Source organism: Lissotriton vulgaris, chromosome 3_1 (assembly GCF_964263255.1).
Source record: "Lissotriton vulgaris chromosome 3_1, aLisVul1.2, whole genome shotgun sequence".
NCBI lineage: Eukaryota > Metazoa > Chordata > Amphibia > Caudata > Salamandridae > Lissotriton > Lissotriton vulgaris.
In genome coordinates, this window is record NC_141689.1 from 1,104,692,738 (window position 1) to 1,105,269,453 (window position 576,716).

General features: G+C 46.4%; 1 protein-coding gene across 1 annotated transcript; it reads right to left on the minus strand.

The window, feature by feature from the left end:
- Positions 1-3,850: 3,850 nt before the first annotated feature.
- LOC147727494 (alcohol dehydrogenase 1-like) lies at positions 3,851-292,299 on the minus strand. Its single transcript, XM_086961571.1, has 9 exons — positions 292,186-292,299; positions 199,727-199,828; positions 151,132-151,273; positions 114,723-114,810; positions 75,633-75,852; positions 74,567-74,827; positions 39,956-40,091; positions 21,876-22,014; positions 3,851-4,040 (listed from the first exon to the last, which is right to left on the minus strand). The coding sequence occupies exons 1-9, from the start codon at positions 292,201-292,203 to the stop codon at positions 4,016-4,018; spliced, it is 1,131 nt and encodes a 376-aa protein (XP_086817697.1). The 5' UTR covers positions 292,204-292,299; the 3' UTR covers positions 3,851-4,015.
- Between the last annotated feature and the right edge of the window lie 284,417 nt (positions 292,300-576,716).

The window sequence follows — 576,716 nt, forward strand, 5'->3', positions numbered from 1 at the left end:
GCCCATCTCTTCCACCCCCCTCTGTGTACTCCCCGAGAAAACCCCGGTATCCGCCCTCCGACCCCCAGAGCTGTCCATCTCCCCATCCCAAACCAAGTTGTAATCACCCAGCATGAATACAAGTCCTTCCGCAAAGTCCCCCACCTTCTCCAGTAGATCCTGCAAGTACTTATTTTGGCCAGAATTAGGCAAGTAGAGCACCACAAACGTACACAACCTGCCCTGAATGTGCCCCTTGACCATCAACCACCGTCCTTCTCTATCAGTGCGGACTCCCACAGGTTGAAAATGCAACGCTGCCTTAAACATTAACGCCACCCCCCGATGCTTCGTGACAGCTGAGGACCTGTACACAATGGGGTACGCCCTGTGTCGGAGCCGCATTTCATCCTTTCGAGCTAAATGGGTTTCCTGAAGCCCCACCACATCGAGGTGATGGTCTACAAGGTATTTCAGGACCTTCTGTCTCTTCTGAGGGGAATTCAAGCCCTTGACATTCCAAGTGCCTATACTAATCGGCATAATAAACACCTCCCAAAGAACTTGCTATCAGAAATACAAAATGGCGCCCAACCCACCTTCCACCCCTCCCCCCCACCACGTGCTCCCAAACGTTCCAAGAGCAGTCGCAGTCTCAGCCCCTCTACAGCCTGGCGCGCATTCCACCACTCATCCTCTACATTCATCCCAAAAGGCCTGCCGTCACGGCCCCCCCTCCCCAACAGTCCCCCAACCTGAGACCCCCCGAACCAACACAGAACATTATACAAAAGTGGAAAAAAAAGTGCATAAACCATACTCAACAGGATCAGTAGGCCGGAGTCCGTAGGAAGCCCCCAATCGAGCGACAGGCCCGGGGAATGCAGCCACTATTCCCCTTGGCCGTAATCAAGGGCGTCTCCACCAGAGTACTTGCACTCCCTTGATCAGAAGGCCCGAGCCTTCCCGGCGCCAATCCGCCGTGTTGGGGCTCACGCCGCCCCAGAGCTGAGCTGTGAAGCAGCCAACGTGGCCGAGGCCACCGAAGCGACCGCTGCTCCTCGTTCCTGCAGGCTGGTAGAGAGATCCGGGCGCTGTCTCGCAGGGGATCCGGCGGGAGAGCGTCCCACCCTGTGCCAAGAGTTCGATCGGCGGCGCCGCCGAGACGGGGAGGCCGCAGCGGCCTGCGATGCTGGAACATCCGCCAGTCCCAGGAGCTCTTTAGCCGCCTGAAGTGTGCGTACTTGGGCCAGGCGGTTCTGCCATCTGAAAATTATTCTGAAAGGGTGCCCCCAAGAGTAGGCAATCCCCCTCTCTTTCAGGAATGCTGTGATAGGACGGAAGTCCCTTCGTTTCTGTAAAGTAGAGGCCGCTAAGTCCTGGAACAGCTGGGGACTATGGCCACGGAATTGCAATGAGTCGATGGTCCTGGCCTTCCGTAGTATTCTCTCCTTGAGTTGGAAATCGTGGACGCACACCAGAATGTCGGGGGGAGGACCCCCCCCTCGCCGCGGCAGGCCCACCCGGTGCACTCTGTCCATCCGTATCTCCGTCGTGTCCTCCTCATCTAGGACCTGGAGGAACAGCTCCTGCACGTAACCCCGGAGGTCTCCCGCCTCACCGTCCCAGGGCACCGCCCGTATACGGATGTTGTTCCTACGGGAGCGGTTTTCAAGGTCTTCCGTATGCAGTTGGAGGTCCAAATTCTGCTCGGTGAGGCGGATAATGTCTTGCTGGAGCATGTGAACATCCGTGGCGACGCTCAAGTCCCTGTCCTCCAGGGTCGCCACCCTCTCGCCTATGCCGTCCACATCCCTCCGCACCTCCCGCAGGTCGGAGGCGAGCTGCGACCTGAGTTCCGATATGTCCTCCTTGATGGAGGCAAACAGCTCCGACATGAAGGCCTTCGTCACCGGAGCGTCTTCATCAGATTGCCTTGATGACCCACTTGCTCCAGGGGAGGCCGGTTGTTGGGAGGCCTTGTCCTTTCCCTGGTTTCGTTTGCGCTGCACTGCGGACATGACGCCCCGCGTCGACTCCACGTGGCCGAGGAGGCAGCGGGGGCTGCAGGCGGGCCAAGCACTAGTCGGTTCCTACCTTCACCAGTCGTTTCCGGGCACCTCGCCCCAGGCACTCGATTGTGAGCGTCTCTTTTATCCCAGGCGGGAGCTCCAGGGGTCCAGCGACCTGGCGCCTCGATCCTCCAATCCTCCGCCACCAATGAGCGGCAGATTCACTCCCGTGCCCCGTTGTCGTCCGGCTCCGTGCGGCAAGCAGGCCCTAGGTTCGGATAGTTCAAGCAGGCCACAGGCGCCACCCACGTGGGGGGCCAGTCGGCGGCGTAAGCAGTGGGCCCCTGGTTGTGCAAGTGGCGCTACTTGGCCAGGGATCCTCTCACAGGTGCGGCGGGGTATGAGCCGGGTCTCGCCGACAGAGCCTCCCTCGACCAACTCCGGTCCGCCCAGCCGTCCGTTTGCTCCAGCGCCTGCAGGCGGATCTAAGGCCCCGCCCCTCGACCACGCCGGGCCGCGATGGTTGGAAAGCCCGGGGACTCACAGGCCGCAGGCTGCGAACGTCCTCGCAGGCGCTCCGGGGGTCACACCGCTCCGGGGACCCCGCCAACGTCCGCCGCTCTGCTAGGCGAACGTCTCCGCCGCTGTAGGGGCTCGTGGGTACCCCCAAAGTCGTGCTATTAGTTGCTATGTTGGATCAGCGCCGGAGCGGCACGAAAAGGCGTCCTACTCCGCCGCCATCTTGGCCACGCCCCCGACCCTAGCTCTCTTAATGTGCTCTTGTCCCATAACTAAGACTGTTAGAGTAAATGGACAGACACACCATGGTCCTGGGATCTCATAGGCCCCATGCTCTTATTGGTGGACTTTCCCAAGGGAGAGCTAGAATTTAGCAGATTGTACTACCAGTTATTATAATCCATGGTGTGTGACCATAAATCTCAGAATAATTTCAGTAATTTCACCTTTTCAATTAAGGATATCCTGTCAAAGCAATTTAATTTCTAACCCATTGTGTAATGTTATCCCATAATTTGATCAGAGGCTTAACAGATTTCGAGGCTTTTCTCTGCCCAGAGCTATTTGATGTACTGGTGATCCACTGGAAAGGTGCACTGTGGTTAGTCCATTTACATTTCTTGTTAATGGATGTGATTCCAGCCTATTTTTACTTAATGGCGTGTTTCATTATATGGCAAATTATCCTATGTCTTCCATAGGCAAGCATGAGTATGTTCGCGATTTTATTTCTGACAAAGAGCAGTATGCCATTTGCATAAGAGGAAAATACCAATTTGTCACTGTATTTTTGAACAACCCTATCTTGGATTGCTTCTTTGGTCAGTCTGGTGTTGGATGATAATGTTTCTATAGTCAATGGGGGTAAGAAAGGAACCAATCCTGTCTGATTGGCGTTCTTTGAATAAGGATTTATAAAGCCAATAGGCGTGTCTATTTTACCCCTGATTGGAGAGTTAGTCAGTGTGTTTGTGTGGATGGGTGAGTGTTAGAATGGGTCAACGATTAGCTGGATCGGTAAGGGCATGGATGAACGAACAAGTGACACACTGTACAGATGATTGATCAATGAGTGAGTGCATGGATGAATGGGTCAGTGCAATGGCAAATGAATGAATAAGTGAGTTCAAGGACGGCTGGATCAATTGGCAAGTCTATGAGTGTGTGAGTAACTACTTGCATGCAAGGATGTAACAAATCTTAAAGGCTGAAGCCTCCCACGGCAAATATCTACCTATAATAAGTCTCAGCAAACAGTACACCCGAGCCAGACACCATTTTACCAAGAACGCTACAACATATTAGAATTGCGCAAATTCATTGGATTCTACTTTACAAAGTTGATAGATAACAAGTCTTTATTTCAATGCAACCACTGATGATACTTTTATTTGCATGAGGCATATTTAAAAGGAAATATACATTGGAAGCAATCTCAATTTTTCGTGGAAATATCACAGTCTTCACTTTTTTCGCGGCACCAGAAGGCTTCCAGAGTTCATTCCTCAAAACAGCAAGATAGTTCGAATACTGGAATAGATAAAAATGCACGTCAGTTCTATGGGTCAATGATCAAAAGCTGCTAGTATTACTTCTACACAGTTATCTTTTGCAGGTTTAATGTATATATTTTCAGTGTGCCTCAATACGTTAGTGATATAATGCAGTTTTCTCTTCCATTGATCACAAAGTGCAATCATCCATATTAACAAGGATTGGTGGGTGGGTGCCACCCCAACCAAATTCGGGGTTAGCCTGGTGAGATATCTCAAGTGCTCAGAAACATCACATTGGGACCTGGAAAAACCAGACACTGGGCGCTCATTAAAATATGATTTGTCTTCCATTGCCTAGGAGACTAGAGCCTTTGTTGAACACACACGATCTCTGCTTATGCAACCGGAAATTCCATTGTAAATGCCAACTCCTCCTCTCATATAACATCATGCACCTGTGAAGTCGAGATAGCTAGACTTTTCTTGGGGGTTCAGCATTTGCCAAAATGGTATATACTTGTTAATCCAGTTCTTGTGTGACAATTCCTCCGCGACATCGGTGTAAATCAATTTGATTTGAAACTTTCATCACTCTGTTTATTTTTTTTTTCACATGGGCACCTTTTATTTCTTTTTGCTTTTTGACAAAGTGATACCTGTAGTGTAGTGTGATTATATGCAGTGGGACCCTTTTGGTCCTAGGTAGACTCCTTACAAAGTTACTGAATCAGTTGGGAGGGATTTGGGTGAGTCTGGGTGCGGTTAATAAAGTCTATGACGCCTTGTGTTCAGTTAACTGTTGCATGCCAGAGAATTAAGACGTGTATTACGGAGCTTCATGTGTGATATAGACATTTACGTGGTCCAGATCTGGGGTGAATGCTACAATACCCACTTTCAGCTCTTTAATTTCCCCTGGAGCTCTTCCGTTTCCTAAGCTGAGCGTTGAGTCTACTTATAGGATGGTGGGTCTTGAAAGATACCAAGGCCATGAAGCTGGTGTGTTGCTTTCTGTTGGGCAACGTGGGGAAGTATCAAAGCAATGGATCTGTCATAGTCTCTGTTGAGTTCCCATACTTGCCAACGTATATGGGGGTGTTTTTTTTCATGCTTGAAAACCAAATATTTGCAAAATTATGACTCGAAATGGCATCACATGGCCTGCGGCAGAGTGATGAAATCACAGAGCATGGCAAGGTGGTTAAATCAGAGGAAAAGACTTAAGCTTCTGACCATATGACATCATGAGACCGAGCAGATAACTGGCTGACTTTTGTTGGCGTGTCAGTTGCTAGTAGTATTTTTGACTTATTTTTTTTAAATTAGATTTTTATTTGATTTTTACAAAGAGTCAGAATAATCAATGCAATCACTTACATAAACAAAATATCTCCAGACAATGAAAAAATGAAATAAAATGATATAGAGGAAAGTTAAGGTTAGATTTATAAGTTGATCTAAAGTGACCAGAAAAGAGATGAATAGAACAATCGGCTAGGACCAAAGCCAATGTAACCACATTTTCCCCACTTTTTTAGTTGATCGGGGACCCCGAGCTTTGGCAATTGAAGTTTCACGTTCGTTGATTTGGCGAAGCATAGTCCAAAATTCAGACACCTTGGGAGGTATAGGATCAATCCATGCCCTAGGAACACATAGATGGGGGCTAACTATTATAATCATAATTAATGCCCTCAGGCTGGGAGCCAATCCAAATGTATAACCCAGCATGATTTTCTTATAACTCAAGTTCATTTTAATCCCAAGATGCACTGAGATCAATTCGAATAAACTGTCCCAGCATACTATCAGATTAGGGCACTTGATGAACATGTGTACTATATCTGCTGCGTAATGCTTACACTTGAGGCAGTATGAGCGCTCTGAAGTCCCATCGCACCCCATTCGACATGCTAGCTGGTGTATATTATAACATTAACATTGTCTTAAATTGCTGTAGTTTAAGACTGGTCGAGCTGATTGACATCTAAAATAACTAATGCATCCTTTAACTCAGCAGTCGTAAGCGAAGTCATCTGGTGCTGGCTCCATTTTAATGCAAGTTGAGTACTATCATCAAGAGCACAGGCCATGTACTTCTGATAGATTATACTTGTACTGACCATCTTTGCTCCTTGCCCAGATTGATACTAACAAGACTGAAGGTCAGTTGTTACTATATCATTGCTATACTTAGGTGCATTAACAATATGGTCCCCGGAAGCTTGTCTCCTTTCAAGTGAAGAATTGGCTTGGTAGTTTGGTCTGCCCTGTTCCCATGAGGCCCGGGGTCAGACTAATTTGCATATAGCCAGGTTCTGAACTGGGGTGATGCAGTGAGCTAAATAACGGTGATGGATTAAGGCCCACATGCATCATTGTGACATTTTGCACTTCCTAATTTGCGAAAAATAAGGAATCGCAAATTAAGAAGTGCAAAATGCTATGCATCATTATTTTCGGTATTCATTTGTGATTCGGTAAAAATCGCAATTTTTACCGAATCCCAAATGAATACCGAATTCTTAAGTTAATTTTCGCAATTCCCATTGATTCCTATGGGCCAAAAGGCCCATAGGAGTCAATGAAAATTGCGAGTGGCACTTTGAAAATTTCATGGGTGCAGGGGGGGGTCCAAAGGACCCCCCCATGCACCCCTGAAATGTATTTTTCGCATCATATTTCACACACACATGTCCTAAGGACATGTGTGTGTGAAACATGAATGTAGAAAAAAAAACATTTGCAGCATTTTAAACACTTTTTCCAAATTTACCGAGTGGTTTAACCACTCGGTAAATTTGGCACCCTAATTGCGACTTTGCACTTGTGAAAGTAATGATGCATTGCTTTTAAGAAATCGCACATCTGCGACTTCTTAAAAGCACCCGCAATTTTAGAACTCGCAACAATGTTACGAATTCTAAAATTGCTTCATGCATCCCAAAAAGCACTTTTGCATTCGCAAACGGCCGATTTTAAGTAATCGCACCGTTTGCAACTACAAAAATGCTTGATGCATGTGGGCCGAAGCCCTGATCTCTTGACTGGGTAAGAGTGGTCTGCTTAATTCAGACACTCTGTTCATCACCACCCCCTTTTCTGAATCGTTTTTGGCCACTACAGGTGTGGCAGGGTATACTCAGACATGAGTCCCTTGCTCACTGCACCACCAGGATTCAAGCAAGCCGGGCCGACGACGGCTGAAATGCCAGAAACCGGTCCCCGGAAGCTTGTCTCCTTTCCAGTGAAGAATTGGCTTGGTAGTTTGGTCTACCCTGTTCCCATGAGGCACGGGGTCAGACTAATTTGCATATAGCCAGGTTCTGAACTGGGGTGATGCAGTGAGCTAAATAACGGTGATGGATTAAGGCCCACATGCATCATTGTGACATTTTGCACTTCCTAATTTGCGAAAAATAAGGAATCGCAAATTAAGAAGTGCAAAATGCTATGCATCATTATTTTCGGTATTCATTTGTGATTCGGTAAAAATCGCAATTTTTACCGAATCCCAAATGAATACCGAATTCTTAAGTTAATTTTCGCAATTCCCATTGATTCCTATGGGCCAAAAGGCCCATAGGAGTCAATGAAAATTGCGAGTGGCACTTTGAAAATTTCATGGGTGCAGGGGGGGTCCAAAGGAACCCCCCCATGCACCCCTGAAATGTATTTTTCGCATCATATTTCACACACACATGTCCTAAGGACATGTGTGTGTGAAACATGAATGTAGAAAAAAAAACATTTGCAGCATTTTAAACACTTTTTCCAAATTTACTGAGTGGTTCAACCACTCGGTAAATTTGGCACCCTAATTGCGACTTTGCACTTGTGAAAGTAATGATGCATTGCTTTTAAGAAATCGCACATCTGCGACTTCTTAAAAGCACCCGCAATTTTAGAACTCGCAACAATGTTACGAATTCTAAAATTGCTTCATGCATCCCAAAAAGCACTTTTGCATTCGCAAACGGCTGATTTTAAGTAATCGCACCGTTTGCGACTACAAAAATGCTTGATGCATGTGGGCCGAAGCCCTGATCTCTTGACTGGGTAAGAGTGGTCTGCTTAATTCAGACACTCTGTTCATCACCACCCCCTTTTCTGAATCGTTTTTGGCCACTACAGGTGTGGCAGGGTATACTCAGACATGAGTCCCTTGCTCACTGCACCACCAGGATTCAAGCAAGCCAGGCCGACGACGGCTGAAATGCCAGAAACCGGTCCCCGGAAGCTTGTCTCCTTTCCAGTGAAGAATTGGCTTGGTAGTTTGGTCTACCCTGTTCCCATGAGGCACGGGGTCAGACTAATTTGCATATAGCCAGGTTCTGAACTGGGGTGATGCAGTGAGCTAAATAACGGTGATGGATTAAGGCCCACATGCATCATTGTGACATTTTGCACTTCCTAATTTGCGAAAAATAAGGAATCGCAAATTAAGAAGTGCAAAATGCTATGCATCATTATTTTCGGTATTCATTTGTGATTCGGTAAAAATCGCAATTTTTACCGAATCCCAAATGAATACCGAATTCTTAAGTTAATTTTCGCAATTCCCATTGATTCCTATGGGCCAAAAGGCCCATAGGAGTCAATGAAAATTGCGAGTGGCACTTTGAAAATTTCATGGGTGCAGGGGGGGGTCCAAAGGACCCCCCCATGCACCCCTGAAATGTATTTTTCGCATCATATTTCACACACACATGTCCTAAGGACATGTGTGTGTGAAACATGAATGTAGAAAAAAAAACATTTGCAGCATTTTAAACACTTTTTCCAAATTTACCGAGTGGTTCAACCACTCGGTAAATTTGGCACCCTAATTGCGACTTTGCACTTGTGAAAGTAATGATGCATTGCTTTTAAGAAATCGCACATCTGCGACTTCTTAAAAGCACCCGCAATTTTAGAACTCGCAACAATGTTACGAATTCTAAAATTGCTTCATGCATCCCAAAAAGCACTTTTGCATTCGCAAACGGCCGATTTTAAGTAATCGCACAGTTTGCGACTACAAAAATGCTTGATGCATGTTGGCCCGAAGCCCTGATCTCTTGACTGGGTAAGAGTGGTCTGCTTAATTCAGACACTCTGTTCATCACCACCCCCTTTTCTGAATCGTTTTTGGCCACTACAGGTGTGGCAGGGTATACTCAGACATGAGTCCCTTGCTCACTGCACCACCAGGATTCAAGCAAGCCGGGCCGACGACGGCTGAAATGCCAGAAACCGGTCCCCGGAAGCTTGTCTCCTTTCCAGTGAAGAATTGGCTTGGTAGTTTGGTCTACCCTGTTCCCATGAGGCACGGGGTCAGACTAATTTGCATATAGCCAGGTTCTGAACTGGGGTGATGCAGTGAGCTAAATACCGGTGATGGATTAAGCCCTGATCTCTTGACTGGGTAAGAGTGGTCTGCTTAATTCAGACACTCTGTTCATCACCACCCCCTTTTCTGAATCGTTAACAATATAGTGCATCACCTGCGGATATTTTATTTAAATGGTGCTGCGAGTGCCCAAATGCAGCCTGTAGGGAAGTAAATGCCCAGAAACCATGCCTATCATACAGCTGTCCCAAGTTAACTATGCCCGCCTGACCCCAAAGTTGCCCTACGTTGTCAAGAAACATGTCAAGGAATAGAGTATTGCTCCAAAGCAGAATCGACAAATGAACAGTTGGTAAAGAAAATGTTGTACAGATTTCTCATCAGATTCACACTATATCCCTAACTACTTTAAACCTCACATGCCTAAAGTAGTCAGGATCCATCAATTCATGCAAGGAGAGATGGAAATACATACCTAGTGCTAATTGGTACCCATTAGATAGGTGGTGGCCCAGCGGCTAGGGCGGTCAAATCAAATCTGATTTGTGTCTCTGAAAGGACGAACAACATCCTCTGATTCTGGGCAAATCACTTAATTTCCCTGTGCCTAACAAAAATTAATGTGTCCTCAAGTAATACATCTGGTGCTTGTGTTAAGTGCTCTGATACCCGATAACTTCGGGTCAGGTTCGCACTATATAAAACTCTGTAAAATAAAAATTAAATTAAAAAAATATGCAGTCTGGCCACCCTTGTTTCCAAGCAATAAACTTCAAATGTGGCCAGTAAATGATGCCAAAAAAATAGCTTCAAGTCTGGTAGTTTAAATCCACCCTGTTATAGGGTAGCTTCAGGAAGCGGATGGCACGCCTAGGTCTCCTATAACCACATGTAAAACTACTAATTGCCCCGTCTAATCGTTTGAAGAAAGAATCTGGAACTCAAAGGGGTATTGAACAAAACAGATATAGAAACTTTGGCAGTATATTCATTTTAACAATATTACATCTACCTAAGATGCTCAAAGGGAGTTTGTGCCATTGTCGCAGTTTCACTATAACTCTTTTCAAAAGAGATTCATAATTAAGTGGGATGATATTCTTCAAGCAACTACACAAGCGTATGCTGAGATACGTAGCAGTGTGTGCCTCACCTATCACAGGGGTTTGTGATTTGAAATTTAGAATCACCTGTGTCTTTGCGAGGTCCACATTTTATCCGGAGAAGGAACCGGATTGTTCAGCCTCCTTGGATATTATATTGACAGCATTATACGGGTTACTTGAAAAGACTGCGGACATCATCAGCGTAAGGCATTATTTTGAGATCATTACCATTCAGCCGGACAGGTTGTATACCCTTGTTCCGATTCAAGTGTCTTAAATAAGGTTCGATGTAAAGGACAAACAGCAAAGGAAAGAGTGGGCAACCCGCCTGTGTGCCCAGTCCTATTGGAAAAGAAGAAGATGAATGTCCGCAGATCAAGACATTGGCAACCGGGTTCTTATAGAGCATCTGTACAAGTGTAATGAACAGGTTGCTTAACCCACATATAGCCATGATCAGCCAAAGTGCTCCCAAATAACTCAATCAAAAGCCTTCTCTGCATCCAGCATAATCATACCTATGTTATCCATAGTTTTACCAGCTACATCTAACGCCGCAATCGCAGTATTGATATGTACCATGGTGTCTCTACCAGAGATAAACCCATGTTGTTGTTCTGAGACCACATTATGCATAACTGGAGCGAGACGCAGAGCTAGAATTTTAGAGAAGACCTTGCATTCGCATTTATCAGGGAGATAGGTCAATAAGAATTCCGTTCCTCGGGGTTTGTCTTTTTAGACACAAACCACAATGTTAGTCTGTCCCCATGATAGCAGAACTCCATTGCTAATAGCAGTTACCAAATCAAAGAGCTTTGGTGCTAAAATATCTATAAAGACTTTATAGAATTCCAACAGTATTGAATCTTCCCCAGCTCCTTTCCCTGAAGGTAAAGTATTTATAGCTATCTCAACCTCCCTGAGGCTGATTTCCCTCTCCAGGACCTGTTGCTGTTGGAGATCGAGTCATGACATACCACACTCCTGTAGGTCATTGCCTGCAGCCTGATAATTGTTGCTGTCAGACCTATGGTGCAGTTTTTGATAGAATATAGCAAATTGTCCTATGAGTGATTGAGGGTTTATGTATACTAGACCGCTTTCCCCTATAATCTAGCAGATAATAGTATTTGTTTTTTTATCAGAAATCTGGTAAGCCAGCAGACGCCCCACCTTTGCCCCATATTCATATTGGGAAGACATATTTTTCTGCTAAATAGCAGCCACCTTCTCCTTTAACCCCCTATTGAGTATTTGTCGTCTCTAAATTACCTTTCGATGTAGTGACTGCTCATGGGGGTCTTTAAAGAGAATTGCCTGTGAATGATCTTTTTCCAGATCCAAACACTCCTGCCGAATTTGGGCCTCCTCTAGCTGTTTGCCCCTATTTTGAGCCAAAATAAACCAAAGCATTATCCGCTGTATATATGGTTTCATGCAGTCCCAGACAGTTGCAATCGAAGCAGTACCTTTATTATTTAATATATACTCTAAAAGTAGGCGCTTCATATTAACCTGATATTTCATAATGGCAAGCAATTTTCAAGGAAATGTATATGGTCATCGACCGTCCAATCCTTCTACTGACCTAGACTGCATATAAAATATAATGGGGTTGTGGTCTGAGGTAAAATTATGACAGATCTCAATAGATGCCCCTTCCATCAGCTGTCCTTGTACCAAAATCAGATTGATACGAGAATATTGTCTAAGAGGTGCTGGATAGTAAGTGTAACCTGGTATCAAGGGGAGCAAAGCTCTCTGTGAATCAACAAGGCAATGCAGATCAATTATTTCCATGAAAGATGCCCATGTTTTAACCATCCTAACACTAGCTTGCCCATTAGTAGTATCTATATGATAGCTGACCACACAGTTAAAGTCCCCCATTAAGATCAGGTTTCTACCCCAATCCAACAATTTCAAATTTAAATAATAAAAAACTGCTGGATTGTCTGAGTTAAGGCCATACACTACACAGATAGTTCATGTCAGCCCATTGATGGCGAGCTGTGCTGTAGCCTATCTGCCCCTACTATCAGAAGCAATTCTCAAAATCCTAGCAGCTAGTTTCCTAGTTTTCATGAATGCAGCCCCCGTATAGACACTGTTTGAGAAGTGCATATAAGCAGTTCATACCCCAGCTGCTTCAATACTTGTTGATCTTTGAATGCTTAGTGAGTTTCACTTACCCAAACAATTTGTGGCTTGTATGATGCTAATTCTCACAAATTTGTTGCCGCTTCCTCATCTGATTTAAGCCTGCCACATTCCAACACATTCATTTTAAACTAGTCGTTAACTAGACCGACTATATGACCTTACGACCTAGTCACCATCTCTAACTGCCAACCACCCTCCTCTCTATGTTACATGCTGAATACAGTTTCGAATTATTCTCACTCCTAAGACTGCCCCCACCACCCCTTTTTGTGAAGTGCACAAACTGTTTAACACTAACACCCACCAATGCTCCCCTGAGCTCCCCTAACCAAAACCATCCCTCCCTGTTACTGTGAAAAGGATCATTCACCCCCTTATGCTGTCAGTTGCATTGACAGCCCTCAAGAAGTGATGTGCGGGCCGCCCCCATGCCCCCCACCTACATCGCATCCCTACCACTCACTGTATAATAATTCCTCCATCCCTTTTGTATATATATATATAACCTACCCACATTAGTAGAGCTATTCAAGCCCATAATCCCTTTGGCTCACCCGCTCTGGTTAGACATTAAGATTAGGGCTAAGGAGAAGACTGTGAAGTCCCTAGCTGCCCTTGGCCGAGGGCTTGTGAAGCTTCAAATTCCGTAAGAAAATATTGTGACCGTCCATTCTTTTTTTATAAACAGATTTTATTGCGTCGATGAGCACATACAATGCAAAGCCCCTCCGACCAGAGGTCTTCTGCTACATTTTAAGCACAACACATTGGCAATTACATTTTATGTGCGTGCTTTCTCCTGTTATAACATGGATAAGAAAAACAATTAAGCGTACCCTAGTTAACTCCCCCCCCATTGCACAATTCTGCGTCTCCAGCACGACTTAAGGTCTAATTCACGGTAAAGCAGTTCCTTTCGAGCCACTTGTCTGATGTATCTAAGGGCCAGATGTAGGTGGCCGTTTGAGGCCATTTACCGAGCGGTAACGGCCGATTTGGCCGTTACCGATCGGTAAATGGGTGACAGGTATGTAGGGGGCATTATTTTACCGAATCGGTAAAATTACTGATTCGGTAATTTTACCGATTCGGTAAAATAAAAAATCGGTAATTTTACCGATTCGGTAAAATAAAAAATCGGTAATTTTACTGATTCTGAGGCACCCAGATGTAGGTGGGACTCTTCAGAGTCCCAGAGGCCTTACCGAATCGGTATTTTACCATCAAATCCAATTTGATGGTAAAATACCGATTCCGGTGTGCATGCACATGTGTGCATGCACACCTATGCCATGTGACAGGCAGACCTGCCCTTAGGGCATGTATGCCTGCCACATGGCACCTGAGCCTGTTTTGGGGGTGCCAGAGGGTGTCAAAGTTACACCCCCTGCACCCTTGTGAAAATCGGTATTTACCGATTCGGTAAATACCGAATCGGTAATGCCCAATAATTCCTATGGGCTTCAAAGCCCATAGGAATGAATGGGCATTACCGATTCGGTATTTACCGAATCGGTAAATACCGAATTCTTCCGAATCGGTATTTCAGCACATCTGGAATACCTACATATCCACCCCTTAGATTTACCGATTTTTAATTACCGAATCGGTAAAATTCGGTAATTAAAAATCGGTAAATCTATTTTACCTACATCTGGCCCTTAGTCCCATGCTATCGTCCCTGGATGGAATGGGCTCTAAATAGATGCCTCTATACTCCGACCACCGGCTCCAGATTTTGGGTGTTTTTGTGGCAGCCCTTGCTTTAAAGATGGGTATCTCCAACCCCATGTTAAATTCAAAGCCATTTTTCCATGCCAATAAGGAAGGCAGGGCTTCAGCTTTCCAGTTTCGTGCAATATCTTTTTTTGGTAGCACTCGGCCCATTAACGATTGATGACATTTTTATATGTTCCCACCATTCCCTTCCATGATATGTAGAAGCACTAACCTAGGTGAGGAAAGGAGCTCCCACCCCAACATCTCCGTCAAACAGGCCAATACCCCGCCAAACCTAGCAAGCGCCCTACACTGCCACACTGTATGGAGTAGGGTGCCATCCTCCCGACCACATCGCAAACACGTTGGGGATGCCACTAGGCCCATCCTCCACAACCGGACTTGGGTAAAGTACACCCTATGTAAATAGTTACATTGAAATAGTCAGAGCTGCATTGCAATCGCTGCCCCCCGGGGGTATGCTAATGCATCATTCCAGTCATCTCCGTCTAATGGGCCATGGTCTCCCTCCCACACCAACCTGAGTTTTTTGAGAGTGGTGGGGCTATTTGTTACTAATTATTGATACATTTTGGAAATGTTATTGTCTTTTCAGTTCCCCATGAACAGTTTTGCTTCAATGGGACTGAATTTGGGGAGGGATTCCAGTTCTGTAACACTAGGAAGTAGGGCATGCCAAAATTGAAGGTATCAAAAGAACTGGGTCTTTGGCATCCGGTATTCTTGATGAAGATCTTGAAAATACTTCCAGCCTGTACCCTACATCACATCTCCCAAGGTGGAAATCCCTATGTTGTCCCATCCTCAGAATCCAGTCAAGGCCTCCAACCGAGGCAGTCCCCCATTCGACCATAGTGGTATTTCCTTCATCAATCGCCCCCACCAACCCAACTTTCCCAGAGCCTGTCTCCACACCTGAAAGACTACCCTCGGAGCCACGGTAAAGCTTTACGATGGGAGGCAGAATACATAATAGTGTGAAGTGTGGCCTCTCCCATGTATTGTCTTTCCGCCGCATATGCGGGTTCCCTTCTGTCCCCATACCACCAGTTGTTCAAGATCAAGAGATGTGAGGCCATGTAATATGATTGTACATCTGAGGTGGCTAACCCCCGCAGTATGTTGACTGGAAAAATGTCTTCAACGCCACTCTGGATGCCTTACCTGTCCATAAAAACTGCCTTAGGACCGAGGCGACCTGACGAAACCTTGTCGAAGAGACCGGGTATTGGTGGTTTTGTAGTTGATATAGCAATTGTGGTAACAATACCATTTTGAAGATTGTCGATCAACCCGGAATGGAGAACGGCATATGGGGCCAAGTCTTCAGTTCATCACAGACCCTTGTCCACACCAGCACAATATTTCTGTCCCAGGAACCCCCTGCCGAATCGGACAAGAAGATTCCCAGGTATTTTACCCCACCTCCACTACGGCAACATCTTGCTCTTAGGTCTAAGTAAAAAAGGCCTGCACCGACTACAGTGCGTACAAAACGCTTTTGCCCACCTGATACTTAACCTGCCTCGTAGAACATCTGGGAAGAATGCTCTAACGAAGCTTCACTGGCTACTGGTCAAGGAACGCATCAAATTCAAAGCCCTATGCTTCACGCATCGCATCGCCCAGGGCAAAGACCCAAGCTACTTGCAAAAGCTCCTCACTATTCACCGCCCCACCCGGAATTTGAGGTCGTCCGGAGTGATGCTGTTTAAACTCCCCCGCACTCGCAGAGCCAGAATGGGAGGATGTTCTTTCAGGAACCTGGCTCCTAGGCACTGGAATGAACTACCGCTCGACCTCCGTATGGAACCTTCAGAAACCAGATTTTGTGCTAAACTTAAAACTCACCTGTTCCCACCCAACTAATCTCCTCTTTTCTCCCTGACCTCTACTTCGTTCTTTCTACTCGCTGCCTCTTGTGATATAGCAACAATCCAGCGCGGGGGCACACTATTTTTAGTGCAGCCAGGCGCTTTAGAAATGGCTTTATTATTATTATTATTAGTAGTAACCTGCACTGAAGAGGCCCAGGCGCCCAACTCCTTATGTTTCCCCAACACCCATAGGGTAGATTTACGGGGATTCATAAACAGACCGGAAGAGTCCCCAAATATCTGCATAATACGTAAAATACTTGGTCCAGTTTTATTGATATCTGTCAAGAAGAACAGGATGTCGTCCGCATACAATGCAATGCTGTCCGACAGTCACTGGGTCCACTCAAACCCTGCCACTTGTGCATCCATCTGCACCCAAGTGGCCAAGGGTTCCATTGCCAAAGCAAATAAATATGGCGACAGTGGACAGTCCTGGCAAGTGCCCCGGCTGATAGGAAAAGTAAAGGAGACAGATCCCGCAACACAAACTGATGCTGTCAAGTCTGTGAATAATAGTTTAAGGTAGGATAAGAATCGGGGTCCAGTATTCAAATGATCCAACAGGGCAAACAAATACGTTCAGCTGAGAGAGTCAAATGCTCTATCTATGTCTGCTAGGAGAAGTGCGGCCGGTTGATCTAAGTCCCGAATTGCGGCCAAGGCTACGTGTGCCCGACGTATATTGTGACGTGTTGCCCTATAAGGCATGAAGCCCGCCTGGTCCAGATGAACCAAGGAAGTAATATGGGACAGAAGACCATTGGCCAAGGCCTTAGCGAGGATCTTGGCCTCAATATTTAATAACGATTTAGGGCGATATGAGGCGTGTTGGTCCGGAGGCCAACCCGGTTTGTGAAACACGACTATCTCGGCCTGATGCCAATCCCGCGGGAGGCCACCGTGTGTTCGTACCTCCTCCACCACTCTAATCAAATGAGGTCCCAATTTCGTGGAATACCTCTTAAAAAATTCACAAGGTTATCCATTAGGGCCCGGGTCCTTCCCAGAATTTAGGTCTCTGATCGCTTTAGACAATTCCTCCACAATGAGTTTAAGGTCTAGATCTGCCCGGGCTACATCAGAGAGCGTCTGGGGTGGTAGATCCCTTATAAAGCGGTGCACCACATCTGCTGATAGGGATTCCTTTGCCGAATAAAGTACCGCAAAGTAATTCGCAAAACTCTCCGCAATCAAAGAAGGATCTCCGAGCACCCTACCATCTGGTCCTGCCACTCCAGGGAGAACCAGGGAGCACAAGGCTCCCTGGCACAGACAATGTACAAGCTTGCTAGATTTATCTCCCCACTGGTATATCCGGCTACGGGATGCCTGCCATGTCAATCAGGCCTCGTCCATTAATAGGGCCGCATTTGCCTGTCCACCCCCTTCCTCTCTACTATCTGTCAGAACCCCACAAGTCTTACCATAGTCTTGCGAGGCGATCTCGCAGAGGTGACATCAACATCCACCACTGTCTCCACCTTAACCTAGTAGAGGCTGAAAACTAACAGGGATGAAGATGGGATCGGGGGAAGATGCCAGGAAGAAAAAAGGATGGTCTGTAGAAAACCGGGATGCTGACCTCTGTGTTCCTACTGAACCCTGAGAAACGCCACCTGGAATAGGAGAGCAGGGTAGGGATATTACTATTGAGCCATGCAAACCCCCACTCTCTTCATAAACATGTCAATACAGGTAAATCAGCATAATCACCTAAGTAAGGCAGCAGGGGAAACCATAAGCAAAGTCAGGAGGTCATCAAATGGAGACACGCGCTCCTCCTCGTGGAAACCCGAAAGTATACTTGCACTCCTGTGCATAGACACCCAGAAAGCAATCACGCGCTCCTGCACGTGGAAACCCTGAAGGCAAGCAAGCGCTCCTGCGCGTAGACAACCAGAAAGCAAACAAACGCTCCTGCACGTGGAAACCCTGAAGACAAGCAAGCGCTCCTGCGCGTAGACAACCAAAAAGCAAACAAGCACTCCTGAGCGGGTTACTCAAATGTCAATAGTCCCAACTACGCACCCGCATGTTGGAAACCATACAATAACAAAGCAGGCACCCCGTAGTTTATGGCAAACACGGAAAGTCCTCCATGGCGTGTGGAGAGATTCAGCAAGCATCAGAAGTGTACCTTAGTCCAGAGAGAAGTGCCAAGCGCGATTCTCTCCATCTGTGAAGGATTCACAGAAGCAGAGTTTCACGGAACGTCTGTTGGGGCGAAGGCGTAAATCCAAAGCATGGATGCGGCGGGAGCCACAATGGTTATGCGGATTCCCCCGGATGCGCCAGTACTGGAGTGACGCCAGCTTCCGGTCTCTGGAAGCTAGACCACTGACTCGACTTCGTGTACCAAGGCAGGTTCATACTTCCGCATTCATTCGGAGATCAGAATCGTGAGACTATCCTACTCGAGATTTACAAGACTGGCCTCTGATTTCAATAATGCTTCCCTCTGCATCCGACGCACCGTGGCGCAATACAATATACCCACCCCTCTTATAGTTGTTTTAAGGCATCCCATAAGGGTTCATCTGTTGCCACCGAACATGCATTATGCTCCAGATTATGGGCAATAGCCTGGACTATACAATCCCTTTATTTCTCGTCTTGCAGATTCCAGTGGGAAAGCCGCCAACGAAAAGGCGGTTTGGCAGGGCCTAGATGTATTGTAAGTGCTACCGGGGAATGATGGGACATTCCCCTCTGGAGAATCTCTGCCTCCTTCACCCTACCAGCTGCACTCAACGGTACAAATATGTAGTCCAGTCTGAAGAATGATTCATGCACTGATGCGAAATATGTGAATCCCTGTCCTTCCCTTTGTACCCTCCGCCAGGGGTCCGTCCAGTCCAGACACCAGGGAGCATAATTTTGTGGTCTGTCTCCCTCTAGCGTGACCCCCATGTTTCCACCTATCCCTCGATAGGTCTAGTACATCATTCCAGTCTCTCCCTATAATGGCTAGCCTGTCTGGTATATCCATCCATATAGTCATGAGGGTCCACCATTGCCCAGGTCAGGGGCGGGAGGGAATATATGCTGCCCAGTACTACCTGTTTCTCATAAATTGTACCCATAATGAGCACATATCGTTCCTGTGTATCCACCTACGTCGAAGTGTTTATACGGATCATGCGGTGAATAAGTATAGCTACCCTCTGAGAGACCCTCATGAACCCAGAGTGAAACACTTGCAGGTACCCAAATCTATGGAAGCACAGGGCCTTCGTTCCCAGCATGTGAGTCTCTTGCAGAGCAGGATATCAGCCCTATAGCGTTTGGTCTGTTGGAGTATGACCCCCATCTTTACCTTATCAAGTGCACCCCTAACATTCCAACTCACAATGTGGAGATCTCCCTTGGGGGCCTGCAACCTAGCTGTGAACGTTGTCATTAATAAGGTCAGTGATTTTAACACACAAGACAATACTCAACCAACCTATACAGAGTGGGTTAGGAATCCTAGGACGCAGTGTAGTGAGACAATGGATTCTTCTCCCTGCAGGAGACATGGTGTGAAGTACCTTTCAAGCACAAGTGTGACTGTCCATTCTTGATAACCTTCAATTGTGCTGGCTCCTGTAAAAACACCTGTGCCCTAACAGCTTTTAATGGGTCTATAAGCTGACGTAGCTTCCAACACTTATCCATTGTTGTCTTACAGAGATCCAAATGGACATAGATAGACAAGGAGTCAACTGACAGTGGGGCTGTTGGACGGGCTTTAAAATAAATCGCCTGTCGTAGGAGGAAATTCCCAACATAGATTAGAATAGGGCGAGGGTTAGGGCGCTTCAAATTCAGTACTTGCTAGGGTACAGAGGTAACCTATGAGCTCGTTAAATTTGAAAGTCCATATCACAGTCTGCCAGATCCTGAAGAGCTTTCTGCAATGGGCTGATGACAAAGGCCTGGGTATCATTGCCTTCTTTTCCTTATGGTATTCCGAATAGCGTGAGGTTTTTCAGACGTCACCTGTTCTCCAGATCCTCAATTTTACTTTGACATATGCTAGTTGGTGCTCATGCTCTGTGATTGCTTTAATTGTTACTGGAACAACTTACTCTGCTCCTGCTTCTCTTTCCTGGAGCTCAGCCATATCCAAAGTTAGACTAGACATTTTACTGGTGACTTCTGTTAAAGCTTGCTGCACAGCTTTATTATCCTCTTTGACTTGAGCGTAGTGTTCCAAAGCCTCAGCTCTTTGAGTCAGTAAGAGGTGGAGGATAGTTGATAATGGGGGCTCCTTTGAATCCATTAAAAATTGTTACCTTGCTGGAGATCGGCTTCAGCCAATTCTGACTGCTCCCTTGCCCACTGACACAACACTCAGCAGTACATCCACCATCGAGGACTCAGTGGCTCCCGAATTACCGGCCTGTAGGAGATCACTCACGTCACTTGATTAAAGCACTTTGAGTATGGGGTGGTCGACCCTTGTGCAAGTGGCTTACTGCTTCGGGCAAATCCTCGTTTCTTCTTCCTCTGTACTTTTGACTGTTGGTTGAGACTCAGCAGTCGTAGAATTTCCAATCCTACGGCCCCCTCGTCCGCCATGCTCCACATTCACCCATGGGGGAGCCATAACTGGTTTCAGCTTTCCCAATCTAACGAGGTGCAGGTGCTAAACAGAAGCGCCGGAGAGAGAAGCAGTTCAACCAGTTAGGCTGGGCCCGCAAAAATTAGCTCAGCTCCGACCAAACAACAGCCACTGCATGCAAAGTTGTGACCCCCTCCTGCCCTGCACTAGAATCATCTTTAAGTGCAGGTACTGTTGTGAGGGTAGCACAATCAGTCCAGAGATGCTGGGTGGTGGTTGCGGGAGGTAGTGGGGAGTGTCACAGGAGCGGTCTCAGCATGTGCTCCTCAACACGGGATCAGCACGCCATCTTCCCCGCAAGTAGTATTTTTCAGTATGTTAGTTTATTGGGCCAAAATGCAGGAAAATTAGGGATTAACTGAGAATAGGTGTAGAGGCAGAGAGGTTGAGGCAGGACGGCAGAAAGGTCAAAGAGGTAAAGAGGTAGAGGTCATGGAAGTTAACTAGCTAAACGTACCTGCAAAGGATGGTGGAAATGAAACACTGTTGACCTGTTTTATGCTTTCCTATTCACTTCCCCACATTATTTCTTTGCTTTTTATTGTTTCTGGGTGCCAATAGTCACACATTTGGAAATGAGGGAAGACACCCGAAGTCAGAGGCAAAGTTAATATGGATATGAAGACATTAGTGTGTGTGTAGGGGGGTGCTGTATGCGTGTGTGATGAGGCATATAACACAGAATCCATCACGGTAGCTCACAGTTTTCATCCCTATGCCTGTTGCCCAGGAATTCATGTTGGTGGGCAATTACAATACGTATAGAACCCTAAATTAGGAAGAGATTACCTTCACTGATGTGGTCCCCAAATGCAAGTGATCTCTGGGCAATATTAAAAAAAACAGTATTAAAGGGGTTAAAGAGTGTAAGATGACTGAGCGAGCCAGAGGAGTTTCGCAGGCCTGATCAATGCATACATGCTTACCTTCATTCACATTATTGCATCAATGCTTTGAAAGGCTGCAACATGTTACGACACCATAAACATCATTTAAATATTTGAATAAACCCCATGGATCCCACAAATACAAATCTCACCTCTTGCCTGAGCGTAGCAGTTCAAATCCTTCATTGATTTTCTCAAAAGGCAACGTGTGGGTAATCAGTCCATCCAGATCAAATTTCTTGGCCAGGTAATCCGATACTATTTGTGGAACACAATCTTTGCTTTTGAAACCTTTGGTACAACAAAAAGCACATATTGGTTAAGTGGCCAAGAACACAGTGCCCCACTGTGCCTGTCGTCACACCTTCATGCAGAGGTAGAGGGATGGGGCCGAAAATATAAAGCATAACTGATTTAGACAGGATTTAAACTCCTGTGACTGTTTTACATAAATTAAAGTAGTAAAGCCACAAGTCAGCCCCCTTCCTATACAACACACAATCACAGTGCTGAGCAATAGTGCAAATAACTGGAATTAAATGAAAACATAAAAAAAATTGTGGAATTAACTGGATTTTTTTTTAAAGTGATGCTTATCATGTACACGATTTTCCTGAAACTACTTGTTTGTGCCTATTTTCATTTGGTCACAGTATTCGATGCAAAGCAAGGTCTAACTACATCGTGTGACTGTAGTTGGACTGCCTTTGCTTGAATCTTAGAGGGATTATTTACAAGGCTCTTGCGCCACTTGTGCGTCACTTTTCCCATGTTAAAAATGACACAAAAGTGGCGCAAGGGCCTTGTAAATCTGCCCCTAGGTATTTTCCGCCTGTTCCCTCCTCCATTATGCTCACTTTGAATACATTATCTGGCATTTGGCGCTAAGTGATGCAAGACTATTTAGTTCTGTGATTGTGTCAACTTTCAGCTAAAAAATCCTTGTACATGCAAAAGTTGGTTTATACTGCCATTTGGGCCACTTTGCATTCCATAGTTCACATGACCGCCCGATTACTATATCTGGTGCTTTGTGTCAATGCAGAGAAGAAACCCCCTCCCCCGGACACCCTTTACTTTAGTTTAGTCTGAAACCTTTTAGCCTGCCCGCAGATGTGTGTCTAAAGCCGGAAATTTTAACTGGAAAACCAGACCATGACAGAGTGAGCGCTTGGCACGATAGAGGCAGAGACATCTCCAGCAGGCTATAAGATCCTTCAGAATGACTAAAACTTGGTGTTCAGTCAACATTGTGGGAGTAGGACCAGATGTAAGTATAAACTGGAGGACATTTAACCAAATATATATACATATATCCTGAAGCCAATGACTTAGGAGACCAAGCACAGCTGTCTCACTATAAGGCAGAGGCCCCACTACTAGACTGGAAGCATAGAGATTGACACATTGCTGCCGCCATTTATGGTAATAATTTTGGAAGGACTAGGCCAAATTAAGAATCGGTGCAATCAGCTAATTGACGTGGTAGTAATTGTTAACAGCCCAGGGGCATGGGAGCACAGCTTTGAATCATGGCAGCAGCACTGTTGCACCATGAGAGCACCAAGAAGAAACTAGGGTGACCAACTGGCATAGGTGCAAATTCAGGACGGTGAGTGTAAAAATTCAGAACAAAGTGACAAAATTCTGGACAAAAATTCAGGACAAAAGGTCAAAATTCAGGACAAAACTTCGGGACAAAAGGTACGTTTTACAGTCACGTCAGAGGTGGTAGCGCAATAGCATGTAAGAAGGTATATAGACAACCATCTAAGTACAAGTCAAAATAAGTTTATATTAGGTTGAGAAAATAGTGCACTTCACGTTTTTTTAGTATGGCCGCAGCTTGCTACCTTAGACGATTTAAAACTTGCATCTTGCTCCAGCAGGTACATTAGTCACCAGACAATGGTGAAGCACACCAGAATATAAGTGAGCCCACTTTTATTGTTGATTGAAAACTACTGGATATACAAGGAACTTTGCAGTGCCAGCCCCCAGTAACAAAGCTGCCCCCCCCCCTTTCCAGCCTCCCAGGAAAACACCTGATGCCCGGTCAGGCCAGTCCTGCCTTGCTACCACCATTCAATGGTGCCCCTCAATTTTCACTTAGACCTTCTCTCATGTGTATTTAATTTCTCTTATAGTGTTACTCATCCCAATTATGTAGGGCAGGGTGTCGGAGTGCGTTAGATCACACATCATTATATATAGACAATGACTCATATTAATGTGAAAGTCAATGCATAGGAAATGTTACTTAAGATAATGGGTGCCACAAGGTGTAATCATTCTTTTATCTATCATTCAGTCTTTCACCATTAATTCTGTCCTTCCATTTATGTGCCCATTTATATCCAAACATATTCAACCATTTGCAAACCTATCCACCATATATCCTTCCATCCATCATTTCACTCATCCATCCCTCATCCACCCTTTCACTCATCCATCCATTATTCATCTACCCACCCTTTCCCCGATCCATCTGTAGTCATCCATCCACTCTTTCACCCATCCATCTATTCACTCATCCATCCAGCCATTTACCCTTTCACCCATCCAGCCATCTATTCACTTACTCATCCATCCACCCAGTCACGTATCCGTCCGTCCATCAATCCATCCATCCATCCATCCATCCATCCATCCATCCATCCATCCATCCATCCATCCATCCACCCATCCATCCACCCATCCACCTGCTCATCCCTTCATTAATTCCATCCATTGATCCTATTACTCATCCATCCTTTCACTCATCCATCCATCCGTTCTGTCATCCATCCACCCTTTCACTTCTTCACTCATCCATCCATTCTTTTGTCCATCTACCCCCTTTCACTCATCCATCCATCCATTCACCCTTTCACTTATCAATTCAATCCATCCATCCTTTCACTCATTTATCCACCCATTCACTCGCCTATCATCTAAGCTTTCACTCATCCATCCATCCTTTCACACACCCATCCACCCTTTTACCCATCCGTCAACCCTTCCCCCATACATCCATCTATTTACCTTTTCTCTCATCCATACTTCCACTCATTCACTCATCCATCCATCCTTTCATTTATTATCTATCCATTCACCCTCTCATTCATCCATTCATCCTTTCAGTAATCCATCCAGTCATTCATACATTCCATCACTTATTTACTCACCCACCTTTTCACATTATGAGCTGACCCTTTGTCTGCAGAGTTGCAGACAGAAGAGGCCCATCAAGAACTTCACCTCGCTGTAGTTCTTAAAGTAGAAGGCATGTGTCATGCATGATGAACAGTGCCAGGATGTGAGGTGACTGTGACATGGTGTTTCCAGGGCTTTAAGTGGTGTAAGAAAACCTAGAGGGGGGTGTTCGATGTAATTAAGGACGTGGTTTAAAACACCTAGTCTAAAAATCAGCGCTTAGCATAGTGTTCCGCCCGACTGGTATTATGTTGTTTATTTCATTGTATCCAGATATATAATACAGCAAGTATCATTACACCAACAACAAGCCAGGACTATTGGCTTTGTCAATTGTTGTTAGTTGTTTAAAATAAAAAAGCAGCAACCATGGCTTTGTTGATTATAATATTGAAAATACTTCAGTTCAAAAATGATGAGGCAGTGCAAGAACGATAACCCGTTCTTTTTAACTTATTTTACAGTCTTCTTTATATGAAATGTTTTCCAACGTTGCTAAAGTTGCAGCATTAGCGTTTTACATTTTATCTATCAGATTGCCCTGTTGTACACTGAGGTAGGAGGAGGCTGCCACATGCTTTAGCACCCCCAGACTGCCCCATTGACTTTCTTTATGTGGCAATTAGCCGGCATACTGAATGACAATGGGCGGGTGGGGCTGCGCTTGTGCTCCAGGAGGAGCGTGAGGCGCCAGCATCAAGGGTCTGAGGCCTCTCACAGGGGAGCAGTGCTGCTCCCTGTGATGGCCAAAATTACGGACAAAAGGCCTCCGTAAAAGGGATCCTCACGGACAACGGACGTGAGGTCCAAATTACGGACTGTCCGTGAAATTTACGGATGGTTGGCCACCCTAGAAGAAACTCCGGCTACTTTGACACATCCACCGGCGCACAGCAAAGTAAAATGGTTAATTCAGCAGAATGGAGCACCTGCCCATGCTAGGCTGCCACATTGCGAAAGCCGGAGTTTCCAGGGTGTTTTTGGGGGAAGGGGGAGGTTTGGGGGTTCCAGGAGGTGGGAATAGTAATGGAAGCAGTGCACCACTGAGCATTTCACCCCTTCAGATGTGCTACCGCAAAAGTAGTAATGTGCATAATGCTTATAAAAAAAATTATGCGCAGAACTTAAGTTTAAAAATGAAATGTGTTAAATGTAAAATTTGTAGAAGGCAACCGCACTTAAAAACAATAGGCTTGTAACTTTGAAATGAAGCATGAGTTCTTAACTTGACATAACCGAAGTTGCCATGAATAAATAAGAGAATATATTAATATTAAAAGGCCTGTTTTCTATATTGAATAGCTGTTTGTGCAAGATGGTTTTTTTTCTTTGCTTCAGATCTTGACATTTCAGAAGCTACTGTTTATTAGTTAATGAATAGACATTTGTTGTATTAGAGGACTGCTAGTAAAGTTTGGAGCAGTGTAACTTCAGCTCCATTTTAAAATGTCATAAATATGCAACTTGACACAGTTTGTCTGAAGTGCCAGTACCACACACTATGCAAGAAGATGCTGTAGTGACAATGATGAGGAAGGGCCAGCAGTGAGGAGATCAACAAGAAGAAGAGTACCTTGTTGAAGGTACTCCGCCCCTGAATGGGCATATTTGCCTGCTAATGACTGGGAGAGATCATTTTGAACATTTTGCTATAACAATCTTCATTCAATTTAGCCTCCTTGAACTGAACTTTGTAGCTGAACTGAACTTTGAAATTGCACTGCCACTAAACAGACTGACTCAATTTATCCTGGACGTGATCATTGTGTATATGAACTGCGCATTTATCAGAAAGTACTTAATAGATTTTGCCCAAACTACTAAGAAGAGTTCCGAGACCCGAGTCTGCTGAAGGAGCGTAAGTTTGTCATTTAGAAGAACACAGAGTAAAGTTAAGGAAGTCTCACAAAAAATCCTTTGAGCATATTTTGTTGAATAGATACTTGAACTTTGTTTTGCTGTCTGCATAGGTAGAAACCGACAGAGAAGACTATATTGCTATCTTCCACCTAAATGATCTTACCTCATAGAAATCATGGAACCTAGTACTAATACTGGTAGACGTAGATGCTTGTGTGCAGGGGTATTTGTTGTTGTGACATTAGTATTAAGTGCTTTGCTTGTAATGTTGAGTTTACCCACACCTTTCATGTAAAAGAGTTTAGGTCTACATTGAATGTTTATTCCAAATTGCTTTATGAATACGTTGACACTATGGATGCTAGGGACTGTTATGTGTGTATGCAATTGCCTGCCTCCACAGCAGAGGATTTTACATATCATCATATTCCTCTGACGTATGTTGTGTCTTGTAGTTTGTGGATGAGTCTTTTCTATGGGAAAGGACATCTCCAATATTATTATACAAATTATGATTTTTTTTTCCGAAATTCCCCTGCTGAAATATTTGAATCGTCAACCTGATGCTAGGACACTGGATATAGTTGGACATATCTTCAAACCCACCCCATAGACCATAGACACAATTTGACTATTATATTGACAGATGTTGAGAAGAAATATATAGCTTCATCAGAAGATAAGAGAATAATTGTTATGATTAGAGCAGCAAATCACACAAATGCATCAATATGGGCTAAAGAATGGTTTGAACATAAGGTAGCTGAAAAGGAAGCAACATTAGCATTATATTGGCAACATTATGGGAAACGGGGTATTTATACTAGAACATTAATTTAGATACAGATATTGTAGGTTGGAGTGAATGTGATTACACTTTTGAAATTTTTAGGAATTGGGGACTATATTTAAATGGAGCAGATCCTGTTATTATATGAGTCTACTATATTTGTGAGAAGAATACTCATTGTAGGTTACACAGGAGATGGTATGGAACATGTTACATGGGGATACTTTTTCCAAAAATCTATCATGTGGGACATCTTGATGACCCAACATGGGAAGAACATGTGAGAACTAAGAGAGGTGCCAGTGCTAGTGAAATTGTGGAAAACATCTTTGGTGCCATAATACCATCCGTAGGGATGATATTGAATTAACATCAGATTAGAAAGCTTTCCACTGTAGTTGATAACTTGTCTACAAGTCCGGCTGGAGGATTTTTAGTTATAGTTACTGAGATGGTTGCTATCAGATGCATGGTTTTGCAGAATAGACTTGTGTTAGACATTATCCTAGTAAAGGATAGCGGGTCTGTCTGATATTAAAAGTTCAGCAATGCTGTACTTACATTACTGATAACAATAGGGATATGTAGAGATATATTAAGAACATTACTGATTTTAAGATAGATTTGACTGGGTTGGAAGCAAGAGGTGCTTGGGAAGCAATAGGGAATAGATTTACTGCTTTAGGCAGATGGATTGGGTACTCAGGGAGTGAAATTCTTGGAAGCATTTGGGTCCCTTAGTGATAATTGCTCTTTGTGGATTGACTCTGTTTGTGGTTTATAAAATGTACAAATGTGCACAAATGAAAAGGGGATTGAAGAGAAAGAGAGCAGACATAGAACTAGAATATAGACAGGGTAAATACTATGATGGCATGAAATGTCTTGAGGAATTTGGATGAAAGATGATGAAAACAACAATACTGTGATGTGTCCATCTTATAAGAGATGCTTATCTTGATGTGATGGCTTGATTCACCATCAGAGGGGGGATTGGAGTAGCGCAACTTTGCCTCCATTCGTATATGTCATAAATACACAATGTAAATGTTCAATTAGCACTACATACTTGTGTGTCCTAATGGTATTAATCTAAAGTGTTGCACTAGACATCACTGTAGTGTATTTTGTAAAGCGCACAGCTGCCCCAGCGGGGCGTCCCGGCGCTGTATATCGCTGTGGAACCCTTCCTGGTTCTCCCTGTGATATGCCCGTCCTGGGCACCCCCAAGGTGAAGCCAAGCATCCCAGTGTTGAATGGGCCATTGTGGAGATTAGGCAAGCTACTGCCCAGAGTTGCAGCGTGGGACCCATGATTAGAGTAGGCACCGAGGCGAGAATTATAGAGTCCACGGACATTGAGCCCAAGACCCTGCCACATCGGGACTTGAACCCTGGTCCCGGGCCTGATCTCTGCTTCAGAGTCTGCCACTCTAACCAGTGAGCCACACTTCTCCTCACACTATTGAAGTGCATTCAGTGGAGGATTACAGACTCAAACATACATTGTGTGCGTTAACCATATTAAATTATATACTTCTTTGAAACACTATTAAAATGTATTTATTTGATGTGTGCACTAACATTTAATATTTGCATTTATAATGTTGTTCCTAGTCACATCTATATACGTGTACTCAAAGTTATTTCATCTGTATGTAACATGTAATATGAATCTAATGTACTGACAGCTTTTATTCACTTGTGGTTGGATGTGCACATGTATTTTAATGTGCACCACTGATTTAGTAAGCAAACTTGTCCTAACTAGGCCATATTTCTTTCTGCATGAAATGGTGTTTTCCATTTTCTGCTTGCATGTTTTTGCCTTACAGGTACCTTTACATGGTTTGTTATTTTGAAAATAGATGTAACACTGTACTAGCGATAGAGAGAGCCTGAGACAAAGACCTTGACAATGAACATGGAGATTAGGAGCGTTAATTGAAAGTTTTCATTCAGCACTATTGCAAAGATTTATAGGTGACCAATGACAATACCGTTTCTGTGTCTGGCCTGGGAGAAATTGTTGATGTTGCAGCTCATAATGTGAGAATGAGAAGGACAATGGAGCCACTGATGATGTGAACAGAGGGGTATTACTTAGGAGATTCTGATGGAAATAGCTGGAGTTTGATAGGGTCTCCTGGAAGTTTTTATGGGCAGCTATGTCAAACCGTGGAGTAACTAGTGGATTTATTAAGGCCATTCAAGGACTCTATGTCAACCCGAGCGCTAGAGTTTCGATAAATGGGACTATGTCCGAGAATTTTATGATTACGAGGGGAACCAGACAAGGGTGCCCCTGCTCGCCTCTCCTATTTGCAGTGTACATCGATCCCTTTATCCGCAAACTTGAAAGCCATCCTCTTGTGCCACCTATTCTGATCAATAATCATGAAACGAAAATCCTAGCTTACGCAGATGATATAGCTTTAGTCACCACCGATCCTAACGAGGCTATTAAGATTGTCGAGAAAGAGGCACTGCGGTTCGGAAACACGCTTCCGGATATAAATTGAATACAGGGAAAACCCAGATTGTTACCAATGATAAAATAGAGATGACGGATAATAGGGCAGTTGAGCATGCTGTTTATCTTGGCGTCAGTATAAGCTCCAAGGTAGATAATATTGTGCAGATAAATCTTGACCCATTAATTGGCTAAAAAGAACTGATTAGACTGGATAATTTACATCTGACCATTGGCGTCAGGTGCAATATGACTAAAATGCTGTTCTTATCTAGATTTTTATATTTTTTTAGAACAGTTTGTCTTGAGTTCTCTCTGCAATACTTTGAAATATTGAAACTCTGTTTTCTAGATTTATATGGGAGTTTAAGAGACCTCGGACGGCTCTAAAATGGATTATTCTACCGAAAGAAAGAGAGGGGCTAGCTATGCCAAACTTTAGGATCTATTACTGGGCAACGGTGGCCAACTATTGTGTGAATCTGATAGCTAATGAACCTACTAACCACCCAATCCCAACACCACAGGAAATTATACTGGGAGATAGAAGCAATGGGTGCTTATGGCGCCATGTCAATGACAATTATTTTAAGAAAACAAAACTTAAGACTATAGATCTGCTGAGAGGGTTTAAGGTATTCCAGATTAAAGAGGCGCACTGCCGAGTAACCGTAGGGTATTGTGTTGTAGTAGGGTATGAGTTTCCAGGCAATGGGGCGGGCGGTAATCCCTCGTAACCGCTCAAGGGTGGATCAGAAATCCACACACAATGCACAAAAACAACAGAAGCCCCTGCTCTAGGATAAAAGTAATTAGAACTCAATGGTTTCTGTTTGGTGTGTCAGTATTGACTAAATCACATTAACCATGTTACAGAGTCAGTACAATGTGCCCAGAAAGAAAGTTCGTAATGGAGTAGAATTCTTCTTAATGAAAACACTTTATTGTTCCTCTTGTTGTGGCCAACACGTGTTTCATCGCAGGGAAACAGACTGCGAATCTTCAGGGCCTTTCTTGCGAGAAAAGACGGGATTTAAGTGTTGAGGCCAAACGCCCAGGAGGGCGAGAGTGTGTTGTTCTCCCTCTTGTGGTTCCCGGCGCCGTTTGTCGTAGACCGTCTACGACAAACGGCGCCGGGAACCACAAGAGGGAGAACAAGCTTAACCAGGTGCACCCGCCTATATTCCGTTACTGAGCGTAACAGCTGTAATTCAACTCTCCTCCCGGTTATGGCCCCCTTATGAACATAATAAGGTATGAAATAAACCACGCGCCTATAGCGCTTTCCCCACACTCTCGCCCTCCTGGGCGTTTGGCCTCAACACTTAAATCCCGTCTTTTCTTTCTGGGCACATTGTACTGACTCTGTAACATGGTTAATGTGCTTTAGTCAATACTGACACACCAAACAGAAACCATTGAGTTCTAATTACTTTTATCCTAAAACTTAAGACTATCTCCAGCATATGTAAAGTATGGATTAATATCCGCAAACTGCTAGGGCTGGGGCGTTACTCTTGTATACCCCCGTTAGTGGTAATACCGATCTCCCAGAGATATTCCAGGATGGATGCATGTCTAGGTGGATCGGGACAGGGATTAGTCAGATGGGTTGTTTTTTACCTCAAATCGGTTGAAAAGCTTCTCAGAGCTTCGTACCGACTATAACAACAGCCATAGGGATTTCTTTAAATACTTACAGATTAGGGATTTTTTATCAAGGAAAATGGGGGAGCAAGTAACATTTCAAACTGATGCAGCAATAGATAATTTGTGTATGGAAACAACTCCTAGAATTGGGGAAATTTACAAGAATTTTAATAGCGCTGTACCGGACGATTTAGATACGCATTATGTTAGGTGGCAGACTAATCTGTCGGTGCAGCAAGTAACCCCCGTACGTGCGCTGGAGCTTTCACAAACATGTCTTATGTCAATTAATCTGCAAGCGCAATTTTATAAAACATTCTTCGCCCTATATTACACCCCCTATAAAATTGCTAAATGGGCCACAGGACAGGGAACTACTTGCCCGCGCTGCACTCTGGTTGAAGCTGATATCATTCATATGTTTGCCACTTGCTCGTCATTATCTAATCTGAGGATAGATATGTCCAACTTTCTATCTGAGATATTCCATTTAAGAATTACTATTTCATCTGAAGAAATATTGCTAGGAGTGGCGAAATCGAGCGGCCAATACACCAGCAGGGGTTGTTCTTTGTAGCTATGGCGGCTCTCAGACTTTGTATAGCCTCCTCATGGCTGGACCCACAACCACCGGCCTTCACGCAATGGAGGGCTAGATTACTTGCAGTCTGTAGTGTGGAGGTGGCCATATACAAAAATAAAGGGCTAAAAACAAGAAAACGAGGCATGCAGATATGGGGATCACTGCTACAGTGGATACAAGATCACGCCTAGGGGCTGAATGTATGCTGCAGGGGGTATCTCGAAGGAATTAGAGGGTCCTTAAGTTAAAGCCTAGCTATCAATATATTCAAATGTGTTTATGACCCTGCCTGTTCCTTATATGCTCTTCTGGCTTCACACTTTGCAAAATATGTAAGTATTAATTTTTCTCTGATTTTTTTGTATTTTTTTTGGTTTAACCTGGATCTGTATCATGAACTTGGTCTTCGGGGGGGGGGGGGGGGAGTGTATTAAATGTCATAAATGTGAATAAAAACTTTTCAACAAAAAAAAAGGAAATAGCTGGAGTTCACACTGTCTGAGGTTACCGCCACTTTCCTTTGGACTTTGAGAGGTTTAGACTCTAAGCTTTCCCTTTGACTCTTGCAGAAGTGTGACTTAGGATAACACTCATTTCCCTGCCCTTAGAAGACTTTTGACTGAGCTTCTGAAATGCTGACACATTTCTGCACTTTCCCACATTTTCTTCTTTTTATGAATTTCCCTTATTTCTAAGATCCTTTTAACGTTTTAAACCATCATCTTAGTTGTATTTAACATAGATGATTTTAGACTTTACCCATAGTTATTGATCTTTTGTATTGCTGTGACTGAACTTCTTGTCTGCTTTATTCTGGTGCGCCAAAACTTCTGTAGAAGGTTGGGTGACCCAGTTTTTATTCTGTATCTTTACATCATGGTTTTAAGATTTGTGTACCTTAACCTGACTACTATTTTGTAATAAACCTTCTTAAGTATAGTCACTGATTCCTTGTCCTTATTGTGTGGCCAAATGGGTTGCACTGTTAACAAGATTGTTTGATTAAATGCTAACTCCATTTACTTCTCAGTCAGCACAAATGGTCCATTAGATAATAATGAGAAGATGGTTAGTCCAGCGCTGCAACAGTTCGCACTGCAAATGATCCTGATGACAGGGAGGATGATTCACGGGAAAGAGTTTTTGGAAAACAAAAAAAGGATGTGCCGCAATATTCAAGAAGACATAGATAAAAGACCATTGTATTCTGGTGAAAAGATGGGGAGTAAATCTGTTACCAGGAGCGCGCTGAAATCTTATTGGTAAATGTGGAAAAGAAAGAATATTAATGTTACAACACAGAATATGTGTATTTATACTATTGCTTGTAATTATATTGCTTTCAGAGTGAGCAGAGATTGATTGAGACTTTCATTCATTCCTTTCCTTAGACTATGAGCAGTAAGTGGGCACCCATTATTCTAGGCTCTCTTAGAGGAGTCTCTTTGCTGAGCTTTCCTAAACTTCTCCTCTTGAGAAGCTAATTTCATGATCTGCTCTTACTACAGCTGACAATCTTTACCAGGTTATTATGCTAGAGCTTCATGCTTATGCTTGATTCTCTCATCAAGAACCTTCATAGGTACCTGAACTGACACCTTTATTTCTTCTCGCATTCAAGTTTGATTTATATAAAATAGGAGAGATTCTTTATGGAACATGCTTGTTGCATTAATATTGTATCGATTGCACTATTGATTAATATATTGATTTACTTCATTATTAAATATCGATTGATTGATTATATTAACTTTCAATAGTGAGACTTGGAAAATAACACCTTAATAAAGGATAACAAACTAAAAGTTTGAAAATAAAACCCTATACCTAACACTGACTCTCTTTATTGGCTGAATAAAACCAAAAATCATAGTTGATGATGCTTTATATTGACTTCAGCTCCTTACATCTCTGTCGACATCAATGATCCGTCCACCTGTCCATGGGGTTTATGATTGATGAGTAAGTGAAGAGAAACTGTTATAAATTGTTTAGTCTTAAACTTCATTGGCTCAGTGGGGTTCCATTAGGTGTCATGTACCAAGCAAATCTACCATGACAACAGTGGAACTCTTCATAAGTGGAAAAGACTGTTGGCTGTTTAAGGTGTGAGAGCTGCGCTAAGCTGTGCTGTTATGTTATGTTGGTGGAAATAAATAAGACTGGATGAAGTTCCTGCTTTCTGATGTTGTTCTCAGTAGAAACCCTGGGGCATATTACCAACAACTAGCGATAATTTTTGTCTCTAACTTGTTTAGAGACAAAAATTATCGCCGCACATCGGCGATTTTTATCGCAGATAAACCTTGCTATTAGCAAGGTTTATCGCAAATGCGATAAAAAACGGCCGCAATACATGAATATCGCTGAAAAGTCAGCGATATTCATGCATTATCGAGCAAATGCTCTTAGCCATGTTATCCACCTCCCATTGGATAACATGGCTAAGAACTGCTCAGGGCAGGTGTTAGCTTTTGGAGATATTCGTGCTTAGCGCGAATATCTCCAAAAGTTGGTAATAGGAGATAGCGATGTTAGGGACTGTTTCCAGTCGTTAACATCTTGGCACGCCCACTTTGCATGTCATTAGTGATAAATATCACTGACATGCAAAGTGGGGCCCAAGATGGTCGCTATCTCCTATTAGCTGTCACTAACTGGTGTTAGTGACAGCTTGGTAATAGGGAGATAATTTTATCTCCGCTTTCTTGGCTTTTAAAGCCAAAAAAGCGGAGATAAACCCCCTTGATAATATACCCCCCTGTGCTCTTACAGATGTATAGCAGTATGAAACAGCAGAGGTATTTCTTAAGTGTGGTATGTCCTCCCACACGCCAGGAGGCATTATGGCGCAGATGTCTTAACAGGGGAGATGCAATGTGTTTCTGTTTGCTGCAGTTAGGGTTCAGATAACATGAGCAGTGTATCCCTCCTTCAAAAAATGGTGTGGCTGTACATCGAAAAAATATGGTACATGAGAACTTCAAGTAATGTATTTTAAGGGTTATTGTGACCCTCCTGGTAATTGGTTTCTGTTGTGTTATACTGTATGAAGTATGTCATTGGAATGGAATGTTTTTGTATGATTTAACACTGTTCCTTCAAAATGAGAGTTCCCAAAAAGTCGGTTGGAGCAATTCTGGAGAGGTCTGACATCAGTGGCTTTTGTACAGACTAAGCATATGAAATAAACTGAAGATAATCACTTAAATATCGGTGAGCGTAATAATTACAGTTGCCCTCAACACGCTTCATCAGCCTCCTCTCACCACAAACGTTATATTATGAGGACAGTGGTATAGTCTAATATAGGGAACAGGCACTACTGAATATGATTATCTCCATCCCTGAGCTGGGCAGCTAAAGGGCCTCGGGTAGTTCTGAGGCAAGACTTAGGTGGAATTTCATGGCAATGGAGGGAATGGATATTTAGCAGGCTAAGGGTTATAGGGTACATACCCTGTTCAGTGCTTTGGGGATCCCAGCTGTGAACATTGGGATATGCCTGGTAGTTACCAGGTACTTGTGTAGTGGTTGGGCCTGTGTCAGCCATGTTATGTTATTGTGTGAATCAGAGCTCTTGTTTTGTATGTGGCAGAGTCAGTGATATTATAGTGCCTGGAGTGGAGGTCAGCTTGCCTTGTTTGTGGGCTGAAGGACACAGGTGGTGAATAGAGTACTCCTATGTATAAATCTCAGGATTTTTGGGTCCAAACTGGAATGGCGAGCAAAAAAACTATGGATTCAGACCCATATCTCTGTACTGTGGTGAATGAATGACATTGTTCTGCATTCTGTCCATCAATTGTTCTTTTTGCATTTGTCACCCTGAGTGGGACGGGTATTCCCAGAAGTGGGTCGCGTGCTCTCCATGCCACTGGAGTCAAGCTATCCTGGCTGATGAGGGCTGAAAGCCCGAAACTGGTCCTAAGATGCTTGTTTCCAGTCCAGGGAGGACCTGGCCTGGCAGTTCGGGCTGGACTGTTCCCATTGGGTACAGGGACAAGCCTGATTTGCATATGTCTGGGTCCAAACTGGAATGGCATGGTAAGCAAAAAAACAATGGATTTACGCCCAGATCTCTGCACTGGTGTGAATGTATGACATTGTTCTGCATTCTGTCCATCAATTGTTCTTTTTGCATATGTAGCCAAGGCAGCACAGGCACATGTGGCTGGAGTTGAAGGAAATTAGGCAAAAGTGAATGGGTCTGGGGGTTTGGAGGTTCCATGGGAGTCTGAGATGTTGGTCATTTTTAACAGACCTAAAAGTTGGCAGTAATTTTTAAAGACTACTGGTAAGTTAGCTGAAATAGTGTATTAGGGTGAGGAGTTCTGAGGTTCTGATCTTTTTGCAGGAGGAGCAAAGGCAATAGTGTGAGTAGGAAACCATTTATATGTGTAGCAGCGTTTTTTACATGATTCTCCCACAACAGGAGGGAAGGAACCTTATTTAAAGTTTAAGGGCGAATTGTTTGAAGATATCAAAGGGCTAGGGTTGTGGGAAACATAACTTTAGATGTTTTGGAAGGAGGTCAAAAACAAATGTGGTGAACATATAATGGGTAAGTAGCACTTAATTTGAGACAGTGGATGCCAGGAGGAGCCACCTCCACTCATTTTTGGGGACCGCCACTTATTATTTCCTTATTGGTTATTTCCCGAAACAAGAGAGGGAAAACGCACAAAGGGGAAAGAAGGAGGAAGAGGACAGAAAAACCCTCTCAAATTCGGGTTGAATGAGTTAAAGGGGCAAGGAGTGTCTGGTAGCCAATTAAAAAGGCACAAGTTTGATTCCAGACTACTAGCCTTGGTTTTTGGTGGCCAGTGCCTGCTGCGGGCTACTGAGCAGAACTTTGGCCAATAGCACATATTCTTTTACAAATTAAGCACTGGTAAGTGGTGGTAGGGGGAACAGGAAGAGTATTAAGTCTTTTTAGCACATGAAGAGAAGGGTTCTAGGTGACACATAAGTTTCAAGCACTGCAGAAAAAATGTTTGGTTTGCTATGATGGGTGTTTATCCATATTATCAGATTGCCCTGCAAATTGGAATCAGAGGGTACAGGGAAGCTGATGGAACTGATGGATCCAGGGAAAGGGATGCTAAGGAGGAGTCAAAGCTACCTGCTTAATTGGAAAATTTCCGAGATCAGTTATTAATTTGCTTTTCCATTGATACCTCCACAAGGCGTTTTCTTTCCATCATCAACTGGTGAATGATATTTGTGGATGGAGAAACAGGGTAAGTAAAAATTTGAAAAACAGAATTGGAGGGCAGAAACTTGAAGGGGGAGGAAATTGAGTATGGAGTAGAAATTGCTATTGAGATGAAAATAGTGATAGCAAAATGAGAGATAGTGAAGTAGGCAAGTGAGAATGATTGTGGTTGAGTTGGCAATGGAGAGAGAACTTTGGGAAAGACAGAGAATTTGGTAGATAATTAATATAATCTGACATGAGGCTTTAAAAATGACTTGAAGAGGAATTGGAAACATGATGAACAGAGGTGTGTAAAGAGGTTTGCATGGTGTATGGGAAGTGGAAAACGAGGAATAGTAAACAGAACTAGAAAGAGAAAGGAACAAAATGAGAAAAGCAAACACAAAGGAAAGAATTTGGAAGGGAATTAAAGTGGATTCTAGATTAGAAAGTGAATAAAGTTAGAACAGAATAGCAATATAATTTTAAAAATAATAGGAGAAACAACTGGAGAAAAACTGGAAAAAGGAACAGAGCTTGTGGAGGATGGGATTTGGTATACGTGTATGGCTGGAAGGTCAAAAGATATTGATAGGGCACCAGAATTTCACAAAAGAGGGTTTTCAGCGTTACTTTGGATAGGAGATTTAACCCCTTCCGTGCTTCGAACGTCCAACGGTCGTCGCGCGCGCTACCTCGCTGGTGCTGCTCACGACCGTTGGACGTCCGAATCCCGTTAGCGCGATCGAACGTCCGCACTGGGGCGGAATGTTCGACGCGCTAAAGGGGTTAATGTTATTTGGCGTTGTTTAGGTTAAAATATCCCTTAAAATCCACCTGTATGTGCATGCGTAACCGCATGCACGTAGACTGCTACTGTATGTGTGACTGCGTATATGCTGTCTCTCATTGTATTTGTTGTTCTGCATATGCTGCTTAAATACAATTGATGTGTGAATGTTGCAATTATATTTGCTTGCCAAAATAGTTGTGTTTATGTATTCCTATAACACACGTATGCCGTGCACTGTTGTTGTCTTAAGCCCACATTGTTTTATACTATGTGCTCTGCTCTATTATGAGAGAAGATATGAGGATTCTAAAATGCTGAGTTCTGCTTGCCCTACCTTGCTTCTCCCCCATAGAATATCAATAGGCCTTCCGTGACATTATCCTGACATGCATGCGACACGGCACAGTGGTGGGGTAAGTAAGCTATTGTCAAAACCAAGATACACCTTGAAGTACCACAACAGTACAGTGTAGAAACACCCGCTCACACATGCCCGACTGTGATTGGACACTCACCAGCACTTTCTACCCAAGAGTACCCACTACACAACACTTTCCCAGTAACACCTGTAATTTCCTTTCCCGTAAAAAAAACTCGCTAGGCAGAAATAACTCCTATCTGGTTCACAACTAGGCACCAAAGCCATATATTTGTCAAAGTGTTGAGAAGTAAACAGCACTTTTCCTCACTGCACCAACATACATTTTATAATAATTTAGCTAAAATTAGCTTTAAGCATACTACCTCTCATATGCACATTACATCATAAATATACTCCAGCCTTGAAACAGTCTATTCAGACTGTTGCTCCAAAACCAAACGCCCAGCCCAGGGCAAACCCGCCAAGGGCTTTGGTAGAGACAAACTCCCTTCTGGATCAAGCTGGATTTACCTCATCTTACTTTGACTAACACAGCCATTAGCTAAATAGGCTTTAACAAAGAAATGTCTACTACTGATTTACAACCAGCCACATGCAACTGATAGATTGACATGCTGGAACTATACAATAAGGTTGCCTAATTCAAGAAAGTGCAGCAATGTCATACTAATGGCAGAAGGTGCTATAAAAAACGTTCATAACAGAACAGACTCCACTTAAATAGGTGGTGTGCCAGAGCATTTTACCATATGCTAGTCAACAGCTTGGGGTGCCCTAAGGATCCACCAACCAGCCAGTCAATTACATGATTGTCCCCATGAGGCCCTCAATCTATCCTTTCAAATGCCATGATTTGTCGCAAGTGTCTCACGTGTAAGTCAGTCAATGTCATAATGTGCCACAGACATCTCTCTTATAGGCAACTTAATATTACCATGCATCAAGAAGCCTTGGATCCTCCCGCACAAACAAATGTACAGAAACTCTGAAACACACTGACATACACCCATGCACAGGCCCCATTTTGATTGTGACATTGCTCTTCCTCCCTCCACTACCTGATTCTATGAGAAAACCCACTTCATAGATACTGTTTTCACATGATTTGTGTTAGTGCACTTGGTTTCATAGAACAGGCCCCCGGCCCCTTCTGTATTACCAAATTAATTGCAACTGTGGGAAAAACATAGTAGGTTCTCCCTAACCTGCCAATTTTGCCACGAGCACAATTTATGTAAAAAGAAAAGGGCACAATGTTTGCAGTCTAGATTTCGCCCAATAGGATATTTTATTTCATCAGATTGTACCTCCGAAGCAGGCTCCTTTCAGAGTGCGTCCGCAAAGCATCAGCATAGGGTCGAAAGAGATCTGCGATGATTTTGGAGACACGCCAACAATGATGCAGGTTCCAAGTGCATAGTGAGTAGAAAGTAGGGCAGAAGTCTGAGAAAGACAAAAAACAGAAAGCTGACTAAATATTTCAAATTGTCTCTCTAAAAATCCCCAAGAACATCAGGTTCTTCTACAATAGTCTGTTTCAGGAACAGTGCAAGGATTTTCAGAGCTGCAGAAAAACGAGAATTTGCAGTTTGGGTACTCCTCAGCCTAACAACGAGGAGGCCCTTTTTAGGCCTGTTACAATCTGGCACCCTCTTGTTACCTCTTGTGCCACCAGAGGGCATTTTTGTCTATAGTTGTCTTAATGAGGAACTGTTTTGTTGAAAAAGGTCAAACTTTGAAAGAAGAAGCAACTTATTCCTCGTATATCATCTGTAGAAAGGAATTTAAGATCATCTGTAGGAAGGAATTTAAGATCAGTAATGGCCGGAGGAACTGAGGGAATATAGGAAGAAGCCTTTCACAGCCTAAATTCCGATTTATTTCATTTTGATTATTTGTATTTGTTGCACTCTTGCAGCCCTCCGACTGCTCCAGAGGTGTAGAGAAATCTTTTGTGGGGGTTATATCGTCCCTCATTTCACCTTATACTGCTAGCAATCAATTCAACACTGCACTTATCACTCTACTGGGCCATATACTGATCACCTAAGAAGTTAGTCAAATTAGAACGCCTCTAGGACAACTTGTCAAGGTCAAATGATCTTCTTTGCCCTTCAGCCTTACCCGGGACCCATTCCAGATGAAAGGGATCTCTAATGGATACTTTAAACTTAATCCTAGCGTTTGGACCATAGAGCCCTGCCTAACAAAGCATGAAAGCTCTGTAGGCAATCATTAAGGGCCACATGCATCAAGAAAAAAACGGTCACAAAATTCTTTGCGACCAGTATTTTTGCACTTGGGATGCATCATCCCAAGTGCAAAAATCGCAAATTGCGATTGCATTTAAGGAATCGCAAATTGCAATGCTTTGCATGCAATGCAAGTTGCCATTTAAAATAGCGATTTCGCTATTAGGGTCCGCTAATTACCGGAAATTTATACCTGTTGATAATTAGCGAAAACTTTGAAAAATGCACTAAACTGCTTTTATCAAAGTTCCAGGTTACACACACACACATGCCCTATCATGTGTGTGTTTTAGAGGTCAATTTTAGAGGTGCAACAGGGTGTCCTTTTGGCAACCTTGAAATTGCATGCGCAATTTGGGAGTACCTATTGGGTACTCGCACATTAGGAATGAATGGGTAGCAAGTCCTTAATTGCGACTCGCAATTTACGACTCGCAATTAAGGAATGTTTAGGATCGCAGTTTTTTAAGGATTCCTACATGCACAGGCTTTTGCGATTCCTTATTAGCGAATCCTTATTTTCCGCTAAGTAATCGCAAAGGACATTTTTGATACATGTGCCAGTTAAGTGCCTTACTAGGTCGAGCATGAGTTTAGCACGCATGTGCTGCTCTGTGAGACATGCAGTATCTTATCTATCGGCATTGAGCACACCTCCAGCTTTCCATTGGTTCCTTTCTATGCTTTTAAAAATTCCCTTCCTTTCAGTGGCTAATTGTTTTGTTTCTCCTGTCTTTCGGTGGTTAGATGCCGTCCCTGGCGACTGGCCCTGTTATTGCCTTTTAGTTTAATTTAATTATGTTGTTGGACTTCTTTTTTCTGTTTCCTTGAGCACTTTCAAAGCACAGTTTGAACACTACCAGGCCAACACTGCCTTTTTTTTATTAGGTCTCAGCTAGCAGCACGCAAGCGATGCCTAGGAAAAAGACCTTTAGCCGTCGAGTTAGTTTTAAGGCCAAAAACGTGCACGCGTTCCATTGCCTTCACTGGCAACGCGTGCACGTTTGGTGATTCCTTTGCGGGAGCAAGCAGCAGCGCCATATGTTATCGCGCCTTGCTGCTCCCTCCCTCAAGGGAATCCGGCGCAGGCCCCCTCCTTTCTCCACTCCCCTCCCCTCCCCGTGCTGCCACGCGCGTGCTTGTTTAATGTGTTTTTTTGCAGGAACACTAGCGCTCATGTTTTCAGTCACTATGCACGTTTGCTTTGTTTAAAAAAAAAATTGGGCTGGAACGTTAGTGCTCGTAATTACCTTCCCCTCCCTGTAATCCTATATGTGCCCTCCCCGGTCTATCTGCGCGCTTGAAAAGACTAATGCATGTGGGTTATAGTGGCCCTAGACCTAAGCAGCTTCCTGAGGATATTATGGACACGATCTTTCCATAGACCACTTCGGAATGGATTTAAACGGATGTTCAAAACTTCATATTATATTTGTCACTTTGACAAACAAATTCCTAAATATAATTTTGGAGGAGACCAAAAAGGTAAAACTAATACATTTTTATGTATAATGTATTTTATTTAGGTCCGTTGTGAAGCACAAGTTGGACTTAGAGCAGAGGGTACTGCCCCTTTAAAGGTGGTACGGCAGCTGCTGCTAAGCAGAGAGGATGGAAAAGGAACTGTCCACCATGAAGACTGCCGGGTTGAATGAATCGGTTGTTTATTATCGAGCGGTTTGCTGGGGTAGGACCCTGCCCTTCAATGCCTTGTCCCAGGCAGAGATGCACAGGGCCCCCGCTGGCAGTGCTGTTGCCCCGCACACCTCCCTGTTCTACGCTTCAAATGTTTACCTTTGCCTTTCCACACAACTCTCCGTCCACTGCTAGGGGATGAGGGTGGCTGTGATCCAGGCTGCTGTGTTAGAAGGCACGTCACTCTTGCCATTAGTCTTGGAGGAAAATACTGAATTATTTTCTGTATCAGTGGTGGTGAAAAAAGGTGTATGAATTGGTATCTAAACGAGGTGGCAACTCCATTTTTTTCAGGCCACTGTGAATGGATCTGTTTCTGCAATCGCCTGCTCTGGATTAGAAAAGAAGAAAGAAAATGGATGAAATGCCTTGCAAAGAAAGAATTAATTGTTCCCTGCATTGGGAATGCACAGAATGAGAAATAGTTGTACTGCCCAGCACGGCCAGGGCGTGGTTGTTGTGATCAACTTGTAATTATGGTAAGTTAATTACAATGGCCGGCCCTGATTGTGCTCTTCAAAGAAACTTTCTCAGCTGGGGAGCTTGTACATGATTTCCGCCTGTTGCGGGGAAACTGCAGGCAGGCGAGACACCTTATACTTCCCTGCAAGGGAAAGTTGCTTTGAAGGAACTGTGAAGGTCTCAGCAATATGTTTACTTTAAAGCAGTTTGCATTAAACTAAACACATAGGGGCAGATGTATCATCCGTTTTTTTTGTCGCAAACGCTGCGATTCGCAAACAAGCAGTGTTTGTGACAAAAAAATTGGCAAATGCGATGAATGAAAAAATCGCATCCCAAAATTAAGGAATCGATAAATTTGCAATTCCTTAATTTTGCGCAAGCATTTAAGGAATCGCAAAAAGCGATTCCTTAAATGCTATGTAAAAAACAATAATGTTTTGCGAATTTACACTAAGAAATCGCAAATTACCACCAACTTGTAGTTGGTGTTAATTTGCGAATTCTTTTACAAATGCACTTTTTGGCATTTGTAAAGGTGCCATGTGGCGCTCATACATGCCCTTAGGGCATGTATGTGCACCATATGCGCACACATATAAATGTCAGGGGTGCAGCAGGGTGTCCTTAAGACACCATTACACCCTTGAAATTATTCTCAATTTGCGATTAGCAAATTGCGAATTGCAAACTGAGAATAACTTCCCTTTCCTTCCTATGGGCCTCCTGACCCATAGAAATGAATGGTGAATTGGGGAGGGATCTGCTCAACTGCAGATCCCTCCCCAAGCACACCACGGAAATTTCTCTACTGATAGAGGTAGCAAACCCAGATATCCTCTTTATCACAGAGATGTGGCTGCAGGAACACTCGGAACCCGATTTGGTACAAACTCTCCCACCCGGATACCAAATACTCCGCCTCGACCGCAAAACGGGAATCGGTGGTGGGCTAGAAGTGATCTATAAAACAGGATACGAAGTCACTAGCACCCCCATCCATCTCCCAGATAGTGAATGCCTTCCCTTCACTATAAAACTCAGCCCCACACATACCTTCTCTGGTATGCTCATATACCGCCCTCCCGGGACGCAAGGACAGTTTCTTTCTAACCTTGCCCCAACAAGTGCAATCCTTGCACTCAACTCCATTAACTTCACAATCCTGGGTGACCTCAACATCCACCTTGAAGATCCTAATGACCCAAACGCTAGAGAACTATCCTCCAGCCTAGGAGCCCTCGAACTACAGCAACTTGTCCTCGGGTCCACTCACCAGAAGGGTCATCTTCTGGACCCCATATTCAGCAACTGCCCTAACCTTCACGTTGGAAACCCTTCCCCCCTCCCCTGGACCGATCACTTCCTCATCCCTTTCACTTGGACCCTCCCCAACCACCCCCCACCTAAACCCCCGACTGTTCAACAGTAACGCAACTGGTCCAAAATCCCCCTGCCGGAATGGGGGGACAACCTAGAGCTTACCACACCCGCCACAACTCCCAATCCCATCCAGGGCAACGACAATTACAATAGATGGATCACCAGCTCCTTAGATCTGGTACTTACACTAAAACGTACCCACCCTAAGCGGGGAAACCCGACAGCCCCATGGTACACTACTGATCTCCGGGAGGCCAAACGCGCCTGCAAACAAATCGAGAGGAAATGGCATCTCAATTACCTACCAGCGCACAAAACAGCCTACAAAGCAGCTATCAAAAGCTATAAATCTAGCATCAAACTAGCTCAGGCCAAATACTTCGAAGAAAAGATTGACAATGCAGCTTCTAAACCCAAGGAGATCTACCGGATAGCTAAATCCCTCCTGCAACTACCCGAGGCTCCAAAGGAGCACAGCAACACCCAGGTCCACTGCGAGGAGCTAGCGGACTTCTTTTACCGCAAAATAGAAGTCATCAACTCCTCTTTTTCTCAGACCATCACTTCGCACAGCGGCATCGCTGACACAGGCTCTGCGACAACACCACCAAACGCTCTCAAAAGTATCCCGCCCCTAGATCTCACCAATCTAGAAAGTATCATGCGACAGGTCAAATCTGGATCACCTACTGATCCGGCTCCCCCGCGGGTTCTCACCCCGATCACCAGTCAGATCTCACCCACTATTCAGGACCTGCTCAATTCCTCTCTCCATACCGGCATCGTCCCGCCTCTATGGAAGAGAGCAATGGTCAAGGCATTACTAAAGAAACCCAGCCTCGATCAAAACAACCCCTCCAACTACCGACCTTTCTCCCTTCTACCCTGGCTCAGTAAACTTCTTGAGAAATATGTCAACTCTGTCCTGACACACTTCTTGGAATCAAACAACATACTTGATTCCACTCAGACAGGTTTTAGGCCCCTTCATGGAACCGAAACTGCCTTGATTGCAGTGACGGAGGAAGCAAGAAGGATCCTAGACAGCGGCGGGTCAGCAGCCATCGTCCTACTCGACCTTAGTGCCGCTTTCAACACTGTAAATCACAATACTCTACTCCACCGCCTCGGCAGGATAGGAATCTCAGGAACGGCACTCACCTGGATGAGATCCTTTCTCACAGATAGATCTTTTCAGGTTTTTGAGAAAGACTTCACCTCCTCCAGCAAACCTCTTAACTGCGGAGTGCCTCAGGGCTCCTCCCTGAGCCACACTCTTTTTAATGTTTACCTCAGCCCTCTGGCTGATGTCCCCCGCTCCTTTGTAGTGAAAATTGTCACCTATGCGGACGACACACAGCTGGTGGTAGCGTTAGATCCACCTCTCAGTTCCCACCACAGCTTATATAAATGTTTGGAAGCAGTCGCCGCTTGGATGTCGGGCTCCTGCTTAAAACTAAACGGGGATAAAACAGAGGTCATGCTCCTGGGAAACAACATCACCAAATCCATCGATACCATCTGGCCCCTCTGCCTATGCAGTCCCGCGCAACCCAAAGAACAAATTAAGAGTCTCTGCATCTGGCTTGACCGAACTCTCACTTTTAACTACCAAGCAACCAAGCTTGCTGCCACCTGCTTTGGGCTTCTAAGGCTACTTCGTAAAATCCTCCCTCTTCTCCCGTTTCACTCAAGACGGATCATGGTCCAAGGACTGATTCTATCCCGCCTCGACTGCGGAAACGCCCTACACCTTGGGGCCCCACAGTCCACGCTCAACAGACTCCAAATCATCCAAAACTGCGCCGCCAGGACCCTCCTCGACATCCCACGTCGAGTCTCAGTCAAAGCCCGACTGAAGGATCTCCACTGGCTCCCTGTGAAATCGAGGATCGAATTCAAGAGCATGTGTATTGCTCACCGCTCTTACTGGGGAACAGGTCCTGCTATCAACCGCCCCCTGGTAAATGCATATCATCCCAATCGCCTCCTCAGATCTGGGACCTCCTATCTAAATACAGTGCCACGAATCCGAAGAGCCAGATGTGGAGGCCGGTCGCTCTCCTACAACCTAGCCAAAATCTGGAACTCTCTCCCCCTCTCAATCAGATTAGAGCCCAAACTACTTACCTTCCGAAAGCTCCTTAAAACTTGGCTTTTTAATAAAACATCTGTTTAAAAATTCTTATAGAAACCTTCTATGTCTAGCGTCCCCCACTTAGCCTAAAACCACTGCAGCGCTGGGACGCCTCTGGGTAGCCATCGCGCAATATACATTTTCTTTTCATTTCATTTCATAGCATTTTGCAATTCTCAAATAACGATTCTCAAAAAATCGCTATTTGAGAATCGCAAATGGGTATCTTGATACATCTGCCCCTAAGTCCTTTCCTCCACTATGCTTAAAATTGCAACTGTGCTTTTTCGACGTTTTTTTCCACCCACGGATCAGTGGATCAGCCTAATTTCCACTGTGCGGGCAACATTACAATGTTTCACTTAACACACAGGAATTTCTGTTGTCTCTATTGGTAACTCTGCCATGCACCAGCCTCTTTGTCACTTACCATGAAAAACTGTGGGCCCTTTGCACTTATTTATTATTTTTTCTATAAATTACTTCTTACTGGTCATTGGGCTATATGTACTTCATCTCTGCTGTGGCTTACTCATTCTTAGTGGAGAAGTGTGGCTCAGTGGTTAGAGGCGGCAGACCCGGATGCTGGGATCGACTGTGGACCAGGGTTCGATTCCCTGCCTGAGCGGGTCTCGGGCTCAAAATTCCACGGCCTTGACAATTCTCGCTCCGGTGCCTACTCGACTCACGGGGTCTCACTCTGCAACTCTGGGCAATAGCTTGCTTAATCTCCACAGCGGCCCCTTGCGGCGGGATGCCTGGCTTTCACCTTGTGGACACCCTGCCGGGGCCTCTCACAGGGGAATACCAGGATGGGTTCCCTAAGCAAGCGCCAGGATGCCCTTTGGGTGACAGGTTGCGCTATATAAGTACACCTACATTTACTTTGGAAATAAATCTACCTAATGAGTTGAAATCAGACAGCACACGTTTGGTGTGCTAGAAACAGACATATATTATAAATTAATGGAATAGGTAATGCTTTCTATTGTGAGGCTGATACAGCCCGATGGCCCGGAGTGGACATGTTTGTAATTTGTAGCAGATAATTATCAAAGGCTTTTACAATCAGCAAATTACATGGCAAACAAATAGGCACTTTTGTTAGGTGCTTGTTAGCACAATTATGCTGGCACCTGCTTGTATTAATCTATTACTGTAAATATTAATGAGCAGGTGCTCTGGGTTTGACATGTGCCCATGATGTTTGAGTGTGTAGTAACTGTATAGCTCTTCAATCCCTGGTGGCACAGCACCCAGGTCAATGTGCTGCACAGCTAAATGCTTAAAAGGCCCCAAAGGCGAGACCTATTGGTTATGTCAATGCTTGTTACCTCTGCCAGCGACTCGGCCCTCTGTAATTGCCGTGCCACTGCTCCCCACTGTGTAGCCTGTCACGCCACCAAGCTGCCCTCCTAAGTGGATCGCAAATCGGAAGAGTCCGAAGGCAGACGGGCTGGGGCTGATAGCGCAAACACTTACTGCATGAGCAGCAACGCAACACTCTGTGGTATCCTCGTGTGGGCTCGAGACCGCTGCTTGCTCACGGAACTTGACTGATGGTAACGTTTGGAGTCTTTCCAAGATTGTTAAAGTTCCTAGGTTGGGAGATGGATCACCACATGGTAGTGGTGTTTTTCACAAGGGGGTTGGTGGCGTACACGTTCCCCTGGGTGGGCGTATCTCCACTTCTGTACCTGTGCGCATCGCTGCTCCTACTCCTTCCCCTGTTACTCCTGTCAACAGATCAAACCCCCGGCTCAGGAAGCCTCCCTCATGGCTCAAGGACTACAAAATGGGAAGGTAATTTGTGTTGCCATTGTGTTAAATTGCTGCATTCTTTTTAATGTTTCAGTCTTATTTATGTATTGATTGTAGTGGTTCATATGTTGTATCTTATTATGTTTTTTTGTTTTTTTTATTTTTTTATCTTTCCTCATTCCCCTTTTATCTTTCTTGTTTGTTCATTTCAAGGAAGGAGGATGTGTGGTATCCTCGTGTGGGCTCGAGACCGCTGCTTGCTCACGGAACTGGGAACGCTCTGCGTGTAGAGTATTCCGAGTACTCCAGTGCGGCGGTTGGCGTGGGCTCTCATAGATGTGACCTGTACCTATCGAATAAATAAGTTATATTTAAACTTATTAGTGCTTACCTCATTTTCTTCAATCTGGATTCTTCACACTCCCTCACACCCCACAGGCATTCTTCCCTGGGATTCTGGGCCGCGCACTAACCTGAATTATCATTACTGAAGAGGACGATGACGTTGGCAACCTTCCTGTCTTGTGCGCTGAGAAATGCACATCTGTGAATGTATTCAATGATACAAAACATAGTTTCTGGTCTGGAGACTACCCTGGAAAGTAGATTTTCGAAGGCATTAATGAAACAATGCTCCCTGCCCCTTTACCCTAAACCCTTTTTCATAGGGTAGGACAGAAACTAGATGCAAAGGTCTCATGTGTATTAGGAACAGATCAATACATGTGGGCATATTTTAGGAGCCCCTGATGAGCTACTCAAGAAGGTGTGAAGACAAGCGCTTCAGCGCCTCGGTACTCGGTAGTAAGCGCTATATAAATGCAATTACAATACAATACAATTTAAAGAACTCTAAAGCTGCTAGATTCATTACCGCTGTCAACAATCGCTTGGTTCACTGAGTCGTCAACTGTTGCAGACAAGCAAATCTTTGCTGCCCTCTTGCAGGAGTCCAAGGGGGAGGAGCTCTGCACCTTCGAACACTGCATGACACCTGACTAGGTTGGGGGACCAACTGGAGGCAACTGGAGATCCAGCATATTGGTTTTTTTCCATAGAGGTCAGTGTTAGATAAAAACACAAAAACTGACCACGCTTATTTTTTAGCTTCAAGGACTATCCAAATGCCTAAAGCAAAGAGGGACACGAGCGACAGGGCACAAAGAAGCAGAATCCTAGGAATGTTTTTTTTACAGAATTCCCACCAGCCATCGGGTCAAAGAGTTCCCGCAAATGCACCGTATGTCGACACTGAGCAACAAGATGTTGACATGCAGACCTCGATTCTCAGTCAGAGGTTCACACTGGCAGACAACGACTAGGCACAGTTGCTATTTGCGAGAAAGGCCTTTGTTTTAGAAGGAAGTTGAGTGCACAAATACAACATCCTTCGGTTTAGACACACCTTCTAAACTGACGTAAATACATCCTAACAGAGTCAAATTAAATTAACCCATCTCTTCTCCCGATACACCACTCGCCCCCATAAGGTTCTAAATTCGGACTTTTAATGTCAACTTCGAAAATATGTCTACCTTTTAGCCTGCTGTTCATTTTCTCAATCTTGAATTCCTGTCCAACCACGCTGGGACCACACTCCATCCTCTTGCTTTTTGTTAAGGTTTGTCCTCCACTTCTCTGTTTCTAACCTGCTCCCCCTTCACTCAGTCTGGGCTCTCTCTTCCCATTTGCGACAAAAGTTAATATGCCAATAATCCCGTTGCCCAACCAATCGGTAACAGAACCTGGTCCTCTGTGCCAGAGGGGGAGTTTGCCTTTGCTCCTATGAGCAATTCTGAACACCCCTGTGTAGGAAAGAGGGCTTTGCTCTGCTGTGGGATCGTTATAATCCCTCTGGAGCATGCGTGGCCTTCAACGATGACGCAGCTGCCTTTCAGCCAACTGTGTCATTTACACCTGTGTCGTTGAGCCCTTTACCCACATTTCGCTGCTGAGACAGCCATTCCTTCCCCCTCCAAAAGCGACCTGTCTTTAGTGAGAACAACTACAGACACGTTTGCTGTTCCTAAAACCAGCATTGGCAAAGCCAATAGGTCCCAGCAGTCTGAGAGCTATAGGCAATGGCAGCATTGATAAACTTGTGTATATCAACAAAATCAGCCCGAGCCATACACAAATGCACTCGCCATTGCCATCACCTATGGCTGTCAGATTGCTGAGATCTATTGGCTTTGCCAATGCTTGTTTTTAAGGTAGTGTGCGAGTTAAGCCCAGTGGACTTGATTCACAAGTAATTCTTGCACCTCACTGGAATTCTGAGCAAGAATGAGGTAGTGAGAGGAAGAGTTTAGGGAGACAGGATGGGAGGAGAAAATGAAGACACAGGAAATACAAAGGTAGAAAGAAGGAATACATGCATATATTGTCTTAGCAAACTTTGCCCAAGCATCCAGTGTGTTGCGGACAGGAATCATGTGAACCACTTAGAAGCCAGAACGCAACCCACTGATTGAAAACACCCTGTGGCATAGTGACTTATACACTCCTATTGTACTGCCAAGCAAAGTATAGGCAGGTATGATGGGCACTACTATGTGGCACAGTAGCTGAAAGGCAGGAAATCCATGGCCTAGTAACTGATACCTAGAGATTATGTGGGTAGTAACTGATAGCAGGCATGATCTGACTTAGTAGGTGATAGAAGGTTTCATGTGGCCTACTACCTCATTTTCGGACATTATAGAGTCCAGTAACTGGCAGGCCTTTCATGGCACACATTATTTTGTCTAGTAACACAAGAGCAGCATGGTCTGTTCAGAGTGATCAGAGGTTCTATGGTGCTTGTGTTCTGTGTAAAGTGAAAGCACCCAAGTAGATATTCTCATATAAGTATTTAATACTTTGCCACAATTCTATCGCCAGTGAATAGTATGATTGGACTTCTCTTTCATAGACTTCTTCTGATTTGCACACAGGAAAAGTGCCTTATTCTGTGTCACATTAAATTTAGGTACACATTTTGATTATTAAGCATAGGTCCTGTTACCATAAGCAAGATGCCTATGTTTTCACCTGGTACATACCTTTTGGTTGTTGATTTATTTGCTGTGACATTTTTTCAGATTGGTTTGGTTTCTATTGTTGCACAAAAACATTTTCTGCCTAGAAGTGATGTGTTGTTTTTTACAGATGAAAAACGAAGAATGCTTAAGACTGTTATATTAAACTTATTTTTGTTCCAGAAGACAATGTTTTTCAGTGGTTATTGAGTGGTTGTTCAGTGGTTAATATTGAAGTACTGGACAAATTTGTGAGCTATCCATCCTAACAGTATCTAAACCTAGGGCATCATTGGGAAAATGTGTTTTAAAGTGAGTTTTAAGAAGTAGCAGGTTTACCTGCACAGTTGCATATCACATTACTCAGTTGTGCTCACATATGCATAAAGTGAAATCACAAACATTTCCCTGCCACACATGGAGAAGGCAATTATTGGGAACATTAACAGTAATATAGTTTACCCCAACCCTTTCTTCTACTTGTGTAGCCATTAAACCCTTCTTTCAATGTATTTTCTAATCAGATCTCAAAAGTCTTTAAATGCTGTGTTAACTTTCATCTAATCTTTTACTTTTCCCGTATATTTTATTCTACTCATCATTTTTCTATACTGTTTCCGATATTCCTTTATTAATATATTTCTGGTACTTTCACTTAATTTGAGAGGCTCTATTTTGTTTATTTAAATCTTTTCTGGCCTCATTTTAGGGAATGTCCTCTTATCTTAAAAAGTCTTTTTCAATAAATAAATTCTTTTTAGGAGGCAATTTCCCAAGTCTTTTATAGAGATAATATAGTAAATAAAGATCTGTCTCAACGTCACTTTTATGATAAATATTCTATTAATAATTCTGATCTCCAGTTTGATTCTTGATTTCCATACAGCTCTCCCTTTTCTTTCCAAACCCGTAGATATTAATAGTGGTCTAAAATCCTCTGCTACCTATAAAACAACTATCAAACTGTAGAATTGGGCGAGAACTATTGCTTAATTAATCATGAAGTTATTTTTTTCCATTATTAAATGTTGATTGTACAAGTATAACTATTTGACTCCTTCAATGTGTTAGACTGAGGCCTCTAATTACTTGCCTCTCTTATTACACATTGCCTTCTTCAGGACCTCTGCTAGTATTCGATTGATTCTTCATACATTTTAAAATACAAATCATCATAAGATGTTTGTGGTATCTTAGTGTTAAAATTACCCAAAAATACTTTTGGAAAGTTGAAGTATTTTTCCTCATTCTCCTCAATTATTAATAGTAAAAATGTTATTAGATCATCTTTTTGCATCGTGGAATATATAGAATAATAATGATGAACCATTTGAATATGTTGTTGAAACCACTATGCACCACCTATAAGGCCAAAAAGTGTTGCAGGTAAAAAAAATCCTAAGATTATAAGTAATTCTTTCTGTCTTCAGTTTAAAAGAACTGGTATTAAAGTCAGTAGTTCACCTGAAGGACAGATATAGGACACTTTTTCTACTTTGACATAACAAGAGATGTAATTATTACACTCCATTTCCTTCAGCTCCTAGGTTTCTTGTAACATTATAACCATCATTTGAGTTTCCTTCTGAACCCTGCAATAGTCCAAGGAGTCAAATTCCATTCGACATTGTTATGGCCCGTACAACATCAATGCTGGCTCTTCCAGATTATTTGGAACTGCCACCACCCAATTCCAATTATAACCATTCATACTTTCAATTATTTCCAATTGGATACACCTCTCATATCTTGTTTTTGTAACAATGATTGTTTGGTCCAGCATTACTTTTAGTAAAATCTGATTCATTTCCACCCTCAACACTAATTTATTCTCTGGAACTATTATGTGATACTCCTTCAATCTGAATTTTCTTTTCACATGAAAAAACATGAATGCCCAATCTTCTTATATATCCACAACTGTTACAATATCACCAACTTTGTTACATGAGTTAAAGAGAACTCTCAATTTCTATAAGATTTCCTGGCCATGGTCTTTGAGAAATTAATATAATTCAATACTCCTAAATCTTTTGTAACTTAAACATCACACAGATTAGATAAAATATAAAACATTTCAATGGTTCATGTAATCCCTTTCATTCAGAAAATCATCGACTAACTGCAGGCCTTTTGTCTTAGAAGAAGTTCACATGTTAGATACCCCGCTATAATCATTCCATTTGTGCTTTTGAAATTCCTTAATATTAGTTTCCATATTAGGAATACATTATCTTCTTTTCTTTAGCACTCACACAAGTTCTCCAATTCAGATCCATAGTTTGAGTATTTTACCCTTTGTTTCTTCTCCTTTAAATGGTCGCCTTTCCTTACTATACCACTTTGAAACATCTTGGCCCTCCCATTTAATTCTTTTTGGGGAAAAGCTCTTCACTGCTGGATGTAAACAATTCTTTTGTGATTATTTTGTTGTTAGCAACTTTTCCTGCTTCTCTTCGGTTATATCCTTAATGAACCTGATCAACTGTGGCCATTTTTAAATGATTTTCCTCATTCATATATTACACACCATTATTCTTCTTCTTTATTTTTCCAAGACTTTTTGGATATGCAAATATTGGAAACAATTTTCTTTCTTTCTTCCCTTCTTTCTTTCTTTATTTTATTAGGAGTTGATTACGTACTTTATATATTTTTATATTCTGTGTTGTTTCTATGTTGCTGCACATCTTTTCTTTTGGTCATTTTTTGTATTTAGAATTTCTTCATTTTCTCCAATCTGCTTAATCTTATTAAAATGTTCTGCTATTTTGCCTTCTTCATTTGAGCTTATTACTTCCGTTTGTATGCATATGCTATTTATAATCAGCACTTTGTGTTGAGACTCTAATGTTCAGCATTGATGAACACAGAATAGGGTTTACAAGAAGTGGTAAGGACCCCTTTTTGCTATATTTTATCAGAGGAAATGATCCTCCAAATGTAATAATTAGGTCTCAAATCTTGCTGAATGCAAAAAAAGAAGGGCATGGTATCTATGGCCTTTCTTTTTTCAATGCATCACTTTGAGATTAATTTTGTCTACTGGGCTACTCCTTAACTTTTGTCAGACATACTGATAATATTTTGAAACATATCCAACTTCTTTAATAACAATGAACATATTGGAATCCTACTGAAGTGCTCATTCATAATAGTTTCACCTAACATTGTTTTCTTACTTATTGACTTGAAATCTGAAGGGTTCTCTTCTTCATGTGTCCCACTAATTATTTGCAACTTTTCATCTCTTTGAGTGGGCATAAAGCAACTTTTTTCAAGATGTTCCAATTTACTACTTGCAATGATGAATTAATAAGAAAATCGTGAATTATCTCAGATATTGTAATTATATTTTCCCATATCAGTTTCTTTTATTGACAAACTTCTGAAGTTCTATTTTATTTTACATTTTCTTTGCTCCTTTTGAACTGATCTAGTCCTGATAACAGTGTTCATGTATTTTATGATTTTGTAAAATATGCAGTTGCACACCCATTCTGTCTATGTTTGAATTTGTTTTATTAATAACTTCAGATGGAATGATGTTTCCTAAATTAGGAGGATTAGCAATGTCCACTCAAAGCTCTTAATTTGTGAATCTGTCATTGTTCAGATATTTTCCAAAGGTACAAAGGCTTGTCCCTTTTGTGGTTTTATTATCCCAAACCCTTTTTAACTCATTGTCTCTTCAATCTCAATCAGACCACTATCAAGTATTTTTGAAAGTTGAGCCATTACTTTATTATTATTGATTTTGCTGATATAATGTACATTCTTTTTGAAAACTCTATTTTGTAATATTTTCACATCACAATCTCTAACATCTTCATGATCACAATTGCTCATCTCTTATTTTCTTTCTTTTTGATAACTTTCAATCATTCTTCTTTACTTCTGAATCATTGACTCCTTGGGGTTTTCCCCATCTTTAAAACTTTTAAAATTATCAAATATCTGGGGCTCCAGAGGACAGACGCCTCACTTACCGTTCACTGGAAAGCCTTTTTTTAAGGTTTAATATTTAAGAGTAGACTTACTACCGAGGGGTATTTTACCATAGAGACAAATACAAAAAAGAAGAGAAAATCTGGAACTTCACTCTGTAAATCTAAGGTCATAAGCCAAAACCACAAGTCAGAAGTGTGGTCCCACTCAAACTCTTAACGCGGTAAGATAATTCTTCAAGAAAGTACTTTAGATGAAAATACAGCTGGAGCAGCACAATTTAGCACAATTTAGACTGCACCGTTACATGTCACAGAAATGGCAATTATATACATGCATTGACATTCGATTCACGGTTTCCTTAATTTTATTAACGTGTGTGAAGCACTTAAACACATTACTGCAATGTATGCACTGTAGAGACTAAAGATGTATATATGTGTGCACTGATGTTTAGTTCCTTGTTCACGTTTTACACTTCAAGTTATATTTGCATATGTATACATGTACTGTTTTACCCACGTTTTACATTTATTCCTAAAGTTACGAGTGCATGTATAACCATGTATTTAAAATGCACATTAAATGCCTAATTAAAGTTAGCCTGACTACTGGCCTTAGTTGAAGTGCGTTTTGATATGTCGGCATGTTCTCCTTTCCTTGCAGGTTTATTATCATGATTTTCGTTAGCTAGAGAAAGTCTTATTGTCTGTATTAGCCTGCTGATAGAGGACTGCAGGGATACTTGGCAGTTAACATGGAGAAACAATGGTACAAAGAAGCCTGCTGTTAATCATATACCAAGATGGCAAGATATTTAAGGTTGAGAACAGAAATTTCAATTCAATGCGATGTGAACCTGGAGTGATTTTCAGATGTACTTAAGTAGTGAATTAATTAGTCCCTGGTGGAGATAAGAACATTTATGAATCTCCAGTTACTTTTCAATTGGTGTTCTTAAGTTAGAGTTAGGAGAGATTGCCTTTAGACTTCGAGAAGTATAGACCTCTCTGTTTGCCCTATGCAAGTGTGAAGCTTTATGCTAAACACTAATTTCTTTTTCTTTACACTTTTACTGAAGTCTGAGCATGCTGACACCTTCTTCTTTTATGCTCCTGATTTAACAACCCTTGATAGACAGCCTTATATCGGAAGTATGTTTAAGAGGGAGCAAGGAAGTTTCCTTATGGAACACCTGTCTGCTTTGATTTATGTCTATGCAATTGTGGTTATTGCAATTCAATATGTCACTCGATCGAGCCCTAACCTACTGGGATACTTCAGCCTATCTATTGTATTACTGCATTTACTGAGCTTATTTTTGGTTTGCGTATATCCTGGCTCGATTGGTAATCCAAAATAAACTCTTTAACTATATTTAGCGATTTCTGGTCCTTATTGTGGGGGCATATTGGCTTCACAGGTTAGAAATGTATTTTCAATGTTTTTCTTCCTTTCAATGCTTCACATCAGATAACAAAGGTCTTTTATGACCATTTTTGTTCATTTTAGTATTTTCCATTATTGTATATGTTCCATAACAGTCCTGTGTGTTTCCTGTGTCGTGCCATTACTTTTTGCATCACTTCACGATATATATGATTGATAATATACCATGTTTACAAAGTCTCTCTTTGGTGCCTTATAGTATTGTTTTGTTCCCATTGGGTCGCAATTGATTTGCTACATCACAGAGAATGTTTGATATTAATTAATGTTTTGTAGAAGAAATACATCTTCTCTCACAGAACTCTATCATGTTTGGTATTAAACTTGTTGCAATCATACCCCCTTACCATAAACGGTGTGGGAGGTATGATTCCAAGCACTCTAAACGCCCTCCGTTAGGCCCTCAATGCTCCCAGTACAGGTCTTCTACACCTGGGTAGCAAAGCATGGATGCTGCTGACCAGAGACACGATTCCGCCATATTGCTGCTGAGCCAAGCTCGAGCAGGGGAAGGCAGAACTATGGGTATCTTGTCTCATGGAGGTGTGAACACCTCCAAGGCAGGGTTTAATGTATTGGGGGCAGGTGGGAGCGCTTGCCAACACCACTCAGTCTGCTTCAAGGGCACATTTGGTGCCGTCCTTGCATAGTCCAGTTCAAACCATCTCAGGGAGCTATTGGCTCCCGCTCTGGCAAGAAACTGGACAAAGGTCATGGGAGTATCCTCCCCACTGTCCAACAGCTCCCCTGGGAGGGAACCCTGAATCGTCCCAACCCTTTCCTTAGGGTACTTAAGGGCTTACCTGAAGGTGGGTCCTTAGATTCGCATTGGGACACGATTCAATTAAACACCACTTCAACTTCGACCATCTGCGCATTCTGAACTTCTCTCTGGGCATCAAGGCTGCAATCGGGAAGACTTCTGCTGCTCCTGATCTATTCGCCCTGCTCGTCTGCTGCAAGGTCTGTGCATGTGCTCCATACAGGAAACCTTCCAAGGCCTGTGGGCATCCAAGACACCTGAAGGAATCTCCCTGAAAGTGAAAGAGTCACTTCCCTGCATCTGCAGGCAGCGCAACTAAGCTGACCAGTCTGCTGATCCTGGGCTCCCAAGGACTCTGAAAAGCTCAGCAACACAGGTGGTGGTTTTCCACGCCGCTTGAGGTCTTCCCCGTCCTCCCATCAAGTTTGAGGCCAGTATCCCTCGTCGGGCTGCAGTAACCGAACCCCTGTGCACGATGTCGACTTGGCGTTGCAAAGGCGTGTTGGCTTCCTTCCATCAAGATCTTCGGGCTCCAAGTAGCCCCAACCTCAAGCATCTCCAGTGACCAGAATATTCGACCACACCACATTGCTTGTACTGTGGTCCTGCTTCTTTGGTGAGCTGCTCGAGGTCCTCTTGCAACTCCAGTGCCTCCAGCCTGTGGGTCCTGTCAAGGGTCACCTTTGAATTCTTCTGACTCCCCTGATTGCTCAGGACCTACCCTGACTTCCCTGATTGTGGGGAGTCTGCTGTACCTTGCTGGTCCCGATATTGCACCTTTTTCAACTTCCATGTTGATCGACCTCTCATGTTTCGACATCTGACATGGGACAGCTCGTGTATAGCTCCTGGTCTTCCACAGTGTCATCTGGTCCACAGAGCTGCAGTTAGAATGTCACTGTCAGCTCTCATGCAACACCAGACATGGATGGGCATTCGTCTTCCGTGCCTCCTGGTCACTCCTGCATGGCACAGACTCTGTCCCCTTTGCTTGCAGGTTCTTCCCATCTTGAATCCACCTTTGGTTTCCACCTGAGAGTTTTACCTTCTCCAGCAGTGGCATCTCCCTGAAGTCTCCCATTGAGTTCGACAATCGTTTCTGACGCCAATTCACACCTATGCACCTGGCTTCCCTGATGCAGGTAACCTGGTTCCAAGTGTGTCCACTGGTGAGGACTCTCCAACCTCTTGTCCTCAATGAGGTTTCTTCAGGGTCCACTGGGAAGGGTCCTCTTTCTTTTAAATTGCAGCAGCGACTTACACGTTGATTTGTATGGAGAACGTGGCTGTGTTCCTACACTGCACACAACCTCCTTGGGGCTCATGGATACTTACCTTGGGTGGTTCCTTGGGTCACTGGCACTTCTACATCCTCTAACTATTGTCTTCACTCAAGTCATGGTTCGCATACCACTATTTTAGTATATGGTTTGGTCTCCCCCTGGGGACCATGTGTATTCTGTACTACTTACCTGTTTCTATTGCAAAGTATTGTGTGTATTGTGTATATTTTTGGCTAGGAGATATCTGTGTTACTGAGCGTCTTATAATAAATACATATTTTTCTAAACACACTGTGTGGTTCTTTTTCACTTAATCTATACCTATAAGATTATGCTCTGGAGAGAGGCGGGGCTTGCAGCCGGCAAAGATGGTCGCAGCCTAACGAGGCTCCCGACCCCCTGCCCGCTAATCCGTCCTATAATCCTGCTGTGGCGCTGGGTTCCCCGCCGAACTTCGGGGGGACTCCAGAGGAAGCTCCTGTGCCTGCTCCGGTCGAGGCAGAATACCCCTACAGCCACTGGAGAGGGGAAGCGCTGGCGGCGGAGCTCCGGCCGGCTGACTCGCAAACTGGCGGCGGCCCGAGACCTGGGACGCAACCATAGGGATCCTGCCGGCCCACTCGTTCCTGTGGCCCACCTACGAGGACTCCTCTGACCCCTAAGGCCGACCGGGAGGGCGGGCGGCTGCTGCTTGGATCCTTGGCCGGGAGCAGTGCTTGCCGCCACTCTGCGACACCAACGAGACCCCTCCCCTGCACGATAAAGGCCGACTCGGCATCCCGGCTCCGGAGGCCGCTGCGTCCGAGGGCACACAGAGCGGAGCTGCGCTGCTCTCCCCGCCTCCCCCCGTTCGCCTGAACTCACTGAGCTGCGGGGTGCGCTGGCTGGTTGTGGCGGCTCCGCTTGCGGCGTCACTGGGCGGCCTGCGCTCCCGGCTGCTAGGACTGCGGACACTGCTGCTCCTCCCCGCTCAACTGCCTGCAGCACTGAGGCCCAGATCTTCGGCGGCCCGAGGCGGCCGGGAGAGGCGGGGGCCGCGAGTGCATCTTGGATCGGTCTGAGGGGGAAGCCCACCGGCGCTGCAATCTGGGGCCAAAAATTGCGGGGGTGAATGATCAAGGGACCGCTGGCACTCTGCTGATACCTGGCGGGCTGGAGACGCCAGAACCCCCGGCGCATCAACTACGCCTGGCGACTGCGAGCTCTCCCGCAGAGTCCGGACACGGAAAGGCGGAATCCTGCTGAGCGGAGAGGGGGCATCCAGTTGCTGTCCTTGGGTCGGCCCTGCCGGGAGTACCACGATTGCGAGGCGCCGAGGGCCCTGCGGCACGTAACTGTTCCTTGGCTGCCGCTGGAAGAGACCCGGCACTGATGAGTGCGGCGCTGGGGGACTCCTCCTGGACTGGCCCCCTGGTCTAATCTGCAGAGACTGTTGGGCAGTGGTTATAGGCGCACACGCCTTGGATGATGCGCTGACTTTTACTCCGCGGACACTGGCTTGGGTGCTTGCCACCAGGGGGGGTAGCGGCGGGGTTATCGTTCCTGCGCGGCCCTTCAGATTACGTCGGAGTAGGGCGCTGAGCCCTGCCTGGTGGTGCGCGGCAGGAAGAAGGGGGCTGGACAACTGGGAGCTGTGGTGGATCTGCGGTTCTGACCGAGTACTGACCGTTCATCCTGCGTCCGCCGGCCTACCGACCCCTGCTGACTGTGAGTTGTTTTCCTCACTGGGGCGAACCTCAACTGTCACCACCGGCACTGGGTTGCCCTGGCCCGGGAGCTCCAAGACAAAATGGGAAAGCCCAAAGGCCCGAAAGGAGAGGGAGGCGCTGGCTCGGAAGCTACCGACGACACATTACCGACCCCACCGGACCTCCAGCAGATGCAGGACCGGATACTAGAAGCCATCAACGCCACGAAAGACGCCCTGCACCAGGACATAGCGCAGGTGGCCTCGAGCCTTGGACTACTGCGCGCGGATCATGGGAAGCTGTCGGACAGGGTCAAGACTGCAGAAATAACCCTGAAAGAATTAGTACCGGCACAAAAATCTGTGGAAGGTCAACTAACAGAGGCTTTAGACCGGATACAGGCCCTTGAGCTGCGGGCGGAGGACGCCTTGTGGGCCTTCCGGAAAAAAAAGAGGGGCCCGACATTGTGGACTATCTGACCACCTGGTTACAGACAGAGGTGGCGCCTGAGGGCCTCTCTCCTTTCTTCACCATTGAAAGAGCGCACCGAGTACCACCTACGCCGCCCAATCCAGGACAATCACCCCGGCCAATAGTAATCAAACTACTGCATTACAAGGACAGAGACTGGCTGCTGCAGAGAGCGAGAACAGCGGGCCCCTTCCAGGTAGACAATTGCAGAGTGACGCTGTTCCTGGATTACACCTTCGAGACCCAGAAGCTACGGGCCTCCTTCTTATCCATTAAAAAAGAACTGAGAACGGAGGGCCTGCAATACTCGTTGCTCTTTCCGGCCAGGCTGAGAGTGGTAGTGGACGAGAAATCCCTGTTTTTTCCCACCTCAGCGGATGCATGGGCCTGGTGGGACACGTACAAAGCTGGAACGGACGGAGCACGCATGGGAGAAGAGGAGGAATGGCTTCGGCAACCGCTGCGAAGATCTCGAAGGGTGCGAGGTCGCAAACGTAAGACTGGAAGACCGACGGTCTCGCAGACTGAGAGTGAACATAAGGCCGCACTGCAGGTGGCAATTGAGGTGTCAGGTGCTGTACTGACTCAATCGGAGCGGGCCTCGGGCTCAGAGGCTCGGGCAACGGACTCCGAAACAGAACTGTCGGAATTTGGTGGCGTGAAAGGCCCGGAGGTCACGCCGCAGACTTCGGGGGAGATTGTCGAAGGCTAGGGGCGCGCTGTCCGCCCGGGGCTTCCCTTACTTGCTGGAACTTGGCTGTCCTAATGGCTGGAGTGGGCAGAACTTGGACGATAATGTTGTGAGTAATATGCTTTTGGAGGGCGGGGGGGGGACCAGGAGTCAGACACCCGTAGCCAACCCGCGCCTCTTAGGGCCCATAAGGCCTCCGTAGTGCAGACTGCGGATTAGATGGGAAGGGGGGCACATTTGCCCACATAAGGTTTGGATGGGAGCGACTATAGTACGGTTAGGTCCTGTTCTGGGGGAGGGAGGGGAGCCTGTGGCAGTTGGGGTAGCCAGGAGAACTGTTGTGGGAGGGAGGGGGAGAGTTATTGTTGTTGCGGGGGGGAGGGTCGGTGTCATCATGAGTAATCGGGAACATGGATGTAAAACACTACACCATACTACACGGGATAATGGCTAATGCGGGAGTGATAAAATATGACCTGGAATGTGAGGGGACTGCACACCATGACCAGACGCCACAAGGTTTATGCCTATCTAGTTCGTAGGGGAGTTCACATTGCGCTACTGCAGGAGACACACTTGACGAAACAGGAGGGGGTAGCACTGCAGCGTAGATGGAGGGGACACTTATTTAACACCACATATTCGGCCTTCGCTAGGGGGGCTTTGATCTGGATAAGGGCGGGCACACCGTTCCAAGTCACTCGGCATTTGGTGGACCCGGAAGGGAGGTTCGTAGCGGTGGAAGGCACCCTTAGAGGGCGACATATAGTACTTTGCAGCGCTTATGCACCCAATGTAGACCAGGCTGCATATTATGCGCGGCTCTCTGGGGAATTAGCTAGTTACCTTGCAGGCCCTGTTCTGTTGGGGGGAGACCTTAACTCAGTAGTAAATGTTGACCTAGATAGATCGCACCCTCCTTTACACTCTTCACCCGTACGCAGGCTAGCGAAATGTAGGGCTGACTGACAGGAGCAGTGGGGATTACTTGACGCTTGGCGCATGCAGCACCCGCTCGAGCGAGACTACTCGTTCCACTCTGGCCTCCATGACCTCCACGTACGTATAGACGCCTTCTTGTGCTCGCCGCTTGTGCTCCCCGCAGTGACCCACACTGAATATCTGGCGCACACGGTTTCGGACCACAACCCATTACTGTTGTCGCTTGCCTGGATGACTGAAATCTCTAAGGTCCCGACCTGGCAGCTTCGACCGGATACATTAGAAGACCCTCCGTTCCGAGAGGCGCTGAGGGACAGAATTGAGCAATATTTTGTGGAGAATGAAGGATCTACCAACTCCAGGGCCATGGAATGGGATGCCCTTAAGGTGGTAATCCGCAGGCATTGTATCAGAAAGTTCTAGATGATTTGGACAGGGCGGAACGTAACCTGCTCGAGGTTGAGCGGGCACGCCCGGACCGACCTGACCTGCAGGGAGCTCTCTGTGCGGCACGGGAAGCGATGGCAGTAGAACTAGAACGCCTCCGCAGCTATGACTATAAGACGTATTTGGTGAAATCGCATGCCGAGGGGGACAGAGCGGGGACCCTGCTGGCCTGGCATGCCAACCCCACCAGGCGTAGCCACCCGATCCTGGCAGTCTCAGGGGGGGAAGGCAACATGTGTACTACGCAATCGGCGATCCTGAATAGTTTCAGGGCCTACTACAAACAGCTGTACACGAGTGACCTCGGGGACAAGGGGGAGAGATACCGCTGCTTTCCTCAAAGACCTGCGGCTGCTGCAATTAGACCGGGATCAGGCGAAGGCCTTGGGAGGCCCGATAGACTTAACCAAAATCAGAGGAGCGGTAAAGCGAATGGCCCGGAATAAGACCCCGGGCCTGGATGGCTTACCGATTGAGTTCTATGGGCGATACATTGATCAGCTAGGCGCGCGGCTCCAGATTATTTATGCTGAGGCTAAGATTCGGGGACGACTGCCAGCCTCAATGCGTGAAGCTCTAATGATCCCACTATTAAAACCGCGGAGGGAGAGCACTGATACTGCGTCCTACCGTCCCCTATCAATGCTGACCACTGACTATAAGATCCTGAGCACGGTGCTAGCGACCAGGCTACTGCAACACATGCAAACACTGGTCCATGATGACCAATCTGGGTTCGTTCCCAAGCGGAATACCAGCCACAATATTAGACGATTGACCCGCCTATTGAGCAGCCCACCACCAGAGGCAAGAGCTCCCTTGGTACTGGCAGTGCTTCGTGGCACCAGGCAGGGCTGCGCGCTGTCCCCGCTGCTGTGCGCCCTGGCGGTGGAACCTTTGGCGGAGATGGCTAGGAGGGGCACCTATTATGAGGGCCTGGCCCTCAACGGAGCCCGCCATTTTATCTCGCTATACGCGGACGACCTCCTCCTCTTCTTGGAAGACGCTGATGAGGCGCTATCGGGGGCGGAAAGACTCCTCGCGCGCTTTGGTGAAATCTCTGGCCTGAGGGTTAACTGGACCAAGACCTGCCTGTTTCCCCTACGTAAACATGAGATCCAACCCTCCCTCCGGCCTTCACTTCGATGGGAGCCCAGTTGCCTGGAATACCTGGGAGTACACATCTACCACGAAGAGGCGGACCTGTTAGGAGGGAACATTGGACGCTGTGTCCGGGCCCTAAAGGGCAATATGACTTTCTGGGCCACTCTCCCGCTGTCACTGATGGGCCGCATATCGCTGCTTAAGATGATAGCGTTGCCCCGATTGCTGTATTATTTCCGGACCTTGCCTGTCTGGGTCCCGGCCGCGTTGTTTCGGCAGCTGCGCTCAATGATTATCTCCTTTTTGTGGCGCACGGACAGGCGAAGAGTGGCACTGACCACGCTGATCCGCCCGAAAGACGAGGGAGGCCTGGCCTTCCCGGATTTTGAACTTTATTACTTAGCTGCTCAACTTCAAACTCTAACGCAAGAAATTGCGAGAGCTTACCGCGGCCCAGAACAGGACCGGGATAGCGGCATCCCCCGACATGTGCTTGCCTTCATTTCCCTGCGGCAGAGATTGCCACTGAGAGACTTAACCATATGCGCCCGAGATCCCTCTCGGTATGGTGACGGCACTCCCACATGGGGGAGACTGGTCACGTCTGCAGGGCTGGGAAGAGGCGGGACTGCAGGTGGTGGGGGATTTGTACGAGGATGGAGCATTGGTCCCATACCAGACGCTGCAGGAACGCTTCGACCTCCCACGAGGTGACTACTTATTGTATGCAGCAGTGGTGCGAGCCATACAGGGTCACTGGGGTATGGGGCTCGCAGAGCCACCGACAGCCCAGGCCTGCCAGTACACTATGATGTCGGCAGGCAATTATAAGGCGGTTACGTGCTTATACTCGAGAATGCTGAGGGAAACACTGCAACCACTGACCTCTCTGAAGGTCAAGTGGGAATCGGACTTCCAGGTGGAGATCCCGGACACCACGTGGTGGCAACTAGGAGGTCTGGCCAGGAAGAGCACGAGGAACGCACGATTCCAGCTCATCCATTTTTATATTCTCCACAGAGCCTATCTTACCCCGGGCAACATTCGGAAATATTTTGGGGCGGAGGACGCCGCTTGCCCACGCTGCAACGCACTAGGGGCGGATCTGACTCACATGCTCAGAGAATGCCCCCACCTGCAAGACTACTGGAGGGACATCGGCGACACCTTGAATGATGTCGCAGACAGGGACCTTCAGTACACCTCAGCTGTCAGCATCCTCCATTAGTTCCCGCACACACCCAAAAACAAAATGTCGAGCAGGTTCATTGATATGGGCCTCTTATTGGCCAAACGCGAATTGACAAGGGGGTGGAAATCGAGGACGTGCCCGACACATCGAAGGTGGCTTGCTGAATTTCTGAAATGGGCGTCGAGCGAGAGCACACTTAGGTATCAGTTGGCGCGTAGAGGAGATGACGAGCGGGCCCTGGAAGCGGCCATGGAATGGGAACTCTTGGTGCAGGCGCTGCGGGATAGTACACTGGATGAAGAGGAGGATGAGCGGGAGGCGACGCTTGAGGCCACTAATGACCCGGAGATACTAGTCCCTTCTCCAGGCACACACATACAGTAGATAACTAGAACCCTCTGATCGCAGTCACACTGACCCACTTCCTGACCCGGAACGATTGATGACACTTGGGGGGAGGGCGAAACACGGGGGAGGGGGGTGGTTTTTCCCTTGCCAGTAGTGGAGTTGGGAAGTTTCAGTTATAGGCACTACAGGGAGGGAGGGGATTAGGCCAAAAAAACTGCAAAGCAGACAGTGGAACCCCCCGCATGCGATGTACAGAACCGGCCGTTTGGGAGGATTGCAATGCTCTGTGACTACGCCGCCCGACCTCCGGGGTGTGGGCTAAACGGCTGTGTATACCGGTTGGAGAACTTGCACCGAGAGGGGGGGATTTCACACTGATGATGTCTATGTGATTGACGTATCATATGCTTCGATCTGCAATAAAAATTATTTACAAAAAAATAAAAAATAAGATTATGCTCTGGTAAAACAAGCAGCTTTACACCCCTTCTGGACTAAGCCTAAAGGCTGCTCTCCACAGCTACCACTTGGAGAGCTTTCTAAGGTTGTCTAAGACCACTAAAATCACCATAAGGGTTGTCTGGATTGGTGCAGGGTGCCCACTTACATAAGTGTACATCATATACTGAGCCAACCTCTCACAGATATGTAGGTTTAGAAAGGACAGAAGAACAAAGAGAAAGTGAAAGAGTGAAAGAGTGACACGAGGCGTAAGAAAATGAAAAAGACCCAACAGATTGGAATGTATAAAAGCAAGGAAAGCTCATGATGGAGACCATCACTTTGAAAGAATGCGCACTACCCCCAGTTTCAGAGAAATGGTGGCTTGTTAATATTTTCTACTTTTCCACTAGTTTTGTGAGGGAGTCATGAACCTCCCACTTCAGCAGCCTGAATGGGTGGTTGGTAACAGTGGGGAGGTCTATGGAACATAAAACGTTCGATTATTGTTTATGGTTCCTTTCACTGTTGCTCTCCGAAGTTAAACTTTTAACTGAATATCACTATACTTGGATAAAATGTTTGAGCTTTTAGGTGGGAAAACAAATGAAATGAGAGCACAAAACGAACAGAGTGGTAGAGAGAAAGATGGATAATGAGAAGGGGTGGATGGATAGAAGGATCAAAGTAATGAGAAAAAGATAGTTGGAGAGTATTGATGGATGATTGGAAAGATGATGAATGGATACATGCATGGTTTGAGGGAAGCACCTCTAGACAGACGAAGAGATGGATGGACGAGAAGAAGGGAGGGTGAGAAGTAAGATGGATTGAGAGATGGATGGAAGAAATGACTGAGACATGGACAAATGGCAGGAAGAATTAAGTGGATGGAAGGTAGGATGAATGATAAAGAGATATATGGAGGGAAAAAGGGATGGATGAGGGAAGGAACGATTGGATAGAAGAAAAGGAGGAGGGACAGAAGGATGTATGGATGAATGGTTCGGTTGAAAGGGGTGAAGAGAAAAAAAATGAAATATGCAAGAATGGAATGAAGGATGGAGGGGTGAATGAATAAAATAAAGCGCAATGGAGAAAACTATGGATGGATAATTAAGACAGAAGGATGTACAGAAGTATAGATGGATTCATTGAAAAAAAGACCAAGAACAATGGATAGAAGAAAGATAGGAGGAAAAGACATACATTAAAGTCAAAAATAAGGAAGGAAAGAAAGAAAAAAAAGAATGATAGACTGATGTAGGGAAGGAAGAAAAGAAAGATGGCAAAATCCTTAAATAAGGATGACAGAAGAAAAAAATAGAACAAAGAAAAGGACATAAAGATAAAAAGAAGAATATGGGGTGTTACAACCCCCCACTGAAGCAGCTTGAGCAGGGTGGGATACAATTGGGAGTTCAACAACATAAACATTAATGTTGCTGTTTATGGCTCCTTTGACTTTTGATCGTTGAATTTGGCCTCAAAAGAGAAGCTTATAAATACCACTGCAAGAGAATAGCATGAAGAATCTTCGATGGGCACGAAAGGAAGAGATGGTGCGATAGAGAGAAGAATAGACGGGGAGGAGGATGGTTGGGAAGAATAATTGTTGAATGTCTGGAAAGGCAATAGGTGGCTCGATGAATGGATGTATAGAAAAAGAGTCAATGGATGGAAAGAGAGAAGGAAGAATGGTAGAGAGAATAATGGATGGATAGAAAGCTAGATTAATAAATGAATGAACAGACAGGAAGAATGAACAGACAGAAGAGTTGATACATGTATGGAGGCAGCAAAGAGTAGATGAACAGGATGAGAGAAGGAGGGGTGAATGAAAAGAATTGTGGCTGGAAAAAAGGTGGGTGTATGGAAAGAAGGCTGGATAAGAAGAAGCCTGAAACGAAGGAATGATGAATAGGAACAGGGCGGCTAGATTGAGAGGTAGGAGGGTGGATGGACTGGTGAGATGGAAGGATGGAGTGAAAATATAAATTAGCAGACGGATTACAGCTAATAAATGGATAGAGAGAATAATGTGAGAAAGACAGAAAAGGAGATAGATGGCTTGATGGATTTAAAAATATAGAAAAAGTTGCAGAGGAGGGAAGAAAATATATCAAAGTCAACAAGAAAACTAGAAAGAAAAACTGAAGAAAAAACTGAAACAAGGATGGAGAGAAGGAGAAGGAAGGGACAGAAATTAGGGTGGATAAATTAAAGTGAAGAAAAGATGGAAAGAAGGAAATAAAGGAGGAGAAAAAGATGGAAATAAAGGAGGAGAAAAAGATATAAAAACCAATGGTAACTATGAAGCAAAGGAAGGAAGCAAACAAACAAGGAAGTAACGCAGGAATGAAGTAAGTAATGAAAATAAGGTGGAAACAGAAATGTAATGCAAAAGATGGAAAGATGGAAAAGGTGGAAAGAAAAGAGAACACAAATATGGAAAAAATGTAGGCATATAAACAAAATAGATGGACAGAAGTTAAGATGGAAAGAAAGATTAAACAATGGAAATAAGGTGTCAGAACACCGTTCAGAGGGCCACAGGGTAAGCAGGTGTTACTGGGCCAACCAAGATGGTTGAGGCTGTTTACTCCTGATGTCCGGGAGTCGATCCTACTATGGATCCTGCTCAATTGGGTCAAGCACCTCCTTCTTCACCTGACTCTCAATTGGATTGGTAATGTAGCGCAAGCAGCCAAGGCTCCCTCGGAGGTAAGTGTAGATACAGATCAGTGAACATGACTCATAACTCAAGGTGCACACATCGCACACATTAAATCAAACTCCAGTCAAATACTTATTTTGTATAAGCAAACTTAGATTTTATTAGAAAAAAAACATAAATATTGTTTGCTATGAAAAAAAGCATTAAAATGTATTTAACAACCTTGAGTTGAAAACATTTATGGTTACAATGCAAAACATGAAACACACATGGATGCATGGCTCTGTGAGTAGAATAGTACACAGAGCAAAAAGCTGCACTTTGAGCACCCCACAAATGCTCAAAGCATGGAGTGCATATGGAGGTTACTGACTGTGTTTGAAGTATCAGCGTGACACAGTTAACAGTGGCACACCACACACATGCATTAAACAGGGCTTGTAACAGAATGCTCTGTACTGTGTTTTGTGTATGTCAGAGCTACACACACAGCACATCCCTAAAGGAATGCACTGTGTGAACCCCACTCCACCACGAAATTGGGACTGAAGCTGAAAGTTATGGTATTGAAGCAGGCGCTTGCAGGCAGAGTATGGTATAACTTAGTAATGCACACACTGACCGTGTGTTCAACACAAAAACGGTAAATATGGTCTTCATTAACCGAGACTGCTGTCCTTATTAAAAGGATGAAGGGTACACCAGAAACATTTTGTGTTCAGCATCACTGTAAATTGAAACAAAATTGGATGCTGACATTTGCATTCAAAACAAGTCTTTAGTGTGAGAACCTCAGTGGTATAGCTTTCAAACTCCTCTTAGGAAAAAAAAGGTAACATATTCCTGAGCAAGGAATTAGTCCTGCAAATGAATGCACTGCATTGATGGGTATACACAGTAGCATGTTTTACAGATGTTGTCTAACTTCTGTCTCACTGTAGATTTTGCCCGTGTATACAACATGTAAACATGAAATGTTAACCTTAGAGATATGAGGATGCAGTTTGTCTTTACGAGTAGGGTGTTTAGAATATGGAACGCACCTGCTTGAGCCAAGAGTCTCAGTTTGGTTGTTTGATGTGTGTGACTTGTAGTTGTAGAGGGAATTTTTGTGTCTTTTACGTAGACTACTCCCGGGCCAATAACAGTCTAAACTTGGTAGCTGGATCCTGCAAGTCTAGCTGGAAACTCGCTTTCCTTGAAGATATTAAAACATTACCAAAATGTCCCAATTGATTTCAAATGCGCTGCCAGACTCACCTTAAACTCTTCTTAATTCTGTCATGCTCCCCTCTTTATAGCAAAAGTAAAGAAATATGTTTTTTTCTATTTCTTTACTTTTGCTATAATCACAGCACCTGCGCTTTATTTTTAACATTAAAAGTGAATCGTGGGTGCCGCGATTATAGCAAAAGTAAAGAAATATATGATTTTTCTATTTCTTTTCTTTTGCTATAATTGCGGCACTGGCGCTTTACTTTTAATGTTAAAAGTAAAGTGTCGGAGCCGCGATTATAGCAAAAGTAAAGACATGGACACCGACAGGGTGGAGCGAGTGGGCGCGCGGCTGCAAAAGTGAAAGCAGCTGCAGCGTCCACACGCTTAAAGACCTGTGAAAGACAGATGGCGGCTGCGCGGGTGCACGCTCGCATGAACGCAAGCGCTAGGCCAGCCACGGCAGTATTTATTGAAGCCCTTACTAAAAGTCTCACCCGTGCAGCGAATGCCCTCGGTCAGGCGAGATCTAAAAATTAATCGCATCACCTTCAAAAGATATTTCTAAGACTTTATTAATATCCACTAGATGGCAGTAGAGTTCTAAACTAATTTGGGCCTGATTATGAGTTCAGCAGCCAATTGGACCGTCAAACCCATAGTAGCCGTACCTGGATCGCCAAAGTGGCAGTCACCTACCATATGACACCAGTGAGAGGCCCTAATATTCTGGCTGTGCCATTGCAGCACTGCAGAGCATATTAGGAGTTTTCTCACGCTACAGTTTTCATTTCAAAATTCTGTGTTTGACCTATAGAGCACTCGAGGATGGGTCTAAAGGCGCTATCAGCTCCCTGCTTACCCGCTACCACCCCCCAAGGTGTTTGCGCTCTTCGGGACTACTCCAACTTGTTGTCCCTCGTTTTAAGCTCACCAGATGGGGAGCCAGGGCTTTTTCAGTCGTTGCTCCACAACTCTGGAACACCCTGCCGATGGAGATGAAGACCTTACCCTCTCTAGCGCTGTTTAAAAAGGCCCTAAAAACGTGGTGCTTTTCTAGAGCCTACACAGATTGAGCTGCAGGGGCTTTGCTATGAGCTGGATTTGAATTAGGCGCCTTGACGCCCATTGGGCTATGTTTGCGCATGATAAGACCCCTTTTATTATTATTATTATTATGGCGGTCAGGCGCCATGACAACTGTGGCAGAGAGGAAACGAAGGGCGCGCTACTGGGACCCCTGTTGCATTAGGGCCATAGGGTGCCTGCAAGGGGGCATATGCCGTGCTCTCCTGTGTGCATTCACCCCCTTTCCTGCATGGCATGAACTTTACAGTCCATGCTGTGCAGGAGCAGACTGTGGTACTCCCACTGCGATGCCTTTTTAATGGGCACTGCCTTGGGAACGCTAAAGGTCCGCCCGCCAGGCCACGAGGTAACTCATAATCTGGCAGTCACCCAGCATTGAGGTTTGGCGGTGTGAGAGCGGGCGGTGGCATAGCAACCTGCTCCCACAACACCAAACTCATACTCAGGCCCTTAGTACAATCACTCTTTCCACTCTTAGCTCAAGAAGTGCAGTGCAGAATGTTCTGCTTGGTATTGTCTAATGGATGAGTGTGTCTTTTGTGTTGATCAGTATTGTGAAGGTAAGCTGAGGCATGAAACAGTTGATTGAACGTTGGCTTGTTAGGTCTTCACGCTTATCCTCCCCTCGCCGGGGCAGGAGTGAGTAGTAGGAGTTCGAGAGGACAGAGATGGCTGGTGGGTTGGGGCACCACTCACAGTGAGTGGTGGTGGTAGAGAGCAGATTTATCTCATCCCGCTATAAAACACGAGTCTGGTTTTGTGACTGGGGGGGAGGGTGATCAAATAAAGGGGGACATATTCTCTGCTACAAACAGACCACTGTAAACAGAAACACCTGTGTTACGTTTCCATTTTAATCTTTGGGAAACACTGAAAGACTGGTATGAAGCGCTACAAGGTACTGTAAGCACCAAGACCCACCCACGAAAACAGAAAGGCTCTCAGCACACGCTGCCTGTCAAGATGGTGTTGGGTTGGAAATGCTGTCTGATGGTCTTGGTGTGGGGGTGAGGGGGGGTTCCGAGCTCGGTGTCGGTTGTAACTAATGGAACATGTCACCTGACGGCCTGTGCTTTCTAGCGCTTGCAGTGATTTATTCAGTCTTGTTTTCAGCGATCTCTTACCGATGTCCTTTTTGGTTACTCTCCCTGAAATCTAAAGCAGATGAATATACATATGTCGAACAGGAGAATATTTTAGCAATTAAGAAGATTATATAGAGGCATGCGGAGTTAGCTTCAAGCTCTCAGAGTGTGCACTTTTCTGGTGCTTCATCCCAAGAGTCTTCCATGTACATATACTGTACATGTTCAGCCTCTTTTGATAGCTTCCTGTTTTTTCTACGTTATGCTCTGTCTTTTATCACTTCAGGTGGTGCACAGGCAAACTTGCGTTTCAGGTCAATGCTGGCTGGCGCTGAAAGCAGCTGTGAGGCTCTTGCCAGAGCTGACAGTGTGCATGCATGATAAAACCAGAGGACTGTCGGAGCTCACAGTAGCAGGAAGACACCTGCAGTGAATTGTCAGTGTGTTAGCAAAATGGTAGGGTACACTTTTCTTTAGAGTCAGATTGAAGAAAGATGGCTGCTCTCGCACCCATTTTAAGGTCAGCGTGTCGAGCGTGGGTCTAGCTCACCCAAGCTAATGGCTGGTTTTGTGCGCATGATGCAGCAACAAGGGCATGTATGCTTGAGCTTACTCATGCTCTGTGTCAAGCTGAGAGCAGGTTTTAAATTGCACCACGCCAGCTTCCGAAATTCGCCTCTAGGACAATGCGAAACATTAACTCATAAATTAAAAATAAGCAAAATACTAGAGGTGGGCGCTGCTGCATCGGTAAACTCCGCTATGCGGTGGTAAATGAGTTTTTGCAGAACTCCACGCTCCTGTATTAAACAGTGTGCGTAGATTGAGTCTGCACTACAGTCGCTCTGTACTGCATCAGAGTATATTACTTTAAATACCCATTGCCAATGCACATACATTTATCAAGAGAACACTGTTCCACACAGCACCCTCTGTGTAGTGTATGTCTTTCACGCTCACGTGCACTCAGCACGTTTTCACTACGCATGCACCTCTACTTCAACCTACTAATCATCATACGGTATGCCACCACCACCTTGCTACTGCTATTTAACTCCTGGTGAAGGGAGTAGCCTTCCAGCACTGTGAGGGTAGCACTTTGGGCACCCATCTCAGATTGAACAAGATCACAATCCATGAGACAGGCCTATGCCATGGTGCAGATGCATGATTCGTGCTCAGCTATTACAGAAAAAAATCATCATTAGAGACCCAAACAACGATACAGTTGGGCACTCACGGCAGGGGTGCATGTCTTTACCATGCAGAGGACTTTTCCATTCCTACAGGTGCCCCCCAGATCAGAACACTTGAACCAACTCCAAACCTGGAGAGGGTGGGTGGTCAGATCAGTAAAACCAGCAGGAAAGTCCATCAGCCTTCCCATGACTCCATCCGGCTTTGTGCTCCACAACAAAGTCTAACCCTTGCAATGACATAGACCATCTCTACAACTTCGGATTCTCTCCCTTCATAGCCATCAACCATTTGAGTGCCTTATGATCTGTCTGCACCAAAACTTAATACCAAACAGATATGGGCGGAATGTATGCAAGGCCCACACTATCGGAGAGGACCTTTCAGTCCGAACACAAGAACAGAAATATGGCAAGGAATAAAGAAAGGGGATACATATGAAAGAAAAATTTTGGAAACCGATATTAATGATAAAAGGAAAGAAGGAATGAAAGAAGAAAAGACATCTATAAAGAAATTAATATAAATACAAAAATATGAAAGACTGGGGTCCCCTGCAAATGTTGATGGGGTTGATAGGCCTTGACTGTGTGATTTCACTACACAATTTCTGTTTTTTCACCCCTGGTTTCTTAACACAATGTATTTCAATATGTCTATAAAATGCGGCGTGGCCCCATGTTTTCAAGATTTGTTTTTGCAGAAGTGACCCCTTCAACATCTCTATTGTGTGGCAGCCACAGTAGACAACTCTTGGTGAATTTGGTTCTTTCACGAAAGCCCATGCAGAACTTTCTGGACAGTCTCTACCTTTTTAACCCAATTCTTTGAGAACTGAGGTGCAGAATATCCTTTTGGGAAATGTTAATATGAGAAACCTCTTGGTAGAGTAACCTTCCAGTGCCAGGCTCACTCACCTCAATTCTCTAATAGCTTAGTGCCATTTGGGATATGGTTCCAAAAGGGACATATTGAATTTTTCAGGATACCTCCTTACTGGTATGTAAAAAGATTCAAACAGATTACAAAAGACAATTATTTTTAAGTCCTGTCACAGCAACACAGATGGCCAGGAGAGCCAATTGGTGCGTAAACATACCCACACTCCTACAAATAACTGTATGTATTCTACCACTTGCATGATTAACTGTATCCTGTTATGTTTTCTATTTACCTACCATTGAATCAACACGTCCGATGCACTCAAAGGCATAGTCCACCCCACCACTGGTCAACTCAACCAGCACCTCATGGATGGGCTTGGTATTGTCCTGTGGGTTGATGCACTCAGTGGCTCCTAATTCTTTGGCTTTGGCAAACTTTTCTGGATTGATGTCCACACCAATGATACGGGTAGCTCCAGCAACTTTACAGCCAATCACAACCGATAGCCCAATTCCACCCAAGCCAAAAATAACACACGTAGAACCTGGTTCAATCTGCAGAAAGAAAAAGCACATACAAGCCAAAGTCATAATCAGGCTGGTGTCTATAGTTGAGTGTCACATCATGGTCTGTAAAACCAAGGCACAATCTAATTATGCATTTCATTTGCATCCTAATTGTTGTAGCTTTTCTGAATAAACACAGGGCCAGATGTTCTAATCCATTTTGTGACAGCAAACCCAGCAATGTGCAAAATCTCAGGGTTTGCGATTGGAAAATAACTTTTTTAAAGTTTCTAAACCTATTTTGCAAGGTGGGAAAAATCTTTCCAACTAACAAAGTGGGTTTTGCAACCCCTTCCAAACCGAAATTCGAAGAGGGCTATCCTTGCAACACATTCACGTTTGCGACTGGTGTTGACCGTTTCAGGGAGAGCAAGCATTGCCTGCTTCCGCCGATGTTTTCACAAAGCTGTTTTTTTTAAAGCACCACCAGTTCCTTTCAGGAACACGAGTTGTTTTTCTTTAAAATATATTTTCTGTTTTGTAAAGCAAATGCATGTGCGGAGCTCTGCTGTTTTTCTTCCAGGCCTCCATCCATGCATTTATTGGCAGCCAATCATAGGGGGTTGCAAATGCACCCTGCCTATATAACATTTATTAGGCAGGTCATTTTGTAGCATTCTGTGATTGGACTATTCACGATGCTGCATAGGTCGCCTTGCAATTTGCAGTCTCAATCCCAAACCAGTCAGTGTACAAATTGCACACCCCTGGTTTGCGAATGCTGCATCTGACCTAAGGTTTTTGGTAAGGGCAGCTTTTAGCGGGGATACGATATTATTATTACCATATTTACCTTCGCAGCTTTCACCGCAGATCCGTATCCAGTGGAAAAGCCACATCCAATCAGACAGACTTTTTCAGGGGGAGCAGAGGCATCTATTTTAACCACACTGTCGTCGCTCACAACCGTGTACTCGGAGAAGGTGCTGGTGCCAATGAAGTTGTAAATATCCTTGCCTTTACAGCGGAACCTGCTGGTGTTGTCATCCATCAGTCCGGTACCGTTTCCTACTCTGTTCAATAAACAAGGACGACTTATTTCCGGAATGTATATCACGTTACATTTCTGGGCATCTAAAAGGTGCAGCAGTAAATTTAAAATACTTTAAGCAGATGACACGCCCCTCTCAGGTGGATAAATAAAGAGGCGGTGTACCACCCGTATATCACGTTTTTTGCTATGATCTACAAATATAGCAGTTCCAGACTATCGACAACCACTAAATTAGCAAGGGTAAGAATATATAGGTAAGTATAGATTTACTAATCTTAACTTCACAGCTACGTACAGTTTGGCGTGTGTTAGAAAGTCTGCCGATGAGTTTAATTCCGCAGTTAATAGGTCTTCTGTCTGTCTTTCATAGCACTTCTCACTATTAGGACGTTCTATTTACTCTGTAGGAGCGGGTCTTCATTGAGGGTTCCTGCGTGTAGCTGAGGGTTTTGGTGGAAGTTTCTGTAATGACACTAGAACGTGTCCACACCAAGACACTACAGTTTCCGATGTCTTCCAGCCGGCTTCTGTGTAGAACGGTTAGTTACCCTACACAGAAGCCGGCTGGAAGACATCGGAAACTTTCACCAAAACCCTCAGCTACACGCAGGAAATCTGAAAATGATATAACCAGGACGCCTCCAGTGTGCGAGCAGCTGTCAGCCTGTGAGCTGAAATATAAAATCAGACCCAGCCGCCTTTGTGTGTTTTTAGAAGCGTGGTTAAAGCAATCCGAAAATAGAAATACAGAACCCTCAATGAAGACCCGCTCCTACAGAGTAAATAGAACGTCCTAATAGTGAGAAGTGCTATGAAAGACAGACAGAAGACCTATTAACTGCGGAAAGGTACCCACCTAACCTACGCCCTGAAGAAAAGCCTGACGAATTAACACACAGGCATGGAAACGCGTCGGCGTTTTTTTGGTTCATCTGAATAATTGAACTTTGATTAGCGCAAAGCTGACCTGAATAATCTATAAATTATGACAAATATTTAATAGTCATAAAATTTCACTTTTGCGCTACTAGACCTAAAATACACAAACAACAGTTAAAAAATGGTCTAGTGTTAAAATCAGTTAGTAGAGTACAGTTCATTCTTTCCTCATGGAAATGTATATTGTGTAAAAATTGTTTTTTTGAAATGTTGTTTGTATATTTGTAACATAAATGTTTGTCTATATTGTTGAATGTAAGCACTGTACATAGGATATACCCACTTGTGTATGACACAGCAAACTCCCAGACAAATAGAACAATCCCCACAAGTTACAAAACTTGTAACCTTTGAAAAAAACAAACCAAAACACCTACTGATTAAATATAGTGGTGTATAACAAAAAACTGCTCAAAATAAAAAAGTGACAGAAACAAAAAGCAACTGGGTCTCCAATTTCTATTTCACAATTGTATGGTGTCCTACCCAGCGCTCAACAGGGCACAACCCCCCCTTATTGTTCCCATTGGTTTAAATATGGCATTGCTCTTTTTAACTCGGTCATTATTGGCTGGTGGGCTGATGCGTCACTTCCGTTTTCGGAGGAAGCAGCTTCGACCAACTACAGTTCCCTGACACTGCAGGGCAGTATCTTTCAATTGTAGGGACTACTTTGTTGTTGCCTGGTGCCTCCTCTCATGCCCGGACAGGACCAGGACGCACTTGGGCCCGCAGTAAGTCTTTTTTCAGCTTTATTGCTCCCTCCACGGACCATCAGAGCAGCCGGTGTAATAGTGACTGTGAGACAACTTTTGCCGCTCGTGCATCACTCGGTGCTCCGGACAACTCATGCCCTCTGTGCCGGACAGCATCTTGAGGAGCCAACCTGCACCCAACATGTTGCTGAGAAACATCATAGAAAGGTTTGGGTTGGTCGCAGAGCAGGATCTGTGCCCCAAACACCAGGAGAAGCTGAAGCTGGTCTGCCAACAGGACCACGCACTCCTATGCTTGATTGGCTGAGAGTCGACGGATCACAAGGCACTTACAGTGTGTCCCATGGAGGATGCTGCCCGGGAGCATAAGGTGAGCACATGGTAGATCTACGACAACAGATACGATCAGTTTAGAACCAAAATCAGTCACAGGACTAAAAAGAAAAGAAAAGGAAGGCACGTTCGGAGTTCCCAAACCTTTGCAACCAATTGCTTGGCAAATTTGTGCGAAAAAAGTGATACACCAAGATTTCTCTCAGCCATCCTTGCACTCTTTCCTCTCAGCTCTTCTTATTCTTTACCTCCCCGTCACCGCCTCTCACCCTCTTTTCTTCGGCTTCTGTCATCCTCCTCCGCTTGCCTGGTCTCCTTTCCGTGACGTCTGTGAACTCACACGGACCTCCGCGAGTCCGCGGGCCGGGGCTGTCCACTCCCAGCGTAAATAAAGAGAGCCACTGCTCATTCACTCGTCTGGGAGCTAGGATGAATTATGGCTGTGTGTTGACGCCGTCCTCCCGCACAGGTTGATGGCAGTTGCGCGGTGTGGACGCAGCACCAATGGTCTGGCGTTCCCCTACTTTACAACTTTTCAGCGAACACCCCAGTTCGCTAGTGGCTTCTGGGGATCTTTGAAACGCGTGTGGGTCACATGTATCCAGAGCAAGCTTGACTTATGTAAGGAGGGATCCGACTTTCTTCCTCCCTCAAAACATATTTGAAACAAGCATCTGTAATGCATAGGTCTCACATTTGCGAGAGTTTGAGCTATTGGCATTGTAAATGACAATGCCTTTTTTGTTTTGATAACCTGCAGCGGTGCGTAAACACGCACTTTGTACTTATAGTCGTTGCTTACGAGAAGGACTATAAAATAAATAGATACATATGTTAGTGCTGTAAGAACAAAGTGAATGTTTACGCACGGCTTGCAGGTTTTCATAACACATAAATAAAAGGCATTGTTGTTTAAAATGATAATAGCTTAAACTCTGGCAAATACGAGACCTATTGCATTGCAAATGCTTGTTTTGGTTGGCCTCTCACATTGTTTGAATCCTGTTCAATTGGGCAGTGCTGTTCAGGCTCCAAAATATGCTCAGACCCATAAAACATAACACATTTGTCTAATCCGTAATAAGCTTATTTAACTCACCAGTAAAGCCATAGTATATGGTGTAGGAAAATATATCAGTGGGATGGAAAAGTAAAATTTCACCTGTAGACTGCAGCATATGTTGTGCCATCTAATAGTCTGACAGAGAAAACATGGCTTAAGACTTACCTGTGCAGCCTGACTGCTGCAGATTTTTGAATCTGCAAGCAAACCTGTCAAAATAACTCTTTTTGACAGTAAATGAACTTAACTTTAAATATTAAAGAAATCATCCCAAAGTAGGATTTGTAGCCCACAAGGTAGGAAGCCTAGGGGCCTTATTACGATTTTGGCGGTGCGAGTGCGGGACCGCCCCGCTCCCACACTGCCAAACCCATGTTTGAACCACCCGGCAGATTAGGAGTTTTCTTCTGTCTTGCGGGCCGTTCTCTGGCGTTCCCAGGGTGACGCCGATGATATAGGCATCACAATGGGATTGTCAAAGGCAGTACCTGCACAGTTACTGGTGTGCATACACAGAGGGGGGTACATGTTGTGCCCCCTTGTGTGCATCCACATGGCGTGAGGCACCAGGGGGCTCTGCAGGGCCCCCTGTGTTTCCTCACTGCCACACTTTTCATGAGACTTTTAAAATGCTTGGCGGGCTGTTGCGGCCCCTTCAAGCATAATGCTGCCTCAAGAATGCCATATCCCCACTCCCTGGCAGTTGCAGTGGTCTCAGGGTGGTCAGAAGACCGCCACTACCGCGCCCCGTGAATCTGGACATATGTGGCCCGCCAGACTCGTAATAAGGTCCTAGGTTTTAAAAGGGGTACATGCAAAAATGTAGTGCTGGCATGTCCCTAGAGTGAGAAGCCCTCAAAAGCTGTTTTTACTGTAAATGGACCCAAAAACAGTCTAATGGGAAAAACAAAAGACAGAATTAAATTATAACTCTGCTATATTTCATTTGGGACACGGTATGGAAATACTTCAGCTACTTTTTTGAATGTTAATTAAAATGTACAATTTTCTGGTGAAGCTTGATTTTTACTAACTATTTAGGAAACATGACTTTAAAAATGTTAGTCACCTTACCTTGGTTGGTAAAACCTACAAAAGTAGCACCTGACCCACAGTTATTCAGAACGCATCTAGACCTGAGTAAGAACAGAAAAGGAATCGAACCAGAACTGAAAAGTAGACTTCATAGTTCAGTTGTTGTTCCAGTCTATTTCACTCGGCGTTTAGCTTTTACTTGACTTCGCCTTACCTTGACATTCGGCTTTAATAACCTACGTTTCTCTACCCTAGGACTCTTCCGTATTACCAGCGCTACGTTGGTTCCAGTTTATTGTATTGGACCGAGAATTCGAGATTGAGCGTATATTCTCTATTTCAGGCCGTTTACAATTACAGGTGCTGAGACTAAAGAGACTTCGTCCATCTAATTGTTACTTGGATCACCTACATCGTGTACCTTGCTGAACCTACAGTGGGGCCGGTTGGAGACTTCCATGCTCCTTGTTACTTGTTTGAAGCCCTGATGCAGTTCCCCCGAGAGGGAATGAAACGCGCTGGCTGAGCCTTCACAATCTTGATGCAATATGTAAACTTTGAAAATAAAGAAATTTTCTGATATTATTTGAGGACTTTTGGACTTCATTTCCCTGGTGCACCCCCAACACATTGAAAACAAGTTTGCATCTGAAAACAGGGGCCCCACGCAACGGCTGGCACAGGGGAGTCTTGCACAGGAATATAACGTATTGGAACTGGTGTGAGGTGCAAAATCTGGGGTCTGCCATTGTGAACTTCGTACCTAGCATGTGAGTAGGTGCGAAAGAGCTAATAAGTCTAGGAGCCAAGAATCCCACCAGGATTTAGTCGAACCCCATTACCTGAATAATGAGAGTGTGAGACCTCATCCTGGTCTCGAGTAGGACACCCTGCAAGGGATGTTTAGATCACTGTCAGCTGGAGCGACTGCATGCAGGAGCCTCAGCATCTCTGGCCAGTGTGTCAGCCTTAAAGTCTTGGTTCCCTTCAACTGCTGATAGCAAGAGGTGCTTTATTTATACAGAGTCCCCTTTCTCCTTGTGTGTGTGTTAGCCATTGTTTAGTATGAGGATGACGTATGGGATTAAACCTTGTGCGTAGATAGGAGAGGTGAAGTATCCCCCCTGGGTAGTGTCCTCATAAATTATTCATATGTGCTAAGGATGGCGTCTTAGCATTATTGATTGGGAAAAACCCTCCCTCTGGATGGAACTAGGTGAAAGGTTTAGTCCATAAAAGGCGTCAATCCTTATAAGGCGTTCTGTCCCTATAAGGCGTCTGTACTTATTAGGAGTTATGTCCTTATAAGGCTTGTTCATGTGAAATGTAGGGGAGATGATGTAGGGAAAGGGTATGGTGTTCTCTGGACCTATATTAGAGTGCCTATATGAAACATAACACTGTCAGAAGGTAAAGGGACAATCGCATGAGTTATACAGCCTCTGCTCCATCACAGTTGGCCTGAAATCACGCCTCAACTCCGGTTTCACCATGAATAGTCACTTCTGATTAATGTTTTACTTTTTCTTGGTGCTTTTTGCCCTAACATTTAAAAAAAATCATATCTCTGGTTCCCATTATTGGATGTTATTTATTTAGGTCTCCTTTTATTTATTAAAATGTTGTGTTTTTAGAAATTGGGTGATAAATTGTCAATGTATGGTGTTTTGACCATTTATTTATTTTGGTACCGCTACATATTTTACACACTTTTCCTCAAGTTAAACCTGTTTGCTCTGTGCCATAACTAACAGGCGTACAGCTCAGGTTTTATTTAATTGAAGTTATGTGTTGGACCTAACAGTATTTTGAATGTATTACTTGGCTAGGACCCACATCCTCCTCAACTAATAACCCATTTGGTATTTTTAGGGGTATTTTTAGGGTTCAGGGGTAGGTTTGTGTTTTGGGGTACAGGGGTATTTTAAGGGTTCAGGGCTAGGTTTGGATTTTGGGGTACAGGGGTATTTTTAGGGTTCAGGGCTAGGTTTGGGTTTTTGAGTACAGGGGTCTTTAAAGGGTTCAGGGGTAGGTTTGGGTTTTGGGGTACATGGTTATTTTTAGGGTTCAGGGCTAGGTTTGGTTTTTGGGGTACAGGGGTATTTTTAGGGTTCAGGTGTAGGTTTGGGTTTTGGGGTACAGGGATCTAATAAGGGTTCAGGGCTAGGTTTGGGTTTTGGGGTACAGGGGTATTTTAGGGTTCAGGGGTAGGTTTGGGTTTTGGGGTACAGTGGTATTTTTAGGGTTCAGGGCTAGGTTTGGGTTTTGGGGTACAGGGGTATTTTTAGGGTTCAGGGGTAGGTTTGGGTTTTGAGGTACATGGGTATTTATAGGGTTCAGGGCTAGGTTTGGGTTTTGGGGTACAGGGGTATTTTTAGGGTTTAGGGATAGGTTTGGGTTTTGGGGTACAGGGTATATTTATAGGGTTAAGATGGGTTAGTGTTTAAGGGTGTTGGGGTATTTTAAGGAGTAAGGGAGGGTTATGATTATGGGGTGCAGGGGTATTTAAAGGGAGCAGGGTGGGATTAGCACACGATATGAGACATGGCATGAAGGGCGGAACGTACCACACGCCCCCAGCGTTTGTCACGCCCCCAGCACACGCCCACAGCACAACGCAGACACGCCCACAAGGGACTACTTTGCTGGCACGGTTCTTTTACCTTTTAAATGTATATGGTGGGCGTCTGCATAGCCTATGTCCTTCTGCTGCAACTGCCCTTTCCAACGCTTTATTGGGTGTTGTGATTGGTGCTGTGGTTCCTAAGATTACCCGCCTCAAACATTTGGGCTCTCTCTTTATTATATTAGTATAGAAGATTGCCATTAAGCCTTTTCCGTTCACCCATTAGTAAGCTGTTATGGTAAACTATCTTGTAGATTGCTTGTAGGTGTCCTTTGTGGAAGATTTGCCGACTTTGAGACTGCTACTGAACGCTGCAGCTGGGGTAATTTCAACAGCGCTTTTGCCCGCCCGCTCGCCTCCCGCTCCCGGTCAAGATTTCTGAAGCCTCAATCACCGAGCGGAGCGCGGAGCAGGGACAAAAAAAAACTACAAATCCCAGCAGCGCTAGCGGCATCAGCCGCGTCAGTTTCGCGCCAGGAGGCGCAGAAATACGGCGACTCCCCGGTCGAGGGGGTGTCCTTTGTGGAAGATTTGCCGACTTTGAGACTGCTACTGAACGCTGCAGCTGGGGTAATTTCAACAGCGCTTTTGCCCGCCCGCTCGCCTCCCGCTCCCGGTCAAGATTTCTGAAGCCTCAATCACCGAGCGGAGCGCGGAGCAGGGACAAAAAAAAACTACAAATCCCAGCAGCGCTAGCGGCATCAGCCGCGTCAGTTTCGCGCCAGGAGGCGCAGAAATACGGCGACTCCCCGGTCGAGGGGGTGTCCTTTGTGGAAGATTTGCCGACTTTGAGACTGCTACTGAACGCTGCAGCTGGGGTAATTTCAACAGCGCTTTTGCCCGCCCGCTCGCCTCCCGCTCCCGGTCAAGATTTCTGAAGCCTCAATCACCGAGCGGAGCGCGGAGCAGGGACAACAAAAAACTACAAATCCCAGCAGCGCTAGCGGCATCAGCCGCGTCAGTTTCGCGCCAGGAGGCGCAGAAATACGGCGACTCCCCCGTCTCGCGGGACGCGAGCGGGACGCCCGGAGCGAAGCCCGGGCAAAGGGCGGGCCCTCTGAGGTCCTCAGAGGCCGAGGTAGGCTGGGCTGGGCCCAATCTCTTTCATTCAGTTATTAATCCAAATACACCTTCAATCTATATAGTTGACGGATTCTTGGCATTGTGAACATTCACTCATTGGACCTGGCACATTCAGCCCAAACACGTGCACAGATTTTAATCCAGTTTAAGTCAATCCATCTCTAATTTCTAAGTTTAATTCTATTTTAATCATAAATCTGAGTTTAACCTGAAAGCGATTAACTGGTAGCTGCAGAGACCACTATGTCAGTTAGGAAATTACGTTCTGGAAGAACACTCGAAGGACGGCCAAATACATCAATAAGGTCGAACCCTTTGCAAAATAAATACGCCAATAGCTTGCTGCTAAAGGGCCAAAGGCAACTAATGGAAATCTGGGAAAATTCGGCTAAAAAGGAAATGGAAACTCCCCCAAAGGATGAGGGGCTGCTTCCACAAATAGACATTCCTTTAGACTCTGACCTGTCTCAAGACTCAATTGCAAGGTTTCCTCCAATCTCTAAGGAGACAAATATCATCCCACCCTCTACCGATAGTGAGCTCTCTAAGTTGAAATCACCAAAACTAGAAGTAATTCAACTAAATAAGAAGGTGGGACAGATGGAACAGGATGCAGTGGAATTATCTATGTTGTCCAGTATTGATTTAGAACTTTGTGGTCGATATATGGATGAGAGCCAGGGGAATCAATCTGAACTGAATAAAACTCCCAATAAAATCCATCCACCTGGACTAACATTATTTAGTAGTACTCCATCCATTGCACAAAACGATACTCCTTCTCTACAAAGCGAGATGAAATCTCCAAACCTCAATTTATCAGGGATTCGTGCTTATGTAGAGACCGAATTCCCAAGAAATGAAAAACCCATCTCAGACTCCTTAATAGCGCTTGAGGACCTTCTATCCTCCATATTACTGTTACTAGGAAGATTCGCTGTGAGTACGGACTGTATTATGGACTCAGTAACTGAGATTTTGAAGGTTCTAGTGACAAAGTATACGGAGAATGGAAAAGCTAGGTCTACTACTCCAGTAAAGCCTAATTTTGTGGAAGACGATAACATGTTAATAACAACCCCTGCGAACCAAATTTTTGCGGTAGGCGATAACCTGTTAAGCGCAAACACTGCGGTTGGACCAAAGCTCCAGGTAGAAGTGCATGAGCAGATCGAAACTTTATTACCATCCCCTATAATAAAGTTGAATGAGAAACAAAGAGACTCTATAGTGATGGATGAAAGCTCACGCCTCACATCTGATAAAACATCAAAGAGTCAAATAAAGGAGGAAAATGGTTCTCTAGTGAACAACCAAACCACAGGAAATGCGTTATTCCCTATCTTTAATCATGACACTAAGGGAATTAAAAAGGGTAAATGCAAAAAATATAAAGGAAAGAACAGGAAGCCAGTACGCAAGTACACAAGAAGACGCCAAAGGCAAGTTATATTTCAACAACATGTAAATGAAGCTTTGGAGGACCCAGAAATCTCAGAACACTCCATAGTAAACACTAATATGATAGTGGCAGAGGTAAGTGCCTCCACCTTGCCTGTGAAAGACACTCCAGCTGCCAAAAACACTGAAGGAAGAAGACCAAGTTCAGAGATTAATGAGACAGAACCACGTGTCCCATTAGAAGAAAACTTAAGTAAGGAAACCACGGTAATAAGGTCACTTAATCCATCTGCGCCTATTTTTCAATTGCCCTTAGAAGCACCACCAGAACCAATTAATATGCAACAAAAAGCTGTTCCAGTATGGATGGATACTCTGACATTGGACTTTTTGCCATTGTTTGACTTTGACCTAATTCCAAACAGGTCATGGTTGCTCAACTGTCTTAAAGATATTGAAAGCTTAAAACTAATTCAGTCAAGTGACATTGATTTGGTTTCAATTATAAATTGTGATAATGGTCAACGAGCAAGGGTTAGATTCTGCTCAAAAATAATTTCCAATATCGTTATACAACAAGCAGAAGCTTTTCAATGTCGAGGTATAGATGTATTACCATTTACTGGTTTTTGTAATAGAGAAGGACCAACTACCTCGGGTATTAATCAACATGTCTTGAGTGCTAATAATAATGATTTAAAAATTTATGTATCAAGGGGAAAGCGTATGGTGTCTAAGATTCAAACACGTAATGAGAATGTGAACTCATCCCAATGTCATGACCCCCAGAAATGGAATTGGCTACCTGGAGCATTATCGAGTAATACATCGACGAGTAAATGCTTATTTCAGCATCTTTAACAGACAACTTAATATCATCTCCTGGAATGCTGCAGGTCTATACAATTCCCCTGAGAAATTGAACTATCTCCTTTCTCTAAATGCTGACATATTGTGTATCCAAGAAACATGGTGTAAAGATATACAATATGGGGGGAAAGACTATTTTGTTTTTGAGGCCCCAGCTACGCCATCCCATAGAGGTCATGCAAAAGGGGGAATTGTCTGTTTTTTATCTAATGCTTTCCAATGGCAATTCTCTCACCATGTTGACACTAGTAAACTTTTTCAAGCAATATCCATTAACAATCTAGCTTTAAAGAGTCCTCGAAATTCTTTGGTGATTATTAATGCATATATACCCCCAGAACATAAATTTAGCACTGTTTTAAAGCGAATGTTCTTATATATAAAACAGCTGATAGAGGGGCCTGTCCCTCCATATATTCTCCTTATGGGTGATCTGAATTGTAAAGTCTCCAACATAAGTCTGGAGCTATTTAGAAATAAGACAAAGGAAGAAGCGTATAACATTCCTCAATCTCTTTTTCCCAATAAAATAAAAACCAATAAAAGAGGAAAGATGTTATTAGAGGAATTAAGCTTGGTAGAGGGGCTCATAGTTAATGGTAGAATGCCCTCTGATGTCCCAGCTAAGTTCACACATGGGTCTTACAAAGGTGAATCTATCTTAGATTACATCATCACAGACTATGAAACGTACTCATTTATTCAGGATATTGTGATCTCAAACTCTACACTGAGCGATCATAAAATTATTAATATAACAATTTCCCTCCAACCCTTGGCGACTGAATCCTGGACTTTGAGTAATACAGGATTTAATATTAAGTGTAATGGAGGCAGATGCTTTTGGGACTCTAGATCCCTAAAGAATGTCCAAAGTATCTTGGCCCAAACCATATTGGAACTAGAGGACTGGCAAGGTTCAGAACTCCTTCAGTTTGAATTATTATCACAGAAACTAAGAAGGATGGCAAAGACAAACTGTAACCCTAAAAACCCTCCACGCCCTCCGCCTCTACTGCTAATCTTAAATAAAGAAGTAAATAAACTCGTTAGGCAAAATTACCTAAATAGAACTGGAGAAAACGAGCGAAATTTAGCCCTACTCAAAAGAAGGAGGAATAGATTGAAAAATAAATTAAAGAAAGAAAAAGAAGATAAATTATGGATACGTTTAAGAGAGGCATCTGTCCATAATAATTCTAGAGACTTCTGGTCGGTAATAGGAAAAGGATGTGGAACAAGAACTACTCCGACACCAGTTACTATAGCAGAGGAAGTATGGACGACATTTATCTCTAATCTTTACGCTTCTAATAGAGTGGAAGATAATATTTTGGTACCTATCCTGAATAAAGATGATTATATAGATTTTCCCACTGAAGAATCTATAGCAGCTGTGATAAGAAGTATGCGCTGTTCAGGGGCTATGGGCCCGGACGAATTGCCCATGACTATGATTAAGCAGGATGCTATTCTATGGAGCAAGATATTATTCCCATTGTTCCGGAGATGTTTTATTACTAAATCAGTCCCCAATTCTTGGAGGGGTAGTATTCTGATTCCTATATTTAAAAAGGGTGATCGGGATAACCCTAAGAATTATCGCTTAATTGCACTTTTAGATTCAATAGGAAAAATCTTCGCTAAATGTGTGCTATTATTAATTATGAAATGGATAGACGTAAATGATATTTTACCTATGCAGCAAACTGGCTTTCGTAAAGAGCATGGAACCCTGGATAATTTAACAGCTGTACAGGTTCTTGTAGATAAATATGTTCGAGTTAGAAGAGGCGGAATATATGTGGCATTTATTGATTTTTCAACTGCGTTTGACAAGGTAGATCGGTCAACGCTATGGAATAAACTTGCCACAATGGGTATGCCAGCATACTTGTTAGAATTGGTAAAATCCCTTCACACCAACACATGGTGCAAGCTTTTGCTGGGTGGGGAATGGGGGCTATCCCAATTAATCCCTTCCCAGAATGGATTAAAGCAAGGATGTATACTAGCACCTATTCTGTTCTCCCTATATACAGCTGACCTACCGTCCCAAGTAACATCTAGTGGAGGAATAGCCCCAAAAATTGGGGGAGTACCGATATCTGTTTTAATGTATGCAGACGACATACTTGTTCTTGATTTAACTCCGAAAGGCCTGGCAAATCGCCTGCATGCTTTATCACTCTTTGCAGATAAACACTATATGAAGATCAATGCTACTAAAAGCAAGATTATGTGTATTTTCGGTAAGAAAAAATGCAGGTCTGCAAACTACAATTGGATTTTGGGAGGACAGAAATTAGAGGTAGTTAAAACTTACACCTTTTTAGGGAAAATAATTACAGCAAACATAAGTGATACTGCCCATATAGAGCACAACTCTCGTAAAGCGTTGTCACATGGGATGGGATTGTGCTCTATGTATAATGCTACAGGGAAAAGACACTTTAAATTATTCCTTGATGTGTTTAAAGCAAAGATACCTGCCACTCTCCTTTATGGGATTGAATTAGTGGATATCAAACATTGGGGATTTGTGTCGAAAGTAGAAGGAAAGATCTTAAGGAAAATATCATCCCTAAACACAGCCTGCTCCGACAGCTCATGCAGGCTAGAATTCGGTTTGAGAAGTGGTTGGGTGCAGGGGCTGATTGCCCTTGTAAGATGGGTAGCCTTTCTGGTTAGAGGAAAAAAGGGTTCCCTGAGAGAAGTGATTAAAAGAGAATTGCTGGGGGATCTCAATGACTTCTCTCTACTGGTTAAAAACTTTAGAATGGCTGTTGATCTACTAGAGTTGGATGCAAATATCTTGTTCTTATTAGATCCTGTTGAACTCAAGACGAAATTAAAAAACGCATCCTGGGAACTATGTTATAAACTAGATTGGATAGCCCAAACAAAGAAAAAAGATAGACAATCTTTGTTAAAAACATACTTGTTTAAACAGCCCCAACAATATCTCACCTGGAACATCCCTCATAGAATCAGAAGGTTATGGTTCTTATTGAGACAAGATCTGCTTCCGTTAAATTCTCTTTATGCAAAATGGCACGGTGTGTCTCCTGTATGTAACTTATGCCATAAGGATGTACAGAATCGCAATCATGTTTTGTTTGTATGTAAGGTATTGCGCCCTTTTCGCCTCAAATGGCTAAAACCAATTTGTCTACAGCTAGGAATTTTAGATGTATATACTTTCCTCCATGCACTTTATAGCCCACCCAATGAAATATTTTGCTACAGGATTTTTAACTTTTTTAAATGTTTTTTAGATATTTATTAATATTGCACGAGTTTGGCTGAGGACTGCGAGACTAATGATGGTGTGCTCTACATTGCTTTTTTTAGACTGTAAGATGTAACTTTGTTGACTTTTTGTGTGATGTATATTGTATGTTTTATTTTATGTGGCCCTCATCGAGAGCCAATACATAATAAATTTGAATTGAAATTGAAAATTGTAGATTGCTCTTGATATGCAGAGCCTAGAACCAGCCTTAAAGATGATGTGGGTCAAGTAAGTAAGTTTAACTTTATCAAGGTGTGCCAAGAATCCTTCTTGAGATTCCCCCTTTGCTTATACTAAGTGATCCCAAAACATAGTGATATGTGTTTTTCCCTGTGTTAGTTCTTTGACATTTGGGAGTTGTATTTAAGGTTCCATGGGCATGCAGCCAGTTGCATTGGTCACTAAGTAAACCAGAGTAGTGTGATTGGTTTCTCAGTAGTGCAACAACATCCACGAGTTCTGAGATGACAGGCTTCCACATGTGGGTATCTGTTACACTTTTATTCCTCCTCATAGTTTGTGAGGCTCCTCTGTATCCTTTTACCTTTACTTATTTTTCATTTTTGAATGGTTGTGTCCCTTTCTTGACATCTTCTAATATGGATAGTTATAGAAAATGCTATTACCCCACATGTGGTGTTTTTTGGGGGGGTTTATTTCTTTTGATTTAAAGAATGTAAAGAAATGACAAAATGAGCACAACGATGTTGGAAGCAGGAGTACCAGTCCCGGACCTAATGCAAGACCCGGGACTGCTCACTCAATGATCGGCCAAGTAAGGACAACGTTAGGCCAAGTAAGGACACCGTTTGAGATAGCCCTGCTCACCCCCTTCGTAGCTTGGCACGAGCAGCCAGGCCTATCTCCAAGGCACGAGTGTACAGTATGTGCAACTACACTCACAGCAACCCACTGGTGACACCACAAATGGACTCCACAGGAGTTTGATAAAACTAGTATAAACTTTATATATAAAAGATATACGATCAGAACGCACAATACAAAAGCCAACATAAAATTAAGGGTAATATTCATTCCGGCTGGGTGGTAGGTTCAAATCCCAACCACCGCTTTCAAAATGCTATGCTGGTCACAATGCTAGAATCACACACGTTGTAATGGACAAACAATAGTGCGCTCCGTAACAATACAATCCTGTGCTGGGCAAAGGAGAAATAATACAATGCGTAACGATATACCCCGCTACCTTGCAATGAGAGAAATAATGCAATGCATATCGCTACAATCATGTACTGCGCAATGAAGAAACAATGCCATGCGGGTCGCTACAATCCTGAACTTTGCAATAGAGAAATGATGCAAAGTGTAGCGCTACAATCGTGTACTTCGTTATGCAGAAATAATGTCAGGCAACCTAAGACAGTCCGGCAGTTCGTTAACAGCAATATTGGCAATGTGTATTACGACAATCAGCCTCTTCGATAACAGTTGCCCCCCACACGTATCAACGATGACATAAAGTACAGATTCTCACTCTGGCCCTAGAACTGCCTCTCCTTTGGTCAGTACGGGCCCCTATCTGAGCCGAAGCAGAGGCTCACGTCGCCAGAAAGACTGATAGGCCGAGAGAGTGTCCCTCCGAGCCCGCACCCCCCCCCCCCCAGGTAGTGATCCACCTTACCTCGGGGCGCGCCCCACTCTCCTCTCCTCCTACAGCGAACTTGGGCTTCAGTACAGAACTTTCTCAATGGGCCTTAGCAGCTCGGCCTGGTAGCTCAGCTCCTCCGGGGCTGCAAGTCCGGGCCGTGACTGTTAGGAAGGTCGCAGGCAGCCGCAGGGCACACATACTCCACCCTTCGGAGATTACGTTACTCCGGGTGCACGTTCACCACACCACCCTCCGGTCTCCTCTGGCATGAAGTCACGCACATTACGCTGATGGGCCTTCACGTCAACTCCGAGTGCACGTTCACCAGGCACTCCTTCCTGCGGTCGCAGTTGGCACCAAGACACGCACACCACGCTGCAGAGACTCACTTTCGTCCGGTGCACACGATGATCAGCCTATCACCTCCACAGTCCCAGGTTGCACCAAAGCACGCAAACTGCTTCACTGAGACTCACTCCAGCTCCGGTGTCCCGATATCCAGGCGCTCTTCACCAACGCCCTCGGCTGCACCCGGACACGCTCACCGTGTCCGAGCCTCACCTCTCCTCCAGTGCGCTCGATGACCAGACACTGCTCACCAACGCCTCCGGTGCACCATGACACACACCCTGCACATCTGAGATTCCCTTCACCTCCAATTTATACGCTGACCAAGCTCTCTACACCAGCACCTGCAGTGCACAACGACACGCACCCTGCGCATCCGAGTCTCACGTCACCTCCGATGCACACGCTGACCAGGCGCTCTTCACCAACGCCTGCGGTGCACCATGACACACACTCAGAGTGCCCAGAACTCACTTCACCTTCGATGCACGCATTGACCAAGCGCTCTTCACCAATGCCTCCTGTGCACCACGACACGCACAGAGTGCTTCTGAGTCTCACTTCTCCTCCGTGTTTTCAAGATCACAGGGCACACCTTCCGAGAGTCTCAAGCTGCCACAACACACGCCCACCACGTCACTTGAATCTTCTCCAGAAACTTTTATGTTCCTGTGTTTTCAAACAGGTTTAGGTTTGTTTATTGTACAGTTAATAAAAACTCACAATTATAAAACGTTCAAATTTAAAAAAAGTTGGTGTCTTCATTAAAACTAATAAAGTGCAGTAGTTCAAATGTAAAAAAGTCTCAGCTATTGTTGTATATGAGTCTGTGGAGTTTTCGTGTCGAAATGAGTTGTTGGGAAGATGGAGTATTGCCCTGTATGCTCGACTGATGGTATTGTCTAGTGTTGTTGCGTCTTTCCCTCTCATGGTCTCGCTGCCGTAGGTGAGCATGGGCTGTAAGCGAGCTTTTATTACCTGTAGGAGAGGGCCCAGGGTCCGGTCTGGGAGTACTTTCTGCAAGGGTCTTATCGATAGATGGAATGTCGTACCCTTTCGGCGAATGGCATCTAGTTGTTGTTTGAAGGAGCCATTGTCGTCTATTATGACTCCTAGGTATTTGTAGGAGGTTACCTGGTCTAACCTCTGTCCGTTCAGGAACCATGCAGGTTTCCGTTTTTTATGGTAGTTTATTGTCATTACTTTTGTTTTGTTTAAGTTGATAGTTAATGAGTTGGTTTTTGAAAATGCATTGGTTTTATTGAGGAGATGTTGAAGACCGATAGGGGACTGACTGATGAGGACTAGGTCGTCAGCATATAGAAGATTTGAAAGCGTGATGTTGCCTAGTCTTGGGGCGTGGGATTTGACTGTCTCCAGGTCGTCGGGGAGGTCTGCGAGAAAAAGGTTAAACATCGTGGGGGCTAGGACGCAGCCCTGTTTCAGGCCTTTACTGGTCTTGATTTGTCTCGAAAGATGCGTGCCAGAACCTAACTTGATCCTGACCCAGGTGTCGGTATATAGCATTATCAGCTGTTGTAAAAGTGGGCCTGGAATTCCCCATCTGTCCAACTTCCGCCAGAGTTTTTGCCGATCCACATGGTCGAACGCGGCACTGTAGTCTACGAAGCACGTGAAGAGTGCCCCCTTAGAGGTTTTTGCAGCGTCGGACAGAAGGGTTAGCGCCATGATGTTGGTTGAGGTGCCCTGGCCGCTGCGGAATCCAGTTTGGGTTGCTGCGATGATGTTTTTTCCTGTTGCCCAAGATGTTAATTCCTCCAAAATGAGGCCTGCATAGTACTTGGCCTCTGTATCGATGAGGGCAATAAGACGATAACTACTTGGGTCGTTCCTGGCTCCCTTTTTGTAGATTGGGCTAATTATTGAGCCCCTCCAGGATGTTGGTATGCTGGCCGTTCCTCTTATTGCGTGAAATACTGGTGTCAGAGTATTGCACCAGAAGGCTGGGTCTTGCTTGTATAGGATCGGCGGTATCCCATTGGGACCGGGGGCCCCCTCGAGTTTGCCTTTCAGGATTAGTTTCCTTAACCTATCTGGGTTGATCTGGGGTAATATTTCTTCTCGGTGCGCGATTGGGTCCAGTATGGGTGAATGACCTCTAGCCACAACTGGGTTTTGGTCCTCGATTGGTTTAGACCTGCCGGCTTGGTTCTCTTTGTGGGGGAGTGTACCCAGTTTGTCGAGGCTCTGATACCCTGCGTCTGACCTCTCTCCCCCTGTTGGCTTGATCACTGCTGGGTCCGCTGTGTTAAAGTGAGCTGATAGATGAGTAGCCCAGTCAGATTCGGAGATGTTAGAGTCAATGCCTTTGTGGCCTGGTTGTTGGAGGCTGTGGATGGTCTTCCAGAAGCCGGAGCTATTCTTCTGTTTGGAGTTGTGGAGGATTTTTGCCCAAAGGTCCTCATTTAGTTGCCTTTTTCTTTCCCAAGTCTTCTTTTTTAGCAGTGCTTTTAGGTTGCGAAGGTGCTTTTGGGTGCCCTCAAACAGAGTGCCAGCTCACCTCGAGCCCTTGGGGTAACAAGACACAGCACAAAGCACAGTCTTCTTCAAGCAGGGGGACCCAGCGCACGAAGCACAGTCCTAACACCCTCTTCCTTGGTTAAAACTGCAAACTGCAGACCAGCCCCAGATCACGAAGCAAGGGTCAGTCCATCCCAGTAGTCTCTTCAATAGTTCCTTCCTTAGCAGAGGTTCTTCTTGACCACAAAATGGGTCCAAGCCTTTTCAGTCTCAGTCCAGATCTATTCCAATGTTCAGGGGTCTCCGCTCTCATAGTTATACCCCTAAATGTCTTTGAAGTTCATTGTGCTCAGGGGTCCCTGACCCCTGCCTAAATCAGTTCTGGGTGTCTCCTTCCCAGTGTCACCTTTGTCCCTTTGATACTGGGGGTCTGGATCCCTAATCACTCAGCAGGAGATGGGTCAATTGTTTTATAGCAGCAACCAGTCCTCTTCACCTCCCAGGGCTTCTCCTCCACATACTTTCCAGATGCCGGTCAGCCTGGTGCCATCTCAACCCCTCCCTGGTTCAAGACCTCCCCCAACTCCTCTCACCTCTCAGATCTAGACAGTCAATCCACATTCATCAGAGACACACAGAAATGCCTAAAGCACACAACTCAGCTACTTTCTAAAAGAGTGGTTTCTGAACACACAGTGATAAAACCATTTTCATAGAAAGATGTGTTATGACACTGTGATTTCATACATACTAAACGTCACCTCTCCATTTTAAACTTATGGGAAATAGGCTAACAAACACAATACCCAGCCTCCCCCATTCTGTCCTATGGGTAGGAGGGTCTTTCACCAGTAAAAAACGAAATGGAGTGTTTTTCACTGTCAGGACATAGCACACACCTCAGTATATGTCCTGCCTTTTACTTACACTGCACCCTGCCCAGGGGTTACTCGGGACCTACCACAGGGGTGCCCACTGCGTACGCAAAAGGGAAAGTAGGGCCTGACAAGTGGTTGCACTTGTCAGGACAACATGCTAACTTAGCAAACTGCGTGCAGGCCCTCCACTGCAGACCTGAGTTCCCTTCTCCTCGCACCTTTGCATTATTAGCCCTGGCACACACAGTACACATCACTAGGAACTTTACTAGTAAGGCAAACATACCAATCATGGCCAACCAATTACCATTACACTTTACACAGGGAGCACTTGCACTTTGACACTGATCAGCAGTGGCCTAGTACCCAAAGCATCTAAATTGGCAACTGTAAGGAAAATGGTCTGGGGAAAGCAAAAAGTTTAGGGAACTTTAGCCAAAAAGGGCAAGGCCTATAAACAACAATAATTCTTTTCTCAAACAAAATTAAAACTATTACACTTTTCCTTGCCTCCCAACCGCTTTCAGTATTTCAAATGCAAGATTCAATCATTAATAAAATGGGTACATTGGACTGAAAATGAGCCCTGTGTAGCTACAACGCACACCTAACAAGATACCCTCTTTGTTAGAACTTGAACTTCCTCAACACAAACCTAATCCTTCGGTCTATATTAGCACACACAGAAATCTATGAAATGACAGACTAATGCCTCACACAATTTCCCACTAGGGAATGATCCATGTCAGGACGAATACCCTCACCCGTCATAGGTGGCATGCTTCATTATATGGGTAGCTCCTCTTAGTTGGAAAACCTAGTCCAAATAAGGGCTACAACTTCCTCTCTGAGAGGAAGGAGCTCAGGGATGTTTTAAGATGTTGCTATACTACCAAGGATACCAAATCCCACAGATGAGTGATGTTGTGGTGAGGACGCAGCGCAAAACCAAATATAACTATTGAAATAGTGAGGTTAAAACTGCCTAGTAGGGACAAAATGAATTTTTAATAACTTGTACCCACTGACAGGATTAAAAAGACAGTGCAAAAAGCAGTATGATTGATTTCCAAAGCCGGTCTACATGTTTCAGCCAGGTCGATCTACACTAAGTATCTAGGCTTTCATCAGGACCAAGAAATATATTGCTGCTGCCAAAACAAAAAACTAACAAAGAAAGCAGTGTGTATATGAACTCAAACCAGTAATTCGTTCACTTCTTGTTTGCTGGATTTTACTGATTGTACCCAAAAGTCTTGGACAAGTGGCCACACCTCAACCTAGCAACAGCTTAGGGAAGGGGGCCCGACTGAAAGAAAAATTGGATCATATGTCAAGCATATGTTATGTTATGTTATGTTATGTGGTTTTTATTAGGCGCGCAAATGCTCCAGCTAAGGAGCGTCTTGGCCCTAAACCACCCTGAAAATGTTCACAAAACCCCCTCCACCCTTACAAACTACCCCAAACACCCCCACCCCCACCCCCTAGAAACTAGTCCAAACCCCCCACCCCCTAGAAACAACCCCAGATTCCCATCTCCCGTTAAACTACCCCTGAATTACCCTGAACGCCCACCACCCCTGAAAACTACCCTGAACCCGTCATCCCCTGAAAACTACCCCGAACCTCCCTCCACTTCTGAAAACTACCCTGAACCTCCACTTCTAAAAACTACACCAAACCCCCACCTCCCTTAAAAACTACCCCTGAATTACCTTGAAACCCGACCACACCTTACATCTACCCCGAAACCCACCATCCCTTAAAACTAGCCCAAACCCCCGCATACCCATCATTATGCTGACACTCCTTATTTAATTTAAAGTTTGTGGGCACATTTCATAACCCACATATAAAACAAAGCAGACATAGGGAAAAGTAAGTGTGAAATGACCATATTAGGATAAGACTAAGGCCAAAAAACTCCTGCACAGCCCTTTATGTTCCATATGTACCATAGTGATGGAGCAAGGAGAAAAGAGACTTGCTCAGAAGCAATTCTCTCATTTAACTTCCTAACATGGTATTAATTACATATTGTGTAAACTAATCTCCACCACATCAAAATAAGGGACAGAGAAACTTGCCTATGTGTTTACTAACATGAATAATTTGAGTGACTTTCTAAAATGGGGTTGTGCTTTTTGTTACCATAAGGGTGACTGGTGCCAAGAGCGTAAAGGAGGATTGGTGTGTTGTAGGAATGTACGTTATAAATGCAAAAGCCAGTGTCCCGTGGCACACTTAGCTCGGATAGTTCTTCAAAGTTTTTGGTTTTTCTCTGTAATAATTCTTGGCCACTTTAGGGTATTCCGACTCTTAACAGTACAATGTGAAAGTCTGTGTGGAGCATCAGGTAATGATCACTGGCTTTTTTCCACCGCCTAGGTCAAGTAATTCCCTTTTTATCTTTTCTGTTGCCTTTTTGCTTGGCTTCAATCAGCTGAGTTCTTGCCTCCAACATACATTTTCCAAATTTGGTGAACAGTGCTATGGAACAGAACTGATGCTGCCTCTACATATGTCCATGCTCTAAGGCTGAAAAGATAGGTCTTAGCGATTTGAGTCACTGTTGAAGCAGAGTTGGGCAGCAGCATATGAGATGCAACAGCGACTCCTCCATAGTTGCAAAGTTTACATCCAACAATGTGTGATAGTGATTTCCACTCCGGATTTAACTCTTTTTTTGGCAGGGGCACCAACCTGGCGCACTGGATCTCGTTCACACATTTCTTCCCCAGGGCCTGGCTCAGATGGTTGTATGTCGGAACAACGAGTTCCTCTACCTCGCATACCTAAACAACTCTGTCTCTATAATGACCACGTCTTGACCATTTATTGCTTTACCACGCAGGCATGCATGGTAAAGGGGTATGATTGGCTTAAGTAAAAAATACCCTAAACCACCCTGAAAATGTTCACAAAACCCCCTCCACCCTTACAAACTACCCCAAACACCCCCACCCCCACCCCCTAGAAACTAGTCCAAACCCCCCACCCCCTAGAAACAACCCCAGATTCCCATCTCCCGTTAAACTACCCCTGAATTACCCTGAACGCCCACCACCCCTGAAAACTACCCTGAACCCGTCATCCCCTGAAAACTACCCCGAACCTCCCTCCACTTCTGAAAACTACCCTGAACCTCCACTTCTAAAAACTACACCAAACCCCCACCTCCCTTAAAAACTACCCCTGAATTACCTTGAAACCCGACCACACCTTACATCTACCCCGAAACCCACCATCCCTTAAAACTAGCCCAAACCCCCACCACCCCTGAAAACTAACGACCCCAACCCCTAAAAACTAGCCCAATCCCCCCAGCCATGAAAACTACCCCTCCACCCCACCTTCCCTAAAAACTACCCTGAACCTCCTTCAACCCTAAAAACTACCCTGAATCCCCAGCCCTAAAAACGACCACAATCTCCCCACCTCTAAAAACGACCACAATCTCCCCAACCCCTAAAAACGACCCAGAACCTCCCACTTCTGAAAACTACCCCAAAACCCCACCTCCCCTAAAAACAACCCGAATCCCCACCCCTCCAAACTACCTTGAACCCCTACTCCTAAAAATTACCCGAATCCCCACACTCCTGAAAACTACCCCAAACCCCCACCCACCCTGAAAACTACCCTCAAACACAAACTACCTGTCCGTGTCCACTTTCAGACGCAAAGTCATTGCTCGTGCAAGCGTGGTTACGCTTGCGGGCTTCTGGAACTCGTGGCTCTGGCTTCGTTGTTCCGGCTCAGATATGGCTTTATTTTGTTGGCTTCATAGGATGTAATTAGAGCTGACAGTCCTTTTTTCCCTTATATCTGTCTGTGTCCGCTTCCCACGATAGCTCATGGACGTATTTATTTATTACACTCTTTATGGTCATGTAACTTGTTACATCTGTTGACCAATTATCGATTGGCATATTTAGGGATGACATCGCTTTTGGCAGATAGCTGTTCCTAGGGTTATTCTTTGCTACATAGATTGGTTTAAGCACTTCCTTCAGTTATTACGTTATTACTCAAGATGTTGCTAGATGTTCTGCTCAAGTCATATGTTGAAGCTTGAAATCTTTGACAAAGCAGCAATTGATGCAATGTCTTCAAATATTTGTCACAAAGCTACCTGGAAAGTAACCTTGAAAGTACACAAGGTTACTTTCCAGGATGCTGTCATATTTTACAACCATCAGTCTGGCACAGTTAATCTATAAATTATACTCACGTTGATATTGTGGTTACAAGCACAATAGATAGGCAGACCCTTGATTGTTGCAGGATTTCCTTGATGACCCTTTGATGGACCCTCACTGGAGGGTTACATATATTTACGCATGTATTGTTCTGTGAGTATATCCTCGTCTCATGGTGTTTCTGCCATTACGTCTGTGCGACACACAGGTGAGCACAGACACAGCCGATCTGTATGTCAAGAGACTGGGTGCAGGGCAGCCGATTTTATTCATAACAATCTAACTTTATTGACATAGCAGGAACACTGCATGTTCGCCTTGGGTGTTGTTTGTACATAGTTGAGAATATCTCCCACCAGGGGATTCATCCTACAGCAGATACTTCTATCATCTTATTTTGGCACTGGGCACTTATAATTAACAGCTTTGTAACATTGAGATGCATTTACGTAAGCGCATACATCATACAATTCTAACATTGACACTCTGTCATTATATATTTTTCATTGACACAATTTTGCATTCTTTAATAATTAGAGAGATGTATTAACTATCTATATTTAAACAACAATGTATTGGTCAACATATGCATGTAATACATAGTTTTCACCATTCCAATATGTATGCCGCTAACCATATACATGTCCATTTTTGATTTCCATCACCATTGACAATCTGTAACTGTTGCCCTCATTCGTTGCACGGTTCACACGATCAAGCTTTCAGGTAAAACGCGTTGTGAATAAACACAGCAGTGGATATTGACGGTCACAGAGTCTTCCTTTTCTGAGAGCGAGCGTATTAGCAGTATCTTCGAGGATATATATCTGAATAACATTGTCACATATTGCACTTACCCGGTTAACCTAGTATTTTGTTTATGTCCATGCATAGCCCTCTCATGTGACGACAATGAACCTATCACTGACACTTTAAAAGGTCCAATCTACTACGAGAACATTGTCATGTGAACAAGGCTCTTGGAGCCGAAACATCATGAGACTACCTGCACTAGATTAATAAATAAGAAATCATCGAACTGGTCCGTGTCCGTGTACTTTGTATCCTGGCTGGTGAGATTCCAGAGTGTGGTAACAGGTGACGGAGTATTGGATATATATATATATATATTTATATACATTCACTTAAAAAAACATAGGTTCCAGGCAGGTTATACTTAGGAATTATCATTTAAAAAACCTTAGAAATTCATTGAAAAAAACATAGGTTATAGGGGTATTATAGTTAGCTGGACATTTCACTCATACAAAACCATTGAAAATCCTCAGTTATAGTTAGTTGTACTAACTGTAACTCTCGCGCCCGCAATCCACTGGTGATGAAGTCACATATTACATCATTCTTGACATGGTCAGTGACATTACTGATGACATCACTGATGACATCTCAAATGACATCACTGATGACATCATCCAGTGAATGTGGTTTGGTTTGTTATTTGAATATATATTATATATATAGCATTTAAGAATCAGTGAAAATATACCTACCTTGAGTGAGGATTTAGTAGCAGTGTTATTGACTGTTTACTTGACTAATTTAAGGTGTCTCGCTAAATATATTGGATAGTGACTAAACTGTGTGAATATCTGCAATATTGTGTAATTGTTGCACCATTTGGTTACTAGCTACGTGAAAGTCTATATTAGTTATTGAATAATTAACTGATTATTTGTATGGGAGAATGAATGTGCATGTGGTTCGGTGGGGGATCTGTGACTGCCCAAAGATATGTGAATAGTTAATTCAGTACGTATATGAGGTTAAGATTACCTGTTATAATAGTTGTTTGGGTGAGTGAATATCTTTATGCGTGTGGTGATGAGCAAATATATTTCTCAATGGTACATGTCCAACAAAGTAAAAAAAATAAAAGGCAGTGTATGTGACAGTTGTTGTATATAAATAAGTATACATAAGACTCATTGATTGCATGAGTGACTGTATAGATAACTGTATACTTGTAATAGTGATTTGATAACACACTAAGTTCTATATGAATACATCAAGTGCTATTTGTATAAGTGTGTAGCTGAGTAAATGTAAATATGATACATTGTTTGCAAAAGTGAGTAGGATGACTGCATAACTGAATAGGATGTGTGCTGGTGTGTAATGTCAATATAAGTGTATACGTATACTTGATAGTGTTCTAGTGACGATTGACAACATGTATGAGTGAATCTGTAGGTAATTGATTAGATGTGTGTGTAGATCTAGGAATAACTGAGAGGGTTTTTAGATACTTGCATTGCTGTGTCAATGGATTCAAATATGGTACTCTGTATTTTACAGAGAGTGATGAAAGGTTATACTAGTGTATGATGAGGTGTATCTGATTGTCACGTGGATGATGTCATCAGTGATGTCATTTGAGATGTCATCAGTGATGTCACTGACCATGTCATGAATGATGTAATATGTGACATCATCAGCAGTGGATTGTGGGCGCGAGAGTTACAGTTAGTACAACTAACTATAACGGAGGAATTTCAATGGTTTTGTATGAGTGAAATGTCCAGCTAACTATAACACCCCTAAAACCTATGGTTTTTTTACATTAATTTTCAAGGTTATTTAAATGATAATTCCTAACTATAACCTGCCTGAAACCTATGGTTTTTTCAGTGAACTTCAAAGGTTTTTTAAATGATAACTCCTAACTATAACCTGCCTGAAACCTATGTTTTTTCAGTGAATTTCAAAGGTTTTTTAAATGCTAATTTCAAATTATAATGTTCATTAAGCATATCTGTTTTTTCTATCTTTTTTAATTATCATCCTGTTCTCAACGTAGTAAAAACTGCAAATATTACCACTCTTCAACTTATTCCTTCCTCCAAGAAAATCGCCACAAACCAGAACCACAACTGACGTTAATGATATACAAACCAGGCGTTTCCGTAGAAAAAACCCAAAAAACACACCCCTTGCCCATATTTTCAACAACAAGCCAAATCTGCAATGCTACCTAAAAAACAGGCGATAGTTTCACTTACAACTAACAAATTAATATCAAATTAATATCAACATTTAACTAGTGTAAGGAGGTGGACTATGAACTGCGTGATTTACATCCAACTCACACCCATATCTATAGACAAATATGTAAAATAGGTACTAAATATGCACTTCCAACACCCAACAAAAACACAACACCTTTCACCACCACCACTACAACCATCCCTCCTTACCCCTCCCCCCCTACTACCGCAAAACAGGACAACAGACCTTCCCAAAATAATATATCGCCTCAACAGCACACTAGCTCAATGTTCAGAGATGTGGCAATCAACTATGTATAAGGGAAGGAACTCGCACATCAACAATAATGTACACAATGCTAACACTACCGGTGATATGCTATACACAACTCACTATACAAACCAAAAACTTTTCCTTGTGTAGATACACTATTGATACATGTAGTGTACTGCACAGTGGACGCAACCATATTATCTCAGACACTGGGGAATATCTCGGTCATGTAGCTGTGTTGTCTCCCCCCCCTTGAAGCAGAAGCGGAGTGGGCAGGTCCAACGTACTCAAATCCAGCGTAAGAGTATAAATAATTAGCCTACGCCTTGGGCGTGGTTCACTTCTACAAAGACAAAAGACTCTGCCACAGCGAAGGTCCTCACTCTGCCATGTGGCTGCCGCCATGACCACGTGCCTCCTCGATAAAGGCTGATTGCGAACTCAGCGCCACAGCACCGCAGGCTTATGTCTGTATCGACTACTGCCTTCGATCTACACTGCGGACAACAGGATTCACAACTTGAATTCAACTTTGGATCTACACTACGGACAGCATTGAAGTTAGCCTTGATTTATGTAAGGCAGAGACAATTTTGTGGAAGAATGCGACAAAAAAACATTCCTCAATGTCTGTAATGACTACTGCCTTCAAATCTACATTGCGATCAACAGAGCTTACTACTTGATACCAGGTTCGCATCAGCACTACAGACAACATTAAATTCAGTCTCGATTTATTTAAGGCAGAGACAATTGTACTGTGTCCTCAGATTTTGTTAGAGTATGTGACAAAAAAGCATTCTTCGATGTCTGTGTCGACTACTGCCTTCGATCTACACTGCGGACACCGGGGTTCACAACTTGAATACAGGTTTGCATCTACACTATGGACAGTAGGAAACTTAGCCTTGATTTATTTAAGGCAGAGATAATTGTACTGTATGTTTTCAGATTTTGTTAAAATAAGTGACAAAAATAATTTGTTGATATCAGTGCTGACTACTGCTTTCGATCTACAGTGTGAGGGCTCACGATTCAGGTGGAATGGCGATTGCACATGACGTATTCCAGTAGGCAAAAGACATTGTACCGGTGAGACCCGCCTGAACCACGAATCATCGCAGGTTACGCACACGCTCAGTGCCAAAGGTACTACTAACTCAGTGCACCATAATTCATCACCACATGGCCGTATTCAGGCAGAATCAAACAGACAAAAGACATTGGTCCGAATACGGCGCCCTGGACCACGCATTGTCGCAGGGTACGTACAAGCTCAGCACCAAAGATACTTATAACTCAGTGCACCATAAATCATCGCAAAGAAGAGTGAACAGTTTTATGTCAGCAATGAGGCATACTATCACTTTTAAATGGAATTAATGCAGAATTAAATCGACAAAAGACATTACTCCAATTACTGTGCCTCCCCCCTCCCCCGACCACGCATCATCGCAGGGTACGTACACGCTAAGCGCCAAAGGTACTACTAACTCAGTGCACCAAAAATCATCACCACATGGCCTTATTAAGGCAGAATTCACAAGACAAAAAACATTACTATCAGTACGACCACGCATCATCGCAGGCTCCACAGAACCTTGTTGTTTCAGGTGCCACTAACTCAGTGCACCACTTATCATCGCTGGCTGCAGACACACTAAATTACCAATACTGTGCAGCTCTACTCAACCCCACGTGGCCATGGGCTCTTGCTAACCGCTGCCTCCTGCCTACACTGCGGTCATCAGAGCTCACAATTAAATAGACAGTTGATTCATTATTTGCAGAGTACAATACCAAACTAAGTATAACACCTATCAAACCTATACAATATCCCTTTAGTATGCTTCCTTCAAAAACTTCTTTTTTATCAGCTATAGATTTAGTTGAATAATAAAATTCACGCTGCAAGTGCAAACGCACACTTAATAGCAGTCTACACTGCGGACAGCACAGGTCACAATCTGAATTATAATGTCCCTGAAACATGTATATTTTGACAATGTATTCCATACATGTTTAATCTTTTATTTCAATCGTGATTACACACGATGCAGTCCAGCCAAAGATCCACACTGCGGACAGCAGGGTTTACAACTTGAATTCAACTTTGGATCTACACTACAGACAGTAGGGAATTCAGCCTTGATTTATTTAAGGCAGAGACAAAAAGAATACTCCTGTGGCACTGCTAGCATGTGCAAGCAACTTCAATCGCTGCATCCTGTGAACTATGCTGACAAAAAATGTAGAACACTGTGCCAAAATGTACCTCCACCACCAGCAAAACCAAGTACCTCTGGGGCATCACCTTCAACATCGCCACCAGATATACATCTCCATTATGAGAAAGTTAGAATGCACTGCGTGAAGTGCAATTGTTTAATTTGTTATGGGGAGCAATCAGTAGACCTAGTTTGCAGAGCAATTGATAACCATCGATGGTAGTTTTTTTTCTCCACTCAAAGTTAATGCAGTCCAGTATGCAACAGTCAATGCTTTGAGTGCAGCCCATTCAGACCACGCATCATCGCAGGGTGAGCACACGCTAAACACCAGACATACCACTAACTCAGTACACCATAAATAATCGCCACGTGGCTTTATTAAGGCAAAATTCAGTAGTCAAAAAACATTACCCCCAGTCCGGCCTGCCCGGACCATGCATCATCGCAGGTAACGCACACGCTCAGTGCCAAAGGTACTACTTACTCAGTGCACCATAATTCATCGCCACATGGCCGTATTCAGGCAGAATTCAACTGACTCTTCATTCATTATTTGCAGAGTACAGTACCAAACAAAGTATAACGTCCCTCAAACCTACACGCTATCCCTTTAGTAGCCTTCCTTCAAAAACTTCTATTATATCCGTTCTAGGTTTAATTGAATAACAAAATTCAAGCTGCAAGGGCAAACTCACACTCAATGGCAGTCTACACTGCGGACACCACCGGTCACAACTTGAACTATAATGTCCCTGAAACATACATATTTCGACAATCTATTCCATACATGTTTCATCTTTTATTTCAATCGTGATTACAGATGATGCAGTCCAGTAGGCAACACACTGAGCACCAGACGTACCACTAACTCAGTGCACCATAAATAATCGCCACGTGGCCTTATTTAGGCACAATTCAGTAGCCAGAAGGCATTCTTACCACTGTGGTCTGCCTGAACCACGCATCATCGCAGGCACCACACAAAACGACCCTACCTTGCTGCACCACAACTCATGAACCCTTTACGATAGAATCTTCTGTGTATTATTTCACATATAGTGCTCCTACCTTTGTACAGCAGAAGTCATATACCGTTTATGATTGAATATCTGTGTATTATATCATGATTACTATTCCTCTTGTTACCAACAGCAACGTATTAAAATGGAGTCGAGCACACGTGCCCGTACCCACTTCATCTATCTGTGTCTGTGTATTTATTATGTTTGTAAAATACTGCTCCTGAGCCCTAACACATTATATTGTGTTGTAAACAGCGTATGCAACCATCTTACCTCTGCCAGTAATAAAAACTTCAATTATATACTTTTCTCCCGCTCTTTCTACAAATACGAACTTACAAACTGGATCATTACAATACTGCAAAGAAAGTGTATAGTAAATGTATAAGTGTGTGCTATTGCGCAATTGTTTATTTTTAGCATATTTATATAACGCAAAGTTGGCCCAAAACTATATCAGCAATTTACAAGAGCACCGTATTTAGAGTACATTTTTAGGCATGTGTAGATTACGTCATTTCTCCACAATAACACTATGTGGATGCGCCTTGAACACTGATTTCCAGCACCAAGTTCAACAGTATACCCGAATGACCAGATACGTATATATATTAGCTGCCCTTCATGTGCCAAAAACTGCAACCTAAAGCTCTCATAACCCTGTATTACTACAGCTACAACACTCCACTGAATGTACAACAAACATTCATATTCGCAGAAATGCATCATGTCCACCATCGTTTATGTGTGCAACTATGGATAAATATAAGGTCAGTGATACCCGGTACCTTCTATGTTGGCCATGTTGTGGTACTTTACAGACATAATGACACATTTGCGTTGAAGACCCGGGTGATGGCAGCACTACCACACGGACACACAAATCAGTTGATTTTTCATATTTCTCACGACGGAACCACGCCCATAGCTCCCGAGTCATCGTTCACAGCCTCGCGTAGCACTTGCATACGTCAGTCCAGCCCAATCCGCTTACGCTACCAGGAAAACACAACAACGCTACATGACCTAGATTTCCATTGTAGAACCCATCCAGCACATGTGTCACAACACACGTGACCCTACCAATAAAAAAGACAGGGCGCACGTGCTCTGCCGCCATTTTATAGTTGCTTCCATCGCAAGTGCTATGATGGCCCGTCCTGGTGGTTCGGACGGCGCATGTAGGCCCGAACTACCGAACAGGGGCCCACCACCACATGCGTGGCCTCTTTGGTCACTGAGTAAGTGGTACTGCAAGGACTGAGCGGGTGAGGAACCTGCGATGATAAGGGTGCACGAGTATGTCCTTTCCCATTGCGATATTACGATTCAGCACCAAATATGAGACTTCTTAGTGACAGAACGGGACTGCATGATGTAGAACGTAAAAAAGGTGAGCAGTAAGATTTAGGCGTACACAGTCGTATCTTATTTCATTTGTATTTTTTTTTCCTATAGCAGGAAAGTTTTTATAGTCGGTCAAAAGTCAGTCGCTCGTGATGATTACAAACACATGTATCACTGCGCACCACTTGTTTTCACAGCCAGATGGAAAACATTACTACTCTACTAATTCTTCATAAATCGAAGCCCATTAAACAAGTTGGAACTGTACAAATAGTTGTATTTTTAATGCGGGAGGGAAGGTGTGTGAAAGGGCGATGTTATTCTACTCCACATTAAGATAGTGACAATTACCAATCATAACATCTTTCTTTTACTATCTTTTAGATGTAGAGCATCAGGGTGCACTCTGTCCCGGCACGTGGTGGAAGACACACCAGTGACAGAAAGATGAGCTGCGAACATTCTTTTAGTCACTCTCTCACTTCCTCTCTCGTTTGATAAACAAATGGCGCACAATCTTATCTTCCTTTATATCTAACAGGTTGCATTTCACAAATTGGCGTCCCCCTCCCAACAACTCCAAAGCTGAACGTTTGAGGATTCTGCGATGATGCGTGGCCATCGTAACAACGCATACGAAGGCTGCTTTGACACGTGGTATACCCTCTTTGAATCACGCCAATGGCACAAGGTGAGCAAAGAAGCTTGTTTCTGAAGCAACGAGAAGTCACCTGTGGGCAGAGAGAGTGGATAGTGTGCAGCAGCTTGACTTCGTACGAATGTACAATTACCTCCGGGCAGTGGGAGTGGATAGATTGGAACAGCCTGGGTGCGCAAGAAAGGGCACTCACCTCCAGACACTGGGAGTCAATGTGGTGCAACAGCCTGGGTAAGCAGTAACGAGAACTCACCGCTATGCAGTGGGAGTGCATGGGGTATAGTACTGTGGGAGAAAAAGAGCACACAGACACCTCCTTGCAGTGGAAGTTGATGTAATACAGTATCCTGAGTGTCCAAAAGCATAACGCACAAATATACTTGTGCAGTTGTATGTACTCTGTAATTGCTAACTTTATACTATCTTTCAGATCACTAAACTTGAGGGTGCACTATGAACTGGCACGTGCTTGGACACACCTGAGGCAAAAAGGTGAGCTACGAAGATTTTCTCCAGTATCAACACTACCTCTCCTGCTCCATCTATTACTTTTTCGATCTCACACTTTTAATGTAGTTTTTTCTCTCTTTCTCTCTTTCCCTCTCTCTCACATTGTTTCTCTTTCTCTTTTCAAGTTATGGACGCGCTTATCCACTCTGCAGATAAATAAATCAAGGCTGAATTTTATTACAGTCTGCAGTATAGAACCTAAGCGGGACTTAAGTTGTGAGCTCTGTTGAACACAGTGTTTACAAAAGGTAAGCCGAGTGACCTAGATACACAATGCCTTCCATTAACTGCGTTGTAAATAAACAATATTGTCCTGCATAATGACGTGATCTCGCACCTAATTCTGTCTCATCTCTGAATCATTTTAAAGACCTGCTGGACCATACTGTAGATCTGACCCAGCAGGCACTTCCCTACGGACACCTCTTCAACTCGGGCCTATGAGAGGGGTGGGATGTTTCAGGCACACTGCACACGTGCGAATAACCAATTTTGCCAAGTGTTATGTTAATTTATGATCTTTGACCTCATTCAGTCACATCGATCTAATTTTGAAGACTTATTTTCATTTTTGTTTTGCAGGTTACCTACCCTCCTACCATTAGAGTCCATCTCACATTTTGTTTATTATACTGTTATGTTAAAGTTACTATTTATTTATTTTTGTTCAAATAAAAGTTAATAAAAAAAATGAGTGTATACGTCTTCTTTTTCTGACATTTCACTATTATTTAGTGTGATAATCATATGCTTAGAGAAGATTTAACAATGAAAATTAGAAATTATGTTTATAACTAGAAGTATAATACTGAGGCTAACTCTTTACCAGCTCTTTACCAGAGTCTGTAGCTGCGATTAACAGTTCCTATGGAAAATTTTGAAAAGTCCAGCACAGCTACTGTTTGGATTAGCAACATTGTATGGTGAACGTGTGACCTGTGTGCTCAGTTAAGTGTTCCTTGAACTTTTACTATAGTAACAGGCAGTAAGCAGTTTGGGGGTAGGGTAGAAAGCCATGTAACGTCATGGGTAGAAAACCCATGACGTTACAAAACCCCATGTACAATTTACCTACTCTGTACTCAATAATGGGCAATTCTATATCGATCACAATTAGACAGTGTTGCTTCACGATTCACAGTGTGCACTTCACTAAATACTTCGTGCCTATTTAAATGGGAGACGGGATTGTCGATATTACAAAACTTAGGGGCATATTTACAAGGACGGCGTTAAAATTATCGCTGATTTCATTGCAGCAAACTACAGCTAAAACAGTGATAATGGACTTCAAAATCCTTTGTTGTTTTACTGGAAGATTTTTTCAACACTGCTGTTTGCTATGGCAGGGTGAGAGCCGAAGCTCCCGTCTTGCCATAGCAAACTTAGTTTGCATTTTGAAAGAGAGAACACGAAAACCTACTCTCTCTTTTAAAATGCAAAGCAGAATGCTTTTCCCCACGGGAGCTGTATATTACCAGGTCCCCGTGTGGTAAAGTAATGGTGGCTTCCGAAGGACGCAGGGAGCTGACTGGCACCATAGGGACATTGGGCCTCCACCCACAGTCCCCAACGTTGAATATACACCCATGGGATGGGATCCAGAGGAAGAATAAAAATTAGTAGTAGGTGATATTTTTTTGTACTGTAAAATTAGGAGTCTGTAATGGACATATTTACAAGGACAGCGTTAAAATGTTCTGGTGTAAACCTGGGCTTCTATTGGAATTCTCATGAATTCTCAAAAGCCTATTATTAAGCCCATTATGGCTGCTTTAACGGCACTTTCCTAACGCTAAAGCGACAATAATTTAATGCTGTCCTTGTAAATATGCCCACAATATCGCGAGAAATACCGCGATAATTCATGTTCGCAAGTGAAAAGCTTTTTAATATAAGACTGTGGACTTAACATATCAATCCACTTTTCATATTAAACATGCTTAAGTCTACTTCAGAACAGATGTTAGGATCCAACCTAAATCGCAATTACCAAGAGTTTTGCTATTGATCCTCAAATCCAGGGCCGTCTTGTAAATACAACGCTGTTGTCAGACCTTCCTCTTCCATGTTATATTGTCATCGGAACACCTACCTTGCCACTGGGAATGCCTACATTGCAACTCATTGGAGATACGAGGCGAGCGGTTAGCAAACCGGCTGCTAACATGCGTTAATGCATCTTAGCGTCACTGCATTTTTGGCTTTTTTTAAAAAAAATTGCGGCAAAATGGCACTTGTTAATTAATATGCCCTCAAGTTTGCTATGACAGAGCGGGAACCTCGAATCTCACCCTGCCATAACAAACAGCGGTGTCCTGGGAGTAGACACCCCAAAACACAGCAGGAGCCGCTCCTGGGGGGTGGTGTTCCCCAAAGCTTTTGACTGCTCCAGAATGGAGACCACACGCCCCCCCTCCCAAAATATAAAAAGCCCCAGAAGGCGGTAATCCCCGGGGCTTAGAGGGACCTATGAGCTCCCTCACCCATTTATTTTGTAGCACCGAGGAATGGCGGTCCCCGGGCTACAGGGCCCCTCTGAACCCCCATCAAATGTAATATTTTAGACCCCGGGATTTGTCCCTCCAAGGTAGTTAATTTTTTAAGAAGCACAGGAGCCTGCGCTTCGTTTGTATTTTTTTACGGCCGATCTATGCACCCAGCGCACATTTCTCTGTTTTTTCAACAAAAAAAAAAAAAAATTGGGGGGGGCCTTAGGGGTCCTTGTGGGACCCCCTAAGCAGATCTAGAGGGTCAAAATATTTCTTATCTGCCCCCTTTATACGTTTTGAACACTTGTTCTACTAATTTCTAGATCCTCGCTTCTACCGAGGCACAAAATGGCTGCCTGGTTTAGAATGTTGACAACCCCTTGACAGCCAAGTAGCATTCAGCGTGTGATAGGGATGGTGCGCTTAGAGTGTGCGCAAGATGCGCAGATCCATCGAGTCCATAGATATATATGTAATTATATTTGCAATTTTCTCAGGAACTACTGAACAGATTTACACCATTTAAGCAAAAGGCACGAGTCTGAACCAAGGACTGCCTCTTTGCCTAATTTGGTGTAATTCCGTCCAGTGATGGGGATTTCCTATGGAAAATAGGTCACAACTATAACTATATATATATATATATATATATATATATATATATATATATATACTATATACATGTGGGTGTACTTGTAAAGCACACTGTGACTCCATCGGAGTGTCCTGGCGCTGAAGACCGCTGGGGAATCCGTCCTGGTTTTCCCTGTGAGATGGGACCTTTCTGGGTATCTCCAAGGTGAAACCAGGCAGAAACCAGGCATCCCCGGTGTCTGTGGGGAGCCGTTGTAGAGATTAGACAAGCTTAATGCCCAGAGTTGCCGAGTGTGTTCCCTGGTTAGAGTAGGCACCGAGGCAAGAATTATCAAGTCAGGAATTGAACCCTGGTCCCGGGCCGTTCTCTGCTTACGGGTATGCCGCCTCTAACCAGTGAGGCACACCACTCCACCTACATAGGGCCCGATTCACAAAGGTAAACTGAGACAAAAGACAGTGACGTCCATGCCCTGCTGGAACTTTGAGGAATACAGACAGGGGAGCAGATGTTGTGCCCCCCTGGATGCATCCCCATGGCGGGGGGAGCCTAGGGGTCCTGTATGGCCTGCTTTTTTCCTGCACCACCAGCCTTTTTAAGGGGACACTCCTGCCATGAAATGACTGGCAGTGTAGGAACTCGTAATATGCTCAGGGGGACTGCACAAGTCCCGCTAAGCAGATTTCATTGTGGTGCAGCTCTGCCACGGACACAGAACAACTGTTCCCTGGCATAGCTGGTGGTCCTCCAGCAAACATTTTTAAAGTTGTAATGCGGCGGGGGAGCCGTTGTAGAGATTAGACAAGCTTAATGCCCAGAGTTGCCGAGTGAGTTCCCTGGTTAGAGTAGGCACCGAGGCAAGAATTATCAAGTCAGGAATTGAACCCTGGTCCCGGGCCGTTCTCTGCTTACGGGTCTGCCGCCTCTAACCAGTGAGGCACACCACTCCACCTACATAGGGCCCGATTCACAAAGGTAAACTGAGACAAAAGACAGTGATGTCCATGCCCTGCTGGAACTTTGAGGAATACAGACAGGGGAGCAGATGTTGTGCCCCCCTGGATGCATCCCCATGGCGGGGGGAGCCTAGGGGTCCTGTATGGCCTGCTTTTTTCCTGCACCACCAGCCTTTTTAAGGGGACACTCCTGCCATGAAATGACTGGCAGTGTAGGAACTCGTAATATGCTCAGGGGGACTGCACAAGTCCCGCTGAGCAGATTTCATTGTGGTGCAGCTCTGCCACGGACACAGAACAACTGTTCCCTGGCATAGCTGGTGGTCCTCCAGCAAACATTTTTAAAGTTGTAATGCGGCGGACAGACGACTGCCAGTGGGAGTGCGGTAGTCTTACGACCACTTCACTTGTAATCGGGCCCCAAATTCAGTGCCTAGGAAGGGCTTGACTTTGGCGTCAGTTCTGGTAAAGCCCTCAATGTTTGGACTTTGAAATGTTCCTGGGAGTCAGATCTCCTTTCATGGGGCAAACTGGCAAGCTAAGGTCTACCGCCATTCGAAGGCTGTGGCTTTGACGTAGATCCCGGTCTCTATCGGTTCTCCAGGGAGAAAGTTGGTAAAATATTTAAAGTCCCACTGCTTGCAGTTTGGGGACAGGAGGAGTACACTAGCCAAGGGTCTAGAATGTAGAGAGCACCACTTGGGGGTTAGAACTCACTTCATCTGCAAGGTCCAGGGCAGGTCCAGTTGGAACTGGTCACCTGGGCAGTTACAGGCAGAGAGGCCTCTGGAAGCTTGTTGTGTCTCCGAAGATCAGAGTAGGCGGTTCCTTAGAGTCACATCTGGGGTCCTGAGTTCAAGCCAAACATGTCCAGTCCTTCAGGTTCTTCAGGCAGGAGGACAGTCCTTCTTTTGATTCTTCGCAGATACAGAAGTGTTCTGAAGAAAGGCCTGTGGGGTCCACATCTCTTCTCAATGCCAGCCTATGGGTGGAAGGCAATCCTTTGTCCAACCTTTGAACCAGTTCTGGCCAGTTCCTTCCCTCCCACTGGTTAGGGAGGAAGGCCTGGGTGGGAACATAATCTGTCAGTGACCGGGCAGGCATCATTTGAAACTCAGAAAGTGTCTGGGCACAGCCCCCAGGCCATTCTGTCAAGGGAGGAGACCCTCTCCCCACACCCAGATTCCTTTTTCCACTGTTTGGGAACAATACGCATCTCACCAAAGGGAAGCCATCAAGGGTCAGGTGACAGCTGGACATGGGCAGGAAATCATTTCGTTTTTGGGCAGAAAAAGGCAGCTTCCTAAAAGTGTCATTTCCAAAACAGTAAAATAAACTTAACTTAACCGGTAAATATAATTTTAAAATACTATTGAAACTAGTCCTTGAAATATTTTTTTTTAGCAATTTCCAAAAAGAATGTACCATTTATGAAATATAATAGTGTATGTCACTGCTAACCTATGAGAGAGCAATCCTTGCCACAGTGAAAAATGATTTCTGAGGGTTTTCGCTACCAGGACATGTAAACATTAAATATACATGTCCTACTGAGAAAATCCATATACCATGCCCTATGGGCTTTTTTAAAAGCCTATTTTAGGGGTCATTAATAAGTATTAAAAAGGAAAGAATAGGCCTGACAAAAGGTTTAATTACCCAGGTCGAATTGGCAGTTTAAAACTGGATACCCGGTCTGTAGTGGCAGACCTGGAGAAATGCTTTAGAGGGCTACTGCAGTGGGTTGCACAAAGAGTGCTGCCGCCCACTAGTATTTAATTTACTGGCCCATTGTACTAGGGACTCACATGTAAATTAAATGTGACACTGATGGCACGTTAAGATAGTTAGCAGGGGTGCACAGAGTTATACAGCCAAAACAAAATAGGTATCAGACAAAAGGCAATAAATCCGAGGTGACCCTGCAGGAAGGACACATTTCCACCAAATGGCAAAACAGGGTGAACTGAAATTCCTTATACATGATTGTATTTTTGTTATGATTTTTTGGGAAAATATGAGCTGGCAAGACAGCTACAACTTTCTGTAGGCCATGCCTAAAAGGTTGTTGCCGGTGCACAACACTAGCAAAAACAAAAAAACGTAACAAATGGCCAGTCCCTGCATGATCACATATTAATATGGTAGGCATTGCTTTTACAGTATGGCCCGCTCCAGCATGATGATGTACACATCCGCTTGCCTCACCATGCATGCACACGTGGGTAATGACACTGTGGCAGACATTTTTTTAAACTTTTATGGGAGCTTTTAGACAGCATTCTTCATCCATTGGTATGTTATTGTGTCTTTCAGATTTTTTTCTACTGCCTATAACATAAGGCATAGGGCAGTTGATCAGCCCACTGCATCTATTGGCTGACTTCCCTTTCAGTAATGGCATTCTGTCATTTCACAAAGAGCACAAACAAGTAGATTTCCTAAGTATCAGGGACAACCATGGCAACATGTGCTTTTTCGGCCAGTGTTTTTTTAATTGATGGGGGACCAGTATCACCAACAATAAAGTTTTGCAAAAACCATCACGAAATAAAAAAAATCATTGTTAAAGGAAAAGGCCAATGTCAGACCATTTGGCTTTGTCAATGCTTGCTTGTTATGTTTCTTTGACATGGAACACATTTCCCCTTGTAGCTAAACTCCTAAACCTCATCCCTAATTAAGTATGGGTGTAGTCCCCTTCCTATCCACAAATTGCAAACACATTTGCTCCTGCCCTTTACATTTTTAGGGCGGAAATATAGCTGTAAATGTGGGTGGAGTCATTCCTGATAAAGGCTCGCAAGATTTGAAAACAAAATGTGATGCAGTTATGGAAATACATTGATATAAATTACAGTTTAACAAAATTACATCTATACACGCTGTTAAAGTGTTATAATAAAAGGAAACGCACTTTGTCTTCATACACATGTTGGTCTTTGGACTTTTGCAGCATCGGCATTCTCCACACTGAGGAACAAAGAGTGGGATAACTTTGTCGCCTAAAAACAGAAGGATACCATATTTTACCATACAAGGTTTGTTATTAGAACAGAAATTAATAAACACCTTCCAGACTGTCAAATATATCAGTTGAGCTGGAGCGAATAGCAACAATGTGCTGCAATGAGTGCAATATGAGTGTGGTTTTGTGTAATTCTGGCCTCAGTTTAAAATCAGGAGCCAGGTCCGTATTTTCAAATAAAATCGTAAATTTACACTCGCAGGTGTACTTCTAACAAATCTACTTTTTTGAATAATATAAACAAATCTGGTGTACTAAAAGGAATCTTGAGCGTTCACAGCTTTCCGGGAATGAGCAGGGTAGTCAGTATTTACAAGTACAAAAACAGCAAAAAGGAAAACGTTACTTACTTGTAAACATCGATTTGTAGTTTGTAGTGCTGTCAGTCACATGCTGTGCACACTCTTGCCATCCAGTGTTGGGTTCTGAATATATTTAATTTGTTTTTGTCTTTGTTGAAGTGTTTTTGGTTTCGAGGTGATTTATAGCAACTCTGAAATGTACAATGCATCAGGACATAGACTCCACCTCAGATTATGCTTCTGCCATTAATTAGCATAAGATGATGTGATATGAATATGAAGCATTATTGAGTCTACGTACAGTGAAGAATCAAAGTGCAGTGAAATGCAGGTGGTGCAAACTGTTTCCAGAGATTTGCTGACATTTCACCGCAGACATCAATACACTCTCAATGCAAATTTGCGAATCAGAGACCAAGGGCCCGATTCACACAACTAACTTAAGACAAAATCCTAAACTTACTACTTTTGGTATTCGCAGAAGTTAGGATTTTGTCTTAAGTTTGTCTTAAGACTGACTTAAGACAGACTTAAGATAGGATTTTGTCTTAAGTCTGTCTTAAGTCTGTCTTAAAACAAACATAAGACAAAATCCTAACTTCTGTGAATACCAAAAGTAGTAAGTTTAGGATTTTGTCTTAAGTTAGTTCTGTGAATCGGGCCCCAAGTAGCTGCTTTACATATGTCTCTTAATGGGATGCTGTTAGAAGTGGCGTTTTTGGTTGGCTAAGGTATGCACCCAAGCCAGGCAGAACCCACCACTCTAGACAGGGTAAGTCAGATACACACCAAAGATAATCTGCATGCAACCTCTGATTGCTTGGCAAAAAACAGGCAGACTTATCTGCACAGGCAATGTGTAAAGCATTTGTGCAACACACTCACTCAGTAACACAATGATCTCACAAAAAAAAGACACTCCAAACAGGATTATAAAAAACAGATTGCAGTATTATGACCAAAACGACATAAATCAAATAAGTACTTTGCAAATAATGAAGGTTTAGAGAAAATCTCACAATGATTGCATCATGAAAATTTAGGGCACAGAAGCATCTGTGCTCCTTTTAGATACTTTACGGTAACTCTCATGTAAGTACTTTGTCAGTTATCACATACGATGCAAAACAGAAACATCATGATCACCAAAATGAATTTGCTTCTTTTAAATCTTTCCAGTCTCTGATGGCGGTCCCTCCACAGTTTGTTACATCCCAGAATGCGCAAAAAAGAACTTTTCCCCAAGTTCTGGCAAGTTCAGAGCTCTTTGGGGCCACCCAGGTCACCACTTCTTTGACCTCAACACAGACCTGCCCTCAAAGGAACATGGGGTGGTGTCACTGCTCCCCTGGGCCCACTCACCCACAGTACACTTTTTGGGGATGGGCCCATCCTCAAGAGTTTCACTGACCTTGGGGCACGCTCGAACGGTGCTGGGGGGATGACGGCTGCAGGAGTGTTCATGGGCCACAGAAATGGGCCATGCATCGTCATATTTCAGCCTTTCCTGGCTTGTTACACACAGAGCTACTCCAGACAGAGCCGGGCTGATGGACCTCGTGTGCCTGGCTCACCCTGTGGTACTGAAAATTCTGGACCCTGCTATTGTGTGGTACCGAAGCTCTACACTCGTGTCATAAATATCATCGTACCATGACAATTTTGGTACTAGCAGACCGGAAATGGCTTAAATACTATACATAAGCATTTGCGTCATGATCGAGTGATGAAATCACCCTGAAATCGTAGTTTTCGTCTTGAACCCTCGGGTTCCATTTTGTGAGCGGCAGCCATTCTGTGATTGCCCTTACATAGTCAAATGACTAAGGCCGAATTCGATCTGAAAGGACACGTACACCTTTGCTGACTCCTCTGTGACCTGGGCGAGCTGACTCCACTGCCTCAAGCCAAACCTGTTCGGGCAGTTCCTTTCCCAGTGGCCGAACAAGATTAGTATCAAGGCGCAACATGTCGTAAACCGTTCATCGCACACAAGCTATGCCTAATCACACACACACCTGTCCCTGTTTCTTCTTTATGATCTGTTTTACGAGGAGGAGGTGCCCGATTTTATTAGGGGTCCGTCGATATCTGATGAAAGTTCTGGGCCTTGCCGGGTAATCTATCATGAACTGGACAAACTGAAATGTGGGCTTGTCATCATGACTCTGCTTTTTCTTTGTAGTAGAAATATTTGTATGACCAACTGTAAAACGAGGAATTCTTGCCTGAAGCTTAATATTTAGTATAAAAAGAGAAGGCTGGTTCTGTAAAAACGAGCAGTCTCCTGAGAACATACATGCTGTTGTACTTCTAGGATACCTGTTACTGGTTGCAGCCAATAAATACGATCTCTAACTTCACCTAGAAGACTCTGTGTTTCTGTAGTCTGAAACAGGAAGGACTCGAGGTCTTTGGGTGTTCTCCCTGGCACCGCCGGGTCCATAAAAACCCGGTACCTCAGTTGGCGCCCAACGTGGGGCGGTATCAGCGGTACCGGTCCAAGCCAGAGGTTCGTGAGGAGCTTCGTGTGAAAATTCTGGAGGACTGCCAACCACTTCAGCGACCCCTGTATGTCGACGTGGTCCGAAGGTCTTTGCTGTGAGGTTCCCCGCGTCCCGACGGCTACGAAGGACTGCTGCCCTGACTATCGCCCTGTTTTGGACCCTTGATGATTGGTAGAGCGAAACGATAGACGAGTCTTCTGGTGACGTCATCGATCATCGATACCTCAGTTAAGTATAAGTGGAGCGTCTCCCAGTCCTTAGTTTGGTTCTTAGTTTGGTATCCTTTGGGATCGCTCTGATTTGGAACTTGCAAGTTCCAAAGCCGAAGGACTCGTGTATTCACGAGACTATCGTATTCGATAATCCTTTGAAGTTTGAAGCTAGGCTAGAGAGCGAAGATGCCTGGTCTTAGCAGACTTGGGAATTTATTTTGTCTTGGTTGTAGTAGGGATTCCCGGTTGGAGGACTCGTGTCCGGTTTCTCCGATTGAAACTCCAACATATGAGCTCTATGTGAAGCATGGCGTAGGCCCTATCACATATAACGAAATATGGGTCCGATACACCAGAAAGGATGGTGTTTTAAAATGGCCACAATATGGTAGCTTTGACACAGAAATCCTGGATAATCTAGAGGTTAAACTTTTTAAGAAGAAAGCCCGGCCGGCGATGTTTGACTCTTTTCGCCTATGGTGCAAAGAAGCCAAACAAAAAGAAATGAAATTAGCGAAGAAAAACAAACGTGAACGAGGTATGTCAATGGTACAAGCTGCGGTTGCATTTAGGGATAATGAAGAAGAACAAGAAAGTGAACAGATGAAACGAGTAAAGAAGTTAGCTGTAGATAGATGCTACCCAGCTTTGCCAACTAAAGAACAGGAAGCAAGGAACGATCTTGAGAAAGATTCGTTAATGTCACATTTCCTGAGTTCACCACCCCCTTTATGCACAGAATGCTACGGCACCTCCGCCACCAGTTGTGGCTGTACAACCCCCGATTATCGTGCCTCTTGTGATTCCTCTACAACCAGCTCCTCTTCCGTTGGTTGCTGTTCCTTTGGCGCAGCCTCCTCAGGGGCCGCCAACTTTGCCTTTGCCTGCTACTTCTACGTCTGTTCCTAATGCTCCTCTTGCTTTGACTCTGGATTCTTCTCCGTCTTCCCTTATTCTCTCCTCTTCTCCTTCTGCCAGACAGCGAATGACTGCTGCCGTTTCTGGTTTCTTTTCTCCTTGATTGGGACAACTGAGTATGTCCCCTGCTACAGAGCGTAGACAGTCGCGCAGTCAATTGCCTGACTCTAGAGAGAAGGAGATATTGGATCGTTTGGCACATAAATGGGTTACAGACCCGGTGCGATATGATTTAGATTCTATTATGGATGTCTTCCATCAGTGGGAAGCATCGAAGCAGAGATACGTTTTTGAGAAAATGTGTGTTTTTCTTTGTGAGGAATTGGAGGAAGATAATTCGGAACGCAATATGTCTGAGTTGTATCGTGTGCGGTCCGAATTTGCGAAGGGCACAATTGTGTGTTCCGATGTTGAGAAAGCAGTTGCGACATTGCTGTCGTTTAGGAGTGAGGGCGTTTCCCAGTCGTTGTTGGACTCTGAGGTTAAGACAAAGGCAAGACAATATCCCATGAGAGAAGTTCCCCCAGTTTGGAGGGAAGGGAATGCCAATGTTGTTCCAGCCATTCTGCCACATTTTCAACGTGTGTGGGTACATGTCCCATGGAAGCAGGCTGAAGTTTTGTCTCTTAAGCAGACATTGCCTGATCCTCATAAAAATCCCAGTGTGAACAAGGAACATATAATGCAATCCAATGAATTAATCAAAAAACAATTATTTGGATCCGCAAAGTTTTATTCACTGTGGGATCCAGTGTAATGAATACACATAGCAAACAATCAACTGTATTGGAGGTTATACAGTGCCCCAGGGAGGAGAAGGGAAGTGATAGTGGAGAGGTAAGGGAAGTGGTGGGATTATGTGACAGTAAAATCAATCTTTTAATGAACTTTTCATGCTATAATTGGTATAGCAACAGCTGCCATGAGAAATGGCGACAATATTTTTAGAAAGGCATACAACACAAGGTACAATGTATATACAAAATATTGGCGTGAGGTTGCCGCAATTGGAAAAACAGTCGACGTTTCGACCCTCTGATAGTGCAGGAAAAGTTAACCTTGCTGCGGGGTCTTCATCAGGACCAGGGGGAGGGGCAGTGAACCACAGGGTAAGGCTGCCCTCGTACGGAGCTCCCTGATTAAATCTAACCTAACGAACTTTGGATCATTTCCCCACGATGTCTTAATGTACCGAGCACCGACTGAGTGCATGACGCCGCTATCGGTGCAGCTCCACTACCGACGTTGCCCCAATTAACCATAGACCACACGGAGGACTCCTTACCCTGTGGTTCCCACAGTGAATAAAACTTTGCGGATCCAAATTATTGTTTTTTGATTAATTCATTGGATTGCATTATATGTTCCTTGTTCACACTGGGACCCCTTCCTCCTAGTATCTACTGAACCCAGGACCCAGTGACTACAATTGGGTAACCCCCCATTCATAACCTCATAAACATCCTGCAGGATATTACAAAGAATTATCACAGACTGCAGGCTCCTGTATCATGAATTTAGCCGATGTAGATATGTTGTTTGGAAATGTTGTTCCACAGCCTTTATGGCGAAAGATTTGTCATATGGATCATGATCAAGAGTTAGGCGACACATGGGTAAATTTTGCCGCTGCTGATGCTAGACAAGTTGGTGGTGCTAAACCTGAGCCTTTAGTAGCAGAACTTCCCGGTAGGATTATTACATATATGAAGACTTTAAAGCCCGAATTGTGTGTTAATTGGGATAAGTTGTCTGCATGCAAACAGAAGAAAGATGAGACTGTGTCTGACTTCTTCACGAGGTTCGAGGAGACTTTTGTAGATCATAGTGATCAGGACATGACTACGGAGGGTGGCCAAAGATCGTTTGTTGACAAATTTGTACACAATTTGCTTCCCGAATTATGTAATAAGTTGAAGGATTCTGAGAGTGCTTGGGCTGTTTCTACGTCAGCGCAGATTTTAGCTACGGCCCAGTACTATGAGAATAGGCGTAAAGATGAGTTAGAGAAAGCGGACAAAAAGACTAAGGAATTGAAAACTAAAGTCCTTCTACAGCAAGCTTATCCACCTCGTAATAATAGTCAGCGCGACTACCAGCAACCTCAGCAATATTTGAGGAACTTGCAAAGAAATGAGTCTTCTCAGCAACGTTTACCGTATGGTCCTAATCAGTGTGCGTATTGTAGGGAAGAGGGTCATTTCAAGAGTAATTGTCCGGTTTTGTTACAACGTACGAATGGTGCTTCTGGTGCGAGAGGTCGAGACGTTCAACAAGCTCCTAGAGGTAGGGGACGTGGAAATTTCCCCCAGAACGCTCGTTCCTTCCCGCCTCACAATTCTATGAATAGTTTCGACCAGCAGAATAATGCGTTTGCTAGGACGGCTCAGTACTATGCTGATGACTACTATGCAGAAGATGGGTATATGGAAGGTGATGATTGCTAGGACAGCCATAGACAAAGAGAGGGAGTTGTTTCAGTTCCAGTAGATCAGAGTGGACCTTATGTTGGGGTGATTACATCAGGTGTGTCAGAGCCTTTTCTGTTGGATACTGGTGCTACAAAAAGTTCTATTATGCACTCAAAACTCCCTGGCGCACCTTGTGGTTTCTCCAATGTATTTGTCGAAGGATAAACTTCCGACAGAATTGTCTTCTCTTCCGGATATTCTTTGGGCTACTGGCTCCAATGATGTGGGTCTCTTGGAAATAGCGCCATATGTTGTGACACTGAAAGCCAATGTTAGGCTGCCACGCATTCCCCAATACAAGATCTCTAGTGAAGGTGAAAGGGCGTTGTTAGCGATTATTTATGATTTGATTGAGAAAGGTGTAATTGAAGAGACAAGAGGCAACATCTGTAATAGTCCTGTTCTGCCGGTTTTGAAGCGTACTGATCCTTCCCAGCCACCTGTTTACAGATTTGTGATTGATCTTAGGGAAGTCAATAAGATTGTTGTGCCGCAGTTTCCCGTTGTCGCTGATATCACTGCCCTATTGACTATGGTTCCAGCTTCAGCCGCTTGGTTCTCAGTGATTGACTTGAAGAATGCTTTCTTCAGCATCCCGATTGCCGAGGAGAGCAAGGATATTTTTGGCTTCAATTTAGGAGGCCAAAGTTTCCGCTTCAAGCGCGCTCCTCAGGGCTACTGTGAAAGTCCATCAATATTCAGTCAGGCTTTAAAAACACAGCTTGACACGATTGTTCTACCCGACGGCGCTGCCCTCATTCAGTACGTCGATGATTTGCTAATAGCTGCAGATACTGAGGATGCTTGTAAAGAAGCCACATTGTCGTCGTTGCGTCATTTGTGTGATTTGCGCCACAAAGTTTCTCATTCGAAGTTACAATATTGTCGACAAGAAGTAACCTACTTAGGTCACCTCTTATAGAAGGAGGGAAGGAAACTGACCCCAGAAAGAATTCAGGCAATTGCAAAATTGAGTGTCCCAAGAACACAGAGAGAAGTGCGTGCTTTCTTGGGCATTACATCGTATTGCAGACAATGGATACCAAATTTTTCCTTATTGGCCAAACCTTTGGTGGCATTAACTTGTAAAGATACACTGAAACCCATTGCGTGGTCTGAAGAGTGTCAGAAACGTTTTTCCGAATTGCGTGATGCTTTGTGTTCGGCTCCTGTGTTGGGTACCCCCGACTACAGTAAGCCTTTTACAATATATGTCCATGAGAAAGAAGGTTGCGCATTGTCAGTTCTGACACAATCTTTTGGGGACAAACAGCGTCCATGCGCGTATTTTTCGGTGACTCAATATCATCGTACCATGACGATTTTGGTACCAGCAGACCGGAAATGGCTTAAATACTATACATAAGCATTTGCGTCATGATCGAGTGACGAAATCACCCTGAAATCGTAGTTTTTGTCTTGAACCCTCGGGTTCCATTTTGTGAGCGGAAGCCATGTTGTGATTGCCCTTACATAGTCAAATGACTAAGGCCGAATTCGATCTGAAAGGACACGTACACCTTTGCTGACTCCTCTGTGACCTGGGCGAGCTGACTCCACTGCCTCAAGCCAAACCTGTTCGGGCAGTTCCTTTCCCAGTGGCCGAACGAGATTAGTATCAAGGCGCAACATGTTGTAAACCGTTCATCGCACACAAGCTATGCCTAATCACGCACACACCTGTCCCTGTTTCTTCTTTATGATCTGTTTTACGAGGAGGAGGTGCCCGATTTTATTAGGGGTCAGTCGATATCTGATGACAGTTCTGGGCCTTCTATCATGAACTGGACAAACTGAAATGTGGGCTTGTCATCATGACTCTGCTTTTTCTTTGTAGTAGAAATATTTGTATGACCAACTGTAAAACAAGGAATTCTTGCCTGAAGCTTATTATTTAGTATAAAAAGAGAAGGCTGGTTCTGTAAAAACGAGCAGTCTCCTGAGAACATACATGCTGTTGGGATGTACCATGTTACAACGCATACCATTACAACTACCTACTGTTACAACGCGACCATTACAACGCATACCATTACAACGCATAGCGCTTTGAGGTGCTGGATAGTGGTAAGTATAATTTACTATTCTAACTCCAGTCCCCGTGGACCCTAGGGAAGGTGTTGGATAGTAAATTATACTTATTCCCTATCCTAGAGCGCCCCCCAGCGCAATGCGTTGGAATGGTATGCGTTGTAAAAGTTGCGTTGTAACAGTAGGTAGTTGTAAAAGTTGCGTTGTAACAGGTGTATACCATGCTGTTGTAGTTCTAGGATACCTGTTACTGGTTGCAGCCAATAAATACGATCTTTGACTTCACCTAGAAGACTCTGTGTTTCTGTAGCCTGAAACAAGAAGGACTCGAGGTCTTTGGGTGTTCTCCCTGGCACCGCCGGGTCCATAAAAACCCGGTACCTCAACCCTGGTTACTGAGCAATGTGCCATAGAAAAGCTGCAGTGAGAGATGCACTCCCACTGGGGTGATTTCTCACCACACCAGCTGCTGCGCACACTGTCCATGCAGCTTGAGTCAGGGGTGCTGCAAGAGGCGGAAGGGAAGCGCTGTTGGATCGGCACGCACTGCCTGTGCGGCGTGAGTCAGGTGAGGTACACTTCGGTCCCTAGAAAACACCAGTGCTTCAGTGATCCTCCCCAACACTTATGGGATAAGACAGAAAAACACTCTTTGGTGTTGCAGCGTCAATTTTGCAAACCAGCACGCTCGGTCCTGATTAAAACACCAGTGCGGTAGTAATACTCAGGTAACCGATTGATCAGCCACACCCTGATCATGCCACAACCCCACTGCCAGACTCTGCAGCTGTAGAGTCACACTGTAGGGGCAGGCATATGGGATCTTTGATGGCCGGAGATCCCAAAGAACAGGGGGCAAGCCAACAAGCCCTTGGAGAACACTTATGGGTCACAAAAAAGGTAGTAGGCGGCAGGCCAGCACATCAAGGCAAGTTACGGAATAGCAGTCCCTTCTGCAGCCCAGCACTCAGCAGGCAGCACACCAACACAGCAAAGCAGCAAAGCAGCAGTAACTCCTAGCAACCCAGCAGTTCTCCTGGCAATATGCAGATGTAGAGCCGGAAGCGTTTGGTTACAAGTCCCACACATTGTCTGATTAGATGGGGCCCGAGCCCCAGTACTAATACTCAAAAATGCCTTTGATGTAGGGGGTGACTTCAAATGAGCCCTCTGAAGTGCAAAAATATCCCTTTCAGTCCAGCCCTGGCTCCAGACTATCAGTAGGGGGTATATCAACCATTTGTGTGAGGGCAGGACACAACCTATTCCTATAGAAATGTGACCACCTCTTCCTCTTCCTTCCCAGGAAGACTATCAGTATGCAGATGAATGAAGATATTTTCCCCTTGTCACACCCAGCCCTTCCTGTGCTGTAGCTGTCTAGAGGGATTGCACAAAGTGTAGCTGTCACCCAGCTCAGACATGTATTGGAGACAGGCTGTCAGGCACAAAGAGGTATAAGCACAGAGAAATGCCCACTTTCCTAAAGTGGCATTTCTAAATAGTCAGGTGCAATCCAACTTCACCAGTAAGTAGGATTTATATGACTATTTTAACATACCATACATGGCAATGCTACTCCTTTCTGATCAGGAATTATCACTTAAAAGTATATAAGCGAATTCCCAATGCTAGCCTATGAGAGGAGTAGGCCTCCCAGTAGTGGAAAATGAAATAGGCTTTTTGTCACTACCTGGGCATGCAAAACATAAAAGTACATGTCCTAACTGTTACTTATACAGAACCCTGCCCATGGGGGTTCCTAGGGCCTACCTTAAGGGTGGGCTATGTGTAGTAAAAGGGGAGTTTAAATGGCTAACCGAAGTGACAGTAAACTGCACACACATGCCCTGCAGTGGCAGGTATGAGACTGGTTTGAAAGGCTACTTCTGTGCGTGTCACAGTCAGTTGCTACAGGCCCACTAATAGCATTTAATTTACAGGCCCTGGGTATATGGTATACCTCTTTACTAGGGACTTACAAGTGAATAAAATGTGCCAAACAGGAGTAAACCAATCATACGTATTTAGGAGAGAGAATACATGCACTTTAGCACTGGTTAGCAGTGTTAAAGTGCCCAGAGTCCTAAAGCCAACAAAAAGGTCAGGAAAAAAAAGGAGGAGGAGGGCAAAATGTTTGGGGCTAACCTTGCAGAAACGGCCAGGTCAAACAGATGTTTTCTAGGAATGCCACATTGGGTCCTCTTTATGCTTGGAATGTGTGCTGTACAAGTACTGTGCAGTATGCATTTTAATTTGGCATAGTACAGCTGAATGCACCTAGCAATCTGTCTGGCCAGGGTTGCTTTTCAGAAAGGACTGCTGAGATGTGACTTGGCAAATACTAAAAAAAACGGCTTGCTTTTTCCAATAGCTCGAACACAAATTAAATATTACATGATAGCTCTCCTGACATCTAAACTGTGCAAAGCCCTTTCTGTGGGAGATTATGGCTTTAGGAGAAAAAAACATGGTAAATGAATAGACTTGCTGACTTGGAATTAGGATACCACCTTGGGTAAATAACGAGGATGTGTAATTTTTTTATTTATTTATTGAGCTTGTAGAGCGCGACAGCTACCCACAAAGGGTTTCCCGGCGCTGGATGATCAGGGAGCTGGTAACCTCGGTACTATAGAAAGACAAAATTATTGGTTGAATAGCCAGGTCTTTAAGGCTCTGCCGAAACGTATGTAAATGGTTTCTTTACAGATGTCAGGGGGAGAGAATTCCACAGTGTTAGGCCGAGGTAAGAGAAAGAACTGTCACCCATCCTGGCAAGTCTAATTCTGGGTACAGTGAAGTTACCATGAGAGGTTGATCGGAGGAGCCGAGAGGGAGTGTAGGGATGGACAAGGGATTGTAGGTATTGTGGGGCAGTGCCTGTTTTGATTTTAAACATGTAGCTCAGGGTTTTGAATTTGATACGACTCTCTACCCTGAGCCAATGTAGGTCGCAAAGGTGTCCGGAGATGTGGGCTGTTTTGGGAATCTTGCATAATAGTCTTGCGGCAGAGTTTTGAACTAGCTGCAGTCGTCTCGTCACTGCCTTGTTAGCGCCCAAGTAAAGGACATTGCCGTAGTCCAGCCGGGATGTTATAAGTGCATGGACTACAGATTTTTGAGTATCACTAGGCAGCATCCAGGTGATTTTCCCGAGCCACCGCAAGATAGTGAAACAGACTGCAAAGACCTTGACTACCTGTTGGTGCATGGTCAAGGCATCATCAATCGTGATCCCCAAATTCCGGACATGTCTAGAGGGCCGCGGGAGAGGACCCATTTCAGCAGGCCAGTGAGTCGGGGTCCATAGTTCTTTCTTTCTCCCGAGAATCAAGACCTCAGTCTTCCCGCCATTTAGTTTTAGGAGATTGTCACTCATCCAAGTGGCGATTTGCCCTAAACTTGCTTGAAGAAGGGAGGTGGAGCCGGGATCACTGTTAGAAAGGGAGAAGGTGATCTGAGAGTCATCTGCATAAGTGAATAGGGTTAGGCCAGCTTGTTCCGCAATATAAGCTAGAGGCCTGATGTACAAGGTAAAAAGCAAAGGACTGAGCACTGAGCCCTGGGGTACCCCGTATGGTGAGGAGTGAAAGTTAGAATTGGATGTGGTGGAGAAAATTTGAAACGTGCGATTGGCATGGAATGAGGAGATCCAGTTCAGTGCTGTGCCACGAATACCCAAAGAATTTAGTGTATTGATGAGTATGGTGTGAGAGATCGTATTGAACGCTGTGATGAGGTGGAGCAGTATGAGCGCCACCGTGTCTCCTCTATCAAAATGTTGGCGCAGGTTCTCTGTTACTCCCAGTAATGTGGTTTCGGTGGAAAAACCAGTTATAAAGCCAGACTGAGACAGAGAGGGATGAAGAATTTGGTTGGATTCAATATATTGGGAGAGGTGTAAGTGAATGTGTCTCTCAAGAATCTTGGAGAAGGCTGTCAGTAGAGAGATTGGGCGATAGTTGGACGAATCGCTAAGATCAGCTGAAGGCTTTTTCAGGAGGGGTGTCACCATGGCATGTTTCCAGAGCGTTGGGACTGTGGATTCAAGCAAGGAGGTGTTGAGGGAGTTTAATATCAAGGATAAACTGGGATTGTTGAGTTGTTTTAGTATAGGGATGGGGAGAGGGTCCTTGGGCAGGCCTGATTTTAATTTTCCTAGAATGTTTTTCATGGAGTCCAAATTAAGAAGTTGCCAGGAGTCTGTGTGGGGGTAAGTGTGAGGAGAGCCAGTTTTAGATAGGCAGGTAGTGGCGGGGAGTTGTGGGTCTGTGGTTGTGGGTTCTGATCGGAGTGTGACTTGGCAATATCCAGGTAGATAGTCTCAATATTTTTGTGAAGAACTGTGCGAGCTCTTCGCACTGGTTGTTGTTCAGGGGTGGTGGTTTCGCCGTGGTCTCGGAGCCAGCCAGCTCTTCGCCAGACCAAAGAGTGTTTTGGAACAGTTTGTCGCATCCAAAATAGTTTTAGAGACAAAGTTGTCCCGAGCTGTAGCACATAGATTGTGGTAGGATTGTTTTGCCAACTTATAGGCCTCTTTGGAGTCTTTCCTCCATATCCGTTCAAGGCGCTTGCATTTGGATTTCTCGGTTTTTAAGGTATCACTGAACCAGGGAGCCAGATTATGATGGTTCTTGGACTGTTTCTGCGTGAGGGGGAGGCAGGTGTTAATGGCACCAGCCAGCCAGTTGTCAACGTCTTTCGATAGTGTTTCAATACTGGACTGTGTTGAGGGTGGATTAGAGCAAAGGATCTGGTTAAGGGCATTTATATCAAGTTTTTTCCAATCTCTTTTAGGTATTTTTAGGGGCAGATTGGGGAAGGTAGAGGTGGGACGATGATGTATTTTGATAGGAAATGATCCGACCAGTCTAGGGGTACTGCCGGAGTGCAGTGAATGTAAGAAAGATTAGAAAAAATTGGATCGAGCAGATGGCCGGCTCTATGAGTGTGGCCAGAATTGGAGAGAGTAATATTCATGGCAGCTAGATCAGATACGAAGTTGCTGCATGTAGAGTTATGGGGGTCGTTAAGGTGGATATTTAGGCCGCCAATGATTGAGAAGTTTTTGGAGTGTATGAGGAAAGGAGTAATAAGATTGGGAAAGGATAAGGCCCAGGAACTGGGGGGTCCAGGCGGACGATAGACTAAGACGCCTGAGAGAGTGAAATTAGGATTAAGAGAGAGTTTAAAAAGGGCAGCCTCGCAGTTAGGGAAGTTTAGAGGATCAAACTTACATTGTAGGTGGTTTTTAAAGATAATTGCTATACCACCCCCTACTTTGATGTCTCTGTCCATCCTGACAACAGCGTAGTTGGAAGGTAAGGCTGCAGCGACGTCAGGACTCGCACTTTCATGGAGCCAAGTCTCTGTGAGGAATAAGGCTCCAGGTTTTTCATCTGACAAAAGGTCATAATACTGCTTTATTCTTTAAAACCTATGCAAATGATTTCTCTGCTGAGAGAGCTGTGAGTTCACTGTCCCTTCAGGGGGAATTGATCATGAGCAGAAAGCGCAATCTCTAAGAGAGGAACTCGGAAAAACAAGAAAGGAATAGCTTCAAAAGTGCTGCAGACTAGGCTAGTCAAGACTATATTTTGGTCCCAAGAATGAGCTGTGGGCATTGCAAGAAGTATTCCACTTCTAAACACTTTCATAAAAGCTTTTGGCAGGGATTTCAAACACAGAAAGAAAGCGTCTGTTTTAAAGGTTTTTAGCTATTGGTATTAGATATACACACACATAAGTGTAGTCCAAGCCTGTTTCTACAAAATACAAAAGGTAAAAGACAATGGGCCTGATTTACATTTCGACGGCCGGGTTACGCCGTCACAATGGTGATGGATATCCCGTCTGCTGACATATAAATCCCATATTATCCTATGAGATTTATATTTCGGCGGATGGGATATCCGTCACCACTGTGACAGAGTAACCCATCCGCCGAAACCTAAATCAGGCCCAATGTTTTCAACCATTAGTGCCAGAGTGTCTAAATTGTGAATTACATTGAAATTGACATACATTTTCCATTTAACCTCATTACATGTTCTTGGTATTGGAATACATTCACGACACAGCTGTAGATACCCAAATTCCAAGTCCTCAGGTGCCAAATTGACAGATTGAGTGATTTGGTAAAAACATAAGCAAATATCCCAGACCAGTCTATCCATAACGGATTTCCCAGAGACTGTTGGTGTGCATATTTGCATGCAAAGTTTTGGCATCTTACATATATTTGAGCAGAGAACTGACCTACTATCAGAGTCCCCTAACAATGGAAGTACATGTTGAACATTTGCTTTTGGGATTTTGCTGATGACTCCTTCTGATGAGATTAGCTAATTAATTCACCACTATCAGCTATTGCTCTATCAATGCAGTGTTGGAGTCACCAATGCAAGATTGCTTGCACTACACTGCATATCTGTGGTGAATGTGTGAACCTTTGTTATTCTATGTAGTACACAGCGGTCACATTCTCTGTTCACATTCTTACCACCTTGGTGTGAAGTTTTGTTTGAAATGGTCATAACGTTAGCCAAACTGCCATCAGCACCAACAAATTGATGTATATAAACCTTTCCTGTCAGGGCCACTAATCTTGATTGGTGTGGTTAGTCATGCGGATACCCCAGCCTGTAAAGGATGGGTCTGTCTTGATGGACACATGCAACTATGAGTCAAGGAAAACATTTGTTCAGTGTTCTCGTTTCACTACTGTAGATTTTGCTGCACTAACACTAGATCCTCCCAGTCACTTGTGGCAATTGCCTGGCAAGGCATTCCCATACCGGGCGCATAAACAATTGTGCATTTTGAACCAACTCAATGCACAATGCCATAATTCTTTTATTATCAGTCTTACTATTGTGGGACATGATGCCTAGAAAAGGGAAATACCATCACTCGCTGCTGGCTGGATTAGGACTTGCATGTCACTTATTGGGGAGTGGCCACTTGGTCTACATGGACACCAGAGAGATGTTTAAACATGGATGGTGAATCCTAATCAATGCACAAAGACAAATGTCTGCTGTGTGTGAGCAAGACAATAAGTTGAGCCATGCCTAGGTATCGATTCTCATGAATGTGCATGTGAAGCAAGTGTGTTACTACCAAAGTTAGATATTATGTAAATTTGTAAATAATTGTGGCACTTTTGTGACCCCAAAAGGCAAGTCTTTGGATTGGTAATGTTCTCCACTTACAACGGAACATTAGGTTCTGATGATTTATCGAAATGTGAAAGTTAGCATCCTTGATGGCCAGTGTTGGCATGTAATCTCCTATTCATAGCAGTGGAATTATATCCTGCAATTTGTTCATTTTGAAGTTCTTGAAGATAACATACTGGTTGAATGGTCTGGGATTGAGGGCTGTGCCACAAAATGTTATCTCTCTTTGGAATGAGGAACTACATGGATGAACACCCATTGAAGTAGGCACTATATAAATGCTGAAACACACAATTATTTTCGCTGGCATGTAGGGACTGTTTCTGTTACACGTTTGAGGAGTATTGCTTTCACCTCTTCTACCTAGAGTGGAAGACAATCCTTTTCAGCTAGTGAAAGTGCAGTGGTAGAATGGAAGGTTGGTATGGAATTCAGTACAGTACCATGGGCAATGGAGGACAAAACACACTGAGGTTATGCACCACAAGAAATAGATTTCCTTAGCCACTCTTTGGTACGCTCCTGGACCTGTGGGCACCAGAAGAAGGACTGCCTTGTTCCCCAGAAGACTGACCTGCTGCATGAAGCCTGCCTTGTTCAGCTGAGGTATGTTCTGCTGCCTGCTCCCTGTGACGTAGGACAGGACCTGCTACCCTTCATTCCGGCTAATCTGAGTGACTCCAAGGGTCATTTGGCTTACCTTCTGTTCTGAGCTACAGGGAAACATAAAGCTCCAGAGGCTGCAACTGATCAGCTGACCTCCTGTATTGGACCTGCCTCAGCCCTGCTGGCCTCTGCTGCAGTAATTTCCTGATCCCCGTGAGGTGCCTCCTCTGTTCCTACACTCTGTGCTGGCATCAGTTGAGCTCTTTCTGTGAAGTAAGGAGAAATCCTAAAGTTTTGGGTTCTTCTCAACCATGAATGAGCCTGTTAATGCCAATATCCTCAACACAACAGGAGCTACAGGGGGAAGAAAGGGCAGGCCGCCCCCCACTCAATGCACTTAGTAATGCCAAGATCCTGCCACCCATGTTGACGCCAACTCGCAGCTCCAGTGAACATGACTGTTTGCTCTACAGCGACCGCCAGCAACTACCAGCCCCGTGAGATATGCACTACGTGCTACAGTAACAACAGCCTGATGTGGCTGCCAACACGAAACTCCAGCAACGACTGTCCAGGACACTTGACCAAATCTTTGTGCTACAGCAATGACAGCACGCCCTGCGCATCTTCTTTTTGCGCGACAGCGCCTTTCTAGCACAAAAAGAACTCAGGACTTTGAGAAGGCAACTTTTTCAGTGGACTAACCTGGTCTCTGTGTCCGGCCCGTGCTCCATCGCAGCCAGCCTGAACTTGTGACTTCCCCTTGGGCTAGAACGACCATATGACCACGAGGTGCTTTGTGCCTTTATGTGCCTTATGTGCTATCCTTATTTAAAACTTAGAAATACAATATGTCCGATTCTACTGATTGGTTTTGTTGTTTTGGTCTCATTCTATTTAATAAAATGTATCCTATTTTTCTAAATTTGTTTGCGATTTTTCTTGTGTTTTGTTTTCACATTGTGTGCTGCATGAATACTTTACACTTTGCCTCTAAGTTAAGCCTGACTGTTTTTGTGCCAAGCTACCAAAGGTTAATTTTCTGACTTTTGTGGTTCACCCTGACAAGGATTGTGGTTGTTGCCCGAGTGGAGATTCCACTCCCCTCACCAATAGCTCAATTTCTTACTATTGAGTAGTAGGAGTCCAGTAGGATAATTTCATATTTTTTTGAGGACCGGATTCAAGGATTATGCTTTTTCTTTATTTTCTCCAGCAGCCTTCAGAAACAAAACAGTTGATAGCTACATTTCTCATAAAACGTTGGTCAATTGCCCACTGGAGATATTTGTATGCTTCCTGTACCTCCTTCTTTCTTAGGTGCTCAAGCAGCAAATTAATATCTCTCTTGACCCTCTCACGATATTGCCTTAAATTGATCAAATTCCTCACATAGTGTACATTGTTTATATGTGACTTTTAACTCTTTTTTCCTTTCCAGGTTCCGAGCACAGAACCGGGTCTCCCAAATCCCTCAGCGGTTGTTGTGTTCCAAAGGGGGCTGCGCATCCAGGCAGTGGTCCTCCTACTGCTAGAGGGCTCCTTCCCTTCAAAACAAATAATTACCTCACCGCACGTTGCAAGTCTCTATGTTTCAAAATTGGCGACTCTGCGCTCTTTTCACTGAACAGATGGGTGTCTCCCGCTTACAAGGTTATAACCGCTTGAGGTTGTCTTCATGCTGGTGGGAGAACGTCAGTCAGGGGCACATCTCCCATTAAGCCTGGTGCTTGATGCTTCAACCTGGGTCTGTATTTTACACGAAGGTTGCCCATGCTCAGCCCTATTAAATAGTCTATGCGCAATGCAGGGAGGGGGGCGGGGTGTGTGTGTGTGTGTGTGTGTATATGTATATAGAGGCTGAAGCCAGTCTCCATTCATTCACCTACCAGGACCCCCAAAACGTATCTTCAAGAGAAGGAGGTTGCATCTGTTTCATGGGATGTACATTTTGCAGAGGAGTTAGACCCCTCTGTACAAAAAGCTCTGTCCACAGCTTAGCGCCCCTGTGTCACGGTTTAGTTGTACCTGTCTTGTAGGGATGCCACAACCTTCACAATACTTCAATAGGAATTCATTGTTAGTACAGTAAATTCCCGGAAGGGGGGATGGAGGGGATTTGGAAGACTAAATAAAACGCTCTCTTAAGTGAAGATCTAAATGTATAAAAACGGTATTTTACTAAAGTTATCATTGAATTAAAAACATTCTCTCACTTCAAAAATTGCTATATCTGCTGATTTATATCTATTTTCTCAGCTATCTCTTCTCTTTTGTATTATTCAAAAACGGCAATCTGCAAACTAAACACACCCTTCTAATGTCTGAACATAATTGAATACACTCAAATTGTCAAGAAGTGTGTTTACACCCACCTGTGTGCCAAGGACACCAGAGAGAAAATAATAGGTTCAGAACACAAAATCTGTTAAATAAATAATTCTCTCCTCACATTGAAATTGCCAAGAGTCAACAAAGAACATTCCTAAATAAATCTCCAAAGACTTTAGGTTCATTCAGTGTCCTTCCAAATGCCATGGTTTATGACTTGCAATCCTTTCACAAATAAAACAAAGTTCATCTGCAAGTTCAGAAAGTGTTTCTCCAGATGTCAAGGTTTATGGCCTTTGGCACCTCCTAAAACTAAACTCCAAACCAAATAATGTTCACAAAACAAATATGCACTTGCAGTTCCTTATCAAAATTAAATATACATAAAATGAAGTTTTAGACCTTATGTTCAAACACTTTATATTTTAAACAAAGGCTTCATGAAACTAGAAATCTTCAGTTTAAATATGGGGCTCTAATTGTTCAAGGTTAACTCTGTCAAAAACTTTTTCAAAACAAGTTCTTTTTCAGCATAAAGAAGGTGACTTAGAAACAAGATTAACTAGATGTTCAAATGGACTACTACCTCCAACATCTAGTGAGACAAATCTGGCTTTCTGAAGAACTTGTCTCAACACTTTATCAACTTTTGGAAGCCATGCAGGCAGTTTTCTCCTGCCACATGTTATTAAGAAAAATAACGTTCTTTTTGATAAATGTCACAACACCTGATATTTTCACATGGACCGTGTATTAAACATTGGATTTTGGATTTAGATTGGGATTTGTAAAGCGCGTAGCTACCCAAGGGCGTCCCAGCGCTATAGTATCAGCTTAAAGTGCTCCTTTGGTGAAATTTATTGGGGGAAGAGCCAGGTCTTCAGTAGTCTGCGGAATGACAGCAGGTTGGATTCTCTGCGGATGTTAAGGGGCAGGCTATTCCAGAGCTTAGGGGCGTTGTAAGCGAAGCGGCGACCGCCCGTGCGCGCTTTTCTTATTCTGGGGATGCTGGCAAGGAAAAGGGAGTCCGACCTGAGCTGTCTGGAGGATTTATGAGGATTGATGAGTGATTTTAGTATGGGAGGGCCTTTGCCTTGTAAGATTTTATGGGAAATGCACAAGGTCTTAAAAGCAATGCGCTCCTGGATGGGGAGCCAGTGAAGAGCTTTGAACCGGGTCTCCCAAATCCCTCAGCGGTTGTTGTGTTCCAAAGGGGGCTGCGCATCCAGGCAGTGGTCCTCCTACTGCTAGAGGGCTCCTTCCCTTCAAAACAAATAATTACCTCACCGCACGTTGCAAGTCTCTATGTTTCAAAATTGGCGACTCTGCGCTCTTTTCACTGAACAGATGGGTGTCTCCCGCTTACAAGGTTATAACCGCTTGAGGTTGTCTTCATGCTGGTGGGAGAACGTCAGTCAGGGGCACATCTCCCATTAAGCCTGGTGCTTGATGCTTCAACCTGGGTCTGTATTTTACACGAAGGTTGCCCATGCTCAGCCCTATTAAATAGTCTATGCGCAATGCAGGGAGGGGGGCGGGGTGTGTGTGTGTGTGTGTGTGTATATGTATATAGAGGCTGAAGCCAGTCTCCATTCATTCACCTACCAGGACCCCCAAAACGTATCTTCAAGAGAAGGAGGTTGCATCTGTTTCATGGGATGTACATTTTGCAGAGGAGTTAGACCCCTCTGTACAAAAAGCTCTGTCCACAGCTTAGCGCCCCTGTGTCACGGTTTAGTTGTACCTGTCTTGTAGGGATGCCACAACCTTCACAATACTTCAATAGGAATTCATTGTTAGTACAGTAAATTCCCGGAAGGGGGGATGGAGGGGATTTGGAAGACTAAATAAAACGCTCTCTTAAGTGAAGATCTAAATGTATAAAAACGGTATTTTACTAAAGTTATCATTGAATTAAAAACATTCTCTCACTTCAAAAATTGCTATATCTGCTGATTTATATCTATTTTCTCAGCTATCTCTTCTCTTTTGTATTATTCAAAAACGGCAATCTGCAAACTAAACACACCCTTCTAATGTCTGAACATAATTGAATACACTCAAATTGTCAAGAAGTGTGTTTACACCCACCTGTGTGCCAAGGACACCAGAGAGAAAATAATAGGTTCAGAACACAAAATCTGTTAAATAAATAATTCTCTCCTCACATTGAAATTGCCAAGAGTCAACAAAGAACATTCCTAAATAAATCTCCAAAGACTTTAGGTTCATTCAGTGTCCTTCCAAATGCCATGGTTTATGACTTGCAATCCTTTCACAAATAAAACAAAGTTCATCTGCAAGTTCAGAAAGTGTTTCTCCAGATGTCAAGGTTTATGGCCTTTGGCACCTCCTAAAACTAAACTCCAAACCAAATAATGTTCACAAAACAAATATGCACTTGCAGTTCCTTATCAAAATTAAATATACATAAAATGAAGTTTTAGACCTTATGTTCAAACACTTTATATTTTAAACAAAGGCTTCATGAAACTAGAAATCTTCAGTTTAAATATGGGGCTCTAATTGTTCAAGGTTAACTCTGTCAAAAACTTTTTCAAAACAAGTTCTTTTTCAGCATAAAGAAGGTGACTTAGAAACAAGATTAACTAGATGTTCAAATGGACTACTACCTCCAACATCTAGTGAGACAAATCTGGCTTTCTGAAGAACTTGTCTCAACACTTTATCAACTTTTGGAAGCCATGCAGGCAGTTTTCTCCTGCCACATGTTATTAAGAAAAATAACGTTCTTTTTGATAAATGTCACAACACCTGATATTTTCACATGGACCGTGTATTAAACATTGGATTTTGGATTTAGATTGGGATTTGTAAAGCGCGTAGCTACCCAAGGGCGTCCCAGCGCTATAGTATCAGCTTAAAGTGCTCCTTTGGTGAAATTTATTGGGGGAAGAGCCAGGTCTTCAGTAGTCTGCGGAATGACAGCAGGTTGGATTCTCTGCGGATGTTAAGGGGCAGGCTATTCCAGAGCTTAGGGGCGTTGTAAGCGAAGCGGCGACCGCCCGTGCGCGCTTTTCTTATTCTGGGGATGCTGGCAAGGAAAAGGGAGTCCGACCTGAGCTGTCTGGAGGATTTATGAGGATTGATGAGTGATTTTAGTATGGGAGGGCCTTTGCCTTGTAAGATTTTATGGGAAATGCACAAGGTCTTAAAAGCAATGCGCTCCTGGATGGGGAGCCAGTGAAGAGCTTTGAGGGAGTGTTTGGCCGAGCATCTTGATTTCATTCCCGTGAGGAGTCTTGCTGCGGCCTTCTGAGCGTGCTGACGTTTTTTGATGACAGCTACTTGGGGCACCTAGGTATAGGGCATTTCCATAATCCAGTCTAGAGATGATAAGGCCCTGGATGAGAATTTTTCTAGACTGAGGGGGGATAAGGGGGAGGATCTTCTGTGTGGCACGCATGAGGCCAAAGCAGGTGCCGACTGTCTTTCTTGCTTGGGATCTGAAGCTGAGGTCCTGGTCGAGCCAGACTCCCAGGCAATTATTTCTTGTGACAGCCCCAATATGTAAATATGCCTCTTTATTCACAATACTTATACCCTGGAGAAGAGCCTCCTTGAGTTGGTGGCCAGCCATGTAGATCCCCTCCCATGGAGAGACGACCAACCTGGACCTTCTAGGTACTTACAGCCTACAAGGCAGACCACTTATCTGCTCAGAGAGAGGTTGAAATGTCCCAGGGACCAATACCAGGAACTTCCTGACCCTTTTTCTGGAGACACTCCTTTCCCAAGATATGATAAGATTGATTTGCCACCTGTCTCTGATGGTTCCTGCTTATAGGTCACAGCCTATGTCAAGGGCTGCATTCACAAACCTCTGGACAAAGAGGTTGGTAATAGACTCCGAGCAGAATGCTGCCATCCTTCCTTGGGAGGGAAAGTGCCACTCACACCTGAGACCGATGCAAAAATGGCCACCTTCTTATCTAAATATATCAAGGACCACCAAAAAGACATTGACTGCTCCTGGCGCTCCGGCCAAGACAATGTATCAGATATGGCTGGTTCATCAAAAAAGATTTTACGCATGGCTGAAGAAGCCAAACAATCTGGTTCTCTGATCTACCCAGAATCTCCTTCCGAGTGGGTGCAATAGTCGATAATCTTCCTGGGAAATTACAACTATGCCATTGCAATGAAAAGTCGCGTATCACTGCACGATTCCCCCCAAATGGAGACACATAACCTCGGATATATGGGTTATTGAGATGATCATGGGATTCCACATGGATTTATAAGGGTATGCCTTCCAAGCTGTCCTACCCCCTCCACTAGTGTTTTCTGAGGTACATTCACTGTGCATCAACCAAGAAGAGGCAGATATGAAGGCATAACAATGCCATTGCAAGCTCCTTCTTACATCCCAGAGGTTTTGTCAGCAATAGCTACCTCATGGAGAAGAAGGACAAAGGCTTCCAGTGATAAACTTGCAGAACTTCAATGGGTTCCTGGTATACTGCCACTTCACGATGCAGAGCATCCATCTTCAAGATAAGCTTCACCCTGGGGATTGGCTGGTTTGTTTCAATCTACCTTACCTTTTGATCCCTATATAAAAGCCTCACTACACATCCCTCCATTTCATCTACAGACAACAAGTATTTGAGTTCATGACCCTTCCATTTAGCCTTTCACTGGCACCATGGTGATTTACGAATGTTCTCAAACCAGCAATGGAATTCCTCAGAACAAAGAGTATACGACTGACCGGTTACCTGGACAACATCCTTATCATGGACCAATCCCAGGAGTTATTTAAGACCCACCTGGCAACTACGATCTCTTTCCTCGACGGTCTGGGCTTTTTCATCAACAACAAGAAATTCTCAAGGACTCCGACAAACAATCATCTTCTTCGGGTTTGTGATAGATTCTGTATGGGTCCCACTGAGCCTCCTAAATAAAAAAATGGCTAAGATTCACTAAAAACTAAGGAGAACATTTGCCAAGCCAAAATCATTCCTGATGCAGCAGGCCAGGATAGCAGGGTTACTATCTTCTTCAGTCCAAGTGATATTCCCTGACCCACTGCATTACAGTACCCTGCAACATCTCAATGTCTCACACTTAAGGAAGGATCTTAGTTATACAGAATTGCCTCCACTCTCAGAGGACACCAAAGAAAAAATCAGCCACATGGCGGTATGGAACGGGAGAGCCATTTTCGGATGAGACCACAACATCATTATTGAGTTGGGATGCCTTCCGTCTGGATGGGGTGCCATATGTAGACAGCAAGCTACAGAAGGAAGCTGGTTGGACCAGGAGCTACAGACTGTGCATCAACAGTCTGGAGCTCCTGGCCAGATTCTTCATAATCAAGTGCTGGACCAAGGCGAGATCCCAATGTTGTGTCTTTTTCAAGATGGAAAATATCTCAGGAGTGAGCTATATAAATCATCTTATCCGGTGGTTCAGGGACCCTGGAGGACCACAAATCCTTCTCCGGAGTTCAGTGACTATTTAGAAAATTCAATATTATTAACAGATAAATAAAGAGTAAATAAAAAAAGAAACATAATGTAAAAATACATTTTTTACCATGTTCTGTAAATTAGAAAGAATTTGAAATTGGAGGCTAAAAAGTAATTTGTGGGATGAGAGCAGATGCATCAAACACTATATAGTATGGATGATCAGTGGACTCAATTGAATTTAGAAAAGACTCAACCTTGCTACTAAAGTTAACATCTTTATTCTTTTTCTATTCGTTTGTGAATTAAGAAATTATTTCATCATTTGTGTATTTATTTGATGAATGCTTGTTTCTGTAACTTTTGTGTATTGTTTTGCAGTTCAAATCGTGAAAAATGCTTAGCTGGGGTCCCCACCTTCCAATAATGCCTCAGTGGGGTCAGTTGAATTCAGTAATGATTTAATGGGGGGCCCTGGGTTCCAGTGATTATTAAGTGGGGGTCCACAGCAGTAGAAAGGTAAAGAACTGCTGATCTAGGGGCACTTGACCCTCATAGAAGGAGTTTAGACAATTTTGCCTATCCAACCAAGTCTTGGTGACAGCAGAACACCGGCAGAGGACAGCCAAGAAAGTGGTGGATTGGAACTCGAGGTATCTCAAGACCTCAAGCATGTGGAAGCTAGACCCAAGAGTGTTCAACAAACTAAACAAGATCTGGGGTCCATTTGCACCGAATTTCGTTGTATCTTGTCTGGACCATCAAATTCCCAAATACTTCAGCTGGAGACCGGATCAAGACATGGTGGCAACAGATGCCTTTTTACAGGATTGTCATCATGAGAATAGGTACACTTCCCCCCTTGCCATGATTACGAGACCCTCAGCTCAGAGCAGACCCAAAAAGCATATGTGGTGCACGTCGCACTGATATGGAGATCTCTAGTTTGGTTTCCAGTTATTCTGTAACTTTCTTGGGATTCTCATATTTTAAATACCCCACTTTCCCCTAATTCTGAAGAATCTAGAGGGATTGCCATATCACCTGGTAATGGAGGGCAACCTGCAACTGATGGCATGTATTTTTACAGGGGAACACGGAAAATCCTAGTACTTTCGAACAGGCTTAAAAGCTTATCCATAAATCATGGGCAAAAAACACCACCGAAAGTTATAGCTTGGTTTGGAAACGATGGATGTATTGGTGTATGCACAGACACATGTTTCTTGTGGAGTCAAGCATTTTTGCCATACTGAACGTTCTCTCTGAACTGGCCCTCTAACGTATCACAGGTTTACCCTGCCTTTCATGATGGTCCCAAGTTGTGTGTAGAGAAGCGTTTCTCAAACCCTTGGTCGAGATGGTTTTTGGTGAGTGGCGAATGTCCAGTCTATAAGTAAAGATGGCTTTAAAATCTGTTTTTATCTTGTCACATTTGCTGCGCTTCAAAGACATAGGTCAAATATCAGACTATGTCCTCTGACTAATTGCTGCCTATTTTTTAACACTGGGATTGGTGTTTCCAAACTCCTCTCACTTTACAGAGAAAGAAAAGTAAATTGAATTGTGTGAAAATGTTGCTGAGGTACAGAGGGTGTGAAAGGAAAGGCTGTATGATTTATTTTTTTGTAACATACCACAAAATGTAAATACTTGTAAATGATGTGTACACATTCAGAAGTTAGGAATGCAAAATAGAATCACATATTTTTGCATTTCTGAAGTGTGATCTCAACAAATATTTTAACAGGTTTAAAACAAATCAAGACACTTTACTTGGTGATTTACACATGATAAAAATTCACTGAAACCTAATTTCCATTCATTACCACTTGTGCACAATATATAAAATGTTATGTCCGTTTGATTGGGATCATGGGTTGTCGGACTGTATCACGCTTTTTGCCGATGACGTGTTATTTTCTTTAACGAACGCGAATAGAACCACTCCGCGACTGCTTCCCATTCTGCAGATCTTTGGAGAATCGCCTGGTCTCTATATGAATCCGAGCAAATCTACGCTATGGCTTTTCTGGAATTCGTTGGGTGTAGGCGACTGGGCTGAGTCGGTCGGTCGGGTATTTACTAATGGTCTGAAGTATCTTGGGGTATTTCTCTCTGAATCTCCCACGGTGGCCTGGGAGAACAACCTTTCTGGTCTGGGAATGCATCCGTGATGATTTGAAGGTCTGGATGCGCATGCCGCTGTCAATCTATGGCCGATGGGCCATTTTTAAGATGGTCGCGCTCCCTCGCTCATTGTATCAGCTGCAGAACTGTCCCTACCAGATCCCCCCTCGATGGTTCCGACAGGTGAATTCGGCTCTGGGTCAGTTTTTGTGGGCAGGTGGGGTGGTACGTGTCACCTTGCAGACATGTTTCCTATCCATGTATTGCGGAGGCTTGGCGACCTCGGATGTCCTGTCTTATTATATGGCCTCACAGCTACTTATCCTAAATGAGTGGTGGTATGGGAGTCGGGATGACCCAGCTTAAGCTGTGGAGCGGCGCCTCAGGGGGGATCTCTCTCTCCACATGATCTTATACTCTGCACCGGTGCGCAGGTCTCTGCCGTCGGTGACTCAGGTGGTTTTCTGGGCCAGGCGGCAGGCTTTGCGGTGGATAGGATGGTGAAACACGCTGACCCGGCAGACCCCACTGTGGAACAATGGGCGCCTGCCACAATTGGCTGTTTTGCTGGGGTTTCATGGTTGGGATAACATTGGCATCTCTACTTTTGGGGATGTTATGAGGGGGACCACCTTGAAGTCCTTTCAGGGCCTGCAGGTTGACTATCAGATGCCTAAGTCACAATTTTATAAATTCCTGCAATCTTGTCACGCCCTATCTCCGAGTCTAGTGCATCTGAAGACACTCGCCAAATTCAGTCCAGTGGAAGCCAAGATATTTATGGGGGATCTTCATGACCACAAAATGTTCAAGATCTATCAGACATTGGTGACGCACAGCTCCCCCGCTCTGCAGAATCTCAGGGGGACTTGGGAAGAGGACCTGGACTCCATGGATGAGGAGGACTGGGTGGAGGTTCTGGCCTTCCCGCGAGGGGCGGCCATTGTGGGTCGTCTACGTCTTATCCAATTCAAATATCTCCACAGGGTCTACTTCACAAGGGTCGGGTTATGGAGGACAGGCATGGTGGCTTCCCCGATGTGCCTTAGATGTGAACAGGAAGAGGGGACCCTGATACACACGGTCTGGATTTACTCCTCCCTAGCGCGATTCTGGCGAGGGGTGATTTCCTGCTTCTCGGAAGTGTTGGCTGGGACTTGCCCCGGTCACCAAAATAGGTATTACCACATGTCATGGAGGGGATTGGAGGCAACATTTATAAGCGCCATCTTATGATGCTGGGCTTTACATTAGCAAAGAGAGATATCGCAAGGGCTTAAAAGACACCGGAGCCACCTTTGGTGTCGTATGGAAGAGGGGCCTGGACTTTTGTGTGGGTTTGGAACTCCCTATTTTCACAGCTAGAGGTTGCCCGCAGAAACATTATAAAATTTGGAAGTGGTGGACGGACTATCATGGGCTGATGTTGGAGCTCATTGCGGAGGGGGGTCCCCTTTTCCAGTTTGATGCTACCTCATGGGTGCACAGGATGTTTGTATGTGTGAACAAGTTGGGGCGGCAGGTGTGGTGCGAGGCCAGATTCTAATTGTGCTTAAGAGGTTGTTGTGCGACTTTGGGGAGTGGGGGGGTTCCTTTTAAAAAAAATAAGAGGAGAGGAGGGGTATTTTTCATCTGTATTGCACTTCTTCATCCTTTCTACATTTCTTTCCTTTTGTTTAAAAAAAAAAAGTCAAAGCCATGATGTTGATTATTGATTGTGCAGAGGCCTCTGGGGTACAGAAACCTGCGATATATTGTGTCATTTGATGAATAAAATGTGTTTAAAAAAACCTAAAACTTTATGTCCATGCAAATTTAGCATGATGAATATAGGGGGGTAGCTGCACTCTATTGAATGAGTCTTAAAGCGTTTGTTCGATATGTGTGCTGTACCGGTATGTAGCCTGCAAACTATAAAGTATCAAGTGTATATGGCCTGGTAAAAGAACCAGGACACCAGTACGCACTACTCAATTTAGTTGATCATTAGTACATTTCTTTAATTTTTACAAAAAATCAACAGAAAGCATCAGTACATTCTTATTCCAATTTCATTTGTTATAAAGCAAATTTTTTGTCAACATATAAAATGCTGTCTACATGCATTTTTCATACAGCTCAATGTCAATACATTTCATCTACACCCAATGCATTTCAGGGCGCGAGCCCCTTCGTCAGGGGTCTGTGTGCAAAGAAAAGAAAAGAAAGGAGTTTTATTACTATTGATGCAAAAATTTATCGGATAATAGATCTCTGTGCTGTGTGCATTCCTTACCGCTGATGAAATTGAGTATGTAAGTTACAATGATCCAAATGATGTAAACGTATCCTGAGTAAGAGAAAGATTAGAGTCTTATTTTAGATATATATGGTTGTTTTGTGATACATATTATGTGAGGGTTCTCTATGTAAAATGCCATGTTACCTTTTTAGTTGTCTGCATTGAATCTGCAATGAAAAGAAGATACCAGGGGAAGTTTTTGCGTTATTACCCGGGAACTTAAAGTTATTCAACGTTTAATTTAAGTGCAAAATGTCGCTCACCTTATTTATATTGTCATTAGGTCAAGAGCCTATATGGAAGAAGAGGAGACTATAATCAATTACGTGCAATGCGAATTAATGCATTTACTTAGTTGTTCTCTGATGTTTAGAGGAGGCGTTTACCTGTGAGTCTTACGCGATGAAAATTGGACTCATCAAGTGCTCAAGTTATTGGTGAACCTGTCGAAAAAACGACGCACCGTCAAACGCTAGCCAGCGCATAAAAATTATGGTGGAATGGTGGTTACAAGTGGCTAAAAATAGCTTTTAGCTGTCCTTACCGGAGCGGAGTTCTTTAGCGGTCCGTCGCGGCTTGTCTCCCGATTGTTTGAGTGCAAGCGCTAAGTCCTTTGTCTATTATTATTGAAGCTACGCGTGTAGCTGTCAAAGACGGGTTATCGCCGTGTTTGAGTATTGTATATTATTATGTCCTAGGTTGTATCTATCACGAGCGTAGACCTTTAGTATTTATTAACTATATCAAGGAATGATATAGTATTCTGGCATTTAGTGTAGGTCATCAGGGGTCTACTGTTTCCGACTTAGTAATAAATGCCGCCATCTTAGAGTGGTGAAGAGAACGGTTTTACTTGATGTGCAGTCAGTAGATACACAATTGCACTTGTCTATAATTTAATGTTGAAAAATGGGAAATTTCTATAATTGTGACGATATCAAGATAATGAGGAAAATAAAAGAAATTCAGAGAGTTATTGAATATTTTTTATGTGGGTGATTTAGAATACATATTCTGCAGATCGCGGAAATAAATGCTTGCTGTATTTTCATGTGCTTGTGAAACTTGGATTTCACTAGATGCTATTCACATAATTGGGTTCTATTAGCGGTTGTTCCTGCCTATTTCCATTCTATTTTTGACTCATGTTCTGAAAGACCCTGCACTATTACATACATTTGTGAAGACTTGTAGTATATTTCTAGTGTTCGGATTCGTTTGTGTTACATAGTCATATAGATATGTTATTATAGCCTTGATAGTATGGATATGGCAACTCCTATTTTATCCTGTTTATGAATTCATGGTTCTAACTAGTTAGTGTGTGTATGAATTCTAGAGTGATATTTATACTACTGAAACACAGCGGATTTTGGAAGTGTGTGTTTCTACAGAAAACAGATGAGATCCGAATGGGCTAAACAACAAGCTGGATCTCATCTGTTTTCTGTAGAAACACACACTTCCAAAATCCGCTGTGTTTCAGTAGTATAAATATCACTCTAGAATTCATACACACACTAACTAGTTAGAACCATGAATTCATAAACAGGATAAAATAGGAGTTGCCATATCCATACTATCAAGGCTATAATAACATATCTATATGACTATGTGACACAAACGAATCCGAACACTAGAAATATACTACAAGTCTTCACAAATGTATGTAATAGTGCGGGGTCTTTCAGAACATGAGTCAAAAATAGAATGGAAATAGGCAGGAACAACCGCTAATAGAACCCAATTATGTGAATAGCATCTAGTGAAATCCAAGTTTCACAAGCACATGAAAATACAGCAAGCATTTATTTCCGCGATCTGCAGAATATGTATTCTAAATCACCCACATAAAAAATATTCAATAACTCTCTGAATTTCTTTTATTTTCCTCATTATCTTGATATCGTCACAATTATAGAAATTTCCCATTTTTCAACATTAAATTATAGACAAGTGCAATTGTGTATCTACTGACTGCACATCAAGTAAAACCGTTCTCTTCACCACTCTAAGATGGCGGCAGTTATTACTAAGTCGGAAACAGTAGACCCCTGATGACCTACACTAAATGCCAGAATACTATATCATTCCTTGATATAGTTAATAAATACTAAAGGTCTACGCTCGTGATAGATACAACCTAGGACATAATAATATACAATACTCAAACACGGCGATAACCCGTCTTTGACAGCTACACGCGTAGCTTCAATAATAATAGACAAAGGACTTAGCGCTTGCACTCAAACAATCGGGAGACAAGCCGCGACGGACCGCTAAAGAACTCCGCTCCGGTAAGGACAGCTAAAAGCTATTTTTAGCCACTTGTAACCACCATTCCACCATAATTTTTATGCGCTGGCCAGCGTTTGACGGTGTGTCGTTTTTTCGACAGGTTCACCAATAACTTGAGCACTTGATGAGTCCAATTTTCATCGCGTAAGACTCACAGGTAAACGCCTCCTCTAAACATCAGAGAACAACTAAGTAAATGCATTAATTCGCATTGCACATAATTGATTATAGTCTCCTCTTCTTCCATATAGGCTCTTGACCTAATGACAATATAAATAAGGTGAGCGACATTTTGCACTTAAATTAAACGTTGAATAACTTTAAGTTCCCGGGTAATAACGCAAAAACTTCCCCTGGTATCTTCTTTTCATTGCAGATTCAATGCAGACAACTAAAAAGGTAACATGGCATTTTACATAGAGAACCCTCACATAATATGTATCACAAAACAACCATATATATCTAAAATAAGACTCTAATCTTTCTCTTACTCAGGATACGTTTACATCATTTGGATCATTGTAACTTACATACTCAATTTCATCAGCGGTAAGGAATGCACACAGCACAGAGATCTATTATCCGATAAATTTTTGCATCAATAGTAATGAAACTCCTTTCTTTTCTTTTCTTTGTACACAGACCCCTGACGAAGGGGCTCGCGCCCCGAAATGCATTGGGTGTAGATGAAATGTATTGACATTGAGCTGTATGAAAAATGCATGTAGACAGCATTTTATATGTTGACAAAAAATTTGCTTGATAACAAATGAAATTGGAATAAGAATGTACTGATGCTTTTTGTTGATTTTTTGTAAAAATTAAAGAAATGTACTAATGATCAACTAAATTGAGTAGTGCGTACTGGTGTCCTGGTTCTTTTACCAGGCCATATACACTTGATGCAAATTTAGCACCATTTCGAAGGAAAATATGCTGCCTGTAACTGACAGTGTGCTGCCACCCAATGCTTTACCTACATCATAAATTCATGCGCCTCATGTCCATTAAAGCTAGGTGTGTCATCAAAATTGTCATTCTAAAAATTGGGCTGTGGTTCTAAAAAGTTCAGGAAGCACTGATATAGTGGAACACTTGAAGGCATATGAGACTATGACTGATGAGGTTAGGCCGATGGGTGAGCGTCAACTTCTTATTTCAATTCTGAAACCTTTCAAAGTGGTTTCATCATGTACCATTGACAGATGGGTTTGATGGATAATGCCGTAGGCTGGCACAGATACCAATATTTTGAGACCACATTCCACAAGAGGCGCCAAGGAGTCTGAAGTCTGTCAGTGTGAGGCTTGAGGACATAATGAATGCTGTAGAGTGGTCCTCATGACTCCGCATTTAAGGGGTTTTATTGTACACCCATTGTGGACATAGCCTCTTTAGTGGTAAGAAATCTTTGAACATACATAATCCTCACCTCCAGTCCTGATAGAGATTGTGAAATTTCCTTGCAATTGTAAAAGAAAGTTTAAATTGTATTAAGAACACAAATTCAAGTTTTATTCCTAATCATAGAATTAGACATTAAGTCACCCACTCTCTTTCTTACACATGAAATACAAATTATATCATTCAGAAAGTATGTTCGTTGTGATGTAAGTCATTTTTCTACAGTACTTGGATGGGAATGTTGAATATATTGTGTTTCATAATAAAGACATTAGAGGTTTTATATATATAATCTATTGACATAATAATTGTATTTAACATCGAATGAGTAGAAGACAGAATAATTAGAGCACTCTTCAAATCCACAGCTGCAGTCGTGTGAAGAAAGAGGAGGGACAGGAAGCACACATATATCTGCCAGGGATAGTTGACATCTGAATGGATAGGCCGTTTTCTTGATTTATGTGGATTTAAGGAAAATGTAGTTATTAACTGTATTGTTTCTGAAGGCTGAGGGAAAAAATAGAGAAGAAAGTTTATGCATAATCCTCACCTCCTTGTCCTTCGTAGAATTGAAACTTTCCTTTACGATTGCTAGGACATTTTTCATTGTTCCTGATAAGAATGGCCAAAGATGGAGTCTGGGTTACAGCTTCCCAGAGTAGCAAAGTATATTTCTGGCATTCCTGATGCTTTTGAGATGCACTTGACATTTAGGTCTGAGAGGATGGAAACTGGGCTGTATTTAGAAATGGTGCAGTAAACGTTTGTCAGTGGTCTGCATAATTGTTTCTTTCAAAGCACTCCCATTAGATTAGATGGAGGATGTGTGGTTGTGTGGCAGGGGTCTCGTTTGTAGTGCAGAGGGAACAGTTTTGCCACAACCTGTTTTTTGCGTCTTCTAGAGGTGCTACTCCCCAAAGATGGATGACTGTGAGGTGCAAGATCTTCACTTCTTGTTCTGCTCTTATTTTGGGTGCTACACTTGGTGACACCTCTTATCACTCTCCGCTATGAAACCCTCAACTGGTAACATAGTCTGTGTGACCTGTGAGATCAACATTCTTTTTTTGGAAACTGGTTTTAAGAAATAAACTAAAACTTTACAAAGGTTTCCAGAAATATAATTACTGATCAAAGAGATGGCACTGCACACAGTGTCAGGAAATTCTTATGATTCGGGAAGAGGGAACTACCTAGGAATGGGTACTGTTGGGGAAGACATTGCAGAAGTCAATCAGAGAGCAGAAGTGGATCTCTCTGCATCCCTGTAATCGCAATTGTCAGGCGGCTCTAAAGAGAGGCAAGGAAGAGTGACTGTTGTCTGTGGTTTCCCCAACTGGTGATACATTACATAAGCTCTCTTTGGTGCTGAAGTAGGTCTCCCTGCATCCCCACAGACGCATCCTGTGAGTTTTTCTAAAGTGAAGAAAGACAGTGTGACTATTGTCTGTGGTTATCACAACTGGTCAGGTATCACAGGCTCAAGTCCTGACATGGGTCTTCCTTGTGCCCTGCCGGCAGAGGCAAACTAGACTGTAGCCTGTGCTCTCCCTATGGTGTGCCGTTGGGCTGGCACCTGATGATGACTCCGCTGTGACCCCTGACCAACCAAATTCGATGATTTCAACGAGAACCTGGGGTGGGCTTTTCAAAATCAGTGTGTGAGGCTTTGGACCAGGCTTGTTTGCAGCTGCACAAGCAGACCGGACGTGGAATCTGGAGCTTCCTAAGTGCTAGTGGAAGAGAGGCAAGGGCTTTGTGCTTGAAGTAGACCACGATGAGGACTTTATACCGGGTCTCCGCCACCATGAGAGAAGGTAATCTTGAACTAATGTAGACCTAAGCTTTCACAAGAGCCTAGAACTGAGGCACAGGACTAAATAACTGTTAAGTGAACTGATATTTTGTCTTGCTAATTAGCCCCCTTTCCAATCAAACCAAACTAGAAGCAGTGAATAATAAAGTACTTCTCTTTTTCGTAAGGTTAATCACTGGATTAGACAGACAATGTATTGCTCTTTTGGGTAACTATCGAATGCTGAGTCTTTACCCCTCACACCGCCTCCTAGAAGCCCCGGGCTGCTTGCACCATTACTGTGGGAGTGTGCATTTAGTGCTCAGGTTTCAGTGACACAATAGGTCAAGTCATGGGGCAGCATTGGTAACATTCCCCACTCTTCTCTGATGTGATTCAGCAGACCTTGCTTGCCCCAGGAAGCATGGAAGGGTGATGACACCTTGCTTGAAGGCCATGGTAAAGTAGCGCAAAAAGCAGCCCTAGTGGCATAAAAAAGAAACAGTGGTCACTTAGGCAATGAAGTGTAGATTTGTCCCACCAACATGAGTGATTTGAAAAGCATGACTTTATGGTTACCACTGCAGCCTGAGCTGCTGGAGGCTAAAAGCAACAACAAAAACATTAGAATAAACCTTTTTGACATATGTAAAAGCATGCTTCAAATATAAAAGTGGATTTAACATGAATGAGTTAGCAACCCACTAAAAATCCATCTTTACATTATTGCAATACACATTAAAAATCTAGTTAATTTGTGAACATTGACTGGAAGAATCAATGTACGACATATGCTTTCTAGCAGTGTGGGACATATCTGCTATAGCTATATAGACTGTGAATTATCTTGCCTGCTCAAGCAGCCCCAGGATCCTGCTGCAGGATTGGTTTAGGGTTTTCCTGTCCAAGGGCTGTGATCTTAAAGGATTCAATTGTGACTGTAGAAAGTCTCTGTGGGACACGGAAATAACAGAGATCTTCATCTCATAAAGACTGGCACGGTGATATGGTATACCCTATTATATTCCACTGGCCATTCCCAGGAAAGGGTTCGAACCTAGGGTCATTTCATGAACAAAGTGATCCTGTGAAATCATGAGAACAGAAAAATGACAGCGTTTTTTTCTCAATTAGACAGTTTCTTAAAATGAGCACTAAAGAATGAAAATGTAGTAAGCACGTCCATTCTTATCACAACACAAGCATGTGTACAAATGGTTTAGGTGCATAACTCACAGTACTGTAAATACAACTGGGCACGCCAATTACTGCACTCACAGTATGCTCTTGGCATGGACCCTGAGCTTTAATTTGCCAATCAAATGGGTTCTGGGAGTTGTAGTCTTTGTTTGCTTCCAATGAACTTCTTTGACTGACTGACTTAATATAGCATTATACCTACAGTACACGTCCAACCATGTGAAGGTTTGAGTTGTGCTTTATAAAACTCAGGGGCATGGTTTCAAGGGGGGGCTGTTTAGGGTGTGACACCCCCCCCCCCCCAAATAAATGCATTCTTGGCTTGGTAGCTGGGTCTGGGGGCCCGGAGTCGGATCTGCTATGCCTTCACTGGTTTTTCCTATCCTCCTCCGTTCACTTAAAGAGTTTAACTTGTTTATTTTTTGGATTGGGAACTTAAATATTTATATGGATCAGTTTTCTATAACAGTAGTAAACCATTAGAAGTACTCCTTGAATGTGAGCAAATTATTACTTTTTCAAATTCCCTAACATTGTTAGTATTTGGCTTGAAAAGATGTGCTAATCTCAGGTTTCCAGGCATCCTACTGGCAATCCAATACCCAAAAGGTGATAAGACAAATGCTTGCACATAGTCTAACCACTGGCAAGTTCTCGGGGTATCATTCCAACCCATTGTTTTTCAACCACTGTGCCTCTTCAGAAAGAGACCTACATAACGAGTGTAAACGCTGCTTCCTATGAGAACAGTCCATCCCAAACTTGGTCTTCTCACCCCTCCACCCAGCGGCCCACTGCTTTTTTGTTTCGAAAATTTGATATTCACACCCATGAATATCACTAACTAAGCTCCATCCCTGATAAAACTCCATAAATACAATAAATAATTGATTCTCAAGCATAAAAGCATAGGAAGGTCGGCAAGGAGCGAAGTGACAACCAAGAGCAACTCGTGCAGGTAACAACGGTGGGGGGGGGGTGGGGACAGATAGGGGGATTCGACAGATGACGGCAAGAGAAAATTAATTATTTAATTACCTAATTTTCACTAGGGCAGCTCCTGGTGACATCCCTAATAATTAACCGTACGTGAAAAGACGTGGTATTAGCCACAAATGAGTAAAGACTTTCTCTGCTCACCCTGCTCCTCACTGGAAAAAATGTGCCGCAAGGCAACGTCTCACCTGGTTTTACATTGGATACTCCTTCTCCAACACTCTCAACCACCCCTGCTGCCTCATGGCCCAGAATTATTGGGTAGGCAGGATTTGGGATAGTGCCATTGACAGCATGATCATCAGATCGACAGATACCAGAGGCCAGAATCTGTAACAAAAAATTGAATGTAAAGTCTTAATGTCTTGTTCATCAGTAGGCTACTGAAAAACATGCTGGAGCTAGCCTGTGTAAAACATTTGTCACTTATTAAAAAGTTGCATGAAATGGTAATGGCAGAATTTGATACAAAGGATTATGATTATGATAGATTGCTGTATTTTGTTTTAGTCCGATGGAAGTTCAATCAGTACAAAGGCAGATACGCAGAATGTAGGACATCAGCGCAAGAGTGCACGGATCCTCCTATGCATGTACAGCATATGAGCTTGAATCTTATCAATGTCATTGTGACAATTCACTCAAACCTGAAGATTATACATCTAAAGCAGAGGTTGTCCACTGCATGCCAGGAGGAAAGATCCACTGTAGATTTTCTGGATAACCACATTCATGAATTTACATACAATAAACCCGATTCCTAAAGAAAGCATTGGTGCAGATTTTCAACTTTCAGATATTCACAAAAGTTTCCAAAAGCATGCATGGAAACCTGTGACAGTCGCAGATTTCTGACATTTTGAGACAGCCACAGTTTTCCAGACTTACAACTATATATTTGTTTCCTTCTTTTCTTTCCACTGAGAAAATGCTGTTACCTTTGCAGAAACTCCATATCCTATACCGTTACCGATTGTTGTTCTAATCATCTACCTACAATGGAAGGGGATTTATTTTTGCATTTGTCAGGATTACAATTCAAACATTTTCCAGGGTAGGGTAGTAGACAAGATTACGAGCAGCCAAACTGTGTAATTTTGTGGAAGGATACAAATTCACAGGACATTCCAGTTACAGAAAAGCCTTTCCCCAACCAATCCTCCACTCTGTGTGTAAGGGTAAAAACTACTTTTGTGAATTCAAAAAGGGGTTGCGCGTTTAAAGAAAGTTTATTTGTAATTAAGCTAAATGTGCAAATGCACATAGCTGTACAAATCAACCACACTAATTCTAAATTAAATTGATTTACAAAGTCATTGGTTGTCCTATTTAAAATAAGGCATTTAGGAATATGTCCAGTACCCTTAAAATATGTTCATGAATGAAACAGGCACCTTTCCAATAACCAACCTCAAATTGAAGCAGGTTTTCTTATCATAATCTACCATTTCCATCTGAGAAAGTGTTGGCTGATCCTGTGTTCTACCACAACAGTGTCATTGGGAATTAAAACAGTCATCCACAGCCTAAAACTATTTGAGCATGCACAGAAATGTGGTAGGGTTTTAGCGTGGGTTAGTTGCAAAATTTAGGGTCGTCATATTTCAGAAGAAAACACAATGGAAGATCTTTCCTAAAGGAAGTCAAACAAGCCAGAAGCTCCTATTACCCACCAAGTATATTCTTGGCAACGGGCATAATTCTATTAATGCTGTCACTCCACATCGCCTGGCTCGTATTGTATTGTATTGTATTGTATGTGGATTTGTAGAGCGCGATTGCTGCCCGGGGGCGTCCAAGCGCTAAGAACCAACAGACAGAGGGATGGTACCGGGGGCATTTACTGAGGGGAGTTGAAGAGGAATGATTTAAGCTGTTTCCGAAATGAGGAGAGGTTGGCTCTCAGGTGAAGGGGCAATGTGTTCCATGTCTTGGAGGCGTTGTGAGCGAAGGTCCTACCGCCAGTTCTGGACTTCTTTATTCTGGGTGTTGTGGCCCTGAAGGCCTGGTTTGATCGAAGACTCCTGGTAGGTTGGTAGTGAGAGACTAGGTTACGGGTGATGAGGGGGCCCGTTTTCCAGAAGGCCTGGTGCGTGATACTTAGGGCTTTGAATTGGATTCTTTGGCGGACTGGTGTCCAGTGTAATTTGATCAGCCCGGCTTTGGTAGATTGACGACGAGGGAGCTGAAGTAGTATGCGGGCTGCGCAGTTCTGCACAGTTTGAAGTCTCCGCAGTGTATATTTAGGGGCAGCGAGGTAGAGGGCGTTATTGAAGTCCAGGCGGGACTGGATCAGGCCCTGGATGGCTACCTGTTTGGCTTCCATGGGTAGAAGATGGAGGACCTTCCTTAGCATCCTAACGAGGCCAAAACAGGTAGCTGAGAGTTTGGTGGTTTGGGTGCCAAAAGACAGGGATCTGTCCAGCCATACCCCAAGGCTCTTGATGTTGTCCTTGGGGGCCGGGGGGGGGTGCCTAAGCAGGGTGGCCATAGGTCATTGAATGATCTAGGGTCGGCAGGGCCCAGTAGCATTAGCTCTGTTTTATCCCCGTTCATTTTGAGTGATGAGGAGGACATCCAGCTCTTTACCTCCTCTAGACATTTTCTGAGCCCTCCTCTCATTGGCATGTTAGCTTCCTGCGCCAGTGAGACCACCAGCTGAGTGTCGTCAGCGTAGGAGATGATCTTAACTCCAAACTGACAGACAACCTCAGCCAGTGGCCTCATTTAAATGTTGAAGAGCGCCGGGCTTAATGAGGAGCCTTGTGGTACTCCACATCTTAATGGTCTGCTGGTAGATGATGATTCACCGTCGAATACCCGGAAGGATCTGCCCTTCAAGAAGGACTTAAACCAAAACCATGCTTTGTCTTTTATGCCGATGTTAGACATGCGGTCCAGCAGTATGTCATGGCTGACCGTGTCGAAGGCCGCGCTTAGGTCAAGGAGGATCACTGCCACTGATCCTCCTTGGTCCAGGATGGTTCTGGATTCCTCAGTGACCATGAGGAGCGCGGTTTCGGTGCCATGTTTTGGTCTAACGCCTGTTTGAGTGGGGTCCAATAAATGATGGTTTTCTAGGTAGGCAACCAGTTGGCCGTTGATATGTCTCTCTAGGATTTTGCTCAGCCAGGGCAGTAGAGAGATTGGCCGATAATTGCTGAAGTCTGAGGGGTCCAGGCTCGGTTTCTTTAATAGGACTCGAACCATGGCTCGTTTCCATTCTGGCGGGACTATGCCGGTAGTGATAGAAGAGTTTAGGAGGTCCATTATGATGGGCAGAGTGACCTGGGAAGCTGACATTACGATATCTGGCAGGGGTGGGTCGTCAGGGGAACCTGATTTGACTTTCCGAGCCATGGATTCCAGTGTCGATGATTATGGGGGGGGGGGTGATCCAGTGTGGGAAGAGGCTGAGAAAAAGGGGGTGTCAGGGTAGAATTGATCTGAGTTGGGGGGGTGGTGGGCACGGAAGGAAAGGATTCATAGATGTTAGTGATTTTTTGGAGGAAGAAGTCTGCCATCTTGTTGCAGTGTTCTGTGGATTTGGAATCAGGTAGGCTAGGTGGCAGTTTAGTGAGATTTTTCACGACTTGGAAAATTTCTCTAGGTTTTGATTTGGCTGAGATGATTTTTGTAGAAAAGTATGCTGCTTGGCTGGCTATGATTTGTTCTTTGTACTCTTTAAGTAGTTTTCGGTATTGAGTTTTATTTTCTGGTGAGGAATCCAGACGCCATTTCCTTTCAGCTTGCCTACACTGGCGTTTCTTTGCCCTAAGGGAATCTGAATACCAGGGAGCGGATTTTTGGGAGTGTTTAGTTGTGGTTTTTCTTTTGGGTAGGAAGTGGTCAAGTGATTGGGTGATCCATTCTTCGTATGTCTGGTTTGCGAGGCATGGATCCTCGTTATGAGGAGGTAGGTTGCTGGCCAATTTGGTGATCCATTGTTCAGTTGAAAGGCCAGACCAAGGTCTGGCTATTCTTACTGTGGGTCTGACGGCTAAGGGCCTAGGTGTGGACCATGAGAAGGGGACCAATAGATGGTCAGTCCATGGGAGGGGGATGAGATGTCTTGTTCCTGCCAGTAATCGAGCGAATCATTTATTGACTTATTTGAGCAATTTTCAGACGCAAATCTAACAGGTAATATGCTAACGATTATCGTGATGTTGACATTCAGCATTTTATAAGATTTCACTTTGGTTATTAACGTATAATAGTAATAAAATATGGTTGCGATAAGGATTAGTTAACAATGGAAGTTGGCTGATTCGAAACTGTATCCTTTAATATCACTGGCCATTATGTCCAAAAGAAGAAGCATAGAATTGTCAAAGGTTTATCAGTGAATATCACAAAGGTTTACTGTATCAATAACTGTCCATCAAAATTTTGCAGGCTAGCCAAACATTCCCCATTAATGTGCCTATCACATTAATCTACATCAGGCACACCTGAATCCAATTTACCTCCTCCCAATGAGGTCAATCCGATTATAAAATGTCGTATCCACAAACCTGATATTTCTCTGAATTCTCAGTATGTGGGCCTCTACCCAGCGGTGGCTCGCCTGCTAGGACTAAGGAGCAACGCCCCACTACTCAAAAGGAAAAATAAAATGGAAATAACTTATCGTTATTATCATTTTATTTTTCCATTGCAGTCAGCGGCGTGGCCGGGCTGGCCAGGGCAGGAGAAGGAGTGGTTTGCACTCCCTAAGTCGGTATGACTGTTTGGCCTGCCCTCTTATTTGCTATTTATTTCTCCCCTCTCCTCATCCCACCACACCCATCTGGTAGCATCTGCTATTCCCTCCACCTACCGGAAACTGAACATCTACAGAATCAATCTTGCTGATACCCCCCTTTGAAAAAAAGCGAAGAAGCACATAGATAAGAAACTTATAGCCTGGGACCAAAGGTTTTTCTAAAGGATTTTACAATCGAAGATGTGGTGTATTAAGGATGAAACTGATTCTTCTAAAAACTTACAATCAGTGTACAACATTGCTTTTTCTCAACAATTGGGATATATCCAAATAAGGCACCGTTTCTGGTCAATATGGAACAAAAACCTAGATCTGAACTCTTCTCCTTGTAGGTTGAAGCAGCAATATGCACATCATGGCTGTCCCGCCTTCACTAGATAATGGTGAGGGTGATTGGTCCACAAAATTGCTGATGCATAACAAACCAATAGGAAGCCGGGTGGGATATAATCTATTTTAAAATCCTGCTTAACTAGCACTGGACACACTCTCATCTGTAAGCTATGGATACATAAACAGACTCATCCTCTTCGGAGATGCCACAAGCAGAAGCGTGATATAATCCATGTTCTGGGGTCCTGCCCCTGACATATTTGATAATGAAATTCTGAAAAATCTCTATTTTGGTCTTTGGTCTATGGTTTGGTAGTTGTAAAGCACTTGTTCACCAAAGCATCTGAGCGCTAAAGTAACACATTGCAATAGCAGTTTAAAGAAAACCAACAACAGATTGAGAAATAGTTTAAGAAAGAATTAAAAAAAAATCTAAACTGCAATAAGTGAAGATAGAAAGGTAGATTGTTCAATTTCTAGCTGCTGAAATGAAGAAAGCATTGTATCCGAAGATCAAAGTATGGCTTCCTGGCAACCAACAGAAGGTACTGATGGCCAGAGCGGGTAGTCAATAATAATAATATTTCTTTATTGTTTGATTACTTAAAATATTACAATGTGACAATATACATATAATACATACTACAATATAAAACAACTAAAACAAGATAAAAAAAGCATCATCAAATCTGTTCTAAGCCAGTTGGTTGCAATAGATACAATCAATTTCATGGTATATATCGTGATCAAGGGAGCCTGACTCCCGAAACGCGTTGATGGTATTGCTTAAATAAATAAGCTTATAAAACTATGGTCGTGAGTGCCTGGATGTTTTCAGCTGAAGACTAATGGGACTGGATTCTCATTTTTAATATATATATATATATATATAAATATATAAATATATCCAAAGTTATTTTGCGCTCTGAAGGAGCTAAACATTAAAGCTCGTTAAACTGCAAAGCTGGCCTGGACATTCCTTCTTTACCGTGTGGGATTTTCTCTTTGGATATATATATATATATTCCAAACAATGTGCCCTTGAGCATTGGGAGGTCACTCGACAGAGCTTGCCATACGGCTCCCTGATGCAGCCTGCTTCAATGATCCATTTCATAAATATGTTTGCCTAACACATCTGAACTTACTGAAAGTGAACAATGACACTCGCACTAATTAAAGACTCTCTGTTCCAGCATGCACTGATTAAATGAACTGTGCGTCTCCCACTGTGATGGAAATCAATAAAGCTGCAAAAGTCAAATGAATGTGAGGCTCAGATGGGTTTGTGGCAGCCCAGGAAGAAGGGTTTTTTTAACCTTGAAACGCGTTGGCAAAGATATTTATGAAATGGATCATTGAAACAGGCTGCATCAGGGAGCCGTATAGCCGTATGGCAAGCTCTGTCGAGTGACCTCCCAATGCTCAAGGGCACATTGTTTGGAAAAAAAAAAAATATATATATATATATATATATATATATATATATATATATATATATATATATATATATATATATATATATATATATATATATATATATATATATATATATATATATCTTTCACCAAAATAGAAAATAATGTAGGCACTCGTCCATTTGCTTTAGTATGGGTTTTATTCAAGAGACTCTAGGAGCCCCATTCACCTACGCGTTTCGACCGCAGGTCTTGATCACAGTGTTGCCACTTGTCTTTTTTCTATGTTCATTATTTATACATTTACTACCCATCAGCATATAATGAAGCATCCTGGGAGATGTAGTTTAACAAATACATATGGAAATAAGAAACGTTTTGAGCATTACATTTGAACGTATAAGCCACTTATACTTTATATTCATCACATTTGACTTGTTATCAAAAGTATTAAAGGAAAGAGGGCAATCTTATAAGGAGATTGTGAATGTCGGTTTTTGCACGTGGAAAGATTCCATCTAACTAATGTATTAGTTGTACCGACACATCGTTCATCATTTACCAAATCGTTTGGATAAAATGTCTATGTTGTAATAGTTCATTCTTAGGCTTAGTGCCTTTTTACTCCTCATCGAGAGTCCAGTCCTAAAATACATATCTTACAGGGCTCAGTGCCCAAGGTGATTTTCATAATAGTCTACATATCAATGGAAGTCAAGATATCTCATATATGTTGAAGTCCCCAATTGTCATTAAAGATGTACATGCATCTCATCATCCATATTCAATCCTTTCGGCGTCTTAGTTTGAAATCGTATGATTAGACGTGACTCTAATCTCCTCAATTGTAATTTTCGGTTGCCTCCTCTTTCATTAGGAAGTATTGTTGCTATACCACTATAGCGTATGTCCTTCCAAGTTTTACCAGTGTGTAACGACATATGCTTAGCAATGGCGTAGGACATATCCCCATTTTGAATTGCTCGGATGTGCTCCAGAATTCTTTTGTGAAGTGGACAGGTGGTCATTCCAATATAGTTCTTCCCACATGCACATGTTAAGATGTAAACTACATGTGTGATTTTACAAGTTATAGTTTCCTCTATGTTAAAGATCTTTCCTTGTGGATCTTTTAAGGATTTCAGAGATGATCCTACTGTACAAGCTTTACAGTTGAAGCATTTGGTAAAGCCTTTCTGTCTAGAGGTTAACCAGTCCTTTTTCTTGTCCATTTTAAAGCGACTGTTCACAAGTTTGTCTTGCAATGAGGGGGGTTTTCTGAACGTGACAAGAAGATGTTCACTCAATAGGTCACCAATATCTGGATCTTTTTTAATGATGTTCCAATATTTATTAAGGATCCTTCTTACGTTCTGACTCTCTTTGCTATAGGTCATGATCATTCTGATCGGTTCAGGTTTAGATGCTGGTTTTTATCGATCAGAGTTTGTGTTCTAGTAAGTTTTCTGGCCTTCGGTTCTCCTTTTTTGACATCTTTATAGTTATATCCTCGTTTTAGGAATCTCTTAGTTGTCTCCTTGTATTTTAGATTCATTTCCTCTGGATTTGAACAGTTTCTTTTCATACGGATAAATTCACCATAGGGTATACTTTTTTTTTTAGAGTTGTAGGATGGAAGCTATCTCCATGTAGAATACTGTTTGTTGCAGTATTCTTTCTGTGAACAGTGGTCTCCAATTGTCCATTGTCTATGTATACCTTTGTATCCAAAAATACAATCTCCTTTTCACTGATGGCTGATGTGAATCTCAGCCCCAGGTCGTTGTTATTGAGTATGTTCAGATATTCGGAGAGTTCAAGTTCAGTACCGTTCCAAATCAGGAACAAATCGTCGATAAAACGGAGCCAGATTACAACTTTTGATGTGTGATGGTCATTCTCTTCATCCCAGGCTATAGTTCTTTCCCAGAAGCCCATTGCTAAATTGGCGTAGCGCAGTGAAAAAGCCACGCCCATAGCAGTTCCGCATCTTTTGGCATAGTACGTTTTGTTGAAGAGAAAGACATTGCTGTTAAGGCATAGTTCCGTCATTTCTTTAATCATTTGCCAATGCTGGTATTCTTCCAGCGGCTTCTGTTTAAGGAAGAAATCCATGGCAGTGAGACCCATTTCATGAGTAATGGACGTATATAAGGAGACTACGTCAATGGTAGCCAGTTTGTATCCATCTACCAAAGCAATGTTCATCAGGTTACGTAAGAAGTCTCCCGTATCTTTAAGATAAGATGTTAATGTGGGGACGATAGGTGCCAGAAACGAATCCACATAGATGGAAAGATTTTCATATAATGAACCACAGCTTGCTATAATGGGTCTGCCCTGTGGTTTCCTTAGTGTTTTATGCACTAGTGAAGTAGTGTGGCTCACTGGTTAGAGGCGGCAGACCCGAGAGCAGAGGACGGCCCGGGACCAGGGTCAGCGGACTCGATAATTCTCTCGCCTCGGTGCCCACTCTGATCAGCGATCACACTCGGCAACTCTCGGCATTAGCTTGCCTCATCTTCACTAACGGCCCCACCAGACCGCCGGGGATGCCTGGTCTCACCCTGGAGATACCCATTAAGGGACCATCTCTCAGGGAAGCCAGGAAGGGTTTCGCAGCGGTCGAAGCGCCTTGGGACCCTACGGGTAAGTAGTGCGCTATATAAATGCCAATACATTTACATTTACATTTACACTTTCGGCAGAAAGTACATAGTGGGCATGATAGGATCCTCATTCATCAGAAATTGTACTTCTTGATTAGTCAATAATCCTTGATTTTCCCATTTTGTCAGCTTGGTGTTTAATTCACTGATCAAGTCATTGATCGGATTCTTCCTTAGCTTTTCATAATTCTTAGTTTCGTTGAGTTGACGCATAGCTTCTTGTACATAGTCAGATTTATCCATAAGGACTATATTTCCACCCTTATTGGCTGGTTTAATTTCAAGTGATTCATTTTCCATGAAAGAACACAGTGCTTTTCTTTCCAAAATTGACATATTTTCCTTTTTACCTTTATGTGTGATCTTTTGCATTTTTTCTAGTTCAGCGTTCACTAGATCAAAGAAGATATCAATTTTGTTTATCAAGGAACGCAAGTATAGAAGAGATGAACAAGACTACTCATGTGGTAGAATATTAACACACTGTGATCAAGACCTGCGGTCGAAACGCGTAGGTGAATGGGGCTCCTAGAGTCTCTTGAATAAAACCCATACTAAAGCAAATGGACGAGTGCAGACATTATTTTCTATTTTGGTGAAAGATTATTTGTGGGGATACGTTCATCCCTGCTGTCTGGCACCGACCGAATCAAGCGTGCACCTTCTATTGAACGAATTGGTGGATAAAGATATATATATATATATATATATAACCCACGCCGCAGCTCTCAGCCTCTAATCATCGGACGCTGAAAGCAGGCTTGGTCAACTGCCGGTCTCTCCCCCGTCATGCCAATGACATCTGGTTGTTGATTTCCTCCGAGGAGTGGGACATTTTATTCCTTACTGAGTCTTGGATGACTGACTCCTCCTCTCCGGACATCTATTTAGCCATTCCATCAGGCTATGACATAAAATGTGTTAATCGTGCAGGAGGAAAATCGGGAGGCGGACTAGCAATCATCTTTAAATCTTATTTTCAGCTGACCATTACCAAACTTACCAACATTGGTATCATTGAAGCCCTCTATTTCTCAGTATCCGATTCCGCGGCTGTTATTCTGGCTGGCTCTCTAATCTACAACCCCCCCACGGCGGCTTCCCTTTCTCTTACCGCTCTCACTCACCAGTTAGCTGATCTAGCCCTTAAACATCAATACTTTTTAGCTCTAGGTGATTTTAACCTTCACGTTGATAATTCCCTCTGCGCAAAAGCGAATAATTTACTGGAAATCATGGACAGTCTTAATTTCACTCAACTAGTCACCGGTCCTACTCATGTGGCGGGTCACACTTTGGACCTTATTTTCGCTAATTTCCCCACTATCACTGTCTCCCCCTCCCGTCCTCTTACATGGTCCGACCACTACCTTATCCCTTTCTCTTTGGCCTTAGACCGTAAATCTATCCCTCCTGCGCCCAGGAAAGAGCTGGGAAGGAAGTGGCACAAAGTCACTTGCGCTTCCCTGGAACCGATATTCCACTTCCAGACGGACCATCTATCCCCGGATATCGACTCTAATATCGCCAGGCTCAACACCGCCCTCATCAACGCTATTGACCACATTGCCCCCCAGAAACTCATCACCTCCACTAGATCCCGTCCTTCCGCTCCCTGGTTCTCCACCTCCCTCCGCGAGGAAAAAAGTAGCTGTAAAGCACTCGAACGGAAGTGGAGACTAAATTACGATCTTGAAGCTAAGCTTGCCTACAAGGCGGCCTTGAAAAAATTTCTCAAACATAAAAAAACAGCCATGAAGGATCACTTCTCGCTCCAAATTACCAAAGCCAGAAACTCTTCAAAAACCCTCTTTTCCATTGTTAAAGATTTCATTACCCCTCCGGCCAGGACCACTCAGGTCTCAGCTAGCCAGAAATTATGTGAAGGACTCTCGGACTTTTTCCTCGATAAGATCGATAAACTCTGCGTCTCCTTCCCTAAAGGGCCAATGCCTCGGCCTCCGTCCACCGATCCCCCTACCTCTCAGTCCCTTCTTGCCTTCAATAAACTTGCCCAGGAGGATGCTATCAGACTACTCATTCATTGCAAGTCTGGTGCACCCTCTGACCCCGTTCCGGCCAAAATTATGGGTGAACTGGCCCCCTTGCTAGCCGACTCTTTCCTCTCCATCTGGAATGCCTCTCTGCACCATGGCTTTTTCCCTACCACCTGGAAGGAAGCCTTGGTGATCCCTATTCTAAAAAAGGCAGATGCCGATCCCACTGTTTTCTCCAACTACCGCCCTATTTCCCTCCTCCCCAAACCTGCAAAGGTTTTGGATAAAGCCGTGCAGTTGCAACTCACGGAGTATTTGGAGAACAACTTACTACTGCACGACTCGCAATCTGGATTTCGGGCGGGATACAGTACTGAGACGGCTCTGCTGGAGATCTCGGAGACCATCCGGGAGTGCGTGGACAGAGGCGAGGAGGCCATGTTGGTCCTCCTCGACCTGTCCGCGGCATTCGATACGGTATCCCACCCCATCCTCCTTGACCGACTACGGCACATGGGCATTGGCGGCACTGCCATCAGTTGGATCGAGTCCTTCCTCTCTGGAAGAAGTCAAAGGGTGCTGTTGCGGCCTTTCAGATCAGAGGAAAAACCCTTATCTTGCGGTGTGCCACAGGGCTCGGCCCTCAGCCCTCTGTTTTTTAACATATATCTTGCTCCACTGGCCGGCGTGGTGGAGTCCTACGGAGTCAGGGTGGTCTCTTATGCTGATGATACTCAGCTAGTGTTCTCCTTTAGAGGCCACTCTGACTCCGCGTTCTCCAACTTCCGCCGGTGCCTTAACAACATCAGTGATTGGATGTCTGAAAACCATCTAAGACTCAATGCAGACAAAACAGAGGTGCTGTTTTTTAACCAGAAAAATTCCATCCCCTCCTCCTGGTGGTGGCCCACGGCACTCGATCCCGCTCCCTCTCCCGTCCATTCGGCCCGTAACCTGGGCTTCCATTTCAATGACTCCCTATCATGCAAGACTCAGATTCAAAAAGTGACCTCTGCCTGCTTCCTGAAGCTACGCATGATCAGGAAAATCCTCCCCTATCTCCCTCTGGATTCCCGCCGTACAGTTACCCACGCTCTCATCACGTCCCACCTGGACTATGCTAATAGCCTCTATGCCGGAGCTCCCCAATACCTGATTGACCGGCTGCAGATTGTCCAGAATGCGGCGGCGAGGCTGATTGGTAATATTTCTTATCGTCAGTCAGTTGCCGCATATCGTAGGGAACTGCACTGGCTACCTGTGGCCAGCCGTATCCAGTTTAAGATCCTTACTCTGACTCACCGAGCCATTAATGATCGCGGACCAAACTACCTAAAAAAACGAGTTTCAATATCCCGCTCCATCAGATCTCTGAGATCCAATGACCTATGCCTTCTGATCTCTCCCCGCTTCAGACTGTCCAGAATGGGTGGCAGAGGATTCAGTGTCATTGCTGCAAAACTATGGAACTCGCTGCCAGTCGACCTCAGATTCTGCCCTTCCGAATCCATCTTCCGGGCCAGACTCAAAACCTGGCTCTTTTCGAGACTCTGATTTATTACGCCACTTCCCCTCTCTGTTCCTTCTCTCCCCTCTAAGACTCAGGTTCTAGCGCCGGGACACCCCTCCGGGGGTAGCTGTGCGCTTTATAAGCTACATAAAATAAAAAATAAAAAAATAAAATATATATATATATATATATATATATATATATATATATCATTCACAAACGGTCCTGTCGCAGAGGGAACAACTTAGCAAGTCGGTGCTGGATTCGGGGCCAGGACCGGGTCCCGTGTTTTAATCTTGCACGAAAAGGAAAACCAGCACTCCGCTCGTTGGATGCAATGAAGATTTATTCAGACACTGTTACAGCCTACGCGTTTCGAAAAAAGGATTTGTAAAATGCAGTACTTGCAAGGCCTGCAAGATAGGAAAAAATATGAAGACAATAACTGATCCAAAAGGCAAAACGTACATCATAAGAGAGTACATAACATGTGAAACCAGCTTCGTAATCTACAATGTTACTGTGGGAAGAAGTACATTGGTAGCACCACCTGTGCTCTAAAGAAAAGGATCTTGGAGCACATCCGTGCTATACAAAACAAAGACTTCACCTATGCTATGGCCAAACATTTAACAACTCATAACAACAAAACATGGAAGGACATCCAATTTTTTGGTTTGGCCATGATTCAACAGCACGAACGTGGTGGCAACAGGAAATTAAACCTAAGAAGATTAGAATCGAAACTGATCATGCGTTTCAAAACGAGACAACCGATAGGATTGAATGGGGACGAAGAACTTTATTTTCACCTTTAAACACATGTACTCTCCAATCTGCCTTAGAACACTCATCAATTCAATTAACATTGGGAGATAATCCTTGATCAAAAAACTGATCAAAAAACTTTTTGCTGGAGGAGCCAAGATGGCCGACAGGACGGACGTGTAGGCTCCCAGCTCCGTGAGCCCCTTCTTCCCACGCCGGTATCCTGCTACTAATCCTGAACCACTGTTGCGGCGCCACGACCGCATTACCGCGCTGATCGCGGCCACGTTCCTTCGAGGACTCTACTTGCTGTGAGGACGGAGATACGGCGGCGAGAGCCTCCCGCCATTGTATCCCCCTAGACCCTGCTCTGCTGGCCGCTGCGGGACGGCGGTGCACCCGGTGGACGGACGCGGGAGGCACTGGGACTCCCGCTTGAATTGCAGCTGGTGAGGTGAGACGACGAGGACGTCCCCCTTTAATCGGGGATTCGCCGGACTTGGCTGCGGCGGGCGCTGGCGGGATGGGACCCCTACCCCTTTGTCTTCTGGTGTGACCTGGCTGGAGGGCTGGCTCGGCTCCGGCTGGCGGTGCCGCCCGCGCCGGGGGCTGCCCTCGAACTAGCGGCGAGGGGTCGCCTGCGGTCTGCCTCTCTGCTCTGCGGTCTGCTCTCCTGCCGGCCCCCCCGCCTGCAGCATTTTTGGATTTTGATCGTCTCTCTCCCCCCCCCCCTTTGTCTCTGGATAGCGGCAGTCGAGATGGCGGTCCCGAGGGGAGGGGAGACGATCGCTTCTTTGTCCTCTGGCTACACTGCCTTGCCTGCACCACTTAGTACCGGAGAACCGGGGACACCGACCCCAAGGCCATACTGTGTGGCCCCGCAGTGGGCCCCGACTCGTGTGGATGTCATGGCGGCTCTCGAGGCTCTTAGCTCCGCATGTCGGCGGATTACCAGCGAGCTAAGCCTTAAGTTTGATGAGGCGATATCTGCACCGGGACACCAGATGCTTGCTACTGTCCCTGACCCGGATACATTGTTTCCGCTGGAGCCTGCCACGGAGCTGATGGTTTTTTGCGACAGTGTTGCTGACTTGCCTACCAACGCGAAGGGAGATACGTTGTTTCTCTCCCCCCTGCACTTTGATGCTCAACCTTCGCCAGTACTGCTTCCACGTGGACTTCTGGCGTCCCGGCAGCTGGACTTCCTTGCCGCACCTGCAACTGTTACTTCATCCTTTCTTCAGTTGGTGGTACCTTTTCCAGTATGTACTGAGAAGCCCCCCCTTTTCGTCAGTCATCCCCTCGTGGACCAGGACCCTGCATTTCTTTCTCCTGGGGTTTCTCCTCGTTGGGGACGGCCATCTTGTCCCTTTGTTCTGCCTTCGGTATGGTTCCTGCGGTGGCCATTTTCGGACGGGCTGCAACGCTCGGGCCAGGGGTGATATATCTTTGTGCTGACTTTGTTTGCTTGGCTGCCAGATATCGGGACCTCGAGCTAGTTTGGGACTTTTTGAGGGTGCATCGTGTTGACCAATATGGGGATGCTCTGGGTGGGCGCAGCCGCTGATTTTTGCTTGTAATATGGGGGTTCGGCGGGCGGGCGGGCCTGGTGTCTGTGCTGAAAGGGGGGGACCCTGAGGCGGTTTTCTTAATTTGATTGGTCGCACTTTGGATTGTGTCATTCTTTGCTGTACGGGGAGGCCACAGAGTTGCTTGTATTTTACTGCATCTGGTATGGTCGCTGACGGGTCGTGGTTGTCGGGAGGGAGATTAGGTGTGGGCTGGGAGCCTGGGTAATAATGTTTTTGGCCCTCCTCCGGGCTTCTGTAATATGGGAGTGGGACTGGATTTTCCTCTCTTACTCTCATACTTCAGTCACTATTGTGTTTCCTTTTTCTCTTCCTTTTCTTTCTTCCTCTAAATTTCGGGTTTATTGGGCGACAGACACACTGCTGGGGGGGGGGTAGGCCGTAGCCTCTGCATGCGTGTAGGGTGGTGGGTTGGGGGATGGGTTTTCTTATTTTCGGTTTCTATGGTGCCTTGTTTTTTCTTTTTATGTTTTTCTCCCTTTTTTCCTGCCTTGGGCCTGTGTCGGGACTGTGGGCGGGTGGCCGGGGGTGCATACTAGATGGTTTGTTGATCCTGATATCCCTGTTGGCTGTACTTGACCCCTATGCTGCCTGCGGAACCTTGGATTGTATGTCATTATCAGTTGGTGGCTTTGTTGCCACCGTTGCGTTTCCTCCTGCACGGGCCTTGCCTTTTTATTTCTTTACTTTATCTTGTATTTTCTAATGAGACAGAAATGTTGGACGTTAATTGATGCGTGCAAAAAACCTTTTAAAATTAACCTTACAGCTCCTGTGACGCGATAGCACGTTACTTAATGGTGTACCTTTTTGATGTCAGATTGTGCTCGTTATGTGCTACCGTGTCATTGTAACGTTTGCGACAGTGCTGCTACAGTTTCTTTCGTGGCCGGCCCGTGGGTTGTAGGCCCGTATATGTACTTCTGCAAATGCACAATAAAGGTTTTCCAAAAATAAAAAATAAAAATAAAAAAAACTTTTTGCTCTTTTCTTAATCAGTGCATATGTACATTCTTGTGTCTAAACATTGGCAGTGGCAAGGGCACTCAGCCCGAGGAATACAAACTGTCAGCACAGCCAAACTAGTTATTAACCACAGTAGCATAAATGGAGGAAGTAGCTCCACCCTTGTGCACAGTCAAGTACACTGCCAAGACACACAATCTAAGTACTAACTGGACATTAATCTAATGGAGGGCACTCAGCCTGTATTGCTCTAATACATGAGTATGCATATATGTAACAACATGATATAAATGTCATTAATAATTTTGCAAAATAAGCTCTAAACTGCATGTCCCATAATGCACCCTTAGATGCACAAAAATATAAATAATTGAAAGTAAAGTAGGACAACTGTGTAACACTGCCGCTGCCGTGAGAAGGAAACATCTGGTTCGAAACGCGTAGGCTGTAACAGTGTCTGAATAAATCTTCATTGCATCCAACGAGCGGAGTGCTGGTTTTCCTTTTCGTGCAAGATATATATATATAAATATATATATATATATATATATCTCCACAGGCTTGGCTCGATTCTGCGGTCCAATGGCGCTCTTATCACCGGTCTTTTGACTACCAAGCAGAGCCCCGCTTCGATCTATTTCACAACTCCCTTCTTACATGAAGGGAAAAAGTCAGCACTCACAAAAGTTCCTTTCCCAATCCTTTTTATTTCGTTATCATTACTCCAGCAATGCAAAGTAAGAACCAACGCGTTTCGCAACCAACTGTCGCTTGTTCACGGCGACAGTTGGTTGGGAAACGCATTGGTTCTTACTTTGCATTGCTGGAGTAATGATAACGAAATAAAAAGGATTGGGAAAGGAACTTTTGAGATTGCTGACTTTTTCCCTTCATGTAAGAAGGGAGTTGTGAAATATATATATATATATATATATATATATATATATATATATATATATATATATATATATATATATATTCACAGAAAAAACCATAGGTTATAGTGGATATATAGTTAGAAATTTGCATTTAGAAAACCTTGAAAATTCAATGAAAAAACCATTGGTTTTAGGCCATATATAGTTAGGAATTAGCATTTACAAAACCTTATTTTACTCGCATAAAACCATTGAAATTCCATATATAGTTAGAAGCGCTAACTATATATCGCGCACCCGCAATCCACTGCTGATGATGTCACATATTACATCATTCATGACATGGTCAGTGACATCACTGATGACATCACTGATGACATCTCAAATGACATCACTGATGACATCACTGATGACAACACCCAGTGACTGTATGTTTCTGTAAAGTTAAAATATGTTTCACATATTGAAGAATGAGTGGATGTATAAGTGTCTGGATGAAGAATTTAGTAGGTGCATGACTGACTGTATGAGTGAGTGATTAAATGTGTCTCACTGAGTGCATGGGTTAGTGACTAAACTGTCTTAATTTGTGCATCAGTATGTTTGTTGTTGTGTAAGCTGCTGCATGTGTTGATCAGTAGCTATAAGAGTGGCCATATGGGTTATTGATTGGTTGCCCAAGTATTTGAATGGGAGGCTGAGTGTGTGTGTGGGTGGCTGGGAGGTGCGTGACTCTGTGCATAGATGTGTAAGCAGTTGATTCACTAGGAGTATGAGTTCAAGAGTGCATGTGGAAACAGCTATATGGGCGGTTGACTATGCATGGGTGTGTTGGTGAGTGAATGGATTTCTCATTGCTACATGAGCAAGTAAGTACGTATGTAAAACACAATACATGTGAGAGTTGAGATATATAAATAACTGAACATAAGAGCCAGTGAATGTGTGAGTGGCTGTATCGATCACTGTGAGCTTGTATCAGGGATTATATAAGAGAATAAATATGTGTTATTATATGTTTGAATAAGTAAGATGTGTATAACTTTATAGTTGAGGAAATGGAGGTGTGATTGATTCTTTGCATGACTGAGTAGGTGTGTGAGTAACTCCATGGATGAGTGACAGTCTGTGAGTGTCTGTTTATACTGAGTGTATGTAAGGTTATATTAGAGTCTGAAGAGGTTCATTGTATTATCACATAAGTGATGTGATCAGTGATGACAAATGAGATGTCATCAGTGATGTCATTTGAGTTGTCATCAGTGATGTCATCAGTGATGTCATTTGAGATGTCATCAGTGATGTCATTTGAGTTGTCATCAGTGATGTCATTTGAGATGTCATCAGTGATGTCATCAGTGATGTCACTGACCATGTCATGAATGATGTAATATGTGACATCATCAGCAGTGGATTGCGGGTGCGCGATATATAGTTAGCGCTTCTAACTATATATGGAATTTCAATGGTTTTATGCGAGTAAAATAAGGTTTTGTAAATGCTAATTCCTAACTATATATGGCCTAAAACCAATGGTTTTTTCATTGAATTTTCAAGGTTTTCTAAATGCAAATTTCTAACTATATATCCACTATAACCTATGGTTTTTTCTGTGAATTTCATTGGTTTTTTAATAGCAAATATGAAAAGCTTTAAAATGTCAAGTACGTGATAGATAAAAACATTTTCGTATTTATGCACGCTGATGTGCTTTGAACGCTGCACCCCCCCCCTCCCCTCTTTTGTCTTAGTAGTACTCTCTCTTTGCAGATACTGAAGGGTAGTTAACGCAGGCCTTTACCCCCGTTGTAATCCGTCGTGCCTCCTTGTCTCTCCATTTGATTGATTGTTGTCCAAGCATTTACTGTTTTAGAATTGGTTCTCTTTGGATCATTCTCTATTTACAAACAAGCACAAAGTCGCAATACTCTGTTTAGTCTTTGCAGATAGTGAAAAATCGTGTAAAATAATAAAAGTAATCGAGCAAAATCAGTAGGCCACTAATTAGATCTCTTTTTGACCTCGCTAAAATAGAAATATTAGGAACAACCCTTCATGAGAAATACGAAAATAGTGAGATGAACTGAGCTCCACACCATGAGGACTGCAAGACAGCTCGGCTCCATCACCCATACCGCACAAAATAACGACAAACCCTATGCAAATATTAAAAATATTGACAACACACCAGCAAAGAAACAGGGTAAAACATTTTATTAAAAAACTATTTACATAACGTTGTTTTATAAGATGATGTCAGTAGTGGACCGATGTGTGAATAGATCGAAAACAGCACAAGGCTCCAAGATCCAGATGGCAAGCTCCTGGATGTTGGGTGCCATAGTTTAGAGTTCTGAATTTCAGCCTTTTTCAATGCCTGTGCTTTGTTGAATCAAAATGGCGGCTTGACACAAAGCTGACTCAAGCGTTGCTACTGATGCTATGCAGACCAAAACTGGTTTTCAGTTTGTACATTTTTCTAGATTTTTCAATCCAAGTTTGGTTGACTTTGTAGAACGATGGCTTCAGATTTTCAACATACGGTGTGGTGGCGCTGACTGGGAGGGGGCGCTTCGCTCCTGCCCCCTCCCCAAGTAAGATTTTCATACGTGAAAGTACGTTAATGGTTTTGGTCCCTGAGATGCTTCGATGTCACTACCATTCTCAAATAGCATAAGTTCTGGATGTTGGGTGCCATAGTTAAGAGTTCTGAGCACTGCTTGTAACACTGTCTGAAGCTTATTTCCACCTACTGCAGCTTCACTATTCTCAAAGTAAGTGAGTGTCGTTTGTGGACCTGACTGCATTAGAAAACAATGTGATATGTTACCTTCCTAAACAGCTTGACGGAGGCCCCTGAGGGGCGGTGTGATGGCCATGGACTCGGAGAAGACGCTTGGCTCCGACACCCTCCCCAAGTCTTATAGCACTGGTGTAGCCTGAGATCGCCCCCGACATAGGCGGCCGGCTCCCGGGGTCCGGCTGAACTTTTTGCCTTTTGATGACTCTTCAATTCTGGACCTTGTCCCACAATCCGTTTGACCTGAAGACAAGCTGTAGTGGGGCGCCCCTTTATCGTTTTAGTTGCCATTCCGCCCGCTTTTGCTACACTGTGCCTCTTCCGCCATTCAGCTGTTTACCGCCCGCTCTTGCGACTACAGCGTCTCGCTCACCATGTAGTTTAGATGCGCCCGCTCTTGCGGTGCAGCGATAGGCGGCTGCCACAGGACTCTCAAAATGGCGGCCGGCTCTTCGGTTTTGGCCCTGGTCCACTAAAATGGCCCTGGGACACCTTGGAACTCGGACGCTTGTCTGCTAGGGCTTGGGTCCCATTCTCGAAAAGCGTCCCCTCAGCCGTGAAGATTCTACAAAAGTCTTGGGGGCCTCCGACTCCCGCAGGCTTCTGGTGGGGAGTGGCTGCCATGATTGCTCGTGGAATGGCCACGACGGAGCTACGAGATGGTAGTGGTCTCATGCTGACGCCAGCTTTAGTCTGAAACATCCAGAAACACTATAGACTACCAATTCGATCAGTTCCGGTAGCGCCCCAACATGACCCGGAAGAGAAGAACTTGCCCTCCCCTCTTTGACTGATGGTTCTTGTTGCCTGTCCCCTCTGTTGTCATTTAACAGAACTTTTTGGACTGCTGAAAGGGGTTGTGTTGTGAACGCTGGTTGGTGGAGACATTTTGACTATATTCTTGACCTACGTTGTCGCGTAATGCGTTTTATGACACGCCGCGTTAGCGCACCCGGAAGTGATCCGAGGCGCGGCGCGCAGCGCGTAACGTAAGCATAACAGGTCATGTGACTTGTTAATAAAACTTTTCATTGGTTCATTTTACTTTTGTTAATTTAATGATGAAAAGCTTGGTCATATGACCTAAAAATTACGCTTTTTATTATTTTCGAACAATATTTTTTTTTCAAACATATGTTATAATATTCCAGGCTAATGTACTTTCCCGGAAAATTTACAACTGTCTTGCAAGTAAAATATATTCCTTTTTCGAGAAAAAGGGCGTTTCTTCCTTCCATGACGGAGCCGTTGAGTAAAAGAGATTCGGCCTGCTGTCTTAGTCGCCGATACGCCTGATTATCAGATTCTTATCGATCACTTTATGTTGCAGGAGTGGAAAACACAACTGCCCTTGACCATTTATCTTTACTGCGTTCCTACATATTATACCTTTTTTCCGTCATGTAATTGGACTGCTTTATTTCACTTGCCTTTTACTGATTCGAAAACAGTCACTAAAAGTAAAAACTTTACAAATGTAAATACTACTACCGAGTTTTGTTTTAAAAACCTTTATTGTGAAAATGTCAGTATACAAATATGGGCCTATAACCACGTGGGCCGGCCACGGAGCAAACTGAAATCGTATATGATGAGGAGACATTTACACTGTAGAAGAACGTAACGAGCGGGCCATTATTTGACAAGAACAAAGGTGTCTAACAGTTGCGGAATCGGTGGACGTACATTTTGTAATTAAAATACGACAGGGCCACTTACAATAACATTTTCTAGATATACATTTGCGGGCAAGGAGTTACGAGTCCCATTTATACCAGCGCCATTTTGGGCGAGGCCGGGCAGGTCCAAGATATAGTCAAAATGTCTCCACCAACCATCGGCCAGACCAGAACCCCTTTCGGCCCTTTATGCTACAAGATGGTGTCTTCCATTCAGAAAATATTGGTGGCAGCATTTTGAAAGGAAACAGAAACAGCCGTTCTCGAGTTTCACATTGTTACATTTAGGAAGAATGTTGAAGAGTAGTATGTGGTAAATCTGAAGCCATTTTTCTACAAACTCTCAATCAGACTTGAATGGAAAAAAAAAACCTGAAGAATGTACAAACTGAAAACCAATTTTTGTCTGTATAGCACCAACAGTAACGCTTGAGTCAGCTTTGTGTCAAGCCGCCATTTTCATTCAATCAATAGCGTCCCCCTGCACACATTCAGGGACCTGGTCGTGTCTTCAGATGAAACGCATTGTAGGAAAAGAAGCAGAAAAGAAAAGGCAAAAAGTTCCGCCGGACCTAGTGAAGCTGCAGCAGGTGCAAATAAGCTTCAGACAGTCTTACAAGCACTGCTCAGAACTCTCAACTGAGGCACTCAACATCCAGGACTTGCCATTCGGATCTTAGCGCCTTGTATTTTTGTTTTGTTCTTGATGGAGGGGAAACAACAAAAAACAGGCATTGAAAACGGCTCAACTGGAGCAAAAAAAAAATTACTTCTTGGGTGCATTAGGGCATTTATGATTTTCGAATGCCGTATTCATCAGGTTGATGCTCATGTTGCCATAGGACAGCATAGCATTCACCTTCTTTGATCCAGGAGGGATGGAGAAAAACTGCCAGATGAAACTTGAAACTTGGCCATCCAGATCTCGGCGCAGTCGACTCACTGTACCGCAACAGTGACCGCAACTCAGCTGGACACGCCGTCTTTCGGCGCAGCATTGTAGGATGGCCACACCAGTGCGGCAATTTGCTAGACACCACCTCGGTGCCATCCGGATCTCGGCGCGTTCGAGTCACTGTACCGCAACAGTGACCGCAATTCAGCTGGACACGCCGTCTTTCGGCGCAGCATTGTAGGATGGCCACACCAGTGCGGCAATTTGCTGGACACCACCTCGGTGCCATCCGGATCTCGGCGCGTTCGAGTCACTGTACCGCAACAGTGACCGCAACTCAGCTGGACACGCCGTCTTTCTGCGCAGCATTGTAGGATGGCCACACCAGTGCGGCAATTTGCTGGACACCACCTCGGTGCCATCCGGATCTCGGCGCGTTCGAGTCACTGTACCGCAACAGTGACCGCAACTCAGCTGGACACGCCGTCTTTCGGCGCAGCATTGTAGGATGGCCACACCAGTGCGGCAATTTGCTGGACACCACCTCGGTGCCATCCGGATCTCGACGCGTTGTGCTGCCTTCGGCCTATTCGCACATCGGTCCGCTACTGACAGTGACCGCAACTCAGCTGGACACGCCGTCTTTCGGCGCAGCATTGTAGGATGGCCACACCAGTGCGGCAATTTGCTGGACACCACCTCGGTGCCATCCGGATCTCGACGCGTTGTGCTGCCTTCGGCCTATTCGCACATCGGTCCGCTACTGACGCCGCCTCACGTGCCAACGGATTTTCTACGCTTTTTGTAGCCCTATGCCGCAGAACAGGTCATGTGACTTGTTTATAAAACTTTTCATTGGTTCATTTTACTTTTGGTTTCCTAAAGATGGAAGGCTTGGTCATATGACCTAAAAATAACACTTTTCATTGGTTTAGAACATTTTTTTTCCCAAACGATGAAAGCCCCACCTTGTTTCTGGATCATTCAGACTGAAGCTGGCGTCAGCATGAGAGCACCACCATCTCGTGGCTCCGTCGTGGTCATTCCGCGAGCAATCATGGCAGCCGCTCCCCACCGGAAGACTGCGGGAGTCGGGGGCCCCCAAGACTTTTATACAATCTTCACGGCTGAGGGGACGCTTTTCGAGAATGGAGCCCAAGCCCTAGCAGGCAAGCGTCCGAGTTCCAAGGTGTCCCAGGGCCATTTCAGTGGACCAGGCCCAAAACCGAGGAGCCGTCCGCCATTTTGACAGCCATGTGGCAGCCGCCTATCGCTGCACTGCAAGAGTGGGAGCAACTCCACAACATGGTGAGCGAGACGCTGTGGCCGCAAGAGCGAGCGCAACTCAGCTAGATGGCCGCCACCTGGGGAGGCCCGTTCACGCCGCCTCCCCCCCCCCCCCCGGGCCGCCGCACGCCAATTTTAGGAGCAGCATTGTAGGATACCAAAACCAGTGCGGCAGTTTACTGGACATCACCTGGGTGCCTGTCGTACATGTTGTGTCAGCCATGTGACACTGGACACAGACCGCTACTGACGAGGCCTCCCCCCGCACCACCCGGGACGCCCCACGCTGTTTTTCTGTGCTGCATTGTAGGATCCCTAAACCAGTGCGGCACCCAGGCGACATCACCTGGGTGCCGTCCAGAACTCTGCACGTTGTGCTGCCTTGGGACTATTCGCACAACAGACCGCTACTGACGAGGCCTCCCCCCGCCCCACCCGGGACGCCCCACGCCAATTTTCGGAGCAGCATTGTAGGATCCCTAAACCAGTGCGGCACCCAGGCGACATCACCTGGGTGCCGTCCAGAACTCTGCACGTTGTGCTGCCTTGGGACTATTCGCACAAAAGATAGCTTCTAACCATTGTTGCTTTTTGTGTTAAGAAATGTTTAAATGTTTTTAGTTTTTGTTCTGTTCATTATCGTTAAAAGTTAATAAAGTTTTATAACCTTAATTTGTTGGAGTGTTATCTATTTTTTGAAAAACGGGTGAATGGGGCCTTGAATCGGGTTATTGTCATGTGTGGGCTTTGGAAGTGTGCTGCTGCAGGATCGGACATTTCAAACTCAAATGCACGTTCTTTTTCTTACCTTTCCGAAGCATGGAGCGCAATAGCAGGCAGAGAAAGGGTGATGCACGTGTTGAACACTACCTGACCTGGCAAGTTGCTGGCAGTGCCCCCCCGCCCGCTCCTGAAAGAGGGCACACACACACCGCCGCCCCGAGTACTTCACAAATCTTTAAAAGACCATGCGCTTGTTCATGAGGCTTAAATGGTTTATCACCTCTTCTAGAACCCCTGCATCGACCCCCTCTGACGTTTCATGGAAAAATTACCATGTAACACAATAGCAAGCCCTGTCGGCTGAAACCCCCAAGGAATCGTGGGGCATATTATCAAGGGGGTTTATCTCCGCTTTTTTGGCTTTAAAAGCCATGAAAGCGGAGATAAAATTATCTCCCTATTACCAAGCTGTCGCTAACACCAGTTAGTGACAGCTAAAAGGAGATAGCGACCATCTTGGGCCCCGCTTTGCATGTCAGTGATATTTATCACTAATGACATGCAAAGTGGCGTGCCAAGATGTTAGCGACTGGAAACAGTCCCTAACATCGCTACCTTCTATTACCAACTTTTGGAGATATTCGCGCTAAGCGCGAATATCTCCAAAATCTAACACCTGCCCTGAGCAGTTCTTAGCCATGTTATCCAATGGGAGGTGGATAACATGGCTAAGAGCATTAGGTCAATAATACATGAATATCGCTGACTTTTCTGCGATAATAGCAAGGTTTATCTGCGATAAAAATCGCCGATGTGCGGCGATAATTTTTGTCTCTAAACAAGTTAGAGACAAAAATTATCGCTAGTTGTTCGTAATATGCCCCCGGGTTTTTGCTTGCAGAAATCGGGAGGCGGGAGACTAGCACTGAAATCAGTAGTCACACGCCTAAATCAGGAGGATTGGCATGTCTGAATTCTCTACAGCTGGGGCCATAAACTACATCCGCAGGGTTAGGTGATATCCTGGGACCAGCCTGGCATCTAAAATGGCTGCCGTGCACGACAAAATTGTGCCATTCGAAAAAAAGGCAAGATGGCGCAGCCGCTGGAAGAGATGTATCAACATATATCAGCCTCCTCAGCCACCCTCAGGAAACATAGGGGATTAGGATACGTCTCCCGCACCCCCTTATACCTAGTAATTTAATTAACGAAGCACAAAATGGCGAATTCCCGTTTCGCTACCAGTTTGCGGCCCAGTTCGCGGCCCGTGAAGCGCTTCTACCGTGAAAAATCATTTTTTTTTTATTTTCCCCACGGGACCCTTTAATAACCCCAACAACATTCCTAGGGGGTGAAGAGGGGGATACCTTGCCCCCTTTCATTAAATTCCCCCTTAGTTTTTCACCTTTTCTTCTCTCTCGATCCTACCGAGAGACAAGATGGCGGCCGCTCCGGACTGTCACGCAGCAAAAAAAAAAAAAAAGCTCACGCACAGCCGCTGGAAGAGATGTATCAACATATATCAGCCTCCTCAGCCACCCTCAGGAAACATAGGGGATTAGGATACGTCTCCCGCACCCACTTATAACTAGTAAGGGGATTAGGATACGTCTCCCGCACCCCCTTATACCTAGTAATTTAATTAACGAAGCACAAAATGGCGAATTCCCGTTTCGCTACCAGTTTGCGGCCCAGTTCGCGGCCCGTGAAGCGCTTCTACCGTGAAAAATCATTTTTTTTTTTATTTTCCCCACGGGACCCTTTAATAACCCCAACAACATTCCTAGGGGGTGAAGAGGGGGATACCTTGCCCCCTTTCATTAAATTCCCCCTTAGTTTTTCACCTTTTCTTCTCTCTCGATCCTACCGAGAGACAAGATGGCGGCCGCTCCGGACTGTCACGCAGCAAAAAAAAAAAAAAAGCTCACGCACAGCCGCTGGAAGAGATGTATCAACATATATCAGCCTCCTCAGCCACCCTCAGGAAACATAGGGGATTAGGATACGTCTCCCGCACCCACTTATAACTAGTAATTTAATTAACGAAGCTCAAAATGGCGAATTCCCGTTTCGCTACCAGTTCGCGGCCGCGCTTCTACCGTGAAAAATCATTTTTTTTTTATTTTCCCCACGGGACCCTTTAATAACCCCAACAACATTCCTAGGGGGTCAAGAGGGGGATACCTTGCCCCCTTTCATTAAATTCCCCTTTCGTTTTCCACCTCTTCTTCTCTCTCGATCCTACCGAGAGACAAGATGGCGTCCGCTCCGGACTGTTTAGAATGTTGACAGACACCGGAGAGCCAATCAGCTTTCTGCGCGCAAAGTTCCGATAAGCGAAAAGTAAGCGGACCGGATCGCTGCCCAGAGCGCTGTTACAGATATATATCTTGGTTTGAACGTTAATTTCTCAAAAACTACTGGAGCACATATATTGAGACCTAGCAAAGGCACATCGGGCTAACAGTCCCTACAATTTTGCCAAGTTTCGTGCAAATCCATTCAGCCGTTCGAGCTAAAAGTGAGTCCAACCGCCCTATGGAAAACTCAATGCAAAAAACGCGTTTTGGGACCCCCCTTTTTTCTCGGCCCCCCCTTGACGAAACCCCCCCAAATTTTCAGGGGCTGCTCAGAATCAAAATGTGCCATTTTCCTGAAAATTTCAGCCGATTCCGTCCACAAACGCCAAAGTTATTAGACATAGAATTTTCAAAAGTCCCATAGAGAAAAAATTCTAACTATATATACCTACTGGCGATAGCCAGTAGGTAATATATATATATATATATATATATATATATATATATATATATATATATATATATATATATGCTCCACAAACCACCAGCCTGCTGCACACTCGAGCGGGTGCTTCTCCATGCGGGGTTGTACCCGCCGAACAAATGCCTGCTCCCAAACTTCCTCAATGTTCTGTGTGAACAAGGAAACAGCACTCACGGGGGGGTATCTGTGCCAACAAGTTTTTATTAGCAACCCAGCGCAGACAAGACGCGTTTCATGTATATCAATATCTGGATTTAACCAGTGATGTTTTTTCTGTCTTTTGGTAATGTTCCATTGGACACACTGTCACTTTACTGCGGAAGTATGTTGTTTATTTCTATAAAGTCACATGACTCACTATGTCACTGTGAGGGGTTGGTCACTATGTGTAATTAGCATATAAAACAGCATTGAGTTTGATGTACTAGTTGCAGCGTGAACAAGGGCACAACTTGCCAGAAACGCGTAGCTGCTTTCTGTTGTTCAATAAAAACAACTCTGCTGATGTGCTGTGGTCCGTCTCCTTCCTGTTTGCTGGTGTGCTGCGTGATCGCTGAGACACCGAGAGATCAGAGGAGTCACGTGTTGGATATATATATATATATATATATATATATATATATATATATATATATGCTCCACAAACCACCAGCCTGCTGCACACTCGAGCGGGTGCTTCTCCATGCGGGGTTGTACCCGCCGAACAAATGCCTGCTCCCAAACTTCCTCAATGTTCTGTGTGAACAAGGAAACAGCACTCACGGGGGGGTATCTGTGCCAACAAGTTTTTATTAGCAACCCAGCGCAGACAAGACGCGTTTCGGCGCTTAGCCTTTGTCAATTGCAACACAAAACGCGCCGCCATTCTTTTTAAAGAGCATTGATACAATTACGGTGCAATTTACCATCAACATAGAAAGAAGACTGTGCAGTGGCCAGTTTGGTCGCCATCTTTAAAGGTGCAATCATAACGTGAATAAAGAAAGTATATACAATCGAAAATCACAGTTTTCAATATTACAATCATAGAGGTACAATGCCCTACTATTGACGTTTTTAAGTAACCACATTTATTCAGCCCTGGATGGGCATAATTATGAACATAATTCATCTCGCCCACAGATGGGCATGTCTTGGTAAATATACATCTAGTTGTAAACAATGCAGTATCTAATATTTCTATTATATATATATATATATATATATACAAAATATTCGTTTCATAATGTAAACAAAGTTTCATACTGTGCTAATGTTTTCATAATTCTGATCTTCCAATTTGGCACTTACTCTTAGTAAAAACTTTACAAAACAGAATTCATAATTATATCATTAAAATGCAGACACCTTATCAAAGTTTGCCTACATGATCGTATTCCTCGCGTGTTAAAAAGTATCTTAAGTATAGTTTTTCTTTCAGTTTGCAGTTCGGGGCAAATACATAACAAATGGGTAATATTCTCCTCTCTAGTTTTACATAATCTACATATTGTGGTCCCTTCCGACTTTATCCAAGGAGGGAAATGGCATAGTCCAGGTAATACACCAAAACTTGCCTTTATAAATATTTGTTTGTTTTTTAGTGACCATGGTATTTCTAAATAGGATTGAGCCTGCTTTTTTGTAAACCCACTCATTATTGGCCATGCGTGTGTTCTTTTTACACACATATCTTTATCTCGTACAATTGATAGGTGATTTGTTATTTTATTGATTGTCTTTTTGAACGATTCCTTGGTTATTGTGGTATTCCAGATTGACATCACATAACATTTTTCCAGCGCTATATTTAAATATTTCCAGGGTTGTAATTTTCTGTTGTTATTTATTTCTTGCCATAGTAGCTGAGACATTTGATTTTCATGGTAATTTTTTATCCTGTTCCATACTTTGTTAAATTGGCCCTTTCTTGCGTACAACTGAATATTTAGACCAAACTTCAGTCTTATTTGTGCTGGTGATGCATTAGTTGGTAGATGAAAAAGGGATTTAATAGTTTGTGAAACTGCATTGTTTATAAACACAGTATCTTTCCCACTGAATGCCTCACTACCATATGGTAAAGTAGGCAGGAGTTTTGCTGATATAACCTTTAAAAGGGGGCGATAAGTAAGATTTCCTAATGATTTCTGCAGAATCCTTAATGCTGCTGTCAAAGAATTTGCTTTCGTTTGTATATCTAATGATTACAGGCGAAAGTTTCCATTGTCATCGAATAATACTCCCAAGTACCTGTATGTTTCAACTTGTTCTAATATTCACCAGAAACCATTTGGATTTATGTTTTAATCTTACGCTTTTAGTGATAACCATAACTTTAGTGGCCAGAGCGGGTAGTCCAGTTGGGTTAATACCATTGAAACTTTTTTGCACAAAAAACCGGTGACCTCCTGTAAGCAGCTCGATGCATAATTGCCATGTCCTCAAAAATATTTCTGCTTTTGAAAGGTAACCAGAAGAGCTGTTTCATATGCGAGATATGTTGGGAACTATGTGATATGTGGCTGAGGCATTTACGACCACTTGAAGATGGAACAGGTGAGTCATGGGGGCTGTTTTGTAAGTAGAATTACCTTAATCAAGCCTAGATTGAATTAAGGCCTCAATCACTGTCACATAATGCTGTTTATCGATAAACTGTTGAGTAGTCCGCAAGATTTTAAGTCATTAAAACAAGATTTGACTCCTTTAGAGACTGGAGAATTCAAAGATAAATTAGCATTAGTATGAATGTTCACCTTATGAACCAAGTTTGTTGAGCCAGGTTTGGGCCCTTGGTATTCGGCCAAATCAGAGAATCAATGACAGAATTGAGAGGGAAGGTAAATGAAATTCTGTTTTTGAAGGGAGCAGCTTAGAAAAGTTGAAGCTATCCACCACTGAGTGACTGATAACAGTCAGCCCTGGATTAGTGGACCATGCCAGAGGACTCTGATGGATCAATTAGACTAAACAATAGCTGTGTGTCATCCACAGGCATGCAGAAACATGTTCCCTATTTCATGTAACAAAAGTACCAAAGGGAGGATGTATTTGTGAAACAATATCGGCAACAAGATGGAACCTTCAGGGATGCTACAGCTAAGGATTGAGCTCAATGTGGCAGAAAGCCTAACATCTCTTGTCAATCTGCTAGAAATGTCTTAATCCATCTGAAAAAATTTCCAGAAAAGTCTATGTCCACAAATCTGGCTATGAGAATGGAAAGGTAGATTGTGTTAAAAGCAAAGGCAAACAGTCCAAGTAAAATGCCAATTCCAAAACCATCACCATCCACCATTCTACGCTAATCATTGAGAACAGACACAGCCACCAGTTAAGTGCTTATACTAGGGCAAAAGCCTGTTTGATACCTGTCTAGAAAGTTGTATCCTTCAACATGGTTTTACAGTTGATTAAATACCCACCTCTCCAAAATGTTGGCTAGCAACAGGGGCAATATGCTCCAGCATACACATATAAAGGAGTGATTGAAAGCCCTGTCATACAGGGTTTGTTTGAGAATATCATCAGCAGCAATTTATGAATGATTTTTAAACATTTCTTCTTCCAATTGTATTGTTACATACAGTGGCAGAAGGGACTTTATCTCGTTTATGATCTTAAAAAGGTCTCTTTGAGGTGTTGGCAGGCAGGGTCAGACCGGCATATAGGGCAATTTGGCAGTACTTGAAGACCTGGTCTGAAAGGTTACCCATGGGCTGTTTTTTTAGCTGTTTGTGTACCTGTTTTATGGTCTGGTTGGTCGGTTTTTACCATTGATTTCTGTGATATCACCATAAACATTACCTGCAGAAAGCACAAATGCATGCCGTCTCCCATACCTTGCGAAACACCTACAAAGCTTTGTTTCCAAGTTAAAAACACACATGATTTACAAATGTGTGCCACTTTTTTAGCTATCTGATTCGCTAATGAGGGCCTTTTTTAATTTGATGGGCGGGCCTATATTCTGCCCCAGTTCGGCCTGTTAGAAGCTTTCAGAACTGTATGGGAAAAATAGTTCAAGTAACTTTATTCCGGCCACCAGGGTAATAAAAGTACAAATGCAGAAAAAAATATGTAATCAATAGATAAAACAGTACAATTCAACAAAGAAAAGTTCATGATTCATAAAACAGCACACCAGAATCGATTGTTAAAACAGTAAAATGACAGCTGGCAAATACAAAATACAATTGGAATAAAGAGATGGTTTCAAGAGTGCATGGAACTAATAAACAAAACAGAAACGCAAATGTATGACACAGAAATCATCATAGTACTAAGGAAGGGGAAGTAACTTTCTTCTGAGTATTCTCATAGCACCTAGGAACTTAGCAACAGGAATGGCGTTTGTTAAGCGACAATTTGTTCTCAAGATACGAGGAGCAACGGAATGGCTGCACACATCTAGAAGCCTGCAGATAGGTGCTAGTCAAGTTCTACAGGGGCGGGTATTGGCTGGGCAGACAAAGAGGACATGTGAGACACTCTCTACTAAGGGATTACAGGTGGCACAAACATCAACTCCCCCACAGGAGCCATTGGCCATTGTGATTGCCCAGTAGCGCTGCTTCAGTGAGTCCTTGGACGGAAAACAGGTGGCAGCTGTATACTCTCATAATTCAGGCAGCCCAAGGGAGTAAAGCGAATCTGATATTTAAAAGCTAGGGGACCATAGAGAATTGATCAGCTTTCATGACGTCCTGTAGGGCAGTAATGTAGTGGGCAAGTTCCTGTAGAGGTGGGCGTAGTTCGCGAAGTAGCGCTACGCGTAGCTGCGCAAAGTGCACTTCGCACTTCGAGCTATGCGTAGCACTACGCGAACTGCGTAGTAGCATGTTCGGACTGTGCAGGATGTCGTTTTCAATGACTGCACAGTGCGGACAAGCATCCGTCACTGTGCAATCATTGAAAACGGCATCTTGCACAGTGCGAGTTGTACTTTTTTGCAGCTAGAGTAGATTTTTACTCGAGCTGCAGCTTTCTCAACACGGACTAGAAGTTTCTCATTGCGAGCGGTCGCGAGCATGCGCAACCACTCGCAATGAGAAACCTGATCTCCCTGCGTTGAGAATCTCGCCGGGAGGTTTATTTTCCATGCTCGCAATCGGCAACTTGATGTTACTGCTCGCGAACAAGGAAAAAGTCTCGCCAGGATGTAATTTTGCTTGCTCCCGGTCGCCAACTTGACATTGAGGACCGCGAGCAAGCAAAAAGTGACCGCTGCACTACTCTACGCATGTTCGCACTGTGCTACGTGCAGTTCGTGTAGTGCGAAGTTGCGCAAACTTCGCAAACCACGCGAGCGTAGCGTAGTGCTTTACCCAGGGTTATTCTGGAGTGGTTCAGGAATGCCTCCAGTATAGGAGAGGATGTACCCTAACTTCACCTGGTAGCCCCTTACTCCCATTTCCATAAAAAGCAGGTACCAAAGGGTATTAGGTGGGAGGAAGGCAATATTTCACAGGAATTTTTTTTCCGTTCTGGTTAGCGCTTTAATGTTAGAAAATCCCTATTAAGGGCTGAATTCAATACATTGGTCTCATAAATGTTGAGCGCAAAATGGGTCTAGTATAGGAGGCACAATACTCTTAAAGTCTTGCCCCCAAGATTTGTTTAAGCTTTAGGGCCGCTTTGTTGACGTAGGATTTCCAAGACATACAACCACTAAACGTGACACCCAAGTAGGTAAAAGAGTCCACCTTCTCTAAGGGTACCACTCTAAACCTATACTCTTTTTAGTGATATTTGTGAGGGTTGAATGATATTAGTTTAGTTTTAGCCGTGTGGATTTCCAAGCCACGAGCGAGGCAGAACTCATCAAAACGAGTCAGACATTTCTGTAGCCCACTCGGGGTCTTTGAGGTCAGCAAGGTGTCGTCACCAAGTAAAAGGATTGGGCTTTTTACTCTGGCCAATGAGGGAGCATCTGCATCAACGTGGGATGAAAAAGGAACAATTTCATTGATGTAGAACGAAAAGAGTGTAGGCACCAGTATGCAGCCCTGGCGAATGCATCTGAGGACTGGATTCCTATCCATCAACTGACCCTGCTTCCTTAACCTGATGCGTGCAAAATTACCCTCATGAAGGCACAAATGACAAGCTATTCAGCGGCATGTTCATGTCAATAAGAGCCTTATGGGGAGTGGGACAAAATCAAGCGGATTTTAAATCGACAAAGGCAATGTAGAGGTTGCCCTTGACAGTTATAACAGTCCTCCAGTAGATCAATAAAGAACAGAAATCCTTATCAATAGAGGAGACTTTCGTCTGAAAGCCCTCTTGAAAGGTGCTAACAATGACTTTCTCAAGTATCCTGTCCTAAAATTGGACAATACGCAATGACAAAAAAAGTTTTGAAAACAGTCAATTACACTAATAGGTCTATAAATGCTTGGATGAGATCCAAGACCTTTTTTGTGTATAGTCAATATTGTAGCACCGTTCCACGAATCAGCGATGGGAGTCCCCTCAGCAACAGCATTGGCATGAGTTAAAAGGTAGTGGGCTAAACCTCCAGATTGGACAAGAAAACATCAGCCAGGACTCCATCGGTCCTGCAGCCCTTCGCCTAGTGACAACTGATAGAGATTGAACAACGTCTGAGATGTCAAGCAATGGAGTGGAAGGGATAAAGCAAGGTAGAGCCAGAGTGGTATCCATGGTGATACTTAAAGAATTGTGTATGAAAGTAATCAACCCAATCAGACTGAGCAACATTATTGTGGGTTCCATTACAGAAGAATTGCCATCACAGTAAAAGAGTTGCCAAAATCTAATACGGTCTCTATCAGTACAGGCATTCTTAAGAGCACTCCACTGGTGCTTGTCCCAGTTCTTTTTAGCATGAATAGCCAGCTTGTAGGCTTTACTGGCCAATGGAATGCAAGCCATGCCATTAGTTTTGATAGCTCTAGCTAACTAGCGAATAAGCATACAGCATTCTTTATTGAACCAAGTGCAGTTCTTAGAGGTTCCAGCCCTTTTACAGAGTGTCAGGAACAGTAAAATATGCTAAAATAAGGTCAAAAAGGCAGTGTGAGTAGACATCCATTAGTCAGGAGCAATAGGTTGGCCGCCCTCAAATTGTGGCAAAACTTCTTTGAGGTCAGCATTTAAAGTCAGTAAAAAATCCAGACGTTCTACCTCTTGGCTCCACTTTAGATGGCGCATATCAGATATCAATACAATGTCCCTAGTGTGAAAAATCAGGGCAGGGACAGGAAGAATATTCTCACAGAGAGTCTGCATAGACAAGGAAAGAGGATTGTGATCACTTCCTAACCTTTCCAGTACACCCATGCCAATGACAGACAGCCATAACCTTAGATCAATTAAAATGTAATTGATTCTACTCATGTGATGAGGTTTATTGTACGTATGAGCTCCTAATAAATCAGATTTTGTTCGACCATAGGCAGCCCTGAACCCAAGCTCGATAGTTATGGCCTTCAGTTGAAGAACTACTTGTGATTATCTGTAAATTGGTGGAATATCCAGAAGAGGGACATTCCCAAGCCGCATCCTTGTCTTTTGTTAGGTGAACATCATCATTTTTGAGGGGCTTGAATGTTATATTAAAATCACCCGCCAAGATGAGATACGGTTGATCAGAACACTATTCGAAATAAAGTTCTAGGACTTGGGGGGTGTGAGATACCACACCTCCTTTAGCCCCTCTAATATAGGCATTAAAAAGGTTTTCCTGGGCTTGGTCCCACTATTGAGCTCAATGGTCAGAATGTCAGGTGAGTCAATATTAGGTTTACGTCTGTTACAGTAAAGTGAAGCTCTAACCCATGTAACTAGGCCACCAGAGGTTCTACCCCTCTGGCTTGGAATAGCAGGAATGAAAAAGTTAAGACAGCCAGGCATGTGAGTTGAGACCAGAGAACATGTCTCTTGGAGTGCACAAATGTCATGATCTACCATAAAAGCGTTCCAGTCAGGCAGTGCTAACTTTGACCTAAGTACTGCCATTTTCCAAGAGACAAGGGAAAACTTACTGGACTCTGGTCTTACAGATATCTATTTTATAACACTGGTCAGAAATGGCTCCTTTGCAGTATGTCAGTGCTGTTAGAAAAATCAGAATAAAAAAATTCAAGGTAGTAGTGTTGAGCATGTCTGTGGTCAAGGAGTTTGGGTCAGATTTAGGAAGGGCCTCAGAGAAGCAAGGACAGTTTGAAAAAACAAACAACCCACTAGCCTCTGACAGATGGGACTGTCTGGAGTTTGGTGACAAAGGTAACGCCAGATTGGGCATATACCAGTTACCCCATAATTTAGCCATTTTCCTTGAGGAATGAGAAACTGATGACTATCACCGATCTAAATTGCTTATTGGTGTAGTAAGCCGGCTGGGTCTACTTAAATTTTATGTATGAGTGGCTAGGTGGACAAGACCTAGCACCAAGGGCCAGCAGATTGTTAGCCAAGTCCATGTTCCTAAGTGTTGGTTCAACCATATCATAGTTTGCGTTGGAATATATTAACCTTTCATCTCTAGTGATGTTGTCATGAATAACTGAACGACAACCCCTGATGTGCCGGGTCCAGTAAATTGCTTTATTTTCGATGGAATCCTCCCCTTTGTGACTAGCATGAGGGCTCAGCTTAGGGACATCAATCATCATAATGGGATCATCTGTAGTATGTCTGCTCATGCTAGGACACAAAGCAGGTTTTGACATGCGACCATGGACTGCCTTATGAGCTAATCAAAATTTTACAAGTGCTAGAAATTTGAGTGCCAGAAGTGTTGATGGATGAACTTCTCTGCCTGGGATTTTACGGTGCCATAGGCCTAGGAAGGTCATGTTCATGATTTACTAAGGGAAGGGGGCTGGATTGACAGAGGCCATCTGTGAACTAGACTAGGTAGATTAACCTGCTGACCTGCCAATAGGTATGGGTGGAGTTTATGAGCAGTCACTGCATTATTTCTATTGGAGGCTAAAAACGTATTCAGGGTAGTGGTCAGAGAAAATACCATTGACTTTAACATCTCCACCTCAGCCTTCAGATCTTGTATGAGTGAGGTAAAGTAAACATGGTTAGAAATTGGAAAGTCAGACACAGTGGAGGAGTGTGGCTCAATGGTTAGAGCGGCAGACCCTGATGCAGAGTTCTGGCCTGGGACCAGGGTTCAATTCCCGCCTCGGCGGGTCTTGGGCTTAATTTCCTCGGACCTGACAATTCTCGCCTCGGTGCCTATTCTAATCATGGGCCCCATGCTGCAACTCTGGGCAATAGCTTGCTTAACCTCCACACTGGCCCCAACAGCGCTAGGAAGCCTGGCTTCAGCCTGGGGGTTCCCAGTAGTGGACACTTCACAGGGAAAGCCAGGAAGGATTCCTCAGCGGTATGAGTAATAGCGCCAGGAAACCGCTTGGTGGCAGTGCGCTCTACAAATACCTTGACATTTACATTTACATTTACAGCGAATTCTACAGGAATACACACAGGATTGTTACTGTCAAAAGCAGATATAGAAGCCTGCTCGGCTGATGTCTCACACATCAGAGCAAAGCGGTTACTGCAGAGAAAAACCCTATCAGGTGAAACTAAGGTTGGAGAAGCAGAGCCAGGTGGAATAAGTGAACATGTTTGGAGGAGTGTGTTTGGTCAATAGTAGTAAGTTTCTGGCCCTGTTTTCTGGGTCTCAAACATCCCACGGATTCTCCTTTGGCTTCACGGGCATTATTAGTTGAGGGGCCTGGGAATACTTGGATGAGAAGCGGTCAGTGCAGGAACTAAAATCTCCTTGCATTCGATCAGCAGATTATCTACTTTATATAAAACACAGGTATCCCCATCAGTTTTGTGGATTTTATTAGGTTTCTTTGTTTTTGCTAAACCTAACCTTCCCTCTATAGCCTTCTTTTTCCCCATGATCGAACAAGAGTGAGCCAGGAAAAAAGATGCAATGTGGGCTACTAGACACAAAACAACTTGACAAAGCAAGTAGGATATCTTGAGTGCAAAATATCAGTGACATACAACTCCTCCTGAGCGGCTCAAGAAGAAAGATGTGCAATGGATGCAAAAATATAGTTATGCTGGGCAAAAGACAACAGTACCTTTAGGTTAAGAAGACATTAGAGGGATGGCCCAGACTCCTCTGAGTTACGACGGGTGTGGACAGCCCACCCTTTGGCCAGGGCAGAGGGACCACAGTGCTCTTTTATTCCTCAGGCACGAAAAATGTGAGTAGTGCACTTCAACAGCACTCCAAATCGAATGTGGGTGAGGTAAAAACAAGCCCACAAAGCAGCTTGACCACTGCACGCTTTTATAGCATATGCTGGAAGAGAGTGCAGGTACGGGTTGAAGGGACTTGCAGTGCCCAATGACCCAGGTGTTGGCGGCATACCCCTCTGTGGTCGGGTCCCTTGGTGTGAGCAGTGTGCTCCAGCAGCGCTCAAATTCGAATGCTAGCATGGTACAAACAAGCCCCTAAAGCAGCGGGACCACCACAGGCTTTTATAGCGCAGGCAGGAAGAGTTAGTGCAGACAAGGGTTTGGTGGCTGAAGACTATCTGGTCATGTCCCTTGAAGTGACTAGCACATTCTGGCAAGGCTCCACTTCGAATGCTGCTGTGGTAAAAGCAAGCCCTTATAGGTAGAATATTTGTTTTTGCGTTTTATAGAATTTGGCATAAGCAGTTTTTAGACTGGTATTATTGGGATACCCCATTTGCTTTCTACTGCCTCAGTTCAGAAATGAACCACGATTTATGATCCATAAATATATATATACATAAATATATATGTACATATACGCATATATATATATATATATATATATATATATATATATATATATATATATATATATATATATATATATATATATATATATATATATATATATATATATATATATATATATATATATATTCACTGAAAAAACCATAGGTTTCACACCAGTTATAGTTAGGTGGAAATTTTACTCGCATAAAACCATTGAAATTCCCACGTTATAGTTAGTTGGACTCACTATAACTTGCGCGTGCAATGCACTGCTGATGACGTCACATTATTACATCACTCATGACATGGTCAGTGACATCACTCATGCATCACTGATGACATCTCAAATGACATCACTGATGACAACATCCTTGTGACAAAGTGGCAGACCTCCTATCAGCATAAAATAACCTTTGACACACACATTCAAAAATAGAAACTAACATTTTCTTAAAAAAGGAGAAACCAATACCAATTACAACAACTTATTAGGTAATTCCAACATCTACATACACATCCACTCATTCACCAACAGTTCTATATAGTCACTCATTCATGTACTTACTCATCATATGTACTCATACACCTATACATCCTGTTACACACTAATACTCATCCATATAGTTACTCACACACAAATTCACACATGCAAATAAACTATCAAAAAACCATTTACTTGATTATACTGCTATATACACACCACTACACATACTTCTACAGAAACAGAAACATATTTACTCTCTTAAACAATCAATTATAAAAACACATACTCACTAACCCACCCATACACACAATCATCTACCCATACAGTCTTGCACACATGCTGTCTTCAAAATACATACAAATAGTGAGTCACTCATTCATGCATCTGTGCTCTAAGTAATATCCCCCACCGAACCATACAGACACTGATACTGATACTCAAAAAAACAACTAATAACCCATATACACACTCATGTAGCTACTCACCAACCCATGCAGCCACTTATACACAAAGTGAGACACAGATACAGATATTTAAATATTTAAACATTACTCGCTAATATATGTATTCACTAAGATACATTTAATAAGTCAGTTAACCAATCAATTTTACACAAAAAAAACATCCATTAAGACATTTATTTACCCATTTATTCTTCCATCAACCTTTAGATATACAGATATAAAAAATATTTATTTTTCAGAAAGATACAGATTCACTGGATGATGTCATCAGTGATGTCATTTGCTAATTCCTAACTATAACTGGTGTGAAACCTATGGTTTTTTCAGTGAATTTCAAAGGTTTTTTTAATGCTAATTCCTAACTAAAAGTCTCACTTTATAAGTAAGACTGTTACCGCTCTAGTTGTTCTTTAGAACACTCTGGTACATACTATCATTGGGCTATAGTTGCGCTACATCTGGCTGATATTTGGGCTACATTTGTATTTTGTTGTCTCTGGTGGCCATCTTTGGGCTACATTGGGCTACATTGGGCTACATTTGGGCTCTAACATATATAAAGCCCAAAGTAGCCCAATATATATTTTTTTAAAGTAAATTTTCTTAAAAACAACTGGAGCATATATCTTGAGACATAGCAAAGGCACATCGGGGTACCAGTCCCTACAATTTTGCCAAGTTTGGTGGAAATCCATTCAGCTGTTCGGGCTAAAAGTGAGGTCGACCGCCCTATGGAAATTAACATGGGGAAAACACGTTTTGGAACCCCCCTTTTATCTCAGCCCCCGCTTGATAAACCCCCCCAAACTTTAAGGGAAGGACCGGGGCGCCGCGAGGTAAATTTGAGGAAATTTTCAGGCAGATTCCTCAACCGGCGCCAAAGTTATTCACAATAGAATGTTGAGATTTTGCATTGAAATTAATCCTAACTATAACTACCTACTGGCGACTGGTCATATATATATTTTTTTTTTTTTTTTTTTGTTTTGTTTGGAAGGAAGGAAATTATTGCTTGGTGTGTCATTTAATGATTACTGAAACAACTCAGAATGTTATCAGGGACAGAAACAGGGAGCTGACTAACCTGTAGATTCAAAGATTGACCAATCGTAAGGCCAGCTATCTCTGAAGAGGAGTGTTCCATTTTCTTTTACACTGGAAGTTAGTCACTGGATTTATCTTCCAAGGTTTCTGTAGGAAAGTGGGATCTGCTTCTTATGGTTACCCCCACTTTTTTCTTGATGTTAAGCTGTTTTTGACTAGTCTGACTGAGATCCTGCTAATCGGGACCCCAGTCTAGCTGATTTGTCCTAAAACTGTTGTGTATGTACTTAGGTACACCCCAGATTGAATACTGGGGTACCCTTGTACCCAGGGCATAGGGACCCCAGAGGTCTTCCAGAGGTCTCCCATGTACTGGTGCATGTATTATGCCACCCATGAAAGACCACTCAAAATGGAACTACAGGCCTGCCTTTGCAGCCTGTGTAAGTTGGCGCATGCACCACTTACGAGAGATATAGGTTTACTATATCTAAGGGTCACTGCACTTAAAACCTATAAGTAACCCCTGTAGCAGGCCTTTACAATCCTGTGGGCAGGGTGCTTGGGTCTAAGTGAGAAGGTGCCCCTGCATGAGCAGGACCCCACCGCAGCCTACAGAGTCCATTCTCCCGGGTTCTCAGTTGAGCAGCCATATACTAATGTACATAGGCATTACGTGCCACGCGTTGACCATCTCGAAAACGGCTGCAACAAACCTTATTGTGTTTGGTGTCAAACATGTTGGAATCATACCCCCACACTGTTACCATTGTGGGAGGTATGATTCCACCCACTAGGACAGCCCACTGCTAGGCTCTCAGTGTTCCAGGTACCAGCCTGCTAGTCCCGCACAGCACAAAATGGTTGCTGCCGACCAGAGACACATTTCTGCCCTCTTGCTGCTGAGCCAAGCTCGAGCAGGGGAATTTAGGACAATAGTAATTCTGTCACAGGGAGGTGTGATCACCTCTCGGACAGGATTTAGTGTATTAGGGCTGGGAGGGTGCGCTTGCCAGTGCCTGGGTGGGTACGCTTGCCAGTGCCTGAATGTCTGCATGAGGGGCTCATTATGTGTACCTGTGCATAGTCCAGTTCAAGCCAGTTCTGGGAGCCGTTGGCTCCCGCTCTGGCACGAAACTGGACAAAGGACATGGGAGTAATGTCCCTCCTGTCCAGACCCTCCCCTGGGAGGGTCCCCTGAATCTTCTGTACCCTTTCCCTAGGGTACTTAAGGGTTTACCTGAGTGTAGGTCCCTAGATTTCTTGTGGACAAGATTTAGAACTGAAACTACTGAACTTCGACCGTCTGGGCACTCTGGACTTCGCTGGACTTTGTTGGGTCTGCCTTCGTCTCCCTCTCAGTCTGCTGCCTCGTCTGTGCATGTGCACCATACAGGATCCGTGTAGGGCCTGTGGCGCATCCAAGACACCTGAAGATGATCTCCCTTGTAGTGAAGGAGTCACTTCCCTGCATTCACAGGCACCGCACCACTGCTGAATGGTCTGCTGAGCAAAAGCTCCTACGACTCCAAAGGGTTCAACAACACAGGAGGTGGGGTTCTACATCCCTCGAGGCCCGAACTGCCCTCTCACCCAGTTTGAGGTCAGATATCCTCATGGGGGTTGCAATAACTGAACCCCTGTGCACTGCGTACTTTTGCAAGTGTACAAATGCTTGTTGGAAATTCTGCAGCAGGTGCATTGGGCTCCAAGTAGCCCAAACCTCTGGCAACTCCTCCTGCAACTTCTCCTGCAAATATCTTCAAGCACATCACAATGTGTGCTCTGTGGCCTGTTGTTCTGTAGAGCTGCCCGAGGTCCCCCTCAACTCCAGTATCTTCGACTTGTGGGTCCTGTGGAGGGTCAATTACTTCTTCTTTGGGCTCCCTGGTTGATCTGGGCTTGCACTGACTCCCCTGCTTGTGTTGAGTCTCCTGGACATTTGCTGGTCCTCCTCCAGCAACTTATTTACTTCCTGCTTGGGTTGCTTTTGCCAAGGCTTGTTGGTGCTCCCCCCGGACAACGACCCTTCAGGACTCCACATCCTTTATGGGACAGCTTGTATGAGGCTCCTGGTCATCCTCAGCATCACCTGGTCCCCACAGCTGCAGATTAAAGGTCATCAACATTTATCCTGAAGCACCCGGTGGGCATTTGTCTACTGACCCCCTGGTCACGCTCAAGTGACCCAGACTCTATCCCCTATGCTTTCAGGTACTCTTCATCAAGAATCCACATTTGGGTTCCCACAGACACTTTCTCCTCTTCCAGCAGCAGCACTTTCCTGAAGTCCTCCATTGGGTTTGACGCCGGTTTCCTACGCCACTTCACACCTATGCAAATGGATTCCCTGGGATAGGTAACTTGGGTACCACAGTATCCATGGTGGGCTGACTCTCCAACCTTCTGTCTTCCAAGGGGTTCCTTCATGGCTCCACTGGGAAGGTTCCTTAATCTTTAAAAATCCAACCGCGACTTGGACATAGACTTGTACGAAGCATGCAGTCGGGTAATCACACAGCACACTATCTCCGTGGGGTCCCTATCTACTTACCTTGGATAGTTCTGTGGGTCCTCAGGAATTCTACGTCCTCTCAAAATTGTCCTGACTCGAGTCATGGTTCTTATACCACTTTTTTAGTATATGGTTTGGTCCTCCCCGGGGCCTTCTGTGTATTAGTGCTACTTACTGTGATTTCTTTGCTATAGTATTTTGTGCTTTGTGTATATCTCTGTGTGGGAGATACTGGAACGTACTAGAGAGTATTATATATTGAATACACATTTTTATAAATACCTTGTGTAGGTCCCTTTCATTTAATCTATACTATAATATTGCATTCTGGTAAAATAAAAAGCTGCTTTACACTCCTTCAAGACTAAGCCTGAAGGCTGCGCTCCACACCTACCAGATGGATAGCTTTCTAAGGTTGTCTGAGACCTCTTAAAGCACCATAAGGGTTGACTGGACTGGTGCAAGGTGCCCACTTATATTAGTGGCCATCAAATACCAGGCCCACTTCTCACAGTTTCAAAAGAGGGATAGTAAAAGGAATTGCGAGCTGATCACCCCGTAAGAGTGAAATAGAGTTTTCAACTTCAATGGACTCCATTGTGTAGAACTGTGGTTCCCAAACTGTGCGCCATGGCTCCCTGGAGAGCCATCAAACCTAGCCAGGGGAGCCGCGCACCAAGCACTTTAATGTATTTAATGTTGAAGGCTCTGTTGGTTTCAGTTAAACTAATTAGACTTGAATGCATGATGTTGATGATTTGTAAGTGACATGCCAAAAGCTGTAAATGTAGTGCTTAATTGATGGCATGTCGAAGGAGATGACCTCCATATTTCACTGGATCCCCAATTTCCAACACTCCCAAATTAAGTGAACAATGCCTGAAGTATTTTGTTAGACTGGTTAATAGTTTTTTTTTCCAAATTCATTTTACACCAATGTAAGTTATCAGGAAAGTACAATTGACCTGTCTATTAAACACACTAAGTATTATTAAGTATTGACATTTATACTTGAATCATAGGTACTTCCAGTACACATTTCTTTCAGTACACACACATTTCTGGACAGGCCTGCTCTCTCCTTGAGTACAGGGAAGTAACCCACCATATGCGGTATAATGCCAACATTTGGAAGCAAGAAAGAAGGACGTTTAAAAAAAGTAATCAGAGGAATTTATTTTACTTGCATTGATTTGCAGCCAATTTTAGGGAGGAGACAGCAGAAATAAAGCTGTATGTGGTTTAAAAAATCATGAGTCACCCTGCTGAGACAGGTGTGTTGGCACGGATGACATGGGTAAAAATGGAAGTGCATGCAAATATTCTTCAAGCGCAGAAACACTGGCAATGGGGCCTACATGCATAGGGGTGTTATCTAGCATAGTAACTGTGATAAAAAAAGTTTGAGATGTTACTGTAAAAAAGGCATGGGCAAAGAAGTGTAACTAGGAATATTATATTAAATGCACCGCCTTAGTAATACGAAACACCCTGCGTATATGATTGTAATCATTAGCTTCATCCCAATTAGTTTCTGGGAGAAAAATGCAAGTACTACAGAGGCCAGGCTTACGTTTAACCCTACCCTCCAAAAAAAGTAACAGTGGGGAGCCACGGCAATGGCCAATAGGTCAAGGGAGCCACGGGGCAACAACATTTGGGAACCACTGGTGTAGAATATCAAATTCAGCAGTTGATCAGATTTATGAGTTAGATTAAGATAAAAAATGGCCATAATTTGTTCAAATTGTAGGGACGTCCCAGATGGACAGTCAAACTAAAGATACAGACCCTTAAAAATGTACAGGGCATACTGGAACAGAAAATAGGCCCGGGCACCAAAATAAAAGTGGCACCCATTAGCGAATCAGATAACTAAAAAAGGAGACCCATATTTGCAAATCGGGCAGTTTTGAACTTGTAAAGTCATGTTGTATAAGTGTTTCGCAAGGTATTGAAGACTGCATGGATTTGAGCTTGCTGCAGGCAATGCTTGTTTTACTATCGGTGAAATCAACAGTAAATACCGGACCAGCAGACCATAAAAGAGTCCTTCAAACAGCAAAAAAACAACCCACACAGTGGCATATCAGACCAGCCCTTTGGGCACTGTCTGGTTGCCATATCGTGCAGTCCGAGCGTCAAAATGTAACATTACGTTTTCTAAGCGTGATCTGCTCGATTTCTACCACTAATGTGATGATGATGATGAACAGAAATTTATAAAGCGCACAGCTGCTCCAAGGAGTATCCAAGTGCTAGTCCTCACAGGTAAGAACTTAAATCTGATCAAAGAGCCACCTTTTCAGCTTCTTCTTAAAGATTTGTTCAGATCTTGCAGGACAAAGGTCAAGGGGACATTTATTCCAGGCAGAGGGACACAAATAAGAAAAAGAACAACCACCTGTCCTAGAGCGATAGATCCTTGTACAATTGTCAAGGCCATATTAAAGGAACACAGCTTCCTAATGGGAAGGTAGAAATCAATTCTAGTGGCAAGATATTTGGGACCAAACTGATATAAGGCTCTAAAGGTAAGAACTAATGTCTTGAACAAAATATGTTTAGTGACAGGTCAATATAAAGAATGGAGATGAGGGGAAACCTGAGTTCTCAGTGGAAGATTGAGAAGCAGCCGTGCGCTGATTTCTGAGCTTCTTGTCGCCTTTTGATTAAGAAGTCTGGCAGGCCCAGGTACAAAACATTTCTGTAACCCAACCGTGAAGTAATAAGGGCCTGAATTACTGTTTTCCTGGCTTGTACAGAAAGGAAATACAAACATGTTTTCAATATGTGAAGGGGACTGAAACAGATCCCTACCACAGACTTAACTGGAGGCTGGAACGAAAGCTGCTTGTCAAATGTGTCAAGTTTAGAAAAAGGTGTACTGGGATTGGTAGAGAAGGGGGCAACATATTGAAGTCAAATTAAAAGTATCAGTACCGGCATGTGAAAAAAGACAAAGACTAAATCAGTAAGATTCGATGTAAATAATGAGGTGTGGCCATGTAATGATTGCCAGACTTTCTCCCTGTTTATTTCATTAATCACAGTGATAAAAATTGCAATTAACAGGAAATAATTAATCAATATAGGTCCTGTGATGTTCAGACAGCCAACTTACTGTTAAGCTAGATAGATCATCTTTTAGTTGTTGAAATAGGTTTGCTATGGTATTTCGATGAGCAACAGCCGATCTAACAATGCAAATTAATATGTATGTGCATGTACTTTCATTGTAATTAAGATTTGTATTAAATACAAATCAGTCACAGGCATATGGATGGAAATGGCTAAAATTTAGTCTGAAAGGGTAAGTTAACCAAGTTCTAGAAATTGTAATGCAACTGCCAGGGTGGGATTGGGATCACAATTTGGCCTGGGCACTGACGAAAAAAGTGGGCCACATTTGCTGGGCGTGGCCCACATTGGCGGGGCGTGGCCCACATTCGCGGCCGTGCCCTTTCATGAAACTCACAAGGAATGTAAGTGGGAGGATATTATTCTTGGGAAGGACACAGGGCCAAGGTGACAATGTCCTACAAGCTGAGCACCTGAAAATCAGCCAGACCCCTTTCTATTACCAAATTATTCCCAGCCCTCCAGTGCAGGAGCACCTGAAAACAGCGAGGCCCCTTTCTCTTAAAAAATTATTCCCCAGCCCTCCAGAGCAGGAGCACCTGAAAACAGCAAGGCCCTAGCTATTTGTAAATTACTCAATCCTCCCCAGCCCTTCAGTGCTTCAGGGCAATGGTGTGGCAGGAGAGGGGCTAAAGCAAACACACAGCTTCTGGGCCATCCATGGGGGTGAGTGGGAGGCTAAGGTGAAGATGGTGCGAGTTCACCACATCACCTGGCCCCCATAGTGAGACCCATTCTTCCTCGCCCACTATGCCCTGAATGAGAATGGCTGTGGGCGAGGACTGATGCTAGCACTGTTTCTGGGCTGTGTGGGCCCCAGGGGGCCTAGGTGAAAATGGCTCATAGGCCTGACACCTTGCCCCCAGAGAGGCCGATTCTGGCACACAATCACCCCTCCCCAGCCCACCATCAGCATGATTGCTTGGCAGGGCAGGGGGTCAAGGAGAGGCCACAGCAGATCGGCCGGCCGCACAGAGAAGCTGCTTTCCTCTCCCTTTCAGTGCTCTCTTTGGGCTGGTAAAGGTGGAAAAACCAGCCCACAGAGTGCACTAAGACACTGGCCCTTCGGCCCATGCCCGAGTGCCCGTGGTGCCAATCCGCCCCTGGCAACTGCAGGAGTTAAATTGAGCAGCATAACTGGCCTCAGGATGGTCCAGGGCACCGCCGGCCACAAAAACACTTTTACGTTTAGCACATTGGCGTAGCACCACTGTGCATTGTTGGCACTACCACCTTTAAATGGCAGTTGTTAGTACAGCACATCAACGCTAGACTGGCAACACAGAGAAATGGAGAACCACCAGATGGCTGCCGGAAAAATCATAATAAAGATATAACAATGGGTCTCATTAGGATGGCATTCTGACCACCATTGTTTCAGGCACTAAGCCATCCGACAAGGATTTGGCGGTCCTGACATCCCAATTATGACACGACTGCCATGGAGGTGGTTGTAAAATGCTGTTTATCTTTGCAACTTGAGCAGCGGCCCAGGGAAAGTTCTGCTGCACAAGTCGCAATGTAAAGAGAATTTTTCAAACATCCATGCACCATGTGCCAGGCACCATGTGGTGCCTGTCACATAGTGCATGGATGTTTGTGAGGGCACCACATGTGCCCCCAGGGCCACATAGCAGAGGCCCACAGGGGCCCTGGTAAGGGCCTCCAAAGTTCCTTTCCAACAGCTTTTCCATGGTGGTCAGACTGCCCTGGAAAGGCTGTCGGAAAGGGACATGTAATCCCTACGGTGATGCCTGCCCAGGCACTGCCTTCATTGTAGGGATTACGATCTGACCGACGCCCCGACGGGCTCCTTGAGCCCATCAGAAACATCAGTCAGTCCTTCCAACCGCTGTGGTTTGACCAACAGCATCATAATCCGGCGGTCGGACCACTATGCTGGATGTTGGTGGGACCGCCACCAATGGCCTGTTGGTGGTGGTCCCACCAACATAATCAGACCCCAAGATTGGAACTGTGGTAAGTCTAGGGACTTAAAACTAAGAAGTCCTACTCAAAGGTTAAGCTACTTTTGGCCAATCAAACTTTAGGCACCTTTCATGTGACAAAAATATAGCACCCAGTTTAAACTGTGAATGAAGCATTACATCTGCAAATTCAGAAAAAATCAGCATATGTGTAAATTCAGCAAAACTTATTTAAAATAGTCAGACATTCAACTACATAAATATGATAACATAATGTTTGCAAATAAAATTAGCGGTACATGGTGGTGCAATAATAACGTTTCAATAGCACTCTCGGGTTGAAACTGGTGCCTTAGGCCCAACTGCAAGTACAACTAACGAAGGTGATTCCTCACGTTCCATGATGCAAAGGCGACATTGTGCATTCTGATGAGATGAGAAACGGACAGGAAAGAATGATGCGAAATCGGAATGCCAAGCTACGGATTCAATTCTGGAAATGGGTATATATTTACGATAAGAAATCTTGGACCTGACAGCTACTAACACAGCAATACATGACTGACTAGTGCCTTGAGAAAGCTGAAGCTCTTGGGCATATTGTAAGCAAAATAATGTGTTGTCTGACTAACTGTCGTAATATACAAATATTAGAAGCAACCTTCTCTTTTGAAAAAACGTGTCGGTCAATCAACCGACGTCCCCCAGAAGAGGGCTAGGGCTCAAATAGTAATCTGAACTACTGGGTGGGGATGTTCCTACCAGCTGAGACCACAGCATCCCCTGTACTGAGGAGGGTCGATCCTGCTGAGACAAGTTCTGACATTTAAGCAGTTCCAGAGATCTGTCTTTAGACCTTCCTTGTCGCTGAATTTGATGAAGTTTATTTTTACCTCCTCATCGTCAGTGTTTAATTTGATCCGGTGGTTTCCAGTGCTCGGCACGGGCACTTAATTGCCATCACCACACTTATGACACCCTGCCACATGGTGCCGCTGCTCATCTAATTTAGAGATGAACAGAACAATGGTTGTTTATGAATAAACAATATACATTACAAATATTAATGCCTGCCTGCCCAGCCACTCCTTTAGCTTTGGGGACCAGATATAATCTGAAAGGTCGCACATGCAGGTGAGAGAGATGGTTAATAGTTATTTTGGCACCGTCATTTGCAGCGATGAGGGGGCAAAAGGTGGTGCAAGCTACAGTGGCCTCCTCGTTAGGGTCCTGGCACTTATTATTTTACAAATTAAGCTTTGCGGAGTCATCTTAACGCAAGAAGTTTCATATTATGTTTTAGAAACCTATGCTTCAGCAAAGTGTTATCTTTTACTGGACCAGTGCACTGAACACATGGAAATCCAAAAGCAACACATTCCCCATTTGCCACATACCTTGATACGGACTTCATGTGCCTTTGGTGGCGCAACATCAATTTCCTCGATGGAAAATGGTTGGTTAATCCCCCAGATGATGGCTGCCTTGCATTTTATAACCTGTGGAAAAAGATGAGATATTTTTATTAGTTGTGTATTTGTGGTCCAACAGATGATGTAGATGTAACACACACTTACATATCATCTAGACTTGGTACCATAGGCCTCGGTTACGAGAGCCCCAGAGCGTCTTGCAATATTTATTGCTGATAAAATCTGATAATGCAGCATTCTGAATTTACTGTGTTCCAAAAATAGCACCTATTTTGAGTTCTGCCCAAAGAATGGGGCATGAATGCAGACTTTGGTGTCACAGACTGGAATGATCCCAAAAGTATTTGCCAGTATCTGAAACGAACTTCAACATACTTCCCATCACTTTTTTAATATCCTACTTGCCATCTACATGCCACCTTAAGACTACTGAGTAGTGCATTTCGCCCTTGCAGAGATTGATTTAGGTGGCAGTTGAGGATGCCATATTATACGCCATCTGGGGAGAAACAGTCCTTCAACCCTCTTGGTACCTACATCTGGCACATTTAGTTAGGGTAATTCTAGAGTGTCTGATGGGAAAGATTTTGGGGGAGAGGTCGTCCTGTACTGGTTAGAGGCGGCAGACCCGTAAGCAGAGGATGGCCTGAGCCCAGGGTTCGATTCCTGACGCGGCAGGGTCGTGGACCTGGGTCAGCGGGCTCAATAATTCTCGCCTCGGTGCCTACTCCAGTCAGGGACCACACTCGGCAACTCTGGGCATCAGCTTGCCTCATCTTCACAACGGCCCCCCCAGACCGCCGGGGATGCTTGGTCGCACCTTAGGGATACCCATTAGGGACCATCTCTCAGGGTGAGCCAGGACGGGTTCCCCAGCGGTTGAAGCGCGGAGATACTCCTCCGGGAGTCGATTCCTAGCGCTATATAAACCCACAATTACATTAAATTAAATTATTAAATTAAATTAAATTCTTGAAGAACTAAGGGGCCTATTTACGACTTGGTTTGCGTCACTCTTACACCACGTATCGTAGTGCAAGAGTGAAGCAAACCTTAAGTCCAATTTATGAAGACAGGCAAAGCCCCTTTGCGTGGTCCTGAATGTCTCCATAAATCTGGAGTAAGGCAAAGCAGCACAAATCACTGGGTTGCGTTACTCTGCCCTGGAAAGGCGTCCAATGAGTGCTGCATGGGTGTTCCCATGCAACTCCTATGGTTTTTGTTGCATTCCCAGATTTACCAGAAGGGGTAAATCTGGGGACAAGCCAAAAAGATATGCCTTCCCTGGAGAGGCATAACGTGGAGAAATATCTTTATTTCTCCTCGTTACTTCTTCTTTCAATGTCTACTGCATTCTGCAGTACACATAGATAGGGCAATATGCCTCTCAGGATTGTTTTTGTGCAGGAAGGTGTTCCTTCCTGCAAAAAAACAATCCTGCATGCAATACAGGCACGCAAGGGTGCCTGCATTGGTACTAGGTTGCCAAAAGGGGGCCGGCGCAGAGGAAAATGCAGGAATGCGCTGTATTGCCCAAAATATGGCGCATTTCTATCCTTTACCTGTCACGCAGCGCACTGCATAACTTTTAATTAGGCTTCTACATTTTAACTAATTTTCTTAATTCTGGTACTTTGATTGGTCTCCAAGTTGATCAGCGAGGCTGACACATAGCAGCCCGAGTCGAAGGTTCTTAAAGATCTATGTTTCTTAGACCATGCTTTTGGGATTTGCACTGCGCCCTAAGTTTTTGATACCTTAGTACAGTGTTGCCAGGGTCCCAAAATAGATGGTGTCTTACTTTCTTAGGAGACTTTGTGGATGGGACATGGATGTTTAAAATTTATTTTTCCTTTCACCAGCAGACACGAAAGAGACTTCAGAGTGCGATCTCACAGTACTGCTTCTTCAGATGAAAGTAATTTTTGTTAAAAAAGACAAGAATAAACATTTATAATTTTAATATGGGGGAGTCTGGTCTTTTACAATGTCTGCAAGATATTTATAGCTTTAGATATGGGCCCTCATTATATAAGGGATAAAGTACTCTCTACTGTACAATATACGGAGATATCAATTCAAAGAGGAGTTTCCAACTCCAAGGTGACCTTCAGGTTTCCTTGCTAAGCAGCTGCTTCAGTTAAGCTCCTCGGCCTGACCTGACCTGCGTTTCACCTCGGTGGCTGGCTTTGGCAACAGGCATTGTGACATCAGAACTCATCTGTAATAACTTATAATAGTTGAATTCTGATGTATTTTCTTCGCAATCAAAGACTGGGTGTGTCACAAGTCGAAAATCATAAGGAAATTAGAGACTGCCTTTTACACAGGGATTACAGAATTCCATGTATTATAAATGTGTCCAGAATTCATAAGGAGTTAATTTGCATCCGGAATTTCCAATACCATGGGCATCGGCTATTCCAAAATGCAAACTACTTCAGGTTCACGTGTAATTCCCTGCTGAATGGAAAATAGTATTAGAATTGTTGTTTCTCTAAATTTCTGATTGCCATTTTGAATTCTGGGCTATTTTCTGGGGAAAAATGTATCCAGGTTTCACTCGGTCATTTGTCCACAGACTCCCCTGAGGTAATTCCACATATGGTGATACCATATATAGATTTACTGCATCAGTTGTAATTCCCAAAGTGACCACATTACTGGGCACTCAGAACGATAGTTGTGATGCTCAACTTCTACACCTTTTTCTGTAAGGAAAATAACCCATAGCGGCTCAGCCCTTATCTAAAATATTTTTCATCTTTTACTTTTTAGGTCTCGCCTGTCGATGCGCATGCGCATCGAGCAAGCGAGAGTATTGGGACTTATCCACTCTTTCCCCAACTTGCAAGGAATCGTGGCGATTCCTTGCAGTGCCCGTGACTTTTAAGCTCAATGCGCATGCGCATTGAGCTTAAAAGCGCGTGCACATCAGTTCCCTCAGCCGCACTCCAGGCCCCTGCTGCTTTCACACCCCCTCCCCGCTCCGCCCCCTCCCCTGCCCGCCGTCTGTTCCCTCAGCCGTCTGTACCCTGCTGCTTAACACCCTCTCCCCCGCTCCGCCCCCTCCCCGCCATGTCGCATTTCTCCTCCCCCCTCCCCACAGCAATGCCCTCCTAACAACACACACACCCTCTCCCCCGCTCCGCCCCCTCCCCGCCATGTCGCATTTCTCCTCCCCCCTCCCCCCTCCCCCCTCCTGGGTCAGGTTACCCTGCTTTCTCTTTCACTTTTTTTCAACCACATTCCACCATGGACTGGGACTTGTTTACTGTGCTTGTGTTAACATGTCTTTCCTGTGCGTATAGCAAGGCTTGTTATGTTGTGGTTCGCGTTTTTTGCTTTCCCCAGAGTTCTTCGTTTATACATGTCCCTGCATGTTTGCTTTGCCCATGTCCCTCGGTGTTGCTGTGCCGGAACATGTTTTTTGCTGTTCTTCGGGTCTGTGTCTATTTACCGTTCCTATGTGTTTGTATTTTCCATGCCTGGGTTAATTTGTGCCGTTTTCCGTGTTTCTGAGTGAGTGAGTGAGTGTGCGTGTGTGTGGGTGGTGTGTGCGTGTGTTCGTTGGACCCTTCGTCTTTGCTGTGCTTGAGTTTAACTTTGCTTCGTGTGCTCGTTTTTTGCTTTCCCCAGAGTTCTTCATTTATACATGTCCCTGCATGTTTGCTTTGCCCATGTCCCTCGTTGTTGCTGTGCCGGAACATGTTTTTTGCCGTTCTGCGGGTCTGTGTCTATTTACCGTTCCTATGTGTTTGTATTTTCCATGCCTGGGTTAATTTGTGCCGTTTTCCGTGTTTCTGAGTGAGTGAGTGAGTGTGCGTGTGTGTGGGTGGTGTGTGCGTGTGTTCGTTGGACCCTTCGTCTTTGCTGTGCTTGAGTTTAACTTTGCTTCGTGTGCTCGTTTTTTGCTTTCCCCAGAGTTCTTCGTTTATACATGTCCCTGCATGTTTGCTTTGCCCATGTCCCTCGGTGTTGCTGTGCCGGAACATGTTTTTTGCTGTTCTTCGGGTCTGTGTCTATTTACCGTTCCTATGTGTTTTTATTTTCCATGCCTGGGTTAATTTGTGCCGTTTTCCGTGTTTCTGAGTGAGTGAGTGAGTGTGCGTGTGTGTGGGTGGTGTGTGCGTGTGTTCGTTGGACCCTTCGTCTTTGCTGTGCTTGAGTTTAACTTTGCTTTGTGTGCTCGAGTCCATGTGTGTTTGCTTTTTCTGGGTAATGGTGTTTGCTAGCAGACCGGTTTTCTTGTGTGTTTGCAGGCCCTGTCTTCAGAGACCTATTTCTGTTTGTTGTGTCGCGATCATGTGTGTCTTTCCTGTTCCCCACTCCTTATGCGTTTATTGTTTCTGAGTTGTTGGGTCGACCAGTAGACCATACAACTTATATCTGATTAACCAAGCATAGATGTGCCCGTGAACATATGTCGAGAAGGGCGTGCCCAGGCACAAGGTAAACGTCAGTATAGAGAAATGAAGGGGGAAGGCCGGAAAGTGTTTTTTGTAACTTTATTCACTGCCTCTGTAAAGCATTTTTAATTAAAATCAAGGCAAAAAGGACCCGTGAAAGGTAAATAATGAAATGGTTTCAAAAATTCCGACACTATTGGCACCTGTTTTGGCGAGTGTTATAATATATATATATTTTAGTCCAAGTCAGAAAATGTGCTGGCCAACTCGAGCGTGGCTGTGTTTCTGTGTGAATCGCGCTGCCCGCCTCTTGTTTTGTCTGGGAAGGCCTGACTCATTCCTGTCAGGCTGGCGCCGACAGATCCGCGATGAATCCGTCTTTATTCTATTTCCTCGCATGAAGTTTTACCATGAAACATACGGGTGCTCCCAGTGGAATCCTGGGCCTGTTTTCGGATTGACCTCTTTGTTTATTAGTTTGCGTTAATCTGGAAACGAAACAGCACATGCCACAATTAATAACCTCTTCATTCTTCTTATTAAAAGGACATTAACGTTGTGAACTTGGTGTTCGGTGGGCAGATGAAGTTCGGGGGCTAGTTAAAATTTCAGGGCGCATTTACATTTTGCTGCACTGAAAATAACTCACCCACTAAAACACAAAACTGCTATTGAGCAAGGAATTGAACATGTAAACATATGGACTTTGTATACTGATGAAAGAAAATCTCACCAGCATGCAACAGGGTGCAGTTAAGAGTCACAGTATTTTATTTTTATTTTTAGGTTTGGTATTAACCAATATATAAAATGATATACTCAGTGTACTTCCTCAGAGGGTCTTTCAGTCATCCCTCATCATCCACTGATTTGTTGTTGCATCTTTGACGTTTTCTTTTCTCTATTACAGTATCAAGCAATAGGTCAACCTTTGGCTAACTTCACTGTAGGCAGGGGCACTAGAATTATGTGGTTCTGTGGCTGCAGATTTTTCACATAGTTAAGGATTCGCCGCAGTTGCCTCAGTCATAATCTATCATCTGGTGCATTTTCTGCACAGTTTAACAAAAAAAAAAATTGTCTCTAGCTCAAATGGATCAAAAGTTACAAATAAATGTGTTGATAAGTGTTTACCCGCCTTGGAAGATACTTTTCAAAGGTGTACTGGTCATCTTGCAGTTGCTTATTTACCCTCACCCACACTCACCCTCACTCACCCTCAACGCCTCACCCTCACTCACCCTCAACACCTCACACTCACTCACCCTCACCCTCTCTCACCCTCTACCCTCACTCACCCTCAATACCTCACCCTCACTCACCCTCACTCACCCTCACCCTCACTCACCCTCACCCTCACTCACCCTCACTCACCCTCACTCACACTCACCCTCAACCCCTCACCCTCACTCACCCTCAACCCCTCACTCACCCTCACCCACCCTCACCCTCACTCACCCTCACTCACCCTCAACCCCTCACCCTCACACAGTGCAATAGGTCTCGGAGCATTTGAGTTAGAGCTTTTAGAAATGTTTATGGCTTTTTTTTTTTTTTTATTCTTTAGCATTGGCTACAGGAAACAAAAATGCTAAAGATTTACAAAAAAACCCATAAACAATTCTAAAAGCACTAACTCTAATGCTGCGAGACCTATTGCATTTCCAATGCTTGTTTAGTCTGTTGTCTTAGTGAGTTTTATATTAATATAAATGTTTATGTATATGGGAGCAGGTGGGAGACAACATTCTAAATATGGACTAAACATGTTTTTTGGCCTAAATGCATCATCAATAGTTCTGCCACTCTCTGTTTGCCACTTAATTGTTTGTCTTTGCCACTGTTTGTTTTTGCCAGTGTCCATCTACAAATGTCTGTTTTGCCACCTCATTGTGTGTCTGACACTGTTTATTTTGCCACTGTCTGTTTTGCCAATTTCTTGCCATCTACGTTTGTTATTGTGCCCCTCTCCGGGGATGGACTGGCCTATAGGGCAATCAGGCAGTGACAGATGGGCCGGTCTGAAAGGTAAGGCTGTGTGCCATTTTCTTTTCTGAGGGCCTATTTTATGGTCCGCTGGGCAAGTTTTTAGGTTTCGCCTGGCGTCCGCTGCACAGCAAAGTTCGCGCAGGCGAAAACTTTTGAGAATCAGTATGGGGCTTTGTCCCGCCTCTCTGTTCCATTGGCTAGCTCCATAAATAGAGGCTAGCCATTGGAACAGAGATGCGTCACTAATTCCCCGAGCAGATTTGTGGGCGTTCCGGCGATTTTTTCGCTCTCCGCCCCTTTGCGAACGTCATTGCGGCGGTGGGCGGTGTTTTTTTTTTTTTTAAGGTTTGTTTTGGTCATTTGTCTGGTAGTAGCTTACTTGCGAAGCTCCGTCTTGAAACTTTCGAGTTCGTATATGTAATGTACCTTTTGCACCTCGTGTATTTTGTTTGCTCACAATTGTCACTTTTGCCTCATGTAACTTAACGTCTGCTTTTGTAATTTGTTCACTCGGGAATCACAGTGACTCGTGATTTCTGAGGCTCTCGTTCTGTGGGGCTTCCACTCATTGAGGCCCAGATCCCACCTCGGCCATGGGAGCCTCACCTCTCCGGGACGCGGCTCCCGTCTCCCTTGCTGTATCGCTCGGTAATCTTGACTTAGACATTGGCACTATGTTCGTGCGCCTTGCTGCTCTAAGCACAGCACAAGTGCCGTTTGAAGATGAGTTACTGCATCTTGCTGCACCGAGCCCATGACACAAAGAATGATGCATTCAACCAGTCGCCTGTGTTTCTGTCTGCACTATGAGCATGACAAAAAAGCTGCAGTGAAAGGTTAGACCTCTGGACTTTGCCAGTGCTTGTTTTAAAATGCCTTTTATCTCCCGGACACAGCAGCTCCCGGGAGGAGGACGGCCGTTTCTCGAACACTTCCGAAGGCTGCTCTGGAGCCTGCTCATCCCGGGTAGGAGGGCACCCCTGACTCTGGGGGCTCAATCCCGCCCTCCAGCTTAAGTTGTACCCCTCCCCGGCTGAGGGGACTCGCGCCGAGCCTGACTCAGGCACCCGGTGCATTTTTGCAATGCCAGCTTGTCTCATGGCAGTTTGGGAAAGGGGCGCAGGACAGAAAGTCCCGGAGAAGCGGACTTATTCACAGACCGCCCCCTCCCTCTCACGCACAGACACACAGACTCACAGACAAACACCGGCTATATATACACACTGCCACCAGGCAGCGAGGCACAGGCACAGAGCTCCAGTGTTTCACCAGCCCTCCTCGCAGCCCTGCCCCGCCTGCCCTCACTGAGAGGGACCCGTGGGGAAGTGAGCGCCGACCAGGGAAAGAAGGTACTGGCTCCTCCTTTTAACACACGTGCATCTTTCATGCTGCGGTCGTGCGTGTCTGACGGGTGGTCTGGGCTGCTGTCTGCGCCCTCTGAGTCCAGAATAGAGAGTGGCGGCATGGTCTGGAGCGGAGTGGCTGGGGGTGGGGTGGGAGAGAGAGAGATGTGGGTATCATGAATACAGATGCATGTTAGTGTTGCAGTTTAGTGGCTGTGTCTCTGAGATTACGACGGGAACTTCCTCGGTGCTGATCTCCTCAGTTTCTCGCCGACACTCTGTGTGATCCTGTACTCATCTCCACAAAACCCTTGCTTGTTGAATGGACCAGGCGCCGGCAGCTCAGGTAGGCGCAGCACTCTATCCCTTCTCCTGGTTTTTGGGGGAGTGGCCTCACGCTTTTCCATCAGCTCGTGCACAGCGCGAACTCTCTGTCCTTTCGACATTTGATGTATAATGTTGTCTTTGCACATCATTGTATTTTGCTTTGCCTGCATGTTTGAATCCGGCTGTATAGTTACACCCTCGCAGGCCACCGTACACGGTAGCATATGGATGGGTTGATAGATGTCTGAAGATGGCCACACTTCATAGTTACAGCGCCTGAACTCAGAGGCTTCCAGGTGCTTGCTTGTCACAGTCTGGGTCTGTTAAGGGCTCTATGGAAGACCTTTCGGGGATGTGATGGGCTTTTGTTAGGTGTGAGGTTCTGCTTAGCCCGAGGGTCTGCGTACGGTTGTGTAAGAGGGTCTGCTTAGGGTTATGCGAAGGTCTGCTTAGGGTTATGTGAAGGTCTGCTTAGGGTTATGTGAAGGTCTGCTCAGGGTTAAGTGAAGGTCTGCTTAGGGTTCTGTGAGAGTCTATTCAGGTATGGGTGTTAAGCTATGTGGGGGTCTCTCTGGGCTCAGTGAGGGTCTGCTGAGGTATGTGTGAGTTTGATGAGTTATGCGAGGGTCTTTTGGGGGCTATAGAAGAGGGTCTGTTTAAGGCTCCATAAAGGTCTCTGGAGGTATGTGTGAGGGTCTATCGAAGTGTGTGAGGGTGTGTGTGGCTCTGGGTGTGTGTGTGTGTGTGTGTGGCTCTGGGTGTGTGTGTGTGGCTTTGGGTGTGTGTGTGTGTGTGGCTCTGGGTGTGTGTGTGTGTTTGGCTCTGGGTGTGTGTGTCTGTGTGTGGCTCTGGGTGTGTGTGGCTGGCTGTGTGTGTGTGGCTCTGGGTGTCTGTGGCTCTGGGTGTGTGTGTGTGGTAGTAATTGCTGTCTGCTGAGCTCGTCCAGTAGGGTAAAATAGGTCTCACATTTGCGAGAGATTAAGCTATTGGCAATGTAAATGACAATGCCATTTATTTATCTGTTTTCAAAACCAACACATAAATACAAATGTTGTCATTTACAATGCCAATAGCTCTAACTTTTGAAAAGGCGAAACCGTTGCATTGTAAATGCTTGTTACTTTTGAATTCCCTGGCATTGAAATAAATACTGCCTGCAGCAAGCACAAATGCATGCTGCCTTGCATACCTTGCAAAACAGTTGTACAGCGTGTCTTTACAAGCTCAAACCTCTTCCGATTTTCAAATGTGGGCCTCTTTTTCAGTTAATTCACTAATGGGGGCCACTTTTATTTTAGTGCCCAAGCCAATTTTCTGTCCCAGTCTGACCCTGCTCTTCTTTCTGTTTCATTATAATCTCCTTCTTCTTCTGTGCTTTCTCTATGCCTTATTTGTTTCGCCATTACTTTTGACTTTTTTCACTGCTTCTCTGCTACTCTGCTTTCAACGTAAGTGTTGTTTTTGATCTCCCATTCCCCACTGCTCTTAACTCCTACATGCACTTGTCCTCCTTTTTGACGGTTTCCTGCTCTCCCGCTTCCTGCCTCCCACTCCCCTTCCCCTTCCAGGACCTACTTACGGACTGCTGCAGCACAGATGCACAGAGGACACACACAGCAGGTGCACCACTAGAGTGCCAAAGGTGCACCAAAGGCAAGCTCGTTTGCATCTGTCCATGCCTGGACTGCCCCAGCAACTGGACCCCTGGTCCTCCACCTACCCACCGTGCCACTCCATGCTCTCAGCTCTGGCCGACACTTACAGTGCCACACAACACGGAATGAGCCTTCACCTGTGCCTCTTGCAGGTTCTCATGCACACTCGTTCCCCCAACACACAAAACTCCCACACCAACATTGCCCCACCCGCCTAAATGCACACACCACTCCGCGCTTACATGCATGCTCCTCAACAACAGCTCCCTCAACAAACACACCACAGATATATGGGACTTGCTGCACGATCACGGCCAGGATCTACACTTCCTCACAGAAACTGAGCTGAATGCAGTCTCAGCACCGGGCATTGTCACAGCCATTCCCACCGGCTTGTATGTTCTTAATAACTGTCTTTGCAACAAATGTGATACTTTTGAAGGGTGCTGTCCAACTATCATAATTACCATTATATACAAGGACACCTTCAGCTGCACCTACACCATGAACACCAAAACCAGCTACATGAGGCACCTCACCTTCAAGCCACAAATCACTGCCAGCTTTACCTTGTTGTGGAGATTTCGGCCGTCGCTAAATCTCCGCCACCAGCCGGAATCTCCACCTACGGGCCAGAATTCCCACCTCCGGGCCGGAAACTCTACCACCGGGCCAGAATCTCAGGCCCGAGTGCAGACGTAAAGTTAGTAGTCGTAAATCCATTCTGTGAATACCAAAAGTAGTAATTGCATTCTGTGAATACCAAAAGTAGTAAGTACGTTCTGTGAATACCAAAAGTAGTAAGTTTAGGATTTTGTCTTAAGTTAGTTCTGTGAATCAAGCCCAATGTTCGGAGCTGCCTCGAGACACTACCACCAGCAAATCCGGAAGCCCAAGTGCACAAACCTCACAGATCGCATCAACGCAGGCAACAGCAACAGCAAGGAATATTTGCCAACATCAAAGATTTCATTGCAGCTGCAGCCACATCCAACAACATCAACCCTTCTCAAGGCCTCTGCCATGATGTATCAGTTTTCTTCTGTGACAAAATCACTTTGACCCACAACCGGACCCCTTTGAAGTCACTGCAAGTCTCAAATAAAAAATTGACCTGGACTACGTGGCCTGCCACCACAACAGAGACGCAACGAATTATATGAGGTAGCAGAAAAGGTTTTACGAAAATATCACCACACAATAATATAGAAACATACTAAATATTAACATGGAAAATGCATAATAATTTAATCCTTTAGAAAATGTGCTTTCATTTCTGTCATTCTCCACTTATGAGGCCGCCCTACACTTTTATTCTACTCTATCCCTTTAAGAAAATAAATGCTTTTTATAAAATAGTGATTTAAAGTTATATTCAAACTCTAAGGCTTGACTTTTTGTGAAATGTGCTATTTTCTGAATGTGTATTCCATCTTTCCTCACACAATATGATATCACTGTATTGTAGATTGCATTCTTTGCCACATATACATCATGAACAAGGGTATTAATCAAAAGAAAATGCTTGCTGCAGCTTACATTTTGTGATCCAACCAAGACATACCAGAATTTAAATGTTTCATTTCATAGAGTAGCTCGTTGTTGTACAGAGTAGGCTTGCAAAAGATTCTCATGAGAACCTTCATAGATGTAACTTTTTGTAATACGTTTTAGCCATCTCTGACTTCATTTTGACATGAACATTTACTGTGGGAATTGAGGACGAAGACGATGGACCATCAACAGATCTCTCACCATTGGACGCCGATGACACATTCATCTGTTTTTGCAATATGTTTAGCTGCTTTCTATATAGTATGTGCTCCTAGCTAGAGAGACTCAACTCATCTTGAGGCATTCAATGCATGCCTACCCTATCATGCCCTTTAGCACCTTGCTGTGCTAGCCCAAATTGTGTAAGCTACTGCTTATGGTGATTTCTTTGTTTCCTTACCCTGTGTGAGCAGATTTTTCGTTTTTATACTTTTTATAGCTACAGCTGTCATTCTCTCCTTCTCACCCGCATAGAAGGTTGCTACCGCAATTGTTGGGAGAACTCGGCTGAATCTGAAAACTACCCTTTATGGGGAGTGCGATCTTTTCCATAGTTATCTGAATTTGCTCCAAAATCTACTTGCTCTTTTCCAGAAGGAACTCTTTATGGGTTCTTGTTAGGATAGGATAGGTCCTTTAGTTTATAATAGGGACTATACTCTGAATGGAACACACTGTCTTTATTTCTCTATGCTTGCCCTAACCAGTCTTATTTCTTTATATTTCTGTAACCGATATGCCACTAATTTGAATAAAAAGAACAAAAATAGCAACAAATCTACTGAAAAGAGGAAATAATCTTTTGAAACTTCACCAAACCTGGCTTTATTGACTGAAAGTCAAATGTAATTATTAATGCCTTTCTTGTACAAAGCTGTATTCTAAAATGGTGGCAAAAATTCATGGAAGTAGAAAATTGTGGAACTTCTTGGTTCTCTAAGCAAATTTTATAGTGACATCATTTGTGAAAATTTTTATAGGATTTCCATGCTTGCAGCTACAATGACGTCCATCCACTCCAGAGCCCCATTGAACCACTGACCGACGACGCCATCAACTAAGGACTCATCCCCATCAGCGAAGCCCTCACTCCGATCCTCAATGCCTTCATCAAGTCAGACACCTTCCTGGAAGTTTGGAAACAAGTAGCAGTCACCATCCTGCTCAAGAAACCCTCAACCGATCCAACAAAGCTAAAAAAATGACATACTGATCTCCCTCCTATCATACCTGGCCAAGGTTCTAAAGAAACTCATCAACAGACACCTCACTGTCCACCTCATCAGCCACAAGCTACTACATGCCACACATTCTGGTTTTAGACCGAACCACAGCACGGAAACAGCACTCATTGCTGCCACAGATGACATCCGCATGATCCTGGACAGAGGAGAGACAGTAGCCTCTCAGTTGCCTTTCAAAAGGTATCACACCCCACTCTCATCAAATATGCATACAAGATCAGCATTCAAGATACTACTTTCCACTGGATCTGCTCTTTTCTAATAGAAAGAACTAAACCAGTCAGCCTAACACTGTTCACCTCAGAAACCTACAAACTCCTCTGAGGAGGGCCTCAAGGTTCATTCCTTAGCCTCACCCTCTTCAACACATATATGACTCCACTACAGAGCATCATTCATTCCCACAACAACAATCTTTCATACTCTGACAACATGCAACTCACATTGTCCCTCTGGGACAAGACCCCAAACAAAAAGAACAAGTTCACTGCATTCATGACCGAGTTTGCCTCAGATTAAATCAAACTGACTCACACTCAACATTGACAAGACAGAAGTATTGATCTTCTGAAAAAACACCTCATGCTGGGACTCCACTTGGTGGCCGGCTGACCTCAGACCTAGCACCAGTCCCAGCCCCAGCTCCCATGCCAAGAACCTCTGGATCGTCACTGACAACAAGCTCAACATGTCCACACAAATCAATGTCGTCACAGCATCCTGCATCCGCACTATGAGAATGTTGAGGAAGATCTTCAAATGGCTCCCTACCAACACCATAAAAAAAACATCACCCATATCCTTGTCACTAGCAGGCTGGAATATGGGAACACCTCTATGCAGGAATCGGCAAGCAACTCATCAGAAGGCTATAAACCATCCAGAACACCTCAGTACGACTTATCCTCTCCTCAGAGTGCTCGGCTAGTTCCGAATAATTAAATGCGTCCAGTTCAAACTCCTCTCACACACATTCAAAGCACTATGCAACACAGGTAATAACTACCTGAACAATGTATCTCATTCCATCAACCAGCCAGACACTTCTGCTTAGCCAGACTCCTATTTGTGCTCATACACAAAAACAGAAATGGAGGTTGTGCCGTCTCATACATTGCTCCTAAAGTGTGGAACAACCTCCCAATACACATATCAGCCTCCTCTTATCTACTTGAGTTTCACAGAGGTTGAAGGCATGGATCTTCCTGTAACCTCCCCTTGCCCCTCAAGACGAGGCTAACACACCTGCTCAGCGCCTTGATACCCTCACAGGGGATAACACTCTATAAATACACATAACATCAGATAGCCACAGCCTCTGTAATTATTTTGTGACCAATTTTACAATTGAGTTAAGATCCCTTTCTCTAGCTTTATACTTCTAATGCCGCCCACTTTTGTATCACTGACAAAATGCTTCATGTGTCCTTCTCCTCCTAGTAGGCGTCATTGGTTCCTCCCCATGTTGAAGAAAGAGTCCGGGGTTTCACAAGTCTGAATTGGTGAAAGTCTACTTTCCAAATTTGTAGGTTTATTTTTTTTTTCTAAGTGACTTATTTTATAGAAATTCAATTGCTACCCGTGCTGCAAAGCAGACCCTTTATAGACAGCCCCTGGCCACTGGCTCTGGTGTTAGTGGAGTGGTGTGGCTCACTGGTTAGAGGCGGCAGACCCGAGAGCAAAGGACGGGACCAGGGTTAAATTCCCGACGCGGCAGGGCCGTGGACTAGGGTCAGCGGACTCGATAATTCTCACCTCAGTGCCTACTCTAACCAGGGATCACACTCTGCAACTCTGGGCATTAGCTTGCCTCATCTCCACAACGGCCCCCCACATACGCTGGGGATGCCTGGTTTCACCATGGAGATACCCAGTAGGGACCATCTCACAGGGAAAGCCAGGACGGGTTCCCCAGCGGTCTACTGCGCAGAGATACTCCTTCGGGTGTCGATTCTAGCGCGTTAGAAACCCACAATTAATTACTTAATTAGATGCTCCCCAGAAAGAAAGGTGGAGGGCTGTCTTAATGAAAAATGGGTTGTGTGCATACCTACTCTGTGCCCTGACTCAGCCCATGCCACTCCAGCTTTTCAATACCAGGATACACTCGTGGGTGAATCGTACACACTACAAATACACATGGCATTAACATAACATTACATTACATAACATAACAAGGGGTGCAAATGAAGCTTTAAGAATTTGTTTCGGCCACCTCCCCACCCTCACCTTCTTTTCCGTTTCTTAATAGAAATGTTTGTTTATAAAGAACCCTTATAGTTCACACTGGCAACTCTTCCCTTTTCACCAAAGAGGATTTCAGATATTATGAATAAGGGGATTTATCTTGGCAGCAAGAGTGAGAAGACCTCTTCCAGTATGCATCAAACTAGAAAGGGACAGTGGGTGAGGGACAGAGAAACGCGATAGTTGGATTGCCAATGGAATGGAGAGGATCAGCAACAGTGCGTGATTTAAAAACAAAATAAGTGCTGAGGTCTAACGTTTTGCTCAAATTCCTGTGACTGGTGCTATTGAACATCAAGGGTGCCGAATACCAAGACTAAGTACTCTTACTTCCACCTCATCCCTCTTTCATCCACTACCAGACACTCTCTGCCCCTTTATCTCACTCTTCCACGTTCTTTTTCATTCCTGCTTTTTCCCTTGTCACTGTATTTCCATCTTTCTCATCCTCCTTCTTTCCTTCTTTTGTGCTTTTCTCTCTCTTGCTCTGGGTCAAAATCTGATTAGCAAATATAAGTGCTGGTCCCCAGAAATGAGAGCCTTTGGGCCCCACCTGCACCCACTACCTCAAATTAAGCACTGGCCAGAAAAAAAGAGAGAGACATGGGGACATCTGATGGGGGATTTAGGCAGCAGACTGAGAGTGATACCAGTAGGGAAAGGGAACAGAAACGTAGTGAAGAGGGATAAGGGAAAGGGATGGTTTGGAAGAAGAGAGAGGGTGAGACTAGCTACTGAATTGGATATAGGCAGAAAAAGCAAGGCTGCCAAGGGAGAATGAAAAGGGCAAGAAAAAGAGACAGAATGAGATAGTGAAAGAGAAATTGATGGCACTAGCAAGAGGTAAATTAGATAAACAGAGAACTGGGACAAGGGAGAGAGGGAGTGGAGACCGAGAGATGGAGTAAGAGAGATAAGGTGTCGCATAGAGAAGATGGGAATGGATCCCAGGGAAAGGGGGCCGAGGCAGCAAATAGAGAGGATGGGTATAAGGAAAATAGGGAGAAGGAGAGCGGTTGAATCAGGAGAGAGGTGGAGTGGGTGGCCTGTGAGAGAGAAGAAATGATGAGGAGGTGAACGGGTGGGAGGCAAGAGGTTGTAGGAGAGGCAGCAACATGAAGGGAGAGCACGTAAAAGAGAGCATGGTGATGGTACCAATCGCGACTGGGTACTGCATGAATGTGGGTACAACAGGGCTTGGTTGAACGCAGGAAGAGTGTAAGCAGAGGCAGTGAGTAGGACCAGAGGAAAGAGTGACTACTGACATCAAATAAATGTGGCACTTGGGTGGAGCAGTCATAATATTGTCCTCGAAATATCAACCTGCACCAGTATTACATGCACAATATTGACTGCGGTTTCATCAAGCAATATAGACGAGGAGTAAATGATAGTAAATCTAGAATTAAATTTAATGGATCTTCCACTTCCACCGCAGTCTGCAAAACATGTTATTTGAGTTATTTTCTTTCTATGTTTCTTTTAAAAAAAATTTGTTATGAACAAATAAAATAGTAAATCTATACCTCTCTCTATACACTTAGCTTGATTATGTGCTCATAGTTGATACCGTGGATGCAATATATTTGCAATTCGATATTCTGATCATGATATTTTTACATATAACCATATGTCCAGGGATGTTGGAGAATGAAAAGATTTGTATAACAACAATGGTGCTGCGAGTGGAGAAAGGAAGTTTAAGATCAACTCAATACCATTGTAAGAGATATTAGAACATTTGAATATTGCTCCAGTGAAGCCATGGGGAGGCTAGTGGCTAGTAATGGCTGTTATAGACCTTCTGCTCCAACATTCCAATGTTTGCCTTTCTGTTGCTCCTTTTTTAATTTAAAGGATTTTGGGCTCAGTGGGTGGAGTGTTCTAATAGCCTTATAACCCTTCTGCCCTGAGCTATAATAGCTGTAGCTCGAACCTATACTCGGGCTCAGGGCCTTTGACAACCGGAATAACCCTTGAAAGCACGCTATAACTTGTGGCCTCCCTAGAAAAATTGTCTCAAAGACAAATGTGAACATTTACAGAGTGGTCAATCACAGGAAAGTAAAAAGAAGTTAACACAGTCTCTCCAGTTTTGTCAGAAAAATGCATTTTCGAGCTGCGTGTCGTTATGCTGCTAGTTAAAAATAAAAATAAACCAACCCCATGACTCGATAGGAATAGGACTTACTGATTTGCACTGCAAGCATTACAGTATACCTAAAGGCCACTTTTTAGACAATGATTTGCTATTTTACCTGATAGTGAAAGGTTATTGTGAACAACACCAGTAGCTAAGGATAAAGTGCAACCTTTACCAGGAGTCTTTCACCGAGAGTACTATTGATTTATCTTTGACTTATTTTGTTGGGCAAATGTCAGTAACAGATGAAAGTCCAGCAGCTTTTTAAGCAATACTAAACAAAGAATTTGTGCTTATACAGGTGTGTGTTTGTCTTTTAACCCAAAAGGTATTTGAGTGTGTCTTTTACATATAGAATTAAAAGGTTCCCAAATTCCAAATGTGAAAACCTTGCACATTATTCATAGTTACCCATCTAAAATGCTGCCCCCATAACCATGCCCAACTGATCCCAGGGCACCTCTGGTGGAAGATGGGAGTTATGGGAGATCTATACAACATTTGCCCTACCACCTTGCAGCAGGTCAAACCCCCACCACTGTGATATATAACATTCTTGGCATCTTGCTGCACCCCCACCTTCTTTAACAGACCTTCCAGATATCCATATATATTTAGGCGGCAAAAGTCAGCTTTAGCTTTCTGCCAGAGCTAACGTGTTTAATAAAAAAGGTATTTGTTATCATGACAAATTAAAAACAGCAAAGGGCTTCAGGTCCATCTCCTTTTGCTATAGATTGCTTTGTGTTAGCATCTTCAGGTATTGATCCTGGCTCCCTGATATATTTCTGTAAAAAAATTGCTGTCCAGAGATTTTCCTTTTCGATTAATATTTTTGGATCGTTAGAGAAGTCATTTAGCTTGGGTAGACATTGCTGATCCGGGCCGAATGTTTCTGGACGGCATTTTTAAAAATGGGGGATATGTTGCAGTGATGTCATATTTCAGGAACCATGAGACCTATATACTTCATTTTGGTGTCAAACATAGGTTTTGGGGGTCAAGTCGTCTTATAGAGCCAGCAAATAAATCCTCAAAGCAACCCTTCTGCCATTTTCCAAAATGGCGGCTATAATAGAGGAAGAAGAGACATATATAGAAATGAAACAAATAATATTTGTTTTAAATCCTTATATGTATACATCAAACAATGTTTATGATCTGAATATGAAAAAAATAATGTTTATCACTCCTGTTTTAGACACATTTTCATAGTTTACTTTATTTATTTGTTTCGGCAATCGCTCATGATACATTTGCAGAAAGTTGAACATTTGAAAAGAGCATATCAACAGGGGCACCTTTTTGTAGCATAGGTTTTGCAAGTACATGTATGTGTAAGTTCTGTGGGTAACGGCTTTAGAAATTTTGTAGGTTTTAGTACCCCATCAATATATTCCCAACCTCATTCACACAGATGATTCTCTACATATGCATGATCCAAAACATTTACACATCTTCTGATCAAGTAGAACACTGCTTTGATGTGTCCACGCATAGAATATGTCGTCGGTGGAAGGTCCCTTAGCAGGACTGATCTCTTGAACTCACTGTACCGAAGATCGCCAAACGTGTGACAGTCAGACCTCATTTTCCACACAAGCACAAGGTATTTTTCTATGTCTTTAAAGCCACATTCTTGTTCTGTCTTAGCAAATGCTTTTAGAAACTCCACTGGTTCAGCAGTTAAAGATCCAAGCTTTGTTCCAATTTCTCTCATAGTGTCATCATCCATGAGAATATGTGCCTTGATAAGAACACTGCAAAAGAAACAATTGATGGACGGAATGCTGGACAATGCAAACATTTGCCCCCTGTCAGATCGGGTCGAATTGCGCCTACCGAAACACCAAGAAACTTCAATTCCCATGATCCTTGAGCGAAAGGAAGTACTACAGGCACGAACGCGCATCGGCTGATGCGCGTTATTCTTGGTATTGCAGGTAGTGGTGGTAGTTGCGAGGATCTCCGGATGGACGGTTCCTTTTTCGGTACATCGATTTCTTTCTTCCCTCAGGATCTGTGAGAGGGGGAAGGCTACCGGCACCTTCGGGGATTCATTTCCGGTAAGAGGATTATTCAAGGGTGAGCGGAGCGCGGTAGTGAGTTATTTATTATTTTATTATTTATTTATTTGGAAGTCTTATTTGGCGTTAGCCAAACCCGAGGGTATTGGAGCGCTTTACAATATGATGAAGAGGAGACAAAATACAGGGCAAAGGCATTGAGGGAGAAGTACAGAAAAACTTCAAAAGGTAAGCTTTACAGATTCTGCTGAGTGTCAGAGGTAAGTCGCTGAGGGAGAAAATGTTCAAAAAGGAGGTTCTACTGAGTGTTCGCAGTGAGCTGTTGGGGTAGAGAGGTCGAGGGGGTCGAGGCGAGGTATTGAGGAGGAGGAGGGGTCATGAGGTAGTTTCAAAGTCCTAGGGGAGGCACGACTAGTGCTGGAAAAGTTCGCTTTGTGGTGCCAACCCAGGGGTTGAGAGTTCGGAGGTAAGGAAGAGGTAGGAAGTGGTTGTGCAATGACTGCAAGGCTGTCCGCTGGGGTATCGCTGATGGGTGGCTGTCTGGTGGAGGTGAGAGCGTCACAAGATTGCATTCGGGAATGCGCGGTTGAGGTAGAGAGATTTTAGGAGGCTTTTGCATTTTGGAAAGGAGGGGGTGGTTCTGATGTTGACTGGGACGGCATTCCAGATTTTCGGGGCGTTTCCTGCAAAAGAGCGGATAGCAGTCTTTTGTTTATGTGTTTTTAAGGGAATTAGTAGGAGAGAGTTGGAACTCCTGAGGCTTCTCGCTTGTCCGGTTTTCTTGAGCTTGGAGGCTAAGTATTCTGGTTTCCCTGTGTACAGGGCTTTGTGTGTGAGGCAGGCAGTTCTGTAACTGGCCCGCATTTCGACTGGGAGCCACTTTTTCTTGATTCCGGTGACCATTCTGGCTGCAGCATTGAGGGTAATTTTAAGCGGCCTAGATGAGAGTATGCTGTCCCAGTGAGAACTGCGTTCCCATAGTCCAGTCTGGATAACACCAGGGCTTGGGTGGCTTGCTTGAGGTTGGAGGCGGGGATGTGGGGTTTGATTTTGTTAAGGAGATTCAGATTGAGGAAGGCGCTCTTGGCGGAGTTCTTGATGTGATTGGACATGTAGAGTTTGTGGTCAAGGATGATTCCCAGTGATTTGACCGAGGTTGCCATGGAGAGATTTCCATTGAGGGCATCAATAGCTTTCAACCATTCAACGATTTGCGGGTTTTCGTCCTTGTTGGAGATGAGGAGGATCTCGGTTTTGCCCTGGTTGAGGTTGAGTGGTTCATTGATAGCCATTCTTGGACTTCATTGAGGGTATTGTGGAGTCTTTGAATGTCGTTAAAGGAGGAGGTTTCCAAGTAGATCTGTGTATTGTCTGCATAGAGAGGAAAGGGGATATTCGCTTTCTTCAGAATGGAGGTGAGAGGTTCCATATATATGTTGAACAGTTGAGGGGAGAGAATGGAGCCTTGAGGTACGCCTCTGTTAACGGGAACGAGTTCGGAGGCAAAGGATTTGATTTTTACTCTTTGTGAACGGTTTTGAAAGAAGGAGGAGAACCATTGAAGGACCACTTTCTCTGCGCCTGCCCGTTCTTTGAGAGATTTGATGAGAAGACTGTGGTCTACAGTGTGTGTCAAAAGCAGCAGACAAGTCTAGGAGGATGAGGAGACAGCAGTTGCCGGTGTCGAGGGAATTGAAGATGTCGTCCATGATGTTGAGGATTACAGTTTCGGTGCTGTATCCTTTCCTGAAACCAGATTGGTATTGGTCAAGCTGGTTTACCACGCATTACCGATTCATTGGTAATACATGTGGGAGTTTCATGCGGAGCGCAGTAGTAATTGTATACACGTGCTGTTGTTAACTTGGTTTAGATATTCTGAGATTTAACAGCGGAGAGCGGTGGTGGTCTCAACCACGCGCTGCCATTTTTCATTCCAGTGGTATTTCTTTATTTGGGCCAAAGCGGAGCGCGGTGGTGGTGGCAACCACGTGCTGCAGTTTTTTCAGGTACTTGTTTATTTGGTTTTAAAGATTCACGGAGCGCTGTGGTGGTCGCACCTACGCGCTACTGTGTATAGGTTGTGCTCTCATTTGGAAATGCGACCGGGGCACGGTGGTAGGATCTGCCACATTTACCGGTTTGTTAGACATTTATTGTAACTCATGGTTTGTAGTACAATTGGACTTCCTAATGTACCTGCACTCCAGTGTTCAGTCTATCATTTCTGGTATTGTGATTTGGGAACAGAAAGGAACCCTCAACAATACACAGATACTTTTTCATGAATGGTTTTAAGTATGAAAGAATTCATAGTTTTGGTCACATAATCAAGAAACCCACCTTATGGAGAACTCTCTCTTTCACTGTGGTATGTGTTTGGCATAACAATGAACATAAGAATACTTGTCTAGTGTATAGGTGACTATGAATTACTGACCTATCCTCTCATTACAGGTGTGAAAGAAAGAGAGAGACGTTTGACTGCTATTAGAAGTTATGTTATGTTTACTCTCCCGAGCAGGTATATACTGACCTAGTGAGACCTAATGAGAGTAGCCTTGTATGTCAGACTTTGTTTGAATTTTGTTCTATCAGGAGGTGGACCCTTACTTGCGGCAACCGGATCCTGCGGAGCAACCCCTGACACCCCCATTCACAAAGATCTGGGTTTAATCCATCATTCTTTTGCTCGCCACACCACCCCAGCCATATGCAAATCAGTCTTGACCCTGTTCTTTGTGGGAACAGTCCAGCCTGAACTGCCAAGCCAGGTCCTTCCTGGACCGGAAACAATCATCCTGGGATCGGTTTCAGGGCATCACCTTCATCAGCCAGGCTAGCTTGAATCCAGTAGTCTAGTGAGCACGGGACCCACATCTGGGCATACGCTTCCCACTTAGGGTGACATGTGCAAAAGGAACAATTGATGGACGGAATGCTGGACAATGCAAACATTCACCCCCAGTTACAAAGATCCGGGTTTAATCCATCATTCTTGTGCTCACCACAGCACCTCAGTTTGGACCCAGCCATATGTAAATCAGTCTTGACCCTGTTCCTTGTGGGAAATGTCCAGTCCAAACTGCCAAGCCAGGTCCTTCTTGGACCAGAAACAAGCATCATGGGACTGGTTTCAGGACATCACCCTTCATCAGCGAGGCTAGCTTGAATCCAGTGGTGTAGTGGACACGGGACCCATGTCTGGGCATACCCTTCCCACTTAGGGTGACATATGCAAAAGAAACAATCGATGGACGGAATGCTGGACAATGCAAACATTCACCCCCAGTCACAAAGATCTGAGTTAAATCCATTAATATTGTGCTCACCACACCACTCCAGTTTGGACCCAGCCATATGCAAATCAGTCTTGACCCTGTTCCTTGTGGGAACAGTCCAGCCCGAACTGCCACGCCAGGTCCTCCCTGGACCAGAAACAAGCATCCTGGGACCGGTTTCAGGGCATCACCCTTCATCAGCCAGGCTACCTTGAATCCAGTGGTGTAGTGAGCACGGGACCCATATCTGGGCATACTCTTCCCACTTAGGGTGACATATGCAAAAGAAACAATTGGTAGACAGAATGCTGGACAATGCAAACAATCACTGCCAGTCACAAAGATCTGGATTTAATCCATCATTCTTTTGCCCACCACACTACCCCAGTTTGGACCCAGCCTTATGCAAATCATTCTTGACCCTGTTCTTTGTGGGAACTGTCCAGTCCAAACTGCCATGCCAGGTCCTCCCTAGACCGGAAAGAAGCATCCTGGGACCGGTTTCAGGGCATCACCCTTCATCAGCCAGGATAGCTTGAATCCAGTGGTGTAGTGAGCACGGGACCTACGTATGGGCATACCCTCCCCACTTAGGGTGACATATGCAAAAGAAACAATATATGGACGGAATGCAGGACAATGCAAACATTCACCCCCAGTCACAAAGCTCTGGGTTTAATCCATCATTCTTTTGCTCACCACACCACCCCAGTTTAGACTCAGCCATATGCAAATCAGACTTGACCCTGTTCCTTGTGGAAATAGTCCAGCCCGAACTGCCAAGCCAGGTCCTCCCTGGACCGGAATCAGTGCATCACCCTTCATCAGCCATGCTAGCTTGAATCCAGTGTCGTAGTGAGCAGGGGACCCACGTCAGCGCATACCCTTCCCACTTAGGGTGATATATGCTAAAGAAACAAAGTCAAGAAAGGATCTGGTCTGGCAGTTTGGGCTGGACTGTTCCCATAGGGCGCAGGGTCAAGACTGATTTGAATATGGCAGGGTCCTAACTGGAATGGCATGGTGATCAAAAAACGATGGATTTAGGCCCATATCTCTGTACTGGGGTGAATGTATGACATTGTCCTGCATTCAGTCCATCAATTGTTGTTTTTGCATTTGTCACTCCAAGTGGGACGGGTACGCACAGACGTGGGTCCTGTGCTCTCCAGCCACTGGAGTCAAGCTATCCTGGCTGATGAGGGCTGAACGCCCGAAACCGGTCCTAGGATTCTTCTTTCCAGTCCAGGGAGTACCTGGCCTGGCAGTTCGGGCTGGACTGTTCCCATTGGGCACAGGGTCAAGACGGATTCGCATATGGCTGGGTCCAAACTGGAATGGCATGGTGAGCAAAAAATAGATGGATTTAGGCCGGGATCTCTGTACTGGGGTGAATGTATGACATTGTTCTGCATTCTGACCATAAATTGTTTTTGCATTTGTCACCCCGAGTGGGACGGGTATGCCCAGACATGGATCCGGTGCTCTCCATGCCACTGGAGTCAAGCTATCTTGGCTGATGAGGGCTGAAAGCCTGAAACCGGTCCTAGGATGCTTCTTTCCAGTCCAGGGAGGACCTGGCCTGGCAGTTCGGGCAGGACTGTTCCCATTGGGCGCAGTGGGCCAAGACTGATTTGCATATGGCTGGGTCCAAACTGGAATGGCATGGTGAGCAAAAAACGATAGATTTAGGCCCATATCTCTGTACTGGGGTGAATATATGACAGTGTTATGCATTCTGTCCATCAATTGTTGCTTTTGCATTTTTCACCCCGAGTGGGAAGGGTATGCCCAGACGTGGGTCCCGTGCTCTCCATGCCACTGGAGGCAAACTATCCTGGCTGATGAGGGCTGAAAGCCCGAAACCAGTTCTAGGATGATTGTTTCCAGTCCAGGGAGGACCTGGCGTGGCATTTCGGGATGGACTGTTCCCATTGTGTGCAGGGTCAATTCTGATTTGCATATGCTTGGTCCAAACTTGAATTGCATGGTGAGCAAAAAAAGGATGGATTTAAGCCCAGATCTCTGTACTGGGGTGAATGTATGACATTGTTCTGTCCATCAATTGTTGTTTTTGCATTTGATAAGAAAACTGGTCATCTCTGGGGCAAGTTTCTTATAGAGAATATGAAGCAGTATTAAGTGTCTTTTCGTGCCTCTTCCATCACGTATCCATAACTCTGCTAATCCTTGAATTGTGAACATTGCAACAAATCTAAGTAGCACAATAATAACATCTGTGTCATTTGACAGTATCATGGCTCTATTAGAACCATTTCGAAAATCCCACTCAACATGTGGCACAACCCAAAGGTTATCTTCCTCTTATTTGCTGTTAAGTTCTTGAATAATATAACCAGACCTTTTTAATATACCTCTGCAGGCACCAACTCTTCATTGACAATCATTCCACATGCAATAATTGGAAATTCAGTGTTCACTGAAGCATCAGTAATGTTTTGGCGAGTTAACATCTCCAAGTTCATGTTGTTCAATGTTGATGACCAAAATGTATCAAGTTGCATAGCTATAGGTGTTGCATGTTTGATACAGGCAAGGTCAATTATTCAATTTGTAGACATTTGTCTGATTCTCCGACATTCTTTGACAAATAGTTCAAAATAACTGCCAAATACAAGGTGCAGTTCTTGCCAAGTGCAAACTGACTTTGAAATCTGTAGAACAGTCTAAACGACCTCTCTGAAATTTTCTATGGATAAAATCTTGACCATTCGCAAATGTGACATATAGTCCAAAACAACAGCAGTTTTCAATGAGGACACCTTTTCCAATTGAAATTCTTCAGATTAAAGTTTTTTTTCGAGCTCTTATACGAGTTTGTGCTTCACTAGTTTGGTTGCAGCATTTCCATCAAACAATGCGTAGACATGTCTTTATATAGTTATCCACATATTGTTTGGTCACAAAGTTGTGTAGTCTCACAGGCTTATTCATTTGAAAGAGGTTTCCTTGCTCTTGCTGCCTGAAATGAAAAAGGATGTCAACATGTTTATTAATTGATGCATAGTGTATCGTTCCACTATTACCCTTTATTGGGGGCATTAATGCGTGCTTTTTGTTGGGGCCACTCATTTTATTGCTAGATCCATGCATGATATAAGTATATTGATGCCCATTATTAGGCCCATTCATGTACATATTGCATGGTACCAGAGAGATGCTCCTTACCAAGCATGTTAATGCATACTCTGCGTAGGGTCACCGATGCCCTTTACCAGGCCCATTGATGCGTGATCCGGAGCTGGATTGGAGCGCAGTAGTCCCGAAAGGCTATCTTGTAGCACATGTAGGCAGGGCAGAAACATAAGGGAGAGGGATAGCCATAATTTTTCAATCCTACTACACGGTTAGGACCCTGCCTGCACTATGATCACAAGCTGAGGCAATGACATTTAGTGTCAAAATTAACAACTTTGAACTCTTCCAGGGGCGACTTATTGATCGGCCACCAGGGACGAGATCATCCATCACTAGCTCACTCTAGACATTTCTGGAATCTTGTTTAGGTACGCTCACCTTCACGGTATTGGGGGACTTCAGCTTCCATTTGGAAGCAAACAATGACTCTGACACTTGCCGCCTGATAGATAACCGTGCAAGCTTTGGGTTGAGAAAGATCGTATCTGAGCCAACACACTTAGCTGGCCATACATTGTCAGGTATGTAGATGGCCCACTGTTTTGCTTGTGTGCGGCCTCCAACCCCCATATTCATTTACCATTAAGTGGCACAACTCTGTCTTCCTTTTTGCTCATCCGTGCTCCCCCTCCCCCTTCTTAGTTTTAGATCCACTAGGGTCCGACCGCATTGCGACAGCTTTGTTTTTCAATTAAATCTTCCAGAGGAATGTGACTCAGCCCGTCCTCCGTGAGTCTCAACATTTATTTTTTAATTTTCCACTGTGCTTATGTCGTTTATTGCAATTCCCTTCCTGATGCGGGCCCTGTTCTTTAATTATCAACTTTGTATTTTCAGATTTACCCAGTGTGATGATTACTTTTCAATGATGTCGGGTCTGCACTTGTTAGATGCTCCGTGATTTCATTTACAGTTTCATGGTAATTGTCCACCCATCGTCCTCCTGTTTTTGATGCCGATTTAATGATTGGTTAAACCTGATCCTTCGGGACTCATCCTAACTCATATTCCGTTTGAACTTATTTTAGGCACTTTGCCCCACCCCCGTCCTGAAGAAGACCCCTCAGTAAGACACCAGCATTGCCTACATAATCCGTGGTCGAAACGTTAACAGTCTATCCATGTGACTGATGGTCCATGTTTCAGCTTCCATCCTTAATTACCATTGACTGTAACCTCTGGAAGCATGACTTTCTAGATTTGCTTTTGAAATTTATTTTGGTGTTTTTAGGTCTGGCTGTTTTTCACAAGTCAGACCTATTCAATTGTCTAGTAAGGTCTTTTGACCATTGTCATGTCACTACCCTAATACCCTGCACGATTCCCATCATCACCAATCCCCCCCACCCAGTCTCTTTTGGGGCACCAATTGCGCTAATTTTGATCTGATTGTTTTGCACTACAATTCGTGTGTCCACACATTGTGATCAAATAACAATGTATAGTCATAAGATTGAATTTACTTTTATTTGTCTTTAAATTGTATTAATTTTTTTTGTTTGCAAATAATATGTTCTGGGACCCCTCCCTCTTGTACTGTACACTGCACCAGGTTCCAGTGACTTTTTTGGGGTATACCCCCCTTTCTGTAACATACATTGGATGGCATCTTTACCAATAACCAACACATCCAGATAGTAAGCGTGCGACCATAATCATGGTATGATCATTCTGCAGTATATTTTAGTATAGAGACCCCTCTAACTAGTAGGTGCCGTCCAAATAGACCTTGTATGGTCAAATCATGTGCATGGAAATCTATTAAAAAAAATGATCTGATAACAGCTCTGGCGAGGAATCCCCTGATTTGGCATCTGACTCCAACGCCGCAGCCAGGAACTTTGAAGTCTGGCTTAGTTCATCAGTTAATATGATTGCTCCTGAAGTCACTAAGCACTCCCGGAGTAAACAAGCTACCTCACCTTGGTATTCGGCTGAGCTCAGACAAATTAAAGTTAAATGCAGACGTAAGGAGCATATTTGGAGATCGGATTATAGCGTGGATCATAAAAAGGACTATAATACAACCTTGGAAGAATACAAGGCAGCCATAAAACTTGCCAAAACAGTACATTTCACCGCTAAAATGTAGGTGGCCAAGAATTCTCCAAGGAGTTATTCAAAACTGTGACAGCCCTATCAAAGTGTCTGTGAGATAGTTTATTCTCGCCGGATCAAAACTTTGTGGACAAAATGGCCTCCTTTTTTCAAAACAAAGTCCAAACAGTCAATAATGAACTCCTGAACTCAGCTAATTATCCTGTGGGGAACAATGAAGATCTATCGGAAGACCTCTCTTCTCTGTGTAGTCTGTCTCGTTTTTCTGCTCCAGCGGCAGAACAATTTGCAGACTTGCTGCTACAAACAAAGTCAGGTTCTCCCCTGGACCCTTGCCCTCCGCATATATTGCATTTGGTTCCCGAGGAAGTCAGTGCTTCCTTGACTCCTCTATTGAATGGGATCACTAGCTCAGGGGTCTTTCCACACTTCTGGAAAGAGGCCTGTATTAGACCCATCTTGAAAAAAGCCACCTTAGATCCCACAGAGGCGAAAAATTATTGCCCAATATCCTGCCTTCCTTTAACATCAAAAATTCCGGAGAAAGCCATGAATCTGGAATTGACAGACTACCTGGACTGTAATAACATTCTTGACTCCACCCAACATGGCTTTAGATCTTGGCAATCCACCAAATCAGCCTTGATTATGGCCACTGAAGCGATCCGTATAGTGATGGATGGAGGGGGTAGAGCCGTTCTCATCCTGCTTGACCTGACTGCAGCATTCGACACCGTAAACCATGCGTTGTTACTACGGCGGTTGAGAGCAGCAGTATTAGAGATAAGTCGTTTACTCACATCTTTACTGGCATCCCGGGAACAACTGATTCACTGGGACGGCCTTCAATCAGGAAATTTGTACCTCCCGTGTGGAGTTCCACAGGGGTCTGCCTTGTCCCCGACACTGTTTAACCTGTCTGTCACACCATTAGCAAGACTAATTAAAGACCATGGTCTTACACTAGTGTCGTATGGGGACAACACCCTGGTAGCGGTGTCGGTTACGCAAAGTGTGGATCTAACAAGTGTCAGGTTTTGTAACTGCCTCATGGATGTGATGGCATAGATGAACTCAACTTTTTTAAGCTTAATACCAAAAAAACTGAGGTCATTGAGTTTGGCCAGAAAACGTCTATATGGAACCAATTATGGTGGCCTCCTGAGGCTAGGAACGGCCCGGTCCCTGTGTCTAAGGCTAGGAACCTTGGTAAGGATCTGAAGAATGCTCCACAAATAAATCAAGTCTCCTCTGCATGTTTCTTTACGCTAAAAGTTCTGCGTAAAATTCGGCCATTTATCCCTTTACCACTCAGGAAAACAGTCATCGGAGCTCTGGTTCATTCTGGAGTAGACAATTGCAACACTTTATATTTAGGAACTGATAAAGGGTAGATCATAAAACTTCAGTCCCTTCAAAACGCGGCTGCCCGGGTACAGCTTGATTTACCCAAACATCACCCCACATCTGCTAGTATTAAGCAGCTTCACTGGCTTCTAGTTTGGCGGAGAGTGGATTTTAAGGCACTTTGTTTAGTGCATAAGCCTCTGTATGGCGGAGGAGTCAAGAATATTTAAACCTTATTTCCCCGGTATCAGCCGCAACGCTGTCTCAGGTCTGCTTAATTTGGACTGGTTCTGGTCCCTACGATAAAAAGAGCCAGGTGGGGAGGAAAGGGCTTTTCGTATCAAGCACCCAAACTGTGGAACTCCCTCCCCTTGATGACCAGATTACAACCAAATAGGGCTATTTTTAGGAAATTGTTAAAGATGTGGCTCTTCCTTAAGCCCTAAGATCTATCAGTGCTAGCTTAGCTTCCACTCACCTTAGCGCCAAGACGCCACGGCAATGGTGCGCTTTATAAGCTATCAGTCAGTCAGTTGATCTGTGTAGGTCTATTTATGCCTCTTACACGGACCATTCTTGCATGTGTGTGGTGCGGCACCTGATGCCTATTGCTAGGCCCATTGATCCATGTACTGATCTTGGCCATTGCTACTAGAACCACATTTCACATAACCCTCATCCACTCAAAATTTTTAAGACGTTCGAATTGTTTTATGTGTTAATTTTCTATTATATCAATGACTGACTACAGTCAGGTGGCTTCAAGAGAGATCAGTAGTTTTGCATGTATGTAATCGTCTTTGTCATCTAAAGTTAAAAGGATCGTGCAAAGCATTGAGTGATGTTGATTCATGATTAATTTACAATGCACATTCATGAAATGAAATTCATATTTTCATATAACAGAAACAAGAACATAAGTAGTTATTTGCTAACAGCTGTGCTACAAAAGGATATATTTAAATTGTTTAAATTTTACTTATATTGTTAAGCCATTAATCAGTATTCATGCATTCACTGACAAAAAATATGAAATCAAGTATTATCCTGGGTGTGAATCTAAATATGTCATTTAAAGATGCCATTATTGAAGTTATTAATCTACAGGAATAGTAAGAATGCGTTTTAATAAACTTGGTCTGAATATAAGGACGCAATTGCAACTTTACCAGTTTCAAAACATTTTCAAGAGCTCAAACCTATTTGTATATTACTCAGAATTCAGATTATTGGTTAGGTCCCACCACTGTGGTAATGTGGAGACTGGAAAATAATTGCTGGGCCAAAAGGCAACATAGTTGATTAAAGAACTTAAAGTAGTCTGCTCAAAGGAATGAACGAACATACCAACTACTTATGCTGCTTATAATAATAAAGTTATACAATAATGACTATTAGTGACTCCACGAAATGGATCAGTATTGTTTGAGAACTATTTGGAATGTGTATAGAAATTCATATAACTGCAAGGTCTACGCTATTAAGACTCTTATCTAGGAGCATGTTATAATGTGGTTACACTCTAACTCTTCACTTCAGCATTCTAAGAGAGTGGAAGACATGCAAAAGATTAAAGTCATGTATTCAACTGATATGTATATGCTGAATGTAAACCCTAACTATGACCCACATAATACCACATCTCGAGAAACTACACTGGCCCCCGATTTAGAAGAGATGCCAGTTCAAGATGCTGACCCACGCCTACAAGACCCTGCACAACGAAGGACCAGCATACATCAACAACCGTCTGACCTTCCACCAACCGACTAGACACCTTCGATCAGCTTAACTCTCCTTCGCAGACACCACACAGATCTGTCGAGCCAATAGGAGAGGACTCTCCTCGCACCTGGCAGCCAAGGCTTGGAGCAACCTCCCACTGCACCTCAGGACCTTGCAGTCGCTCCAGCAATGCAAAAGAGAACTAAAGACCTGGGTGTTTGAATGCTCAAACCTACACGTAGCAGCAAACAGCTCTAGTCCCTCAAAACTCTCATGGGTGATTAGCAGTGCTCTACAAATGTTTGATTGATTGATTGATTTATTGTGAGATACATCAATGATAAACACAGTGAAATGACTTGATGACTAAAGGCTGAACATAAGTTTCACTGAATGTAGGGGTCCCTTGACTAATAAAGACCATACTTATCTACCTCATGTAACAACATCAGTGTTATGCAACCCCTAATTTCAGTCACTGTTACTAGACCAATTGATGCGTGCTCTGTGCAGGGTGATTGATGCTCATTACCTGGCCCATTGATGCATGCACAAAGTGGCGCTACTACCTATGCTTACACGGCTCTTTGATCAATGCACTGTGGCCACTGATGCCCCTTACCAGGCCTCATAATGCATACGCTGTGGAGGTCAACTGACACATGTTGCTGGTTAATTGCAGTATCAGTGATTGTAGCACATACAACAAACTCACACTTAAAATAACTAAGTCACTCCTATGGGCTTTGTCAGTGCTTATCAAATTTATTTACCTGGGGTGGCTTGGTGGACAAAATAACGATGGATTAAACCCAGATCTGTGACTGGGGGTAAATGTTTTGCCATTGTGCAACATTCCGTCCATCATGTTGTTTGTTTTGCTGTTCACCCTATGTGGGAAGGGTATGCCCAGACGTGGGTCCCTTGCTCACTACGCCACTGGAGTCAACCTATCCTGGCTGAAGACGGCTGATAGCCAGAACCCAGTCCTAGGATGCTTGATTCCGGTCCAGGAAAGACATGGCTTGGCAGTTCTGGCTGGACTGTTCCCATGAGGCACAGGGCCTAGACTGATTTGCATATGGCCATGTCTGAACTGGGGTGGCTTAGTGAGCACAATAACGATGGATTAAACCCAGATCTTTGACTGGGGTGAATGTTTTGCCATTGTGCAACATTTTGTCCATCATCTTGTTTGTTTTGCTGTTTACCCTATGTGGCAAGGGTATGCCCAGACGTGGGTCCCTTGCTCACTACGCCACTGGAGTCAAGGTATCCAGGCTGAAGACGGCTTATAGCCAGAACCCGGTCCTAGGATGCTTGATTCCGGTCAAGGAAAGACATGGCTTCACAGTTGGGGCTAGACTGTTCCCATGAGGCACAGGGCCAATACTGATTTGCATATGGCCATGTCTGAACTGGGGTGGCTTGGTGATCAAAATAACGATGGATTAAACCCAGATCTGTGACTTGGGGGGAATGTTTTCCCATTGTGCAACATTCCGTCCATCATCTTGTTTGTTTTGCTGTTCACCCTATGTGGGAAGGGTATGCCCAGACGTGGGTCCCTTGCTCACTACGCCACTGGAGTCAAGGTATCCTGGCTGAAGACGGCTGATAGCCAGAACCCGGTCCTAGGATGCTTGATTCCGGTCCAGGAAAGACATGGCTTCACAGTTGGGGCTGGACTGTTCCCATGAGGCACAGGGCCAAGACTGATTTGCATATGGCCATGTCTGAACTGGGGTGGCTTGGTGAGCAAAATAACGATGGATTAAACCCAGATCTGTGACTGGGGGTGAATGTTTTGCCCCTGTGCAACATTCCGTCCATCATCTTGTTTTTTTTTTTATACATCAATGATAAACACAATGAAAAGAATTGATGACTAAAGGCTGAACATAAGTTTCACTGAATGCATTTGGAAAACTGAAATGTAGGGATCCCTTGACTAATAAAGACCATACTTATCCACCTCATGTAACAACATCAGTGTTATGCAACCCCTAACTTCAGTCACTGTTACTAGACCAATTGATGCGTGCTCTGTGCAGGGTGATTAATGCTCATTACCTGGCCCATTGATGCATGCACAAAGTGTCGCTACTACCTCTCCTTACACGGCTCTTTGATCAATGCACTGTGGCCACTGATGCCCCTTACCAGGCCTCATAATGCATACGCTGTGGTGGTCAACTGACACATGTTGCTGGTTAATTGCAGTATCAGTGATTGTAGCACAATCAACAAACAGACACTTAAAATAACTAAGTCACTCCTATGGGCTTTGTCAGTGCTTATCATATTTTTTTACCTAGAACCATTTGCCCTCCATTTCTTCCCTCAGCAGTTTCTTTCCCTTCCCAAATAATGTGCATTAGTCACGCCTCAATTTGTACTTCCACCCCTGCTCTCATTAAGCTATTTACTCCCACTTTCCCTCTCTTTTTCTTCCTCTGTGCTTGAGAGAGCAGGAGTAGTGCAGGCACCTTGATCCATAGTGGCTCTATGGCAGGCAGCACAGTAGAGATCTAAGGTATTCAATAGATCTGCAAAACCTCTCTGAAAGCAGGTGACATTGAGGATGGGTGCACCGCAGCGTCACTTGTCATTTCAGTGCTTCTCTTCTGTCTGTGGCCACCAAGGAATACTGGAAAGATTAAAGTTCACTGTCTAAATTCCCCCACCTCCATTGGGGCTCTGTACATAAGAAAGAGGGGGCATCTCAGCAGTAACACTTCCCCTAATTCCCTCAGATCCAGTGCCGGCTGCTTCATAACGGGAATGGTGTGGCGGGGGATAAAAAAAAAACTTACATTCGCCATGTTCGCTGCCGCACGCCTCTGCTCCATCCTCTCTCTGCTGGTAGAGCCAGAAGCACCCAGGCTCCCAGACTCTCCCAAACCAATCAGCATTGTGATTGGTGTGAGGAGCCTGTTTGGCCCCTCAGGGAGTGCCTGGGAGCCTGGGCATGTTCTCCATCCGGCTGTGCAATACAAACAGGTGGAGAACATGCTAAGTGCGCATAAATGTTTGACTGGCCTAAGAGGGCCAGCCAAACATTCATGCGCACTTAGGGAGGGCAAACTACTCCTCACTTTGCTCAGCCCCACCCACCCGACCTCTCTTCAGTCCCACACAGAAAAAAATGATAATAACATCTTTTTATTATCATTTTCTTTTTCTTTTTTGCACTGCTCACATAGCAGCGGTGCGAAGGTCCTCTACCTTAGCGGAGGAGCCACCACTGCTTAGGTCTCTGAGGAGTCCATTGCTTGGGTCCACTGTTATGTCCAGTGACATACGAAAACACTGCAGCCCAGCACATAAGACTTTATCATGGGCGGAGGGGTGCCAAACCGGTTAACACAGGAAGAGGACCAGACAACATCCCACCAGAAGACAGTGAAAACCTCCCTCTCAGTCACTTGAGAAAGGTTGTTGCACATACTTGTGGCCCCTTGTTCATGAGGCTCCCCTGGGGTGTGTTGAATCTAACAATCCCCATGCCAAAGCCAAGATGGAAAAGGGAGACACTAAACTTGAAAGACTCAGGGAGGTCCCACTCCAAAGACCGAGTGACATCTACAAAGGGGACCAATGATTAACCAGAAGATCCTGGCATGAGCATTGTTAGAAATGGGATCTCTGGTTGGCTATGGCTTGCGCCAAAGCCAGGCAGAGACCACTACTCTAGTCAGGGCAAGGGAGTTACACGCCAAAGATAACCACTGCTCACCCCCTTGGTAGCTTGGCACGAGCAGTCAGTCAGGTTTATCCCGGAGGCCATGTGTAAAGCATTTGTGCACGCACACAGCAACAACATCCCAGGCACACAACAAAAGGAACTCCACACAAGGTTATATCAAAAATAGCCTTTGTATTCTCAAAACACATTAGAATAGTAATCACACCATGTACCGGCCGCTTGTAGCAGTAACGTTGGGAGTGAGACTCTGCCCTTTGCCTACCTGCACTTTGGACTTTTGCATTGCCGTCGCCTGGGAGAGCCGCGCTGCAGGACTGCGAGGACCAGAAGCCCGAGCACTAGAACATTGCCGGCAGCTGTGACTCTTCCCGCCCACCCCAGTCATCCCCACTTAACTGCTCGCGGCCCCCGCTTTGCGGGTGCCGGTCATAGCAGTAACGTTGGGAGTGAGACTCTTCCCTTTGCTACCTGCACTTTGGACTTTTGCATTGCCGTCGCATGGGGGAGCCGCACTGCGGGACTGCGAGGACCAGCAGCCCGAGCGCTAGAACATTGCCGGCAGCTTTGACTCTTCCCGCCCACCCCAGCCATCACCAATTAACTGCTCGCGGCCCCCTTCCGCGGGGGTCGCTCGTGGCAGTAACATTGGGAGTGAGACTCTGCCCTTTGCCTACCTGCACTTTGGACTTTTGCATTGCCATCGCCTGGGGGAGCCGCGCTGCGGGACTGTGAGGACCAGCAGCCTGAGCGCTAGAACATTGCAGGCAGCTGTGACTCTTCCCGCCCACCCCTACTAGTATTTAGATACTTTGACTTGCGCGTAACGCAGGACGCGCGCGGGTGAAGCCCGGGCCAAGGGCGGGCCTGTTTTAGCCCGGTATAGTCCGGTCCGGGGTACTCCTCTTATATCTATTCTATCTATTTTTTGATTACTTGGCAATACTCTGAAAATATACTAGCCCCCACCCAGAGGATCCCTACTCCTGGAAAATATGTCTGTACCTGTAAGCAGGAACAATACTACTAGGGCAGGGAAGCTCTTAACTGGTACATTGGATAATTTTATCACTAAAGCTAACTCTGTAACAGATCAAGGAATAATCTTAATGGAACGCCGGGTGTCACAGGATTTGGCCTTGGCTAAAAGATCTTCCATGGGTCATTTTGCGACAGCCCATTTACCTGATCACTCTCTAAGAGATAATTCCATTGAAGTTCAAGCACAGATGCATAGCCCCCCGATTTCTCAAGAACAGTCTTATCCAATACCCACGTTAGACCTACAAGTTGTAGTAGATTCAAACCCTGCCCCTTACCTTGCCATAGTCAGTGAAACGGCAAGTCTGCCAGAAATACAAAATACTAGGCAATTACAGGAGAGACGGGAGGGAGCTATACAAAAGAGAAAGCGGGTTAACACCACTGTAGTGGGAGGTAGAAATCCGAAAGTAGAGAAAGGATTAGGCAAGAGCGATATATCCACCAGACAACAGGGGGAAATGGTCAGGCACCCTCTTACAAGTCACGCTTTACAGACACCAGTGATACCGAGTCACGACTTGCCTTCCGGAGGTGGTGCAAATTCAGATGGCAGTAACGAGGCGCCAGATGACTCCATGATCGATAAAATGGGGGCTTTGTTAAAATACTTTCTCGAACCCTTAGAGTCTAGATTACTAAACATCGAGAAACAGCTTTCCCAGTTGATATCCACTACTAGGGAAGGGTCAGAGTTTAGAAAGGGACTAACAAGTAATAAATTTCCGCCCGTTGCTCGGCAACATAATTTAAACGTTCCCAATGCCCAAAAGATAATGCCAACGGTGGAACCATTTAGACTCACCCAGCCCTTGGGTAAAGGAACATTAGCATCTAAATCACACCCTAAGGAGTCTGGTGGAGTTACGGCTGAGGGAATTAAGCAAGGGGTTTTGAGCATTAATTTACCCCCAGAAACCAGCCCATACTTGGTGGTATTGACTGGAGTCCCAGAATTAAATGCCTCCATACAGGAAACATATGTATCATTGAAGAACAAAGCGATACACTGGCTCAATATCAACCGTCCCTTACCTCATCACCTTACGAGTGAAATTTTAATGGTACGCAGAACTGCGTGGGTGGGAAATAGTCCGAAAACCATCCCAGGGGACTGCGTATTAGTAATCTTTAAGAACCCTCGTACGGTGGATTATATATGTACTTGGAGATACCAAAAAAACAAGTCATCGATAGAACCCCGACTGCTTTCCTTTTCTACCCCAAGACCTCCTTAGTGGAACATGGAGCTGATTGGACACGGGTTATGCAGCGCACTAGGGGGAGGACGGCACATGGAGAGCTTGGCCCTTCTAACGACTGGAGAGATATACCCACTCGAAACAGGTTTAGCGGCCTAGAAAATGTGGATTGACTCCAGTCGTCCGATAGGAATAGATTAAGAATATGGGAGGGACAAAAACAATCTTGTCACCTCAATTCTACTTTAATGAAAACAATTGTTCTGGTGGGCAACAGTGGGCAGGGCAGTCAAAATATACCTACGGACTTTGGAAAAAGGGCCCTGATGTGTAGTCATAAAGATTATGGCTACACCTTAAGCCCTCTCCCAGACCCGATGTCCTGTTGTGTTTCTATCTAGGACCCTAATTCGATATTCCCGATTTATGCCCTTATGAGGTTATAATAAATAGTATCCTTATAAAGTCATAAGAATCATATCCTTATTATATTTAGTAATAGCCCATGCAGTCCAAAGCACGGCAAGGCTACTCCCATAGACTCCTACAAAGTACAACGCGTTCTTTAAACAAACCAAGCCTCCAGCAGCCCGGGAATCCCCCCCTGCTCTTGTTTTGATTTGCACAAGAACTCCTGGAGTCCAGAAAGAACTGTTAGTTCTTAGTGACGTCTTATGCCCAACCTTACGTCAAACCCGGCACCATTCAGGTATAAAAATACCAACGTTGCCTTAAGCAAACACACGGTGGTGTGGAGCAGAGCGGCTATCTACTTATCCGGAGCCCAGCTGATGCGAGAGCCAGAGGAAGCTGCCCCTCCCCTTTGACGCGTTGGAGAAGCTGCTTTTTCTCACGCCGAGGAAATCCAGCTCCGGTGTTCCCGAGTCACCCTCGCGGGTTGCTGGGAGATAGAGTCCTGAGAAGCGAGATACAAGACCTCCTTCATTCTAGAACCAAGGTACGGAGCTGATTAAAACCTTAGAGAGAATTCTTGATTCCGATACTTGGCAAAACTTAACTCAACTTAAAAACTGCAAACTCACTTACTCCTTCCCACGTATTAGGCTTAGGTCAGGTACACTGGGGTAGGCGTATCTAGAAACACCAGTTGAGTTCGTTAGTCAATGTTTTTATGTATGTATATATTTTATCCATTTTAAAGTATCATATGGCTAAGAAACCATATCAATGCTTTTACAGTATCATTTCATAATACTACTTTTACTGTACGCACTTTACTTTATGATAAGTATTACAATTGTGGCAATTCATTTCTCTTGCATGAGAAAGAAGACTGCTCAATAAAATAACACCTTTTATTGAAGACGCCCGTCTCTCTATTTCTCTGCACTCTGGTGAAATTAAGCATGCACGATTGACTGAGTGAAATAGCCGTCTATTGTTTTCACACAACTCTAGAGATACACTGTTTTATCTGAGGGAGCAAAGTTGTCATGTTTATGCGGTTGTCAGAAGCTGAATCCCTTCTTGTCTAAATCAGTGAAGTTAACCCCTCCCTATTCATTCGAGAAAGTTTCTAGTGACCTCTGAGCTAGCTGGCAAACCTAAATTAAGTCTAACATAGTCAGTAGAGACCTAGATGACCTCAGTCCTACGTCTACACTGCTGTTTATGTCATTCCAATGCGCAGAACCTATTGGGAAATTAGGAACTACACTACAGTCCCTAGCTGCAGTTACGGACCAAGAACAAGTGGTAATAAATCAACAACTGGTCCCAAGAGAAACTTCGGTTTCTATAGCAGGTTTGAGTATTCTAATCCCAGTTGTGGACCAAGAACAAGTGATAGTAAACTTACAAGTTGTCCCAGGGGAATCCCCAGTTCCTACAGTGGGCGGGAGAACTATAATTCCCTCTGAAAGACATAAACCAGTAACCAAGAGCATAATTAAAGGCGATACATTAAGCATCTTAATTTGGAATGTAGCGGGGCTTTTGGGTAGAATCAAGGACCCAGTTTTCTTGCCCTTTATAGATAACTTTACTATCATTTGTTTACAGGAGTGTTGGGAGTTGGATCCTACTCACATTAATGGATTTCGAACTTTCACACGCCTGCTAAATTGTCTGTGAGTGGGAGAAACTCAGGGGGTCTCTGCACCTATATATCTAATATGGCAAATATTATAACTAAAAAATATAATCTGGGGTCGACTTATTACCAGTCTTTGGTACTCAAAGTAGGAGGTAGTCAATTTATTAAGTTGATTATTTTTTATAATAATATCCCGAAGGCAGATTTTTTGCTTGTTCTTGAGGGACTTGCACAAAGCTTCCATAATACAGATGAAGATACCGAGGTGGGGATATGTGTTCTATGGCTGGGAGATTTCAATTGTTATCTATGTCCACATAGTCACACTAGCATCTGTGGGTTGGAAAACCTTAAAGGCGACCCATGCACCCATTTTGTTCATACTACTTATGGAAACTTTTTTAATACTCTCCTATTTCAGCAGGACTTGGGGTATGTAAACGAATTATGCAGCCCGCAGGTGGTTTTTAGTCCAACTTTCAATGGTAGGGGGTGTAACTCGGTGTTAGATTTCGCCTTGGTATCCAACTGTTACTCCTGTAATGTTTCTAACTTTAAAACAGGTGACATTGCAATTAGCGACCACTTTCCTATCAGTTTTTCTCTAACCTTTACTTCAAAAAATGATAAGAGGAATAATGATGTAATTAATAATTTATACAGCTATAAGATAGTCTTAGCAAAATTAAATGGTTATTCCATAAATTTAAATAAAATAAAGCCCTTTTCCTTCCTCAAAAGCCTTCTAAAAAATAAGTTCGAGGATTTTATGACCTGCCTCCCAGATAGTAAAGGTAGTGCCTCAGTCATTGTAGCTTTTGGTAGTATCTCGGAAGAAATTTGTAAGGCCCTCACAGGAACTCAGAGAAAAAGTCTAAAAACCAAGGTGGAGGGCTGGTTTAATTTAGAGTGCCGGAAAGCACACGCAATATTAATGCAGACCCTTAAAATTAAACCGAAAAATGTTTCTAAGATAAGAAAGACCAGAGTTAACTATTATTGTACTATTAAAAATCGGAAGAACCAATTAAAACAGGATGCGTGGCGAGCCTTACACCAAGCCTGCATTCTGAAAGACAATATTGGATTTTGGAAGGCGGTGAATGCCCCTTTTTTCCAGGATAGGAAAACTGATACCATAGAGATGGCTATAGAAGAAGACACTTGGGTAAAACATTTTTCAGAGTTATATAAAAAAGATGACTCATGAGGACCTAGCCATGTTGAAGCCTGTGGGATGACAGGGAATAATTCACAGGTACTTTTCCCTCTAAATATTACTTTTTCATTCTCTGAAGTTGAAGTTGCCATTATGGAAAGCATGGCAGGTAAAGCCCCAGGGCCAGATGGAGTACCTGTTGATATTTATAAGACTAATAAAGAATTATGGGCTCCCCTCTTGACAAAAGTTTTAAATAGTAGTAATAATATAGGGTTCATATGCACCTGGCAAGAGGCAATTTTGGTCCCCATCTTTAAAAAGGGGGACCGAAATTACCCGAAATGCTACAGGCCAATTTCGTTATTGGACTCCCTGATGAAAGTGTCAGGAAGAATTATTTTAAACAGGTTGCAAACATGAGCAGAAGATACAGGTGTTCTATCAAAGTTTCAGTATGGGTTCAAAGCGGGGTTAGGTACAGTAGAACAAGGGCTAAACTTGGCAAAAACTATAACTAAACACGTGGTAGCAAAAAAGGGAAATTTATTCCTAATATTTGTCGATTTAAGTTCGGCATTCGATTGCTTGAGCCACGAAATCCTATGGTACACTTTGTTATCATTGGGTATCGAAATTAATATACTGAACTTTATAAAAGAATTATACCGGGGGGCTGGCGCTAAAGTACGTTTCGGGAGTAAGGGCGAATGCACAGCAACTTTCCCTATAAAAAAAGGGGTTCGTCAAGGTTGCATACTTGCGCCTTTTTATTTAATCTCTATATAAATAGCGTGGCAAATAATCTTATTAGTGCTAACCTGGATTTCCCCCAAATCAATGGTTGCCCTGCCCCGAACTTACTTTATGCCGACGATGCAGTAATTATAGCAAGGACCCAAGTAGGCATCCAGAGAGCACTTACTACTTTTGCAGACTACATGGGTGACAGAGGCCTAAAAAAAAATTTTGGTGATACTTTTAGTATGTGCTGTTCACCAAATAGAAATGTTCAGTGCAATATTTTTTTAGAGCAGTCAAAGATAGAATTAACTAATACTTTCTCTTAGGGGTCGGAGCTTGCTGGCAAGGATGGCGGACGCCTGAAGAGCTAGCTCCGCATCGTCACTTAAAACTATCCTGAAATTATCCTGATCCCGCCGAGCCCCGAGGGCAGCGACGCTGTTGGCAGACCCCCGGGAGCCCCTGTCACTGAGTACGGAGCCGCGGAACGAATCTGGACTGCCAGGGGAGAAAGCGACGGTAGGCGGCAGCCGAGGAGCTCTGGGCCGCTAAGCCGGGTCCTTGCCTGATACCACCCCGGTGTACGTCATCCGACGTGCGGCCCGCAGAGCGGCCTGAGCCGCGGAGGACCCGGACCGCGGATCCAGACCGAGGGGGAAAGCAGCGAAAGACAGCGGGTGCTGCTGCCCCTACCTCCCCCCCGCGAGTGTGGTGGGGGCCGCTGGTGCTGCCTGCTACTACTGCGCTGAGCCGGCTCGCAGGGAGAAGCGGCCGCCTGCGGCGCTGTGCCTATCTGCCCCTCTCGCATTGAACATTGTGGAGCGGGGGGGCGCCGCGTGGCGTCAGACTACTGGATGAGGCCCCACGGAGAGGGGTGCGGCGGCATGTACCGTACCCCCGCGGCCCGGACCTGTGTTTTGTTGGAGCTGAGCTGCGGTAGAGGACGGGGGCTGCCCTCACCGACGTAACACTCCTGGAGCGATTGGGCGGATTCGGGGTCCACCGGGCTGCATCATGGTGGGAGAGCACCAGCTACACGGGAGAGAGCCAGAGGGCGTCACAACGCTTAGCTACTCCGAGCGGGAAGGCAGATCAACGGAGCGGGTGACGCGGGGGTGCGGATGTCCCTTCTGCCCCCCCCCCCGAGGCTCGGCTCGAGGACCCACGCGGGAGCTGCACACAACCTGCAGAACAGAGGGTGATCCGGTGAGCGCCCCCCCCCTGCCGGTTGGTCCTGAGACTCGGAGGTGTTGAGTCTGTACCCTGGATTGGGAGCCCTGACTAGCAGAAGACGGCGGGTGTCGGCCATGGCCCTGTGGGACGTGTGAGTGCCTTAGCTGGTGGTGCAGGGAAGAACTCCAGTTGACGACGGAATAGTGCACGGAAGGGAGACCTGCTACGCATAATCTGGGCCACTCAGAGATACTAAAAGGTAGCGGCAGGGACCTGCTCTGTAGACACTGCACAAGACAACATGGGCAAAGGAGATAAAACGCAGTCCAAGCTCGCGTTTGAGCAGCGCAGAGCGAGGCCCCCAGAAACGCAGGAACCCTCGCCAACGCAGCAGGGCAAAGGTCCGGAGAACTCATTTTATGCGGACATCAAAGGGCTCCTGGTCACTATGGAGAAGGGCCTTCAGGACAGCATGGCAGCCATAGGTCCGAAAACTGATGCCCTCACATACCGCATGGACCGGATGTCTGAGTGTAGACAAACATGCTGAGCGGCTGGACATGTCTGAGAGGTGCCTGACCGAAGTGGAAAGGGCCCAAATGGATCTCGACAAAGACCGTAAGCAGATGGGGAAGCTCCTCTAGGTCATACAGGATAAATCGGAGGATTTGGAGGCCTGCTCTTGGCGTTCCAACATACGTATCACGGGCGTAATGGAAACGACGCAGGTTGGAAAGATGGAGCTGTTCGTAGAGAAATTGCTCATCAAGCTATTGGGAGATGATGTCTTCTCGCCCATGTTTATTGTGGAGAGGGCGCATCGCACACTGGGCCCGCGACCGCGCCCGGGTGCCCCCCCCCTCCCCCCCCCAGACCAATTATTGCAAAGCTACTGAATTACAGAGACAGAGACACTGCACTACGACTGGCCAGAGAAAAGGGTAAGCTGCAATTTGAGGGATCACCAATCTCACTATACCCGGACTTCACGGCGAAGGTACAGGAGGAACGACGCCATTTTGCCCCATACAAACAGCAAATCCGTGACCTAGGCCTTGACTATGCTATGCTATACCGGGAAAGCTGCACATCAACCGACAGGGGCATTCTCACTTTTTCACCGATTAAAAGGAACTGCAGAAGGCTCTGAAAACATGGTCTAAGGAACGGAGGAATAGTCCCAGAGCCCAGGATGGAGAACAAGAACCGACCAGCGGCTTGGAAGACCAGGAATGGAGCCTTTGGAACGTGATTTAGTCCAGCCCGACTCTTGAGATCTGATGGGGGCGGACTCCCGAGGGAGAACGAAACTGTGGTGTACAAGGCCCCCGGCGTTCCGGGACCCAGATGGAGCCCGCTTCTGGAGGGACTACGCGGGCTGCGATCCCACTGAGACCTGGTGAGATCTTTCTAAGTTATTGGTCTACTTGAATGTAAATAGACATTGAAAAGTTTCGGTGATGCTGCAGCTTGCGGCCCCTGGTCGTGGGTGGTCAATACCTGTTGAACCTGGGAAGGGGGAAGGGGGGGGGGGTGACTGCATAGATGTTATTGGGGTTTGCCTGGGCGGGGGGTGATTGCTCGCGGTCTGGGGCTCGAGCGCAAGGACACTGAAGGGGTGACTGCGCTGGGAAGCTCCTAATGCTGAGATGTAGTATGCAATTGCTACCTGTACTGATTTTGGCGACCTCCGCCCTCGCACTGATCGCAAAAATGGGTCCCGTCAGGGACTACCTGGTTCATTTGGGAGGGAGGAGGGGGGACTTTTTCCTCATGCTTGGCCGTGATGGGGCAGGTCTGCTGTGGGAGGGGGGAGGGGGATCCATGGGAATTGGGGAATGTTATTGTTTGAAAGTTGTTTCACGATGTGCAACCCCTCAGAGGTCTCAAAGTGCTTGCCATAACCTTCTGCAGGTCCAAGACGCACTCGACTTGTGGGTGCATCACGCAGCCACAGCTACCCTATGTAAGCCTGGCCACACTTCCGCACCACGCGGCTCTCCCCCATGGCTGACGTAACAGGAGAACGGGCCAATGATCAGCCTGCCTCACTCAGCGCACTCACATGGAATGTCAGAGGGTTGAACGACTTTAGGAAGTTAAGGAAGGTGTTAAGCTACCTCAAACGACACAATGTAGATATAGCACTAATACAGGAAACGCACCTACCACTCATGAGTAGAATGTTACACAGTAGGAGCCTAGAAGGACACGTAGCAGTGGCTGGGTTCACCACTCATGCAAGGGGTGTCATTACATGGGTCAACCCGAAAACAAACATACAAATACAGACGATTAGGGCGGACACAGATGGCAGGTATGTGATAGCGTCCTGTAGGGGCCTGGGGATGGACCTGCTAGTGGTTAATACGTACGGCCCCAACTATGACTCCCCTGAGTTCTACGAGACACTGGCTAATGAGATCGGGGGATACAGTAACCCTCACATACTATGGGGAGGGGACTTCAATCTGACGCTTAACCCGGACATAGATAGATCTTTGGGCCCCCCTCGAAGGCCTTCGGCAGCTGCACAGACGCTCACAGCAAAGCTATTAGTGTTAGATATGGATGATGTGTGGAAGAGTAGGAATGTGGGGCGGGATGGCTTTACTCACTACTCTGCTTACCACGAGATACACACTAGAATTGACTACTGGTTCGCCACCGCGGGGATTAACCGGAATATTAAGCAATGCAAAGTGCTTCCACGAACACTGTCGGATCATTGCCCCATACTAATAGTCATAGAGGCCCTGGCGAGAAGGATCCCTCCTTTTACATGGCGCTTCCCACCGTATTCGCTCCTAGACCCAATCTTCCGCGGGGAACTAGCGGAGTCGATTGACGTGTTCTTCGAAAAGAATGTAGGCTCAGTAGATGACTTCCAGACTGTATGGGAGGCATTCAAAGTCTATATACGGGGCATTGCGATGTCTAAACACTCCAGTGTCCAGAAGGCAACGAGGAGTAGGCTGGCTGAGCTGGAGGGCCAGCTACAAGCCCTTGAGGAGAGGAGACGCACCGGACCGGATGGCTCTACTGAGGAGGAGATCAAGCGCCTTCTAGTGGAGTTCCACGAAGTTGCGGACAGGGAGGTTCAGCACTTGTGCAAATATGCCATTGCCATGACATACGGTAAGGGGGAGAGGCCTGGCTCGGTATTGGCCAACATCCTCAAGGGACGAAGGGGGAAGCCGATGATCTCGGAACTGAGAAATGCAGACGGCAACATAGTCACAGACGAGGCAGATATTGCCTCGGTCTTCAGAGATTACTATGCGACGCTGTACTCCTCCAAGGGTGGAGACATGTCGGCTAAAATACTAGATTACCTAGAGCACATTAAGCTCCCGTTCCTTCCGAACTCTCAAAGGGAATTCCTCATGTGCCCTATACAGCTGGACGAAATCAGAGACGCCTTAGCCTCCATGCGATCGGGTAGCGCGCCGGGTATAGACGGGCTAACGGTCGACTTCTACAAAACATTTCTGGAAAAGCTGCTGCCACATATACACACGCTCTTGTAGGACATATGCGTCCAGGGCAGCATGCCTAGCTCGATGAGAGAGGCTATGGTTGTCACCATTCTAAAGCCGGGCAAAACACATGACGACTGTGGATCATACCGACCACTGTCGCTGCTCAATGTTGACACTAAGATATACGCTAAAGTCCTAGCGACTAGGCTGGCCTTGTTGGCCCCCGAACTGGTGGCCCCAGAACAAGCGGGGTTCATACCGACCAGAAACCTGACATACAATATCAGGACTGTGTTAGGAACCATGCAACATGTCAAGCAGGATGTGCCGGCGTAGCGCTCTTTCTGGACATGGAGAAGGCGTTCGACTTGGTTGAATGGCCATTCCTCCGTCAGGTACTGCGACGAATGGGACTTGGTGAGCCCTTTTCTCGAAATGGTGGGCGCCCTCTACGAGGGACCTTCAGCTAGAGTGCGAGTGGGAAACGCGATCTCGACACCATTATACATAGACAGGTGAACTCGTCAGGGATGCCCCTTATCCCCCTTACTATGTGCACTGGCCGCAGAGCCCCTGGCCTGCGCGCTGAGAGAATACCACAGTCACGAGGGTATACGCTTCCCGACATACAAAATAGTGGTGTCTATGTACGCAGATGACACGCTATTGTAAGTGCATGACCCGGCTACTACACTCCCTCCGCTTCTGAGAGAGGTGGTGAGATTTGGCGCACTATCTGGACTCAAAGTCAACTGGGCAAAATCTGTGGTGCTGCCTCTGACGCCGGTGACCAGACAGGTAGAGACAGAGTTCCCTTTACTGTGGACCGAAGACCCAATTAGGTATCTGGGGGTAGAGATTCACGTGAACCCGGACCTGCTCATTAGCCAAAACTACGGCAGGGCGGTCAGCAAATTGGAAGACGACATAGAGCTATGGAGTAAACTGCCTCTTACACTTATGGGCCGCTTTGCCATTATGAAGATGGTGGTGCTGCCGAGATTTTTGTTCCTTTTCAACGCTATCCCAATAGTGCTCTCTAGGGCCTTCTTCCATCGACTGACGAGCCTTATGATAAACCTGGCGTGGGCAGGGAAACAGCCGAGAGTCAAATGAACAATGCTCACCCTGCCTTACAGCATGGAGGGTTTGGCGGCTCCAGACCTTGAACTGTACTACAGGGCAGCCCAGGCTTCGCACCTCCACACCTGGATACATGGGGACAAAATGATCCCTCAGGTCCGCATGGAGCGACTATTTGCACATCCGCTGCCGCTTCCGGCAACAATTTGCAAGCCGCAAGACCGTCGAACAGGAATACTGGACTCTATCACCTCTACCAATCACGCTTGGCATTCGCTCCTGCTACGGCAGGGAGGGGCGTTACTATATTCGCCAAAGATGTCGCTGGAATAGATGCTTTGGCTACCACCCATGGCAGAAAGGGTGGTCACTAATGAACTAGCAAAGCTTGGGATAAGTAAGGCAGGCGATCTCTTTCAGGACGGAGTTGTTAAAATCTGGGAACCGGTGCGGGGGGACAACACCAAACCCACACTTCTGCAACGCTTTCATTTTCATAGGGCCCGGAGTGCGCTCTTGGAGCTACTGAGTCCGGATATGGCGGAGCCCCCAGACGTTCCTGAATTGACTTACGTTATTAAGCATAAGGAACCTCGTAAGCTCCTTACAAACCTTTACAAAGAAGCAAGGTCACTCGGTGAGCACCAGCTCATGAAGGCTAGACTAGCCTGGCAGAGAGACCGAAATATTAGATTGGACGACGCGACATGGCGATACTGCTGCGAAAATACGAAGCGAATCTCCCTCAATGGAAAGCACTGACTTATCCACTTCAAGTTCTTACAAAGGGTGTACTACACCCCGGAGAGGCTTCACAGGTACTGTCTGCGGACAACAGCAAACTGTGAACGCTGCCATGCGGCAGATGCTGACTTCCTGCATTTAGCCTGGAATTGTCCAGGCGTTCAGACATTCTGGTACGAGGTGTTCACGGAAATGAGCAAAATTCTGGAGGTAGATGGAGGTACAGCGAACTGCTACCCCCAAAAAGCCGTCCAAAAAATGTCTGGGCGCTATACCACTCTTACGTACAGGGGCAGCAGCGTGAGGGCATCAGCAACTCTGACAACAAATCCCTGTGATGGGAGGTGCACGGAAAAACTACTCTACATCAGAATGAATGGAAGCCATGATTGCACGAGCGAATGAGTGAGGGTGTCCCTACTGGAGGGTGAGGCAATGTGGCAAGAGAGGAGTGAGGAGCAGAGGTGTGGAATGATACCATTGGGAATGGAACGCATACACAGCTAGGTTAAGGCTCTACTTTGGGTGCGGACACACAGGCAGGCTGTGCCAAGGGGAGACTTGTATGCAAACAAGGGACACACGAGTAGTTGAGGCGGATGCTAGCCAGGTCAGGATAACACAAACTTGGACTAAAAGGCGTGGCACGGAACAACCACCTGGAGGGGAGAGGTAGGGGGGGCGAGGGAGGGTTCCTTTTTTTCTTTTTTGTTTGCACTGAGGGTTGTTGTAAGACCGTTAAAACACGAGCTTTCAGGTCTATCTGCTAGACTGGTACACTATGGCGTAAGGGGATAGCAGGGAAGTGCAGATGGCGAAAAATTGGAAAATGCATATGGGGAATGTATCCTGCACTACTGGGGACAACACCTGGATTTTGATTTCCTGTCTATCAGAAAACGCTGCCGGACCCCCGGGTTGTCGGCTGACAGGCTGTGTAAAACAATGTCTAAGACTTGCCTGGAAGGTATATGTTGCGGCCGACCCGTGAGGTTGTAGGCCTGAAGCTGTGTGATTTGAGTTTATGCAAAAAAAAAAAAAAAACTAATACTTTCTCTTATTTGGGAATACATTTTAATAAAAATGAGTCATGGTCATCTGTTGCCAAGGCGAGGAAATTGCCCTTTTCCCAAGCTATTGAAGCTGTATGTAATTTTGCTATCAAGCTGGGGGGTAGACCAGTCCACATCTTGAGGGATGTTTACAATTCAAAGTGTGTTTCTACTGCAATATATGGAGCTGGTCTATGGGGGATTGCAGATGGTATGCAACCATTACAACGCAACTTTTACAACGCATACTGTTTCAACGCACACCATTACAACGCAGGATCCTTTACAACGAATGCCTTTACAACGCATGACATTAAATATCAGATGCTGTTACAACGCATGCCATTACAACGTAAGTATATCATTTTATTTAACCTTTTTTTTAATTACAAAAATATTAAAAATAAATTTAATTAATTAATTAAAGTAATTTATATATATAGTTTGGGTTATGGGGTATTGGTGTATTTTTAGGGTTCAAGGCTAGGTTTGGGTTTTGGGGTACAGGGGTATTTTTAGGGATCAGGACTGGGTTTGGGTTTTGGGGTACAGGGGTATTTTTAGGGATCAGGGCTGGGTTTGGGTTTTGGGGTACAGGGGTATTTTTAGGGTTCAGGGCTGGGTTTGGGTTTTGGGGTACAGGGGTATTTTTAGGGTTCAGGGCTGGGTTTGGGTTTTGGGGTACAGGGGTATTTTTAGGGTTCAGAGCTGGGTTTGGGTTTTGGAGTACAGGGGTATTTTTAGGGTTCAGGGATGGGTTTGGGTTTTGGGGTACAGGGCTATTTTTAGGGTTCAGGGCTGGGTTTGGGTTTTGGGGTACAGGGGTATTTTTAGGGTTCAGGGCTGGTTTTGGGTTTTGGGGTACAGGGTTTTTTTTAGGGATCAGAGCTGGGTTTGGGTTTTGGGGTACAGGGGTATTTTTAGGGTTCAGGGCTGGGTTTGGGTTTTGGGGTACAGGGGTATTTTTATGGTTCAGGTCTGGGTTTGGGTTTTGGAGTACAGGGGTATTATTAGGGTTCAGGGCTGGGTTTGGGTTTTGGGGTACAGGGGTATTTTTAGGGTTCAGGGCTGGGTTTGGATTTTGGGGTACAGGGGTATTTTTAGGGTTTTGGGGAACTGGGGTATTTTTAGGATTCAGTTTATAAATAAATAATTTAAATAAATAAAAAAATTAATTTTAATAATTGTATTATTTATTAATAATAGTTGTAGGAAGGGGGAGGCTCTAGTTGGCGCAGTGCAACACTAGCGACAAGCAGGGACTCTCTCTTCCTCGTCAGGGCTGAGGGTTACCTTCCAGACAACCTCTGCTTACCCTCTAGGTAGTGTGGCTTAAGCAGTCTCAGGCTAATCTTTGGGGCACATAGGGTTAAACACTTGCAACAGTACACCTTCACAACCAACCCACCACACAACGAGACCAGACTGTATTCTTGTAAAAATATATCTCTTTATATAGATTTTACGCAGGCTTGTGAATACAGTCAATAACTTTATGGATACGGTTGCAGGTTATTAGCTTTAGGTTACCACAGTTCTTATCGTAGTTCTTTTGGGGCCCGTAGGCCGGTGTTAAACAAAGTTCTTTGTGGAGCCAGCGGCTTCCAGGGGATCTGTCCCACGTCGCGTTGCCTTCCCGGTGTCGCTGATCGTTGCGGCTCTTCGGCCGAGCAGGTCACTGGTCGTCCGGGGCAGCGGTGCTCTGTGGCGGCACGGTCCTTTCCTTGTTGCCGGCTCCGACCTTGGAGACGGCGGCTGTGTGGCGGTGACAAGAGGCAGTACGGTCCCCAAGTGCAGGACGTACCCAGCCAAATGTCGGGGCAGCTGTGGGCTCACAGCTGGGCTGTCGGGCAGGCTACCGACCTTGTGGATTCACGTAGGGCAACTGTCTGTCCTTGCAGGTGAGTGACGGCTCGCTATGCAGTCACCTCGATAGCTCGGACCGGACGGGTCCTCCTTTGCTTTGCTCTCGGGCTCCCGGTGCAGTTGTGGTCACGATGTTCGGCCCAGCGGCGGCTGGTCCTCACTGTGCTTCCGCTGTTGCTTTGGGCCTCGGTCACGGTGGTCGGGAGGGTGTGGATGCCTTAGAGGAGATTCCTCTTTGTCGGTGCTGCGGCGATGGTCAGCACCCGCAGTCGCTTTTCTTCCAAGGGGGGTAGCGTCCACTGGTCCTGGGACGCTGGTCAGGGGGCAAGTTCAGTTCCAAGCCCTTGGAGATCTCTTTGCAGAGTTTGGCACAAGTAGCACAAAAGTCTTTTCGTAGTCTTTTTGTCTTCCTCTCCTTCAGCAGCAAGGCACCAGACACAGGCAAGAGTCAGCACCCTTCCTTGTCTTCTCACGGTCCTTCTCGTAGGGCAGAGTCGTTCTGTGGCCCAAACTGGATCTAACTTTCAAGGAGCAGGGCTCCATCTTTTATAGGCCAAATCTTTTGTTCTCGCAGGCCAGGGGGGCCTTTGCATAGCCACTCTCAGTTCTGGAGTACCCCGGCGGGTGTACTCCGGCTTCTGCTTTCAGTGTGAGGGGCAGGCGCATCAGACGCCCCACAGGAGGTGGAGCCAGCATTGTCCGGACAGGGGTGGCCAGAGTACCTTGTTGATGGGGCTTCGCCCTTCCTGGGCCCGGTGCCGGCAGAGTCATCCGCCGCTCCCCAGGAGGGTGGAGCCAACATTGTGGTGGCCGAGCACAGTGACAGTTTGAGTCAAGAGGCACTCCTACCTCCCACTAAGGTGTAATCTGCGCATTCACCACCGGTCATCCCTCCAGCCCTGTCACTCACACATCTCAGACAGTCGGATACACATACTGGCAGAGGCAACTGAAATGGTTAAGCAAGCAAATGCTAACTTTCTAAAAGTAGCATTTGCAAACCCAGGATACTAAAATAAACTTGACTACAAGAAATATCTCATTATCCTGAGTTCAGGCATACTAAACACGACTCACTACCATGCTCCTTGAGCCTGCGGGGGTTATAGGTCGTAATAATCCTCGCAGCTCAGTCTGGCCTAATGGAGCAGGTAGCCTTCAGTAGTGAAATACGGTCTTCGTTGTAAGTCACTACCAGGACATGCCACGCACATCAGGGCTTGTCCTACCTTACATCTACAACGCACCCTGCCCGCAGGCCTACCATAGGGGTGGCTAATATGTAGTCAAGGGAAGGGTCGGTGCTGGCAAGTGGAGACACTTGCCCAGCTAGCGTGACAGTACGAGACCGCACGCGGGTTCTGCGGTCGCAGTTCCCAGACACATCTTTTACGGCTGCTTTGGTGGGTGGCGCAACCAGCGCTGCAGGCCCACCAGCAGTATTGGCATCTACACGCCCCGGCACTCTCTCGTGCGCTTTACTAGGGACTAACAGTAAATCCAATGCACCAATCATGGATACCAATCGTATGTACAGTTTACAGTAGGGAGCACTTGCACTGCGGCACGGATCAGCCGTGGCGCAGTGCCCTGAGTATCGGAAAACCAGCAAAACATCGGAGGCACATCAGCAAAAAGTGGAAGGGAGACTCACGCCAAGGTGCCAGGTCTAACATGTGTCCCCTCCAGCTGAAATGTGGGGGGAACTACCCTTCCCCAGGGAGTTCCACATCACTAAGGCGGAAAAATCTGGACAGACCGTCAGCGTTGGCGTGATCGGTGCCAGGGCGGTGTTCCACCGTAAAGTCCATACTCTGTAGAGAAATGGACCACCTCAACAGTTTCGGGTTCTCACCCCTCATTTGCATCAACCATCTGAGGGGCCTGTGGTCCGTCTGAACTCGGAAGTGAGACCCAAACAAGTAGGGTCTTAGCTTCTTCAGCGCCCAGACCACAGCAAATGCTTCACGCTCTATTGCACTCCACCTACTTTCCCGTGGAAGTAACCTCCGACTTATGAAGGCTACGGGTTGGTCAAAGCCCTCCTCAGTCATCTGTGAAAGAACAGCCCCTACACCATGCTCTGACGCGTCTGTTTGCACAATGAACTCTTTGGAGAAATCAGGGGCCAGGAGCACGGGCGCCGTGCACATGGCAGTCTTCAGGGTGTCGAAAGCTTTCTGACAGGTGTCAGTCCAAATCACATTCCTGGGCTGCTTCTTCGAAGTCAGCTCTGTCAAGGGGGTCACGATCGTGCCATAGCCCTTGACAAACCTCCTGTAATACCCAGTGAGCCCCAGGAAGGCTCTCACTGCAGTCTGGGTCTCGGGGGGTTCCCAAGCCAGGATGGTTTCGATTTTGGGCTGCAAGGGGGCTACCTTGCCACTCCCAACTTGGTGTCCCAAGTACACCACGGAACCCTGCCCAATCTGGCACTTGCTTGCCTTGATTGTGAGGCCTGCTCTGCGCAGGGCCATCAACACTTCCCAGAGGTGTCGCAGGTGTTCGGGCCAGGTGCCGCTGAACACCGCGATGTCATCCAGGTAGGCGGCACTGAACTCGTCCAGTCCAGCCAACACCTGGTTGACCAATCTCTGAAAGGTGGCAGGGGCATTCTTCATTCCAAATGGCATAACCCGGAACTGGAAATGCCCATCTGGGGTAGAGAATGCCGACCTCTCCTTTGCCCCATCGGTCAAGGCGATCTGCCAGTACCCAGACGTTAAATCAAACGTGCTGAGAAACCGGGCAGCCCCTAGCCGATCAATGAGCTCGTCAGCTCTGGGGATGGGGTGCACGTCAGTCTTCGTGACTGAATTGAGTCCTCTGTAGTCCACACAGAACCGGAGTTCGGGTGTGGCTCCCGGCGCAGCAGCCTTCGGAACCAAGACCACGGGGCTGGACCAAGGACTGCTGGAAGACTCAACCACCCCGAGGGCAAGCATCTTGGAGACCTCCTCCTTGATGCAGGCCCGTACCCTGTCAGTCACCCGGTAAGCCTTATGCTTCACCGGCAAGCTGTCTCCAGTGTCCACATCATGGACGCACCAATCTGTGACACTCGGAACCAGGGAAAACAGGTCTGGAAACTGCCCCAGCAACTGGCGGCAATCCTCCTGTTGTTCGGCGGTCAGGGAGGGTGAGAGGTTAACTCCATCCACTGACCCATCCTTCTCACAGGCCACCAAGAGGTCCGGTAGAGGCTCTGACTCCTCCTCCATTCCGTCATCGGTTGCCAACAACATGCCCACTTCGGACCTTCGCAAGTGGGGCTTGAGGCGGTTGACATGTAGGACCCGCAAAGGGTTCCTGGGCGTCTTCATGTCCACCAAGTATGTCACGGGGCTTTTCCGCTCCACAACCTCGAATGGTCCTGTCCACTTATCTTGAAGGGCACAGGGCTCCACCGGGGCCAGGACATACACCTCTTGTCCAGGCTGAAGCTCGACCAGAGTGGCATTCTGATCGTACCACCGCTTCATTTCTTCCTGGCTCGCTTCCAGATTTGCCTCGGCAAGTTGTCTGAAGCGCCTGGTCTGGTTTCTGAAGGCCAGCATGTAGCTATATACATTCTGGGGAGGTTTCCTGGGAGATTGCTCCCAGCCTTCCTTTACCAAACTCAGTGGTCCTCTCACGGGGTGGCCGTACAGCAGTTCAAAGGGGCTGAACCCTAGGGACTTCTGTGGTACCTCGCGATATGCAAACAGCAGGCATGGTAAGAGGACGTCCCACTTACGCCTCATCGGACCTTCCAGGCCCATGATCATGCCTTTGAGGGTTCGGTTGAATCTTTCAACCAACCCGTTACCTTGGGGATGGTAGGGTGTGGTGAACTTGTACGTTACGCCACACTCCTGCCAAAGGGATTTCATATATTTCGATATGAAATTGGTCCCCCTGTCGCTCACTACCTCTAGAGGGAATCCTACTCGTGAGAAAATTCCCATCAGTGCACGCCCCACCACGGGAGCCGTCACTGTCCTCAGAGGTATGGCTTCAGGGTACCGGGTGGCATGGTCCACCAAGACCAGGATGAACCTGTTGCCCATGGCTGTCTTGGGGTCCAGAGGCCCAACGATGTCAATACCCACTCGCTGGAATGGCGTACCGACCACAGGGAAGGGTTGGAGGGGAGCCTTGTTCTTCCCTCCCGTCTTCCCACTTGCCTGGCAAGTCGGACAGGTTCTGCAATGAGCATCTGAACTCTTATGCATTTGGGGCCAGTAAAAGTGGGTGACAAGCCTGTCGTAGGTCTTGTCCATCCCCAAATGTCCTGCTAAAGGCACATCATGAGCCAGACCCAGTAGGAAGGCTCTGAACTTCTGGGGTACCACCAGCACACGGGCTGACCCAGGTTCAGCAGCCTTAGGCTCCGAATACAGGAGGTCGTTCTCCCAGTACACGTAATGTGTTTTGGCCTGAACACCATTGGCCTGGTCTGCAGCCTGCTGCCGCATACCCGCGAGAGAAGGGCATTCTTTCTGCTCCCTGCAGAATTCCTCCCTGGAGGGTCCTCCTTCTTGCTGCCAATGGGTCAGCTCAGGCAGGTCCCCCAGTTCGGCGATCTGTTCCCCTGTAGGCTCCAGGGCATCCCCCTCAAGGTCTGCCTCCTCCTGGACCGTAGGAACTTCAGGGGCCGGTTTCCCGCGCCCCCTGCGCCTTCTCCCTAAGGCCGGTTCCTGGGCCTCTCCATCAGGCCCCAGGACCTCTCGATCACCCTTACTGGCTGCCATCGACCGGGTGGTCACGCACGCCCAGTCAGGCAGACCCACCATCCGCAGATGAGTCGTTTTCTCCACCTTTTCCCAAGGGGAGTGCTCCAAGTCGTTCCCTAGCAAACAGTCAACAGGCATGGTTTTTCTCACACAGACCTGCAGAGTACCAGAGACCCCCCCCCCACTCGAAGGGAACTTGAGCCATCGGACACTGACTCTCAGAATTATCAGCGTTGATAACCCTACAGTAGGCATGGGGTACAACCTGCTCTTGAGACACCAGGTGCTGCCTCACTGCAGTCACACTGGCTCCTGTGTCTCTAAGAGCCTCAGCTTCCTTGCCATTGATGATCACCACCTGCCCATATTTCTTAGTGTTAGAGGGCAGGTAGTTCGTAGGGATCATCTCACTGTCTCCTAACGAGACCAGGGTCATGTGAACGGGATCTCCACCCCCCGGGACCATCATTTCTTCTCCCAGGTGAACGCTAGTCACCTGTCGGGGCGGAGTACCAGTGGGTGCGGGTTTTCCAAATAGGCGACACTTGGGGTCACTGGATATGTGCCCAGGCTCGCCACATTTGAAACAATTGAAGGGCCCCTTTGGAACAGGTTTACCTGTCGGGGCCCCATTCTGCTTCGGGGGTGGGGGAGGCTGAGAACCCTGCTGCGGATTCCCTTGGGAACTACTTTGGGGGCCTTTTTGGAACCCTTTCTGTTTTCCCCCCTTGTCCCCCCCACTCTTCTGCTGGGGACCCTGCCCACTCTTGGCGGAATCTCCCACGGGACCCTTGTGGACCCTGGTGCTGAGCCAGCGGTCCGCCTCCTCAGCAAGCTTCCTCGGGTTGGACAGCTTGCTATCGATCAGATGTTGGCGTAACTCAGGAAAACAGTGATCAGACAAGTGCTCCCATGCAATTAAATCAAAGAGACCTTGAAAATCATTCACTTTGTTACCTTTCACCCAACCATCCAGTGCTCTGCAAAAGTAAGTCACATATTCCACATACGTATTCCCAGGCCGCTTAGTACATCCCCTAAACTTCTGTCTATACATTTCAGGGGTAAGCCCGTACCTGTTCAACAAAGCTTCTTTCATGTGGGTATAGGACCTCTGATTCTCAACAGGCAAATCTAGCAAGGTATCTCTCCCTTCGCTAAGGAACCTTCCCCACAACCCCGCTCCCCAATCCTTTTCAGGGACCCGGTGGGAGGACATGGCTACCTCATATGCCCTAAACCATTGTCCTATGTCATCCCCCTTAAAGAACTCCTTGACTACGTCCTTCGGGATATGCACTCTTGACTCTACCTGCACTGGCGATGTGCTGCCACCAGAGGGAGGCCGATCCAAGTCTCTCTCCTTGAGACTCATCTCCCTCATCTTGATTTCGTAATTCATTTGGTGCTTTCGTTCTTCCAGCGCCATTCTTTTTGTTTCCAGCTCCAGCTGGATTTTCAAATCTGCCAACTTTCTTTCGTGATTCCGGGTTTCCTTCCTGTCCGCCAGCTCCTCTGGCGACAGGCCTTTACCCAAGCTGTGCTCGCTGTCTTGTCGCTCGAGATCGATCAGATCCCCAAGCGCATTCTGCTCCTCCGTTGCATTCTGCTCCTCCGTTGCATTCTGCTCGGCGAGGACGTCTTGCTCTTCCGGGGTCTTTCTGGACTCTATCCAGGCTTTCAGGGCCTTGTAGAGCTCCGGCTTGTTCTTGCAGCCAGCGTGCGGAACCTTTAGTTTCCTACAAAAAAACTTCAGCTCCATCTTTGAGTATTTGTCCAGCTTTGCGGCGTCCCATTCTATCTCCAAGACCTCGGAGGTCGTGGACTCCGCTCCATCCAGGCTCTTTGTGCCCGGCATGGTTTCTGCACTCGGAATCTTCTTTCAAAAAGCAAAGTCTGTGGTTTAGTAACTGTACCGTGATCCTTGTGTAGCGGTCAGAAGCTCAGGTATAACTATCGCAAGTGTAAATTCGAAATCCTCACCGCTGCGTCCAATGTAGGAAGGGGGAGGCTCTAGTTGGCGCAGTGCAACACTAGCGACAAGCAGGGACTCTCTCTTCCTCGTCAGGGCTGAGGGTTACCTTCCAGACAACCTCTGCTTACCCTCTAGGTAGTGTGGCTTAAGCAGTCTCAGGCTAATCTTTGGGGCACATAGGGTTAAACACTTGCAACAGTACACCTTCACAACCAACCCACCACACAACGAGACCAGACTGTATTCTTGTAAAAATATATCTCTTTATATAGATTTTACGCAGGCTTGTGAATACAGTCAATAACTTTATGGATACGGTTGCAGGTTATTAGCTTTAGGTTACCACAGTTCTTATCGTAGTTCTTTTGGGGCCCGTAGGCCGGTGTTAAACAAAGTTCTTTGTGGAGCCAGCGGCTTCCAGGGGATCTGTCCCACGTCGCGTTGCCTTCCCGGTGTCGCTGATCGTTGCGGCTCTTCGGCCGAGCAGGTCACTGGTCGTCCGGGGCAGCGGTGCTCTGTGGCGGCAGGGTCCTTTCCTTGTTGCCGGCTCCGACCTTGGAGACGGCGGCTGTGTGGCGGTGACAAGAGGCAGTACGGTCCCCAAGTGCAGGACGTACCCAGCCAAATGTCGGGGCAGCTGTGGGCTCACAGCTGGGCTGTCGGGCAGGCTACCGACCTTGTGGATTCACGTAGGGCAACTGTCTGTCCTTGCAGGTGAGTGACGGCTCGCTATGCAGTCACCTCGATAGCTCGGACCGGACGGGTCCTCCTTTGCTTTGCTCTCGGGCTCCCGGTGCAGTTGTGGTCACGATGTTCGGCCCAGCGGCGGCTGGTCCTCACTGTGCTTCCGCTGTTGCTTTGGGCCCCGGTCACGGTGGTCGGGAGGGTGTGGATGCCTTAGAGGAGATTCCTCTTTGTCGGTGCTGCGGCGATGGTCAGCACCCGCAGTCGCTTTTCTTCCAAGGGGGGTAGCGTCCACTGGTCCTGGGACGCTGGTCAGGGGGCAAGTTCAGTTCCAAGCCCTTGGAGATCTCTTTGCAGAGTTTGGCACAAGTAGCACAAAAGTCTTTTCGTAGTCTTTTTGTCTTCCTCTCCTTCAGCAGCAAGGCACCAGACACAGGCAAGAGTCAGCACCCTTCCTTGTCTTCTCACGGTCCTTCTCGTAGGGCAGAGTCGTTCTGTGGCCCAAACTGGATCTAACTTTCAAGGAGCAGGGCTCCATCTTTTATAGGCCAAATCTTTTGTTCTCGCAGGCCAGGGGGGCCTTTGCATAGCCACTCTCAGTTCTGGAGTACCCCGGCGGGTGTACTCCGGCTTCTGCTTTCAGTGTGAGGGGCAGGCGCATCAGACGCCCCACAGGAGGTGGAGCCAGCATTGTCCGGACAGGGGTGGCCAGAGTACCTTGTTGATGGGGCTTCGCCCTTCCTGGGCCCGGTGCCGGCAGAGTCATCCGCCGCTCCCCAGGAGGGTGGAGCCAACATTGTGGTGGCCGAGCACAGTGACAGTTTGAGTCAAGAGGCACTCCTACCTCCCACTAAGGTGTAATCTGCGCATTCACCACCGGTCATCCCTCCAGCCCTGTCACTCACACATCTCAGACAGTCGGATACACATACTGGCAGAGGCAACTGAAATGGTTAAGCAAGCAAATGCTAACTTTCTAAAAGTAGCATTTGCAAACCCAGGATACTAAAATAAACTTGACTACAAGAAATATCTCATTATCCTGAGTTCAGGCATACTAAACACGACTCACTACCATGCTCCTTGAGCCTGCGGGGGTTATAGGTCGTAATAATCCTCGCAGCTCAGTCTGGCCTAATGGAGCAGGTAGCCTTCAGTAGTGAAATACGGTCTTCGTTGTAAGTCACTACCAGGACATGCCACGCACATCAGGGCTTGTCCTACCTTACATCTACAACGCACCCTGCCCGCAGGCCTACCATAGGGGTGGCTAATATGTAGTCAAGGGAAGGGTCGGTGCTGGCAAGTGGAGACACTTGCCCAGCTAGCGTGACAGTACGAGACCGCACGCGGGTTCTGCGGTCGCAGTTCCCAGACACATCTTTTACGGCTGCTTTGGTGGGTGGCGCAACCAGCGCTGCAGGCCCACCAGCAGTATTGGCATCTACACGCCCCGGCACTCTCTCGTGCGCTTTACTAGGGACTAACAGTAAATCCAATGCACCAATCATGGATACCAATCGTATGTACAGTTTACAGTAGGGAGCACTTGCACTGCGGCACGGATCAGCCGTGGCGCAGTGCCCTGAGTATCGGAAAACCAGCAAAACATCGGAGGCACATCAGCAAAAAGTGGAAGGGAGACTCACGCCAAGGTGCCAGGTCTAACAATAGTTATTTATTAATAATAGTTCTTTTAAAAATAAACTTAAAGTAATTTTTTTCCCTACACAATCCAGCACTTACCCTACTATTACACTCCCCTGGAGTTAGATTTTTATTTTTAAATACCTAAACTATTTAAAAAAAAAATATATATATATATGTACAAATTAAATATTTAAAAATAATTTAATGTATTAAATTAATTAAATTTTAATTAATATTTTTTTTAAATAAAATTATATACTTACCTATACTTACGTTGTAATGGCATGCGTTGTAATAGCATCTGCTATGTAATGTCATGCGTTGTAAAGGCATTCGTTGTAAATGAATCTGCGTTGTAAAAATTGCGTTGTAACGGTGTGCGTTGTAAAAGTTTGCGATGTCACGTCATACATCCGACATTTGTATGCCACAAGGAGCTAGGCATGGTTTATGTCACAGATCTTATAATGAGAGTCCTGTCTTGCTGTGGCACAAGATTTGGACCTCGGAAGAAACTGGTCTTAACAGGGATGTAGTGATGGACTGTCTAAAGCTTCAGGGGGTAATCAAGATTGACTGGTTTATATACATAAAGGGCTTTTTAAAAGAGATTGGCTATCCCGAATTTTTCGATTCCCCGACAACTTTAGCTACAATCTCAAGGAAAAATTTGAAGGAAAACTGCCTTCTTCTCCTGGAAAATAAACGTTGGCAGGTAGAAGGTAAAAAGGTCTCTGTTCTGGAGAATCATCTTATGCTGCAGGGCCAGGGCATCCAGCAGTATCTGCCCCTTACCCAGAGTAGTGATACGCGGATGCTCCTTACTCGCTTCAGGGTTGGAAGTTTTTTTAGATTAATTACATTCCCTGAAACCAATATATTGTCAAAAGAGCTAATTTTCTGCCCCTGTGATGACACATCCCAGCAGTCTACGATTCATTCTATTTTGTTTTGTAAATTTTATTCGCAGGCCAGGAAAAAATATTTGGGCTTTTTGATGAAGAGGTGGGGCATTAGGCAATGTAGACCTGCTTTTCTGAAACTTCAAATGTTAGAAGACGAGATGTCCATTTAACTAGTGTCTATGTTTTTCAAAAGTGTAATTAGATGCAGACTAACCATGAACTGAGGTGTTTAAATTGATTGATTATTACTAAATTTATTTATTGTGCATCATCTGTGCTTTTATGATTTTTAAATTTGAAATCGAATAAAGCTATCTTTGACTTGACTTGACTTGGCCTACTGGCACTGGGCAATATTTACAAGGGATTATATACACCATAAACATACAACCAGTAAACACTGGTAATCACTGTACTTAGCATAATCCTGTAACATAAACTACATTAAGCACAGTGTCACATCAGGCGTAAATTACATTCTATGCCAACCTCACCAGCATAAATACATTATGCAATTCTCTCATAAGTCTAAAACGCATTACACCCTAACCTCCTAAGCATAACTCACATTAGGAGCGTAAATCACACAGGGAAAAATAATCTCACTAGCATAAACCATGATATGCAGAACAACCTCATAATCATAAACCACTGTTTAGAGGTATCAAACAGGGTGCATACAACATACTACACACATTACATTTCCTAGCACCACGTCACATTAGGGCCTGGTGCCCTACAATTGTAACAGTCCCCCATGCCAACTGGCCATCTCAAACAGGGACTCAAATGCCATATGTCCAAAGAATCAGGGCTGCTGCCTAGGCAGCGAAAGTTAAGGGTGCGCCACTGCGCAAACTTAAACGTGGCCGCTACCCACTACTTGCTGGGCAGCTGGGAAAGTATGGGGCAAAGGAGTGCATCTCACTCCTTACTGAAAACATGCCCGCAAAGAACTGTGCGCCTAAACGTTGCAGCTGGCACTAATTGCTGCACAGCTGTAAATAATGGGGAAGGCCTGGCCCTTTGTGCCACTTCTGTCCCTCTCAGGGACTCTCTCAATAACTACACCACACGTTGCAGCTGCCTGCGCTGGTGCGGCACAGCTGTGGATCACGAAATGGGCCCTGACCCTCAGGGCAAAATGACGCCCATACCACAGCAAGGCCCTGACACCACTGTGCCCTCTGGGCCTTGATCGGGCTCTCAATACTCTGAGCCACACTGGTAGGGGCGCAGGCTCAGGAGCCTTCCTCTGGGCTCTAGGAAAAGGAATTAGGCCCCACATTGGAGCGACCCACTGCCAGGTGAGGCCGCTCATATACTGTGCCTCGAACCGGCACCTTATGAAGGTTGGCACTAGCAGGGCCTTGGGGGATCAACACTGGGGTAGGCACCGATAACGTGCCTCGACACCCCCCCCCCTCAGGCTCCACTCACCGCTCTAGGCGTTGATCTCTCTCTCGCTGGGGAGGCTTTGTCCGGTGTCCTGTGGCAGTCCCCGGGGCCCGCAAGGTTCCGGTCTTCTATTTCATTTGCTACAGGACCGGCTGCACTTCTCTGGCTGCGCGGGGCTTCCTTTAACTCTTGGGAGCCCCGCGCTGCCATCGGCGGCCTCTGTCACCTTCCCTCTTCACCCGGACCCCCTCCTGGGTCCCGGGGCTCAACTCCTCACAACTTGCGGAGGCGGGGTGGTCTCCCGCCCTCTCCGCATGCCGCCATTCTCGTTCCACCACACTGCCACCTGGGGCCCGCCCACTTTCAGGCAGGCGCCGGGCAGCCACATCCGGTGCTCGGGCCGCGGCAGTGAAATGAGGGGTAGGCCCCCTCCAAAATTAAAATATAGAGTGGGGTGGGCACCCGTATACTCACATAACGGCAAAGTCGCCGGGTGGGCACCCACACAATTAAAATAAACTCCGAAGTCCACAATCGCGGGGTGGGCACCCGCTAATCCCAGCAATTTCGGGGGAATCCCTATGCTGGGGATTCCCTCAGGGCAACATGCAGCTCAGCGCTTTCAAGCTTCAGGGCTCCTTTTGAAGCCAAATCTCAGCGCTCCCAGGGTGCAAAAAGGCAGCATCAAGCCTTGGCAAAATAAAAGGAAAATCAAAAAGTCCAAGAAGTCTTGGAGGTCTTGGAGGTATCAGGGGGCAATGTAGGGCCCAGGGGCCAGCACACAGGGCCCTCCAGCAAGGAGGCAGCCCCCATGGTGGTCCCTCCTGGGCCACACCAGCAACAAGCCCCCCTCTGTCAGGATCCAAGAGCAGAACATTTTCAAGGGGGCACAGCCCCTTATTTTATACAGCATTTTCCTTTGCCTCAAAGTGTAGGGCATGGGGGAACCAGATAGAACTGGTTCAGGGGAACAGTTGAGCACTTTGGTTTGCTCAGCTCCTCTCTTCCATTCACAGGGCAGGCCAAGGACATCAGACGCACCACAGGAGGTGGAGCCAGCATTGTGGAGGGAAGGCACAGCCCTATTCAGGTCCCAGGTGCAACTCCTACCTCCCATCTACATACAGATCTCCCTATACACCACCGGGCAGACCCATCCTGGCTCCTGGAGCCACCCACATCATCCAGCACCTGTCAATCACAAGCCATATAGGCAATTCACATCAGGCAGGCAGACACACTGCATACAGAAATGCCAACTTCTAAAAGTGCCACTTCTCCACTAGTCACAATAAATCTGTGCACACCATTGCGCAGCATTTATTCTCACGAGTTCGCCCATTCTAAACTCGCCCCTGCACTCCTCTCATATCAGGAATTAACATGGACACACATATCCCCCATGCATTACTAGGGGAGGGCAGGCCAATCTCACCACACGCACTCAGAGTTGGCACACACTTTACACTGGGCCACAGTGCTAAAGTGCGCAGATGCCAAAAACAACTAATATCAGGTAACATTAAAAGACAAAAAGTTTAGGGGTGAACCTGCCAAAAGGGCCAAGTCCAACTAGCATGCTCCGACCTAAATGCAGAAAAGTATAGACCCTATTGATGCTGTTAGACACGCTCAATTCCAGAGTGAGCAGGAAGACTACTATTCCTAACAAGCACAAAAAGAGACATAACACCATGTAGACCAAAATCACAACTTTTAACAAGATCAAAGTGTTGACTGTCTTAAATGTCAAGAAAAAGGACTGTAAAACTCAATCCAGGTGCAATCATTTATGCACAGTGGGCCTCCCAGAATCATCCAACATGGGAAATTGTGCAGATTTTGTTGAAACACTACGCAAAAACCTCTTTGGATCTGACATTTTCTCCCCACTGTTCGCTTTCAAGACGGTCCACCACTCTCTGGTACCCAGGCAATATCGAGGGGGATACCATGTACAGTCATTGCTATATTGTTCAACTTTAGAGAGATTGGGCACAGTACTGCAAAAGGTGAGGGAAAGGTAGTCATTGACACACTTAGGCACCACCCTCTCCATGGGGCCACATGCATCATTGTAAGGTTTTGCGATTCCTTATTTGCGATTTTTAGGGAATCGCAAATAAGGAATTGCAAAATGGGATGCAGGATTATATTCGCATAATATTTGCGATTCAGTAAAAATCGCAATTTTTACCGTGTCGCAAATATTATGCAAATTCCTAATTGCGATTTCGCAAATCCCATTGATTCCTATGGGCCAAAAGGCCCATAGGAGTCAATGGGAAGGCATTTAAAAATTGCGAATGTGAAAATGCGATTCGCAATTTGTTAATGCATTCCAAGGGTGCAAAGGGGGGTTCAAAGGACCCCCCCCTGCACCCCTGAAATGTATTTTAAAGTGCATGTTTCACACACACATGTCCTAAAGACATGTGTGTCTGTAACATGAAAGTTAAAAAAATGCATTTTTGAGCATTTTCATAACTTTTCGCAAATTACCAAGAGGTTCAACCTTGTGGTAATTTGCACCCCCTAATTGCTAATTCGCAATTTGAAAAACAATCATGCATTGCTTTTAAGGAATCGCAAATTTGCGATTCCTTAAAAGCAATCGCATTTTTGGAAATCGCTAAAAATAGCGAATTTCACAAAAATGTATGATGCATCCCACAAACTTATTTAGGAATCGCAAACGGACGAATTTACCGATTCACACTGTTTGCACTTCCTAAATAGGTTGATGCATGTGGCCCCATATTTTCAGACTTTACATTTAGGGGTATATGTATTAAAGCTTTTCCTTCTCCCTGCACCATGCAAGGTGAAGCAGGTTGGTGCAAAGCCTACAATGAGCTTTATCAAGCCATGCAAGGCCACCCTGCGTGTCTCTTGTTGGCTCGGTAGATCTAGAGTAACACAATGCAGCACAAATCACTGCCTTGCGATACAATGCAAGGTGACGGTGTTACAAGGGTGGAGCTTGGGTGCTCCCACGCATCTATCCATATATTCCGATTAATTCCTTAGATATACCAAGAGTGGCAGATCTGGGAATGTGTTAGAATTGTAGTCCTCCCCATCAGAGGCACAACAAGGTGAAATATCTTTACTTCTCCTCATAGTTTCTTCGTTCTAAGTGAGCTGCATTCTGCAGCACACATAGAAAGAGGAAATGCCTCTGATGATTGTTTTTGTGCAGGAAGGTGCCCCTTCCTGCACAACAACAATCCTGCCTGCAACGCATACACCATTGCACCATCATGCAAGGGTGCTTGCGTTGCTAGGAAGCACAATGTGTGCCTGCATGGGAAATTATAGAAATGCGCAGTACAATGTTAAGTACAGCGCATTCCTGCCCTTCCGCTATCATGCAGCGCAGCAAGACTTGGTATGCTGCTTGATTTGATAAAAAATATGCCCCTAACTGTCCAAAAGGTGTGATAGAAACACCTAGCCATCAGACATAAATTATGCCATGCCAGCATACTTACCCTTTGCTGTATTCGGCTTGCCTCAAAAACACCATTCGCAACAAGCCTCAGGGGTTCCTTACTCAACAGAGTGCCTTGCCGTTTGTAAACAAAAGGCTCGAAGACCACCTCACCGAGAGGATCAGACACACCTGAAGAAGGCCTAAGCAAGGCTGAATAAAACAAACACTGTAGTGTATTATCTACACAACTATAAGCACAAGTACCCTGTGAAGGGCTATGATTCCAAACTGGAGCAATCTACTGAGATAAATCACAGGTCAGTGAACTTAACACATTACTAACTCTAGGTAGAGTACCTAACTCCATTCGCCTGGTTAGTAGACGTGAAGTGTAATCACCTTTAAACAATTGGAAACTTAAGAAAGGGGCAGGTAAAGACTGAAAGTCTCAGCTACAATCATTTCCATCTCTGTGGTACTGATGCCATGAAGAGAGGCACACCACATTAATCGCAGTAGATCATAACACACCACTGCCACATCATTACAGAGACAAGCCCAGCAGGCACAACTACAGTGGTGTCAAAAGGCCGGCACCTTGGACTACGGTAAGTCCTCGGATGAAGAAGATAAATATAGACAGCATTGCTGGTACCAAGATGTTAAATTGGGATCAGGTTGATTTTGGGGTATGAAAACAATCCTCTGACAAGGTGGGGTGTCTAATGTGGGTGACGGAGAGGTGGATGGGTATAGTTAGACTCTTGACATGTGGAGTAGTAGCTCTTTTTGGCAATTTATGTGATTGAGAATCTACAGCGATTGCTTGCTGCAAGTTTTACACAGCAGGTGACACAAACCCCATCTTGTTTATCCAGTTAAGTCCTTCTCACACTCCCTAATGTGAACTAATGGCGCTGCTTCTGTTCACTTCATTTCTTGACATACATTATGGCCGGTCTAAATAATCTGTGCAAAGCAAGAAAAATAAAAGCCTTTCTTGACCGGCACAGGTAGATGTGGCTGTCTATGAGAAAGTGGATTTTAAGTTGGGTTGGACGGTAGTCCACTACAAGTAATAATGGCACTATTCTTGTTAGGTACAGTAAAGGTTTCAGTAATTTAAAGCTGAGCTCAACCCCTGGTAGCTATGGCTCCGAGCAAGAGAATGCGTAAAGATTTTAGAAGTACCAAAACTGTTATAAAGTTGAAAACAGAGTACAATAAAAATCCCAGCCCAATTTAGAAAAACAGAGAATATTTTAATGAACAAAATAACATAAAAATGACAAAAATCCAATAAAGAGAATCAAATATATGAAGTTTAAACATTTGAATTGAATCATAGTGCCAAAGAGCAGAAAGCCCCAATTGCGGGCAACTGGTCACCCTAGACCTGGACAAGGGTAAGATTTAATGTCGACAATGATGGAGCATGAGTCAGATACGAGGCCCAGGTTGGTCCCAGTCAAAGAGATACCTTCTGACTTAGAAATTTCTGATAAGGTAGATCCTCAGAGGGCAATGTGGCAGGCAGGATTTGAAGACGGGGTCATTTATGACAGATTGGTGAAAGACGAGGTCTCAACGAAGCAGCTGATAAAGGAGGCAAAAGCAGGAATAGTCCCCAGGCCGCCCCCAGAAAGACATTAATGTCGATAGGATGCTGCTTTCCGTTAGGTTTGGTGAAGATTTCTACATTCGTACTTAGTCACTTTTCTAGAAGTCAGATTCCTTCAGCGGTCAAGGCTGCCGTTTGTAGCAGGAGAGGGTTTAACATCATCTTATGCCAGTTGGTGTTAGGCTTGCTGAATGGGATTTGCTGCAGTGGATAAAAATGTAGCGGGAGCTGCAAATAAGTCAGGCCACCCAACAATGCAACCTCAGCGTATCTGCTTGGCAGGTTGGTTCCAGTCTTCAAAGTCCCAGTTTTTAGGGTCTTATAGGAGGAGTACACTCCCACACTTACCTAAAGGCCACAGTAACTTAAATACACCACTTAGAAGTCAGGATTCTCTCCAGTGGAAGCCGCCAGCAGGGTCCGGGGCAAGTCCAGTTGGAACCGGTCAATTGGATTGTTCAGAAAAGTATGCTTCTTGTGGCTTTTGTGTCCCTGGAGCTTAACAAGTGTCCACTTCTCAGTCCTAGGTACAAGTGCGAGCAAGTCCAGCCCTCTGGGTTCTCCTCATAGGTTACAATAGCAAATTCAGCCCTTCCTCTATCTTCCACAGATCCAGAAGTGTTCTGAAGAGGACACTGGGGGTGCCACATGTATGTCCAGTGTCAGCATGTGGGTGGAGAAAACTCCTGGTCAATCCCTAACCAATGGGGGTAGATGTGTCCATTGGTGATCCTACCTACTTTTGCAGAATTTCCTGTCTGTTTTATTGGTAACTATTCCACATTGCACCTCTCTACCTAAAACCAACATAGCAGAAACATTCTTCCCTTGTGCTGAGCGTCCCATTCCCACCTTATAGTGTGGCTATGATGATGGGCAAAACCTCCCTTGTGGTCATTTTAAACGAGTTCTGGGGTAGATTCCACTCTCATTGGGTTTGAAGACAAGACAGCTAATAAGACAAAGGGAAGATAAGTCTAGGTGTGAGCTACATCTGCCAGTGACAGTGTAAGCTTCATTTGAAACTCAGAAGGTGGTGGGCACAGCCCTCAGGTCAACCTGCTCAGGGAGAAAAAACATCTTCCTTGCTTACGGATTCCACTTGCTCAGTGGGTTCTGTGCATTTGTTGGACAACATAAATGTTGCGATTGTGCCAGACTGATTCCATGCACGCCCTCCGGATATGTTGGCCTATAGTCCTGCTAACGCATATGCTATCATATGTACCCCTAAACCTGAGAAGGTAACACATTGTTGATTGGGCAACCTCAGAACATGATAAGCCTGACTCGCCAACAAAATGTGGTAACAGATCTAGAACTTTTTTGCTTAGTCACTGTTGCATACCAAAAGAGTATAGTATACAAGAAATACACAACAAGGCGGTTCAATATTTATTGAACCATTGTGATTCTTGTGTAAAATCTATGCGCTGCAATGATTAATAGACAGAAGCAGATGAAAACGATTAGCAATATGAGAACAATGTAAAGGGTAAACAATTCCACCATTGTCCTAAGGCAATGTGTATATATGCTGGCATGTAGATACTGTGTACATTGTAATTCTACTATGTGCTCCCTAACCTAGTTGCCTAAGGAGGGTAGTCTGCCAAAATCCCTACTAAATGATTTAACTCCCCATAACCTTTGGGCAAATGTGTTCAGGTCCTCGCCATGGTCACAAGTTGGACATCCCTCCTCGCAGAGTGAAAAAAGGAATCAGCTGGGCTGAGATTCCATCGTTCAGCAAATTCGCAATAACAGCAGAGTGCCCCTCTTATTGAACAAGGAAATGGGTGTGTATAAATGATAACAGCATCCATGCTTTTGTGCCGATGCCTCAGCCAGGCAGACATTGTTTATCCTCTCATGATAGCTATGTTGCCTCATGAACGATCAACAAACATTTGCACAATGTACGTATAGGCCTTATACTAAATGTTCATGGTGTTGTGATGGTGTGCTTAGAAAGTGGAAATGTGAGCAATGTTTTCAGAGAAACTAATCCTGCACTTTTACACAAGCAAATGTGTATAAAAAAATCATTGTGTAAGAAAGAGGCCAACTTAAGAAACGTGAGAATGTAAAATGGCAGTGTTTCTTCCCGGGCCTGACCAAGCCACGTCACTCCCACTTCTCAGATGTAAGTCGCTAAATCTAAGACTAATAAAAAGCAATCCAGAGCAACGCTATGTGGTATATCTACAAGATGCAAAAAATGATAAAAGGCAGTCTTACCATTTGAAGCCAAAGCATTCAGAAAGCCACAATATAAAATATAAAATGCATATAAAACAAACTTAAAAACAATGCAATTTAATGTATAAAGTTAGAAACAGGCTGAATTAAAAGTTCCCAACAAATGAAAACGCCAAATTGTTTATGTGTTTCGAGAGGTAGACAAAACATTTCTGTTCCCAGCAACCGCAGACAATGATCCCAGAGGCACCTCAAGGCGCAGGTTCATGGAGGAACCATGTTTCCAACTGGCCCCTACAGCAGCCACTGAAAGAGGAAGCATAGCCAGTGCGAAATCCACAGACCTACAGCCAGGATCCAATTCACCAGGAGCAGAAGCATCCCAGGAGGGCTCTTAGAATGCTTTTAGAAGCAGTGGCAAATGCAAGGGGTACTGATACTAATGATCCCTTAAGGGGTGTACCAGTACTTCTATGTCCAGAGGCTGAACTAGTTGTGTTCCTAAGCATAAGTTCACAGCACACTCAAAATGCACAGCAGTCAGCAGCATACAGGCTGCACACAGTGTAGCCACACAGGCAGAAATTACAAAAACCAGTGCTCATTGAGTTCCTGGATCAAGTGTGCATCAAAGCTCTGTACCATGCATTCACGGTAGGGGGGCACATGTGGTAGTGCCAGTTCAATGTGATTTCTAGGTGGGACATCCATTGTGGAGCAGAAAAAGTAAAAGCACAGTTCCAACAATCAGAAGAAGGTCCAGTTGAAGACCTCCAAAAAACTTCCAAGCATGGAGTGTATAAATGCTGAAATGACAACGAAGAGTGTCTGGAAGGTGCTAACCAACCCAGAGCCTATGCTTTTGAAAAAGTGTACTATCCCGGGACTATCAGACATGTTACAAATGTTGTGCACCAGTTCACCAAGAAGTAATGGGATATGTGTGCGGAGTAGCGACTGTATCTCAGAAGAAGTCCTTGCAACTTGAAGATCAAACGCCTCCTTAGCAGATGTTAAGGCCACATCTTTCTGAAACAGTAGGGCTTCCAGTCTGCTCACACAGCATCAAAGAGCACATTCTGAAGCTTTATCAAAGGCCAAAGCATTGCCTCCATTAATGTACGGGCAGGTGTAAACAGTACTTGTGTACAAGTCACAATGGCAGAAACTGTAACAAGATAAGCTATTCCTGGTTTCATGCTACAGCAAACTTAATCATTCAGCATCAAATAACTCCCATTAGAGAGTAATCTGAAATCTGGATTAGCCCTGTCAATCTCGCGTAGTCTTTCAGCAGCTTCCTGCTTAGAAGCTTTCTACACTTCATCATATATTGCGTACAAGATCATTTTTTATGTGGTTTTCGAGGACCCAACAAGAAGTCCTGTATTCCCATGTCATCAGAAAGAAGGGATAAGTGCTGTTTCACCTGAGACAATGTTGAGGCTTTTATCAAGGCCCAACACTGTAAATTGTCACCACCCTGAGTGTTCTGTCTGCACATAACATAGGTTGAAGGCTGATCTTGAAACCCTTGGTGTTATCCATGAACTGTGCTTGATATCCGTTAGTGCCTAACAGCCATACTAACCATCCCTTCCAAATGGTAGCCTGGGCTGAGGCCCTCGGAGTCAGGAAGCAGGAAAGAACTCGAAAAAGGCTCAATGGCATAATCTGGGCCTACTTCGCCAGAGCTGAAAAACGTGCAAAGTGCACCACAAAAAGACGGTGGCACAGCATATATAGGAACTGAATATTCAATCCGTTCATGGCGGATCTGAAAGAGGACATGTTAAAGATGGACGCAAATGTTTTTGCGTCTTCATAGTTGGCACAGGAGGGAAATTACATGCACTGTAAGCTAGTACATGGAGACGGTGGGGTACTCGCTGGGGAACACTACTCGATCAAAAATTATATTTCCTCAATCTGATGAATTGTGCATGTCATTGCATAGCATATGGTCTAAGGTTTCCTCCATGTCTTTTGTAAACTGCTGCCAGTTTGCAAAACATGCAAATGGTGTGTTCAAATCCCTGATTTTAGCCAAACCAAGGCATGATGTTTGTTGCACAGTTCAGGAAATATTTGAGGTTCTTCGCTGCCAGGACATGTGAAGCATAGACTATGCACGTCCTGCTTTTTAAATACCATGCACCCTGCCCTATGGGCATTCAGGGCCTACCTTGGGGGTGACTTATAAGTGTCAGTAAATAAGGTTTAGGTCTGGAAAAAAAGTTTATTTTGCCAGGTCGAATACACAGTTTTCCAAAACTGCACACCCAGCCTGCAGGGGCAGGCTCTGTGACATATGTTGCATTGTCCCCTTAGTGGTGGTACCATATGGGCTGCAGTGCACTAGTGATATTTAACTTGCGGGCCTTAAGGGTCGGATCACATATAGTGAGCACTGGACTGCTGTGTCCTAGTGTGCAAAAACCAGCAGAAAAATCTAGCAGAAAGTGAGCATGACTATGCAAATAGAGATATTTTCTTACACTCTTCAGGGGACTTATATCAGTATATAGGCAACATCCCTCTTTACACTAAAATGGTGCTGCCATAGATCATTATCAAATTACTCCTCATATGTTTGTGGAACGGGTCTCATGTTCACATGGAGACTTTGTAACGGGACGGACTTGCCTGCCCCGTTATATGCTGAGTCAGAGGGAACTGAAGTGAGGGAATGGTGGTCTGCGCCAGCTGAGGACTGTCGATTCCTTTCCTTACAGCCGGAGACCTGGGCAGCTAGAAGAGAGGCAGTCTGGTTTGAGGAATCCCCAGAAACCGGCGCATATACCTTTAAGGAGATCCCCGAGCTGACTGGAAACGCCCCGCATGATGACGTCAGCGGAGATCAACCAATCAGGAGACCCGCTGACAGGAAAAAGACAGAAGCAAGAGGCGTAGAGACGAGCAGGCAGGAAGGAGAGTCGGAGGATCGGAGCTCGAGTGAGGAGGACGTGCGTAGAAAAGGAGGACTACCAGGAGGAAGCGCAGACCGAGAGCAGAAGAAGAAGCTACCAGAGGAGGTGCCAGGAGGCCAACGGTATCGCTACTCGCCCAGCCACCCTCCTAGAGGAGTGTGGCTCCCCCGGGTACGGAGCCGCGTTGCGGGTTGGGTGGGAAGGCGGGACGAGAGGATCCCTGAACACCTTGCGGCCAGTGTCAGCCTCCATCGTTAATCCGAGCCGCTTCCCTTTCCCAACACTACCCCTCTTTCCCTCACGTGCACACCCTGGAGTAAAACAAATCACCGAATTGTGTCGCACCCCCTTTCACTATTCTGGTAAACGACCGTGTCCTAGAAACTGACACGTGTTCCCTTTGCTTTCTTTCTTTTTTTTATATTCTTGAGTCGCGAGTGGAAGAAGAAGCCCGGGTGAGGACCAAGGCGGGAGAACCGAAACCCAGGACTACCCCACCTCAAAGCTTTGAACACTGCATGCAGGAAAAGCATATTTAAGACTTTATCCTAAAGAAGAGACAGAACGTTACTTTATTGTCTTTACTTGTATCGTATTTCCAACCCTGGCGATGGTAAAACGTTGAGTATACCGGAAAATAAAACCCCATCTCCGACATATTGGTGTGAGCCTGTTCACTTCCGACGTCACTGAGACTGACCCATCACAGACCTCCATTCAAACTCCTATGTGAGGTGAACGGTGTGCAAGGCCACTATAATTTAATACAAACACTACTAGGAGGGCAACACTTCACTTGCATAAACACATACAGCCCAAATACTTATGATCCAGACTTCCCCAGACGAATTTGGAGCTAGTGCAAGGCACTTTTTGCCTCAATACTATGGGGAGGAGACTTCACCCTAGTCTTGGATAAGCAACTTGGCTGTTCCAAAGCCATATTGTGTATGCACTACTCAGAAGCCGTAGCCCTAGCTGATATAATGGACAATCTGGCTTAGGGAAAAATGGAGACATAGATTTACTACCCAAAAGAATGGCACACACATTTCCCCAGCATATGGATCCTGAGCAACCCTTGATTACAGGATCAGCTTGTGTGATATTGGTAGTTTGACCAATTGTATAGGACACCTCCCATGTACATTCTCCAACCTCTCAAATTAATAATAGAAATGTTTGCCTCCAAACAACAGGCATTCACTGGGCACCCTTCTCCACAGGCAGTGCTAGATACTGCCTATAGCGAAGAAAATCCTGAACAAACCTCTAGCATCTTTTCGGAAGCCTTTATGGCTTATATATGCAGGGTCTAGATTGCAAAACAGCATGGAACCCAAAATGCTCTGTGCGGTCTACACGCTCGACAAAAATGTTTAAAATGCAAAGTTCAAGCACTTGAGAGCAAAATACACAAAATCACAACACCCACATGTTAGCTGAAATTAGAGCAGAAAATACAGTTTTTACTGCGGATGGAGAGAGTCAAACATTTATACAAAAATGTTAGGGCCAAGAAATAAGGGGAGCTTGAAAGTTTGGTTATACCCTTGCTCTCTTAACATGCCCCCATGAGCAACTTACGCCATAACACAGCTAGAAGGGGACAATGGTGACTTTGCTGTACCTTTCAGATGATATACTAGCACGTCAGCACACACGCCCTTGCTTCCACATACTATATCCTCCTCGGAGACCTGAACTTCCACCTCGAGAACGCCAACAACAGCATCTCCACCACCCTGCTCGACAACCTCGCCAGCAACCACGTCACCGTCAGCCACACCACCGAACTCCACTGGACCAATCTCCACTGCATCCACTTCTCTTTCAAGAAATACACCACGCACAACCACCTGCAACGAATCCCCCATCGCAGCTGGAACAAGGTCACCGAAGACCAGCTAATCACCACCCTCGCCGGAGACCCACCAATCGACTCCAACAACACCGACACAGCCGCCCACAACTTCAGGCAATGGATCGATGACTGCACCAACACTCTCGCCCGATCAGGAAACCTTCAAACAAACACACCAACAGGAGGGCCATCGGGTTCACCACCGACCTCCAGGCATTCAAGCAGACTTGCTGAAGACTTGGGAAGAAGTGGCGCCACGAAAAGACACCGGACAACCAAGCAGCCCTCAAGAACGCCAGCCGCAAGCATGACCAGCTCATTCGAACTGCCAAAAGGACCTCCTTCAAGGAACGCATCAACAACAACACACACAACAGCAAAGAGCTCTTCAAGATTGTGAAGGAACTCGCCAACCCCAGCTCCAGCTCCAACGACATCCCACCGTCGCAAGACCTCTGTGACTCCCTAGCCACCTTCTTCCACCATAAAATCGCCGACATCCACGACAGCTTCAACACCCAGACCCACCCGACAGCCGCCAACACTTCAAACTCACGGCCCACCAACCAAACCGGCCTCCTGCTCACCTGGAACTACATCAATGACGACAACACCATCAAAATCATGAACACCATCCACTCCGGCTCACCATCCGACCCCTGCCCTCACCACATCTTCTACAAAGCGAGCTCCATCATAGCACCCCAACTCGGGAATATCATCAACAGCTCCTTCGAGACCGCCACCTTCCCAGAGAGCTGGAAACACGCTGAGATCAATGCCCTACTCAAGAAACCCAAGGCGGACCCCAAGGACCTAAAGAACTTCGGGCCCATCTCCCTGCTCCCGTTCCCAGCAAAAGTCATCGAAAAGACTTTCAACAGGTCACTGACCCGCTCCCTTGAGGAGAACAACATCCCGGACTTATCCCAATCCTGATTCCTCAGCAACCAGAGCACCGAAACGATCCTCATCGCCACCACAGAAGACATCAAAACTATGCTGGACAACATCGAAACCACGGCCCTCATCCTCCTGGACATCTCAGCCGCCTTCGACACTGTCTGCCACCAGACCCTATGCACATGCCTCCACAACACAGGGATCTGCGACAAACCCTGGACTGGATCACCTCCTTCTTCACCGGCAGAACCCAGAGAGTCCGCCACCCCCCTTCCGAACCGAAGCCACTAAGATCATCTGCAGCGTACCCCAAGGATCATTACTCAGCCAACCCTTTTCAACGTCTACATGGCACCGCTTGCCAACATCGTCTGATCGCTCGACCTCAGCATCATCTCATATGCCGATGACACCTAGCTGATCTTTTCCCTCACCAAGGACCCCGCAACCGCCAAAACCAACCTCCACGAAGGAATGAAGGCCGTCGCAGAGTGGATGAAGAACCGCCTGAAACTGAACTCTGACAAGACAGAGATCCTCATCCTCGCCTCCACCCCCTCTGCCTGGGACGACTCCTGGTGGCCGGCCATGCTGGGAGCTATACCGACACCCACCAACCATGCACGCAACCTGGGGTTCATACTGGACTCAACACTATCAATGACCCAACAAGTCAACGCCGTCTCCTCCTCCTGGTTTAACACCCTCTGCATGCTTCGCAAGATTTACCAATGGATCCCCACCGGAATCAGAAGGACGGTCACCCAAGCCCTCGTCAGCAGTAGGCTGAACTACAGTAACTTCCTCTACGCGGGAACCACGGCCAAGCTCCAGAGAAGACTTTAACGCAAACAGAACGTCTCCACTCGCCTCATCCTTGACATCCCTGCCAAAACCACATCACTGCCCTCCTGAGGGACCTGCACTGGCTCCCCGTCAACAAGAGGATCACCTTCAAACTCCTCACCCACGCTCACAAAGCACTCCACAACACCAAACCAACAAACCTCAACAAACGACTCACCTTCTACACCCTGAACCACCAGCTTCGCCCACTGACCTCACCCTCGCCACCGTTCCACGCATCCACCGAACGACCACTGGTAGCAGATCATTCTCCCACCTCGCTGCCAAGACATGAAACACCCTCCCCATCCACTTCCGGCAGACCCAGGACTAACTGACCTTCAGGAGACTTCTCAAAACCTGGGTGTTCGAGCAGTAGCAGCACCCTCTTCACCCCCACAGAGCCTTGAGACCCTCACGGGTGAGTAGTGCACTCTACAAATTAATGATTGATTGACCAGTGGCAGCTGCCTCGCATGCCTCTTCTGCAGCCGCATGCCTCTCCTCTGTCCTCGGTCTGCTGGAAGGACCAGAAGCACCCAGCCTTCCAGACTATCTCAGTCAATCACAATGCTGGAGAAGCAGCGTCATTATTGGTCTGAGTGTCCTGTTTGGACGATCAGGTGGTGCATGGGAGTCTGGGCCTGTTCTCCAGGGGGCTGTACAACACAGCCCAATGGAGAACATGCCAAAAGCGCATGACAGTTTGGCCGGCCCTAGAGGGCCGGCCAAACCATAATGGGCACTTAGAGGAGTGTAAACCACTTGTCCCCTGCTCTGGCATCACAGAGCCCATCCCCACCCCGACTCCCATAAAGAAAAAGAATATGATAATAAAGTCCTGTTATTATCATTTTATTTTTATATTTTGCACTGCTGAAATAGCAGTGGGGCGACGCTACTCTGCCTTAGCAGAGGAGCCACCACTTCCACATACCACGGGGACCCTGACACTCAAATCACTTATGACTACACTGGCAACCTCAGGTCCAATTGTTAGATGCTGACCTTGCCCTGTGACCAAGGAGGGCTGGCTGAGCCTGATTTTGAACTTCATTGTTATTGTGCCCAGGTGCATTTTGCACATTACTGGCTATGACTGCCACATATATGGCGCTTCTAGCAGTGGAACATGACACAGCGCAACCTAACACACTGATCTGAGATTAACTAGGTAGAGTGCACACACAGTTGGCTCAAAACGGGGCTCCACAAAGCATTGGAATGTCAAATACTCTACTCTATGTTCCAAACCCTCGCTCATTCTCCAATAATGTTGCTCATTAAAGAGAAAACTGCACTTCAGACATAGCACAGATTTTGGCAATGCTATATGCTCCGACAATCAACAACGATGAATATTTGAAGGGTTAAGCATTGTATGAATTTAAAACAGTTATGCCGCTTTATGCCATTTTTTTACTTTTATGTAGAAGATATATAATGTGCTTTCTATGCTAAAATTAATCACGTGACTAAAAGGCAAATAATGTTACATGAACAGAGAAAAGAAATCAATATTTTCATGAATGTGGAGAAAAGAGTCTTTGTGAATTACAAAATTATGTAAAATTGAACTGTTTAAACACAGTTCAAAAGACTGGGATGCCATAGGGATATCCACCCTTGGGGATGTGATGCAGGATATGACCCTTAAGTCAGTTGCGCAGCTCCAACAGGACTTCATGATGTGCAAGACTCAATTCTATAAATATCTTCAGCACCGACATGCCCTTCTCCCCAGTGTCGCCAACCTGGAGTCACTCCCAGACTTCAGCCCCATTGATGCCAAGTTGTTTATGGGGGATCTACAGGATCACAAAATCTCCAAAATCTACCAGTCCCTGGTGACTAATAGTCCCACCACATTGGATCGACTCCGGGAGTCCTGGGAGGGGGATCTGTGCCCATTAGAAAGCGAAGATTGGACAGAGGCTCTTTATTTCCCCAGAGAAGCTGCTATAGCTATGCAGCTTTGCCTAATTCAGTTTAATTATCAGGTGTACTATACCCGTGCTCGCTTATGCAGGGCGGGCTTGATAGCCTCTCCCCTCTGCCTACGTGGTGGGCAAGAGGATGGTACCCTTTTTCATACGATATGACAATGTGAGGTGATTGTGCGATTCTGGCAAAGGGTGTTGGCTTGCCTGTCGGATGTCCGGGGATGGGACCTTCCCTATTCACCCAAGTTGATACTCATGCACATCATGGATGGGATTGGTGGCAATATATACAAGCGCCATCTAATGTTTTTGGGCCTTACGTTAGCCAAATGTGACATTGCACGCCATTGGAAGGCTACTACCTCACCCCCCTTAGCAGCATGGAAGAATGGCTTAGACTTCAATATGGGCCTAGAGCTTCCGATTTTTAAGGCCAGGGGATGTCCGCGTAAGCACACAAAGATATGGAAACGGTGGGCTAAATATAGGGGTCTTCCATTAGAACCCGCCTCACTTGATGTCGACACACACTGAGGATAGTATGTTGAAATGTAGTTCAGGAGTGGATCTTCTTCTTTTCTACTTTTTTGTTCTCTCTCTTTTTCGTTCCATGAGGGATGAGCAGTAACTTGAGGGGGAGGGTTTACTGACAGTGCATCGGGGGTGGGGGTGGTGGGTTGTTACTCTTTCTCTTTTTTGTGTTATCATTTTTTATTAGTATTTCATGTACAAAAACAATGCATATAAAATATATAACAGTATACTAGTCCATATGTGAAATAAATAATAAATTACATGAACTCATTTCAATATACTATGGAAAGGAAAATGTGTAGCATGTTAATTATACTGTCTAATTATATAAACATTGCATCAGACAAAAGACACTATCTGTAGGTCAACACATTAGAAAGTAAAAAGGTAATTAATCATGACAAATTAAATATAGTCAAATCTAAATTATACAAAAGAAAATTTAAATAAGATAAGAGAGCGATATGTATATATTATAAGAGAGGATAATATCATCAATCTAAGCATAAAAAACTAAAACCAGGTAAACAGTCAAAATAACGAGTAACAAATATCGAATGGACATAATATCGAGTTTAAAATATAGAATGGACAAAATATTGAATAGACAGAATATAGACATCAAAAATATCGTTTTTGAGGCTAGTAATGTAATATCGAATGTTAAAAATATAGATAGTTAAAATATCGAAGTATATAATATAGGTTATTAAAATTATCGAATTTTTTATAATATCGAATTTTTTATAGTGTTTTTATGTTATTATATATCTGAAAAGTGTGTATTTATGTTATAATTTATTTTAATTAATGAGTTTTGTTGTTTTAATTTTTGCGTAATTTAATTCTGTAGTGGGTTGTGGGTTTATAGGGGACTAGGGTGGGAAGTAATTTAATTAAAATTAATTAAATATGTAAATTTATTTATTGGTATTCATTTTTAATTATTTGTTAATTAATTTATATTTGGTAATTAATTACATTTTAATTGGCAATTAATTTTAATTAATTGATTACTTGCTAATTATGTTAATTTTACTAATTTATTTTCTGTAGGGGGTTGTGGGTTTATAGGGGAAGTGGGTGGGAAGTAATTTATTTATAATTAATTAAATATGTAAAATGATTTATTGGTATTTATTTAGAATCAATTGTTAATTAATTTATTATGGGTAATTAATTACATTTTAATTGCCAAATAGTTATATTTAATTGATTAATTGCTAATTATGTTATTTTACTAATTTATTTTCTGTAGTGGGTTGTGGGTTTATAGGGGAATAGGGTGGGAAGTAATGTATTTATAATTAATTCAATAATTCAATTTATTTAATTGTATTTAATTTGAATTAATTGTTAATTGATTTTTAATTGTTAATTAATTAATTGTTAATTTGTAATTAAATTCTATTAATAGGTAACTAATTGTAATAATTAAATTAAATTTGTAATTTTAATTGATTAATTATTATATTATATTAAATTGGTAATTACTTTTAGTTAATTTTTTATAGATATTATTTTTTTTTAAATAATATATGAAGTATTTACTTTCCCTACTGTTGCACTCTCTGGAGTGGGAATAGTATTTTTTTACCCTTACGCTATCCAACGCTTTCCCTACTGTTGCACTCTTTCGAGTGGGAATAGTAATTTTAACCCCTACGCTATACAACGCTTTCCCTACTGTTGCACTCTTTGGAGCGGGAATAGTAATTTTAACTCCTTCGCTATCCAACGCTTTCCCTACTGTTGCACTCTTTGGAGTGGGAATAGTAATTTTTACCCCTACGCTATCCAACGCTTTCTCTACTGTTGCACCCACTGGAGTGGGAATAGTAATTTTTACTTCTACGCTATCCAACGTTTTCCCTACTGTTGCACTCACTGGAGTGGGAATAGTAATTTTTACCCCTACGCTATCCAACGCTTTCCCTACTGTTGCACCCACTGGAGTGGGAATAGTAATTTTTCCCCCTACGCTATCCAACACTTTCCCTACTGTTGCACTCTTTGGAGTGGGAATAGTAATTTTTACCCCTACGCTATCCAACGCTCTCCCTACTATTGAACTCTTTGGAGTTGGAATAGTAATTTTTACCCCTATGCTATCCAATGCTTTCCCTACTGTTGCACCCACTGGAGTGGGAATAGTAATTTTTACCCCTACGCTATCCAACGCTTTCCCTACTGTTGCACTCACTGGAGTGGGAATAGTAATGTTGACCCTCCCGCTATCCAACGCTTTCCCTACTGATGCACTATCTGGAGTGGGAATAGTAATTTTTACCCCTACACTATCCAACGCTTTCCCTACGGTTGCACCCACTGGAGTGGGAATAGTAATTTTTACCCCTATGCTATCCAACGCTTTCCCTACTGTTGCACCCACTGGAGTGGGAATAGTAATTTTGACCCTCCCGCTATCCAACGCTTTCCCTACTGATGCACTCACTGGAGTGGGAATAGTAATTTTTACCCCTACGCTATCCAACGCTTTCCCTACTGTTGCACCCACTGGAGTGGGAATAGTAATTTTTACCCCTACGCTATCCAACGCTTTCCCTACTGTTGCACTCTTAGGAGTGGGAATAGTAATTTTAACCCCTACACTATCCAACGGTTTCCCTACTGTTGCACTCTTTGGAGTGGGAATAGTAATTTTTGCCCCTACGCTATCCAACGCTTTCCCTACTGTTGCACTCTTTGGCGTTGGAATAGTAATCTTTACCCCTATGCTATCCAACGCTTTCCCTACTGATGCACTCACTGGAGTGGGAATAGTAATTTTTACCCCTAAGCTATCCAACGCTTTCCCTACTGTTGCACCCACTGGAGTGGGAATAGTCATTTTTACCCCTATGCTATCCAACGCTTTCCCTACTGTTGCACACACTGGAGTGGGAATAGTAATTTTGACCCTCCCGCTATCCAACGCTTTCCCTACTGATGCACTCACTAGAGTGGGAATAGCACTTTTTACCCCTACGCTATCCAACGCTTTCCCTACTGTTGCACTCTTTGGAGTGGGAATAGTAATTTTTACCCCTACGCTATCCAGCGCTTTCCCTACTGTTGCACTCATTGGAGTGGGAATAGTAATTTTAACACTCTTGCTATGCTACGGTAATAATATTGTATATTTTTTAATAATAATATGTTAATATATATATATGTTTTATTTTTTATAACTCAAATTAATTATTTAATAATTTTAAGCTTATTTAAGTATTTTTAAGTATATTTTAGTTATTTATTTTTAATATTTATTTAATTTTACATTAATTTTAATAAATTCAATATTTTTATTAAGAACATATTTTTAAACAATATATTTGATTCGCTATTTTTGTACTTACCTGTTTGTAGATAGGACTTCGATATTTTTGTAGTCGATTTTTGAAATGCCTATATTTTTGTCGTCGATATTATGTCAGTGATCCATATTAACAATGTGATAGAAGAGGAAAACTGTAAACGTATCCAATAAAATAAATTCCTTGCAAGATATAAAAGATAGTATTAAAAATAGGAAAGATCTTTGAAATTGATAATAGATTAAGGTGTATAGGTATGTTGCATAGAAGTACAAGCACTATCTCTCACTGAAGCATCATCTAGTGTGAAGAAGGGGGCCCAAATTTGATAAAACAGATCCAACTGATTATTTACATTATATATAACTCTTTCATGGGAAGCAATTTGTATCACTGTTGTAAGCCAGGATCCTGGAAATGGTGGAGTTGGAGATTTCCATAATCTGAGTATGCAGATTTTGGCAGTTGCTAATGCAGTATGCAGAAGTCTACTCTGAGATTTAGAAAGATTTTGAAATCATGTAATATAATTGTGAAAGGTGAAAGCGGTAGTTGTAATGAAACAGTGCGACTTAATGTCCGGCCTATGTAATGCCAATAGGATGGAATCATGGGACATCCACATATAATATGCATGATAGTGCAACCATAATTATTACATCTCCAGCAATTCGTATGTGGAAGTAATCCTGCCTTGTTCAACTTTACTGGGGACCAGTGCCAGTCATGGAGTAATTTGAATAAAGAAAATTTCAATCTGGATTCCCGGGCACCTTTACCTAAATTGAGTAATACATCTATCCATTCAAGGTCGCTGTAAGTGGTGGATAATCGTGATTGCCATTTGTCCTTAAGATTATTAGTAGTGGATTGAGAGAATAAATGTGATGTGAATATTTTATATAAGCCTGACGTGACTCCTTTACATTTCCCCCAAGTAGATAAATATGATATTAGAGGTGAAATTTGTAAGGCAAAAAGAGGCAATCCAATAAGTTTTTTAAGACAGGTTGTAAGCTGTAGATCATTATGTTTCTGGTGCAATGAAATTCCAAATTCCTCTTCCAATGAATTAAAGGCTTCAAGGTTACCATTGTGTAGAAGCTGTTCTAAAGTAATAATTCCAGCTGTTTTCCATTGAGACCAGAGAATAGGTTTACCCTTAATTCGTATACCTGTATTATTCCAAATTGGGGCTTTTAACATGAATACATGAGTTGGAACCTAAAATTCAATGTGCTTTTTGCCCAACCTTGCGCATTGCAGCCAATAAAGGGTTGCAAGGATCAAACCGTCTGGTACCTGTCCCATACGAGGCTGATAATCCTGGATCAGCAGATATCAGATATCTCTCTATATGCATCCATTGTGGTGTACTAGATTCATCTGCCATTAGGTATGGAATTTGGGACAGTTGTAAAACCATAAAGTAATGCTCTATGGAGGGAACACTCAATTCTCCTTTGGAATGATGTGCCTTAAGTTTATGTATCGCTAAGCGAGGCTTCATGGATCCCCAAATGAAGGATTTTATTTTTGAGTCAATGAGGCGTAGTGTGGACAGAGGTATAGTAAGTGGAAGCATCCCAAGTGTGTAAAGAAAACAAGAAAGCGTGACCATTTTCACAGCTTGGACTCTGCCCCATAATGATAAACCCAAAGATTTCCATTTGTCGAATTCACGTTGCATCTGGGAAATTAAGGGACCTATATTATCTGTGACCATGCCTTCTGTGCCTTTATTCACTAATATCCCTAAATATTTTAGACAAGATTGTTGCCAGTGAAAAAGGAATCCCTGGATTGCTGCCTTTGTAGTACAATTTGAAATTGGAAGGGCGTCGCTCTTGTCCCAGTTTATTTTATATCCAGAGAAGGATGAGAATTCATCTATAATATTAAGCAAGGAGGGAATAGAATGTGACAAATTAGTTATGGTGAGCAGTATATCGTCGGCATAAAAATAGATTTTTGAATGTCCAATAGGTAGAGGTATTCCTTTTATAATTTGAGACTGACGAATAGCAGCAGCAAGGGGTTCTAATGCAAGGAGGAATAACAGAGGAGAGAGGGGACAGCCTGGCGAGTCCCTCTACAAATGGGAAAAGAGTCAGAAAGGAATCCTCCACCATTAACTTGAGCCACAGGATCTTTATATAACAGTTTAACTTTATGTATAAAGTGAGATCCTGATCCAAATTTCTCCAAGATTGTGAAGAGATACTGCCACTCCACCCGGTCAAAGGCTTTTTCTGCATTAAGTGATAATGCTAATGCTTCTTCTTGCAAGAATTTGGTCGAATGGAGTGTATGCAATAATGTACGTAAATGATTCCGTGATGATCTTCCGGGAACAAAACCTAATTGTGTAGAATGAATCAAAGAAGGTAAAACCTTTTGAAGCCGGGAAGCTAGAATGCTGGCCTTAAATTTGATATCACTATTGAGGAGGATATGGGACGATCACTAGAACATAATAGTGGATCTTTTCCTGGCTTAGGAAGAATTGCGATAATTGCTTTATTAGAGATAGGGCCTAAAGAAGCTGTAGCGTCTGCCTCCTGAAAAGCAGTATTTGATATGTCTATAATTTTGTCACCAGACCATTTGTAGAATTCTGCAGGGAAACCGTCGTCACCAGGGGCTTTATTATATGGGAGAGATGCAATAGCTTTTGTAATTTCATCTTTTGTGATTGGACCATCTAGGAGTGCTCTGCCCTCCTCAGATAGGCTAGGCAAATTAACTTTTGAAAGAAAAGAATTCATGTTAGCTAAATCTCAGGAGGGTTCTGGGGTATATAAAGATTTGTAATAAGATGCAAACTCATTAACAATATCTTGGGGACTAGTCAATAAAGTCCCATCTGATGATTTTATAGCTGAGATTGCCACAGCAGCCTCTCGCTGACGGAGCTGAGCTGCTAGGGGCCTCCCTGCCTTCTCTCCCTGCCATAGTGTCTATGTTTCATTTTTTGCAAAGCATACTCAGCTTTAGAAGTGAAAAGGCTATTAAGCTGCATTTTAGACTGTACTAATAGTTTACGAATTTGCAAAGTAGGTGTTTTAGTATATGATTGGGTCAATAATTGAATATCATGTTCTATTTGTTGTTGTCTAACAATATTTTTTCTATTAGCTATTGAAGCATCTCTCATAAGTTGACCACATATTGTGGCCTTGGCAGCAGCCCAAAGGATTCTACTGGATGTTACAGAGTTTTTATTAATTGAGAGATAATATTGAAGATGATTACTTAGTTGTGCTTTACCCTGAGGGGTCTTGTAACGCTGTATGTTTAGGCGCCAGGGTTTACGACCAGGCTTAGCTAGACCCGTCTGTAAAGAAACAAGAACTTGAGAGTGATCCGAATTAGAGGCTTCCAGAATAGTAGATTCACGGACAAGTTGAACAATTCTTTGAGAAAGAAGAAAATAATCAAGTCTAGAAAGAGTGCCATGAGTTGGTGATGTAAATGTGTATTCCAAGTCAGTCGGATGAGAAAGGCGCCATGGATCCACAAGGCCATTGTCTTCCATTATATCAGACATGAGGACTCTATCGGAGGCATTGTTCTTGTCAAGAGGACCAGTCTTATCTAGAACCGGGTCTCTTGTCAAATTTCAGTCCCCTCCCAACAAGTAATGAGAGCAATTGATCTCAGAAAGCAGGTGGTTCAAATGAAGAAAAAAGGATTTCTTAGCACCCACTGGAGCATAAATTGATCCTACGCAAAGATGGGCATCTCCAATACGTAGTTTGACAAAGACATATCTACCGTCAGGATCTTCCCAGGCCTTCAATATAGAGCATGGTAAGGACTTGCGAATTAGGATCACCACTCCATATTTACGGGTGGGGTTAGTATCTGAAGAAGGACATTTAGTAATGCTACTGTGAAAGACCTTTCCCACCCAGTCTCTGCATAACTTGTTGGATTCCAGCTCATCAAGGTGGGTTTCCTGTAACACAGCTATATCTACTTTTTTAGACTGCAAATATGAAAGTACCTTTTTAGGTTTAATGTAATGTGTCAAACCATTAACATTCCATGTTACAATACGTATAGGGCGGGTGTTAGTCATATCTGCGAATACCAATGAATCAATGAGAAAAGTGTTGAGAAGTGCTGAAAGTATTGAAAAGGGCAATTACAGGAGAGTGAGAGACGAAGTATTTAGGATATCAGATGAAGTTTAAAAGGAAGCAAGAAAAATTATAAGAAAAAAGAGAGAGAAGAAAAGAAAAGAAAAAAAAAGATAAATAGAAATAAAAAATAGAATAAGAAATACAAAATATAATCAATACGTTAACTTTTGACCGCGGATCTGGGCTCACCAGAGCACCACCACGGGCAAAACCCCCTCAGGAGGTAATAAGTATTCTGTAGCTAGGACTAGTATAAAAGGTGAAAACAAGCTAGATATAGAATTCAAATAGAAGTAATGCAAGAATAATATCAAGACATCTAATAATACAAATTCATGAAGGATAATACAAAATGCCATATTAAAGTGAAATGTCAACACATTTAATTTTATCTTAAATATATTATTGTATCTGTAGGCGTATCAATACACATACCTATACCTATATACTTTCCTAAAGGCAATGTAATAGAATAAGCATATAGATTAACATTCAATAATAATTGACAGCAATAAAAAGAGTGCATAAGTATACCCTATATATATATATATACAAGATTCAACAATCAGTATTAAAAAAGAATAATATATGAATAATTAGAAGTATGAATAAGGATAATAGCTAATAATTGCTAACTAAAAAGGAATATAAATATATAAACATCTCATGCATGAAAAGAGAGGTATAATTATCAAAATATCTAGAGTTTAAGGAGAAGGGTAAGAGATCTGTTAAAACATTTTATAGTACGTATGCAATCTATAATTGGAGTATGTATATATTATAAATGTCAAATATATATAATAATATTAGCTAAATATAATGACGTATTGCAGAACTATAATGTAAGATAAATGTAAAACTACATAGGTACAGTTTAAGACAGAATCAGGTGATTGCTCTTAAGTTTAATTTCATTCTTCCTCTGAAGCGGATTTTAAAGGAGAGCAAGATTTTTACCTGTGTTTGTCATGAGTGAAAATATTTGCTGTTGCAGGGGCAGATACTTTATCAGCATGAGTGCGAGGAGCGAGTTCAATGTCTCTACCATGTTGGCGGAGTTCTCCAAGTTCTCTGTGTCTTCCTTCAGTAAGGTATAGAGGATATTTAGTAGTTTGAACAGTCTGAACAGAGACTGATTGCTGCATTTCCACATCTTGTATTGACAAATTATCTAAGAAGTGCTCTAAATCATCAGGATTGTAGAAATAATCTTAAGTCTTACCATTGATGGTAATGCGGAAGCGTGCTAGGTCGAAGAGACCAAACTTAATGCCCATTTTCTTTAATGAGGTTCTCATAGAAGGAATGCCTTTCTCCGCTCATTTGTTTCTCTAGAAAAATCAGCTGCCATAAGGATTTCTTGACCATTATAGATGTATTTACCTTGTGAACGTGCCAGCATTAAAATTTGGCGAGCCTGATCATGTCTCAAGAAATGTGCTATTAAAGGTCTTGGTCTGGAGTCGAAGCCCTTATGAGGAGGACCAATCCGGTGAGCACGCTGTATCTCTAGCAATGGATCAAAAGTAACTCCCAGCTATTTAGGAAGAGTGTACACAAAAAAGAGCTAGCATTCTGCCCTTCAATTCCTTCTGAAAAAACAAAAAAACTGATTTTGTCTCGTCTATTGCGGTCTTCCAAATCAATAATTTTACTGTGTAAAAATGACAAATCCTGACCTCTGTTATTGAATGAATCCATTTGTGTTTCTACTGCTTTAAGCCTTTGGTCTAAGATGTCTGTTTTATTATGAAAGTGCGCAATATCCGCTCTTATTGATTTGGTCTCTGCCTTGAGAGAAGAAATGTTAGCATCCATGTCCGCTAGACGACAACTTATTGATGACACTTCCTTTAAAATATGATCCATAGTTGTGTCTGTTAATGAAGATGAAGCGTCTAAGGATGAAGAGGAGGGTGATGAAGGAGAGTTCTTCCCTATTGTAGCACGAGGTTGCTTAATCACTTCTGCAAAAGAAGATGGCTTAGAGCCTTTATTACCATTCTTAGTATGAGACATTTGTGAAAATGTTTCTGGTAATACCAACTGGAAAAGTAACTTGAGAGGAAAAAACACACCAAGAATAATATGAAGACGTAGAGAGAACCACACTTAAGTGGTACCTGTTAAACCAGACAATTAAGACTAGTAGGTCCTAGCGTTTGAGTGTTAGTGGAAGTATCTCAGAGAACAATGCCCCATTAATCACAACAAGCAAGACCCTATACGCACTCAGGAAAGAATAGAAGATCACTTCACAATGCTTGGCCCTTCAAAGCGCAGTGAGAGAAATGCTAAATATATGTGACAGAGAATCACCTTACAAAATGTAGCAATAATGTTGCGAACAGGGAACAATGTCACATTAACCGCAATAAGCAAAGCCCTATGCGCACTCAGGAAAGAATAGAAGCTCGCCTCAAAATGCTTTGCCCTTCTGTGTGCAGTGAGAGAGTTGCCAGATATATGTGACAGGAAATAACCTCACAAAGTGTAGCAACAATGTTGAGGATGGTGAACAATGCCACATTAACCATAACAAGCAAAGCCCTATGCACACTCAGGAAAGAACAGAAGCTCATTTCTTAACACTTGGCCCTTCAATGCGCAGTGGGAGAGTTGCCAAATATAAATGACAGGAAATCACCTCTCAAAAATACAGCAATATTGTTGAAAACAGTAAATGAGAATGAAGTCTAACATATGAAGCGTTACTAATGTGCCACATAATGAAGCATTGCTGAAAAATTGAAGATTATAACATTATGCACTCTGAAGAAATACACCAAATAAGTTGTTCTGAGCAACAAAAACAGAAAAATATACTAATGTGGAAAATATTAAATGTTAGTAATATTCAACATAGTCAAAATAGAGCATTGCTGAAACATTGCGGAAAAAGGCGCAACTGAAAAAAGATGAAATTGCAGTCTTATATACTTTAGAGCAGTACTTCAGGCACATAATAGCTGTAATTGTGAGAAGATGATGCAGCATTCATTACGCGTGAAAGCCAAGGGTTTTTGAAGGCAGAACAATTTAGTTTCCTGTCAATGTGCTGTAAAAGTTCTTTAGAAAAATATATTTGACCGGAAAAATACCTCACAAAACATGCCAATAGTAGTGGAGATTAATATTAAAATGCAGAGGGCAACATGAGAGACGCCATTAATATTCAGCAAAAATACGCCTTTATTTAGTAAATGAAGTCTGCAGCTGCATACAGGAGCAGCTGGGAGGCGAATGGGAGGGGGTACAGAAGAGAAGTGGGCAGGGCCGCAGGGGAGCAGCGGCGGGGAGCGGGGAGCGGGGCAATAAAGAGTGGGAAAAAACGGAGGCAAGGGAGCGAAGAAACCAAGACAATAACGGGCAGCAATACAGGCACAGAGAAAACACACAATACTCAGCTGCAGGGGCAGCGACGAGACACGGGCAGAAAATAGGCACAGGAAGACAACCAGAAGCTTAGCTGCAGGGCAGCGGCGAACTCGTGGCAGCAGCGGTGAAGCCTGGCACACTCACGGGGAGTCGTGCAGTGCGTGGAGCAACCGGCCCTGAAGCAGGGTCCCCCCCACCAACACCACGAACTCCAACGAAGCAGCCCGTAACCTCACACAGTGGCTCACCAACTGCGCCGATACCCTTGCACCGCTGAAGAATCCTCCCAGCAGACCCGGCAGCAAGAAAACCTCGTGGTTCACCAACGACCTCAAAGACTCCAAAAACGTCTGCCGTACCCTCGAGAAAGGCTGGCGCCACGACCAGTCAACAGAAAACATGACAGCCCTCAAGAACGCCATCCGCAAACACCACCAGCTGATCCGCACCACCAAAAGGACTGCATTCAGAGAACGACTGGACAACAACACCCGCAACAGCAAGGAACTCTTTCACATCATTAAAGAGCTCTCCAACCCCAGCGCCAGCAACAACGACATCAAGCCCTCGCAAGACCTCTGCGACGCACTCGCCTCGTTCTTCCACCACAAGATCGCCAACATACACAACAGCTTTAGCGCCCAGTCCTCGCACCCTACCACTGAACCAACGCCCCCCACCTCCATTTTCTACGCCTGGACACCTGTCAGCTCTGAAGACACCACCCTCTTGATGAACACCATTCACTCCGGCTCCCCTGCCGATCCCTGTCCTCACCACATCTTCAACAAAGCCGACACCATCATCGCACCCCAACTCCGGAACATCATTAACAACTCCTTCGCATCTGCCACCTTTCCGGAGAGCTGGAAACATGCGGAGATCAGCGCCCTCCTGAAGAAACCCACTGCAGACCCCACGGACCTCAAGAACTTCTGCCCCATCTCCCTCCTCCCGTTCCCTGCTAAAGTCATCGAGAAGACCATCAACAAACAGCTAACCTCCTTCCTCAAGACTAACGGATCCCTCGACCCTTCGCAGTCCGGATTCCGAGCAAACCACCGCACCAAGACCGCCCTCATCACAGCCACTGACGACATCAGGGCCCTGCTGGACAACGGGGAAACTGCTGCCCTCCTCCTCCTCGACCTATCGGTGGCATTCGACACAGTCTGCCACCGCACCCTAACAAGCCGCCTCCACCATGCCGGAATCCAAGGAATGGCCCTGGAATGGATCATCTCCTTCCTCTCCGACAGAATTCAGCGAGTCCGCCTACCTCCCTTCCGCTCTGCGGCCACCAAGATCATCTGCGGCATACCTCAAGGCTCCTCGCTCAGCCCCACCCTCTTCAACATCTACATAACCCCCCTCGCAGCCATCGCACGCCAACACAACCTAAACATCATCTCCTACGCCGACGACACCCAGCTGATCCTCTTCCTCAGCCGGCTGAAACTGAACTCAAACAAGACGGAAGTCCTCATCCTGGGACCATCCCCCTCTGCCTGGGATGACTCCTGGTGGCCCCCTGCACTGGGCACCGCCCCCAAGCCCTTGGAAAAACGCATGCAACCTAGGCTTCATCCTGGACTCCTCCCTCACGATAACCAAGCAAGTCAACGCCATCTCATCATCATGTTTCAACACCCTCCGCATGCTCCGAAAGATCTTCCGGTGGATCCCCACCAACACAGGAAAGACGGTCACCCAGGCCCTCGTCACCAGCCGACTGGACTACGGTAACGCCCTCTAAGCCGGGGTATACAGCGTTTACAATGCGCGCGGTACAACGAAGTACCATTACCACGCAGTTATAACAACGAAAGTTGTTACAACGAATTGCGCTGGGTGGCGCTTGAGGATAATAAATAATTTAATTTACTATCCCAACACCTTCCCTACTATCCACGGGGACTGGTGTTGGAATAGTAAATTATATTCTTTAAATTTGCGCCCCCCCAACGCAAGTCGTTGTAACGACTTGCGTTGTTACAACCGCGTTGTAATGGTACTTCGTTGTACCGCGCGCGTGGTAGTGACATACATCCCTAAGCCGGAGCCACAGCCAAACTACAGAAAAGACTCCAACGCATACAGAACGCTTCTGCACGACTCATCCTGGACATACCCCGACACAGCCACATCTCTGCCTACCTGAGAGACCTGCACTGGCTCCCTGTCAGCAAAAGGATCACGTTCAGGCTCCTCACCCACGCTCACAAAGCTCTCCACGACACTGGCCCCGAATACCTCAACAACTGCATCCTACACAACAACCTACACACCCACCCGTCAACTCCGCTCCGCCAGCCTCGCCCTCGCCACCATCCCACGGATTCGCAGAACCACCACCGGAGGAAGATCCTTCTCCTACCTGGCTGCCAAGACGTGGAACTCCCTCCCCACCCACCTACAACTGACCCAAGACCATCTCTCCTTCAGGAAGCAACGCAAGACCTGGCTCTTCGAGCAGTAGCAGCAATTTCCCCCCCTGTGCCTTGAGATCCTTGCGGGTGAGAAGCGCGCTCTATAAATGTCCTGATTGATTGATTGATTGATAAAGAAGAATTGGGTTTGGATCTCACCCAGAACAATAAAATCTAAAGGAAATGTGTCTTTAAACATAGCACTGTGATACAAATACATACATGGTTGTTCGAGGTTTGCTATGTTTGGGCCGCGTAACTGTGACGTAATTAGTATAGTTTGGGAATAGGTACCTTGAAGATGAATGTATATTTTCCCATGCACATCGTTGCAGTTGTTTTGGACATTGTTTACTAGACACAAAAATGAAATGAGTCGATCTTTCCTGCCACTTAAAATGTCCTGCCTAAAAGCGATTCACCTCATATGTGGGATACTGACAGGTCGAATTGTGTCTGTGATTGCTGAATATCTTTGAGAGGTTTCTTTTTCACTGACAGAAGAAGAATTAGCTTGACTCTGTCTTTATATAAATTCTTCACATTGAACTTTGGCTTAGTATCACTGAAACTAAAACATGGGTGCTGTGCCTCTGGGTTGAAGCCCCCTAATATTGACAATGTAAACGAAATGTTAAGGAGCAAAACTGTGTCTTGAAATGGGCAGATCACGTTTTCATTGGTTGCTAGAAGAGCTGCAAGTCTAGAAAAGAGACTATGAATCTTTGCCAGGACACCTTACTTAACCTGAACACTTCATTTCCACCCTGGTTTCTTCGTAGTCACTTGACTCCTATGCAGAAATTCACAGATTATATACAAGTGGCTGGTTTGTGGAAGCCAGGGGTATTTTATTTGTCCTAAAGCAATCTAAAAGAACGTTGAAATAACGGTTCAAACATCGGTCTAGTAAAATCTGAAGGAAGAAAAACACTGTGATTACAGGATTTCAATTACACGAATAAACTAGGTGGATTACATACACTTTCCAGGTGGACAACATCATTTCCCTAGATTGACTACTTAAATTCCCTAGGTGGATCACATGCATTTCTCAGGCTCAGGTGGGCTACACACATTTCCTAAATCCCCCACATAGTTTACATAAATTCCATAACTGAATTACATAAATGCCCTTAGTGGACTCAATAAATTCCCATGGTGGATTATATACTTTTTCCCAAGTGGATTACCAAAATGTCCCATGTGATGTCTATATTCGCGGACGTTCTATTTAATATCTTATTGTGTATAATACTGGAACTCCTTTTTTGATGTGGGTAATAAAGACAAAATAAGAAAAGGACTGGCTGTCTTTGAAAACGAAAAGGGGCGAGATAGTAATGTGTTACACGTGCAAAATACAATATTGGGTCAAATTAGGACACGGAAATGTTTCATCAATGCCAGTAGTAAATGTTATGAATCAAGGAAATGCCCTCAAGGAAAATATGTAATTCACTCCTATTCTCACACCCACGCTTTAAGGAGTTTTGATATGGGAAAAAGCTCTTGTAATACTTTTGCAGTTCTTTTCCCCACCGGTTGCTGGGATTTTATTACATTTTTATTAACCAATGTTGTTGCTTATGGCATGCTTGTCCACTAACCTACAAAGCATTTGAAGTAAGATGTTCACAAATGTAAGACATTATTCTACGTTGTGTAAAACCATAAAATACAGAGGTATTTTTTTTTAAAAAGTTAATAAGCATTTAAGGCTTACTTTCCCTGCAGTCTCCATGAATATATCTTGCTTGCAGCTCGCGCACACCTGCGTCAGACGTGAAGCTCGCGTTGATACCGTCTAGGTTTGCGCGTGAGCCAACTGGCCTCATATACACAAGCCAACAGGGCGCCCCTCCCACAGGACGTTATCAGTCTTTTCTACACAAATTGACGTATGCTTTTTTAGAGAACCTTGGAAAGCCGCAGCAGCACACTGATCTTCGACCTGCGTTCAAGTGGGTTCAAGCGAGTTCACTGACTTATAATAAGAGATAAGTCACCTATTGGAAAGGTGCCATTTTAGGTTCGAATATTTCGGCTATGGTGGGGTCTGTCCAGCTAGATGTACCTAGAAAGAGATTGAGCACCTGGGGGCGTATCAGGGTGGCTATTCTGGTGTAGTGCCAAGTGCCGTTTTTTTGCGCGAGTATGGCGTCAACTGAGTTAATTTAACGGAGTTACAGCTAGATTCATCAAGTTAAATTGCACTCGCAAAGAGCCAGATTCTGAGAATCTGGCCCTTAGCGAGTGCAATTTTTGCATTTGGGATTCATCATCCCAAATGCAAAATTCGCTAATTGAGAATTCGCACATTTGCAAGGAATTGCATTTAAGGAATCTCTATTTGAGATTCCTTAAAATGCAATTCATGAACCATTTTAAAATTGCGAAATCGCAATTGTGGGCCGCTATTTACCGCGAGGTCAAACCTCGTGGTAAATAGCGAAAACTTCGGAAAATGCATTTAAACGCATTTTTCTAAGTTGCATGTTACACACATGTCCTTTGGACATGTGTGTGCGCAACACCAATGTAGATTGCATTTCAGGGGTGCTACAGGGTGTCCTTTGGACACCCATGGCACCCTTGAAATAGCTTCCTTATTTGCGTGTAGCCCATAGGAATGAATGGGGAGTTAATCCTTATTTGCGATTAGCAGTTAGCTAATCGCAAATAAGGAATCAGTAGGAATCGCAGATTCAATTGCGATTCCTACATAAATCCCGTTTTGCGAGTCCTTCATAGCGATTCCTTAATAATCGCTATTAAGGACTCGCAAATCGGGACCATGATGAATCTGGCAGTTAGATCTTTATTTTCAAATGCTACGGCCCAGATTCTCTAAAGAATCACAGAAAGCAGCACAGCAGCCAAAAAAGCTGCGCTGGGTTGTGTGGGAGGGAGGGAATGGGAGAGTGCCATATCTACAGAGATATGGCTCTCCCGCCCCTTTCCCTGGCACCAGTGCAGAAATGAGCTGCCCTGCCTTATGCACACACCTTTGCACCATAGTGCAAGGGTGTCTGCGTGAGTCTAGCTTAGATTGTACTGAAAGGAAACCCATCCAGAACAAAATACTATGCTTAGTCACACTTTAAAGCTTTTCCTACTTTGTATCTGTGTATATGTGCTGCAAAGTGCAGCACGCATGCAAAGTCGGAAAAGAAAGCAGAAATAAAAAAAATTCTCCTTTTAGTGCCTCCTTTCAAATTGTGTTAACTTTTAGGACTAAACCATGTCTATTGTAGTTCGTAGATAGGGTTTTGCATCAAAGGTAGGGGTGGTTGCATGGCAATGCCCAAGTAATTCCCTCTTAGCACTAAGTAACGCAAAGCCATGCCTCGCCCTGTTTTCGTTACCTTTAGAGTACTCTCCAGCAGAAAACAAGTTTTGCACTGGAAAGTGAATTAGGAAAACAATATTTTGTGCTGGCTAGTGTCCAAGCACAAAATAATTGAGACTCTACCCCAACCTCTTAGAAATTGTGTGAAAGGTTTGCCTCTTTCTATGCTTTGCTCTCTAAAATAAAGCACTAACGCAGAGTCATATTGGGTACATGAATTCACCTTATGTATTGCAGGCGCTGTACCAGAAACATTCTTTCATGATACCAGCCCTGGATCAAATTAGATTTCAGGTGTTTTTGTGTTTAGATTTTTTAAAATTGATGACAATGATAGACATTTAAAATGTATTGCAGCCGAATTGTCAGGGTCGTTTCTACATTAGGCAGGACTAGGCGTCCGCCTAGGGCGGCAAAATGGCTTATACCTCAGTTCCTCTGTGAACTTTCCCAGGTTTGTTACCTGTTTCTTTGATCCCCAGGTGAAAACTTCCACTCTGGACGCTCTCAGAGGCGGCTTGGCTTCCATCTTCTCGTACTCTGATGCACACATGACATTGCATGTTGCACCACTGTCCAGTACAAATTCCGCTTCATGTGTTCCTACTCCTATTGTTGCCGAGTCCGTCTTTTCTCGTATGCTTCTGTCTGTTGGGTGTGTTGTTCTCCTTTTTAGTCTCCCCCACTCAGTTCTGTGTGAACCTCGACATGTGGTATAGTCTTTCCACTTTCTCTTCTTCGCCTGACCCTCGTGATGAACTTCTCCTTTCTCTGTCGACATACCTGACGTGTCTTGTTGTCTTCCTGTTCTTCCTCTGTCGTCTCTGAATTGTACGCCTTGGCACACACTGGTGTAGTGGTTTCTTCCATTACATCTTTTGCACGTCTGGCCAAACGCTGGGCACGGGCCTCTGTGTGGAAATTCCATTCCGCACCTGTAGCATGTTGCTTCAGGTTGTCTCCTCTCTGTTTGTTCCCTCCAGTCATTCCTCCACCGGCCTGTGCGATATTTGTTTGTCATGAGGTGTGCGTTTTCGATTTCGACGTTCTTCCCTCTTTCCATTTCCTTGGCATGTGCCGTTGCTCTCGCCTCTGCTCTTGCCAGTGACAGGATGTTTTCCAATGAGGTTGGTTCTTTTAGTATTCTTGCCCTAAATCCTGTGTCACGACAGCCTTCAATGATCCGTAGCCTTATTGCTTGTTCGTTATCAAAATTTGTTGAACTCACAATGTGTCACCAGTTTTCTCAGCCTTGTCGCGAAGTCATCTAGCGTTTCGTCAACTTGTTGACACGCAATAGTAAATGTATATCGTTCGAAGTCAACATTCCGTTGTGAGTCAAATTTGGCTGTTAGGCATTTCTTTAGTTTCTCATATGTCTTTGTTTCTTCGGTAGGCAGAGTCACTAGAAGTTCTTCGAAGTCATCCCCTGCTAAGTTCAGCAGTAACCCTAATCTCTTTCCGTCTGTTACATCTATCGCTTCCATATATCTTTCAAACCGTCTGATCCACTTCTCCCACCTGCTTCCTATTTGTGGCTCCGATAAGTTGAACGGCAGTGGCCTCCTGTATTGTGCTCTGGGCTTTGGGTCTGCCATTCTTGCCTTCTTATGCTCTTTCCTCTTTTTGTTCTTTCGCTCCTTTGTGCGTTGTTCTATGTTTCCTTTGCTCTTTGTCTTTTTCTTCTTTTTCTTCTTTTACTGTTTCTTTTCTCTCTTTTCTTTCTGTTTGCCTTTTGTCTTCTTTTCTCTTTTTTGATCTTTTGTCCCTTTTATTTCTTCTTTTTATTCCTTTATTTTACTTTATTTAGCCTCTTCTGGGCTTTCTTAGTCCTTTTTAGGTTTCGCCTCGCCGAAAGTCTGTGCAGCAGACTTTCGCACAGAGCGAAATCTTATGTCTTACACTGTGTGCTTTAGATCAGCCTCTCTCTTCCATTGGCTAGCTCCATAAATGGAGGCTAGCCATTGGAAGAGAGATCTGTCCATCTTTTACCGAGGCAATTGGTGGGCGTTCCACCGATTCTTTCCCTCTCCGCAACGTCATGAAGACGTGGCCACTGTGGACGTGTACTTTATTTTTTTTTTTACCCCGATGTTTGTGTTCATTGTTTGTCTTGTCCCTGTCCCGCTGGCTGTTTTCTGACCACCCTCCCGCTGGCCGTGTGCCTGCCCGCCCCCCCTCCCGCTGTCCTTGGGCCTGCCCGCCCCCCCCTCCCGCTGTCTGTCTGCCGTTCCCCCTCCCGCTGTCCGTGTGCCTGTTGCTGTGGTGAGCTGTGCGTTTCCTTCAGCATCTGGGGCCGTTTGCCCTGCTTTAGCGGGCTCTGTGGTTCGGCTCGGCTGCCTCACTGCTCCACATAGCCCTGGGAGTCCCTCCCCACCTCTCGGTTATTGGACCGCACTGTGGATACATTCTCTGTCGGGGTCCCTTTGGCCCCCGGGAGGGCTACAGGCTTTGTTATGGGATTTCTTGTATTCCGCTCCAGTCCACCCTCTCGGCCCGGTGCTGGCGTTGCGACGGCTGCTGTACCTCAGTGCTACGTTGTACCCACTGCGGGAGGTTCTGGGCATTGTGCCTCGTATTTGTGAGGGCTCCCTTTATGTCGCTCCAGTGGCTGCCTGGGCTTGTCGTGCGTGGGCCGCTTTTGCCCGCCGATTGCTTTGGCTACTGCCTCGTGATAATTTTTGCTGCTTTGTGTTGCAAGCCGCTCACTGCCTTCCCCGGGGCTGCTGTATGCTTTCCACCCCCCCACCCCCTCGACTTGGGGTCTTTTTTTTTTCACTGCTTTAGCGGGCTCTGGTTGCGGCCCGGCGTGGGCGGACTCTGCCGGTGGGAGGCTTACCTTGCTGGCCCGGTTTCTCTGCGGCCGTTGCCTCAGACGGTCCCGGTCCCAAGGGTTGCCGCATATTTTCCCATGCCTCTGGCTGTCGGCATGCGGCTTGTGGGCTGTGTGGTGTTCTTGTCTATCTCCTTCATGCTTGTAGCCTCCGGTGTTTCCAGTTGGTTGGAGCTTGCACTTACGCCTGCGCTCCGCTTAGTTTTCCAGCTGCGTGTCTGGTTTACTTTTGTCAGGGGAGTGGGTGAGTGCTGTTGAAAGGGGCTCTCGTTTCTGATGAATGCTTCCTGTTTGTTTTGTTACATATGACATTTTCTCTAAGCTGGGCACTGGTGTCCCATTGCTGTGCGTCGGATTCCACGTACTCTCCTTTCGGGGGTTTCGGACTCAGGTTCCGGCCATGAGTCTGTGTACGCCTTTCTCCTGTCCTGGGGTTATTTTTCCCGCTCTGTGGGTATTGGATTCCCCTTTGTTCCTGCATACTTCTGTGCACTATGCATGCATGTGAGTGAGCTGGAAGATAGCCTAGTGGCTAGTGTACTCGTTCCGGTGGCTGGGGTTGCCGGTTCGTGTCTCGGCTTCGCCGCTCTACTTCCTGAGCTTTTGGTCTACTCCTCTCCTTATTTTTAGGGGTTTGGCTTTCTGCATATTTCAGGTCTGGTGCACGCCTGCTGATCTTTCTGTATCCTGGTGCGGTCAGTTGTGCTTTTTGTGTGTTGCTCTTCTACTTTATTTATTTGTTTCTTTAATGCATTCTTATAATGCGCGGACTTTGCTCGAAGGTGTCAGTCCGTGTGCCCATCCCCCCTCCCGCTGTCCGTGTGCCCGTCCCCCCTTCCGCTGTCCGTGTGCCCGTCCCCCCTCCCGCTGTACGTGTGCCCGTCCCCCCTTCCCGCTGTCCGTGTGCCTTCCCCCCTTTCCGCTGTCCATGTGCCTTCCCCCCTTCCCGCTGTCCGTGTGCCTTCCCCCCTCCCGCTGTCCGTGTGCCGTCCCCCCTCCCGCTGTCCGTGTGCCCGTTGCTGTGGTGAGCTGTGCGTTTCCTTCAGCTTATGGGGCAACTGTGGTGTTCTGGCAAAATCATTACTTGGGAAGACGTGAGGAACGTTTTTGTGAAATCTCTCTGTGTGGTTAGTGCACTAGTGTGAGCTTAGTAGCTGGAGGTACAAAACCCGACCTGCTTGTAATCCAGGTTATTGTGCCCACCTTGTGCCTGTGGGCGTCGTTCAACATCTTGCTCTGTGTCTTTCTGGGAGTTTGCTTGGGCTGTGGTCTGTGATTGAGGTTATGTAGATAGATCGCTTTATTATTTTGTTAGGCAAAGGACTGCCCACAGTCTGTTCAGAATGGGCTGTGTATGGAATCCGGAATAGTCTGGGCTCAGCACGGAGGTGGCAGGGTTTAGCTGGTTTCTGATGTTTGCATCTTGCCATGTCACCATAGCTGAACACCTTCCACATGAGATATCTTAAAAAAAGCCAATTTAGACGAACATATGGTTGTCACATCTTAGCGCTCTGAATTGACCTAGGCGATGTTTCGATGATTTACAAAACTGTATGGGTAGCACATTGATAGAACATGTGGACAACTGAAGCGCGTCACTACAGTGGAACCGGGTGTAAGTTGAGATTCCAGACACTTCGGACCCCCGGACACATGGGCTGGAACGGAGTCAGTCAGTCACGTGTCATGCAGTGCTTGACATGAATCACTCAGCCTAAGCCCGACTTTATTCTGCGGGGCTGGCATGTCATGTGGCGTGGGGAGTGACGGGCCGGGTGGGGACATCGAGGGGGTCCGATTTGCTCTTCTATCCATTCTGCCGTTGCTTTTTTTCTCAGCTCATTATCGCCTTGTGATTATCACCATGTGATGAACACTTGGTGTTTGAGGCCAGTTTTCATTTTTCGCTTGCAAATCCAAATAATTCGTCCGAGGCCACCACTACAAATGTCATCACTTATGAATGCGGCCAAAAATGTCAGCTCGGTCAAAAACAGCGTGTACCCTGCTGGTAGTTAATAGAATCGAGGTTCTTCCAGGAAATTGACTAATGCGTGCTGTGATTTCCAGTAACACTATATTTACTTCCAGCGTGTCCGTGTCTTTTCCAAACCACAGTTGTGACTGCAGCTGAGTGTCTCAGCTTGATGAGTGGCATTTGCCAGGGTGGCTACGCGCGCAGCGAGACTGGCTGCACCCTAGCGGAGCTCCAGCGTGATCCCACACTCAGGGGTCAATTTATCCGTGAAATTCACCGCCTGGCCGGCCAGGACTTGCAGCGAGTGACCAAAGGGTGCCCACGCAGCGTTGGACCGAGAATCGGAGTTCGACGAGCCCCGAGACCGCATCGGCACCAGCGAGGCCGACGCAGCCGAAGAGGTGCCCACGGCGCCGGCAAGACCCAACAGGAAAGCCCGGTGCTGCAACCGGAAGTGAGGGCCGCACGAACGGGACCCTTGGGAGACGCGACCAAACGGCAGCGACGCCAGGACACACAGTCGGTGATTGACCCCCCCGACAGGCCACAGAAGACGGAGGCGTCCCGACGGAGAAGTGCGGCGCTGCAGAGGGACCGTGACCGCCATCCGGACTGTCGCGCTCGGCCAAAGAGCGGAGAGGTGCCCATCCCCCATCGCCCAATGTCACAGGTGCGGACCGGCGCTGGAGAAAGCGGACCCGGGTGACGCTCGGACTCCCGAGGGGCTGCACCCCCCAGGCTCCGACAGGGCAGTAACCAGAAGCCCCGAACACCCCCCCCAGGTCAGAGGCCAGCCCTGCACGCAGAGAACACAGCGCCCGCCTGAGCGCAGATCCCCCACTCACGGCAGCGCGGAGCACACGGACCTAATCCCGTGCAGCGCCACAAACCGGGCCCAGAGACCAGGCAGCAGCGAAACATCCAGGGGGGGCACCGCAGGCAGTCTCTACAGCACGCACCACGAGACACTGGTGGGGCGGAGCCGGCGGAAGCCGCGGACCACCTGGGAGACCTGGAACCCGACTGCCCACCCCACCCGCCATTGCTAACGGCAGCCAGGCCGCGTGCACGGGTCCACAGGGACTATTAGGTGTGGCGGACGCCGCAGGAGGACACTACCTACTGCACACCACACGCGCTACAGCTGAACGCCACAGGATTTCGGCGCCCTCTAGGCCGCGACATAGCGAGACGCCCGACATAACGGGGAGTCGACGAGGAGCTTAAATTACGCTTCGCCACAGAAGCGACACGGAGCCACACGTTGCCTGGGCCGGAATCCGACCCGCGCAGTCCAACCTCACGGGAGACTCCAAGGTGGACATACCCTGCACTCCCCGACCTAGGAACATTGCCGGAACCCCAGCCAGTGGCTCTGACAAGTACCGCGACCACAAACCGACACCTCGCCGGGGTCCTCCGAGGGCCAGCGCCCGCCCATGTCCGGGGGTGCCGGACAACGCACAGGAACGGGGACCACGTCCCAAAAGGGCAAAATGGATAAGACGCAGAAGCAAACGGACGCGGATCCGGTGGCGACTAAACTGGACTCGGTGCTGGCAGCCATGGAACGCCTGGAAAGCTCCATCCAGTCTACCCGGACGTCCCTGGAGGCGAAAATAGACGGAGTCGCCATTGACCTAACGCACCTGAAGGAAGATCACAAGAAACTGGCTGAGCGCACCAAAACCCTGGAAACCACGGTGACGGGCATGGAACCTCGGGTCGCCTAGTCAGACAAGCAGATTAAAGATCTCCTCAACAGGGTGGAGTTCCTGGAGGACAGGGCAGAGGATGCAGAAGGGTGGGCGAGACGCAACAACGTCCGCATAGTGGGTTTGCCCGAAAAATGGGAAGGCAAGGATCCGACCACCCACGTAGAAGAATGGTTACGCACCCTGCTGCCGGAAGGCACCCTCTCACCGCACTTCGTGGTGGAACGGGCGCACAGAGTCCCGTCAAGGCCACTGCACACCGGCTCCAACCCGCGCCCATTCCTACTCCGTATCCTGAATTACAGGGACCGGGATGCTGTCCTGCGAGAGACTCGGAAACTGGGCACCATACAGGTCGAGAACGCGAATATAATGTTCTTCCCAGACTACACGATCCAGGTGCAACGCCAACGACAATCATTCCTAATGGTGAAGCGGAGGCTACGCCAGCTGGGACTTACGTACTCCCTCCTCTTCCCAGCAAAACTCAGGGTGGTAGCGAACGAGAAAACGCACTTCTTTGACTCCTCGGAAGATGTGGAAGCCTGGCTGGACAATGGGACGGATAAAAACACTGGAAGGTCGGGACGCCCGGACAGGCCAAGGAAACGCAGGAGGTCTAACAGGAGACGTGGAGCTAGGTCACCCTCTCCAGCGGCCAGCAGCACCCAACACAGCGCGAGCCCACCAGAAGAGGAGGTGCGCAGGGAACAACAGGAAGCTCTGCGAATGGTCTCGGAGCTCAGCGGCTCCCCTTCACAACGCTCCCCGCCCGCCCACAGCCCCAGAGCATCGCCAAGCGACGATGAAGCGATCTATGGACTCCCGGACTCGCAGCTCTCGAATGGGCTGCCCGACATCACCCCACAGACATCGGACCTGTTTGGCTAATGGAGGAGTGCCATGCCACGGGGCCACCAGTGATAGAGGTAAAGACACAGCGAGGCCTGGTGGAGACGGACACGGAACACGCAGTAAGTTGAGACAATGTCATATTTGCAGTAACTTGTTACGGAGCAGCTGCCCGGTGGCACCCTTGCCACGAGGGCCGCTACATTGCGGGGTCCCTATAGGTGGGCGATAGTTAACGACTCCAGGCTCAGCCGGGGCAGACACCCCATGACTTTCTGGACATGTTACTAACCAGGCAGTGGGCCGGCCTGATGGCCGATCGGGCCTACACTACACACCCCCCTGGGAGGGCACTCACGCCTTCACGCTCAACGAACTCTCACTGGGCACTTGGACTGCGCGATGGGCAGCAACCCCCCAGCATGGACTGTTCGTACTTTTTGCAAAAAGTTTGGACGGCTGCACGTTTGGCAACCGACCCGATGGTATTCCCCCCAGTTAATGTTTACCCCCCCCTTTCCCTACTGTGCAACGCTGCATACATGACCTATGGGGGTGCTCACTGGGTTCTCCTGGGTGCTGCTCGAAAAAAGCTGGGGATGCTCTGACGCTGGGTGGTGGAGGGCCCCTTGGGGAGGCGCTTGGTGTGGGGGGGAGAGTGGGTGTGACTGACTTGTCATATGCTGATGGCTGAAGTAGTACTGTGTACCTGGAATGTACGCGGAATACACACACCTGCATGCAGATACATGATTTACTCCTACTTAAAGAGACACAAGGTACAGATAGCGCTCCTCCAGGAGACACACCTAACAGCCCCTGAGGTACACACCCTGCGCAGGCGATGGCGCGGACAGGTTTATGCAACTGGGTTCTCCTCTTACGCTAGGGGGGCACTGATATGGATCAGACCGGGGCTCCCGTTTGAGGTAGAGGACTCCCACATAGACAAGGAGGGGAGGTTTGTGGCAGTGAAGGGGCGCCTAGACGGGCGACCGCTGGTGGTGGCGTCGCTCTATGCCCCTAACACGGACCAACAGGGCTTCCTCGAGACGGTCTCCGCGACACTGGCACATTGGCATGGGGTCCCCTGGGTGCTGGGAGGGGATTATAATAGTGTACTGGACACCACACTGGACCGCTCATTCCCACCACTACCCAATGCGCCAGTAGTGGGGGCCATGAAAGCTTTTATAGCCTGGGCCTCACACTGGAACTTGCATGATGTGTGGCGCCATCGGAACCCCACGGCCAGGATATACTCGTACTATTCGGGAGCCCACACTCTACACACCCGATTGGACAGATTCATGCTCACGGATGATCTACTCCCGCTAGTGACGGACGCGCATTACATGGGTAGGACACACTCGGACCACAACCCACATATGTTAACCATCACTAGGGAGAGTGCCCGCCCCCCTGTCCCCACTTGGAAGCTGCAACCAGACCCCTGCTAGACGCGCCCTTCCGGGATTCACTGTTTGCACATATAGTACATTACTTTGAGGATAACGCAGGCTCAGCCACCTCTCTGCAAATGGAATGGGAGGCGTTTAAGGTGGTCATTAGGGGGCAGTGTTTAGGTACACAGGGGAATCTCAGACGTCAGGTGGAGAGGGACCTACAGTGGGTGGAGGAGGAACTGAGTCGACATGAGCGGGACTCAACGGGAGGAAATATCGCTGGCCTTCGACATGCGCAGGCGACCCACGAACGGCTATTGGAGAGGCTCCGATGCCTGAATTTTGCGGCTCATGCGGCACGCACACATGATAGGGGGGATAAGCCCGGAAAGTTGCTGTCGTGGCTCATCGCCAGTGAAGACCGAACGAAACCAGTCACAAAGGTGCTAGATGCGACTGGGACGCCCCTACACACACAGTCAGAGATTCATAGAGCATTCACCACACATTACGGAGCGCTGTATCGCTCTTGCCTGCCCACACCCTCCCCGGACACGGAGGAGTATCTCCGTCGGTTGACGTTGCCGACACTCACCGACGCCCAACGAGCTATCCTCGCGGCACCCGTCGCCCCTGAGGAGCTCCGGGAGACCATAGCAGCGCTCTCAAACGGCAAGTCCCCTGGCCCCGACGGACTCCCAGCGGAGTTTTATAAAGCCTACCAGGACCTCCTGATTCCTGAACTCGTTAAATTATATGAGACGGCTCTAGAAGATTCCTCCCTGCCCCCTTCACTGAGCGAAGCCACACTGATCTCCCTCTTGAAACCGGGTAAGGAGGGGACGCTTATGGGCTCATACAGGCCACTCGCCCTCCTAAACACAGACTATAAAATACTAGCCTCCACTCTAGCGAGGAGACTGGCCCAATATACGCCCCTCCTGGTCCACCCTGACCAGAACGGGTTCGTACCCACATGCAGCACATCGCTCAATATCCGCCGGTTATTCAGGGTGCAGGAGTACGCGAGAGACCCTTGGCCACGATCGGGTTGCATAGTATTAGACCTGGAAAAGGCATTTGATTCAGTGGAGTGGCCGTACCTTAGAACGGTTATGCAAAAATTTGGTCTGGGAGACGACTATCTGGAAATGGTGGGACTCCTATACCAGACGCCCACCGTCCGGGTCCGGATAGGGAGCCTGATTTCGGATGCTATACAGGTGAGGCGGGGCACGCGACAAGGCTGCCCGTTATCGCCCCTACTCTTCTCATTGGCCATGGAACCGCTGGCGGAGATACTGAGGATGCAGGGCGCCCAGTGGGGCATCCCATTGACAGACGGGGAGCACGCGGTTTCCTTGTATGCCGATGATTTACTCCTCTACGTCCGGGACCTGACGCGGATACCCCCGGAACTCACCAGTGCCCTCAGCGAATTCGCAACGCACTCGGGTCTAAGGGTCAACTGGGGTAAGTCTGGGGTTTTCCCCTTTCACCCAGATATGCAAGAATGCGTAGTACGGCTAGGGGACACGACGCTGACGTGGTATGCCGGCACCTTTAAGTACCTGGGCATACACATTTACAGGAACGCGGCGGATATACTGGATGGCAACCTGGTTCGAGGCATAAACTCCTTGCGGGCACAAATCCGATTCTGGGGCACGCTCCCGCTTAATGTCCCGGCCAGGATCACCCTGTCCAAAATGATAGTCTTGCCCAGACTTCTGTACTACTATTCGAACCTGCCGGTATATGTCCCAGCCCGGGTCTTCAAAGACCTGGAGGCCTTAACGCGAACCCTCATATGGAATGCGGGGAGACCGAGGGTGGCCCTGAAAAAATTATATGCCCCGACGGCCTCGGGGGGACTAGCGGTCCCGAACCACGAGCATTACTACCTCGCCGCACAGCTTCAATGGGTGGTAGCGTGGCTCGCGGGCAGAAACTTAAGCGATACGGCCTCAACAACCCCAGCACTGACCCATGCGGAGGCTCTCGCACTGTTCCACCCCCTCAGAGGCGTGACACGTGAGACGCAACTACATGTAGCGGTGGCACTGAGATGCTACAAGCGTGCACTGACATTAACCAGGGAAACTACACCCTACGCCCCAGCATTACCACTGGAGGGACTACCCAGACCGGGAGGAGTGGTGACGGCAACGCGCCTGCAAGACTGGGCAGAGGTGGGACTTGAAACGATGGCGGACCTCTATGACGACGGGGCCCTGGTGCAGTTCGAGGGGCTAGTGGAGAATCCTGGACTGCCAGCGGGTCAATTCCTGACGCATGCATCAATGATACGGGTCCTAACGGAACACTGGGGAGACATGTCAGCGGAACCTGAGACACACCTCTTAATACAGTACCTGCACGTAATGGGGGCGGGCATGCACGTCGTACACTGGCTAACGCAGGCGCTGAGATCCCACACTACATGCTCCCTGCGGTCGCTCAGGGACAGGTGGACCACTGACAGGGGGGAGGACTGGTCGGATAAGGAATGGGAAAGGATTTTAGAGGGACCACAACACATTCCCCGCAATTCGAGATTCAGAATCATACAGTTCTACATAACACACAGGGCATATCTGTCCCCGGACAAGATTAATCGTTACTTTGGCCTGGACACGTCCAAATGCCCACGTTGTGCGCTACTGAACGCGGATCCCCTACACATGCTATGGGCATGTCCCAAGCTACAGACGTATTGGCACGATGTCACCACGCTGTTGGCGAAAGGGACGGGGCTAAGCGCTCGACACGACTGGGACACCTGTGTATTGGGCCTCCTCACCAGGACGAAACACAACAAACCGCACATGAGGTTCTGGGATTTAGGGCTGATAACCGCCAAAAGACTCATAACCCGTCACTGGAAAGCAGCAACACCACCGCTGACAAAACATTGGAGTGCCTCCCTCACCTACTGGGCGACCGCAGAGGGCACGGTACTAAGCAGGGAGGAGACGGCGGGCGGAGGGCCATACCGATAGCCCAGATGTGGGAGGGTTTCCTTCGAGATTTCGCCAGGGCCTGCCATGATAAAGGGGTGATGTAGAGGGAGAGTAGTGAGAAAGGGGAGTAACGAAGGCCGCGCGCAGACGAACGGGAAACGCCACCCCCGTGATCCACAGCCCTCCCCCTTCTGCCCCCCCCCCCCACGCCCGCCCCCTCCCACCCCCCTGGTTCCCCCCCCCCGCGCTTCCCCGCCCGCTCCGCCCCTTGCGCCCCCCCCCCCACCCCCCTCGCCTGTCAGTGGGGGCTACACACACTGGCGACTCCGCTAATGCACTCCCACCCCGGGATTCAGAGTTATCGCGCACCACTTGTAATACCCTCCTGCGAGCACCACGGGGCAGCACCCTATGAGGCTACTCCACCCGAAACCAACGAGACAAGGCCCACACTGCAGCACCCCCCCCCCCCAAGCTTAGGTTTGTTGCACCCACACTTTCTTTCCTGTTCTCCCCTAGATCGGAATAGCGACACCCACGGCAGAGGTCGCCCCCCAGTTGACCGCACCAGACCTGCCTTTCCTACTCGCACCCTCACTACTAGCATACAGAGACTACACACAGGAGTGCAGCACATAGGCAAGCCACTGCCGAGACCTTCCACCCCACGGTGCCGACATCCTGACCAATCTAGTCGTCCACAGCACTCGTACATGCCGCCCGGAGTCGGGCCTGGATGGCTATTCATACTGTAGGGAGTCACCACACTTCACTACCGACCAAAAGGCTGCGAACACCGGGGGGACGGCTGGTCACCAAGCTACCCATCTGGGCGGGCAAGATTGGATGTCCTGGTGGGAACGGCACTGCGAGACACATCGAGACAAGACAATGGAATGAATGGTCTGACGCATGCAGTGCCCACCCATGAGGCGATAAGTGGTGATTTCTATATATATGTGCAATTATTGGACCTTCAACCATCGACTGTATTTGCTTTGATACTGTACGAACCACTCCGATTGTTGTTTCCCCTTTGAATTATGCACATAACGAACTGTACTTGTATACCAAGAGTTTCAATAAAACAGATTTAAAAAAAAAAATGAGTGGCATTTGCCAGAGATTAAACTATTGGCATTGTAAATGACAATGCCATTTATTTATCTGTTTTCAAAACCAACACATAAATACAAATTTTGTCATTTACAATGCCAATAGCTCACACTTTCAAAAGGCGAAACCATTGCATTGTAAAGGCTTGTTTGTCTTTACTATTGTCTTTTTCCTTGTGTTTTTGCTCTTTTCTTTCTAGCCTGGCCTTAAAATGGCCGCCCTGTTGGTTCCTATGGTCTTTCTTTGTATTGTCCTTTTCCCAAAATGGCTGCTGCTCTTCTCGCGAGATTTCGCGATCGAAATCTCGCTCGCCTGACTTACAAATGGCCGCTTCCCCGATCTCGCTTCTGATTGGCCCAGCCGTCTGATCTTAAAATGGCCGACGAGACTCTCGCAAGAGCTCGCGCCTCTATTTCGAGATCATGCGTTCCTTCGCGCTTACCGCAGTTTGCTGGTGATTCTTCAGAAGCGGTCGGGTGGGCTCCGATGTCGCTCCTTTCCTCCCTTATTTCTTGTACATCCAGGGTGGGCACCTGGTTCTTCCTGATACTTTGATGTCGCCATCGATCGATGCGCGTCGATCTACGCGTCGGCTTGTTTCCCTTCGTCGCCAGTTGTCGTGTCTCTCTAGTGGGTGCCAGACAAACACCAAACTCGGCACACAGGTTAGTTACTCAATGATTCTTTTATTTCTTTCCCTTGGCTGCTGGTTACTGCACATACATCCCTGTACCCGTCCTGGTCAGTCTGCTGTCCTTCCTGTCGCTAACCGGATGTGGTGTCGGGTGACCTGGTCACCTCCCTCATGACACACAGGGTCCTAGTGTCCTCCAGTCCTGTCATCCTATCTGTCGGGTCACAACAACGGGGACTGCAGGGACCCCCTCCCTCTTCCCAATAAATATACATGTAGGATTACATGATGCCTATCTACTAATGACAGCGCAGAGAGTAAAACATTGGGGCACATGGCCTCGTGAAGACAGAAGAACAAAAAGCTGAAACATTCCGTGGAACGGACGGACACGGAGGGCCTGGCAGAGTCACGGAGGTACAGGAGGAAACAGAGATAAGAACGAGAGCAGATGAATATTGAGGTCGGTGGTGGCGGGAGGGGTGGAGTGGCAAGGTGTAGATAGCCGCTGAGTGAGACAGGAGGGTTGAGCACAGGGTGGGGGTGAGGAGAGGATGAGAGAGGAGCGATGACATGACATGCCTGTGTGCTCCACTTACCATCTGAGCTTTAGGAACTTACAGGCAAAGCAAGGAGACCTGTCAGCCCCACGGACACCGCAGGATGGGGGAGCTGCAGAAGGACGAGGGTATATCAACAGAGACAGGAAAAGATATAGGGGCTATGTGAGGAGGGACGAGGGGAAGGGTGAGGAGAGAATTGCTTTAAGGGATGAGGGAGAAAGAAAAGAGAGGATGGAGGAGAGAACAGATCAAGGAGAGGGGGCAGGCAGTCAAAAGCTGGTGCTTGTTTCTCCTTGTCCCTCAAGGCCTTCGTGCATGAGACGGCCCATCTGGAAGTGTGTATGTGAAATAATTAAGGTTTAGAAGCATAATGGGGAGATTAAGGTTTATCTGTATATCGAAAAAAAAAAAAACGGCCCTGCTATTGTTTGGGAGACTATTTGTTATCCTAGGATATAAGTAGGCCTGAGTGAAAGTTACATTATGGCTGCAAAATCGCAAGAAATTAGAATATCAGCATTGCATGAATTTTATAAATACATTTTTGTTATTTTGCTGTTGTGAAATGTTGCTTTCTTTTCAACTAGAGGGCACTAGTTCAAGGAGAAATGTCATCGCAAGAACGTTAGAACTGTGGTTGAGATGCATTTCTCCTCAAACCAGTCTCCTGCTGGTACCTTTTGTGACTTTTTTTATTACCTGGAGTTAGCCTTTGTGTGTAATTTTCATTTGAGGCCAAGAGCATTTTAGGAAATGTGCGTCATTTTGTGAAATATTTGTAAAAGAGACATCGATTTTGAGAACAAAAATCACAATTTTGTCGACCTCCAGCGTGGAGTGGATCTCCTAATTAGTGGTGAGAAAATTGCATTCTGGTTAAACTCCCTGTGGTTCTTCATTGTTAATGGTAATGATACGGAATTGTGAATACTTTCGCTGCCAGTAAGGAGTGTACAACATGTAGCTATCGAGTCTTCATGCTACTAGCTCCTTATACAAGTTCTTTTATATTTAACTAATGTTATTTATATCTAATTCTTCTAGCCTGGATGACAGGGGGAGAGAGTGATAGTAGTAAAAGGGAGGGGATGGCATTTTTCAATTCTCGCCTAGGGTGGCAAAACACCTAGAAACAGCACTGGAAATGTGGATGCTGCTCCTTTTATACTGTAATATTTAAGTTTGTTGGTTAAAAAGTAATAAGCTTGACATGCAGCTCTGAACATGGGCACGGTTCATAAACTCTAACTTCAAGACCTACCATCTCACCCAAAAGTGAGACTGCTCTAAGGAAGAAAATAAATGTATGTTTGCCTTGATTATTCATTTGCAGAGATCCACGTAGTGCACAGAAGCATGATAGGGCATGTCTGTGTGAGAGTAATCATGCGTATCTGAGAAAAAAAATGGCCCACAGAAATATGAAGGTGATAACCTTTTTCAAGGATTCCAGGGTGTTCTCGGTTTACTGGGTCTTACTTGTTACAATAGTCATTGGGGTCCTTCTGTGGTGTGAGTACTTTTCGACTCAAATTGAATGACATAGTAGCGCATGACTCTTAAATGATATGGGGGGTGAGCATATAAAGAGTTTACTCACAGACCTTCGGGATACACTTTTTTTTTAAACTCTTTATTCTTGACTGCACAGGAACAAATACAGCGGTGTCAAAATTATCACGTACATATACCAGTCATTGTTTTCCTTTTTCTCTCCAGCAATAGTTATTTCCATGATTACACTGTCTCATCATATATAAAAAAAACACAGTACATTTGCCCGTCAGTCATCTCTGATATGCTACTTATTTTCAACTGTGCATAAGATCAGCAGTACTCATCCAATACCATCGTGAATAACCAAAAAACATAACATTCTCCCCTCCCTCCCTCCCCAAAGCTCCCACCTTGATCTCTCCCGTCTCCTGGTCGCAGTGGAATCCTTCTGTAGACTACCTCCTAGCTTCCATTACAAATGTTTATACTGTAGTGTAAGGGTTTTGAGTAGCATGTGCCCCATCTCGGGCCCCAGTATCTCTCCTCGACAAATCTCTGCGCACTGTGTATTTATTGTGGCCTGTCTTCCTGCGATGGTATTAAATCTAACCCTTCCAATTCCAACAACATGACCTCCCAATCCAGTGCTATGGGATGCTTCTGTTGACCCCTCTCCTCCTCCCTTCTAAGAGCTGCGCCCTCTGCTCGGGCCAACCTCACTAGGTCCAGCTGCCATATGGTTGTTCTAGGGGGCCTGGGGGATATCCATCTCATTGTCAATGGCCTGACTGCTAACAGAAGAGCCAAGTCTAGAAATGTCAGTTTAGCCTTCAATGTTTTGGATCGTTTACGAGACCCCACTAGGCAGTACAGGGCTTCCTCCGGCACCGGCAGGTGGGTAATGGTATGTAGTACCTAGCATATCTCCGTCCAGTAACCCCGCAGGTGTAGGCAGGACCACAGCATGTGGAGGAATCCAGCCTCATCCTCCCTACAACGTGGGCAACAGTGGGGGGAGTCCCGGAACATTCTGTGTAACCTCTTGGGAGTTAGATATGCCCTGTGAAGCACCATTGCCTTTATACATTTAAATGTAACATTCTACGATACCTGCTTGGGATGTTCAAGTATAATCTGCCATGCCTTATCAGTCAGTACCGAATCTGTGTCCTGAACCCAGGTGTCCCTGAGTGTAGTAATCGGGATTGCTGCGTGTTCTCTAATCCCTGTGTATAGCCAGCGCACCAAATGTCCCCCGTTCCCATATAATATAGTAAATGAAACAATTTGTGTTGCGTAGGTTTGAGCCGTTGTGGTGCCCAGGTATTCCGAATATGATGTGACACTGTGGCATGTAACAAGTATAATCTAGGGGGAGCACCCGTGGCCTGTAAGAAGGAGTCATGGTCTAACAGAGTCTCATCTCCAAAAAAGGCACCCGCCTCTTCTATCCCAGTCTCCGTCCAGGGGCGCAGTGTATGGCGTGTGAGCTTACCCTGGAGTGTCGGGATACCCAATAAGGGGATGTTCTCTACATATGATATCACCGATGAGGTGTATGACAGTGCCCTCCTCCAGCACAATAGGGCCGTACGCAGAAGTGAGTGACAATCCGGAGGGAGCAGAGTTTTCGGCAACAACAGGGAGTGTAGCTCTCCCCGAGCTAGCCGGTCCATCATGAAATCAATCTTGTGGAGATTCCTGCTGGCCACCTAGTATGAAAGCCACTGCAGTTGACTGGCATAGTAGTATCAGCGGAAATCCGGGACTTCCAGTCCCCCCAGTCTGGTCCCTAATTAGAGTTTACGGAGGCTAATGCATCTTTGACCAGCACCCCAGATAAGACTAATCAAGATAGTGTTTAGTGTGTTAAAAACATGCTGAGGGATAATCACCGGCAAATTTACAAAATAATACACCAGGCGGGGAGCATGACCATCTTGGAGATCGCAATTCTGCCCAGGACGGACAGGGGCAAGGAAGTCCAGAATCCTACGCTGCTGCGAAGTTGCGTAAATGGCTCGTTTAATATTGCCATCAATTTGTTCCTCTGGTGATCTATACACCTGTATCCCCAGGTATTTGAACGTGGTTTGGGCTACCGGGATCGAATGCATCCCAAAGCGTATGAAGGAGGAAAGTAGTGCTTCTCTAAAATAGAAACCATTCGATTTTTCAGGGTTGATGGCCAAACCCGATACCACTTCAAACCGGCAAAAAATATCATAAAGAGCAGTGTGATCCGCCTCTAGGTCACTGAAATACAATAAACTATCGTCCGCATAGACGAATATCAAGTTGTGTGTCCCTCTGATATGGATGCGCATCCGGTCCCCGTGGGTACGAAGGGCTATAGCCAGGGGCTCTAAGGCTAAGACAAATAAAATCGGAGACAGGGGGCAGCCTTGTCAGGTGCCCCTGTACACTGGGTAACAATCCTAAACATATCAGCCTGTGCGTGCCCTAGCCCAAGAGTCTGTATATAACAATCTTATCCACCTCACCAAGGAGTCCGGGAAGCCAAAGCGTTTCAAGGCTTCGAACATAAATGTCCATGACAGGGAGTCAAACGCCTGTTTTAGGTCCAGCGCTATACAGCCCGCCCAAGGGTATTCCCGTGGCGTGGCCGCCATCAGCGCATGTAGTCTACGTGTGTTCAGGGACGTACTCCGTCCCGGGAGAAACCCGCATTGATCTTGATGCATAAGGGCAGGTAGGTGGGATTGTATACGTAAGGCTATGGCCTTACTAAGGATCTTATATTCTGTGGAGAGCATTGACAGAGGTCTATAATTCGCCATTTCCAGTGTATCCCTGCCGGGCTTAGGTATTGATGTGACCAGAGCCTGCATCACCGATACGGGTAAATGTCCCTCCTCAAACGCCGTCCTGTACACCCTGTCCAGAACAGGCAATAGGGTGTCTGAATAAGTCGAGTAAAACTCTACTGGGAGCCCATCCATACCGGGCGTCTTGTTTCGGTTAAGAGTCTTGATAGCAGCCCGTATCTCATGCTGTGTGATGGGCCCCTCCATCTCCCTCTGTATGTCAGCTGTCAGGACCAGGAAAGGGAGATCATTTAGGAACTCGGTCACTTGTCCCGGGTCCTCCAGGTCAAAAGGAGCATATAATGCTCTCAGGTAGTCGTAGAACGCCTTGTTAATCTCGGATTGCGTGCGGACCAGGTGCCCGACATGTCAAATACTTGGGGTATCACCAGAGGGTCCGGTTGGTCCCGTATCAGGCGGGCCAGTTGGGTACCAGATCTATCAGCATCGGTGTGCTGCCGGCGTAAATATTCTTCGTGGTCAATGGTCCGCAGTGTTTCCAGCCCTTCTGCGTGATCAATGTTTCCTACCTGCAGATCTCCCCTCCTCTCTGGGTCCACACTCGCCTCCCGTTCTAGTACCTTCAAGCAGTCTTCTACCACGCAAAGTTTTTACGGATTTCCTGTCTGGCTCCCACCTACTGGCCTATAGCTGCTCCCCGCACTACAACCTTCATGGCATTTCATACCACCAAGTTAGAGGAAGCAAAATCCCAATTTTCTTCGAAGTAATTAGTCAGAGTGTCCGACATTGACCCCCGGAAGGGGCCATCCTCCAGGAGGAGCGGGTTAAGCCTCCAGGTGGGCACGGATATATGTTGATACCACGCATACTTTTAGCACGCATACCATTACCACGCAATTTTTACAACGCAGGACCCATTACCACAGATACCTTTACAACGCATTACACTACAACGCAGGTACTATTACAACGCATACCATTACAACGTAAGTATAGGTAAGTATAAAATATTTTAAAATAATGTAATTAATAATATTTTAATTAATTATATTATTTTTTTAAAATATATAGGTAAAAAAAAACCTGTACCCCAAAACCCAAACCCAACCCTAAAACCTAAAAATACCCCTGTACCCCAAAACCCAAACCCAACCCTAAAACCTAAAAATACCCCTGTACCCCAAAACCCAAAACCAGCCCTGAAACCTAAAATACCCCTGTACCCCAAAACCCAAACCCAACCCTGAAACCTAAAAATACCCCTGTACCCCGAAACCCAAACCCAGCCCTGAAACCTAAAAATACCCCTGTACCCCAAAACCCAAACCCAACCCTGAAACCTAAAAATACCCCTGTACCACAAAACCCAAACCCAGCCCTGAAACCTAAAAATACCCCTGTACCCCAAAACCCAAACCCAACCCTGAAACCTAAAAATACCCCTGTACCCCAAAACCCAAACCCAACCCTAAAACCTAAAAATACCCCTGTACCCCAAAACCCAAACCCAACCCTTAAACCTAAAAATACCCCTGTACCCAAAACCCAAACCCAACCCTGAAACCTAAAAATACCCCGTACCCCAAAACCCAAACCCAACCCTAAAACCTAAAAATACCCCTGTACCCCAAAACCCAAACCTAACCCTGAAACCTAAAAATACCCCTGTACCCCAAAACCCAAACCCAACCCTAAAACCTAAAAATACCCCTGTACCCCAAAACCCAAACCCAACCCTAAAACCTAAAAATACCCCTGTACCCCAAAACCCAAACCCAACCCTGAAACCTAAAAATACCCCTGTACCCCAAAACCCAAACCCAACCCTAAAACCTAAAAATACCCCTGTACCCCAAAACCCAAACCCAACCCTAAAACCTAAAAATACCCCTGTACCCCAAAACCCAAAACCAGCCCTGAAACCTAAAAATACCCCTGTACCCCAAAACCCAAACCCAACCCTGAAACCTAAAAATACCCCTGTACCCCGAAACCCAAACCCAGCCCTGAAACCTAAAAAAACCCCTGTACCCCAAAACTCAAACCCAACCCTGAAACCTAAAAATACCCCTGTACCACAAAACCCAAACCCAGCCCTGAAACCTAAAAATACCCCTGTACCCCAAAACCCAAACCCAACCCTGAAACCTAAAAAAACCCCTGTACCCCAAAACCCAAACCCAACCCTAAAACCTAAAAATACCCCTGTACCCCAAAACCCAAACCCAACCCTTAAACCTAAAAATACCCCTGTACCCCCAAACCCAACCCTGAAACCTAAAAATACCCCTGTACCCCAAAACCCAAACCCAACCCTAAAACCTAAAAATACCCCTGTACCCCAAAACCCAAACCTAACCCTGAAACCTAAAAATACCCCTGTACCCCAAAACCCAAACCCAACCCTAAAACCTAAAAATACCCCTGTACCCCAAAACCCAAACCCAACCCTAAAACCTAAAAATACCCCTGTACCCGAACCCCAACCCCAATACCCCTTATAAATGTAATTTAAAAAAGATAAACTTACCTAAACTTACGTTGTAATGGTATGCGTTGTAATAGTACCTGCGTTGTAGAGTAATGCGTTGTAAAGGTATCCGTGGTAATGGGTTCTGCGTGGTAATAGATCCGTGGTAACAGTACTTCGTGCTAAAAGTTGCGTGCTAACAGTTACATACCGGTGGGCACTGGGGTCGGCACCCTGCCCCAAAGGAGGCTGAGTGACAGGGGTCTGTGATCGAAGAAAGTTTTGGCCAACTACTCTGAGCTTCCTATCTCCAAAACCAATGAACGTGAGCACATTATTCAGTCGACCCTGGTATGCAAGTTGTGTAGGGGCGAATAGTAAGAGTACTCCTCATGGGCCAGATACAATTCACGCCATGTGTCCGTCAATCTCCAACCCTCTGCTCACGCCATGAATACATCAGTCAATTTTAACACCCCAGCCATCTGGAGGGGGGGGGGGTTGCGATCTATCCAGGCCCAGGTCCAATACCATGTTCCAGTCTCCACCCAAAACCCAGGGAATACCCGCTCAATCCGAAAGTGCCTGACCCACTGTGTGTAAAAACCTATCCTGGTCAAAATTCGGGGCATATATGCTGCCTATCACTATCAGTGTTCCATCTAAGGTGCCCTGTACCAAAATGTATCGGCCCTGATCATCCACCTTCCTTTCTATCCCCACAAATGGCGTCCCACCATGTCGGATTCAGATAGTCGCCCCCCTGAAAAAGGCTGAGTATGTCGTAGAATAAATAGTACCCCTCCAATTCTTCCTCAATTTTTGAGCTTCTGATACCGTGAGGTGGGACTCTTGGAGGAATGCAACCTGTGTATGGTGTCTAAGGAGGAATGAGTGGATCCGATGTCATTTCTCTATTGCCCCAAGTCCACGCACATTCCAGGTAGTGAATTTATAAGACCCTACAGTTTCAGCCATAATCACCTTCTATCGAGCATAGGAGTGTCAGTAGATCCAGAACATGCCCCCACGTACCACAGGTCAGCAGGCTAGTGCTCAGGGCGATTAGGCCCAACACTACATATAGAGCTGACATTTGCGGCCCGCGGTGAGACTAGAAGACTCTTGAGGCGGAAACCGGGAGTCAGGGAAACTACTATTGTCTGCACTGTGTGTAATTAACTTTATTTTGGCACCATTTACTCGATTGGTTTATTTATTGTGTGTTATTTTTAAAACATCCCTTTATTCCCGTTTTAACCTGCACCTTGAGTAATGATCGTAACCTAAAATGTGTTGCTTTTAAAATTATGTTGAGCGCTGTGTCACTGCGCTTCAACTTGTAAGCGCGCCCTGCCCCTACCTCCTCTTTGACTCGCCCCGAAAGTCCACGCGCCTCACAGCGGCCGATTTAGGGCCCTTGGAATGTTGGACTAGGCTGTAATCATTCTAGGCAGGCGCCATATTGGGCGTACCGCAGGTCAGCAGGCTAGTGCTCAGGGCAATTAGGCCCAGCACTACAAAATGCCCCTACCACTTCGGAAGCGCAGCGGACGAGCGCAGCGGGTGCGACGATGGCGTGCCGGAGGTAAGCCCGTCTGCGCCTGTCCGCGCTAGGCAGAGCTCAGAGCCCATCACTCTGGGTGACAGCCATCAGCTTCCCCTCGTCTATTCTAAAGATGCTTTGCTTCTCATAGGCAAAACACAGCTCTATCGTGCTCTCACTGCATCCCAGTCGACGGACCTTCCATTCACTGCCCTCATTGTTTATTTAAATTTTCCACTAATATAACTACCGCATCTCCTACCATGGTTGTCCGTATGGCTCTAGTGAATTGTAGGTCACTCCCCAAACATCCTGAAGAAATCTACAGCCTTTTAGAAGATCTTCAGATGGATTTCTTGTTCCTGACGGAAACTTGGTTAAGACCTGATTCAGACATCATCAGGTCCATCTCTCCAGGCTTCCTTATACAGCACTTAGACCACGTAAAAGGCAAGGGAGGAGGAATAGCCGTTATCTATAAAGACTCTGTCTCCTGCCGCTTTCAAGGCAGCCCCCTCCTCGAATGTGAAAATGTTTTTTTCACAATTCAAGTGTCCCCGTGTAAATCCCTATCAGGCCTTCTTATTTATCGCCCCCCGGGCTCAGTAGGTTATTTTAGCAGTTCACTTGTGGAACACTCATCCATGCTGGCCACTACTCACTCTAATTTTATGATTTTAGGAGACCTTAATCTCCACTTTGATAAAACAGAAGATAAACTGGTCTCGGACCTTGTTGCAGATCTTGCAACTCACCAACTTCGCTTGGAAAGTCTCCTTCCCACCCACAAGTTGGGCCACTTTTTAGACCCGATTTTTTCCAATGTTTCACACCTCTCTATCTCCAGTCCTTCCCCGATACCATGGTCAGACCATCATCTAGTAACACTTAGGTGGCAGATTCCCATTCCCCCCGCCACAGACCACCACCGAGCAAACCCACTCACTCATGGGCAAAACTGGACCCAGAAATATGGAAGCACAACCTGGAGGGCCCCCTTCCATTGTGTGTCCCTGATCCAATAGCAGCTGATTCAGAGTTTAACACATGGATAGGGAAAACTCTGGATATTACCTTACCTAAAAAATCCATGTGTAAACCTAGAAGTAAAAAGTCTTCACCCTGGTTCACCACAGAAGTACGCCTCCAAAGGAAGCTCTGCAAAAAATCTGAAAGGGCGTGGAGGAAGGACTTTGACCCTTTAAAAAAGCTAGATTATAAACGTACGATGCTTTCTTATAAAAAAACTCTCAAAACTGCACAGTCCAGGTATTTTGATGAAAAGATCAGGTCATCCGCTAATTCGTCTAGGGAGACATTCCAAATAGTAAAAAAACTTTTAAAACTCCCTAACCCTCCTCCGCCTGTGGACCCCTCGACTAGTCACTGCAACAAACTAGCCGATTTGTTCTATGCCAAAATCAAAAGAATCCTTATTTCTCTCCCAGCCTCCACCCGAACATCTCAACACTTCCCTTGAGACTCTCGACCCTCCTGACCCACTAAAACTCCCTTCCCATGTTCATACGCCCAAACTAGACCAGTTTTCTCCTACAACCCCTGATAAACATCTATCCGTATTACAATCAATCAAAAGCGGTTCCCCCGCGGATCCTGCCCCTCTTAATATTCTAAAATTGGTATATCCGGCCATTCTGCCATACTTAACCCACTTGATTAACACCTCTTTTTCACATGGTGTGGTGCCACCTAGCTGGAAAAAGGCAATTGTTGAAGCTCTGATCAAGAAACCTAATCTTGACCCACTAGATTTAAACAATCTTCGCCAAATCTCCCTATTGCCAGGTGTCAGCAAAATTGCTGAAAAGATAATTAATCTTCAGATTTCCGACTACCTGGAGTCTAATGGTCTACTCCAATCTTCCCAGACGGGTTTTAGACCGGATCAAAGCACAGAGACCGCAATGGTTGCTGTGGTCGAAGAAGCAAGAAAGATTCTGGACGAAGGAGGGTCAGTGGCAGTGATCCTCCTGGACCTCAGCGCGGCCTTTGACACCGTGAACCATTCCACGCTGGTTCACAGGCTCAAGGATATGGGAATCTCAGGGGTCGCTTTGTCCTGGCTTACCTCCTTTCTGAGCGACCGGTCCTTCCAGGTGGTAGAAGGGGATTTCATTTCCAAAAGTATTCCTATACATTGCGAGGTCTCCCAGGGCTCGTTGTTGAGCCCAACCCTTTTTAATGTTTATATCTCCCCCCTGGAGAAGATCGTCACTGCATCAGGAATTAAACTTCTTACCTATGCAGATGACACCCAGATGGTGGTATCTCTTAGTCAGCAAAACCACCTCTCCCCTGACCTCTACACCTGCCTTGGAGAAATATCCAAATGGATGGACAGATCCCATCTGAAATTAAACAGCGAAAATTCGGAGATCATGATCCTGGGCAACCCCTCCCACTACCATCCAGAGTCCCTATGGCCCCCCTGTATGGGTCCCCCTCCAACCCCCAAGAATGAAATTAAGAGCTTGGGGATCTGGCTGGACGAAGGCCTTACCTTCTCCGCCCAAGCCCGAAAAACAGCGGGCACCTGCTTTGGTCTCCTACGGTCCTCTAGGAAAATGCTACCACTGCTGCCCCCCAATCTCAAAAACTCCTGATCCAAAGTCTAATATTGTCTCGCCTGGACTATGGAAACGCCTTGTACCTTTGAGCCCGCAAAAAAGTGGTCTCACAATTCCAGGTTGTACAAAACACGGCGGCCCGTCTCGTTACAGGCACGCGTAACCACTGTTCAGCCAAACCTTCCCTCAAAGCCCTCCATTGGCTCCCGATTCAACAAAGAGTGCATTTTAAAGCCCTGTGTACTGTTCACAAAATTTTGCCCCCCCGATACTGAAGGAGCTTATTATCCCCCACACAAACAACAGAGTCCTCCGTTCATCTCACCTCCACCTCACTTCAGTACCTAGAATTAAGAGAGCCCGCTCAGGCGGCCGTCTCTTTTCCTACAACGCCTCCAAGTTGTGGAACACTCTCCCACTGGATATCCGGGCCCAACCGAGCCTGCTCTCCTTTCGCAAACTCCTAAAGACATGGCTGTTTACTTAACTCACTTCCCTCTCACCTTCTTCTTCTTTCTCTAGCGCTGGGACGCTTACGAGCAGCCATGCGCTCTATAAGTCTGTAAACATTAAACATGTGACTAACGACCAGGAGACTTCATACCCTAAACCCCCCTCTAAGAACTGAACAAACGTGGCACAGCAGGACAACATTGCTGAGCCTAACATGAGAACAATACACATATAAATCCAAAAACAGGTGCATACGCCAATGGTGGGGGTGGCCAAGCACTAGTTCGGTCAAGCACTAGTTCGGCTCAACGGCGTACCGTCCCGGGGGCATTACTTTAAGAGTATACTTTTAATCGCTGACTGGAGATGCCACTGCGGGAGGAACAAGTACTTTCACCAGGGCTGTGTCTAACCAGGGTTTGCCTTCTCTATAGCCCATCTCAGTGAGGCAAAGAACCCATTGGATTTTCACTTTGTAGGTCAGCATTAAATACATTTCCCAAGCCCTGTAGATGCTCCATAGCATAATAAAACAATGAAAACAAAAGACAGTTATCACATTATAAAGGATACCATGAATGACAGCTTAACAAGTCCGCTCCAAACGGAGCTATCCATCTCCTCAGTTGTCCAACATATCATCTGCCGCTCGAGGCGTTACGGTAGGGAACAGGACTACACTGTGATCCGAGTCCGAGTGGACTATGCTGTTGTCTGAGTCTGTTACAATCTTCCCGTGTCCTCCCGGAACGTGCCCACCATTGCCAACGCTCCTAGTTGGTCTTCCTTCTGTTGCTCCCGCGACAGGCCATGTCAGCCTGCTCTCCTCCCTGTCCCTGGGGATCCTCCATTTTCACGTTCCGAGTCTCCTCTCGAGCCACTGGCAGCTGTCTCTTGGGTAGCGTCCTGACTCCCGTCTATACCCATCACCTCCAGCCACTCTTCGACATTCTAGGGGCTCTTGAAGAAGTGTGTTTTCCTTCCATGCATGATCTTTAGTCTGGTGGGGGAAAGAAGTGCGTATTTCAACCTGGCTTTATGGAGCTTCTTCTTCACCTCCATATACGAAGAGCGCTGTTTCCGGACTACATTTGTATAATCCGGATAGAGGGACTTCTCTCGGGACTTCTGCAGCAGGACATCCCTATCCCGGTAATTAAGTATCCTCACAATCAGAGGGCGGGGCGGGCGACCCGGTCTAGGTCTACCAGTCGGGATCCTATGCGCCCGCTCCACACAGAAATGTGCCGATAGACCTTCCGCAGTAACGTGGTGTCGGAACCATGTTCCATGAAGTCCGCCGCACAGGTCCCCTCACAGCGTTCCGGATGTTATTGCGGCGATTTCAGCCCTCTGCATCATCCACTCAGTCCATTAGGGAGGTGACCTGCTGTTGTAGTTGTTGAATAGAGGTTGAGTGGTCTGCCACCGTCGGCGTAAGGTCTGCAATTGCGAGGCCCTGATCCTTCACCTTTTCCGCCAGCTTACTATGGTCCGCCTTTAGTATTGATAAATTGGTGGTGAGGGCCCCCAACTGTTGCTCCATCGCCGACTTGGACTCTCTTATTTCTTTTAGAATCAAATCCAGTTTGTCCGCCTGTTGTTTGCCAGTATGGCCTGTCTCAGAGGTTCCCGGTAGGACCCGTCCATCTCCGGCACCCACCGCGTGGTGTGTGGCCTCCGGGTCTCCTAGTGCCTCCGTCACTTTCGCACCTTTGCGCACCATGATGTTCAGAGTTCGGGTCTATCTGACCCTTAATATGTGGGGGCTACGTGAAGAAAGTACTATTGTAGGGAATGTTCCTTCTTGAGGAGTTCGGCCTCCAGCGCCGCCGTAATGACGCCACCCGCTGGACGGCAATCCACAAAACTCAGCAGAACAAGGCGGGGGGCCAGTGCCCAGACAGACTTAAGGAGGGAGTGTTAATCCCGGCAATGTCCACAATGTTGGGATTCCACAATCCCCTAGGGCACCAACAACTGCTCCCCGAATCTCCGCACGCCCTCCCAGGGTGGTCTTCTTCCAGAGCTCTACACTCCCGAGACCTCGGCCAATATGTCCGGTATCTCTCAGAAGGACAATGCCGTTGGGGAAGGGGCCCAGCGCCACCGGATTTCAGTCCGGCTTTTGTGGCAGATGTTCGCTCTCGTCTCGAGTCACCACGCCAGGCCTATCGCAATCGGCCCTAAGTGGGTGCCCCGTTAGAGGCAGGTCACCCCAGGCCAATAGGGAGTGGTAATGGAGAAAACCAGGCTGCACCAGAGGTTCATCTCCGCCACCAGTATCTGCCGGTCAGGGCCGCAATGTTCGCGCCTCTCCAACCCTCAGGTCAGGGCCCAGGCCGTGTCTATGGCAGGGGGAGGTATTCACCCTCAATCTCTACCCCTGCTCCGCCCGCTCCCCGTCGCGGGTCTGTGTATGTCGCAGGATGGGTGGTCTCAGGGAAGCTCTGTGCCCCCCGTGCCGCCTACCTCCTTGCCTCTGTGAATGGCGATGTGGCCCTCTGCTTTCACCAAGGTTCGGGCAGGTACGGGCCGGCCTCCACCCGCGTGGCGGGGGACCAGGCAAAGTAGGCTGTCCAGTACAATTCGCCCCAGCCGTTTTGGGCGCTGCACACACTACAGCTCCCGGCTTTCCCCTGCAGGTGCCGCGTCAGGCCCAGACCTCCTCCGTCAGTGTTTTTGGGTTCTATGTATTCCGCCAGCGGGTCCCAGGATCACCTTGGGGCTCCGGCGATGTTTCCCGCCCCTCCACTCCGTACAGCGCTGCCGCAGTCTCTCTTCAACAGGATAAAGCCCCCAGGCGGACCCAGAGCTCTAGCAGCAGCCGACCGCCATCGTGGCTGGCTAGCCACGCCCGACCCTCAGGATACACTTAACACAGTAATACAAGTCAATGCCGCTACATTCCCAGTCAGTGGCCTGATTGCTAGTCTGTGTTTAGTGACTGTTTTTGAGAAAAAGTATTGTCAGTATTGTAGAGTTTTCATTTGAGTGTTCTGCAAATGAGCTGCTTTGTTTTTGGGAGTTATTTATTATTATATTTTTTTCAAAACTTTATTTGGGAAGAACAAATATTATATGTTTTGCATTTGGAAGACACAGTAGTATAGAATAGCTATAGCATAAGTACATGAACATTGCCACGCAAAGGTAGCCAGTGAGGTTGCATTACACATATTATAGTTTGCAGAACAATCCGAAATTTTGTGCATACAAGATCATTGCGCCAAGGTAATGTAAGACTCCACATCATCATTTCTAGCCATAACTCTCAAAGGCACGTCCAGGTCTGCTCCTGCGTGATTTGGGGAGGGAGGACTACTGTCTGATCGCTGTAGGTACGCTACCAGGGGGGCCCATATATCATGTGGTCGGCTGGCTAGAGGCATGAGGTTCCAATTTCAGTTAAATGAGTCTGACAATGTGTCACGTCTGCCAACCAGGCCTTAGGAGTTGGTGCCAGTTTACGACCCCAATGGATCGCCACCCGGCGCCGAGCCAGTATTAGCGATTCAGAAAAGGGAGTGGTGATGAACAGAGTGTCTGAATTAAGCAGACCACTCTTACCCAGTCCAAAGATCAGGGCTTGATCCATCACCGTTATTTAGCTCACTGCACCATCCCAGCTCAGAACCTGGCTATATGCAAATTAGTCTGTCCCTGGCCCAGTGCATCATGGGAACAGGGCAGACCAAACTACCAAGCCAATTCTTCACCAGAAAGGAGACAAACTTCCGGGGACCGGTTTCTGGCATTTCAGCCGTCCTCGGCCTGGCTTGCTTGAATCCTGATGGTGCAGTGAGCAAGGGACTCATGTCTGAGTATACCCTGCCACACCTATAGTGGCCAAAAACGATTCAGAAAAGGGGGTGGTGATGAACAGAGTGTCTGAATTAAGCAGACCACTCTTACCCAGTCCAAAGATCAGGGCTTGATCCATCACCGTTATTTAGCTCACTGCACCATCCCAGCTCAGAAACTGGCTATATGCAAATTAGTCTGTCCCTGGCCCAGTGCATCATGGGAACAGGGCAGACCAAACTACCAAGCCAATTCTTCACCAGAAAGGAGACAAGCTTCCGAGACCGGTTTCTGGCATTTCATCCGTCATCGGCCCGCTTGCTTGAATCCTGATGGTGCAGTGAGCAAGGGACTCATGTCTGAGTATACCCTGCCACACCTATAGTGGCCAAAAACGATTCAGAAAAGGGGGTGGTGATAAACAGAGTGTCTGAATTAAGCAGACCAGTCTTACCCAGTCCAAAGATCAGGGCTTGATCCATCACCGTTATTTAGCTCACTGCACCATCCCAGCTCAGAACCTGCCTATATGCAAATTAGTCTGTCCCTGGCCCAGTGCATCATGGGAACAGGGCAGACCAAACTACCAAGCCAATTCTTCACCAGAAAGGAGACAAGCTTCCGGGGACCGGTTTCTGGCATTTCAGCCGTCGTCGGCCCGGCTTGCTTTTGTTTCCTGATGGTGCAGTGAGCAAGGGACTCATGTCTGAGTATACCCTGCCACACCTATAGTGGCCAAAAACGATTCAGAAAAGGGGGTGGTGATGAACAGAGTGTCTGAATTAAGCAGACCACTCTTACCCAGTCCAAAGATCAGGGCTTGATCCATCACCGTTATTTAGCTCACTGCACCATCCCAGCTCAGAACCTGGCTATATGCAAATTAGTCTGTCCCTGGCCCACTGCATCATGGGAACAGGGCAGACCAAACTACCAAGCCAATTCTTCACCAGAAAGGAGACAAGCTTCCGGGGACCGGTTTCTGGCATTTCAGCCGTCGTCGGCCCGGCTTGCTTGAATCCTGATGGTGCAGTGAGCAAGGGACTCATGTCTGAGTATACCCTGCCACACCTATAGTGGCCAAAAACGATTCAGAAAAGGGGGTGATGATGAACAGAGTGTCTGAATTAAGCAGACCACTCTTACCCAGTCCAAAGATCAGAGCTTGATCCATCACCATTATTTAGCTCACTGCACCATCCCAGCTCAGAACCTGGCTATAAGCAAATTAGTCTGTCCCTGGCCCAGTGCATCATGGGAACAGGGCAGACCAAACTACCAAGCCAATTCTTCACCAGAAAGGAGACAAGCTTCCGGGGACCGGTTTCTGGCATTTCAGCCGTCGTCGGCCCGGCTTGCTTGAATCCTGATGGTGCAGTGAGCAAGGGACTCATGTCTATTGGCGTCCGGAATATCTTTGACATAGCCCAACAGACAGGTCATGGGGTCTGGAGCTAAGGTGTCCGAAGTGATGTCACTCATGATGCGGCATACGTCTTGGCAGAAGGCCGTCATTTTAGGGCACGTCCAGGCTAAGTGTATAAATGAGGTATCAGGAGCAGCACATCTCATGCAGTTAAATTCTGCAATCAGTTCCATTTTATGAAGCACAGTGGGCGTGCGGTATAGCCTCCGTATATACCTAAAGTGTATGAGGAGTAAACGGTAATTCGGAGAACGTTTATGGGACTGATTACAGCAATACGTCCATTGTGCAGGTGTGGTAACATCCCTGAGGTCAGACATCCAAGCTAGTCGTGTCTGCTCAGTGTCGACTGGGGAACAGCATAAAGTCTTGTGATCAGTTTTTGTGGAGAAATGGGAGTGTGAATATATTCTAGCGCAGTGTATTGGGCGGGGAGGTCGGGAAATGAGGCATAATTATCTTTGCAAGTGGAGCGGATTTGAAAGTAAAGCAGGTTATCTAGAGGAGTAGTATTCTCCGGAAGAGTAAGGAACTGATCATTAGGGTACAGATCCGCATTTGTGGTAATACCAAGTGAAGCAGAGCCTCGCGCCATACCTGTCTGGAGTGGTGGGAATGATGGGTTGCTCGCCAGTGTCATAGCTGGGGCGTAGAGTGTCAGTATCCCAGTGTGTTTGTGTATTCCCTCCCAGGCCCATCGCATACATTCGACAGTGTAAATTTTGGCCTTTGGGGCCGTATAGGGAAGGAATATTGCAGTCTGTATTGGCCATGGGGCTGCAAGGTCGGTTTCTATGTGCAGTTGGAATGGTGTAGGATGTAGCAAAAAGTGAAAAAAACTAGCCTGGACTGAGTAAGCTTCAAGTTTGAAGACGGGAGCACCCAGCCCTCCACGTGCAAAGGGCAGCATTAGGGTGTCATACGCAATACGCGGTTGGCGTCCCGCCCAGTAAAGCCTAATAGTCTCTGGAAAAATTTGGATGAAAGTGGCAGCAGAATATTTAAAAATAGATACAAGAACTTGGACAGGACTACCATCTTAGCGATGGCAATTCTACTGACAAGAGATAGTGGTAGGGTTTTCCAGATAGGAATTCTGGACTCAAGCCAGTCGATTGCTCTGCCATAGTTCTCTTTCCACAGCTAGTATATTTTCCTAGTAAGCCAAATTCTCAGATATTTAATCGCCGGATGCCCATGTAATCGAATAGTCTGTATCGAAGGGGCAGGTCGTGTCAGTTAATGGAAATAAAATTGATTTCCCCAAGTTTATCTGGACCCCGGAGTAAGCGCAGAATCGGATGACCTCTCTGGTCATAGGGCCTAGGTTCTTTTGGGGTTCTCGAATACAAAGGGCGAAATCATCCGCATACCTTGATGTGACTAATCTGCATGATGAGAAGCCAATGCCCATCTTTGTGTGATGTTGCCTTAGCTGCGCCGCCAGTGGCTCTATAGCTATGGCAAAAAGCAAGGGAGACAGAGGGAAACCCTGCCTGGTGCCACGGGAGTTGTGTATTGGTTCAGTGATTTGGCCATTGATACGGATACGTGCCGTAGGTAGTGTTTATAGTAACTTTATTTTGTTAATGAAGAGGGGGCTAAGTCCCAGACGGGCCAACAAGTTGAAGAGGAAGGGCCACTCAAGCGAGTAAAATGCCTTAGTGGCTTCCAACAGGGCAGCCACTGTAGGCAGGTTTGGGTTGATTAGATGTATGATGGAGAAGATTGTACGTAAGTTATGAGGGGTGGCACGACCCGATATAAAACTAAATTGAACCGGGCGAGCAATATGAGGGGAAGGAGGCAGTTGGCGAGGAGTTTTGTATAGATTTTGTTATCCGTATTAATTAATAAAAGTGGACAATACGAATCGTAGGAGTCGGGGGTTTACCAGGTTTAAGCAAAAGAGTGATTAGGGCCTTGCGGAGAGTGGTGGGAAAGTGACCTACCTCGACCGACTCATTATACATTATGGCTAGGATGGGGAATGAGGACAGTAGCGTATTCCTTATAAAAGGCTCGTCCGCCCTGGGCGCCTTATCGCTGGGAAGGCTTGAAATCACCTGGGCGATTTCTTCAAGAGTGAAGGGCTCATTCAGGTACTCTCGATGCATCTTACTAAGCCATAATAGCTCGATAGTATCAAAATTCTGTGTTAAAACATCTGGAGGAGTCTAAGTGCCGGCAGTATGTAAGCTGGTGTAGAATTGGGAGATTCTGTCGAGTATACCCTGTGGGGCAACAATTCTGGTACCATTTTCGTCCCGTAACTCTGTGATGTAGGTTGAGGCATGGGGCTTTCGTAATAGGTGTGCAAGAGTTTTACAAGGGTGGTCGCCCTCCCCATAACGGTGAGTTTGCGCTTCATGGCCTAAGTGTGCAACCTTGCGCTCAGACTGGTATTCAGTCATTTTTAGGTGTATGTCCGCTAGGAGAGAGGGGGATGGTGCGCTGCTATAGGTCAGATCGAGTTTTTTAATTTCTGATTTTAATCGCACCAGAGTGCCATGAAGAGATTTAAGAACCCCAGATTGTCTGGCTATTCATTTGCCTCTGATCACGACTTTAAATATTTCCCAAGTGAAGGGGGAGTCCACTGAGCCCATGTTCAGTTAGAAGAATTAGACCATGGCCTAACAGAGTTGCTCACGAAACGCCGTGTCTCGAAGCGCATGTGGGGGGAGGCGCCATGCGAACATGTTTCTAGACAAGCTGGGGAGTTGAATGGTGAGGGAGGAGCACCGGTGAGTGGTCTGATAATGTGCCCGCCAGATGGGAAGAAGACGTAGAAAAGCCCAGCACATCCCGGGTGACAAGCCACAGGTCGATGCGGGACCGGGAGTTGTCGGTGTTGGAAATACAAGTGCCCTCGCGCTCACCAGGGTGGTGCTGTCTCCACCCATCGGTTAGGAAGTTATCTCGTATTATGCAGTTCTGCATGATAGTGGCCTGGGGATGAAGTGTGCATGAGCCAGAGTGCGGGGCAATATTGAAGTCCCGACCCCACAGCAATGGGAAAGGGCCAAGAGAGGAGATACGTTTCCGGACATGGGCGAGAAATTCCGGGTTTTCAGAGTTCGGACTGTAAATTGTGGCTAGTATCTCGGGTTGGGTATATAAAATGCCTGGGAGAAACACATAGCGGCCTTTAGGGTCAGTAATGGTGTGAATGGCTCTCCATGGCAATCCCTTCCTGATCAAAATTGCAACCCCCCTGACGTAGTTAGAGTTGAAGCAGGAATACGTGTCACCCCAAGGCTTAGAATTGAGCCTAGCTACAGTGTGGGTGGTTAAATGGGTCTCTTAAAGAAAACAGATATCTGTCTTGTGCCGAGTAACATACGCATGCATAAGTCTGGCTTTTTGATAATCATTCATGCCTCTAATATTCCAAGTCATGAGTTTTAGCTCAGTCATTAAGTCAGTGTATAGCAGTAATGTGTGGCTTAGTGCAAGCAATTTTTTGGGTACAATATGTCGTTGCTGAGCAAGTTATGGTATGTGTGACTTCTGATGTGCTTCCAAAGTAGAAAGCAAAAACAACAGTTGATGGACAGAATGCAGAACAATATCAGACATTCACCCCAGTACAGAGATCTGGGCCTAAATCCATCATTTTTTTGCAATCCACACCACCCCAGTTCAGACATGGCCATATGCAAATCAGCCTTGACCCTGTGCCTCATGGGAACAGTCCAACCCGAACTGTCAAGCCAAAACTTCCCTGGACCGGAATCAAGCATCCTAGGACCGGTTTCTGGCTATCAGCTGTCATCAGCCAGGATAGCTTGACTCCAGTGGTGTGGGGAGCACGGGACTCACGTCTGAGCATACCCTTCCCACTCAGGGTGACAAATGCAAAAACAACAGTTGAAGGATAGAATGCAGAACAATGTCATACATTCACCCCAGTACAGAGATCTGGGCCTAAATCCATCGTATTTTTTGCACTCCACAGCACCCCAGTTGAGACATGGCCCTATGCAAATAAGCCTTTACCCTGTGCCTCATGGGAACAGTCCAGCCCAAACTGCCAAGCCATGTCTTCCCTGGACCACTTTCATACCCCCAACCCCCACCCACTCCAACCCCTCAACATGGTTGAGACATTACCCTCTCACCCTCCCCACCCCCTGACATCAGGAGTCATCCCCTGAGGACTATGCAGGCTCATCAAGACAACCCCCAGGTCGAAATGCCGGATGGCCGAGCTTAATTAGTAAAATCAAGGGGAGAAATTGAGAGACATTGAAACACGATGATGGGGAGAAATTGTGGCACACCATTTGAAATTTAGCATGGACATCGAAAGGATATGGACAGCAGATATTGATATAACCCATACAAAATGAGTTACAAAGATAGAGGAAACTCAGTCATTGTTACTGGTTCGGTCCTCGTCGGTGGGTAATTGTCGGTCTCTTGAGTGCGGCTTCTGCAGTTGCTAACTGTCAGGATTTGATAACCGCGCCTACCTAATATATAGAACTACAAGTCCCATGAGCCTGTTTGTGGTTTTCCGTATTTAATGAAGGGCAGGCCGAGAGACATTGTGCGTGATTTTGGTTCGTTGTTCTATCGTCGATCTCCACCTTTGCCCGTTTCCTGAGTTTCCTGTGAGGTGGAGTTTTTCTTGCTGTTTTCTGTTATCCAGAGACTACCTGTTTGAGCGCTGGACTCTGTTCGGGTCCGCCGAGCGCTGCGCTTGCCGAGCGCTTTCCTGAATTCTTTTGACTTCCGGGTCATTCTCCAGACTCGCTGTTTGGCCGGTGAGTGTAGCGGGTTGTTTGCTGCCTTGCTGAGCGAGTGGAGGATATTTTCCCGAAAGCATAGCGTGAGTAAACGCTTACTACTTTGTTTAGACTTCCATGACTTTTAGGGACTTAATCCTGCATACTTCGAGTCCTCATTTTACCGTACCGAGAGCGGAGCGCTGTGGCAGCGCTACGCACTACCATTGCGAAGACAATCATAAACTGTGAGGATTCAGGTGGATTATCATGTTCAAGTGCCAAAGCGGAAATTAGTGGGTTTATTCCTACGCTTTGCCGTGTTTGGAGTTTGGTGTTGTTTTTCTTGTTTATGGATAAAGACGGATCTAAAGTACTGTGTATAAAAACGGAAGATAGTAGTAGGAGGCTACATCTTACCGTTTAACGAACTACATTCTCTTTGTATATTCTTTTGGGTGAAGGAACCTTTTTGGATTACTTTGGATTACTGTGTTTTGGAACAAAGGAGATGGTTTCTCCTTATGCTGGTGACATTATCAAGGGAGCGTTTCTTTCAGTATGCAATCCAATACTAGGGGGTGCGTTTTCATTCAGTTATATTACTAATGGAGTACTTCACCATTGTTTGGGGGTCTGAGAATTAACCTGTCTCTTATATCATTTAGGGACCAGGAACAAATTGAGTTCGCTATATCACTGCAGCAAGCAGGAGGGCACTTTGGAGAACCTGAGCCAGGTGAATTGAGGGGTATTAGTGAGAATGAAATGAGAGTAGTATTTCCTGTGTGTATTATAATGTTGGTGTGTTTTCTCTTTCAGCTATCCCTTCCCAGCTGTTCCCTTCCGTCCCTCCCTTTCTCCTTATTTCCCTCCCCCGATCACTCGAATACCCTGTGTATTCCTATATCTGGGTGTTGGTGAGGTCAGGAGGTGGAGCCTATAGTATTACAATTGGACCCTGCGGAGTGCGACCTGACACTAAGCATACGCTAGGGCAGCCTTTGGATCGGTACATTAGCGAGGCTTGTTTCCAAAATTGATGCGCAGCTTGGCGGGGATATGAGAGCATATGGAACATGTATTTGCTGGAGGGCACGCTTACCTGGGAAAAAGCTCTGCGGGCACCGTGATGGAAAAAACTGGGTACAAATAAAGGGTTTTGCCCTGATGCTGGACCTCTCCCATTTCTCTCGCCCAGCGTAATATGGAATCTCTGTAGTTTAACAAGCGAGCCACGATAGGCCTGGCCGGGGCCCCAGGGGAGGGACGCTGGCCCAGTGACCAATGTGCTCGTTCAACAATGAATACGCTGGATATGCTGAATATGCTGGATGATACGCTGAATAGACTTCACCAAACAGATCCTTGAAAAGTGTTTCCAGGTATGTTTCCGGTTTGTCAATGGCGGTGGATTTAGAGAGGCCCACAACGGAAACGTTGTTCCTGCGGGAGCGGGATTCTAGGTCTTCATTTTTGGCGCAGATCAGTTATAGCACCTTGTCCATTTTCAAAAGTTGCGGTTTCCCCGCTGTCTCTGCATCCTCCAGATACGAGGCCCTGGCCTCCAACTGTTCGATACGAGTGTTGTGTGAATCCACGCGTTGTTTTACCTGATCACGGCGGTAAGTGAGGTTATTATTTTAGCGTCAATAGTTTTGAGACTTGAGTTAACTTCTAGGAGTAGAGAGCGAATGCTGTCATCTTGGGGTTCTTGGTTTTCCGTATGCGTGCCATGCTCCCCGGCTTCCTGAGATGTTTCGTCCAATCTACCAGCTCCACGGGTCCCGAAGGTGTGTCTAGATTGTTTTGCATCAGCCTTTCCCAACACTGCAAATGGAAGTGTGGAGCACAAGGGCTGTGGCGCAGGCCTGTGTCTGAAGGCTCCCAAGTATAATCAGTGTGTGAAATGTTTGTGGATGGGTGGTGGAGGAGCTAGTAAGGATCGAAGTAGGTCGGTAGAGCACCCAGGGCAGGGTGATCAAAAGTGGAGCTCATGCCTCGCTTTCCCCAGAGGCCGGACCATGGAAAGGAGCAGGCGCAGCACACCATTCAGTCCAGGGGAACAGCAGCAGTAACCTCCCCAACGCTCCAGCACCCCGCAGCAGGCACAGATGGGATGGACTGTACTGGGTAGAGTAATGTATCAGTGCACAGTTAGGTTGGAGTTTAAGCACCATGCAGCCACTCCAGGGCCGGCGCCAGGCACGGAAGGGTAGAAACCAGCAGCCAGTCACACAGCCCCCGGACTGTGCAGTTCTAATGAGATGGCAATGTGAGGGTAACAATGGTGAAGCGATTACTTGCAGGGCTTGAGTGTAGCTGGAGGGTAGAACACACTGGTGCGCAGGGTCACCTTATGTCAGGGCTGGACCCCCACCACCTCCGCTCCTTACCGGGTGCCCCGATGGGTTTGGGAGCGATGAACTGCGCCCGGGGTAAAAGTCGCGCCCCACCAGCCAAGGCATGCAGGGCTGAGGGCAAGAGCCCAGTGCAGAAAGGCTGTACGGGATCTTCAGCGCAGGGAGGTAGGATATGGCGGGCCTGTAATCAGGGCCGGCTCTAGGCTCATGGTGGCCCTGGGCAGGGAGTGTAGGTAGGGGGCCCGGAAGAGGGGGGCGGGCGGGGCGGAGCGCGCAGGCCAGTAAAGAGGGGAGGGGGTCAGGGAGTTTAGAAGTGGACCAGAGCCGGAGGCCGCCAAATCCCTGCCAGGGGCCACCACGCAAATATGTATCCATCCTCAGAGGATTAATATATTAAGAATATATATTGGCGTGGTGGCCCCTGGGGTTTGGTGGCCCTGTGCAGGTGCACAGCTTGCACATGCCTAGAGCCGGCCCTGCTGTAATCTCACCTCACGGAGGCCGCGTCATCCACCAGGCGGCCCGCCCAGCCCAACAGCAACACACAGTAGACCAAAGCAAATTAGGGAAGCACGGCCCCGGATGGCAGAGTGGGGAGGGAACGCCGGTGAAGCAAACCCCGCCCGGGCCCTGGTTTAAGCCTGATGGGTAGGAACTGCAGGCACGTGGAGCCGCGATCAGCCGAGTCTGGGCCCCTACCTCATCCGCTCCTTACAGGGTGTTTTGCAGAGACCAAGCGCCAACATCGGCACATGCGACCGGCGCCACTCCCCGCCCGCCCGGGCACTCAGAGTGGATGACACGAGCCCGCTGCGCAAGGTCGTGCATTCGAGCGGGACCCCCAGCGACGAGAGGCAGGATGCAGCGGGGCCACAGCCGCACCTCGCTAGGGGGCGCGCAACCCCCAGGCAGCCCCGATCAGCCTGGCAGCAGCGATCACCGGAGGTCTGGACAGTACGGCCTCGCGGCACCGCAGCATCTGCAGCCGACAAGCCACCCAGGCCAGGCAGAGGCCAAGTGAAGCTGAACAAATTGGCGGACCGCCGATCCCAAGTTGAGGAGATTTCAGTGCCACATCGGGCTCAAACCGCATGGGATGCGGCTCCCTGGAGTCCCCAGGTGACACGGAAGCAGAGAGCATTTGTTGTGCGGGTAGCAGGGCTTTAAGTGGGATGGAAAAACTGGGGGGTCTCTCAAAGGGGCGTGGCCAGTGTAATTAGGGGCGTGGCTTTAAATCACTTACACAAAAAATCTGTGCTTAGCATAGTGTGCCGCCGGACTTGTATTTTGCTGTTTCCGTCATTGCATCCAGATATTTGATACAAGTAACATCATACCTACAATAAGTAAGTAATATTGGCTTTGTCAATGGTTATTACTTGCAGAAGATAAATAAGCTGCAACTATAACTTGTATATAATATTGACAAAGCTTCCAATTAAATCCTTGGTGACCCTACCACAATGTTGCTGCTCCTGAGTTTCAGAAAGAGAAGGGAAATCCAGAAACAAAATGACTCTTAAAGGATTTCCCTTCCCCCACAACGCTCTTCTGGCATGACGTCATGCTGTAACTTCTCTACTACTGAGAAGTGAGCAGTGTGAGCAGCGCACATCCATGTGCCTGCTGCTGTCTCGAAACGGGTCTCTATCAGGCTTTGTTTTGCGCCAAGGCACTTTTTTCCGGACTGCAGTGACAGCAAACAGCTGTCACTGCAGTCCGGGAAAAAAACGGGCTGCCTGTGTCAGGGCTCAAAACAGAGCCTGATAGAGACCCGTTTCGAGGCCCCCTGAAAAAAACTGCCGGTGCTCAGACCCCTTGAGACCCGGCCCACTTAAAGCCCTGGCGGGTAGATTCCCCTTGCCAAGGAAGGACGCTGCAGGATTAGTCGCTCAGCCAGCAGAGCTCTCCTAAGGCGCAGCCATCTTGCGGCTGACGAAACCAAGCTCCAATTTTAGGAGTTATTGGAGCAATTTATGATGCAGTCTGGCTGCTGGAATTAAGAGCTAATTTTGAATAGTTCTTTGGTTGTCTTGGCCAGCACCTGAAATGTATTTTGACTACAGATTTCTTGTCTCTCTGGATAGGTGCTTCTTAAATTGTGTATTGTCTTTACCACTTTTTTTCCTTCCAAGTTATGTGTTTTCCTTTTGTCCTAGTATCGTAAATGTAATTGTAAATTGTATTTATATGGCACTTACTACCTCAGACTAGGTGTTGAATCACTTTTTAGCATGTAGCACCCTACTCCGGACCCAAGATTAGAGTTTAATAGTATGTAGAATAGTAATAAATGGTTTGCTTTTTTTTACTGTGTATTAGTTATATTAGGTTTGTGCAATTGATTTCTTGAATGTTTAGTAGAGTTTAGAATAATAGGAATGGACTAGAAAAGGGGAAGTATTAAGTTGTTTTTGTAAGTGGTTGTCATGTCAATCAATCAGGGGTTTGTAGAGTGCTGCTCACACGTCGGGGTTTAAAGGCGCTGGGGGGGGGGGGCAGCTCCGGATCAGTCGAAGAGCCAGGTCTTGAGGTCCTTCCTGAACGGTGCAGGGTCTGGGAGCATCTGATGTTCACAGGGAGCTCGTTCCAGGTCTTGGCTGCGATGTAGGAGAAGGCTCTCCCACCGGTTCTGCTTCTGCAGATGCGAGGGGCCTCTGCCAGGGCAAGGTTGGAGGAGCGGAGAATCCTCTTGGGCACGTGAAAGGTTACTATGTCGTTGAGGTATTTGGGTCCGATGTTGTTGAGGGATTTGTAGGCGTGGGTAAGGAGTTTGAAAGTGATCCTCTTCTCGACTGGGAGCCAGTGGAGGCCTCATAGGTGTTGAGTCATGTGCTTGTGACGCGGTGTCCCGAGGGCGAGTCTGGCTGCGGCGTTCTGGATGGTTTGGAGTTTGTGTAGAAGAGTTCTGTTGAGTCCGACGTAGAGGGCATTGCCGTAGTCAAGTCTGCTGTTTATGAGTGCGTGGGTGATAGTCTTTTTGCAGTCAGGGGGGATGTGTGCCTGTTAGTTGGATGAAATGTCTAAAAAGGAGGGGGATGTTTGAAAAGGATGTTTGTGATATTAAAGTAGTCAGAAAGGTTTGGAATGAGTCAGAGAGAGGAGGGATGGGAGAAAGGTTAAAGGGAGTATTTTTATAACAAAACAGAAATTAACTTATTCATACATATGTACACATGACAGTTGGGTAAAGTTTTAGTGGCTGGAATAAACCCCTCTACATAAATACCCACATATACATAGAAGCAGAAATATGTACATGGTCTGATGTGCACATTTAACTTGTGGTGAAATATGCATTTTTTTCAAATAACTATCATTACCTTATACATACATAAACACACATGGCATTTCTTAAAGTTTTAGTTGCAGGTATAAACCCCTCTCTGTTTGCACCTATACGTATGTGGAAGCAGCAATATTGACATGACCTGATGGGGGCGTGGCTACGCACGTGACTGGAATGGACGCCTGCGGGTAGAGCTCCGTGCCAAGCTCCCCTTCCCGGCATAGTTATCCGCTGAATTAACCTCCACAACCGACCGACAATCACAGGCGCGGTGACTGTACACCAAGATCCAGCACCCCTCCGATTTTGGCAGCAATCGGAGAAGCCGAACCGCGGTTTTTTGTGGAGCCACAGCCACACAAGTCGCCTCCAGGCCCGGCGGACGCCTAGGACACCCCGAGGCCCCGGCGGAAGTAGTAGGCCTAAAGGTACGGCCTGCGGCAAGCGCTGGCGGGACGCGCGACCCCGCAGACAGTACACCCGGAACCTGTCCCCAATCACGAGTGGGCACTGTGTCCTGCGTGCAGCGGGACTTGCGACTGACCCGACAGACAGGGGACGGAGAAGAGGAACACTTGGACCGGAGGCCCGGAACAGACACGAGCGGACACCCGGAGCCGGACCCCCGACAACGAGCAACACGGAGCCAGCACCGCAGAGCAGACAAATGAACGGAGGCGGCTCGGTGACGGAGGAGGCCGGGGCCAAGAGCGCAAACCACGCGCAGACACCGGCGGGCACAGCCGGGGAAAACACGCCCAGACGCCACCGACGTGCGGCGCGGACACAAGAGCACCTGCGGCTGGGGGCTGATCAGGCGGGGTAGCGAAGGCGACACAAAGCGCGCGAAGCCCACACCACCGGCAGCAACACGAGGCACGAAGCCACCGGACAGCACGAGCGTACCTAGTCTGAGGTGAGATCTCTGGGGCCACACAGTGCACACGGAACCGGCGCGCACAGACACCCGAGGCCGGACCCCTGACAACGAGCAATATGGCGCCCGCAGCGCAGAGCAGGCAAGGGTGAGCGGCGGTGACTCAGGTGGAGAGGGCGGCTGAAGCCCAGAACACGAACTACAGGCAGACACCAACGTGTGCAGCCGCGGATAGACCACCCGACCGCCGCCGGCGTGCGACGAGACCACAGGAGTACCCACGACTGGGGGCTGATCAGGCGGGGCAGCGAAGGAACTACGAGGTGAGCGAAGCCCACGCCACTGGCAGCGCCACGAGGCGCAACGCCGCCAGAGGGACAAGCGACAACCAGCAAGGCCGGACGGCACAAAAATACCCAGTCTGGAGAGAAAACTCTGGGGCCAAACAGCGCGCACGGGTTGGCGCAAGTGACTAACTAACGCTGAACACTGCCACTCGCCAACACCAGGGCGGAAGCACAGACAGCTGACCACCTACTGACCGCTACCATAGAGTTACCGACCCCGCCTCCTCTACTCCACGGACACACACCCCGACCCACCCTCCAGTGGCCGAATCGCTGCAGATCTTGCTGCACGGGCTGAACGCGGGCCAGGGCACTGATGTCTAACGGGACCAGGACACGGACCGGTACCGGATGCGCAAACTCCAAGGGCAAGATGGACAAATCCGGTAAGACCGCCGATCCGGACCAGACAGAGGCCAAACTTGACACCATGCTAGCAGCCATGGAAAGACTGGAGGAGTCCATCCAACTCACTCGCACCTCCCTAGCCACCAAAATTGATAGTGTGGTCATAGACCTCACACATCTAAGAGCGGATCATAAAAAACTGGCGGACCGCACCACGACCCTGGAAAGTGATGTGAAGGAGCTCCAGCCCCAAGTAGGACAATCGAGTAAGCACATACAAACCTGCTGAACAGGGTGGAATTCCTAGAAGACAGAGCCGAGGATGCGGAAGGCAGGGCACGAAGAAACAACGTGCGACTGGTTGGAATCCCAGAGAAATGGGAAGGGAGGAATCCAGAGGAGCATATGGAACGATGGCTTAAAGATATACTGCCGGAGGGGTCACTCTCGCCGCACTTCGTGGTGGAACGTGCCCATAGAGTTCCCACAAGGCCTTTGACAACAGGCTCCAACCCGAGGCCCATGCTGCGCCGCATACTGAACTACAGAGACAGAGACTCAATCCTGCGCGAAACACGCAAACTCCAAGAGGTGCGGATTGAGAACGCGTCGGTGATGTTCTTTCCGGACTATACAGTACAGGTGCAGAGACAAAGACACTCCTTCCTGGCGGTGAAACGACACCTGAGGCAACAGGGCCTACAATATTCTTTGTAGTTTCCCGCGAAACTGAGAGTGGTGGCAGGCGAACAGACGCACTTCTTCACTGACCCAAACGAGGTCGAGGCATGGTAGGCACCAAACGGGTGGAAGCCGAAGAAGACGTCGGCCTCGCCAGAGAGCGCAGACAGGCACGAGAGGAGCGGCGAGGACACCCCCCCCGGCGGACGCTACGCAGCAGGAGAAGCAGGATGCCCTCCGCCTAGTGATGGAACTAAGCCGCTCCCCTACACAGAGCGAACCGGCAGGCGGCAGTTCACGAGATCTCCCCAGCGACGACGAGGCCATTTATGGGGTGCCGGACTCCCAGGCCTCGGAGGGCGGGCCGGATGTCACGCCTCAGACAGCGGACTACATCAGCTGATTGCACCATAGGATATGACACCCCGGAGTTGCACACTAAGGAGTGCAGTGCCGGCCACGAGGAGGGTGCCAGATTGTGCTGCGGCGCAGTGGATGACTGGAGAGCTCATACCAACAGGCGGCGCACCCGGTCCTGGCTGGGGCCAGGGAGACGGGCGCACATCTGAATCCTTTTCAGTGGGTACGCGGCCTGGGGACAGCTCAAAGACTCGTGTGCGGTCGGCGCACAAGCCCAGGGATGGCCCGCCCAGCAGTCGACCAATCGGGACACGTAATGTATGGTTTTTAATACATGTACGAAAGATTCCCTGTATTGCAAGTGCGGTCTGGACTGGCATATACCTCCCGGGAAGGTGGGGGGCCTTAATAGAATGACTTTGTTAACTTAAAAACTATTGCTATAGTGCGCACCGCACAGCAGCCCTCTTAGAGTTAGACTTTGTTGCTCTCCTCGAGAGCATGGACGGGAGCACGTTTGGCCTCCGACCTTTTGGTATTCTATATGTTCATCACGTTCAATGGCTAACTGATCCATTACCCATGTTTCTTCCCCCCCCCCCTTCATTCTGATGCAGTGGTGTGCTGGACTGGATGCACTCTTGATGAGTATTGTAAAGATCAATTGCTCGATAGGGACTGTGGAGCTCACGGGAGGATGGCGGGGGAGATGGGAGAGGGGAACTGCTGAAGAACTGTAATGTCTGCGATTAAAATATGTACATGGAATGTGAGGGGCATGCACACACCATCTAGGCGATATCAGATTTATTCATACCTCAAACGCCATCACATACAGATAGCCCTCTTACAAGAGACACACCTCTGTGAGTCGGAAACCAACACCTTACGGCGCAGGTGGCAGGGACAACTATATGCCACACACTACGCATCTTACGCTAGGGGGACACTAGTGTGGGTAAAGCCGGGCACCCCATGGACGGCACTAGAATCTCATGTAGACCCCGGAGGGAGGTACGTAGTGGTCAAAGGCAGATTGGACGGGAACCCACTGGTGCTAGCCTCGGTGTATGCACCCAACACGGGATTGGCGGACTTCCTAGCGCAATTGTCGAACACACTGGCACCCTGGCATGGCACCCCATGGGTGCTGGGAGGAGACTACAACTGCACTTTAGATCCTGCCCTGGACCAATCCCACCCCCCGCCGCCTAACTCACAGGCACTGAACGCCGCACACACCCTTCAGGCTTGGTCCGCGCAATGGGACCTACAAGACGCGTGGCGCAGCCGTAACCCCAACACCAAAGTCTACTCATACTACTCGGGGGCACATGCCCTACACGTACGCCTCGACAGGTATATGGTCACCAATGAGATTCTACCATTCGTCAAGGACGCACACTACATGGGCCGCACACATTCAGACCATAACCCACACCTTATAGATCTAGCATGGGAGCAACCACGGCCCCCGGTACCCACTTGGAGGCTGCAACCTGACCTACTATTGGATGGCCCATTTAGGAGCTCCATAGGCACGCAAACAATGCAATATTTCGAAGAAAACAATGGCAAGGCATCAACACCCCAGCTAGAATGGGACGCATTCAAGATAGTCCTCAGGGGGCAATGTCTAGGCACACAGGCTCATTCCCGATGACAGATAGAGACAGAACTGAGGCGCCTGGAGACAGACCTAATGCAGGCAGAACAGGAAGCGGCTGAGGGCGCAAACACCAGACTACTGAAGGCACAGGCGGAACATGACAGACTAGTTGATAGGTTAAAACACGTCAATTATGCTGCCCACTCGGCCCGCACACACCGCAATGGCGACAAACCCGGCAAATTGTTAGCCTGGTTAATACAGCGTTAGGACCGAACTTCACCAGTAACGGCGATACGTCCAGCTGACGGCCCAGTGGTGTATACACAGGCGAAAATCCATGAAGCCTTTGTGATGCACTACAGTGCACTGTATCGGTTGCAACTGCAGAATCCACAGCCAGACATCGCTACGCACCTAGACGAGGTAACGCTCCCTACCCTGACTGATGACCAACGGGACAACCTTGGGTCATGGGTAACGGAAGATGAGCTGCGCGACGCCATCTTCGCCCTCTCAAATGGCAAGGCCCCAGGCCCGGATGGGCTGCCGTCCGAATACTACAAGGCCTACTCTGATATCCTAACCCCTGAACTCCTCAGAGTATACTCGGCAGTTCTAGAGGGCTCGTCCTTGCCCAAGTCGATGAATGAGGCAACATTGGTGTCTCTCCTTAAGCCGGGCAGAGATGGCACACTCCTAGGCTCGTACAGGCCTCTGGCACTTTTGAATACGGACTACAAGATCCTAGCATCAACCCTAGCCCGGAGGCTAGCGACCTTGGTGCCTGCCCTGGTACATAATGACCAGAACGGCTTTGTGCCAACAAGGTGCACCTCCCAAAATATAAGGAGGCTGTTCCGAGTGCAGGAATACACGGTGCAGAATTGGCCGGGATCGGGCTGCTTAGTTTTAGACCTCGAAAAAGCGTTCGATTCGGTGGAATGGCCCTACCTACTGGGAGTGTTGCGTAAGTTCGACCTGGGCGACGAATACATCGAGCTAGTCGGATTACTGTACAGGAGGACAGAGGTAAGAGTACGCCTCTTTTGACTTTAATGGCATCAGACAGGGCTGCCCGCTGTCCCCGCTGCTCTTCTCACTAGCGATGGAGCCTCTCGCTGAGATGTTGCGTAACAGAGGCACACACTGGGGCATCCCCCTAGCAGATGGCACACACATTGTGTCACTATACGCTGACGATCTGCTCCTGTACATTAGAGACCTTAACCATCTACCACTGGAATTATCGGACATCTTCCGATCATTCTAGATCATGTTGGGCCTAAAAGTCAACTGGACCAAATCGGGGCGTACCCATTTGCTCCCGACACCCCAGACCCTGAGCTCAGGATCAATGGTGAGAGGTTACCATGGCACCACACCACGTTCAAATACCTGGGAATACATATATATAGGACTCCCCCGGATATCCTAGATGGAAACCTGATACGAGCCATCACATCTATAAGATCCCAAATCGCCTTTTGGAAGACTCTTCCATTCAATGTGCCGAGCAGAGTGACATTAACGAAAATGATTGTCCTACCCAGACTCCTATATTACTTTGCAAACATTCCAATATACGTCCCGGTCCGCACTTTCAGGGAACTAGAAACCATGATCAGAGATCTGATCTGGAACACGGGAAGACCCAGAGTAGCGCTGACAAAATTATATGCACCCGTCAACGATGGAGGCCTTGCGGTTCCAAACCTGGAAGTTTATTCCTGGCGGCACAACTACAATGGGTAGTAGCTTGGCTATCAGGCAGACATCAGGAGGACACAGCCACAGCTGTGGAATGGATACACTATCCTCATTACAGATACACTCATTATTCCACCCACTGATGAACGCAAGGGAACACACTCAACTGCATGTAGCAGTGGCCATAAAATGCTATTCTCGGTGCCTACGGCTTACCAAATCTACTAAACCGTATGCCCCAGCGCTCCCACTCCTGGGCACCCCCAAGACCACAACCGTGGTCACGGAAGCAGCAATGGAGCACTGGACACGCACAGGGGTAGAAACCATGGCGGATTTATACGCTGACGGCGCCCTGATACCTTTCGCGACACTTGCCAACGACACGGGACTACCGGCGGGACAGTTCTTACAACACGCCTCCATCATAAAAGCATTCACACAAAAGTGGGGAAACATCACTGAAGAACCTCCCACACACCAGCTGCTACAATGCCTTCATGTCATGGGAAATGGCACGCATGTGGTGCACTGGTTGACCCAAGCGCTGTTAACACACACACAACGTACCTTACAACCACTGCTAGATAAGTGGGCAGCTGACAGAGGGAAAGCCTGGACGGACAAGGAGTGGGCGGTGGTGCTGGCGAGCCCCAAAAACATCCCCCGCAACGCATGCTTCAAGCAGATCCAGGTCTACATATTACACAGGGCATACCTCTCCCCGGATAAAATCAGCCAATACTTCCCAGGAGCCGCGGCAGGTTACCCGAGATGCACGCTAGAGAGGGCGGACCTCCTACACGTGCTGTGGCAGTGTCCACAGATCCAAACATACTGGCGGTCAGTGTTGCCGCTACTCGAGCGGAGCACGGCCATGCCAATTCCTCACACATGGGAGGCATGCCTATTAGGCCTCTACGATAGGACCAAACAAAATAATGTCCCCTCCCGTTTTTTGGACCTTGGCCTCATCGCGGCCAAGAGACTAATCACCAAACATTGGAAACGCGCAGAACCGCCCCTGACAGAACACTGGCGCACCTCCCTGGACAACTGGGCAAAGGCGGAAAGCATTTCCCTTCACAATGAAGAGACGGCAGGACTGTGGCAGTTCCCCATCGCGACACTCTGGAGCGAGATACTAAACTCCTTCCATAGAGAATGCCAGATCCCGGAAACCCCCACGAGCGACACCTCCCCAAGTAGGGACAACGAGGACGGACACGAAACACCAGGCAACGCTAATGCTGGTCCCGCCGATGACACTCACACCTGACCGGCAGGGCGGGATCCACCCCCCACCTCCCCCCGCCCCACCCACAACATACACCCACCGTTGATGACGTACCACCCTCCCGAACTAGTAGAGCAACCATAGGCAGGCTACGATAACACCTCCAAGCCCCCAATTGAATCATCGACATGCATCCACCGCAACACGCAACACACACCTCCAAGTTTAGTAACCCCACCCCCCCTTCTTTCTATTTTTACTTTTCCTTTTCTCAATGCTAATGTGGCTGACATGATTGAGCTATAATCCTACCATTGTATTAAATGTGATGTAACAGTGTACTATGTGATTCGCTCCGAGACCATCGTAAACATCCTCGAGATGCAAGAGACTGTATAATGTGCAATTCATATTTTCTTTTATCCTGTGAAACTAATAAAGTATATATTTAAAAAAAAATTTGACATGACCTGATATACACATGAATCTTGTGGTTTAATATACATTTTTCCACTTACATAAATGTATCTACTTATAACAGGAAGAATAGTTCAATATACAATGTCACATATATAACAACAACCACCTCTCCATGCAGTGAGAAGCATAGTTTGTCATATCTGAGTATACTTTTATGATACACTGTTGAGTTGTGAGTATATTCACATGGGGAAAACCAAGCTCTTGACTAATTTTCCGAAGCTGAGCAAAACATGATATGTTCTTATTCCCTGAGAGTGTTTATTGCAATTGGGTTCCACCCAATCAGTACCCTCAGATTCTTTTGCTTTTAGACCACCCAGTTTTGGACTTTTAACTGTGGGTAAGTCTCACTACTGATGTCTCACCCACAGTAATCACATGCCAAACAGACTGTGCGTGTTAACCACCAGTGTTTGTCTTTTAAGATAAGACCATTGCGGCGCATCAAGAGTAAGGGGCACTTGGTTGGTCACATTTGAACATGTTTGGACACACGTGTGCACACATGTGCTGGCTGCTTGTGGTAGACTAATCTTGTGCACAGCCCTGCAACAGCGCACCGGTAGGCTGGCGCAATGGGAACTCTGAAGGATTCAGTATTCAACTGGGATAGCCCTTATGAGGGTAGTGTACACTAACAGGGAAAGTCAGTGTGGTTTAATGTTTTGCCTGTACTGAACATTGGAGGTATGGGATAGGGTGGGGGTTAAATATGGCCTCACTAATACAATTGCTACTACTACTACTTTCCCTACTACTTTCCTCTTCCCATTTACGTCCCTAAGAAGAAATCATGGCTTTTCACCCATCCTGGCTATTGCCATATGGCAAATGGGTAATGGGAGGGTGCAAAACATTGAGTTATATGTATGTACAGGGATTGGTTAAATCCTTTGAATAACTGAGGAAGCAGTATTCCCTCCCAGAGACGTAGAGGTATTGTTACTGGAACCGAAAATGTCAACTGCATCATTGTCTACAAAGTGCCAGAATGAAGTAGGGGGGCATGTGAGCCGTCTCACCCTTTAAAAATTCTCACTTCCACTTAATTGGTGACAAACATGTCACAAAAACTATCTACTATTAGTTCTAATGGAAACAAATGGAAATTAACAAAAGCACAAGTAAGTATCCATGCTTGACATCACACATTTGGGTCTGTATTCTCATTTTCTTGTTGTATGGATCATGTCTTCCAGCGCAGAGACCCCTTTTTCGTTTCAGTTTGAAGGCATGGTTATTGAGCATGAAACAAATGATGAATTGCCATTTCATCAAATGCACATTTCTGGCATGTGCTTGTACTCTGTAAATGTATAATGAATATCTTTGATAAGCAAGATCAACTAAAAAATACATTAAATGAAAATTTTGCGCTTATTTAGCGTAGACATTATTTCAAGAATGTTGTAAATCTTATGACTGTTTCCCTCAAGAATTTTGTTACTTTTATCTATTTTAATCACTTGCTTTTAGGATTCTTTCCTTTAGTTTTAGATTCTTAAAAACATACAGGACAGGTTCCATTCTAGCTATAGTCTCCATTTTAGTTAGCCTGTCCAGCTTGTTTACCTTTGGCCCTGAATCCATCTTAGGTAATGGAGGTTGTTGTCGTAGACCATGGAAGCTGCTATCTTTGACAATGGGGGCTGCCATCTTTCTCAAATCATGCAGCATCATTGTCAAGTCTACAACATGACACAGATGTCATCTGAGCTTGTAAAAATGTCTGTTCGTCTGACTGATGGCATAGATATAACACATGATGCAACATAAGTCTGGGTAAAGTGTCTACTTATCACCATGTCTAGGTCAAATAAGAAAAAGTTTAGACATTTGGTCAAAATAGTGTAGCCTGAATTAACGTCTGTAGTGAAGCACTCCACAAGATGAGGTTGTAGAATATATAAATTTATTCCATAAGATAAGAGTGACAAACAGGTGAGAGCCAGGGAAGCGATGTCTTCCTCTCAACAGCTCAGCATACAACAGATGTTCCACATGGAACTCTTGAACACAATACACTCTATATTCTTACCTCGTGGTATTAATGGAACATACAACATAACACATCCCCCCCCCATACAATAAAAAGAAGATTAAGCATAAGAAAAAGAAATAGTAAAGGAAATTAAAAAAAAAAAACAACAGAGAGAAATCAACAATACTACACAGCGAAGTCTTTAAGCCATCTGGGTACAACTCTTGTTCTTTTATCAGGTAAAACATTGACCTTATCCTGAGTACCATGTGTGTCCAAACTTGTAGAGGTAGAGGCGCAGGTGTTAGTCTGGACATCATAACTGCAACCCTCGCCCATTCCCCCCTCAATATGCAAGGGAAGGCTGGATTGCTTGGGCTCAAAAGAAATGGGCGCAAAATCATTACTAAGTTGAGACTGAACATGACTATTCTCAAAATGATCTTCTACCCAATCAAAATTGTTGACATTAGAATCTGAAAATACCTCTACATAATTCTGATCAGAGTTCATTGCAATATTTTTAAGATTCCACACCCTACCATCATCTAATCTTACAGAATTCCTTAAAATTTCAGCAACTTTACATGGTGGTTCAAAGCGACTCACACCCTTAGGCACCTTAAAGGGTTTCTTAACCCTTACCCAATCTCCAACCTTGACGGAAACTTCTTTGGTGTTGTGATGAGAGTCATAAAACTCCTTGCTCTTGTCGTGACTGGACAGTAATTTATCTTTGACATCTACTGGAGACCAACATGCTATTTTCCCATCAAAAAGCCATCCAGGATTAAATTTACACCTTGCCGTTCTGCCTCTCATCATGGTGAACGGGCACATGCCAGTGCTGTTCTGCACAGTAAGTTAACCCTATATGACCAAACCGCTTTCTGTACTTGCACCTTCCAATCAAGTTTACTATGCACAGAGGCCTGAATGACACCTTTGATCACTCTGTTGAACCTTTCAACAGTGCCGTTCCCACTAGGGTTATACAATGCAGTAGTCTTGTGTTTGATACCACACCTGTCAAAATACTCCTTAGCCTGCTTGGACGTAAATTGGACACCATTGTCAGATAGCACACAAGCAGGCAAACCCTCCACAATGAATATTTTATCTAAGAATTTAAGTACTGTCTGAGTGTCAATCCTTTCTACAAATTTGACAATAGGCTACTTGGAAAAAAGGTCAATGGCAACTAACCCATACTCTTTAGAGTCCCCAATGGGTCCAATAATGTCAATAGCAATAGTGTCCCAAGGAAAATCAGGAATTAAACCATCACCCATCTTAGGCTTAAATGTCCTAAGGGTCTTGTCAGCGGACATGCAAACCGTTCAATTCTTAACAAACTCTTCTATTTCACTGTCAACTCCTGGCCACCAAAACATCCCTCTGACGATTGATTTGGTTCTCATAATTCCAAAATGCCTCTCATGACAAAGTTGCAGAATTTTCTTTCTCAATGACACAGGTGGAACGATTCTATCACCCCTAAAAAGTATATCATTTTCAGAGGACAACTCCATGCGGATTTGCCAAAAGGCATCCAATCCAGGAACACTTTTCTTCTTGGGCCATTCCCTTGCAGATATATTCTAAAACATTTTTCAAAACAGTGTCTTTTTCCTGTTCTGCCAACCATTCAGTTTTATTTATGGCAGGCTCACCACAATCATGCACTAAAGCCACACAGTATTCACTCCAGGGATCGTCTTCAAATTCTTCCAGAGGAGGTGGAAGTCTCGATAAACAATCAGCAATACGGTTATCCCTCCCAGGTAGGTAAACCATTTTATAGATGTATTCCTTCATCCGCATAGACAGTCTAGCTAATCTCGCAGACGCACCAGAAATGCCCTCACAAGACAATATACGGATCAATGGTTTATGATCAGTACGAATGGTCACAGGCTTGCCCCAAACGAAGGCTCGAAAATGTTCCAATGCCCATGCACACGCAAGGGCTTCTCTCTCAATGATGGGATACCTACTCCCAGCAGGAGAAAGAGCCCTAGATGCGAACAAAATAATCTTTTCTTTACCATCTTCATCATGTTGTGACAACACGGCCCCCAGGCCCTTGTCACTTGCGTCAGTAGTCAGTAGGCAGTCAATATTGGGGTCAAAACTGGCCAGTGCATTCACACTTTGCAATTCACTCTTGATCAACTTAAATTCTTCTTCACATAGCTCACTCCACACAAATTTAGTGTTTTTCTTCAATAGTGCACGCATGTTATAAACTTTTGCAGCAACATTTTTTACAAATTTGGCACAATACTCGGCCATGCCAAGAAATGCTCTCATCTCGTCTTTTGAAACAGGTGCAGGAAATGTTACTATATTCTCTACCAACGTGGGTTTAGGTTCGACCCCTTCTTCACTTATAATGTGTCCCAAATATGAAACACTCCTCTGGCTGAATTTGCATTTGGATAACTCCACAGTCAGACCTGCTGACTGTAGTGTTTCCAGAACCTGTTTTAATTTGGAATCATGGTTCTCTTTGTCTTTGGCCGCAACTAGGATATCATCTTGGAAAAATGAGATATTTTCCATGTCTCCAAAAAGTTTATGCATCAACCGCTGAAAAACAGCAGCGGCTGAGGCCAACCCAAAAGGCATACGCCTGAATTGGTAACAACCAAAAGGCGTTATAAATGCCGTAAGGTTCTTTGAGTTGGGATCCAACATAACCTGGTGGTAAGCGGCAGAGAGATCAACCATCGAGAACCATGTAGCACCCTTAAGGGAAGAAACCATTTCATTGATTCTGGGAAGGGGAAATTTTTCAACCACGATATTGTTGTTCAAGTGGCGCAAATCTATGCATAAACTGATTTTTCCGTTGGGTTTCCGGGCAACCACAATCGGAGAAATGCATTCAGACGTCTCAATTTCCTCTATAATGCCTTTGGCAAGCAGTCCCTGAATCTCCTTCTTAACTTCCTCCCTTATCAATATAGGTATGGGTCTCACCTTGTTAACCTTAGGTTGTGCATCAGCTTTTAAAATAATCTTATGTTCAAACCCCTTTAGAACACTCAGCTCTTTGCTAAACACTTTAGGAAAACTCTCAGACAGTGTTTCCCCCATCTTGCTGCAATCATCCAAAATCAGTACTTTGTCCTTGGAATTAGGATCTAAAATGATGTGCAATTTTTTCTGGTCGAACCACCCTAACACAGATGGTCCAACTTTTGCCACATATAACTTCGCTCTAGTGGACCTGCCTTTAAACACAAAGGTAAGCCACCTAAAACCAATCATCCCAATTCTATTACCTGTATAACTGATTGGGCAAACATCCGATGGATTCAATTGCTCACCAATCTTATTTACAAATTTCTTCCTCCAAATTTCTTCATTTACAATCGTGTATGGGGAACCGGAGTCCGCATACACACTTACAACCACCCCACCAAGAGATATTTCACAAATTGGTTTTCCTTTTAGAGAATCCTCGGAAATGCTAATTACATAGTTTCCACGAACACTCTTTATGCAACATTCATCCTCAGTTTCTACCTCATCCATACTCTCAACTTCATCTTCATACATATACTTCACATTACTGCGTCTGCGACACATCTTGCTGAAGTGGCCTAAAAGTCCACAAATACCACACTTTTTCTTTAACGCTGGACAGAGTCTACTAAATGCTAGATGTTCTTTGCTATCACACCTATAGCATCTCCTCTCCTCTATGTTCTTATTCTGAACCCTTGTAGGTTGACTAGTCCATCTTCCTTGTTGTTGCTGTTGGTGAAAATTTCTATTGGGAGCCTGAATTTTACAAACATTTCCAGAAGTCTTGGACAACTCTTTCTCAGTTTCCTTCGCGACCGTAGCACACCTCCCAGACATTTCAGATTTCCTCATGATGGCTACCACATCATCAAGAGGTGCATCTCCATTAACCCAAAGACGATCTTGCAGAGCAGAGTTGTTGTTGTGCATCACTAGTTGATCACGTATTAGGTCATCATGTAAATTGTCAAATTTACAATCAATGGCAAGTTTTTTAAGGTCATCCATCCATTCATCCACAGTTTCCTCTTTAGTTTGTTTCCTTTGAAAGAATGTGTGCCTTATGACCCCGATACATACTTTGGGTGCAAAGTACTTATCCATATTTTTAATCGCATTCTCAAATTCATCAAGATTGGAGTCATCAGATTTACTCATCCTTGAAAATGTTTTTAATCCTATCGGTCCTAATGAATGTAATAAAAGTCTCTTTTTTTGTTCAGGTTTCATTTTTTTGGTTTCATCAACAGCTTCCAAATAATTGACAAAATACTCTTTCCACTCTATCCATTTTATACTGGGTTGGGTACCTTTAACCCAAAATGGTTCAGGAGGACTAATTGAAAAGTTTTGTTGCGCCATGTCTCTGTCCTTATCAACAGTACTCACACTGCAGTCACCTTCTTCCATGCACTGTGAAGTACATGTGAATATACAACTAAATAAACAAAAATAAACAACCTTCTCCCGACCTTCTCACCTGTTATAACGTCACAATAAAATAACTTTATTATTTATTTTTTTCTTCTTTTTTTTTTTATAATGAGCTTCACCTTACTGTCTTGACCGGAATATATATTCACAGAAATATAGTTGTTGCCTTCTATGCGCTGTGAACTTCACACGTTGTTGGAGCCTTTATTAAAAGTGTCGATCTTCTTCACAAGAAATACTCGATATGTAAACATAGGCTTACAAAATGGCCGCCACGTTGGGGTCACGCTGCGTGACCTGCGTCCGACGTCAGTTCCTGAGGGTATTGTTTGGAGTCGCGTTATCAAGTGACGCGCACAGTCCCTCTCGCAGTCGGCGCACGCACTGGAATGGCGAACACAGTCAAATGATGCAGGTACACGATAACTCTTGACGGTTGCTCCGTTAGTGGCGCAGGGCACCGATATAACACAGATTGTACTAGAAGTAAAGCGCAGTCGGCAAAAGCAGTAGCAACGTCGAAATAAACGTAAATGTGTAACTCACGGAAGTCTTTTACTCTGGTCCGCTTTTTTTTTTTAAAGAATGATGCTTTCTTCGGCTTTTCCTCAAGTATAGAATTCCTTTGTAGAAAAGTTCAAATAAGCTCCAGTTTCCCTCGTCGCCAATTTGTAGTGAAGCACTCCACAAGATGAGGTTGTAGAATATATAAATTTATTCCATAAGATAAGAGTGACAAACAGGTGAGAGCCAGGGAAGCGATGTCTTCCTCTCAACAGCTCAGCATACAACAGATGTTCCACATGGAACTCTTGAACACAATACGCTCTATATTCTTACCTCGTGGTATTAAAGGAACATACAACATAACAACGTCCTCTTACGTAAGACATTCCAATCTATGATCAGATTTAATATATGAGGGCTGCTATTTGACAACTTGGAAGGAGGGACACTTCAGCCAGATCACAGACTCAGATCGAAGTTGAGCACGGCACCAGATTCCATCTTGACCAAAGAAGCCTTCAGCAAGACTCCCCGAAGCTCTGCGAAGCACTGGTTTATGCCTTCACAAACTGGTGCCAGCATTGTGTTCTCTCGTAAATATAGTCTACTAGTTATTTACCTTGTGCTCGAAGTAGCAGACAAGCTGCTCCAAAAAGACAATAAACCCTGATGTCCAGGTATGCGCAGCACCTCTGAAACTCGGGCTCATTATTCATCTGTTTGAATTAGCATAGTGCTTAGAGATGGCACAGTGAGGGTGTAAGGGCTATAAATTGTGATGTTATGATTTTTCCCTGCTTTCACTCTTATTGAAAAGCTTAGCTGATTTTATTATACTCTGTGATTTTATCAATATTAGGTGCTCTAGATCTCGGCATTTTAGAATAATTATTTTTAAATAAATATGTTGAAATACATATTCCGTTTCTAGTGGTCTTTAGTGTGTAAATAATTATTGAGCGATTGTTTGGATTACCACTGCTCCCTGTCAGTTGCCCAAAAGCATTGACACCCCCTCATTTATGAATTGATTGGGGCAGTGCTTATTTTGTAATAAAATAAGTGCCGGCCCCCCACCAGGAGGTCAGTAGAGCTGGCACCACCCATTGCTCCTGCCAGTGCTGCCAAACCAAAACTATTTTACCATCGCACTCCAAAAAGTGTGACAAGTCAGTCTATACCAGGCCCCCAAAGCTGTAAGAATCTTTTAGGCAGCAGGTAGTAATAATTTTAATGTATAATTATTAATAAACATTTGTTGCTGAGCTCATCTCTAAATTAGACACCATGTATCAGACTGTCAATATATACAGGTGTTGACAATTAAGTGCCAGTGCGGAGCACCGGGAACCACCGTCTCAAATTAAGCACTGGGGTGGCGTTCTGTGGGGCTACAACAAACAGTTTTTCACATTCAGTGCTGGTGCATTGAACTAAGTTCGCTCATGTCACCCGTTGGTGTACAAACAAACCTTGTAGAGCTGAGCCCAAAACTCAGTTTACCAAGATTCTCCTAGTTTAATTTAAGACCAAGAATCTTAATGAAGTTCAGTTACTAGTTGTAGGAGTCCGATTGTTATTCCACATGTCCCCATGCTAGCATTTGTCTCCATAATATATTCCTGTCTGTTGAGTCAAATGCTGTTGAAAGACTGATTAACACAACATACAATAGAATTCCTTTTTAATGCATGTCATTTTCTGTAAAGAGTTTCAATAAAATGCATTCATTATTTTAGTGATTTCTTCTAAATCCAATTTGATTCTTTGGCAGGATTTGCACTTTTTAAACCCATTCTATAAGGTGACCTAAGAGATACTTACATAGATTGTCCCTGAAATATCCATTATGCAATCATATGATAGTTTTTTTATAACCTTCTTTATACATAGGGACTCAAATACGTCTGCTCCAGGAAAAGGGAATAGTGTTCTTCTTAATCGCTGTCTTTATTAGTGGTACCAATAAAGAGGACTACATATTTGGGTGCAATTTCAATATATTCACTAGGATTTCATCCAGGGCTTGGACCTGTGATGATTTGATTGCTCATATTTGATCTACTATTTCTCTTATAGTTGGGCAATCGGGGCTCACCATTTTCTCTTCTTCGGTTCCATTGAATCCTCTTTATTTAATTAGATATAAGTATCAGTCTGCGAGTTCTTCCATTGCCCAATATCATTCAAACTATACATATGTGAGGTATTATTGATCAATTATTTTTCTTCTACCGGTGGAGCAATTACTCTTTTTCTTACACCTAGTGGATTTCCAATCAGACCCTAAAATGGATTTTGTTTAGTGTTTCAGCGTGCTTACTTCTTTCCATAATTTGTCTTTGTTCTTACATTTCCCTAGCTGCCTGTTCAGCTGTTTCAGTCTTTTTTGCGTTTGGCCTTTATATTATCGATTATGTTTTTGCAACTACACTCCTCTGAGATCATTCATGAAGACCTAATATTGGTCTAGTAACATGTTATAACTCATGTCCTTTATTTCTTTAACAACAATCAATAATTCTTTCCAGTGTATGTTTTTTGCTGCTGCTGTCTGGCCGATGTTATCGTTATTCTTAATCTCAAGATTTGGTCCAGCTTTCCATAATTCATGCATTCTTCCTTCTATATCCATAGATACATGTAATGGACTCTATTAACTTTCTCTAAGTTCAACTACTCTGAAGTTGATTAAATTAAAGAATTGTCATTAGATTACAGCATAGCTTGATGTACCCTCTGGACAGTGTGGCCAATAAAGACCGATCTTGAAAGTCAATAGAGCTCCGGTAGTCGTAGAGGAACCTGCTTCAATCTCTCTCCATCTCCACAGTGCTACAGAAAATATTTAACTCTGAAGCGACTGGAATATGATTATTTTCAGCTCCAGTTAGGTCTCAGTCTGTCTGTCCTTTCCATTCATCTCCATGTTCTATGGCAGCACTATTTGACTCCCTCGGGACTCCTAAGGTTTCCCTCACCAGTTCAGGTTTGAACAATGCAGAACAAGCCATTTAGGATGTTACTTTTCAGCCTACACCGTTGCTTTTTAGTTGCACAGAAGTTTGTAATGAAGCTATGGCCTGCTAGATGTCAATGGAAAACATGTATTTTAAATAGCCACATCCTTTAACGTATAACACCATACACATAGCCACTTGATCAACACATAAAGTGGATTCAGAAAATATAATAAAGAACATTCCCAAAAATATTTTATAAATTTACATTGCATAAAATATAGTGGTGTAATACTTTCAGTAGCACACAAGCATCCCGAAGAATCACAACACATTTGTAAATTGTAATTACCCACTTCCTGATGTAGAATCAAGGCTGCTGTACAACGGATTCCCGTACTGTGTTGTCCCTCTGTTTTACCAATTAGCTCCATGTCTATGCTGAATAAATGTTATTGCTTGTGTGAATTCTTTGGAAATATTGCTCGCGTTAATTGTCTTCAATAACGCCATTTTACACTACCTGTGGTATGGTGAAGGTTAGTTTTCAGTATATTCTTCATGCAAGTCCATTAATTATGTCTTTCTTAGCAAGAACAACATACACACATAGTCTAATCTCATCGGAATTGTCTATTGCAATACAATGCATTAGATACATGTTTTAGAGCATGAATGCTGAAAACTAGACATTTCTTTACAGAACCCACAGGTAAATTAAGGACACACTATCCAAATGTTTCTCCTTGGACAGTTTGTTGCAAAATAGCCCAAAGAGAATAGTAAGCTCTAAAATCTTTGTTAGTTGAACAAAACAACATAAATGTTTAACAGGTGGTATGAGCGATGAAATGTCCTGCTTGCATTCCTCTCTCTGGGTAACTGCTATGAGTGGGTGAATCGAAATTTGCCTAGCTTAGTAACGGTAAGTTTCAATTCTATTAAGGACACGGAGGCGAGGATTATGCTTTTCTCTCTTCGCTGTTTATTCACATAAAACCACACAGCAGCCAGAAAAGCATCAAAACTTTTCCATTTGTATTCCAAACACAGGAATCATCAGAAAAAACATCATAATAACATTTCTTAGAACCACAACTCCCATCAGTCCAACATTTGGTAGTCCTTTCTTAGTGTCCATAGAGCAGAAGATAGGGCGTCCATCTTGTGAACTCCTCCTCTTTCTTCGTCGCGAGTCAAGCCAAAGTCTCAACGATCCTGTTTCGCACCATCATTACCTGGCGGAAAAAAGAACAACGTGAGCTTTGCCATACCCGCCAAGCTTGAAGGCAAATCATCCAAAGCATTGCAACAAGTCAATGACATGTAACCAAAGAGAACAGTATATCCATAATGCAATCCAGAAAAAAGATTACTTACTCCAGTACGGGCGGGATCTCCGTAGGAGGTATGGGTGGGATAATCCTCGCCTCCGTGTCCTTAATAGAATTGAAACTTACCGTTACTAAGCTAGGCAAATTTCGATTCTATGTCAGGACCGGAGGCTTCGGATTATGCTTGTTTAAAGCTTGTTCACCACCAAACTAGCAATATCCACCACTGGCTTGAAATAAAACCTTTTGAAGGTGGAATCCGAAGACCAATCCGCAGCTCGCATGAGGTCTTCTAAACGTGCCCCAAGGGCAAATGCTTTGGAGGCCATGGCCCCTCTTGCGGAGTGAGCTCCGAACTGTTTTGTATCAATACCAGCTTCCTGTAACACCCAATGCACCCAACGGGCTATAGTGGGGGAAGAGACTGCCTTGAGAGGTTTGCGTAACGCAATGAGTAGCTGCCGCTCGCCCGGAGGGCGAAGTTCTGTCGTGACATCTTCATACGTTTTTAAACATTGCACCACACACAACTTTGGGACATCCGCAAAAGCAGGGTAAGATATAGACCTTGTAGCAGATTTTGTGTGGCGGCCCACGGTAAAGGTAACCCCATCCGGGGAAAACGCTCTCGCCGTGATATCTAAGGCGCGCACGTCGGAGACCCGGCGACATGACACCAAACAGAGGAGCATCGCCAGTTTAGCAGACAATTCCTTTAAGGAGAGATACTTGTTATGCTGCCAAGAAAGGAAAAGGTTCAATACCACATTAACATCCCAAAGGACAGAATATCGTGGCTCCAGTGGTAAGGCAAGAAGCACTCCTCTGAGGAGTCGACAGACGAGGGGATGTTCCCCGACCGCAACTCCATCCAACTTCTCATGAGCTGCTGATATGGCAGACCGTATTGTGTTAATAGTCCGGTATGCTAAGCCGGCCGTAGATAGTTCCGCCAGGAAATTCAGGATGGGAACGAGACCTGCGACCATGGGATCCAAATCCCGTCGAAGACACCAACGAACCCATCTGGTCCAAGCCGATCTATACCTTTTTGCAGTGCTACCTGCCCAGGCTTTGGACAAAAGGTGCTCAGCCGAGTCCGAAAGGCCAGGGAGCGACCAGCGTCTCCGGAAAGCCTCCATGCCATGAGGCGGAGAGAACCCTGGAGGAGAGGGTAAGGGTCCCCGTCCAGATTGAGGAGAAGACGAGTGAGCCGGGGGAGTAGGATTGGAAAATCCCAGGAAAGTTCCAGAAGAACTGGAAACCATACTTGCGACATCCACACGGGCGTCACCATCACTACGTCCGCCATCTGTCGGCGGAGCTGGGCCGCGGCCCGCACTATCATGGAGAAGGGCGGGAAGGCATACGGTCGCTCCTGACTCCAGTCTTGGAGGAACGCATCCGTCGCTTCCGCCAGAGGATCCGGTCTCCAGCTGAAAAATCTCGGCAGCTGGAAATCCAGACGGGATGCGAACAGGTCTATGGAAAACGGACCCCAACATGTCGTCAGCCAGTGGAACACCTGAACATCCAGCTTCCACAGGCTGGAGTCCCGTAGGTATCGCGAGTGCCAATCCGCAACTTGGTTGGCCTGTCCCGGAAGGTATTCTGCCGTTACCGAGATCTGATGGGCGAGACAATAGTCCCAAAAGTCTTTCGCCAGATCCGCTAGTGCTCGTGATCGCGGACCTCCCAAATGGTTCACATACCGAACCGCTGAAACGTTGTCCATTCGTAGAAGGACACAAGACTTCACTGAGTCTCTGGTCCAGCAACGGACGGCAAAGGATCCTGCTAGAAGTTCCAAGCAGTTGATGTGAAGCCGCTGTTCGTCGGATGACCAAGCGCCGCCTGTGGAGAAATCCCCGCAGCCGGCGCCCCAACCGGACCTGCTGGCGTCGGACTCTATCACCAAGTCCGGAACGGACCCGAAGATCGCTCAGCCGTTCCACGCCTCCATGTGGGCGAGCCACCAGGACATTTCTTCCTTGACCTCCACTGACAGGGGTATTAAGTGGTCGTAAGACAGCCCCCTGCGCAAATGAAGCGCTTTGAGGTGTTGGAGGGCCCGGTAATGAAGAGGGCCCGGAAAAATCGCCTGAATGGACGACGAGAGAAGTCCCACCACTCTGGCAATCTGCCGGAGAGAGGTGTGCGACTTGGAGATTGTCTGCCGCAGTGCGTGCTTGATTTTGGCCACCTTCCTGGATGGAAAACTGAGAGTCGAGTGCACCGAATCTACCACGAAGCCCAAGAACACTATGGTTTGGGCGGGCGTGAAAACCGATTTGTCCTTGTTGACAATGAAACCCAGACCTTGCAACAGGGAGACTGTCTGGGATAGATGAGCGGTCAACTTGCTCGGGTCCTGACCCATCAGCAAAATGTCGTCCAGATATACGATCAACCGAATCCCCTGACTCCGCAGGGCCTCTATCGCTGGGTGCAAGAGTTTGGTGAAACACCAAGGGGCCGAGGAAAGCCCGAATGGAAGGGCCTTGAACTCGAAAACCATGCCCTTCCAGCAAAACTGGAGGAAACGGCTATGAGGCGGATGGATGGGGACCACCAAGTACGCGTCCTTGAGGTCCAGGCGAACCATCCAATCGTCCCTCAACAGATGGATGCCCTCCATCTTGAAGTGATTGTACACTACCCAGCCATTGAACTCTTTGAGGTTGATGACTGGCCGCTTGCCTCCGTCCACCTTCGACACGAGAAAAATATTGCTCAGGAAACCCCCGGGGTGACGCGTTGTTCGACAAATAGCCCCTTTGCACAGCAGCACCGAGACTTCCTCGTCGATCAACAGCACGTCTGGTTGAGAGAGAGTTATGGGCCGAGGCGGCTGTAGCTGGCGCGGCTGATCGTAAAACTCTATGCGGAACCCCCGCACGGTCTGAAGGACCCATGCGTCCGTCGTAATAGCCGCCCAAGCCTGTGGGAAACATGCCAACCTTCCCCAAATTACAACTTGGTCCGCAGGGATCACACTCACCGTGGGAATTGTTGCCGCCGGAGTCATTCCTGAAGCCTCCACGTCCTCGGAAGCGCTGACCCCTCATCGGGTAGAAGTTGTTGTAGTTTGCAGAGGTGTTGTAGTTTCCTCTGCCGGAGCCCTGCCCTTTATTGGGTTGTTGTTGACCGCCACAGTCGGTCGTGAGGCCCCTGCCATGACCAGCCCCTCGGGAAAAACGCTGGTGGAAAACCATTTTGATAGTGGACTGGGCCTTGTCCAGTGAAGTGAACGTCGCAACGAATTTACCTAGCTCTTTTATAAATGGTTCTCCAAAGAGACCCCCTTGCGCGACAGCGCCTGCCTCCGAGGAGGCCAAATCTCCCAACTTGGGGTCCAGCTTGATTAATAGAGAACGACGCCGTTCAGTTGAGAGGGCGCAGTTAGCGTTCCCCAAGAATATGACGGCCCTCTGCGCCCAGTTAGATAACACTTCCGGGCATATGGTGGTGCCCGACACTTTGGCCTCCTCGGCCATGTCAAGGATCTTTGTGAGGGGGCCTATAGCGTCCAACAGCTTGTCTTGGCATGAGCGCCAAGAACGATCGATCCCCTTACGGGGGTCCTTAACAAACTTGGCCATGAAAGTGGCCATCTTCCCATCCAACTCAGGTGTCATAGCCACCTTACCTTCCAGGGTAGGACGGGGACATTCTCCCCTCAGGCAACTGCACGCCTCCTTCTCTAAGGGCTTGCGGAGGCGGCCCGCCACAAACTGCGCGACCTTGTCCCCAGGCGCCCAAGCAGCCGACCGCGGGTGAATTATCTCATCCGGGTCGAGCATGCCCGAAGTGTCCTTGGGCAACTCCGTCGCGGATGTGGACGGTCGCCAAGACCGCACGGAATCTTCGTCTTCCTCATCCGTATCCGCGGGGGAAAGTCCTCCCGGGGAGGGAGGGGCAGTGCCAGCCGATGTCGAGGGGACCTGAGGCGGGAGCGACACAGGGGCAGGCACGGTCGCCTTAGCTAGAAAAGCGTCCCGTAGGCGCTCGAAGGCGTCCTTGTCCACGCCCTGCGCGCCTCCAGGGCCTGCGTCCCTACACACCTTCTTGGCCGCCGGTGGCTGACCAGGGTCATTGGCGGGTGCCCCCGCGAGGCCTGGCGCCAACTTGGCGCACTCCTCCACTATGCGGGCGGATAGCCTGTCTTCCATGGGCCCTACAATCTCCTGCACACAACGATAAATGGACTGGTCTACAGCCGCATAAAATTCGTCATCTTGGAGGTACTGGTGAGACTCTTCCTCCTCGACGTAATACCCCTCAGCTATGGCGTACCTAATGCGCAGCTATAAATTACCAGGGAACTGAGGGTTTCGTTGGCGTAGAAAACTGCCAAATATGGGCTAACCGGAGGCTAGCAACTTTTGTATGCCGGCGGAACCTGGCAGTCACGAAGGCAGCACCAGCCTTCCCAGCGCGCCGACCCTCTCACAGAGACCGGGTCACACCGCCTCCCAGCCGTCCCAGCTTGCTTAAGCGGGTACCACCCCAGCGGAAGCAAAGCTGCAGGAAAAAAGGTGCTCAAACCTGCCCGTAGGCGTCAGCGTGGTCGAAACCACCAATACAGACCCCAACGGGACGTTCAAACACGGGACAATACAACCCAAGAAGGGCGTCAGGGTTAGGCGGCAACAGGGCTCCGGCGCGACTCCTTCTCCCCAGCGCGGCTCCAGTCAGCGAGACGGAACCGCGCTAGGGCAGGCGAGACGCTACGGCACCCTCTAGCGGTGACATCGGCACCGCGGAACACACGGGGACATCGCGTAAGGGGCGAAGGCGTCCCCGCGATGAAAGGGGGGCTCTGTAGAAGGAAAAACCCCACAGAACCCGCCAAAGAACAATCAACCAACCTATACAAACATAGGATTCACACCATACAAGAAAAAACCCTTCATACACAAAAACTGTGAGAGAGAGGGAGAAATAGCACTTAACTGGCTGTGAAGCAGCGAAAAAAGAGGGGGAGTTCACAAGATGGACGCCCTATCTTCGGCTCTATGGACACTAAGAAAGGACTACCAAATGTTGGACTGATGGGAGTTGTGGTTCTAAGAAATGTTATTATGATGTTTTTTCTGATGATTCCTGTGTTTGGAATACAAATGGAAAATTTTCAAGTTTTGATGCTTTTCTGGCTGCTGTGTGGTTTTATGTGAATAAACAGCGAAGAGAGAAAAGCATAATCCGAAGCCTCCGGTCCTGACATAGAATCCTAAGCATCGATTATAGAATATTGTGGAATACTTATATCTTAGACAATAGGCCCAGGGCCAAAATAATCTGTATTGATTTTCTATACCTAACTCCACATATGTATCCTGATGATATATATCTTCAAGATACAAAAATGTGGAGTTAAGAAAAGTAAATTTATACTTCCCCATATGTACTCACCTTTCGATATTTTATCCCTCAATATTTTGTCTGCAATATTCGTGTACCACAATACTTTTGTACTTGGTATTCCTAAGTACAATCTCTTCAAGCAACCTGAGTTTGCACTGTATGAAAATTGAGTATTGTTAGGTTCCAAGTGTGATTGTAGGGAATTTCCTCCAGTCACGAAGTGTGGGTAATTACAGGTGAATGTGTCACTCCTGTGGTTTGCATGAACCCCAAGCCACTGATAACTTCTGGTGAAAATAGAGCAAACAACTGGCATGACAAGTACTTTGGAGTAGCAAACAGAAAAATACTACTGGGAAATAGTAAAGGTGTACACCCTGTATCAGCAAGAAATGTTTTGAGGAGCAAAAAATCTTGTATCATGCTATTGAAAGTCCGGGAGTAAGACATTAAGCTAATTCCACCCCAGCAGTGGTGCATAGTTACTAAACCAGGTAAGACACTGAACAAAACAAGCAAGCTGCTAGTGCTGTACTGTGTTTGCTGGTAAATGGGTGGTTTAGGAGGCTAATCTCAACCGCAAGAGAAATTGTGGCGAAGTGGTTGGAGGTACAGTATGCTGTCTTGAGCAAGTTGGTATCCAAAAAGTATCTCTGCCTGCAGGCAGTTTGCAGAGCTGTCTGAGGTACCAAGTAAAAGAGTTCTAAAGCACTTTGAAAGCACATCAGAATACTTGATTACGGGATTGGTGGTCTGAACGCCATGGCCGCCAGTAGACCACAGTGCTGGCGGTCTTCAGACTGCCATATTACGGGTTTACCACGGTGCCGGCCGTGTGGCTGCAGAGATCTTGCGGTGGTAGTGATTCGTTTTCCATATTTAACGATGCCTGTGTGAACATTTCGACAGCATATGTGTCGAATGCACACATATGCATGATACATGTTGAAAAATACCATCTATCCATTGCTGCAGTCTGGCCCATATGTCTGCCGTCCAGGAAATGGGTATATGAAACAAAAAGTACTCACCTGTATGCCACTGCAAACAGTGAAGTAGCCCTCAGGGTGAGGATGCTGCTGTGAAGGGGGGACCTGAAGAAAGAGACCCACATCGAACTCTGATGGGAAGAACATGAAAGGGGTGAGTTTTCCCCCCAAATTCTTCATGTACACCAGCGTGAAGCGGGTGGTTCCACCGCCGTGGTTGGCTCATTGGAAAGCCAACTCATAATATGGCCGGTGGTTAAACTCCTCTGTACTGCCCTATGGCAGCTGCTTTTCCCTGACTGTGACCCCGTCGTTCTGTGGTGTGCTGGTAGTGTCGGCGGTTCAGCTGCGGGCTTTGCAATAGCAATCCGCCCAACGCGTAATATGGCGGTTGGACCGCTGAGCTCACGACAGACGGGCCGCAACTGCCAAACTCGTTATAAGGTCCAGAATGTAGTATGTCTTCAGAGGTCATTGTTCATAGAGAGCACTTCTGGAAAATCTCTAAAATGTGGGGTCTTCTCATAGGCTGGTCTTCACTTACAAAATGTTGTCAGGTCCGACCTAGGGTGGACAGGCTGTCCCAAACCTCTGCAGCAGAATATGGCCACCTCTGAGCTCTTAGCACATATGGGGTGGATCAATTAAACTGATGTGGACACCATGCTTTACCAGCTCAGGCTCAGTGTGAAGGTTGGTGGCCTCTGAGCTAAAAGGAGTGCACAGGAGCGTAGTACTAACTAGGCTAGCCAGGTGTTAGCTTTGCACTAACCCAGCAAGCTGAATCTGGCTGGAGTGATATCAATCTCCTCAGTTTCTCAAACAAACTGATACCTTTTAAAGAAGTACTATACTGGTAAGCAGTAGACCACGAGAAAGGAGTGTCTGAAAAGAGAGAGAAACAGAAACACTGACTATCTTCTATCCGTCTGTTTTTACAGCAATAGAAGCATTGATATCTAAACTGAAAAATAACTTTTTAAGTATTTCACCTCATAATTTCCACTTCACTAACCCTAATATGACTTATGTTATACCTTGTGACAATCTCTGTGTTTCTCACTCTCTCTATCAGGTTGACACTCTGAGACTTGCCAGAGAGGAACTGTAAATAGAATCTCCATTATAGATGCAAAATATTACTTGAAGTACTATACTTATTTCTATGTTGATAACTACCTGTAGAGATTGTAAAGTTAAGCTGTGCCCTGCATGATTTAGGTGACAAGTCCACCTGCTGTAACATACTGCTGTAACATAAGCAATGCATAATAGTTTAAATATTCCCCTGTAGCACCATGCAATCACATCCCTTCCATTGCCAATACCATATAGTGAATAAAGAAAAGAAAAACATGTATGTAACATAGCATAACATGTATATTTGTACAGTGCACATTCACCCTGGGCATCTTGGCACTGAATAGCAGATGTTTATTGTTACCTAACTCAATGGTACTCGTTTTATCAACATCAGATGGATGAAAGGCTGTCATTTTATCGACATCAGATGGATAAAAGGCTGAGTGGACCCGCCGGGATTTGAACCTGTGATCATGAGGTTGAACACATGCCCCTGCTGTGGACGCATTAGTCCACTGAGCCACCTGATCTAGAAGTGAAGATCATTCTTACTCCCCTCTTTGAGAAAATTGTGCAGGTTAGAAGTTATACCCTAATAAAGAATGACTAAAAAAAATGTTAAAAAATAGTTTAAATCCGGGGACGCACGGTTAAAACTTCTCTGAACATGAAAGTCTTTGATTACTCCAGGTGGATAAATTGTATTCCAGCTCTGGTAATGGGAATCCAGCTGCAGCAACTAAGCACCTTGATTGCCTATCAATGAATGCTCTGAAGCACGAAGACCTGTTTAACAAAAGGTCATTCTCACTTTTGAGTATGTTTACTACATGCCAGTACTCACAATTTTAAGTGTAAGTTACTTCTAGTAAGTCCAGCACTACACATGGTCAACCAGCAGTAATGTAACACTCTTACATAAAAAATAATTTTAGGTAGGGATTTTAAATGAAACTCCATATCAATAATGTTAAATTAAAATAAATTATTTAAAATAAGTAGAAATATTGATAAACATAAATTGATGTTTTTAGAACATATACAAATAGTACATATTTATATTTTAAAGCTAAACTATTGTATTGACCTATTTTGAATTTAAAAAATATTGTACCAAGAAATCATATTTAAGAACAATTGAATTACTTTAAATTCTTTCTGTACATCTCTTGTAATAATGTTTAATGCACATAAAAATATTGTTTTTCTTTAAGTGTGATTTTTAAAAATGTAAACTTTATAAAAATTATTTTAATTTAATATAATACATTTCTATTAATCAAAGTTTTAGTTCAAAATGAATGTAATAGTGTTGCAGTGTTTTTTATTTTGTTCTATAGGTAAAGTAAATGTTTAAAATGAGTTTGTATCAATATTTAGCATACAAATATTTTTAGTTATATCTTATATTTATGTAGGTAAATACATTTTTCAGGTGGAGATCTCTGCATATCAAAGTATAGGGAAAACATATAGAAAATTGTCTGTCTTGCATTGAAAACTTTCAGCAGGTTGCAGATTGCCAATATTTGTAATGGAGACACAGTAAGACAAAAGTCATTTTTTTAGTAAATATTTATATCTTCATCTGACACATTGCATACAGGTTAAGGAAGCCTTTCCTCAGACTTGAAGTAGAAGCAAAAAAAACAGGAGGCTCACTAAAAGCCCAGTTCATGCAGAGAAAAGTCACAGAGCAGTTAGCAGGAGACGTCTGCTCACCCTAAGGGGGCATCATGACAGTCCTAGGCATGGAACACAGTCCCATGTGTCTTAAAGCGCATGAGGGCTGGGAAAGTGAGTCAGAGCTCTTCAATGAAAGTAAAGGGGCAAAGTACTGAGCACTGAAAGCCACAAAATAAATTAGGTCTAAGTTCACTCAGCAAGCATTAACATGTTTTGCAAGATAAATACCTAACTTTGTTATAATGGTCAAAGTGCAAATTATGGACGTAAGCGAAATGTGCTTCTGACTATACAGAGCAGAAGAAGAGAGGCCAGGGCAGTTTGTCTGACCCGTTGAATTTTCATTGCAACTCCACTTTCTTTGACAGGCCATTGTACCCAACGTACAGTGTACACAATGTAACTGATTATTACAGATGGTCCACTGCTGTCACAATTTTATCTGAGTGAATGAATGGGACCACATCAACTTCACAGGGTAACAAATGTAAATTAAGGCATGTTGTAGGACAGAAGAGCCAGCGTGAGTACAACGGCAACACTATAGAGAAGTGTGAGATGTATCACTTTGTTGCCGTAAATACTCTGTCCAGTTGCCACGACTCCTCATGTTCCGGCTATTGGGAAAAACATCCTAAATTTTAGTAACTATATCACTCATTCCAGTATACATGTATGTGTATTGAAGTTTCGGGAATAATGTGTCTAGAAAAGCCATGTGGGTCATCCAATGTCAGTGTAGGCCCCAGACAAGGATTACTGTCTATACAGGTTCACAAAGTGACATTAAAAGTGCAAAAACATAACTCTTAGCCATACTGTCAATACACGTGCAGACATACACTCAGGTATATAGCCACCATGGCAGATGCAAAGGTTGGGTTGGTACACCTGTTCTGGTGTCAAATAGACTAAAGAGAAACCATATGAATGCAGCAGTGTGCAAGTCACAAACACCAAAACAATGTATCCACAAACGGGATTCAACAATCATCAACATAGATTGTAATGCAACCTAGACAAGGTACCACAGCGTACTCAGAATACCAATCTCAACCTTCCTTTGACACAGGAATGATGATACAACCATTGAAAATAAGAACACATTATCCACATCATTTTCCAGTACATCACATACGTGTGAAGTTCAATGTATAATGTATAGGTCTGTGTTGGACAGTGATCAGTTACTACATCAGGGTGTCCTACCTAGAGATGCTGTAGTGTAGTTTCTATATTCCCAATGAGCTATGCGCATTGGATTTGTTAGATCTGGGATCTAGTTGGCAATAGTATTCACCTTTGTCCAAATAGCAACCTTACTTCTAAGTCAGGATAAGGGGATTACACTCCTTAATAACCCCTGCTCACCCACTTGGTAGCTTGACACGAGCAGACAGGCTTATCTCAGAGGCAGTGTGTTAAGCATTTGTGAATATAGACAGTAGTACAGTGAAAACACCAACAGATGGACACAACCCAGGTTTTATAAAAATAAGTATTCTTTATATAGACTTAAACACAAGACCACAAACTACAAAAATCCACAATACTACTCTTAAGATTGATGAAAAGATGATTAATATTGCTTAGTTCAAGTTGTTGGTAAATGTGACAAAGTCCTCAGCAAAGTACCTGGATGCGTAACGCAAAGTAAACAAAAGGCTTGCAAAAGGGGAGATACGTCGGTTCCGTGATCCGGGGGAGATGATGCATCGTGCCTCAATGCTTACGCAGAGTAGGGGATGCGTTGTGATTCTCGGCCTGCGGGCCCATTGCAGTGCGCAAAATGGCGCCTTGATGTGATGTGATGATCCGGTTGTGATGCGAGAAGATGGCAACCTTGATGCAGAGATGAGATGACGATGCGATGACGCCCTGGCAGCCTTGCGACGACTCTGTACTTTGGAGCTGCAACAGGCCCTGCGACACGCTTCTCCGGTGATGCAATGGCGACTCTCACAATGGCGTCACGCTTCTCCGGTGATGCGACAGCGGGCAGCTTCGATGAACACACGCTTCCAGGGAGATGCAGCGAAGGCTCACTTCTATGTGACGATTTCAGCTGCGGCGGCAACACGCTTCTTCTCGATGCTTCGCACTTCCAGCTCCCAGCGGCATGCAAGTGTCTGGAGTTGAGAATTCCCAGCAAGGAAATTCCGAGGGGAGCTGGAGATGAAGTCTTATGTCCCTGAGACTTCAGCAGGAGGCAAGCACAGTTCAAGCCCTTGGAGAATATTCTGCAGATAAAAGTTCCTCAAAAAGTTCCTTCTTCCTTTACCCTGGCAATGAAGCAACCACTGCAGGCTAACCCAGCAAACAGCACACTGGCAGAGGGGCAGTACAACTCCTGCAGCTTCCTTGGTTCTTCTCCTTGGCAGAAAGGTTTCTTGTCCAGAAGTGATCTACTTTCTTGGGATCAGGGTCTGAATATTTATACCCCAAAATCCTTTGTTCTCTGAAGACAGAGAGGCCTCTGCCTAGTCCAAACCAGTTCCTCAGAACTTTGTTTACATGACTCTCTTCTTCCTTTCACTGTGCAGGGCAGAGACATCAGCCGCCCCACAGGAGGTGGAGCCAGCACAAGGGAGGAACGATACAGCTCTGGAGCACTCTGTTGACATGATTCCTCCTCTCCTTTCACAGTGCACGGCAGAGACATCAGCTGCGCCCCACAGCAGGTGGAGCCTGCACAGGGGAGGGAAGATGCAGCTCTGGAGCACTCTGTTGACATGATTCCTCCTCTCCTTTCACAGTGCAGGCCAGAGACATCAGACAAGCCACATGAGGTGGAGCCAGCATTGTGGAGGGAAGGCCCAGCCCTAATCAGGTCTCAGGTACAACTCCTCCCTTTCCCATCTAGATGCCGATCTCTTTATTCACCACCGGGCTGCCCCAGCCTGTCTCCTGGAATCCCCTAGCCCTGTCACTCACAAACCCAGACAAGGAATACACAACCTAGCAGAGGCAGGCCTGGACAGTTAGGCAAGAAAATTCCTACTTTCTAAAAGTGGTATTTTCAAACACAGAATATTAAAACCAACTTTACTAAAATATTTATTTTATTATTCTGAGTTCAGGCATACTAAATTCAAATTTCTACCATGTTCCCTGAGTCAGTTAGGATTATAAGAATGTAATATTCTAACTGCCCGTTCTGGCCTATGAGAATAGGTAGCCTTCAATAGTGAAAAGAGAAAATGGCTGTAATTCACTATTAGAACATGCTACACACATCAGAGCATGTCCTACCTTATACTTACAATGGACCCTGCCCTTGGGCCTACCATTGGGGTGTCTAATATGAAGCAAAGGGGAGGTTTAGGGACTGCCAAGTAGGTGCACTTAGCAAGGTTGACATGGCAGTGCTAGACTGCACACAGGCCTTGCAATGGCAGGCCTGAGACACACTTTACAAGCTGCTTCTGTGGGTGGCACAACCAGTGCTGCAAGCCCATCAGTAGTATTTGATTTATAAGCCCCGGGCACACATGGTGCACTGTACTAGGGGCTGACAGATAAATCAAAAACCCAATCATGGAATAACCAATTAGTACATCAATTTAACATAGGAAGCACTTGCACTGTGGCACTGATTAGCAGTGGCACTGTGCCCAAAGCATAAAACCAGCAAAAACGTATCAAAACAGAGGAGGCAATCCGTCAAAAATGGAAGGGAGACTCGCGCCAATGATGCCAGGTCTAACACGTGTCCCCTCCAGCTGAAATGTGGGGAGAACTACCCTTCCCCTTGGGAGTTCTCTTCACTAAGGCAGAAAAATTTGGACAGACCATCAGTGTTGGCGTGTTCTGTACCAGGACGGTGTTCCACCGTAAAGTCCATACCCTGTAGGGAAATGGACCACCTCAACAACTTTGGGTTCTCACCCCTCATCTGCATCGGCCATCTGAGGGGCCTGTGGTTGGTCTGAACCAAGAAGTGAGCTCCAAACAAGTATGGTCTCAACTTTTTCAGTGCCCAGACCACAGCAAATGCCTCACGCTCAATTGCACTCCACCTCTGTTCCAGTGGAAGTAACCTCCTACTGATGAAGGCTACAGGTTGGTCTAGGCCCTCTTAATTAATCTGTGATAGATCAGCCCAATGTCAGTACTGTCAGGACTGTCAAGTCTAGAGTTAGAAAGAGATTGTCAGTGAACGCAGTGTTAACAACGATTTATGGAAAAAACAAAAAGATAAACAGGGAATGTAAAATACAACCTCATCCTGACTCTAAGGTGGTTGCCAAGGATCGAGTGCAGAATCAAAAGGTTAGCGCTCTAGCTCTCAAGCTCAACTATGAAGATGCAGGTGAAGCGCCCGTGGTGTGGCGCACTTCACCTGAGTCCTGAGGCGAAGAAGACGTTCCTGAAAGTAGAACCGCGTAGTCAGATTTGGAGTTTCCTTTGTCGTGCTTCAATGAAACTGTTTTAGTTTCTTCGGAGGAGTCGCGCTTTGAGCCAAGTAAGACTGTTCCTAAAAATATCAATTTTGCATGCGCATTGAAAACTGAAAGAAGAATATTATATTCAGGCATGCGCATGAATTGAGGAAGTGTTCTTTCGTGTGAGCATGCGTCTAGTTTGAAGGTTGTTCCTCGGAAGAGAAATACAGAGTCAGCACAAGTCCCGGTATTATCGGGACAAATAATAATAAACAAATGCAGAGGTTAAGCTCAATTCTAGAGTCATATTGAGGAGTCGGTATGACAATAATCCTAAGTGATCGAGAAGATATAGCAAGACAAAGTATCATTCCAGTTTCAAACTTCGCAGTGATTTAACTGCAGCTTTAGTTATATTTTGAACTCAGTTCAGACTATTACTCAACAGAAGAAGATGAAGCAACATTACAAAGATATAAACACTTACCTATGCAGAACCCCAAATAAAACCTATGTCAACAATAGGTGAGGAACCTGCAAGAGACATAAGAATAAGTTTTAGAATATAAGGTAAAAAGTAAGATTTAACCTGTAAAACTAATAGTTACAGCACACATAAGCTAAAGAAAGAAGAAAGAAAAGAAGAGGAGCAGTTGCCACACCCCAGTTAGGTAGGAGAGCAAGGCGGAAGATAATACAAAAGAAAAGAAAGGTACAAGAAAACAAAAGGTGTTAATGTTTATCATTTATGTTACAGCTTACTACTCGAGCTAGCCTAAGAAGAAGACAAGAAGAAAAGGACGTCTAAAGCGTTAGCAAACGAAGTCAGACGCAGTGTGGCAGTCTCTTCTCTGTCCCATCCCCTTTAAATTGGCTACGATGTTTTAGATATACGCGTGGCTGAGGAATCCTAGGCAGGAATTGGGAACTTGCGACATTCTGCTCCTGTGCATTAAAAAGAGCACTAGCCTTGACAGAGTGAAGTGCCTACGAATTGATTAGCACCTGAGGAGAATGGATGATGGTCTGGATTTGAAGAAATTAGGAGAAATTTTAGAAGGAATTCAAAGGGAATTAATTTCAGTTAGGGAAGAGAATAGAGAGCTTAAAAAATAAACTACAGACTTAACCCAAAAGGTGAGCAGTTTAGTATCTGATCCCAGTTTAAAATATTCGTCCGCTTCTGAAGGGAATTTTGGCAAGACATCAGTTCCCCAACCCAAGATCACAACACAAGTTATACATTCTCTATCTCCAGTGATCTCTCTGGCACCACCTTAGCGTTTAATGGAGATCCACAGAAGGCTCAGGTGTTCTTGACACAATGTACCTTACACTTCATGTGCCGACCAGCAGTTTTCCCAGATGTGCAATCTCAAGTGGCATTTATTTTGTGATACTTAGGTGGTGACGCTGCATCTTGGTCTATGACTATGGTGACCAGAAACGATCCTATCCTGTATGATTTGAATGAATCCAAAAAAGAGTTTCTTTGAATATTTGACAGACGAAGGGTCTCACAAGCAACAGACAATGAGTTACTAGAAATAAAACAGGGCAATCGAGATCTAGTTGCTTATTTAGCCCATTTCAATAAGTTGGTGGTGGAAACTGAATGGCCAGAGAATAAACGAGCAGCGGTGTTTTGTCGAGGCTTAAAGGAAGAATTGAATGATGCCTTAGCCCAAGTGCCCAATAGGCCCACAGAGATCTCAGCATTAATAGATTTGGTTGTAGAAAGAAAAGGAGAGAGAAGAAGAGATTATCGTCCCAGTGTGCCAAGATTTGATAGAGCCAGAATAGAGGGCAGCAAAGAGAATAACTCGACTCGGAGTGGAGAACCAATGCAAATTGGAACAATTCGAGGGCCTCTCTCTAAGGAAAAGAAAGAGAGACGAAGAGTAAATAAGCAATGCCTTTACTGTGAAGGTAGTGGACATTGTGTTCGTAATTGCCCCAAGAAGCCCAAGCAAACACCATCGGAAAACGCCTTGCGCCACCAGTAAATGGAGTTGGACTGATGGTAGCAGAATCAAAGAAAGCTCGAGAGGCTCATACATTGGCAAATACCTTACAATCTGCATCTCAAACACTTGATTTTAATGCTGACTATACGGTTCAGGGAAAAGATACTAAAAAGAGTAACTGTAATGATCGATTCTGGTGCCATGGGCAACTTTTGCGACTTGAAGTTCGCGCTAGAGTTGGAATACGAGCTATCAAGAAAGAAAGGGGTGAAGCGGTTCGAGCAGTGGACGGTACGAATCTCTCGTCTGGACCCATAGTGAGTCATTCAGAGCCAGTGGAGTTGGAAACAGATGAAGGGCATCCGCAAACGCTACAATTCAACTCAATAGATGCACCGCAATTTTAACTGATATTGGGTCTCCCGTGGCTCACGGAACATAATCCTAACATAGATTGGGGAGCTCGATCAATACCATTGAATTCCAAGTACTGTCAAGAGAATTGTCATAAAGACAGCCAGAGAGACGATGAGAAATCACCAGGGTTTAATTTAAGTGAGAATGAGACGACCATTTGTGTAATAAATACAGTAACTCTACCTGAAGAATATCATGAGTTTGAAGATGTTTTTAATGAAATGGAGGCCAAAAAACTTCCTCCACATCGAGAATTTGATTGTAAAATAGATCTGGGGCCAGGATCAAATCTCCCCTGCAGCAGAATATATGCATTGACGGAATGGGAGGATGAGCGGAGAGCGGATTCATCAGACTGTCTCAATCCCCTGCCTCTACACCCCTTTTTAGGTCTCACTTAAGGCATTGCTTTAGCAATGCTTGTTGGCGAAATCTTATGTAGGGACTTTAAAAAATGCTCCCAACGTGTTTCTAGGCGGATTGCCTACAGTGCATGGGTGCGAGCGCATGCACATAGCACACCATTTGTCAGCTTGTGAGCCTCGGCAGCAGACTTCAAAGGAATCCGCTTCCCCGCCCCCGCAATGCAATGCCGAGAGCTTGATTTCTTTCCTTGCTCGGGCCCGTCACTCACTGGTATGTGGCTATAAATGAACAGACCAGCAGGTGCTGGTCACCGTTTTATTTTTTTAGCTAACACCATGGGTGAATCTCATAATAAGGCCCACCTACTCTTTAAGCAAACCCTAACATCCATACTAAAGCTTACAATGAATTTATTACCAGTGCAACTGCCATTCCGTCATCCATACACTTAAGTAATTTCTTTGCAAGCGTCTCCATCCTTCTGTTTTGTGGTCATCCATTTTAATTAATGAACACTAAACCACGCTGCAAACAACTGGAACTTGAATGGCACTGCACTATGCAACTTAGGGCAAATCCTTTTATCATCAAGCCCTATATGAATACAATAAAGTGCTTGATATCTCTTTTATTAACATTTATGGCACCCATATTCAAATTGCCCCCAAGAAAGCCAAAGTTTTTACTATTATATGCCCCTACCCTCGCTTACATTGGTATACAATCTTCGCCCAGTTTACAAGAGTTATGTAATAATCTTTTGAATGTTTTTTTATGACAAAGTTAGAGAAATTCTCAGTTTTATTGAGGTTGCCACACACACACACACAACCCCCTACACATACACAACCCCCCCCACACACACAACCCCCTACACACACAACCCCCACACACAACCCCACACACACAACCCCACACACGCAACCCCACACACAACTCCACACACACACACAACCCCAAACACAACCCCACATACACACACACACCCACACACACCCATACACACACCCACCCCCCAAACACACACACACCCCACACACACACCCACACCCACACACAGCCCCCCCCACACACACACACATAACCCCCCACACACACAACCCCATAAACACAACCCCCCACACGCACAACCCCCTGCTCATACACAGCCCCCACACACACAACCCCCCCCACAAACAACCCCCCCACACACACAACCCCACACACACAACCCCACACACACATACAAACCCACACACACACAACCCCCCACACACACAACCCCTCACACACACACACGCAACCCAACACACACACACAACCCCTCCACACACACAACCCTCCCAAACACACACCCCACACACACACAACCCCCCACACACAACTACACACACAACCACACACACACAACCACACCCACACACAACCACACTCACACACAACCCCCCCCCCAACACACAACCACACGCAAACAACCACATGCACACACACAAACACACTCAACCACACACACAATCCCACAACCACACACAACCCCAAACACAACACACAACCACACACACAACCAGAAACACAACACACAGAACTACACACAACCCCACACACACAACCACACACACCAACCACACAGACACCCACACACACAAAACCACACACAACCACAACCACTCACACTGTAGTGTAGTTCCTATATTCCCAATAGGCTCTGCGCATTGGAATAACATAAACGACAGTGTAGACGTAGGACTGAGGTCGACTAGGTCTCTATTGAATATGTTAGACTTAATTATGAAATGCCAGCTAGCTCAGAGGTCACTAGAAACTTTCTCGAGTAAACAAGAAGAGATTAGTTTCTGACAACTGCATAAACATGACAACTTTGCTCCCCCAGAATAAGGAGAATATCTCCAGAGTTGCGGAAATAATAGATAGCTATTTCACTTAGTTAATCGTATATGCTTAGTTTCACCAGGAGTGCAGAGAAATAGAGAGACGGGCGTTTTCAATAAAAGTGGTTATTTATTGAGCAGTCTTCTTTCTCATGCAAGAGAAGTGAATTGCCACAATTGCAATACTTGTCATAAAGTAAAGTGCGTACAGTAAAATTAGTATTATGAAATAATACTGTAAAAGCATTTATATGGCTTCTAAGCCATAACGTACTTAAAATGGATAAAATACATACAATGATAAAATAATGACTAAACCTACTCAACTGGTGTTTCTAAGATACGTCTACCCCGGTGTACCTAACCTAAGCCTAGTACAGGGAAGGAGTAGATGAGTTATCGTTTTTGCCAAGAATCTGAATCAAGAATTCTCTAAGGGTCTCATCAGCTCCGTACCTTGGTTATAGAATGAAGGAATGAAGGAGGTCTTGTATCTCTTTCTCAGGTCTCGATCTCCCAGCAACCCGCAGGGGTGACAGGGAAACACTGGAGCTGGATTTCTCGGCAGGGGAAAAGACAGCGTCTTTCTCAGTGCGTCAGTGGGAGGGTCGGCTTCTTTCGGCACTCACATCAGAAGGGCGTCGGGCAAGTAGATAGCCGATCTGCTCCAAACCACCGTGTGTTGCTTAAGGCAGATGCTGGTATATTTATACCTGGAAGGTGCCAGGCTTGACGTAAGGTTGGACATAAGATGTCACTAAGAACTCGCAGTTCTTTCAGGACTCCAGGAGTTCTAGGACAAATCAATACAGAAGCAGGGGGAATTCCCGGGCTGCTGGAGGCTTGGTTTGTTTAAGAACGCGTTATGCTTTCTAGGAGTCTATGGGAGTAGCCTTGCCGTATTTGGACTGCATTGGCTATGTCTTAATATGGGTATGATTCTTATGCCTATATAAGGATATGATTTGATATAACCACATAAGGGCATGAAATCGGGAATATTTACTAGAGTCCTAGAATCATCTACAACAACACAACCACACACACAACCATCTATCTATCTATCAATCTATCTATGTATCTATCTATCTATCTATCGCACTCACTCTATCTATCTCTCTATCTATCGCCCTCACTCTATCTATCTCTCTATCTATCGACTTCACTCTATCTATCACCCTGACTCTATTTATCTATCACCCTCAGTCTATCTATCTATCTATTGCCCTCACTCTATCTATCTACTTATCACTATCTATCTATCTATCTATCTATCTATCTATCTATCTATCTATCTATCTATCTATCTATCTATCTATCTATCTATCTATCTATCGATCTATCTATCCGTCTATCTATCCATCCTTATATCTATCTATCTATCTATCTATCTATCTATCTATCTATCTATCTATCCATCTATCGCCCTCACTCTATCTATCGCCCTCACTCTAACTCCAGGAGGACAAATCAATTTAGAAGCAGGGGAAATGCCCGGGCTGCTGGAGGCTTGGTTTGTTTAAGAACGCGTTGTGCTTTCTAGGAGTCTATGGGAGTAGCCTTGCCGTATTTGGACTGCATTGGCTATGTCTTAATATGGGTATGATTCTTATGCCTATATAAGGATATGATTTGATATAACCACATAAGGGCATGAAATCGGGAATATTTACTAGAGTCCTAGAACAACAACACAACCACACACACAACCATCTATCTATCTATCAATCTATCTATGTATCTATCTATCTATCGCACTCACTCTATCTATCTCTCTATCTATCGCCCTCACTCTATCTATCTCTCTATCTATCAACCTCACTCTATCTATCACCCTGACTCTATTTATCTATCACCCTCAGTCTATCTATCTATCTATTGCCCTCACTCTATCTATCTACTTATCACTATCTATCTATCTATCTATCTATCTGTCTATCTGTCTATCTATCCATCCTTCTATCTATCTATCTATCTATCTATCTATCTATCTATCTATCTATCTATCTATCTATCTATCTATCTATCTATCTATCTATCGCCCTCACTATCTATGGCCCTCACTCTATCTATCTGTCTATCTATCTATGGCCCTCACTCTATCTATCTATCTATCTATCTATCTATCTATCTATCTACCTATCTATATCTATCTATCTATCTATCTTTCTATCTATCTATCTATCTATCTATCTGTCTATCTATCCATCCTTATATCTATCTATCTATCTATCTATCTATCTATCTATCTATCTATCTATCTATCTATCCATCCATATATCTATCTATCTATATATCTATCGCCCACACTCTATCTATCTATCTATCTCCCTCACTCTTCTATCGATCGCCCGCACTCTATCTATCTATCTATCTATCTATCTATCTATCTATCTCTCTATCTCTCTATCTATCGCCCTCACTCTATCTATCTCTCTATCTATCGCCCTCACTCTATCTATCACCCTGACTCTATTTATCTATCGCCCTCAGTCTATCTATCTATCTATTGCCCTCACTCTATCTATCTACTTATTACCCTCTATCTATCTATCTATCTATCTATCTATCTATCTATCTATCTATCTATCTATCTATCTATCCATCCATATATCTATCTATCTATCGCCCACACTCTATCTATCTATCTATCTCCCTCACTCTATCTATCGATCGCCCGCACTCTATCTATCTATCTATCTATCTATCTATCTATCTATCTATCTATCTATCTATCTATCTATCTATCTATCTATCTATCTATCTATCTATCTATCCATCTATCGCCCTCACTCTATCTATCGCCCTCACTCTAACTCCAGGAGATCTAGGACAAATCAATTTAGAAGCAGGGGAAATTCCCGGGCTGCTGGAGGCTTGGTTTGTTTAAGAACGCGTTGTGCTTTCTAGGAGTCTATGGGAGTAGCCTTGCCGTATTTGGACTGCATTGGCTATGTCTTAATATGGGTATGATTCTTATGCCTATATAAGGATATGATTTGATATAACCACATAAGGGCATGAAATCGGGAATATTTACTAGAGTCCTAGAATCATCTACAACAACACAACCACACACACAACCATCTATCTATCTATCAATCTATCTATGTATCTATCTATCTATCTATCGCACTCACTCTATCTATCTCTCTATCTATCGCCCTCACTCTATCTATCTCTCTATCTATCGACCTCACTCTATCTATCACCCTGACTCTATTTATCTATCACCCTCAGTCTATCTATCTATCTATTGCCCTCACTCTATCTATCTACTTATCACTATCTATCTATCTATCTATCTATCTATCTATCTATCTATCTATCTATCTATCTATCTATCGCCCTCACTATCTATCGCCCTCACTTTATCTATCTGTCTATCTATCTATGGCCCTTACTCTATCTATCTATCTATCTATCTATCTATCTATCTATCTATCTATCTATCTATCTATCTATCTATCTATCTATCTATCTATCTATCTATCGCCCTCACTCTATCTATCTCTCTATCTATCGCCCTCACTCTATCTATCACCCTGACTCTATTTATCTATCGCCCTCAGTCTATCTATCTATCTATTGCCCTCACTCTATCTATCTACTTATTACCCTCTATCTATCTATCTATCTATCTATCTATCTATCTATCTATCTATCTATCTATCTATCTATCTATCTATCTATCTATCTATCTATCTATCTATCTATCTATCTATCTATCTATCGCCCTCACTATCTATCGCCCTCACTCTATCTATCTGTCTATCTATCTATGGCCCTCACTCTATCTATCTATCTATCTATCTATCTATCTATCTATCTATCTATCTATCTACCAATCCATATATCTATCTATCTATCTATCGCCCACACTCTATCTATCTATCTATCTAGCTCCCTCACTCTATCTATCGATCGCCCGCACTCTATCTATCTATCTATCTATCTATCTATCTATCTATCTATATATCTATCGCCCTCACTCTATCTATCTTTCGCACTCACTCTATCTATCTATCTATCGCCCTCACTCTATCTATCTGTCTATCTATCTATCACCCTCACTCTATCTGTCTATCTATCGCCATCACTCTATCTATCTATCTCCCTCTATCTATCTATTGCCCTCCCTCTATCTATCGCCCTCCCTCTATCTATCTATCACCATCACTCTATCTAACACACTCACTCTATCTAACTATCTATCTATCTATCTATCTATCTATCTATCTATCTATCTATCCATCGCACTCACTCTATCGCATCATCACAGCATCACTCAACACCACCACAGCATCACTCAGGGGAACCACAACATCACTATGGGCTACCACAGCATCGCTGAACACCACAGCATCACTCGTCGCCACCACAACATCACTCAGCACCACTACAGCATCAATCTGTGCAAGCTATCAACAACTGGTTCAAATATGTTCTCTCAATGTTTCAAGCTTTATTACAAATGTTACAAAAAGATGTTAATATTTAACTTCTGTTCTTGGATTTTCATCACAATAAAATACACTGAACATAATCTTCAATAAAAGTTATTTACAAAAGTTTAAGCTATTGCCATTATAAATTACAATAACTTTTATTTAAGTATTAATTATTAAAAACAAATTAAAAGCCATAGTTATTTGTAATAGCAATACATCTAAGTCACGTAAATACAACACATATTTTATTACAAATGCTATAGGTGTCACATTTGCAAAAGTTATAACTATTGGTATTGTAAATGACAAATCTATTCATTTCGCTATTTTCAAAACCAACACATAAATAAAAAAATGTGTCATTTACAATACCAATAGCTCAAACTTTCCTAATGCGAGACCTATTGCATTGCAAATGCTTGTTTTTATTCCAAAGAAAAGTGGAGAATTAGGAATCTGCATTGATTATAGGGCTATCAATCGAATAACAATAAAGAATTGTTACCCCTTGCCTTTGATATCAGTGTTATTAGATCAAGTGAAAGCAGCAAAGATTTACTTGTCAGGATTCGAGAAGGAGGCAGTGGAAAACGGCATTTAGAACCAAGCATGGGCTCTATGAATACCAAGTAATGCCGTATGGTCTATGCAATGCCCCAGCGGCCTTTCAGCATTTTATCAATGATGTATTTAAAGAGTACATTGATCGGAATGTCATAGTATGTATAGATGATATACTAATCTATTCAAACACTGTTGAAGAACATGAAGAACAGGTGAAGAAGGTGTTGCAGAGACTGTGAGAAAACAGTTGTTTGTAAAATTAGAGAAATGTTCTTTTTAATGTCCCTACAGTAGAGTTTCTGGGATTTGTGCTAGCACCAGATGGAATAACCATGGATGAAAATAAGATCAAGGCAGTGATTGATTGGGAATCCCCTAAGTCTGTAAAAGAAATTCAGAGTTTTATCGGATTTGCTAATTTTAATAGGAGATTTATTCAAGACGTCTCCCAAAAATTGATCCTTTTAACCAGACTCTTGAAGAAGGGAGTTCAATTTGATTGGACAAAAGAAACTGAGGAGGCATTCATTCAATTAAAGAAAGATTTCACAATGGCGCCAATTATGCTTCATCCAGATCCTACTGAGCCATTCTTTGTGGAGACTGATGCATCCAACCTGGCGTTGGGAGGAGTGTTATCTCAGAGACACAAAACTACAGAACAACTGCATCCAGTGGCCTTTCGTTCTAGGAAATTGACAGCGGCTGAAGTTAACTATACTATTACCGAGAAGGAATTATTGGCCATCAAGGATGCATTCAAAGAATGGAGGCACTATTTGATGGGTGCTAAACATGTGGTCGCTGTTTATACTGATCATAGGAATCTGAAATTCTTGAAGTCAGCTAGAACATTAACACCCAGACATTTGCGCTGGTCATTGTACTTCGCTGAATATGACTTCATCATTACCTACCACCCGGTTCACAGAATTGTAAGGCAGACGTCTTGTCCAGATTAGGCACAGAAGGATTCCTGGAAGAAACTAAGGATCAGGCAATCATTCCAGTGGAGAAGGTGATTGGTGTAGTTTTGCAAGACACTACAAATGAAGGAGCAAATCTGAGCGAGATGACCATGGAAGAAATGACGAACTGGATGAAAGAGGATTCAAGGTAACAAATTCAAAAGGGTTTACCTACCATAATTGAGCTATTTATTTGCCTACACTAGAAATGCAACAAAAGGCCTTGAAGGAATGTCACAACAGTATCTTGGCAGGACATAAAGGCATTACTATGACTGAAGATTTAGTGTGTGTCAATATTAAGCATGGGCGAATTTTGCGGATCTCGCGTTCGCGAATTTTGCGGATTTGCGAACTCGCAATCCGCAAAATCCGCGAATTCCCGCAAATTTGCGGATTTTTTTTGTGTGTTCGCAATTGTTTCTGCCAGTTCGCGAGGATTTGGTACTAGTTCGCAATTGCGAACTTACTTGTCGGCTCGCAACGGTCGCGACTATGTTGTTTCTACGTCTGGTTCATCATCACAGCCTCCCAGCACCCTCTGTTTCACCACTGGCACCCTCTCTTTGACCCATGCCACCCTCTGTTACATCAATGCCACCCTCTGGTTCATCATCACTGTAGAAGATGGGGGGGAAAAGAAAGCCCACCTGCCCTGCTTGAACTGACATGAATTAATTTGGGGTTAGTTTATTAACAACACCTGCCCTGCCCCAACTGACAATAATGAATTAGGGGCTAATTAATGTGTCACTGAAAGAATTTCAAGTTCCAGCCTGGCACCTGCTTGTCTGCTCCTTTAGCTGTAAATCAGGACCTTTGTGGCATACAGTTAAGGTCAGAGCAGGGTCACACAATAGTTGCAAGCAGGCAACCGAATTCTGGAGGGCCCCCTCAGGAAGCACTACAAAGAATCGTTACAAATCATGAGGTTGACCTTTTGCACCTGCTCATTGCTTTTGCTTTTGCTGAAATCGTTTTTCGGTTTTTTTCGCGCTATTCGCGGGGCGCGGCGTCGTGCGAAACCGACCGCGGAAGCCGCCAATTCGTGCGAATGAGCATTTAATTTTTTTGCGGCTTGTTGTTTCGCGAGTTTTTTTGCAGTATTCGCGAGCCGCTTGCAGCGCAACACGCGAATTTACCCCAAGGTCGAGTACGGGCGCGGCCATCTTGTTTGCGTGACGTATTTCCGTTTCCGTCCGCTATGTATAATCTCGCGCAGTAAGCGCATTGCGAGTAGAGGTTCGCACGAGATCGCGCGGGAAATCTAGAGGTTCGCACGAGATCGCGAGGAAAATCTCGCGCGAACTTACTTTCGCGCTCGTGAACGGGCGCCGGCCATCTTGTTTTTCATTCATTTCCTGTGTCTGGGCATGGTGTTTAATCCTCTTGGTATCTTTGCCATCCTTTGCTTGTTTTCAGTTTTTTTTTACGATTTTGCTTCTTATCTATCCCTCTCTTTTCCTAGCTGTATATTTTTGTCTTTTCTGCTATTTTTCTTTACTTTTAAACTACTTTTTTAAACTCTTTTCTTTTCTTCTTCCCTATCCTATTCTTTCTTAATTTTCTACTTCTTCCTACCTTACCTGCCCAGACCATGGTCAAGCCAGGCGCCGTGAAGCTGCCCAGGCACTTGAGGGCCGCAGCGGCGGCGGGGAGTAGTGCTGGACCCAGTGCCAGGACAGCATGCGGGAGATTGAGGGGGGAGCAGGTGACGCGACGGGAGATATTCAGCCCGGAGGAAGTGGGCGCGCTGGTCTACTTCGTCCAGCGCCGCCTGCCCAGGACCATCGCGGGAGGCGGCAGGACCGGCGGCTACAACATGCGGGAGCGCCGGAAGCGGTGGGAGAAGGTGTGCTGGGCCATATCCCACCTCTACGGGGTCCAGCGCACCTACAGCCAGGTCACCCATCGCTGGACGGACCTCCTGGACCGCGAGCGCGACCTGCTGGACCAGCTCGGCTTGGAGATCCCCGGGCTTGGTGAGTAGTAGTAGCCATTTAATCACTCACTACTATGATGTTTTCTCCTGCTCTGTGTTGTTGTATTGCAAATATTTGTTTTTTACATGGAGCAAGCCAATAATGCCGCTGATGACGATTACATTGTAGTTAAATTATATTTCAAAATCTTCTGTGCATTTCAGGTGCACTGCTCTCCTTCTCAGTGGCGTTGCTACTATGCTTATTTGTTTTCTATTTCGTGGTCTCATTGGCCTGAGTAACTATTATGTATGAGTGTACTTTACAGAACTGCGTAATGCTAGACACTAGGGGGCAGATTACATTTACAAGCCCCTTGCGCCACGTTTACGTTGCCTTGCGTGACGCAACAGCGGCGTAAACGTGCCGCATCCCTGCGAGTCATTTACAGCATGACGCATCTAGGGAGATGCGTCACGTTATAAAGCCATGGGCCTGCACCACAATGGGTGCGTTCCTAGTACGCAGGGTGGGCGGTCCGGCGGCTGTGCGCCTCGCAAAATTGCCTGCGTGAAATCTACAAGATTTAACGCAGGCACTTCTGCGACGCTGCTACGTCAATTCAATTCCTTATGTCTGCTCGAAGCAGGCTAAAGGACTGACACAGCATGTTAAGTATTGGGTGGCCCTGAGCATTACTGGAGTTGCATTGCGTTGGCGACGTGACTCCAGCGATGCGCCGCTCTTACGTGACGAGATGCGTCACGCAAGTGCCTACCCTTGCGCCAGGGCGCGCCGCATTGTAAATGAGGCGCATCTGCCGTGTCGCAAGGGTAGTTTTGCGTGACGCATTTGATCTGGCGCATCTCTGGAGATGCGCCAGAACGCGTAAGTAAGTATGCCCCTAAGGGGCAGAATTGCAATTACCGTCGCATCCCTGCAAAGTAGCAGGGATGCGCTATTAATTGTGCGGCCCGCAACCACCACCAAACATGGTGCGCCGTATTTGCAATGCGGCGCACCATGGGCCCAAAACGTCACCGAAGCTTTACTGCTGGAGTTGCGTCACAACGATGGCGCAGCTCCAGCAATGCTCTGGGGTACCCTATCTCCCCAATGCTGGGTCAAGCCGTACGTCTGCTTCAAGCAGGTGCAGGGTTTGTGTGACGCATCATTGTCCTAAAGGTGACTGATTGAAATTTTGTAGATTTCCCTCAGCCACTATTAGGATGTGTTCCAGCGCAGGAATGCCCTCCCTTGCGCCGGAACGCCCCCTGATGGCGCAGGGCTTTATAACGGGATGCATCTCCCAAATGCGTCACGTTGTTATAATATTATACGCCGCACCATGGCGCCCTTTTTTGTTTAGCTGCTGCGTCACAAAAGTCACGCAAGAACGGCGCAAAAGAGCCGCAAGGGGCTTAAATCTGCCCCTTCCTTTGTACCCCTGACAATAAGAAAAATAGTGGCGGTGGATTGATAGTTTGACTATTTCAATGACTGGTAATGTAGCAGGCAACTGTTAGTGTTGTCACTGATCTGACTGAAATCACAATGGAGTTTGTCTGTCACTTTGCGTCTTGCCTGCGGACTGCTGCCTGCCAGTCCTAGGTGAACGTTTCAGTACTTTGTTTAGTGAGTTACGTGACTTTCGAAGTCACAGGTCCGCAAATAAATGAAAACTAACCCTAATCAATATAATTTCGCGGAAATATTTTGTTATTGTTCTTTTGAAATGTTTGATTTGGTTGACATTGACAAGCAACAATCATCCATGTTTTCTGTTCTTTCTTTCATGTTGTACGTCAGCTCCCCCCAGGGGCGAGAGGAGGACACAGGAGCAGCAGGCGGCGGATGCTGTTCAACAGGGCCAGGATCGGGCAGGCGAGGGCTCCTCTGCTGGCCCCAGTAAGTTTTCATTTTAGACTAGTACCTATTTTTCCTAGCGTTCCTCATTTGACTTTTTTCAAAATTGTCTTTGCTCTTCTTGTAGACTGTATCTAAATTCTTATCCTGCCTCTACTATGACTCCCACTATTACTAGATTATTCTTATTAGTCTGTCTGTGTAGCTAACTAAGATTGCACGGTTGGCGAAACTCCCATGATTCTAGTCAGCAATAGCTCTATCAACTTAGTGCAGTCCTCTGGGATTGTCCATAATGTCTTTTGAAGTGTTCTATCTGGACTCATGCTTGCAAAAATTGCAAAACCTTTCGCTCAGTCACTCTAGTCTGGACCAAAATACACAGATTGTATTTAAGTTTAAAAGCTTTATTAAAAGTAAACACATTTATTAAAATGAAGTCATAATAAAACTAAACGTTTAACTGATAATGGAAAAGTGGTTAGTGCTGACGATTAATTGAAGACATTTCTTGTGGTCGAGCCGAGCTCTCACCTGGTTTCAACTTGATCTTGTTGTTAGAAGTCCATCTTCTGTCTGTGTGGAGAAAAATGGTGCGTGTTAAAAAAACAGCCTTCATCAGTTGTGCCAAAAAGTGCAGCAAGACAACCTTCCCTGGAAAAAGGGACATTTTTTTTAACTTTAACGTAGACAGTCACAAATTACATTGTTTTCACATGTCTTCATTCCTAGACCAAAGACTAGTGAGTGCTTTATTCTAACATTCTTAAATGTACTTTGTAGGTGGAACATCTGGTGGCGGGGCCAGTGTGGAGGTGGTGGTGCTCGACACGGAGGCGGAGGGCGATTCTTCAGGGGAGGAGGCGGCGGCTGTGAGAGTTGAGACGGTGGTGGTGGCGGCCAGAGGTAAGCTCTTATATATTCCTTACTTATTGAGATTGAAGACTAGCTGGGAAGGCAAGAATATGAGATGCATGGCTGGGTGAATGATGAAGCAATGATGGGTGGAAGGACAACAGCCTGGGTGGGTGACACAGAAACTGTATGTGTCCATATACCTGGATCATGCTACTATCTGACTCTTAGATAGCATATGTGTATCTAGAGCAGGGGTACTCATAGTACGGCCCGCGGGCCGGTGGTGGCCCGGCAAGCCTTCCTTGGCGGTGCGCAGACCTTGCAGACAATCACTGCTCCCCCGGCCCCCACAGAGCAGAGGCTTTTTTGTATTTCACCTGTTAGCGCCCCTGCATCTCCACTCTGACAATCACTGCTCCCCCGGCCCCCTCAGAGCAGAGTGGAGATGCAAGGCCACAAAGAGGTGAAATAGAACAAAGCCTCTGTGGGGCCGGGCAAGCAGTGATTTTCAGGGTGGAGAAGCAGGGGCGCTACAACAAACAAAGCCTCAATAATATGTTAATGGTCTTTTAAAGACCTGTTAAGTACTTTGGTGTTGTTGTCTTTGTGTGCGCGTTGAGGAAGAGGTCTCAACCCGGGCTGAAGGCTGACACAGATAGACACACACACAGTGAGATGACAGAGGGGGAGGTAGAGGGAGGGCAGGAGGGAGAGAGAGATGGAGAGGGAGGGCAGGAGGGAGAGCAGGAGGGAGAGAGATGTATGTAAATGCTGGGTCTGGTGGCTCAGTGGGTGAGGGCATCTGCTGCAGGGACCTGTGTGCAACCTCATGGTCACAAGTTATCGTTTTGCTTTAGCCCCGCCCCCTCTGACTCCGCCCCCACCAGTGCGGCCCGCGGCCCCAAACTACACTGTAAATGTAGCCCCTGAGAGAAAGTTTGTGAGTACCCATGATCTAGAGAGAGTAGACGGTCAGTGGATGAACTAAGTGTAACTTTGAAGAGCATGTAACACTGCACCCGCACGTCCGTTCCAGTGTAGGAAAGGCAAGGAAAAGAACTTTTAATTTTGTCCAAATACTACCATCAATAGTAGCAGTAGTTTGTATTGCAAGCACTGCATAGATCCGGTTATTACGGTGGCCACTCCCTACCTCTCTTAATAAGTTTAGTAGTACTCAGTCATTCATGTGTGGATGTATCACTGGTCACTCAATAAAAAGCAAAGCACCTAAAGTCATCCCATATATAAGCAAAAACATCCCATGTGAAGTGATAGATAATCAGATTATTTATCTTCTTCAATTTTCCATTTCTAGTACTCATTTCCACTGTAGGGTGAAAGTTAAATTAATTAAGCAGTAGCCCTTGAGTTGTAACAGAGTATTCTCAGTGCCACCCGTAATAGAAAAGTAAGAGCTTCACCACCTGCATGTACTGGACGGGTACAGTAACGCAACGCAAGTCTAGGTCACTCCTCATGGCGTGCGTGTCTTTTTCTCGGGTGCAAGTTTACTGCGCTGGCATTATGCCGGCTTGCAGAAGATAACGTACCAATTTTCCAAAACAAGAGACAAGAAGAAGAATAAGACTGGTGTACTTTCATAGTCGACTCCAATGGAAGTCCATAGTGCTCGTAGAATTTGTTCCTTAAACTCCCACTAATGTTAGAGCAAGGATGAAGAAGTGTGAGGTTAGATAGATACTGGCCTCAATAGTTATGTAATGCGTTTGCAAGTTGCTAGTTGTAGTGCAACACAAATTTCTGCTGAATGATTGAGTTAATCTTAAGGAGCATTGGTTACAGACTATGTCTTTCTTTCTTCATATAGGTTCTCCTTCCAAACGAAAAAGGAGGAAGGAGCTGGCTAGAGCGGCCCGGCAACGGAGGATCGATGCCACTGTGGCCGAATATCGGCGGCTGGTGGCCCTGGAGGACGAAGAAAGCGTGCAGTGGACCACAACAACTACGTCGTCTGCATCGGCCTCCGTTCCCCCACGGGCTGCCAGTGCCACCCAGCACAGTGGTCCACCCAGACTGAGCCGGGCTGCCAAAGCCAAACGCCACCGCCGAGTAGCAAGGACAACAGCTACAGCTTCCTCTCACAGCCGTTGCACCTACAAGGCATTGAAGGCACGCCTGCGCCGCAGTACCCTGATGGTGTCCCGCCTCCAGCAGGAGCTCCACCACTTTTCCAACCAGTTGGAGGGGCTCCGCGTAGAGCACGCCTTGCTCCGCCAGGAGCATGATGCCCTGGCCCAAAAAGTTGACAGCATCCGCCCATAGTGTCCCTTGCCCCTTTTTTAGAGACTTTTGGGGGGTGGGAATTGGGAGTTGGGTTTTTGGGGACTTTTGAAGGACAATCGTTGGGGTTAGGGAGGGTCTTGCGGGAGATTATTTTGTTAGGGATATAAATATACTTTTTCAAACTTTATCTGAGCATACCCGTTTCTTACTGCTTGCCTGGTGGGTGGGGGTTTAACGTTGACTTTGTTTTCCTGAAAGTTTAGTTCCATTTTCTTCCTTTAAGTGTAAATGCCCAAATGTTTTCAACACTAAGTGCCTCTCACAGACGAAGTGAATCCAAGAGTCCTAGGACTTTAGTAGTACTACCTTCAGTCTCTCGTCTCTCGTACTAATACTCCATTATACCCCCAAACCACCAAACGCTTATCTTACCTGTAATTTGTGTTTGAAAGTAGGGCTAGACCCAGGGCTGGCTCCACGGGAAACAGGGAATATGGTTGGCAATCTTGGTCGGATAAAATTTCCTCATAGCGGTGGTACTAGTGGTGTGACACAGTGGCAGTTGCATGCCTATGAAAAAAAAGAAAATGAAATCTGGTTTGTCCTCCTGAGCAATTCAACGGTACAACTGAGAATATAGCAGGTGACAGAAGTACAGTAGAACAGTGCCACATTGTAGCCTAACAAATGGTAAAGTATAACTACTAATTCGGTTGAAGTTCTTTCACATTAGCAATGGTTCTTTGTCAAGCAGAGTAAGAATATATCCTCGGATTTCTTCACCACCCTGTTGCTTGCTATCACCTTATCCTCCCCAGCAAGTGTGTGGATTTATTGCTGTCATTTAGTCACACATCAATCAAAACCACACAGCCCGGGGGAAGAGGGTTAGGGTTTGAAAAATGGATGGGTACGGGGGTTTTTGGGAAAGGTTTTGGGAGACAAGAAAAAATAGCACAGCATAGACAAACAATTGTGAACATAAACAAATCTTTGGGTACAAACCTATCCATCAATCTTTGAAAGTGCATGCACTACTGCATACATGTCAGTGAAAAGTAAGTAGTACATTCGACAACTGTGGAAGAAAGAATGCGACAGTACAGGGCCTGTGTGGAATTATTGATAACGATATTCAACATAAGGTCTCTGTACTTAGCCAGATACCCGAGAGCCTTGCTGGTCACTATAAATCCATTCACAACAACACTCAGTGGGGTTGGTCTGGAAGGTATAGTAGATAGAAAAGGAGAAATTGCTTGTTTTCTAGGTGTCCCCTCACTCACCAGGGTTGCCCCTTGGTGACATGCTTCATCATTGGGGCCATCCCAGTCCTCTACGGCCTGGGGCGTGCTGCGACTTGCGAATTACGTAGGAGCACTTACAAATGACTATGTGTGGTGCAGATGTGATAGTGGAGTGGACTAAGTGATGTGTTAAGGGATCAATTTAGAAGCAGAGAGAGATCCAAGAAATGCAGTCACAGTCAGAGAAAAAGGCAAGGGATACTGTATCTATGTGGTTGTAGTGGTCCTGTTGGAAGTGGTAAGTAAGTTGCCTGCAGAAAAAAAATCCTCCTATTAGCGGCACTCCTCCATTGCAGCCGACGCTTCGTCCATCGATGTTGGTCACCAGAAGACACCCTGTCCACTGCCTGCCTGATGCTGAATTGTGGCTCGCTACTGTGAAGCCTGACTCCATCCTTTTTTCCCCATTGCAGAGACTGAAACCCGGCCTGTAATTATTCAACGAAAAACAGGAAGTGATATAATATTACAACACCACTGATAAATAAATATAAGGTATGTAGGCTGTGGAGTGCAAAAAGTCACAATTTGATTTTCCTAGTAGACAGTACAATATTTTTGAAAGTGCGTACTCTGAGTCACCTTTTGAAGGATAAATAAGTATGGGCAAATTAATGTAGCGGATCTTGCCCCTCAAGCTAGGTGTACTGTAAACTGTGTTTTAGAACAAAATTAGATCTTCCTAGCAGTGCTCCCACCCAGACCCTTACTAAAGCCAGTCGCAAAAATGTAGAAGACCCCCAATCAAATCTCAAAAAACGAGGCCTAGCAGAAAACTGGTGACAAAACTTACTTTGAAAGTAAAAGTAGGCCGAAGTACCCCCTTCCTAATTACCCATTACCCACCGTGGATTGCATTGAAACCACTTGCAAGCAACCAAGCAAAAGTAGCCATAGCCAGCATCGCTCCAAGACTCGAAATCCCCCCCACTCAAACACATGCAATAGAAATACTGCTAACCCTAACGAACCCTAAGTTAAGAATAGTGGCAAAGGCTTTCTTTAACTATGCCAAATCCCCCCTTTCCCACCTTGGATTTTCTTCAAATGACTTGCAACCAAAATTACACATTCTCACGAGTGCTCTAAGACCCCAGAACTCAGTTGGAATAATCTAGAACACCCCGAAACACATGCAATCCTGCTGCTAGGGCTAACCCTAACGAACCCTAAGTTACAAAAAGTGCCAAAAGGCTTTTCCGCGAGGATTTTGTCCCAACCACTTCTACCCGGTATTAGACCTTCCCAGGAATGCCCCAAGACCCGCCAACCCACCCGCCAAGAAGCATAACACCCCCAAACAGGCCAAAAGCAAAATCTCATACTTGCAATATTTCTGGGCCTTCGGTCCAAACGCGCTGCGTAGCTAGGCCATAAGTCGGGGTTGGCACGACGGATTTCCTGAAAAGCAAATGCAATCAAGATTAGAGTGTCCCAGCAGTGCTCCCAGACCACGAAACTCACCCACAAACACCAGGAAGCCCCCCAAACAGGCCCCCGAAAACGCTACATAGAGCAAAATGTCAGAAATAGCCCCAAAAAAATCGGCCTGGATTTTGTCCCAACCACTTCTACCCGGTATTAGACCTTCCCAGGAATGCCCCAAGACCCGCCAACCCACCCGCCAAGAAGCATAACACCCCCAAACAGGCCAAAAGCAAAATCTCATACTTGCAATTTTCTGGGCCTTCGGTCCAAACGCACTGCGTAGCTAGGCCATAAGTCGGGGTTGCCACGACGGATTTCCTGAAAAGCAAATGCAATCAAGATTAGAGTGTCCCAGCAGTGCTCCCAGACCACGAAACTCACCCACAAACACCAGGCAGCCCCCCAAACAGGCCCCCGAAAACGCTACATAGAGCAAAATGTCAGAAATAGCCCCAAAAAAAATCTGCCTGGATTTTGTCCCAACCACTTCTACCCGGTATTAGACCTTCCCAGGAATGCCCCAAGACCCGCCAACCCACCCGCCAAGAAGCATAACACCCCCAAACAGGCCAAAAGCAAAATCTCATACTTGCAATATTTCTGGGCCTTCGGTCCAAACGCGCTGCGTAGCTAGGCCATAAGTCGGGGTTGGCACAACGGATTTCCTGAAAAGCAAATGCAATCAAGATTAGAGTGTCCCAGCAATGCTCCCAGACCACGAAACTCACCCACAAACAGACGGAACCCCCCCTAAGAGCACCTCAAAGGCAAGCAAGTCATCAAAAACACAAAAAATTTTCCGCCTGGGATTTGGTCCAAAACACTTTTATCCGGTATTAGAGCTTCCCAGCAATGGCCCCAGAGCCGTCAACCCAGGAGAAAACGAGTAGAAGACCCCCAAACAGCCAAAGAGCAAAAGTACAAAAATGGGGACTTAGTCAATTTTTCACAAATTTCCCAAATCACTCCGCGCGCGCTCTGCAGCTAGGCCCTAACTCCCCTCTGCCACCATGGATTTGCTTCAAACCTCTTGCAAAGTAAAGTATATATAGCCAGCAGTGCTCCCAGACCACGAAACTCACCCACAAACACCAGGAAGCCCCCCAAACAGGCCCCCGAAAACGCTACATAGAGCAAAATGTCAGAAATAGCCCAAAAAAAAATCGGCCTGGATTTTGTCCCAACCACTTCTACCCGGTATTAGACCTTCCCAGGAATGCCCCAACCCGCCAAGAAGCATAACACCCCCAAACAGGCCAAAAGCAAAATCTCATACTTGCAATATTTCTGGGCCTTCGGTCCAAACGCACTGCGTAGCTAGGCCATAAGTCGGGGTTGCCACGACGGATTTCCTGAAAAGCAAATGCAATCAAGATTAGAGTGTCCCAGCAGTGCTCCCAGACCACGAAACTCACCCACAAACACCAGGAAGCCCCCCAAACAGGCCCCCGAAAACGCTACATAGAGCAAAATGTCAGAAATAGCCAAAAAAAATCGGCCTGGATTTTGTCCCAACCACTTCTACCCGGTATTAGACCTTCCCAGGAATGCCCCAAGACCCGCCAACCCACCCGCCAAGAAGCATAACACCCCCAAACAGGCCAAAAGCAAAATCTCATACTTGCAATATTTCTGGGCCTTCGGTCCAAACGCGCTGCGTAGCTAGGCCAGAAGTCGGGGTTGGCACGACGGATTTCCTGAAAAGCAAATGCAATCAAGATTAGAGTGTCCCAGCAATGCTCCCAGACCACGAAACTCACCCACAAACAGACGGAACCCCCCCTAAGAGCACCTCAAAGGCAAGCAAGTCATCAAAAACACAAAAAATGTTCCGCCTCGGATTTGGTCCAAACCACTTTTAGTGCTTCCCAGCAATGGCCCCAGACCCGTCAACTCACCTGCAAAGAGGTAGAACAACACCCCCACAAGTGCTGAGTCTTTCTTCATTGGGCGTAAACCAGCCCTCTGCTTTGATGGAAATAGGAGTCTGGAGGAGGAGGATAGAGGAGCATGTTCTTCTGAACTTGTGAACCTGAGGAATGCAGACTGCGGCACCTTCAAATCAATTAGCAAACAAGTGAAGACAGTTCTGCTGATGGGCTTGTTTTTGTGATTATCTGATTAAAGTTTGAATTATATTAACTGTGCACAACAAAGAAAGACAGACACACAGGAATAAAAGTGAATTAGGATGAAAAAGAAAGTTATTGATTCGTTGTCTCATTTTCAGGGCTCGGTATCACGGTCCAGGAATAAGAATAAGGCTTCGTCATCATACTCTGCGAATTCAGGCAGGGTGAGCTCAGTGTCACCTGACAGAGTAGAAATTCCCTCATCTATGTTGCTGGCCACCTCCTCTTCATCCGGCACGCTCTCTCGTACTCTGAAATCTGGTGGTATGAGGTGCTGATTCATCTTGATCATTGTTAACCTCTCCACATTTTTGGGCGAGAGGCGGCTCCGTTTGGGAGTTACAATCCCACCAGCCGCACTGAAAACCCGTTCAGAAGACACGCTTGCGAGTGGGCAAGACAAGTAGTTTAAAGCCAGGTTGGTGAGCTGTGGCCACAATTCTTTTTTCCCATGCCAATACGCCAATGGGTCAGAATTAACATAGACCTCTGTTGAGTCATTCAGATAGTCCTTCACCATCGACTCAAGGTCCTCATCCAAGGTTCCTCCACTTTGCTTAGCTCTTGCTGTGCCTCTGACCTTTTGAGAACCAAACCCACGCAGAGCTAGCCAATCCTCTTCAGCCTCCAATGTTTCTGTTGTCTTTCGTGCAGATGATCCGGTTGCCGGTGTCTTTAACGGCTGAGAGGTCACTTGTGCCACAGCCACAGGTGCAGAAGTGGATTGTTTTGACTGGGGATGGCCTGCTGATGTACTGCCATTTCCTTCAATTTCCAGCCGTTCTGTTTCAAACCTCTTGGCTGACAAGGCTAGCCAACGTTTGTACTTTGGAACATGTTCATCATCAAAAGGAAAGAATCCTTGGCCTGCCAGCGCCTTTTTGTAGCGTGGATCCAGAATAGTAGCACAAATGTAATGCTGTTCTGAGTGGATCTTTTTAAGACGTTCATCACCTTGTAGGAGCTCTAATAATTGCTCAGCCAGAAGCAAAGAGTCTTGGTTTTTGTCATCTTTTCCAAACACAGAACACACCTCCTTCAGTTGGTCCTCCAGCATGTACAACAATGGGATAGCTTTTCCCAAATTAGAGTCCTCCTTGCTGACTGCACGCGTGAAGAACTCAAAAGGACGAAGCATGCGTGTCAGGCTTTCAACTATGTTCCATTGCGGCCCACCCATCCTCAGCTCCTCTGTACCCTCTTTAAGGAAATATTGATCGAGTTCCGTATACTGCTTATACAGACGCTCAAGCATGTAGAAGGTTGAGTTCCAACGTGTTACCACCTCCTGGATGAGTGCTTTCACTGGCATTTGACGTTGATATAGCAGGCTCCTCAGCTGCTTCCGGGCCTTAAAAGAATGCCTGAAATGCTTGCACATTTTTCGGCAGGTCTCCAATACACTGTACGCTGCACTGCCTTTATTACCCAAGAATTTTTGGACAACCAGGTTTATACAGTGCGCCAAACACGGCACTCTGAAATAGTAACCGTCCCTCATGGCCTTAACTATATTGGCGCCATTGTCCGTGGAAACATAACCAACCTTGCGTTTTAGTGGGGACAGCCAGTTAAGGACCTTTGTGTTAAAGACATCCAAAATGTTTTCTGCTGTGTGACGTTTCTCCAAACCAAACATGGCTAGTGTTGCATGTTTCCGAGCACCTTTAAAAACAATGTTCGTGTCAACACCTGTGTTTAGCTTTGCTTTAGCCCCTGAAAAAGAGACCCAGTGTGCAGTGATGCACATGTAATCAGCGCCTGCGCCACTGGTCCACATGTCTGTTGTCAGATGTATAGTGTGAACAGCACTCTTCTGCAAAGCTGCCCCAATCACCTTCAGAACATCTTCATGTAGTGCTGGAACTGCAACTCGGGCAAAATAGAACCGGCTAGGAACCTTCCATTTAGGGCAGAGCGCTGTCACTAATTCTAGAAAACCAACCCCTTCTACAAAAGAAAAAGGGAGAAGGTCCAGAGCTAGCATTTTAGCCAGCTTAGTGTTATACAGACGGGTCATTGGGTGGTTGCGTTCATATTGCGCTTCTGTAAACAACATATTTTTAATGTTGCCCTGGACCAAGGATTTACGGGATGATGATCTCTTCGACCCAGTTACGCTCGCTGATGAACTTTTCCGCATTGATGTCTCACTCTCTCCCACACTCTTAGTGTGGCTCCCATGGGGTGTGCTGCTGACACGGGAACTGGGTGTAAGTGAAGTGTTTGAATCGTCTTCTTCCTCCTCGTCATCATCAGATGAAAAATCAACGTTTTCATTACGTGCAATTCTGCCTTGCATAAACGCCTCTAGGTGCGGAAGCCATTGGACAGGGTGCGCTCTCTTAAGATGACCTCTCTGGCCTCCGGTACCATAGTTAGAACCAAGCTTACCACGACCAACTCGAACCTTACAAAGGCTACAAATGGCTACGTTTTCCATTTTTGGGCAAACACTAAAGAAGTCCCAAACTGGAGACTTGAAATGTCTTTGGGGGCCGGAGGAGGCGGCGATACTGGTGGTGGTGGTCCTGCTGCTAATGCCAGATGAAGTGGAGGATGTGGATTGCCGAACTTCAGTACCTTTTGCACTTTCACCACCATGAATTGAGGTCGAGGACGAGGTGGGTACCTTCTTGCGAGGAAGAAATATGGAAGCGGTAGGTTTTGGTGTACTACTTAACTCCAAATCTAATGATTCCATTTCCATTGCCTCCTCGCCGACATCATCATCACGCTCAGGAGCTTCTCGGGATAGGGTCAAAATGTCTCTTTGCTGCATGCCCGGTGGGGCTGCAGTGACCTTTGTGATGACTGGCTCGTCGTCATCGTGAGAGGCTTCATCACCAGCAGTATCTGTCACTTCTTGTTGAGCCTCATCACACTCCATAGGTTTGAGTTTTTGGACGACCTTCCTTTTACGCTTAGGTACCGGTGTCAGATCATGGTGTGCCTCACTGTCAGACCGCAGTTGTGGTTCCCAAGCTGGATCTGTATCATCAGAAGGAGGTGGGCTTGAAGAAGATGTAGACACCCCCCTTGATCTTTTCCTTGCTAGGGATGTGGAAGACAATGAATGATCATCAGGAGGAGTGGCTTCCAATGATACCTCGGCTTCATTGTCGATTTCCTGATGTGCCCCTACTTCGGGAGGAACAACTATTGTGGGCACTTGTGAACCTCCATGCACCTTTGCTTGCGCATCTCCTTTTGCTGCCTCTCCTTCCACATGTACTTGGGCGTGTACTTGCACATGGTGTTGTTGTTGCGGCTGTGGTTGTTCAACACTTGTCAGATGAGTTACAACAACCTGTGTTGATTCAGGGACATTGCTGCTACTTTCTTGCGATGAGCCAACATCACTGGTCGATGGTGATTGGAGAAGTACACTGACTGCCTCTGAAGCACTCAAGGGCTTTGACTTAAGTTGGCGTGGTGGTGGAGGCACTGAACCCAATGGAGCAGGGGTGCTGCTCCCAGCTTGGTCCCCAGCAGATCCTGCTGCTGCAGGCGTACTTTTTTTTTTCCCCCAAAAAACGTGGCGGGTGGCACACCAGCCTCCTTGGTAACTTGCTTCTTCTGCTCCTTACTAGCAACTTTCTTGCTAGAGGAGCTACGGAGAACTTTCTTTGGGGCCATCTTCTTCAGAGCAGGTCAGACAGCAGGCCGCAGTTGCACGAATTGTAGAGTTGTCTGAGGCCAGACGTGACGTCGCGTGACGTTATGCTGCACACACACACCGCTGCAGGACTTCTTCCTGGCACTGGTGGTTCTCTTGAGTCTTGTGCACCTAAAAAAAATGGAAGACAGAGGAACAGTTCAGTTATAGAGCACAAAAAAATCGAAAAACACTGCAAAATCAGCACAATCCCAATCCATCCATGCCCTCCATGATCTTTAAATTCAAGACACCCCACAGAAAGACTAGGCCCATGCACCACTCACTACCCCTGGTCAAGGCCCCAACAACAGGTCAAAAATCGAAAAACACAGAAAAATCAGCACAATCCCATTCCATCCATGCCCTCCATGATGTTTAAGTTCAAGACAGCCCACAGAAAGACTAGGCCCATGCTAGACTCAAATACCCCTGGTGAAAAGGCCACAAGTACAGGCCCAAAAAACGAAAATCACTGAAAAATCTGCACAATCCCATTCCATCCATGGCCTCCATGATGTTTAAATTCAAGACAACCCACAGAAAGACTAGGCCCATGCAAGACTCACTACCCCTGGGCATAAATAAAGGTTGAAAAGTAGGCAAAATGGTTGTAGGCCTAACAACAAAGCCTGCATTCAAAATGGCCACTTGCCTGCCAGCACATGGCCAGTGCCTGTAGCTGCACTCAAAATGGCCACCAGCCACATGGCATGTCCCTCCCCATGAACACCCCCAAAAATCGAAAAACACTGCAAAATCAGCACAATCCCATTCCATCCATGGCCTCCATGATGTTTAAATTCAAGACAACCCACAGAAAGACTAGGCCCATGCAAGACTCACTACCCCTGGGCATAAATAAAGGTTGAAAAGTAGGCAAAATGGTTGGAGGCCTAACAACAAAGCCTGCATTCAAAATGGCCACTTGCCTCCTAGCACATGGCCAGGGCCTGCCTGTACCAGCACTCAAAATGGCCCCCACCCACATGGCCTGTCCCCATGAACACCCCCAAAAATCGAAAAACACTGCAAAATCAGCACAATCCCATTCCATCCATGCCCTCCATGATGTTTAAATTCAAGACACCCCACAGAAAGACTAGGCCCATGCACCACTCACTACCCCTGGTCAAGGCCCCAACAACAGGTCAAAAATCGAAAAACACAGAAAAATCAGCACAATCCCATTCCATCCATGCCCTCCATGATGTTTAAGTTCAAGACAGCCCACAGAAAGACTAGGCCCATGCACCACTCACTACCCCTGGTCAAGGCCCCAACAACAGGTCAAAAATCGAAAAACACAGAAAAATCAGCACAATCCCAATTCATCCATGGCCTCCATGATGTTTAAGTTCAAGACAACCCACAGAAAGACTCAGTCCCCCCACCACTGAGTACCCCTGGGCAAAAGGCCCCAAAACAGCCCAAAAATCGAAAATTCCAAAATTTTAATTGCAGCAACTGTAATGCCCCAAACAAACTTACTTGTAAAATTTCTAATCCAACAGTGATCCAAAGAAAGTCAAAAAGGCCTCAAATCCAAATATCCAGCAGCATCCACAAAAAGTAATCCTTCCAGCTCCAGACCCAAATGAAAAGTGACCAGGAGATGGACAAAGCACTGGGAGGAGCCTGCTGAACAGGAACAGGAAGTTGAAGACTGGGGCACTTCCTTCCTCCCACCCCCCTGCCCCCCTCCCCAAAATGGACTCCTCGCTAAAAAAGTGCAGGCAAATGTCAAACTAAGGAGTTATTCAGATAAAAATCATCATTTCTAGAAGGTTTATGCTGCTTGCTGGTGGATTTCTTGTGCAGAATTGCAAATTTATATTTTCGCTCGCCGCATCTCAAATCTCGCAATTGCGAAGTACCGCGAGACATGATCTCGCCGTACTCGCGTTGACAAACTATCGCTGGCAAGCCGCGATGACGTAATCGCGCTCGCCAATTCCCGCGGGATCACACAGCAAGATCCAAAATGGCGCAGCACTCGCAAACTATCGAAAAAAACAACTCGGCAAACGATGATAAACGCCGCGCGCCGCAAAAATTGTATCACCAACGCCGCGCGCCGCCAAAAAAATCCGCTGCGTGCGAATTTGCGGATTTTGCGGGAAATTCGCAAATCTCGCGGATTGCGAATTTCCCAAAAATCCGCAAAATCCACGAGCGTAACGGATTTTCCGCCCATGCTTAGTCAATATGTGGCTACATGTGAGATTTGCGCAAGAGGAAAACCGGAGCTGCGAGCTCCCCAAGGGTCATTGCAACCCTTACCTACACCACCTTCCCCATGGTATGCTGTTACCCTACATCTGATAGTTGATTTGCCTTCTAGTCATGGATTTGACACTATACTGGTGTGTGTGGATGCCTTTACGAAAATGGCTCATTTTGTACCTTTGAAAGGAGTGCCCACAGTAAAAACTTTAGCGTGCACCTTTAGTCAAAACATTGTTAGAGCACATGGAATTCAATACACTACTAGCTATCATCCATAGTCCGATGGTCAAACAGAACGAACTAATCAAGAATTAGAACAATACCTTAGATTGTGTTTACTAGATCAAGAGTGAGATTGGCCTGATTACTTGTGGGCAGCAGAGTTTGCGCATAACACCGCGAAAAATGCTTTCACAGGTTATTCACCCTTTTATTTAAACTCTAGTAGACATCCTCATCAATCACTAAGTTTTCAGGAAGTTGAGGTTCCTGCAGTTGCAGATCTGGTAGAACGCATGACACGAGTACATAGTTTAGCCACAACAAATTTTACTGAAGCCAAAACAAGTTATAAACAGTATGCAGACAAGAAGAGGAGAAAAGAACCAGAGTTACAAGTAGGAGACAAGGTTTGGTTGAACACAAAGAATCTTAGGCTTAAGGGAGTTAGAAAACTACAGCCAAGATTCATAGGCCCCTATCTGATTGAGAAAATATTAAGTTCACTGAATAATCAGTTGAGGTTACCCAAGGGTTTACGAGTTCATCCAGTCTTTCATGTCTCTTTATTAAAGAAAATGTCAAAAGGTTTGCGAATCAGCAAACCCCCTAAATCAATCCAAACCGAGAAGGGAGAAGAGTTTGAAGTACAACAGGTTTTGGATGCTAGATTGCCGAAGGGAAAACTGTACTACTTGCTCGATTGGAAAGGTTTTGGACCTGAGGAAAGGTCTTGGGAGTTATCTTCCGAAGTTCACGCACCAAGGTTAATAAGAGAATTTTACAGAAGATTTCCAAACAAGCCCAGGTAGGGACAAAGCACTTTGAGGGAGGGTACTGAACGCAGTGTTAACAACGATTTATGGAAAAAACAAAAAGATAAACAGGGAATGTAAAATACAACCTCAACCTGACTCTAAGACGGTTGCCAAGGTTCGAGTGCAGAATCAGCAGGTTAGTGCTTTAGTTCTCAAGCTCAATTATGAAGATGCAGGTGAAGCGCCCGTGGTGTGGCGCACTTCACCTGAGTCCTGAGGCGAAGAAGACGTTCCTGAAAGAAGCGCCGCGTAGTTAGGTAGGGAGTTTTTTCGTCGTTCTTCAATTAAACTGTTTTCGTTTCTTCGGAGGACCGTTTTGAACTAAATAAGACTGTTGCTAAAAATATAAATTTTGCATGCGCATTAAAAACTGAAAGTAGAATATTATATTCAGGCATGTGCATGAATTGAGGAAGTGTTCTTTCGTGTGAGCATGCATCCAGTTTGAAGGTTGTTCAGAGTCAGCACAAGTCCCGGTATTATCGGACTTGCGCCGAGTGAATGACAAATAATAATAAACGAAGGCAGAGGTTAAGCTCAATTCTAGAGTCATATAGAGGAGTAGGACAATAATCCTAAGTAATTGAGAAAATATAGCAAGACAAAGTATTGTTCCAGCTTCAAACTTTGCAGTGATTTAACTAATTAACAAAGTCACCAAGGAACTACTGCAAACACACCTCGCACTCAACCAACCGACCAGCCCCACCGACACGCGTAGGGGGCCCACACCCTCAGACTCTGGATGGAAGACTGCGCCAACATCCTAGCCCCAATGAGACAGCACACCAACAGAGACATCAGCCAGAGAGCCAGCTGGTTCACCCCGGAACTCCTAGCCTCTAAGCGCTCCTGCCGGAAACTGGAAAAAAACTGGCACAACAAGAAGACGCCCGACAGCCGCTCAGTCCACAAAGAGGCCATCCGCAACCATCACCACCTCATCAGAACTACCAAAAAGGCCTCCTTCAAATACCGCCTCGACAACAACGCACACAACAGCAAGGAGCTCTTCAACGTCACAAAGGAACTCTCAAACCCCAGCTCCTGCACCAACGGTAACCCGGCCTCCCAAGCCCTGTGCGACGCCTTTGCTACCTTCTTCCACCGCAAGATCACCGACAATCACAACAGCTTCCATCCTCAGATTAACGCTGCCAACCCCACCACACCGGACCCACCGATTCCCGCCGACCACGACCCCCTCACCACATGGACCAACGTGAAAACCGAGGACACTATTAAGACCATGAGCACCATCCACTCAGGTGCCCCATCCGACCCTCTTCCCCACCACATCGTCAACAAGGCCGGCAGCTTCATCGCACCCCACCTGTGTAACATCATCAACCTCTCCTTCGAGACCTCGACCTTTCCTGAGAGCTGGAAACACGCCAAGAAGAACGCCCTACTGAAAAAACCCAAAGCGGACCCGAGCGACCTCAAGAACTACCGGCCCATCTCCCTGCTTCCGTTCCCAGCAAAGGTCATCGAGAAGATCGTCAACACCCAACTCACCCGCTACCTAGAAGACAACAGCATCCTCGACCCCTCCCAGTCAGGCTTCCACAGGAACCACAGCACCGAGATCGCCCTCAATGCCGCCACAGACGACATCAGAACCCTACTCGACCATGGCGAGACAGCAGCCCTCATCCACCTGGACCTCTCCGCCGTCTTTGACACCGTCTGCCATCACACACTACGCACACACCTCTACGACGCAGGGATCCGCGACAAGGCCCTGGACTGGACCACCTCCTTCCTCTCCGAAAGAACCCAAAGAGTCCACCTCCCCCCGTTCCACTCCGGAATCACCGAGACCATCTGCGGTGTCCCGCAAGGATCATCCCTCAGCCCAACGCTATTCAACATCTACATGGCACCACTCGCGCGCATCGCCAGACAACACAACCTACACATAATCTCCTACGCCAACGACACCCAGCTGATCCTCTCCCTCACCAAGGACCCCCTCACTGCCGAATCCAACCTCCACCGTGGTATGAAGGCTGTCGCCGACTGGATGGTAGAAAGCCGCCTCAAACTAAACACGGACAAGACGGAGATCCTCATCCTCGGGCCCAACCCCGCAGCCTGGGACGACTCCTGGTGGCCCGCATCTCTGGGCACCCCCCCTGCACCAACCAACCACGCACACAACCTAGGATTTATCCTTGACTCGAAGATCAGCATGACCAACCAAGTCAACATAGTCTGCTCCACCTGCATCTACACCCTCCGCATGCTCCGCAAGATATACAGATGGATCCCGACAGACACACAGAAAACCGTCACCCACGCCATCGTCAGCAGCAGACTCAACTACGGAAACGCCCCCTATGCCGGAGCCCCGTCGAAGCTCATCAACAGACTTCAAAGAATCCAGAATGCCTCTACACGCCTGATCCTCGACGCCCCTCGCCGAGACCACATCACTCCCCCCCCTGAGAAACCTACACTGGCTCCCCATTGACAGAAGAATCTCCTTCAAACTCCTGATCCACGCACACAAGGCACTCCACAACACCGGCCCGCCTATCTCAACAACCGACTTTCATTCTACGTACCCAACTGGAAATTCCGCTCCACCGACCTTCTCACTGGCCACCGTCCCACGCATCCACAGAACCACTTCCGGGGCAGGTCCTTCTCCCACCACGCCGCCAAGACTTGGAACACCCTCCCTCTCTTCCTACAACAAACTGAAGACCCTCAGACCTTCAGGAGACTACTCAAGACCTGGCTCTTCGACCACTAGCAGCGGCTCCCCCCCAGCACCTTGAGACCCTCACGGGTAAGTAGTGTGCTTTACAAATCCTCTGATTGATTGATTGATTGATTGATTGAACTGCAGTTTTAGTTATAATTTGAACTCAATTCAGACTATTACTCAACAGAAGAAGGTGAAGCAACATTAAAAAGATATAAATACTTATTCAGAACCCCAAATAAAACCCATCTCCTGTGTCAACAATAGGTGAGGAACCTGCAAGAGACATATGAATAAGTTTTAGAATGCAAGGTGAAAAGTAAGATTTAACCTGTAAAATTAATAGTTACAGCACACAGAAGCTAAAGAAAGAAGAAAGAAAAGAAGAGGAACAGTTGCCACACCCCAGTTAGGTAGGAGAGCAAGGCAGAAATGATACAAAAGAAAAGAAAGGTACAAGAAAACAAAAGGCGTTAATGTTTATCATTTGTATTACAGCTTACTACTCGAGCTAGCCTAAGAAGAAGACAGGAAGAAAAGGACGTCTGGAGCATTAGCAAAAGAAGTCAGACGCAGTGTGGCAGTCTCTTCTCTGTCCCACCCCCTTTCCCCCGTGGCGTTCAATTGGCTACGATGTTTTAGATATACGCGTGGTTGAGGAATGCTAGGAAGGAATTGGGAACTTGCGACATTCTGCTCCTGTGCATTAAGTAGAGCACTAGCCTTGACACCCCCACACCATGCTCTGGAGCGTCTGTCTGTATAATGAATTATTTTGAGAAGTTGGGTACCTGAAGCACGGGTGCTGTGCACATGGCAGTCTTCAGGGCGTCAAAAGCATTCTGGCAGGTGTCAGTCGAGTTCACTTTCTTGGGCTGCTTCCTGGAAGTCATCTCATTCAAGGATGCAACAATGTTGCCATACCCCTTGACAAACCTCTTGTAGTACCCCGTGAGTCCTAAAAAGGCTCTCACCTGTGTCTCAGTGTTTAGGGATTCCCATGCCAGGATGGTATCAATCTTGGTTGTAGGGGCGCCACCTGGCCACTTCCTACCTGGTGACCCAAGTACACCACGGAACCCTGACCGATCTGACACTTACTCGCCTTGATCGTGAGGCCTGCCTTGCACAGTGCCATCAACACTTCCCAGAGGTGCTGCAGATGTTCTTCCCAACTGGCGCTGAACACTGCAATGTCATCCAGGTAGGCGGCACTGAAATCCTCCAGCCCAGCCAACACCTGGTTGACCAACCTCTGAAAGGTGGCAGGTGCATTCTTCTTCCCAAAGGGTATAAACCGGAATTGGTAGTGCCCATCTGGTGTGGAGAATGCTGACCTCTCCTTAGCCCCATCAGTCAAGGCGATCTGCCAGTACCCAGACGTCAAATCAAATGTGCTGAGGTACCGTGCATCCCCTAACCGATCAATGAGCTCATCAGCTCTGGGGATGGGGTGTGCATCAGTCCTGGTGACTTAATTGAGCCCTCTCTAGTCCACACAGAACCGGAGTTAGGGTGTGGCACCCAGCGAGGCACTCTTTGGGACCAAGACCACTACGATGGCCCAAGAACTGTTTGAGGACTTAATGACCCCTAAAGCAAACATCTTGGACATTTCCTCCTTAATGTAAGCCCTAACCTTGTCAGTCACTCTGTAAGCCTTGTGCTTCACAGGAGGACTGTTGAAAGTGTCCACATCATGGACGCACCACTCTGTGACACCAGGAACCAAGAAAAATAGATCGGAGAATTTCCCCAACAGCTGGCGACAATCTTGCTGCTGATCAGGGGTCAGTGTGGCAGAGAGGCTGACACCGTCCACTGACCCATCTTGCTCTGTTGCACACAGGAGGTCAGGAAGAGGCTCGGTCTCCTCCTCCATTCCATCATCTGTTGCTAGGAGCATGCCCACTTCGGACCTTTCTAAGTGGGGTTTTAGGCGGTTAACATGCAGAACCCGCAAGGGGTTCCTGGGAGACTGCAAGTTCACCAGATAGGTGACATCACTCTTGCGCTCCATCACCTCATATGGACCGGTCCACCTGTCCTGGAGCGCACAAGGCACCACAAGGGCCATGACCCAAACTTTCTGTCCAGGTTGAAGCTCAATCAGAGTGGCATTCTGATCGTACCACCGCTTCATTTCCTCCTGGCTGGCTTCCAGATTCGCCTGAGCGAGATCCCTGAAACGCCGAGTCTGGTTCCTGAAGGCCAGCATTTAGCTATGTACATCCTGGGAGGTTTCCTGGGAGATTGCTCCCAGCCTTCCTTGACCAAACTCAAAGGTCCTCTTACCGGGTGACCATACAAAGGCTCAAGGGGGCTGAACCCTAGAGACTTTTGTGGCACTTCACGGTAGACAAACAGAAGGAATGGCAAGAGGACGTCCCATTTATGCCTCATTGGTTCCTCAAGACCCATGATCATGCCTTTAAGGGTCCGGTTGAATCTTTCAACCAGCCCATTACCTTGTGGGTGGTAAGGAGTGGTGACTTTGTAGGGAACACCACACTCCTTCCACAGAGACTTCATATAATTATAAATGAAGTTTGTACCTCGGCCAGACACCACCTCTCTGGGGAACCCCACACGGGAGAAGGTCCCCATCAGAGCACGTCTCACCACAGGGGCCGCCACTGTCCTGAGCTGAATTGCTTCCGGGTACCGGGTAGCATGGTCCACCAAGACCAGGATAAACCTGTTGCCCATGGCTGTTTTGGGGCCCAGTGGCCCCACAATGTCAATGCCCACCTGTTCAAAGGGGGTGCTGACTACAGGGAAAGGTTGGAGAGGGGCCTTGTACCTCCTTCCACTTTTCCCACTTGCCTGGCAAGTTTGACAGGTCCTAAATGAGTATCTGACCCCTTTTGCATCTGGGGCCAATAAAATTGGCAGACAAGCCTTTAAAAGGTCTTGTTCTGCCCCAGATGACCAGCTACAGGAACATCATGAGGCAAACCCAGTAGGAAGGCTTTGAAGCGCTGGGGTACCACCAGCACACGGGCTGACCCAGGCTCAGCAACCTTAGGCTCGCTATACTGGAGACCGTTCTCCCAGTAGATCCAATGGGATCCAGACTGATCACCTGCTGCCTGGTTTGTGGCCTGTTGCCTCAAACCCACAAGAGAAGGGCACTTCTGCTGCTCTTCACAAAATTCCTCCCTGGAGGGACCCCCTTCTTGCTGCCAATGGGTCAGCTCAGGTAGGTTCCCCAGTTCATAAAATTGCTCCCCTGTAGGTTCCAGAACATCCCCCTCAAGGTCTGCCTCCTCCTGGACAGTGGGAACAATGGGGGCTGGTTTCCCATGCCCCGTACCTCTTCTCATTAAGGCAGGTCCCTGGGCCATACTTTCAGGCTCCAGGGTCTCTTGAACACCCTTAGCTGCCATAAACTTAGTGGTCACACACGCCCACTCAGGCAGACCCAACATCTCTAAATGCGACTTCCTCTCCACCTTAGCCCAAGGGGAGCTTTCTAAATCATTGCCTAACAGACAATCAACAGGCATGGATGGCCTCACAGCTATTTGAAGAGTACCAGAGACCCCCCACTCAAAGGGAACTTGAGCTACCTTGCAATGGCTCTGTGTTTTCAGCGGCAACAACTGGGAAGAATGCATGAGGGACTACCTGCCCTTCAGACACCAAGTGACACTTGACACCTGTGACAATTGCTCCTGTGTCTCTCAGAGCCTCCACTCTATGGCCATTGATTGTCACCCACTACCTGTATTTTTATAGTGTTATCAGGCAGCTGAGTTCTAGGGACCGTCTCAAAGTCTCCTAATGAGACAAGGGACATTTCTGCAGGACCCCACTCACCTTGGGCCCCCATCTCCTCCGCACCCAGGGCTAAGCTGGCCATCTGACGGGGTGGTGCACGGGGTGGTACATACTGACACTTTTGGGGACACTGGGGATCATACCAATGGTGTCCCACCTGCTTACACTTAAAGCAGGTAACATGCCCCCTCTGAACAGGTTCACCTGTTGGGGGTCCTGACTTCTTCTCAGGGGGAGGCTGGGAACCCTTACCTTGGTTCCCTTGGGAATTACTTTGGGGATCTTTTTGGAACTCCCTCTGTTTACGCTTGTCCCCCCCTCTCTTCTGCTGGGACCCTGCCCACCTTTGGCGGAATCTCCCACAAGACCCTTGTGGACCCTGGTACTGACCCAGCGGTCCGCCTCTTCATCAAGCTTTCTAGGGTTAGTCAACTTGCTATCAATAAGGTGCTGGCATAGCTCTGGAAAACAATTAGCAGACAAGTGCTCCCGAGCAATCAAATCAGAGAGCACTTGAAAATTATCAACATTGCTACCCCTCACCCAACCATCCATAGCTCTGCAAAAGAAAGACACATATTCTACCCAAGTGGTTCCCCCCAGCTTCTTACAATTCCTGAACCTCTGTCTATAGAGCTCTGGAGTTAACCCATACCTTGTCATCAGTGCTTCTTTCATGTGGGCATAAGACATCCTATCATCACTGGGCAAGTCTAAACAAAATATCCCTACCTTCAGTTTAAAAGCGGCCCCACAACCCTGCTCCCCAATCCTTCTTAGGGACCCGGTGAGCCAACATTGCTATCTCATAGGCTGCAAACCACTGCCCAATATCTTCATTTTTGTGGAAATCTTTGATGACATCCTTGGGAATATGTACCATGCCTCCTGAAGGCACAGATGGTGCGCTGCCACCAGAGGGATTGATTTCTATGCCCTTAGCATTGATCTCTAACTCCTTCAATATTCTCTCATGTTCCATTCTCATTCTCTCCCTTTCCAAAGACAACCTGTTATTCTCTGTTTCCCTCTGACTCTCCATTTTAAGATTAGCCAACTCAAACTTCAGTGCCCTATTTCTCTCTCTATCTTCCAACTCTGTGGTGGACAGGTCTTTGGAAGAGATACTGCTGCCAGGTGGAGAGAGTGCCCCTCCCCTAGCTGAAAACATCGGCCTCTCAATAGGCCCATCTGCATCCACAACTGGCTCCACCGCAAGATCGGGGGCATTTCTTGCTTCTACCCAGGCCCTCAGCACCTTTTGTAGCAACTTTCAATTTCCTGCACAGATGTTTGAGCTGTTTCACAGTGTAGGTATCCAACCTCTCTTCCTCAAATTCAAGATCCGTAGATGCAACCAATGCTGGTTTACTCATGGTAGTACAAATTGGGAGTTTTCAAGAAAAAACTAACAGTTCAAGGAAAAAGATTTTTTTTAAAAGTATGTGGTCGCATTTGGTCTGCACTCACTAGTAGTGTACACCAATCACTGTATATGAAACACAAATGCAAAGTCCAAATCCACACTGCTGAAGTCAGGATAAGGGGATTACACTCCTTAATAACCCCTGCTCACCCCCTTGGTAGCTTAGCACGAGCAGACAGGCTTATCTCAGAGGCAGTGTGTTAAGCATTTGTGAATATACACAGTAATACAGTGAAAACACTACAGATGGACACAACACAGGTTTTATAAAAATAAGTATTCTTTATATAGACAAACACAAGACCACAAACAACAAAACTCCACAATGCTACACTTAAGATTGCTTAAAAGATGATTAAAGTTGCTTAGTTCAAGTTGTTGGTAAATGCGACAAAGTTTTCAACAAAGTACCTGGATGCATAGCGCAAAGTAAACAAAAGGTTTGCAAAAGGGGAGATGCGTTGGTTCCGTGATCCGGGGTAGATGATGCGTCGTGCCTCAATGCTTGCGCAGAGTAGTAAATGTGTTGTGATCCTTACAGGTGCGGAGGTGATGCGTAGATTCTCAGCCTGTGGGCCCTTTGCGGTTCGCAAGATGGCGCCTTGATGCGATGCGATGATCCGGTTGCGATGCGAGAAGATGGCGCCCTTGATGCGGCGATGCGATGACGCCCTGGCAGCCTGGTGACGACTCTGTACTTTGGAGCCACGACTGGCCCTGCGACACACTTCTCCGGTGATGCGATGGCGACTCTCACAATGGCGTCACGCTTCTCCGGTGATGTGACAGCAGGCAGCTTCAATGAACACATGCTTCCAGGGAGATGCGGTGGAGGCTTGCTTCTCCGGCGATGCGACGATTTCAGCTGCGGCGGCGACATGCTTCTCGATGCGTCGCACTTCCAGCTCCCAGCGGCACGCAAGTGTCTGAAGTTGAGAATTCCCAGCAAGGAAATTCAGAGGGGAGCTGGAGATGAAGTCTTCTGTCCCTGAGACTTCAGCAGGAGGCAAGCACAGGTCAAGCCCTTGGAGAATATTCTGTAGATGAAAGTTCCTTAAAAAGTTCCTTCTCCTTTCCCTTGGCAATGAAGCAACCACTACAGGCCAACCCAGCAAACAGCACACTATCAGAGGGGCAGTACAACTCCTGCAGCTTCCTTGGTTCTTCTCCTTGTCAGAAAGGTTTCTTATCCAGAAGTGTTCTAATTTCTTGGGATCAGGGTCCCAATATTCATACCCCAAAATTCTTTGTTCTCTGAAGGCAGAGAGGCCTCTGCCTAGTCCAAAACAGTTCCTGAGCACTTTGTTTAAATGACTCTCTTCTTCCTTTCACTGTCCAGGGCAGAGACATCAGTGCCCCACAGGAGGTGGAGCCAGCACAGGGGAGGGAAGATACAGCTCTGGAGCACTCTGTTGACATGATTCCTCCTCTCTCACAGTGCAGGGCAGAAACATCAGACAAGTCACATGAGGTGGAGCCAGCATTGTAGAGGGAAGGCCCAACCCTATTCAGGTCTCAGGTGCAACTCCTCCCTCCCATCTAGATGCAGATTTCTCTATTCACCACCGGGCTGCCCCTGCCTGTCTCTTGGAATCCCCCAGCCCTGTCACTCACAAAGCCAGACAAGGAATACACAACCAAGCAGAGGCAGGCCTGGACAGTTAGGCAAGAAAATACCTACTTTCTAAAATTGGTATTTGTAAAACACAGATTAAAACCAACTTTACAAAAAGATGTATTTTATTATTCTGAGTTCAGGCATACTAAATTCGAATTTCCACCATGTTCCCAGAGTCAGTTAGGATTATAAGAATGTAATAATCAAACTACCCATTCTGGCCTATGAGAATAGGTAGCCTTCAATAGTGAAAAACGAAAATGGCTGTAATTCACTATTAGAACATGCTACACACATCAGAGCATGTCCTACCTTATACTTACAATGCACCTTGCCCATGGGCCTACCATAGTGGTGTCTAATAAGAAGCAAAGGGAAGATTTAGGGACTGGCAAGTGGGTGTACTTTGCCAAGTCGACATGGGACTGCACACAGGCCTTGCAAAGGCAGGCCTGAGACACACTTTACAAGCTGCTTCTGTGGGTGGCACAACCAGTGCTGCAAGCCCACCAGCAGCATTTGATTTACAAGCCCTGGGCACACATGGTGCACTGTACCAGGGGCTGACAGATAAATCAAATTACCCAATCATGGAATAACCAATTAGTACATCAATTTAACATAGGGAGCACTGTGGCACTGATTAGCAGTGGCACAGTGCCCAAATCATAGAACCAGCAAAAATGTATCAAAACAGAGGAGGCATTCCGTCAAAAATGGAAGGTAGACTCACGCCAATGATGCCAGGTCTAACAGTAACAATATGCACTATAGATTTGACATATGACTGAGGTCAGTATGTCTCTATCGAGGATATTAAACTTAATTGTGTGTGCCTACTAACTCAGAGTTCACTAGAAACTTTCTTGAATAATTAAGAAGGGATTTGTTTCTGACAACTGCATAAACATGACAACTTTGTTTCCCTAGAAATGGAACAAATATCTTCAGAGTCGTGGAAACAATAGATAACTATTTTACTCAGTCAATCGTGCATGCTTCGTTTCAACAGAGTTGCAGAGAAATAGTGAGACTGGCGTTTTCAATAAAAGGATTTATTGAACAGTCTTCTTTCTCATGCAAGAGAGGTGAACTGCTACAATCGTTAGACAGAATGCAAAGTATAATGCGTACAGTAAGAATAGTATTATAAAATAATACTGTAATGGCATTGTCTGTTGCTATGACATGTAAAAATACATACATAAATAACACAGGCTCAAATACTCAACTGGTGCTTTTAAAATACACCTACCCCAATTTACCTAACCTAGGTCTAGTACCAGGGAGGAAGTAGGTGCTGCTTAGCATAAGTTTTAGTTCTGTCAAGAATTGCCAAAGGTTTCTCTAGGTTCTAATCAGCTCCATACCTTTAGAATGAAAAAGGTTGTCATCTCTGTCTCTCGACTCGATTTCCCAACACCCCGCAAGGGGAGTCAGAAACACTAGAGCTGGATTCTCGGCAGGAGGATGTCAGCTTCTTTGTCAGTGCGTCAGCTGGAGAGTTGGCTTCCTTCGGCACTTGCTGTAGCGAGCTGCGTCGGGCAAGTAGGTAGTCGAGCTGCACTGAACCACACCGTGTTTTGCCATTGCAAGTGGAGGTATATTTATACCTTGAAAGTGTTTAGGAATGCCAGCTTTGACGTACAGTCGGGCATATGAACGTCATGGATGAACCCCTAAGGAATAGTTGTTCATGCATATAAATGAGTTTCTTGAAGAAATCAATATCCAGGCTAGGGGAAGTCCCTTACAGCTTACGATTCTGGTTTTCCAAGAAATCGTTGTGACGTAGATGAACGGGTGGAAGTAGCCATGCCTGTATTTGGGTAGCATGGGCTATGTCTAAATAAGGGCTTGATTTCTATGCCTATATAAGGGCAACGCGAATCGTACCTATAGAAGGGCATGAATCGAGAAAATTCATTCAAAATCTACAATGCCATACAACACCCACTCCACTTTCTTATGTACGACATTACTAAAATTCTAAACATGTTTAACATATCTAAAACATATATCTACACATGAAGTGTGAATAACCCACCCGAAATACATAAAAATGCTTTTGAACTGGCTGTACACATAAAAGATGTATTGGTGCTGTACACATTTAAGCATTGTTTCATTCTAAGCATATATGTTGACATTTGGATGCTAAATGAATGAATCATGAAAATATACATTTATGAAATGGCTCTTAAATACAGAAGAAAAAGCCTAAACAATTTCATGTCATATTACATAAAACTGTTTATTTGTGGACAAGGTCAAATATTGTCTCTGGAACTATTCAAAGAATGTGTGTTCTCTATGAATAGTTCCACTTTGAGCAGATTACTTTGTGCCAAAAAATGAAAAATACAAATTTGGAAAAAAAAAAAAATAATCAGAGGAAAAAGTTCTTTGTTTTGTAAAAATGAAGGTCAAATTCAAAATCTCTCAGAACACTCAATCAATCAATCAATCAATCAGGAGTTTGTTAAAGCGCAACTACTCACCCGTAAGGGTCTCAAGGCGCTAGGGGTGGGGGGGGGGGTGCAGGTTCCATTCCGTCAAGGAGGGGGTCTGTCGAAGAGCCAGGTTTTGAGGTTTCTTGAGAAGATGGGGAGCGATGTTGTCTGTCTGAGGTGGAGCGGAAGGGCGTTCCATGCTTTGGCCGCGAGGAAGGAGAAGGAGCGGCCTCCCGAGCTGGTCTTTCTGGTGCGGGGGACCTCAGTGTAGGAGTCCTTTGGGGTGCGTGGAATTTGAGCCGGCTGTTCAGGTATGCTGGTCCGGTGCCGTGGAGGGCCTTGTGTGCATGGGTGAGCATCTTAAAGTTGATTCTCGCCTCAACGGGGAGCCAGTGGAGTGTGCGCAGGTGCTGGGAGATGTGGCAGTGTTTTGGCAGGTTGAGGACCAGTCTTGCGGAGGCGTTCTGGATGTTCTGTAGCTTGCGGATGAGGTTTTTGTTTATTCCGGCGTAGAGTGCGTTGCCGTAGTCGAGTCTGCTGGTGACCAGGGCGTGAGTGACTGTCTTTCGGTGTTCGAGGGGGATCCATTTGAAGGTCTTACGAAGGAGGCGGAGGGTGTGGAAGCAGGAAGATGAGACAGAGTTGATCTGGCGGTCCATTTTAAGCTCGGAGTCCAGGATGATTCCCAGGTTGCGTGCGTGGTCTGTGGGGGTTGGCGGATTTCCGAGGGCGGTGGGCCACCAGGTGTCGCTCTAGGCGTCGGGGTTTGGGCCCATGATGAGTACTTCTGTTTTGTTGGTGTTTAGTTGTAGGCAGCTGTTTTTCATCCATTTGGCGACGGCTTCTATGCCTTCTCGAAAGTTGCGCCTGGCGGTGTTGGGCTCGTTGGATAGGGAGAGGATGAGCTGGGTGTCATCTGTGTATGACACTATGTTGAGTCCGTAGGTTCTGACGATGGGGGCAAGTGGAGCCATGTAGACGTTAAGAGCGTCGGGCTGAGGGAGGAGCCCTGGGGGACTCCGCAGGTGGTAGGTGCGGGGTCTGAGAGGAAAGGGGGGAGTCTGACCAGTTGCATCCTGCCGTAGAGGAAGGAGCAGATCCAGTCGAGGGCCTTGTCCTGGATTCCTGCGTCGTAGAGTCTGCGTATTAGGGTGCGGTGGGAGACTGTGTCGAATGCCGCTGATAGGTCTAGGAGGATGAGGGCTACTGTTTCTCCTTTGTCCAGTAGGGTGCAGATGTCATCTGTTGCGGCGAGGAGGGCGGTTTCCGTACTGTGGTTTTTTCTGAAGCCGGATTGGGAGGAGTCGAGGATGTTGTGTGCCATATTCCAAAATCAGTGTTAGCGCTTGGAGAAAACATGAAATCTGTTAAGTCTATAAGTAAAGTTGTCTACCATTGTAGGTAAAAGTTGGATTACCTCGTTTAGACGATTAACCGCACATAGATGAAAAGCATCGCCTTCAGCATTGGTCGCATTAGCAATGTTAAATTTGGATGGTACCTGTGTGCCTGAAGTTTCTTCTCGTACCTCACTATCAGCATTTCGCAACTGTAAGATCTCAATGAATGCCGTCATCAGAATTGGTAGCCGATGGGGACAACACAGTGCATGGGCCGTTACCGGGTCCAGCAAAGTATCAACATCCGTTGGCATGACTGATGGAAGTGTTAGACAGATGTCTAGCATGCATTCTTCTCCGCATAGCAAGCCGCGTAGAACAGGTAAGATGCAATCTTACCAGATTGCTCTGAATGACAGAAACCATGTGGTGTTTAATTCTCGTAAATGAGTTAATCCCAAAATTTGGACAATGCGCTCACGACACTTCATCTCCAATAGAGCTCCCTCTATGGTGCTTGGAGTGGCGCTGGTGATTTGGCTTGCCATATCGTAGCAGGAGGAGCAAAAATAGTATCCCTGCACCAAGTCCCAAAATGAGAGGCAATCCGCTAAACACAGAGTGCACGAAGTTCGGAAATATTCCTAGGACTGCTTCAAAAGGTGCTAACAGTCCAGAAAATACGGTCTTAAATACATGTATAATACCGCACGTATCAGACATGCTTAAGATACGACTTAACATTTCTGAGAAATGAATAGGGCAGTTTTTAGTTAAGAGGGCATGTATCTCGGCAGAAGTCCTTGCAACTTGCAGATCATAGGTCTCTTTGGCTGAGGTCAGTGCACAGTGTTTTGCAAAAGAATGGCTTTCATTCTGCCTAAAGTATGAATTTGTATAGAAGAGAAGTTCAATGAAGGCCATAATGGCGACTCCCTGTCTATCCTGGTTTTAGGAAACAATACTTGCATACAGCAAGTGACCCTGGCTGACACAGTTACTAGATATGGTATGCCTGGCAACATGCCACAGCAGCTGTGATCGTTCAACATGAGGTAACTTCCATTGGAAAGTTGTCCAAAAATTGGATCAATCACCGCAGCTGGTGTACCTTGCAGGTGGAAGGATAAGTTGTTAGAGGAACCATCGCAGGCTCCGTTAAGTTTATACCCTGACAAAGGAAAGGACCACTTAGTGCGTTTCACAGTTTTTACCACTAAGAAACAACTCTTTGCCCCCCACTCCAACATCTGTGTGTGTATGATAATTCCCAGGATGTCTCGATGTATACTTTACCCAACCTTTCATATGTGCCTGCTGGTATGTGTTATAAGGCAATACTGAAAATGGAAAATTGTAAAAGGCACAGTGATTGTTCCATGTATAATCCATTCAGTAGCTGGCTTTTCAGCGACTGTAAATGGCAATCTTTCTAGTTTTTCAATGCTCAGCACCCTATAGTCTGCTCCCCTTTGTGCCAATTTGATCTGTTTATTAGTGAGATCGAATTCTGAAAACAGTGACGTAGTATTGATTAAACGCCAAGGCACATAGCCTGAGCGAAGGTTTTGCAACGTTCAGCCTAATAGCATGATAGAACGTAATTGCGACTGACCATGTTGCAACATGACCAAGTCCTGTTCCATGATGTCTATGGCAGAAAACACTATGCTGTCCAATGAATATATCCTGGACGACAGTGTCGTTAACCCATTGTCAACTACAGAGCGAGTTTTCTCTAAATTAATATGATCAATTTCTCGTATTCGTTCTGCAGTCTCTGGGCCCGATTCACAGAACTAACTTAAGACAAAATCCTAAACTTACTACTTTTGGTATTCACAGAAGTTAGGATTTTGTCCTAAGACAGACTTAAGTTAGGATTCTGTCTTAAGTCTGTCTTAAGACAAAATCCTAACTTCTGTGAATACCAAAAGTAGTAAGTTTAGGAATTTGTCTTAAGTTAGTTCTGTGAATCGGGCCCTCTGCTTGTGTAATCTTTCATGCTTCATTATAAGCAGCATAGATACCCGCATGTATAAAACGTTTATGCCGCGGTTTTCTTGGTCCTAGCAAGAAATCCCTAAGATCAGCGCCATCTTTAAGTAAAGATAAGTGTTGCTTTACATCCTTAAGTGTAGATCTATGTAGCCAATCAAGGCAGAGCTTCCCTACACTGTTTGTTGTTACTATTCCTGGATGCTGTCTTTGAACATATCTTGGGACTGGCCTATTGTATTTAACCCCTTGTGTTTTGTTCAGGAATCTATCTTGATAGTTGTTTGTATCTGTGGGCCAGATCAACCATTTTTTCCAATCTGGATCTGTTCTGCTGTAAAGCAAAATAATAGTATGTATGTCGACCTCCCCCTCTGAAGAGTTATTTCTATCAGGTGTAGGTGTAGGCATGGACGGATTGTTCATGTCTTTGATCTTGGCTAACCCAAGACAAGACGTCCATTGGACAGTGTCATTCAAAAACATAATTTGTTCAGGTATGATACAGGCTCGAAATAAATATCTATCCCAAGCACTTGCCAATCTTGTGTACCCCAGACAGTTTTTGTCTCAATGTTGTCTTTCCAAAAGTCGAAATCTAGTTTAGACAGTTGGGCATAAAAGGCTGCAGAATAGATCTGTTTTGTATTGGTCAACATACTTTTCATTCCTGTTTTGTTTACATTTTTAAAGTAGAATGATTCAGCATTTGATACATTGAACCCTGAAAAGTACAGAAACTTATTAGCAAAAGTTTTTGAGCTACCCTTTGGTGGAGTAGGACAATGTTCCCATTGGTTAAACATTAATACATTTCTAGGCATTGTTGATTTGTGTAAGAAATGGTGACCATAATGATTATAACAATACATTTGTTCATAGTCTGATGAACCTTATAAATATTCATGATTTGTGAATACTGCAGACATTTATAAGTCTGACATCATATTATTAACAGTCTCGAAGTCCCAACCACCAGAAAAGGTACTAGATGAAACAAAGTCACTTAATGAAATCTTGAATAAGTGTGGAATCTTCAACATCTCAGACGGGCCAAAAGTGTCATAATCAGTTCTCTCCCAGGCTATACCCCCAGGTATAGGAACTGCTGTGATATTCACTGCTGACAAGTCTCTTTGTTCACAATGGGATGATTTGTGTGGCTTGAGGAGTAAGTTGATGTTCTTACTTGCTGTGTCCATTTTCACATATCTTCCATTTATCAGCATACCCAGAGTTATTACAACCAAAGTAGAAGAAAATATACACCCAAAACAATCCAAAGTTCAATCCATGGTGAAACCAGATATATCTTTTCCAGGTGATGAAAAAGATCTGTTGCTTGCTCTTTGAAAGTTCTTTTTGCTGGCGTCGTTTCAGATTCGCTTGGATCATCAGAAAATGTATCAAAGTTAATGAAATAGCCAGAGGCAGTTCTGTCAATTGTAGGGATTGCATCAGGATTCGTTTAAATCGCTGGAACCACATGATCACTTGTTACTTTGTTGTAGACAGGTGTTTCTTGATGAACTGTTATTTGGGTTCCAGTGGTTTGTTGCATAGTCCTTCTTTTTGCACTGCAGATTCCTCAAAGGTGATGAGTCTCTCAGTTTGAACCTCTAGGATAGTAGCCAGATTAGGGTGTCTGCTACTTGGTCGGAGTCCACTTGGCCTACTGCTTAGTATCGGCCACATATTGTGGTTTGACCAGGTCGATGGACACAACCCTGTTCTCCTTATTACCAGCAAGGGGCGGCCATTAAAACTGTTCTTTATCCATGGATTGCTAGGACAGGTACTGGTTGCCTGTAAGAAGGCCCAAATTCCTTCTTGTCCGCGATGTTTTCTCTGACTAGATCACCAAGCTTTGGGATCCAGAGAGGCCTTGCTGGGACGGTCGTTTTTTTCTTCAGTGATGGTTGGCTTCAGGAACACGTTGCTTTGTTTCGTTCTTATTTTATTTAAGTCCTCTAAAACAGCTAAACGGTCTTTGATATCAAATGGTTTTTGGTCTACCACTGAAGTCTGACAATCGAGGTCCGCTACTAACATTCTGGTCCCAAAAAGTACTTCATATGGAGTGATACCCCCAAGAAAACTTCTTGGCAGATTGTTAAGACTATGTTGGACACGTATTAGTTGTTTGACCCAACCGTCACCCGAGCCTAATACCCTAGCTGTTATAGATTGCTTTATGTCCCGTTTTTTTCTCTCCACAACCGAATTTCCCCCAGGATGGAATGGACTAGGGTACCGCAATGCAACGCCCAATTTGGCCATGGCCTCCTTGTAAGCTCGAGAGCTAAACACAGGACCCTGGTCAGAATGTAGCCAATCTGTGTATGTGCCGATAAAGACTCGCAAATCTTTTATAACAGTTCGAGCGTCAGCCAAGCACTGAGGCCACATCCAAATGAACCTTAAAAACAAATCCACTGCGACCATGATATATTTATAGTTACCATAGCTCTGTAAGGGACCACAGTGATCCAGGTAAACACAAGCTAATGGTTTATCTGAAATTAACAGGGGCGTCTGTGCAGGACTTTTCACATTAGAGACTTTCTTCATTTGGCATATTTCACATTCCAAAACATAGTTTCTGGTTTGTTTCCTCATGTGCGGCCACCAGTATCTCTGTTTTAATAATGACACTGTAGCAGAAACACCTGCATGTGCAGAGGTAAGCCCTTCATGTGCTGCTAAAATTAGTCCTAATCAATGTTCAATGTTTGGAATTACCCTATCCCGCACTCCAGGGATTCTAGCAAACTGAACATTGTTTGCACCAATTATATATGAGTATTTGAGTGGAAACCCTTTTGGTAACATTTTTCCACTGTCTTAGCTTGAAGCATTGATAGCTAGCATTATTTCACTGTCTATTTTTGTGTTTGAACGAGTGATTGCAGCTACGAAAGCCGTTTGCACAGCTACCTTTGCGGCTTCATCAGCCAATAAATTCCCTTCAACGTGAACGCCATCACGTTGATGACTCAGTGTATGTATCATGTGAGTGTTTTGTAGTCCTTGTCGTAACTGAACTACTTGTTCCCAAAACAGTTTATGCTTGATTGTGCCACCTTTTGCATCTTTGTAACTGTTTTGAATCCAGTTTTGCAAGTATTCATTGTAAGATTGAACACAATAATACGAATCGCACTCTATGAGTGTGGGGAATTCGTGATCTGTATTTTCAAGTGCCATCTTGAAGGCTTGTAGTTCAGCTCGCTGAGCTGTACAATCTGCTAGAGGTTGAAATTTTGTGACCATTGGTCAGAATTTGCCATCGCGCCTACAACCTTTAACAATTGCGCACACCGCACAATAGGCTTGTTTACTGCCGTAGCGTTTTGAGCCGATCCATCAGTATAAATTATACATTCATACTGGTCAAGAGGCAGAATTTCAGTAGGCAGAGGACATTCATGTTCGTATTGTAGAAATGCTTGTGTTTTTAAGTAAGGATCAAAAACGTATTCAACGTCTGTTGCAGCAAGAGAATTACCCCATTGTATCCATCTCGGATGTAAAGCTTTAGCATTTGGTATGCTCACTTTTGTCACTGCTTCTAAGGCAGGTACAGGAGTTACAACCATAATGCGTTTTCCCTGTGCCAGGGCTCTTATTTGGATTGGTGTCACTACAACGCATGCTTTTACATCGCATGCCTTTACAATGCGGTTTTTACCACGCAGTCCATTACAACGCATAATGCTTTTAGGCGCTGGATAGTGAATTATTTAATTTACTATTCAAACTCCAGTCCCCGTGGATAGCAGGGAAGGTGTTGGATAGTAAATTAAATATATTCCCTATCCTAGAGCGCCCCCAGCGCAATGCGTTGTAATGGTATGCGTTGTAATGGTTGCGATGTAATGGTAGTGCGTTGTAAAAAATGCGTTGTAAGTGATGTTCCCCCTCTTATTTTGCTGAACAGCTGTCAGAATTTTTTATGTTGAAGTGAATTTCATTTCAGCTTGTGTGTACAAATGTGATTTGTAATCTATTGGTACCTTTTCACTTCGTTAAAAGTTAAGTAGGTGAATCCGCATTGACCCGGAATGATTCGGATCACTAAGTTGCGTACGTTTACGCGTGTTTGTAAATGTTTCGTTGCCAACATGTCTGTTTGCAATGAACACAAAATTTCTGTGTGTTTTTGTGTCCAATTTACTGTTTTAAAATCAGGTTTGATTAATTCATAGAGAGGTTTAACCCTTTCTGGGTAATTCAGAATGTAAGTTCTTCCAAAATATAAGAGTCCTAGAAAATACTGTAAGTTTTTCAGCGTTTTTGGAGGTTGGAGCAGCGCACATTTCTCTAGAAAGTTTTCTGCCAGGCTTTTGCCTTCACTTGATAATTCATATCATAGAAAAAGGACGTTTAAATGAGCAGTTCTAGATTTTTTTAATTGAATTTGTAACCCTCAGAGGCGAATCCAAGTATAATTGTATTTACCCTATTCAAGTGCCTATCCAAGTCATCATCTGTCAGATATATGTCATCCACATATGATAATGCTTCATCATCATACGTTTGTAGTACCTCTGTTACCCTTGCTGAGAATAGCCCAGGACTGTTCTTGAATCCCTGTGGGAGACGACAGAAGTGACGCTGTGTCCCCATAATTGAGAAAGTGGTCAAATACCTACTTTCTGGAGCAATGTTTTGACAGAAGAAACCGTTAGAAATATCTAATGTGGTTTTATATTTGTTACGCACAATGTTATTCATTAGTGCTGTACTGTGTGCATTTTGCACTGCACATGTTTTGCAACAAGAGTTTAGATTTCTGTAATCCAATACTAGACAATATGTATTGGCTGGTTTGGAGACAGGAAACAAAGGATTGTTCATTGATGAGGTGCATGTGTCAATCACCCTTGGTATTCAAGTTGATCTAAAATCTCCCTGACCTGTTTTTTAGCTTCTTGCTTAACTGGGTACTGCCTTTGTGCAGTTGGTTGATTTTTTAGTTGAATTTTATGGTGAGGCGAGTCCTCATCCCATCCTACATGAATATTGTATAATGCTGGGCTTGGACGACTGCCCATTTCCTGGCACATGTATACTTTAAATGAATTGGAATATGGTTAGAAAAGGCAGGCATAATGATGTATTTGCCATGTGGGCACTCCCTGACAAATTGTGGGGGGCAGTCTTGTTCAGCTAGAAGAATGTAATAACACTTAGAAAGTCGATCCCAAAAGAGTGCTCTCACTTTTCTTGGTACTTCTCCCTCCTTCCGGAGTGTTATTTCATATATCCAATGTGGAGAACTAACCCTGGTATCTGCAGTTTCAACTTGAATGAATTAATTCAAGTCCACTGTCTCCAGATGATCCTTCAATTTCTGGCGAGCTATGGTGACTTCTGCTGCGCTGTCCAATATTGTCTGAGCTCATTCTCCGTTCTTGAGTTGTGTAGTCAAGATCCTCGGCATGTCTGATTTTTAGACCTGCTACCTTCTTTTTGCTGATTTGAGGTTTCTTGTTTTTCTGAACGTGTTGATCGTCTTTGGACTTCACATGTTCTTCCTTGTTTTCTGACTGTCCTCTTCTTTCAGATTTCTGTGACGAAGTCTGAAAGGTACGAGAGGAACGTGTATCAGTATCTTGATATCTATCAGTTTTCTCAAATTATCCCTATTCCTCCTTTCAGAGGGCTCCTTTTGAGGAGACCTACCTCTGGATTGAGAACGCTTCTCTTTAGAAGTTTGTTTGATATTTTCCCACTCCTTTTTAGAAAAGGTAGGAGTGTTTTTAGTAAAGACCTTTTCAGGTCTTCCAGACAGTTGGGGTCTCACTTTATAATTCTATTAAATTTTGTATATTACTTAGTAATTCATCGTCTGACATTGCTTCAATGTCAGGGTCAGGTTAGACCATGTGGCTCCTGGTCTACCGAGTGGGTCAAGCCTGGTAATGTGATTTAAATGTTTTAGGGCGCCTTTAAACCAGAGCTTATGCTCCTGGTATGTGAGTGGAATTTCAATATCCTCGAAAGGAATATATTCCGCTGGTCGTTCATCTTATTTGTAGAAATGAAACATATTTGTGATTGGATTTGCTTCAGGGAAGACTATCCATGAATAGAATACCTCTGTCTGGTGATATTCATGAGCCTCTATCACAAAAACTGCCCTACCACCTCTCGATGATAGGCTATGTTTTATACATTTTATAGTGATGGCTTTCCTTAAATTTAGAGGGATTGCTATAGCATCCTCGTCGGTTTCTTGGAAACCTGTTATGTTAAATGCTCGCTTGCAGCTCTACCAGTTTCGGTATTATCGTCGCGATCCGGCATTTTGTTGACTGAAAGTTTGCAGCGCAAGCTTCAAGGAGACAAAGATAAGGTGCACAATATTTTGGAACACTGTATCCTTCAACGTTGTACAAACCAAAAAGCTAATAAATAGGATTTTTCGTCCTACTCAGCTAAGGCGGATATTATCCTTTTACCCACTCAGACGTCTATTGGAGTATTACGGGAAAAAGGGGTCTCTGAGAAAAGCACGACTGAGTTACTTCAATATCTAGAGTTAAATTAGTGCCTTACCAAACCGTTGGGCACCAAGTAGTGTAGTTCCTATGTTCCCAATAGGCTCTGCGCATTGGAATAATATACACTATAGATTTGACATAGGACTGAGGTCAGTATGTCTCTATCGAGTATATTAAACTTAATTGTGTGTGCCGACTAACTCAGAGGTCACTAGAAACTTTCTCAAATAAAGAAGAAGGGATTCGTTTCTGACAACCGCATAAACATGACAACTTTGTTTCCCTAGGTCTGGAAAAATTATTTTCAGAGTTGTGAAAACAATAGATAACTCTTTTACACAGTCAATCGTGCATGCTTCGTTTCTACAGAGTTGCAGAGAAATAGTGAGACAGGCGTGCTCAAAAAAAGGATTTATTGAACAGTCTTCTTTCTCATGCAAGAGAGGTGAACTGCTACAATCGTTAGACAGAATGCAAAGTATAATGCGTACAGCAAGAATAGTATTATAAAATAATACTGTAATAGCATTGTCTGTTGCTATGTCATGTAAAAATACATACATAAATAATGCAGGCTAAAATACTCAACTGGTGCTTCTAAAATACACCTACCCAATGTACCTAACCTAGATCTAGTACCAGGGAAGTAGTAGGTGCTACTTAGCATAAGTTTTATTCTGCCAAGAATTGCCAAAGGCTTCTCTAGGTTCTAATCAGCTCCATACCTTTAGAATGAGAGAGGTTGGTATCTCTGTCTGGGGACTCGATTTCCCAACCCCCCGCAAGGGGGGTCAGAAACACTGGAGCTGGATTCTCGGCAGGAGGATGTCAGCTTCTTTGTCAGTGCGTCAGCTGGAGAGTCGTCTTCCTTCGGCACTTGCTGTAGCGAGCTGCGTCGGACAAGTAGGTAGTCAAATTGCACTGAACCACACCATGCTTTGCCATAACAAGTGAAGGTATATTTATACCTTGAAGGTGTTTAGGAATGCCAGCTTTGACGTAACGTCGGGCATATGAACGTCATGGATGAACCCCGAAGGAATAGCTGTTATGCATAATAATGAGTTTCTTGGAGAAATCAACATCCAGGCTAGGGGAAGTCCCTTACAGCTTAAGAGTCTTGTTTTCCAAGAAATCGTTGTGACGTAGATGAACGGATGGAAGTAGCCATGCCTGTATTTGGGTAGCATGAGCTATGCCTAAATAAGGGCTTGATTGTTATGCCTATATAAGGGCAATGTGAATTGTACCTATACAAGGGCATGAATCGGGAAAATTCATTCGGAATCTAAAACACCATATAACAATGCTCTACATTGCATATCTATATATCAATCCCAGTGCATCTTGACATACTGACTGATGAAAAGCTTCAGCTGAAGGCTGGCAAAATTCTGAGCAACTATCCATGGAACCTGTGTAGAATGCACCACATGTACTCACTAGAATTCACTTTTCAAAGCAAGTAAACTGACCAGAGGCTCAGTTTTTGGCAAGTAGTGCAGCAACAGCATTAGTAGTTCCACAGGGAAACTTGCATGCGTGAGTGTGAAACAGGTCATTACTGGTACAGCCCTCCTATGGGTGACAAAAACCTCAATTTGTCAACAAAATACTGTCACTTACAGTGGTAATGGACCTACAAAACACCTATTACACTAAGCATCTGCCCAAATGTGTATGTCCTATTGTAGCACTGTCAAAAGTAGCTGGACATACACATGTCACAAAATGACACAGAGAACTAGAATAGATATGTGGAATAAAAGTGACAATCTAAATGTAAACAATAGTGTCCAATACTGGTAGAAATGTGTAAGATGCAGTCAACACACATAACAGACATGTACTTAAATGTGGGTTCATCAATCACCATGATCATTGAGAGACTTTTTTTATTTGTCTTTTCAGGCGTACAAGGATATGGTCTGCAGCCATGGGTCATGACCCCATTTGTACATCCCCAGACAAAGGCAGAGCACACCTGCAACAACACACTGGTCAAGACCAGAGGTATAGTGGAGCGGACCTTCGGTGTACTGAAGTCTCACTTCCATGGCTTGGACATTTCAGGGGGAGATTGCTATACTCCTCCTTATGGTTTGCTAAATGATCTTGATGTGTTGTATATTGTAAAATGTTTGTGGGCAGACAAATGTACCCTGGGACCAGTGCCATGAGGACCAGGAAGCACTGGATGAGGATGCAGATGAGTATGAGAAAAGATAGGGAAATGTAGGCACAATTGCAGGGAGGGGGCAAATGAAGACAATTGTGCAGAACTTTTTCAGTGAAGGGTGAATACGCCTGATGGTCATAAATCAAAGATTTTTTTTAAAGGGAATTCAAAAATGTAAATAAATGATTGAACACTGCCTTTCTGTATGAAATTCCATTTCCCAATCACTGTAAACATCAAAACACTCACATATCACCTAATAGAATTCTGGCCCATCCCAAAGGTATGTATCTACATGTAACACTCACCTCAGGACAACATAATGTGGACTAAAACATGTGTGTATATCAACAACATGTGCCAAATGCATGTGCGTTGGGTAGACTCGCACCCAACAAAGGTACCAATGTCAAACAGTGTGCATATGTTGTGAGTATGTGTGCAGCTATAGTGTACTAACTGTCAGAAATCCTACCACAATCCCAGGGGAGTGTAAATGTAAACTTTGTGCAATGACTGAGTGTGTGTGTTGAACGTCTTGACATTTCTCACTACCTTATACTCGTGGAGGCCAGTATATTGACCTGTTCGACCGAATCCGTCATGGGGACACTGCTGTAACAGGAAGCATGGAGCATTTGTGGTAGCAGCTTATTAAGGTCTGCGCACGTGCCTGTCATTGGACGCAAAATTTTGCATTATTTTTTGGAAATATTACCTCCTTGGTTAATCGTGCCCTTTACCCAAAAGCCCTTGACGTGTGTATAACATTATCCGGATATCGGAATTTTGATATCGGCATCCATACTACTGTTTTGGTCAAACGTTTTCACTTACGTCATTCCGTCGCTTCAAGATCTAATAACATCTTTGCCCTGACGAAGCTCCCATGGTTGGGGAGCGAAACGCGTTGGCTGTCTTAAAAATGAAAAAATAAAGAAAATATATTTTTGATACAACGTGGTCCTGGTCTACTTCATACCTGGTGCTGCCTCCATTCTGTTTCTACAGTATATTGACCTTATTGTCCTATGTCTGTGAACAGAGGCCCATATGAGGTGCATGGGCACACATTGCAACCCAGTTAGTCTCCATAAGCTACATCGCCGTTTGCAAGCACTTAGCAAAATCAGTGTGGTCTCTCACATAACAAATATAAATGTGGATTCATTACCTGTGCTGGTGCTGGATTGGCTCCCAAGACCCAATGAAGGCACACTTGACCCACTAGGCAAGGATGCAACTGTTACATGCAGGAATGGTTGTGACAGTGTTGGTGTGTACTCTGAAACAAACAATGCTGTGACTCCTAAATCTCCGTCTATGTGTGTAAATTAAAGTAGGACACAAAGCAACTCTAAAAGATACATAACTGTCAAGTATATACGTACATGCAATATATATCACTCCTGCCAAGGTTGTATGCACGGACGCATGCCAAGTCAGAGTGCGTGATCTGTCAATAAATGCACATATAACCATCTGTTGTGAATGCCTAAACACATTATAAGTTCATGTAAGCCCTTTCTATTTCAGAATATTGTGATGCATGGAAATGATTAACACATTCGTACTTGGAAGTCATCACACTTTTTTGGCCTACTCAAGCAGGCCTTGTGATGCTCAAAATAAAGGCTAATACATTTTGCCAAACACTTCTCTACAGGTGTAATATGCATGTGCCCCACATATAGTGCCAGACACAAAGCCTAGGTTTAGTATACAAGGGAACCCAAAATAATGGCCAAGGACCATGGGTTAGACTACTTATTTTTATGTTACAAAGGTCCTAGCTTGTAAGATGTCTAGCAGATTGATTATCACAGGCTAAAAATAAAGGCTGTGTTTTTTCTTCAGTGTCCAGCCGGACCTAGAAGTATTTATTTCAAAAATAGTAGGGATGGGTAGAATAAAGCGAAAACAATTCGCACATGAATAACTGGGCACAAGCCTGTACCGAGTCAAAGGAAGAAAATACAAAGAAAAGACAAAGAATTCACAGGCAAACAAGGAGAACAGGGTGGCTTATAATACAATGCAAGAAATTCTTGAATAAGCACAAACCCACAGTAACTGCCGAGAAAGTTAAAAATTATACAACAAGCAGTACTGTAAAACAGTCGACGAACGTTTCGATCCCTATCTCCAATAATACAGTGGGATCATCTTCAGGACTAAAGTTGGACTTTGCCTGATTAGTCAAGTGAGCCTGTAGGGTATAAACAGGAAGAGAAAGAAAAAAGAAAAGTTTCTGTACCAATTATTTACAGAATGAGTGCTCAAAAAGCTAAAGTGCTCGTCAACAACCGGTTTTGTCATGCAATGATGCAACATGTGCACATGCAGTTGGATCCAAAGGGCACGGAACGCACTGTGCTCGTGTTTGGGTTGCGAGAAAAAGGCTTACCGCGTACATTTTGTGGCATTGGTGCTTAGTGGCGGGGAATATGGTGTTGGGAGAGGAATTATCGTAGTGATAGATGCCTGGGGTGAAATAAGGGACCCAGTATGAATGGGTAATTACCACGAGCTGTGCTGGGTGGGCCAGTCGTGGTTGAACAGGGCTTCAATGTTCAATATTAGCGTATGGCACGTAAGGTAGCATTTAGAAGAATTCAAAATGAGAACCCATAATTACCGGGAGTCGATTCAGTGGAATCGAAATGAAGATAAGGGCCTGCCAAAACCAGGTCGGGTAGAGTGTGACCTGAAGGGGAGGCATTAAAAACTAGAGTTACAATTGTGGCATCAGCGAGGTGACTACAGTGCAGTGAGTAAAAGCCTGTAAACAAAACCTATGTCGTTTTGTTTACAGGCTATTACTTCCAACTGAAGTCCCGCATCGAGCCCATGCTCAACATTAGGCTCTATCGGTAATGGTTGGCTTTTACTCACTGCACTGTAGTCACCTCGCTGATGCCACAATTGTAACTCTAGTTTTTAATGCCTCCCCTTCAGGTCACACTCTACCCGACCTGGTTTTGGCAGGCCCTTATCTTCATTTCGATTCCACTGAATCGACTCCCGGTAATTATGGGTTCTCATTTTGAATTCTTCTAAATGCTACCTTACGTGCCATACGCTAATATTGACCTCAATAATTCCTTACAGGCACCAACCATAAACCGGAACTGTTTAACATTGAAGCCCTGTTCAACCACGACTGGCCCACCCAGCACAGCTCACCATACACCAGAACACCATATTCCCCGCCACTAAGCACCAATGCCACAAAATGTACGCGGTAAGCCTTTTTCTCGCAACCCAAACACGAGCACAGTGCGTTCCGTGCCCTTTGGATCCAACTGCATGTGCACATGTTGCATCATTGCATGACAAAACCGGTTGTTGACGAGCACTTTAGCTTTTTGAGCACTCATTCTGTAAATAATTGGTACAGAAACTTTTCTTTTTTCTTTCTCTTCCTGTTTATACCCTACAGGCTCACTTGACTAATCAGGCAAAGTCCAACTTTAGTCCTGAAGATGATCCCACTGTATTATTGGAGATAGGGATCGAAACGTTCGTCGACTGTTTTACAGTACTGCTTGTTGTATAATTTTTAACTTTCTCGGCAGTTACTGTGGGTTTGTGCTTATTCAAGAATTTCTTGCATTGTATTATAAGCCACCCTGTTCTCCTTGTTTGCCTGTGAATTCTTTGTCTTTTCTTTGTATTTTCTTCCTTTGACTCGGTACAGGCTTGTGCCCAGTTATTCATGTGCGAATTGTTTTCGCTTTATTCTACCCATCCCTACTATTTTTGAAATAAATACTTCTAGGTCCGGCTGGACACTGAAGAAAAAACACAGCCTTTATTTTTAGCCTGTGATAATCAATCTGCTAGACATCTTACAAGCTAGGACCTTTGTAACATAAAAATAAGACACAAAGCCTAGACAGGAGATGTGTGTGTACCACTACATTATATGGTGTTTGTTGAGTATTTCGGTCTGCTAAATGATATTTTGCACATATGGACAGGTGACCTATTGGCCTAGCAACATTCATTTCATTTCTAAACAGTCAATCTGTAAATGTATTGTGTATTGGCATTTATATAGCGCACTACTTACCCGTAGGGTCCCAAGGCGCTTCGACCGCTGCAAAACCCTTCCTGGCTTCCCTGAGAGATGGTCCCTTAATGGGTATCTCCAGGGTGAGACCAGGCATCCCCGGCGGTCTGGTGGGGCCGTTAGTGAAGATGAGGCAAGCTAATGCCCAGAGTTGCCGAGTGTGATCGCTGATCAGAGTGGGCACCGAGGCGAGAGAATTATCGAGTCCGCTGACCCTGGCCCAGAAACCTGCCGCGTCGGGAATCGAACCCTGGTCCCGGGCCGTCCTCTGCTCTCGGGTCTGCCGCCTCTAACCAGTGAGCCACACTACTTCACCAATCTGTGAGCTGGATGCCACATACACTGTAGACTGGCTGAAGCAGAACGTGCATGTCATTCCCTGAGTGCATATTGTGTCTGTAACCCATCCTTTGTCAGGAATGCAGACAGATAGTACCATCTTCAAGTTTGGCCATAATCATGTATAATGTGGATATCATTGGTGTAGGAGTGCAATATCTGTAAAATTAAAATACCTACAACACAACTACTACGTATGTTAAATCCAAGCATGATACAACTTGTAATACATATTGATAATGTCAAGGTATTAACAATTCACAATATGTCTTTGTATTTCACAGAAATATTTTGGCTATCCTAGTGCCCACACCATGAACGCAAGGAGTTACACATATGAACACTGTTAACAGACACATGCAACACATCCACAGTCGTCAAGCATGTAGACAAAGATAATTTGAGCAAGAAAAGGGAGCCCTGGGAGAGTTTACCTGCATTGCACAAATCAATACATTGTATAACACATAATAGTCTAGCTTTGTCAATGAAAACACACGCATTGGCCTGTTGCGTGACGGATTGCACCTGAAGCGTCAGTCAGAAGCAATACATCAATACCAAAGCATCAAAAGCAATGCATTGACATGTGTTGTGCGTAAATCACGCATTGCCTATTTTTCTACTGATGCGGCTGAAAACAATTACGCTTTAGTAGGAAATGTGAAACTTTTAATAGAAATGTGACATGTCCACCCACTACATGAGCCAATGGCTCAGCCATGCTGCAAAACAGGATGCCCGAAGTACCTTTCACTTTTACTTGCAGTCTTTTTGTCTGTGCAGGCTGGTGGAGGTGCTTGGTGTGTGCTCTGGTTGATAGATAGTGTGTTTTGGTCTTGTTGGTGTCCCTGCTGTCCCTCTGGTATTTTATAATTGTTATTTGTGTCTTGTATTTGTATTTTGTATTGTTTTTGTCCACTGTATTGTTGGGTAGGCGTCTCTTAGGGGTTTGTGGTGTTAGGGATAGGAGGAACGGTTAGTGTCAGTTGTGTTGTACTTAAGGGTGGGTAGTTTGGGTAGGGAGATGCCGTGGAGGGGCAGACTAAATAATTTGTCTGAAGAAGAGTTTGGTGGCCTGCTGTGGTCCACTGTCTCCCCAACATGATTGGGGTGGGGGCAGGGTGAGCCAAGGTTACCCTACCAGAGAGAGGCGCAGCAGTGGGAGAAGGTTCCGAGACAACATGAGCCATGTCTTCGACGTCCAGTGTACTGTCCAACAACTGAAACACAGATGGGCCGATGTGGCTAGCCCAGGGGTGGGGGGCAGATCTTCTCGGTCATCTGGGAATTGTAGTTGGTGGGCCTATAGGTAAGTCACTATATTCCATAAGCTTGTAGCTGTGAGGCTTTAGCAAACATCTGTAACTGCTTTTTCAACAGGAAGGGCCAGATTTGTATTTGGGTTACTATGCCATGATACAGGCTAACTCCATTAAATGAACAGAACATGACACAGGGGCCTGTTCACAGTGGCATTACAATTGCCCAAACAGACCACACTGAACAGGGGAGGCCCAGAGGTGCTCTTGGATCCATCCGGCAATGTGCAGAGAGTGTTGTCACTTGGTCTGCAAGGTCATTAAAGCCTCCAAACTGTGTGGACCACCCGCCATGTATGTTGCATGGTAACACACATTTCATCACACCACAGGTTGGACAGGGTGTTTGGTTCTCCCCCAGAATATTTAACAGATATGTGTTTTTTTTTTTTTTTTAATTGTCACAATTCCTTAAAATGAGCCTGTGAAGGGCTTGAATAATCAATGTTTATTTACCCTGCACTAGTAACATGTAAGGGGCTAAGGGCCATATGTATCAACAACCTGATTTGCGATTCTTAAATAGCGATTTTTTAGAAATCTCTATTTGAGAATCGCAAATAGGGATGTATGTACAAATTCACAATTTTTTTGCGATTTCTTAGTATTCCTTAATTGTAATTAGCAAAGTGCGAATCGCAATTAAGGAATACTTTCCCATGCATTTCTATGGGCCAGGAGGCCCATAGGAATGAATTGGAAGTTATTCTCAATTTGCGATTCACAATTTGAGAATCGCAAATTGAGAATAATTTCAAGGGTGCAGGGGTGTCCAAAGGACACCTTGTTGCACCCCTGAAATTAGCATGGGTGCACATGTGGCGCACATACATGCCCTAAGGGCATGTATGTGCTTTACATTGCACTTTGAAAAATGCAAAAAAGTGCATTTTTCAAGGAATTCGTAAATTACCACCAATTTGAAGTTGGTGGTAATTTGCGATTCCTTAAGGCCAATTCGCATTTTTTAAATGCTTCTTACATTGCATTGATGGAATTGAAAAATGTGTGATTCCTTAAATGCAATCGCAAAATAAGGAATCACAAATTTTGCGATTCCTCATTTTGCACGCAGATGTCTTTCATACATTAGTGCTTGATACATATGGCCCTAAGTGAAGAAGAAAACCCAGCATGAGTACTGTTGGATGTGTATAGCTTTGTTCAGAACACACATTGACTTGACACACACTTGGGAGGGGCGTGTTCTGAGGAACATGGCGGAGGGCTGACGCTGTCCGTGGGAGCTCCTATCCGGCCGAGTGACACCCCCGCTGGGATGCAGCAAAATTGATGCATTTTTACAGTGAGCTGATGCTTTCGATCTTCCCCCACAGCGTGTGATCTCCTTTTCTAAAACTTTTTTCCTTTTTCCGTTTTTTCTCTTCACCCCACTCCCTTCACTTCCTCTCTTTACTACTGCGGCACGGAGCGGTGTGATGTGAGCCCCGCCCACCTGCCGGCCAGCCAGTCTGCCAACCTGTTTGCCTACCTGCCTGCAAGTTCGAGACTGGCGTTAGGACCGCGGGGGGGAAAAACGTAATGTCTGTTGTAGTTGTCAGGAGGCCTGCGGAACCGGCAGTGAGAGCGTCGGAAAGCAGCAGCAGTTGCGGGATCGACAGCGACAGCGGTAGTGGCAGCATCATAACCAGGGCACAAAAGCAGGAGCGGGAGCGGGGGCGAGCGAACTGGGCGTATGGTCGCGCAAAACTTTGGTACAGGGTAAGGTTGGTGCTCGCCAGAGTCAGCCATCGTGCCCCTACAGGTAACAACGGAAACAACGTGATAAGGTCAGTCAAGGGGGGCCGTAGTGGCGTGCTTGAACCCCCAGGGGGTAGTGTATATGAAAATGCTTCTCCCCAAGGCATTTTGACTTTGGACTCTGCCTAAGCGAGGCGGGCATTAGAACCCCCCAGGGGGGCTTGGGGGAGGGAGCCGACCGCCGGGAGGTCCCCTCTCCCGGGCGGTTTGGGAGGGCTGCGAGGGGTTCTTTCCAGAAGTTGCTAGAATGTTCTAGTTTTTGGGCTGGTCTAGTAGGACCAGCCAGCCCAACTATAAATGTCCCAATTCCCGCCTAACCGCCACCATTTTAGGTTTGGTGACCTGGTGGCTAGGAGGGCTTTTAGCTTTTTTGTGAGAGAGTGTCTTGTGTGTCGGTGAGACTCTTTTTCAGTCTTTAGTGGTTGTGCTTATTGCTTAAAACTTACGATATAATGGAGGATGCACGAGTCATCGAGGCGATGCGTCTGCTGGCGGATGCCGGCCGTTTGGACTTGCTCGCAGGAGGCGGGCAGGCTAGGCCCCAACGACAGGCTTCAGCTGGTGTGGTGGCCGCGGTGATGGCATGTTCGTCGCCGAAGAAGAGACGCCCGAGTCAGGTAAACGAGAGGGGCCGTTCCCGGTCCAGGAAGCCGGCCTCCCATAGGATGGTACGGCAGGGGCGCCGGAAAACCAAGGGGTTTTGAGTGTAGGTGGTGGTGAGTCTTCCCTAGCTCCGGCTCCTCAGTTGGGAGTCGTGTCTGGGGCGGGGGGACCTCCGGTTCTGGTGAGTCAGGTGCAGGTGTCAGGGAGGAGGGGTAGGGGTGGTCGGGGCGGAAGCAAGAAACGCTCCGCTTCGGACCCACTGGTCGAGCGGCGGGGGCAGCCTGCGGAGGGGGCCTCTGTGCGCGGTGGGCGTAGGGGTTCGGTTCAATTTGTGTTGCAAGGTACAGAGCGGGAACAAGTTGAGCATGTTGCCCATGACGCCATGTTGGTTGTTGACGAATCTCAGTTTGTACCTGAGGCTGGGCAGCGGATTTTGTTAACCCCTTCAAGGCGGCTTTCTTGCGATGTTCATTCGAGGGAGGGTTGTGAGGTTGATGCGGTCAGGCCTCTGCCTAGTTTGTCTTCTGGTTTCATGCCTAGGGGTGGTCAGGAGGTTGTTGGCCGGGATGCTGATGCGGGTGTGGATGAAGTTGGGGGCAATGTGGGGAGCCCGTTATTGTTTTCGACGCCGGGCTCGTCGACGTGTGAAGTTGTATCTGTGGGTGGTGGCTCTAGAGGCGAGGCTGAATGGGCCCAAATGGGCGAAGGAGGCTCGTTTTGTGGAGCAAATACGGGTTTTGAACATGATGATGGTTTGCGGGCGGAAGGTGGGGTTGTTCATATGGCGAGCGGTGGGACTTTTCAGGCTGGTTTGCAGGTCCGTCAGCCAGTTTTTGGTTTGGGTTCCGCGGCCTTTGGCGCTTCAGTTATGGGTTCAGGAAGGTTCCATGCTCCCGGTGTATTGAGTGCGGGGGGTGTAGCCTTCCAGGGCACGTTGTTGGGTCCGGATAAGGGCTTCGGCCTGGTGAGCGGCGGGCCGGCACAAGGGCCCAGGAGTACAGCTCCTCGCTTATCTGGGGCTTCTGGGGGTCCTTATTTTATGTGTGGTTCCCCTGGGTGGGAGCATTTTGGTGCTGCGGGGCTTGCGCAGCGTAATGTCCAGAAGGAGGTTTCAGGCCAAGAATCGCTTTCGAGGGCCTTTCGTCAATCGTCTTCTACGGCATTGGCGCCTGATAATTTAGATCACAGTGGGGACGAAGAGGTGGTGGGTGGATCTCCGGTTCGGGAGGTACCGCGGAGGTCAGAGGCACGAGGTCGTTCTTTGGAGCGGGGTCGGAGTGTGGATGTTGGTTCAAATTGGAAGGAGAATGTGTCTGGTTGGTTTGTGGAAGGTAGGAATCTTAGCACACCAGTCCAAACTTTTGCTTTGCAGGAAGAGGTTAGGCGCGGAGTTCCAGACTTGGCAGGGCGCAGACCAGTCCCATTTCGCCAAGGGGAAGTGAGGAGAGTGCCTAGCGCGGCCCTCTCTGTTCCACCGAGGGATCCCGCCGCGGCCAGCACACGAGGGTCTGGCGTGACCCCGCTGGCCCCAACGAGTAGCAGGTATAGGTGGCAGGCCTTGCCGGCGGCTATGGAGCTGCAGAGTCAACGCACAGGGAGGTACAGGCGCGTACAGTCTGCTCCCCCTCCTGGAGTTTCAAAATCATTTAAATGTACGGTTGTTGATACCGGGTTGGGTAAGACCCGTGGTGATTTGTTGCATACCAGTGTCGATTCAGTTGTGTTGGACTACGATGAAGAGAGTCCTGAAGAAGGTGAATTGCGGGATCCGGAAGGGGGGGGTGCCTTCTCATAGTGTTTTACAGGCTCCAGTGGTCCAGAGTCAAGTGCAAGGGAGAAGAGAGCACGGCCCATCGAGTAGGGCGCCTCGCAGACCGGATGCATTGACCTCGGCGCCACGGGCGGAGCCATCGAGAGTGGTCTCTTTGTTGCCAGGTGAGCAATCAGCCACACAGGCCAAACCTATGATGGTGTCTGTGGGTACAGGTGGTGAAACCGAAGTGGTTATTGGTGATGGCCGTTTGGTCAAAGGACGATACGTAAAAGACACTGCAGTTGGTACAGATGATGTGGTAGACGTTACGAATAAAGTTGAAAGTGGTGTTATGGCTGGTGCTTCCAGCAATGTTAAAGAGCCAGTGGCCAGTAAGGAGTTAAAAATCAAAAAAGTACCTTATATGAGGGTTACGAAACCGTTAGGTGCTCATTTAATGTTAAGCACCAAGGAACGCATTTGGAATGGTGAGTATGTGGAACTCCTGAAGCTACTGCACCGGGAAGTCCGGTCTAAAGAGGGGTCTAAGGAAGAGGAGTTTGAGCTGGCTAAACGCCCTAGAGTGCCTTTGAATATTGAAAACTGGACAGCCGCATTCTTGATTTATGCCAGTGTATATTGCGAAAAGTTCCCTGAGCGCAGCGTGTCCCTTTTTAAATACATGGACATCATTCGCAAGGCGCAGATCACCGGGGGTGGTTTTGCTTGGTCTCAATATGATGAGGAATTTAGGGCCCGGATGGCTTGGGATCCCGAGGCTAAGTGGGGGGAGCTGGATATGGACTTGTGGCAACATACAACGGGGTCAGCGTCAGGAGGGAAAACCATTTTCACGGCCAGTGGTTTGCCGTTAGTGTACCGGCCCTTACAGGGGAAGCCCACCCGGGGTGGGGTGGGGGCCACTGCAGCCGTGCAATCGGGGTCTGGTTTCTGTTGGGAATTTAACAGGGGCTCCTGCACCAGAGAGTATTGTAAATTTCGACATGAATGCTCAGGTTGTGGTAGGAAACACCCGTTGTCCAAATGTTGGGACAACCAGCCATCGGAGAGCCCACATGGGAAGCAAACGGGTTCAGGACCTTCAAGTACGACCTCACAGTTTTCAGGGGGAAGGGGATACAGAGGTGCTAAGGGTGCTGGGTCCAAGGGCTCGTACACCAGTTAAGTTAGAAAGCCTGCGCATTGCTTTACATGGTTACAAAGATGAGTCAGCAAAATTTACACTGTTGGAAGGTTTTCAGTTTGGTTTCCGACTAGGTTACCTAGGCTCTCGGGAACGGAGGTGGTCTGCCAATTTAAAATCAGCTTCTGAACATGCCACAGTGGTACAAGAAAAACTTGATAAAGAGGTACATGAAGGAAGGATGGCTGGCCCGTTTCATGATTGGCCGATCCTTAACTTGATTGTTTCACCGGTTGGAGTTGTCCCGAAGAAAGAGCCGGGACAGTTTAGACTGATTCAACTCTTGTCATGGCCTGAAGGGTCGTCTGTTAATGATTTCATTGACCCAGAGGCAGTGTCTGTCTCTTACTCTTCGGTTGACGTGGCCATGTCACTTGTTGTGACCGCGGGCGCAGCCGCTGAGATGGCTAAGTGTGACATCAAGTCTGCTTTCCGGCTGTTGCCTGTCCACCCGGACGATTGGTGCCTTTTAGGCATACAATTCGCAGGTAAATGGTACATGGACAAGGCTTTGCCGATGGGCTGCTCCATATCATGTGCCTTGTTTGAGTGTTTTAGTACTTTTCTGCAATGGTATTTTTCCCATCAGTCCAATCATTCACTGGTAACGCACTACCTCGATGACTTTTTCTTTGTCGGATCCCCGGGCTCCGCGGAGTGCCAGAAGGCTCTGGACACATTCCAAGGGCTCATGGAGGATCTGGGAGTTCCTTTGGCTCCCGAGAAAACAATGGGCCCTGCCACTGTCCTCTCCTTTTTAGGTCGAGCAGACGTACGCTCAATGCGTGAGCATTGAGAGTGTCTGCTACAGACCTAATGTCGCCCGTATTCAGGAGACTGGACACGACTCAGACGCGCGCTTTTGCAGTCTCGGATTTGACCGCGGGAGCGCGCGTCTGAGCCGCGCTTGCGCAGAGTAACTAGTAACTCACAGCCCCTGCTCACACACAGCCAGCCCCCACCCCTCTGCATGCACGCATACACACAGGCGCGCGCGCGCACACACACACACACACACACGCTGCCGCCACCCACCTGCATACACACAGACACGCAAGCACGGAGCCCCACTCACCGGACACATCCAGCCCCCACCCCTCTGCATGCACGCACGCACACAGGCGCGCGCGCGCGCACACACACATACACACGCTGCAGCTCCACTCACCGGGACTTCTACTCCGCAGGACTCTTCCGACGTCAACGGGCACAGGGACACCGGCACTCCGCTCCTTGGCTTCCCGGGCGGACGCCGGCTGCACGCAGGGCTCTCCTCTCTGCACCGGAGCCATGCGCCAGCCACTGCAGCCTGCCTCTTGGGAAGCTCCGGTCGCGTGTCCGGCCCCGCCCCCGTCCCAACAAAGGTTGCCTGGCTTCCTGTTGAAGCCGGGCTGCTGCGGTGAGTTTGCTTTTTAACCCTTTCCTGTCTGTAGACACGTCACCCTGGGCACCGCGTCAGCACACAGGACTTCGATATGTGTAAAAGTTGTGTTTTATTTTATTCGCCCGCTTTTCTGTGCTGACACTTCCTTGTTTCCCTGCGCTGCAGAGACCCGGGGGAGCCCCTCGTCCGGGTGACTTGCATTTTGAATGGGGAATGTCATGGCGCTTCGCGTGTCATTCATTATCTCTGTCCCCGCCTCAGACCAGTTTCTGCTGGCGTTGATATTCATGCAGTCTCACAGCTGGGTATTCTCACGTTTCAAGTCATGGAGAATTTGCGTAATTTATTGGCTGAAACATTCTTGTTTGTTTTGTGGCTTCATGTGTCTGGAATTCCTGCGTTGGTGTGGGACACTAGCGTCCCTCTGAGTCTTGTTAACTGTTCCGGTTTGCAGTTCATGACATTTGACCCCAGGCCGCTCTTACATGCTTCCTTTCCACTCCAGGTGCAACAGGCATCCTTTTACCCTGCTGCTGCCAGAAACAAGGTGGGCGCACATAGATCCATCCCTGGTTCTTCAGATTCCCTGCTGTCTGGTTCTATTCAAGGGAGTGTATTTGAACTCAGTGACTGAGCACAGCTATGTACAAGCAGACTTGCACAACCAGTCAGCACCTTCTGTGTGTGTGTGTGGTTGGAAGCTCTTTTGCTCTCTTTTCTTCACCGGTAGAGATGTGGCTGTTGAGCCGGAGGATGATGTAACACTTACACAATGAAAAGAGTCTAGCTAAACCTTTATTCCGGCGCTTAATTTGTAAAATAATATATGCATAAAAGTGCCGGAGCTCAGTTTTCTCGGGAGTTAACCACAGATTCTACTGAATGCTGGGATTGTTGAATACTGAGGCTGCCTTGTTTTGATTCCACCTCATCAACTTTTCTTACACCACTTTACTCTTCCTCTCTTATACCTCACTTTCCAGGTTCTTTTTCTTACCCCTGCTGCTTTAGTACCAGTTTTCTTATCCTTTCTTCCTTTTTAGCCTTTCTCTGTTGTGCTCTACACCAAAGTCAGATGACGAAAAATAATTCTTGGACCTTAAAAATAAGTACTGGTGCCCACTACCTGCACTACATGCCCATCCCTGTCTGTTTTTAAATCTGAAACACTCAGCTGTGTTGTGTTGGAGGCAATAGGCTTTTGCAGTAACATCAAGATCTCTGTTGTGACACTAGGTGTGGAACCGGAGAACTACACTGCCAGCTTCTCCTAGTCACCCTCACACCCTCACTCACCCTCACACCCCCCTCACCCTCACAACCCTCACACACCCTCACATCACCCCACCCTCTCACATCCTCGCACCCTCACCCTCACACCATCAAACCCTCACTCACCCTCACACCATCACACACTCACCCTCACACAATCAAAGCCTCACTCATCCTCACACACCCTCACACCTCCTCGGCCACACACCCTCACTCACCCCCCTTCACCCTCCCTCACTCACCCTCACACACCCCCTCACACCCCCCCTCACCCTCACACCCCCCCTCACCCTCACACCCCCCCTCACCCTCACACCCCCCCTCACCCTCACACACCCCTTCACCCCCACACACACCCCTTCACCCTCACACTCACCCTCACTCACACACACACCCTCACCCCGTCTCACCCTCACCCACCCTCACCCACCCTCACCCACCCTCACTCACCCTCACTCACCCTCACTCACCCTCACTCTCACCCTCACTCTCACCCTCAAACACCCTCTCACATCCTCACCCCGCATCACTCATTCGCCACCACAACATCAATCTGTGCAACCATTCAACAACTACTTCAAATATGTTCTCTCAATGTTTCAAGCTTTATTACAAATGTAACAAAAACATGTTAATATTTCACTTCTGTTCTAGGAGTTTTGTAACAATAAAAGACACAGAACATAATCTTCATAAGTTATTTAAAAAACTTTAAGCTATTGCCATTATAAATTATAATACCTTTTATTTAAGTATTAATTATGTAAAAAAAAAATGAAAAGCCATTGTTATTTGTAATATCAATACATGTAAGTCACGTAAATACAACACATATTGCATTACAAGTGCAATATGTGTCACATTTGCAAAAATTATAACTATTGGCATTGTAAATGACAAAGCTATTAATTTCGCTATTTTCAAAAACAAAACCTAACTAAAAAAATGTGTCATTTACAATTCCAATAGCTCAAACTTTCCTAATGCGAGACCTATTGCATTGCAAATGCTTGTTGGGTATTGAAATAGATTCTGTGGTAATGTCTGCTCGCCTGCCCGAGGACAAAAGGGTCAACATGGTTGAACTACTGGATGTGATGTTGGCAAAGAGAAAAGTGTTGGTGAAAGAGATTCAAGTGCTTTTGGGCCATTTGAATTTTGCCTGCAGAGTGGTGAGAGTGGGCAGGACTTTTTGTAGAAGACTGGGCAGGGCTTTGGCAAGTCATCAATTGCCCCACCATCGTGTTCGTCTGTCTGCCGGTGTTAAGGAGGAAATGAGAATGTGGAAGTTTTTCCTGAATTCCTTCAATGGTGTCCCCTTGGTCAGAGATGTTGACTTTCAGTGGGATGTACAAATGTTTTCGGATGCTGCCGGCAGTGATGGTTTTGGGCTCTTTTGGAATGGCAAATGGTGTGCGGAACGTTGGCCTGATGAATGGTTGAATGGTGGTCGTAGTATCACTTTTCTGGAACTTTTCCCCTTATTGGTCACTTTGACCCTGTGGGGGGAGGAGTTGGCACACAAGAAAGTGCTGTTTCGTGTAGATAACATGGCTGTTGTAGAGATAGTGAACCGACAGTCTGCCAGGGACGAACAAGTGTTAAAACTTATGAGAGTTTTCGTTCTGGGTTGTTTGAAAAACGATATTCATTTTCGTGCCTTACACATTCCTGGCGTGGACAATGACATTGCGGATGCTCTGTCTCGTTCACTGTGGGGGAGATTCCGTGGACTGGCGGGGGACGCAGACAGATCCCCGACTCCGATGCCGAGTCATCTGTGGCACGTCGGCGAGGTCGGGTCGTACAATTGGTGGTAGGTTCTTTGTCTGTGTCTACGCGTTCTGCGTATTCCCTTGCTTGGAAGGAATTCCTGGAATCTGGTGCTGTCAGAAGGGAGGATCTGTCGCGTCGGTCGGACGATGTGGTCAATTTTATTCTGGACCTCATGGAGAAGGGTTTAACCAAAGTAACCATTGCTGGGAAACTGGCAGGGATTGCTTTCATGGGGAAGTTGTTGTGGGGCTATACTCCGTCAGCATGGGAAATTGGTAGAAGGATGCTTGAGGGTTGGGCCAGGGAGCAAGGGCACGTTGGTAGATCCAGGGCCCCCCTGTCTTGGCAAGTTCTTGCCAGACTAATCACAGTTCTGCCTTTAGTTTGTTCAGATGATTTTGAGGCATGTGTTTTTTCAATGCTGATGGCGTTCATGTTTTTTGGAGCCTTCAGGGTATCGGAGTTGCTGGGGTCGAGACATAAGGGTGGATTGTTTTGGAAGGACGTTTTTTGTTATGATGAGGGAGTACATGTCTGGTTGGCCAGCTCCAAAACTGATCAGACGGGTAAGGGGAAAGGTGTGTGGTTACAGGCACGTACTCCGAAGCTTACTTGCCCTTTACTGCTGGCGCGGCGCTGGCGTTCATTATGTGGGGGGGGGTGATGAAGTTCTTGTTTTCCAACATATCAATGGTACCCCTGTAACAACTTATCAGTTATGAATGGTTTTGCGCAAAGCGCTACAGCACATAGGTCTCGATGGCAATCTCTATGGGACTCACTCCTTCCGTATAGGTGCAGCCACTGAGGCTTTTAACAGAGGTTGGACTGAGAGGGATATTATGCGATTGGGGCACTGGTCTTCCAATTGTTTCCAGCGTTATGTGAGGAGCTCTGCAGGGGAGGCGCATGCGTCGTCCTCCTTCACATGATTCTAATTCTTTTTTCTTTTTCAGGATCCGTTGCTGGGCCTCGCTCCTCGGTGGTAACGGTCTGGATAGTGGGGCATTCCTTTGTGAAGTGGGCCAGAGTCCAGGCAGCACGGAGTTACTTTGGAGAACTGCTTGGTTTCAATGATCGAATGTTTAACGTTATTTGGAAGGGTAAAGGTGGGATGCTCTGGAGAGAGTTAATCCCTTGTTTGAACAACAACATGGTGGGCGGTTTATGCCCGGATATTTTAGTTATTCATTTGGGAGAAAACGATCTATGTGCCACGAAAGGTGTGGTGTTGCTACGAGCTATGAAACGTGATTTAGGCCTCATTAAGGACCTTTGGGCTGGGTGTCATGTTTTTTGGACGGAGTTGATTCCGCGCAGGATATGGAGAGGAGCTGTGAACCCTAGGGCTGTCGATCGGGCTAGGAAGAAAGTGAATTCAGAGGTGTCTCGTTGCTGTAGGAGCCTTGGTTTCAGCAGGATTTCGCACAGGGACATTAAGTTTGAGTCCGTTGAGTTTTTTAGGGATGATGGGGTTCATTTGTCCCGTGTGGGCATGGATCTTTACTTGTTGGAGCTTCGTGAGGTGTTAGCGCGGGCATTGGCTATGCAGCGTTGATTTTCTTGTTTCTCTTTCGCTTCGCAGGTTGGGGGGCAGAAAGGGAGGCGTGTCTCCCCCGCCTACCTTTCTGGGTGGCGGTGTTTTTGTGTATCAGTACGGTTTTAGGCAGATTGTTTGTTGAGTATTCGTTCGAGTATTTCTTTGACAAGGGCTGGGGTATGTTGGTCATGGTTTGACCGTTCAGTTTTGTGAGGGGGGTATCTGCAGGAGTGCAGGGTCAGGCAGGGTTTATGGTTATGGAGGACCTGACCGTTGTTATTGCAATTGTGGTTTGACGAATAAAGTTTTAGCGATGACGTATGTTTGATCAATGACGAAATGTTTTATTGATGACGTAAGGTTTTATTGATGACGTAATGTTGTAATGCTGCTATAATGTTTATTGATGTATTGTTGGGAGGGGGAGGGCTCAAATGTTTTAGGGGTGGGGGAGGGTTTGGGGGCTGAGTTTTGTAGTTATTTAATTATTTAGTGAGGTTTAGTTTTGTAAGGCGTTGCCAAGGTTTGTATTTGTAATGTGCACCTGTTTCCTAATAAAGCGGCCTTTTACACACACAAACAATTTTGGTCTACTTTTCTCCCACCCCTCGCCCTCCCTCCCAAGGGGGGCTTGGGGGAGGGAGCCGACCGCCGGGAGGTCCCCTCCCCCGGGCGGTTTGGGAGGGCTGCGAGGGGTTCTTTCCAGAAGTTGCCAGAATGTTCTAGTTTTTGGGCTGGTCTAGTAGGACCAGCCAGCCCAACTATAAATGTCCCAATTCCCGCCTAACTGCCACCATTTTAGGTTTGGTGACCTGGTGGCTAGGAGGGCTTTTAGCTTTTTTGTCCCACCCTCCCTCCCCTTTTTTCATTACTGTTCTTTTTCCCCCCGCTTCCTCGTTTTTTCCCCATTTTTGGTGTTTTTGTTTCATTCTCTTTTTAAAAGGCTGTTTTGTGGGTTACCGGTGTGCAGGGGCTTTTTCTTGTATTTGTATTCGTCGCTAGGAACAGGTGCTGTGCAGTGTTTTTGTGTATCAGTACGGTTTTAGGCAGATTGTTTGTTGAGTATTCGTTCGAGTATTTCTTTGACAAGGGCTGGGGTATGTTGGTCATGGTTTGACCGTTCAGTTTTGTGAGGGGGGTATCTGCAGGAGTGCAGGGTCAGGCAGGGTTTATGGTTATGGAGGACCTGACCGTTGTTATTGCAATTGTGGTTTGACGAATAAAGTTTTAGCGATGACGTATGTTTGATCAATGACGAAATGTTTTATTGATGACGTAAGGTTTTATTGATGACGTAATGTTGTAATGCTGTTATAATGTTTATTGATGTATTGTTGGGAGGGGGAGGGCTCAAATGTTTTAGGGGTGGGGGAGGGTTTGGGGGCTGAGTTTTGTAGTTATTTAATTATTTAGTGAGGTTTAGTTTTGTAAGGCGTTGCCAAGGTTTGTATTTGTAATGTGCACCTGTTTCCTAATAAAGCGGCCTTTTACACACACAAACAATTTTGGTCTACTTTTCTCCCACCCCTCGCCCTCCCTCCCAACGCTGTAATAGCTGTAACAGCTCCTGCCTCCCTGCAGCTGGCATTATGGAGGGTGATGAGCTCTGACAGTCCTCAATCCATTAGCACACAACCCTCAGCGCACCCCAGAGTGTCAGGTGCTCCCCCTCCACCGCCAGCGATAAGCAGCAAGGTAGGGACAACAGTGCTCCCAGCCTCCATAGCTCCCACAGTCGGGACCACCAGAAATAGATACAAGCTAAGGTCCAATTCGGAGCTGCAAAAATTAGGTCTTTTTGGGACAGGCGCCTTAGAGGAATCAGGGATTGTTGCGTCCTTACCCAAGGGGCGAAGGAGGGAGAAGAAGAGGAATTCGAAGACTGGGATTGGGGAGCTTAAGCGCAGAGTACAAAAGAGTTTGCCCCTTCAAGGTAAACCGACCCCCTCACTGAAATCCTACTTCAAAATCATGGAGCAGGCCTTGGATTCTAAGGGAGGCAAACCGCTCACTCCTCCTCCCCCCCCATCCCCCTATATTATCTAAGGGCACTATACCTGATCCAGAAATACTGACTATATCATCGAAGGGTCCTCCTCCTGCCTTGCAAATTCCGGCTCCTGTTATAGTCTCGCTGCCGGTGTCCCTAAAGAACAGATATACTGTCTTGGAATGTGATATGGAAACCAAAGAGGCGCCTTCTGTAGACAAGGGGGTCCCACAGGCTATAGAAGACAGCTCGGCTGGGCCTGGGCTTTCCCAATTAGAATCCCTTCTACATGCCATGAGGGAGGACTTACTATCTAAGTTTGAAATATCTGAGGCCAATCAGAAAAGCATACATGAACAATGCACAAACTTGGAGGCCAAATTGGACGACGTATCTAAGCGGACCGCCGCTCTGGAAGCAGAGGTGTCCCTCCTTACAGGTGCTTCCCTACGTCACAACAGAGACCTAGAGGCCCTCAGAACCCAAAACAAAACCCTCCAAATGGATATTGAGAGACTTGAGATACATTCCAGAAGGAATCATTTGAAATTTCTTTCTTAAGATTCCGGAGGGGGTCGAGAATGGAGATGTTAAACTATTCATATGTAAAATCCTCAGAGAGGGGATTCTAAAGGACAGACCAGACATAGATCTGGAGGCTGAAATCCAAAGAGCCCATAGGGACCCTGTCAGGCTACACAAAGAAAGAAAAGCACCAAAGAAGATCTTGGTGAACTTTCTCACATACACAGTAAAGGAGTTAATTCTTAGTAGGGCGCTTTCAGACACAACTCTCCAGGTAGATTCCATCAAATATTTAATTCGTTCTGACGTAGGGAAGGCCACCGCGCAAAGACAGTGGGAGTTCGGAAACAGAATGCCCGACCTGAGAAGTTTAGGAGCTCAGGTCCAAATGAAATTCCCGGCATTCCTGAAAGTAGTCTGGAGGAACAAAACCCATAATTTCCTATCCCCCATGAAGTTGATTCTTTTATCACTTTAATGAAAGAGAGCCCTCAGTAGTATCTCTGTATGGAAAATAGATGAAAAACAAAGAGAGGAGAAAGGCAGTGGGGAGAGCTGGGGGGGGGCAATGATAGTATGCCATAAAGGAAAAAAAACACACACACTTTTTACTGAATTGAAAACAAAATTCTATCTATATCACTCTATTTTCATTGTTTGACGGGTTAGGGGGGACAGATCTCTGAAATAGAAGGAAGACACCGTTTTTTTCACTTAGTTCTATACTTAGGTTTCTGTTTTTCCTTTAAAAGGCGGGAGGGGTCCTAACCGGATCACGGGAGCACCCAATAGGCGACAAGATCGCCAGCGTAGGTATGGGAGGGGTTCCTCATGGGAGGTGGGTGGCTATTGGGGTGGCAGGAGGTAAAAAAAAGGGAACAAATAATATTCCTCATGTACTTATTAAGGAGCGTAGCGGATATGGAAGGGAGTAGGGCAACTTACCTCAGAATTGGTTGGTATGGTCAACACGATTAACAAAATTAAGTTTATTAGCTGGAACGTCAATGGCCTTAGAGACAGGAGGAAACTGTCCAGGGTTAACAAATATTTATTGACGTCTGGGGCACACGTATGTTTGCTCGAGGAGACTCATTTAGAGAGACGAGAGTGTGAGTCAGGGCTGGGAAAACGAGGGTGGGTCCAAGATATTCTATGTTCAGACCAGAGTGGTAGCACGAGAGGTGTGGCAATATTGATCAGAGCCAATGCATGTATCAGAGTTGTTAAATTTGATACGGATCAATCGGGGAGGTGGTTGGTGGCGTCCCTACAATGTCAGAGTACCTCATTTGTATGCGCTGTATACTATGGTATACTATGGTCCTAACCAAGATGTGCCTGGAGCACTTGTGAATCTTAAAACTAGCCTTTTAGATTACCCCGGGCCTGTAATCTTAGGGGGCGACTTCAACTTGATCTTTGATGAAAAGTTGGATCGTACATCCAGAGTTAAATTTACACCCCCGCTGTTGGAGCTTAAGAACTTAATTAAAGATTACAACCTCACAGATGTTTGGAGAGCCAAAAACAGCACAAAAAGGGACTTTTCCTTTTACAGTCGTAGACTCTGTCACCATTCCAGAATAGACTTCTTCCTCTTAGATCAGTTGTTACTTGCCTCTGTTGATACTATCTCTTATACTCCTGCTATCCTGTCAGACCATTCGACTGTCAAATTCATGATCACCTTTAAACAAAAAGAACTGCAGAGGAGGTGGACTCTAGATAGAGCATTAATACTAGAAGAGGGGATGAGGCAGGAATTGATAACTCTGACCGAGGATTTCTTTAAAAATCATAACGGCTCTACCACCCAGCAGGTGATGTGGGAAACCTTCAAAGCTTTCCTGAGAGGCTTGCTGACTACTGGGTCGATCAGAAGGAATAAGTTGAGTAAAAAGAAAAAGGAAGAAGACCTCCTTAAACTCAAACTAAAAGAACAGGAACTTCAGGCAGCCTCTGTTAACCAGTCAAACATCAAACCCCAATTGCAAAAAGAGCTAGATGCCCTGCGGGCAGATTATCAGGCAGGACTGGACAAGGTTTTAAAAAGCAGATGGGATGCCAGCAAGCTCCAAAATTTCTCATACGGGGAGAAATGCGGTTGCTTCCTTGCATAGAAATCACGCACGGACAGAAGTAGCAATCAGATTAATAGTTTATTCCTGCAAAGCACAGGTAAAATTTCATCTAAGGACGAGCAAATCAGGGAGGAGGCCGAATCCTTTTTTCAAACGTTATATACTGCTAAAGCAAATCTCTCCCCTCTGACGGTAGAAAGCTGGTTAAGCAAAATACAGCTTCCCTGTCTGGCAGAAGATGACAACATCTATCTTTCTTCAGACATTAGAGAAGGCGAGATAAGAACCCAGCTTATGAAAATGGCTAAAGGGAAGGCAGCTGGGCCGGACGGACTTCCTGTGGAAGTTTGTAGGATAGTTCTTGATCAAATAATACCTACCCTCACAACTCTGTTTAACAAAATCTTTAAAGAGGGGGAGAGGGCCCCTGACTCGAGGGCAGAGGCGACCGTAACCTTGATCCTGAAGCCATATAAAGATCCTACCAAAATCGAATCTTATAGACCGATTTCTTTGTTAAATACGGACTATAAAGTCTTTGCTGGAGTTCTAGCAGCTAGATTATATAAAATAGTTAAAACAGTTATCCATCAAGACCAGATGGGCTTCATCCAAGACAAACAACTCACCGAATTGACATTTCAAACAATCGCAGCGATAGATGTTGCAGTCAATAAGAAGCTCCCCCTGACCCTGGCGGCGGTGGATGCCACCAAGGCGTTCGACCAAGTAGACTGGCTGTATCTATGGAAGGCTCTGGCAGGTTTTGGTTTTCCAAACAACTTTATAATGGCGATAAAATCTCTATACTGCTCACTGCGTGCAAAGATCTTAATTAATGGCTCTTTAACCAAGTTGGTACCTATTGCCCGTGGGACTAGGCAGGGCTGTCCATTGTCACCTTTGTTGTTTAATTTGTATATTGAGCCTTTTGTCTGTTTGCTTAGATCTGATTTGGGGTTTAAACCCTTTATGATTTCTGATTTAGAGTTAAAATTTGCGTTATATGCGGACGACCTAATTATGTTCACTCCAAACCCGGGGGACGCCCTGCCTAGAATAGCAGACTTGGCTGAAGAGTTTGGCGAGGTCTCTGGCTACTCTATTAATAAGGATAAAACGGAAATCATAGAGTGGAACCAAGATCCTGGGACTGCGGGAGCCAAGTCTAAAATTAGGTATCTGGGGTCCATCTGGCCCAAGAAATTGAAGATCTAACAAAAAACTAACCTAGACAGGGTCTCAAGGGATGTCTGTGCCCTTTTGCAAAGATGGTCATCTCTTCCTTTAAACATCTTTGGAAGAGTAAATCTGATTAAAATGATCATCCTCCCTAAGCTCACATTTTTATTTAATTCTATCCCTTTATTATTTCACACATTATCTATCAAAAAGTTACAAGGGAAACTTGGCTCTTTCATATGGAGTTCAAAATCGCCAAGAATATCTTGGAAAAAACTCAGGAGATCTTTGAAATCAGGAGGGCTGGCCTTTCCAGACCTACTGATTTATTGCCACGCTTTCCATTTTAAAAACTTTAGGCCACTGGCGGATAAAACTGATGCATCGTCCCTAGGCCTATTATTTCAAGCGCTGCTGCAGGACGTACCGCAGGCTCAGGCACACATTTTGTTTAAATATGGAGACCCGAAGTTTAAAAAAAAAATAAGACTTAAGATCTTGGGGACAGCTCTAAGGAATTGGGTTTTTGTTAGGCAGAGGCTTGATATCCCCTACTATGCAGGGCAGGCCCCCATCTGGGAGTCCCCTGGCACGCCTCCTTGCCTCGAAGACCAACTATCCCGGCCTATCAGGATAGCGGGGATCGAGTATTGGGGAGATCTCCAGGAAGACTCACAGCTTTTAAATTGGGAGGTTTTATCAAGTCTAACTGGGGGAACTCTCACCAAATTTAAATATGACCAGCTGTCTAGGTGGTGGCTATCCAGACCCTGGAATCTTAATAAACCTAATCCCAAATTCGATCTCATATTTAGGACTGGCAGGTGGAAAAAATCAAATTTCGTATTTGTGTGCAGCTATGTTAGAAGTCGACAATATTGCAGAACCGGAGTTACATAAACTTTGGGACAATGTATCAAATCTCGATAGTGAACTCTCCGTGGGCTTGTGGATCGATTCCTTTACCATTTTGCAGGCTGTGGTAAAGCCTGCAACACTGAAGTGGAATCATCTCTACACTATGTATAGGGCATATTTAACTCCCAAAAAATTAATGACATTTTCTTACTCAGAATATCATTGCCCTAGGTGTAGACAGTTGGCCGCAGACGATGTACATATGTTTGCTGACTGCCCAGAGATAAGAAAATATTGGGATATGGTCCAGGGTTTTTTGGAAGATGTTCTCCAACTACCATTGGAAATTACCATCTGCACCATTCTTTTCGGGTTGAGCCCTACCTATAATATTAACGATTCCCATACAAGATTTATTTTTGTCATGCTTCTTGCTAGACGTGAAATCTGTAGAGCATGGAAAGACCCAATATCCCCCACCTTTTCAAACTGCCTCAAACATGTTATTTTTACCAGCAAATCTGATATGGCATGTGATTCTTCAGTTTTGATAAAATCTGGGCGCCCTTAGTGGCTTGGCAGGATAGGTGAAAGGTGAAAGGTAATTTGGCCTTCCTATGATTTATCCTGGGCCCTGACGGTTCCCTTATCTTCCTAGTAACGCAGGGTGTCAGCTACGGCGTGAACAGGAGTGGATTGGGAAAGCAGTGGCAACTTGAAGGATCAGGCACGCTTTTTTTCTGAGATTAGTCTTCAACAACAGGGCGAGACAAGGTTGATCAACTCATTTTTTGAGCTGCCAAGTTTCCCTTCAAGAATTCCACAATGGTATATGAGGAAAAGAAAAAAAAAAGAACACACATTGACTTGAGAAGACCCCAGCAAAAATCATACCTTGTAGAAAGTGGTCAGTTAAATTAGTCTGTTCACATAGCCATCAAAGTCAGGCACCCTTGCGTCATGTAGCAAGGGTGCCTGGTTTTGTAACTTGTCTGCACTCTGTGCATCTAATATGTAATTTGCCTGATATTATCTGGAAACACTGAAACATTGCATACATATGTCCATCATTAAGTCATGTCTACTTTGCTGTATGCTACATGTCCAATGTGCTAACAATACCAGACTTTCGTGAAGTAAATTTGTTGTGCTTCATATGCACATAGTGTACATGTTCAACATTCACAGAGCAATGTACCATGTTTTGCTTTGTAAGTGGACTGAAACCATACACCAGTGGTGAGGTGGAGACCTTCAGGAATCCCGCGGCTACCAGTGAGTGTCACCTGAATGTTTTCTGTGTTCTGTAAGGATTGTGTGTGATCTCTGATATTGGTTGCATTGAGATGTGTGAGGGGTATCATGAGTCACCTGAAACAAGCACTACCTTACATGTAGAATCCCAACAGAAGTAGGAAAAAGATGCATGTGCAATAGATAAGGGCAATAGTCAATGTACATTTATGCCCAATGTATGCTGGCCCACATGATGCATGTCTCTGAATCTGCTGTGGTAATGTTTGGCCAGCTATGGTGTGGACACTTATGGCACATGTACCATCACCAGCTCCAAGCTGGTCACCTTTCTATAGCTTATTGCTATATTTGGGTGTTAAACTGGTACTAAAGAGGTACAATGAATGACCAAACACTGTTAACTGGTTTAAAATTGACAAAATAATGTAGTAATACCATGACAATATGTGGTGCATAATTTGCCTTTTCTTACAGTATAATTTACTCAACCCGGCTACATAATTTGTCCCTCCACTGCTGCATAATTCAAGTGGTCCTGGGCATAGTTAAGATAGGATAAGTAAGTTTGTTTTTTATTTGTATGATTACACTTTCACAACTGTATAATGATTAACTGCGTAGTAGTTGTGTTAATCAAATGCTCTAGGGTTTCCAGGCAGTGCTTGTATACATGTGTAACTAGGGGAAACACCTACGGAGTAGATCCTGTCAAGTTTGCAATGGAGTAACCTAAGGGATATTGAAACATGATTGTGAACCGTAGGTGGCACTTTTGCTGTGATTGGACATACAGCTCAAAGCAGGTATTCATCTACTGTTTCAGTGTGTTTGTGTGTGTGTGTGTGTGTGTGTGTGTGTGTGTGGGTGTGTGTGTGTGTGTGTAAGTGATTCTACATGTATTGTAAGGATGATTCTGTCAAACCATTCTGACTAATCAAGGATGTGTTGGATCACCCACGGATGCCAGCCACTTACTCTCCCTTGCACCATTATATTGTCACATCAGTGTTGTTTGGTGGCTAGTACCCATGGAGGAAGCCCCCACCTGGGCAGAAACTTCATTCAACCTTACCACTGATTGATTGCTAATTGTTGCACGTCATGTATGTGGCCTTGGGTAACTGTTTACTAGTTCAGATGCACAAAGGATTTACATTGACTACTTCCCTTGACCAGTGCATATTTCTTCATGGGTCTATGAATCTCAATTCCCTTTAGAGAATTGGTAGAGTCTTAAGGGTCAGCACATCCAACATGCTGTACTTAGTACAAAATCAACAGACATACAACATGCAGCTTAATGATTGTGCATTTAATTTACATCTGTGTGAACAGGAGGAATCACAGTAGCAGTTCTTGCAGCAACAAACCCAACAATGTTTGAGAGCTACAGGATGTCCAGACAGAGTCCATGGAGGATACATGTCATGTGACATGTCGAGGAGAGAGGTGTTCCAGTGAGGAGGAGGTCCAAATTGCCATTAGGGAAAGTAGACCCCTTTGACAGTCCACAAATTGGTATGATCAACAGGTGGGAAGGCAAATAGAGGACAGGACTACTTGACAAGTGCACTGGCATGATCATAAGCAGACGTCCAATGAGGAAATGGCCATGTAGCACAGACAAAATGTTACCAGGCAGTTCTTCACCAGAGAATGTTGGTGTCCACATCTTTATCCTTTGAGATGTGTGGTGCCTCCCCTGAGGGTGGTGCTGTCGGTGACAGAGGCACACACACATGAGGGGCAGATGATGTGGGTCCTCTCTCCCCAGCAACATTTGTCTGTGCCAATAAGGAAGGCAGCACAGCTATGTGAAGGGCCTGATGGCTTGCCAGCACGGGAGCAACATTGCTGTGGAAGGCACTCGTTGTTGTTATGTAGGAGTCCTGCTTCCCCTCCATAGACTCTAGGATGTTGCGGATCACCCCCAGCTGGTTAGCTAACTCACTGGTGTCTCTTCGGCAGGGCAGCTGTTGATGCCTTTGCCTCAAGACACCTAGTGGTTGCTCCTTTGCTAAGGTGGAGGAGCATCGCCCAACTGCTCTTAGAGCAGTGAAAAAGGGAAAAATAAAATCATAATAACAACATTATTATCATTTTAGTTTTTGATACTGTGGGCTGGGTTAGGGCGGGACTGGTGGCTCTGGTACTGCGGGCTGTGTTAGGGCGGGACTGGTGGCTCAGAGAGGAGGAGTGGGTTAAGCACACTTAAGTGCGCATGACTGCTTGGCCGGCTATCTTGGCCCGGCCAAACAGTCATGCACACTTTGCAAATTCCTCACCAGTTTGTCATGCACAGCCTGGTGGGGAATATGCACAGGTTCCCTGTCCCCATCTGAGCGCCGATCCACCTGCATTCAGACCAATCATAATGCTGCATTTCAGCGTTGTGATCTGCTATGGGGAGCCTGTGTGCCTGAGTGCTTCCTGCCGCCTCTTCCAGAATGAAGTCAGGAAGATAAGTGAAGCGGAGATGTAGGAGAGGCGGCAGAAAAGGCACATGCATTATAAAAAAATATTTCTCAATCCCCCCTGTACCGGCACCCCTTTTCCGTACCAGTCACCACTAATGACACTAGCGATGTTAGCCAAGGACTGATCCAATTCATGGAGCAGAGAGTAGGTGTCTGAGAAGTGTGGCTCAATGGTTAGAGCGGCAGACCCTGATGCAGAGGTCTAGCCCGGGACCAGGGTTCAATTCCCCCCCTCGGCAGGTCTTGGGCTCAAAAATTCCACGGACCTGATAATTCTCGCCTCGGTGCCTATTCTAATCATAGAGTCCCACTCTGCTACTCTGGGCAGTAGCTTGCTTAATCTCCACAACGGCCCCCACAACGCTAAGGATGCCTGGTTTTCACCCTGGGGGTGCCCAGGAGTGGAAGCCTCACAGGGAAAGCCAGGACAGGTTCCACAGCGGTATTCGTACAAGCGCCTTGAGACCCTTGCGGGTGAGTAGTGCGCTATACGAGTATCAATTTACATTTGTCTCTTATTGCCTCTGACGTGTCCTTTTTGGGACTGTGGCACATGCGGACTCCCTCTAAGATGTCCGCCATGGTCTCCATCCCCGCCTGCTCCTCATGGGCTCCTACTGCATGTCATTGAAATTCAACTTAGGGGTCTTCGGAATCAAGGGCTGGGCTTGAACTGACAGATGGGGTTGGTCTTGTGGTAGCCAGATCCTCTGGAGACCATGCAACATTGTTGGCTCTTCCTGCAAGCAGAGCTGGTGTATCAATGGTGTCTTGGTCCAGGGTCGGCAGGCTGTCATTCTCAGCAGGTTCCTCATCGAGGACAGGCAGCTTGTCAGGAGGTGTTGTTTCATCCTCTGCAATGAATTAGATATATGTTAGTTGTGATCGATGTCAGATGGTGACATTAGTTATCTGATTGAGATACATACTTTCTTCAAATTCACTTTCAGTTCAACATTAATACGCAGAATATATGTGTAGGAAAGTGCCCTTTTTGGATGGTTAGCCCCCCACACACACATGCGTCCTGCACTGAATGCTTTGGTAATAGACTGAAAGTGCACTGGGATCTGCTAACCAGGCCCCAGTGCTCCTTCTCTCAATGGGAATGTGAATTGGTACATCCAATTGGCAAGATGCTTTAACCTCCCCTGTAAGTACCTACCATATGTCCCCCGGGCTGCTGCACTATTTGTGCCACCGAGTGACTGACGAAAAGTAAAACCTGCAGGTCTGCCATCGCAGCCTGCATGCGCAGCTCCCCTCTTCAAGACTGATCCGGCACACACCATGAGTGACAGGCACCTCACTGCCTTAAGTATACATAGGTTATCCCTTAAGGTAGTCCAACTAAAGCCCAGGAGGCAGAGTGGAGTATATTTATGCTATTGACATGTATGTGCCGGCATATATGCCACACAGTAATCGTTCTATTGAAAATCAACTTAAGTGAATGGCGGACCATAGGATAACATGGACTGGCTACCGGACGACCCAGAGATAGCAGTTCTATTTTAGTACCACCAAATGTAGTCATGTTTGGTATCAAACACTGTGTTTCCTTCACCCATAACAGGATTCCCATGTCGAAGGTGTACCCATGTGGCATACTTAGAGGTTGCCCCGGAAGAAGCTCCATTCTTCCTCTGCCTTGCTGAGGTTTTCGAGCTGATTGTCGCAAAGGCAGAAGTCTGACCGCCTACTGGAAAGTGCTATCACTCCTAGAGGACGGAGACAAAAGGCTTGACTCATTAGGGAGGTGAGCCTTAAAGGCCACACCGCCTTTGAGATGTGAGTGACTTGTATCCCAGTAGTGACAAAGCCTCCCCTACGCTCAGGCACTCGTGTTTGCGACTAGTCGGGAAAAAGGCTATTCACACTACTAGAGTGGGCTAGTTGGTCTGTACAGCTGAGATGGCTTGTGGCATCTTGAAAAGTTCCAAAAATAGTGGGTTCTGGGTAGTTTGGTGACCTACACCCCTATATGTGGGGATTCCAGAGACCATAGAAGAACTGTCCGCAGGGTACCATCGAGGACCATCCCAAAAGTGACCAGGCAGGTGCCTTCTGTTAAGAATAACGTGTATTTTAAAAAATTCATTCATAAAATTAAGTACATAGTCAATTACATGGAATGCCCCTAAAAGAAGGAAAGGGGAAGGGATGGTGTTGGGCTAGTGAAAGTGTAGAAACTAGAGCATTGGTCACTAAGACCGAGATATACCAACAATTGTACTAAATTGACACAATGGAAATTGTGTCAATTTAGTACAATTGTTGGTATATCTCAGTCTTAGTGACCAATGTTCTAGTTTCTACACTTTCACCAGCCCAACACCACCCCTTCCCCTTTCCTTCTTTTAGGGGCATTCCATGTGATTGACTATGTACTTAATTTTATGAATGATTTTTTTAAAATACACTTTGTGATTAAAAACAATGTTGTCATAATTATCCTTGTATGTACTTATTTGTAGTTAAGATTTAGTTATTTGTGTGTCTATCTGAGACCGCTTTGTCTGTATCAATATTTCGCCCAGGTCCCAGTGACTTCTTGGGTTAAACCGTGTTGTTTATAGCTTCTGTTAAGAATAGTCATGAACATCCTTGAGCCTCAGCCCTCTAGTGCGCTCCCCCATCATCTGGAAGAAGATGTGCTTCCTCGCTGCACTTGCCGTGTCCATGGTTTGTTGGTGGTCTTGCTGACTACTGACTACTTTACTCAACGCTCAAAGAAGAGGCAATTGTCTGCCCCATCGACCTTATACTTCTAAGGCACAGTTGAATTTGCATCCCAAACTTGTAGGCACGCCTCAATCAATCATTCAGGGGGTTTATAAAGGGCGCTACTCAACCGTGAGGGTCTCAAGGTGCTGGGGGGGGGGGGGGGCAGCTCCGGATCAGTCGAAGAGCCAGGTCTTGAGGTCCTTCCTGAACATGTGCAGGGTCGGGGAGCATCCCATGTTCACAGGGAGCTCGTACCAGGTCTTGGCTGCGATGTAGGAGAAGGCTCCCCCGCTTGCACTGTTTCTGCGGATGAGAGATACATCGGCCAGGGCGAGGTCGGCGGAGCGGAGGTTCCTCTTGGGTATGTGGCAGTATATTCTCTCATTGAGGTATTTGGGGCCGATGTTGTTGAGGGATTTGTAGGCCTGGGTGAGGAGTTTGAAGGTGACTCTTTTCGACGGGGAGCCAGTGGAAGTCTCGTAGGTGTTGGGTCATGTGTTCGTGGCATGGAGTCCAAAGGACGAGTCTGGCGGCGGAGTTCTGGATGGTTTGGAGTATGTGTAGTAGAGTTCTATTGATACTGGCATATAGGGTGTTGCCGTAGTCCAATCTGCTGGTTTTCAGTGCATGGGTGACGGTCTTTCTGCAGTCAGGGGGGTCCATTTGAAGGTCTTGCAGAGGGTGCGCAGGCAGTTGATGCTGGTGGAGGCGAAGTAGTTGATCTGGCAGTTCATGGAGAGGGAGGAGTCGAGGATGATGCCGAGGTTACATGTGTGGTCTGGAGGGGTGGGTGGCTTTCGAGGGCGGAGGGCCACCAGGAGTTGTCCCAGGTGGAAGTGTGGGTTCCGAGGATGAGGACCTCGGTCTTCTCTGAGCTGAGCTGTAGGCAGCTTTCCTTCATCCAGTCTACCACATTCTTCATCCCTTCCTGGAAGCAGAGTCTGGTGTCTTCGGAATTTTTCATGAATTTAAGGATGAGCTGGGTGTCATCGGCTTAGGATGCAATGCTGAGTCCCTGGTGTCTGACGATGGTAGGGAGGGGGGTCAAGTAGATGTTGAAGAGCGTGGGGCTGAGTGAAGATCCTTGGGGTACGCCACAGTTGATGTCTGTGAGTTCAGAGAGGAAGGGAGGGAGTCTGATCCTCTGGGTTCTGCCGGAGAGAAAGGATTGGATAAAATCGAGGGCGGCTCCTTGTATCCCTGCGTCGTGAAGTCTGGCTGTGAATGTGTGGTAAGAGACGGTGTTGAATGCTGCGGAGAGGTCCAGGAGGATAAGGGCTGAGGTGTGTCCCTGGTCTAGTACAATGCCGGTGTCATCCGTGGCTGCGAGGAGGGCGATCTCGGTGCTGTGGTTGCTGCGGAATCCGAACTGGGAGGCGTCTAGGATAGAGTTCTCTTCAATGAAGGTGGTCATCTGGGCGTTCACGAGTCTCTTGGTGACTTTTGCCGCAAAAGGTAGGAGAGAGGTGGGCTGGTAGTTTTTCAGGTCGGTAGGGTTGGCCGTGGGTTTCTTGAGGAGGGGTTTAACCTCCGTCACTAACAGTCGTCTGGGAAGATGCCGGACATGAAGGAGGTAACAGCAGCTCTGCAGCTCCCATTCAGCACCACGGATAGCCAGGAGCACCTCTGCACTCAAGACTCCCAAGCTAGATAGAGCTGTTCTGCCTGGCGATTCCTGGTCCTCAGCCCCCTCCAAGCTTAACCTCCAAGGGGCTCCCCTGTACCTGACCTGCAAGTGTCAAAGTGTCAGACGAGTGTTTGTGACAGCTCCTGCAGCTCCGGGTTCAGCCCCAAGGACATCCAATTCACCTCTGCAACAGTACTCAGTCGACAAGTTAAAATTCTTTTGACTGTTGAAGCTTGGTCTGTGGACCCGCAAGACCTTAACTCCAAGTGGGTTCCATTGAACTCAGCACACAAGTGACCAAGTGTCAGCTGAGATTTTACCCATTAACTGCAATCGTAAAGTTTGACAGTTCTGCAAAGTACTGATTTCCTGAAAACTTTAAACTCAATAACTTTTAGTTTTGGTGTCTAAATGCATGTAAAAATAATCTCTATTTTTATAAATTGTCGGATTTCTTTTGAGTTGCTTCATTTATATACTGTCCATGGTGCTACTCTGAAATGCCTAACACATGTTCCTCTAAGTAAACCTGACTTCTCTTCCAGGACTGACCTAAGGATTACTAGTGCGACTCGGAGGTCAACTTTTTGGTATTGTATTCATATTACATAGGAAGGCTCACCAGCCATACCACATAATATCTCCACCTTGCTACAATATGTTACTCAGTTATTGAGGCCAAGTTGCACTGTGGTTGTCTTTCAGATGGCAGTATCTCTGCAGTGTTCACACAACCAGTGTGACAAGGGTGACTTTTCATGTCATGACAAACATTGCAACAGTTACGCAGCTAACTGGGCCTGCCATCCCTGCATGGGTGATTCGAGGTAAGGTCCTTATCTGTCAGAATGATTAGCCTCCGATTTTATTAATGGCTCTACTGATATACTATATATGTATATATATAGTATGTATATAGTATATACATACTGAACCCAAGACTGTGCACATTGCACCAATTCCCAAGAATGCCTAGATTTCCTGTGACCAGTACTCAGCCCACAGCTCCTGTGAAGGTAATGTGAGTTTGGGATTCTATTTCCTTGGATACTGCAGTTTGTCTTTCACACAGTACACCACGCCAGTCTGCCTTGTTGTGTTGTCTTTCATGCACATTGTGCATTAATGTGGCAAGGGTTTAGTCTTTCGCAGTCATCCGCACACCTCTGCACAACTAACTAACTTGCTACATGGCAGGAATGTGTGAGTACATGTACTTGCTTTTGGTTTCCCATGTGTGTGTAATCATTTGATTTCCTTTCACACTCAGTTGATTCCATAGTTGTGGACTGTGGGCACAGTGTACCAACTCAGAGTGCTTGGGCCCAGTCAACATAGGTAGATTGCTGAAACTGGCACTCACTCATTTCATCATTGCTTGTGTTGGTGATCTGCAGAGTATCACACATCACTTGACTCAGGTCCACTCACTTGTACATGTGCATACCTCCTCTGGTAATGTGCATTTGGGCCCATGTACTCAATTTACTGCATCACAATGATGGAAGCCAGATCATACATTGACTCTCATGTGCCTTCAACACCAACAATTTACGTGACCATATCCAATAGACTGACATGGCTGCCTGTATTTGAGGGCTATGTGTCAAGCTGACCCTACATGCTAGTAGTGCTGGAATTGGTGACATGTACCTACCCAGGTTTGCCAAACAACAAGGCCCATCCACATCACCCTCCAACCATCTCTGACTCCTGCACTTTGTGGTGGCAATCTAGTTCGCCCTATACCTTCGTAGATCCCCATTTCACATACTCCTACTTTTACATGTGCGGTATGAAGAGACATTTTCATTCATACTCCCTCCTGCCATATGCTACATCTTCAGCCAGGTCCACATTACACATAGGATGTAGTACACAAATTGACTCTTGTCTGTCATCCCTTTGCAGCTGCAACACAAGTGTGACACTGTCAGACACAGCAGTGTATGTGTATTGGTCAGACTGTCTTGCAGTACACACTTACCTTCTCACCTCCTTGCTATGCATTGTCTCCTCATTCAGACATAGTGCCAGGTCAATGTGCTCAGCCACACCTACAATGCACTGCACTACCAGGGGCACACTGGGGCCACACACCATGTTTTCTTTCAGCACATGGACCTCTGGTGTGCATCACTTGCCTTCCCCTGCCCCAGTATAATTTGGTACATGACAGGAGTTTGGGTGGTCCCTACCATGGCAGGCGACACCTGTGTGCTCTCACCCCGCACGTTGGAATGTAGATTCATAATGATTGCAATACACGTGGCCTTCACATCTTCCTTCACATGCCCCACATCTGAGCCCCCCTCTCAGGTAAGCAGTTCATCCTCTAACAAAGCCATTCCATTGCTTTACAGTCCTGATTTGGATGCATGGGCCCAAGTGAGGTACACTAGCCTCAATGTGAAAGATGGCCTGCATTGTCACAGTCAGGTTGGGCATGGTTCAAATGTCCATGCATGATGTGTTGTTCCAGTCAATGTATTTGCCTTTGTGCTGTGAGTGTGAGACTTTCAGTTCTGGTGCCTCAAGTCTCAAAGTGAACCCGGACTGGTGCTGCACATCACACATGGAAGGGACAACCTTGATGGAGCTGGACTGAGCTGTTGTAACATACTGCGTCCCTCCCCTATTTTGTCCCTTCCCCGTCCTACCTCCTGTGTCCATGGGCGTGCCTCCCGATGCGCTGTTTAGAATGTTGAGGCAATTCTCTTCGGATACCGTTACCCATTGGCATTCCGTATCTAGTATTGATTAAAGCTGGCTGCTTGCATGATCTCTCCTGTCGTCCGTCATTACAACCAAGCTGGCGACGATTACGGGATCAAGGGCCACCATCTAAGGCTGATCACTAGAGGTACAGGACAGCCTCATACCCTCCACCTAGTGTTGTGTGGGACTGACTTCCCCTTTTCGCAACGCCTCAGCGCGACACCCATTAACCCCTCAGCCTCACACCATTTGCCGTCACTCATCCCTGTCAGCCCCGGGGAGGAGCTGCAAGGAAACATGAGTGAAAGTGAAGTGGCATTTCTTTCAGCAAAAATTATTTACACCATAAACGGCCGCCAAGGGAGCCAAACGCCATCTAATCTTTACTTCATAAGATTTAAGAGAATATTTAAGAGCTTATTCCTAACAATTACCTACGCTGTGTCAAAATGACTGGTATAATGAATGCGGTGGCAATGCCCAACACCTTCCTAGAAGAGGAAACAACCTTTACAACGCAACTTTTACACCGCACTACCATTACAACGAAACTTTTACAACGCAACATCCATTACAACGCATGCATTTACAACGCAACCATTGCAACGCATGACACTACAACGCACACCAATACAACGCATGCCATTACAACGCAGTCATTACAACGCATACCATTACAACGCATTGCATTACAACACATAGTACCCTTACACTATCCAACATTTACCCTACTGTTGCACCCCCTGGAGTTAGAATAGTAATTTTTATGCATATACTATCCAACACTTACCCTACTGTTGCACCCCCTGGAGTTAGAATAGTAAGTTTAACCCCTACACTATCCAACACTTACCCTATTGTTGCACCCCCTGGAGTTAGAATAGTAATTTTTACCCCTACACTATCCAATACTTACCTTACATGCAATGTAATGTTATGCGTTGTAATGGTATGCGTTGTAAATGTAGTATGCGTTGTAGTGGAATGCGTTGTAAAGGTAGTTTCAAAGAATTTGTTGCAATGGCATGCGTTGTAATGGTATGCGTTGTAATGGATGTTGCGGTGTAAAAATTGCGTTGTAAAGGTAGGCGTTGTAAAAGTATGCGTTGTAACGTCATACATCCTCCTAGAAGTCCCTGGGCCACCCACGGAAAATTGGACTCAGTGGGTAAAAGTGTTTTGAGAAACATTTGGAGGCAATTGATGGGACTGAATATAATCCCACGAGAAAACAAGCAATGATGTACAATTGTTTGGGTGCAGAAGGAAGGAGGTTATTCGACCACGTAACTCCAATTGAAAAAGAGGAAGGGGATGAAGAGTGGGATATATTTAAGGAGGCCAAATTGAGAATGAAATACTACTTCGACACCATCATGAGTGTGATAATGGAGAGATATAACTTTTACTGCAGGTGCCAAGCACCAGATGAGGCGATTGAGTCTTACGTCGCAACATTGAGAATGTTAGCTGCAACGTGTGCATTCAAAGATGCAAATGAGATGATACGGGATCAGGTGGTGATGCGAACCACATGTGTGAAGGCGCAAAAGAAGTTGTTATGCCACAAGATTCCAAACCTTGAGAAGGTGGTGTCTACCATTAAAAGCATGGAAAGGTCAGGTAAAGGAGTAAAATTGCTGCGCAGACCTGATAACCAACAAATGAGCGTCAATCTTGTGTGGAAGGAGGAGGAGTCCACGTCCAACAAACTACGCAAGAATTTCCCCTGGCCTAAGAACCCCAGTACCCATGTGGGAAGGCAGAATTGTTATCGCTGTAGATCCAATGCACATGTGGCAACTAGCAAAGAATGTCCTGCGAGGGGCAGGATCTGTCAAGTATGTGGAAAGATGGGACTCAGATGAGAGTGAACTACTGGAGAACCTGGTGCTGCTGGTCGCAATAATCAACAGTGAAGATGCACAAAACCAACCCAGGTGTTATGTTGCTGTGAATGGTGAAGATGTTGAGATGTTGGTGGACACCTTGTCAACAATAACAATTCTGTCCAAGGACACGTACAACGGACTCAAGTGAAATCCCTGTTGGAGTCTAGCAGAATAATTCCAGGTGCATATGGCGGGTGCAAGATAAAATTAGAAGAGGTCTTCAAGGCGGATTTGTCGTTTAAAGATAAGAACACCACTACTAAAGTCTTTGTAGTGGACTACAATATGAACGTTCTGGGTTGGCTGGAACAACAAAAACTCAAGGTGATGATTAATCCTTGGCAACCACAGTATGTGTTCAGCATTCAAGAGGACGGCCTGGAGACCATTCTCAAGGAATTTGAGGGAGTGTTCAAAGAACAATTATGTCGCGATTGCTAGCCTTAAACCAGAAGGGAGAGCAGACAAAATAGATGCGCACCAGACACCGTTCTCTGTTTTAAACAAAAACTTAGTTTCCCGCTAACTAAATCCCTGCACTACAATTCCTAGAAAATCATGGGGGGGCACTAACAGGAAGAAGAGCCCATGTGACTCAAAATGGCCCATCCCGATATAAGCTCCGCCTCTTCAGGAGGTCGGCGCTTGACCATCGTCTAAAGCAGTGTAGCGGATGGTGTTCCCTGCTGGAGGCTATTCGTCGGCAGCGCCGCAGAGACACTGCATCTCTCCACAGGATCTGTGCAGGACCATAGAGCACTAGGGTGCTCATTCACGATATTTGAGACGCCAGCGTGAGACATTTCTCCCGGCCTGGGAGATACAGGTATTTCCCCACTGAGAGTAGAAGACTGCGCACTGGAGCTCCCTCCTCTCAGGTCCTCCGAGTTTTGTTTTCTTCTGCCCGGATTCACAGCTAGTTTTCAAAGCGGGTCTAAGCGGGCAGTACGTTCATGCCGTGCCTCCTGCCTACCTTGATTTAGTTCCGGTCGGGAATTGTTCATTATTTACAATTGTGGGAGAGCTGACTTTTGGAGTTTGGCATTTCGCCCTCAGAAGTATGGCGGTGAGCTGTGATTTCTAACAGCCAAATTCATGGCATGCATTGTGTGATATTTACCCAGTTGTTGTTCGGAGCATGCAGGCTGTGCACAGAAATGTAAAGACTAATCTTTCTGCAGTTAGGAGGGTCCATTTGAAGGTCTTGCAGAGGGTGCGCAGGCAGTTGATGCTGGTGGAGGCGACGTTGTTGATCTGGCAGTTCATGGAGAGGGAGGAGTCGAGGATGATGCCGAGGTTACATGTGTGGTCTGGAGGGGTGGGTGGCTTTCGAGGGCGGAGGGCCACCAGGAGTTGTCCCAGGCGGAAGTGTGGGTTCCGAGGATGAGGACCTCGGTCTTCTCTGAGCGGAGCTGTAGGCAGCTTTCCTTCATCCAGTCTACCACATTCTTCATCCCTTCCTGGAAGCAGAGTCTGGTGTCTTCAGAATTTTTCATGAATTTAAGGATGAGCTGGGTGTCATCGGCTTAGGATGCAATGCTAAGACCCTGCTGTCTGACGATGGTGGGGAGGGGGGTCACGTAGATGTTGAAGAGCGTGGGGCTGAGTGAAGATCCTTGGGGTACGCCACAGTTGATGTCTGTGAGTTCAGAGAGGAAGGGAGGGAGTCTGATCCTCTGGGTTCTGCCAGAGAGAAAGGATTGGATGAAATCGAGGGCGGCTCCTTGTATCCCTGCGTCGTGAAGTCTGGCTGTGAATGTGTGGTAAGAGACGGTGTTGAATGCTGCGGAGAGGTCCAGGAGGATAAGGGCTGAGGTGTGTCCCTGGTCTAGTACAATGCCGGTGTCATCCGTGGCTGCGAGGAGGGAGATCTCGGTGCTGTGGTTGCTGCGGAATCCGAACTGGGAGGCGTCTAGGATAGAGTTCTCTTCAATGAAGGTGGTCATCTGGGCGTTCACGAGGCTCTTGGTGACTTTTGCCACGAAAGGTAGGAGAGAGGTGGGCCGGTAGTTTTTCAAGTCGGTAGGGTTGGCCGTGGGTTTCTTGAGGAGGGGTTTAACCTTCGTCACTAACAGTCGTCTGGGAAGATGCCGGACATGAAGGAGGTAACAACAGCTCTGCAGCTCCCATTCAGCACCACGGATAGCCAGGAGCACCTCTGCACTCAAGACTCCCAAGCTAGATAGAGCTGTTCTGCCTGGCGATTCCTGGTCCTCAGCCCCCTCCAAGCTTAACCTCCAAGGGGCTCCCCTGTACCTGACCTGCAAGTGTCAAAGTGTCAGAAGAGTGTTTGTGACAGCTCCTGCAGCTCTGGGTTCAGCCCCAAGGACATCCAATACACCTCTGCACCCGTACTCAGTCGACAAGGTAAAATTCTTCTGACTGTTGAAGCTTGGTCTGTGGACCCGCAAGACCTTAACTCCAAGTGGGTTCCATTGAACTCAGCACACAAGTGACCAAGTGTCAGCTGAGATTTTACCCATTAACTGCAATCGTAAAGTTTGACAGTTCTGCAAAGTACTGATTTCCTGAAAACTTTAAACTCAATAACTCCATTTATATGACTTGTATTGATTTAGTTTTGGTGTCTAAATGCATGTAAAAATAATCTCTATTTTTATAAATTGTCGGATTTCTTTTGAGTTGCTTCAATTATATACTGTCCATGGTGCTACTCTGAAATGCCTAACACATGTTCCTCTAAGTAAACCTGACTTCTTTTCCAGGACTTAGCTAAGGATTACTAGTGCGACTCGGAGGTCCACTTTTTGGTATTGTATTAATAATACATGGGAAGGTTCACCAGCCATACCACATAATATCTCCACCTTGCTACAATATGTTACTCAGTTATTGAGGCCAAGTTGCACTGTGGTTGTCTTTCAGATGGCAGTATCTCTGCAGTGTTCACACAACCAGTGTGACAAGGGTGACTTTTCATGTCATGACAAACATTGCAACAGTTACGCAGCTAACTGGGCCTGCCATCCCTGCATGGGTGATTCGAGGTAAGGTCCTTATCTGTCTGAATGATTAGCCTCCGATTTTAATAATTGCTCTACTGACTGTGCTTTGACATACTGAACCTATGACTGTGCACATTGCACCAATTCCCAAGAATGCCTAGATTTCCTGTGACCAGTACTCAGCCCACAGCTCCTGTGAAGGTGATGTGAGTTTGGGATTCTTTTTCCTTGGATACTGCAGTTTGCCTTTCACACAGTACACCACGCCAGTCTAACTTGTTGTGCTGTCTTTCATGCGCATTGTGCATTGATGTGGCCAAAAGTTTAGTCTTTCGCAGTCATCCGCACACCTCTGCACAACTGACTAACTTGCTACATGGCAGGAATGTGTGAGTAAATGTACTTGCTTTTGGTTTCCCATGTTTGTGTAATTAATTAATTAATTAATTAATTGCCGGTTTATATAGCGCTAGGATCGACTCCCGGAGGAGTATCTCCGCGCTTCGACCGCTGCGAAACCCTTCCTGGCTTCCCTGAGAGATGGTCCCTTATTGGGTATCTCCAGGGTGAGACCAGGCATCCCCGGCGGTCTGGTGGGGCCGTTAGTGAAGATGAGGCAAGCTAATGCCCAGAGTTGCCGAGTGTGATCGCTGATCAGAGTGGGCACCGAGGCGAGAGAATTATCGAGTCCGCTGACCCTGGTCCAGAAACCTGCCGCGTCGGGAATCGAACCCTGGTCCCGGGCCGTCCTCTGCTCTCGGGTCTGCCGCCTCTAACCAGTGAGCCACACTACTTCCACTAATCATTTGATTTCCTTTCACACTCAGTTGGTTCCATAGTTGTGGACTGTGGGCACAGTGTACCGACTCAGAGTGCATGGGCCCAGTCAAAATAGGTAGATTGCTGAAACTGACACTCACTCATTTCATCATTGCTTGTGTTGGTGATCTGCAGAGTATCACACATCACTTGACTCAGGTCCACTCACTTGTACATGTGCATACCTCCTCTGTTAATGTGCATTTGGGCCCAGGCACGTCATTTACTGCATCACAATGATGGAAGCCAGATCATACATTGATGCAGTGGAGTGGTGTGGCTCACTGGTTAGAGGCAGCAGACCCGGAAGCAGAGAACGGCCCGAGACCAGGGTTGAATTTCCGACGCAGCAGGGTCGTGGACCAGGGTCAGTGGACTCGATAATTATCGCCTCGGTGCCTACTCTAACCAGGGATCACATTCGGCAACTCTGGGCATTAGCTTGCCTCATCTCTACAACGGCCCCCCACATTCGCCGGGGATGCCTGGTTTCACCTTGGAGATACCCAGTAGGGACCATCTCACAGGGAAAGCCAGGACGGGTTCCCCAGCGGTCTACAGCGCCCCGACGCCTCAGGGCAGCAGTGCGCTTTACAAGACACAGACATTACATTACATTACATTACTCTCATGTGCCTATAACACCAACAATTTACGTGACCATATCCAATAGACTGACATGGCTGCCTGTATTTGAGGGCTATGTGTCAAGCTGTACCCTACATGCTAGTAGTACTGGAATTGGTGACATGTGCCTACCCAGGTTTGCCGAACAACAAGGCCCATCCACCTCACCCTCCAACCATCTCTGACTCCTGCACTTTGTGGTGACAATCTAGTTCACCCTATACCTTCGTAGATCCCCGTTTCACATACTCCTACTTTTACATATGCGGCATGATGAGACATTTTCATTCATACTCCGTCCTGCCATATGCTACATCTTCAGCCAGGTCCACATTACACAAAGGATGTACTACACAAATGGACTCTTGTCTGTCATCCCTTCCCAGCTGCGACACAAGTGTGACACTGTCAGACACAGCAGTGTATGTGCATTGTATTGTATATCCCTTCCCAGCTGCGACACATGTGTGACACTGTCAGACACAGCAGTGTATGTGTATTGGTCAGACTGTCTTGCAGTACACACTTACCTTCTCACCTCCTTGCTATGCAATGTCTCCTCATTCAGACACAGTGCCAGGTCAATGTGCTCAGCCACACCTACAATGCATTGCACTACCAGGGGCCCACTGGGGCCACACACCATCTTTTCTTTCAGCACATGGACCTCTGGTGTGCATCACTTGCCTTCACCTGCCCCCAGTATAATTTGGTACCTGACAGGAGTTTGGGTGGTCCTTACTATGGCAGGCGACACCTGTGTGCTCTCACCACGCACATTGGAATGTAGCTTCATTATGATTGCTATACACGTGGCCTTCACATCTTCCTTCACATGCCCCACATCTGAGCCCCCTCTCAGGTAAGCAGTTCATCCTCTAACAAAGCCATTCCATTGCTTTACAGTCCTGATTTGGGTGCATGGGCCCAAGTGAGGTACACTAGCCTCAATGTGCAAGATGGCCTGCATTGTCACCGTAAGGTTGGGCATGGTTCAAATGTCCATGCATGATGTGTTGTTCCAGTCAATGTATTTGCCTTTGTGCTGTGAGACTTTCAGTTCTGGTGCCTCAAGTCTCAAAGTGAACCCGGACTGGTGCTGCACATCACACATGGAAGGGACAACCTTGATGGAGCTGGACTGAGCTGTTGTAACATCCTGCGTCCCTTCCCTATTTTGTCCCTTTCCCGTTCTACCTCCTGTGTCCATGCGCGTGCCTCCCGATGCGCTGTTTAGAATTTTGAGGCAATTCTCCTTGGATACTGTTACCCAACGGCATTCCGTATCTAGTATTGATTAAAGCTGGCTGCTTGCATGATCTCTCCTGTCGTCCGTCATTACAACCAAGCTGGCGACGATTAAGGGATCAAGAGCCACCATCTAAGGCTGATCACTAGAGGCACAGGACATCCTCATACCCTCCCACCTAGTGTTGTGTGGGACTGACTTCCCCTTTTCGCAACGCCTCAGCGCGACACCCATTAACCCCTCAGCCTCACACTGTTATGTTCCCGAAGGTCCGCCCCCGGCGCCCCGAGGGCTGGACGCGTTGGTCATGTGACTCCCTATAATAAAAAGAGGTCTAGCACGTGCGCGGGCGTTCAGAGAGAGAGGCGCACAGACCGAGCAAGCAAACTTATTCCCAGTGTCCGACTGAGTTTATTCCAGGGCCACGTGTCAGGCCTAGTTAGGGTTAGATGCCCCTGAGTGTAGGTCCCAGAGTGATCTCCCTAGGGCAGACCTGTCCCCATTACACGACACAACAATTGGCGACGAGGGTGGTTGTCGATCCCTCGCTCGGGGTGTGTGTGTGCCCCTCCTGGGGTGAGGCGGCTGCGGGAGCTCCCACTTGCCTGCGGTGCTCGTGCCTTGCTACCACGCACCCCCCCGCACTGCTCGCCTGGAGGAACGACTCTGATCCCTGGCCCTCGACAGGTGAGCGGCGCTGGCTTGCACCTTCCTGCTGCGCACAGGAGCTCGATTGGTCGCGCGAGGTCCTCCCTCTGTGGACCCTCCACGCCCGGTGCCGCACCGTGCTTGGCTGCACGTGCGTGAATCGCACCTCGGCCCGCCTGGCGAGGCGCTCCGGTCGGCGCCCGGTCCTACCCAGCTGTTCGAGGGGACGTGGTGCTGACCCGTCCCGGGCCTTCACCCTACTACCCGACTCTGGAGTGCCAGGACCATCATTCACTCGGCCCGTGGAACGTACCTCGCCGGAGCGCGTTCGCCGCTCCCTCCGCACTAATCGGGGTGCCCCTTCGGATCATCCCCCGGCCGCCCACGGACCTACTCCTGAGCGTCCAGGGCGATGGCTACCATTCCGCCCATTGAACCGTTTGTGGTGGAGGGTGCGCCCTCCACTCTCGCACCGAAGTGGAAGGAGTGGGTGGACAGGCTCCTAATATTCTTCTAGGCCACCAAGGTCCATAAGGAACAGAAGCGTGCCATGGTACTCCATCTTGGTGGCAAGGACATCCACTCTATTGCCCAGACCCTCACGGAGGCGACTCCCAAAACCCATCACACCTTAATCAATGCACTCAACGCGCACTTTGAGCCAATGGCCAACCAGGATTATGAACGATTCATTTTTCGGCAAGCAAGGCAACTGCCAGACGAGTCGCTGGACGCCTACCACTCCAGGCTAAAGAAACTAGCACTAACATGTGGATTCCAGGACGTCACGGAAGAGATCAGGGGCCAGATAATTCAAGGATGTGCCTCTGCGAAGCTGCGCGAGAGAATACTGGAGGAGTCGGGGAAGCCCCTACCAGACATCCTCACGCTGGGTCGCACGAAGGAGCTGTCCAAGGCCAGGGCAGCCCACATGGAAGCGGCACTGCAAGCCAACATGAAAATGGAGCCGGTTAACAAACTACAAGTTCGCCCACAGCCCAAATGGGCAAAACGAACAGCAACTCCTCAGGGCGGAGCTTCAGCGCAGTCATGTGGCTACTGTGGCGGCCCAAAACACCCGGCGCCAGAATGCCCAGCACGGGGCAAGAGATGCTCAGGTTGTGGAAAAATGAATCACTTTGAAAAAGTGAGCCGGTCCAAGAAGTTCGGCAAGCCTCGCCAGACAATACACACGGTGGCGGAGCCCGAAGGTGCTGAAGGAGAACCCAGCAACAGTGATATGGACGATGACGAGGAGGAGCGATCCGTACACAAGGTGCACATGATCGGCACCGCCACCAGACGCACCAGGACGCTGCCACAGTGCGCCATACAGGTGGCCGACCAGGACATCATGGCGACAGTCGACACGGGCGCCTCGATAAATCTCATGAGTGCATCCCTCTACGGAGACATGCCTACTCCTCCCAGCCTCCGCTCCACTCCGATCACCGTTTTTGCCTACGGTCAGGACGTTCCCCTCCGCATCCGGGGAAAATTTAAAGCAGCGGTCCGACACGGGGACAAAATCACGCGAGCCAACATCTTTGTGTCGGAAGAGGGTCAAGGCATGCTCCTGAGTTGCCGGACGGCAGAGGACCTGGGGGTGGTCACATTCGCATTTGGTGTGCATGAGGAATCGGTACAGCAACTGATTGCAGACTTTTCTGACCTATTTGAAGGAATTGGCTGTTTCAAGGGCCGGGAGATACATCTGCACGTGGACCCCACTGTTCAACCGGTGGCCCTGCGACACCGTCGTGTTGCGTTCCATTTGAGACCACTGGTTGAGGAAGAGCTGCAGAAGCTGGAAGCAGCGGGGATAATTGAGAAGGTGTCCGGTCCCACCCCCTGGGTGTCGCCCATCGTGGTCACGAGGAAGCCAAAACAGCCTGAAGCGGTCCGGATATGCGTGGACATGCGTTTACCCAATGCTGCCATCAAGAGGGAGCGCCATATCACCCCCACGATAGATGACCTGATTGGAGAGATGGCGGGAGCCCGGTGGTTCTCCAAATTGGACCTCCGGGCGGGGTACCATCAACTTGTACTAGACAAGGATTCCCGGAACATCACGACATTCTCCACCCACATTGGACTGCGCAGGTACACCAGGTTGAGTTTTGGAATCTCCAGTGCTGCCGAAGTTTTCCAAAATGTCATCCAGGAACTAATTGCTGGCATACCGGGAGTAATCAATGTCAGTGATGACATCATGGTGCACGCAAGAACAATCCCAGAACACAACCAACGCTTGGCGCAGGTTTTCCGCAGGCTCCGAAGTGCCGGGCTCACCTTGCACCGAGACAAGTGCGAATTCCTCCAGAACAAACTGGGATTTTTCGGATACGTGTTCTCAGCCGATGGCGTCAACCCTGATCCTGACAAGGTCAAAGACATCAAGGATGCACCACCGCCCACAACGGTCACGGAGGTCCGGAGCTTTCTCGGGATGGTAAATTACTGTGGCCGTTTCATAAGGGACTTAGCCAACCTGACTCTCCCTCTGCGTGAACTAACCAAAGACTCCACCCCATGGAGCTGGGGACCTGAACAGGAAAGGGCATTTCAAGACATTAAGAGCGCACTCTCCAGCAGTACCACGTTGGCGTTCTTTGACCCACGACATTCCACTCTCATTGCCGTAGATGCCGGACCGGCGGGACTGGGGGCCGTTCTGATGCAGAGAGCCCGAGATGAGATAGACTGGGCCCCTGTTGCTTTCGCCAGCCGGTCCCTCACGGACACGGAACAAAGATATTCCCAAATAGAGAAGGAGGCCATCGCAATACATTGGGGATGTCGTCACTTCCACTTGTACGTCTATGGCAAGCCCTTCACAGTGGTGACGGACCACAAACCGCTGCTGGCTCTGTTTTCAGGCACCTCCTCCAAGCCACCCCCTAGAATTGAAAAATGGATTTTACAACTGCAAGAATATAATTGCACCATCGAGTACCAGCCAGGGGCAAAGAATCCGGCGGATTACCTATCACGGCACCCTAGGCCCGCAACCCCTGAGGAGAGGGATGAGGCAGAAGAGACGGAAGCCTATGTACAGTGGGTCGTGGCCAGATCATGCCCGCGTCCCATATCATTGGAAGAGGTCGTGAGCACCACGGCTCAGGATGCTTGCATACAGCGGGCCAAGGAGCTGCTCCGAACGGCCAACTGGCAGAAGGCCAAGGAGGGCTGGAAAGTACTCACACCGGAGGCTCAGAAGATAATGGACAGCTTGTACCACGTGAGGGCTGAACTAAATGAAGATGCGGCGGGATGCCTCCTGCGGGGGCATCGCCTGGTAATCCAGACGGCTCTGACAGGACGAGTAGTTCAACTGGCCCACATAGGCCACCAGGGGATGTTCAAGACGAAGGCCCGGCTGCGGACGAAGGTATGGTTCCCGCTCATGGATGACATGGTGGAGAGCGTGGTGCGATCGTGCGCGGCCTGTCAAGTCACGGGCGACAGCCCCCGTGAGGCCCCCATCATTGTGGAACCCAGGCCACGAGGACCCTGGGAGAGAGCCAGTATGGACTTTGGCAGCCTTCCGGATGGAAGACACACGCTGGTAATGATAGACGACCACTCAAAATATCCTGAAGTCGAAATTGTCACAAGCACCAGTGCAGACTGTGTCATCCCCAAAATAGAAAAAATCATTGCCACTCATGGAGCCATGAGAGAGCTCAGAACAGACAATGGACCGCCATTCCAGGGTCAAGACTTTGCGGAATACCTCTCGTCTCTGGGAACACGTTACAGGCGCATAACACCTCGGTGGCCTCAAGCCAATGGGGAGGCCGAGAGGTTCATGAGGACTTTGAACAAGGTTATCCGTATCGCCCATGACAAGGGGCAGTCAGTGGAAATGGCCATTTTCACATTTCTTCAAAGTTATTGCCAGACCCCACACTCCACAACTGGGGTGGCCCCCGCACATCTCCTTCTAGGAAGGGTGATAACTGACTCCATTCCTCATCACCCCCAGTGGGCCCCTGCAATGATAGATGAACGCGCAGTGGAGAAGAAAAGAAACTCTGCATGTGAAAAGATCAGTAAGAGACGCAGGGCTGTGGCCCCGCACTTCAAAAGAGGTGATGTGGTGCTCATCAGAAATCGTGTAACTGGTGGCAAGTTTAAACTTAACTACGAGAAGCGACCATGGCGAGTCATCGGAGTGAAAGGCACACGCCTCACGGCCATTCGAGGACGAGACAGGGTGACTCGCAATGTGTCTCATTTCAAACTATATCATCCTTCAAGCCTTGAGCCAGGGCGCCAGCAAGGCGGTGAACAAACCGAAACTGCAACCACTGTGCCGGCCGTTGAATTAACACCTCGTCACGAGATCAGGCAAAGTAGCGAGCATCAGGCTTCCAGCGAAGAAGTGGGAGATGACGCGGAGGCCCTGGACGAGGCCCCAGATCCGGAGGGGGCAGACAGAGAGGCGCCAAGACACGAGTTGGAGGTTGGAACGGAACTGATGACTCATCGGGGGTCCCAACGTCAGCTACGTGATAATCCCACCCCCTCCAGCTGGCTGAGAGACTATTTTACGTAAGACTGTTCCCATTTACATATATACATGTGCTGTTTGAACTGAATGCGTTGGCATTTAAAGGACGCTGAAGGTATCGGTCCAAATGTTTCATGAGCAAGAAATGTTACAGGTTGAGTGTGTTCATTGTTTGCATTTTGTTGGTTTTTCCATATTTTTAGGAGGAATGTTATGTTCCCGAAGGTCCGCCCCCGGCGCCCCGAGGGCTGGACGCGTTGGTCATGTGACTCCCTATAATAAAAAGAGGTCTAGCACGTGCGCGGGCGTTCAGAGAGAGAGGCGCACAGACCGAGCAAGCAAACTTATTCCCAGTGTCCGACTGAGTTTATTCCAGGGCCACGTGTCAGGCCTAGTTAGGGTTAGATGCCCCTGAGTGCAGGTCCCAGAGTGATCTCCCTAGGGCAGACCTGTCCCCATTACACGACACAACACACACTATTTGCCGTCACTCATCCCTGTCAGCCCCGGGAAGGAGCTGCAAGGAAACATGAGTGAAAGTGAAGTGGCATTTCTTTCAGCAAAAATTATTTATACCATAAATGGCCACTGGAGAGAGCCAAGCACCAGCTAATCTTTACTTCATAAGATTTAAGAGAATATTTAAGAGCTTATTCCTAACAATTACCTACTCTGTGTCAAAATGACTGGTATAATGAATGCGGTGGCAATGCCCAGCACCTTCCTAGAAGTCCCTGGGTCACCCACGGAAAATTGGGCACAGTGGGTAAAGTGTTTTGAGAAACATTTGGAGGCAATTGATGGGACTGAATATAATCCCACGAGAAAACAAGCAATGATGTACAATTATTTGGGTGCAGAAGGAAGGAGGTTATTCGACCACGTAACTCCAATTGAAAAAGAGGAAGGGGATGAAGAGTGGGATGTATTTAAGGAGGCCAAATTGAGAATAAAATACTACTTTGACACCATCATGAGTGTGATAATGGAGAGATATAACTTTTACTGCAGGTACCAAGCACCAGGTGAGGCGATTGAGTCTTACGTCGCAACATTGAGAATGTTAGCTACAACGTGTGCATTCAAAGAAGCAAATGAGATGATACGGGATCAGGTGGTGATGCAAACCACATGTGTGAAGGCGCAAGAGAAGTTGTTATGCCACAAGAATCCAAACCTTGAGAAGGTGGTGTCTACCATTAAAAGCATGGAAAGGTCAGCTAAAGGAGTAAAATTGCTGCGCAAACCGGATAACCAACAAATGACCGTCAATCTTGTGTGGAAGGAGGAGGAGTCCACGTCCAACAAACCACGCAAGAATTTCACCTGGTCTAAGAACCCCGAACCCATGTAGGAAGGCAGAATTGTTATCGCTGTGGATCCAATGCACATGTGGCAACTAGCAAAGAATGTCCTGCGAGAGGCAGGATCTGTCAAGTATGTGGAAAGATGGACTCAGATGAGAGTGAACTACTGGAGAACCCGGTGCTGCTGGTCGCAATTATCAACAGTGAAGAAGCACAAAGCCAACCCAGGTGTGATGTTGCTGTGAAAGGTGAAGATGTTGAGATGTTGGTGGACACCTGGTCAACAATAACAATTCTGTCCAAGGACACGTACAACGGACTCAAGTGCAAATCACCATTGGAGTCTAGCAGAATAATTCTAGGTGCATATGGTGGGTACAAGATAAAATTAGAAGGGGTCTTCGATTTGTCGTTTAAAGATAAGAACACCTCTACGAAAGTCTTTGTAGTGGACTACAATATGAACATTCTGGGTTGGCTGGAACAACAAAAACTCAAGATGATGATTCATCCTTGTCAACCACTGTATGTGTTCAGCATTCAAGAGGACGGCCTGGAGACCATTCTCAAGGAATTTGAGGAAGTGTTCAAAGAACAATTATGTTGCGATTGCTAGCCTTAAACCAGAAGGGAGAGCAGACAAAGTAGATACGCACCAGACACCCTTCTCTATTTTAAACAAAAACTTAGTTTCCCGCTAACTAAATCCCTGCACTACAATTCCCAGAAAGCCATGGGGGGCACTAACAGGAATAAGAGCCCATGTGACTCAAAATGGCCCATCCCGATATAAGTTCCGCCTCTTCAGGAGGTCGGCGCTTGACAATCGTCTAAAGCAGTGCATTGGATGGTGTTCCCCGTTGGAGGCTATTCGTCGGCAGTGCCGCAGAGACACTGCATCTCTCCACAGGATCTGTGCAGGACCATAGAGCACTAGGGTGCTCATTCCCGATATTTGAGGCGCCAGCGCGCGACATTTCTCCCGGCCTGGGAGATACAGGTATTTCCCCCGCTGAGAGTGGAAGACTGCGCACTGGAGCTCTCCCCTCTCAGCTCCTCTGAGTTTTGTTTACTTCTGCCCGGAACCACTGTTAGTTTTCAAAGCAGGTCTAAGCAGGCAGTACGTTCATGCCGGTGTTCTGAGAACCATTGTATCCCCGTGAGTGGCTTCCCCCCCACAGAGAGCGGCCGGCGGGTCCTTGTGCCAACATTGTTCAGAGCCTCGAGCCGCCAGCAGCCCGAGGCGGTGTAGGAGGCTGGAACACTTCAAAATTCATTTTATTTAATGCCAATTTAATCACCATCTATCTGATGGAGATTTCATTACAGAAGGAAAGGGAGAGGGGTGTGAGAAGAAGTCCGAGTGAGGCCGATCAGATGAAATTGAGAATTGAGAAGAAAGAATTGAGGACACTTACTGGGGATACGCTGAGAGCTGTCAGAAATGTATTGTGTTAAACATGTACATTTTTAATAGATATGTACCAGCTTTAATGCGGAGCAATACCGGCCTGCAGGTGGGGTGTACGGAGACGGGCTGTGCATAGAGGTCGGCACAAGGACCCCGCGGGCGCTTTGTGCCCGAGACGCGAGCCATGTTCGAATAGAGCATGCGCAATGGTGACGTCACGGAATGATGGTGGGCGTGATCCCACGTCATCAGCCGTAATATGCGCATGCGTGCGCATGCGCAAAACAGGGGGGGCCAATGCCTCACGGGGAGCAGCGGATTATGGAACACCGGGCCTCCCGCCTACCTTGATTTAGTTCCAGTCGGGACTTGTTTATTATTTACAATTGGGGGAGAGCTGACTTTTGGAGTTTGGTATTTCGCCCTCAGAAGTATGGTGGCGAGCTGTGATTTCTAACAGCCAAATTCATGGCATGCATTGTGATATGTACCCAGTTGTTGTCCGGAGCATGCACACTGTGCACAGAAATGTAAAGACTAATCCAAGTTTGTATTATTTGGGTTCTAGAGGTCCAGAATAGAAATACAGTTTAAGCAGAAACTCCCAGTGAGTGTACTTCTCCTATGCTAACATTGTGGTATTTCTGTATGTACGTATGGACCTTTATGTCTCTTATACTCTTCTTCTTTTCTATCATACACAGTGCAATCAGAGTGAGATAAGCGATCTAGACCAGACCTGTGAAGCAACAGTGGTTCTTTTACTTTTTTGTCCCCTGCCCTTTTCCCCCAGGTGCTCCCCTCCATAGTGTATTCATGTACATTGTGGGAGCTAGTTTTCAGGGTAAGAGGGAGGTCATTCTCCACTGCATCATTCCCGCTGGCTGCTACAGAAAGGTTAGTGGTGCATTTCCTTACCTTGTGCTACTAACAACCCTGGCAAATTAGGATGCTTAAAGAACTTTGGACATCAGATTATCCTGAAGAACAAAGCATATCTAGTGAAACAGAAAGTCAGGAATATACCCTTATCTGCCCGCGCCGAAGTCGAGACAATTCTGGAGAATTGGTGTAAGGATGGTATTGTCAAGCCAATCAATGCATTTGAGTGGTTGTCGCCAATGGTTATTGCGAGGAAACGGAACGGGAAGATCCTTTTGTGCATTGACCTTCGTGAGCTGAACCGCCACGTGACAGCTGACTGCCAACCTTTGCCTTTGATTAACAAAATAGTGATGATGTTAGGTCAGGTGAAGATCTTCACCACTCTAGACTTCAGCGCCGCCTACCATCAGATACAACTGCAAGATGAGTAAAAAAATACACGGCGTTCGTCACACCAGAAGGAGCTATCAATTCCACAGGTTGCCCATCGGGTTATGTTAGGCGTCAGCTGTATTTCAACGCATAATGAACCAGTTATTCGAAGGCATGGAAGGAATCAGATCGTTCCAGGAAGATGTTCTAATTTACAGCAAGACAAAAGAGGAACACCTGGTCATCCTGAGAAAAGTTTTCCAGAGGATTCAGGACAGGGGACTTACACTGCAAAAATTTAAATGCAAATTCCTAAAAGAAACGGTTGAGTTCTTGGGACACCTCCTCGATGGAAATGTGGTACGACCCAAACCTTCCTTGATTTCTGCAATTTCCTGTTCACCGAATCCCAAAAATAAAGATGAACTGGCATCTTTCTTGGGCATGTGTGTATTCCATTCCAAAGTCATACAATATTATGCAGCCAAGGTCGACCTGCTGCGGAAGATGGTAAAGAAGGATGCGAATTCATCTGGAATGAAGAGTGTGAACGAAGTATAAAAGCCATTAAGATGGAACTTGAGCAAGCACCGTCTCTCCAGTCATTCGATGAGAAGTTGAACAGCACTGTAACAACAGACGCCAGCCAAATCGGGTTGGTGGCTATGCTTAGCCAAATGACTGAGAACGGGGAGAAAATCATTGCATTTGCATCCAGGAAGCTAAGGGCCCGAGACAAAGTACTCAGTAATTGAACGTAAACTATTGGCTTCTGTTTGGGCTGTTACAAAGTTTAAAAGTTTCCTGTGGGGCAAGGAATTTACCAGCCGTACCGACCACAAACCGTTGGTCGGTATACTTGAGGGTAAAGGTTCTAGCCAGCCTTCGCCAAGAATTGCGAAGTTGGCATGCAAATTGCAGGAGCATCAAGTTAAGATCGAATACATTCCAGGCCGAGTGAATGTATCGGCAGATTATTTGTCACGTTCCCTGTGTGAGGATTAATCTGAATGTGAAATGGATGATGATGATGTACTTGTTGCATGCTTGTTTGAAGGTCATGAATCCAACGGTACCATTTCCAAATCAGAATGGTTAGAAGCTATAAAAGGTGTCATAGTGTTAGAAACAATTTTAAAATATGTGATCAAAGGTTTGCCACGTGAGAAAGCACTTGACGAAGCACTCAGACCCTCCTGGAAAATTAAGGATGATATTGGTGTTGTCGAATATGTCATTCTCAGAGGTGGTACTTTAATAGCACCAATGTCCATGAGAAGCAAGTTGGTGGCTTTATCCCATGAAGGACATGTAGGAATGACAGGCACCAAACAGAGGTTGTGGGAGGGATACTGGTGGCCCTCCATGGATCGTGATGTTGATATGTTTGTTACTCACTGCTCAATGTGCAATGAAGCTGACAAAACTTTAATGACACACCATTGTCCCATGACTTCCAGAAGGTCCATGGATCAAAGCCGGCATCGCCTTCATAGGTCCCATGAATGCATTGAGTCTAGAAATACGTATGCCATAGTGTTGATTGATTATTTCAGCAAGTGGGTGGAAGTCAAGTTTGTGTCTCAACCCACCACACGGAAGGTAATAAACTTCCTGAAGGAGTTTGTGATCCGGTACCCTCACCTGGCCCCGGTTGTCGGCACCATACCGGGTTTCACCATTTTCCGAACACGGATCCTGAAGAGTCCGTAGCGATCAAAACTCCACCCCTATGTCCTCTGTCATTCCAGTAACCAATCCCCTTCGCGGATGAACCGGAAGGATAACCGGCTGATCCCGGAAGTCCCACCCTTCACCAGGATCTAAAAGCAGGAAGCGTCGAATACGAGGCGCAGAAGACTGTCGGAGGAGGGAAGGCATGGCAGGAGATCCAGACCGGAGGAACAGCGGAACGAGAGACGGAGACGGGCGAGGAAGAGGAGGAGTGGAGCGACGAGTGGTAATGTCCGAAGGAGGTGGCTGGAGAGCGGTCGTAACTCTCGGAGAGTTGCGGTGGAGCCGGGGAGTACCTACTACCAGAGAACAGACACTGAAAACACAATAGGTGCACTATATATATAGTGTTTATCACTGAAGGTTCACACTGTTAACTATAAGTATTGTATAGCACACCCTTGGAAGTATCTCACTACCCTTTACCCTTCCCCCGATTTTCACTTCCCTCCAGGTCCCCAACACTATTTCCCTCCCCTGCGTCAACAACACCCTTTTCCTTCTTCTCCCTTCTCGTCCCACTGTCGATACCCTTACCCTCATCACCATCTCGCTTAACACCACTCACTTCCTGGGATCAGTAAACGGTGCTCCATATTCATAGTCCGGTAGGACTAACGGCTCCTTTCTTTTGTTTTCCCACACGCCCTCCGAGGACTACCAGAAGAACAACCCTACTGAGACGCCGAGGATCGACCCACTTGGTTTCCAGACCCGTTCCCCGAAAGAAGACCCGGAGACCTACCCGTTGGAGCCCGATTGTTTTGTGTTATTCTTTATCCCGCCCTTTGAATGTACTTTCACTAATAAATACCGAAGCCATTGCACACCTTATACGGCCTCCACGCCTGTTCTTCCGGCCCGCACTACCCCCACGATCACAGAGTTATTTTGCAGAGAAGGCTTTCCCCATCAACTGGTCTCCGACAACGGAGTGCAGTTTGTATCCTCTGAGTTAGTCTCATTCTTCAAAAGGAATGGCATAGAACATGTAAAATCCTTGTTATATCATCCACAGGGCAATGGCCAAGTGGAACAGGCCAAACGCCTGATTAAAGAAACCATCCAAATGGCCTTGAAGTCTCACATTCTTATTGAGGCAGCACTACGCACCAGGTTGTGGTCATACCGAACTACCCCTCACAGTACCACTGGTAGAATCCCATTTGAACTCGTCAGGGGTAGAACAGCGATCACACGTTTGCAATCACATTGGTCATTGGCTTGGAAAAAATGGGAACATGAAAACTGTAAAGAAAGTGAGAGTAAGATGAGAAGTCAGGTTGATGAGCGCCGGAAGCGCATGCCCACAAATTATGACACAAGGAATGCTGTGCAAAAGATGTCCGTGAAAGAAGGTGACGTAGTGAGAGTGAAGTATCCCAGGAAGGGGGTCAACATGAGCAAGTATAGTGAACCTAGGCGTGTGGTCAAAACAAAGAGTACTGCAGTTCTTCTTGACAATGGGCAATGGTGGAATGGGTTGAAAGTTGCTAGAAGCAAGATGTCAGAGCCTGTGAGCAGGCTTAGTGGCTTACAGGACGATGGTCCGATGTCCTCTGCTGAGTCACACATGGATGGAGCGTGTGGGGATAAAACTACTCCTGTATCAAATGATGATATTCCCAGAGTGTCTCTTCCAGGCGTGACATCCGGTCCTGTTGATGCCAATCGTGATAGGAGAACAATTGTTCCGCCCATAAGATTCAAGGATTATGCTATGAATTAACCATCCCTGGGAAAGCAGAGCATGTATTTCCCTTTGCTTGTTTTGAAGCTATGTATTCCGGAGTTGTTTTGAAAAACGGGAGAAGATGTAACATCCTGCGTCCCTGCCCTATCTTGTCCCTTCTCCGCCCCGTCCTACCTCCTGTGTCCGTGCGGGTGCCACGCGGCGCCTACATTTCCCCTTGTTACGACTTATCCTGCAGGTCTTCCTCAGTTTATGGCACTCTGCTTATGCTTGTATATAGCACCAGCACAACTTTCGTCAAATTCACCATTCTTTACCACTATTCACTTCTCAGTGCTCCATTTTTATTGGAGTACCTTTGTTGGATTGCAATATCTGTTAGTAATGATAAAGGTCAACAGTGGATACATCCATTTGGATTGTTGCAAAACAATTTTGTTTTAAAAATAATTTGTTTTCTGTGTATAACTTGTCCTGGAAGTATAGGCTTATACTTCCTCAGAGGGGACCACTGTCTTTGTAGTTTTTTGCTGTAACCGTGAGCATTTTTGTCATATTAAAGGCATTCTTGATTTTATGGCAAGTATCCATGGCATGGGATCATAAAGCTTGTACATTTAAAGCAGATAATGTTCCCGTGAATAATATGAGTACTTGATAAAATTACTGATGTTTGGGGACTTAGTAATTATGAAAAATTAAAAACAGTGTTTTAATAGCAAAACCTACTTTTTTTCAGTAAAAATATTTGTCGGATCTAGCTTCCTTGCCCAAAAAAGAAGAGGTCATTGATAGAAACATGTTTATTTTCAGAAACTATTATACTGATGAAGACAAAATTATTTCAGTTCCAGAACATAATTATAACTGATATATTTACGATAATTCATCCTGAGTTGGAGAGACTTGTTGTCCGCTATGCATTGAAAACATCTACTTCCTCGCCCCCTGTTTGGTTGTTCATGCCCTGATATTGCTTCCATGGTCCCCATACCTTTTCAAATTTGCGCAGGCAACCCCGGGAGCGACATGCTGTCTGTTGCTGTGGCTATATCCTTTGGGCCAGAGAGTGCATTCTGCTTGAGCTGGTATTTCCCCTAGTCATGTGGAGATGTTTCATACTGGTAATGCTTTTCCTGTAATTTATGCTGGAAGCACCACCTCAAATTTATAGGTGGTCTCTAGCATATTGTTAACAGATGTGATCATTATTGTATAGGCGGAAAATGTGTTAGTTGCTTAGGGTGATTTTGCTTGAGCAGAAGTAGCTCTAAGTATAGATACGTTTGGAGACCCTTGCACTATCTCAAGATTGATAATATCGACCTACAAAAAATATTGTATCTCATTTATTGCCTACCACAATATTCTCCAAGTATGTGTATATTTATTTGTAGCTCCAAATCTCGATGTAGCTGATGTAATATTTGTGTCCTGCAATTCAATGCATGAGATAATTGGTCAGGGTACACCCGCGCTTGAAATATTTAAAATGGGCAATTAGGGCTTGATGTACCATATATGGAGTCACCAAGAATTTTGCACAATGCTGCAATGCTAACAATCCTTTTTTGCACTGCAGTGTACATACCAACGTATCCCAAAGCAAAACTGCCATTAGGAAGCATTTGCAGAATTATTTCCACCTGTAAATGATGCAAGATTACCTCTGTGAATTCGTCTGATCGACTGCAAATGCAGGCATGGAAGCATAGGGGACAGCAGAACTACATCCCTAGATTTCAGTTCATAAAATGCCGACAATGCGGCCCATATCCTAACAAGCATTTACAATGCAATCGTCTTGGCATTGTTAAAGTTAGAGCTATTGGTGGCATTGCTCATGACATTATTTTTATTTATGTTTTGTTTTTAAAACATAAATAAATGGCATTGTCATTTACAATGCCAATAGCTTAATCGCTCGCAAATGTGAGCCCTATTGCATTTGCACCCACACAGAGCCACACACACAAAGCCATCCACACACACACATACAGAGCCACCCACACAGAGTCATTCAAACAGAGCCACCCACACGCACCCACACACACAGAGCCACACGCACAGAGCCACCCACACGCACCCACACACACAGAGAGCCACACACATACAGAGCCACACACAGAGCCACACATAGAGCCACACACACACACAGAGACACACACACACACACAGAGCCACCCACACACATAGAGAGCCACACACACAGGGCCACACACACACACAGAGAGCCACACACAAAGAAAGCTACACACACACAGAGCCATACACACACCTCTCTGCCCAGTAACGCCCTAGGGAACAGAGGCACAAAAAACTGGATCACAAGCAGGGAACAGAGGCAGAAGCAGGGCACAGAGGCACAAAAACCCGAACAAGCAAGCAGAACCAACGAGGGGGCGGGGGCAGGAGAGCAACACAAAAACCGGATCACAAGCAGGGCACAGAGGCACAAGCAGGGAACAGAGGCACAGGCAGGGAACAGAGGCACAAGCAGGGAACAGAGGCACATGCAGGGAACAGAGGCACATGCAGGGAACTGAGGCACAAGCAGGGCGCAGAGGCACAAAATCGGATCACAAGCAGGGAACAGAGGCACAAGCAGGGCGCAGAGGCACAAAAACCAGATCACAAGCAAGCACAACCAACGAGGGGGGGGGGGGGGCAGGACAGCAGGCACAACCAACAATGGGGGGTCAGGACAGCAAGCACAACCAACGAGGGTGGGGGGGTCAGGACAGCAAGCACAACCAATGAGGGTGGGGGGGCAGGACAGCAAGCACAACCAACGAGGGTGGGGGTGTCAGGACAGCAAGCACAACCAACAAGGGTGGGGGGTGGTCAGGACAGCAAGCACAACCAACGAGGGGGGGGTCAGGACAGCAAGCACAACCAACGAGGGTGGGGGGGTCAGGACAGCAAGCACAACCAACGAGCGTGGGGGGGTCAGGACAGCAAGCACAACCAACGAGGGTGGGGATGTCTGGACAGCAAGTACAACCAACGAGGGTGGGAGGGGGTCAGGACAGCAAGCACGACCAATGAGGGTGGGGGGGTCAGGACAGCAAGCAGAACCAATGAGGGTGGGGGGGCAGGACAGCAAGCACAACCAACGAGGGTGGGGTTGTCAGGACAGCAAGCACAACCAACGAGGGTTGGGGGTGGTCAGGACAGCAAGCACAACCAACAAGGGGGGGGTCAGGACAGCAAGTACAACCAACGAGGGTGGGGGGGTCAGGACAGCAAGCACAACCAACGAGGTGGGGGTGCAGGACAGCAAGCACAACCAACGAGGGTGGGGGGGTTAGGACAGCAAGCACAACCAACGAGGGTGGGGGGGTTAGGACAGCAAGCACAACCAACAAGGGTGTGGGGGAGGTGTCAGGACAGCAAACACAACCTACGAGGGTGGGGGGTTCAGGACATACACGCCCAAGGTAACACTGTTCCAAAGCACAGAACCTCCAAAAGTGAGCACGAAATTGACTATAGCTCCGCCCACAGGGTGGAACTTCCCCACGGACTGCGGGAGACAAACCCTATGGCAAAAGACAGAGAAATCTGTATCCAGGGACATCCATTCAGTGGGCAACAGCGATTTAAAAAACACATTACCCCCAAGGGACGAGAGCGGAGGGACAGGAGTAAAGACACAGTGTCAAAGGGCAGTGAAAAAGGCGGAGACCAGTGGCTAGGGCTGAAGAGGCCAGTGCTATGAGAAACATCAGGTCCTATACACCGCTAGGAATGTAGAGAGGGGGCAAGGAATAACATAACATAATGTTGTGTTACAACAGTAGGGACAGACCTATGCCAGATTTTCCCACTTGTTGAGAGATGTGGGGATTCTGTCCACCCGGAGAAAGGGGTTCCGCTGGGACCTGTAATGCTGCGTGTTTCGGGGGTCTGAACAGACAGAGGGGCTGATTCTCACGGACACTTGTGGTGCCGCGGATCTCATGAGAGGCGACAGCGGCTTTTGGGCGGAGAGTTAACTTCACCTACCTCTTATGCACAGGCGACGAGGGGGTCCGGGCACTCCCTGGGACCCTGAGCCGATCCGTGCCAGGGGCTGAGGGCTGGCGATTAGCGAACATGCATTCCACCGGAAATCTTTGAAATAAATCCAGTTTAAAGAAAACGGAGGGTCGGTGGCGGTCACAACAGAATTTCTATAAAAAATATATCCCGAAACCACGGGCTGGTCAAAGCTACGAGGGGAGATGCGCAGCAGCGCGCGTCACCCAAAATATACCCACGCCGAGAATCAAGTCTCCACGAGAAGAACTGGGCAAAACATAAAGCAAGACAAGCTGGTTAAATACAGGAAGACGTGTGCCAATCGGAGAGTTGAAGCCTGGCAACAGTGTGCTACAGCGTAGATTAACAGGGTTTCGAGGGGTGCTGTCAGAGGGCTGGGGGGCACACACCTCCCTAGCTCAGGTTACACAGCCATTGTTTACAGTGCAAGCAGTAGCTGTGCGGGGGACTAAAAGGCATACTCACCCAGTACCAGACAGACCACATCCAGCAGCACAGCGCCAAGATTTTTAAATCGTGGGTGTGTTGTTTTTGCTGTTGAGTGACGGTCAAAGAAACAAAAAAAACGGCCCGAATCCAAAATGAACGGGGCTTAAACTGAGTGACGCCCCTCTGCTCCAATGGCTGGCCTCCGTTTAGGAAGCCAGCCAATGGAGAAGAGGGGCGGGTTTGAGCCCCCTGCTCCAAATCATTAAATCTTCGGCTGTGCAAACATTGCTGCGCAGTGTTACGCTAGGCCTCGACCTAAGGGGGGCAAGGAATAACATAACATAATGTCATGTTACAAAAGTAGGGACAGGCCTATGGCAGATTTTTCCACTTGTTGAGAGATGTGGGGATTCTGTCCACCCAGAGAAAGGGGGTTCCGCTGGGACCTGTAATGCTGGGTGTTTCGGGGGTCTGAACAGACAGAGGGGCTGATTTTCACGGACACTTGTGGTGCCGCGGATCTCATGAGAGGCGACAGCGGCTTTTGGGCGGAGAGTTAACTTCACCTACCTCTTTTGCACAGGCGACGAGGGGGTCCGGGCACTCCCTGGGACCCTGGGCCGATCCGTGCCAGGGGCTGAGGGCTGGCGATTAGCGAACGTGCATTGCACCGGAAATCTTTGAAATAAATCCAGTTTAAAGAAAACGGAGGGTCGGTGGCGGTCACAGCAGAATTTCTATAAAAAATATATCCCGAAACCCACGGGCTGGTGAAAGCTACGAGGGGAGAGCCGCAGCAGCGCGCGCCACCCGAAATATACCCACGCCGAGAATAAAGTCTCCACAAGAAGAACTGGGCAAAACCAAAAGCAAGACAAGCTGCTTAAATACAGGAAGATGTGTGCAATCGGAAAGTTGAAGCCTGGCAACAGTGTGCTGCAGCCTAGATTAACAAGGCTTCGAGGGGTGCTGTCGGAGGGCTGGGGGGGGGGGGGCAGACACCTCCCTAGCTCAGGTAACACAGCCATTGTTTACAGTGCAAGCAGCGGCTGTGCGTGGGACTGAAAGGCATACTCACCCAGTACCAGACAGACCACATCCAGCAGCACAGCGCCGAGATTTTCGGAATGGGGGGCGTTTTTTTTTGTTGTTGAGTGATGGCCAAAGAAACGAAAAAAACACGCCCCCCGAATCCGAAATGGACGGGCCTTAAACTGAGTGACGCTCCTCTGCTCCGATGGCTGGCCTCCGTTTAGGAAGCCAGCCAATGGAGAAGAAGGGCGTGTTTGAGCTCCCTACTCCAAATCATTAAATCTTCGGCTGCGCAAACACTGCTGCGCAGTGTTACGCTAGGCCTCGACCTAAAAAGAGGCATTTGTAGAAATAATTCTCTCCTGAAAACCAGATTCATTCTGCGGACCCAAATGAGTGAGCCCATGGTGTCAACTAATAAGTTGTGCTCTCAGTTTTCTATTGATGCCTTTTTAGTTAAGTGAACAAAACTAAACATACTACATCATTTTAGGTATTAATACATTAAGATACTGCCGTGACTAATACAAAGTGTGTTTGTAATCTGATTTCATGTATCTTCAATCTCCAATACCAACAAGTTGCTCCACCCAAGCCACTACTGGATAACAGAGACTTATCAAAAAGTTAGGGAAAAAAGATGCATTTTCAGTCCTGTTTCAAAGGATACAAAAATTAGCTTTACACCATTAATTGCTAGGACTTCCAACAACCTCCCTGCGTCTCCCTACTTAGAGCTCCATAACTTGTTTTTCTACAAAAGGTATCCAAGTCAAATTTGTGCACTTTTTCCAAACATCCTGGGGATTCAGAATGTGACTAGGGTTGGTGGATTTCCTTTGAGGGTGCCGAGAAAATGGCCAAAATATAGCTGCATTTTGAGTTTTGGGGGAAAAAAGGAAAGAAAATGTCTGCTTTGTTTTCCTAAAAATCAACAAAAGGTTTGCTTTACTAAAGTCACAATCTTATCCGTTTTCGTCCCCTGGTAAGGGTTATCATTGACCTCAGTTTGATTAGTTCCTGTCGCGGGCACTAGTCCGAGCCACACAAGTGGTGCAAAGTTTTCTCAGCACAAGTGGGGTGACGCTGCTTGGTAGGGATTTTGGGGTCTCCTGCGAATTCTGGAAGCTTCCATCTCAGAAACGCACGGAAATTGTGTGTTTTCAGGCTAAGTTTGCGGTTTGCACAGCATTGTGGGTAAGAAAAGCTCATGGGATCTGCCAAGCTGCACCATCCTGGAATCCTCTGGTTGTCTAGTTTTCAAAAATGTTTTTGATAATTAGGTTTCCATGAATGCCAGATGAGCACGACCCCAAATCCGCAGCTGCCCCTATCGCTGATCTCTGCATATCGCTTTTGGGCCTTTTGTGTGGTGTTCTTGTGGCCCACTGTTGGACCTGATACTTTCCCTAAACTTTTTGCTTTTAACACCTGGGTTTTACTGATTTTTATGTGTTGCTTCAGAGTTTTAGACACTTTCCCACAGTACATGTAGTGTGAAATGGTGCCTTTGCAGACTTGTGTGTGCGCACTTGCACCTAGGATGCTCGGGACTATGTGCCCAGCATGCTCTTGCTGGCTTCTGCATACACACTTTTACCTATGTTGCTCGGGACTGTGTCCAGCCTGCCATTGCAGGTCTGTGGGTGCGCACTTGCACCCAGAATGCTTAAACCCATATCCAATCTGCCATTGCAGGCTTCTGTGAGTGCACTGGCACTGATGCTGTCAGGGTCTGTGCCCAGCCTGCTATCACACGCCTGTGTGCGCATTTGCTCATGTTCGCTCAGGTAGTGTGGAATACCCAAGTGTGTTTTCCCTAACTATGAGGCTTACTCTTCCCATAGGCTATCATGGGGAAGTACTTTTTTTTTTTGTTTGTTTTTTTTTGGTGCAAAACATTTATTGAGCATTGTCAGGATTACACAGCGTCTCGCCAACAACCCGGAGGCCGGCCGCTATCAGTGCAAATTTATAGGACAAGAAACAACGAAGATGCATCAGTGCGAATACAATCGCGCCAAACAGTAGAATCCAAGTGACAAACGCAGTATCTACATAGCTTAAGCAATGTGTCTTGCATTTTTCAAGTTTTTTGTTTTTGTTAAACTTTTATCAACATGAGCATGTGCAGTGTCCAGGTGAACCCAGGGGGGGGGGGGGGGGTGGGGGGGGGGGGGGTCACGCAGTCAACAAAGTCATGAGTCCTAAAACATAGTAACGGCGTTCACATTACAAAAGTCATGAGGCCGGGGAGCACCCGACATTGACAAGGGTGTATGAGCCATCCACAGACGTTCCAGAACTTTGGAGGTTGGGGGGCGAAAAAAGGGGGGGGGCAGCAAATACATCATGCCAGAACGCAGCAGGTTAGACCAGGACCCTCAGGTCAGGCCAGAAAGCAATTCTACAACGTTCCACCTTCCCAATCTCAGGTGTTGTCATCCTCCAGTGGGTCAGTTATCAAATAACATTGCAATGGGGCCCAAATGTCAGTAGGCCTAGAAGTAGGCGGCAGCAGCTCGGAATAAGTATGCAGTTGTTCTTGGCAATATACCATATCAATCATCCAATCCTTAAACTTGGGCGCCCTTCCTCTCCCCCACCTACAGGCCACCCTGCGTTTAGCCAAAAGCATGGCCAGTGCCACATACTTGCGGTGCGCCGCCTGGAGAGGTGCAACATACCCCAGCAGAGCTACCAATGGGGACGGGTCCACCGTCATGTGTATCATCTTGGACAATGCATGAAACACCTGGGACCAGTAGCGGTCCACCTCGGCACATCCCCATGCAAGGTGAAGGAAGTCAGCCCCAGGAGCCCCACATCTGTCGCACGTGTCCGTTGGCCTCAGCTGAAACCTGTGTAGGCGCACTGGAGTGTGGTATAGTCTGTGTAGGAATTTATAGTGAATTATCCTATAACGGCTGTTGGAGGAAATACGCTCGGTCTGTTGCAGGCAGAACTCCCATTGTTCATCTGTAAGGGTTAAGGCTAGATCCTGTTCCCACTTGTGCCTAGCGGGCAGTGCAGTATAACTCATATTTGCCCGAACAGATTTATAGAGTGTGGAGACTAGCTTGTTGGGATTGTCGTGAAGTAACAGGTTCTGTAGAGGAAGAAGCACTGGGGGCTCGCAGGGGAAGTCTGTTGTGATGGCCTGTAGCCCGTGCCTGAGCCTAATATAGTAAAACAGGTCTGGAGGTGTCGGTTGTATGCCCTCATATAACTGATCTTTGGTACGGAAGGTGCCATTACGATACAGGTCCCCCCATGTAGTGACACGGATCTTTTTCAACAATTTTTGAAAGCCAGCCTCTTGTAGGAGCGGGAGTTGCGGGTGGTAGGTCAGCGGTACTAGCGGGGCGTATAGGAAGTGTAAGTCCATCTTTTGGATAATGGAATTCCACGCCGTCACAGTGCTAGACACCGTGTTAGGAGTCTTGTCTCTGCCCTCAATCTGGGAGTAGAATGCGCCCTCAATGGGGGTCGGGTGGGCCAACCAGTGTTCGGCTGCCAGTTGAGGCATATATCTCTGCTGGTGCACCCAGAAGTAAGCATAGTGGGCCTGAGCCGCCCGGTAATAGAGCTCAAAATCCGGTACACCGAAGCCTCCCTGCGAGAACGGTCGAACAAGGATCTCCCATTTGATCCTGGGTGTCTTCCTGCCCCACACCAGCCGGAGCAACTCCGAGCGTAGCAGCTTAAAGAAATAGGGTCCGGGATGGAAGGGAATGTTAAAAAAAAGGTACAAAAGTTGAGGGAGGATAACCATTTTAACCAGTGAGGCCCGCCCGGCCATGGAAAGGGGGAGCGTGATCCACCTGGAGACATGGTCACTTATCTTATTCATCACAGTGCCATAATTAGCACGCATCAGCTCCTCTCTACTTTTCTCTATATGTATACCCAAATACTTAAAATCTCCCTCACACCAGGCAAGCGGAAACTCAAGTGGAAACTGACGCGTCGCGGCAGTAAGAGGGAAAATACAAGACTTATTCCAGTTAATCTGGACTCCCAAAAGGGCACCAAACCGTATAAATTCCCTGAGGATGGGGTGCAAATTTTCGCTGGGGTGACTAACATAAAGGGTGATGTCATCAGCACACATAGAGATAAGTATTTGTCTCTGAAAACAGCGCAGTGCACTATCCCGGTGATGCTGCCGGAGTTTAGCAGCCAGAGGTTCAGTGGCTATAGCAAATAGGAGCGGGGCTAGGGGGCATCCCTGCCTTGTCCCCCTGGAGATTTGGAATTCCGGAGATAGTTTCCCATTTATGAGGACTCTGGCTACCGGACGAGTGTACAATAATCGGATCCAGGAAATGAATATAAGCGGGAACCCCATTCGCTCCAGAATTTTAAAGACATAGTCCCATTCGAGCGAGTCAAACGCCTTGGTGGTGTCTAAAAAAATGGCCGCCATAGGGAGGTCTTCGTGGACGGAGTTATGGACCGAGAAAAAGGTACGGAGATTGTGCGATGTTGCTCTGCCAGGAACAAACCCGGCCTGGTCTGGAAGAATCAGATTAGGAAGAAGGAGGCTAATGAGCGCTGCAATCAGTTTGGCAAGAATTTTCACGTCACAATTTAATAAAGACAAAGGTCTATAGGAGTCACAGCTAGTAGCGGATTTACCCGGCTTGAGTAGGGAGGTAATAAGAGCAAATCTCATGGATGCAGGGAGATGGCCCACTTCCAGCGCATCCTCATAAACCTCCCGCAGTACTGGCGCCATGAAATCAATAAACGTTTTATAGAATTCAATAGGGATGCCATCGAGCCCGGTGGCTTTACCCGATTTCATATGCATGATTGCATCCCTGACCTCATCCAATTCAAACGGGGCACTCAAAAATGCTCGCTGCGCATCGCTCAACCACCCCAAGGACACATCCGCCAGATAATCGTCCAGCGTGAGTTCAACAGTTCTGTTAGAGGAGTATAGTGCTCCATAGTGTCGCACAAATTAGTTCAGGATCTGTGTGGTGTCCCTGAGTATAAGCCCTTCAGCAATTTCAAGTTCCAGTATAACGGTCGGTGAGCGCATCAACTTAACCGTCGCCACCAGGGCCTTCCCAGGTCTCTCACCCTCCCTATATCGCCTGGCCACCCAGTATTTGTTCCTAAACTTTACCTCTCTAGCAGCTTCCTCAGAGTATTCAGACAGTTTGTCGCGTATGACAGCGAGGGTCGCAGTGTCCGGGTTTACTCTGAGGCAGTTCTCGGCGCTCCGCAAGTCAGACTCTAGAGTGCGTAACCTATTTATTATGCTCTTAAGTACTCCCGAGCCTTTCGAAATACAGAGACCTCGGAGGGTGGCCTTAAAGGCGTCCCATATCGTCTCAACATCCTGGACAGAATCCTTATTACGTTGAAAGAAATCCAGGCATTCATCCTGGAGTTCCTCTTGGAAGACCAAGTCCAGTAACATAGAGGGTTGCATACGCCACGCAGTCACTGGGGGCCCCAGTTCAGAGCCGGACAATGTAATAAGGACAGGGGAGTGGTCGGAAAATGTCCTGGGGAGGTGCGACGCGTGAACCAGTGATGTGTACAGATGTGAGGTCAGGAGGAAATAGTCGAGCCGCGCCCATGATGCAGCCTGCGCTGTAAAATGTGTACCTTCCTCCCTAGGCCCGCAGTGTGAACGCCAGGCATCTATAAGATTGTTACCGGCAATAGTCGTTCTAAGGACGTCCCTACTGTTAGTGTAATGGTGGGGGGCGGGGTGTGACCTATCCAGGGGGGGTGCAAGGTGGTATTGAAATCACCCCCCCATATGAGGTGTTGCGGACCCGTCTCCACTATCGCAGCCCACAAAGCAGTGAAGTAGTGCGGGTCATCTATTTTGGGCCCATAACAACACGCCAGTGTCACTGCCACATGTCCCAGTCTACCCCAAAGCAAGCAATATCTCCCCTGGGGCTCTGCACTGGAACCAGCCCGCTGAAAAGGAGTGTGTTTTTTAACCAGGATGGCCGTACCCCGCGCATATGAGGAGTAATTAGCAAAGACGAGGCCCATCTACTGCCAAAAGTGTGCACCTTGTGGGGCGCAAAGTGTGTTTCCTGCAGGAAGGCGATGTGAACGTTGTGGCGATCAAGGTAGCTTATTATCTGCCTCCTCTTTCTAAAATCCCCCAGCCCTCTCACATTCCAAGTAATCACATTTAAGCATGTGTCACCCATGTGTAAGGTCGTGAAAATGTATGTAGGAGTAAAGTGTGCGGGATGGTCCAGTAAACGCCAAGGAACAGGACATCGTCCAATCGAGCTGGCACTTCGACTCCCATCAGGAGCAGGGAGCTTAACCAACTCGGGAGCACCCTCACCACTTGTGCCACGCTCCAGTCACAGACTACGCAACCCCAACCCATCCCGTACCCCCAACCCCCGGCTAAAACCAAGGCTTCCCCCTCAGGGCATTTAAGTAATTCCAAGACACAAAATGCACATGCTATAAACTGAACCCCAACAGTACCCCCAACACACCCCCTCATCCGCCACCCCCCCAACAGTCCCAAGAACAGGACCGGGTCTGAAGTAGAAACACATCTCTCTGCTATGAACCTCAAAGGGCAAAACTTCCCAGCTCTACCAAAGGAAGCCATCCGCTGCCCAGCACAGTCTCGGACCGCAAGGCAACCAGCCCACCACCCCCCACCCACTGAAGCCACCCCAACTTGCCAGCATTTCATACCCACCCCCCACCCAAACACCAAAACAAAGTAAGAAAACAACCAACAAAGAAGAATCAAAGTCATTGCTATTGGGGAACACCCAGTAGGGGTCATCCGAGGTGCATGTGCTACCACCCCCAGTCCTCCCACTCCGTGCAAGTCCACCCCTAGGGTCTCCATCTGGAGTAGAGAGGGAGTAAGGGGGTGGGGGCCTGGCATACATTACCACCTGCAGGTCAACACCCGTCCATGGCACCCCCGGGGCAGCTGCAGCCACCGCAAAGAAGGATGGGACCCTCTGTGCAGAAAGGGGGATCGAGGATGACCCAGGCGGATGCGGGATCAAGAACAATATAACGCCATCCGTTGATTATTCAGGACCTGACGCATTTAAGTCCTCAGCGTCTGCGGGTCGTCTCGGTCGTTTAGGCAAAGTTTTAATGTAGTCCTCGACCTGTTGTGGGTTGAGAAAGAAGTACTGCGTGCCTTGATGGGTGACCCGCAGTTTGGCCGGGTACAAGAGGGCATAGTCAATGTTCAGGTCCCACAGCTTCCTCTTCACTGCAAGGAATTTTCACCGTTGCTCTTGAACCACAGGGGTAAAGTCAGGGTAGATAGAGAAGGGCACACCATCATACGTTAGGTTCTGATTCGCACGGGCTGCTCGGAGCGCCGCATCCCGATCACGATAGTTGAGCAGGCGCGCAATAATAGGACGCGGCGGGGTTCCAGGTTTGGGTTGAGGTCCAAGGGAGCGATGAGCGCGCTCCACTATAAACTGACTCGAAAGAGCTTCTGCCCCCACCGCCGCTGTAAGTAGCCTCTCTATGTATAACTCCATCTTCCCTGTGTTGGTGGACTCTGGAATGCCCGTGACGCGAACGTTATTTCGCCGACTCCTAGCCTCCAACTCCTCGTTCTTGGCGGCGATCACTCGTAACACATTGTGCATCCTGGCAAGTCGGGAGTCATGTGCCGCAGTGGTGTCATCATTTTCTGAGATTCGGCGCTCCACCTCAGTTATGCGCTCTTCATGTACATCCATTTTTTTGGATTATCCCATCCATCCTCGAGGTAAGCCTATCCACTTTGTCAACCACTGTTGCAAAGCCCTGGCGCATCTCCTGTAATATGGTGGCTATATCTGGGGCAAGAGGGGCAGATGTCGAGACCTCCGCAACCGGGCTCCGGGGCTGTGCTGCGTCTCCCGTGTGTCGCGTCGCCTTCTTCTGCGATGTGGGTTCGAACTGCAGCCTGGGCTGACGGCTGTCCGGCTTCCCCATGACGACAAAGTGAAATAAAATGTCTCTGCGTCTAGGCGCTTTCCGCACTGCAGCAGGAGAGGAGCCAGGGAAAGGGATAGCAAACTCGCGCCACACAGCACAGTGTAGAAACTTCCCCGCTTCAACCGTGGCACTAGGCAGCAGGGGTGTCTTCAAGGCTGGCCTCTAAAGGTCGGTGCGCAGTGCGGAGGGGCACCGGTAAATAAGGCAAAGGTGCAAGAAACGCCAGCCGAAGATGAAGCTCCTCGAGGGTACAGCTAGGAGCCCCGAGCCACAGGAGCTGCCAGTCTGAGTGAAAAGTGGCAGATAGCGGATATTTAGCCTGTGCACAGCCAGGTTATGGGCGAGCCGTTGAAAGTCCTGGGCACCCTGTAGGGATCTGCCGGCAAAGTAAAATGGCGCCAGAATATCTCGCCTATTCAACAGCAGTGGTGCCGCAGCAGGGTATAGCCGGCGGGAGCACCGCACCTCCTCTGCCCCCGCGCCTCACACAGAGCTTACCGTGATGTCCTCCGCTGCCAAACACCGATGCCGGTCACTCTGCAAGCACAGGGTGCGCCGCCCGCCAAGCTCCGTGGGCCTGCCTGCCTCGTGGCGAGCCGGGGGCTTGCACAGTTCTTGGAGCCGAGATCAGGCACCGCAGCTGCCAGGCACACGTCGACCCGGGGGTTCCGCCAGTTGTAGCTCCGGCGTCCAAGGGGGTAGAGCCTCCAAAGTTGCACCGAGTGTGCAGTGGTGCCAGCCGCCCCTCCGTGGGGATTTTCGGGCGGGTGAGCGCAGGGGAAAGAGGATCAAGAAAGGATAGTCATGCCAGGCTGCTGGAGCCTCACAAAGGTGCGGCCATGCAGCTAGTGCGCCCTCTAGCGCCCCCTTATCATGGGGAAGTACTTGACATTACTTCGGGGTGCAGCAGTGGATTGCAGTGGAGCAGCCTCATGATGTTGATACCAGAGGACAGGAGAGCACATCTGTGCATTCCCCAAAGGCAGTTATAAGCCATGAGTAGGACATAAAACAACAGACCTCTGAAATTTGAGGGCCAGGCAGAATAGATTGATAGGGGAGTTTTTGACACTTTGCGTAGCCTCCTTACCTCCCTGGCCTCCAGGAACATGTTCAATAGGTGGGGTGCCAACTTCTGAGCTGTTTTCTAGTACAGTTCAAGGGGCAAACCATTTGGACCGGGGGCCTTCCTGGACTGGAGCCCTCACTATTTTATCTGCCGTCACGTTGCTGTCTAGCTTCTCCCTATCTTACCTTGTCGGGGTATTTAGTTTCATTGTTGATAAGAGTTCTGTGCAGCCTGTGCTAGATCTACCAGACTTGGGGGGTATATTTCCTCATAGAAGTCTGCAAACACCTCGGCTATTTCATTGTCTCCGTATACACCACCCCTTTGCAGTTTAGGATTTCCGTCACCCAGCCTCTCTCGCTATCCTTTTATCAAGCCAGGCAATAAGCTTTGTGGCTTTATCTCCTACCTCATTCGGCCTCCTCTGGCTTGATAAACCTTGGGACCTTGCTGCGCCCTCCGCCAAGTCCCATAACTCCTGTTGTAACATCCGTAATTGGTGTGTCAAGTTCCTATTTTGTTCACCCCCACTTGCTACCTCGGCCTCTAGGGCCACCATCTTGTGTTCGAGCGCCTGATGCCTTTGCCTGTCCACTTTCCTTTCAACCCCCATAAGGACTTAAAACTACCCCCTTATCACTGGCTAGTAGGCTTCCCAGAAAACATAGCAGGAGTCAACCAACTCTTCCTTTTGATTGAAGTATCTCTTGTTGCCTTCCTGCAGCTGCTCTGCAAATTTCCTGTCAGTCAAATGCTGGGCGGCAAGATGCTTCCCACTGTCAGCCCCTTAAACCAGGTGACCACTGGAGAATATTTTCGAAGATGCCCCTCGCCAAATGTTGTGTGCCTCAGACACTTCCCAAATCTTGGTTACGGGTGAACAAATAGTGAATATGAGACAGGCTCCCACGTCGTGTTGATAAGTGTGTGTACGAATCTGCCAGCGGGTCTCTCCACATTTTCCCAGGGACGTATGCTGTGGCGATTCTAAGAAGGATTCCCACTCCTCTGGACCCCGACGTGTACACGGGCTGTGCCACCAATGTGCAAACCCATCTATCTGTAGGTGCGTCTCCTGCAGAAAGACCACGTCTGGTCTGTGTCTTTGATATATAGGAGTACCAGTGTGCGCTTAATTTGGGCCCCAGGCCATTTACATTCCAGGATATGATTTTAAGCGCCTGTTGCTCATGCATTGCCATCTCTAAAGCATGACCCGAGACACACTTGGTCAACTCAGATGTTTGAATGGCCACCAGGATTCGACCCCACTCCCCCAGTTGTGCCCACGCCCAAAGCATTGCGTGTTGTACTACTGAATCTATGATTTTAAAAGAAACAAAGGAACCCTTAACTCCCCCCTCCCTGCCACCCTGCACTGTGGGACTTGAACCTCCCACAATCCCAATTTGCAGAGCGCCTGTTGCCCCAAACTGCAAAATAACCATATCAGGGGGTCGCCTCCCCCGACATGTCTTCCCCACCTGCCTACTTGACCCGCAAATGTCCCCTCGCCCCCGGGGGGAGACACCCCCCGGCTCATTTCACCCACTTTCCCATTCTTCCAGTCTAATGCTTAGTACGTAGTTAGACTACCGAACCAGATCTGGGACACCCATCAGTCTTATGCGCCTTTCCATCTTTCACCGCACACCCACCTCCCAGTCTGCTCCTCATATTCCTTGTAGTGTTTGTCATTTAATGATCCCTTTATCACTCACCCAGTCGAACTTGCCGGTGGTAAGTTTCAGGGTCTCTGGTGCCGTCCAATACCTCTCATGGGGCTACGAGGCAGACAGCGACTGATCCGTGTTCAGGCGTCTGGCTTCAACCGTTGGGGATTCTCCATTGTGTGAAGTACAAGGGTGGGTTCTCTAAGGCCCCTTGGGTGCCGTGACTCCTGTGTGCACCACCTCTCCAGCCACTCCCATACCTCCGTTGGGGAGTGGAAGAACCAGGACTTTCCTTCTGCGATAACTTTCAGCTTGGCCGAGAATAGCATCATGTCTTGTATGTCTTTTTCCCTAAAGGCTCTCTTGACCTCCTCAAAACTCCTCCTTTGTTTCTTAACCTAAGTAAAGTCAGGAAAGAAGCGAATCATAGAGTTCTCATACTTAAGGTCTCCCTGTATCTGGGCTGCTTGCAGGATAACATATCGATCTCTGAAGTTCAGCATACAGGCTATGATGGTACGCGGTGGGGCCTGTGGTCTTGGAGGTGGAACTGGGCCTTGTGTGCCCATTCGGCTGAAAAGAACTTTGACAAACATTTGGGTTTCAGATATTTTGTGATCAAATCTTCTACAAACAGGTCAACACTTTGGGCTTCTGTTCCTTCAGGGAACCCTACTATCCGTAGATTGTTTTGACTGGACCTCCCTTCCTGGTCTTTAACTCTTGCCTCCAGGGCTTCTTGTTGGTTGGTTAGCTTACGCACTTGCTCCACAAGTGACTTCAAGGAAGTCTGGCGCTCATGGATATCGGCCTCTGCTGTGTACACTTTATCAGACATCCTCTGGAAATCCACTCTGAGTAGGCCCACCTCAGTAGTTACTGAGTTTATCTTAGGTTGCAGAGAGGATTTAAGAGTTTGTATCGCCGTCAATATCGCCACCAGGGAAGGTTCCCCAGAGGCGTCTCGGCTGGTGGGCCGGGTATCCTCCTCCTGGTGGGGCCTACGGACTGCATATTTATCCATCTTGTTTGATTGTGGCAGTAGGTTCCCCTTATGTCTCACCATTCCTCCAGCTCTCTGTTCTTTCTTTTAAATTACTATCGGGAGTCCTTTTGCCCAGCCTCCCTACTCTGCCCGGTCTCCCAGGCAGATAGTCGGATGATGTGGTGAGTTCTTGACCTGTGGGCCTGTCACCTGCCAAATGGAGATCATAAGACAGGTCTCTCAAGCCTTCCTCCCCTGTCTCTGCCCCTGCCCCACTTGCGATGTAGGGGGGCCACGATGCTTGGCCTAGGCTATGGGCGGGCGCCACTGACTTCGGCCAACTTGGGACTTCGCCTCGAATTTTCCAGCTACTACCGGGTGGACTTCCTGTTCCCAGGCTTTAGCCTCTCTCCCCGTGGCTGCTTACACTCCTGCGGTCCGGGGGTGTTTGTTTTTGGGTCGTTCCAGTCTCTAATGGGGGCCCAGAGTTTGTCCTGACCACCAAGACCACAGCTCCCAATCTGTTGGCTTTCACCTCATCACTGCCATGGGCAGATCCGTTTTTGCTTGGGCCCGACTGTGGTTTTCTGGTGCCTGTACCCCCTGCCACCTCCTACTTTCACCAATGTCTCAATACTCTTGAGGAGCTCGGGCCCCGGGAACACTTCCCCTTGGTCTCCCGGGCCTTCTCTGCTTGTGAATCCACCCCAGGGCCTTCCCTTAACTCTGGCAGTGAACGCTGTAGTGTCCCCGGGGCCCCTGCCATGCTCTGTTATTGTCTCTTTTAACTCCGTCCCACTCTACGCTGTTTCTTCCTTCTGCACCCTCTGCGGTTCGCTCGCGCTGGGTCTTACTTCCAATAATGCTGCTGTTGTGGGTTCCCTGTCATGGTCTAGCCCTCGAGTAGTTGCTAGGGGGCTCTAAAATGGGAATTATTCCGGCCTTTGGGGACATCTCTGCATTTCCGGATGTTCCCGGCTGCACCAACCTCTCTGCCTCTGCTCCCGCGGGCTCTTCAGGAACACCCGTCTCCATTGAGGCCACTCTGGCTGAGCCGCCTCACAGGCCCAACGCCTCCGTCCAATGCCGGTCTGTGATCTTTGTTGCACTCTTGGGATACAAAACCCAGCCCTGTCAGGTCACAGCATTTGCTCCTTGTGCTACATGTCCTCCAGGAACTTTGGGGATCGGGTAGGGTGACGGATGATGAGTTTTGGGATGATGGCTCAGCCGAGCACCTCTCTTAAGCGGCCATTGCGATCGGCGTCAAGCCCTGGTTCATTTTTCAACAGTAGGCAGTGGCCCCTGGGACCACTGCCTCGTCTTAAAAAATATATTCGCACACACTCACAAAAGTGTGGGACCCTTTCCAGTTTGCGAGTGGCTTACCCCCTACTTGAAGTAGGTGGTAAACTGCGAGTGTTTTGCAATCGCAAATGCAGTCATACATTCTAGTTGGACTTGCTATTAGGAAGGGACGCCCTTGGCACAGCCCTTCCTAATAGCAATTTGCAAACAATATTTTGCGAGTCGGTAATAGGTTATCGACTCGCAAAATAGGGTTTGTACATTGTCGCAAATGGGACAATTTCCATTTGTGACTGCAAAAAACAGTCATACATCTGCCCCATGGATCTGTATTCCATGGCACCATGGCAGACAGGCATGACATTTAGAGGAGACAGCTGTGGTTTAAAGGGAAACCCACGAACCAACCCCAACTTCAAAATCACACTTCAGTATAACTACTGGTGCCATGCTTCAGCAAACCAGAGATACCGTTGTGGGAAGTGGGACTGGGGAACCCGGACTGCATGGTGAACACTATCAGAGGAATCTGTTGTGCACATAGAAGATAACTGTCCGAATAGTGACTGGTCTGAGCTGATGACCTGCTGAAGTGTGGCACACTGAGATGTGATCTCCAAGGGCCCGTTGACGGACCTCCTGTTCTCTCAGAGATCTCAGGACATCAAAGATCTCCTGTGTGGTGCCTACACCATCTATCTGTGACATCTGGAGAGTCAACTTTTTCTGTTGAATCCCAATGGGCAGTGAGGCATGGACGCTGAACTAAGTTCTGTGACTAGAGACCAGATTGCCTAGTGTTGAGCCCCGAAACCTTGCCCGCATCTAAGATGTGTGGTTCCTGTACTGTAGGGACCCCGACTCTCATAAACATCATATTCATCATGAGTGGATTCACCAGTTGTAAGACCCATCGTGGCCTGTTTCATCGTTCTTGCTGCATCTCTTTTAGTGTGTCACGCTGACTGCATTTATTGCGAGCAGTGTTCGATTCACAGAGTACTACCCCTAGAGGTGGATGTGTAACTGTAGTAGTGCCTCATTCTACCTCATGTAGCTCAGATAAACTTGCACCTGTCTGGGTGACCGGACTGTCTGGTGTAACCCTAATCAACATGCACCGGACATTGTGCCTCATTTCCAGGGAGGTACAGAATTTGTAACTCATTATGAGCTACCGGAATTGCCTTGTGCACCCATATCAATGTTCATCAGCCAATGTGCTTCATTTTCAGGGCGGTATGGAATTTGCAACTTTCCTGGTGTGTGTCAGGATCCGTCAGCCCCAACCCTCGGGCACCACGCTATGTGGCGTGGCAGTATCTTGGCACAGTGCAGCTTCGTTGACTCGGAATAATGGTGCACCCTTGCATGGGGAGCACCTTGGCATGGTACTGCTTTGTTGACTTAGAATATTAGCAGAAATTGGCACAACGGACCATTGCACAATGTCTGAGTGCTCTGAACTTGTGAGAGCACTTACTCAGTGGTTCCTAGTGTTACACTGAGAAGGTTCTGTTGTTATGTCAACCTCTTGACATCAGAACTCTATGGCATGTGCTGTTTGGAGAGATTATGCTGTCCTGCACTGTAATGGCGCTATGCGTAGCATCTACCATTAGTCTAAATTAATGTCACTGTTTGCATTCTAGTTGTTCAACTGCCTGCATCACGTACACGTACTCTTGAGCCCTCAGAACACTCTATGAAAAATACTACCAAAGGGTGAAGTATTCTTTAATGGGCAACATCTCCAATGCCTAATAGGTGTCAGTGTGTAAAACAACACCTTTAAATCCCCCATACCGGTACCTGATGGGATGCCTCCTGCATCTGAGAGGCTACTCAGCGTTAATCCACATTCATCATGCTTCCTTCCTAACCCTCATCTCGGCAGACCAACTGGCCTCTCCTCGCCTGGCCCCAAATGAAGACATTGTCGTACCAGGTAGTACAGAGAGAGAGATGGACTGAGTTAGAGGAACACTTCTGAGACAGATCGGAAGTGGGCCAAGAGACTGCGTGACTCTCTTGTGTTTTGAGACCGGTGTGTGACTTCCTGAGTGGTGACCAAACCCCAGTTGTTTACCTGTACCTCTTAATTAAACTTGTTCTTTTCTCCACCTACTTCAAGAACCCTGACTAAGTGTGACCTGGGGATCTTCCACTCGGAGTTTTAGGGCAGACAGGGTGAACTGGAGGGTGGAGTGAGATTTGGGCCATGGGGTTTGCAGAGTGTTATCAATTGACCTGCTGAGTATAAGTGCACCAAATTAGGGTGCTGAGTCCGTATGAGTGCGAGAATGTTCTGTACAGACTGGGCTGGTATCAGTGGCACTGTGTAGCCGTGCAGGTTGAGTGTGTGTGGGAGTGACACTGTGAGCACTGCCAGTGTTTAATAGCATTGGCTTGCTGTGTGGTTTTATACATGATTTCCTATCAAAAGCACCTTACATTAGACAATAGTTTATCCACGTGGCCTGGGCCCGCGGCGCTGCTAAAAAAAAATCTAATTTCCTGAATGTTTATGTTTTTGATTTCTTTGTGACCCAGGGCGCCCTCTATAACTATATGGGATTGAATTAATAGGATTGCTGGGGTGGGCCTAGAGTGTATAGCGTGTTGCATCGCATAAGGGTGCTGGGTGGGGGGGGTGCATATTCTTGATATTATCACAACACAAGTGGGCCTAGTACTGCTAGTAATATTTCCAAGTGTGATTTATGCCCAAAAGTACCTGATGTTCAAGTTGTATTGCTGTGGAATACTAACAGTTTTTCTACATACGTCTTGTGTGAAGTCTTTTATATAGCATGTGGGGTGTTTGATGTGAGTGTGTGCTATGCCAGTGCTTTACACATAACCTCTGTGATAAGCCTGACTGCTCAGTGCCAAGCTACCCAAGGGTGAGCACAGGTTGTACAGCTAGTGTAATCACCTGGCCTTGAACAGGGTGGTAGATTTTGCCTGACTAGATCATCGTCTCGGCCAACTAGAAAATACTGCTTCCAACACCCACCCACACAAGTTAGGTACATGTTCTTATAGGGAGATGTGGGGAACCTCAGGATGGTATAAGATTTGTTGCTCCTCACAGATTCCAGAATGTTTCCTCACAGACCGTGTAGAACTGTATTAGGTAATGGCCTAAGCATAGATTCTCTTTTAGAATTCTAATGTGTTGTGGTTCAATTGTATGTCAGTTGGGTAAAGGTCTTGGGCCCTTGTGGACTTGGGATGATGTGCTGAAGTTTATGTTTAATAAACTACTTCAAGACTTCCTGGATTTGAGTCAGTTTGGACACTACAAATCCCCTGGTGTGTAGTTTTCAGAACTTTCTGGGTCTGGTAGGTTTTCCCGGTTGGCAGCCTACCCAAGCCCAAAGTGAAGCCGTTCACCTTTGTAAGTGGGACAACTTGGGGAGTTAGCCACACTCTCTCGCTCATATCTAAAAACAACCCCCAAAAGAATCAAATGTTCTCTCGCTTGTCATTGGGATGGGATTCTTTAGTCTGCAGAGGATAGAAAGACTGACGCTATAGGGGTGAGAATGCAGCCTAATGTTATGATGGGCCAGACCCACCCCAAATAGTTATTTATTAAATGCATTCTTGCCATATAGTGGGTTTTTTTGCCCTCCAAGGTGCATATTGGGACAAACGGCCCATCTCCCCCCATGGAGGGTATGGTGGTAGAGACACTATTGCCCCTTCTGGGGCACAGGTATGACTCAATGCGAAGATAGGCTGCCTGCCTTGTGTTTGTTTTGGTGCTGTTTTGATGTTTAGTGGGCTTTCTACCCCATGAGGGCAGATTGTGGGTAAATAACTATCGAGCCCCCAAGGGGGAAGAAAGTCTATTAGGCCACACGGTGGGGAGAGCACAGATCCATGCCCGAGGGGGGCATCCCGTGGAGGCAGATTGGGGGTAATCAGCAACACCCCAGAGGGGAAAACAGACTGTCAGCATATTTTTTGGGGGGGGGGGGGGGGGTGGGGACATGCCCATGCCCTTGATGTCTAGCCCCCCACCCTATATTTGTATATTAATCCCTGGTGTCTAGTGGGCTTTCTGGCGGGGTAGAAAGACTGTCAACATATTTGTGGTGACAGCATGGCCATTCCCATTGTGGGCAGCTCCCACCCTATATATGGCTTGATAAGAAGTCCTTGGTGTCTAGTGGGCTTTCAGCCCCACAAAACAGCACATATGGGGTAATTGACCCATTTGCTCCCCCAATGGGGGGGGGCGAAAGACTGTTAGAATATTTTTAGGGGGTGGGGGCATGACCATGCCCATAATGGGAAGCCCCAACCCTATATTATTTTAATAATAAACTCTGCTAATTAATGGGGTCTGTGACCCCCACCAGGGGGCAAAATGGTAGTAATTACTCCAATTCTTCCCCTGGGATAGCAGAAAGACAGATATTGTCTCGGGTGGGGGGAGCACAAGCCATTGTCCAGAGGCAAGCTCCACCGAAATGCTGGCTGGATCAGGAGATGCCCCAGCCAGGCAGAATACACTGCTGCCATCAATGGCAGGTGATTACATACACAGTACAACCCGTTCTCACCCTTGGGTAGCTTGGCACTGAGCAGTCCTTCAAAACCAATGTGTAAAGCAAGAGCACAGTAAACGCACACTATAAAGGTTCTGAATGACACAAACGAGAGACTTCACACTTGACGTCGAGAAATGTTGTTCAACTCAGACATTAAACAATGCACCATACAGATCATGGAATCTTGTGCAGGAATCACCTTTGGCAATGTACTAGCAGTACTAGCCCCAGTTGATGTTGATCAGATCTCGACAACATGAACATAGGGGCAAAGCCCGATTCTAATTCCACACACACACAGCACCCCTTATGTGGTGCAACCCATTGTCTGCCCTGGCCAACCCGCACAATGCTAACAGTGCAATACCACACTGCTATAGGGCGAACCCTGAGCTACAACAATATTAGTAATATGTACATACACAGAATATCAACACTTTAGCATCACCGTAGGACGAGGTCATGTGAGTAAAGTACTTTTGGCACGAGATTCACATATAAACCAAAACCGCTGACAAGTGTCAAGAAGCACAGCAGTTCACGGATGGTCACTCCCACACACACACACACTCACTTTGCAAAGTGCCACGCAATGCGACAGGTACCAGCTGGTTCATTTGGGTACTTTTAATCACATACACAGCCGACTACCTAATGCAGTGCCACTGATACCAAGCAGGTCAATAGCTACCACTTTGCAGACCCTGTGGCTCCAAACCTCCTCCCAGCCTCCGGTTCACCCCAACTATCCCAGACAACCTTGATGGAAGTTCACCAGCCCCTCCTTCCAGACATAAGACCACTCATGTCTGAGGTCACATCTTGTTTAAAACCTCTGCAAGCAGGAGGTGATACACAGTAAGCATAAACAAGAGTCAGATGTAAACAAGAGGGGTCTTGCAATCACTCAGGGAGTTCACCACCAAGTTGCAAAGTAGAAACAGGCCAAGAGCAACAATTTGTTTCAAACAGGGGTCCTCCAAGGTTTTCTGGCACTAGCCCTGCTCTGCAAAGCACAGGGGGGACACACAGTCTCCTGACCTGCTCCTGAACCTTCTCAGAAGCGTCCCACCGCCTAGTCAGATCCTCTCACTCCCACCTGGTGCCTCAAAGTCTCCTGAAAGGCCATATTGGGAGGGCAGTTAGTCCACCATGATGGGGGCCAGTGAGGGAGCAAATAGCAATTGGGGAACAACCCATAGGGGAGCCTCTCGGCTTGAGTGGGCCCCCGTCAGTTACACATTGACCCTTGTGCCTCGACAATCTGAGCACAAGGTCTGGCGCACAATGAGATGACACCAAACACCTTAGCAACTCCGTACCTCCCTGGAAATTAGGCTGTAGGTCTAGCACACCTTGATATCGGTTCCACCAGACAGTTCCAGTCACACACACAGGCGCAAGTTCTGCAATGTCTCACAAGGGGGAATGATACTCTGCAATGGTTTCGTTCCCCCACCTCCGAGGGTCGCAATCAGTGAAACGGACACCGCATGCACATGCAGTCGGAGTGGCGCATGAGATACATGCCGCACAGTCAACGAAGCAGGCCACCTTGGATCCTGCAACCAGTGAATCTGCCCACCCCGACCAATACACTAAATGCGTGCCGAGGTTTACGCAGTACAGGAACCCCTTCACAATAGATGGGGCAACTTCTTGAGCTCTACACTAGACACTCCAGACTAAAGGCACAATTATGTAGTTCGAACCTCACACTGCACTGTCCAGCTTTCAGCAGGCAATGTGGTCACTTAGAGGGCAAAGCTCTCCAGATGACACCTGCAGATGGCCCCTCTTAGGAGATCTTTCATATCCCTGAGACCTCCAAAAGAACAGGAGACCAGCTGACTGGTCCTTGGGATCCCACTTCAGTGTGCCACACATCAGCAGGTCATTGGCCCAGATCAGCCACTATTCAGGAAGGCACATGGTCCATTCCTCAGGCAGTTATTCTCCATGTGCACAACAGAGTCGTTCTGGCAATGTGCACCATGCAGACCACGTTCTCTGGTCCTATGGCCCCACAAGCCGATCTCTCCTGATGGTGGGGTGGCACTGGGTAGTTATACCCTACTGGGCCTTTGAAGTTGGGGGAGAGTTCAAAGGGTCCCCATAATTTCCGTCCTGTCCGCCTTGAGGCTCAGAATACAGATCCCTATCTTTAGGGCAGGCGTGATCTGCCTCCAGAGACAAGTTGTCACAATCTCTGCCCCCATATATTCCACCAGACCTGCAAATGGCAGCGGTCAGCTATTTCAATTTGATGCCCAATAGTTTATGGCTGTCGCTGGGGATTGCCCTGATGTGCTTCTTCCTGCCCTTGGTGTTGACAGGCGCCAGATACCATGGCACACGACTAATTTGATGAATAAAAATGCCCACTTTCCATAAGTGCCATTTCCATGCAAGATATGCCAAGGCCAAAGTTACCACTGGAACAGGTTTGGCCTAGCGAATCCATTGATAGGAAACACCATGAGGCTACACCACTGCAGTCCTTTATTGCACCTTGAGATACCGGCGACCGCCTTACCTAGTCTAACTTAAGGTAAGAGTCAGCCTCCTCGGTAGGGGAGGCTGACCCATGAGGAACCCTCATGGGTCTTCATTCCTATAAGGGCAGCAAACAGCCATAGGTGCCTGCCAAGCCCTTCACCTTCCATCCTAGTGTAGGTGAAAGGCCCCCTTCGGATGTAACCATGCTTGCTGTGGGCCAACTGGAGTATGCGTGCAAAGGTTCTCTCACAGACCTGCTATGGCAGGTCAGGCACCTGTTTGCGTACAGTGGCCTGCCAGAGCACATCGGACTGGGAGGTTAACTACACCCGAGATGTAAGTGCGCACCCAGGCCGGAATGGCAGACCAGGCCTACGTTTACAATCATCATGTTCGCACCACTTCCTAACCTATACGGGAAGGGTCCATGCACTTTCACACTGCAGTACAGTGGTAAAGGGCTTGGAGCCTTAAGACTGCACATGAGAATTAGTATGCACACCGTCTTGCCATGGCAGGCTGGCGGCCTGGGTAACCCAGACATCCATGGGGTCTGTGCATGATCCGACTGACAAATGGCAGTCCGGACTCACGCTTGCCACCTCCGTGGTGCCACTGAGCACACCAGCCTGTCTGGGCAGGCTGGTGGCAGGTGTGTAGAAACAACCATGCTACATGGGCTCAGACCGACTGGCTCTAGCAGGCCAAACACAGGCCTAGCACGACTTTGGTGCTAGCGAGCCCACTGCTTTGTCAGGACATGCGGATAATCCATCACCCACTCAGCTGATCACCGCTTCCTACAGGACTTACGAATGGTGTGTGCCATTCTACACTACATCAACAATGGAGAAAGGCTCTGGCCCTACGGTCGCAAAGGCACCATGGCATCCTTGGAAGGTGTCCCCATGAAGGGGACTGACCTCCGGGATAGGGGAAACCCACCTAGGGGCTCTCCCCCGCTTGGTCTGCTGTCCCACTCTGGCCCCCACACGGCCACTAGCCTACCCAGGAGTGGCCCGTGCAGGTATGAGTGATGGGGAGGTGGGGCTTGGTTGGGAAGGGATTCTTAAGAGAACCACAAGGGAAAATTCAATAAATAATGAATTTTCCCTTGTTGTCAATCCCCCCCCCCCCACCCGTCCCAACTGCTCTTACCAGCACAGGCTGCTGCTGTGCCTACCCCGAGCTTTACCCCTTGTACATGCCCTAGGGCCGCTCGAGCGGTAGGGGGACCCCCTGCTGGTTGGCTCACCAGTGGTGACGTCAACCTAAGTAGGAGACATAAGGGGCGGGCAAGTCCCGCAGGGCATGATAAGCGCCATATCCCCCTGCTCACCCATACCGTACCCGCCCTGGGTATGTGGTGTACCTTTCATAGGACACTCAATTCAATCGTGTGAGAACCCTGCACCTACCCCGTGTGGGGAGGGTGCTCGTACCTTCCGACTGCAGTACAGTGAGAACATTTTCCGAGTTCTAGGGTCACAAAACAGAGTGTTAGGTGAATGTTAAGATGTGAAAAAAAGCAAATGTTTTGGGGATGTTCCCCTAAGAAGGTCATGTCCAGCAATCTCTACTTGGGCAACACTCTCTTATGGAGATACCCAATCAGGAGTCCACTGGTCAGAGATATAATTTGAATGGGGATATTCTCCCCTTTCCAACATTACCGCTGTGCAAGATATGCCCGCCCCCCACAAGCACTGATGGAGTGAAAGTAAAACAAGTTCATCAGTTTGTTTTACTTTCACTTTAGTATGGTCATTATTACAGTCTCAGGCTACTCGGAAAGGTCTTCCCAAGAAGCCTGTGTTTAAACTAGAATAAAGGAATCTTTATATGCCTCCCCAGTGTCAGCCAATGGCCAACAGACACACTGGGGAGGAAATGCAAGAGTCTTTCATTGGCATACACCCGCCTATTTACACCAGAATGCATATGCATGTGTCAAGAGGCATGTGCACACATTACCCGCAATCTTGGAAAGGGTTTACATGTATAAAGAAGGTATGGTATTGGCATTTGTGACAACAGGGTTCAGTCTCTGGAGGAAATGTGTGTCAGCTTAGTTGGAAGGTACATTAGGTGCAGAAATCTGTATCCCAAATGGGAATTTCAGAGTGCCTGTCTAATAGCGGTTCTAGACAACTGCCCATCTTCCATGAGCTCTACTGCATTGTCTTCCAGAAGAAGTTATATTTGTGTAGACATGCTACGGCAAGATTGTAAAGTTTGTACCAAAGCAATACGCACTCTGAGAAGTGGGAAACATGCCCTACTGCACCTGCTCTACATGTTAGGGAAACTTTCATTGTGTATGCCAGTGCTAAGAACAAGAATCTGTAGTACTCAGGGTCTGTGTTGTGTCTGTGTGTGTGTGTGCATGCATGCATCTGTGTGTGTATGATTGAAGCTTGCCATTTTACCTGCTATGTATGTGATGGATCACTGAAATAATATCGACGGACACAATATCGACTTGCCAGAATATCGTGGACAAAATATCGACAGTCAAAATATCGAGTTTGTATCTACAAACAGGTAAGTACAAAAATATCGAGTACAAAATATCGTTAACAATAATATAGATGTAAAAAATATCGACTTTATTAAAAACAGTGTTAAATTAAATTAATATTAAATTTAAATTACTAAAATGTACTTAAAACTACTTAAATTAAATTATAATAATTAAATAATAAATGAAAATAATAAAAATAATTTTTTACAATCTTATTAGTTGACCCTGAACCCTAAAAATACCCCTTTACCCAAACACCCCAAACTGACCCTGAACCCTAAAAATACCCCTTTACCCAAAAACCCAAAACTGACCCTGAACCCTAAAAATGCCCCTTTACCCAAAAACTGAAAACTGACCCTGAACCCTAAAAATACCCCTTTACCCAAGAACTGAAAACTGACCCTGAACCCTAAAAATACCCCTTTACCCATGAACTGAAAACTGACCCTGAACCCTAAAAATACCCCTTTACCCATGAACTGAAAACTGACCCTGAACCCTAAAAATACCCCTTTACCCATGAACTGAAAACTGACCCTGAACCCTAAAAATACCCCTTTACCCATGAACTGAAAACTGACCCTGAACCCCAAAAATACCCCTTTACCCTAAAACTGAAAACTGACCCTGAACCCTAAAAATGCTCCTTTACCCAAAATGTATCAATATTATTTAATTACCAATTAATTATTAATTAACAATAACAATAAAGTAAATATATTAGAACATTAGCTGTAATTATTTTAATAATTAATATTATTTTTTCCAAATTAATTACTTAAAAATAACACAAAATTAAATATATTAAAAATTTACTCTAATTAATGTAATTAACTAATTACAAATAATTAATTAACAATTAATTACTAATACAAAATATGTTCAAAATTATATTAATTAATTAACTAATTAATATTAATTAATTATCAATTAATTATTAATTAAAAATATTAACAAACATATATTAATTAATTAATTATTATTAAATTACTTCCCACCCTATTCCCCTATAAACCCACAACCCGCTACAGAATTACATTACGCAATTATTATAAAAACAAAATTAATTTAATAAAATATTTTATAACATTAATACACACTATTCACACATATTATTACATAAAAATACACTATAAAATATTATATATTATTAAAAATTCGATATTTTTGCTATCTATATTTTATACAGTCGATATTACTTCACTTACCTGAAAAACGATATTTTTGTAGTCGATATTATGTCCAGTCGATATTTTGTCCAGTCTATATTTAAAACTCGATATTATGTCCAGTCGATATTTTGGAGTCGATATTTTGTCTGTACACCGTATGTGATCATTATATCTGCTGTGCATACCCACTTTGAGTTAGCGGGAAGCTTGCGCTGTGGAGAAGTACAATATACTTATTTGTAAGGGAAGCTTGAATTGCAAATGCCTACAGTCAGGACCAGCCTTAAAGGTAGTGGCGTCCTGTGCAACAATCTTTGTTGGCACCATCCAACCAAGCATTTTTTGTGCTGAGTTGTATGGTTTCTCAACCACATATTAAATACATACATGATACATTTTAGAGTATATAAAATGTATTCTCAAATATCATGTAATGAAATAAGAACTAGGGGCCCGATTCACAGAATGAACTTAAGACTCAATCCTAAACTTACTACTATTTTGGTATTCACAGAATGCACTTACTCATTTCGGTATTCACAGAAGGCACTTACTCATTTTGGTATTCACAGAAGTTAGTAGTCCTAACTTTAGGATTCCTAAATGCCTTCTGTGAATACCGAAAGTCTTAAAATTAGGATTTTTCTCAATTTAGTAGTAGTAAAGTTAGGACTCCTAACTTTAGGACTCCTAAATGCCTTCTGTGAATACCGAAAGTCTTAAAATTAGGATTTTTCTCAATTTAGTAGTAGTAAAGTTAAAACTCCTAACTTTAGGACTCCTAAATGCCTTCTGTGAATACCGAAAGTCTTAAAGGAAGGATTTTTCTCACTTTAGGAGTAGAAAAGTTAGGACTCCTAACTTTAGGACTCCTAAACGTCTTCTGTGAATACCTAAAGTCCTAAAATTAGGATTTTTCTCAGTTTAGTAGTAGTAAAGTTAGGACTCCTAACTTTACTACTACTAAATTGAGAAAAATCCTAATTTTAAGACTTTCGGTATTCACAGAAGGCATTTAAGATTTCTAAAGTTAGGAGTCCTAACTTTACTACTACTAAATTGAGAAAAATCCTAATTTTAAGACTTTCAGTATTCACAGAAGGCATTTAGGAGTCCTAAAGTTAGGACTACTAACTTCTGTGAATACCGAAATGAGTAAGTGCCTTATGTGAATACCGAAATGAGTAAGTGCCTTATGTGAATACCGAAATGAGAAAGTGCATTCTGTGAATACCAAAATAGTAGTAAGTTTAGGATTGAGTCTTAAGTTTATTCTGTGAATCGGGCCCTAGATGGGGAACAGATATTATGACACTGTCAGGCAAATATAACTTTTATTTTATAGCCTAAAACAATATACATATCTTGTTCATGTAATTATTAACATGTTCTAACTTTGCCATTCACTTGTAAATATGCCCTTTAGTTTGGTGTATGTGCAAATCCTGCATTGCCGATCTCTGGTGAGTTTCACTACTCCTGCTGAAATAAGGCCAATGGAAGTACCAATGGGTGAGGCAGATTTGCCTCAAGTTTTCCTGTAACCTCAGTGACAGAGTCACTGTTGCTCTAGGGTGTGCTGCTTCGTAGGTCTGCTCGCAAGACTGGAGGTGAATGTCAGTATGGATTATGGTGGACATGCCTTCAAGGTGCCAAGACACCAGAGTTTCTACCGTCTAGCGGGGCCTTCTAAGGTCTAGCATGGGAATGTGCTCCCACAGGAGAGTGATCAGGAGGACTGTTCATGAAGGGTGAACCGAGTTCCCCAGATCCAAATTCGGCAGCTCTGACCATAGTACCACATCCTCTCCCCCCACTGAACATCATACTGGCCCACAGAGAGAAGCCTACACTGCCTTCAGCTACACCCCAATTGTGCTCCGCCATAAACACGTGGATGCCACTCAATTCAAATTATGCTCTAGACAAAAGTATTATGCAGCCTAAAAAAAAAACATCTTGGAAAAAGCAAACCCTCATAGGCAATGCAAGATTAAGTAAAGCAGATGAAACATAGGCAGAACAACATGGTTACCTTAACTCTTTTACACTCATTATTTTCAAATCAAGAAGTGTTGTTACCTGAAAAGTTAAGGACATGACTACAGGGCCCGGAAGGGACCAGTTTCATTGTCCATTGCCCTGGGCCCTGTTTCAATGTCTATTGCGTACATCCTTACAAAACATGAGCAGTATGGTTTAAAAAGACCACATCCCTGAACGCAGAGCAGTGGTAAACATTTCATTAACTAAAATAAGGAAAGCAGCTGATAAGGATCACATTAAACGTTTACCTCTCCAGTCATCAAGCAGGTATTGTGGTACCTCTAGGATTGGTGTACTTCCCCACCCGGGGAAAACAATACTGTTCAAAGAAAGATGAGAAAACAAATGTAGAGATTCACTGTCAAACTTTGTAAAGTGGCGCTAATGTGTTTGGGGTGAATAAAACCCATCTGGCCACTTTGCGACTACTCTTTCATGCTTTATTTAGTTATTTATGTCTTTTTCGTATTTTGAACCTTTTTTGTTTTCGCCCCGAGGCTGCACTTTGGAACAGAAAAATGTCAGAAAAAGATGTTTCCAGCAAAAGTTTTTCTTTCTTTTTTGGATCCATTTCACAGGGGAACAAATGAAGGAAAGTAGAGGAAACACAGGGTAAGAGCCGTTTATTGAAGTAACAGCTTTCAGCAAGTGAGGGGCAGCGAGAGAGAGAGACAGAAAGAGAGGGGAAAAAGTAAGAGGAAGAAAGAGAGGGGCGGCTGCCAAAAGTGACAGAGCAGGAGAATTGGAATGGTTAGTGGTCTTCCGAGTGGCTTAGTCACGCCAGGAAGTTTATTAAGGTAAGATTAGTGGTCGAAGTGTTCACTAACCATTCCACAGACTTAGTAATGTTAAATTCAGTCTCATATTTTTAGAATTGAAACATTTTCAATTCTGATTATTCACAATGAAATCGTTATTTATCTGATACTACTAACATTGTCGTATGATATGTTTGGATACCATAGCAGAGAAAGGCCCTCAAATACTGATTGGTCAAATGGTTCACCATGCAAAACAAAAGATTTAAGTTAATGTTTTAACCCAAATCCTTAACTGCATAGATTGCGCTTCTCGGATACGAAACAGGTGATAGCGCGAACACAAATCAAAGCTGTGCCTGTTGAGTAATAGGAAACGGAGAACAAGTGTACCAGGATACAACTGGGGAGCCTCACGATTAGCACAAAGTTAAAAAATGTACATTCTCCAATGTCCGGGACAGGACTCCGACAATGCAGTGATATTGCTGCGAGCAAGTTGGCCAAAGTCCTTGCGAACTTTTAATGTAATGTTCATGTGCAATGTGCCTAGAATGCACAGCCTGTGATATTACGGTGGTTAAGCACACATGAGGGTGTTTCACCCTGCGTCGCTATAGAGGAATCAGTTGGCAAAACACTAAGCAAAAGTGTGTTGGTTTTTTTTTAGATCCATTTCACAGGTGAACAAATGAAGGAAAGTAGAGGAAACAGAGGGTAAGAGACGTTTATTGAAGTCATGGTTTTCAGCAAGTGAGGAGCAGCAAGAGAAAGTCAGAAAGAGAGGGAAGAAGAGCAAGAGGAAGAAAGAGGGGGTAGCTGACAGCAGCAGAGCAGGAAAAGTGGACATTTTGACCGCTAATTTTAACTTCCAAAACCTGCTGGGCACAGGGATCTCACGAGCAACAGAAGCGGGCTGCAGGAATCACAGCACCCGACTCAGCACAACTTTCACTGTTGTGGGGTGGGCTCAGAAGTGGGACAATAATGTTTGCAGGGCTGTCATTAGTAGCGCTTTCGCGCACTGCCAGATTGACGGCCCTGGGACCCAAACAAGTTAGTTGGACCCAAACAAGTAAGTTTGCATTCACACATGCATGGCACATGGGTGGGCATAAGCGTGCCTCGTGACCTCGTAATCAGATTAACATCGTAGAAAAGAAAGAGGGACAACTGTGTTCAACAGTGCAGGCTTTTCGGAAATGTGACTGGTGCCGATTTCAGAGCACAAATGGCACCCCCCTGACCTTGGCACCCGGTGCACCGCTGGCACCACCCAAAAGCCGGCCCCTACCAACAGTGAACCTGCTGTGTGTGAAGGAAGACTTCACTGTGGCTACCTGTAATGTACCAGGTGTGTGTGTGTGTGTGTGTGTGTGAGGGAAGCTTCCACTACAGACACCTATGTTGTTCCTGCTCTGTGTGAGTGCATATTAACCTAGTATCATCATTAGCATCCTTTTCCACCCCTCCAACATTATATACATTTCCCATAAATAAACACACAGCACAATTTTTTGTTTGGGTAAAGTTGCTGCAGGTTTATTACATACACCGTTATGTAATAGGTGGGTTATCTTACGGGCGATCCAAGGGCAGGTAACCAACTGGGCCTCCTGCATGCCTGATGAGCCAGGCAACACTGGGGCGAACCCCGCCTGTGCTGCCCTTACTAGTGATCCTCTTCCCGGATCACGTGACCGTTGATACCTTCTTACTCATGCCCCTTTCAGGGTGGAGCGCCGCATAACAAAGCCCCGGTTGTTCAGACTCACAACCACCCAAAGAACTAGCGGGGCGCCGACACAGTTTTCCAGGTGCCTCCCATGAGGCTCCTAGGATTTGGCTTTAGCACCCACCAAGGTCCCGCTCAGAGGTACCCTTCTGTACCCCTTTGCTTCCAGATCGCCCTGTAACTCCACCTGCAATGAAAAAGGAAAACATTGCAATATTCTCTGCCCCCCTCCTGCCACCACCACGCCGGGTAAGCGGTAGGGAGGGAGACGGCATGTGCGGCGAACAAAAGAGGTCGCCAAAATAGTGTGGGGGGATATATACCCTCCCCCAGGTCATGGGCGCCTTCAAAGTGACGCCACTGGTGCTCCGCAACCAGGCTGGAGGGGGTGTGGGGTGCCCAGGCGACACTAGAGTGCTGACCTCTCTAGTGGCCCTCTGTGGGTGCCTCGGCCAGAAACATTCTGTTGCCAGTGCTGTGCCCAGTTTGCCCGTATATTGGAAACGTGCATTGCATTGCTGTGCGTGCTGTGGTGTGCTCAACGTTAAGCTGCTGTGTCTGAAAGAAGCTTTCATTACCAAGGCTAGGACTGTTTTTGTTTCATGTGTGCTGGAAGCTTGTACTGTAGCTGTTCTTGCATTTTAGAGAAGTAAGTACTGCAGTAATTGGTATTGTACCTTTTGTGTGTGAGAGAAAAGCTGAACCAAAGGTCAATGTTGGGGCACCTGATGCTTCCAAATCTCACAGATACTTTTTAGGTCTCGGACGTAGGCAGCGCATGCGCTGTCTCATCAGTGGGGGAAGCTCCGCCCTCTTTCCCTCCAAGTTTTCCATTGGCTTTAATCAGAAATGCTTCATTCTGATTTGTTTCTGGCTTGTTTGTCCCTCCTCCTTATGGCCATGTCGCCATTATAATCCTTACATAGCTATCAGCCTCTTTACTTTGCAAACTCTGTTGTTTCTCTGCCCCCCCTTGAAGGACTGGGTCATTTAAGACCCAGCGGTGTCAGGGAACAACACCTGAAACCTTCGTGGGTAACCTGTTCCGGCGTACAAGTGACAGAGACACGGGACACTTCCTTCGGCGTCAAAGATTCGAGCTTTATTTACTGCAGGGAACACAGAAATCACGGCAAGTACAACATGTGCTACTTGTGGAGACTGCTTCAAATTGGTTCTGTGGATCGCTCCTTTTATACACAATTTACCCATAGGGTTACATGGTACACAAAGGTTTATGGCTTGGTTCCCATAGTTATCCCCCAGAGGGGTCGTTTGGTCACTTTGATACACACAAGGTCCGGAACATAAGTGCGGAAACATTTGGCGGCTCCCAACTGTAAAAACCCATCTTCCCACCATTAGTACATTCCAATCAGCAGTAAAACAGATCGAAGAAGGAACAAGGACAGGTGTGGAGGAAGATGGAGGCAGTGGGGAATTGGAAAGGGTGTAAAAGGGGAGGTATCAGGAAACGCGAGCTACAGGCATCAAAAGGGACGTGCCTAATGAGATGCACGGCTGAGACAATAGACCAGCACGGCAAGATGAGCCTTAAAAGGGGCCATCTGCCTTACAGTATCACCCCCCTCATCATAAAGACGGTTTCAAAGGACATGTGTCTTCCGTACATATCTTGGGAATCCCAGGGTCGCGAAGCGGACAGCGTCCGTTCGCTGACTACTTGAGGGCAAGAGACAAAATGGATGCCGAATCTAAGATGGAACCCGTGGGTACAGATAGAAAAACCCACGTAACAAACGAACAGTTTAGGTTAGCACAGCGAAACTACACACACCCACTAAACTCGTCATTCGCGGTTCATAGATACCAGACTCGACCATATTCGTGCGAGTCGAAAGCATCACTTACAATTGTCACGGAACCTCACCCTTCCCTCCCGCAATCTGTAACTTCTCTGGTCCCCGCACCCCCCACTCCCGATCATGCCATCTTGAAGTCACACCTTTTTGTTTATAATGCAACAGGGCTCGAGTAATATGTGTCCTATTGCATTTAGAAATGCTTTTTTTCTAGTCTGATTGGCTGACTGAGTCGCGCACTTTATTTTACCTGACCTGTCCAGCCGGCTAGATTGCGCATGCGTCGTCCAGCAGACGCTAAACAAACGCTCCTGCGCATAAAGCATAATTTTTTCTCGCTCCCCTGGCTCTAACCATGTGGAGAGAAAGCAGAGCTTTTAATTAGCAGAGAGCTGCTAATTTATTTTAGACGCTTCTTGCCTTATGTATGTCTGATTTAGTGTTGGTTTATATTGCAGTTGCGCAAGTGACCTCCATCTCGCTAGTCCGAGGAATTCAAAAGCGTAGAGCTTCCGGAAACAGAGGCAGCTTTCCCAGCTCCGGACCTCCTGCAAGCCCGGGAACAGTCTAGCTGCAGGGCTTTGCCAGGAGTTAGAGACAGCTCAACAGGGGTGTGACGCACACCTCTGCACCTCCTGTGGTGCACGCAGGCCGTTCCTCCTCAGGGAGCAGAAATTGGCAGCGACTCGAGTCACTTCCCCACAAAAATGCGGACCCTGTGGAACTGGGGACGTTCTAGGCCGGCTTTAAACTCCGGGCTCTGGTTAAGTTGCACTTTTATGCGTTTGGATTTTTGTTTATGACTTGAGTGGCGATAATCTCATCGGCTCCTTTACGTTTTATGGTATTCGGTCCTCGTCACTTTGGTGACGTCACTGTCTAATTCCCACATCACTTGAACTTGAGGGAGTCTCACTGACTGGTTCACGCTCTGACGAGGACTTTTACGTCACGTACACCTAAAATGCGCACTGCGTGTCAGATTCCCTTTAAGAGGTCTACAGAATTATTTATTTTATTTATTTATTTATGCGTTTTTATATAGCGCGGACTTTACCCCAAGGTGTCAGAGCACTTCACAATAGGAACAGTACTGATACACGAGGAGAAAATTACAAGTGAACAAATTAAAAAAGCAAACGTTAAGTTACATGAGGCACAAGTGACAATTGTGAGCAAACAAAATACAAGAGGTAGCAAAGGTACATTACAGGAGGCGAAAGGGACATGTGTGCAAGTTACAAAAGCGTACAAAGGACAAGTAGAGGTATAATACTGCAATAAATGGCAGACACTCAAGCACAAGAACAAACGTTACGTAGGCAATGGTGGCACTTGTGCAAGTATCTAAAGCAAACAAAATGTAAGAGGTAGCAAACAGTGTGTTCCAAGAGAAAAGTGACGTGTGCATGTTACAAAAGAGTACCAAACACAGGTAGAAGGATAATACTGCAATAAATGGCAGACTCTCAAACCACAAGAACACACTGGGAAGGCACTACCATAGCCATGGAGAATAGAATTTTCTATAATGAAAGGTCTTCCTTCAGATAATAGTGAGAGCGTGAATTCAATTTGGAAGTGTCTTTGAAGGAGGAGAACTTTGAGGTCAGTTTTGAAGCCCTGGGAGGAGGAGGTGGTCCGGAGCTGAGGCGGAAGTGAGTTCCAGATTCTCACCGCATTGCCTGAAAAGGTTTGGGCCATTGATCTTTCCTTCTTGAAAGTGGGAGGTTCAAGCAGTACATTTTCCGCATTTCGTGAGCCTTCAGAGAGTTTCAATTTAATCGCCAGGTAGCGAGGAGAGGAGGAGTGCAAGGCTTTGTGGGTGATACAGGCAGTCTTGTAGATAGATCTTGCCTCGATCGGAAGCCAGCGGAGGGTGGATAACATGGGTGTGATGTGGTCGCTTCTTTTTGCCCCATAAATGAAATGAGCTGCTGAATGGAGAACAGATTTATGGGGGGACAGGTGGGATTTTGGGAAGCCAGAAGGAGGGAATTGCAGTAGTTCAGTCTGGAGAGAACCAACGATTGGACCAGGGTTTTAAGGTCATGCTCCGTGAAGAAGCGACAAATCCCCCAAAGAATGCGCAGTTGGTATTGGGCAGACTTTGCAATTGAATTAATGTGGGAGAGTAGATTGAGTTTTGTGTCGAGTATGACACCAAGGGATTTTGCGCTGTCGACAATGACGGTTTTATTGTTCAGTAGATTCATCTGGTCCATCCATGATTGAACCGGGGGAGGAGAAAGTGAGGAGGAGAGGAGGAGGAATTCAGTTTTGGAAGGATTCAGAATCAGTTGATGAGTTGACATCCAGTTTTGAATGGAGTCGAGAGTAGAGCTTAGGATGGAGAGATCTTGAGTGGAGGCAACCTTGAGGTAGATTTGAGTGTCATCTGCATAGAGATGATAGTGGATCCCGGATTTACTTAGGAGATTTCCCAGTGGTTCTAAATAGAGGTTGAACAGTGTGGGTGCAAGTATAGAGCCTTGAGGAACCCCTTGACCTACCGCTAAAGGAGATAAAAGACTGTTTGCTATTTTGATCATTTGGGATCTATTAGAGAGGAAGGAAGCAAACCATTTAAGCACAGTGCCATCCATGCCCATTCTCTGTTGAAGAGTGTTGAGGAGAGTGTTGTGATTGACAGTGTCAAAGGCCGCAGAAAGGTCAAGGAGAATTAGAAGACAAGACCTACCCGAATCGAGTATCCGCAGCGCGTCATCAATCACTTGCAGCAGGGCTGTTTCAGTACTGCAGTTTTTGATGAAGCCGGACTGAAAATTGTTAAGAAGATCATTGTACTTGATATGACGAGAGAGTTGTTTCGCTACACATCTTTCTGTGATCTTCGCAAGAAAGGGTAGGTTAGTGATGGGGTGGAAGTTGTTGAGGTCATTCGCATAAGCAGTGGGTTTTTTAAGCAGAGGGGTGACCTGCCCAGTTTTTAAGGAGACAGGAAGGGAGCCTTGACAGAGGGAGAGGTTGACCAGAGTGGTTCAATAGGAAAGAGAATGTGTAAAGAACTCAGTGGCAATGGCATTCGGGATGGGGTCAAGAGAATGGTTGGAGGGCTTTGTTTTAAGGGTACAATTGAGGAGGGCATCTTCAGAGATGGGGTCAAAGTTCTGCCAAATGGCTAAGGATTTGCGCTCCTCTGGAGGGGTAGGATGAATGACCTGATCCACAAGTGATTTCACTTTTTCGTCAAAGAATATAGCGAAATACACTGCTTTCTTTGTAGAATCCTCCAACTTGGTGGTTGGGGGAGAGCAATTAGGATTCTTGATGAGATCGCTGCCAGCTGCCTCACCTGACCTCAAAAGTCTCACGTAGATGAACTGAACAATACAATACAGAGATGAGAAGTGTTCAACCAAACAAGAGACTATCAGAAACGAGTTTATCAAAAGTGGCTTGTGAAATGTTCGCGCTGTGCCATCCACCAGAACAAAACATTTAACATTCACAAGCAAGTTTGCCGAGACCTGGACACATCCCACCCTTCCCCCACCCCTCGCAGAGCCACCCGTGCTCACCCTCAAGCAGAGCTCTTCCCACTGCACATGCAAGTGCTCGACCTGCTCCTTCAGCACCAGCACGTACTCAGCAACGATGCACTATTTACGGCATGTGAGGTTGATTAAGACAGGTTTGATTGGACGATATGGCAAATGTACAGTGTTCAAACAACAATAAAAGAAAGCTCCAGCCGACGGCATCATGTCATTTCTGTTGCACCAACCGCCATTTTAAAGGTAAAAACGCTGTTAAGACTAGGACATTATCTCCTAATTATATTAAATATTTTAAAAAATGGACGCTGTTTCGCATGGCACACAAACAGCACAGGACGATTCCCTTAGGAATACAATTATATTGTGTAAGCACAGCGCAAAATAAAGTGGATTAAAGTGCATTAAAAACACTACCTGTGAATACCCAGGAATAGCTCATCGACGAAAATGGCATATCGTCAACCACGGTGACTAATAGTAGGGAGACCGTGGGGTGGCTTCTATTTTCATTTAATTTGGTAATATTTCATGTTCTAATTGTTGAACATCTCTCTGGGTAACTTGACCGATAGCTTTAAGAAAATCTAAGTTATGGCAACACAGTCTTTTTTGGGATTTGATTGTTCATTGTTCTTGATGGCACTTTGTCATATTTGGAATAATGAAGTATCTTTGCACAGATCAGCATGGAATTAAGTGCATTCGCAAGACGCAGTCTCGTTCACACCTGTGCTCCACTTTTGTTTTATATGCATCTGGGCCTGCATCAGGATGCGCTTGAGTGCAAACACAGAAGGGAGCTGGACCTATGTTTTTTCTAATAAGAAAACTATATACAGCACATATATTATATTATATAGAGAAGTCCATGGTTGGCTGCTGCTGTTTGGACACAATCTTGAAACAGCTTCCACCAGAATGTAGCCTTCTCAGCCATCACCTGCCCTGTACACGGGCCCACTGGGCCAATGGAACCCTGGAGGGGAGGCCCAACCTCTTCTGTAGGTTGAAAAAGTTATGTGACAACAAAAGGCATTTGAATAGGAAAGAAAACAAAACTGTGCAGCATATTATGTGATTACGGGCAACCTACGCAATGTATAATGTCACATTACTGTTACACTATTTTCAGTTCTACACAGACTGACACGTCGGTTTCTTACAACAACAATTCACATCTAGAAGAGCTTATTCGCAATATAACTCACCAACATTTAGCAATGTAGGCTTTTGTGCAGACGCAGAAACACTTCACAATAGTGTGCATTCTACCTCTGGCGTGCGACAGATATTGCAAATCCTATTCAAGAAGGCACTTGGTGGAAAACAAGCCTACATTTACATGTATTTACAAGAGTTTGGCCTATCAGCATTCTAAATGATAATGCTTTTTATTTATGTGTTAATTGAAGAAAAAAAGTAATTGTCATTTACAATGCCAATAGCTTAAAGTCTGATAAATCCGAGACCTATTGCATTGCAAATGCTTGTTGTCCTTGGACTGAATGGGGCTTCTGTGAAGGGTTGAGGGACCACTCTAAGGTCGAGCTTCCTGGACCGGCGTTTGTGCTTGTTGCTCAGTCTTTTTTGCACCCCATACTACCACCTCCAAATGTGACCTCCTCTTCGGATTCCCTCACTACCACCGGGGCAAAAGCGCCTCTCATCTCTCCATAGCCCCTCTCTCAAATACATTTCAATTGTGTTGAAGCGCTGGTAAAGGCTGGCTTTACAGTTCCACTAAGCTATCTAAATGAAATACATTTCTATTCTTTTCTGCAGGCGTATTAACACGCTGCACTCCACCAGACAAAATTCCTATCTCTCTTTCTAGCAGGAACATTAATCGCAAGAGTTATATTGTGACATTTTTATTGTTGCCTGAAAGCTGGATGGACAAGGAACTCCGCAGCAAGTGCTATTAAATCCTCCGTTATTTCTAAACACAGACCCATCCCAACCCCCCACCCCTCCCAGCAGTGCGCCCCTCTCCAGGGCAGCGCCCAAAAAGCGACCCTGTGAGCTTCCTTGAACCGTATGGGCTGAAGGACCTGTGTTACGCCCCTGACTGTAGCACACCAGCTGGCAACTTTGCTGTGACTGTTCTTTTTGTAAGGTAAACCTCAAATGTGTCGTGTAGTTCTTTTTGTAAGTTGTGAAGGTAACTTACATTGTAGATCCGTGCCTTTCAGTTAAACCAAAGTGTAAATAAACCGCACTTGTAAAATTGTCTGCCTGGGTGTTTTTTTTTAAAATATTGAACTAAAGCAAGTGTTCCACACAACCGGTAATGTATTTTGCATCCCTTTGATTTTACTAACATAAAACACTGTTCATTAAACTAGTATACTGATCAGACCTTTACAACATCTCTTCAGTAATACATAGCTAAAATGTGATCAACTTTCATGTGATCAAATTCAAAATTTCTTTTACAGCGTGTGTCATGCTTTTTTTCTCTCCTTGCCTCAGCTTGTTAAGCACAGCAGCCTCTGCACTGATTTACACGCTACCGACATTCTGTCTAGGATGAAAACCTTTTTACTTGGTTGAAAATAAACTGTTCCTGGAAAGTGTTGCCATCTGCTCTTTCTGTCACTGTCTCTCTTTGTGCTTCATCATCTTGTAAATCAGTTCACATTAGAGTTTAATCCACGTCATGAATGTTTAATCAATCTGCGGCTGAGCAAGCTTTGCTAGGCCTTGAAGCCTGACCCAGAGTAGGTTAAGTAATAATTCACTGGATTTAATGTCTTGAGGCCTTGGAGCCAGCAAACACGTTTGTCATTTGTGCTTTTCAAGTATTAATGACTCCGTTGTGATTGGAACTCCTTTAATTGCACGGATATACTTTTGTTTTGCATAAATTATGTATTCTGAAATATATACACTGACTCATGTTTTGATTGTTACCTTTCCCTATAACTGTAAAGCGCTCTGATATCATTCGGGATCTAGTCCGCGCTATACATAACTTTATAAATAAATAAATATACATGTAAAGGAGTTTAAGGTCACAGACTAGCCTGATGCCCTCTCTGGATCTGTATGAGAGCCATGACATCCACCTGCATCCTTTCTCTAAGCAAACTACCCGAAAAGGAACACAAAGGCAATCCATAGGAAACGGGGAAAAGATGGGACGAGAGAGAAATGACGTGATGCCATCTGTTGGTGAACTATTCAGTAGACCTAGGAGGTGCGCTTCGGTTGCCTTGCTATCAATAGTAATCTAACAGAAGGCCTGGAAGGCAGAATAGCACTGTTAAGAGGGGCAGTTATAATCGTACATTCTATACCCATAGATTAATTACCCTCTTGTTCATAAGTCTTTCTATACAAATCTTGTCCCAATACTTCTTGGGGATCAGATTGTTATTCCAATGACGTATTGGGTTTTGGAAAATGGCCCTTTCTGAAGTGTCACCCCAAACATTTTGCCTTCTTACTCCTCTTTTTCTTATTTTGTTGGCTTTAGAACTCTGAAAAATTTGCCACTGCTAACCAGTGCTAAATAAAGGCCATGGGCTTTTTCCTCTAAGCATGCTAACATTGGTTTATACCCTCTTGTTTATACCCTATATTCGCTCTCGAGCAGAGTGGTCGCTCCCCTACCTCCCTGGCATCCTGTGGTATCGTTGCTCCGCATATTTCTTGAATATCTGCCTCATATTTGTTGCCTGCAGCCTGCCTTGCTCGCCGCTTTGCTGTTGTACCATTTTGAAAGCGCTATCACATTTGTTTGTATTATTGCGCGTTTCTCCCCAAGCGCTACGCTCTGCTAACCCCTCCGCTGCCATTTTGTTTGTTGTGGTCGCCCTCTGGAGACCGCCCCGCCTCCCAGCTGAGCCGCCCTCGCCCCTCCCCCTCCACCATCCATATATGACAGGAGTTCCCGCGCGCAGCGTTTACGCGCAGCGACCGCGCCCAATCCGCGCCGAAGGTGCGCCAAAGGTAAGCCCGTCTACGCCCGTCCGCGCCTGGACCGCGCCCAGCCCCATTCCCCCTGGCCCCCGTCCCTCCCAGCCCTCCCGCATTACCTACGATGCCGCCACCCTCCTAGCCCTTAACCCCGGTCGCGCCCCCAACTGCGTCCAAGCCGCTCCTGGACACACCCATGGACCTTTCACCTGCTACTCCTGCAAATTCAGCGGCACCGACATCATCTCCGCTACGACCACACCACAGATTCCCGACCCCAACCACCTACAATGCATCCTTCTCAACACCCGCTCGGTCCACAGACACGCCATTGACCTATGGAATCTACTAGACACCATCTCTCCAGACGTCGCCTTCCTAACGGAAACTTGGATGAACGCCTCCTCCGCCCCTGACATCACCATTGCCATCCCTGAAGACTATAAGATAACTCGCAAGGACCGTACCGGCCACACAGGAGGAGGAATCGCTATCGTCCATAAGAAAGCAATCCGCATCTCAACCAGCTCTGACGCCAACCTCGCCAACTCCGAACACCTTCACTTCCAGATCCACATCGACCCCGGGACCACACTCAGAGGCACCCTCCTCTACAGACCACCAGGACCCCGCGCAAAATTCAGTGAAGACATCACGGACTTCATCACTCCACACGCGCTCCCCTCCAAAGACTACATCCTTCTGGGAGACCTCAACTTTCACCTTGAAAAGATCAACGACCGCAACACCACCACCCTCTTGGACAACCTCGCCAACCTCGGACTTAAACAACTGGTCACTTCCCCCACCCACATCGCAGGTCACACACTCGACCCCATCTTCACCTCCAGCAATCATGTCTCCTTCAGCCACACTACGGATCTCCTCTGGACTGACCACAGCTGCGTTCACTTCACCTACAACAAGCCAAAACCCATCAACCACCTCCAACCAACTCTGCAAAGAAACTGGAACAAAATCACCATCGACCAGATCTCCTCTTCGCTCCTTCTAAACACCCCAGCCCACTCTTCTAACCCAGACCAAGCCGCCGCCAACTTCACCCTATGGCTATCCAACACCGCCGACACCTTAGCACCACTGAAAAAACGTCAAAGCAAACCTGGCAACAAGAAGGCCTCATGGTTCAACGATGATCTCAAGAAGTCCAAGAAACTCTGCCGCTCCCTTGAAAAGGCCTGGAAAAAAGACCCAACCACTAGGACCAAGGACGCCTTCAAAAACGCCACCCGCACACATCACCAACTAATCCGAAAGGCCAAGAAAACAGCATTCAAGGATCGACTTGACAACAATGCCCACAACAGCAAGGAACTTTTCAACATCGTCAAGGAATTTTCCAATCCCTCGGCCAACTCCAACGACATCACCCCCTCTCAAGCCCTCTGCGACTCCCTAGCCTCATTCTTCCACAACAAGATTGCAGACATCCACAACAGCTTCGACAACCAACCCGGAGACCAACCCACCCAACCATATGCTGAACCTTCTCCCCCCGTGAACACCCTTAACGACTGGAACCCAATCTCCACTGAGGACACCATCCGCCTGATGAACTCCATCCACTCAGGATCCCCCACAGACCCATGTCCTCACCACATCTTCAACAAAGCAGACTCCGTCATAGCACCGCACCTCCGAGACGTCATCAACTGCTCCTTCAACTCCGCAACCTTCCTGGAAAGCTGGAAACACGCTGAACTCACCGCCCTTCTGAAAAAACCCACAGCGGACCCCACCGAACTAAAAAATTACCGCCCCATCTCGCTCCTTCCATTCCCGGCCAAAGTAATCGAGAAAGCTGTCAACAACCAGCTCGCCGCCTTCCTCGAAGCCAACAAATCCCTCGACTCCTCACGATCTGGCTTCCGAGCTAAACACAGAACGGAGACCGCCCTCATCGCAGCAACAGACGACATTCGAACTCTACTGGACAATGGAGACACAGTCGCCCTCATCCTCCTCGACCTCTCTGGAGCATTCGACACAGTCTGCCACAGCACCCTCTTACAACGCCTCAGAAACATCGGAATACAAGGAAAAGCACTTGAATGGATCACCTCGTTCCTCACCGGAAGAACCCAGAGAGTCCGCCTTCCACCATTCAAGTCAGAGGCCACTGAAGTCATCTGTGGCGTACCACAAGGATCCTCACTCAGCCCCACCCTCTTCAACGTATACATGAGCCCCCTCGCGACCATCGCCCGCCAACACAACCTCAACATCATCTCTTACGCGGATGACACTCAACTAATCCTTTCTCTCACCAATGACCCCAGCACCCCCAAAACTAACCTACACGAAGGAATGAAAGAAGTTGCCGAATGGATGAAACACAGCCGTCTGAAACTGAACTCAGATAAAACAGAAGTCCTCATATTAGGTACATCCCCCTCTGCATGGGACGACTCTTGGTGGCCGGATGCCCTTGGAAAAGCACCCATCCCGACAGACCACGCCCGGAACCTAGGCGTCATCCTGGATTCTTCACTCTCAATGAACAGACAAGTCAGCGCCGTATCCTCATCCTGCTTCAACATTTTTCGCATGCTCAAAAAAACATTTCGCTGGATCCCCACCGAAACCAGGAAAACAGTCACCCATGCTCTGGTAACGAGCCGACTGGACTACGGAAACACCCTCTACGCAGGTACTACCGCTAAACTCCAGAAGAAACTCCAACGCATCCAAAACGCCTCAGCCAGGATCATATTAGACATCCCGTGCAACGAACACATCTCTGGTCACCTGAAAGACCTCCACTGGCTACCCGTCAATAAGAGAATCACTTTCCGACTGCTAACCCACGCACACAAATCACTCAACGACATCGGACCAGAATGCCTCAACTCACGACTGTCCTTCTACACCCCCTCCCGCCAACTACGCTCTTCCAGCCAAGCCCTCGCCACTGTACCTCGCATCAACAAGACCACCATGGGAGGCAGATCCTTCTCATACCTGGCTGCTAAAACATGGAACTCACTCCCTACTTACCTTCGCCTTACCCAGAACCACCTAGCATTCAGAAAGCAACTTAAAACGTGGATTTTTGACAAATAATCCTCCTCCCCTTCCTTAGCGCCTTGAGACCCTCTGGGTATGTAGTGCGCTATATAAATTATCTGACATGACTTGACTTGAATTGGCATATTTAATTTAGTTATAAGTCCCTAGTAACATGCACTTCAAGTGCCAGGGCTTGTAAATTAAATGCTACTAATAGGCCTGCAACACTGATTGTGCCACACACTTAAATAGTCCCTTAACCACTGCAGAGCCCATGTGTGCATATGGCTGGGTCTGAACTGGGGTGGCAAAGAGAGCTAAAGAACGATGATGGATTAAACCCAACCAGATCTGTGACTGGAGGTGAGAGTGTGAAAAGTTTCAGCGCTCCGTCTATTATCTCCTTATGTTTGCCCTAAATTGGCGGGGTATTCCCAGACACGGGTCCCTTGCTCACTTTGCCACAGGATTTAAGCTAGCCTGGCTGATGAGGTGTGAAACCCTAAAACCGGTCCTATGATTCTTGTTTCCGGTTAAGGGAAGACCTGGCTTGGCAGTTCAGACTACCTGTTCCCATGAGGAACAGGGTCAGGACTGATTTGCATATGGCTGGGTCTGAACTGGGGTGGTGAAGTGAGCTCAAGAATGATGATGGATTAAACCAAGATCTGTGATTGGGGGTGAGTGTCTGAAAAGTTTCAGAGTTCCGTCCATCATCTCCTTGTGTTTGCTTTGTGCAGTTTACACTGCCATGTCGTTTTGGCATTTTAAACCCCTTGTCAAGCCTTAAACTCCCTTTTTATTACATACAAGTCACCCCAGGTAGGCCCTAGGTAGCCCATATGGCAGCGTACCATGTAATTAAAAGGTAGGATGTGTACTATTTAAAGTTTTACATGCCCTGGTAGCGAAAAACTCCCACATTCGTTTTTCACTACTGTGAGGCCTACCCCTCTCATAGGTTAACATTGAAAATTCCTTTTTACACTTATAAGCTAAAATTCCTGATTGAGAAGGAGTAGATCTGTCATGTTTCATATCATTGGGATGGTTGTGTTAAATCCTCTTTACTGGTAAAGTTGAATTTATCCCTTACCTTTAAAAAATGCCCCTTTTAGAAATATACCACTTTTCTGCTCTTAGCACTGTGTGCCTGCAGCCTGTTTCAAATACACATCAGGTGTAAGTGATAGCTGGACTTTGTACATTCCCTCTGGACAGCTACACACAAAGGGAACTTAGGTGTGACTGAGCAGCCATTCACATCCTGAAGGGCCATCCTGGGCAGAATGGGAGGGAGGAGCTGACACACCTGAATAGGCTGTGTCCTGTCCCCACGCAAAGGACTACATACCTTGCTGTGGTAAGTCTGAAACCAGAGCTGGGAGGGACATCTGTGTCCTCTTCAAAACCCCTCTTTATAGTCACCTCCACTTCAGAGACACAACTGGGTCTCTGACACCCCCCAAATCAGACACTACTGGACCTGTGAAAAACTCTGGCAGGAGGAGGGAGTGCTGCACTGCTAGAAGTACTGACACTCTGCTGGACACTCTTCTGGCTGATGCTCTGTAAGAACTGCTTTTCTGCTGTGCTGCCTGCTACCCTCTGCCCGGCTGAGGAAGAACTGGACTAGCATAATTGAACCCAGAGTAAACTCCAAGGGCATGCTGGCTTGCCTCCTATTTTAAGACTCAGGGATATCAAAGTCTTACCTCCTGCTCCGGGTCCATTGGCAGTGGATCCAGGTGCTTGCTCCAGTGGAACCAACGCATCCTCAGCTGCGTGAACATAATCAATGCATTGCTGCTGTTGCGGGAACAGAACCAGTGCATCGCACTTGGAACTAGAACATCGCCATCGGAATCAATACATCGGAAACATTGCATCACCGCCACTTCAGAGACACGATCGACACACCCCCTCAACTGCATGGAGAAACCCATCACACTGGCATTGGAACCAATGCACCTTGGAACAATTGCTTCGTCTTCGGAACCGGCCATCGCTGTGTGGAGAAAATCGACACATCACCTCAGCTGCAGGATCCACACTGACGCATCGCTCTGCTGCACCCGAATCTCGCTGTTGGAACCAGTATCAAGATAGTTTTGTTCAGCGCCCCTTGCTTGGCTCTTGTATTTGGCCCATGGTCCATGGTGGTTGGCCTGAATTCTTGAATTTTCCACCCAGTCTGGCACGACCAGATAGCCCCATAGGCGCTTATTGCCTCTAAGCTCTATTTTTCACTTTTAATCTTTAAAAAAATTAATATATTGACTTTTACTTATTGGATTTTTGTCCTTTTGGTCTTGTGTTATTGATAACATTGTTAGACCTGACAGCCTTAGGCCTTAGGGTGGTCTTCTCTCAAATGTTTTGTTAGCTTACTTCCTCTTTTTACTGAATACTTTTGTTGGCCTCAGGACTCTGAGCACTTACCACTGCTGACCAGTGCTAAAGTGCATGTGCTTCTCCCCTAAACATGGTTACATTGATGTATACACAATTGGCCTATTTAGCTTACTTTTAAGTCCCTTACAAAGTGGTATACCATATGCCAAGGGCTTGTAAATGAAATGCTACTAGTGGGCCTGCAGCACTGATAGTGCAACCCGCACCAGTAGTCCGGTAAACATGTCTCTGGCCTGCCACTGCAAGCAGAGCCTGTGGGTAAATTTTTACTGCCAATTCGACTTGGCATTGAAAACCCTTTGCCAAGCCTTACACCCCTCTTTTATTACACATATGTCACCCCTGAGGTAGGCGTTAGGTAGCTCATAGGGCAGGGTGCTGTGTAAGGAAAAATCTATGACATGTACTTTTAAGTTTTGCATGTCCTGATAGGGAAAAACCCCTACATTCGCTTATCACTACTGGAAGGCCTACTCCTCTCATAGGTTAACAGAGGGAGTCCTTTAATACACTTTTAAGCTGTTGTTAGATTTGGGGGTCTCTAGTTGGCACAGGTAGGTACTTGTGACAAATAGGGACCCTTGCCTCTAGTCAGGGTAAGGGGCTACACTCCTAAAATAATCCCTGATCACCCCCTTGGTAGCTTGGCACGAACAGACAGGCTTATCTCAGAGGCAGTGTGTGAAGCATTTGTGAACACATACAGTCCTCACCACAATAGTTGTATATTAAAAATAAGTATCTTTCATATAGATTTAACACAAGACCATAAATGACAAAAATCCACAATACTGTACTTAAAATGGTCAAATTGGCTTAGTTCTCTTAAGATGGTAAATTCAACACTCTGAGTTCAATGTACCTTAAGATGCGGAACACAAGACAACGAAAGTGTTGCAAGGATGGTGATGGGTTGAAGATCTGGTGCAAAGAAACAAAGATGGCGCTTTCCTCTTGATGCGACACACTTCCCAGTGATACGGCGGCGTCTGCTGCGACGTCGATCCTCTTCTCCGGAGATGCGATATGGTTCACAAGATTCAAGCCGCACAGGCCCTGCAACACGCTTCCCAGTGATGGGGCGGCGTCTGCTGCAATGTCGATACTCTTCCCTGGCGATGTGAGTTGCTTCCACAACGATGCGATCCACAACAGGCCCTGCGACACTCTTCCCGGTGATGCAGCTGCGTCTGCTGCGACGTCGATCCTCTTCTCCGGTGATGAGCCGCAACAGACCCTGCGACACGCTTCACGGAGATGCGGCGTCGTCTGATGCGACGTCAATCCTCTTCTCCAGTGATGAGCCATGACAGGCCGTGCAACACGCTTCCCAGGGATGGGGCGGCATCTGCTGCGACGTCGATCCTCTCCCCAGGCAATGCGAGGTGCTTCGGTGGCCCCGCACTAACTCAACAATTCTTCTGCGACACGCTTCCCGGTAATGCGGCAGCGTCTGCTGCGATGTTGATCCTCTTCTCCGGCAATACGAGGCACTTTGTGTTGTGAAGCGGCAGTTCGGCGACACGCTTCCTGTTCTTGAGTCACACTTCCAGCCCTTCGCGACATGCAGTACCTCAGAAAGTCCAGCACAACTGCAGGCACTTCCAAAGAACTCTTGGGGAGCTGGTGGGTGAAGTCTGTTGTCCCTGAGACTTCAGCAGGAGGCAAGCTCTTTTCTCAAGCCCTTGGAGATCCTTCACAAGTTGAAATAAAGTACACAAAGTTCCTCTCTCCTTTCTTTGGCAGTCAGGTAATCACTGCAGGCCAATCCCCCAAGCAGCACTTCAGCTTAGGGATAGTCTCTCCTCAGTCTCTCTGCTTCCACTCCTCGGCAAAGGTTTCTTCTTGTTGTCCAAAGTGATCTTATTCTCTGGGGTTTGGGTCCCCTCTTTTATACACAGTTTCTCTTTGTTCTCTGAAGGCAGAGAGGCCTTTGCCTAGTCCAAACCAGTTCTGGTCAGTCCTGGAGCACTCTGTTGACATGACTCTTTTGTTCCTTTCACAGTGCAGGGCAGAGAAATCAGATGCACCACAGGAGGTGGAGCCAGCATTGTGGAGGGCAGGCACAGTCCTATTCAGGTCCCAGGTGCAACTCCTCCCTCCCATCTAGATGCAGATGTCTCTATTCACCACTGGGCTGACTCACCTTGTCTCCTGGAATCCCCCAGCCCCTGTCACTCAAACCCCAGACAAGCAATACACAACCTAGCAGAGGCAGGCTTGGATAGTTGGACAAGAAAATACCTACTTTCTAAAAGTGGAAATTTCAAACACAGAATATTAAAAACAACTTCACTAAAAGATGTATTTTATCATTCTGAGTTCAGGCATACTAAACTCGAATTTCTACCCAGTTCCCTAAGTCAGTTAGGATTATAAGATGTAATAATCTAACTGCTGATTCTGGCCTATGGGGAAGAGATAGCCTTGCAATAGTGAAAAACAAAAATGGCTGTAATTCACTATTAGGACATGCCACACACATCAGGGATTGTCCTACCTTATACCTACAATGCACCCTGCCTTTGGGCCTACCATAGGGGTGTCTAATATGAAGAAAATGGAAGGTTTAGGGGCTGGCAAGTGGGTGCACTTGCCCAGTCAACATGGCAGTACCAGACTGCACACAAACTCTGCAATGGCAGACCTGAGACACACTTTTACAGGCTGCTTCTGTTGGTGGCACAACCAGTGCTGCAAGCCCTCTAGCAGCATTTGGTTTACTAGCCCTTGGCACACTCAGTGCACTGTGCTAGAGTCTGACACGTAAACCAAATCAGCCAATCATGGAATCACTAATACATACATCAATTTACAATAAGGAGAGCATATGCACTTTAGCACTAATCAGCAGTGGTAAAGTGCCTCGAGTCATAAAACCAAAGAAAACAAGTCAGACAAAATACAGGAGAAAGGCAAAAAGTTCAGGGATGACCGTTCGAAAAGGGCCAAGTCCAACAGCTGTAATTCCTGATTAAAAGGGAGAAGCTGTGTCATGTTTTATATCTTAAGAAAGGTTAAGATAAATCCTCTTTACTGATAATGTTGGATTTAACATTACTGTTTCAGAAATGCCACTTTTAGAAAGTTCTGTATTGGAGGGTTGGTTCTATTTATTCAGCTAGGTTGGGGCACTTGTAAATCAAGCAACAAAGGACACCCCTGCTGATAATGATTTTGTCTGCACATTTTTTGAGATGATCAAGTTCTTAATTTTCTTGAGCTTAAAGTTGTTTATATCAACCTTATATTATTTTCAACAGTAAATATGAGCACTTTCCATAGTCTTTGGACAACAGCACCACACTTTTGTCAACTTTTAAACCCACATACTTAATCAAACAAGGGACATAATTCATTAGTCAGATATCAAATTAATATAAGACCACAGTACAAAAGACACAATTCCATTATACCAGTCATTAATTCAAGAAATGGATGGAGTTGTCCTATTCTAGCCCATTTCCTAAAGAAAACTGCTTATTTATGCACATTTAGGATGGCTGAACCACCATTTTGTTTAGCTAGAGAAAGGCCTCCAATGTTCCTTTTGGGATTGCCTATGTGTGGTTGTTTCTTTATCAGCACCTCCCTCGTGCAACAAGGTCATCGCGTTTCAAACTCCCATTATTTAGGGTTAGTCTCAGGACCAAGACGGGCTTCTGGGTCAAAGCCAGTATAAAACTACAAAGAAAAGCAATGAAAGCATTTTTGTAAACTACGTCATGTAAGGGATATATATTATTGTATCCCTCCATTTATTATCTGGCATTTTACCAATCCATTTTCATTCATGTGGGATTTATGTCCAAAAATTGCACAGAGTACTTCAAGAAAATTGTGGGCTTTTGCATTCGTCTTTTTGAAATTAGTTTGCAACTTTAGTTAGCAGCACGTCCTTTTCATGGAAAACAGGGGATAGAAATGGGATACCACATTAGTCTAAATTAACTTATTTTTCACAAATGTTTGAATGTTCAGTTTGCCATGTATATTTGAAGTTAGAATGAGCTTACTTCAAACTTTTCTGTGCCACGTTACACTTTAAATTATTCTTTTGAAGCTTTAACTCTGTTGTCTCTCTGATGTTTTGCAGCCTTTTTTTTTACTTCACTGTAACTTCATGCTGAACTGGTAGGAAATATACGAAAAAAATTCTTTCCTTCAAATCTTTATAAGAAAGTTTCAGTATGTGCTGGGAGGTGAGGCAGTGTGCTTCTATCCCTCTTCTGTTCGACAAGGCTCCCTTGAGCCATTGAGCTCAAAAGCTTTTGGAGATGCATGTGTGCACCAGTGAGAGGTACGGAGACCTGAGAGGATTGTGGTAGCTTTCTCAACAACACCTGATGAAATTAGTTTTTTATCTCTACTGATGAAGGATAATATCCAAAAGCACGTGTGTCTAGAGATTTACAGCACTAACCTACACCAACTTTAGTGAAACACTACAGCTAATATTCAAATAAGTATTTACTGTGAACTGCATTTACTTCAATGCTAAGGGGCAAACTTTGCTAGAAGGCGAGGCAGTGTGCTCCCACCTCCCCTCAAGTTTCAGTATGTAGGCCGTACGCTTCTTTCATTTTGCTGCCTCTCTTTTTATGTGCCACTTTATCTTTTGTTTTACATCTGTGGCTTTGCGCTTACCTCGGAAGGAAAATACACTGGCTTTAGTTTCCTTTTTCTCACTACTCATTTTGGCAACGTTTGTGTGTGTGCCGAACTCTGTTCAGAACCTGCACTTCATTAGTCATTAGTCAAAGAATAATGTCACATTGCTGCAAGTCAGCCTTACAAAGTTCAAATGGAAATTCCTCATGTAACATAAAATCTCTGTGCACTTTTTTACTTTTTATTCAATGAAAAATGTTCCGTCAGCTCCCCAGCTAGGTTCCTTAGCTGCTGTGTTCTTTGCCTCGTAGTCTCCAACATTTAATTGCATTTGTAATGTTGGTTGTTTGGTTAGACCTGAGTAGTCGATTCCCCAATTTTGTCAGTTGAATTGTGGTCTTTGTAGAGCTCAGTGTGAGTTGTAATCTGTATTTTCCCAGGCTGATAACATGTATTTGGTCCTTACGTCTGGATGCAATGTACCAATTCCTACTAAACTCGATATAGCAGGAGATTTATTTATGTAGAAATATTCTGCCTGCCTTCACTCAAAGTTAAGTTCCATTATGAACTTTGGAATATCATTTGCTCACTGTTGCATAACTGTTTCTTCCACAGTACGCTAGTTCTTGGGGTATTTGTGATTACAGTCAGCTTGTGAATTTTATATATTCCTTTTGGTCAGTCTTACAATGGGTGAAGTTCAGACATTTCATTTAATCCCATACCTTTGGTATTAAAACACAAGATTAGACATGTTTCCTTTTTTAGGTCTCGCCTAGGCAGCGCCTGCGCTGTCTCTTTGAGACATGTAGTATATACTATAGCAGGGAAGCTTTGTTTAAGCTCTGCCCACTCTCCGCCCATCTTTTGGATTGGCTTCCATCCTAAATGCTGAATTCTGATTTGTTTTAGGGTTGTTAGTCCCTCCCCATGATGGCCATGTCATCATTTGTGTTCTTCGATGGCTATCAGCCCCTTTACTGCACAGACTACTTTCTTACCGCCCCTCCCCATCCCTCCCTCTTCAGTCTGTGACTTCTTGATGGCCCCCACCCCCCTCCAGGCACTCCCGGTCATGCTCGTAGCTTCTCACACCAGCCCGCACTCCCCCTTCCAATGCAATAGATCTTGCGTAAATGCGAGTCCTATTGCATTGCACATGCTTGTTTTCCTAACCTCAACTCGAGCTTTACCCTCTCCATCTAGCCCTCCTATGCCCCTGCCTCTCTTCATCATCCAAGAGTGTGATTGGCCGTTTGCGCTCAAAAGACACAGTGCAGGCTGTCAACAGCCTCCTCTCCCATTGCTTCCTCTGCCTAGACCCTCCTTTTCTTGTGACCCCCTCTCCGCTCCCCTTCTCTGAGTGCTCCTTCCTGATCCTGTAGCTCCTCCTCTCTCCCTCCCACGCCCCACCCAGCCCTTCTCTCTCTCCGCCCCCTTCTTCCTCTCGCCCCACCGCTAAGTGGAGGCTGAGAGAACAGTGTGTAAGGCTTTTTATACTTGGCTGAAGCCCGGGCTCCTTCCGTCCTCCCTGGGCAGCTCTCGTCCTTTTGCTCCTGGAGTGAAGCCCTCAGGTCTTCATGTCCCCCTGGGGTTACAGCAGGTGAGTGTCACAGCAGCGCCCAGCCCGTACCACAGACAGGACTTTGCCTTTGCTGCAGTGATTGATCCTCGCTGCCCAAGGGTGCAGCCCCTATGCCGCGCACCCTCTACACAGGAGCGTGCAGCCCCCCTCCTAGGTATGCTGCATCCGACCCTCAGCCCAGCCACAAAAGCCTCTCCTGTACCCCTGCCAAGGATTGTTGCCCCTCACAAATGGTGACCCTCTTCCCTGGTGTGCTGCGATCCTTAGGCGCTACTTACCTAGCCAGCAGCGTGTTTGTCCCACCGCCAAGGTTAACAGTCTTAACTTATGTGTGTGTTGCCCACCCCCGACGCTCAGGCATCTGTCTCTCTTGGTCAGTCTCTGCGGAGCCTTCCCCTTGCTGATTGTTGTTTCTTCTGCTACTCCGCCCCCCCACACTTTGCTACTCAAGTTCCATCTGCTGGCGCCCCAACCACCCCTCCCCGCAGAAACTGAGGTTCCCTGTTGTTGCGCCCCCGGGCCAAGGTTACTTCCGCTGTTCCAAGTTCGCTTTCTGCTGGTTGTTTGAGGAACTCAGTGCTTTTCTCATCGCTACAGACCTCTTTTCCTTTGTTTTTGTTATACCCTGTGCTCTGCCAGGCCCTGCAAATCTCATACCTCCCATTGGCGGGATTTCGATTACGTCTAATGCGACGTCCAATAATATATTTATTGATTAATGTAGGCGTCTCCTGGTTTATACTTACCAGAACTTATCAGCAGTGCACTTTGTGACTAGTTCACTCAACACTTGTCTGTAATAAGCGCCACACAGTGACCCACACAGCACCGCAAAGAGTCACTCATTCAGCACCAGAGTTTAAGACTTTTTTACATTTCCATGTTCATGTGGTGACAGAAAAAAAGCATAATTCCTCTGAGGCAGAGCGTGCCGGTTAGGAAACCCGAGGATTGTGCGTTGTTCAACACATGGGGGCAGGGTTGAGGGGTGGGGTATTTTGCCATTGACAATAGATTAATAAGGAAATGTTCTATAGTGCCAATATCGGCCCACTCACCAGCCCTCCTTTAGCAACATACATGTAGCATAAATAAGCAGACAAGACAACTTTTTGTTGGAGAAAATTGCTGCAGGTTTTTAGCATACACATATGCCAACATGGTGGGTTATCTTACAGGCGATCCAAAGGCAAGCCGCCCCTCGCGGCCTACCACCTGATGGGCCAACTTGCATCGTGGCCTTAGCCAATCGTTGCTTAGCGGTTGTGGTGAGAGGATAGCCACTCCCACTTCCGGTGAACCATCGGTCCACCCTCTTGCTCCCGCCCCCCCTACGAGGGGGCGGAGCGTTCAAGCGACCCCTGGTTGTACAGGTTTCCAACCGCCCGTAGGATAGCGGGGCGCCGTCACACCCCAGGGTCCACCGCACAGACTTCCTGGGGATATTAGGCCTCAGCACCCTTTGTGCTCCTAAAGAGGGTACCCCTGAGTACCTTTCTGCCTCTGGATTGCCCTGTAACTCCGCCTGCAACACAAATAAGAAGATTAGAACATATTTCCCCCCACCTTGAAAGCGTCAGGTACGCGGTAGGGAGGGAAACGGCGACAGGGTGAGGGGACAAAGAGGACGCCAGGTGGGCGGGGGAGGAATGTATACCTCTCCCCACCCCCACCCGGCCGGAAGTGACGAGCGGGACACAGCAGGGTCGCGGAACACTGGGCTGCCCCGTGTGCCATCTTGTGGCACTAAGGGGGCCGCCCTCTTGTGAGGGCCCCCTGCGGGGACATGTCGGTCGACCCGCATAGTGCCAATATCGGCCCACTCACCAGCCCTCCTGTAGCAACATACATGTAGCATAAATAAGCAGACAAGACAACTTTTTGTTGGAGAAAATTGCTGCAGGTTTATTAGCATACACATATGCCAACATGGTGGGTTATCTTACAGGGGATCCAAAGGCAAGCCGCCCCTCACGGCCTACCACCTGATGGGCCAACTTGCATCGTGGCCTTAGCCAATCGTTGCTTAGCGGTTGTGGTGAGGGGATAGCCACTCCTACTTCCGGTGAACCATCGGTCCACCCTCTTACTCACGCCCCCCCTACGAGGGGCAGAGCGTTCAAGCGACCCCCGGTTGTACAGGTTTCCAACTGCCCGTAGGATAGCGGGGCGCCGTCACACCCCAGGGTCCACCGCACAGACTTCCTGGGGATATTAGGCCTCAGCACCCTTTGTGCTCCTGAAGAGGGTACCCCTGAGTACCTTTCCGCCTCTGGATCGCCCTGTAACTCCGCCACAGCCCTGGATGTGGTGACCGTCGCAAGGGCCCCCCCACCAAGGCCGGCATTCTTATTTACATCCTGCTATTTCTAGGGCCTCTCCCCTATCCAGAAAGAACCAGTCCAAGCATATAATGGGCAAATGTACCCCTCGCTCTAAAAACACCCTGTGAGTTTGGCGTGTAGCACCCAAGCCTAATGAGGCCCAGTCTCCTCTGCCCAGCAAAATTACACATAGCGCAGAACTTCCTGCGCGCAGGCTCCATCTCCTCCCCTGCCAGGCTCCCTGCCACAGGAGCCTGGTGTGATTTCCGACCACTGATGTTTACCCGTCCCCCTGGATGCTAAGTTGCACCGAGTGGTCATTGTGGTCTTCTAATCTGGTTCGTACTTTGCCACATTGACCAGACAATTCCCTTGTTGTTTTTAAATTATCCCCAGTGCACATAGCAAGGTGTCAAAACCGGCTTGAGGGGATAAGTGTATGGTGTCCGTCTTTAGACCCTGCACCATTTCGTGAAGTGCCGACCTACAGATGGATGGACCCTGTTATGCACCTGGGACCCTTGATACTTACACCAGTATTGGTGTCTAACTACAAGGTTGTGCGTCACATCTTTCACTATAGGCCTTTTTGGAGGCTTCGCTGGGACCCATCTGTGTCCCTGCAAATGCTGTGTCCGCACTTCAGCCCTATCCTGCACTAGCCCGTCGCTCAAGGACACCTACAGCCCGCTGCCCCCCGCAGCTCAGGTGAGGGGTTTAAGGCCCAGGACACCCCAGTCTGTGTTTCTTTTTTTATAAAATTTTTATTTTATTTTCAGTTGAGTCAAACATTGTAATAAACAAGGTAAGGACCCCCGAGGTGCCACTCATTCCCCGCATAGGAGGTACATTGTATAAATCTGCAGTATTGCTATCACACAGTAACAGCAGGATGTCAAGCCCAGACCGATATCAGCCAGCACAATGTTCTGCGATCCGCAGCCCGATGAGCTCTGTGAAGAAGTCGCGAGAGGAAAGGCACTCAATGACATGCAGGCTGGAGCTCCTGAGTAGCCAGAGTAGAGAACTATCTTCCACATGCACCCCAGAAGGCCCATAAACCAGAAACATAACAAGAGAAAACACCCCCATCCTCCCACCCCGCCCCCTCCCTCCCCATGGTGGCGATGCCATACACTCCAACAGTCAATCCCTCACTCACGCTAAACTTGAAAGAGATGTAGCGACCTTACGGACGCCGGGCAGACAGCTGAGGGCAATCCCCTAGACAGAAAGGCTACCAATGGTCCCCACTGGAATTGAAAGTTCTTAAAGTTGCCCAGGTAGATGTCCGCCAGTCTCTCCATACTCAATAGCCTCCACAGCCGTGCGTGCCACAGGGAAATTGCTGGCGCCCCCTCCTGCTTCCAAGCGGCAGCCAACGTGACCTTGGCTGCCCCTAGGCATAGCCACACGATCTTCTTGTCTGCCCGGGTCTGATATTCCAGACCGGGTTCCCGCAGGCCCAACAGGACAGATTCAATGGAATTTTCCACCGGGTAGTGAAGGATGTCTTTGATATGCGAGAGGATTTCCTCCCAGTAGGGCCGAATCACTGGGCAGTCCCACCATATATGGCGGAAGTCACCAAGGAGCCCGCAGCCCCTCCAGCATCTGTCGGACGTGGCCGGGTAAATGCGATGGAGCCTCGCCGGGCAGAGGTACCACAGCATAAGTGTCTTAAGGTGTGCCTCTCGCAGATGCAGTGAGTGATTAAACGCTGCTAGATCTCGCCACAACGCAGACCACTCGGTATCCGAGATGTCTCTCCCCACCATCTTTTCCCATTGGGCCATATAACAAGGTCTAGGTGCCACAGCCGACTGAAGCAAAAGCTGGTACATGAAGGAGATAGTCCCCTTCATAGTGGACGTCCGTAGTATGAAAGCTTCGAACGGCGATGGGGGTCTGGTAGCCGCTTCCAATATCCCAGGGGACGTGGCCCAGTGGAGCAACTGCACGTGGTGATACCGTTCAGTCTGGGGGATCCCATAGTCTCTCATACAATTGGTGAAGGAGAGAGGATCTTGTCCATGAAACAAATGGGTCAGGGCTCTACAACCACCTTCCCTCCAAGCATCAAAGGCTCCTTCTCTGAGCGCCGGAGAAAAGGCTGGGTTAAAATGTATGGGAGTAAAGGGCGAGGGAAAGGTAGTCCACCGCTCATCCGAGGCGAGCGAGTCCCATACCTTCAATGTCGTTCCCGTGGGAGTGCTGATGTAAGCATTAAGAGGGCGATCTCTCTTCGGTTTCCATGCAAGATCCCACACCGACCTGCCAGACACGCTCCGGTCCATATGGAGCCAGTGCTTGTCTGATGTTTGCTGTGACCATTCCACTAACACCCTCAATTGCGCCGCCTTATAATATAGCTGCAGGTCCGGCAGACCCACTCCACCCTCAGACCTCGATCGACGCAGGACCATGAAGGAGAGACGAGCCCATCCCCCCTGCCATATAAATCGCAATATCTGAGTCCTAAGGCGTCGAAAGAAGTCACTATCCAACGATATGGGCAGCGCCTGAAATAAATATAGATATTTGGGAAGGAGGACCATCTTAACGGAATGGATTCTACCCATCCAAGACAGGAATTTCGGTTTCCATCTATCCAATTCAGCTCTTGTTTTTGCGAAGAGGGGGGGGAAGTTGGCCAAGAACAGTTTGCCCACCGTTGGAGTCAAATGGACCCCCAAGTAGACCAGCGAATTAGCCGCCCACGCCAAAGGCGTCAAGAGACGGACCCGTTCCACCTCCGCCTGCGGTAGGGTCAGATTCAAGATATGCGACTTACTATAGTTGACCTTGAAGCCAGCCACAGCCTCAAACTGCAACAGGGCCTCCCTTATGCAAGGCAACGAGCGTTCCGGGTCCACCACTGAGAACAAAATGTCGTCTGCGAATAGCGTGATTTTATGTTGTTCCCCCGTGAATGGGATTCCCCGGATCCCCTCGTGTTCACGTACCGCCAATGCTAATGGTTCGATGCTCAGAGCGAACAAGAGGGGCGAAAGAGGGCAACCCTGCCTGGTACCCCTAGAGTGTGGAAAGGCCGCCGACAGATGTCCATTCACCATCACCCGCGACCTGGGACAGTAAAAGTTGGCCCTTACCATAGTGATAAATTTGTCCGAAAAACCAAAAGCCGCCAGGGTGTTAAACAGGAAGCCCCAGTCCACGCGGTCGAAGGCCTTTTCGGCGTCCAGACCCACCAGGACCGCCGGGATGCGGAACCTCTCTGCCTTTTCAATAAGATGCACCACCCTTCGCGTATTATCGTGAGTCTGGCGACCTTTGATGAATCCGGACTGGTCAGGATGGATAATTGCCGGCATCAGATCTTGCAATCTGCGTGCTATAATCGCTGAATATAGCTTAGCGTCTATATTAAGTAGCGCTATTGGGCGATAGGAAGCGCACCGGGCCAGATCCTTCCCCGGTTTCGGCAGAACCGTAATTACTGCCACTGCCAGAGAACTGGCCGAGGCTCCAGAGGCGGCCATGTCATTAAAGAGCACTACTAGAAAATCGCAGAGTTCGGAAGCGAACGTCTTGTAAAAGATGGCTGTATATCCATCTGGCCCAGGAGCTTTGTGTAATTTCAGATTTTTGATGACCTTGAGGACCTCCTCCCCGATAATCGGGGCCCCCAGCAGGTCATTCCACTCCCTCGAGACCTGAGGAAGCGGCAGGCGCCGCAGGTACTCCCTTTGAGCTTCCGAGTCGAGACCGTCCCCAGCATAAAGGTCCGCATAAAAGCGGCCAAAGGCGCCCGCCTTCAATTCGTCCCTATGCTGCAGCACGCCAGCACCGTCCTCAATCCCTCCAATATATTCGCGCTCCCTCCTGTCACGCAGCTGGCGCGCTAGGTGTCTACCCACCTTGTTCCCCGAGGAGTAGGATTGACGTCCCAGCCTCAGCATCGTGAGTTCAGCCCTGTTATTGTAATGTGCTCTTAGTTTCCCTCGAACCGCCGTAAGTGGTCGTAGGGTCGCCCTCGAGGGATTGAGCTTATGCGCCTGTTCGAGTTTGGCCAGCTCGGCTTTCAAGTCCTCCCGATCTTTCCGCCGCAACTTGTTGAGGTTGGAATTGAGGCCTATACACGTACCCCTGATGGATGCCTTAAAAGCGTCCCAAGTATTGGCTACCGAAGTATCTGTAGTGGGGTTTAGGTCAAAAAACTCCCTGATAGCTACTCGCAAAGCCTTATTCGACGCCTCATCCCGGACTACCGATGCGGGAAAGTACCATTTCCGCTGTCCGTTTCCAGAAGGCGTCCATCGAAGGGTGAGCACCAGCAAGCTGTGGTCGGAGACCGAGAGCGGGAGGATAACGGAATCCAGGACATCTCCCCTAAGGGCCTGACCAAGGAAAACGTAATCCAATCGGAAGTAGGAGTGGTGAACATGGGAAAAGAATGTGTAATCCCGGGAATTAGGGTGATAAAATCGCCATCCATCAACCAGCCCCAGATCCCCCACCAGTTGTTGCGTTGCGCTCGAAAAAATACCTGTGTCAGCCCTATGTGGTCTAGTGCTATCCACAGCAGCATCCCATACCAAATTAAAATCCCCCATAAGGAACAGTTGCCCCTCAGCAAAATCCCCCACCTTCTGCAGCAAGTCCTGTAAGAATTTGTTTTGGCCGGCATTGGGGAGATACACCACCACAAAAGAACACAATCGTCCCTGCACAATCCCTTTCACCATCAACCACCGGCCCTCCTTGTCATGACGCACCTCCACAGGTTGAAAGTGCAGCGTAGAGCGGAAGAGGAGAGTTACCCCTCTATGCTTCGTATTGGCAGAGGACCTGTAAATAAGAGGGTAAGCTTTATGCCTAAGACGCATCTCGTCTTTACGTGCTAAATGAGTCTCCTGAAGGCCCACAACATCCAACTGATGATCAACCACATATTTCCACACTTTCTGTCGTTTCTGCGGTGAATTAAGGCCTTTAACGTTCCAGGTCCCTATGCTAACCGGCATAACAGAAAATCACCCCAGTGCCCGCGAAGACCAGCACATGATGCCCACTTGCTCCCTCCCCATATAGCGCCAAGAGACTACTCGCCTCGCCCCTCCCCACACCACAATCCGGACAACAGGTCGCCTTAAGCCTTAGACATATCCCCCCTCCCCGTACCTCCACACCATCATCACGTCTCTCAGCCATACCCACCACACAGCACATTCCTCACCACCATGGACCCCCCCTGCCCCCTCCCCCTATGCCCCCCCCCAACATATCCCACAACATGGAAAGCAAAGAATAAGTCAAAACTCTGAACCTGAACAGTGTACCCAACAGTTCCAGGAGACCATAGTTCGAAAGTCCCCTCCTGGACTGGAATCGGGACGGGGGCGCCAACCTAGCGACCCCCAGGGCCTCGGTCCGGGGTGTCTTCTCCAAAAGTACAATCGTACCCCTAGGACCTTAGGGCCTGTGTCCCTCCGGCGCCGATTTTCCATAGGGTCGGGGGATCACGCCACCCCCGAGCTTTGTTGCGATGCTGCCAACGTTGCGGAGGCTACTGAAGCCACCGCCGCTCCCCTCTCCTGCAAGCTAGCTGGGCTGTCCGGCCTCTGCCGCTCCGGCGACGGACCAACTCTGTGCCATGATGAAGAACGACGGCGTCGTCTCGATGGTGAGGTGCGGAACTCCCGGGATGGGGGAGCATTCTCCAGGCCCAGTAGATCCTTTGCTACCTGAAGGGAGGGAATCTGCTCCAGCCGGTTCTGCCGTCGGAATATGATACTGAAGGGGTGCCCCCAGGAATAGGAAATATTGTGCTCCCGTAGGAAGTTGGTCACAGGCTTGAACTCCCTCCTCTTCTGGAGAGTCGTCGCCGCCAAGTCCTGAAAAAGCTGTGGACGATGGTCCCGAAATTGCAGGGAAGGGATGGTTCTGCCCTTCCTCAGGATGCGCTCCTTCACCTGAAAGTCATGCACACAGACCAGGATGTCCGGCGGGGGACCCCCTCCTCTCCTGGGCAAGCCGACTCTATGCACCCTGTCCATTCTTATTTCCTGTACATCCTCTTCATCCAAGACCTGTAAGAGCAAGGCCTGAACATAGCCACGCAAATCCCCCGCCTCTCCGTCCCATGGGACCGCTCTAATACGTATATTGTTCCGCCGGGAGCGGTTCTCCAAATCCTCCGTGTGGGACTGTAAGTCCATGTTCTGTTCGGTGAGGCGGAGGATGTCCTGCTGCAGTTGGTGCACGTCGTTCACCACACTCAGATCGTGGTCCTCCAGGGTCGCCACCCTTTCTCCAATGCCATCTACATCTCTCCGGACCTCCCGGAGGTCCGACGCCAACTGGGCACGGAGTTCAGAGATATCCTCTTTGATAGATGCGAAAAGCTCAGTCATAAAGGCTTTGGTGGCGGGGGCCTCATCGTCCGATTGCCTAGATGACCCACTGGCCCCAGGTGACGCCGGCTGCTGTGATGGTTTAGAGGTTCCGTCCTTCCCCTGCCTCCCCTTACGCAGCACGTTTGACATCGTGAAGGTCCGGGTGCGGTGCAAGATCAAGATGGCCTCCTCCTCCTCAAGGGCAACGGATAGGCCGCCCCCGTGGGCTCCCCGGGCCAGCCGGCCACTCCGCGCCCCACGATCCTCCGTGCGACCAGAAGTATGGCCTCTCCGTCTCCGCTTGGGGACCCTGCCGAATTCTCCCCCCTGGTGATCCTCCACAACAAGCACTTCCGGGACTAAAACACTCCAGCAGGCGAGCGGGAACCCCAGCTCCTCGAGGCCCGGCAGCTGAAATATAGAGGTGTTGCCCTATGCCAGGTAGGGCCTCCCAAGACGTACAGCTCAAATCTCCGATGGATGGGATGTGCCACCTCAGGCCCGCCTGTCCCAGCCCATGCACACAGCAGACGGTGGCCGCCCGGCCAAAATGGCGTCACTGTAGTTTCCCGCCTCTGTCTTCCAGCTAGCCAGCTTCGTACCCCCTGTCACTGGCAAGTCAATATAGCAGGGTATGTTGAACGGGGACCCCCAGCCCAGAGTCCCCGGCTCCGCAGTGTGTCCCCGCAAACCTTCCAGGCGTGATGGCTGCCCTCAGCTAAAAGAGCACACTCACTCAGCAAGGAGAGCCGCCATTATTAGACTCCCGGCGTCCCCTGCTGCTGATCCTCTAATGCCTCTGCACAGCCCCAGACTGCCGTTGACCTGTTCAGGGTGCCCCGGGGTCGCCGCGATCTCCCCAGTGCCGGGCTCCCCGTCGCACTAGCACCAGAACCAGCTCCGTCCCACTCTCTGCCTGCGCTCCTCAGGCCAGTGCCTTCCTCCTCGCTCCCAGCCGAGCTTCGCGGAGTTCAAAGGGCCGGGCCGCCCTGGATGCACCCACACACTACCGGGCCGTCCCCCTCCTCCTCCGGTGTGCTCTGCTGATGGCCGCCTGTGCCTTGTCCTCGCTCCGCCAGGGGGCCGAGCTGCGCCCCTCCCGCCGCCGGCCGGATGCTCCGGTGCAGTTCCCTCGGCCGCAGCAGGGCACCCCCGGACCCCCTCTCACCTCCGGCGGGACGTCGGGGAATCAGCTGGCACCGGTGATGTCGGGAGGCCCAGCGAGCCGCAGTGCCACGCACCGTCAGGGTCGGGCGCCGTCGCGCCAGGAGCCGGTCACCTCCCACGCAAGGCCAAGGCTTGCCGGCCCGGAACGGACCCCTCCGTCACCGGTCAATGCGGGACGCCCGCAGCTTCACCGGCAGTGTCTGAGCGATCCGCAAGGTGCCAGCAGCCTCCGCCAGTCCTCGGGGGCAGATCAGCACCCCACGAACCCCGCTGTACAAAGCTAAGCAGGGAAGGCGCCGGAGGGACCCAAAAGTGCGTCTTACTTCGACGCCATCTTAGCCACGCCCCCCCAGTCTGTGTTTCTAACATAATCACCCCTAAAGGCTCCAGCTATTGTGACTGATCATCCCTGTCCTGGTAGGCCTGACAGAGGCCAACCCCCCCGCCTTTGGTGACTATCTTGCCAAGGGGGAGGTGCCCTAAGCACGGGTGTCCTCGCATATTTGCCGTGGAACAAGAGGGAAAACCCACAAGCGAATACTTGCCCGTTTTCTGAGCAGTGGGAACGCCCAACCTTCTTCAAACATATTTGCCAAAATAAGCTCTGCCCCCATGCTCCCCTCAGCATATTGCACCCAAACCCATAAAAAAGCTGGCCGCTTCTGCCAAAGCCTGGCTATAGGCCGGGACTTTTAGTCTGTTTTGGATGATCTCGAGGGTCCATCTCTTGGTGCATGCTTGCAACACTTAACCTATTCCATTAGTTGGACAGCACACTGTCTGTCCGCTAGCTTCTCTGTCATGAGTATAAGGCCAGGTTGAGTTTTGCATAGGCAATGTCCCTTCTAACACTGTGTAGAGTATCTCTTCGTGTTTAACACATGTTCTAATCGTCCCCCTTTGCCTGGCACTTGTTGGACCCTATGAAGCTTATAACAAGCACCGAAGGCAACTGTATATCATATAGTGCAACTAGGTGAACTGTTACTTCATCACTCGTACTTCCTGGCGTGTGAAAACTGCAACCGGAACCTTACTTTAGTACCTGAATAACCCTCAAATAAATTACTGTCTAGGCGAAAGCTTACCAGTGGACAAAGACAAGGGCCTTCCACTGTGTGTCAACCTAAGCTGTTGAATTTTTTTACTGTTAAATATAGCCTGCCCACATCCTGACACTTCAGGTAAAATGAGTCAAAACAATTGCCTACATGGCCATAAACGCACCAACCTCTGACCAAAGAAATTAGACGAGTTAGAGTCTTATTGTATCAGCCAGACCGGAAGCTGAGCCAGACTAGAAGGTCCTAGTGGGGGCAGACTGGAGGAGGTATGTGTGGCTAAGTCGGGCCCAAAGTTCGGTGCAACTTGATCCTGCATCACCAAATTGCCAATGGGCCTGAGTATAAGAAACTGGTGATGCTGTGATGCCACTTATAAGAATGTCTCAGCGGGGGCCAGAAATTTGCGCCTACCGAAGTCCAGACTTGATAATACAGCTGCCCCTGACCACCTGGACAGGCCTTCTCCCCTGCTGTGTGCAAAACCTATAGTGTGTCCCAAGTCCTGACCTTCAGATAACTGCTGGAAAAGACCCCTGGGCACCCCTCTAATGGTTACAATACCAGTCTTCTACCAATCTACCCGTGTGGTTATCCCTCCTGTATCTATGAGTTGAGGCCTGTAGTTGAAAAAGGTAAATGAGCACCACTGGGCAGAAGCGCAAGGATGTCAAGGTAATTGCACAACCGCTACACTCAACACTGCTTCTATTTCTCCCCTACAAGAAGTCTGAACCGAGTTGCCACCTTGCCCCCAAGCGCTCTTAACCAGGAATAGCATACAGACACCTGGCCCGGAGCACGCCCTGGCAATTCCTGCTTCCAATCCCACCTGTCCTTCTCAGAGTGGTGCCTGTGTACTTGATCCGGTTGTCCTGCTCCATGCCCTGGCAGGCCAGTCTGCTAGGCGTGGACTGACCGTTATAGCATGAAACCTGTGCGTTTCTGGAAGAGAGAACAAATCCATGAAAACAGCCCCTAACCAGCACTGACAGGTAAGCCTATTGCTAACTCGATCGCCAGTATCAGAGTCCCTTACTTGCGCACCAGTTGCCGTACAAAAGAACACATTCCATTATTGCACCTGGGATGCATGATATGCCCAGACACACCATTTGTTTAAAAGAAAACGCATTTCAATATTGTCACAGGGGATGCATGATTTGCCCACACTCTGCCATTGCTTACCGAGCGAGCACCCCAATTAATTTACTAGTAAATCAACAAATTGCTCAGACTCATCAGTTGTTTTAAAAGACAAAAACATCCCATTGTTGCACAGGAACTACCTGCTCTGCTCAGATTCACCAGTTGACTACCAATGTATTACTTCCATGGGGTGTAACCTGCGCGCCCCACAACAGGGACAGTAATAACTCCTGGGGAGAACATGGGGTCACAGACCCTAGCTCACAGCCCCCCCACAGTGTACATGACCATTATACCTGTTGATAGTTCAGGTGGCCACCCATGTGAGTCGGGCGGTTCTCCAGCGCGGTTCCTGCATGTGAGACATAAAACATCCATTAGAAGCCCTTCCCCCTCATATACCAATATATATTCTCTGCAATGAAGCAGGGGCCATCGATGCCCCCCACACTACCAAGGCCAAGCCTGTTTGTCAGTTATGAGAACTAGTTAGTCCATATTACATTCTCGGAAGGAGTTGGGTGGGGCCAACACTTGCGTACCGCCAGAGGCAGTAGAGAGTGTTGTGTCTTGAAACTAAGTCAATTAATCAAATGCTAAGTCTGATGATGACCATTGCACTTTGGTGTGTGTGATTTAGAATCACCTCTTAACTCGTCACCTTACCATTCTACCTAGGAACACCTCCTCATCCCAGGCCTGCAAACTGACCTCAAAGTTCTCCTCCTTTAAAAACACTTCCAAACAATAGATGCCCTCTCTATTATCTGAAGGAAGACCCCATAATATGGCATGTTCTACACTCCTTGACTATGGACGGTCTTCCCAGAGTGTTCTCGTGGTTAGAGAGCCTGCCAATCATAGCAGTATTATCCTTCTACCTGTTTTAGGTACTCTTTTGTAACATGCGCATGTCACTTATATCTTGTACAGGGTGTAATCTATGTTCGTTTGCCTCCCTCTGCAAAACTAAATACCCAAGTAACCCAGCAAGAGGTCTGACGATGACACATGTGATAGTCAACCTAGTACATCTCATTGCATTTGAAGAAGGGACAGGCGACCGAGGAAAGAAGTCATGGCACATCTGAAAGGCTTGGAGCGACCTTTCCAGATATGTAAGAAAAATTGTAGCTGCAACTCGCTGTGCACTGGTATCCTGCTGTCGTTGAGCAGCTTCCTGGTGCCTCCGGGCCAAATCGTACTTACCAAAAGGCTGATACTAAATGCCTGCTACAAGAAAAGTGTAACTCGCAGAAACTTATAGGGCAGGGTAGAAGATGATAGGATCTCTCCCCCACTGCCTTCCGGTTCATATTGCCGCAAGGTAAAAATCTGTAGCCACATGAAAGGAAAGTCGTCAAGTATCACAATGTACCCAGGTCTAACACACGCTCTCTGGCCTTGCCATGTGGCTACTTCAAGATACAGCCAATTGAAACCGGAACAGGTGAAGGCCACCTAGCGCTGAGGAGGCAAAGCCTCATGCCGGATAAAACTAGCCTCCTGCCCATCGTAGCATGTTCGAGTAAAAGAACTACACACTACAAGACGCAACGTTTAGTTGAATGCATAAGGGGCGCAAGAACCGCCTGCTAAGGATAGTTACATAACAACCTACAATGCACCGACTGGCAACGCCTAAGAAATAGATTAAGGTTTATCTTAGGCCCGAGCCGAATAGGGTAACAGAGCACTACAATATAGCACCAGCTAAGACGAGAGGACACAAACATATAAGGCATGGGGCAATAAAGTGCTTTGCCCAGAATCACAGGACTTTCGGCGTCGTTACCGAGACTCGAACCTAGTTCCCCAGGTCGAGCGCCCTAGCCGTTAGGCCAACTGGCAGGTCAGTGTGAGTGCTGTTTTATGGCTGACCATGGGCCTGATAATTGTCTTTCGAGCTAGCCTTACTTGATAACTTTTTTTTAAATATAAAAACAACATAATAAAAGACATGGCAGCGAGTACAAAACCAAGCATACTCCTACACCTTGCACAAAATGTAAGCGGTGGCTTCACAAATTGAAAACTGCCCGAATTGTCATCACCACTCTTCTTACACACCGTTCCGGTGCACGGGACGCAGAGCGTAAAAATTGTGCTTACTGCATCCTGCCCCACAGTGCTGCAGACTATAAAACATGACAACAAGCTTACAGCGGCACTCCTGTGCACGCACCTAAGTGTATAGTGTGAGAAGGCCCGATATGCAACGTTCGCTATTCTAGCGACCGCTATGTATCGTTCCAACGTCCCTTATGGTGTTTGGTTGTAAGTCAACCTATAGACCAGCTATCCTAGTAGCGGGGATACGAGCAGTCTAAGGCTAAAGACTCGAGAGGGCGCGTTAAGCCAGCTGTTTACCACACATGTACCCCTTGAACACCCAGTGAAAGGACACCACACAAGTGTTATGAAAATAAACAGGATATTTATTAAGATTCACAACAGCCCTGGACTCTTTATGAGGACAGGGTACTAAGCACAAACCAAATCTCTTAGGAAAATACTTCAAGTGCACAATTAAAACAAGTGTCCGAGGACACGGAAAGTTTAAGGTCTCGGGCGGACCCGATAAGGCAAGTCGGAAGCGAGGGACTCGGGACCCTAGAGTAAAGAGGCTATGCAGGCACCGAAATGCCGAGTTACCTAGCCACGAGGGCTGCGGCTGCACAAGTCTTACAGGCGTCGGGGTCGTCGCTGACGAGCCAGGAGCCGGAAGAAAGGAGTTGCTGGCCGGCGACCAGTGATGAATAGTTCGTAGAGATCCAAGCCTGGATCAGAGATTGTTGATACCTGAAAGCAGAGGGGACCAAGTTCGTACTACTAGCCAGTAGTCAGAGGGTACCAGGATGGCACCGGTTGGCCGTCACCTCGACCAGGTGAGTGGGCGACGCTAGGCTCTGCAGTCTCACGGACCAGGAGGCGTTGTCGGCGACCACGGCGGAGGTGCGAGCTGTCCCACGAAGGATGATGCTGTCGGCGTCGCTGGGCCCAGGATGGGGCAACAAGCCTTGGCAGATCTCAGGGCCATGTGGTGGGCCTAAGATGGCGTCTTGAGTGGACCAGGAGGGTCCGGGGTGCTTCTCGCAGAGATGGAAGCAAGGGCCAGTCTGGAGCAACCAGACCAGCAGTGTTGATTGTCGGATGTCGTCACAGAAGGGCACAAGCCAGCGGCTAGTGACCAGACAACGTGCTGAGCAGCGAGCAGAAGGGCCCCATGCAGATCGTGGAGATGCTGGGAGACTGCACTTCGGTGCTAGAGCGGCTCAGGGTCGGGGCTTCTCGGACCCCAGAGCACTCACCAGGGAATCGCTTCGATGGTCGTGCTGGTTTAAGAGCGTGCAGGTTCTGATGATGGCCGGTCCCTCGAGGTCTCGTCGCACCCACAGATCACAGCTGAGCTGATGACGTGGGTAGAGGTCAGAGGTGCCAGGGAAGCCGGTTCTCGTCGAGCTGGGCCGTCGGATCCTTGAGGAAGGACTTGCAGCAAACCGCAGAGTTCTTAGATGGTGCCCGCTGATGCAGGGTGACTACTCCTTAGTCACAAGGGAGAAATCTTGAGAAGAGTCTTGAGTGTCCTTTCGTAGAAAGTAGTTCTTGATTCAAAGATGATCTAATTTGGAAGGGTCCCCGCTCCGGCCTTTATCCTAAAGAAAGGGGTGGGTACATGACTAGGTCCTGCCCTAAGGGTGGGACCAGGAAGGGGGGTAGTTACACCCCTCTCCCCTGCCGGACTTTCCCCAGGCCAGGGCTGGCGCCCCTGGAACTGGTTCTGACCGGCAGATGCGTAGTGAGCACCGGGGTGCCACTCCGCAGTCACCTTCTCGCAAAAGCCCTACCTACCCAGAATACACAAACCCTGTCTGGGACGGTGCGAACACCGCCCTCGACAGGAAACCCTTTGTCCAAGCGCCCCTCACTGGAAGGACTCCCAGCAGCAGGAGGTCAGACTCGTGTCTGTGGTGGCAGCATCCATTTTGTGGAGCTGAGGCTTTAGTTAACTTTAACCGGGGTTCACAGTTACGTACATGTCGTGTCCCTCTAGAAGGGCGGAATGCTAACCTCATCGCCAGGGTTGGTGAGAGGGCAGCATCCCGATTCGTATGACACCTTACTCGACATGCCTTGATAACGCGACACCGAAGTTACCGATGGGGTACGCGTTATCATGGAACAGCCATTGGGTCTTGGTTCCGCAAGCTGCAACCGGGCTCGGCTCGGGCCAGAGCCTAGTTCACACGAGCCCATGCACTCTGCCTTCAGGATTGTCAAGGCCTGCCATAGGAGTGACTGATAGGAACTCGAGTGTCCATTGTATGGTTAGATATAGGGCTACTATATCTAAAGCAAAGTGTGATTACACGACTTCGCCCCAGCTGTCATGCAGCCGGTTGTGTCAAATTTAGGCGGCCAGCCAGGGGTGGCATAATACATGCTGCAGCTCCTGGCGGCCCTGGGTACACCTATGCCCTGAGTTACAGGGTCTGATAAGGTGGCCCAGTACCAATTGGTAAATGCACCTAGGGCACATGTCGTAATTTAGAAAGAGAACAGCCAGGCTGTGGGTCTGATTAGCAGGCCCACAGCCAGAGAAAGTCGTAAACCAGTGAAACAAAAGCAAAAAAATCTGGGTGATCATAGGATTGCAGACCCTTCTCTCCTACATGACCCCCCCCCAAACGTCGGAACAATAATCTAACCTTGACCAGGTGAGTCTTCTTGTTCTAAGTGGAAATATCTGGAGAGCCCATCGGCATTGCCATGATCAGTACCAGGTCTATGTTCCACTGTAAAGTCCATCCCCTGTAGGGAAATGGACCACCTTAGCAGTTTGGGGTTTTCACCCTTCATCTGATTTAGCCACAAGAGGGGCTTATGGTCGGTCTGAATCTTGAAGTGAGTGCCAAACAAGTATGGCCTCAGCTTCTTCAGGGCCCAAACCACAGCAAAGGCCTCCCTCTCAATAGCTGACCAATTCTTCTCTCTAGGGGTCAGCCTTCTGCTTATAAAAGCAATGGGCTGGTCTTGACCATCAAAATTCAGTTGAGAAAGAACAGCTCCCACACCCAACTCAGAAGCATCTGTTTGGACAATGAATGGTTTGGAGTAGTCCGGACTCTTGAGGATAGGCGCCGTGCACATGGCCTGCTTTAGGTCATCGAATGCTTTTTGACAGCTCGCTGTCCACTGAACCTTTTTTGGCATTTTCTTGCTTGTCAGTTCGTTTAATGGTGTCACGATGGAACCATAGTTCCTGACAAACTTCCGGTAGTATCCAGTCAGGCCCAAGAAAGCTCGAACCTGAGTCTGGGTGGTTGGAGGAGCCCAGTCCCTGATTGACTGTATCTTGCTCTCCAGTGGCTGAACCTGGCCTCCACCTACAAGGTGGCCCAGGTATACAACCTGTGTCTGCCCTATCTGGCACTTGGTGGCCTTGATAGTGAGGCCTGCTGCTTGCAGAGCCTCTAACGCTTTCCGCAGGTGGACCAGGTGATCCTCCCAGGTGGAGCTAAAGACAGCAATATCGTCAAGATACGCCGCACAGAAGTCATCCAGCCCAGTAAGGACTTGATTCACCAACCTTTGGAAGGTGGCAGGTGCATTTTTCAGACCAAAGGGCATCACCACGAACTGATAATGCCCACCAGGGGTTGAAAATGCGGTTTTAGGCTTGGCGTCCTCAGCTAACCTGATTTGCCAATACCCAGCTGTCAGGTCAAACGTACTTAAGTAGTTGGCCGAAGCCAATCTATCGATAAGCTCGTCTGCCCTTGGTATTGGGTGGGCGTCAGTCTTAGTGACTGCATTGAGACCCCTGTAGTCTACGCAAAACCTCATCTCTCTCTTACCACCCTGGGTGTGAGGTTTCGGCACTAGAACCACGGGACTAGCCCAAGGGCTGTCCGAGGGTTCAATGACTCCCAGCTCCAACATTTTCTGCACTTCACTCTTGATGCAGTCTCTAACGTGATCAGGCTGCCGGTAGATTTTACTCTTAACGGGCAAGCTGTCACCAGTGGGGACTACCCCACTTAACTGTTGCTCTCTCGCAAAGGCAAGCCTTTCTTTGGCCAGGGCAAGTTCTTCCCTTTCGATCCTCAGATTAGCTGCCCTTTCCTTAGCTTCGTACACTCTCCGCTGAGGGGACGTCATCCCTCTCTGAGAAGAGTTGTGAGAGCCATTGGTTTGAAGGGATCTGCCAGAATCTCTTGACAGAGATCGGGCTCGTCCATTCCCAATGTTAAGCTGACCTGATAGTGGCCCCAGGGGTCCCCCAGTACCGCTATCATGTTTGCTTAAGTTGGACCTGCTTAGTCTGACGACTTCTACCTGTCCCTTATCTGCCTCATCCCCAGAGGGATCCTCATCCTCATCGTCCTCCACATCTTCGTTCTCAGTTGCGAGGTGGATGAGGTCAGGATCGTCTCTGGTTCCCTCGAGGGGAGGCATGTCTCCTTCTGGATTAGAAGAGCTAAGACGGGTCTCAGCTTTTCTGGCATCATAAGTCTCCAAGAGACCAATCAGAAAGGACGTGGTGGGGTTAGACCCCTGCTTGATCTTCCTGGAGTGACACACTTGTCTTAACTCCTTGAAGCTCAGCACAGTATATCTTGAAGGGATGACCTGTGGAGGGTCCACTGACACAAGGGGAGACTCAGAGTTTCCTCCTTTGTCCGACATACTGTTTCTAGTGTGGTGTAAGTGATGCACCTACCTACACTATGTGTTTACCTACTGTTCCCTTGCTAAGAGTTGCAGCCAAGGTGTGCTAAGCCTTGAGGAGCTGCAACAGCTGGTTCAGTAGAACTCAGAGTATTCTAAGCTTTAGTTATATGTACTAACAGTACTTATGTGATCTTTCAACAAGATATTCTTAGGATACGTGTGGTAAAACAACAGCAAGCTCAAATCCCAACCGCTGCTCACCAATGTGAGAAGTTGGCCCGATATGCAACGTTCGCTATTCTAGCGACCGCTATGTATCGTTCCAACGTCCCTTATGGTGTTTGGTTGTAAGTCAACCTATAGACCAGCTATCCTAGTAGCGTGGATACGAGCAGTCTAAGGCTAAAGACTCGAGAGGGCGCGTTAAGCCAGCTGTTTACCACACATGTACCCCTTGAACACCCAGTGAAAGGACACCACACAAGTGTTATGAAAATAAACAGGATATTTATTAAGATTCACAACAGCCCTGGACTCTTTATGAGGACAGGGTACTAAGCACAAACCAAATCTCTTAGGAAAATACTTCAAGTGCACAATTAAAACAAGTGTCCGAGGACACGGAAAGTTTAAGGTCTCGGGCGGACCCGATAAGGCAAGTCGGAAGCGAGGGACTCGGGACCCTAGAGTAAAGAGGCTATGCAGGCACCGAAATGCCGAGTTACCTAGCCACGAGGGCTGCGGCTGCACAAGTCTTACAGGCGTCGGGGTCTTCGCTGACGAGCCAGGAGCCGGAAGAAAGGAGTTGCTGGCCGGCGACCAGTGATGAATAGTTCGTAGAGATCCAAGCCTGGATCAGAGATTGTTGATACCTGAAAGCAGAGGGGACCAAGTTCGTACTACTAGCCAGTAGTCAGAGGGTACCAGGATGGCACCGGTTGGCCGTCACCTCGACCAGGTGAGTGGGCGACGCTAGGCTCTGCAGTCTCACGGACCAGGAGGCGTTGTCGGCGACCACGGCGGAGGTGCGAGCTGTCCCACGAAGGATGATGCTGTCGGCGTCGCTGGGCCCAGGATGGGGCAACAAGCCTTGGCAGATCTCAGGGCCACGTGGTGGGCCTAAGATGGCGTCTTGAGTGGACCAGGAGGGTCCGGGGTGCTTCTCGCAGAGATGGAAGCAAGGGCCAGTCTGGAGCAACCAGACCAGCAGTGTTGATTGTCGGATGTCGTCACAGAAGGGCACAAGCCAGCGGCTAGTGACCAGACAACGTGCTGAGCAGCGAGCAGAAGGGCCCCACGCAGATCGTGGAGATGCTGGGAGACTGCACTTCGGTGCTAGAGCGGCTCAGGGTCGGGGCTTCTCGGACCCCAGAGCACTCACCAGGGAATCGCTTCGATGGTCGTGCTGGTTTAAGAGCGTGCAGGTTCTGATGATGGCCGGTCCCTCGAGGTCTCGTCGCACCCACAGATCACAGCTGAGCTGATGACGTGGGTAGAGGTCAGAGGTGCCAGGGAAGCCGGTTCTCGTCGAGCTGGGCCGCCGGATCCTTGAGGAAGGACTTGCAGCAAACCGCAGAGTTCTTAGATGGTGCCCGCTGATGCAGGGTGACTACTCCTTAGTCACAAGGGAGAAATCTTGAGAAGAGTCTTGAGTGTCCTTTCGTAGAAAGTAGTTCTTGATTCAAAGATGATCTAATTTGGAAGGGTCCCCGCTCCGGCCTTTATCCTAAAGAAAGGGGTGGGTACATGACTAGGTCCTGCCCTAAGGGTGGGACCAGGAAGGGGGGTAGTTACACCCCTCTCCCCTGCCGGACTTTCCCCAGGCCAGGGCTGGCGCCCCTGGAACTGGTTCTGACCGGCAGATGCGTAGTGAGCACCGGGGTGCCACTCCGCAGTCACCTTCTCGCAAAAGCCCTACCTACCCAGAATACACAAACCCTGTCTGGGACGGTGCGAACACCGCCCTCGACAGGAAACCCTTTGTCCAAGCGCCCCTCACTGGAAGGACTCCCAGCAGCAGGAGGTCAGACTCGTGTCTGTGGTGGCAGCATCCATTTTGTGGAGCTGAGGCTTTAGTTAACTTTAACCGGGGTTCACAGTTACGTACATGTCGTGTCCCTCTAGAAGGGCGGAATGCTAACCTCATCGCCAGGGTTGGTGAGAGGGCAGCATCCCGATTCGTATGACACCTTACTCGACATGCCTTGATAACGCGACACCGAAGTTACCGATGGGGTACGCGTTATCATGGAACAGCCATTGGGTCTTGGTTCCGCAAGCTGCAACCGGGCTCGGCTCGGGCCAGAGCCTAGTTCACACGAGCCCATGCACTCTGCCTTCAGGATTGTCAAGGCCTGCCATAGGAGTGACTGATAGGAACTCGAGTGTCCATTATATGGTTAGATATAGGGCTACTATATCTAAAGCAAAGTGTGATTACACGACTTCGCCCCAGCTGTCATGCAGCCGGTTGTGTCAAATTTAGGCGGCCAGCCAGGGGTGGCATAATACATGCTGCAGCTCCTGGCGGCCCTGGGTACACCTATGCCCTGAGTTACAGGGTCTGATAAGGTGGCCCAGTACCAATTGGTAAATGCACCTAGGGCACATGTCGTAATTTAGAAAGAGAACAGCCAGGCTGTGGGTCTGATTAGCAGGCCCACAGCCAGAGAAAGTCGTAAACCAGTGAAACAAAAGCAAAAAAATCTGGGTGATCATAGGATTGCAGACCCTACTCTCCTACATGTAGCACTTTCAGCCCTCATAAGACTAACGGAGAGGATGGGCAACCGGTCTGGCCAGCAGCAGCAATGCCGTCAGCACTCATATATACGCCATATTCTGAAGGCAGCACGCTCGCATCCATTGCCACTTTGCTCGACTAAACTGAGCCCCGCTGCACTAAAGACCAAGATCTTAAAAGGACACCCTGGGACCTGAGACGCTTAGGAGCTTTGAGCTCCGCTAATGACTACACCCGATCGAGACTAACCAACAAAAACTTTCCATTGCATAGTGGTGTTACAACTCACCCTCAATGAACACGCGCGTGCAGCTGGAAAGAGCGTGCCTTTTTTTTTTTCTCGACTGCTCAGCCCACAAGAGCTATTGGCGGAATACCAGTCAGCATGATTTATGAAAGTGAATAAAAAACTATTTTCCCACGAAATAGCAGGGGCACAAACCACTGGGCTACCCGGACATGGCAGCCTAAAACTGTAACAAACGACGACTGAGGACGGATATCCACCTGTAATAGCACACGGGCCAACAAAACCCTATTGTGAGCCCCAATGGAAACGGGATGTGATGTTCCCTTCTCTGCTTCGTGACCCTGAGGGGGTGGAGCTGTGCGACCACCGCGCGTGAGCGCCATTTCTAAACTAATCGGGCCCCCATGTGCTGTGCCATAGGAAAATCCGGAGACTTGGCCAGATCCCCAAAGCCATTTCCAGAAAAGCCTAGTAACACCCCGATCGAGGCAAAGCCAAGCAATACTAGATCCGCCTGTCGTGAACCCCTTAGACCCATACATAACACATAATAATCGGCACCTGGCTGCACTAACCAAGCGTACCGCCTTAAAATGTTCTCCTCCTCGTGCCCCACTAACAACCTCCTGACCAGCACATAAACACGTCACTGAAAACTGGGGCTTACAAGAACCCGACACAGCCCATCTGCGTGCATCCTTAGAAGTCCCCCGTTGAACTTGCGCTTATACTAGGTCAACGGCAAAGGGGAATCTAAAGCTTAAGTACCAACGCAGAGCCTGGGGCAATCCTTAAGGGATGGAAAAAACCCAGAGGCACTCCCCCCTTTTACTCTCCGACACGCTCGGGGGGGGGGGGGGGGGGGTCAAAGGTACATTACCCTTGCCAAGCTCGGCCTGCACCAATCCATTTGTTACCTCATCTAGGTTGTCCCCTGCTCGGCATGTGTAAAACAAGCCGCACTACCTGAAGGACAAATTGAGAGAAGATTCCCCTGGGTAAACACAAAACATGTAAAGGTGTCTGAAATAAACCAGCACCTCTTCTGCCAGGCCACTAAAAGAAGGAAATACTCAGAGAGGGTTACTCTATACCGTACTAATGATGAGATGCTGGAGAAAGCCCATAAATATGGACGACAACATTTGGTGTGTACGGCGATCGAAACAGAAAGACAGTGCCACCCTGTGGCGTAAACACCTCATTGCACCCAGTGTATGTACACGGCCGAGCAAGGTTCCTTGGACACCATCATACACCATTTTTACATCCTCCTCACCCTGTGGGTGGCTGGTACACCCATTTAGAAGGCACATTTGGATAAACCATAAAGTTGGTTGACTCCCCATATTAGAGTGCAACAAATACTGATGCTCAGAAAGCACAGAGACTCCAATGCTCCGCTCACATCCGAGTCCTCGTTAACGCTGCACCTCTGCCCGCAAGGCGGAGACAACCCCTGCCTCCTAGCACTAATTGGGCACCGCAGGCTTCCCTCAAAAGCATTCCTACTCGCGGTCAAAATTCTTACTAGCCACAGTAACAAACAGCTCAGAACCAAAAGTCAGCAACAGCAGTTCTGCATCCTCTAAACGGAGTCATGGGCAGCAGTCCCGGGATCACCCCCTCTCCGAGCTATCCAAGAAGCAAAGAATAGTTTAACAAGCCTACAATCACGGGACCGCTGACATGGGGACCTCAAGGGGGGGTGGGGCGGGGTTAATTGCGCATGCAACCCTGAAAGCTTGCGCTCAAGATGAGCGGCAAGTCGTATCCCACCATACCAGGCCTCTCCGTGGAATCAGGCACCAAAGCACACTCACTTCAAGAAACGTGGGCCCGCACAAGTGACCCGACATGCTCCCGAACAGTACCGAAGCCGCGCACCGAAGGACCTCCCGGGGTGCAGGGCAGGGGCTTAGCGCACGCAGCATGGCCTCTGCACCCCCACTGTCCCCTCGCCTGACTACTGTGAAGAAATCGCAACCCAACCCCGAGAGGGAACGACTCACCGCACAGAAACCAACCCGGCGACTGCAGGAAAAACGAGAAGGGGTTGGAGCCTAAGTCTGGCATGTGACACGTGTCACTCTGTCATGTGGCATATGCCACATCTAATGTGACATATGCCATAGATTTTCTACTTGGTCTTTCATTATCATCAGTTGAGCATTTCCAAAGGACTATGTTTCACTCTGCTAAAATAAATACATTGTTAAAAAAAATAAAAATAATATTAAAAAATAATTTCCCGAGGTGGGGTTTGAACCCTGGTCAAAACTCACTCAAAGCCCCTGTGAATTAACAGTGAGCCACCTACTCTGCTGAAATTTCCCCAGCCAAAGGCATGTATGTCATAGAATAATGATGTCGGTCCTTCCTCTATTTCTATTGTCTTTGGACTTTAGATACCAGAAATCTTCTCTCGATTTACATTCTTTAAATACAAATAGCCCTTCCTTTCATACAGTCTGCCACTAGCCCCATGCATTTATTATTGTTACACAATCATCGCCAAATTCTCATTCCACTAAATAAGTGATTTCTTTCAAAGCAAAACTGTCCCCCCTATCCACATGCCACACAGCATGCCATCAATGGTTGACATGCACTATGACTAAGGAGGCCATAGTTCTCCAAGATACTGCTAGGGGGTGATTTACAAAGGCACAGCTTTCATTTGTGGAATTTAGAAATAAAATTAAAATTTAAAAAAAAACGATTTTCCCCAGCTGGGGTTTGAACCCTGGTCAAAACTCACTCAAAGCCCCTGTGAATTAACAGTGAGACATCTACTCTGCTGAAAGTTCCCCAGCCAAAGGCATGTATGTCATAGAATAATGATGTTGGTCCTTCCTCTATTTCTTTTGTCTTTGGACTTTAGATACCAGAAATCTTCTCTCGATTTACATTCTTTAAATACAAATAGCCCTTCCTTTCATACAGTCTGCCACTAGCCCCATGCATTTATTATTGTTACACAATCATCCCCAAATTCTCATTCCACTAAATAAGTGATTTCTTTCATAGCAAACCTGTCCCCCCTATCCACATGCCACACAGCATGCCATCAATGGTTGACATGCACTATGACTAAGGAGGGCATAGTTCTGCCAGATACTGCTAGGGGGTGATTTACAAAGGCACTGCTTTCATTTGTGGAATTTAGAAATAAAATTTAAAAAAAAAAAAAAAAACGATTTTCCCCAGCTGGTGTTTGAACTCTGGTCAAAACTCACTCAAAGCCCCTGTGAATTAACAGTGAGCCATCTACTCTGCTGAAAGGTCCCCAGCCAAAGGCATATATGTCATAGAATAGAATGATGTCGGTCCTTCCTCTATTTCTATTGTCTTTGGACTTTAGATACCAGAAATCTTCCCTCGATTTACATTCTTTAAATACAAATAGCCCTTCCTTTCATACAGTCTGCCACTAGCCCCATGCATTTATTATTGTTACACAATCATCCCCAAATTCTCATTCCACTAAATAAGTGATTTCTTTCATAGCAAACCTGTCCCCCTATTCACATGCCACACAGCATGCCATCAATGCCTCACATGCACTATGACTAAGGAGGCCATAGTTCTCCCAGACACTGCTAGGGGGTGATTTGCAAAGGCACATCTCTCATTTGTGGAATTTAGAAAACAAATAAAAAAAATGAAAAAAAACGATTTTCCCCAGCTGGGGATTGAACCCTGGTCAAAAAGCGCTCACAGCCCCTGTTAACTGCCAGTGAGACATCTAGTTTGCTGGAATTTGCCTCCAGCCAAAGGAGTATCAGACATGGAAAAATGATGGTGGTCCCTCTATTTCCATGGTGTTTTCGGACTATTGCTGGTACAAACACTTGTTCTATCTTATATGCTTTAAATACAAATATCCCTTCCTATTTTACAGTCTGCCACTAGCCCCATGCATTTCCAATTCTTACACAATCATCCACAAATTCTCATTCCACTAAATAAGTCATTTCTTTCATAGCAAACCTGTCCCCCTCTTACACATGCCAACAATGCCTGACATGCACTATGACTAAGGAGGCCATAGTTCTCCCAGACACTGCTAGGGGGTGATTTACAAAGATATAAAAGGATGTCGTCAGCTTAGAGCTTAGGAAATCAACGACAAAGCCTGCCCATGGATAACTGTTTTGAAAACCTCCCAAAGTGAAACAGCAGAAGGCACTGACCCCAAGTTTTCAAGTAAATAGTGCTCTATAGACTTAACCAATGCTGCACGGGTCCTAGGGTTGCGGAGGTACCATGGGTTTATGGGAGCTAACCTCCCTTCTGCTCCAACACCAGTATCCAACACCATGAGTAGCGGGTAGTGATCTGAAATGCCATGAGGCAGATGTCTAACCTCCTTAACCATCATGGCCTGCGCCGCTGGCATCAGTACATAATCAAGCCTAGAGAGGTTTCCATGTGCCCCGGAGTGGAAGGTTTATTGTGTCTGCCCAGGGTGTAGCAAGCGCCAACAATCTACTAATCCCAAAGTGTCCATAAGCCTACTCAGCCAAGCCTTTGATCCCGGCAGGTCCCTAGGTGGATAACGATCTTCCCTCCCACAAACAACCGAATTAAAGTCACCACCCACTATCAGGAATCCTTCCGGGAGATTCAGAATTACTTTACCGATATCTTCAAATGTGGACGATTGCAGACCAGGTGGGACATTAACAGACATTAGAAGTATGGTCTTGCCCTCCCATCTGCCCACTATTATAGCATAACGTCCCCTGTCATCATAAATCACCTCGTCAATTTCCAAGGGGAGGGAGGCTCTGATCATTACCCCCACCCCCGAGACCCTGAGGTGAAACCCGAATGAGCGACAAGACGATAACCTCGTCTGTTCATGGCTGAGCAGGAATTTTCTATAAGATGTGTCTCTTGTAGCAGGACCACTTCTGGTGACATTCTCTTGAGTAGTTGGAGAACCACCCCTCTTTTAATTCTGTCCCCGAGACCATTGACGTTCCATGACATTAGTCTGAACCCCCTATCCCCCATCCCAATAGTGACCACCACCCCATCCCAGAGAAAGACGCATCACCAGCGGACAATAAGCAAACGATACAGCACCTTGTGTAAAACCAAATCAAACCCCAACACCCAACCCCCGCCCCCCAACCAGAAAACCAAGCATCTACCCCCCTCCCTGCACCCCTGCGTCTGACCCATCAGCCACCCCAACTTGCAGTGTGCCTGTCACCCCATTCACTAACTAGTCTACAAAAAGAAACCCCAGAGGAGGACGAGTCCCTGTCCCTCCCGCCACCGAAGATGTCTGCCGGAGAGTGGTACAGGCGGACACCGAGGTACCGGGGAGCTTCCGCGGACCACGAGAGGCTATGGGTTCCCAGCTCAACGTCACGGGGAGGTAAGCGCGGGTGGAAGGGATAGACCGTGGACTTGTCCCAGTTCACATGGAGTCCCGAGGCGTCTGCGAACTCAGTCAGTGCCACTCCTATGGGAGTTAGATCCGCCTCGATGTCCCGGACATATATGAGGAGGTCATCTGCGTACATAGAGACGCAATGGGTGTCGTCTGCAAGCGGGATGCCCCAATGCATTCCCTCCTGGCGCAGTCTGACCGCCAGTGGTTCGACGTCCAGGGCAAATAAGAGGGGGGACAGGGGGCACCCCTGTCTCGTGCCTCGGTGAACCTCAAATGCAGAGGAGATGTATTTCCCAATCCGCACTCGCGTCGTTAGGTCTGTGTATAGAAGGCGAGTATATGCCATGAGTGTCGGGCCAACGTTGAGATGGCGCAGGACCGAAAAGAGGTACGGCCAGGTGAGGGTGTCAAACGCTTTTTCCAAATCCATAATCAGGCATGCTGCGCAGGGGATTCTGTCCCATACCTGATCCTGAACATGGAAGACGCGGCGGATGTTCTGTGAGGTGTTCCTACCCGGCACAAACCCACATTGATCAGGGTGGACCAGCGGGCGAATGACCTGGGTGTACCTGTCTGCCAAGATCTTCCCAAGGATCTTACAGTCTGCCGACAGGAGCGTGATAGGACGATACGAACCCAGTTGGAGTAGGTCCCTGTGGGGTTTGGGGAAGGTCACAATCACGGATTCCCGCAGTGACTGGGGGAGCGTTCCCAGATGAAGGGCTGCCGCAAACATCCGAGCCAATCGGGGAGCCAGCATGGCTGAGAACGTCGTGTAGTACTCCAGTGGGAAGCCGTCAAGCCCCGGGGCTTTATTCCGGGACAGGGCACGTAGTGCTTGAGTGACATCCGAGGGTGTAATTTTAGTGTCAAGTGTGCACTTGTCAGCGTCCGATATCGTGGGCAGCGTCAGTGGGTCGAGGAAGCGGTCTACGCATGACGGAGTGTATCGAATTGGGGCCTCGTATACCTTTGCGTAGTAGTGTTGGAACGCCAGGAGGATCTCGGCCTGAGATCGTACTAGTATGCCGTCCGGGTTGATAATATCCGTGATTGGTTTGATCTCGGTGTCCTGCCTTGCCATCCAGGCAGCATCGCTCCCGTTTTGTCCCGATCTTTGTGGACTCTGGAGGCATAGGCTCGAAAATTATATTTCCGAAGGTCAGCGCAGGCAGCTTGGTATACCGACTTCGCCTCGGCCGTGAGCGCGACGTGCTCCGTCGAATCATCGGTTTGTTTAGTAAGCGTAGCCAGGCGCTGTTCTGATGTGAGGAGTGTCCGTTCTAGTGTGCGGCGGACCCCTGCAATTTGTTTGATGCATTCCCCCCGCGCCACCACTTTGAATGCGTCCCATTCCACTAACACCGATGATGCAGAGTCTGTGTTGTGTAGGAAGTACTCCTGTATGCCGGTTTTGTGTGTGGCCCTAAAGACCTGGTCTGATAAGCAGTCCTTAGGGAGGCGCCAAGTGGGGACTGGTGGGTGCGGAGGGAGCCAGAGCAGGCATAGAATGTGAGCGTCATGATCCGAAAGGATCCGACCTAGATAGTCCGAAGAAGCTACCTTTGGGAGGATAGGCGTAGAGCATAAGAACCTGTCTAGGCAGATCCGAAGGTTGTGAGGAATCAAGTGAAATGAATAAACACGGGCCAGTGGGTGTAAGTGCCGCCATGCATCAGTGAGCGCCCAGTGTGTGGCCCAGGCTCTAAAGAGTTCCGCTTGTCGGGGTGATGGGGAGCATGCGGGGGGGATGTGATCTGTCCAGGGCGGGGTCCAACGTGCAATTGTAATCCCCTCCCAAAATCCATGGAATTGCAGTAAATTGGGCTAAGACTCCGGTGAGGTTATCCCAGAATTTATCTTGCTCAGTGTTAGGGGCGTAAATGCTGCCCAGGAGGACCCCTTGCCCATCTAAGATTCCCTCTAAAAGTGCGTATCTGCCCTCCTTGGCGACCACCCGCCTGAGTGTACGAAAAGGGGTGCCTGGCCTAACCCACACTAAGGCCCCACGTGCGAATGCTGAGTATGTCATGGCGCAGAAGGTCCCTCGCCATTTGGCTTGTAATCGGCTTAGTTCGGTAGCGTTGGTATGTGTCTCTTGTAAAAGTGCAACACAAGCTGACATACGTTTTATGTAAGAGTAAACGGAGTAGCGTTTGCTAGGCGTGTGAAGGCCCCGTACATTCAGTGTGAGGACGTTAACGTCCGATCTTGGAATCGCCATCGCGAAGACATCGTGCTCGTGAGTGGGCCCCCCTTGCAGGACCCAAGGACAGTGAGGTCATGTGTGACGTGAGTGCCTGTGCGCGCCATGCTTCCATATGTGCGGGGAGGGTCTAACGGGGACAACAACAGGTAAAATCAAAGGTGGGGAACAGTCCCAATGCCAGGGATATATCACCGGGGGTGGCATATCCAAACTTGTGTCCCACTAGGGGAGAAATATAACAAGATTCTGCGGGGGTGGCAGCATGTGTTCCTGCCGGGCTTATTAGCGGATCGGGCTTTTGTAGGAGAGATATTCATCGCGCGCGTGCACCGACAGTCAACTGGTTACGTAACTTTGGCACACAAACATCGCTCAGCGCATTATACAACCAAGAAAAAAGGATATAGCAATTGTCTTTCAGATCATCACGAAGATGTGCTAGGTTGGCCAGCCGGGGCAGCGTCCGTTGCAAGCACTGCAAGAAGGGGAGACGAAATCGGACCAAATCCTGACATTGTGCCGTAACTGTCCCGGTCCTTCTCAGGGGTGAACAGGTGCGGTTGGCTTTCCAGGTCCGATGCTTGGGGGGATGTGTGCAGTTCCGTCACCGCTCTCAAGGCATCGCGCCTCTCCTGCATGATTTGCGTGAGATCGGGCGAGCCCGAAGGGGAGGATGGCTGACTTTTGGAGGGGCCCGCCCGGGTGCGGTTCGTGCCTCGTCTCCTGGATCGCTGCGAGTCGTTGTTGTGCCTCCGTTGGGGTCCGGGTTTGGGAATCAGCGGACAGTGGAACTCCGCCCAGTCTTGTGCCTCCTCCGCCGTGGTGAAGAGTAATGCCTTCCCGTTGTGGAGCACCTTGAGGCGGGCTGGGAACAGTAGAGAGTACTGAAGAATTTGCGCGGAGGCACTTTTTAACCTCCAGATAGGTCGAGTGCTGCTGCTGTACTTCTCGAGCATAGTCCGGGAACACCATGACCTGCTGGTCCTCCACTTGTAGGGGGCCCGCCATCCGGGCCACGCGGAGCACCGCATCGCGGTCTCGGAAGTGCAGGAACTTAGCCAGCATGGGGCGTGGAGGGAGACCAGGCTTGGGTTTCCGGGCAGGGACCCTGTGAGCCCTTTCGATAGAGAAGAATGCTGACCGTTCAGCCTCGGGGGTAAATGATCTGGTCCATGATTCCATTTAGGTTAGCGGGTCCGAGTTTTCAATCCCCTCCGGCAGGCCCAGGACGCGGATGTTACAGCGTCTCGAGCATCCCTCCAAGTCGATCGTGCGCTCCTCAAGGGCCGCCACTCGTCGCAGCACCTCCTTCATGTCTGCTTCCTGCGTTTTCACCGTGGGTTGGGGCGCGGCCACGATCCGCTCTCCTTCCTTCACTCTGTCCGCCAGCTTACGATGGTCGTCGCGAATCAGGCTGATGTCCGTCGTCAGGACGCCAAAGCGTTCCTCCATTGATAGCCGGGACAGTTCAATGGCTGCCAACACCTGGTCCAGTTTCGCCGACAATGAGGGGTCCGCATGTGGCGTGTTTGCTTGTGTCCAGGTCCGCGTGTGCGGCATTTTCTCGATGGCCGTTTCAGGGACGGCAGTCACCTGCAAGCCCTTAGGTTTCCCCATTGGTCCGAGGGTGAGGGCGCCACGACGTCCTGGATCCGTTGGGGCAGATGTCGTCTCAGTGGGGGCCAGGTATTCAGTCCTCGTTGGAGCCGAGGTGTATCTGGGTCCGCCACGGGGCAAGGGTTTGGCGGTTTCAGTGGTGTAGCGGGAAGGGGGGGGGGCTGAGCGGATATTCTCAGGTGCGCCTCAGCCGGGGACTCCCCCCCCCCCATTGTCCCAGCACCCCGGTAGAGAGAGCTTCTCGCCGCCCCGAGCGAGGCAAATGGCTGGTGTTCACCCTTCCCTCCTCGGGGCAGTGAACAGTTTATACGTCAGGTGGTGGGGCAGGGGGTAGGCCCAAGCGGTAGGCGCCTGTAGTCTCTGTTGTGGCGTTGATGGGGCGTTTCTATGCTGAGGTTTGCGCCGTGCTCGGCATCTGAGGCCTCCTGGGCGCCATGTCTGGGTCAGGCAGCCCGAGCCACCGGGCCGTCCGCGGTGTCAGGTACTTCCTGGTCTCTACGCCCCTCCGTCCAGGAGGCGGGGTGGAGAGCGTCCCATTGGGAGGCTTCGGAGGGGGTTGTAGATCGCCGGGGCGTTGGTGTTGGGGACCCCCAGGGGAGGGGGGGGGGGAGCGGACACTCACCACTCGCGGGAGACGTCGCGGTCACCAGAAGGTCCAGGCGCCGCGTTGGCGGTGTGTCCGCTGGCGCCCCTCAGATCCCAGCGGTCGGAGCTGTAGTCGGGCCGGCGCCCGGTAGGACCGGAGCTCTGATGGAATGAAGCTCCGGCTCGGGGGCCGCCATCTTGCGTGCCGATGCGCGCCTGCAGGGGTGAGTCCGGTGCCGAGTATGCTTCTGTGGCAGGTCGTGCCGCCCGGCCAGGAGCTCCGCGGACACGGCCCGACTGTATGGTCCTCCGGGTCTCCGGTCCAGATACAGGGACTATGTGGTGTCGCCCTCCGGAGGTCGGAATCATGGCCGCCATTTTACAGCTCGGCTCACCGCTTCGGCAGGAAAGACTTCCCCCTTCTGGTGCCGTGTCCCAGCGACGGCTGCGGCTCACCTGGAAGGTGCCTAAGGTGTGTTCATACTGCTGGTGACTTTTCCGTCGGCTGAGGCTCCCTGCGATTCCTGGAAATGGGCAAGATGCGAGCCCGATCGCGGAGCCTCAGTCAAACACAGCCGCCATCGTGGCTTGCTAAGCCACGCCCCCACAAATCTATCTGGTTTACGACCAAAATCACTATTTACCCCCACAGTTGACCAATTACCACCCCAGGTTGCTGTATTTGAGCAAATCATTAATGAGAAATTTACCAACATAACTAATTTCATTCCCAAAACACCCTTTAATTTGACATCGGTTCAATATCAAGCAATGCAAAACATCAAACAAGATAAAAACATCACAGTGAAAGCTTGTGATAAAGGGGGGGGGTATTGTTGTGTATGACACGGCTGACTATATTGCAAAAATGGAAGAAATGTTGAATGATACCAGATTTAATGCCCCAATAATAAGAGATTCTATCTCACAGACTAAAAACAGAATAAAACAACTGACAGATAAGGCTTTGAGAGAAGGAGAGATCTGTAGAAAAGAATGGGAATTCCTAAATGTCACCAACCCTAGATTGGCCAGTATATACGGAATCCCGAAAGTACATAAAAACGCTACAGACCCGCCCCTTAGGCCGATAGTCACCACTATTGGCTCAGTAACTGAGCCATTAGCAAAATACATAGACACCATCCTTTGTCCTTACATCTCCCGGATTCCGGGCTATGTACAAGACACTAGACAGATTTTCAATTTGGTGGAAAATGTCAAATTCTGTAACACTTCACAATTGTTAATTACCATGGACATAGAAGCATTGTATAGTAATGTTCCCATTATGGGAGCACCTGAGGCCACACACTGGTTTATGAAAAAATATAACATTACTGGCCCTACTATATTCATTCTAGAATGCTTAAAAGTGGTACTAAATGACAACATTTTTGAGTTTAATGGTAAACTGTTTAAACAACAGCAAGGAGTTAGCATGGGAGCTTCATGCGCTCCAACAATTACCAACATATATATGGCCAAGTTTGAGAGTCATTACATATTCAATGAGGTCACGCCATTCTATGAATCAGTGACCGTATGGTCACGATACATAGACGACGTTTTCTTTATTTGGGTAGATAATGAAGACAATCTGGAACAATTTTTAAATTGGATAAACTTTTGTGATCAGAATATTAGATTCACCTACCATATGGATAGAACACAAGTCGAATACTTAGATGTTTTGATTAAACACAAAAATGGGTGTCTTGCTGTGGAGTTATATGCTAAGCCCACAGCAAGAAATACATTACTACACTATGACAGCTATCACCCTACTATCCAGAAGAACAGTGTCCCCTTTGGGGAGTTTTTACGTCTAAGACGTAATTGCACCAGTATATCTGACTATGATGATAATTCAGTCATGATGAAGTCTAAATTTCTGGCTCGAGCCTATCCAAACAAAATAATACGAGATTCATATAAGCGGGCTCGCTTTTATGACTGAAAGCACCTCTTGGAGCCGAAGCAAGGCAAAAAAAACCCTAATCTAGTCTTCATCATGAAACATTCAGAGCTTAATGAGAGAATCAGACAAACTATATGTGCCAATTGGCACATACTGAATGTAAATGTTCCAAAAGAAAACCGTTTACCAAAGCCAATGTTTGCATACAAAAGAAATAAATCCTTAAAGGATCATATAGTCAGGTCACGTAGGACACCCAATGTATTGAACAGCCAACAATCTCTTGTAGACCTGCAACCAGTACAAGGAATATACAGTTGCTTAAATTGCAAATCCTGCAAAACAGTGATTCAGGGTCCCACTTTGTACTTTAATAAACGATTGATTAGACCCTTAGATCTCAACAATTGCAGAAGTGCAAATGTCATTTACTTAATAATTTGTCCCTGTCAGAAAGGATACGTAGGACAGACAGGCCGGGCATTGAATGTTAGATTGACGGAACACAGATCTGCAATTCGAACAAAAAAAATTGACAGCACTATTGGTCACCCACTATGTAGAGAGCAGTCACACTCCCGAAGATATGTCTTGGTACATTCTAGAGAGGGTACACCATAAGATCGGATTAGATGTAGACAAAATCAGAAAGTTGAGGGAGGTGTACTGGATTTTTATATTGGGGACAGCAATTGAGGGATTAAATATGGACATACATTGGGAACAAGCAATACTGTAACAACTGCAATAAAACTGTAAAATAATTTAATTGTCCTGATTGTCCAAGTACATGTATAGAGTCATTACATTTGTTGATTGTCAATTGATGAACTGGATATACACATAACAACTAAAATACCGGTGTATTAATGAACAGTGCATACAGTCATCAGATGTCGATTAAAGCATATCTGCGGATAATTGGAGTGATATTCAGACCTAATATACCTCTTAGAAATACATGATACATCTCTCTTCCCCAGGTCTCGAGTCAATTACACCCATATAGTCTCTTTTTGATTCTATCAGCAACTTAACTAGGTAGCAACTTTCTGTCATGGTTGAAAAACGTTCCATAGCGCCTAGGACAAACAGTAAATAGAACCACCTAGAAACACAACATATATGAGTGTATGCATCACTCCTATTATGTTGATAGTAATATCGTCCAACGGGTTAAGAGGAAAATACATACATATCGAGATTTCGAGTTTGTGTACATTTACGACAAAATATTAGCCTCCATGATAAAAGCATCTTATATTTCTGATTTTCTTTGTCCAACTAAGCTACAAACGATAGTTAGAATTAGTTAGTCATATTTCCATATCATAATAACAGCAAGCCGAAATAAACTAGCTTAAGATGGCGGATCACAATAGAGAAACACCTATACAATCGAACCGCTAGCAAATCCCAATCTCATCTCGCGAGATCGTTAATCTGGCGCGTTATCGAGAGCCTTAAATGAGGCAAGCACGGAGTAAACATTCTCGCGTGCGGTAATAGAAGACAAACCACATGGATACGTATACACCACATCAAAACCACAAGTAAGTACTAGCTGGCGTCGGGATCGTTCGGATCAAGCTAGTTGATAGACTAGTATCTATAGCGGGATTTAACTGCTAAATTGTGGTATAAGATACGGTAGAAGCGTTTCTACAAGCCGGCATAGGGTATGGGAACGTCGTTACTGTCTACTGGTATGCGATCCATCATAGCAAGATTAAATCGCTTACTTAGTTGCAGTAAGCAGGGCTGGAAGATTTATGTTTTTACACCATTACACCCGCATTCGTTGTAAATCTTTCCTTCGCTAAGACGATAGAAACATCTTTAGGGACATCTTGGGTGTCAGTCACTTTTTAAAGAACGTAATAATATAGAAATGGCACAATGGTGTGGGTTATTATATTCCTTGGCAAACGCTCCATTCTACCGATAACGGCAAGATTGGGTTCCTGATTTGCCAGTCCAGTACCAGTTAAAAGCTGTGACATTTTAATATACGTCAGAGAGTTAGCATTAATAACAACCAGGACGTTTTAAAATTCACAGACTCTATCAACACCCAATGTCATAAAGCGAGATCGTCTGGACGCTTATCCATCCAAGGTCCACGCCAACACGGACAATCACTAACACGCCCATCTTGATGTGGTCTGCTTGTAAGCAGGTATGTCACTTATAATCAGCTTTTCAATCTTAAACTAGAATTAGTTTTAACACGTACATTTGATTCTAGATAGAAATTCAGTTTTTTCAATTCATAACTTTTCAGATAACAACGAGAGAGAAGTAAGAGCTCAAATAACCATTTGGAGAGTTCCCTCTGAAACTCAAATTTTGGATTGGAATAAACGTTTCCACAGTTGACTTAGCAGGTACATCTCTAAGTTGTATCCTTAGTTGCAGATCACTCTAGTTAGAGACACAATCAATTAATGGTTACATGTTACATGCTCTTAATTTTACAGCTTTTCTGGAATCCTTGCCCCTTGTGCTGCCTAGGAGAGTACATTAAAGACAGACTCCAGTCATAACATCGGAGATTCATTTTTTCTACTAGACGGGTTTGTCTGATACACATAAATAAGAAATCTATAAGAAGGTTCCCCAGTTCATTCATCCATTAGGATATTGATTTTAATCATCTCATTGTGGCCTCCTACAAAAATAGATAATCTAGGTAGGTGGGTTTAGAATATACCTATCCTCAGATAGGCCATTCATATCAGACTTAAAACCAAAGGTATGTAATTCATGAGGTGCAATGTGTTGTAAATAATGTATATAATGGATATATGTATGGGATTTTTCAGTGAGATGTATAAATAGTCTGTAAATAGTTGTAAAATATTGTCACACAATTGTATAAGTTAGAATAAAAATTGGCTAGTTCAACTAGACATGGACCCAACGCAGTAAGGGAAGTCCCTTGTGTATAAATCATTCTCATATAGAGTCTTTATATAATTGTAGCAAAAAAAGTTACACGTTGTGATTTAAGATCAAATCTGTATGATTGTTAACTAAAATGGAGAAAAAAATTCTTTACTTATTATAGTATCAACTTTTTACATAGAAAATACAGAATTCCTGAGGATGGCTAACCGCCAAAACGCGTTGAAGAGGAATTGGTTCTGTATTACAAGAAAAGACTAATAAATTGGTTGTGATTTATGTATCATTGCAATTGACAAAGATGTGTATATAATCACTTGTAACATGATGCATTTTGTAAAACATATAAAACATGTCAAAACAAATCGTTTTAAAAAAATACATATAAAAATGTGTATAAAAATAATTTTGATACAACAAATAAAATAAACTAGCAAAAAGATTAAGAAAACATTTAGTAGTTCGTGACTTGATTTTCAGAGTCTAACTTGTGCTGATGAAATTGAGGCATGTAACCCGGTGCAACTTCGTTCTTTTCCAAAAAGTGTATCGGCTGAATACACAGTCCACCGGGGCACCAGGCAGGGATGCCCCCTGTCCCCAATGCGGTTTGTGCTAGCACTTGAACCACTGGCCATTGCCCTTTGCCAACACGCAGCGGAGCTGGGTATACCTATGGCGGGGACGTCCCATCTCATATCAGTATATGCGGACGACATGTTATTATACCTCCGGGATTTGGAAGCCAACCATGGGAGTTTGTATGACACCTTCCGCCGATTCGAAGCAGTATCGGGACTGGCCATCAACCCAGAAAAATATGTGGGATTATACTTCTGTGACGGGCTTCATCCGCCCTCCCTGCCGTTTGGCGCCCACACGATCCTGGTAGCCCAATCCAGCTTTAAATACCTGGGAATCTGCATATATAGGAGACTGGAGGACCAGCTGGATGGTAATGTTTCTAGGGCCATCGCCGGCCTCCGTGGTAGCATCTGTTTTTGGACCTCAATCCCCTTATCAGTCATGGGACGCATTGCGATAGCAAAGATGGTAATGCTGCCACGCTTGCAGTGTATTACTTCGTGAATCCACCTATCTGTATCCCACATCGTATCTTTATGACCCTTAAGTCTTTATTGATTACTCTTATATGGGGATCAGGCAGGAGACGAATTAGTCTGAGAAAATTACAACTTGCAACTCTCAGGGGGGACTGGGTGCCCCTGACTTCCAAGCATACTATTATGCAAGTCAACTGCAATGGTTGTCTTATTGGCTGGCCGGGAGAAACCTCCATGAGATCGGGTGGACAACGGACCGGCTAGTCCGGGGGGACTTACATACTTTACTGCTGCCCAAGAGTAGACTTCTGCGAGAATGTCATCCGCTGCTCCGCACTCCCCTTCTTTGTTGGAGGAAGGCGTTGGCTTAAACATCTTCGGTACAGCCATACACAGACAATATTCCCTTATTAGGTATCCCGACACCGCAGGGGAAACTTACCAGATGCGCCCTGAGGGAATGGACGGCGTGCAGGATTGAGGGGGGTGGGCAGTTTCTTCGGGGACAATCTGTTGCTGGACCATCGCACCTTTGTACAAGTGACTGGGTCTTCGGACAGACACTACTTCTTACACGCCACTGTCTCTCATGTTATCAGGACGGCTTGGGCGCCACAACAAATACAACCACAGCAACACGAACTAGTACACCTCGTACACTATATGGGGGCTGGCGGCCACTTGGTAAGATGGCTGTACACAGGGCTTAGGACACATGCTGCATTACCCCTTGACACCCTGCGGGAGACTTGGGCACGGGACACTGGGGAGGATTTTACGGATGTAACTTGGCGGGTGGCCCTAGAACATCCCAAAAGAGTTTCCCGGGATGTGAGATTCAAATACATCCAAGCCATGATACTCCATAGGGCATACCTTACCCCGGAGAAGATCCATAGGATGTTCCCCGACGCCTCATCAGTGCCCGCGCTGCAGGGCAGATGAGGCAGGCCTCCTGCATATGCTTTGGTCGTGCCCACAATTGGGCGGTTACTGGAGCGAGGTCTGCCAGATAGTGCGAGAAGTGTCTCAGATCCAGGTGAGGGAGAGTGCATTGTATTGCCTAGTGGAAGCCCGCCCTCGCCCTAAATCGTTAAAACCCAAACTGCGATTTGTAGACTTAGCTCTCCTCTTGGCGATCATGAAGATTACAATGCAGTGGAAGTCCCAGAGACTGCCTAGGGCGGAGGCATAGCGGGCGGACGTGGTGAAATGGGGTAGAACGGAATGTGTTGCCCTTAGAAAGGAGGAAGAAGGCGGGAGGAGAAAAACCCCGATGGCACTGGATTTGGAGGTCATGCTACTAGAATTAGATAGTATGGATCGGCCGCTGTCCCAGGACACCTGAGCACACTTAGACCCCGAGGAATTACTGTAGTAGCTACCGAGTACTTAGGCGGGAAAGAGATGGTTTAATGAGCTTCTATTGTATAATCCTGGTAGAGAGTGGTCAGCGCTGGGGAGCTCGAATGGAACAGTTATGAGGAATTGGACCCCTGAGTTGGTTGGGTAGGGGAGGTATAGTTGGGGAGGGTGGGTATGGGAACTTGTTTTGATAATAATTAGGACTCTAATAATGTGTACAATAATGTACGGAACTGTCCTGGAAGATGAGTCTCTACCCTTTGTCTACGAATTGGGAGTAAATTGAAAAGCGTGATGTATAGCATATCTGCTGCCATAACAACATATATATGTGATGAATATGCATTCACGAATAAAGTTTTAAGAAAAAAAAAAGATGCGTGGGATTTGGCACCTCACGCGAGATGCGTGGGATTTGGCACCTCACGCGAGATGCGTGGGATTTGGCACCTCACGCGAGATGCGTGGGATTTGGCATGGGCGTGCCTACGATGACGTCAGCGGCCGCGCCCAGTTCCCCTGCTCACTATTCAGCATCTTTTGGTGAAGGAGGAAGAGGATCTTGGGGCTCCGTTTCTCAGCGTGGCCAGCTTTCTTCTTTTGATCGGTGGAGAGTTCTGGGTGCCTGAAGACTGCTACAACGCTCGCTGAGCTGCAGGAGGAGTTTAGAATCTGCGGAGGCTTCTCTTCTTGATCGGCTCCCGGTGAGGCTAGCTTTTGAGGGTTACCTGTCACTAACCCAGATTCAGAAGTAGAGTAGGTTGTACTCTACAGGTAAGATTGTGAATCTTGTTAAAACCATCTCAGTGAATTATTAGGAACATTCGTTTTGATTCTCAAGAACATTACCATATTCACGAGTGTGATTCTTGTTTAGTAGAAATTCTATCAACGTTTTCTCTAGCTCATTACCATATTCACGAGTATAATTCTTGTTCTATAGTAGTTCCATGAATGTTTTTGGGAATACTTTTTTTTTTTCAAAACCGTGTTTATTAAGAGTTCAATCAAGATTCAGGACAGCCCTCCACAGTCAGGAGGAGACTGTCAACAACACAGACAGATAAAGGCATGGTAGTGAACTCAGAGTTTTATGGAAACAAAAGGGGCACGCCCCTAATCCCCCCAACCCACCCATCCCCAACAGCATCCCCCAACACCCCTTCCAACTACCCACCCCTTATCCCACCCTAACCCAGTGCACGTGATCGCTAGTCAGCAACAGGAGACGGAAGCAATGTCAGAGTTGGCTAATAGCCTAGGGCCCGGGGTCCACATCAAGGGCCAGTACATCATCAACGTCAGCTGGGGGATCGAGGTCCAGACCCCTGTAGTCTGCCCACCGCTTCCAGATCTTATAGTGTTTCCGGGGGCACCCCCTGGCCTCAAACACGGGTAATTCTAAACCCATCAGATAGTCTAAACCTGCCTTCCACGCACTCAGGGGGGGGGCACGTTCGCACTTCCATGCCTGGGCCAGGTCACGCTTAGCCACCACTAGTCCCAACAGCAGTAGGTGGCGCTTGTAAATGTTACCCCCAACATTTTCCAGAATATGAAGGAGACCCAGCCTAGGGGTACGGGGAACGTCCCACCCCAGTACTTCCGACAGGCAGTCCCACACACCCGCCCAGAATCGGGTCAGCCTCTCACAGGACCATACGGTATGGAAAAGCGTCCCCCTCTCAGCACCACACCTCAGACATTCAGGGGCAGCTATGAGGCCCGCACGCCACAGCCGCTCCCTAGTATAATAGGCCCTATGGAGGTATTTAAATTGAATGAACCGAAGACGGACGGCTATAGCTGCGCTCCGAGGGGATTCGAGGGCCTCCCGCCAATCGTCATCATCCAAGGGGCCGACATCATTCTCCCAGGAGGCCTTCAAAGTCGAGAGGGAGGGGGAGCAGTTGACGACCAGGGAGCGGTATATCTGAGAGACTTTCTTGTCGCCCAGGTCGCCCATAAACAGTTTAGCCTCAATAGGACTAAAGTCGGGGAGCTGTTCCAACCCCACCAGGCTGGGGCCAAGGGCATGGCGGAACTGAAGATAGCGAAAGAATTGGGACCTGGACAAATTATACTCGGAGCTAAGGTCCTGGAAGGACTTAAGTGTGGTTCCGTTGAGAACATTGCCGAGGGACGAAATCCCGATCGCGTCCCAGCCGCCGAACCCGGACAAGGAGGCCAGCTCTGGTAGTAGACCGTTATGCCACAGCGGCGTCTCGGCCGTCAGCCTGCCCCACCACCCCATACGGCGCAGAGCCTGCCGCCAGATCGCGAAGACTACCTGGGTGACCCTTGGCAAAGCCCTCCTCCGCCTGGCCGAGTACAGCAGAGTGTGGAGAGTGGCACCGCCCATCAAGGAGTGTTCCAGTGCATAGGCCGGATCGCTACGATCCCCATACCACCACTCGTTGAGCACTAGAAGGTGGGAGGCCTGGTAATACGATAGCAGGTCCGCGGACGCCAAGCCGCCACAGTAGGTAGAAAGAAAGCAGGTACGCAGTGCCACCCTAGAGGCACCCCCGGCCCACAGAAATCTGCCCAGCACCGAGTTGACACCACGGAACCACTGCGGGTCTATTTTATACGGGTGATTCTGTAGTTGGTAGAGGAGCCGAGGCAGGGCCACCATTTTGAAAATAGCCGACCGGCCATAGATATTGAGGGGCATACGCGTCCAGGTCTTAACGTCAACCTGGACCCTGTCCCACACCGGCTGGATGTTACGATCCCATGCCACGGCAGGCGAGGCCGAGAGGTAAATGCCCAGGTACTTCATGCCATCGACCGCCACCTGAAGAGACGCAGCCCACTGGCAACTCACCGAGGCACCCCCCAGAATCCACAGGGTTGACTTGCGAGGGTTAAGAAAGAGCCCCGACGCCTGGCCGAACTCCCGCATTATGTCGAGAATACGAGGCCCTGTACGGTGTAAGTCGGTCATGAAGAAGAGCACGTCGTCCGCATATAGGGCAATGCGGTCCGAGTGGCCCGACCCCCACACAAAGCCCCGATAGAGCGCGTCCTGGCGCACTCGGGCGGCCATAGGTTCCATGGCCAGCGCGAAGAGGTACGGGGAGAGGGGGCACCCCTGACGAGTGCCCCTGGCCACGGGGAATCGCGCGGAAATCGCCCCAGAGACGCGCACAGAAGCGGTGATATCGGTATAGAGTAGCTTTACATAAGAGACGAAAACCGGACCCAGGTTCAGTAGTGGCAGGAGGGTAAGGAGGTAGGTCCCCCAGAATCCACAGGGTTGACTTGCGAGGGTTAAGAAAGAGCCCCGACGCCTGGCCGAACTCCCGCATTATGTCGAGAATACAAGGCCCTGTACGGTGTAAGTCGGTCATGAAGAAGAGCACGTCGTCCGCATATAGGGCAATGCGGTCCGAGTGGCCCGACCCCCACACAAAGCCCCGATAGAGCGCGTCCTGGCGCACTCGGGCGGCCATAGGTTCCATGGCCAGCGCGAAGAGGTACGGGGAGAGGGGGCACCCCTGACGAGTGCCCCTGGCCACGGGGAATCGCGCGGAAATCGCCCCAGAGACGCGCACAGAAGCGGTGATATCGGTATAGAGTAGCTTTACATAAGAGACGAAAACCGGACCCAGGTTCAGTAGTGGCAGGAGGGTAAGGAGGTAGGTCCAGCTGACCGAGTCAAAGGCACTATCTATGTCAGCCAATAACAGCGCCGCCTGGTCCCCAGTCGTCCCGATCGCGTCAATCGCCGCCTGCGCCCGCCGAATGTTGTGTCGCGTCGCCCGGTGCGGCATGAATCCCGCCTGATCCGGGTGGACAAGGGCCGAAATGTGGGGAAGCAGGCGATTCGCAAGCGCCTTGGCCGGGAGTTTGGCTTCAAAATTAATAAGGGAGATGGGGCGGTAGGACTCGTGGCGCTCGGGGGGTCTGCCCGGCTTTTGAAACACCACAATCTCGGCGTGACGCCAGTCCGGGGGGAGGCTACCCCGCTCCCGAGCCAGTTCCAGTGCCCGCCTGTAATGCGGCCCAAGCTGCAGGTGGAATTTCCGGTAGAATTCACTGGGGAACCCACTAGGCCCAGGTGCTTTACCCGCATTGAGTTGACCCAGCGCGTCACCCAATTCCTCAGCTGTCAGGGGGAGATCCAGGGCATCGCGGACCTCGTCAGGTACCGCTTGTGGGCGGACCGCCGCGAGGTAAGCCTCAATGCCATCGGGGGAGAGGCTCTCACGAGGGGCATACTGACGCTCGTAGTAGCGCGCGAAGCTCGCAGCAAGGATCGAAGGGTCTGTCATCGCTACCCCCGCGCCGTCGACCAGCCCCGGTAAAGTGATCGGCTGAAAAGTCTGCTGACACAACCGGTGGAGCATGGTGCAGGACTTGTCGCCCCACTGGTACACCCTACTACGCGTAGCCAGCCACGCCTGACGGGCCTCATCCAACAATACCGAGGAGTAAGACTGTTGTGCTTGTAAAAGCAGCCGTAGCGTCACATCATCGGCCGCCTCCCTGTGTCGTGCCTCCCGCCTTTCCACACTCTCCGCCGCAGTGGCAATACTTTCTTGTCGGGTCCGGCGAGCAGAAGCGCACCAGGCAATATCGACAGCCCTCAGGGCGGGTTTCATGGCCTCCCACACTGTCACTGCATCAACCCCCTCCGTTAGATTGTCCCGCCAATAGTGGGCGATCGCACTGCGCAAATGCCGAGAATAGCCCGGTTGCTGCAGGTGCCACGTAGACATCCGCCACCTGAATGGTTGGCGCGCCTTGCAAAGGTCAATTTGAACCGCCACAGGGGAGTGGTCGGACAGCCCGCGAGGCCGGATCGCCGCCCCCTTTACTCTATCAAGGAAGGTCCCCGGTACAAATACACAGTCTAAGCGTGAAAGGGAGCCATGCACAGCAGACACATAGGTGTATTCTCGTCTCTCTGCATGAAGGTGTCTCCACACATCCACCCATCCAAGGCCATCAATCATTGCACTCAGCTTCGTAGGCGAGGCCGCAGCCGCGACCCCCGGCCTCCTCTGCCTGTCCAGAGCCACATCCAACACATCGTTCCAGTCGCCACCAATTACAGCCAGAGAACGGGGAAGTTCGGCCCACAGGGTAAACAGTCGCTCCGCAAGGGCCCACTGCAGCGGGGGAGGGGCATACACACTACCAAGGATTACGGGCTCCACACCAATCTTCCCCTGCACAAACACAAACCGGCCCTGCGGATCGAGCCACTGACGCTCATGGGTATAGGCTAGTCGTTTATGAACCAGAATGGCCACCCCCCTCGAGCCCCTGGCAAACCCTGCATGAAACACCTGGTGGAAGCCAAACCTCTGTAGGCTCAGAGCCTTCGTACCCAGCATGTGCGTTTCCTGGAGGAGGAGCACGTCAGCCAGGTCCCTTTTTGCCCAGCGAAGCACAGCCCCCCGTTTGATCTTGTCCAGGAGCCCCCGGACATTCCAGCTCAATACACGCATGAGAGCAGTAGATGGCACAAGTCGTGGGGCGTCAGCCATTGTCCCAATGGGTCCGTGTCCACAATCCCCGCACCCCAACCCAGACTCCCAGCCCTCCAGCCGCCGACAGCATACGAAACACGTGCATCCCACAGAAAACATTCCCAACCCCCGCTACCCCACTAATCCCAACCCAATCCACCAGCAACCAAACACCCCAGAACCCCCCTCCCCCACCCCAATACCTCAATAAACAATGAAGCATCTGTCGCAGTATACGGTACTTCAGACCCAAAACACAGCGTCTAAAGCCAGTCATACCAATGGATCCCAACTAGACCCCCCTTAAAACCAACCAGGCACACTCCCAGAACCACCCCCCAACCCCATCCGGAGGAGGCAGCCCATAAAGTGCACCCCGAACCCACTCCAAGGAAACAGCAACATCAGTAGTAAGGCACCACGAACCCAGGGGTGTCAGACCGCAAGCGTCCACACCCCCGCCAGGAAAGGAGTCAATACTGCACCAGTCAACGGCTGCTCCATCGGCCAGAGTTCAGCAGCCACGGGGTAGGGACATCGATGAGAGGCCACCAGCCGGTAGCCCCGGCCTGCGACAATCCTGAGTCTTCGCCAGGCTAATCTGTGTCAGGTTGTGTGTCCCCCAGCAAGGGATCCCGGGACAGGGACCTCCGTCGGGAGCGGGATTTGCGATGGCGTTTCCCCTTGGCAGGCGGGTCGCTCTGGTCCTGCGAGGAGCCACGTGGCGACCCGGAGTGCAACCCCGGCTGGACGTGCGGGCGAAGCCTGACAGTTTCATCAGTCCAATTGAAGACGGCCTCTGGTGTATCGAAGAAGAGAGTCTTTGAGTTGAAGACCACCCGGAGGCGAGCCGGGTATAGCAGCGAATACTGGATCTTGAGACCTCGCAGCTTGGCCTTTGCCTCCAGAAAGGAATGCCTCTGCTGGTGAACCAGTTTGGTGTAATCAGGGAATATCATAATCTTATGATTGTCATAGAGCAGCGTGTCCTTGAGCCGCGCTTCCCGGAGAATAACATCCCTGTCGTGAAAGTTAAGGAGCCTTGCGATGATCGGGCGAGGTCGCTCCCCAACCGGCGGTTTCTGCGTCAAGGTGCGATGTGCGCGCTCCACCACAAAGCAGCTCGACAGGGCGTCCGGGGGCAGCCAGCTCTCCAGCCACCGAGACAGGAAGACATCCATGGGCCCTTTCTCACAGTCCTCCGGAAAGCCAACAAAGCACAGGTTGTTCCGTCGCGCCCGCCCCTCGGCATCTTCCACCCGCAGTGCCAAGCCTCGTTGAGTCTGTTCCATGTCGGCGATCTTCTTCTTAAGGACGCCAACATCACCCTCTACTGTCGTGACCCTGGTCTCCGTTTCCGTTATGCAAGCGACTGCGTTGCGGAGGTCCTGGCGCAGAAGCATCACATCGGCTCCCACCGCTCCAATCTTCGCATCTAACATATCACGGGACTGGTTGATGGCCGTCAGCAGCGCCGCGTTGTCCGGTCCAGCACTCTGGCCCCCACCAGCCGCCCCGGCACTTCCACCGGGGCCGGTAAATTTGTCGATTGGCCCAGTCTTTGTGGCGGCCGTGCCCCTGGTCATGGCGGCGGCAAAGGCGATCTATCAGTAGCACGCACCTGTAGGGGGGGTCGACCGCTTGAAGGTCTCCCGCTCAGGCCCCAGCCGGGGCGGCCGATGCACACCAGCCCACTCAGGATCTCGCCGTCGCCGAGCCGTCGGTCACAGGGAGGGACTCAGGTCGTGCAGCCCCGCTAGATCCCAGCGCATGTAAGCCTCTCCCCAGGTGTCCGTCTCCTCCAATCTATGCCAGTGGAACCAGCGAGCCCCAATGTACGTAGGGGCACAATGTCCTGCACCTGCTCCTGCACAGTTCGGTGGTCCCCACAGCGGGCCGGCGCCCGGTCCACACCGGTCTCACCGGCACCCCCAGCCCGTCACGGGCACTGGCCGCCCCCGCCCGACTCGCCTCGGTCCGCGAGGGCGGAGGGTGCAGCGCGCACCGACGGCCTGGCACCGCGGTCGGCTGCAGTGAAGAGCGCCGTGCCCGCCGGCAGCAGAATGCGCCCAAGGATGTAAGGCGCTGTAGGCGCCAACAGCGGAGGGTCCCAGGATCGAAGGGACAACGATGGGCGGGGGCCGCCAAACTCGAGGCCCCGGCTCCGCCGAGGTCCGGAAGGCCGCAGCTCCACCAAGGCTCCCACAGAGGCACGGGCCCCCACCGCTGGCAATGTGGGGAGAGATAGGGCACTCCTCGATGGGCCGCTGGTAATGGGTAGCCCTGGAGCGCCGTCCGGGAGCGGCGCCGTTTGCCCCGGGTCCGGCCCGGGCACGCCAAAATTGAGGCCCCGGCCTGTCCGACGGGCACCAGGCCGCTCGCTTCACCCACTCGCCTCTTCGCGCCAGATGGTCTCCGCACGTCGTTTCGGGCACCGGACAGCTCCCAGCGACGTCCGCTCGGGTCACCTCGGTCGTGGTACACACTTTAGGGTTCAGGGACCAGGATAATGCCAGGATAAGTGTCGGGCCGGCGGGAGCTCTAGCAAGCCAC

What these genes read in the sequence shown, in the direction of transcription:
- LOC147727494 (XM_086961571.1), bottom strand. An exon ending in CTGCGGTGAAAGCTGCGAAG is followed by an intron (nt 74,828 to 75,632) that starts GTAAATATGGTA and finishes TTCTTTCTGCAG; the next exon opens with ATTGAACCAGGTTCTACGTG. An exon ending in GAAAGGAGCCTGCTTCGGAG is followed by an intron (nt 22,015 to 39,955) that starts GTACAATCTGAT and finishes GTTGTACCAAAG; the next exon opens with GTTTCAAAAGCAAAGATTGT.